Below are 497,875 nucleotides of genomic sequence, written 5' to 3'. Positions count from 1 at the left end.
CACCTGAGACCGCTTCCCTCTCGTCTTATCTCCCTGTGACTTGGGAGAAGAGAGCAGCGCCCACCTCGCTGCAACATCCTGGGCAGTTGTTGAAAGTGACGAAAGTGTTGGAAGGTCTCCTCTCGGCATCCTTTTCTCTAGGCTGAACAACCCTTAGTCCCTCTGTCCCCCTTTTCCAGGCAGTTCCAGCTGTAGCTCTGTCCTCCTTTTCCAGGCAGTTCCAGCTGTAGCTCTGTGCCTCTTTCCCAGCAAGTTCCAGCTGTAGCTCTGGGCTCTGTCCCCCTTTTCCAGGCAGTTCCAGCTGTGGCTCTGTCCCCCTTTCCCAGGCAGTTCCAGCTGTACCTCTGTGCCTCTTTTCCAGGCAGTTCCAGCTGTAGCTCTGGGCTCTGTCCCCCTTTTCCAGGCAGTTTCCAGCTGCAGCTCTGGGCTCTGTCCCCCCCTTCCCAGGCAGTTCCAGCTGTAGGTCCATGTGCTGGCGCCATTTTGCAGGTCGTTCCAGCAGTCGCTGCGAGAGTTAACACACCTGTGCCTTGCCACAGCTGAAAGAAATGAGTGTGTAGAGAGGGTAACAGTGCACGGCTCCATTAGGTAAAGAGTAACCCAACTTTCCACTGAGTTCCTGAGGGGTCAACACCGCGTGGTTACTCTTTTCTGTGAAAAGATGGTGGAGGCAGTGGCGACACATCCCAAGGGATTTGGGTGTAAAGCAAACGAAGCCTCTCTAGAGCAGGGAGCATGTGCTGGGGATGCAGGGAGGCCGGGGGAGCTGGGGGAGCCGGCCGCCAGTCACGGGAGGCAGTGTATGTCCCCGAGATGTCTGGCGTGTAATTGCTTGGAATTTCCAGATTCAAGTGCAGCGTCAATTGTGTTTTAGATACAATGGCATCGGTCCTCTCCTCGCGCCTCCAGAAGCACCAGGTGGTCCCTCATTCAGTTGTGTAACGGTAAAAGCTTTTTTCCTGGGAAACAGACAGATCCTGTGTCTCCCTCACCTGAACCGGGTCAGTTGCCACAAGCACTGCTAAGCTTTGTGCAACTCTTCTCGCTGAACAAGTGGACCTGAAAGGCAGACAGACAATTTCACTCAAAGGAGTTGAGTGTGACAGACACACACTCTGGTTAGATCATTTATTTGCTTCTTGCCTTTTCCCTGTGTCTCCCTTGCACCTCTTTTCCCAGCCTCTTCCCTTTCTTCCTTTGTATCAACATCCTTCTTTCCTGTTTGTTTCCACATTTATTCAGTCTTCTTTAATCTTTCCCTCTTTCCCAGTCCTTTAACTTCTTTCCTCTACCCCACTCCCCTTTTTTTTAGCTTCCTCCTAAAGCAAACAGAAATGTACAAGCGAAACTTTTTCAAGTGAGTGCCAAACAAGCAATACCGACAGAGCATTTCAACTATTTCCACAGTGGCACTGCTTGTGTATGCCTTCTTCTCCTTCCTTTTGTTAAGCTTCCCTATTTAGACATGCTTTTTGCAAAGCTTAATATTTTTGCATTATGAGTAATCCCATTTCAGATGAGGGGAGATGATTCTATGCCAACTAAATTGCTATATTGGTTAACTTAAATGATCCAAATTACACTCCGCAGGAACTTCACTTTCTCTCCATATGTATGTTTTAACAAGATTCACCGCTCGCTTTAGGCCCCTAGCCTAGCAGCCTAAAACTGAGGCAGGATTTCCACATGGGCTAGATTTTAATTAATACCATTCAATAAGATCACTCGTATTTCCTAAACTACTTCGTGCATCTTTTTAGGGTCAGAACCTCAGCTCAGAAGCTCTGTGAGGCAGGGGCCACTTACTTGGGCAAAGAGTTTAGTACAGTCGAGCCCTGAAGTCATTTGAGTTTTTTACATACTGGAAATGATAGAAATAACAAATAACTGACTTCAAACAGAAACTTTTGGGGCTTAATTTACTGGATATAATTGCTGTTAGGGGGTTTCATAAATCAGATTTAAACATTTCTCATTGGCTTTGCCCTTTTAAAGACATTTTTTACTTTGAGATTAATTTGACAATCAAATTCCACTGTGAGAATTCTTTTTCCTTTTTGACTTTAATGTCTTCAATAAGCTAAACATATTTCTAAATAGGACTGAATTTTTGCAAGGCCAGAGGAAGCCTTGCGCATCAACACCCAGCAAGTTGGAGAAGAATGAAGCAATATAAAATCATAAAGGCTGTAGTAAAAACAGTACCCTTGAGAGGTGACTGTCCATGGAGAGAAGAACTGCTCTTAAACTAAGAGAATGCTCAAGGTTTGAGAATTAATACCAGGCAGCTGTCCAGTTCAACTACACATATACAAATCAACTATATCGATGAATATTATTATTGCACTGTAATTTTATTAAAGACAAGGCAAAGTTGCTAAAGCCTAAAAATCATGCAGTAATATCTTGTCAGTTATGAAGTATCCAGATGGTTTATTTGAACGGAGTCCAGCAGTATGTAATTTGAATGTGTACAAACTAGTAAGCCTCCCTATAACTGAAATCAGTACTTTAGAATTTTTATTTAAAATCAAAGTTTCAATATTTTTGTTCATTTTAGACTGGTATGCAAAGTATTCTTTTTTCTTAACACCATCAGCTATAGAAATATCAGTGTATCATGTATTAGTCGTCTATAAAAATCAGCTGTGTTTGTATGGCAAAATGTCAAGCAAAGGTTCTGTTACATTTGTTTGGTTTTGTTTACCATCAATGCATATGCCCCATTGGAGAGAAATGTGAAAGAGCTCTTTTTTGACACAGGAGAAGACAGAAAAGCCACAGTCATTCCTGATAGCGCCAGTCAACAGCTTTCTGGAAATGACTTATTGCCAGCTGGCGTAAATGTGGCTACTGGGTCCCAGGGATCCCGTAGGGAAAATGATGGGTGACACAATTGACTGGGAGGAGACAATGATAAAAATGACAGCTTTTTAAGTGAAACAGTAAGGAAATAATTAGAAATAATAATAATAATTTTGTTTCTAGAAGACTGGAAAGCTCAATCGTGATGTTTGTGGTTTTTTCTCAGTCTACTGTAGCCAAACACGAGGCCAGACACTGAAAAAAAAGTATCCTATAGGTATTGCAAGGTAAAGATTCCTAGTGTTTTTTTTTTTGTTGGGTTTTTTTTCAATATAAAGAAATTTCTCTGTATACTTGGTATAGGCACATATGTCCAATGTTAGTAGAGTTGCTAGTTTTTAGTGGAGAACTCGGCTCTTCACTAAAATAAATGTGAGAGAGAAATGTGAACATGGACTTACGGGGGTCAGAGGTAACAGTGGGCCCAAAATGAAGGATGAAAAAGTAACTGAAAGATGTATTTACAGTGCAGCCTAGTCATACTGAAATGAAACACCATTTTTTTTTTGCTGAATTCCAGCCTGACTGGAGTCCTAGTGACAATGATATTCTCATAACTCTTAACAAAAAAAATTAGTCAGGACCCAATCTAAAGCTCTTAAGCCCCTGAAGTGATCTTTGAGTTTATATCATGAGTGTGCAAACCACTGATATTGCTAATTCTGAGTAAAGGCTTGAAAAGGAAGAAAAACATTTTAATTTTTGCTAGTTTAGTGTTTAATGCCGTGGTTTACTTAGCAAAAGGTAACCATGGCTATACTAACAAATGTGGGCCACTGACGTGAGAAAAAGAAGGAACCAAAATTAGTAAGTCATTTTATTACCCACATTTTCCTAGACGCAGTAGTACTTGGCACTTGTATGCCATTTATTTCTGACATTTAAGTAGAGAGTTCTTTTGGAATTGTGAATTAAAACTTCCCACCTAAGCATCAAGGATTTTAAATAAAACTGATGAATCTAAATGTCTAAGTATCAATAGAAAAATGATCCTTTCTCTTATGTAATTAAATGTATTGTATTAATGTGTGCATAATGCAGAATCAATAAATAATGAATTACCGCTGATTGTAATTGAATGTTTTCATAATTTTATTGTCAGCCATGATAAATAATCAGTACATTTATACTGCATTAAATTAATTAGTGTGTCATTTCTATTACATACATCAGCAGTGAAGTAATGCAGTGACATCTGTTTCTAATGTTTTAAAGATGTGGTATTCTTTATTAAGTAAAGGAAGAGTTATTAGAGGTGTTTCCTGTGATTGGCAGTTATACCGGTACAGTCAAAGTGATCAAATAAAGGAACTTGCACTCTTGGCAAATGCTGCATTTCAACCCCTAATCGTAGTGAGTAATGATGATTAGAGTGAATTTTGCTGCTTCAGGCTTTCAGAAACTCCTACCTACCTTGCTAGAGAAAGGAAGAGAGGAGCTTCTCTCCCTCATACAGTCAGGGAAGATTCTAACATGGAAAAATAATTAATGCTTTACAGAAGAACCCAGTGTCCACATCCGCTTCTATACCCATTTCTGTCCTCTCTATATACAAAGGAATTCCCCTGCTAGGTGCTCATTGAAAAGTCATGGATTAAGCCTGTTTTGGCTGTGGTGTTCTTACGTGAAAGTATCTGGACTATCGGGTCTGTAATCTTTGCTTGGAAATCATACTGACGTGGCATATCTCAGAGTCTGATGCTGCTTATACTGCTGTTCATTACTTGCAAAGGAAAAGGGAAATTGAGTAGGTGTTGCAAACGGGAATTGAAAAGGGAAGAAGAGTGGAATAGGAGGAATAGAATAAATGGAAGGGAACATATAGAGAATAAACATGAACCAAACTATGCCAGAAAGGTAGTTATTTTCAGAATGACCCTAGGTATTATAGATTGGGTGATCACCTGGGAGCAGGGTTGTCTGAAGTAAAATACACCGAGTAACAATTGTAGACCACAGTAGAAGTCTGGGGTTCTTAATGAATACTGACTTTTCCAAGACACTTGTGGACATCCTGAACTTTTTTGTAGTGTAGCATCATCTTAAAAAGAACAATTGTAAAGTCTAATATTTGGGCTTCTCTTACCAGGGTTCTTCATCCATAAAACAGCTCTTTGTTTTAGTCTTTAATTTTTCATACTATCAATGTGCATCATAATATTTAAGCAAAATGATAACAATTCAGAATTATTTTTTTATTTTCAGTGTCAGTCTGACAAATTGCTTTCAACTGCTTACTGACTACCCCTGCACTAATGCGAGAGAGTGGTCTCTGGAGCAACTGTGTGCGTACAGCAGTTTGTTCACACAGCTTCCCATGGACCCAGGGAGCTCTAGACTTGCATTGGCCCGTCTGGGCGCGACCGACAGCTGGTAGTAGTTGTACCTTTAATATCCTGAATGCTTTAACATTGTGTTCCAGCTCTGTGTGAGCCTACATCTGCAGGCTTCCTCCCGGCACACAGTTGAGTGTGATTTTGTGCCTACTCTTGGGACGGTTCTCAGCAGACAAAGCCTTTGATACGAGCTCTCCAGTTCACAGAGTCTGCACTGAGCTCAACAGTTCAAGCTCTACTTGAGGCATGAAGGATTTAACCATTTACTACGGGAACCTGAGCAAATCAAAGCACAAAATTGCTCTCTCAAACAAGGTCCCGTCTACTTTTCCTATTCATTGAAATTTCACTTGACTTTTATAACCGAAGAGATGGGTCCTGTCACTTTTTGTCTAAGTGATTTGTATGCAAATACCATTCGTCTTAGAACGAGGAGTACATTTGTCGTGTAAAAATGCGAGTAGTGCTTTCAAGATTGTTCCAATGAAATATATGAACACAAGATGCAGTTGTTGCTGATGATTCACAACTTTAATCTGTATTTTGATTTTGATTGAGGCTAGAGGGTGCAAAGCCTCAGTAGAAGAAGGCTGTGTTACATGAGATACAACTATCGTTACGGTTCAATATTGTTTGCATCTTTTCTTCTTCAGGAAGAAAAATTATTACTGTTAGTTGTATGTTGAAGTTAAAACACATTTTATAGCAAACTACTGTGAACACAATACTGTGTACTCAGATAATATTCAGTAAGTCATTATACCTGAATGCTTAATACCTTAATATCCCCAGAGGAACAAGATTAACCTCGTCTCTCACGCTCTATATTTGCAGGTCAGCTAAAGAAAGCAAAAGTTTTCCTGTACTGTCTCTCTGAGCATCTCAGCCCTAATCTGAAGGCACCACCATCTAGTGGGATAAGAAGGTATTTAATTTTTCTTTACCTTTTTTTGGCACTTTTAAATATGGACGTTACATTCTACTTCAAGCAACAATAAAAAATTAATGGTTTTCGTTTATTTAAATGTATAAGGCTCACATAGACCTTTCATTAATTCTCGTATCTTTTGTTTAACTGCAAAGCATTTTCCAATAAAAATCTTAAAAGTCATTTCCATGAAAATAGGTTTTCATAAACAGAATTCTATCAATGAGAAAAAAATTTATAGCTATCCAGGCTCAGTCAGAAATGTAACTGATGTGTTGAATAAATATTTTTAGCATTTTATTGAATCTACTTTGTGGAAATCCAATTGGCAGAATTATTAATATTGCAAAAGTAATGATTGTGAGCTCATCTTTAAAACCAATATGTATTTTAGACAGTAAAGATAGGTCGTAGCAGTTTTCGGTACAGCCATTAAACACACAGCATTTGGTTGTAGGTGTACTCTGGCCATTAAGTGCCATCAAAAATGAATTTCAAAACTGAATGCAAAGCATTCATTTTATCTTGGCTCTAAGAGCGACCGTTTATTGTGCTTTACCCATAGTGATATATGGGCTGCTCTCTGTTCTTATTTGTTTTTCTTTTTATGCACTTACCAATTGGAAAGGATAATGGCAGGGATTTTATCTGAGGGAGGGAGAACATAAGGGTGAGTAGCGTGTATTCATTTGTTTGTTTTTTCACCAGACAACGCACACATCTGCAGCTGTTATCCTAAGATGCCTCCTTGTGTTCAGGTCTCATTGATCTTGTTACAGCCTTTCACATAGATGGGGATAATTGATTTACATCATTCAGGAGCACATATCTTCTATGAGCATGAGGGTAAATATTAAGAAATTACTGTTTTTTAAATTTCATAGGTATTTTGATGCTTGTATATCTAAACCAGTAGTGAAATAATAAATATTCAAATGCTTGTAACAGATAATATTTTAGTATTCAGAATTTGAGCCTGCCTCTGTTTCTGTGGAACTGAATGGTGTTTTTTGCCTAAGATACTACTAGTCTTTTCAATGATCTTTCTTTAGATTATAGAAATCTTATTGACAGAAATTGGCATCAATGCATATTCTGCATTAGACATCAATTCTGTGATAGTGTCTTTTTTTTAAAAGAGTACGTGTCTTCTGAAAGCCATACATTGACATCAATGTATGCTGCCATTCCTTATTGAAATCAGTCTGGAGTTTTGAGTGAAAATCAATGGAACTGCTCCAAACTGGTTGAGGTGGGATGTGCCGTTTTGACCCTTTGATCCCTAAACCATAAGCCCAAGAAGGTTAGAGACATTTCATTTATAATGCAGATTAACAGATTTGTAAATACTTCCATTTGGAATACTGTTTGCAGTTGATAAAGTCCAAGATGTTCCACCTTAGAACAGAAAACCTAAATAATTCTTTAGAAAAGAGCCTAGGATGTATAGGGGAATTAAGGCCAGTAATCTGTGCCACTACCTACACCTGATTTGACACAGATTTTGCAAAAGCCTTTCTCTCGGATTTCTCATCTATTTTTCCAGTCCCAAAGGAGCGGGCCCAGTCTGGAAGCCTTACTGCCACTCTCTGCTAGCTCTTGGTCGCACTTCTGTACAGCTCTGGAGGAGGTTAAAATAAAATATAGTGAACCTAACACTTTTTTTTTTTTTTTATAAAAGTAACTATTTAATGAACCGGGCTACAGTACATTCTGTAGGTCCTTATAGGCAATGGAGGGAGAGGCCTCACTGGGGACTCATTCTACTGTTTCACCTTTGTTAAAGAAGTGTGGTCCAGAGAGTCTGAATCCATTGTAGAACTGAATCTCTCTGAATCTCGGTCAAAGGTATACACAGTCAGATCAGAATAAAATATTTAAGAGTAGGCTTTGGTTTTAACCTGACCAACCTTCTGTGTCTCAAAATCATTCTCAGTATGTTTTGTGAGGTTTTGGATAAAGTGAAAAACGGTTATATGAAAAATAACAGTGTCTTTCTTCATCTTCAGGAGTCATTATTGACTTGTTCTCCTTTTTTTTTCCCTCTTTCTTACTTCCATGTCTAGGATGATGTGACATACATAGATAATCTACAAAGAAATATGTGATCTTCTGTAAAACTGGCTTTTTATACTTTAACTTCATTGACTTTCTGATGGAATTACTGGTGACTTGTGGAGTCATAAAGATGATCAGGCCGTGAGTTCATAGGACAGGTTGAAACACCTGTGATCATTACTATTTAATGCACAACCCTCCTGTAGTTTGAGTTTTTAAAAATTATCCTTACCCACATTTATAATGCTGATACCTTTCAGTACCTCATGACACCCCTACTAATATCTTTCTTGTGATGCCATGAATTTTAGGGTATTTTGTACTGAGGAAGATTATAAAGCAAATACATTTCTTCATATTTTTTCCTAGAAGAATATCTTACCATTTGATTACATTATACACATCATTATTTTATATGTACTATGACAAGATCTTCTGTATTTTTTAACAGGATCTATGAGTACAGAATAAAGCATAGTCTAAAGAGAACTTGGAATTTAAATAACTTTTTTTTTCTTAAATTGTAAATGTAGGATACAATTATACAATTGTATAACAGAGGCTTACACTCCTGCTAATAAAGATGTATCTGTCACTGTACACTTCATGCCTCATACTAGAGAGCATAAAATAAAATGCTAGCTTTCCAGCTTGCAGGTTTACACGGGGCTGACACCTACAGTGATGTAAGGCAACGGAGGATGACGTTGTTGATCTACAGAGATTTTTGGTTCAGGAGAGTTTTTTTCTCTTTATGTTAACAATAGTTTCCATTAGAAGCTTTTAGAGTAAAGGAACCAAATAAAATCAATTAACACTAAAGATTAAGTTATGGGAAAACGGAGTCCTGTTTTTCAAAGATGCTAGGTATCAAGAATTTTCTAGTTATCACACCACCCATGATGATCCCTCTGTTGCAAAATGCATGTTTTTCATAGTAATTTCAAAATTATCAGGGAAAGAGGAATTACAAAACTTTCATTTATTTTGCTATGCACAGTATAAGGCCTGTGTAGTCTTAATTGCTCATCTCTGTTTTGATGTCATATAAACTCAGTAAAAAAGAAACTGCTTTCACCAACAGATTTTGTTGATCTGAATTCTTCATAATTGCCAATACTGATAAGCTCACGCAATATAGATTTAGTAGTAGAAGGCATGCTTTTTACTCTAGAACCAATAACGTGGAATACACAATTAAATACCAGCTGTATCAAGATACACATTGTTGAAATATAAAAAATTCTTAGCAACTTTGAAAATCTTGAGGAGCACAATGTTCACGTGCAGTTCCAATTTATTAATGGACTTGAATATATTCATCTGAATGCACACCACTTAAGTACGTTTGGCTACTAATTCGTATGTAACTATCACTGCTTGTCATCCCTCATCTGATCAAACAGTTCAGACTCAGGTAGAACTTTACTATTGAGAATCTCTTTCTTAAGAACATTTTGAAGTGCCATCACACAGTATTTCTGTACCAGTTTATCTGTACAAATCGGTTAACTTTTATTGGGGGAAAAAGTACATATGTAATAATTCTGGATTTGACTTCTTTTGAAACACTTTTCCACCTTTTAAAAAGATTACAATAGCTTCCATGAAAAGTTCAGACTGAAAAAAGCAAATGAAAAACCCCAAGCACTAAAGCACAAAACAGAAAAGAATTGCACTGACATGTGAAATGTGTTAGAATTCTTCTTTGAATCAGTCATTTAGACACACAAAGATAATGATGATGATTATGATGACAATAATTATAATCAACTAAAATTTAAATTCATCCATTTTCTTCTATGCAAATACCAATTATATTTCTTTTCTTTAAAATGAATGTGACCATTTTAAGTAGTTATTCTTACAAATCTTCCTAATAATCTGCCTCAACATTTACAACAGCACAGGATTCTTCTGAAGTGGGGGAAAAATTTGGTCTCTTTAGGCTTAACCGAATGGTCGACAGAAGGGCCTAAATAAGCTACATAGAACATTCATATAGCAGCCTCAGAATGTGAGGAGTTCATGGCCTATTCTTTCATTTTACTTACTTAATCCAACAGAGGAGGCAGTGCTGTTCATAAGGTGCTAAGTAGATACACAAAAGGGGAGTGAACATCGTGTTCCCATTAGTTCTGCTTTAGAGCTTCTGAGTCGTTTTAGGCACACAGCAGAAGTAAAGTATAACAGCTCAAAGTCTTCCTCCCTCTCGTAGAGAGTCTGCGATGTAACATTGTTCTGGGAGAGATTGCTATGGTTCTAGGAACAGTCAGATGTTGAGGAACAGTGAGCAATTTTGCAAATACTTCATCAAAAAACTGTAGGGCATGTATTGCAGGGATCTGTGATGTAAACATCTGCTAAGACTGACAACCAAACAAGCCCAGCTCTTACTCTAAGAAAGAGCACGCTGACTAAACAAAAAAAAAATCTTCCAATTATTACTATGTGTTACGATTTGTTACAGTCAAACCTCAAATTCTCACTTGGACTACAACAGATTTGTACATTATCACCCTAAGAATGCATAAACCGGAGCAGACCCTGTTATCAGGGCACTGGCATTGTAATCCAGGTTTCAGATATGCTACAGTGCTCCATTGCATTGTCCCTTGGAAACAGATTAAAAAGCAAACATCTTGTAAAAAACGTTAAATACTTTGATATACCTGACCCACATAATGTTTACAGTAGGCACATTCATTTCCTAGACATATACAGTTTAATTAGAGTTTAATCAGTACAATGTGGATTTCCACACAAGAAAAGCCAGCATTTAAATGGAGTGTACTGTTTGGATTGATGAAAAATAGATGTTAAATCTTAAGTGTCCTTTCTGAATTCTCAATAGCATCACTACATACAGTCTGGCACCAGTGTACAGCTTTTGAAAGGAAAACAAGACCTATTCTCATTTCTGTGAGGCAAGCTGAGCGTAATCTCATTTGAAAATGTTAAGCCTTTCTTTGGACCACAACTGCTATTCTCTGGCTGTAAAATCCTAAGCAGAATACTTTAAATACAAAACCTCGTTTAACTGTGATGTTGTAAGAGAAATACTTAATAAGGAGGCCTTTCCTGTATATGACTTTAGTAAACTCACTTGCTAAAAATGAGGTGATCACACATATTCCTGTTTCTTAGAAACAAGACGGATGTCTGTAGAAGCTGATGGCTTTCTTTTTAGTCATAGCCCTTTTACAACTAAAATTTCTCCCAAACCCACCCTCCTTCAAGTGGCTGATATTTTCATACATGCCATTTCAAAGGGAAACGGAGCGAGAGGCTCTGGCAGTTCCTCCCCTGGCCCTATGCACCCTTAGGTAATGTTAACAAGTGTTCCCCACTGCACCTTGAAATAAATCTCCACTCTTGCTGCACACGGGCAGGTGGAGCACTGACAGACCCAGCACACGGGAACTGAGGCAAACCCAGCCTCCAACAGAGACTTTCCCAATGGGAGAATAATGTTTGCTTTATCATTTTTATTCATCTGCCTACATAACGTCAAATGTAGTTGTTAGACATAATTTCATGTTTTTAGCTCACTGCTGTTACTGATAGCTTGCTTCACCTGAAAATCAGTCCGTCACTGTTAATCACTCCTAACTTTTAGATGTCTCTTGGATACAGTTTCATGTTTGTGTCCTTGGTGATTAGTGTGTCTTCACAAGAATCTGAGCTGGCAAGAACTCATTTCATCTGAGGCCTTTATAGGCTTTTGTTTATGGTTTCTCTGGTGAAGTCTAGGTAAAAATACTGCATATGAGACGCATCAATTCACTTAGCTTTATGGACTACTTTAAGCCCTTTTAATTGTATGATAATATTTATGGTGAGTTTCCTAAGGGAGTTTTATCAGTTTCAGAACTTGAAATCTTGGTTTATCTTCTCTCTTCTTTTCAGCCATATGTCATTTATGGTTTCCAAGACTGGAGAATACCACTGTTTAAAAAAAACCTCAAGGATCTTGCACTTGTTATTCTCCTCAAATAAGGAACTACAGTCTTCCCCTCTGTGGCTGGGTGGGTTTTTGCCTTATATACCGTATTATTCATCTCTCAGACTCACTGCTCTTCTTCTCAGTATTTGTATGGATACATTTTTAAATGCGCATATGCAACTAAATGAGATAACTACCTCTACCTCATGTTTAAAGCAATATACATTTCACCTTTAACTGTAATCATTGTTTGTTAATCAATCAGAAAAGACCATGATGCCGAAGCTACTCTTTTCATGGTAAAACTGATGACTGTAATGAAGTAGGGGAATGTCCTAATGACTAAAGAATTTGTATTCATAAATTGGCAATGAGTCAAAAGAGATGAATAAAAGAAATGCAATATATAAGAGAACAGGAATATTTCCAGAGAAAAGAGATTATAGCGTCTCACATAAGCTACAGTCTCCAGATGTGTTGGAAAAGGTACTTTTTTCCTGAATCCTGGGAACACAAGTCTGAAAACATCTTACTGTGCAATAAAAGCTGCTTCAAGTAATATTGCAAATGAAATAAGGCAGTAACTGAATACCATTAAACACACTCATCCATATTTACCAATCTTGATTTGTTGCACAGCTTTATATAGCAGTCCTATATATCTAATCAGCTGATTTTGTCTGTTCTTTGCTGGCAATTTCTGAAATATCCTGATGCCAGAATATGCAAATAAAGGAATTGCTTGGACACAAAACACTAAACTCTGCTTTGTAACTACCTGTTCTAAAATGGCATAATTTCAGTAATTTTCCCCAATTTACATTGATGTTATTGAGATCAAATTTTGTTCTAACAATGTCATTTTCAGCAGATGAGAAGAAACAGAAGACATTGGTTATTAAAACAGTGTTCTAAAAATGCCAGTTTATCACTTAGAATGTGTAATTAAGGCATACAAACATACTTTGATAAAAAATGCTTGTATTCTATGAGAGTTTATAATTCAAATCCTTACTAGCATAGGTAAGGTTCAACTGTGAATGTCTGTGTTCACTGAAGTTCTGTTGCTCGCCTTCTCTTGTAACTTCTCTTGCATTAGTCTACAGTAATTCTAGGTCACATTTTTGGCTTTGCTCTCAGCCTCTTCACCGGCGCTAGGCAGGAACTGACTGCTCCTCATTCCTATATATCTGAAGCATGGATATTCCGCATTTCAACATTACCTTGACAGCAGCACAGGAAAGCATCTTCTCATGTTGCAGACTTTGCCATCTTGTTGACCGGTCTTCACTCTGGGAGTTCTACTACTTTGAAGAACCATTTACATTTTCATTTATGGACTGACGACACAATGATGATAAGTTGCATATTCTTTCAATCATTTGAACAGGGCAAACTGGTAATCCGCATACACTGTGAAGTCTGAAATAAAAGCATCAAAAACTGGTGTGTAAAATTCTTCCAGAAATACCGCTGTGTCTGGAGATACTCAACCCACTGGGGAACTAAAGGAAAATTCAGGAAAGGAACAAATTCCTTTAAAAATTTATAGTATATAAACCCAAAATATTGTTGCAAACTCCTAACTATTTTTTTTCTGAACATGTTCAAAGAAGTTTTAGTTCTTTACTAAAGTATGTTGATATTACTTCTGTTTCAAATCTATTTTACACCATTCTGTCTCTATCTCAGGAGTTGTAAAAAGTACACTTTCTAATGAAGAAAATAAAGATGCAGAATGAAAATTAGGAAAGTAAAAGGCTGTTTTACAAACCTGCCTAACTTCTTCACACATACCCCAACACTATAAAAGAAGGTGCAGCAACAATAATTCATGTGCTATACCGAATTATTTTAGCCACCGAGACAGAGCACTGAGAGAAGTAATCAAACCAAATAAAAACCTGAACTGACACCATATATTGCTTATAATGCACTAATAACATGGGTTTACATCAATCTAAATCAAGATACAGTCTGATTCTACTAGCAATAGTTCTCTGAGTTTACAGTCACTGAGGTAAGCTTTCCTCCAAATGTTTCCAAGAGAGAAGCAATTAAAAGCTGCAGCATATTAGTCATCATCTTAGGTTTATCAGCTATTTTAAGCACTAAAAAATAGCCTGTAGCATAAAAATAACTGAACTTTTGGGCCACTGCAGTGACTGTCTCCTTCATCCTGCACATCTGTCATTTTAGGAAGCCTATAAAACTCAAAGGCAATCCTTAATGAAGTTCTAGTGGAGCCTTCTTTCCATATTTTGCCAGTTATGCTGGGCAAAGCAGCCTGATCAACACTCTTTTTTCTCATATATGCTTATTCTGTACAAGAAAGTATTGACTGCAATGAGAGACTGACAGAATATTTGCAGAACGTCATTGATTAAAGGTTGCAAAAATAGACTTCTTGCCTTGCATGCTTACAGAAGTAGAGTGAAATGTAATTCTCTTTCCCTGTCTCTCGAAACACTCCCATAATTTACTCACATCTTAGTAATCAAAAGGGCAACTTCAAAATTAGTTTCAGTGCTCCTTAGGTAGAGAATGTGGATTTAATTACTCGAGTTCTTTTAAATATGTTTAGTTCACTGATCTACCAAGGTCAGGATTACTGTCTCAAAGGAATATTCATACCATCCATGAGGATTAAGTGTCTACATGCTATTGAGAAATTGCAGTTTGGGGTCTAATGCCACTAATAAAACACAAGAAATGTAATTTATGGGAATGATTGGGACTGACTGCTGCAAGCCATGACAGAAAGTCAGCTACAGGTAACAAAGAAGATCTTAGAATAACGGTGTATTGGAGATTCAAAGAAATTTGGAAACAAATATAGTTTTCCCAAACATGCTTGACTGTGGAGTGGCTGTTTCTGTAGTTAATGAACAAACAAGTTTGGGCATGCTTGAGTGACTGACAGTTGCAAAACAGCAAACTCTATATGACAACCATGCATACCTTCAGCAACACACAAACCTTTTCTTGCTGCCTGAACTAATGAGCCATTTAGTTGGGATAAATCAGGTTATTCAATAGATGTTTCTATTAGGCCCGATCCTGCTGTTGATCCTTATTCAAACTGTAACTGAAGTAGAATTAAATTCTGTATCCATTGAGTGAATAATAGAATGAATAATGAGATTCCACATGTGAGGTCACTGCAGGGTAAAGATACTACAAAACTTAAAAGAAATAAAATTAATATGACGTATTTGCTATTTATTTTATAGAGAACAAAATATTTGATCAAATGATCTGAGATTAGATCTTAAGGTAACTTGAAACTTCACAGTTCTAATGCTGACCCTCCCTCATTTTCTCTTGGGCTTTGGTGTTTCTGCCCAGAAAAGTAAAACCACACAGTTCACGAGGTTTTGCTGAGATTACTGTATTTCCCAAAAGTATTTTGATAAAGTTAGATATTAATTATGCAGACTTGAAAGTAACAAAGGTGGCTCTATGAATATGTTAAAATCTCAAATAAAAGTTGCAAAGCCAAGCTCCATGTTTTTATAAGGGAGATGTTTTGCTTGAAATCACAGTAGGAAAGGTTGCTTACAGGAAAAATATTTAGAACTGCTAAAAGAGGAATCTTAAAACTGATCTTTGCATTTATCTTTCTGAATTGTTATTGCTAAAAATGCTGTACGAGCCCTCTGCAATATATAGGATTGTGAATTATTTCCTGAAACATTGAAAACCAAATGTATTTAATGCAAATGGTTAAAAAGAATACATTGAATCTTGTCAGTGTGCATTCTTGAATGCGTTTTGGCAATTCTAATTGATGAGACCCAGTTTAAGAAAATATAGGGAAATTCTGTAATCAGGCCACAGGATGTGCAGTTTAATTATGCTGGTGTGCATTTCTATTTGTTTCTAATGTAGAGGATCTATTGGTAAAATGAATGCCCATTTTGTGGTCTGTTATGCAGAAAATGTTTAATCCAGTGTTTGATTTACTCTGTTAAATCTTCTTTATTGAATGTGCTTATTCATCCATGCAGAATTGGGTATGCTGCTTTCTGTTACTATGACATTGCAATTAAATAGCTAAAGAGAAAAACATGGCAAGACATTTTCTCAAGGTCCATGAAATTCTCGTAAAAATTATTCATACTTACATATTTTACATATAGATTTGCTGATATTAAAACTGTAAAGTACAGAAATTTTGTTGTGTGTGTTGCATGAGGCTGACAAACCTTGCAGTTAAAGATCCTGAATAATCATTTTTATCAAATAGTACTAAGAAGAATTTCTGGTCCAGTGGGTAATGACTGTCATCATGAAATAGGATTGCACTGATTGCATCTTATGAATGAAGCTAACAGGAACTCACAGAACCAAACAACAGCATTTTGTGGTGGGATAAATACTTAAGCACTTGAGAAACAGTAAGACATTGACAGGGAAATAGCTCTGTTCTAGTGTAGCCCTAGAATTATACTAAACACTAACAAAAGGTTTTCAGACAAATTCTGTCTTCATGAGTGTGCCCTCCCTCAGTAAGAAAAAGATGTGCGAGGAGAATTTGTGTTGCCTAGTCGAACCTACATAGTGATGCATTCTTCCTCAACTGAAGGCATTTAGGTCAGGATGATCCAGCAGTATAAGAATTCTGGATAAATTTCCGTTGTTACAGGTTAAAAAGATGATAGCTTTATTAACAGAATTGCACCGCGGAAGCTGCAGAATGGATATATTTTTAGTCCCTATGGGACAGTTAAAAGCATAAATATAAGGAACACAAGATTTGCTCTTACTATTTTTACATCTGAATCCATAACTACAAATTTTCTCTGTTGTGTATTTCTTTGCATAGCAATCAAGTACTGATGTTTAAATCCATATATTTTTGTTCTTGTGCTATTTGACATTTCCTGCCAGGCTGTTTTCCGTGCTGGGCTCTGTTCTAACACATCTGGCAGCACCGTGGTGTAAGGTGGTCTCTGGTTCCCATTAGTCGCTTTATACCATTTTCTCTATTCTGCTGTGTGAACAAGGAGCTTGTAAGAAGGTGTTAACAGGCTGCTAGCTGGTTTATTGTTATTATTGATTTAAGGTGTTAAGACTTTAATATAATGATACACAATGAATAATATTAAGAGATTAGTTTAAAGCCATATAAGCCATTAAATACAAAATAAAAAGTAAAACTTTCTAGAACTTTCCAGTGTATTCTGGCACAGGTATGCTGTGCTAGGTTAGTTTGCCTACATTGCTGTAGCTGGCTTTGCTCTCGCTGTTCTTTCACTCAGACAGGTAACACGGAGGGGCTGCTCTGAAACAGTAGAATCTGGTTTTCACCCTTGATTCTCCCTTCATTTCTTGGTATGGTGAAGGAAGGGGCACAACAAGACTGATGTGTGACTTAAGGCTCCGGGTAAGGAGAAATAGAAACAGTTAATGTTAACCAATGGTTGAGAAAAATAGGTTTTTGAATGCAACAGAGAACATACAACATGGAGACCCCTGGAAGTTGTGCCAGGGAAGGTTTAGATTGGATATTAGGAAAAATGTCTTTACTAAAGGCGTGGTGAAGCCCTAGCAGAGGCTGCCCAGGGCAGTGGGGGAGTCTCCATCCCTGGAGGGGTTTGGCAGACGGGTAGATGAGGAGCTCAGGGGTGGGTTAGTGGCGGGCAGGTAGTGTTGGACTCGATGGTCTCGAAGGTCTTTTCCAAAAGGAGGATGAGGGAAGACCTCATCACTGTCTACAATTACTCGAAAGGAGGTTGTAGCGAGAAGGATGCTGGTCTCTTCTGCCGAATGACAGGCGATGGGCTGAGAGGAAGCCCCCTCAAGGGCCAGGGCAAGTTCAGATTACACTTTAGGAACGATTTCTTCACCGAAAGGTTTGTCGGGCACTGGCACAGGCTGCCCAGGGCGGTATTTAAAAGACGGGTAGATGAAGTGCTCATGCATATGGTTTAGTAGTGGGCACATATGGTTGGACTTGATGAGCTCAAAGGTCTTGTCCAACTGAGCAACTGATGACTCCCGCCCTTCGCCAGAACTACATATCCCAGCAGCCCCTGCGAGGGACCACCGGAAGTTCACGCTCCTCTGAGTCCGCCCCCTGCCGCGCCGGTCACGTGACGCGGCCCCTCCCAAGATGGCGGATAACCTGCCCTGCGAGTTCGATGTGGTGGTGATCGGGACGGGTAGGGCCGGGCAGGGCCGGGGCGGGGCGGGCGCTGCCCGGGGTAGCAGCGGGCGCCTCACCCGCCGGGGGTGCCGGGGAGGCTCAGGCAGAGGCGGCGCGGGGGGGGATCGGCGGGGACGAGGCCTGCGCGCCCCAGGCGGGGTCACAGCCGCAGAACGCCAGGTGGAAGGGACCTCAGGGGTCATCGGGTCTGACCTTTCGGTGAGCTATAGTCTAAATGAGACAACTCAGCACGCTGCCAAGCTGGGCCTTGAAAGCGCCCAGTGCAGAGGGATCCACCACTGCCCTGGGAGGTCATTCCGATGTGTCACTGTTCTCATGGGGAGATTCAATTTTTTCTGGAGTCCAGTTGAAATCTTCATTACCTCATGTCTTTTCCATGTGACTCCTTGTAAAAAGGGAGTCTCCATCCTCTTGGCAGACATCCTTTGCCTTTAGTGCTCCCAAAAGCCTTGTCTGACCCTGTGCCCCTGGCAGCCCCTTTCCTGAAACACCTGCCAGCTGCTTGGACTTGCTCTGATGCACAGAGAACGGTTCAGAAGAGAGAAACCCAGTGCTGTTGCAGTGTATGTGGTATATGCGGGTAATCTCTTTTTTTTTTTCCTGTTGTATTTTGTAACATAAGAACTTTAAAAAGTTTTTTCCTAATCTCTGTGCCTGCTTTTACAAATAACCCCAGTTTTATGGGTTTGAGTCCTTCTCATTGAAGGGTATTTCTCAGTACGTGAACAAACGTAAGGCGGGATGGTTGCACATATCAGAGGCTTAACTCTGACCTTTCTGGAACTGCCTGCCCTTTCTGTATCCTGTAGAAGTTCATACTGTCTCCTGTTAAGGTGAATAATGATGGAGATCTTGGATGTCTCGCTTAAACAAGTCAGTTCTCGCTGCTAAGGAAGGTAGTGAAGATATTACCTCTTTAAAAGACTTCATCTATCATGATTCCAATGGCAGAGTGAAAATCTGCTGCCAGAATTTATTCTGGAGGTTTGGTGATTGTTGTTGAAGGCAGAGCGTAACCAGGTTGGTCTGGCAGCTCTCGTGCCGAGGGGTCTCGCAGGCCATGAGCGTGGGCCCGGGATTGCCTCTGGCCGTGGCAGCCTGCTCTTCCGTGCCCAGGCCCATGGTGCACTCTGCTCACTGGATGCTGTGTGCCAGAATAACCACGCTGCTCGCTGCGGAGGAGCAGTGCTTGGTGGTAGGATGGCACAGACAGAAGAGATTGTGCACGCTAATTCAAGAATTCACCTGGAATTGGCAGTTCACCAGCAAAGGCGCTTTTGGCAGCGCTGTCTGTGTCAGTGAGCAGTTTCCTACATGACGCCCATCAAATAGAATCTTCCCTGCTTTGGAATATGCAAGTAATGGTAGAGCTTTGGGGGAAGGAAACGCTAAATTCTTCCTCTGAAATATTGCTGTATTGGGTGGTGGTGTTGTGGATTTGTGCTAAAGGCTGTAGTTTTGAGAGAGGACTGCTCTAATGGATTTCAAGATTTTCAGAACTGGGCTTTTTAGAAAGTATTCTGTCTTTTCTTTGCATGCCTTTTCACTAAGAGCATACAGGAATGGGTACTAACGCTGTTGAATGGCTGTTTTTTTTTTAATCTTTACTAAATTACCCAGTGTGGAAGATTATTCAAAGTAAAACTTCCATCTATCTTCTTTTCTGGGAGCTGACTCCTGAGGAGCTGACTCCTGAGGGAATGTCTTATCCTTATCTTAACTCTCTGGTTTTTGATGCTATAACCAGCACTAAGTCTACCTCTGTATATTTAATTGTTATATTGTAATAAGTAAGAATGTTTGTGTTAGTGATCTTTGTACCAGTGGGGTAGTAATTGTGTTCTTTTCTGCATGTGTGGCCTTTTTCTAGTTTTATAACTTGCACATCTGTTAATTTTAGTAATTAGATTGAGTGGTAGCATTGGGTTTGAATTTGTTTTTATTTCAGGCTCATTTAACTGTTTCTCTGTAGTAAGCTTAATGAAAATGGAACCTCACACTAAATTTTAGCCATTAGTGCTCCACTTAATGCTTAGGTTGTTCAATTACTTCATCAATATTTCTACAGGAAGAGTAAATCCACTTATTGAAGAAACTCCTTTTCCTCAACTTAGATTAAACATCTCTTTGCAAATTTAGAATGAGAAGGATGTGTAGTACAGAAAGATGAGTCCTGGTGGGCTCAGCAGCAGAAGTTTCATTACTGTGGTGGTATTTATATCCATAGTTCTGAAGAAAAGTTGATTTTCATGTGACGTGAAACTGGTGGGCTTATCTTGAGGTTTTCGATGCCAACACAATATATATTGTTATGGTATTGCTCTTTTGTTCTACCGCTTGTTGGCTGCAGCACTGAAGTCCCTCTTCCCCGGGCCGCCTCTCACATCCCTCCTTTCCTGCTTTTTGAATGTAGCACTGTGGTCAAGTTACCCACAACCAAACAGCAGTGGATTTATTGGATGATTCTCTGCCAAAGTAGATATTGTGCATTATCATCAATCCGCAAAGCCGTTCTGGTATTTTGAAAGGTCTGTTCTTTGGAAAGTGATATTCAGTGATTCTTACTTGTCTGAAAGCTTGTCAGATCCAGGGTTGGACGCTGATGTAAGTGCTTGCTCGAGGACTCCAGGGTGGGCATTAGTCATGTTCATTTAAATGCGTTCATTATTGATAAGCTTTTGTGGGGTCAACTTTTAATTCAGTGCAGGCATTCAAATGGTAGTGAGAGGGAACACTATGAGTGCTTTGATAAATATTTATCTCAAAAAAACAGGCATCTCTTTCAGGGTGACACTCGGGAGCTGGGAGTTGATGGCAGAGCTTTTGACTTTAGGCAGTTGTCAAATAGGAAAACTCACATGCAGAACATTCAGCGATGTTGAATTGATGGCAAAAATCACCATAAGTGCAAAGATTTGCAGTGTGGCCTGTGAATATTTATAAGTGGTGGCAGGGTTGGATTGGATTATGTTCAGTCTTCACTTCTTAAACTTGTCTGTGATACTCCAGAAGGCCTGTAGTAACTGCTGGTGAGGCTGTAAGATAATGGGTATGGCTCTCCAAAAGGTGGTTGTAGTCACACCTTTCTCTGCCAGTAATTCTAATTTTTTTCTAAAAAGGAGTTATTCTTTATAAAAGCAGGCAGAGTAAATTTTCTAGTTCTATGCAATTTTCTTTCCATTCTGGTTTTCAGTGGTTATAAATAACACATGAAATGACTTTCAAGGTAGAAAGCAGGAATCCATTTTGAAATATTCTATAAAATAAAGAGTGATTTATGGTTTCATATGATTTTGGCTGAAAGCACTCGGGCTTTGCCAGGTCATCAAAGTCCTGTCAGAGGAATCTATTATTTATTGTTCACTACGCTGGGAGTGGTGTGAGTACTTTGTGTTTATCTTATGTAAGTGTGGTGTTAGGAAAAATCACTTCCAAGTACTAATCCAATTTTAAAAATACACCATGAAAAACTAACCTAAATATTATAGACGTGAATAATGAAGTTAACACTGAAGACTGATTTTTTTTAAAACAAATTGAATGTCTTTATTGTTGCAGGATATTTTTGGAAGTGTTTTAAATGTTTTCTAATACATCTTCTGGGCTGGTATTTTGGTTACGTTATCTTATATAAGTACACAGACTTCAGTTTATATCAGCAGCTACTACAACAAAAGCTGGATAGTAAACCAGCTCAAGATGGATGAGTTGTGATTTGGATGGTCATTGTGGACTAATACAGCAGCACTGACTTGTAATGTTGATGTCTGGAAGGAGGAAATATACCCTTATTAGTAGTAGTAGTAGGAGGAGGAGGAGTAAATTAGTCAGTATCTGCCCAACATTGCCATGTTCCTCTGATCCTACACAGATAATTACATGGGATTACTAATGCAGAAGAAACTTTATACTTGTGGCTTCTTCCTTGACCAGTTGTGGTTTCTTGCCTGCCTTAGTGGGTGCCATTTCTATGTCACTACCATATTCTGTAATGAAGAAATATTTTCTGCAGTACGAGCATATAATAAAATGGATCCAACCTACTATCAATTTTAATTAGCTAGCTTTAACTTTAAATATTATATACAATAAGTATTTCAACCTTGTTTGCAGTTAAATTATAAAATGCCTTTTAATTTTTACATAGACAAACAACTTATCATTAAGATTGTGTAGTAAACTTCTCCAGAGTTAGCAGCTCTTCTCTTCTTGGAAGCTTGGATACAAACAAAATTTATTGTGTTTGATCAGCTGTCTGACTCCAGAAGATTGTTTTGAAATTGGGTGTGTTCCAGCATTTTTAATATATTTCCTTTCAACATTTTGTATTATGAAAAAGCCTTTTGTGATTTATTTAGTAGATACAGTGAAGCAAATTAAACATTTAAGCCTTTTCAAGATGGATCTTGTGTAATTCAGTAAAAGCTTATCCACTGGATGACTGGGAAATAGTTTACAGAGAACAACTCAGGAACCAAGATGCCTCCTCATACAGGAGGAAGCTGGTTAGTTTATGAACTGCTTGGGGTAACGAATGTATCGGTTTAAAGTCCCTGGAAGAGGCCCTGTGTCACTACAGCATTCTGCATAGCCGCTAATCAGAAGAGACACAATGTGTAAGCCTGGAATTAATTTTAGATTACACAGAAGTGAATTATAACTTTTCATTATATTGTAAAGCTTTTAAAATCAGTTGTCTTTTAAGTCTGGAAGAAAGTTTTCTAGCTTAGCAGTTATATCTAATATTAATTTGCTGTGTTGAAACTACACATGGAATCTGGGTAACTGTAAGTAATGTGTAGAGAATTATTCTACTTCTTGCTTATTTCCTAGTAAAACACGTTAGGCTTGAAAATCAAAGTATGGGTGGTTTTCCTTCAGTGGGAAGATCCAAAAATTCATGTAATGGAAATTATCTTGGTCAGAGGTTGCTGGAAACAACCAGATGTAGACTTCAAGGTCAGCTTGCAGCAATCTCACCTGTAAGATTTATTGAGACTAACCTGCCAGTTATGTATCCAGGAGGGCTGTAGTAGCGGTAGTGCTTAGGCAGCTGCTGTGAGCGCTGGCGCTCTGGAGAGTAGTCTGTATTCTTCATCAAAAGATCATAATGAACCTGTGTTTGTACTGTCTGCTTCCTGGGTTATTTAACTCTGGTGCTGCAGCTGTTTCTGACACCGTCCCAGGATCTCATTTTCCAGTGAAGCAGTGTCATGGATTCCTGCGAATGCGTTGCTTTCTGGATATATATCAAGAAGTAGCTATGGAATTCTGCCTCTGAGAACACGTTAGTGACCCAGAGATCACTAATAAGTAAAATCTCTGACTTTGTACTTATTTTTATATCTATCTGCAGGTATAATGTCTTCCTTCATTGAAATTTTAAATTAATGTTTCCTTGAGAAGGCCAGGGAGGCTCATTTACCTAATACAGCATCTGATAAATGGAGGTTAGTAAGTGGAGAGGGAAGGCAGTGGCTTTAAGGAATGATGATATGGATTTCAAGTGGTACTACTCAGTCCTCCTTCATGAGGGGAAACTCTTTATCTTTGTTTTCCCTGGTAAGAGAAATGCAGGACAGTTCAACATAGTGCAAATATTTAATATGTAAGCGTTCTAGAGGGGGGATATGAAAGGGCCAGGAAGTGCAGGAAGAGTTTATGCTTCTTGATAACAAGCTCTGTTATTTCTGAATTGATTCTGCCTCAAATATGAGGAACTTCTGAGTCAGCACACTGGATTAATACAAGCATTGTATGGACTGCTTATCACTCTGTGTAAATGCTGCCAGGTGTTTATGTATAACACACTGAAGTCTGGATCTGTTGTTGCTTTTCTGTGCTTGGATCGTGTGATTCCTGTTCAGTCTTCTTACTTCATTAACACCATTGCAAATCTAAACGTTGTCTGGATTTGGAACCTTATTTTGGAAAATTTTCTTTTGCAGTAGCCCTGGTTGCTTCAGAGACAGTAAAATGAGATGTATACTGTGTAGATAGGAAGATACTGGTTGCTGTTAGTTATACCAGAGGGCAGAGCTCTTGATGGTTCGGTAACTTGGTTACTGGTTTCAATAGCATTACAATCTTAGAAATTTTTTTTAACTATAATATAAAAGGGATTGTAGATTTTCATTTAGATCTTGCAATTCTTTGATCCAGGTTATTGGATCCAAATCATTACTCGGCTATCTGTTCAAAAACGTTAAGCATCATGAGTGACACTGGTTATAGTGCTAAGTCCTCCAGCTCTCAAGCACCAAACCCAGCCGCTGGCTGTTGCCCAAGAGAGATGTATCACAGGAAGTGTTAGAGTAATTCTTCATGAGAAGAACAGCTTAGAGATATTCAGCTTTATTTACTCAACAGGCGTAAGTGAAGCTGCAGAATCAGTATTAGGGATACAGCCTTTCCCCTGCAATCACCTGGATTATTCTGTAATAAATTAACTTCAAACCAAGCTGGGAGAGAGTTCTGGAGCCTGCTCACTCTGGAGCTGGGGTCTGAATGCGTTGCAATGGGTGAATGTAGTCCAGCTTAATGGTTTTAACAAATCAAAGTTCAGAATAGGAAACTTTCCAAACAGGAACAGTTTATGAAAGAATATGTTTCTCTGTTATTGACAAATCTGAAGGGAACCTATTTTGCACAACTGTGTGAGAATCCTGTAGGAGATGCTTCACATGCTATTGTTGAGTGAATGCCTGCCATTTCTCTAAGGAAGCTTTTCCAAGTTAATTATTTTCTCTTAGGCCTGTAACTATGATAATGGCCTGTTTACCAGAGCCTTCTTTCTCGGAAAAGGCTTTTGTAAAGTAACAATCATGCAGCTCAGATCACATGTAGGAGTAGCTGGCATTTGACAAAACTACCTGTTTTCTGTGTGCCTTTATTTCTGTTGGAAAAGGGAATTAAGAAACTGGTGCCAAGGCACAGTCTTATTTCTTGGGGTTTACGGAGACTTTGTCATGTAAGAATAAATGGCGTCTTGCTCCATCAGGTTGTTCCAGGAGCTTCTTCACAAGCTAACGTGGAGTGGCCTTCCCTTCCTTACACTTTCTCATTCTGTTGCCAGTGGGTACACTGGGGGCCACCGTGTCTTACAAGCAAAGAGTTGGTGAAGAAAATTGATGCCAGCTTTCAAGAGCAAGGAAGCTAACTCAGGGAACAATTTCATCCAAGGTTAATGGAAGAACAGACCTCCAACGCAGTATCAATTGGATCAAGCTTAAAGCAATCAGTTATGCCCTAGTAGCTATAACTCCAGTCCTGGTCAGCCAGGCAGCACTGGTGATGTTTTACAACGCTTTCTCAGTGGCTTTTATCAATAAGGAAGGAGAAACAAGTTTCTCAATTTCATTTCCAGAGTAATATTCTCTGTGCCCAAATGAGGGAAAGAAAACCTTTTTCAGGAACTACAAACAAAATTGTAGTTGTAGATTCTGTTCCAGATAGTTGATAGATGGGGAGAAGCGAAATGTATATATAAACACTTTCAGAGGACAGCTGAGTGTGGAGCTGCTTTCACATAATAAGGCTGTGTACATCCAGGATGCTGTGACGGTCCTGAAGCGTGTGCTGCAGTGAATGTGTTTTTTCCTTGTCTCTTTGTTCACAATGGTCTGTGTTTTGAGTTCTTTCTTCAAATGATTCAGCTGGAAAGATTTTATCAGAGGCATTTCATACACCTTTACAATTGTTGATCTAGATCATCTTAGCTCAAAAGTTAGTTGGGCTCATCTTCTTAGTCACATTTAATGTCACTTGTACTTTCTTCTGCCAAAAATTACATCTGCATTTCAATGTACCGTATAGTACAGGTACAGAGGAGATGGCATCCTTCAGGCCTCTCTGCCGTATGCAATTGTTTAATGCCATCCCAACAGTTTTAAACCCTAACATGGATGTTATACCAGGGCATGCAGCAGTTACCATGAATTTCTTAGTTTAAAGCACCATTTTAATGGGTTGATACACAGCCTTCACGTTATGTCACATGCTCTGAAGTGAGCAGAAGTACACAGAAATGCCCTCGGATAATGCCTGGCTGTGCTGGGAGGGACACAGTCACCGAGCAGTCCGTTAAAATTTGGTGTTGTGCTGGCAAGCGCTCAGTCTGGTTATGATAACAGGGTGTCTAGAGAAGACACTGATGACAAGTTTGAACTTGGAGGTAGTGGTGTTCGCAAGTGACATGTGCCATACAATTGTTTAAAGGGTTGCATTCAGGAGGGTCATAGCAAAATGTTAATGACCGCAAAATAGCATTCACTATTTTAGTAGCATGAGAGTATTAAAATGTCAGTGACTCACACTGTAAACTTTCTTTTGTCTATTTCTGACCAAGTTCTATCACTATTTCATGCTTTAATATATTTTCACTTACTAAGTTCTAAAAATTGCCATGTCCTTTCAGGTTTGCCTGAATCTATTGTTGCAGCGGCATGTGCCAGGATTGGCCAGAGTGTTCTTCATCTGGATTCGTAAGTTACTACAATCATTTATGTTTCTAAGAGTTAAACTGGCTAGAAGTGTGTTGTATCTGCGGCAGTTTGCCCTTCAGGACTTGTGTTTTGTGTGCATCAGGCATCAAGTAATCTTACACTTCTGTCTCTACATTATTTTTGGGGTATTATTTCCATCGATACAACAGGCACTTTTTGCATGTTTGTGCAGCAGTTTGGAGGCGATATGGTTGGCCAAAGATGCTGTTGGTGGCTCCAGAGAAGAGTGGTTATACCTTCGGTGCCCTTCATTATTGTTCCTGGCAGTAATTATCCCATTCTGTTTCCATGAGAATTTTTTTCTGAGCCGTTGTCATGTACAAAGAAAATGTTTGGATTTTAAGCTTAATGCATCTGTTGCCAGTAGACCACTTAAATTTTGTTAAATGCACCACTTCTGTTATTTCACTTTTTCACATTCAGTGGCTATCAAAGTCTGTAATAATAGTTAGCCACTGGCACTTTGATTTCTTTGATCTGTGCCTATTTTTAGCTACGATGAAGAGCCTTTCGGAAACCTCACAGAAGCAGGCAATTAGAGCTGTGGAATACAGATTTTGTTTATTACTGTTTTCACTTAAATATGCTCATTTACATTCACACATGCTTTTGTTTTTATGGTGAAAATGAAGGCTTCCACATTGGGTTCCTTTGTCCCATGGAGTTACTTTCAAACTTGTGTGCAGGCTAAGGTCAAGGGAAGGTGTTCTCAGCCAAGGTGTTCTTCACTCATTAATAGTTGCTGTTTTAATTGGGGTGTGTGCTCACTGAATCATAGTCTAGAATCCATATCTTGGCAAACGAAATAGAAATGTTTATATTGTACAACCCTTTCCCCATAAATAGGGAAGCGTTTCAAGCCATCTGCTTTTCATGTTTAAGAGAGTACTCTTGCAAAAAAAGCCTGCAAAAGCAACAGACCCCCCCATCCTGCTGCCATTTGAGTTTTAACTGAAAAGTTAAGTCTTAGAAAGCTTGCCAGATTCATCTGAATTAAAACATATTAATATTATCTACTATGTGTCTGGTTTAATATACTTCTTTCCAGTTGAATTTTCAAGTTTCATTTTACTGAGCTAACAGCATAATTGAAAATTCATCAACAAAAAAAATCTGTTTATATTCAGAGCGTGACTTTTCAACAGTATTTATTTTTCCCCTTCTGGAGGGATCATGAGTTGAAATTATTTATGGAGTATAAGAAAGTAAGATTTGAGGTTACCGAAATACTTGCATTAGGTATGCTCCTTTGATTAATCTTTTGTTCTCTACAAAGTTAGGCACAAGGTATAGAAAATATATATATATAAAGAAAATATATGTGGATGAAGTCTTTGTTTATAGTTTGCTTGCACTCATCACCTTGTGTACATCGTTTTATTGCTTTTAATCTCCAGCCCTGTTTGCATTTATCATAATATACTGCAGAGGTGATTATGGAAGATAGTCTTCAAGTGGCCTATTATAAAATACTAAGTTCTAAGTTTGATTTATAAACACTATCCAAGCATTGCCATCAACAGTAGCTAATCTTATTCAAAACAGTCACTTCACTGCAGCGTTGCCATAAATTCCTGCAGGCTGATTCTAAACCAAAGTTAGCTTCTGCCAAACAGTAATTGAAGGAGCTCTGTTTCTCTGTGCCAGCTATCTGTCTCAATAAATGTAAAATCGGTGGTTCTTTTCAGAGAGCTACATTTACTGTAGATATTAATGAGCTGTTGACATGTGGAATTTCAAGGATATTTGTTAAGTGATTTAGAAAAGTAATTTGCAATTTAAAATGTGGAGACTGGCACTTAGTTTAGACTCGAAGTTGCTGAAGAAAGGTAGATCAAGGCTGAAAGTTGATTACTTGAAGTGAATATACTTCCCATATTAATTGTTCATACCCGTAGGACTTTCTCGTGACAGCTTGCTGTCTTTCCTATGTTTGGTCCTTTGTTTAGTTTCTTCTTATATATCTCTATCATTCAGAACTAGTTTGGTTAGTTGAGGATGGGGCAGTTAGAGGTGGGAAACGTTTAGCTACATTGTGTACTTGATTTTCAGCAGGAAGAATATCGTTTTTGTAGACTTTTATTGTCTGCATCTTTCCTTGTTGTCCTGTTTATCTTCCCTTGTGGAGTTTAATCCAAGGGCAGTGGGGTGTCAAAGTGCAGGATTTTAACTTCTCTTGGGCCCAGTTTGCTTTGTCCACTTCTCATGTTTTGCTTCTTGATGCCTGTTATCTTTCTTACTTTTTTGATCTTACTTTGCCTGTAAAGTACTTGAGTGTTCCTTGTGTCCAGAATCCGGTGTGTGAGCATCCCAAAGCACCCTCCCTGTACATCCTCCCTCCAGGATATGTGTTTTTGCAGTGTGTTCCGTTTCTTGCCACCGTCACACTTCTATTGAGCTGAAGGATCACAAGAGCTGTTTGGGTTAAACCCTTCCTCTTGGAAGGCAAGGGAGCGCAGTCCACTTCTCATGCTGCTAAACATCATCACTGTGCCAGGATGGGGATTTTTAATACATGTGACTGTGTACTTAATAGGTAGCGCATGAAACTTTATGGGTTTGAAACATAAGTCATTTTTTGTTCAGATCCTTAAAATCAATGTGGCAGTAACTTCCTCTGCAAAAGACAGCTACTCTGATGGTTCGAGACTTCTTTCTGAAAGATCAAATGCAGGACAGACACGTGCAGGCAGCTCGTGGGAGCAATCATGAGGCATCAGCAGCTTTTCTTTAGCCATCACCACTTTGACTGTTAAACCATGGCTGTTAGGACGTGGCACTGAGAAGGGCAATCTTAACAGCATAGCCCTGAAATACTTTCTGTGTTCTTACTTTTGTTTTACTTGTGTATCTCATACTTTCCAAAGTGTTCAATTTCTCATATTGCAGTCTGTCTGCAGAAGGAGATGTTAGGGATTCTCTTGATTCGGATACCAACAATGTGTATTAGTTGGAAACAGTTTGCAGTTTGTGTTTTGGACTGAGATTTGCTAATTCTTTCAAGGTATTTGAAGAAAAAATGATGTTATTAACTAAGAAAAAAAATCACAAACTACTGTAGAAGAGAGAATTAAACTTTTTGCAGAGGTAAAACTGCCTGTACTTGGGCTGCATTTCCAAAACTTTTCGAAAATGGCTCCAGCAGTTCTGTTAGCTCTGAACTACACATTCCTGATTTGAAAAATGTGAACTAAAAGGCACAGTATTTTAATTCATATGAGAATCCAAGTAATACAGGAGGAGTTTTGAACAAATATAATCTAGGCAATAATATGTAGTAGAAAAATAAAACATCTGTCCTCTATCTAATTTGGTAGAAAAATTGATGTCTACCTCTGCTGTAATACCTTCAAAGTGTTCCATGTTATTACTTACAGGATAATTAATTATGACCCTAAAAAAGGGAGAGAATATTCATCTTTGTTGTTTGCTAATGTAGTGAGAGAAGAGAGGAGCTTAGTTCTTGAGATTTTGGGACAGTATTTTAGCTTTAATTAGACTTTGATCTTTGCTGTTACTTTAAGGAATTCCTCAGTTCATCTTCAGGGCAATTATAACAAAAATATTTGGTTACGTGGGACTCCAAATCATCATGTAATGCAGTGCAAACTAATTAAAAGTCCAGGATTAAAATCTGAAAGTTGATGCTTCGAGAGAAGATTCATCTTTGAGGTGGTGTAGCAGAACTTGGGAGAGATGCTTAGAGGGAGAGGAAAGGAAGGGAGGCTGCAATTAATTTTTCATTTCAGAAAGGCCATCCTGTTTTCTGAAAACTGACCGAGCCTCAGAACGACACGGTAGAGTGCTCTGGGGCAAAGATGGATCCATGTCAGTGGTGAGTAGGAAGAAAAGCACTCTCAAGCAAAAATCTATCTGATGAACAGGAGTGTTTGCATCACAGGTGTCTGGCAGCTTACAAAATCCTGTAACTCCCTGTGAAAATAACATATTCTCTCACTGAAAGTTTTAACTTTAAATATTGTAAATATGCATGGATTTATGTTGGAATGGATTGAAGAAACCCAGTCCTAATTTTAGGCAGGTGTTGTCTCCGCTTGCTCTGATCAATGGCCTCACTTGCTCTGACAGCCAGATTGCCTTCCATATTCAAGGAAACTTGCAACTAAAGCAGCAGATTCTCTTAAAAATAAATCTTCACAGCTGTGGTTTTTGGAAGTCCCAGAGTGGAAGATGATGTATGGACATTGAACTTTGTGTTCAGTGGAATCTTAAGAAGCAGCAAGAAATTAACCTGCACAATTGACAGCTAAACCTCACGGCTTTGTATTGTGTTTGATAGCAAATAGCAGTGCTTTGGAAGCCTCCCCCATGTCATTCATACAGCGAGGTGAGTGTGAACTCCCTGTTGCTGAGGGCTGGAGTCTCTGGTTGCTCAGATCTGCAGGTGGAACTCTTCTGCTTGGAGCCCCCGAATCACAGGGCAGACACTGTGCGTTCTCCTGAATTATAGACTGAATCCTCCCAGCTCGTGGCCTTAACACCATGTTCTGTTGTTGAAGCCACCTTTATTCAGTGAATGCTGGTTTTTGTTGTCTTCGCAGATGTCCTATTTATGTTCTTTGCTGTAGCCTTGCGGAGCTGAAAGACTTTTTGAGGTCAGTTTCTCGTCAGGAGTGATTAGATGCTGTTTAGGAGACATCTGTCCTTGGTGTGCTACGTAAGCACCCTGTACAGAGCATCACCCTCTGGTGCTGGAAAGGGGCTGACAATCTTAATGAAGTCTTTGTCAGCGCAGATAAGCCTTGTCAAAAACATCCCATCTTGAGCAGTAGAATCAAAACTGAATTTGATTTCTCACCCTTAGCATGCTTATCTCTACAATTCAAAAACGGAGGAGATTAAGATAAGATTTTAAGTTCATTTGATTTAATGGTCTTCACATTATTCTGCAAAATGCAAACCCATCTTCCACCCTAAATTTTCTTTTTAGTGTATGCAGTAACATTAGATATCCATTCAGGAGGGTATTTTGGTATCTTTCACACTCCTGAAGTGCTAACATACAGTGCCACAAAACAGAGTTAAATCCTGAAATGACTTATTTACTTTGCAAGAACTAGTGATTTTTTAAAATGTAATTGCTGTATAATTTTTCCTGTCAGAGTTGTTAAATATTTCTGACATGGTCTGCACAATAACAAAACCTGAGGAATCCAGCTGATGTTTAGAGAAATACTGACAGACAAATCTAAAAAAAGAACTATTAATTTTCTGTGATTTAAAAGAACTAAACCAATGTTTTCAAGAAAGAAGAGGGTAGATCTAGACTGAAAAGGGTTCAGGGAGGTATGATCAGTTCCTACAAATCAGTTCCTTTGGCTCCACCTGCAGCAAATATTTTGCCAGAGCATCTGAGCAGGCTGTGTAATAAGCATCATCTGCTCTGTGAGTAGTGGATAAATAATGCAGTGAACGTTGCTTTCTTTGGCATAAGAGATGTGGTTTCTGCTGCCTGGACCCAGTTTCAGTTTACGTAACCCTCCTTTGCATGGCCACCTCATGAGGTGCTGTCGGTTTAGAAATGGTGTGCAGTGCTGTATGTGAACTTCCAGCTCAGAAGCAGTGTAGCTGCGCTCGTGTGCCACGGCTGGTGGGTCCTGCCAGGGCCTGGAACCGGGGAGTAGGGTGTGGGTGCAGAAAACCTGAACTGGCTTTGCTGAGACCTCAGTTGAAACTGGCAGCCCTGTTGGCTTGGCTCCACGCTACAAAGAAGTCTGCAGCCATAGTTTAGAGGTGTAGAGTCAGTCTTGGCCAACAAGGAGTGTTATCTATATTTTCCTTTTACTCATACCATCCTGTATGCTTTCCTCATCATTATTTGTCTTATCCTCCAAATCCTTTGGTTTAGGACTGTGGTCTGTTTGGTCAAAGATGCACACAAATGAGTGAAAGTGGAAATTCTGTACGTCATAAAGAGCTGTGGAATATTGTTGCAATCTTTATATTCTGCGTCTTTCAAATCTGTCATGGAAAATAATTTGGAGTGTCTCAAACTTGGTTGGTTGTTTTTCTTTAAACTGAAAAAGCTATGTTTTATCTCTCCATTGAGTTTCACTGTTGTTTTTTCTTTACAGGAGAAATTACTATGGTGGAAACTGGGCCAGCTTTAGTTTTTCAGGATTATTGTCCTGGATTAAAGAAAATCAGGTAAAAAATTCCAAATTACTTCTTTAACATTCCTTAACATTAAATCTTGGTTGTTTGCATAATTTATTACAAGACAAATTACCACAGTGCTCTTTTTCTTCGGTAATTTGACAGATCAAAGAGGTTTCTGGTTTCCAAATTTACTGGTTAAGACTTAACCATCTGGCCTGGCATTCTCAGGCTCGGATAAGCCTGGTTTATTCCTGTCATTATCTGAGACCGGAGAGCCTAGTGCTCAGTCATACTTTTGGGGTCCTTGAATTGATATAGAAGCAACCACGCTATTATTTTGGTTCATTTCCCAGCACCTTCTGTAAATGGTAATCTGGTCTTTTCCCTTTGCTGTTTGATTATTTTCCACACTCTGGTGTTTTGGTCCCTTTTGTTTTTCTTGTGTGCTTTTGGCTGATTCTCCGTAACTGGGAGAAAGGTGGTTAGTGAGTCCTTCCGCTGAAACATCCTATGACCAGGACAAAGAGATTAATGGTGATAGCGTATTTTTCAATGACCAAAGTTTATGTAATTCATGACAGTCCACTAGAAATCTTCTGAAGAGGGTATTTATTTAGGAGATTGAGCACTTGGACTATATTAGCAAATGGATGTTCATATTATTTACTGAAGCATTACAAGCCTGTTGGTCCGTAAAAGATGGAACTTTTCAGTTGGGTCTCATGCCTGTTTATTACATAGTGCTACCTTGCGGTGTAATCAGTGGCGTTACTCAATGTCAGAACTTAATATTCTCAGAGTTCTTTGATATGATTTAGAGATTCCTGTGTAGACAGATTAACACAATACCCCAGTCACTGTATTTTTTCATATGATCTCCGTTCAAAGAGTTTTGTCACAAAATTTGGAACTAACCTGGCTGTGGCAAACTTGTCTTTTAATAGATTGTATTAAAGTTAAATGAAACTCTCTTGTATTTCATTTAACACTGTATTTTTCAGATTACTAGAGCTGGTGATGCAGAGCAAGGGTTGGCATGCTATAATAAAGTAACCAGCTCTAAATAATGTAACTCAAAACATCTAAATAGAAAAAACATTAAGACAGTTAGAATGATTCTTTTTTTCATTAATATAAGATGGGACAACAAATTATTTGGGACTATAGAGATGTACCAAATGTAATGTTGTAATTGTTCTTTGTAAGCAAAAGACAGATACCAGTGATGAATGTGAAGACTGGAGAAAACTGATCCTTGACAATGAAGAAGTTATTTCTCTTAGCAAGAAGGATAAAACTATTCAAAATGTAGAAGATTTCTGTTTTGGCGAGTAAGTATAAATATAGCAATATACAAATAATTATATTTGTGCAGCAGTAAATAATCATAATGTGCCTTTGGCTTCAGTGTTTCACCATGCTGCCATATTACATCTTGTCTCAAAAACAAACCATGAGCTCTAAAAACATTCTCAATGTCCTTGGGCTTTTGTTGAAATCACTTGCATTTAATTGAAATGACCTGGTCCTTCTTAAATGACCTTATCTGGATCAATATAATTTGTTGGCCAACTTTGTGAGTTGGTAGTTTACTTCTGAGTAGAAAACAGAAATGTTGTCTTTTTAGTAGCAGTAGGTGGTTATGCACTGCAATCCATCAAAATTTTCAAATCTTAATTTGGCTAAAAGCTGTTCTCGTAGTAAAGAGTAAAATTCATAGTATGCATGAAAGTAAACAAGTATGAAAGAGCTGGAGCACATATGGACAGTAGTACTGTCGCTATAAAATAGATATTTGCCCTTTGTCATTTTTATATTAACTTTCTCATTAGACAGTGCTTTCTCATGATGCTTTAGATGGAATTGTGTGTCCAAAGGCTGCTGGTAATCTAATAACAGTCAGCCTTTGGGGCTGTCACCTTCTTTGTGTTTTTGAAGTAAGGTAATCGAGCTCTTACTTCACATAAAACCTGCCAAAGACACATGCCTAGGTTGAATACACAGTTGACTTTGTGAATGTTTCTTGCATAAGCACACGAAGAATAGTGTGCCATGTTAGGACTGAATATGTGGGAAATACCTCTTAATTGTGCATTTGTAGAAGTCTGTCTGCATTAGCAGAAGTTAAGAATACAAAATTCATTTTTTGTTTAGATTTTTAAATGCAGGTGGGATGCTTTTTTTTAAACATAAATAATGCAGAAGGTAAGCTTTTCACAATGTCATTATTAAAAATCAAGGAGCATCTTAAATGAACCTTGTGAAGCAGTAATGTTGAATAGCGTGTAAGCATGGCAATAATGAATGGAAGTTGTATGGGCCTCAATGGAAAACTGAACTATTTCTCTGTATTTATTTGTCATTTTTATCTTTTGGATTTTATACTGAACTGGACACTGTTCTGAAGTCCTGAAAAGTTCTTTGGGGTAGTTACGTGAGTTTAACCTTGGATCCCTTAAATAGTATCATAGGTAGCTAAATGAAACATTGACAGATATTCATATAGAAACATGTATTTCTTCCTGTAAACATCATAGGTAGGGAAAAAAGAAGTGTGTGTTACACTAATGCATTCTGAAGGTCACGGACTCAGAGTATTTTCAAGTTCTGTGCTGCACAGTAATGGCTGCTTGACTATTGCAGATAAAATGTTATGCTTGTTTTAGAGCCATGTCACTGGAATATTGTAATTGCAATCCTTTTGCCATAATAAACTTTTTTCAGAACCAGTATTAGATCAGGTTAGAAGTTTCATAATCTCTTACATTTGCATATGACTTTCCTAAGAAGCCATGATACTGACTGGTGGCCAGCTCAGAAATGAGTCCCTCGGCACTAAGATTTCAGTGTTTGGAGGAGCGAGCATTATACTTGAGTCGAGGCAAACCAGATTCTACTTTTAAGCATTTAAATCGGCGTGCAATGCTGTCTCTCTTGGTTATCACTAAAAAAACCAAAAAACCACAAAACCCCATATCCACAAGGACGTATGGTAAGATTAACAAACATAGCAAAGAAAAAGTTTTCCACAATAACGTAAAACTTCCTGAGTCAATTATTGCGTTTCTGACAATGTACGCGTTCTGGCGAGATTCTGTTGTTTTTGCTTAACTTTTGTAACTCCTATGAAGTAACCATTAAACATTTATTTTGAAAGAATAAACAGCTGGGTAGCAGTATAATATACACAGTGCAAATCTGAAATGAATGGCCTTAGAACAAAGTGCATCCATCAAAGGGAAAGAATACTGTGTCTACAACAAGCTGCATTGAAAAAAGGCAAATGGCTGAAAAATAAATAGTGAACACCTGTGCTGAATAAATTAACCAGCTGGTTGGCAATTTTTCATTTGACCTATCTGAAGGGGTTGCTGTTACAAGGGATTAATAAGACACATTCATTTTAAGATATTCCTTTGTTAGTACCTTTAATTGATGAATGGTGGAAGATAATATTCCAAATTTACACAACAATTTGTCTGCAGATGTATTATTTTTTTCTGAATTAGGAGAGGAATTGTCTGTACAAAAGTTCAGTTTGAGTGATTTTTATAGACAGTTCTTACATTATTCAGGGATATTTGTTCTTGTAGGAAGGATGTAGTGAATTTATATTGTATACAGTTTTTAGGCTTTCGTTATAAAATGAGTAGAGCTGCAAATCATGCAGATTTACCTGTTCATTAATGGGAATTGAATAGAGATTTAATATATGTAAATACAACATTTCTGTTACGCTGCCTTTTGGTGTTATAAAAAAAGACTATTGTGAATCCAAATTTGATCTTAAAAGTGATAATCAAGTATGTTTAAAATGAGATTGAGCTGTTCATTGAGCTTGGAAGAATGGAGAAAGAAAAAATGTCCTCTGAGCTTTTCTGTTATAAAAAGCTGTAGAATGGGTTAAATAAAAGCGCTATTCTTAGTTATTGCATTAATGGCAACAGCTTTTTGCAGTTTTCAGAAATGCCATGTTCCAAATTAAAAAAAAAAGTGGAGTTTTTAGTAGAGATTACTTTTTAAATAAAACATTTGCCGAAGTACCTATCTTTCTTTGATATTTTATAGTGATTTAATGCTTGCAATATGAAGTGAAAAAGACATAATTAATGTACAGAACCAGACTTCTTTCATTAGTGCTTCCTTAGAACAGTTCCTGTATTTCCCAGGGCAATATTTTACCTCGTTTGTGAATAAGTGCTTCCTGGTGGCTGTGGACCAACTAAGAGACTTATTCCAAACTCCTGTTTTCATAAACCTGTGTGAGCTCCCTGAGTTCCCAAGTGAGGAACAACATTTAAATGATGCAGAGTTTTCATTCCCTCCTTTAACAGAAATCCTGCCCCCACTTCCACTGGTAAGGCTTGAAGTGTACGAGGGTGCGTTTTTATATGAATACTGAACAATTCTTCGCTGTTCAGTGAATTTTAACCATCCCTTAGTTACTGACATTTGGTACCGTACGTTTGCAGGTCACCTTTAAAATCATTGTTCATTAGTTTTCAGCCGAGATTAAATTGTTTATTCAGTGCATTAATGGCTTGTGGTATAAAGATAAAAAGATAGTGTGAAATTATTGCTGAACTCCTTTCACTTACAATGACATTGATTTGATTCATCTCAGCTGGTAGTATAAACTCAAATTCTGAGTTCAAAAGTACCAGTTGCTAAGGTAGATGTCATTGAAGTTCAAGATAAAAAGAGTAGTTGGGGATAAAAGTGGAGGTCTGCTTTCTAAGAGGAATTTTAAAGAATTGTGTTGTGCAAGGGCAGTGGAGTGCGCAGGGCGAATGTGGTGTGGTAATGTCCCTCCTCGGGCTGGCGGCATTCCCCTGCCATGCACAACTTTGGAACACCTGCATAAAAATGCCAGTGCTGCAGGAGGGAACTTTGTTCTGTGTGGCTGTTACTTAGACAGCTGGTTAGAATGCAAGGGAACAGTGGAGTGCAGGTGCTCTGAAAGTTTTGCTTAAACTTCAGATCAAAATTGCCTTCTTCTCTTATGGGCTTGCTCTAGTAGTACGTGCAAAGTAGCCTCGGTCATATCAAACACTTCTGATTCTTCAGCAGTTTGGTTTTTAAACCACCTGAGCTTAATGACTTTAATGCATTTTTGCATTCCAATTTCCGACGGGTTTTATATAATCCATAGGAAAAACCTGATCAAATTGCGTTACTATTTCTTCTTTAAAATACTGTATTTCTTTAGTTTCTGTAGCTGTGTATCGTGTTTCACCACGAAAGTTTCGATTTTCATCTTAAGCTTATCCCATTTTTGAGTCCATGTAAAATAAGAACCTCAATTTTTGTAGTTGTTTTCTTTTCGTCTCTTAAAAATACTCCTCCTGAATTATAGCTTTGCAGTCAAAGAGCCAGAATTCTTCAGGAGGAGGCACACCTGATTTGGCCAGGGTGAAGAAATTCTAATACTTTTCATAGAAACACTCAAGGTTTCCATTCTGACACTAATGCAAAACTTCAAGCAAGTTTTTTAGCCTCTTTAAAAGACTTTTTCCCCTCCTTCATCCTTTTGTGTTGTTACTTAGTCAGGACTCAGCTAAAGATGTTGAAGAAGCTGGTGCATTGTCCAAGCTGCCTGTCTTTGGAGCTGCTGAGGCTGAGGGGGTTGCTGAGGAATCAGAAAAAGATTGCCCACCAACGGAGAGTGCCGACACGGAGAGCCGGGAACCAGAAAAGGCTGCAGACACCGAGCCAGCAAGTGCAGCGGAAGGGAAGGATGAGGAAATAACCCCTGAGAATGAAGGTTCTCGGAGTACGGCTTTAGGTGATTCCACTCTGGATTTGGGAAAAGCTGAAGACGCATCCTCAGAAATTTCTGCCCCAGAACCAAAGAGAATTACGTATTCCCAGATTGTTAGAGAAGGCAGAAGGTTTAACATTGATTTAGTTTCCAAGGTATGACTCTTTTCATATAAGTACATTTACTTTGCTTAAAATGCTGGATTTTAAAAAAAAAAACATTAGTGCTGAGGAGGGCAGACACCGTACCTTGGAGGTGCAAAAGACACTCTTCAGAAGGAAGCAAGAATTAATACCTTTAAAATAAACAAGAGCCGTTTTGTGTGCTCTTTAGTTTTTGTTTATAACCAGAGACCATAAGACATAGCTCAGAAATATGTTCATAGGAGTACATTCCCTGAAATTTAATACTTAAATAATAACTGCAAAATTGCTCCTTTTAAGCGGTGCTGTGAAAAAAATGTCACGTTTTTAAACAAGGAAAATCAATCTACAGACAGATCTTTGTTTCTTAAATGAAAAATAATTTTCCTGTTGGAGTGCTTCTTGGGGTTCAGATTTTCCTCTGAAACTCTCATTGTCTCCCTGTATTCAGACTAAAGCACTGATTTGTGATAGTTTATTGGAAAGGAAAAATACTTACAGTTAATCCATAACACTCAAGCTGACTGAAATTAGTTGTTATTATTGTGTTCCAATTCCTACTACTGTGCATTTTACTTGGAGGAAAATCTGACATATTTACCCTACTATTCAAAGCTTAAAACCTGCCGTTTACCTACTTCACAGTATATGGATACGGCCCTGCGAATTCAGGTGAAATGGGAATTTTTCTGAACTTGTGTGCTTTGTTCTCTCTGTGTACTCTCCAGTGGGAAGCTCTTTCAAAGTTGAATGCTTAATTTTCCGTATTCTGCGTGAAGAGATTTTTCAAACCTCTGGAATTTGGCATAAAAAATTACTTCAATGATTTATTAAATCATTATTATTAAATTTTTTGTAGAGATGCTACAAAATGCATTATTTTGAATTTTGTCTCTGTGTTCCAGATGTGGACATCTCTGTAATGCAGCATTGGAATGGCACCATGAAAACAGTGGTCAATCTGTAGTGGTTAAGCAGATAATACTATTTTCAATCCTTTTTATACTTTTTCTGTGCCACTGCCTTACATGGTGTTAATTGCAATGAATTCCAGAACTTGTGACTGAAGAGCTGGTAGTTTATGTTGGTTTCTCTCTGGCACTGGGACATAGACTTTCTCATAGAGTCCTGGTTAGTGTTCCAGTAAACCTTTATCTCGAAAATTCCCGTGTGATCATGCAAATTCTGTTACTTGGGGCCATGAGATTTGAAGAATATTTCAGCTAATCTCCAGTGCTCTTCGATTCAGACGTGTGTCTTCTGTTAATAGTTACAATTTGTCTCTGCAGTATTTCATAATGTGTTTGTAGCTTATAGAAAGAGTAAGAGTAGGGAGACTATAAATTAATATAACAGAATATGACTAAACCTTAACTGAGGGTTTAAGGAATTTACATTTAGAAAATGAGATGTTATCGTTTTATGTAATTTAAGAAACAACTGGTGATGATTTACACAGACAGCATCATGCACTTTCCTGATATTGGGAAATGAAGGTTGTAAAATACTGTGTTCAAGGATATATAACACACAATACAACGAAATTATTCGAGATGACAATACAAAAAATTGTCTCAAGCTGTGACTCCTGAACTAATAAAACTAAATGAGCAGCAGGCTGACAGCTTCTCTCTTTCTCTCCTGTGGGCAGCTCTGTCTCCTCGATTTGTGTGGTTGCTGCAGTTCATTGAATATTATTTGGCACGTACTTTGTCTTGATATTCTTTTATTCAGATTTTACTTGACTGTGTGTACTGGTAAATAGTTATCAAAGAGACATTACAAATGAATGCTGTTGATATTGTTGTTTTCTTTCGGTGTAAGCACTTTGTTTTCACTCACTGTTTCATTTTTCCCTTTGCTGTGCAGTTGCTTTACTCTCGAGGTCTGTTAATTGACCTGCTGATTAAGTCGAACGTTAGCAGATATGCAGAGTTCAAAAATGCAACAAGAATTCTTGCCTTTCGCGATGGAAAAGTAGAACAGGTATTGTAAAATACTGTATTGCATATGTGTCATCTCATCTTTTTAAAGTCAAGACACTCGACTCATAGAATGGTTTAGATTGGAAGGGACCTTAAAGCCCGTCTAGTTCCACCCCCTGCCATGGGCCGGGACACCTCCTGCTGGACCAGGCTGCTCAAGGTCTCATCCAGCCTGGCCTTGAACACCTCCAGGGATGGGGCACCACTTCGCTGAGCAGCCTGTGCCAGGGCCTCACTACTGTCATCTTGAAGAATTGTTTCGTAATGTCTAATCTAAATCTTCCCCCTTCCAACTTAAAGCAGTTCCCCCTCATCCTGTCCCTCCACGCCCTTGTAAAAAGTCCCTCCCCAGCTTTCCTGCAGCCTCTTGCGGGTACTTGAAGGCCGCTATAAGGTCTCCCCAGAGCCTTTTCTTCTCCAAGTTGGTTTCTTCAGAGTTTTATGACAATAAGCTAGTATTTTTCCTTAGGATTCTGATTTTCATTACATTTCTGAAATGAGAAGGGGATTATATGTGTTATACATACCTTTTTTAAAAAAAATCCAACTTGTAAAATAAGAATGTGCAGCCCAGTAAATTATTGATATAAATCTTTGCTTTATTTCAAATATTTAGGCCATGATCCACTTGGCAGTTAGTTCTTAAAAATTCACAGGTTTTAGGTTTTCAAATTTCAAGCATAGACTTGATTTGTGCCTCTGCTACTTAGAAGAGAAGTCATTGGTCTGATAACCAATGAGTTATCAGGTGGGCTTTGGCACAGTTAATTAACTCTTTTGATTAACTCTGCAGTCAGAGGTGCAAGGGAAATTAAAGGGAAATAAAAAGGACAAGAGACTGGAAAAGATTTTAGGATATTTTTATGTGGAAAATGTGTAACTTTTATTATAGTTATGATAGAAAATAACAGAAATATATAAGAAAACAAGTATAATAGAAATTTAAAATATTTATTAGGTTATGTGACTGTGGTGTTGTGTGATGCTTTTCCTTTCCAGAGTATGGAGGTATCTAAAATTATTAAAAACTATTTTGCAGGTTCCTTGTTCTAGAGCAGATGTCTTCAACAGCAGACAGCTCACCATGGTTGAAAAGAGGATGCTAATGAAATTTCTGACATTTTGTTTGGAATACGAACAACACCCCGATGAATACCAAGGTAGTGTTTCATTGAACACTGGACACTCCCTTCTCATGAGTTCATTCAGTTATGCGGTTGTGATAGTTCTCCTGTGTTTTCCCACCTTTTGTTTTTATGGATTCATTTTCAAAGTATGCTTTGACTTTCTAGTGAACTTTTCACTTCAGTGTTAAATTCCTCTACTTAAGCACTTGCTTTTCTAGAGCCCACGTCATTTATTATTTACATTTTTCTTTAACAGCAAAATGATATATTACAGCAAGGTTGCGAAATGTTTTTTATCTACTTAGGTGTTTCATTCCACCCTCCCAGGGATTTTTTGATATGGTGTGATGTAGCTTATTTTCCTTTTTTTCCTTTTTTTTGGATAATAAGTAAATCTTCACAATATCTTGCCCCAAAATCAGAAATGCAGAAAATTGAGTTTTTACTTGGAAGGTAAATGTAATTTAATGCCTTTTAGTTGCAGAAGGTAAGTTCAGAGTGTCTTTATCAGCTGTTGGCTTATTTAGACAACAGAAAATCTGAAGAAAGTTGAGCAATAATGTGCAAAGGGTAGTGAGCATCAGATCAAAGAGAAAACTGGCTAACAGAAGGAAGATGATGGAAGCCCACTCTTTGCTTTGGGTTTAGGCACCTCAGGGTACAAGGAATGAAGTGATGGTCTCAGTTCTCGGAGTCTAAAAGTAAAGAAAGGGGGAAAAAAGAAAGATCTATCAAAAAGAAAGAAATAATGAGGAAAGACAAATAGATTTGTTAAGATACTGCTCTTGGTTTGATGACTTGAACAAAACCCTTAGGTTAGGGACAAACATGAAAATGATTGTAAACATATGCAAGAGAGAGTTGGTCGCTATTGAAAATGATGTGGTAAGAACAGGAGAAGGAGAATGTGTGATAAACCACAGAAAAACCTGCAAGGAGGCTTAGACTGCAGTGGTTTATAGATTACGGGTAATTTCAGGTTTACTGCTGATGGAAGAAATGGAGTGCTCAGTGTGTGAGTATAGGGGTATTTAGAGAATTTGGTAAGTGAAAAAAAGCGGCACCACATCAGTTTTAAATGAATTCAGATTCATGTACATAAATGACATTTGATTTATTTTAATTTGAGAAATAGCTAAACAACTTTTATTCCTATGTTTTGAAATAGCCTGGGAAGTGATTTGGAATATTTTGAGTTAGGTTAATCTGACGTAAAGACTTCAGAAATTTTAGATTGCTCTTGGTAAGATCATTGCATTCATGGGAAGGGACAACCTTTTAGGAGCTATGCTTCCTCATCCCTCTCCTCTTTGTGTCTCATCCATACTTATTTGTTGTGAGCGAGTCAACTGTTTGAAATATAAATTGTGCCTTCTCACCTTTGGATTAAGAAACCACACGAATAACTTCTCTGCATGAAAATACCCCCTCTAGCCCTATCAGAATAGATTCAGCATTTCTGTTCTTGAACAGGTGTCATTCGGGTGTAGCGTTTTGAGTAATTTACAGGAACCAGTTTCCCAACACACTTCAACAGATTTTTGCCCACTTTTCTGAAGTGGTTCAGGAACGGCTTTAAATCAAGTCTGACATATTGAGTAGATGAAGCCATATTTAGAGCTTGGTTTCTGGACTGCTGGAGACTCACACATTGGGTTTGTGTTATTTTGAGATAGTTTAATGGTGTGATATTTCCATCTTCTGTGAAAACTCACTTTCTGGGAGTAAATTTTTTATCTTTCATAGACTTGCATTGATCCATTTTCAGCAATATGTTTGTTGTAAAACTCAGTTGCTTTTGTTTATTTAAATACAAAAGTTCTTTTTAAGTTGAAGCATTTGAGAAAATACAAATCCTATACCTTACCCCTTGTCTACATTTACTTTTTCCCCAGATTATGAGAGTAGTACATTTGCTCAGTTCTTAAGGACGCGGAAGTTAACACCCAGCTTGCAGCACTTCATTCTTCACTCTATTGCAATGGTCTCGGAGACAGATTGCAGCACTCTTGAAGGACTTCAGGCAACAAAAAAATTTCTCCAGTGCCTTGGCCGCTATGGCAATACACCATTCCTGTTTCCTCTCTATGGTCAGGGAGAGATTCCACAGTGCTTCTGCAGGTGAGCTTCACTTTTCTCTTACATCTCTACGAAAAAGGAAACCCATGGTAACCTAATAGTATAATTCAACCTGAATCATCCTCTTCGTAGTTTCAATTTCACTCTGTGGTCACAGGAATTCTTCTGATAGCCTGAACTTCCTATTTATGCAGACTGATAGCTGCATTTTAGGTGGGAATTTTGTTAAATTCTACGTCTTACGATAAGGACAGTATTTTAATAGTTGAGGCAAATTACTCTTGTCAAACCATGGTTTATATTATGCAGCTATTTTAATACAAAATAAAGCTTAAATGTCTTTGGTTTTAAGGTAACAAATCAGGAGGCAACCAAAATTTTTTTTATATTAATCACATTTTTTATGTGTGGTCCTGCCTTGGGCGTTATTTCTTTCTAAAACTGTGTTGGAAGAACACGGTTCAGGCTGTAGAGTAAAGTGCAAACGCCACAACCTATACATCATAGCCTCCAGTTTTTATCACCAGGTTATCAGAGTGAGGTGTCACCTGTTCTGTGATTTCTAACCACCGTTCTGTATTCTGTTTTAATGTAAACCTCTTAAGCGTTTCTCGCAGCCAGTTACACTGTGTGTTCTCATCAAGGCTACTGTTATAAATGGCATGCATGCATATTTATGTGAATGAGTCAAAGACATTTGTAAGTCACATCCTTGCATTCTAAATGATTTCTGCATAAACAGTACAACGTTTTATAACTACTGACGACACTTGAGTGAGGAAGAGCGGTGTTAGTTCTTTATTGGTTTAAACAGGTATGGTTTAGGAGAGAAAATTAAACTTTTATATCACTGTAATGTACCTCCCAATATGTCGAGGTGCAGATGTGAGATTTCTATCTCCATAAATTGGATTCGCAGTACAAGGAAGGTCATTGGAAGCCTCATGCTATTCTGAGCTGACAAACAGCAGAACTTTTACTGGCCTGTATAACAGCTTCCTTTGGTTCAAACTTCTTGTTGTGAAACTGTTATGTCTCTTCCGTTGTAAGGAAGCAGTAGCGTTAAGCAAGCCTGTACATTTGATAGGGTAAACATACAATGCCAAAACTTCAATATGGAAGGCACACAGAGAAATCAATCTGTGTTTTGCTGTTTGCTGTTAACATGTTTGTTGCAAATCTGTAAAACGCCTTTCTTTTTCTTGAAAGAATGTCACTGAAGAGAACTATAATTGCGCATCAATGTAAACTGTAAGGTCTCAGTGATACAACATTTAGAATATTCAGTGTGATTTTGATGATTTTCTCTTGTTTTAGAAAACATCGGGAAATACCCCAAATACTTTCCGATGTAGGAGATTAACATTAGAATTGTCAGTGTCCAAATTTTCCGTTGCAACTGGGAAAAAAAGAGATTTGACTTAAAAATCTGGAATAGTTCTCAAATGTGAGGACATTAACTCCTTTATGAAGTACCAGATATGATTTAGGCTAAGAAACAGACAAGTCATAAGGCAATTTTTTCTTATAGCTTTTCGGTGTTGTACAAAATTCCTCTTTTCTGACTTGAATTTCCTTTCTGTCCTTCCGTTTTTTCAGGAGCAAAATAGTTCTTAGTTCTTTGTTGTTTGAGGGAGAGTTTGGAAGTGCTATTTTACAAATACTCTTTCGTATTGGTGGTGAGGCTTTGGAACTGGTTGCCCAGAGAAGTCATGGATGAGTGTTTGTAGGATCAGTTGTTTGTTTTTCCCTCTAAGGATAAACTCTTTCTTGGGATAACATCAAGGAAGTGAGATAATCCATCATTCTGAGACCTGTTCGCTCGTGATGGATGGATAGATTGGCAAAGTAACTCAATAATCTTCATTTCTTTTCAGGTTATTCACAGATCAGTGAGCATTGTCATTAATAAAGCTATGGAATGCTTTTGTGTCCTTGCCCGCATTATTTCTCGGAATTTGACAGGAAAAGACTTTTTATTTGGAAGTAACCTTTGTTGACAAATGCATTCCGAGTGTATGAAACTCTGGAAATACCTTCCTGGTTTAGGTTTGAGCTTTCTGCTCAGTGAGATGTTTGTCTGGTCTTTGTTTGAAAAATTATTTATAAAGAGGAGAGCTTTTCTGCTCCTTGTTATTTCACTGATTAGAAATACAGTGTTCTTCAGAAGTTTGTAACTCGTGAAGCCCTTCAGCCATCAGAATTCATTGCATGGGATGCTCTGAATCGTACACACGTTGTCGAAGTTTATAGAGTTCAGATCCCCACCAGGGATTCAGTCAGTGAATTGCATCCTTGGGGTTAGGGTATACTCAGTGGTATAGGAAAAATAGATATGTTACATCTTTAGAAAGGCTGACAATAACTTACACTGTCCTACTCTCATTCTTGCTTCAGATTACAAACATGTTCGGAATTTAAAAGCACAACATACGAATGCTGTAGTGAGATGGTATTTCAGTAGTTATTTGCTTTAATAATGATGATAATGTGAAGGAATTATATCTAATACATTATTTGGTCTGTCTCTTAACAGTCTCTTAACTAGATTACTCTGCTTGTGTGGGGATGCACAGATTCTGGTTTACATATTTATTCTTCCTGAGAATTAGGACTCAGACAAATGTGTTACAGAGTTATCAGAAAATCTGTGGAAATGATATCATTGTTTGTTGTAGGAGCAGATCTGGGGTGTAAATGCAAAAGTAGTTTAGCGGAGTCCTTCCTCATTGAACTAGAAGGCAGAGAAAAGGAGCTTCTGAAGCATTCCGGAATTACTGGAAGAATCTTCTAATTTTATCAAGGGTTGAGGTAACTTGAATTTGTTTTGTCTGGAGGCAGAGAGCACAGAAGTGGGTTTTATAGATGTGCTAATGCTTCGTGCCTGGTTTCTAGTCTGTGTCTCTGCCCTATGGTCCTGATCTTCCAAACTCCCCTTTCATGGCCAAACTGCTGTGTAATTGTAGCAAGAGGAACATGTGCAAGGAGCAGCTTCTTCTCTTACAAGCTGCACTTCCAAAACTCTTGGACTCTCTAAACAGTTCTTCTACAAGAGTCGTTAACAAAGATGGCTCATGTATGAGTAACAATATTGCCAGTAGTGTAAGTGTTTAAATTACCAACAGTTTGATAACTGAAAATGGAGCTTAAACATGATCTTATTTTTGTCAACAGAGCTTTCTTGGGTTTCTGAAACAGTTTAGTACATCTACACTTAGAGGAAGCAAGAGTGGAAGTCCAGGAACAGAACAGCGTGTGATGAACTAAGGTTTTTATCACATACCTTCTAACATTTGAATTTGGAAAACACAGTTGTAATCATGAGCCCATAAAAGGCAGCACTGACTTGCCAAACCCCTAAACTTGCACATCACATCGTCAGAACTCATTTTATCGATTTGATTTGTCTGCATTCTACTTTTTAATGTTTTTAGAACATACAACAATATTATAGAAATGCTGAAGTTTGGGGACCTTTCAGGAAGTGCAGAATTTAGCGTCAGAACAAGATCACAGCTTGCTCTGTGTGTAAAAATAAATGGAAAGAGGACAATTCATTAATTCAGCAGATGACATGTTGTTCTTTGATCTTTCTCCAAAGCTTACTGTGCTGTACACTCAGTATTCCTCTTTAGGGCAGGAAGCAAATAGCTTTTGCTGTAGAAGAATGTACAGCTGGGGAGAAAAATATTCTATTTTTTTATTAATCACTCCACGTATTTTAGAAAGGAGACGACAAACTATATGCTAGGAATAAAACCTACTTTTTTGGTATGAAACTGTGATATGGTTTTCCAGTTCTTTCATGTAGTTTCAGAGTGAACTAAGAGTACGTCTGTAATTTAAGGGTGTTTATGGTATCTCTGTGTTGAAAATCAAGATGTCAACTGGAGACACATTCTGGTTTTGTTCAATTAATATCAGAGAGCATTACATCAAAGCAGTAAACTCCTCTTGTAGCAACAGATGCAGCAACCCTAAAGCCTATTTCCTTTCTTGTTACATTAGTGTTTAATTAAAGAAAACAACTAGTTGGAGGCAGTTACTTTCTGTGAAATGTAATGAAGATTTATTTTGTAAGTGACCTTCGCTGTATTAGCTGAATCAGTAATCACTAAAATTAATAGAATAATCAAATTATATACAAACTCATAAATCATTGCGAATATGCTGTCAAAAATTCAGCTGTTAATATGTCCTATTGTTTCACAGCTGTATTAAAAATTACAACTACTGATTCCTGCCTTGATGGGAACTGAAATGGCATTTAAAGGCTGTGTATGATGGAAGGCTACCGGGCCAAAAATCTTCACAACTGTTAATTCAGCTGTAATGTGATTTGATGTCAGCAGGGCAGAGTTGAAGTTGAGTACGGTGTTGTTACTTTCTTTCAGCAAAACTTGAATTATTGGAGTAGGCAGTCGCCAGTTAATTAGAGTAATATCAGTTTAAATGTCTGTCATTTCAGGTTAATGGTATCAAAGAGTTGCTTTGTACTTGAAGTACCGTTGAATCATCTTGAATAGCCTATTGTATGAAAGTAACGTTAGCACACTGGTTTTACTTTGTTGTATATTATTGGGATGCCGTTTTATTTTAGTAGTTCAATTTCTATATGCAAATAATTTTGGCAAGTTCTTTCTAATCATGTCGTTTTTCATGCTAGTCTGTTTTAATAGGTATTTTGGCTCTTTGTAATTGTTTAAAACAACACAATCCAAATTCCTTTCCATTTGCATTTAAGAAGAGACGTTTTCTGCTGACCTACTGTGAAAACAGGGCCTGCCCTCCTCCTCTGGATAGCATGCTACTCTTGAAAATAAGTAATTCACATTTTTGCGCAGCCAAGCATCAAAGTTCTTTCAAAGCATGCTGCAGAAATAGAGTGCATATATCAAAAAGCCCTTGACTGTGGTTGAAGTCAAAGGAAAAATATAATTTATAGTTTTGAACAAAGGAGTCTTAGTTCCAGTTAGGTTATTAGCGCTATCCCTTTGTACAACATATAAATTCGTCTGAGTTGGTTTGAAGGATCCTAGTCCAAGCTTTGTCAGGCAAGAAGCCATTGATAGCAGCAGTAGAGATAACAAGCCTGTAATTTGAGGCTCTATAATACTTCTTTGGTGGATGTTTAGCTTTTGTGTCGTCTTCGGCGATCTCAGACAGCCAAGGCAGGGATTCAACACAGTGTTTATCCTCCCTGCTTCTGCCTGGGTGGAAGAGGTATTGCTAGGGGACCGCATCTGCTGGTTTGCCCAGTGGGAAGTGGAAAAGCTGAAAAAGTGGAAAAGCTGACGTTTCCTTACAGTGCTACCTGTTGGAGGGCAACCCAGAAGAGATGGCATTGGTAACACCTTTCAGCTGATTGCCATGCGTAGTCATTCATGCACTTTCGAATGCCCTTACGGTACTTAAAGTGGGCTACAGGAAAGCTGGGGAGGGACTCTTTATCAGGGAGTGCAGGGATAGGACAACGGACAATGGTTTTAAGTTGAAAGAGGGGAGGGATTTAGATTAGGCATTAAGAAGAAATGTTTTCATGTGAGGGTGGAGAGGCCCTGGCCAAGGTTACCCAGAGAAGTCATGGCTGCCCATCCGTGGAGGTCTTCCAGGCCAGGTTGGATGAGCATAAAGACTATCGCTTGTTTGTACTTGCTTGGCAGCATTTTCAAGAACGTGGGCTTACATTAAATTGTTTCAGGAGCCAGAATTAGAGATTTGGCAGTCATCTCAATCCTAGAGTAGGTCCAGTAAAAATTTCAGGCACCAGTTGCTGAAACTAAACTTCCATTTTTTGTGGATCAATTTACCTTGTGTTGCATCAGATCAAGAGAAGAGTAACCCCCAGAGATTAAGCCTGTTGGTAGTTAGGATGTGGGGATTAACCCGGGATCATGTTTATCACCAGACCAACTGAACTTATACAGCGCAGCTTTTCGAGGGAGCAGTTTCAGACTTTGTGCATAGGGCAGATTTGTCTGGTGAAGCATTTTAGTCAGGGATATCTAAGAGGATGTGGTAGAATGGCCTGGCTAGTGATGAAGTTCTGCAGTGGGCTGACTTCATATTTAAATGTCATAAACCAATTTCTTTGAATTCTGCATCTCCTTAGAGTTCAGAAAACGATGAGTTGTGATACTGGCTTAGTGTTTGGATAGCATGATTTTCTTTGGTTTAGGTGTTTGTTCGCAATTGGAAAACTGCTGAATAACTTAATATACTTTAGCTTTTGAAAAACTGCTGGAAATTGGTTCCTTTTTTCATTTCAGAAAATGTTATTGTCAATCCATGCACAGAATCTCTTGAGCAACAACCCCATAACATAGGCAGCACCTGGAGGAACCGCTTCTGGTCAGAGATCATCTTTAGATTGTTAAGAAGTCTGCTTTCTGTTGAGGCACTTCTAAGCGCTCTCAAAACTTGAGCTGCTTGTAGTTAGTGAAGTTCCCACAGAATGTTTTGGAAGAGGAGAGGAAAACATCTGAATCACACTTAGAATTCTAGCAGGAGGTTGGTATGGTTACCGTGTGTTCTTATGTTCTTACCCTACACTATGTGCCATGTGGTGTGGTCAGGATATCGGCGGATATTCTATGCGTCCAGGTATTGTTCCATCCTGAATGACCGAAGATGCTAACAGAGAATGAGTGCTCAAGCTAATGCAGCAATTCAGAGAACTAAGAGAAATACTAATACAAAAAAAAAAAAAAGTAACAACATATCCTTTACAGAAACTATAGGACGTGCTTTATTTGGATCGGGTTTTGATTGTCTGATTCGGCGATTAAGATGTCATTAAAAATGTACTACAGTGCGCACAGCGCTTTGCTTTGCTTGTGACACACATTGATTACAATCAGTTGTGGTAGCAGTAACCTTTCTTTCTCCCTCGTGTGTTTCCAGGATGTGCGCTGTGTTCGGTGGTATCTATTGTCTTCGCCATCCTGTGCAGTGCCTTGTAGTGGACAAAGGATCTGGACGGTAAGGGTAATACACGTAACCTTCTGTTTATATACAAAACACAGGTGAAAAATGTGTTAAGTCAATTTAAAAGAAATGATTCTTCAAACATCCTCCTTGGTATTAATAACACATCAACCTTGATTAAAAGTAATTTGTGTATAGGTCCTCCAGAACAAGGAAAGTGGGTCTAGAATATAGAAACTGAATTAATTTCCCGGTGATATTACTACAGCTCCTGATCACCCAAGCTTGGAAGACAAATCATTTCAGCTGCCGGGGGGCTGGTGATGAGTGATATTAGTTTTCCTTGTGGCCTTACCTACTCTAATTGATTTTCATCAGATGACAACAAAGCCCTCTGTTATTGCATTTTTAAAAATGGAGCTCACCTAAAGACACATCAGATTAATCTTTGCTGATAATGCACGTCACTCCAAGAGAAAAGACTTTAATGAGTTTTTAGGTAGATTGTTGTCATAAACTATGCAGCCCTCTTATCCTAGAATAAATTCTTCTACAACGATATCAGGCCTGAAGGCAGATTTAAAGTTGAACTAAGAAAGATCAAGCCACAGTTTTTTCCATAGTGGTATTTTTCACCCCTCTAAATTGTCATAGTTTCTGTTATATAAACTCTGTCAGTTATTAGTCTGACCGCAGGCTTCGGCTCTCATGAGAGTCTTTTCAGCTTAGTTTCTGTAATTGAAAAGTTCAAAACACTCTGTAGAAAATTCTAAAAATTAAGCTAGAAAATATGAAGTAACCTCTTCTAAGGGAAATTAAATTATCAGAGTAAAGTGCTTGCTTTCCAGTTGCACTGCACAGTTGATTCTTTGAGCATGGTAGCTAGATTTGTTGTGACATGGTCAAGTAGCATCTGTTTTTCCTGGAATTCTGTAAACAACAGATTTTATTTTTCTGTCTGTCAGTTCCTTAAGATTCTGACGTTCATTGCATAGTTTTAAACTTTGAGATGCAAATGTGATCGTATTTCATCATATGTGGTGTTGTCTTAAGTGCATGATTCATATGCAGATGAAATTATGTGCCTTTCATAAACTCCGTAGGGCTTTTTAACAGTAGTAGTTGAACTTTTACTATAGGGAGCTTTCTTTTCCAATAATGTTTATAAATACTTGCTCTTTGAGCTGGACAAAGCTACTGGTTGTTAGCCGTGCTCTGGAGGTCTTAACTGATTGGTGGTACTGGTTGTCCCAGTTTCCAGCTTCTTTTGCACATTCTGAAGACCTTTGAAGTCAGTGTTTTCTATTTTATATGTAGTCTTAAAAAGGTGGAGCACTGCTTTTATTTTAACCTGGTTTTATGTTTTGGGTCTGATAAGTGCTTGAGGTTCTAGATAGGTTTCAAGTGTCATGTTTAGGTTCTTGGACTGCTTTGGTGGTTCACTTGCACTATTTTCATGTCAAACTGAAGGGTACATTTCTGAGGTGCAGAATTACTGAAATATTTTTAGGAGCCTTTACCAGACATTCATTATTCCAAAAACATTGTTTTTTTAATAATGCCATTATCCGATGTTGATAAGGGAGAAGCATATACAACACATCCAGCTTCCCAAGTCTTGTCATCTGCCTTTTCCTTGGAGCCACCTGCCTGCTTCTGTTGTCCCTTTCAAGCTCTCCTGTAGTTTGAAAGCAAATATTTTACCAAGTAGCATTCTATGTCAAAATAAAAGCAAACAAAAAAAAATATGTATACTAAAGAAGGGAAATGTCAGACTTCTTAGAGATAATGAAAATAAGGCATTCTAGGTTGAAATCTGGTTTTAAAAGTATTTTCAGCAATGTCAGAAAGCCCATATAATGTTCTCTTTTTTTCCCCTAATAGTTTTTAGAAGTCTCAAACATCCCCTTCACCATAGCAAAAATGCTCAAAAAGTTGAGTTTCTTTGACCCAGGTGTAGGTTTTTATTCAGTTACATTATTGTCTCTTTATTTTCTCTCACCTGAATGGAATACTGCTTTTACTTGTTAAGTCTTCTCCTCGGAATAGTATTTAACAAGCTGTCCGGTTTGTGACTGAGATCATCACTGTTGCCTTTCCCTTCTTTTTCTTTCTTCTTGTTATCTCTTTCCTTACTGTGCATTCCTTTCCTGCATCAGCTCTAATTTCCTCTTCACTTTTGGGCTTCCGTGTTTTGCCTAATAAAAATCAGCTATCAGATTGCTAATGAGGGTATTTATGAGTTACTGAGCTTTTGAGTCAACAGGCCATTAATAGTAATTGGTAATAGACCAGGTCATATCTCGTTGTCGCTGCAGCGCGCTCTGTAGTTTCGGAGGCAGCTTCCCGTGGTTACAAATAGGTTACACTCACAACAGTAGAAATTGAGGCAAATTGTGCAGTGTTCATTGCTATTTTATAACCATCTTCCATAGGCTTCCAGATTTCATCAAAATTCATAGCTGCAGCCTTGCTTTTCTTCTCATACTTTTGGTTGATAGTTCACGGTTTAATTTGAAGTCCTGAAATATTCCTTTCTAGATGTGGTTAACATTCTCTCCAGCAGAAGAGAAATAAGAACCAACTCAATATCTGGTTGAATTGCTTTTTCCTGTTTTAGTACTTCTAGCTGTATATCCAGAGAACACCCCCAACTATACAAGTGTTTTTCATCATGTTACTCTAGAATTTGTAGAGTTCGTGGAAATAAAAGTGTGAAATAAGTGTGAAAGTATCGAAACTTTTAGACAGACCTGTTCCTAGGTTTTGGTAATCGACCTGAAAATGCCTGGATTTTACCTATTGTATCAGGTTAGGTCTGCTGGTATAACGTCTACAGGACATCCTGAGTTCTTGCCAGAGCTCTGATGCTCTGTTAGAAAACCCCTCTCCTATTCCTTAAGCTGAGGAAAAAGCACATTGAATGTATGCATGGTAAATATTTATCTTTTTGTTGTTGATTTTCTCCATGCTTATTGTAGGTCACTTATTTGGGTACATGTGATAAAGTTTAAAGTATCTTAAATTACATGGTTTGCGTTAATAATACTGGTAGGCGTTTTCTGTTGATCACACTTTACATATGTTTCCAATTACATAATTCTGTCTCAAAAACTGAAAAGATGTGATAAATGGAAATTTATACATCTGTAATAAAAAGATATAGCAAACACACAGTAATTTACATATCTTTCTTGAATTATTGCACACTGGCTTTGTCAGTGCTGGTAAGTCCATTTCAAGGATGTCGCCCTTAGTCCATTAGTTTGGATAATGAGCCCTATAAAGTACATTTATAACTCGTGGCACTGCAAGGAGATGGATTCTAATTTTCATCCTTTTATCTAGACACATTGAAAGAAGGTCAATGGAGGGTTCTGTATGATTCATTGTCCCAACACATATCAGATGACAGAGACCCGATAATGTCAGTACATAAGTGTTTTCCATATTTGGAAGCAGTACTTGAAAGAAATTTTCTCAGCATCATCCTTTGAAGTAAAGTGGAGACTGAAATTAAAAGCTCTATCTCTCTTTCTGTTTAAAATCTTATCAAATGTATGACCTGAGAGTTATTCCTGAACAAAGGAGAGGAACCAACACTTAGCAGGAAAATAAAAAGTGTGCCGTTGCTTTTGCCGGCTGTGAGTGATGCAACATGACATTTAATCAACCTTTCCCCTTCGAGAATGTTTAGAGGGGTGGCAGGGGAAATTGTTTCATAAACAATAAGAAAGATTATAATTAGAAATGAACTGTAGCAGCTCGACTTCCTTGTTTATTTGCAGTATTCAAATGAGGGCTCGAGAGTGAAATCACTTAGTTTAACATTAAGGAAAAACTTCTTAAAGTTGCAAATGAAACACATGGGATAGAACGAGATTGAAACTGTGTGAAGAGTGCTGCGTGTTAAATGGAACAGGGCTTGTACCGTTAGGCTTCTCTTTCCATTACAGTTCTCAAGTTATCAGTTGTGCTTGAGTGGAGGCGTGTTTGGATCCAGATTCCTACGAAAGCAGCATTAGAAGTTAGTGTTATAAAAACACGCTTAATCGTCATTAACCTCTTATATTTATAAAAAAGCAGCGTGTGCACCCTCTTTCAGTGCCCATTTCAGACTGCAGAAGCGGTTGGTTTACTAAAGCTGGTGGAAGCTGATTGCTACTTTTTTAGGTTTGGTTCTCATCTTCTCTACTTTTATAGATCGTATTGATCGCTGAAGCTAATGAGGAGCTTGACGTTACAGAAATGCCGTTTATTCATGAGGCATGACTTGCATGTCAGATATTTTCTGATACAGGAATGACAATGCGCTATGATAAAAGACACTTCAGTCTGTAAGGGATCTCTGATTTGGGCATCATTTTGTTTCTTTTGATGTTTTCAAGTGCACACATACGCGCGTGTGTGTCAATGTGTGTGAGAGAATTTACTGGTTGGAATCTTGTATAGAAATCATCTGAAACACTCAGATGCTGATGCAGAATAATTGAGTTTAAAAAAAATGTGGTAACTTATAGGCCAAGCAAAAGTCAAGTTAAGCTAATTTGCTTTATTTATTTATACAGTAAATGTTCTGATACAGTAGAAAACCTTAAAACTTGGTTTAGAAATCAGTATTAAGCCTTAAAGATCCAGACGATGTGGAAACAGGCTGTGAGGAAAGAATTGTACTGCACGTATTTTACTTACAGGTTAGATAGGAAGAGCATTTACTAAGGTAAGTGCTATTTAAACCTGTAAGGGTTTCTTAAAATCATAGAACCGTAGAATCGTAGAATAGTTTGAATTGGAAGGCACCTTAAAGATCATCTAATTCCAACCCCCTGCCATGGGCAGGGACACCTCCCACTAGATCAGGCTGCCCAAGGCCCATCCAACCTGGCCTTGAACGCCTCCAGGAATGAGGCAGCCACAGCTTCCCTGGGCAACCTGGGCCAGTGCCTCACCACTGTCATTGCGAAGAAAGTCCTTCTTCACAATGTCTAGTCTAAATCTGTCCCTTTCCAGTTTATAGCCATTACCCTTAGTCCTATCACTACAAGCCTTTGTAAAAAGTCCCTCCCCAGCTTTGTTGTAGCCACTTCACGTACCGGAACGTCGCTATAAGGTCTCCTTAGAGCCTTCTCCAGGCTGAACCAGCCCAGCTCTCTCAGGCTGTCTTGGTATGGGAGGTGCTCCAGCCCTCTGATCATCCTTGTAGCCCTTTTCTGCACCTGTTCCAACAGCCCCACCTCCTTCTTCCGTTGAGGATTCCTGAACTGGGACATAATACTCCAGATGAGGTCTCACAAGAGAAGGATAGAGGGGCAGAATCCCCTCCCTCACTCTGCTGGCCACACTTCTTTTAATGCAGCCCAGAACACGGTTGGCCTTCTGGGCTGTAAGCACACATTGCCGGCCCATGTCAAGCATGTCGTTGTTCAGCAGCTTCTCATCAATCAGGAAAAATATTTGCAACATCTCAGTTTGAGGAGAATATGTACAATTTAATAGAACACAGATCATGGCACATAGGAATCGGCAGTAGAGATGGGGTTTAGTTCGTGTCTGTATGCAGCCTCCTTTTTCTGAGTCTCATACAGATGATTTAGTTTCACATGGGTCTGAAGTTTATTCTCTCATAGAGCTTTTTCTCCATTCAAATCCAAAGTTTGTATCTTGTTCTCACACCAGCTTTCTGAATTGCGTTGTGTGGTTTGCTTTTCTGTCACATTTTTACGAGTGTCAGTCTGTTGTTATACTTAGCTATATATATATAACTCAATTTCAAAACCCTATGCATGCTTTTGTTACCTTACATTTAAATATCTTATTTTTTTTAATTTTTTTTTTTAACAGATGCAAAGCTATTGTGGATCACTTTGGACAAAGAATAAGTGCTAAGTATTTTATTGTGGAAGATAGTTACCTTTCAGACAGTGTATGCACAAATGTGCATTACAGGTATGCAGTAGAACAGTAAACATAGTAAATTGCTGTAGATAATAAAGTTAAGAGTTTATCATCTCCTGCTTATCTCTGCCGTACAGCTTAGTTCTATGCATAGTTTCTCTCTTGCTGTATACTTGCAGGCATACTGTGTACTTTATATGTTTAGGTTTTCTTAAGTTGTTCTCTAAATCATATGCCACTTTCCTTACAGAACCTCCAACAGCTCTAACTGTGTTAGGGATTTAACATTTGTTAAAAAGTGTTTGGAAGGTGGAAGTGGCTATTGCTGTTCTTGCTTAAAATTTGTTCAGTTTTAGGAAAATATTAAAAATCATTGTTTTTTCTGATTTTAGTTGTTCTTGCCATGTTCTTGCATTGGACATACACTGCACATACTGCCTTTGTCTTTAGAATATTGCGGGATTATAGCAAAACTGTTGTAGTAGGTGCAGTGCAGAAATAATCGTAGGAAATAGAGGATTGGAAACTTCAGCTCATCAACTCCACCCTAGTTTGTTTCCCCTTAATCCGAAGTGTCCTGTGTTGTTTGGAACATAACATTGGTGCTACTAATCTTGATCAAATAAAAAGAAGGATTTTTTTAAAAATCAGAAGGCCAATCAGGCTGCTCTGTGTGATGGCACTGGCTCGTTTATTCATCATCTATTTTGGTCACTGAGAATACTTCATTCATGTTCCAGATGTGGTCTTACTTCAGCAATAGGCAACGTATGCCTCTAGCAATCATATTAATAAAGATTAGCTGTTTAAGTAGCCTTCCCACAGCGTTGTGTTCAGATTGGTATTGCTGAAACTATGAATCCGGATTGCTTTTTTGTTTCTTTTTTGTGAAATGCCATAATTGTTTTGTTTAATTGTAGGCAGATCTCCAGAGCAGTGCTCATTACAGATCGGTCTGTACTAAACACAGATTCAGAGCAGCAGGTACGTATCGCTTATTTCTTTATGAAATCTATGTACTGATGTTTAGTTATTGGTAGGAATTAATGTTTCTGATTTTGCTTGAATCCAGCTTTTTAGTCAGCTCAACTGATAACTGTTTAATTTGTTAGTCTCTATAAAAACTATTAGGAATCTTATTCTGTTTCTTTCAGTGACTTGGTCCCTGTTTGGTTGGCACTATATTAACAGAGTTTCTAAGGTGCTGTCTTTAGAGCAGTCTTAATAAACTGTTACCCTTAGTATCCTGTTGACTGTTACTTATTTCTCTCCTCTATGTTTTGTTCAGAGTTCTTTTGGTTTTCTCCACATTCACTTTTACTGTTCAGAGTTCTTATTGGACACTTTCAGATCCTTTAAATGTTCCTGTTTCATCAGTCTTTGCAGACCATAATTGTGAAGGATGTTAATCTGTGGTGTTTCTTCTCTGTGCATCCTATATTCTTACAGTTTAAATAGGGTCTGCAAAATCAGAACATGCATAACAGACAAGTCTCTTCTCCCTCAGTCTTGCTATTAGCAGTCCTGCATGAGACATGTTCTCACCCAACAGAACTCTACCCAGCGTTCAGAACCAGTCTCTTGCCGACAGCTGCCATCCTTTTGAAAGGGGCTGCAGTCAGAGGTTTTGTTGCTGTTCTGCAGAAAGTCCGTACAAAGGTGGACTTACTGACTTTGGTAGAAATTCCTTCATGCTCAAAGTCTGCAGGATTAATTCCACAAATTGTTACTAATAAACCAGAAAACAAAATTGCATCCGTGTCTGCAGCTGGTTTTCACCTTTACTCAGAGTTGTGTTAGTTGCTTCATCCTCCTTGTTACTGTGCATTAAAGCTGTTCTTTCTGCTTGATAGGTTTCCATTCTGACAGTGCCTCCAATGGAAGTAGGAAAACCAGCAGTTTGTGTCATTGAGTTGTGTTCCTCAACCATGACATGCATGAAGGACACTTGTAAGTACAGGGTATTTGTAACCTTAACCGTATTTTTCCCTTTAACTCTACCAACTCTGAAATAAAGTTTAAAATTCTCCTCTGCTGCACAACAACCACGCTGTTACCTGAGAAAATGGTGTGGGCTGGGTTACCGTGATAGCAGAGGGAGGGAATAGTCTGCTGTCTTCATTCTGTAGCAGATGCGTGCTGTTCCATATGGCTTCGGAACCACACTACGAGGTTCTTGTTGCATTCAGTTTTCTGAAAATGTGCATGTGATAATTATTTATTCACAATCTTGTGATTTTCATCGCAATGAAGTCTATTGTTCTTCACTTCCAAGTGAAACAAACATCATGTGTTCTTTTCATACTTATGTGGTGAATAAGCTCGACAGTTGTAGTCTTATTCATCCTGGGACAATGTTCTGTTTACTGTACAGTAATTATGAAATAGCACCAACAAAGAGATTTTTGTTTGGACTGCTGTAATTTTTTCTAGGTAAAAAAACCTGTTGGTATACCATATTTTGTTTATTCTGCAAGATTGTTAAGACAACCAAAGATATAGTGAACTGGCAAATAAGGGTTGCAGAGAGCTCTAGCAGCCTGTCTCTTTTCCGCTATAACAAGCTAAGATTGTGCAGTCTTCATGCCAAAATGCTAAGACTCTTTTTTTTTGTTTTTCATAATATTTTCTGCCAAGAATTTCTATTACCGTTATAATTGAAGGGCCCCAAACCCACCCAAAATATTTTCTCAAATAATTTCTGAAAAAAACTGTAAGCAAAAAGGTGGGATCTTGGTTAATGTAGATGCGTGTATTCATTTCTTGTCCTTTCAGACCTTTAAAATTTATCTTCATGTATTGAAATAATAGAATTGTATTTGAGGTATCGCTCAGTTCTTGGTATGAGACGTATTTAATAATTTTTTAAAAATCTTTTACATCATTATCTGTAAATGAGTTTTAACCTGACTGATTTCTCCTTCAAACAATTATTTAAGATAAGTACACAAATACATCTACTCTTTGATCACACTGCATAAATGACAGGCACATAATCTGTATTGCCAGTTGAGTGGAACCAAACTCCTTCACTTGCCCTAAAAATTGAGACTGTAATGATGAAATCATGAACTAAACTCATCGTTCTTCTTGCTGGAAGAATTACCTGAAGACAAATGTTGGCAACCACTGTAACTAATGCAGTTATACCTGAGTAAATCAAATATAATCAAAATATATACTCATGACTGTGACTCAGAGCCATAACCTTAAAGATAATAAAAAGATTTTATAGAAAGTAAATGATGTGAACTTTAGTGATTTATACCTGGGAGTTTTTGAGGAAAGAATAGATTGTATTACAGTGTTCAGGGCTGTAAACATTTGGTTAAGGCTGCAAGGAGACTCATGACCACCTGTTTTCATTTACTTTTTTAGTGCACATTCCTTCCACGAGGTTTCGTTTTGGTTAAATAAAAAATTAATATTAATTTTCTAATATGTGTGTGCAATCTGAAAGCAGAGCAGCATACAGAGTTAAATGTCTCATCCTCTTGAAGTTGGTGTCAAAAGTTCTGTGGCATAACTGCGGCCAGGAATTCCCTCCTGGACAGCCAGGCTGTAGCCAAATTTCCAAATTCCCACTCAGTCCCAGTTTAGCTCTTAGAGGAGGCTGTTGATGGAAGGAGTGATCTTTGTGGATTCAGTATGTTATTGAGCTGTGGGACTGTCAACACAATGATGAAAATGTTCTTGAGGTTTCTAGAGGTCATTAATGGCAAATCTGATGGTGTTATCCAGATTCTTGCGACTGCTTTCCCTGTTTTCCCTAGACGCAGAAAGGCATTCTCTGTGTCTGCACCGGAAAGAGAATTAGGAGACGTACTAGGAGAATTTCTCTGTATAGTGCATATTCACTCTATTCCCTAATACAGTATTTCTTTGGGGTAAAGGAATTGATTTATATGAAGAGCAGTGATTTCTAAAAGCCTTAAAACTTGTAAATGCTATTTATGTATCTGTGTCATGGTGATGGTAATCTCTTTGTGTTTTAACAGATTTAGTCCATTTGACCTGTCCATCAACTAATACTGCTAGGGAGGATTTAGAGCCGGCTGTACAGAAGTTATTCAATCTAAATACAGAAAAAGGTAAAAATAAATAAATACAAGCATTAAGAAATTATTTTGCAGAAATATAATTTACCCTCATGACTAAGGTATCTGTTATGAACGTCTGAATCTGTCATCAGAGTCAGCTTATGATGAGCTGCTATTTAGGTATCAGCATTTCAAAGCAGAGGAATCTATTTTGAGAGTGAGATCGGTTAGACAGATGTCAGGTTTTTTTCTGATCTAATGTTCCAAGTCTTCTTCAGCTGTGGTTTAACTCTAGTACACAAGAACCATGGATGTACATGTCTAGGACCTTTTTAATATTTCATGCTTTCTTTTTGATGGAAACCTACTTGCTCGTCAGCAAGGCTTGCAAAGGTGCAGTCATGAAATGAAATATTTGTGAATCTGATTTCTTACGTTATCACTTGGATTTAGTGATTTCTACCCCTTGAGTATCCCTAGCAAAAGATATCAAACTGCCTAAAGTTGGTGATCTGGTTTTCCTCTTCGGGTGCCACACGTGCTCTGTGCTAGAAGCTTCTTAGTATTCTTTTGCCTTCTCTTGTTCTAACACTATCGCTCATCCTTTTGTTGTCCTTCTCTTGTGCTTCCTTGGGTGCTGTTTTTTAGTATAAATTCTCTGGATTCTGCTTTAAGCAGTGGAAGCATAAAGTTGTTATGCACTGCAGTGTTAAGAGGAAGACAGATTTTCAGTCATTTCCAATAATGAACTATTTGGCCCTAAGTTCAAGAAAACCTTGTCAGCTCCTTTTGTGAACTTTGACCCTGAAATGGACACTTTCACAGTCCCAGAGGGAAGAGGCTGTTGACAAAGCAGTGTTTGCCTGCAGAAATGTTGTCCCTGAAATACTTTGACCTAATTCTACAGAAATGTTTGAAATTTAATCTGGATGTCTGGAATTTAACCGTAGTTTTGGTAGATGCTCATAGAGTAGGTTGCATGCATATAGAGGATGCTGCTGTGCAAAGCACAAGTGTGGTGTGCTTAACTACGCTAAATGATAGCTCTTCTATGAAGAAATAGTACTTAGCTCTTGCTGGAAGTGTTTACGTTGATATATACGCAAATTAGTAAGATGTGAGTGTATTTTCTAATATCTATAGTTTGTTTACTTATAATATTTGCTGTTGTGCTTCATTCTTAACATCATGAATTCAGGTAGAATATTCTCCTGTTTAGAACAAAATCTTTTGTGTGGCCGGTTTTTCTTTTTCCTCTCAGGGCTCTGTAACCACGAACAGTGTTTCATGAAGGATTGAGGTCAGCTTTTTTCCATAGTTTGTTTTTCTGTGTTCTTTTCCATTTTTATTGCTTTTTCCTCTCCCTTTTAATGATAAAGCAAATACCTTACTGGTTTTGTTAGAAAACAGAGTGCTTTTAATAGGGAGTAAAGTATTAAATAATGTTAATTTTCTGTCATTTTTGCTTACAGTAAAAACCAAACTTTTTATTAGGCTTGGAGTACAAGAGCTTTTACAAAACAAATATGTTGAGTACAGCTAGGGTTTGTAAATAGAAAACTTTATTAGATCTGCAAATACTTTTTACATTGATGTTTATTAATTTAAAGTCCACTAGTTTCTAATTTTTAATACTTAACATATATTTAACTTTTCAAGACAGCACCATGTGTTTGAAAGACTCAGTGAATGAGAGATTAGCTTGCAGCTTAGCGTCTTCTAATCATTTGGGGGGGGTAGCATTAATCTTAATGTTTAAAGTGATCCAGTTTTGAAATGATATATTGTTTAGAACCTGACTGAAATTCTTCTGTGGGAACTCTGTGATCACAGAGGTCCTCAGGTGCAGTGAGGCACTGAGAAGCTAGTTTTCACTGACACATAGGCCTTTTTATCATCAGGATGAGGTTGTGGTCGTATTTTAATTAAAATGTCAGAACAAATACTGTTGGAGTTATTGAAAATGAATCACCAGATAAAGTGAGCACTGGGCCATGGCAGGTCAAAGAGGCAAAGTCACCTGTAGAAGAGGACTCCATTCATTTTCCTGCCTAAATGAGGAAGAAGTAACTTTTATGAGCAATGTGAACTTTTAAATATATTAAAGAGCATCTTGCCCTGTATTAAGGCGCAGACTTTCACAGGCTGATGAATTTAATTTGTATCTGAAACTGTTCAGTATGGTTAGCACTTTTTTTTTTTTGAAGTATTTGACAGTTATAAAAAGATACTGAAGGAATAACATAGATTTATCCTTTTTTTCTTTTTATTCAACTGCTTTAAAGTACTGTTTTGAATGCCATTGTTATCTAGAAATTTCTTCTTAAAAAGAAGTAAATCTCGCAAGGTGTCTGACAAGCTTCATTTATTTTAGAGGAAGTAAAGTACTAAAAAGGGGACAGCAAATATGCCAAACAAATAGTATCTATTAAGCGAGGAATCTATGTTGTTTATTCCACCACTGCGTTCTGCACTGTTAGAAAGTGACCTTCATCTTCCCAGAGGTTTTTCTGCCTGTGCACAGGGGGTTATGTGAATGCGCAAAGCAACTGCAAGAAGTTACAAGCAGGATGTAGTTTGTGAACATTTTGTATTCGTAGTGAATATTGCAGCACGGTACAAGTCCTCAGTAAGAGTGGGTAAATATAAATTAGTCATTTATTTTCAATTAGCGGTTATTTCCACAGTGTAGATATTGTACATATTGCCTGTCACACAGATCAAACAGAAACATCTGGGGTTGGTAATTCTTTACCTGCAGTTAATTTGGGGGAGGGCAGTTCTTTGTGGATTTCTCTTTAAAATTTCTCTTATTTAAACTATGAGCATTAATTAGTCTCCTTAGATTGGCTTGAAGACACTCAAATTTAGAGTACGTAAAGGTCTGCTATAAGAATAGTTCCCATACAAAGAGGACTATAATAAATATATATGTTTTAAGCTATAAAATGAGCAGGGAAAAAGTTTACATCAAAGATGTCTTTGCATATGGAATGCAGTAGCTTCAAGCTGGCACAGCCCATGGAGGTCTCGTTCAGACTGTCACATGCTTATGGAGTTTATCCAGAGTAAATTAGATAACATGAAGTGGAAAGGCTTTAAATTTAGACCAGGCTTCTTGATAGTATGCTTTTAGTGATAATTGGTTCTTATGTGGCATAGTGTGTGCAGAATAAGTAGAGTTTACATCCCCATGGTTGTAAAGGAAAAGTATGATGAAAGAGCACCTCAGAAAAGAATGGAAAGTAAAATTAATTGGCTTTTTAAAGACAATAATAATACTTTATTAGAGTAATTCCATGTTACTAAATGGACTTTTAGTAGGCTAGATTATATCTTACCCTTATTACATGATTACTGGAAACACTTTTTTTTTCTTTTCAGAGACTGAAAATGAAGAACTGGAGAAACCTAAAGTCCTGTGGGCAGTGTACTTCAACATGAGGGACTCCTCAGGAATTGACAAGAGTTCATACAACAGCTTACCCTTAAATGTTTATGTCTGTTCTGGACCGGACTCTGCTTTAGGGAACGACTGTGCTGTCAAACAGGTTGGGCAGCTTTTGTGGTGGCAGAACTTTAATTTTAAAGACCTAAGAAAGTCCAACACATTCTGCTTTTGTTCTGGGTTATTCTGCTTTTTGCTAGGTAATTAGTACTAATACAGCTGTAAACAGCTAGATGTACAAAAATCTTAAACGGCAAAGTGAGCGTTAGTGGGATTGAGAATGGAGGGAACTTGAGAAAGGTTAGTTGGTGTAGTACCGTTGGGAGTAGCAGAGAGTTAATCTGAACAGGTAGCGGGAATCTAGATGAAAGAGCATCTCAGAACAGGATGAAGGCAGCAGTACATGAAGATGATGATCTTGGTAGAATGGTTGCTTGCTCTAAAACTATGGAAAAGAAAAGCTTGTCAGTTCAGGAATACAGATGATAACTCCCCCAAAATATGTAGTCTTCAGGTACGGTAGTAGAGAAGCAGTACAAATGAAAAGTCAGAAAAGCTTATCTATAGTTCAGGTTGGAAGGATCATCGAAGGAATAGAATACCTGCAGGACGTAGTCACAGACCTAAAACCTATTGGGAGAAAAAAACAACGAAATTACTAATCTGGTACATTAAGCAGTCTGTCTGTCTCAGTTTACTCTGTCTCTTCTCTTTAACTCAGGATCACTGTGTTAAAAAAATATGGTGTAATTGTGTCTCTGAAGGAGTTGAGGGGAATGTCATTTTACTCATGGCCTTGGGATAATATTTGGCACCAAATCAGACTCAGTTCTAACATTTAGTTCTTATCATTTGGGTGTCTACATCTAGTTCCTGTTAGCTAGAATCCTGAACTGAGAGCTACTCGCAGCTTGCTAGTGGTAGGCAAAATATCCAGTACTCAGTGTAAGACAAACTACTCGTGCTTGGAAATGGGAGGTGAAGAGCGAGTACCTCTCACTGTGCATTTCCCACTGCAGTTGAGCAGAAGACAACAAGATCATGCAAATATGTAGATTATGACTTACTCAACAAAAGACAACTACAGGAATGCTTCTCCTGTGCTCTTGCATTCTGAGACCACCTTGATAAAAAGGTATTGATTCTTAGTCAAATGTGCTACAGCTGTCTCTGTGGTGTCAGCATGCTCTCAGAGCTCATGTGAAAAGACTTTTACATCCTTGTAGCACTAATTGGCACTAGTCATTTTTAATACTGTTTTTTTAATGGCCACGTTCAGAGAAAGTGCATGCCATCTTCTAACCAGTTGCAGGTTTTTTTACGACTGAGTCATAAACCTCTTAAAATAAGATTTCAAAATGGAAAGGCTGACATAGCCTGAACTGTAGGGTTAAACCAGAATAATTAAGGCCTAATAGTACCCTTCATTTTGCTTTAAAAGGCAATAATTTGCCTCTGGAGAGGATAAAGAATTGTAAGACAATTATTAGGGTAGCAGTTTTAAATTATAAATGAGTTCTTTGGATATGGCTTGGAAAATTGAATCTAATTTCTCTAATCAATTCTGTGTTTACTGTTTTAATGATACCTGCCATGAGTTATGTTTTCCTCACCATTGGTATTAGTAACTTCTATATGTTGTGCTATTTGATCTTATTGATGAGCCGTTACTTAGAAAGCAAGACACCACAGCTTTTACAGATGATCCATCCACAGCTCAGTATGCAAATGACCTCATTATTGGGTTATTTTAATATACTGTTAAATTCCTAGTGTATATTGAATTAAATGTGATGTCTGCATTTCCTTGCCCTGAGGACAGGCTAAATTAAATGTAAGGTGCCATTTATGATTCCTTCAAATTCCGTATGGATGGACTAAGCAAAGTATCTGGCTTCCAGTTGTCTTTTTTCACTGCCGCAACCTGATGTGACTTATTTTCTAGCGTAGTTTGCTCCCTGAACTGTTTCAGATTTCTGCGGCATCTTCGTGTTCATAAGAGGAAGCACTGAAATTGTTATGCTATATTTGTGCTTTCACCTGTTTACATTTTTTCCTGTATCCAAAAGGATTTTAGAGACTCTAAGTGTGTCGTATTTCAAACTACTGTGAGTTTGGTAGTGTTCTCTGTAAAAGTTGCTCTGAAAGCCTGTCCAGCTTCTCTGCGTGCCCTCGAGCTGCAGAGCTGGGATACAGTAAAACAGCAACAAAACACAGTTTTATTCAACTTCGGTGCCTAAACGAGAGTCTCTGTACAAGTGCTTTATGTGCTTGGATCTTAATGCTTCATTCAAACATACACACTTGAAAGCTTGTACGTTTAACTACTAAATATTGAAGGAGCTATTTACTAACTTAATTAGTTACAGTATGTATCAAAGCGTTATATAGAAGGAGCTGATGAATTATTATTGGTTATTCTGCATGGCTTCAGCTGGGTAAGGTTAACAAAAAATTGTTAGAGCTGAAAGCACTCTATACCATTAGATTGTTCAATTATAACCAATGTCATTATGTCCTGTATAGCATAACCTCATAATTATTTGACCGTTTTTGGAGCGGATATTTGCTGACTGATTGGCGACTGAATAATTGTTGAGAACTGCATAGGAAATGTTTTTCCGCTCTAGTTTGTCATAAAATATGACACTTTTCTTCAATATAAGTATAATAATAGTTTAAGTGTATTTTTGGAGTTTCGAGGGCAAGTGCAAACTTGAAATAAAAGATCTTTTACCTTCAAAAAGCTCATTTTGTTAAGTTTTTGTAGAGTATTTCCTCCCCTTTGCCCTCAGACTGCAGGCAGGGATTTCCAGTTACAAAAATGTGTTTTTGCAGTAGAAAATAAAAATTTGTGTGTGTGTTTTTTCATACGCTAATATAAACAGTTATAAACACTTTTAAATGTATATGGAAGAGTGAAATTTAGAAAGCAGAATGAAAAATTAAATTGAACTGAGGGCAGACAGGGCCATTTAAGCAGTTAATAATGAACTCTTACATCCACTTGCTGCTGATACAGATCCACTGCTGGTGGGCAGCGAAGTTTATCACAGAAAGCTGTTTGGTGCACGCTCAATGATGTATTAATCTGAAAACAATTCCCGGTTGTCCAGGAATCCACATCATGTAATCAGCCTTTGTAGTTGGTGTTAACTGACCTACTGTCAGCTCTTTCAGTGCCGTGCCTGGTAGCAGTACCAATATCAAGATTAAATGCATTTTTCCCTGTGTGGGAGCTCTCACCACAGGTCGTCCTTAGGGCACGTTCGCTGAATAGCCAAAATTGAGAGGCAATATTCCATTGCCTTTGTAGAAACCCGGAACATAGCCGTGATCTGCAGCAGTTGTCGCCCTTTGCCTTAGAAGCTTAAGGACTTGGAAAAGAAAATCTTTATGGAAATGTGAAATGCATGTCGATGTTGTCGATGTTGGCTTTTTTTTTCTTGAGACGTCTGGTTCTCAAGAATCCTAAGATTGTATTATTTTGGTTCTTTTTCTCTCAGATTCGGTAGTTGTGTTCCATGTGTTGTAGTAACAACTACCCTGATGTTATCAAAACCATGTTTCTTTTCAGTGTCTTCCATTCTTGCTCAAAAAAAATTGTCTTTTTGTGTGTTACTTAGTTTCTAAACCTTGATGACATGAAGATTAGGGGGCATGGTAAATCCTTGAGCTATATCTTAAAAATAACTGTCTTTTTAGCTAAGTAAAAGTTGTTTATACAGTTATTTTCAGAAAGGCACAATTTGAGCGCACAGGTGTACTCACATCATCGCTGAAATAATAGACATGGGTTTTGAATGTTATATTGTATACAAATATGCATGTTTTCAATTATAATATCCCATTGGATGTAAATGGTTTTCAGTTGAGCTATTTATGAGCTGTTCAGGAAAGCAGAAATGAATTTGTTTCTGTGGTTTTGAAATTGAAGAAGGGATCCCCTGTAGCTGTGATGTCGATCGTGCATGTTAACAGTTTCTTGGCTTTGCTTGTCATGTGGAATGGATTCTTCTCTCTGGAAAGAAGCAAGATCTTTCCCTTGCTTTGCATTTGACTGTAGATAGGAGTATTTTTGTAGTGGAAAAGATTGTTTTGCTTGCAAAAGTTCGGCTTTGTTTTTCTCAGTGCGATGTAAAATGACCGTCATTTTGTAGAAGCCTTGTGCTGTGACTTCACTAGGACAGCCATGTGAAAGGATAGATTGCTTTTTCTTGTTTGAGGACTGCAAGAAGGAATGGATTTCCCATGTGTTTACCAACTGTCAAAGTAGTAAATCACTATTGATTTGAAAGAACTGAGGTTAATCTTAAATATCTGTAAAATGTTGCTCCGTGGCATTACATTTCAAGGTGAATTTATTTAGTTTTTTGCTTTCTTTTCTGAATAGGCTGAGACTATTTTCAGAGAAATGTTTCCTACCGAGGAATTTTGCCCACCATCACCAAATCCAGAAGATATTATTTATGATGAAGATGGGATTGCACCAGAAGAGGCTGGATTGAGTAATTCACCAGAGACAAAACCTGATACCTCAGTGGAGGAAGGCAGTAGCGAAGGTAGTGCTGCTCTTAAGAAAGAAGATAATGAAGACTGAATTAGCACTGTTCTTTCAGTAGAAGAGGAGGTTGACCCGAACTAAAATGTAAGGGAGGAAGGGTAAGAAAAAGAGGTTTAAAACCCCCATAGCTGTATTTTTTGCAATTGCCTTACTTTCCTTAGCTAAAATAATCTTGGTTTTTGTCAAACAGTTTCTTTGATAGCTGGGACATTTCTAAATAGTCTCAAGTCCAGCAGACCCAGGGGTGTTTGTAGCGAAACAAAAACCAGAATAAAGCATTTGCATTTAAAATGCTGAAATAGGATTCATGGTTTATTGAGAGAATTTCGTTGTTTTACATCTTGGAAGGAATCCTCCATCTAAAACTTTAAACAGGCAATGAGTCAAAACTAATCAAAAGAAAAAAAGTGGGCTCTTACTTACCACTCAGAAGATCTTCCAAGACAGCATATCACAGTTCTACTAAAAATGATGGATCTGTGCCAATTAAACAGGTGAAGGTGAGCTTCATAGTCTGTCCTTTGAAGTGCTTTTATGAATGGAACTTAAAGGCAATAATATTGACATTTCTGGAGCGTCTTTACAGTAGGTAAAGGTCTAACAGATAGGATTTTCTGTAATGACCTTATTTACTGTAGCTAGGAAAACAAAACAGCACAATTAGAACTTAATGCTGGATTCCCCCCCCCCTCAAAAAAAAAAAATTAAAATCATAATTGGATCATCCCTTGTAAGCTTTCCTGCATTTGTTGCAGTATTTGGGCCTTTATAAGCCAGTAGGTAATCTTTGAAATATGGTGTCTGAGAAGTTTACATGTTCATTAATTGAGGGGATTTTGTGGTGGGGAGAGGGTTCCACTTATAATTCCAAAGGTTTGTATTGCTCCTGGTTAATAAGATAAAAATGAGTTGTAAATTATGCATTTTGTAATGATAAATCATAAAGCATTTATATAATAAAATTTATTGAAGTATTTATAAGCCTAGTTTGTATGAAAAATTACGAAATTAGAAAGCTGTTGTAAACGAGCGTGATAAACTTGCACTTCTGAACAATGCTTGAAATCAGATATTCGGATGATGAAAAATATTTAGCCTTTACTTAAAGATTTATCTTAAAACGTACACCTAGTAGATGTGCAGTGTATCTGAATAGAGCGGTCAGTGAATTTTGGTCAGTTGGGGTTTAAACTTCTACAGGAACTGAGATGTAGTTCTAGCAGTGCTTAAATACTGTACATGAATAAAAAATGCAATTGAATAGAGAATATTCCGGACTGCCTGAACTTGGCTCATCCAGGCTTTTGTACAGTTTCACAGTGCACGTGCCTGCCCTTACAACGGCTTCATGCCATAAAGGTTAGTTTATTTATTTTTTTACTGCGTAACGGATACAGTTAACTTCAGTTTGTCTTGCATCAGAATACCTTGTCCAGGTTGCATTTCAGAAACGGGTTTGTTTGTGTTTACACTCTTTATTTACTGGATTGGTACCATTGTGTGTATAATCCCAACGTCCTCAGAAAAATACGTGGTTGAAATGTTTCCAATGTTAACCCGCAGTTATCTTGGGATATTTGTGATTGAGCAGTTATTTATATATAGTGATAAGCGGACTGCCTCTTCATTTAGCTGTACTTTTTATGTGTATTGGAAAGCATGAGTAGATGGTAATTGTGTTTAACATCTACAGATCTGTAAAAGAACCAAGTGGAGGACCTAGTCCCTGTTTGTCTTTCCGTAATAGGGATCAGAGTTGAATTTTTCATCTTGTATGTTTACAAGGAAATCATTTGATGAAAATTAAAGGTTTGCTTGCAAGTCCATTTTTCTGTGTTTTCTTTCAATTATGCAAGAAAAGCAGTGCATTCGTTAGTGGAGATTTACAGATAATTCTGCTATCTCCTTTCATCCTGTTGACATCTGTAATAAGCCTGAAGCTTACATGTGTGGCAGTATGTTTCTGTAAGTTAGCACGGTTATGGATAGCAGCATCTTAGTCTTCCTGCCCATGTGAAGCACTTTGGAAACACCGCAAATTTGATTTTAGATAAGATGGAATAATCCACAAGTCGTAGGCTGTGTCTTTACAGTACATTGATTGCTTAAAAACTGTTTTCGTGTCTCATTCATGTGGTGAATGGAAATAGAAAATGTTTTTCCTATGGTACTTGAGTACCCAATAGCTCACTCGCAGAAGCAGGAGATAGGACTGTTGATCTTGGTATTTTACAGAAATCGTGCACGGAACTGCATTCTTTTCTTGCTCTAAAAGATTTAAGCCTACAAAGCGAGGTTTAGGCTTATTAGAAGTAGTTGTTAAGGCTTGTCATAAAGGATGTATTCAAAAGATAACATGACTTTTTAAAACCTGGCAATTTATCTGTAGGATTATTAATAAATCAAGTTAAAGAAAGATAAGGTTAATTGAATTTTTAAACAAGTAGCAGTATTATCCTTCAAGCACCTTGGAGCTCATACAATATTCACACCTTTTTTTTCCTAAGTAGTGCTTTGATATGTTTGAATTCCTTTTTTAATGAGTACTTTCTTTTTAACTTGGTTAATTGGATTAACTCTTAATATTCAAACAGCTAATTTCATGCCATTTTCCCTTCTGCTGTCGTGTTGCCTTAGCTGTGTGACTGCCATTAGTTCCTGTTCCTTTGGAAGGATTTTCAGCCATGAAGCTGCTACGTCTGCTTTTTCTGGTGATGATGATGCTTAGGGCCATTTGACAGGTAATCATTAGAACTTAGATCCTTGCAGACTATGGGGTCTTTTCTCCTATCATTGCAGGGGGATTTATGTAGGTAACTCCTATTAATGTTAATGGGACTTGCATGTGTAAATTCTCCTTGCATCAATGGGAAAATTGACCCCTGAAAAAAACACTCTGCGTGTTGGACTTACTGATTCAGAACTGTCCAGGCCCTGTCGGCTGCTGTGTGGCAGCAGGACGGAGCACGTGCTTTGTGCCCTTTCACTGGAATGCTCTGAAGAGCATTGTAGATGCTGTTTTGCTGCTCCAGCTTCAGGAAGCTTATTCTGTAGCTGAGTACTGGTAGCTCTAAGCATGGAGCTGGACTAAGAAATGCTTTTCTCTTGAAGGGGTTCTTGTCTCTATCGTGAAGCTGTTAGGTTAGTGGGTCATATTGGCACAATGATAAAGCATCGGGATAATGTCATGCTAAACTGGAGTTCATTGGTGCCTCAAGGCCCAGTTCATGATCCATAACACCAGAGTGGGATCTGTACCCAGGCTGAGTGTCCAGCCTGAGGAGCGAGTGTTTTCATTACTAGCAGGCATCCTACTGGTTTTTGAGTCTAGGAAAAGATAGCTTACAAGAGTCTTCTCTCTTAGAAAAAATAAACCACCGCTGCAGACCCTCCTGTGCTGTTTCAGACTCTGAGAACAGAGAGAACTTCGTAATGGCCAATGTGGAATTCTGAATCTTCTGTTTCAAACCTGATCATATTTCTGGAGCTCACCCTTTAATCACTTGAGAGACCAGCTGTCAGATCATTGCAGCGAAACATTTCTCTGCTCTGGGAGCTTTGCAGTAGTGTAAAAGTCACTGCAAGTCATGGGCGAGTCCTCTGTTGTGACTAAGTTATCCAGTGAATTCAGCCTTTTTTCTGTGCAAAAATTCCTGTGAGCCCTAGTTAAGTACCCTCAGCGAGTGATTTTTAGACTATAGATTATTCAGAGAGAATCCACTGGACGGGTCTTATTAACTTAAGTCATGTGGTGTTTTTCTGCTACATATTTGGATGCTGAAATAATACATAAAACTTAATTTTAAAAATTATTCATTCATTATTACGTTGTACATTTTTAAAACAAAATAATAAAATGCTTTTATGAAAAACAACAAAAATGCTATCTACTATTAAGGAAGCCCTCATAAAATGACTTATCTTAAAGTGTGGACACTTGTACATGATGCTTGTATTTTCTTTCCATAGAAGTTTTAAGCCAGGAGACCTGATTGCTTTCCAGACTCCCAGTCTGAATCTAAAATGAAAATGTGAGCGTGGTAAAAGTTAATGGCCCTCTCAGTTATGTTTTAAGGATGTATTCACCTCTGCTAAGATATCACTTGAAACGCACACTGCACAGAGTACACATTTTAAAAGTTGGTTTGCATGAAATCTCCTTAGATGGCCTCTTGCGGTGTCAGCTCGGAAGCGCCGCCTGACCCCATGTGCACCTGGGCACAAGGGTACTGCAGGGGGTGAAGCAGTACCCATCCAAGAGTGATAGCAAGCAGCGGCTAATGGATCGACTTAGGATTCTAGAGAAATGGATATATTTTTGGGCTCTGGTAGCGGTTTCCTCAATGATCTTGGTTGAGTCATTTCATCTTATTGTCGTAGTAAAAAGGTGTAAAACGGTGACAGGTATTTTCTGAAGCCTTTTGAGAGGTCAGTAAAATATAACAGTAAGATATGTATTTGAGAAGGAAAATGAGCAGTGTTAATGATAACTATAAAAAAGATAGCAGTAATACTTAAGAGGTGCAAATGATTTTCGGAGAAAAAATCTGATAGAACTATTATAACGCGATGGGGATGGCAGGGGCTTTGTCAGCCCGGTCCCTTCTCACATCTGACATTTCCTATGTATCACAAGTAAGGTTTCACCAATCAGCACAGATTCTTTGTTTACTGCCGAATAAAAATAACGTAAAATTATCCTTCTTTTAAAAATCTTTTTCTGATGAGGCATATTTTGCTGGCAGATTGTAACGCATATTGCTTCATTGTTTAATTAGAACTTAATGCTAATGTCATTAACATTCTATGTGATATTTCAGTATGTTGCCTATTTATAGACATAATGAAAGTCGTAAGGTTTTTGTAGTAAAGTGCTTTTGACTGTGCTATTAAATTAAAAATAGTCTTAAAGTTACTCTGACCTGATGTTAGCTTTGAGCGTCATTGTCCGCGGTCCAGTAAACCTGAAAAATACAGCTACGGACACTAAATGTGTTTTTTAATTATTATTTTTTTACTAGAGCCTAACTCATCCTTTCCTTTGAGAAAGATAAAAGAAATAGACTGAAATAAGCAGGAATCTCAGACAAGTTAGATCTGAAGTGTGAAATGTCCTCCTTTAAGACTGTTTGGAGTCTTGACACTAAATTGAAATAATCAGGATCTTACCCAAATTTTATTCTGTGGTGTTGCTTCTAGATCAGTTAATTAGGCAGCACCTCACCTTGCAGTTTCTTATCACAAATTTAGATGTGTGCTTTATTTGTGGGCATTAAGTGCTAAATAACTGCCGAGTTTTGTACTCGGTGTCTCCTCTTTAGTAGGGACTAAAGATTCCCTACTAAAGAGGAGGTTCTGTGGGTTTCTTTCTACACAGCCTTTTTCTTAGCATTCATAATATCTTTTTTGCATAAATGATCTCCTAGAGTGATTTTTAAACAAAAGCAGGGAGGTACCTGTAACAAAAATCAATCAGCCCCAAAATGGGAATGAGGTACACTTTTAAGAGGTCATAAAATTGTGTAATGGCACTGTTTTGGATAATACCTCACTGGATATCCTATTGTACGTAACTGATGAGCACAGTATGTGTACAGTGATCACACAGTGCACGTTCTTGTTGAATTCACCATCTTACAGCGGGAATTATGCCTACTTGTAGGGCTCTGTTTCTATACTTTGTAACATGTCCCAGTTTGATTAAATAGGTCTTGTCTTTGAGTGCTCTGCACTCTTGAATCTTTGAGTCAGTCTTTTGAGGTTCAATGGTGCCAAGCCAATGAGCAGGTCTTGAATAATAAGTGGGAAGTAATAGAAGGTTAAGAAAATACATTTGAGTGCGGACGGTTCCTTTCCTCCGTTACGTTCACATGGGATGTTCTTGGTGGCGGGAATAAAATTTGGTGAGAGATGATAAAAATAATTTGTACTTCGTGGGCTTAAAGGACTTGTGAGGAGGCTGCGTTGTCCTTCCTGTGAGGCCGATGGTGGCTGTGGTGTCCTCCCTGTGAGGCTGGTGGTGGATGCTCACCAGATGGTGCTAGAGGCCACCACTGCCAATGGTGTTGTCTGTCTGCTCTCTGGCCTGGGTTGTGGCCACCAGCAGCAGGAGACCTGGGCTGCTACACCTGGAGAGCCGGTGCGAGGTGGGAATGGACAGATCTGTTGGCAGTGCTGATGAAGGGAGTCTATGTGTCTTTCTCTCTCTGCTAAAGTACTTGGCACTCCTCTCCCACCTACCCTGCATTCGTGATGCCTCTTCTGTCTTGTATATACTCAGTGACTCCACCAGGAGAAATACTCCCACTTCGTCCTAGATGGATACACTTGAACTTGTCACCTCCTTCTTGAGAAAATACAAACAAGTAAATCAAATTTGTGGTGCAGTGCAGTGCAGGATGGCACAGGGAAGGCCTGTTTTTTTTGGTCGCTCCTCTGAACCTCCTGAAGCTTTGCAGTAGATAAATAATGGCTTCTCTGGCCAAGTGAGAAGTGCTGTTGTAGTGCCTCAGTGTTCAGCCTGTACTTCCTGATTTCAGCTCCACAGGGGCTGAAGTGATGGACCACCACTGACCAGCTCATGCTGCACAGGGAAAACGGAATGCAACTCTGGATGCAAATTTCAGAATTTAGTGGACTTTTAGAGGACTATGAGGTAAGTTTTGAGTTTCTTCTAGGCCCTTCTGTGGCTGTCATCCTTGGTGGTTTTGTAAAGAAGAGTAAGAACGAGCCAAAAAAAATTGTTCTCTGAACTTGACCAGCATCTCCACAATGCTGGGCTGAGAGAGGCTTCCTCCAGTGCTGCTCTCTGAAGGAGTTTTCCTTATGGTGTTGAGTCTGTTATGGATGCTACAGTAGCATCACGCTGCTCTTATTGAAACCTGTAGATATTTTTCTTATAAAGCCACTTGGAAAGGTTTAAAAGGATTGTTGCAATTTTTTGATTACCACAGATGTATTCATTCTGTTTCATGGAACTGAATTACAGCATCATGTCTGTTGCTGGTACATTAATAAAACGTACGAAGGAAGCCTTTCAATGTAGCTCCTTTGTGAAGAGACTTTTTTTTTATTAAGAATAAGCAGGAAGGATTTTCCAAAGATGCATATTTTTCTCAGAGTAATGTTGCATACAGACTGGAGAGTGCTTCTTCTATTGAATTGTGTAATGAAAAGTCAACCAGTTTAATGGTTGACAAACTTTGATATTCAAATAAAGATGTTGCTGGTATTTCCATAAAGACCTGTAGGCAAAACTAGATTCGGTAACTTTAATTTATGCAATAGTAAATGTCTGCCAAAACACTGTACAAATGACTGTATAGTGAGGCAATAATAACTAGGAGGAACGGAAGGAAAGCAGAGGCCAAATTTCTTGCTTTTCGCAGATTGTATAATTTTGCAGAGCCTTTCAGTGTAAAATGTGTTTCTATAGCATCCTTTTCAGCAACACATTCTGTTTTGAAAGCAATTGCTCAAAATCATCAAAACACATTCATCTCAAATTGTTGCATAATATTGGATTAAAATGTTTAGGTTTTCTACTCGTTCAGTCTTCTATCCAGGCTGCGTTTATGGCTTGACTACCTCTCATTGTGCCGTGTACTCTGCAAAAACCAACTAAATAAAAAAGCCTTCTTCGTGGTGATTCTGTTGTATTTTTCACATGCCTGTGGGCAAAAAGAAGGATAAGAGAAGTCCTTCTGTGAAGGAGAAAAAGAAAGTGGCAAGAGGCTTGACAAGCTGCTGAGTTTGCACAGGTTTTGGTTGTTCTGACTGTTGGGTTTTTCCTTTTCTTTGATTTAGAGGCGAAAGAGGTCCCAGTAAGGGAAGAGGACACCTTAGCTTCTCATTCATTTCTCCTTTTAATGTATGTTTGAACACAGGACTCGGAGGAAGAGCAAAGGGAGTGCTGAGCCATGCTACTGCTTTCAGCCTTGAGGCACTGCCCTCCTTGAGGCAGCAGACTGGGCTAATAAATCCCATCAGGCTCTGCTCTCGCTCAGGCGCTGTCTAGCTGCGAGCTTTTCAGTATCACTTAGTCCAATGTATTAATTCTTCCTTCAGTCACCTTTACTTTGCTCTTTCCTTGTCCTGTTCCTACACGCTTCTTGGAAATTTCCCTTCCCAGTCCCAGGACAGGCTTCAAGGAGCAACTGGGTGACCTTTAGTTGTTTAAAGAGCTCTTGGACTGAGAGACTGAGGGACATACAAGAGTGAGTTAGAGAACTGGTGTGTTGTGGGTCCTTTCAGCCATGGCTCTGGAGTTCTTAATTTTCAGTCTCCTGCCTCTTTGAAACTGAAGATGGTACAGATTTGGCTTAGGTAGTTCTTAAAATAATATCTCTTGCCTATATATAAACTATAAGGGAACCAATATCCTCAGAATGTGAAAATGTCAATCAAAAAGGCTTAACTTCTTAAACGTGTCCATTTGCCTGGTTGATTAATTTACAGCTAATATCAAGCACTGTGTGAGATACTTCATAAACTAAGAATTAAGATCAATATTGAATCTGTTTCATGAAAGTTGTGCAAAAGATGACTGAACTGAGACTGCTCTTGGCTTTAAATTCACGTGATGTCCACCAACTACACCAAAAAATAAGGAGTGGATATTTCAGGTGTTAGATGAGTAGTTAATGTTTATTTCTCCTTACAGTGATGTAGTGCTAGGCATACTCAGGAAGCTTCCTGTAATGCCAGACAGTGATTATGTATGTGAAAAATGAGTTCTAGTGGGGTTTATTGCGTACCACTGTCTTCGCCGAAATGTAAACTTACTGTTTAAACACAGTCTTATTGTAGTGACAAAGAAGATTGGGAAACACCGAGTTACGTGATGACAGAGAAAGGGGGCTTTAGAGTCAGTTTATCTCTTGCTGAAATAGGAGTTGCATCAGGTAAGGTTCTTCAGAATCTAAGCTAGTTGTTCATTAGAATGGGATCATTTGATTTTCATATGCAAAATCAGATCCTAATTAAATTTTCAGTCTAATGGGCTCCTAAGTGAGGTGTGCCTGGAAAGAATTGCTTGTATTTTATTTCAATTTTACTTTGGCTACAATTAATACTTTATTTAAATATACTTTAACACCAGTGAATTCAGAGATTGAATTCCTTCCCCTTTTTGGGGGGAAGGCGTCAAGCTTACAAACACTTCTGAAGGTCTGTGCAAGAAGACCACTTTCACCCTTTGTGTCTGAGTTAAAATGAACAGGTTCAGAACTGTTAAATTTTTCTGAACTCTGCTTCAATTTTGGGAAGCCATCCTAGCTTGCTCTCTGGATAGAGTTGAAGCTGGAGTTTCACAGCTCAACAGCCACCAGCACAGTGGTATGTGGATGCATCACTAGTAATTAAAAATGAAGCCAAAACTTTCTCACTTCTTCCTGACTAAAGCATGTTTTCTCAGCAGTAGAACTAAACCAGTTTGCTCACCTCCAGCACTTGTGTCAGCAGCAAAATTGGAAGTGTTTTTTGTCACCTGCACTGCTGTCAGCAGAAAAAAAAAATAGAAAGTAGAGGAACATAATTTCAGCACTAACATAAGTATCAGAATGATTTACCTGTCTGTTCTGCTTCACTTTCATCTCAGCTTTCAGGGCTTCATTCATCAATCTTTTATTTACACGCGCATATCTCATTTTTACACAATTTCTTTCTCCCTGACCAGATGGCTGCGTTGTCTGCTCGGTGTTCATCAAAGAGGATGAGAAAATACACGGATGCGTGGTGTCATCTGGGTAGGGTTTGGCTAACTCTATTTTTCAGCAGCAATTTTGTAAGTATTCAGATAATGAAAAAGAACACTTTTACGTTCTAGAAAAATAGCACAAAATTCTCAGACTTTAAAGTCCATTACATATCATTTTCATGTAGATAAAAATATTTCTTTGTCTGGGCACCAGGTCTGTTTCATCACACAGAGCCATTTAAGTGGCAGTAGTTTAGTAGGATTAATATAAAACTGAAAGCTGGTCAAAAGAAGAAAGGTACATCTTAAGTAAAATGAAAAAATCTTTTAATATTAATTTATTTTTTTTAAATTGCTAATATTGATTTGAACAGCATATGCAAGTGCTCTAGTAGTTCAATTTATATTTCAGCTGCAGTACTCATTTTGTCTGTGCACAGTTCTGGTTTTAGGACAAGCTTAGTGAGCTTGCTTCCACTGAGCTTTTCTTGAAATGTGTAGAACTTTTTGGAAAGGGGCTTGTTCTGTTCTTAAAGTGCTTTCAAATCTTATTCTAACTCATTGGAAAATTATTCTTGCCTAGTTTCACATAACATGTCTTGTCTGCAGTATTTCTAACAATTTTTTTCTTACAATCTTAGCTTCTTAAGGGCTATTCGTGTGCAAACCTACCCTATAGAATTTACCTTTGGTGTGGTCCATTCATTTTTGCACCTTGTTTAAAATCTAATATGTACACGGTAGAAATAAATTTTAGTAGTTATGTTTCCGATTTTTGAGTTCCATCACTGTAAATCAGATATTTCCCGAGTGTTTCTTTGCTCTTTTTCTACCAGACTCAATTTCTAGTTTTTGTTTGAGAGTAGTTTGTGATAAGTTTGCAATTACTTATAGGCTGATTAAGTTGACTAATCCCAGGCAAAGAAAATGTTTGTAGGAAATTCCATTCCGTTCTGTTCCATTCCATTCCTTTTGGCAGCCAGCATTGTATTATGGATCACAAGTATCATTAGATGAATTTTATATCATTCTTCAAGATTAATGTTCATCAAGCTATTTCTACAGATATAAAATATATTTTGGATGCAAGTTGTTGGCTTCACTAGAACAAAACAAATTATCAGAGTATTATGAATAGAACACATGTAAAATGGATTTAAATCAGCTAGGAGAGCTCACAGAGGAGCTAACAATGGGAAATTGTCTCTGGAAGGCAGTATTTCTGGCAGGATAGGAAAGTATTATGTTCTTCAATAGTATTATCAATAATGTAACATAAATATTGCACTACCACTCAGAACATTTGCCACTGACAAAATGATTATGGCTTAATCAGCATTGACAAGGACAGAGCCATTATGCATAGTAACACAGCTTGTAGTGGCAAGCATTGGCCATTACAATAAACTATGTGTTAATGCTGCTGCAGCCAAACGTCTTCTTGTACAACCGGAAAAATAGGTTATAACTACAGAATGGACACTATGTCCAGGAAGAAAATGACTTTGAAAAGGCTTTAAAAATAATGGTAGTAAATGACCCAACAGAAACTCCCAGCAAATGCTATGTAATGTAGGATAAAAGTGATAGTAACACAAAAATTGCGCAGTGCACTCTGAGGATTGTATGGTTTTGTGTGTGGTTCTGCAGTGTGCTCTCGTTAATTCCGGTATTTAAATTGCAAACAATGTTGAAGAACTTGCAGAACATAGAGAAGAGCTTCAAATGTTAGGCATGCTGGAGAAACACCTCTAAATTAGAGACGTCAAGGTTGGCTTGCTGAGCTGCTGAAAAAGAACTTAATAGGATAACTGTTAGTGTACAAATAACTTGCCTGCATCAACATTTGTGTAGTAAAGTCTCTTTAATGCAAACACAGCAAAGACTAGAACCTCAAGCAGTGCATACCCATAATTGAAAACTGTGAGGCAAACAAACGGAGAAAGTGGTGGCTTCTCTTTCTCAAAAAGTCTTCAAAGTCTGAGTGGCCTTACAGCGAAGTATGGGAGCCTTTGTGAGGCATGTAGCAGATTGCTGGAATTAAGGACTGAAATTCTATGACTGCAACACGGAAATCAGAATAGCTCATTTAAAGTGAATTTCTGCTCTAAAAGTTAAAAGTACACGGTAATTTCTGACTGCTGTTTCTCTGATTACAAAGATGTGTTTTCTTTTCTTGTTAATTTATTGAAAAGGTATCCTTAAAACGGGTGGAGAAAACTCGCGCCTCGAAGACCAGTTGTTCAGAAATTGAAGGAGTTGAGGGAAAGTGCCCAAACTATTTGCTGTGGTGATTTAATCTCTTTTACAACCACCTACAAAACTGGTTTTACTTAGACTGGGAAAAAGCTGATGGACATAAAAGAGTGCAAGAAACTGAGCAGAATTGAAAGAGATTTTCTGTTAAATGAGAAACAGCAGTCACTGAAGTGAAGCTAAACTGAAACATAGCCCTCTCCTCTCTTTTATTCTCTCCACTGAGATTGCCTAAAGAAGCAAGCTCTGCTTAAAGTGGAATGTAAGAAACATAAGCATTTAGATCTTTTATTGTTTTAATATTTTTAGGAGTTTTTATCTACTGCTGATGACTTTTTGCTCTGAGGACTATTATGTCATTTTATAGCACTTAATATGTATTTCCAGAGGGAAAAAAAAAATCAGATGCTGAAAAGTATTCAGACTTGAAGCTGCATACATACAGAATTATGGCTCAGGGCTAAACCTTAAAGAGAAATACAAAGTTCTCAGAATTTGAAATGACAGGAGAATAGAGGTTGCAGTTTGCCGGTATCATAGTTACTCTGTTTTGCTTTCAGATTCTCCATGCTGTCTTTTGGTCTTTCTGACTGAAAATGTAATGCTAGAAACCAAGACACTTAGTCTGTCTTTTTTATATAAGCACTTTAAAGTTCAGAACTCAAGACAAGCAGTGACTGCAGCTCTAGTTGTAAAGAGACGCAAGACCTGTGAGATGTATTTTAATTACGTCTGTGATTTCACATTATTTCCATGGAAGGAATGTTAAAAATCTGTTTAAAAAAACCCAAACCACCAGTTACTTGTAATCTGTGTTGGAGGATTGAATTTTTCTTTCCTACTTCTGCTAGAAGTGGATAGGAGTTGCAATACCTATATTTTTGAGTAAAGGCACAAGAATTTTGCACACTTTTAAAAGGCTCTTTCTACCAGTACAGATGTAACAGACTACTTTAGAGTTCTCCTTTCTCCACTGTACATAGAGAACACTGCCACCTGGAGAAAAAAGGAAGAGAATGGTGTTACACCTGATGGCAGCAAACAACTGAAAATTCAGAGTTCAGTAAGTGACACAGGACACATTTTCTTGGGGCAGTCTAATAGGCTGTGAGGACAGCAGGGCATCACTTACACAGGAGCGGGACAACTGTGATTTTGTTGATGGAGTGTCCTCAGCAGGGCATCACGGGTTTCAGGAATGGTCCGTGCTAACAATAACTGTCTTTCTGAGGCTGTGAACAGCCCTGAAAATGAATATGAGCCCTTGCAGCATAGAAATGAGGAACTTCAATTTCTGCTGAATCATTTTTCTATGTCTTGGAAGAGAATAGCTGTGATAGATACAATGCAGGGAAAGAACAGGAGCTTCTGGAGTTCCATGCATATCAACAACATTCCACAACTGCTATCCCTCCATCTTTATTATGATATAAAAGCTATCAGAATCCAAATACCTCCTCTCCCACCTCCTTTCAACGTTATGGAGCTTAATACATGGCATGGTTTCTTAGTTTGATGGTGTTTTTATAATCCTGTTGTTAGTACACATCTGTGGGATGATGCACACTTGCAAACCTCATAAAAAGGGCTCATCTTATCCCCATTTGAGAGGACAGAATACTCCCCAAGGAGGTTATGACCTACCCAAAAATCGCATGAGGTTTAGGTATCTTTGATATCTGATAGCTTAGTCCCCAGATTTACCACTGCATAACCCTTAAAATCTAGAGCTGAAGTAGAACTGTGTGAGGGGAGGGAAAATAACCTTAAGTAAATTTTCAGGGTGGTAATTCTAACTCAGTTCCAACCATCCAGACAGGGGTCTTGATCCTTTGAAAATGTCAGCTCAATGTTGGTGCCCAGTGGCTGCTCAGAGAAACATGTAACTTCAGAAAGAGAAAACAAAAACCGGAGACACCCTTCTGCTGAAGTGGGGCCTTAGTAGTTATGAAGTTCATGTATATCATGGCTCAAAACTATCCTGACTTCCAAAAGCATTTTTGGAAAACCAGAAAAGTTGTAAGAAGACAGTAAAATGATGGGCAGCGTGGGGCAGGTTCCCTGTGAGGATGGACTGAACAGACCTGTGGCTTATGAAAGAAATGCAGGCAGGGAGATCAAGTAGCAGGCCTGGAGCTTTGTGAGTGGTTGGGAGAGTACGTTTAGAAATGTTTTGTAGTTATTTTTCATCGCACAAACCCTAACCATGTGCCAGGCCGTTATCAGGATGGAAGAGGTTGATATCTCTGACTGCAGAGATATGTATCCTCTGACACAGGACATACATCATTTAGGAACGGCAATGAGCCCGATTCAGTGGGATGTCCCTGCCCATCGCAGGGGGTTGGAACTAGATGATCTTTAAGGTCCCTTCCAACCCAAACTATTCTATTTTTCTAGTCATTAGGTTTTCTTCTGTTTTGAAATCTTCTTTGACAGCTACAGGGTCCTTAACTACAAATTCAGAGACATGAACAAGTCCAGCCACAAGACTATTTAATTGCTGTTAGTGCCTGCTAACAATTAATCTCTGCTATTGTACAGTAGCATTATAAATTTGGTATGGATATACTGATTACTACTCTATGATTACTGAGCAGATTACTTACGATGAGTACTTTTCCAGTGGACTCAAACATGCTGCTGCTGTTATGGCATTAAACTAAGCTGTAAAATGATTTGTTCTGGACTTCAGTTGTCAAATGCCAACAAATTCGCTTTTCCCTCAGCAGTGGCATAGAGCCTTCCACATGAGCAAAAGCTCCTTGTGCATTCCGGGAATTCTTAAGCTCTTTGGTAGCTATAGGATTAGAGTGATTTTTCAGTGAAACTTTAGATTTAGTGACATCTCCACAGAAGATTAAAGCTTTGTTTAGGTTCAGCTCTCCATCATTTTTAAGGAGTAAGTGGATGAAGGAATGCTGAAAGATGTGGTTTATACAAAGCTGGAATATGTTTGCATCTTGAAACTGCCACACATTCGGCGTAAGGGCTGCTGACAGGCCATGATGGGAACAGAGTTTGGTCTGTTCTGTACAGTTGGAAGAATGTGTCTGGAACTGAAGGCAATCGGTGAGGGAGGGAACAGGTTTACTCATTTGTAAGATAGACTGACAATAACAAACCTGCTAGCAAAATGAAGTGACATGGCAGAAGAAAAAAATAGGGGAAATAGGATTTCTGATTAAACCCCCAGACCAGTTAGGCATGCAAGGCTGCATCTAATTTATGCATCCAGTTGCCATGACTATGTATGCGCATTGGATAACTGCTAGCACAAATGACTACTGGCATTTGCACACACATTTATCCAATTAGTATGCGCAATCAAAGTAATTTCATGCACAAATTAGCTGCACAATTGTGCATGCCTTCTGCACATGTAATGGTATGCCTAATTGGTCTGAGAGCCTTGTTCACAATGTGTGTCTTGGTTTTATTGCAATATGACATAAAAAACAGTGAATTTCATTGGCAGAAATGCAAATTTTGCAGAAAGTTGGCATTTAGAAATAACTCCGAACTCTTTTTTACTAGATTCCACAAAATAAACATTTCTCTGTATACTACCTGTAAGCAATGTGAGCTTTCGTTCCATAAATCAAAAGACAGTTGAAAAATTAATTTGCCTTGAGTTTTTAACAGTTATAGCCTTAATAAATCCTAGAAATTATTCTATCCTTTGTGTAGAAATAAGGCCACAGAACTGCACCATTTTCATTCCTTATATGCTATGTAGAACATAAAAAAAAGAATACTTTATTATCAATGTTCACATGCAAAAGATGTTCAAAATATTTCCACAGTTTTATATGAAAGGAAAGTATATCAAACATTTAGTTCATACAAGCATGAAATCCCCATAGAAAAAATACTGGAATCAGTGAAGTCATAATTTTGTTTGATGTAATTATTCCACATTTGATCACAGACTTTAACCAGGGCTGCTCTTTTTAAAACCCCTGCCTATGCAGCACTTACACCTATTCAAACCTGTTTTTTTGGCAATGAGGTAACAAATGCTGTCCTAAAGAGGAAGCTTGTACTTACCTTCACCCATGCACAGTATTTTACTACGAAGACTATGTTTTCAAAATAAAATAACTTCTAATCATTTAAAGCCTATCCATAATGTCTTAAAACAGAGAAAATTCATGCTGCTACCAAAGAATGGTGGTGTTTCGAGTAGATACTGGAGTTTTTGTTAGAGTATATAACTGGGGGAGTGAGTGGGTGGTATTTATAAAAGATTTCCTTTTGCATATTGAATCGTAAGATAAAATGTCATTACAAATGTGAAAAAAACATAAGGTACATAATAATGATTGCAGGAAAGACTAATGACTAATTTGTGCCATAGATGTTTGTTAATCTCTTACAATTCGGTCTTTTATTCCATGAATTTATTGCAGATTTTTGGAACATGCTTTATCCTTTTAGGAAAGCAGGTGTGATGCTGAGAGACTGTTACACTTTGGCTTTTTTTTTTTTTAGTACCCAGAAAACTGGAACAATCTGTCATGAAGTACAAATTCAAACTAAACACTGACTGTTTCACCTGAGCTTCTTACGCACATGTTACGCTGTGTTGCTAGATCTGTTCTATCCACATTCAAGTGATAGGATGCCCTTCAGTGTGCATCTTGGGTGTTTTCTTCCCTTCTTCCTTTCTCAGGTTATATTCCTCCCTTTCACTATGGTTTGTAATCCCCTCTCTTTTTTGGTTTTTTTTTTTTCACAGCTGGACGTTTGTATACTTAGTATTTGTCTTTTTAAAAAAATCACATGAAAAACATACATTTTTTTGCTAATCTTGAATGTCTTTCTACTTTCAGCTTTTGATCTAAAACTACTTAAGCAGTGTTATTTTTTTACAAGGAAGGAACAGTAGAGGGAGATGTTCTCTAACTCTTACTGTCAACTGTTCTGAAGTACATAATGAAAGTCAATGTTACCATGTGATTTAAATTGGACATGAATACAACCATTATATTGCGCTTTAAACATTTTCTGTTTGAAAACAGAAGCTGAAAGACTGTTGAAAGTGCCCAAGATAGTTAGCATATGCCCCAGGACTGAATCTGAATGTATTTATTCAGACACCAGGAAGGCTTTCTGTAATTTGAAAGGAGAGAGTTCTGGTTCCGTAAATTCACAAAATCGTACAAACACTGACTTGGAGACACACATGTTCATGAAACTGATTTTGGCATATTTTCTGGATTTTGAGTCTCTGGAAAAACTGTGGTAACTGTCATTATTTTTAAATTTACTCTTGACGTTTGAGTTAATTTTTTTAAACGTAATTCCCAGTTTTGGTCTCCTTGTGGCTACTTGGGGCCAGTTTCTGTACACTTGTCACGCATCTCAGGATGCAGTGAGCTGCAATTCTTTCCCCTCCTTATTGCTGTCCTTTCCTGCCTCCTTTTTCTTCCATTGTCCCAGCAATCCACCCTTTCCCTCCCATCTTGCCCACACTGTTTTCTCCTACAGTCTCTTTGCATTAATCTGCACATAGTTTTGTCTTTTGGACACGTGGCTCGCAGTCTCATTCTCTCTCACCTGCCCCGTCCCTGCCTTCTGTGCCTTTGCTCTCCTCCTGTTTCCCATAAATCATAGAACCATAGAATGGTTTGGGTTGGAAGGGACCTTAAAGACCAGCCAGTTCTACCCCTGCCACGGGCAGGGACACCTCCCACCGGCTCAGGCTGCCCAAGGACCATCCAACCTGGCCTGGAACAGCCCCAGGGATGGGGCAGCCACAGCTTGCCTGGGCCAGTGCCTCACCACCCTCGTCGTGAAGAAATTCTTCCTTGTGTCAAGTCTAAATCTGCCCCTCTCCAGTTTATACCCGTTGTCCCTCATCCTATCAGTCCAAGCCTTTATAAAAAGTCCTTCCGCAGCTTTCCTGGAGCCCCTTCAGGTGCTGGAAAGTCGCTATAAGGTCTTCCTGGAGCCTTCTCTTCTCCAGGCTGAACAACCCCAACTCTCTCAGCCTGTCCTCGTACGGGAGGTGCTCCAGCCCTCGAATCATCCTTGTAGCTTCCTCCTTCCAACAGCTGCATCTTCTTTTTATGTTGAGGATTCCAGAACTGGACACAATACTCCAGATGAAGTCTCTTAAGAGAGGAATAGAGGGGCAGAATCAACTCCCTCGACCTGCTGGCCATGCTGCTTTTGACGAGGACCTTGGGTCTGGTGCAGTTTCTTATCAACCCCTTCCACTACGTTCCTCTCTCTGCCATCCCCTTGCTGTATTTCCTAACGGGTTTGCTTTCATTGAGGGAAGTAGTATCACATTGGTGAAAGGTGTGCACTCTCAATCCCAACAAAAATGCGGAGAGAGAGCCTCGCCACCCCAAGTGAAATGATTGCAGGAAAGCTGTGATAATCTGTGATAAGCTAAATATTGACACTGAGGCCTGTGGCAAAAGTGTGTCTGCATGCCTTGTGTAACCAGAGACATACATTTGGATGAGTTCTTTCCCAAGTGTCAGTTAAGTGGATGAAAATAGGTTTTGTCAGAATAGACATATGGATTCCTTCCCCGCTACTTCCAAAAGGGTTCTTCTGCAACCTCTTCGTAACCTCATTTGCGAAAGGGAGGAACGGTACCTGCTGCCTTCGTATGGTTTTGCTCAATAATTGGATCTTTGAAGTATGGTCTTTTGGCTCCCGTCCCGGTGTGCTTGTCCCTTGGCGAAAGGGTATTTGATGGGGCTGTTTGTCTCTGTCTCTCAGATTGCTGGTACGCTGGTCAGACGCTTTCCCAGCTGGGGAGCCATATGTCGCAAGTGCTTATCTCTGGTGCCTTTGATTAGGCATTTTTCTTTCAATTAGATGAAAATTGTCAGGTTTTAAACAGAAGCATCAGGAGTGTCCATTTGTAGATAAAAGGTGAAGTGTGCAGGAGCTGTGAAGTAAGCCTGCAGTACAAGTTTACGTGAAAGGGGGACAACATTTGAGACCCCACGGTATTTCTGACAGGTATAACTTTTGATAACAGCATGGAGTTACACGCCTGTAATGAACACTATAATGGAATTTTATAGATGAATGAATTATTACCTTTGTTTTGCCTTTTCAGAAGATAGAAACAAACTATTTGTTAACAGTGTTTATTCTTTAAGCTGTTTCATATGAGTTGTTTTATATGCAACTTATAGTCTGACATTTATTTTCAAGTGTCTGTTCTTTCCTGTCTAGATTTTTTTTTACACAAATATGGCTGGGACATGTTCTCCTGTTAATTTGGGGGTATGAAAACTGGTGGTACGTGGATGCCATTCAACTCTGTACATGTATAGCAAAGCCTGTATAATTGGGATTTCTTCCCAGCCTTTGGTCACATTTTTAAACTATTCCTGCTCTGTTTTCTCAGTATGGGAGCATAGATGAGCACAGAGACCTGAAGCAATCCCCATCATCTTTCACAAGAGAAAAAAGTTTAGATGAAAGCATTTTGCAGCATGGACAGCGTAAAGATTTACACAACTCTTACTTGATCAGTAGAAAGTTTCTTTGGGCACCTTTTGTAGAAAAGCATTTACTGCTTCCTGGTTTTGGTTTTTTTTCCTATTAACAATAGTAAAAAATCAACATTCAACCCTGCTAAGGGACAATGCTCACTCCTTTAGAAAAAACGCTGCATTAGTTTGACTTATAAATGTCCATGCTGCTTTGTTGCTAACTGACAGTTGAATGAGGATTATTAACGACCAGACTAGATTTACATAGAATTTTCATGTGCAGTTATTTAATTTGAGATTCTACTTATCATATCTGCTTAATACAAGGCATGCAATTGCATTACACGGATACACTTTTATATGCAATATTTATTTGCATCCAGGAAGAAAATGTCATTAGGGAAAATAATTTCAGATCAGCCACTTCTGCATGTCTTCCTGGCACATAAGTGGCATTTGGCTCGTGTGGAAAACCTAATAATGAACATAGCAGCATCAAAGTTTGAATTAAAATCCACCTCTTAGAATGAGTAGCAAAGCTTAAATGATGGAAACTAAACTGCTGGGCTTTGTCTTGTAAACTGATTTTTTCATTTCTGTAATATTTCTGTGGAATCTAAAAGTTGTTTGGTTTTTTTACAGGAAAAGCTACCAAGGACTGAGTTTTAATTGTGTCTTTCCCTAGTGCTTGAAAAATTAGATTTTGCGCTGTGTTCAGTGCGGTTTTAGAAGATTTAATGAGGACCTTCACATTGGGAATGAATGGGCTCCTGACCAAATGCTTACGGGCCAGCTGGTAGGCGAAGGCTTCTTGATCACACTGTTTGGTTAAGGAGGAAAAAGATCTTGGATTTGGGTGTAGCATACTGCGACGGTCCTGTTTGGACACCAGAGCCATAAAATCTGCATGAAAGATGCAGCTTCAGTGATGGAGCTTGTGGCATCAGTTGCCACTCCCTCGTTGCTGCTGGCTGTGCCCGCAGGGGATTCATTGCTTCACGTCGGGTTGCTGTCTAGTCTCCCTCCAAGAAGGTGAGTGCATAACATGGCTAATGGTGACCACTGGACCAAAACACTCTGCACAGTTTAAAACAGGGAAGAAAGAGATGTTAAAAATACCCCGAGCATCAGCTGTGTAGGATCTCTGTAACCTCCGGCTGTGGCGCGTGTTTGTTCCATGTCTGTCAGCTCCGAGTGTGGTTTTTATGACATGTCAGTAGGACACGTCATCTAAGTGTTGATTTTTGGAGAATGAACATTTGAAAGTGAACAGGCTTGCCACTCGCTGGACTATGTTAGAATGACAGCTGTTCTGTTTTCCCAAATTTCAACAAGAAAACTAGCTTGAAGTTTTCCCGAGCTAAGTCTGTCAGCTTTTTGATACAATGGAAATTTTGAAGGGCTGGAGCACTGACAGCAGTGGGGGTGGGAGCACGGCTGCACAACAAAAATCAGGAATAAATACATATTTATTTTGCTCTTCAATTGATATTCTTGCCATATTTTAGGACCCAAAGTAGAACAGGGGAACTTGAAGGCCACTGCTAGTAAAAAATGTTTTAAAAAGGCCGTTGGAGTACGTAATCTTCCGTGCCACATCCCGTGAAGGTTGGAGTCAAAGCAGAGCTGAGAGTGCAAGGCAAAGACAGCAGAGCTGCGGCTGTGCATCAACGGGGAGACCGAGCTAGGACCCATCCTGTGTACTGCACTCACTATCGCTTTATTCTGCTCACATGGGTGATGGCAATCCTCACCATTCGCTAATTCGCAGTATCTGGTGCATGGTTATAAATTAATAACAATTTGGATATCATATCTTCGTTCCTGCAACTGCTGCTAACAAAGTCCTCCGTGTGCAGATTTTATTTAAATTCTCCTTTTCTTTTGATCTGGCTGTTGGTATTTGAAGCTGCCTGATATTTATCACTGCCTTCACACTACCTGCCTCAGTTTCCCTGGTGCATACCCCATGGCCCTCTTGCTTAATGCTGATCCGGCAGGGATGCTGGCAAGCCTGTCGCAGGCGAGCTGATGAAGTCAGACTAATGACTTAGGCTGGGTTCTGAATGTAAAGCCTTTGCCGTTTTGGTCGAGGGTTCTGTTTGTTTTGATTTACTTTGGGAGGGGTAGGAGGCGTCACACCCAGCAAAAACTCGGAGTATGCAGCAGCTACTCGGCTAGCAGATCTCGTCTGGCTGACTGAGCTTAGTGGTGAGCGTTCCGTGATACGCCACGGAGGGCTTGAGCGAGTCAAATGAGGATTTTAATTCATAGTTTTCGGTGTATTTCTCGTACTGTTAGGTTACTCATTTTAAAAGTGGCCATATTTTACTGTCAGTATCGCTTTAAAAGAGAGCGCTCATTTCAGTATAAATGAAAGGGAAGTGTTACAAGACAAATCTGTGACGAGTGTTCTTCTGTTGGTACAGATGGCATCTGTGTATTTTTATCACTATAAATCACTCACAGTTGGAGTCATACTCGGTCCAATATCTTGCTTTATGTTTATAAAAATAATCACAGGTTTAGATACGATATTAATCACCCAGTTCTTCAGAAACATTTGGATTGGTAGATAAAAAAACATATTTATTTTGAGAAAGCAAATGATACAATTATTTTCCACATATTTAATAATGTACCAATGATAAACTACATTGCAAAGCAATGGATTAGTAAGCTGAAATATTGATTTGTACGACTTATTTTTCTCATGCAATATATTGCAAGTGTATGACTGATAATTTGGGACTTGAAATAGTGCCAGAGATGCACTGAGGATAGTTACCTACAGTTAAATTCAAACTATATTTTTATATTTTTTCCCCAAAGTGCCAATCTATGGTAATATTCCTCAACAAGTCTTGAATTTGTTTTTTTATACTGTGATGACTCCAGTTGCATTCCAGCTCTGAACTGGTACTAGTCCACAGCTGCACCAGCTCAGAGGGGAGGACAGAAAGAATTTAAAGGCTAGGTTTCTGCTAGGAGGGAGCTCCTTGGATCTAATAGATTTAGATTAAACTATCTTTATAGTTTCCTGCTTCTAGGGATTACTGATGACTTGTTTGACTGTTGGCATAACCAAAGCCATTTACAGACTCTTGCATTATATAGGCTGGCTGTGCTGCGGAGATGCGCGCTCTCAGATTAGGAGTGTCCTGTCTGTTCTTTCAGTGCCAGAGACAAACCCCACAAGCACAGCATGGGCAACCATTTTTTTAGGCATGATAGTATAATGAATCCCTACAAATTATGTTGGCAGCATTCCTCGTAACAGAAATGAGCTGTGGGCTGTGCTCCCTTTTGTCTTTGCAAATTGGTAAAGAGGGAGCATTTTTGCTCTGAGCTTTCCAAACTCTGAGATACAGCCTAAAGGAAAGTAAAAAGAATAATTACTTCATTCTCTCAAACGAAAACAAGTTGCCCCCTGCTTTCCACAGGATACATGAAGGAAGCGAGCCTGTGTGTGCAAAAAATGTGATACGATGCCAACTGGTTGTATAACCTATGTGACCTGATCGAGATAGACGGCTTCTTACTCGGTTATTATTTTTTCATAATTAATGCAGTTTTCCTGTTCCAAACTTCAGCAATCACCCAGCTGAATTAACTCTTAAAGAATGGTATTCAAATTAAGAAATATTTAAATCCCACTAAGATGTAGCGAGATAATTTTGCCCAGTAACATCTATTGAAAACTATAAGAAAATGTGTGTTTCTTTAGGCAGACACGCCCAACCTAACCAGTTTCAAATTTGTACACACTTGCATTAGCAAATTGTAGCTTGCTTTGCTCAACTGAAGCATGAGTCATAAGGATATCAAAGAAAAGAACATCCAGAATTCACTTTAAGAGTAACAGTAATTATAAAATTGGTTGACTCAAATGAACAGTCGTCTTCATAAGCACAATTATCTTGAATGACCTTCTATCTAAATATGCCTCTACCCAAAGGGCCACCGCTTGCTTTCCCTGCTCATGTGAACCCCTTGAGCGTGTGAGCAGAATTATTCAGCAGGCAAGGTTAGAGTCGGGAGAGCTTTAGCACTGCTGAGCTACTTGTGTGTGTAAGAGCGTGGGAGGTGGGCTGCTTTGTTTCTGTCTTTGGTCCTGTAGTGCATATAACAAAGGTACTTTACTGTTAAATATTCCAGATCTACCAGGAGAACACATTTCTATTCATGGTATAAAATGTAATTAGAAAGAGTTCTCTGTCTTCACTTCATCAGTAAAATTCAGTTGTCTCTGTCATAGAGAAGGGACAAATTTTTCACTTAGTATTCTGCCTGGAGTAATTCCATTAACTTTGGGGTAGTTACTTGGTATTTACTGCCATGAATCCAAGTTCAGAATATGCCTCCTCATGTCTGAAAACACTCAAGAAACAGTTGTGAGAAGATCATGCTGCAGAAGATTGCACAGGGAGAAAGGATTATTTCAGAAAATAATTTGCCTAATCTATTTTATAAATTCATATTTACACAAATATGCATTTATATTTACATATTTACACATCATAGCAAAAGGGACATCAAAAGCCACCCAATTCCAGCCACTGTGATGAGCCGGGATCGCTTTGCCTAGAGCGCATTGTGTGAGAAACGGTCATGTGCTATCGGGAGTGCCTGAAATGGAATTCCATGCTTTGTCAGAAAGTACAGGCACTCGATCAAAGTGTTGTACCTAAAATTCGTAACAGAACATGAGAGAGGATTATCCCATACATACACATATTTTCCTATCAGCTAAGAATCTTCACTCTATTGCCATTTAACGATGGATCCATCACGCTTGCCAGCTGGCAGACTCAACAGATGACTGTTGGCATTGGGGGGGTTTTGGGGTAGAAATGCCTTATAATGCTTTACATATCGGGGCATTATTAATGTTTGGAATACATCTAGATGTGTTAAATATACAATATTATCCTTGTCCATAAACAGAAATTGATGTCATTAAGAGAGATCATAATTGGATATGTTTGTAATTAAGTAACTTTCTCTAGTGAAATCACATACCTTATAGTTCTTATATTGGTTCAAATATCATAAATATTAAAATGCGAGACAGACATCCTTCAAAAGAATACCACACTGTTGTACAAAACTATTATTTTAAAAAATGAATTATAAGACGGAGTTCTTTTCCTGATGAAAATATCATGTGAATTTGTGTATTATAACAACAGAATCTGGAAGGAAGAGCTGGAGCTATAGGAGCATGGAATTGAAGTAATACTGTGCAAATCTTTTGGAATTTCTCTGTGGAAGAATGAATTTCAAGCATGTCTTGTAATGCCTGTTAAATGGTCGTTACCTCAGTGAGGGACTTATGCGGTGTATTTCTTTACTTCCTCCTCCTTCCACTCTAGCAGTTGTACAAGATACCGGCTTGCATCAACTTATTGTATAATGTTTAATAGTGCCGTGATGTAACAGTATTAAATGTCCCAGAAAATGCAATGGGAACTCCCTGTGAAAACACTGTATAATTATTTCTTGCACTTGATTATAAGTGTGGAACAAGTCTAAATCAAAAAAATCATATTCAATTCACACGCAAAAAATATTCCTGGAATAGCTAAATAGAAATTATGAGGTAGGAGAGATCAGAAGTTGTTTCCCCACATCTGCAGGAGTGCACTCAGTGATTTGATACAGCAGATCGCAAATAAAAATAAATAAAAATAAATCTGTCTTAGATATTGTGTAAGAAAGAGATTTTTATGAAAAGTATTCTCAAGTATTACATCGATTTATAAATTCGTGTTAATGACTTGCTGGCTTGAAAAAAAGCATGAAGTAGAAAGGATGAACGAACAGAAAAATATTGGCATGTATTTAAAATTTTTATCAATAAAATAGTTGTTCAGGTGCTTGTCAGAAAAATATAACATACCAGGTATGAAATGGTATTAAAGTCTACGTGTGAGGTACATCAAAGTAATGATTCTAATAATTAAACTTTAATACGCTCCATTATTCTCTTTAATTCAAATATTATATCTGTAAAGATTTTTCTCCCTAGAGGTAATATGTACTAAAGACAGTCCTAATTATTTATCGTGAAGCTGTACTTAGATTAAAACCTATTGTAATCTGCTGTTTGCTAGGATTATAACCAAATTGTACTTATTTCTCTTTGCGTACGCAGGCTCCACGTCCTGAACACCGTGACTCACTCCACTGGCAGGTGAGCTCCCTCTTTCTCCCTACCTCTTGTTTGTGGTTCTTGGCAAGTATTTTCAAATGCAAATGCTTGACATTAACCAAGTGGCCTAATCTGCAGACACAGTGGCCTGAAATCCATATCGCCTTAGGCAGTATGCAGTTGTTCTGAATGTCCTATTACTGGCTTGGAATATTTTATAGTTACCATCTTTTCTACTGAAGCTCAAAAATGTAACCCGCGTGCGTTTGATTTCTTTGACATTTGTGACTGAAGAAAGCGAAGAATATCAGATTGACTAGTTAATCTAGGGACTGGTTTATGGGTTTGATAATGCAACTTGTTCTGCAGTGGCTACGGACAGGTTACAGCATGCCTGTAATTATATATCATATAAACACATTACAGCAGTAGTTTCTATAGGCACAGTTCCAGGAACAATCTGGGTTTGTTCTAAATAACAAATATAACACCATTGCGAAGTGTGGGAAACAGCGCGTAACATCCAGTGAAAACGCTGATGCTGGCAGGACGATGGTTTGGCTGCTCTCAATAGGAGAATACAAGAAAAAAGTAATTACTCGGAAATTGTTAGGAAGGGGTTGAAAGTAATTGTTTTGCCAAATTAGTAGGCTTGAAGATAAGACCAAATTCACTAGAAAATTCCTTACTGTCACTGTTTGGCAGAAGTATGTGAAGGGGAGGTTAACCAGCTGTTGTTTAAAATAATTGAAAAAAGCCTTTTTATGAGAAAGCCCCTCCTTCTGCCAGTTACTGTTCTTGCCTGACTGCCAGCTGCTGAGCTACTTGATGTTTCACGTATATCAAAGGGAGTGATGGACAAGAACATAGAATATGCAGAAGCATTTATGGTTGATCACATGGACCAAGCTGGGAGATACTTGCAGCTCCTTGTGACTATGTTCCTTTTTTTTATTCTAAGAGTGAATTTTCTCTGCGGCAGGGTGGCTCCTGGGACTCAGACATCAGCTTATATGTCTGCATTCAAAAATAAAAAAGATAGGACGGTTCCTTCTAACAATTCTTCTCTGTTACTGTTTTTATCCTTACGAAATCTGGTTGGAACGTAACAGATCCTTTCCTTTTCCAAGAACTCTTCGTAGCAGTCTAAAATGGAGTTCTAACCAGTCATAAGGATATCACCGGTGGTTTACCTGCTTGTTGAAAGTGGCTCACTGAAAACCAAACATACAAAACCTCACAACAAAAGAAATAATATTGTGGGAACAGTAGAAATAACCAGCTATTACCTATGCTGTAAGGGAAACTGCGCAAGGGAAAGAACATATCATCCTGTCAGCTTCGTCATAACAGGAGCAGCACGTGTTGCTTGTGGCTACGGTTTTAGTGTGGCCCCAGTGGGCTGTGCTGACCCTTCTCCATGAGCCATTCTGCTCGGGAAGAGCCGGGCAGGTTCCAGCACGGGGTCAGTGCTGACATCACGGCCAGAAAGCCACTTGGGAGGCGACACTGAGCCTGCAGTAGGAACTGCTGAGGTCTATCAACTCATCCTTTCTCTTCCACCCCAAGTACATAAAAACCTGCAAGGTTTGTTTTTTTGGTTTCTTGAACATGAATTGTGGCAAAACTGATCAATGTATTCACAATCATATATATTCATATGTTTTCATCATTTCAGTGTTTAACTCAAGGCCTGGGGGGTAGCATTTAAAACACCCATTTGTTGCAGGACAGTTTATTTTATAATTACTGTATGTAGAGAAGAAAGGAATGTCTATATCTAATTCAGTTTCCTATGCAGGACAGGAAAAAGGTGTAAAAATTGGAGAATAATTGGTGAGCTTCATATTCTGGCTGTGCAGCTACCATATTATGCTTTGTGATGAATCATTTAACATCCCTTTCCTTAGCTTGCCACCTGTAATGTGGCACAAAATGACAATTCACCATGCATGTGTACTCACTAAAAAGAAAGAGATTATTTCCCATCTTTACAAAGCTACATAAATGCAATGCAATGGTAGAGTACAGTTGTTACACTGTTTAATGAGAAGGAACCACGGGATTCTTTGCGAAGTTTCTCTTTGAAGAAAGAAATTTATCAGGATATGTTCCACGAAAAGACTTTGGACAGAACTTATGGTCCAGAACACCTTGTCTGTAACAACTTTTAGAAACATTGGGCATGTGATCTTGGCTTGCTCTCTTAATAAGCAGTGATGATGCTTATCCTTATTGCTATTATTATACTTATATAGCTGATTAAATGTCATAACACTTGGAAATTAAGGTTCGATTTGATTACAATAGGACAGCTGTTAGGTGTAGAGATGACTGCCCTTTAATTCACTGTCTTTGAAGTTTAACTCCACCCTACAAAGCACCTTCTTCCTGATTTATATCCATCATTATACCTGTAAAATGCTTGCACAAGATTCATGTGTATTGCATTTGAAACTTCACCAAGGTTACAGATCAAAACTCCTTGAATCGGAGTCACAGCAGAATTGCCTGGTCACTTATCTTTCCCAAAGCACTGGGCTAAGATAAGTGAAAACATCTCAGCTATCATCTTCAATGGAAGCTACACAGCACGGTCCATTCTATAGTTCTACTGCCATCAGACGATAAACATTAAAATTGTGAATCTAAATTACATACAAATATTTTAATAAAATTAGCCAGATAATGTGCTATATTATAAGTTTTCTATATGAATACCTTTAAGGGAATTTCTGCCAGCTCAGTTCCTTTCCCTTTGCGCTGTTTTCCTCAGCCATCAGCACAATCAGTAGTGACAAAGCCACTTCAAAAGCAAAATTTGTTTTCAAATTCTGTTCCTATTTTAAGAATCCCGGACCAGGTAACCTCCATAAATTATTATACAAAACCAATCTCTGGGAGCAAAGTCAGGTGCAGGACATAAAGCATAATACATAATTTGTGAACTTTAGGAAAAATGTTGAACATTCTCAACATTGTATTTTCCTGTTTGTCTTGGAATACTACACAGACAGTAAGAGCTATCGTAATCACACTGATGATGTCAGTTTGAGTTACTGCATAAGGCTCTATTAGCGCTGACAACTTTTCATAGAATCATTGAATCATTAGGTTGGAAAAGACCTTGGAGATCATCAGCTCCAACCGTACCTGTCTGCTACTAAATCATGTCCTCAGGCACCTCATCTACCCACTTTTTAAACCCCTTCAGGGATGGGGACTCCCCACCTCCCTACGCAGCCTCTGCCCGTGCCCGAGAACCCTTTCTGTGAAGAATTTTTTCCTGATGTCCAATCTAAAGACAAGCTGATTTCTCCTTTTGGTGCTCTTTCAGGTATTTCCAGGGAGAGTCTCTGGTTTTGTTTGTGGGTTGTTTTTTTTTTTTTGAAGTGGCTATTTCTTTGAGATGACTAACTTTGTTGTCTTACATTCTTTAATGTGTGAAAGGGAAAGGAAGTAAAATTTTTCTCTCTGTTCACCACAAACAGTTCTAGAAAGAATGGTCTTAACTGGCAGCAAGGGGAATTTAAGCTAAATTTGGGGAATATGCTCTGATGGCAACAGTTAAGCACTGGAATAGATTATCTACACAGCATATGCTATTTCTATAAAGAGACTGACAGACTCTAAGAAGTATATTGGTGTAGCTGATCCTGGCTTGGCACAAGCAAATGTATGAAATGACCTGTCAAGGTCCCTTCCGCTTTCCATTGTTGATGAATCAAGACAAGAAATAAAGTGTGCCCCATTTCTCTTCAGCCTCAGCAGAGGCTGACTTACATTTCTTTCTTTTCCTTGTCAAGGCAGAAGTAATCACCCTGATGTGCTTTTATTCTGTTGGTTTATTGGTTCATTATTCAGTTTGTGTGGCTTGGAGAAGCAGGTTTTGCAGTTGTAAGCAACAAAGATAATCATGGTGCTTTGTGGTTCTCTTTCACTTTTCTTCTAAGGCTGACAAAGGATCTTTACAATATGAATGAAAATATAACGGTCATTCTTAGAGGCTTTAACTGTCATATCCATAAAAAAAAATACACCAACATACGTTAAGTCCACACGGTAATTTAACGAGAACAGAGACAAGTTTTGTGTTCTCAAAATCCTGTCCCTCAAAACTCTGATTAGTTGGGAAAAAACCCCAAGCTGTTGACGCTAGGAAGCTATACTGCATTTTTCCGTTAAAGAATGTCATAGGCAAATTCAGTTTGTCATTAGAACTCTGAAATTCTTATCTGTGAAGCCAAGAGAGTTTTTTCCAGGTGGAAAGATATGTAATTCACTGGGATGGGGGAATGGTAGTTAAGCTCATTTGACAGAGAGAGCTCTCTTATGTCCGAAATCCTAGAATGAAATTCTTCGCACATGTTTGTGCATTCGGTGAAATCAGAGGTCTTTGTACTATGTTTACTGAACAGCTTTTATGAGATATAAATACCAGCACATTCTGGTAAGTTTTTAACAAACAGAATGGTCTGCTCAATCCCAATATGGTCCGGTGTTAGAGCAGATTGGATGGTGCACTGCGATGATGGGAAATGCATTCAAATTTTATCCAATGGCAGGTATGGTTTATAAATTTAGACACATGGTGGGTGTAGAGAAGCCGATTGTATAGCATTATTCATTACGTGCCTTATATCAAGTTTTGGCTCCTGTTCTGTTCAATGATTGCACATTAGCATTCTTCTTGATTTTTGGTGCATGAAGGTTCCTGCAGAACTGGTTTGAACTAGTCACTCTGGCTTAAAGCATATTCTTTCTTCTGTCCCTGTTGTTAGAAAAACTTACTATTGATTGTTGATGATTTTTCAGTACTCTTCCCCGTTCCTAGCCATATCTCTGAAACACCACTCATAGGTGGAGAGATAGGGGACTGATGGGTCACTTGTGAAGGCCCCTGACAACAACCTTCTACTTTGGCCGCAGGTAGGAGGTTCTTCTGTGTCTCTCTGACTGATGGGTTGGGTTATCGGCTGACTTGCAGTTAGAATAATAAGGCAATTACTAAGTCAAGAGTGCTGGAAGTGATAGTCTAAATTGCACTGACCACAGAATTAGTACCTTGTGAGGGAGAACACAATTATTCTCTCTCTTCCCTCTTGCTGTCTGCAAAGCACATCTCTTTATGCAGAGTTTATTTTAGCCACTTGCTCTTTGGTGTAAAGTGCTTTCATTCTACTTTGTGAATAATATTTCTTAGAGGCAGAGAGGTTGGGCTGCTAGGAATGGGGGAATGTCTTTTCTGATACAGTTAAGATGGTTATTATTAGGTCTTTTCTAACCTACTGATTCTATGATTCTATGATTATTATTATGGTTACAAGGTGAGAATTTTAATGGCTGATAAGAATAGCGGATAAATTAACAAAGCCACATGCAGCATGCACTTACATGAAGACCTACAGTCTGAAACTTGCCACCTCTTATTTATCCATTTTCACTGTAGAAAAAATAATTCTAGTATTCTTATCTTCAAATAATAAAACTTGTTTTTCAGATGGTATAAATTAACACAGAAGACCGATATCTCCCTTGCAAAGGAAGTAACTGCTTCTCAAGTTGTTTATCTCCACTAGCCTCGCAAGTAAGGACTGCTGTCAGTACAGGTATTAGAAGAGACCTCATGTTGCTTTTAAGATTTTGTGAAAACACGCTAGTCTTAAAACAATCTGTTTTAACTTGAAGTTTTTAAGCCTCTTTTAATTTGGCTTAAGGCCTGAACCTGTTTATGACTGACTACTCTAGTTTGTTGACTGGTCTAACAGCAATAGAAAGTAGGGAAGTGACTGTGTTGACAAATATTCCAAGATACTTGTAACAATTCCTGTAGGTCACTGAATAAAGTGACTAAATATAAGTGAAAATGTTGCTGCTGACTTCAGCTACCCTAAAGCCTGGGCCATGCACACACCTTTGGATACCTGCTCACTTCTTCCAGCGCTGCTGAGATGCTGGTAGTGAAAGAAGAGGCAGCTTAGCGCTTTGTTAATAAATTGCCTATTGACAGGTAAATTCAGATTGTGTTTCTTGTGTTTCTGAACACTGGAAACACACTTCAGGCAGAAGGGAGCTGCACACAATACACTCCAGAAGCTGCTGAGGTCCAGAAGTTTATAGAAAGGGTTTATGCTATGCCATTGTTTCCAGACAAAAGGAACTGTTAAAGACACTTCTTCACAATGTAACTAATGCAGCAATATTACATACCACACAGAGGCTTATTTTAATGTGTTTGTGTAGGTATGTTTGCTTTTCAGTAGGTGTATTCCTCACAAGTTATGCACGTTGATACTTTTTGTGACAAATATAGTAATGCACAAATATAAATATTTGTAAAAGGACAAGTATGGGTGAGCCAGAAAGCAGAGCAGGAACGCTGAAGAACTACCTGAGTGTAAATAAGCTAACATTGAAAACACAACCTGATAATATTTAAATGCATCTCTGTTAAATGGCAAAAGTAAATAATCTGATATAAACGTAAAAGCACCAGCTAATGTAGGTTGAAATAACAGCATGAGGTTTTGGTATTGTGCACGTTTAAACTCATACACATGTGTAAATCACCAGCATTCCCACAAGAGGGAACTTCTTCATGGTTCTACTTGCTTAGAATAATCTATATCCAGAGATGACAGGAAACTACCATTAATAATTCGTTAAGCTTCTTTAAATGAAAAAACAGAAGGCAGTTAGGGGAAGCTGAGGCTCTTTAATCTTTCGCTGCTCAACAGACTTTGTCCTTACTCTGTAGCCTTAAATGGAACGTGTGTACGTAGACCTACCTTGGAGAAAGGTGCAAAGTATAACATTATTCATAATAAGAGAGTAATCCTCCATATCAGGGTAGGTTGTTTTAAGACATCATTTACAACCCAACCGAATGTGGTTGTCTTGGAAGGTGTGGGGGAAGTTGCAGGTACAGAATTAAAAATATTCATTATTTTGTATGACTTCTTTCCAGAAGGAACTTCACATAAGTGGGGAAAAGAGTAATCACATTAAGAGGTTGAAACTAGGAAAAGCTTTCTGAGTCAGTTACGATGCCTACCAAAACGGTGAGCTGTTCATTCCCTCCTGCGTACCAGTGTTGTTAAAACCAGAGCAGTCTGACAGTGCTCCTCTCAAAATTGGCAGGAAACCCAGCGCTGCTGGCAGCACAGGAGAACAGAGCCCCTGCTTTCTCTGTCAGGAATGCCGCGTTCACTTGTCTGATGCACATTTCTGATGCATTAATCATTCCTCTTTCAACTTCCATTTTCACAGGCTCACACGTACATAAATAAGGGTGAGATACTGAACTAAGAAAGAGTTACAGGATTAATGTTTGTGCTTCCTAAAGCCTGTGCCTTGGCCCCATTAATTCTTGTATTCTAGTTCAGGTACAGAGGCAAAACAGCCTGGTCAGCTGCTGCATTTTCAGTGGGTGCTGGAAAAGCAAGTAAAAGCAAGTCTGAGAATAGACAGGGAGTGGATTGGGTCAAAATAAAAATACCTTCCTCGCTAAAGTCCAGCAGTTGTGGTTTTGAAATGCAATCTTTCTAATAATGAAATTAAGACCAAAATTCATTTAACTGGAATATTTTAATTTTGACTTTTTCCCAACTTTAAAATAAAAAAAAAAAGGAGCTATGAAATTAAGCATAAGAGCACCCTCGATCCCTATCAGCAAAAGAATCTCACTTTTTGAAGAATAAGGATGAGTTAAATCTCGTCAGGTGTCTTGTGGCCTTAAAAAAAATAAAGAGAGAGAGAAATGTTGCCATTCAGTCTATTCCAATATGTACCAGAAATCATACAATGCAATCAGAAAATCAAATATTCATCACTTTACATAAGGCTCCTATCTGAATTCTGTCCTGTGCTAGATAAAAAGTCTAAACTGCAAAAAGGTTTTAAAAGATAATTAAAACTTTTATGCTTAGATGGGTTATAAAAGCTATAAAGCCTTCCAGTAAAGGCAAGCTCTCATAAACAAAATATCACGTCCTATTTAAAAGAACTGTTTCATGTTGTTTACGCTGCCAAGTTGCTGATCGTGCATAAAGTTGTTCTCTTAATAATGAGTTGGGTAGAGTAACACCCATCATCCAAAAATCTGTTACCTTGTAGGAGATCTACATTTTAATCAGCTGCTGAAACAGATGTGGGAGGAACGTCATGAGCTCTGTTTCTGAAATCGGAGAGAAGCAACTACACATCTATGGGGGGGGAAAACCCATGAAGTTGGTTTCTTGCTTTCTACCTGACCAGCAAGAGACAAATTATGAATGCAAGCTTTCTCCAAAGAGAAAGTTCTAATATAAGGGCTCAAAAGGAATAAGTTTATAAATTCTGCACAGTGTTTTACTTCAGCAAAACCAAAATCTTACTAAATGCATTCATTACCTGGAAACTTTTCCATGTTACATAAAGACAAAACAGCATAAACTCCGTATTCACAGAAATAGTTAAAATTTCAGGTAAAATTACAGGAATATGGCAAAATTTCTGTCACTCCAGGGGAAAGGAACTATGGAAAAAAACCCTAAATTTCATGACAGAAAGGTATATGCTTATAAACTCTACCTGTTTAAATATACCTAGTCAAATAACATGGTGTAAAAGAGGATATCTAGGTCACAATGTGGAGACAGCATTGGATATTAGAACAGTGTGGCCACAGTAGCAGGAAACAGGTTAGTGTCCCTATTCCAGTTTCTGTGACCAGATTGCCGGAGCTATTTAGCCATTAGGTTCTAATCTATGTAGAGCTACAACAGACATTGACCAAAGAACTGGCTATTAATTTCACTTGTTATTTTAAATACCTATCACCCTTCATCCGGGCCATAAAACTTCTATAGCACTTGAGTAACGTGGAGATGATAATGTCTCTGAAATCAGGTATATCTCGAAGCATTCTTTCTTCTTGATAGGCTATTGGGTGGAAAAATAGTTGATAAAATCTATAGTAGATTTTATTTACAGGTGCTAAGAACTTGTTCCCTTGCTTTTAGTAATTTTATACAGTTTTTCAGACAAATTCCTAACACTTTTCTGCATTATTTGCTTAACGATTTCAGATTTTCCTTAAAAACAGACCAGCTGTTTCTGTGACATATTTTTAGTCATGTATAAGTAAAAGCAAAGATAAATAAACACTGAAATCTTTACCTTGTTCTCACTAAAATGCAACATTTATTTTAAATACATCCCAGTCCCAGCTCCTTTATCTCCTTTAATAAAGAGGAGTGTTCCTTAGGCAGTCTGTCCAGGAGAGGGAAATGCAAATTGTGGCTTTGGAATTGAATTCACTTCCTTCTCTTTGGTCATAATGAACGTAATATCTTTCCTTGGCACGAAACTCAGAAGTATCCAGCTTTGCAGATCATCTGACTGTGTTCCACATGCCTGCAGGCCCTCTATCAGTTTTCTTAGAGTATCACTAACCTATAAATTAGAACTGGCAGCATAATATAGGTATCGCTGATAAGCACTCAGAACACTTTTGCAGTATCATGAAAAGATAAAAGTTTAGCATGATCTTTTGCAATTTAATTTGTACTAAGCCTCATGGTTGGATAGAATTCCGTACTTAGCATACTATGTTATATTTTCAAGTTATTTTTTTCAGTCATGTTGGATAAACGATGACTGGTAGCGTTTCATTATAATGAGGCATTCACTCTTTAGCGTGCCGAATAAGGTCTTTAATGAAAACAAAAACCAGTTTGCTGCAATTGCCAAGGCACAAACCAGAAGGGCAAAGGATCAGGCAGTAGAGAGCAACCTGTCATCCTTTTGCTCAGGATCCTCTATCCTGAAATTGCTGTGGCAGATGGGGCTCCAGGTGCCACAGAGCCAATACTCCCTCTACACTGTGAGGTTTTCACCAGTCAGACCTTTGCTCTCTACTCATCTGTTGTTTCCCCTTCCCCACTCCTCTCGTCATGGCTCCTCTATAATCCTTTGTACCCCAGTGTATGTTTGCATAGTACATACACATAAATGTATGTAGGTACGAGGAGGGTCAAGCAGGAGATCTGCGGTCCTGGTGTTCCAGAGGTTTCTGATGCAGAGCATCTGTAGTTGTTTAATGAAAGAAAGAGGAATTAGAGCACAAAAAATATTCTAAACCAGGTCAGCGCTGTTTTATTATGCAGCTTTGCAGTCAAAAATCACATTTTCTGTTTTCCCAGGTGTCAGGCTGCCACCTGTGTTTGCAAAAGAGTAAATTTAACTTCACTGCTTTGAAGCGTTTACATTCTTCCCCATCACCTTGACCCACCACTTCTCCATCTGCATATATTTCTATTGAGCTAAGTCTGGCTTCATCTTCTGTCCAATTCTTTCTGCCTCTGTCCTTCCAGTAAGGTATTGTTCTATGTTTGGCCGGATGGAATGAAGAGAGGTGTCCTCTGGCTTTCCCTTCCAGGTGTTGTCCTGCTGTCAGCACAGTCTGAGCCAGGTAGCCGGGGGTGAAGAGGTTAACAGAACAAAGTGGCTGCACTGGGCTATATGGATCAGGGGCTGAAGACAGGCACCTTCCTCCAAACCTCACTGCATTGAGACTCTTCCTTCAAAGGGAGGACCAGAACACCAAAGCCTCTGCTTACTAGCTGGGTCTGACTTCCCTTTCAGTCTCTAAAGCCTTCCTTTCATCTGAAAGCAGATTTTTATCTCTGCCTCATCATGTTGCTTGTGGGGTGCAGGTGCCTGCCAGTTTGCCAGCTTCTTAACCCTCTCTTCCTCAACCTCTCCAGAGAGTTTCCCAACCCTATATGACAAATAATTTCAAGTACTAAAATGTAGACACCAGAACACAATATTTTTTTGTAGTGGTTTCCCAAGTGAGTGATTTTCTCCCCTATTTTATATCAAAATACAGTTTTATTCTTCCTAGCTGCAGCTGTCACAGCAAGAACTCATAAACACCCTGTAAATACAGGATGGAGTATCGCTCTTGGCTTTAAACACATATAAAACTTTGGTCACATTAAAATTCAAGTGCTTTGTTTGAGGCTCTTTTCATTAACTGGTACAGATCACTGCACATATATTACTTACTGCTATTATTTATGAATCTAATAATCCTCACCACATCTACAAAGCTTTCCGGAAGTTCTCGTGGATTTCCATTACAATGGGATGACTTAGGGCTTGCTTTGTGCTGACCCTGGTAAGAATCTTCCAAGACATTCTTTATTAAACAGGGCAGTACATGGCATGCCGGTAAGATGCTTGAGCACCTAACCAATGCATTTTCAATCGCAGCACTTTTTTCCGCCTCAGGAATATTACTCCAGTTTCTGTAGCTTCCTACTGAAGCATGAGACAACCTCTTACGTTTTGTGGAAAAGAGAGACTGGGTTGTTGTAACCAGATTTTATTGCTTTCCAAGATAGGGTCTTTTTTTAATTGTTTTGTGAGAAGCCTTAGATAGCTTTTCCAAGCTGGTGAGCCAAGAATGACGTTTTAAGAGAATATGGGTTTCCTTTGCGTACAGTATTGAAACCAGCAGGATAGAACTTACCTCTAATGCTTTTTTTTATGCAGTCCTATGTAAACCAGATGTCTGTTTGGGTTTAATGCCTGAAGGAAAAGCAAAACTTATATTTGATGAATGTTTCCAGATGTCACAGTACCTTAAAACAGTGAATTGTGGTAGGAACTCATCCTAAAATTCATAGCTTCCCAGCCGCCTGTTGACCAAATTTGATGAGCACTTTTCAACTTCCAAGACAGAGCTCTCAGTGGACGGCCAACGTAACACCCTGTAGAATAACGCAGCCGGTATTGCTCCATTGCCTCAAAGGTGTTTTCCTGTAACATGGTAGCATAGAGACTGGTTTTAGTTTTGTGTGACTGACTTCAATAATAGTAAGCATGTAAAGGAAACAAATTGACAAAATTAAGGATCTAAGGTTTATTAGTAAGGATTATATTTGTTACACAAGATGCTATAATTATGTTATTGCTAAATTACCTTGCAGAACAAAGTTAAGCTCTTAGTTAGGACTTGCCTGACAAGGCAAAGGAACGCAAACTGAAATATGCTGCATTAAGAAACTATCTGGAATTCATATTCTTCTCTGCAGAGTGATATTTTCGCTCAGTAACTAACCCGGACCCATCCAATCTAGTCCACCAATGGAGCAGAAAATAACCACGTGCGCTCCCCCTGCACACGCTGTAAACACAGCAGTAGCAAAAGGCGTGATTAAAGAGCATTACGCTTTTTCTCTGCTTTCTCCGTTAGCGAGGTTCCATGTCAGCGCTGTATGGGTAGTTGGGAACCGCAGGCAATACCCGTCACCTGGAATTTTTGCTGTGGCAGGACCCAAAGGCAAGAGGGGAAGGTGAATCTGCTCTGGAACAAGTAGTTGGTTGACAGCCCACTGAATATGAGGCAACAGTTTGCCCAGGTGGCCAAAAAGGCCAATAACATTTTGGCCTGTATCAGAAACAGCGTGGCCAGCAGGACCAGGGAAGTGATTATCACTGTCTACAACTATCTGAAAAGAGGTTGTAGTGTGGTAAGTGTTGGTCTCTTCTCCCAAGTGATATGTGATAGGACTAGAGGGAATGGCCCGAGGCTGCGCCAGGGGAGAATGTCTTCACTGAAAGGGTTTTCAGGCACTGGCAGAGGCTGCCCCGGGAGGTGGTTGAGTCATCATCCCTGGAGGTATTGAAAAGACAGGTAGATGAAGTGCTTAGGGATAGGATTTAGTAGTGAACAGGTAGGGTTGGGCTTGATATCTCAAAGGTCTTTTCCAACCAAACAATGATTCTATGATTGTGCCCTTTACTTGGCATTGGTGAAGCCGCACCGCGAATCCTGGGTTCAGTTTTGGGCCTCTCACTCCAAGAAGGACATTGAGGGGCTGGAGCGCATCCGGAGAAGGGGAACAGAGCTGGGGAAGGGGCTGGAGAACAGGGGTTCTGGGAGCCGCTGAGGGCCTAGGGCTGTTTGGTCTGCAGGAAAGGAGGCTGAGGGACTCATCGCTGCCTACAACTGCCTGAAAGGAGGCTGTACTGAGGGAGGTGCGGGGCTCTTCTCCCAAGTGACCGGCGATAGGACGGGAATGACCTATAGAATCAGAGAATGGTTTGGGTCAGAAGGGACCTTAATGCCCGTCCAGTTCTACCCCTGGCACGGGCGGGGACACCTCCCGCTGGATCAGGGGCTCCGAGCCCCATCCAACCTGGCCTGGAACCCCCAGGGATGGGGCAGCCACCACTGCTCCGGGCACCCTGGGCCAGGGCCTCTCCACCCTCAGCGTGAAGAAATTCCTCCTTTTGTCTAACTCTGCCCCTCTCCGGTTTATCCCCGTTCTCCCTCATCCTGTCCCCACAAGCCGTTATTAACAGCCCCTCTCCAGCTTTCCTGCAGCCCCTTTCAGCCCTGGAAGCTGCTCTAAGGTCTCCTTCTCTCCTCCAGGCTGAGCAGCCCCAGCTCTCCCATCCTGCCCTCCTTCGGGAGCTGCTCCAGCCCTCGGATCACCCCCGTCGCCGCCTCCGGACCCGTTCCCTCGGTCCCATCTCCTCACGCGGGGCCTTCCCCCGCCCCTCCGGGCCGGTCTCTCTCTCTCTCCCCGCCCCCCGGGCCGGTCCCTCCCTCGCTTTCGCTCGGTGCCCGCAGTGCCGCCGCCGCCCGCCGCGATGTTGGGGGTTCCGCAGCAGCAGCGCTGCCCGCGCCGCGCCGACCCCGAGCCCGGCGCCGCCTTCGACCGCGTGCGCACCTACGGGCCGGGCTGCCGCGACACCGCGGGCGACACGGTACGGGCCGCGGCCCTGGAGCCGGGACCCCATGGCCTCCTTAACCCCCTTCACTCCCCTTTAACTCCCCGTTTAACTCCCCTTTAGCCCCCTCCTTAACTCCCTTCAACTCCGCCTTCACTCCCCTTTAACTCGCCCTTAAACTCCCCTTTAGCCCCCTCCTAACCCCTTTCAACTCCCCCTTTAACTCCTCCTTTTAACGCCCTAAACTCCGTTTTTAACCCCCTTTAACCCTCAAACCACTCTTTACTCCCTTTTCACCCTCCTTAATCTCCTTCTTTCCGTCTTCCCCCTTGAACCTTCTCTTTCCCCTCCCTCTTTGCCCCCTTGAGCCCCTTTTTCCTCCCTCTTAAATTCCCTTTTTGCTCCCTGAACCCCTTCCCCCCCCCTTGAGCTCCCTTTCTTAACCCCCTTAGCCCTCTTTTTCAATCCCCTTTTTTACCTCCTTTTAGGCCCCGCTTAGCACACCTTTAACCCTCCTTGGCGCCCGTTTTACCCTCCTTAGCTCCGCTTTAACCTGATACAAGAAGTAGTTACTCTTGCAGAAAGTGGAATAGTTTGTTTTAAGCTGAAGTAGAGTTCAGTTTCATATAAGTAACTGTATTTTTTGAAAGTTAGACTGAATGTTCTTCTCATAGCGTGGTTGGTTGTTTTCCCAAATAGTGTTTTTCCAGACATTGTTCATTCTGTGGCGATGGTAATGCTTTGTGTTCAGTGTGATCTATGCTGAACAGATGTGCCTTCCTCTGTAATCACCTGTTTGCAGCCTTTGCCCATCTCAAATGCCAGGTTGGACACAGAGCTGGCTCCAGAGCTCCAAATCAGCAAAAGATTTAACTGCAAGCCCTGGAAGAGGGACGGAAGGGGCTCCAGGGCCTGTTTTAACTTGAACTCTCACATTCCCCTTTATATTTCTTTTCCTTTGGTTTTGAATGTATTGGTCAATATCACATTTGTTTCCTCTGTGCAACAGGAGGGAATGGTAGGAAGATGCCAGAGGAGGGTTAGTTTGGACATTAGGAAAAGGTTCTTCACCCGGAGCGTGGTGGGGCACTGTAACAGCTCTCCAGGGAAGCTGTCACGGCGACAAGTTGATCAATATTCCAGAAGGGTATGGACAATGCACTCAGGCACACAGTGTGAATGCTGGGGTTGTCCTGTGCAGGGACAGGAGCTGGACTCATTGGTCCTTGTGGGTCTCTTCCAACTGGGGTCATTATCTTATTCTGTCATCTCTGTTTTGCGTTTTCTGTTGAACTTCAGCTCTGGAATTCCTCCCTTCCCGCCAATTTCGCCCATGCTGTCAATGGGAGAGAACAGTGAGGACTGCCCCAACCCTTCCCACTTGGTGCTGCTGCTGGAAATGCCCAATAAAGGGCTGTTGTGCCTGGTATTCCTGCTGGAACCCGTGGTGCCAATAGTGTGTGTGTGTGGACAAGCAGACAGGGAAGTGCTGGAGGTTGTTGAGCACAGCCTCAGAAGTCCCCACAGGTAGCTCAGCCGGTTCCCTGCTGGGTGTGTGTCCAGGGAATGGCTTGAAGGAATTGGTGGAATTTAGTATCGTTTTAATATAGGTGATTGATATCTTAAAGCCAGAAACTAATTACTTTTGTTTGGCTACAAAAACAGCAAAGGAGATTAAAATCCATTCCTAAGCCGCTCTCAGATACATCAGGCTGTCACCAATATCAGCAGAAGTGGGGTTGGTCTGCTATTCTCCACATGGCCATGTGTATTTGTTTCAAGCTGAACTTTGTTTTCTTTCCTGTGGTATAAAAACATTTAACTGTGAAAAAAAATAGAGTTTTAAGACTCACGAAGTCCTGTCTCCTTTCAGAGCCATATTTGCACAGGTTGGCTTCTGTTGTGTCTGGGAAGTCTGTAAATTCTGAGCGGCTTCACTAACACCTTTATCGGACTTGGATACAACAGACACATTCCCACATTCCTGCTGTATCAAAGCAGTTAATCACCCTTTTGGAAGATGTAGGCCAGGAGTGTAAATGCTCCCAGATAAGTGATCTGCTCAGCTAGGTGATAGCCTGAATTGTGTTCAATTAATTGGATATTCATTAGAACAGATACTGTCGGCCCAGGCTTCCTTCACTCACATAAGTACGCGAATTTGATTGTAGACTCCAGTGCTGTTTCTGCTCTACAAAGTATGTTTGATTTTCAGCACCTGTTTTAGTCACTGAATCCATTAAATCATGCTGATGAAAAATAATTTTTTGTCGAAGTGTTTTGCTGGATTAAAGATAAAAGAGGGTGCGGTTCAGATCGGACTTTGTGTGGGTTGCAGCTTTAATGGTGGAGAGGGAAGGTGCTTCAAAAACATTATTAGGAAGTTATTAAAGAAGAAAACAGTAACAAACAAGGAAGTTGGCAGGGAGTAGACAGAAATTGCATGCTTGGTGCTGGAGTTGTCAGGAGAAGTGCTGGGGAGAGTGTAGGAAGTTTCTATAGAGTTGCAATGTGAAGAAGTATGATTCTCTTTTTGACTCAGTCGCCCTTTGAGCAGTCACCTGCATACACTGAAGGGTGTAATGATGCCTGACACACACAGATGTTTTAACTTAGCACTAAGGTTTTCAGTTAACCACAGCCTGGAGCTGTGGTTGTAGTTTCTGACTGTTGATAAGGCAGAGGGCTGTCTTTGAGCAACATTTATTGTACTTTTATATATTTATATTTAATGTACAGAGCTTTTGTAGATTAATGACAACAAATGTCCACATAGGACATTTGATAGGTGGTCTTACTGTGTAGCCACAAGGCTGGTGTGTTCTGTTGTGTTTGTGAACATTTTTAAGAAGCCGGGGGAGGGAAAATTTCAGACTAGCATGTGCATGTAGTGCACGTGACTGTATTTTTTGTGTTTCAGGGTTCAGTTTCCTTTACCTTTTTTGATCTAACTTTTGATGTAGAAGCCAAATGCATCTCCCTACCTTGGCAAGTTTCATCTGGAGTAATTCATGGCAAACTTTCCTCTTGTTGCTTAGAATAAAAGCACGCACAGGGTATCTGCTGTCTGTGCAGAGGGCAATATCCCAAAAGCCTCTGTAGGAGTTGTCCATCCATGTGAGAAGCCAAGATCTTTTCTTGGCTGTGTTTGGCTCTGTGAAGTGCTAAGGGCTCTCACCCCTGTTGTGAGAATGGTGTAACATTAACCAGCTTGTGAGTTTTGTCTGTATTGTTTGGAACAGCCCTCGAATGTTCCCTGCCGTTTCCGTATGTCGGCTGCCAAAGGTAACTCGTAAATTCTGATTAGATGACTGAACTGCTTGTAATTAGCACGACAATATGTTATGGGTAGAATAGGTGAAACTCTCACCCTAATCACTGGTTTCTCTGAAGCTAGGGGGAACTTGTGGAAATAAAAGTTAATGTACCGATTGGTTTGCATAAAATTTGAACACAATAACTAGATAAGTCTATCAAATGCTTATTTGGAATTTAAAAATCTTGAAGACCAACAAAAATCCGTATGGAAATGTTCGCATATACCTTTTGAAATGGCCTTTATCAATGCAGACTCAGAATGATGGGTCATGTTGCTATAAATCCCAAACCCAGTTGTGTCCATGAAACCCACCACAGCACTGGCTCTCCCTGTTAAAATTCCACCCTCCTCTTCTTTCTCCTAAGATGTTACACTTCCAAAGCCTTGTAGGAGATGACAGAGTAGCCTGAACTGTGTGCCCCTTGTGAATGGTGGAAAAATGGAAATAGCCTGAGATCATCTTCCATTACGGTTCTCCACAGGAGAACAGCTCTGGAGGCCTTGGGGAAGGCATCTCCTTGTGCAGAGCAAGGACCTGCATCTGGGGAGGTCAGACTGGCACAGTCATGGGGCTTCTGGCTTCTCTGTTCCCTCCCAGCCTCTGCTAGTCCAGCCTGCTTGGCTGGAAGGGGAGGAAGGCAGGCAAATCCGTGGTTGTAAAGGAGTGAGGGAAATGCATCTGCATCAGAATTCTTTAGAAATTAAAGAGTTTGGGTATCTTAAAAATAAGCATAATTTTATTCAAGCAAAACATTCTTAGAACATTCTTAAGTTGTGTAATGTTCCATACATGATTAGACCATCCTTTTGAATATTAGAAAAAAAAGAGTATTTCAGCTTAAAATGTTCTCATCGTCTTAGTTTTGAATGTGTTCTTCTGAGAACACAGAGGTAACTTCGTAAAATAATTTTACATATTATTCCCTCTAAAGTAGGCAGAATGAGTTATGTATTTGCCAGCCCTGTGGCAATGTGATTTGGTTCAGACTTCTCAGTACATGGAAAACCTGTCTTTAAATTTTCATGGCCAGTGCTCATCTTGTTTTCGTGTGCCACGCAATGGAAGTCGACCCTGAATAAGAACAGTTACTGCTTTCCTGCAGAACTTGTATTGTTGTAGACATGGTGTGCTCGCCTGGGTCAGGGAAGGAACTGGGAGCCAGGGCTGTGCCTGCTGTGAAAGAATTACCAGTGGGTGTTCATTTAGTATATTATGTTTAGTTCAAGTTCTGCAGATGATGTAGGAATTGGACTGGATGCTCTAGACCTCTGTGCTGTCTCTCTCCAGTGTTATGTCCCGATACAGAGAGCTCTGTTGGTGTCGGTGGGTTCCCTGCCGTACTGGACCTGCCTCTCGTACACGGTGTTGGGGAGGAGTGAGCAGCTTTCTCCATCTTCTGCATTTTGAAATTTCTTAATTACTGTGATTGCTGCTAAAACAGTTTCTTTTCTTTTCTACTTTGATTTCTCTTTCCTGATGCTGTTATGATTCACTTTTGGGAGATTTGGAAAATTGCTTCAGGCTTCCTAAACTTATGCAACAGTTTGCAACTGGAAATCTGACCTACTTCAGAGCGGCTCGTAGCCAGTTAAAGACATCCGAGACTGAGCTGCAGTGATGTGAGCTTCCCATCACTACCCACAGGTTAAGGGAAGGAATGATTCTGTATGAAAATTGGAAGTTTGTACTGTCAGGGAGAATAGATGGTGTGCTGCCAACTAACAAATTGCCCAATCATTATGTTAGATTTGGTGGGAGTTTTGCTTAGTTGGATAAAGAACTGATGCGGAGCCTTTGAGCAGTGTATTCGATTTGTTATAACTAGTGATGCTCCACAGAAGGGAAGATGGTGTCGCGACTGCTTGTAGACAGTGCTGGGGAATCATAGAATCATAGAATAGTTTAGATCGGAAGGGACCTTAAGGATCATCTAGTTCCAACCCCTCTGCCATCGGCAGGGACATGTCCCACTAGGTGAGGCTGCCCAAGGCCCCGTCCAACCTGTTGGAAATGAATAAAACTCCAGCCATTTGTGGATTTCTGTGCTTTAAAAAGATGTTTTTCGTTCAAGCATGTGCAGATATTCCATGTGGGCGTCTTCTTCCATAGGTGTCAATTACAGAGTTTTGTGACTGGGTTTTGAAATGGCTGCTGCTCTTTGGTGCGTTGGGGAGTAACCTGGTTTGGTTTGCTGGCAGCTCCTCTGCCCCCTTCTTTTTTGGGGTTAAGCAAAATGCAAGTTTTCTTCCCTTGGTGAAACACAAAGTGTTCTATTTGTACATCCATCTACACTCACTGACCTTAACACGTAACATGGAAGTCTGAAAGAAAGTCAGCCTCTGTGGAATAGGGATGTGTTATGCTTGAAGAGCTGCTCCAGTCCGTCAGTTTCGGTTTGTGTCCAGTTTCATTGATACTTAGAGAAGAAAAGGACTAATTCCCACTGACCTGCAAAGAGGTGACTGAGAAAAAAAGAACTCTTAAACCCCAGAGTAGCAGATAGCGTACTGCCACGCCAAATACAGCCTGTTCCCTTGGGTGGAAAGGCCTGGCTTCGGAACATTTCTGCTGATTCCAGCCAGCGGGGCTCAGTATGTTTGTAGCCGAGGACCATATCCAGATTGGTTTGGGAATCCGTGTGAGCCTGAGCTCTGAACATAAAGGGGTGGAGAGATTGAAGTGCAGCAATCACTGAAACTTATTTTCTTCCCCACAGGGCACTATTCGAAGGATTATTATCGAGAATCCTGACCAGGTAGGAAAACTGTTCAGTGCTGGAGTTCTGCTAGTGTGGCTCTTCTTTCCTTAGTCCTCCCGGTTCAGTAAAGTGCTCGCCTGCCTCCATCAGGAGATGCCAGAGATTCTGGAATCCCCTTGCCCATACTTCTGGTGGTGGGAGGTTAAATTGTTAGGGACTCGAAGGCCTACAGATCTGCAGTGAAGCTGCCCACCTCCCAGCAGCAAGTGCTCTGTTGCTGTGCTTCAGTAGCATCACTAGCGAAGGAGGGCCTGCCTGTTTCTGCTGCGCCTGTTTCTGACACTCTAGGTGAAAGAACAGCCACTTTGTTTGCAAATGGGCATACCTCAAAACTACATCTCCTACAGACCTAGCTCAGAGTTCACATGTCTTCAGATTACATTTCTTAGTAAATATCATACTAATTCTGAACGTTCTGTTTGACAACATTTGTGGATGTTTCTATTCAAATGTTTTACAGGAACCGTTATCCCCATTTCTTCGAGGGGGGAGTTTCTGTCCTGGAAATAATATCATCTATGAAAAGACCATAAGAAAATATGAGCTACTGAATCCCTCTCAAGTGAGTTGGTTGTTTATATTATCTAGTTTCTAGTTTGTTGTTTTGGTGGGTGGTTTTGTAAACAGCTCTTTTCTTGATTATAGAAACAAGACACGCCCCTTACATCTTGTACTCCGTGAACCTGCAGCTGCTGAAGGCATTTATAGAGGGAAATGTCTTGAGCCATTTTCTGTACTGATTTTTTTTCCTAACTGAAATAACATAAACTCAGTTGAAGTAGAGCTCCTTTTTCTCTCTGAAGTACTTAATGAAATGGGGTAGGCATGTGTTTAAAATTAAATGACAGAATTCCCCATTGCTGAGTATGTTGAGTGACAAGATAATGAATTGTACAACTCTGTTAGGAAAGGTTTATGTTCATTTCCAGCTAAAAAAATTGGGAATTGCAACCTCGAAGTACAAAAATGTGAGGCAAACTCGTGTTCAATTAGGAAGAAAAGCAGTTTTATTAGGATTATTAAAATGTCTGAAACTGTTGTTGGTCTTTCCACACAGCCCCACATTTCATTGATTTATGTACTCATGTTAAGTGTCCATCTCATTCAGTTGTGTCCAGCATCTTCAGAAAGTTCTTTCTTGTTTCCAGGAGCGGCAGTATCAGTTTTCCCAGCAGGCCGAGCCATGCCATGTCGCCCAGCCTGTGGAGCAGCCTCAGGTCACTCGCCAATGCCAGCAGACGCAGACCGGTAGCCCCTGTGAAATAAATCCGGTGGCTGTGAGCGATGACTGCAGGGGGAACACTGTGAGGAGGGTAACGGTTCAAACCTGTGAGCCGGTAAGAGTCACTCAATGAACGTTTTACTGTCCACAGCGTGGTGGTGCTTTGTATGCAAAGCACACGACTTGACAGGTACATAAAACTGCTGCTCCCCATCCCAGAAGTGTTTGTTCAGAACCGCAGTAGGGTCATTAAGCACCATATGCTTGTTGTAGGTCAGCAGCAGGGTTTGGGTGTCTGTTGCAGGTAACTTTGTGCGCTGTGGTTGCAGACATCGTCTAGAACTGTCACATCCCGATAAGGGAAAAAAAAAGAAAAAGCTGGTTTAGATGTTGTATCCTGTTTGCATTTAATTGTACTGACTGATCTTCACTCTGTTGTCATTTAAATGCGTCAGGTCTTGCTGATATGGCTTTTATTTTCCTTATCTGGGCATGATACACATTGATGGAGTCAGGTTTCCTCTGCCAGTCTTTGTACAAGCAAGGCTCAGTAACTAACGTAAGGCCTGTGCTCTAGCTTTGGAGGAAAGGTGTGTTACTTTATAAACAGACTTACATCCACGCAGGTTTGTTTTCCATCTAAACTAAGCAGTAAGGCTTTCAAATACGCTTCAGTGTGATGTACAAGTATTAGACATATATTCACTGGAAACACAAAACTAGCTTCTCTCCCCCTTCATTTTCCGCCACGTTGTCAGTTGTGGAGATCCTGAGGGCTGCGAGGGGCTCGCTGTGCGTGTACAGTGTTATTTCAGTTGTGGGAGGGGGTGTGGCGGTCCTTCCGCTGCATCCATTCAGTGTACAGGGGCAAGGCAAACACAGGGTGACCTCAGCATTCCGCCTACGGGACTCAGTTCCTGAGTCAGAGACTCCTATAAGCCAACCCAGGAACGCTCGGTCTGGGGGCTGTTTAAATTCTTTTACTGGTCACACACGTAAATGTGGCAATACAAACACTGTTCTTGCAGCAGGAGTTCTTGCACCTGGCTGGTTTTGTCTGGGTGCCGCCCACAGGCATTTGATCCACTACAGCAATAGAACCACGTCTATTAACGAGATTTTCTCATTCTCAGTACTTCCCATATGCGCATAATGACGACAATGTGGCTGTAGAAGATATCACTTTGTGTAGTTCTTGTTGTGGTAAAGGAACTAATTAATTTCTGTGTAGTTTACTGAAACCCAGTAGATGGGGAAGACTCGATACCAAGGGAAAGAATAGTGTAAACAAATTAGCATATTAGTAAGAGCAAACACAACCAAATCTAGCCTACTTGTAGCATTTCTACATTCAGTTTTCATCCTGAAGAAGGGAACTCTATTGTGATTTTCTTGCATCTCTTCCACTAGGTGAATTGCTCTCAAGAAAACAACGACCAACTGGACTGCCGCTACTTCGGTGAGCTCCTCGCTGAACTGAACCGCAAGAGCAATGACTTGTACAGCTGTTTGCTACAGCATGTGGAGAAGATTGGAGGAAGGTATTGGCATTACACCTGTTCCACCATTTCAGTATTCCAGCAATCTGAGCACTGCACAGTTGAGAGGACAGGATTGTTTACAAGTTGGTTTGGTGTTTTTTTTCTTGACAACTAGAATTGACTGTAATTCACTGGTAACTGAGGGCATAAAAATGCTGTAAACCAAGTAAATTTATTGTATTTGATGGTTTTTTGATTATTTAGATTAATATGCAGTAAGAACTACGTATCCTATGCCTGTTTGCACACAGAGCAAACAAGTGTACTGACAGCATGCTCTGACATATATTTAATGATTTGATTCTATTTTTGCATCCTGGAGAAACAACCTAAACATCCAAATTCCCATTTCCTTTATTCTGTCATGGCATCATGTCATGGATTAAAAGATGGCCACCAGAAGGCATAAAACTCAGTATCTATGTGCAAACTACTATCTAGCAGTTATTCTGTAGAGAGCTACAGGTCTTGGAAAAGAAATGCAGAATCACAGCAACCAGTAATGAGAGTCTTCACAAGTTCTTGCCCTTCCCTCGCCGTCACCACTGCTTCATCCTTCATCCTCCCCCCTCCCTCCCAGTCTTGTCTGGTGCTTTCCAGGTTCAGTGACGTCAGAAAAGTGGTGCGATAACAGGGGACAAGTGGAATGTAAGCATCATAAAAAACCTGACGCTGCTAAGTAAACACTCCAGGCATGTCAAAGGCAGCGTAGTTCTGGATAAACCATTACCCAGCCAATTAAGTAGGTCATTGGGTTAACCAGGCATAATTAGGGTAACTGCCCAATGAAATGGAGATAGTTGGCCTGTGTCGGCTGGACTGCTCCTGGTATTCCGGTCTCCCCAGGAATTTCTACATGGAGTCAACTCGGGTTGCCCAGCATTGTAAAAAGAAAGTAACGGCTCTTCACCTGATAAAGAACCTTCCTTTCTCCGTATTTTAAAGATAATCTTTTTGTAGTTGTAAATGTGGGCATGAATTGTTAAAGTTCTCAACAAGCTTTTGTTAATCGGTCCTTTGGATTTTGTCTGTTTTACAGGAACCAGGATATTGAATTTTCATATCAGGTAAGCATGAGGTGTGCTCCAAGCAAGCTCTCCCCTGACCTGCAGTGTTAATGACAGTGGTGGGGGATCTGCAAGCAAATTAAGCCAAGCCGTGAAGGATGCTGGGCTTTGTTAGTTAATGATTCCTGCTTGTTAACAATACTCAGAGCCTGAAACCTGCAGCTAGGCATGGGTTTGCAAATATGAGATTATGAAAGGTAACTTCATTAATTTGCATTATTCCAACGCAAGAGTCAAATTTTGAAAGTCTTCCCTGTTGTGCCGATAATGGTGTTGTCGTCAAACACACACAGAGCTCCCTGTGCTGTCACTGGGCAGTTTTTGCAAAGGATCTTTCCCTCTCTTGCCAATCAAGCTGCTGTTCCGCAGCCTGTGCTGCCGGGCAGTGCAGGTAGGACAAGCGCTGCCTTGCAGAGAGGAGTGAAAGCTGGCAGGACGGGCTTCCTGCCACTGCTGAAAGCTCGCGCCTGTGAATCTGGCCATGACAGGAGCATTGGCACCTCTGTTGTTTCTAAAGGTGCTGTGTACACAGCACAAGTATCTGTTGGCAATTAAATTCCAGGAAGCAATGCCCTGACCACTGGCAGGATCTGCCATCGCAGGCAGGCCAGCTTTTGTTTATTGACTGCCTCCCCTTTGTTTAGAAACACAACGTTCGCTCGCAACATTACCTGCTGGGAGTTGTTTTGGCACGAGCTGTAGGATTGTTTTGAATACTGCTTTTAAAGTAAATGCTAAACTCGATGATTTGAATATATGCTTCATGCATCACTTCATCTCAGTTTTTATATGCCACACAGACACAAGACTGGAAATTTTTGGGATACACTTTGATCTATTTTCAGTCTTACTTGCCTTGTACTAAACGTGTTTTTCATAGAAGAGCTTGTAAGTAATGAAGAAACCACATTATGATCTACCAGGCAAAATTCTTGATCAAGGTGTCTCCTCTTTCCTCCCTTTTTTTCTTAGACTGAAGAAATCGAAAACTTAATTCCTAAAGGACTGTCTGAGGCAACAAAGCAGCAGATTCGTTATCTCCTGCAGGTATGTGAGGGGTGGGGGGCTGTGGGGAAGCTGCAGTAGCTGGGAGCAGTGGACGTTGGCTTTACCCATGCTTTGGGTCCCTTTGTACCAGGAACTTTGTACACAACATACTTCACTCTGTACTCTGCTTATGCCATGTTTTCTAGTGTAAAGGGTATGGAACGATACTGGTGGCTCCAAGTGATATGTTGTGGCAGCTGGTTCCATGGATTGTGTATTTTAAACTGAGTTTTACTGATGTCTCCTTGCAGTTTCAGTGGAAACTGCCTTGGCTTTTGAGCAGTTACAGGGGAACACAGATCTTTGATCCTTTTATTTGTTTATGTCACACATTAATTTATTACTTTAAAAGCTAAAGGCAAATAGCAGGAGTCTTAATGAATGTTGAATTGGGTATCAGTTACCAACTCCAGAAAATGCTGGTCACGTAGGTCTCACCTTTTACAGATGCTGTGGGTTAAAACCTCTGGCAGCACCACATCCTGAGGCGTGGTTACAGTGTTTGGTGACAAAACGTAACCACTTCTGGTTCGCTTCCATTTATAAATGGCTTTTGTGTTTGCTCTCATCTTGTTCCTGCTCCCTCACCATCTCAACCTGCCTTTCACCCACAAGCCGCGTAGGTTTGGCTGCCAGGCAACCAGCCGGGAATGCCAGGGTCTGGTTACTGTTCGGTGCTTCCCAGCGCTACAAAACTCTGCAACACCTTTTGTTAGAGAAACGCCCCCTTAATGAAGAGCTTTGAAGAGAGCCTGTTGGAATCAGCCCCTGCCTTTGATAAAACATTCAAACCAGTGCTGTATCAAATCCCGTTGTCGACTCCAGACCCACTGGACATGGAGGGTGATAGACAAGGATCCCAAACGACCTGTGCTGCTCAGGTGTATCCGGATCCGGCCTCCCTGAGGCAGGGGCAAGCGGAGCCTCCCTGGGAGCTGCAGCTTGGATTTGCTTCTTGGTAAACAAAGTCCATTTGAACAAAGCTGTGAATGAGCAATGTGGTCTGACCTCACAGCTGATCCTGCTGTTAGCAGGACGGTTGGACAAGGAGCCCTCCCAAGGTCCTTCCAGCCTGAGCTGTTCTGTGATTCTTTTACAATGAAAATGGGCATTGACACCAAACTATTTCATGGCCTTATGTCGGAACCATCCCAGGAAGCCGGCTCAGCTCAGCTCCGTGTGAGAGTTCTGAAACACGTCAGTCCTATTTTGTCCAAGTCCAGCTGCTTTTGCATTCTCAGACCTGTGCTTAAAAAATGCAGCCAAGATATGTTTTGGGAAGCCAGCTTGTGTCAGCATAGGTAGAGCGAGCTTTTGGCCTGCAGAGCTCTCAGGCCGCACTGTGTGCGGGGTGTTTTACATCCCAGAAGGGTTCGGAGCGAGCTGTCAGGCTGCTCAGGTAAAGGCTGTTCTGGGTACACCAGGAGGCTCAACCCTGAGAGCAGGGAGACTTTCACTGTAGAAGGACAAAGCATCTCTGGAATTTACCAACCTCTAGCACTAAGGAATTGCTCCGTGGGGATTTACTTGATTTTTATAGTCCCGATTCAACCGTTTTGACTGACTTCCTTCTTTTAATCTACCCTTATAGTATGTTTCACAATAAACCTAAAAAAACCACAAGTCAAAACTGAAATTCCTCTTTGATTAAAAAGCAAACACAGGTGAGTTACACTGGAAAGGCCACTTTTGAAGCTGCAGTGCAGCACCAGTGAGGATTAAAATCCCAGACAAGGGCTGGTCACAACACTGATGGGAATCGTGATAGCTTCCCTCAGCTGGAGTGAGCAACAGATTTCTGTTCTAATAAATAACTTCTAAGGGAAAATATCAGAGGAGGAGATGCAGGAGGATTTCATTTTTGTCCATATTAAGAGACTCATCTTTTCCATAGAACATCTAGCCCTTCCGAATGATCAAAACTTTTGGAATTATTTTGTGTGTTCTTTGAAAATCTGTTTTCTTTCAAGTGTTAGAAATGTCTCGTGATATGCGACACTGCGTTTTACCAGGAGTCAGTGCCCGGCTGTTTGTGAACAGCATTAAAAGACAAGAGAGCAGTGTTAGGCCATTGTGTGGTGCTGCCTGCCTTTTTCATCCAGTCGACTCCATTAATCTCCGGGATCTTTTTCCTTTTAAAGGGAGGGGTTTAATTTTTTTAAAATGTTAATTAAATTCTCTCGCCCTGGGGCGGGGAGCGCTTTGCCAGATCTGCGGATGGTGACGCATTCCCTCTGCCTTCTTGGGTAGGGTAGGTATTATTTTAAATCAGTGTAAGTCACAAAGCTGAAAAAAAATGATAGTGTAGTATTAACACATTTATTTTTCCCTTTATTTGTGTACGAATACAGTTCTTTACTCTTACGTTCCTCCCATTTTAAACGTTACCCTGTGTTACAAAGCAATAATTAAACGGTGCCATTTGCAGAACCAGGTGCACGGAAGTGTTTTCCTGTGTAGAAACAGTGAGGCTGTCTAGCGGTTTTCTGCTCTAGCACAGTAAGCAGGCTGTACACAAAGCACATGCGGCAGTATCCTTCTTCATTGTTTTCCCTCCTAGATGAGAGTGACATCAGACAAATCCCTCAGACTTGTGCTTTCCACCTTCAAAAATCTGCGTGAAGAGCTGTGCCATTTGCAGGATGACCTGGGGGTAAGCAGCAGCGGTCGAGGAAACTTAAATTTTGATGGTGCAACTCAAACTGTGACACTGGGTGCTGTGACAGAAACGGCTGGTTTGTTCACGGGCTCGTGAGACTGGCGCAGTGGATGCGGTTACCTTTCCTTCTATCAGAGGCTTTCAAGTGTTCTTGAAAAACTCTGAGATCTGAAAAAGCAAATACTTTGAAAGGAAGAAACGAGTGTGCTGAGTGCAATCAGATGACAATGTCTATGTAATCTGTATCGGTGTAGGTGTAGAACACTGCTTCTGCTGCCACTGTGGACAAGGAGTGCACACCAAGTGCCTCTCTGGAGCTGTTTCAGGCATTGGGAGTCCTCCGTTCTCTTGACTCCTGACAAGCTGTGTTTCCCACTTTGTAGGAAAGCTGCTGCCGGCTCCCGTGGTGCAGCCCAGTCTGGAGCTCTACAGCTGCCAATACGGGCAATAGATAATTGCTGTTAGGAAAGCAGCAGCATTTCCATGCCAGCCCAAATATTTGGCACCACTAGAAACTTCACAGCATTCTCTTGTGAAGTGCAAAGCTCCGGGCGGGGAAAGGGAGCCTGAGCTGTCATCTTTAACGTAAAACAGGGACTCTGGGCAGGGAAATGCTCTTAGTTTTGGGTGGGTTTGGTTTCTGTTTTGTAACTCTTTCAGGGACAGACTGCAAGAGCAGTGTCGGGGCTCCCAGTGCTGAGCACACAGCACAAAGCCCACAGCGATGGGCAACTGTGGGCTGTGTACTTAAAAGAAAACCCCATAGTTTGAGGAAACTGAGCGTGTTCTCAGTTCTGAACCACCCACTACTGGTGACTCGGTGTGGGGCGGCCAAACGGGGGGAAGTTCACAGTTGCAGCTCTTGAGGTGAGTGAATGCTCGTGTCTTACAGAAGCTGGAAACCGACAATCTCTTACTGAAGAAGGATTTGGCTTTTAAAGATTCTCAAGTAAAAGAGTATGAAAACCTCTTGGCTTCTCTGAGAGAGAATAATCGTCAGCAGCAGGTAAACCTAAAACCATATTTTCCAGTTTAGTTACAGTTGGCCAAAAACTGGCAGGACACTGATTTCTGTGTGTCTGCAGTACTTGCTGCGTGCGTGTGTGTGTGCGTGCATGTGTGAGATCCTGTTACCTCCTCAAGGAACACCACACTCATTCCACTTCTGTGCCTTCCAGCAAGGACTCCGAGAGAGCACTGCAAGGTGTCGCTCTCTGGAAGAACAGCTCCTGTCCCTTCGGCTCAGCGAGGGAGAAAAGGATTGTCAGCTAAAGGAGCTGGAGTACTGCAAGCGGGCGCTGGAGCAAGAGATGCAGAGCCTCCGACTGCAGGTGATGGGCTCGCACGCTCCGTGTTCGGTAGCTGTGAGTCGTGGATACGGATGCATTAAATGTATGAGAGCTCTCTTTAAAATAAACCCTGATGTCGTTTTCTGTAGGCCTGCTCCAGCCCAGCCCTCCAGACCACCACAGATGAGCTCTCCAGCCGTTATGTAGAGATGATCAATAACTTGAGAGAGGATAAAGATCGTGAGATCCGCAATCTGAGGGTAAGTTGTTTAATTTGTGTGTATTCCTCACCTTGTGTGAGGGTTGTTTTTTAACTAAGAAATGGGGAGGTTCTACCACATCTAATTCTTAGATATCTCTTGGTTCTCAGTTACTTTTTACAGATACTAACGATGGTTCACAGACTCTAAAGGTAGTACATAAAAGTATGATTAAAAAAAAAATACAGTTCCCTAAATGTAGGAACTTAGGAGTAATCAGATGAACAGCCTTTCCCAAAGGGATATTTTGTGTGTCCTGATAAAGTAAGAAATGAGGCAGAAGACACTCAATAGAATACAGCAAAGACACAGTCAAAACTATATGTAGGAAATGCCTCTCATTGAGAGCAATGCAGTAATATTTTACTACTCTGGAAGCCAGTTCAGCTGTTCAGTGAGTTATTTGGTTTATCGAGTTATAAACCTATTAAATCGGACTAGATTCTACCAGTATCAATTAGCACTTTCTGAATTCACGGTGCAGCTCGATGTTCTTACTTGAAAGTCATCGTGTTTTATGTATGGCCATGTGTGTGTCCACAGCTTTTTTTTAACCGTGCTAATTCACTGTTTGTAATTAATGAAAAATATATGACTGCAGTCCTCTATAGGGACTGGAAGGGCACCCGCGAGGAGCACCAAACAACCACCGACTCCTTAATGCATGTTTTACAGGCTCAGTTATGCCAGTTCCAGCAAGATATATCGAGGAGAGAAGGAAGTAACAGCGACTTGCAAATAAGGTTGCAGGAACTGACATCGATGTTGGAGGAGAAAGAAGCTTTTATTAAACAACAACAAGAGGTAAAATAACACAACTTCTTTCTCTTCTAAGGATTTCTACACCGAAGCCACCACTTAAGTGGAACTTCACCAGGCAGCCTGGTGCTCTTCTGGCTCACCGGATGGGGTTGGGCTGTTCCTCTGCCAGAACTCTGAGGGACAGGCTTCTTCAGGCTGTTGTTGGAGAGGAATTTCTGCAAATACTTCGTAACTTTAGTGAACCATTACCTCAGAAAGCATTATTTCATCAGGATGTTTACTTTTGGTTTCCTCAGGACCTCTTCAGACTGAAGCATGACAAGTTATCAGGCAGTCCGTCCCCTGGTGTCACAACTGTCATCACCAAGAAGTAATGTCACTATTTGCCTTTCTTAAAAATAGATCCTTTTGGTTATTTCCCACTGTCTGGCCTCTGTCAGCCAAGTTATTCCTGCGAATCCCTCAGTTCTGCCTGTTCAGACGAAAGGGGAAAATGTTGAGATGGGGTTTTGTATCTGGGGATGATTCAACACTGAGCGCTGCAAAGAGCAAAGGGAGGGGTGGGGGCGTGTTAGTGACACTGGAGGGACTGTATCAGCTTTTTCGTTACTAGGGAAAATCTCGGGGGATTGATGACTGGAAGGACCGTGTGGCAATATCAGAGTTAAGGATTTGGTCACAGTTACGCAGATTTCGGTTTACAAGTTTGCAACTCTTCTAATACAGGTACAGGAACCAGTATCCTATCCTGGGTCTCTTGTCAGACGACTACAAGGTTACATCACCAGTCAATAAATCAGAGACTATTGTAATCGAGAGGACCGGAGAGATATGGAAACAGGTAAGTTTACCCAGGGATTGACTCTTCAGGCTCGAATTCCTCAGCATTCAATTTAGCTTCAAAGAAAACATGAGCCCAAACTGACATCTGGGAGAAAGCCAGGGGGTTAATTTAACTTGGCCGCAAAAAGTGAAGTGATTAAAGCCCAGGAAGGTGCTGTCTGTGGATGCCTCTATTGAAAGAGGGCAGTAACTGCTGGGTGGAGTATAAATAGAAGAGTCTATTGTTGTTTTCTCTGACACATAATTCCCGTTCACAAAAGCATCAGAGTCTCAGCACAGAGCAGTCAGAGCAGTCTTCCGGGCATCACTGCACTTGTGCTCTCCATTGATGGAGCGCTTTGGTGGGCGGTATCGCTCTGAATCACGAGTATTAATGACTCCAAATGATGACTGGAGTACATTGAGCACCACAGCCCTGAAACCTGCGTTCAGACAGGGCAGTGACTAACCCTGAAATGAGGAGGAGGGGACTTTGTAAGAAACGTTTCAATGTTAAAAGAGAAAAGAGGACTGCAGCAGCTCCTGATGGCGCCGGGCACAGGGGAACGTGGCCAACTCTGAACATGAGGTGGAGCCTTGAGAAAGATCAACAGGGCCAGCGCACAGCCAGGGGTTCTGAACGATGGAATCTGATGCTGTCTGCAGAGAGTATGGCATGGCAGCATGAATAAACATGTGAAGAGAGCAGCTTTGTGCAGGGACATGACTGAGACAGAGACAATAACGTGAGCAGCCTGAGCAGACAAGGAGTAAAACACCTGGTGGGTTCTAAAAGGATGTGTGATATGCAGTAGGGTTAAGAAAATGTGAGGCAGAGGTTACTGCAAATGGCGGAGTTCTATTACTCATCTCTAGAACTTGTACAGTTGCATTGCAGCCTACTGAAATGTCAAGGAATTTTAACAAGAATAAAGAAGTTACAAAAATAAAACCAAACCCCTCTCCCTTCTAGCCTACCTGAAAAGTTTGTCATACTTTCCAGTATAAAACATGGGAAAGATGACTGTACTTTGCATTTGGAGAGATCAGTATCACTAAATAAATGAGAACTGTTTGTATTTTAAGTTTCCCAAGGTCTCTATTAATCACTAGTGCAAGTTTCAGCTGAAGTAAAATTACTCTGCTGCAAGATAAAGCTGATAAGATTGACGAAGTGCTAATATCACCTTTGCTCCAAACTTTGCGAGTACTTTTCTGTGTTTATGTACTGTCAGTCAAATCTTTCTGTCTGGAATGGTAACGCTGGTGGGTATCCGGGTAGTGTGGGGTTTATACTGAAAGTAAAGGGCCTGTACGTGCTTCTGAGTTTCAGCCAGTGAGCAGTGACCATGCTCAGTCCTTTAGGAAACACAAATCCAGTACTTAAGTGTTCCTTTTAATGTTTAGCGCAGTGATACTGGAGAAAATATTTAGGGTAGAAATCTTCTTGTATCTTCTGTTTAGGTGTCTGATAATTTTCTGTTCTTGATGGTTTTCCTAAGTACAACAGCAGCCACTGCGCTTGTTTTTGTGTTCCACACTGCCATGTGGCGTTGGCTAAGAAGGGGAGGCTCAGCCACCACTTGAGACACCTGTAAAGGTTGGGCTGTTATACAAAATAAATACCTCATGAACTGAGGCGAGCTTCACGTACTGGGCAGTGCTGGACTGTACACAGAAGTTTGTGTGTTTTCTTCTAACCAGCTGCTTGTTTCTTTCAGGAATGAAATCTCTGTCTACCAGCGCTGCTCAAAGGAGTTCTCAACGACTAAAATTGCTTTACTTTCTGCTATGTTGCATCAGAAATAGGTTCAGTTTGATAGAGGGAAAGGCTGGGGAACAACATTAAGGACATGGAAGCATGGTGATGATGGAAAACACTGTCTTATCCTTACCACAAAGAACCCTGTCACCAGTGTCCGTTGTCTGTCACTAACAGCAGTGTAAGGTGCCGGTTGTACTTCCTCCTGCACTTACCTTTTGCGCGGAAGGACACAGTTCTCCATGCTTTTGTAGATACTGGTTCTACTCGACATGACTAACTTCTGCTCTTCAGCCAGTCCTGAAGTGACCTAGGAGACAAAGGGAAGTCTGGAACCTTTTCCTCTGCGTACTCTTAGCCATATTCCTCTGTCCCACCCACTCCTGCTGAGCAGTGGGAGCGACACAAATTAAACTCCCTACATACGAAAGGCTGGTTTCGATACAGATTCACAGACTGCTGTTGTATCTACTGCTGCCTGTGAAAATGAAGCAAAGCCCAGAAACAACCTTCATGGGGAACTTTAAAAACACCTCACTGAAAACCACCTGCCCTGCATCGCCGGTGTCTGGGAAGCCAGAACACACGGGAGGATTGCTGAGCTCCTGCCCGGGCAAACACTGGAGTCACCTAGTTCAGAGAAATGATTGGGCAAATGCTTATGGTAAAGAAAGTTATTAACCTCAGAGTTGATGTGTTTTCAGCACCTTCATAAGCCCCAAACCAGCCATAAGTATTTATTTTTGCTGTGCTTGAAAATGTCAAGAACTTGGTATATTTTTATATATGGAAAAACTCACTATGAGCTATTTTCGTACTAAATTTCAGTATCGGCCACCCTTTCCTTTACCATTTCTGTCCTCGCAGCACCACAGACATTCTATCAGAATGATGTGGTATTAAGTAGTCATCTGAGCAACGCTGTGCGTGGAGTCGCAGGGGAGGTGTTAAACTACGCAATCCAAAGGGGCCTGCTCTGTCGCGGGGTTCTCGCTTTGCTGTCTTTCTGCAGGCATTTATTTCTATTCACAAATAATATAGATCATAGAAAATGTTTAATGGTGAAAGCGCCGTGTAGGCTACGTGTAACTATGAAATAAACGTCAAGAGTAACCTTGTGAATTGTCTGTACTGGAACCAACCCTGACAGGCTCGAGGGTTTGTCTTGCTGGTGTGGTGCTGCCTTTTCTTAGACAACTTGTTCCTCTCAATGAATCTTTGCAGTGAAGGAAGAGAGTTGGCTCCCTCTCCTTGCCAGTGCTCTGCTCTGTTACTGCTGGGATGCCAAAGGGGAGCCCCTGCTCCTCGTAACTGGGAGAAAGCAGAGCGCAGCACCTGCTCACAGCTCCATAACGCCCAGCCTAGGGTGGGCCTGCGGTTTCGGAGGGCATTTAAGAGTTTGCACCATTAAACAATCACTTTAGCTCAGCTCTATAGATTTATTTAATTAATTAAATAGCCTCCTTTGAACAAGGAGTGCTTTGTTCCTCTGAAATCAATATCAGATTCTAAAGTAACCCCCTCACTTCTGTACCGCAGTTAGATACAAAGGGCAGACACGTGCAGTTAACATACTGAGGACACAGAACAGTCAAAGCAGATTCTGTCCTTATAATCAACTTTAGTTATGCTCTCATTTAAAGACTTTTAACCTGTTGTGACCCAAAAGGTGAAGAGGAAGAACACCACCTTTGTTTAATGCCCTCATACTACTTTCTGTGCATAACTGCGCAGTTATCTCTATTAAAGGAGGCACAAAATAATTTGCTGACTTACTGTGGGCTTTGCCATGATCTCAGCTGGGCTCGGTGAGTTGGAAGCATGACCCAAACAGCTCTGAAGAAGCTACCAACAGTAGAACCATGAGTTATTAATGGATGTACTTAGCTGTGTGCTCACTTCAGCCACTGCAGCGGCAGTACAGGGTCCTGACTAACCTTTCCACGCAAGTAATGGTTCTTTAACTCTTGTGTTATTGACTTAAGCCCGTGTAATAGCAAAACACAAGCAGAAAACGCCCTTAAAGCATAGAAGCACAGGCTCTGAATAGTCAGGAGGCGTTGGGTGTGGGGTATAATTTCATGACAGAGGCCGTGATTAGGCAAATGAACTCTTGCACTGGTATTGGGATCAATTTGCAAACACCCTGGTGCTTCCCCACACCTGAACAGCCCAACTGCTAATCAGTAGCATCGTGTAGCACAGATCTGCTTCTCTAAGGATCTGCTTCTCTAAGGCTCGTTAGAGCATTTTAAGACTCCTGTACACTGTAAATGCTACAAAGCTGATGGTGCTAACAACATGTTTTACTCACAGATAACAAGAAGGAATAGATACTTGTCAAAAAGCTGAATTAGAGCAGGAGGTACAATGGCTATCTGGGGCTGGTTTTGTTTTCAAACCAGATTTATTTACAAAGCAAATTCAGTACTTTCTGTTACAAAAGCACATGTTATTTGTTGTAGCCTCTGTTATTGCCTTTTTTCTGAAACTGATTTACCTAGCATCATTTCTGCCAGACTTTACAGAAACACACTTTTCTTATTTACTCACCTCTAGGCGCTAGCTATCACCCTAGTCATAAACAGTATACTTTTTTTACTTTAGATAATTTTTCACTCAATTTCAGGTAGATCCACTAGACATGTCTACATCGTTTCAGGAACAACTTAGAAAAATCAGCCTTTACTTCATCTATTGAGCATTATTAAATAAATGCTCACTGCCTAGACAGACCTGATAGCATGCAGTTTCTTGTTCTTACACTAAAGAACAGGAGAAAAATGTCTTTTCCACACAACTTGGTATACAACGTGGAACACTTCAACTGCCTCAGCTGTAAAATGAAAGCCAAATACTGAAAAGTTCCCAACACCTCTAACATGAGTTGACACAGACTTTGAATACTACATCAAGATAACGTACCTTTGCCTTCAGAGCACTTTGCTGGTTGTGTTCCAAATATGTTCTCTCTCAATTTCTTTAATTGTGGGCATTTGAAACCTGGAGAAAAATACAGATGGTGATCAAGAGATGCATCATTTTTAACTGCTCCTGGCTCATAGGATTCTTACACTGCCATTCAAATAAAAAATGCAGTGAAGAAATCTGACACTTTAGAGCAACCCTTGCACATGCTGGCAAGACTCAGTGCTTGCTCGCGTAACGATGTTTGTACATCACATATGGTGCCACAGGAGCAGGGAGAGGGGAAATCCAAACACCGTCAAGAGCAGAATATGGTTGTACAATGTACATACACAAGATACATATAAAGAGACCTTAAATTACTCAAAGCACATACAGGAAGGAAGAGCATTGCATATCATACCACCTCCTCTGAGGCTCTTTCTTGTCCAGCCCGGGCACTCCTTTATTCTCCCCTCCTTAACCCCCACTTCTCCTTTCCTCCAGAGCCCACCTGCAACACATCACACCAACCTCATCTTATCGATTCTCTTCTTCCATCCATCACAATATTACCTTTTTTCTGAAACCACCAGAGCCCTCCTAACAGCTCCAGCCCCTCCTCTGCCTTTTCCCAGTCCAGCCTGGACATCACAAGAAGCTTCAACACCAGCAGCTACACAGACAGACATCAGGTCCTGAAGAAGGAGCAGAAGCACTGGTGGGCATTCCAAACCCCAGCCTCGAGCCGTCAATATCTAAGCAGCACTGGGCAGAACCAGCAAAGTGCCGAGTGGAAGCACACACACTCTCCCAGTGATATCATAAGCTCAAGAATTTTAAAACCACCGCTCAAGCAAAGTCTGACAAATTCATTGTTTTAAGCAGTTTAACAACAGATGGGTGGCAATCCATTAACCTTAACACTGCATGGGTTACGTCTGAAGGCTTTTCCTCTCTTTGACAGACCTTGTTTCCACAATCTTTCTTCTTAGCTGGGGTTCACTGTCCATACGCTGTCAAGAGAAGAAAAGAAAAACGATATAGAGAAAGAAATGTTCAAAATGCTAATGCAGTAGGCCAATCACAGGGAAGGAGTAGCTCATCTCCAGACCTCACACTGGGCGAGGCTGACAGTCACCACTCTGCTAAGGTTAACAGCTCTGTTTCTCCAGCGTCACACAAGGCAAGGCTCAAGGCTCACACACAATGGCACAAGTCTGCATCTGCTTTGGTCCCTACATATTTTCCCATATTTGTGCCTTAGCTGATAATAACCAACTACATTTGCAGTTCTTTCAACCACTGCTCCCTCCCTCACAGCTTGAAAAACGTGTTCCTCAGATTTTTATGCTCCAAAAGGTATTTTTTCCCTAATTAAAAGGAAATCTCATTAGGTGGACCAAGAGAATGTTAAACACCAATTTCAACTTCTGTCATACAAAATCTTCATCATTCTATAACATAATGATGAAGCTGTAAATGAATTAAACTTTCACCCAGCATCCACTATATACCTCCTGCTACCACTAAACGTGTTAAAATCCCTTTTCAAGCTCTTCACGGTACATAGTTCTAAGGCAAGAAAAAAAATAGATGCAATAGAATATCTAGGTAATGAAACTGCTGTCCCAGAGCGTACCACACTCTTAAGCACGGTAGATACCATTCAGTGTATGAGCTAAACTACCCACCTCAACAACGATCTTGCACCACACAACTGTTCATCACAGAAAGAATTAACCCACATATGTAATTTTAAACTATCAACCAGATTTTCAAGGTCAGAGCCTTTCACTGCTCTCCTCGGAAGAAACATTGCTATTATCCTCAAACATTGTAAAAGGTGAAAGTTAATACAGTTTGCCAGTCAATACCAAGTATGAATAACAAAATGTGAATGCAAAGCTTAAAAGCATCACGCCCAAATTTTACAGCACTCTTTAAAACGCTGACTCTCCAGCAGTTCAATTTCTGTTATTTCCAGCCCCCACACCCTGTTCTGTACCCCATGGACTGTGATGGACTCTTGGGCAATATGGCATTAAGCCTTTCTACAAAGAGCGCTAAAGAAAATGTTTAAAACACTCAAATACCTGATCATTCTGTCCGCCTGCAAGGTGGAAAACTGAGCCAGCATGGATGTGTGCTTTGTCACAGAGTCAGAACGATCATCTTCAGTCTGCTATGAAGAAACTCCTTCAGTCTATGTGTTCAATGTAACGTTCAGGAATAAAGCATTAGAACTGTCAAAACCCAACAACTTTAATCTCTTAAGACTTCTTTGATTGCTACGTCCTCCTCCTATGACTGCTGTGCGTACAGGAAAAGTGGCATAGACAAAAGACAGACCAGTAGGTTCACAACTGCATAATTTCTGTTTTTAAGTACAGAACCTATGAAATTCACTGGCTAAAAGCCCACTGGAAAGCCCTGATGAAGTTCATTTAATACACTGCTCTCTTCTTGAAGTTTTTAAACTATGACTGATGTAATAATTCAAATATGATTCTAAAAAGAGAAAGAAATAGAAACAGCAATACTTGTAGTATCTTGTTTGGCGGGCTGTTCTTATTATGCAGATAATAAGATGAAATCTACCTGGCTTTTCCTAAAACATGAAAGTTTTATGTTCTCTTTACTTAAAGGAAAGAATTTCAAAGGAATGTCAGTATCACATCTGCTAACGATTTTATACAGATGCGCAAGTACATAACTTTAAAGAGTTAGTTAAGTAAAACCACGGTACTCCACAACAGCCTGATAAATACACCTCAAGTGACCTGTATACTGAAATGTTATTAAATATCAATTAATGAATAATAACTACAAATAGTAGGCAAATTTACACAGAATGAGGCTTCCCTAAACACCATAAATGAAAAGCAAACTCCAAAAAACTTGGAGTGCAAGAGATGCGTTTTATTGTATGCCCGTTACGATGAGTAACACATTTAGAAATAATAATCCCACATAACAGTGACAATCTTATTTTACAGCGTGTACATAATTTTTTACAGCCACATAAAACACGTATTTTTCTAAGAGATTTCCGAAATTTCACTTTCTGAAGTTTAGAAATATAAAAAAAATTTATTCTCAAGGAACTGATTCTCATCTGGTGCAAAAACAAAATATGAACATTATCTGAAACACAAAGCCACAATATAGCATGAAGTTACAATTTATCATGTGAACAGCTGTGTGCAAACATGAAGCAACTAAAAAAGTAAAAAATACACATTATATGCATAACATTTATGAACAGGTTTTTCATTAAATAGCCCTAGACCAGCTTGTTATATTAAGCGCCATTTGATTTGCAGCATGCTAACACAAAGCATTGTTTAAAGGGATGCATATTTTAAACGTATACACTGTAAACTGAAGATCCACCTCCAAACTCTAGTGGCAGCAATTTTTTCTGGTTAAATACTGCATATATACTTTCTTACAGATTGAAAATGCATGTTTATAGTATGGTATAGATTTTTTTTTTTTAAAGAATTGATTAAAAGGTGCAATTTTATGTCTATATGGACAATTTCATATTAGGTGGCAGGACAATAATAGTCATACTGTTAAGAACACTGCCCTAAGGAACTCCTAAGTACTCTGAATTTTAATTTAAAAACCCCTACATTTTTCAACTTTGTTTTTAATATTCCTTTTAGAGATTTTAAAGTAGCAAGGAAAAAAAGTCAGTGTTGAATCACAACACCACGAGCTGCATCCATTTTATCTTTAAAAAAAAAAGTCAAATTTAAAGTTAAATTTTGTCCTATGTGCCATACTGAACAACATTCACCTGTAGTTTCAGATAAAAAAGGGAAATTATATACACATACATCTTTAACCCTAGCACCAGAACACCACCTCTGAGATCATAACATAATGCTATATTTCAGACATCATATCCTGCAATAAAATAGGTTAGCAGCTTTGAAAACCATTAAAAAAGTACTTGTTGGACCTAAACTAATAAAGGAAACAAAAAAGTTTCCCAATGAAATGTTTAAAAAAAACCCAACTGAAAACAAAAAAATAAAAAAAAGGGACAACCCCCAACCTTGACCAGTTCTGGAACTTAATTTCCAGGCACGATTTAAAACCGTTATGATCGAGTGACTGGCTAATACTCTCCTTTCCAAACTGCACACGAAGTTAGACTCGGTTGCCTTTGCAAACAATCGGTAAAGAACCCCACCACGCATCTGAACTGTTTTCATATTGGAGACAAGTGCTGTTACTGACAAAACGGATAAACAAGCATCTTCGTTTTGTCATCTATAGCTTAACAACGCATAAGACTTAATTTGAAGACATTCATCCATCTTTCTGCAAATTTAAGACATTCATCCATCCTTCCGCATTCTATAGTGCTTTAGGTTCTGATAAGCAACAATCATAGGGCTATGAGATCCCCTGTCAACCCTAATACTTTTAAGACTTTTAATACAAAGAATGTAAAGTTATGATTTAATATCAAGCTTTGAAACCAGGAGAAACAGTTCATGAGATTTTTTTTTTTCCCCAATTAGCATATCACAGTTCCTACATCGCTTCCTCCTGGAGGTCATACACTACATTATGGCCTCCTTGTGGTGCCTCATTATATGCTGATTTTTTTCAGACGGTCTACGGAATCCCTTTTTGCAATACTCACACCTATGTGGATAGTCCTTTGTGTGTATCGATATTACGTGCCGTTTAAAGCCTGACGCATCCGTAGTGCTATATTCACAATACTGGCATTGATAAACTTTTCTTCCACTGTGTGTCTTCATGTGCTTCTTAAGTTCATTCTGCTGCCTAAATCCTCTTTTACATCTTTTGCATTTAAAAGGCAGGTCCTTGGTGTGAACTGAGAGGATATGCCCACTAAGTACAAAAGGATCTGATGTTTTAAAGTCACAGTGTCTACACTGATGTATCTTTTTACCTTTATGAGTTTCACTATGCTTTTTGAGCTCAGACGGACGATGGAAGCCTTTTTCACACACCTCGCATTTGTGAGGAAAGTCCTTTGTGTGCACTGAAATAATGTGTCGCTTCAGGTCACTGGAATTGGTGCTCTTATGGTCACAATGTGGACACTGATGAGTCTTATGCCCTTGAAATAACTCTGTGTGTTGCTGCAGTTCTTTTTCATCTGCAAACGCCTGGGGACAGTGCTCACATTTAAACGGCAAATCAGTCCCGTGTTTGGTTTTGATGTGAGTTTTCAGGTTGGACTGATCAGAACACCTGAAGACACAGTGCTGACACTGGTATGGCTTTTCCCCAGTGTGGGTCCTCATATGCTTTTTCAGCTCTGACGGATGACGGAATCCTTTCCCACACTCCACACATACGTGAGGGAAGTTCTTACTGTGAACCGCAAGTAGATGTCTATTGAGAAGTCCCTGCTCTGCAGTTTCATAGTCACAATATTTGCACTTGTGTAGCTTAGGCTCCTTGTCCCTCAGTATTAGTTTATTAGAACTCAACGGGCTCGCTTCTCTGTATCTTCTTGTGTATTCTGTAAACTCATGGGTTTTTTCAACTTTATTTATAAGTTTATGGCTTTCCAGGTGATTGTGGAAACTTACTTTTTTGTTAGTTGTAAAGTCACAGTCTGTACACTGGTATTTCTTCTTAATCATGTGATCAGGATGGTTCTTCATGTGCCTTTTCAAGAATCCTCTGGATTTAAATTTTTTCCCACAAATATGACAAGGGTAAACTGTTAAGGGCTGTCCATCAGGACCTATTATAACAGCTGTTTTTAAACAAACAAAAACAAGTTATGAAGGAAACAAATTCACTGATTTAAGAAGTTTTGAATCAGCCAACTGCTGTTCAGAGTCATGCTCTTACACTCGCAGCAAAGAACAGATCAGCTGTTTAAAAACAACCAATCCACAGCACCTATAGTTTATACAGTTTTAATCTCAAAACTGCTCAAATAGACCAGTAGTATCTTATGTGCAGTGAATATATCCACGATTAATTTTAATAGCTTGCAAAATTCAAATGAATTGCATCAGCCCTAAGCGTACTGACTATGAAGTACATTTTCTATGTACAGAACTGGAGGGGGGAAGGACACAGGAAATATGCAAATCTTCATTTATATTTGTTAATTCTGCACCAGCTTAAAGAACAAAAGGAATAGTACAGGAGTAAGTGCCACTCCATGACAATACGTATAACCATACAGTGTTTACCTGTTTGCCATTGCCTGGCCTCTCCTCTCCTCCTTTTCTTGGCTTTTTGTTTTAGCACTCTATTAGTGCTAATGCTATCACAAATCTGCAGGTACTGTGTTGCATTACCGTTTTTGTTTTCTAATCGTGTATCCAAGTTATTTCCTAGAAACAAAAATTAGACACCATAAAAAACCCTTAAAACAACTTTTTCCTTTGGGACTGATGACTGGAATTGTGCAACAGCATATCTACTTTTAAAAGAGAACCTCCTCACTCCTCTACAACAAACATAAAAAAAAAAAGAAGAATGCCAATGTAAAGCACTATCTGTCGTTGCTGACAACAGCCAGGAATGTAATTGTTTCTACACTGATTGGTTTTCAAATATACTCCTGGATTCCTTGTACTTCTCAAGACAGTAATTTCTTATGAGTTACAGCGGTTCTTTCCTTTTACTTAACTTGGGTTTACTTCTTAACCACTGCGTTATCTCTTTTCAGACTACAAAACTATATAAAAACACCTAGAAGATCCTCCCAACATCCCCACCCGCTCTGAAGGCCTACAACAACGCTGGAACTGTTTTCATGTAAAAATAGTAAAGAAAAATCATGCAGTCCTTCAATATATACTTAAAGAATAATTCCTTGATTTCACTGACAAGGAGAACTGACGCATAAATGTATATATTTTCAAAGACAGCGAGTTAGTTTTAATCCTATACCATGCACAGTTATGTGTTCTTACCTGCCGTTTGACCATCTTCATATCTCCTGGGTAGCCTTCTTTCATCTCCTGCAGAAAATGATATTTCAGTCATTATAAATTAAAATTCTTCCCCAAAATAATGGCTTAGAAAGTATGAAAATGAGACAAAAAAGTAACAGCTTAACCCTACCCATACTGAGATGTACAGTTCAGCATCAGTTTAGCATTCTGTAATTATGAGCCCCAGGAAATCAAATCACATCTTTAAGAATAGTTAAGATCCACTAAAGCTGTGTTTGCATCCTTACCACACTGGCTGTCTTTCCTGCCTTTTATAACAAATATGCCTGTTTCTGCCAACTTTTAACCTCATATATAACCTTTGATACCAATTCAGAAACAAGATTATCTGTAATCCTCAATTCAATAGAACTACTTTATCTTTCTGGAGTAGAACTAGGCAGACAAGATGACTTGGACCTTATCAGCTACTCAGCGCTCATCTATATGAGGAACTATAAAGTTCTGGAAGATATAGATGTAATACCTGAAGAGTACATTGTTTGTTTTGGACTGAAAGTGTTTAGTGCTATGTGCTCAGGCTCTGTGGTTCTAAACCATCCAGAAATATCACACCAACGACTTTTAACTAACTTGCTTACTTTATTATAAAATAAACCATGGATGACCCAATACCCTCTTAATACACATTTAACATTCCAAAATCCTAGAAAAGAGTAAGAAATAAAAGAATACTCAGAATTCTCAATATATCCTGGTAAGACACTTCTACAACTGGAAGCACAGCTGCAAAGAACAAATTACCTTTTTTCTTTTTGTTTCTAACCTGAAGGACCAACAGGCTACAGAAACTGAAATTATCAGGAACATGTTTACACATTCATTCCTACAATTCCCTTTTAAAAGTTATCTCCTCTTCCTCCTAGCTAATGTAAAATATTTAAGGCTGCTCTCGTTTTTGTAACGAGCCAACAGCCAACTTGAACAACCATTAAGAAACAGGCATGCTGCACACCTAACCTGGAGTCAAGAACAGTACAAAAGTTTTCCCTACAGCTCTACTTTCTACTTCATAAAACTCAACATACAGCAATCTGTTCATGACGCACAAGACAATCAACCTTTAACTGTTTGACAGGCCAGCACTGGGAAAAAAACACTTGTGTAAAAATGGAATTGCTTTCTTCACACTGAACTGCAAACAAACTAAGGACCTTATGCATAAATGGTCACGAGTAATGTCAAAATGATTTTTCACATCACTTAATCACCCCCACTGACTGACACTACTAAAAGATCAGAAGGAGCTGGTTCTAAACCCTTTGGATGAGGTGAGAGATTATCACATTTGTACAGAGATTCTGGAACTCAGATCAGGGAGAAAATAACAGAGGGGATTTTCAGAAGACAAACATGCAGGTTCCTACCGTAAGCTGCAGCCCAAGCAACAGGGACAAAAGTTTTATTCACACCAGCGTCTTCAACCTGTGTGTCTGGAAGTGACGTAGCCTCTTCTTCACCTACAATAACTTCCATGTAAACTTCATCTGCTATTTCAGCACAGCCTGGATTAAAGGAGAAGAACAAATGTTTCATTTTATTCTGCTCATCCTAAATTTTCCTTTATTTAATTTGCTCTTACTCTGATTGATACCCGTTATAAATTATGAGTTTAATTTTCTACAACTTCAGGGTGAAGAATCCTTCAGAAAAATTAAAGTCCATGAGAATGATATTTATACTGTTGTATAAGACAGCATGAGAAACAAAAAGGTTTCTTAGTACGCTTACTAATATCTTCATCTTCCTGAGAAGAGTCCTTAACAGCCATGTAAACCATTTTTTCTCGCTGCATTCTACCAACACCTCCTTGTTCGATTACTCCAGCTACAGAATGTCCATTGTGAAAGTCACTCTCTGTGACGATTTCTGTCCCACCTTTAACAAAAAGAAGTAATGCATTAAGGAAATGTAAAAAAGCCACTGTTAAGATTAATTTCAGATTTAAGTATTTTTTTCTCATTTACAACAAAGCTATTTCATAAAACTCCAACTGACTGTTTTGAGATCTATCTGTCATAATATCATGCAAGTTTGTTACTTTGGGGCAGATAAGGCAAAGGTTCTCTCTGCGTCTCCTGATAAACTCGAGACTGAACAACCATCACCCAAGGAGGATCAGAAGCCATTTATGCACATTAGCAGAGAACTTGGGTGCAACTGCAGACATGCACCCATCCAGGCCCACCAGAATACCACCAAAATACCACCAGAATTGATATTAATTCGAAGACTTTATATCTAATGCCCAGTTCTGTCTGAAGTTAGAGAGGGGCACAGCCAGGTCAATGCTACCAGTCTAGGGAAGACAATTGCCTTTCATGGCTCCAGGATGAGCAGTCAGGCTGATTTGTTCTGTGAATGGCTCTGGGGCTCCTGGCCTGACAAGTTCCAGCAAGGCAGGGTTTCAGTAGGTACCAAGGGTATGTGTAATGCCAAGGGTGAAGTGGAATGTGCCAGAGGTTTCTGCTCTGAGAACAATTAAGGGGGACTCTGCTTTCACAAGTTACAAAGAACAGAACACAGGTTAGCTCTAACCTACACGTCCACTTGCAAAGCCCCTCGAAGTGCTACATTTATCCTTTAAAGAGAACTGCAGAGCAATTCGAGTTTCTTTGTTCGGTTTGAAAAAGACTGTGCAGTTAAAGCTCAAGCAATCTCCACCTCTCTCTCTGTGTCAAGGCCACCGAAGACTGTTCAATGAAAGGGATCCACTCTAGAGGGTTTCTGTGCTGGCACACAGTCTTCTGACGTCACAGAAAAGCAGCAGGTGACGACTTCTACATTTGGGCTTTGGTTGCCTGAACATAAATACTGCTAATTAAAAAAGAACTTGAGACTAATACACAGCCAGCATTTACCACCCATGGGCAGCCTCCACAAGTGTCACATTTTACAGAGCATTCTAGTCAGTGGAATCAAGAATTAACATGGAAATAAGGACAACAAAGATCCTGGAATATTTCATACTACTGGAAGAATACATAGATTTTTAAAGGTACCTATTTCGACATCATCTTCAGCTTCAGCTTTAAATATGTACACTTTGATAACTTCTGAACCAAACCCGTCATCTTTAGCAACCTCATCATTTGTCACCTCAGTGCTGATTTTCAAGGGAGTGTTTCCTATATGGTCCAATTTTTCTCCAACATCATCCACTGGAAAGAGAAAGGAATAATAATGAGGTTCAAACACACTTTTAAAAAGTCAAAGTATTCAGTAGCGTGATTTTCTCCACTATTATCTCCACGCATGGTAAAAGTTTGTACTCATAAATGGCCTGTACAAAACAGCTCATCTCAAGGTACTTAAATGAGATTCCAGAGGCTCATTTGATTGCATCTCAGGAAACACAGCAAGAATTACAGAATGAAGGACACAAGAGGGAGCTTTCATCAAAGAGAAAAGGGTAACTGGTTATGTCTGAAATTATGATACTTTGAAGGCAAAAATGTAAAATTCAGTAATTAAAATTAAACATCTACCCAAATCTGTTAAAAATTAACCCAGAACTGTCTGTTACAGTGTAAGAGCCCCCAAAAGTTTCACTGCTGAAAGATACTGTTGGCTAAAATTTGGTAGACAAAACTCTTTAAGAGTGAGGACTCTGAATATATTCCCAGTGAAAGAAGTGTGCATCAAAAATTTGACTGCACCTTCACCACAAAACAAATTATAATTTCATCCACTTTATCACTTGAAAACAACTAAATTAACGAAGATTACTGTATAATATAGAGCTGATTTAAAAACATGGTGAAAACAAACCCAAATTCTACTATGGGAAATTGACTACTATACAACTCAGCCACTCTGATAATTTAATCTATATCCTCAAAACATTCATTTTATTCATACAACACTTACATTCAAACTATTAGAAGTGTAGAAGTAACACTGATTTGGTAAAAAGGGTATTCACATAGGTATCCATGCATATATCCCAAAGTGTGGAAGTGGAGGCCACTGAGCTAAGCATCCTTCTGACATGCACTGCTGACACACTTCTCTCAGTTGATAAAATTAGCTTCTGTGCAGATGGCCTACCCAAAACTGCAATGCTTGACACCCACCGAAGTCCTCTAAATAGAGAGCAATTCCACAAAACGTAAACAAAACCTGAATTTAATACGTTCAAGGAAGTTGTGATTTACTGCATAAATAACATTAACACATGTGCATACCGAAAATCATTAAAATTAACACTGAAGTGACAGTAGTGTTTCAGGATTAAACCCACAGCCCACTCAAAGTGGCCCCTGAGGGCTCTGATTAGTGGGAAAGGATGGCTTACCTCAGGATGGCTGCAGTGGGACCCAAACCCCTCCAAGTCTCCTGCCCCCAGTGCAGTGACAGCTGCTCCTAAAGAGCTGCTTGTAACTACTGCAGGCTCCAGCCCGGCACCCTGAGGCTGCAGTCACTGGAGCTTGCCTTAATGCTCCAGGCAGGCGTGCGAGGCAGTTCAGAACCTGCTAGAAAGGAGCAGACACCTTTCCTGCAGCAGGGCTGGAACCCACCACAGCAATCCTAGTCTAAGCTCTTCCCACTCACAGCCAGGAATCCCTGCAAACACCTATCCCACTAACACTGCTTTTCATCCCCACACTAAGGAACCTTGGTTTTGTTTCACAAATCTTGAACCGCATCAGAAGTGTATGAAGTTATTAAATAAGTACGTATTAGATTGTATTTCAGAACCTCTGAAAATTAGGCATTTTCAGGATTAACAGAAAACATTTAACAAATGCTATATTTTAGCTGCTTGTTTCTGTAAACAGGAGATCATCGCATCGGTGAAAAAATAACCAAACCGGGATCAGTATGAAAAAGTAAAAATTTCCCCAGGAAAAGCAGGTTTTAAAAAATCCACACATTCTAAATCTCTATTAAGATTGATGCCAGCAACACCAACACCTTGATCTGTTAGACTCTGACACGCACTGCATGGCGTTCACGTTACCTCACAGAACAATGAGAACAGGAAGAGTATGAACTCCACAGACAAGAAAGCTGCCATGGAGAGCTCGGCGTATTCCTCTGATTCTGCAGTTTACCAGCATCACAGGTTTCCCTTTATGCCCAGTACGGGAGAGCTACTGCATCTGCTAATTGGAATTCTTTATGCTCCCAGAATGGAGTCATTAGCAGAGAGGATTATGGATCCTCTACTGACAGGAAAAGGGAAGATGCTAGAAGATACTTTTCTCAGAAAAAGTATTTCCACATATTTACAATTTTTTCATTTATTAAAGACCATTTTCTTTTCTGCATGGCCTTTAACACTATAAAAGTTTCTTATCCGTATTCTTCAAAATGATACAGACACGTTTAATTCTGGTGCAATAAACACCTCCAGTGCACGTCTGTGCCATCAAACGACTGAAGGTAAATCACAGTACATAGCAGGAGCGATTACATACACAGCTGTATGACAGACATGCTGCCAAAATGCAGAAAGAATAGTTAAAGGCTGGGTGTAAGAAATCACTAACTGTAAGCTGTTGCTGTAATTTTAGAATGGGTTCGTGGTAGTAAAGGTATTTTCAAATCTGCCACTCAAGCAACACCAACTTTTTCTAAACTCAGAAACTCTATCTAAACTTAACACACCCTCGGTTTAACACAGAAAATAAATATTTTTATACTAGCAGGTTATTTAATAACAGCAACTTCCTACAAAACAGTGGAGTAATCACATACATATGATAAGAAGTTTTCTTTATGGCAAAAACTTCCAACTATTCAACTAATATTGGGTAAAAACGACTGGCCATAATGTGTCTGGTGGAATAGTATAAGAAAAACCCATACAGTTCTAGATCATTGCCTTACCAAGTCATCAACTGCAACACAGCAAAGACTACATAAAAGAAAAAAAAAGAGGAATTTTACGATTCTCAAAAGAATAAACATTTTCAGCCAGAAAAAAAGTTAAAAACATGAACATAGCATGTACGCTTATGTGCTGTGTTCTATCATTTCAAGTAAAGCCCCCAAACGGGAGCCCTGTCTCAAAGAGGCAAGCTTACAACACTATTCTTAAAGCCAGTGGTTACTACCACACCACCAACTATGCTGTTTATTGTTAAAGAGCTTCAGCCTCTACAATTTAAGCTGTGTATCCAGGGCCTCTGGAATCACTGTTCTAAAAAAACTGAAGTTCAATATAAGAAAATGCTAAGAATATAAACTGGAGTAAGAAGATGATACTGATACAGAGTGACATTTGTGAGGTCTGGCCTTTTGTTTAAAATACCTGAACAACAAAAGGCACTGAATCGGCATTTGCTATTGCTTAAATTGCTGTCTTATATGAAGTAAATGTTATGTTTTCAATCTATTTTTTAAAGACATTTAGATGGAGGAAAAAAACAATCAACACAGCAGGACATGTAATCTTTGTCAAGTTCCAAACTACAGATTGTGAAAACATTCTATTGCCTATGTAATATGACTCCAATCACAGACTGCTAACCCAGTGGTGCTAAACTATCTGACGACATTTCCCAGTGTCAGTTCTCAGAACAGGAATGTTTTATGTCAATAGTATATGAAAGTGTCTTCCAGATCTGAGTCATCCACCAGAAGCACTACACATTATCTTATCACTTAAAAATAACTGAAAAAATACAACAGAGAACCTTTATAGATGTATGCTGAATCTTCCCGAATAAACAAGGCTTAAAGAAAACTCAGCACGTTTCGAATTTCAAACTTACCTGGCTTGCTGTTTTCAGGTGTGTGATGTCCAGATTCACCGTGGATTGCCAGCTCCCAATTCATGTGATGCCTCAGCATGCACTATGCTGGTGATATCACACCCACCACAGGAGCCCAGAGGGATAACACGAGGGCAAGATAAGTCCCATGGTTTAACAATTTGTCATATTTTTCTAAAGTCTGATATACTTATTTTATGTCCCATAGGTTACAATATTGGTGTAGTACTAAAATGTTTAGCAAATGACGTAACACTATTGCAATACACTAAAAAGGAGGCGGTGGTGGAACAGTACCTTACCCCTAAAGGCCAGCTCCAGTGTTGTTCTTTGGTGGGTATGAGGTCACCAACATAGTGCATGCAGGGCCAACGCATGGATCGGGAGCTGGCAATCCGCCGTGGGTCTGAATATCGCAAACCTGAAAAACAAAAAAGGGCACGCTTTAAGCTACGCATCTGCTAACTCCTCCCTGGCAAAACGGAATGTACTGTTTGTTGTTTTCTCATCTCTGTATGAGATGGACTGGATTCATGACCACATCGGATACATTCATCTTGTACCAATCTCCTTCTTAACAAGTCCCTTTTAAACAGGTATTGTGGAGATTTACAACCAGGAATCACATGTATCCCCTGGCATACGCTGTGAATGGATCAAAAAAGGATTTTTAAGTCTGATGCTTATAAGACTGATTTTAAAAAAAGCTGAATTCATCAGCTGAGGTAGCATAGAATTGATAATCTTCTAGCGAAAACTTCTAATTACAAAGACACACACAGCTACTTTTCAGAATTGTTAAGACAGAGTTATTCTTTTCCTAGCAGTATTTACAAAAATGTCATTACCAATACTGTCTAAAGTACCTACATGGGAACGTGGTCTCATAGTGGTGAAAAATCACCTTTCAGTATAGTTGAACTGTAACTCCCAGCAAAAGAGTATGATAAGTTAAAATTCCACATTCACCTCAGCTTCACACCCTAAAATGTAGTATTTTTATAAGTTCCCAAAATCTGTTCCACAGAACAACCGATGGTATTCCCCAAGGGCATTATCTGTTACTTCATGTCAAGTCCACCCTTTTTAGATGATAAATTTAATTAAAAAAGAACTAAGAATTTTAAGATTCTTTAAAACTATCATTTTGTTTAGCAGTGGACAGGTACAGTCAGACTTGATGATCTTGAAGGTCTTTTCCAATCAAGTGATTCTATGATGTGATTTACATTATAAAAAAGTTCAACTACCCTATATATGCACCCCAACATACTGAACATTTGACAATTTAAAAATATAATTAAATAAAAAGCTTTTTAAACTACTTGATAAACTGCTTGATTTATCCATTCTACACAAGAGATTATATTCATAAGCACAACAAATTCGAGGCTAATTTAAAAACATTAAAAAAAAAAACAGAAGAAAAAAAATGAGCAACTGCATTAAGATTGACTCATTTTTGCTAAGAAAAAAACAGTGGCAGATACTTTGTTGGGTCAAGCTGGCATAGGCAGTGTAATACAGCCTCAAAAATTAGCAGAGTCAAAAAATTCATTTGTTTAGAACCATTACTTAAAATTCTAGATTAATCACATAGCTTCCAACTGTGATTATTCAGGCATATCATGATTACACAGACACCTAAACCTCATTTACTGAACACCAGGTCTCAAACTGGCATTGAAACAGTGTAAAAGCCATTGGTGGGCTCAAGAACACCTAACAAAACTGGGAATGTATGGGGGACAGCCGAGGTCATCAGGCGGCTGGTTCTGAGCATGCAGGATGCTCTGTGTGCAGTGACCACCATACCAATCCCATGGGTCCACCTCAGAAGGAATGCCAAGGAGGGCGTTACTTACAATTACAAAGGTGCAGTTGGAAACACCGCAGGCACAGAATATGACCCATCACACAACCCATCGGAAGTACTCTGGCAGAAAGGAGGAATTTTTCAGTGGAACAACTGACACTGCAACTGGTGTTCCTTCATTTACAGACACACAGGAGGTTTTCTGTTGGAGGTCTAATGTGCTTTTGGACTGAGATTTTTTTGTTCTTTTTCCAAAAACCCATTTTTGACCTCTATTAGTGACACGTGGCATTACAGTTATGATAAAAAAAATCATTGCTGTCCATCCTATACTGAACAAAAAGTAAGCAACAAAACCATATTTTGCATAAGGGACACAAATGCTATGACATATTGAAACCGTTATAATCGCTGATCAGTCATGCTCTCTGTCTTGAAGTTTTTGATAAATGCAGCCTGCTGTGAACAGGCCAACACTTCGACACACTTGGCATTGCCATTTTATTACCATACTGCTTCCAACTAGAGAAAAATCTGTTTTGACCTACTCACATTCCAGTAACTAACTCAGAGAAGTCAAAAATCCCAAATAAACTCCCATTTATTTTACCAAATTTGCACAATAATAAAAACTGGTATCTTGAGTATCAATCAGCAGCTGAAGAAAGACAATACAGGCAAAGTCCTTTTAGTAGCTCTCACTCAACAAGCAGCACCAGACCCCACAGCCTCCTCGGAGAACAGAGTGCTGTGTGGAACTGAAACAGGCTGCCACTCTCCAGTGCTAGGGTTCCAATCAGTTCAATGCACACGACCATCTCACATCCAGCTCAGCCCAGAACAGCACAACATACCACAAAATGCCTACTGGAATTTTTAGTACAGCTAAATGAATATTTTGTCGACACACAGGAGAAAAAATTTATGAGTGAGCTACCTTAAAAACCTATTTCTTTGTTGGATTCTACGGACTAAACTCAACATGTTATTTTTACACAAATCTACATAACACAGTAATACATCTGTGTATTTTTTTCAAAAAAGCACTATACTCAAAATATGTGGAATATTTAGCTTTCCAATGTGTTTTACTTAAGAAATATCTTGTTTCAGAAGCACAAACATACACAGCCATTCACTCAACAGCACAAACCTAACTCCCTTTCTTGCTGCATCAGCGATAATGGAGTTTTCGTCACAAGAAAACCCCAATCCAGACACCAAGAATTAGCTGGGCAGCAGACTGTTATTTGAGAGTTCCAGTACAGATTGCAGCAAGGGTCCGACTACAGGAACTTCTCCCCACTAGACCACTTCTACTTCAGATCATCTCCTGTTTGCATCTACCTTTGTTTAACTTACAAGATATCATTAAGTAGTCTTCAGATGTACTCTTGCCATCATCGTTGTCTTCTGTTTTGATAGTCACTGTGGAGCCAGGAACAGAACCAGCTGCTTGAATGACTGCTTCAGAATCAGAGTTTGTTACAAGAACTTCTTCTGAAACCATCGTAGGGGAGTTGGCTCCTGACACAGAGTCTTGCACCACATGCTCCAGATGTCCATCAGGACCCGTAACAAGGTCGGCCACAAACACCTGATCAGGAACTCTAACGGTTTCTGTTATTAGATCAGAAGTCAAAACATGATCACTGGTATCTAAAGCTTCTTCAATAGCAACATCAGCTTCCAAAACAGAATCGGGAACAATCACGCCTTCAGTTACCACATCAGTTTCAGTGATGATGTCAGGTCCTTGGACAACTTCAGCAGCTAGGCCATGATCAAGAGTTATTCCATCATCGGTAACAACATCAGAAACAAGGACAGCTTCAGGGACGGATACAACAATGTGGTCTCCATCAATATGAGCAGTGCCAGCCATTCCAGCCACTACGAAACAATTACAAATGAGGAGAAAAATGTTACAACTACTGCATTAGTCATTAGTTTATCTAAGGAATGGAATAATGTATGGATAAGTTAAACACAGATGTACAAATCTGTTACTTTTCAATATCCCACATTTTGCATTTCACATGATAAAGACTATCCATATTCTTAAAATTAAGACAAAAACCCACGCTGCTTCTTTAATACATACTGTTGTGTCTGCCCCAGATTTAGATTTTACAACTCCGATACGTTAAAAACTACAGGCCAGCCTGCAATTTTATCTTTTTTTTGCTTTATAAATACCAGTTAGAAAATGTTATTACAGCAGCAGTTTGAACCACCATGGAACTCTTGCATGATACTGCAGGTGTGGCAACAAGAGATTAATTGCTGTTACAATAAAAGCACTCTCATCCTTTAGACTGCATGAGCCTTGATAACAATAAATACTCAGTTGTACTGCAGTATTTACAGTATGATTTTCAGCAGCTTGCCACGTTGCAAGAGATGGCTAGAAGCAGAAACCTGTTTTCCATTGACAGACCTGACTAGCCAGTCATGTTTGCAGACTATTTTCTATACTTAAAAAAGAATGCACAGTAAATTATTTTAACACACACACTCATATATAGCCGTTTTAATCTTAATTAATAAAACACTCAAGAAAATGGTTCCAATCAGAATGAAAAAAGCTTCAGCACTGCACTGCAAATGCAAGTATTCTGGCACGCTCCGAGGGATATTAATTCATCACAAAGACATGGTCCTTCCTGATAACTGAGAAGGTTATCTCCTGTCACAATACAGGAACGGACATCTCCAAAGAAAGATTTCTTGCTGTCTTTTCTCTAAACCTTCAAAGCTGCTGAGGTGACACAGTGCTGCCACCAAAGAAACGGTATTCATTTTAAAATAAATCAGTTTAGGAGCAAGTTTTCTTATATCAGTACAGTCCCAGGATGGATGTTCTTGACAGAAGACTTCTAAGCACACGTGAACACAATGATACAGCTAAACGTGTAAATTCTTGTCTACCTAAGAAGTTATCTCTTGTCACAAAGACAAAGACATTATTTCCCATCACATTTACTGAAACACCCTAAACCAGATCTGGAGACAGTAATCAAGGCAGGCACACAAAAGCTGGGATGTTTTTTACATCCTGCACTGGATGCTATTTCCATCTCCTGCATGTTGGAGAAGTAACACCCAGCCAATGTGATTTCAAAGCAGAAGCGCACATAGCACAAACCTGCTGAACCCCAGAAACTATTTTCTCTCTCATCTGGAGTGCTCTGGGTCACAGACTTGAATGTTTTTTTCAGAATGATTTCAATATTTTGGAATAAGTGACTATTTCAAGATCAGCAACCAAAGCGTGCACAGACATAATAAACACCATCCTAAATTTTTAATGTTCTCAAAAACAGTCATGCAAATAGCATTATTGTGTCAGCCAACTCTACGTCTTGATATAGCAAAACGTGAAAAATAGCCTTGAATTATCCATTATTTGTAACAGTTAAAATATTTACCGAAATCCTGCATGATCATAGTGTGAGGCATTTTGGATTCTTGTGTCTGCAGCCCAAGACTTCCACCACCTGGATCCATATTCAGCTAAATTCATTCACAAACAACTGCAACAAAAGCAAAATTAGAATCGATACTGAGCAGTGTTATGGTGTCATTTAGCTTTACTGGGTTAATGTGTCACACCAACACACATAGAAAAGTATTTATCCAAACCTTGAAGGAAAACGCATGCAGTACTTCACACTATTCACTTTGCTTTATTCTTCTGGGGTTTTATTTTTTGACTTCCAAATCCTGAAAATGTTTCCACCCATAAGCAGTTGTACAGTAACAAAAGAACTGCACATGCAAGTGGAACCAAACAGGGCTGAAACTCTCAGTCAGAATGTAAAAATTTTTTTTAAGGTAAGCCCTTGGTTACTGCCTGGGTAACACCGCAGTGAGCAACAGCAAAGCCTCACCTGCAACACCAGCATTAGCATTAAGCCACAGGAACAGAACAAAATAACCCATGGTAGCAAGCAACTGAACGTAGTGACATTTAACTAACCTAGAAGCAGAAACGTTGTCAAGACCAAATTAACTTCGCCTTCAACAAACCATAGCTAACTATGCAAGCAAGAATTCCAAGCCGGACATCACCAGTGCACACGTGCCGTCACTACCTACCTACCTGCCTTACCACAGTCACATAGACTAGCAACAACGCACAAAGACGACACTTTCGCTCTATCCTTCTCCATATCTACTCTTTAACTACTGGTCACTATAGACATGCAGAGCTGCATCAAAAAAAGTTAAAACTCTACTGGGACTGTCAGCTTTTCATGTTCTTTCACAATTTTTAATCTACTAGATATTTCAAAACAAACTTTAAGGTCTAAATTTAATCGAACATCATGTTTAACTACAGGTAAGATTTTAAAAAGCTGAGTAGTGCACTAAATTTATGAGAACAAAAGTGCCGAAGCCGATTTTCTCTTCCAGCAGCTGCATATGAACACCCCTGTATCATTTAAAAATCCAACAAAACGTCTGGTAGAAGATGCAATCAGCCCCCCGTTGGATTTGCATGCACAGTTCAGAACTACCCATAATAATAGGCAACAGCTAAGCATAAGAAAGGCCAATTGATTTCAATGTCTCCATCGCCACGCTGCTTACTGAAGAAACAGGAGTGCTCAGCAGCCTTCTGTGCTGACACCCCAATCTCCCGCTCCAGTGTTAGGGCTGTATTAGCCATATTGGTTGACATTTTATTTCAAAACTGTCAAGCTATTCTAGAAATCTTATCTCCCAACACTGTCCCTTCTGTGCCGCCTCACTGCTACTGCCAGGGAAGAGCGGGTCCTTCACAGCGCTCTGCAACGTCCCTCTAATACAAAACTGATCCTGGAAAGCTTCTGATAGAACAGACCCGTCAGCTCCCTGTGAACTCTCCACTGTTATCCTTCACTGTTCCATCCCGAGTTTGGTTTTCTTCCTTTCCGTTGTTTTTGACAACTGTCTTGTTACTTTAGCTCTTCTAATTCCCCTTGATGCTTAGAGGCTTCTGTTTCCCGATTTCTCTTTTGTCCAACTTGCCTATTTTCCTCAATCTTTTCAAATCAGAGAAGTTGTAGAAGCCCCATCCGTAGAGGTGTTAAAGGTGTTGGATGGGGCTTTGAGCAACCTGATCCAGCAGGAGGTGTCCCTGCCCATGGCGAGGGGTGGGAAGTGGATGGGTTTTAAGGTCCCTTAAAACTCAAACCATTCCACAATGCCTTAAACTTCTAAAACCAGATCGATGACGACACACTGGCATTACATGTGCTAAAGCTGCACCTCGGTGGATGCATCTGGCGCCCAGCTGCTCCTGAAGAACAGTCTCTCTGACCCGCCATGCAGACAAAGGACAGAGTTGCATCAACTACGCAATCACAGGCCTTTTTTTTATATCTACTTTTGGGTCTTAAAGGAATGCAGTGACAGCAGCAAACCCCTTACTGCTCATGCTGGAACAATTAAAAACAGCTGAGGCCCACGGTTCTGCTGCAACTGGGGATTTTCGCTCGCAGATTTCAGTAGTGTAGATGATTTAGTTTCACACACTACACAGGCCTGCAAATATCCTTACTGGAAACAGCAAAATGTAGTCCAGTGATTAACTGTGGTTCTTTACAGCTTCTCTCTGCAGGACACCATGTTACACACCCACACAATCACAGCAGAAGTGGTCCAGTCCTACGTTTTGAAAAAGGACAAATAAGGCAGGAAGCCACAATTCTGTGTGCTGACATATTCCTAAATTTTTAAAATATGTCTGCATCTGACATTGTTTTGCCTTTTGAAAAGCACAGTTCTCTTTCTAACTAGCTTCAGGAGAAGGCTGATTTCAGCCTACTCCAGTTCTTTATGCCAAAGCTCTTCCTTAGACAGGGCTGAGTAGAGACCAGGCAATGAATTTCAGAGTTAAAAAAGGAGACATAGGACCTCTCTGTCTACAGGCAGGAACACTACTACAAACTACTACTGTAAAAGGGATTTTTTAAAATCAAAGGTAATGGTTGGCAGTTTGAGACTGCCTGAGAACACACACCTATAATATTAATAGCAACACTCAACTGAAAAACTGGTGAAGGCCCAGGCCTCTACAGCCACGATTCTCAGTACACACATTGATTTATTCTTAGCTTACTCCTTACCTGCTGGCCACGCCATTTCTGATCCAAGCCAAGATGCCACTGGCCTTCCTGGCCACCTGGGCACACTGCTGGCTCACGTTCAGCCGCTGTCAACCAACGCCCTCAGGTCCTTCTCCGCTGGGCAGCTTTCTAGCCACTCTTCTCCTAGTCTGCAGCTACATAGGGTTGTTGTGCCCAGGTGCCGGACCCGGCCTTTGGCCTTGTTAAACCCCATGCTATCAGTCTCAGCCCAGTGGTCCAGCCTGTTCAGGTCCCTCTGGACTTTCCCTACCCTCCAGCAGATCGACACTTCCTCCCAGCTTGGTATCATCTGCAAACTTGCTAAGGGTGCACTCAATGCCTTCATCCAGGTCACTGACAAACGAACTGATTGAGGAATGAGGGCACAGAAACACCTGAAAAAGGCGATCACAGAACCCAATCGCCAAAAAGGCGATCACAGAACCCACAGAACTCAGGGAAGCAGCTAGATTTGCACAAGGCAAAACTATGGGAAAAGCAAAAGCGCAGAGACGTAATCATAGAATCACCAGGTTGGAAAAGACTTCTTGGATTATGGAGTCCAATCATTCCTATCTGCCACTAAACCACGGCCCTGAGCACCTCGTCTACCCGTCTTCCAAACCCCTCCAAGGACGGGGACTCCACCCCCCGCCCGGGCAGGCTCTGCCAGAGCCCCATGACCCTTCCTGTGGAAATCGTTTCCTGATGTCCAGCCCGACCCTCCCCTGGCGCAGCCGGGGGCCGTTCCCCATGTCCTGTCCCCGGCCCCTCCCGAGCGCCCATTAGCCCTCAGCCCCGCACCCCCTCACCCCCCGGCCCCTCAGCCCGAGCCGCGGCGCGCGGGGCGGCGCGCGGGCGGGGCGGGGCGGGCGCGCGCGCGGGGCGGCGGCCGTTGGGCCCCACACAAAGGCGCGCGCCGCGGAGGGGCCCGACGGCCGCGGCCCCCCCCAGCCCCGCGCCCGACCGACATCTTGTCGTCCGCCATTTTGAGGCCGCAGCGCCCGGCGGTCCCGGCTCCCCCTCGCTCCCTCCCACACACACATCGTTGCGGGCCCGGCGCCCCCGCACGCCGGGCGCGTCCCGCTCGCCGCCCCGGCCCCGTCTCACCTGTGCGGGTCCCCGCGCCGCGGGGGTGCGGAGCGGGGCTGCGGCAACGCCGCGGCCTGGCATTCGGGGCCGGCGGGGCCGGGCCTGCACCAATGGCGGCGCGGGGCCGGGCGCGCGCGCGGCCTGCTCGCTCCCCTCCCCCTCCCCCCGCCTCCCCCCCCCCTCGCGCGGGGCCGCTGCCGAGGGAGCAGGCGCACACGGGGAGGGGGACACGGGGAGGGGGACGGGGGCGCTGGGGGGGACACCAGGAGGGGTACACGGGGAGAGGGACGGAGGCGCTGGGGGGGACACCGGGAAGGACGGGGGCGCTGGGGAGGACACGGGGAGGGGGACACGGGGAGAGGGACGCTGGGGGGGACACCGGGAGCGGGACACCGGGAGGGGTGAGAGGACGAGGAGGACACGGACACCGGGGGCTGACGTGACACGGGGAGGGGGACACGGGGGACAGGGTTACCGGGGAGGGGTGTGACACGAGGACAGGGACACCGGAGAGGGAGACACCGGGTCATCGAGAGGGGGAGAGGGACAAGGACACCGGGGAGGGGAGATACGGGGGACAGGGACACCGGGGGATGGGGGGAGGGACGACGATAACAGCAAGGGGGGGACACCGGGAGGGGGACACATGGACAGTAGGCGGGGACACGATATAGACGCCAGACAGATGGGGACATTAGCAAGGGTGGATGGGGGACATGGGCACCGGGAAGCCGGGGACAGACACTGGGATGTGGGGGCAGACATCGGGGAGGATGGACACTGAGATGGGGGGACCCCTCCTGCCCAGGTGTGTGGATCTCACTGGGACATCAATGACAGCTCCTGCTGCCCAGGGACAGCCAGGGGCACCGTCTGGGTGGCAGCGGTGTCATAGAAACATAGAATGGTTTGGGTTGAAAGCGACATTAAAGCCCATCCAGTTCCTGCCATGGGCAGGGACACCTCCCTCTGGATCGGGGGCTCCAAGCCCCATCCAACCTGGCCTGGAACCCCTCCAGGGATGGGGCAGCCACAACTTCCCTGGGCAACCTGTGCCAGGGCCTCACCACCCTCATGGTGAAGAAATTCCTCCTCATGTCTAGTCTAAATCTGCCCCTCTCCAGTTTATACCCATTGCCAATCGCCCTGTCGCTACAAGCCTTTGTAAACAGTCCCTGCCCAGCTTTCATGTAGCCCCTTCGGGGGGACAAGAGGAGGGTCAGGACAGACACCATGAATGGCCGAGGAACACTGACGGAAGCCCCGCATGGGCAGGAGCTGGGCAGAGGCTGCTGGCCCAAAGCACGATGTCACACGTGGTCTGCCCATGGTGTTGGGATGTCAGCATGGAAAAAACGTTCTTGAAGAATCAGCGTGACCACAGCTTAGTAACCACAGCGGTAAAGTCCTACAACACCTGGACCTGGCGTTGTGTACCAGGGTAAATGGTCTGCTCCAATTTAACAAAATGGGCTGGAACTAATAATTTCTGTAAACCTTCATGAAGCGGAGTATTTTAGACACGCGCCCCCACCCCAGTTTAGAAATGGACTTGAAGTGGAGCAGGAGCTGTGCTGAGCAGATCCTAGTGCTGCAATGGCCAAATTTCAAACACCTTTAGGGAAACACAGGTGATTGTTCCTTGCGGAATGCAGTTGCCTAACAGGATGTCCAAGTGGCTATGGCAGGTACGATGAGCTACAGAAGACCTGCCCTCTTCCACAACAGCAGCGGGAGAGCAGCTGGAATGCCACAGAGTGTCAAAAACGGCACCAAGCACCAATGTTTAGATCCTGAAATCATGGAAGTGAATTTTGTGCTACACAGCTACAGCTTGCAGTTTCATACAGAGTTACAGGCTTTTTCCTTCTGGAATTCTGAAAAGATTCTTACTCCTGGACTTCCACCTCCTTAACATAGAACTTGGAGCTTCCTTCCCTTTTTTTTCTTTTAAAGGAGTAAAAAGTGGAATGATGGGTTAAAGCTGTCCCTAGCCTGCCACAAACCAACGTAAAATACAGTGTTAGTAACATTCTGGTTGGTTCTTCCAGCTCTAGCAAAGATAGAGAAAATAATTTCAAACTGATGAAAAATTAGGGAACGAGAGGAAGAAGATACCTGAAAAACATGATCACAAAACTGAATACTTGGGGAAACAGTGAGAATCTCACAAGGTGATACAATGGGAAAAGCAAAAGCACAGAGATTAATCATCCCTTTCTTCAACAAAATCCATCTGTGCTGGATTCCCTCTTTTGGAGCAGTATCAAGAGAAATCTCAAGAGCAAAATAAGCATAAAATAGCAAGGAGCAACAACAAGACCATTGGCAACAGTGTGATGCAATGTTCAACATCAGCCCCAGATGCACATTTGCAGCGCCAGGCAGCAATTAGAAGGAAGAGCTATCCAAAGCACGGGTCAGAAGCACAGAATGAAAAAAATCCCACCCAGACACCAAGATCACAGGAATCCAAATATCACAAAGTGCAGCAGTGACTCACAAAGATTGCACAAAAGCCAAACCACCACTCTCTGCATCAACTTCAACTGTTTATGCTTGACGGGGAGTGGGGGAGCACATCATAACCAGGACACCCTGCAGATGGCTGGAATTCCTCCTTACCCTTCAGTTCCGAACACAAAGATTTCAAAGAATTACAAAGCTGCTCTGCTCTCCAGCAGTAGGAGGCAAACAACCAAAGCACAGTGCTGGGCAGATGGCACATTCAGAACAGTGTTCCTTAATATCATTATTGTTGTTAGACGTGGCAATGGAGTATTTCAAGTAGTTTCTTCACAATGTTCTTTCACATGCAACTGCCTGATGTTATGACCTGACCATGAGTGGTTAAGTGCATCAGGAGCAGTGCCCATGCAGCATGTGTCCTGCAGCTCTTGAGCTGTCCGCTCTTCAGTCTCAGGCTGCAGAAGTCTAATGAGGGAAGCTTCATTCTCTGTGAAACTTTATTCATTTCAATTTAAGCAGTAGGAGCATACGTCTTCCAGGTAGCTCTTTGCTTGCCAGCACCATGTATATATTTCTCCCATTCCTTTTCAAAGAAGTGCAAAATACCATATTGAACACTCAAATTGTGTGATCACTTCCAGGTTGGCAAACAGAGCTGGAGGTCAACAACAACCCCTGTTTGTTAAATTATGGCACTAGTGGAGGCTGAGGCCTAACAGGAAAAAAGCAATTCACTGACACATTGGGATACAATTTTCTGGGGTCAAAATAGTTTAAACTGATAGTCCAGAATCTCAAAAGATGTGCTAACACTGTTTCTCTATGTTTCTGAAGACAATAGTGATAGAAACATTTTCACTTCTCTCATTTCTGATAGAAATAGAAAAATAATGGGATGACAGTAGGATGCTTTTACGGAACATGCCCGGTGAAAGAACAGTGAGTGAGACAAGGAAAAGCAACGGCTTTCTTCCATGCTTCTTTCTCTGTTGATGTCAGAACAAGGTGCTTCTTCAGGCTGGCTGTGCAGATGTTATTGATATGAACATTGAGCTGCTTTGTGCTGTAATCATCAAGAAAATTCTCAATGCCTGACAAAAGCTGTCTTTGGCAAGGCTTCCTAAGAAATATGAAAACATGCAGCTCCTTACCCCCCTTTCACTTTGATAAGGATTTAAATCATCCTGGGAAGCAAACAAGGTGATTATATAATGATTAGCGTGCATATTTTTCATACTTGAAGATTTTTTTCCCTTCTCACGAGTTTCTTCTGAGGAAGGGCAGGTTTTTGTGACAGGTACTTCTTGTCATTTATGACGCATGGTTAATCACAAGAGAACTCCGTGTCCTGACAGGTGCACAACAATTTGAGCAATACTTAGAAGCCACTATGTGAACTGTATGCACAAGAAGTTTTCTTCAATTACACAGTAAGCAAATCAGATGCTACTATCATGTTTTTGTTTTATCGTCACCTTCTATACCTTTTCTTTGTGATAATGTTTAGTGCCCACAATGTCTTACTGGTCTCTCAGCATTTGGATCATCCATTGATTACAAAGCACTCCAAGATGCACTGGTGCTTAGTATTTCTGTGAAGAGATTAGAATTAAATCAGTAGCTTGACATACACTCCCCAGTATGCCTGTTACTCAAATAATCTGTATCTAATCTAACTACATTCATAGATTTATTTTATTTTTATCTCAGTGTATGTGCTGCTTCTGAATGCGTACTAACCAATAGCCTCAGGAGATGATTTTCATACAACTAACTGAAGGTATTAAGACTGCACACACAAAGTGAAACAGGTATTGAAATATTTAAAAACATTTCAGCAGGGCCAGTTAGAAAGCAGCAACAGCAGAACATTTTGTTGCTATTGAAGTGTTCTTTCAGAACAACCGTGGCCTAAAAAAGGAGGGCCAAAGAAATCCCAGGGCTACTGTGGAAGAAAAGATGTGGCCAGGCATGGCCACTGACATTTCTCTTGACCCCATACTAAAGATGGCCTTGGGCTTTTTATTAACTCACTTCTTTACACAGTGACACAAATACTACCAATTTGAACTATGATAATTTGTACTAAGAACGAAGACAGAAGATCATACACCATATACGCATAGGTCTGTTGTTAATACATACCCAATGCCGTCTCTCCTCTGCATGACCTGCAGAAGGCAAGTTACTGCTTGGATAGCAGAATTTCTCATACGGAGGCTGTTGATTATAAATATGCTCTTTTGCTGGATCTGGTCTCCTTAATGGCTGAGGATGCATGGGACTACAGAAAAGAGAAAAAAAAGGTTATTAAAAAATATACGTAATGTACTGCAAATTACATCACGTGTCAGTTTAAACTGAAATACAAAGATAATGAAGGTCATTATTGCACGCATGACATTGAGGCAATAACACTAAGACATCTAAATGTTCTGTCTTTTAAGTTCACTTTACTATCAAACCCTCATCCTGCCAATACAGAAAAGAGGTGAATTTAAAGAAGGAACAGTCTTTGAACTTTTTTCCCCTCACCGAACAGTGCCCTAATAGCTGATTTTCTATATTTCTCAATTATTTTGAAGACATTTTAAATTCACAATAGGTGTACCTTCAACATTCTCAATTTTTTTGATATCATATCAAAAGAATCAGACTTTCTTGATCGACCGAAATTTCAGAAAGGTCCAGTCTGTTTCTGCAGCAGAACTTTGCTACTTACGAGGCAAATGTTCTGCTTTCATTTATTTGCCTCGTGGTAAACAAGTTCTCTGCAAAAGCTGCAGGCAGAAGCTGCAACAGTTGGCTGGTGTTAGTGAGGATTAAAGAGAGGAAGCACAACTAAAGGAAACCACATTTCTAAAAAGTAATGAAAATTAATACATTTGTAATTATTAGAGGAAAACCATACGAGTCTTTGGATAAATCAGTACAGTAGGATTTAGCTCCAGCAACAAGAGAAACACACCCTTTCCTTTTGGTGGTATATTAGGAAGGCAGATTATTAGACAGCAGGCTGATAAATTCAGCCCTGTGTTCTAGTTTGCATTTAGTAATAGTGTACAGAATAGTCCTGGGATTCTTGCAGCAATGCTGTTAGAACTGTGCATAGTAGAGGAAAATAAAGAAAATAATCTCTTTCTAGTAAAGACTCAAGCCACAAAATGGACGTGAATAATCCAGCCAAAAGCTGCCACTGGCAGAACTACAAAGTCATTCTCGGTCTCCAAACCAGAATATAAAGTGAAAATGAGCAAAGAAGACAGAAAACCAGCAGCATACCCGTAATTTTCTAATTGACTGGGGGTTGGGACATCGTCAAAATCTTGTCTTCTCAGAACAGCTTTTGGAATTTGTCCAACCCAGGCATCCTAACAAATTAGAAAAACAGTTCACCAGGTACAGTATGTTAGCAGTGGACTTGGTGGAAAAAACTGTATTTAGAAACTGATTTATCAGGTATGAAATACATTGCTTTTTATAGACAGACTTTCAAATGTGTAAGTTCAATTTATCTAAAAGATTCAGTAGAAGAAAAGTCTTTACATATCTGGATGATGCAGAAAATGTACCTGTAAGATATAACAGACCAACGCCCACCCAGGGAAGTCTGCATAATTAAGTAAACCAGGCATTAAGGGTCTTATCAAGGTCTAGATGTTTCGTTGAGTCTTTTATAATGAAACATTTCAGATATCACTCCATAAATAACAGTGGATTTCTGTCTCATTTACACAAAACTGAGTAAAAATTTAAAGCAAATACAGTGACCAACAATTAAGATCGATTGAATAGTGTTGTTTAAAGACTGGCTGCTGTCCTGCCAAATGTATTGCAGGAGTGAAAAAGGAAAATATAATGAAGAAACAAAATAAAGATTCATATTGCTTATAAAAAGTGACATTCATTTGCTAATGGTATCTTTGTTTAATAATATAATGACCTGAAGTTATTTTCCCAACAAGGTGCAGTGCAGTTCAGCTGCCAGAGCTGATGCTACCAAATGCAGATCTCTGCTTCCTCTGTTGCCTCTCAGACAGCCGGGCTGAGGGCTGGGCAGACCGCAGAGCCGTGGGTGCGTGTGAGCTCATATTTTCATGACCACCACAGCTAGAAGGAGATGAAGAAGGTAGAACCGTCCCAGGACTGCCTCTGGGCTGCAACTCCCAGTCAGAAGCAGGAGAAAGCAGCCCTGCTGCAGAGCAGCTCCTTGCGCAGGAGGCTTCTCCCCACACAGCGGGCAGGTTTGGTCTGATTCCCATCTGGACAATGCCAGCATCAGCGGAACTACATTCAGCATTAGTTAAAAATTAAACAGCACCATCTCCTGGTGGAGGTAGGCTCATGCGTCTTTCTCTCCTCCTCCCCCCATCATTTCCAAGATACTCATAATTCACAAATATATTTAACGGGAAATTATGTATCAGCCTAGCTTATTCTCTTTCTTTTCTTAGACAGCCTACTGTGTCTTCTTCTCAGACACAAGACATTCCTTACATACTTAAAAAAATCCCACTTAAAGTACAGAATGTGGAAACAATCCTCCCCCAAATACATCCCTTTTCACGTTTCTCAGTATTTCATATTCCCCATTCTATATGTGAAATGCATTTATCCATCTGTTCCTGTGACATTCGGTAGTTCATGTGATAACCTCTAGTATAAAGAACATCTTGCCAAAGAGAGAAAATCGGCACAGCAGAGCATTAGCCTACTCGAAAGGCAGTGTCGGGCCTTGGGGGCTCAAAGTTCAAATCCCAGCTCCAATGCAGATAACCTTTGAAATCCCATAAATAACTCTACTCTATCTCAGAAACGATGCAGAAGTCCCAGTGAAATGCTCTGTTACAAAGGTGACGCAGGTAATTTAATTTCAGATTTGATTTAGGGAGTTTCTCCCTTCTAGAAAAAAAATACTAAACATGGAGATGGTTAAATATTCTGGCCCCAAACCTAACTCTGTTGTAGGCAGTGAATTTTAAACAGACGTAGCCAGAAATCTGCCAGCAGTGCTTATGCTATGTGCTAGATGCAGTTCTGTACCATCATTCCTAGATTAGGCAGCTGAGAGACGGCAAAGATAACACATTTGGTACAGCCACGTCCTTCTCATCCCTCCAAAAATGTCATCAGAAAGCATCACTCACAACATGGAAAGGACAGAAGGGTCACATTATTGCAATCTAACCCATTCCATGAATTGTCATTCCACTTCCAATTGAATAAAGTGCATTTGAAAGAAACATTTCCGATTTTCCTCAAGTTTTAATCTTAGTCTCTCAGCCTGCAGAACTGGGTGACGTTTATTCACAGAGGGTCAGAATCTCAGCGTAAACATCTGGTTTGTTGTAATTGATTTGTGCAATTACGCTGTGCTGTGCCCACTGGTGACCACATACATCTTCATTACAGAAATAAGCCTGATTTCTTGCCTCTAAAGTAAACAACATAGATCAAATCTTTAGTAGGCCTCTCTACCTGTACTCCAACACACCTCACACTTGCAAGATTTACTTTTGTGCATATAGAAATAGAACACAGGAAGAGACTGACGGAGTCAGGGCACTCAACCCACTGAGAACAGCCTGCAATGGAAATGTGAAGAAAAAATAAGCAATATAAATACCTGAAGTACTATTAATATATCAATCTAATTTCTAACCAGAGGCATCCAACACATTGATTGACTGAGCTGCAATGCAGTCTGTGGCTGCATTTGTAGCCACAAAGAAAGTGGACTAATGCACGTAGGACCCCACACTGGCACTTCATGCACTTTGCTTTGTGGCCTGTGTCTGGTTTGGCCCAGACACTGAATGCTCATCCGAGGTTGAAGCATTTATTCCAGGCAGTTTAATCAGGAAGTTGTCTACCTGAAAGCACCCATCCAGTCGAAACACCTCCCTGGATAGATGTCTGATTTTTTAATAACTAATTTACACTATGAGTACATACTGATGGATTCTGCGTTTTAGCAAAAGACACTTTTTTGTTGTTTAAAACTTCTGCCTGATTTCATTTGACATTACCTAGTTCTTACTTTAAAAGCAGGGAACAGTAACTTCCCACACAACCTCTCCTTATACAGAAATCAGTACTGATGACCCTGAAATTCTAGATATGCCACACTGCTTGCTGAGATGGGGGCTCAAAATTAGTCAGAAGTCAAAATGTAGGCATAATTAAGATTTGTGCCATTTTATTATAATGCTGCTCATATTGTTTTTAGTTTCTTCCTAAAATTCCTAGCAAAGCAAACTTTTTCAGAAAACATCAGATACTCTTTCTGAGTTCTAATTTCTTATTTAGAAATCTTTTCCCCATGAGAACAGCGAAATATTGGCACAAGCTCCCCAGAGAAGTGATGGATCCCTCTGCACTGGGCACTTTTAAGTCTCAGCTTGACAGTGCGCTGGGCCATCTCATTGAAACTATAGATCACCTAAAGGTCAGACAAGATGATCCTTGAGGTCCCTTCCAACCTGGCGTTCTATGATTCTTTATAGATGATTACCACATTAACAAAGTTAAAACAGCTCTTCTACATGTTGCTTTGCATTTATAAACAATAAATTTCATTTGTCATTTTATAATTTTACCTAATGAGCTTTTTTTGCTCTTCATATACTGTTCTGTTGAATCACAAAGCCATGTCTGACTCCCACAAGCATTAGGACCATGTGATATCCTCCCCCCCGCCAACCTCTCTTACCATTGTCGGCGGCTGATACAGGTGCCCTAAGCTACCAGCCCTTTCAGCAGCAAATGCAGGGTTATGTTGTGCTCCACTGTATGAAGATTTTGTCCGTTTCCTGGTTGGGGGAACAACACAAATTTGGAGCATCAGCAATAGTTTTGAGGGTCTTGACAGATCTTTTTGTACTGCAGATTTGCTCCATGGCCCTACCATAGGCTTGGCTGTACTGTGGCAGTGACTGTGTGAGAGCTATGAATAATTACAATTTTTCCATGATGAAGGAAGTACAGGCATACACACTAGTGTGGCTTGAAGAAAGAAATAAAACCCAAATATTCTGTATACCCAAATATTCTGTATACCCCCACTGTTATCTGGGACAGAAACAAACAAAAAAAGATAAAGCATTGAAAGCAAAAAGCAGCTCAGATTGCCAATGCCTAGGACCAAAGAATAGGAGAAATCGTGATTAATTACAAAGACTCTTGCCAATGCTATTGGTCTAATTCTTTTTTTTTCCCTTTTTAAACTTGTAGAAAGAAACCCAACCCTTAGTAGCAAATAAATCAGCAAGACAGACTTGGTGGTCTTGAGCTAAAGCAATAAGTGTACTTATTAATCTTTAAAGCTTCCCTGGCTAGCCCTAAAGGAGAGAGGCAACGACTTATGGTGAAGTTCTGCATGCAGCAGTAAAATGCTGAATAACTGTTAAGTGCTCCGGTAAGATGCTTTGATTTCATTTTAAATTGCGTAAGCAATATTTTGGCAGGCGATGCTTTATGCACGCTGCTTGATTTAAATATCCAGAGGTTAAAAATTAGTCAGAATAACAGACTTCTTTTGCTTTACTTTCATTTTGATTATAAACCCCCTTTAACTACGTTCAGAGTAACTTACCCAGCTTTTTTACTTTTACAACGGTAGACATAGTAAAATATTAGAATGACGATAATAACCAGTGCTACTGCAGGAAGAGTAGATACTAAAATGAAACTTAAAGTGTTCCAAAGGTGGTTACATTTGGGACCCATGTACCAATACTCCTTCCAGCCCACTCTGAAGTAATCACATCTAGAAATAAAAATATTAACTTTTAGCAACATCATTTTAATTTAAAAATAATAATAATATAAAAAAAGAAAAATATTTTGCTACAGTTATTTATCACTGAATACTTTAGAGGTCAAGAGAGTCAATATTTTTCCTGTTTGTCTAAAGATTGCTTAGCTTAGTAATACACATCTCAGTGTAGATTTGATGCAAATGCTCTCTGCCAGGCTCTGGGTCAACCAAGCCCAAGGTAACATTCCAGTAAGTCCAAGATAATATGCTTTGTTGAGAACAAAGTATATTACCCAAATGATAGTTTGGCTCAGGTCAAAGATCTTTTTGCCAGCTGTAAGCATGGCAAAGCTGCTGCATTTTCAGACCAGACTACGTAGACGTGACTGAAATGTCACACCGATGCACCTCCACTGAAAAGGCAGCAACACAGCCCAGAGCGGGCTGACAGAATAAATATGTCCCCTCTGCTTTTAAGAGTTCATTTAGTTCATTAGTAATATTTTTGGCAAGCTGCACTTACATAGTGTATATTTAAACAAAGAAACAAACCCCACACCCTACCTGCAAAAAGGTTTCTCATCTTTACATTGACAAGAAATATTGGCAGGACAGAAGTTGTCTGTATTACCCAGGCAGGCACCCAAGTCCTCAACTCTAGTGCAGTTGGCTGTAAATTAAAACAAAACAATTATTTATTTAATGCAATTATACAGCAACATACTGTTAGTGGGCTGTATTTTTAATTTAATCTCCTCCATCTCTTGTACTGCAGAAACATTGTGGACTGTAAATTATGTTCCAGAAGTTGAATCCTTAAGAGTACTCCACATGTGTACGGCTGTCTACAAATACCTTCCTCATGCAGTTGATTAACATCTCTATCAGGTTAGTGATAACTAATTACTAGTACTGGTAGCTACCTGGTAAAGAACAGTGATAATAATAAATAAATAAAATCAAACTGTAGGAAATATTCCTATGACAGAAATTCCTGACCAATACTCTATACTCCAACAGAACCACAGACAATTCCATATAACTTAACCTCTCGTTTAAAACAACCTTTTTCCCAAAGCGTTCTGGTGGCCATGCTCTTAAAATTACTGGTGATGTTCTCCCTGTTCACCTCCAAAAGAAAATACCTAAAAATACTTGCTATAAAAAGAACACACAATTTTTTAACCCATATACCAAGTATTTTTTCCTACTGAAAAAGAACTGACCCATCCAATTTCAAATGCATCCTTTTGACACTGACAGATTGACTCAAAGCCACAAGAACATCTAGTATTTCAGCTGTTAATTCATGCAGTTGCATGAATTCTAATGTGCGGAAGTAAGAATAACAGGTGAAAGCAAAAGCCCTTTTGCCTTGCGCACCTGGGTCTCTGTAAAATATCACTATACTCTTGGCAGTACAGAACTCAAGAACTGTGAACCACTTCCTACCCACAAGCACAGGTACGCAGTTCCCACACAAAGGTCTTTATGTGTTCATTGTTTCCCCATTATTTAAAAAACAAACTTGACTTGAACTGTAGGGGGAACCTCCTCCTAGGGACGGCAACACCGCAGCAGCGCTGCCATGTGTCGGCCGGACTTTTGATAGACACATCCCTACTCTGACAATATAGAAAGCAAAAATGTCTTACGTTCTAAAGCTTCTTCACTCCGCGAACCGCTGGCCATGAACAGAATGAAAAGCAAGACTTTAAGAAGGGACAGCCTGAAGCCCATTGTGGTACAAGACTGTTTCTCTCAGATTTTGCTCACTGCAGAATGCGCTCTCCTCCCTGCTACTGCTAATTACTGCAGCAGGCCAAGGATCGTGGATTTTGAGCTTGTTTTATAGCATCCTTCTCTATAAAGAATTACTAATTAACTTGTAACAGATACAAATTCCCGATAACTTCTCCAGCATATTTCCTTTTATGACAACTGGGAGCTCCATAATAAGTCTCACTAACCTTGATATTTCTGTATTTTGAATAAATATGCAAAGTATTCCCTTAACAATGTGAGTTTCAACATATTAAGGTATCTGTCCCCATGCATTTGTCTGTTAACCTTTTAGGGGCATGTTATGTTTTAAAGACAACAATTTTTTAAAGAAGACTAAGTTCCTTGAATGCACATTGGTTTTTAGCACAGTGCCCTCAAAATTTCTCCGTAACTGATAAAACTCCAACCTGGATTTCTTCATTTGACAGGAACTAGCTGATCATGAAAACAAGCCAAACACTATCACCTTCACAGCGAAAGGTAAACTTTAACCTTTACTTTTCAAAGGATAAATAACCTGTAAAAGTGAATGCCTGGCAAATTCTTGAAAGAACACCACTTTGGCTGGAAGCTCAACAGCACTTAGTTTTACAGCAGGGAATAAGACTGATTCGCAGCCCTGCCAGAAGATTGCTTCACAAGAGATCCCGGGATCACTCTTGCAAGAGCAGAGAAATTAACATATACCTCAGCAAAAGAAATTGTATGATCCTTCCTCTGATTTAAGGCAGAAGCACGAAGCGCCAGCCCAGACACATGCTTTGTTCTTCCTGTTGCTGCGGGATTGCCCCTTGGTTCTAGCTCACTGAGCGCTGGTACTTCATGTTGTGTGTAAACGAAACCTTTACCTAAGGGGTTTAAATTTGATTAAGATCAAGATGCAGAAATGTAATTTGCAGTTTTCACTTTTGTGAGATATTTTAATGATGCAAGAGCACAAATCCCAAACTATGATCTTCCTATTGCATTGCTGGTGTTTCATTGAGTGCAATGGGTTCATGGCAGGGCCGCAGGGACCATCAGGAGGTCTCGCTTTCTAGTGCCTACTTGGGTAATAACACACACATCCAACACCAATAGGCCTAAACAGCTGTTAGCTTTATATTTCAAAGCATGCTCATTTCTTTCTTTTATTGTCTTAGTTTCTGGAACTAAAATTAAATGCAAAGTTCTGCACTCTGCAACTACAGCCTAGATAGACTACATTATGGCTCACTTTATTTCCACAACTAGAGAGCTATAACTGAAGTAAAGATACTGACCAAAATTAATGGTGGAAGCTGGTCAACTGCTCATTAGAAATTACAAAGATAAGGAAATGGAAGCACTTCTCAAAATCCAAGATGCATAAACCAGTGAATGCTGAGCAGTATTGCTGCGATGACTTTTTTCCAGGATCGTATGTTTCAGTACTTTGGGGGTGACTTTTTTCCCCCCAATATTAGTGGAGCAGGTGTGACTCAGTCGTGTTTACTGATGGACTTCTAAATGTACTCTAAAGAAAACGAATTGACAACTCCTGCAAATGAGACAACATACAAAAGTTAAGCTTATTTTTAAAAAGTATCTTATCACCCTTTATTTTCAGGCACTTCACAATGACAAGACAGAATAAACTATCACAATTGGTTTTATGTAAATAAAAAATATTAACAAGGTCCAAATCTCTATATATTGAATACAATCAATTATAAATAAAAACATGCGCTAAATTAAAAATATTCCCATATTATAAAAGATCATGTGACCCAGTTCTTCAAGACATTGGATTTTTCAAAAATACATAGCTTCATCATATAAAAATTTCAGTACACATTCTTACTTTCATTATGTTACTGTATTATTGCATTATGAAAGAAATGTTGAGATTAAGTGACTATTAATGGTACATTTGAGAGGCATTTCAAAGTGTTCCACTATAAATTAATCAAACCATGTCTTGCAATACAACTTTTTCTGTGTACCTATGTTAGTTTTTCATGGGTTAACAGGCTTGCATACTGGATCTGAAATCTGGAAGAGATCAAGTCAGGCACGTGTATTAAAAATAAGGACTCCCAACCACAGCATAATGTAGATTTGAATTTGCTTTTTTAAAGCCATTGCATAGCACCTTTGAAGTAAGTCATTAATACTGAGATGTGGCTACAGTTCCTTGTAGTCTGGAAGAAGCCACCTACAGAGCACAACATAAAACAGAGGTTCAGGTGTCTGAACTGAAGAGGGCAGGCACCTGTTTAGATTCAAGAGAGCAACACTTCACAGAATGGTAGACAAGTAATCAAGACTCACAGTCACCACTTCAATATTTGCATAAGAGTCCTCTGATTTGGGCTGCTTTCATTTCAACAAATACATCCCAAACTTCTCTATAATAACTTGCATATTTTTTGGCACCTCTAGAGGTTTCTCTCATCACGTCTCACAAAGGTGGATGAGACGATGACTGACTTTAATAGAAGTTTACATTAACAAAGACCTATAATAGATCAAATTCCAGGTCTTACTAAAAGATTCCTTCCACCTACTAATAAAACTATATGCTAGCACAGAGAATTACCAACTGAGTGATCAATTCTAGGCTTTCTAATAACACAGAACACAACTAGACAGGATACAAAACTCTTCACACTTGTTTTGTCCCATTTTCTTTGGTTGCAGGCAGGGAAAGTTGTCTTTAGCTCCATCTGTTTCAGTGCAGAAACTCAAGCCTCTAGTTTCAGCCCCAACTTTTCAACTGTGTTGGGAAATAGAACAGAAACTGTTGGCAGAAAACAAAGCATAAACAATTGCCCTCTCCCGTAGAGAGTAATAAGACAGAAATCTCAACTAACCAAAAAGCTAAACTAAAACACAACGGTAGCAGACGAACCCAGTACTGGAATAAACCTGTGCTGTCTCTCACTCTTCTCACCCACAGAGAAGAAATGACACAGCGCAGAAATACCATTTTATGAGCTCTAGAACTGAATTCCTCAGACTGCTCATCCATCAAAGTGAGCAGGAGCAACAATTTCAAGTTCTGTTCCAGAAAATGTATCCAAAACTTCTGAGTGATGATTTAACTCTGAGGTACAGTTCGATTACGATTTTGCCCTATGGATATGACACTAAGATACACAAAACTGTCACTGGTCTGTATCATGTCTATTTACAGCATGAACCTTTTAAAACCTGGGGACATAATATAAAATGCTTGCAAGAAACACTGAATTCTTGACTGCCTAACCAACAAGTCCAACATAGACCAGATACTTCTGTCTGTACCATGAGATTTGAGTGCTAATGCCCTTGGACTATGGAAAGGCAGACGAGCTGTTGGCACAGCAGGAAGAGGGCAGTCTTTAAGGGCTTCTCTTGCCTGGAAAGTGCAGACATGGCTGTTCCCTAACAGATATCCAAGGTAGCTTCTCTCCCTGCTCCCAGAAGACTAATTCCTGTGCATAGTCAACCCGTGCAGTGTCATCACAGCGAACCCCTCCGAATTCCATGCAAACCTGCATCATCTTACCTCTCCTGTTGATTTGCGGTAGTGCATCGCTCAAAGGACATAAGCATTTAAATAGAATCTAGGAGTAAGGCAGATGTATTTTCCTTTATGTTTTTTATCCAGAATCTTATCAAAGGGTTAGCTATGGAGATAGGTAACACAATTTTTGCCATCCAGTCTTGCACTTTAAAGTGATCATTTCTTCACCATTTTCACTTCCTCATATCTTCATCTGTTTCCCTGGAAATGGTATATGAAGCCCAGTCACCCTATTTTTCTACTCCTCTCTGTGTGATGAAATACTAGATGTGTCTTGTCCAGGAGCTTTGTAAAGACGGCTTTGATATCCTCTGACTGCTGCCTGAATTCTGACAGTTCTCTAGGCCTTAAGAGATGAGTGAAGGAACAAAACACATTAAATTAAGTCAGCTGTCCCAAGCAAGTCTAACTAACAGAATTACTCTTCCTTCAACTTCACATTCACCAACTTCACCTTCCGTTGGATCCCATGTAACAAAGTCCAATACTTTGTCTGAAATCTGGATTCCAAAATATGAATACTTATTTCTTTCTGAACCATCATAAAAGCCTTGCTTATTCTTTTGCTCATTCATCACTTGTGCCTTGTGCACATGCCATAATGCAGTACCTCCTTAAAACTTCTACTAGTCCTACAGTGACACAGCAATATAGGCTGCCTGGACTTTACCAGTCATTTCCCTTTACATTAGCAGCTGAAGAAGAAAGAACTGCATCGTGAAATCTCTTCTTACGGAGAACAGGAGCAAGTAACCCTTCATATCCCAACGCTGAGAATACATTCACAGGAAGCAGCATTTCTTTCCAGGTTTAAGTCTCCCAACCGGGCCATCAGTTTGTACAGTTTGTTCTTGCTTCCCCCCCTCAACTTAACAAAGCACATATTTTCATCAATTTAAAGGTAACAGAATTCAACAGGTCGAAGGACAAACTACCAGCACAGCACCCTTTGCAGTTTGTATATTCAGGAAGTGTGACAGTAGATACAGATGAGTTCAGCTCTAGGCAGCAGGTTGATCATCACTGTGCACTGACAAGGAGTTGCACATTGCTCGAGGAAGACAACCACATCTATTCCAATCCTTATACCTCGAAACTACAGGAGGTTTCCAGCTTCCTAAACATTGCTAATGCACTTTATATAGATTCAAGCAGTACCAGTTTCATGGGTTCAGCAATTTGCATACAGTTCTTCAAAATATTAGATGAAAACTAATGCATAGTCTATAAAATATGTTTTAGAGATCAGTTGTGTGTTTTTTCCCCAACTGAAGTGACATTTCAATACACAAGAAGCACACTGGACAAGAAGTTTTTCCATTCACCTTTGTGAAAGAGGCAAAACAACAGAAAATTACTTTTTTTCATTGCAAAGTGATTTGTTCATACAAGCATTAAGAATAATGCTATTCGTGTGATAGAACGAGTGACTTTTTAAGGGTACTCAGACCAATAAGAAGTTGTGCTTCATTCCAGAGCTTAAAGAAAAAAGACAAAGAAACCTCTGCAAACCCCATCCATCACATTCTTCTTTCAGAACAATGAACACCTGAGCCGAAGCATAGAGATATGTTTACATTTTCAAATAGCCTTTGTGAAGTTACATTTATTAACAAGTTTGGCACAGAGAAACCTCACTGTGAGAAGACATTGACAAATCTCATTTCTCAGTATCTTGCTAATGACACTGACGATAAGTGAATTCTCACTGCTTCTAAGTAGTGAGAAAAAATAGTCACTAAACAGAATCATGTAAGTCAATAATATAAACTGGCATATAAGAAAAATACCTGATTATATGACACCTCACAGAGTATGTATTGTAAGGATTATTCCTTCCCTTCTTCCCTCCCCCTTATCTGAACTGTATTATACTTCGTGAAGACTTGCAAGCAGACTTGTCTCAGCTTCTGGTACTGTACATATCCACATCTTCCGGGCTGGACTGGCCATGGTCCATAAGTTTTGGATCAGGCCTAAATTTTGGTGCCTTCAGTGTTCCTGTTACAGATATTAAAGAAATTTATTTAAAAAAAGACCATATATATATTTGAGCTGTAGGGAAAAAAGGTTACGGTGCATTTTAAGAATTACAGTAACAATATGCTATGACAGTCTGCTCCACTTTAAAGCGAGGGTAACTACAAAATTAAGCCAAGTAATTCAGAATTTGCCTTGGATTTGCAAATCACCCTGAGATTACACTTGACATTTTTAATTTACCTGATGAAGTCACTGCATCTGTGCTACTCCAAGATTCTACTGGAGAAGGTTCTGTTCTGTTAAATGATCTTGATTCAATAGCAGACACAGGTGTTGTACCAGATATTTCCTTCTTTTTCTTATCTTCTTTTACAAGTGATTTTGAGTCTTGCTGCAGCTGTGAACCAAACATTAGTAGTAATAAAAAAAAATGCATATGGGTATATGTTTAATACATTACTGCAAACCAGAGCTTTTGAGTCTGGAAGCTTATACTTTACAGAAAAAGGCGAGAGAAATTAGAACAAGCTCAGAGGACAACAAGAATTACATAAGAGTTAGAGAGCCTTTCTCTAAGAAAAGGTTATAACAGAGAGAAGATAATGCCATGAACAATGGTAAATTTTCAATACGCAATAGGCCAATAGAAAGAGGTTACTGACCATTTCTTCTCTATGGCTGCAATGAGGATGGGACAAAGGAAAAAAATAGACATGGACTATTTATCTCACAGGGTAGTGAAAACAGACTACTTGGAGTGGCTGTGGAATTCCCTTCACTGACAGGTATAAGGATAAGCCAGTCATACCGACTGTAATTCTGCGTGCTTTTCTCTCAGATTCAGCAGCCTGCTTAGGACCAAAGCTTGAACCAAAATGGATTGGTTTTGTCAAGAACAAAAATGAGTTACAAGAGAAACTCTTGTGCATCTTGCACGTATTATGGGACTACACAGGGGCCTGGCCCTCAATATCCATCAGTCTGAAAGGTGTAACAAATATCACACTAAACTAACACTGAAGTTACAAAAATATCAGTTACCAATCGGTGATCTTAAACAGTATCAGCAGAACAGTACTTGGCTACTTTGCATGCCTGAGGTACAGGCCTTATTTCTGAAAGCCTACCTTGCTGACATCTTCCTTTTTAGCCCACAGCGATCGCACAGCTTCGTAGCTTTGATGGCTTGCAGAAATTAACTTTTTTCCTGTTACCTAGTTTTTTAAAAGCAAATTAATTTAATGACAGCTTTAAAAATACTGAGACACAGACCATTCAAATAAAATGCATCTTCCTTGCACAAGAACACGCTTGACCCCACACAGACATTTCAATAATCTACTTTTCAAAATCTAGTGCATAGTTCTGTTAAAGAAAGCAAATCCTAAATAATGTTTAGAATGGAACTAGAATTCCACAGCAGCATTCACACACTACACACACGTACTCAAAATGAAATCTAAACCTGATCAGCAAACAGTGTTTTGGCAACGTCGGCACAACAGACTGGCAGCAGCGTTAAAGGTTGCAAACTTGTCTCACTATGTCAGAAATGATCAGAGACAGTAGTGGAGACGGAAAAAGTCCCAGAAGATAAGCCGGGCCCATGTTAGCGAGCTTTGCTTTACAAATGGCCGAGTCCTTCAGTCTAGTTTTGAAAGGTATTTTACAATACGGCAGTAACTAGGGAGTACCTTTACAAATGCTCTGTGGAAACAGAATGCTTCAGAGCTGCACCTACAGGAAACTCTGCAAAAGGTGATACTTAATGCATGGATATCCAGAAGGGTTTAGCTTCCCGAGATAGGTCATAACACAGTGAAGCATTCCAATACATTTCTCTATCTTCCAACCCTGACATTTAAGTCTTATGATGACAAGCCAAGAAATCCCACCGCCTCTGGAGAAGAATATGCTTTCCTAAATAGGGAAACACTGGAAAACTATAGAGAAGGAAGAGATACAGACTTTATACCCTACCTTCCAACTAACTTCTTGTATAGAAAAGCACTGTGTACAAACAATTCTTGCACACAAAATATTAAGAACAGTTCTGCTTTTCTATATAAAAAGCTAAGATATATTCTGATCAGGTAAGACAACTGCAAGATGATAGTAATTGGAAAACAAGGAACTTACCAAAGGATGCAATTGTAGAGCATCTCAAATTGCATATCAACCAAATTTGGCCAGGATTTATTTTTTATTTATTTTAGCAATATAAAATAATCTTTCATTTGAGAAATGAGGATTAAAAATTGTGAGGCTATACAACTACATTTTTGAAATTCACTCATTTTATTCCTTTTTTGTACATATGTGATTAACAGCTGTAATGCATTATAATTTTGAATGACGATGCATGCGAGTTCTGACTTGAACACCCATGACGCTTAATTCAAGTAAAATGGGAATGCTAAATTCACCGTTGATTCAATATTAAAGTAGAAGTAAACTTACCTTAGCAATCACCACTGACTGAGCCGGGTAACAAACAGAAATTCCTAAAGTAGCAAGTCCCAATGGATAAGCAATTTTCTTAAATCTAGAACCTGTATAAAGCCAAATATTTTAAATAATTAGGAGCTAATGAAATGTAAAGCTAAGCAGCTGTATCAATCACATACAATTTTTTAACCCCTAACCATTGTTAGCAACAAACTTATCCCCATAACAGCTGGAGGAGGGAATACAGAGCGTGATCATAGTTTTTTGCAGGAGAGGCTGATATTCTGAATGCTCATTTATTGGATGAGAAATAGCCTCTAATGAGATTTTCCAATCTGTGAAAAACGAGAAGCAGCACCTCATTTAGGAGCTGCTGTGGGTCTTCACTAGCTCCACATGCATTTTCTTGAGGACACAGGTTGCAGAATTTGGAGCAACCAGGAGCCTGGGAACTGAGGCCTTGGTTCAAAGGTGACAAGAGCTGGGCCAGGCTCAGGTTCCCGTTTGCTGACAAGGAGCCCTGATGGCAGAGGAGTCTCAAGTCTGAGTCTTTTTTTTAGATCTGTCTACCAAAAAGTAATAGGGACACAAGAAGAATGCTTTTACTGATTTGCCAAAATTCTAAGCCATTTACTTTGTGAAATGTTCAGATAAACACACACTGAGGTATTACAGACTAACATTTTATGAACAATATTTTCTGTCAGGTTAAATCTTATTCCTCTAATATTTATCTTGAGAGGCAGCTGTATCTATTAAATTATTTATTTGGTTTCAAAGCTGCCAAAACCATGCCTTACAATGGGTATTCTCTTATAGCCGCTAGTCAAACAACAACGTTCTTTTACCTCTTCCCTTTAAATTCCCTTAGTTTTCACAATATTCAGTAACTTTACCTGTTAATTTGTCATGTTGAAAACTAGTAACAAACTCAAATAAGAGTCCTACTTTGAATTTCTGTTGATTCCACCATTAAAATTGATGGTATAATGCTGCTCTATTACGTCTCTGCTAGCTTCTAAAAGAAGGGTTTGATAATGTCCCCTCAGTTTATCAGAAAGGATTTTTTAAGATACTAGTTCCATAGGTTTTTGCCTGTTTCAGAAAAGCCTTTTTGGCTATTAAAATCACTAGAATACATTCTAAATATTCAACAGACCAATAATGAAAGTAACCCCCCTACCTTTTCTTGCCAGCACTACACCAGCAAAACCCGATATTGTAATTACACCAACTTTGGGAAGAAATTCTGGTGGTGGATTCTTCAGGTAAACGTAAGCGTCTTAGAATTAAAGAAGAAGAAACAGAAGAAATATTAATCCTTTTATTTCATGCTTATGAAGGTGGAAGTAAAATTATGAATATCCAAAACTGAAAACAGCCCAAGACTAGGGGTTTTTTGTTAATGAGTGAAGATGCCTTATTTTCCAGGTGCACATTCTGCTGTCTGTCAGACAGAACAAGAACCAAAGTCCTCAAAGCACAGCAACAAAGCCAATACTTTTCCTTCTTAGGTACTTTTTTATGTTTTGTAAAATGTTAGTCCTTAATCAAGGAAAAGGAAAGCATGGGACTAAGTTTTGATGTGACTACAAGTTAATACAGATTAAATGAGATAATTTTTGAATCTCTCAATGTACTATCTTTATGGAAAGTAACTTATAGCTATAGTTTCTGATACCGGACTTGAAGGCAAATACTGCTTGTAACTCGTGCTAGAATTAAGAAAATGGTTTTATAATTAAGACAAGCTGTTGGATTTCCATCCTTGGAATGCTCAAGACCCGACTGGGCAGAGACCTCAGCAACCTGCTTTGGCCCTGCTTTAAGCAGGGGACTGGACTAGACAACCTATGTAGGTGAGATATCCACGGGGATATATCAACTTCAATGATTCCGTAAGACTATGATTTTAATAACAAAGCTAAAACAAAGGAAAGAGACATAGTATTTAATTGGTTGTTTCTCCACCTGAGAACAAAAATGAAACAGCCCAGTGCATTAACAGTGGTCACAGCTTTTTCCCCCAACACCTGCAGAAAGTATTCCAGTGCACTCTCCTTTTTCCCTCCTCAGTCTGTAACTAGAATTTGCTCTTTCAACCATATTTCTAACAGGAAACGCTCAATTCAGAAATAATGTGACTTGCCTACCTTTTCCAAATTGAATTGAATCCAGTATTCCATTTTTAACAAAGAGAAAAGCATCCTAAAAAACCCAGCACAAACAAAACAAAAATGTAAAATCTTTGCAAGAGTATAAGTTTTCAGTACAAACCTACTCAGTTGATACATAGAGCTCAGTACAATGACACAAAGAAATATTACGTAAGCTTTTTTTTAAAAAAAAACCAAACCGGATCAGTGAACTTTACCATGGCTGTGCTGAGATCTATCTCCTTTTTGACTATCAGATTCATATTTTTAAGTCTTTCTTTGATACTTAGTTTAAAAACAATATAGTAAGATCACTTTCAAAACTGAAATCTCGGGAACAAAACTGTAGGGTACCAAAATATCTGGCCCTCAACTGTATAACATAAGAAAACTCAACCATAAAATATAATCTCCTTTTCTGTAGAGAGACTTACTCAGTAACACTGATTTAGTTTGTAAAAATTATGCTCAGTTTCACTACAGAAAAGCAATATTGGTTTGGTCCAAGATGTGTGCCCAACCAATCTGCATTACTCCCTTTAACTGGTCCATTTATTTAATGACAGGTTCTTCTTTAACCAAAAAAAACTTCTCCTGGCCTATTATTAGTGTCATTGTCTGCAGATAGCTAAACAAATGACATAAATACACATTCTTTAGGAGATTAATGAAAAATAATGTCATCTTGAGTTATTGCAGTAACACAGAACTTGTACCACCAGAGGTCACTGCTAGCCAATCTCTGAAACACTCACTTGATAGTTAAGGGCATGGAAAAATTGGATACAAATTTATGATGGAACTATTTCAGTTACACAATCACTGATGATTAGACCAATCAACCTGCCCTTTGGAAGCAGCATTGCCGCCATGGATTGTACCTGCAATTCGAGGCTCCTAAATGCTATGGAGTTCTGCTAGCAGGAATTTACCTACAGAACTCTTGCTATAGAAGTTAACCAAGAAATACTCTAACCCTGACATTGTGGGTTGGTCTAGATCCAGTTTAATATTGACTGAAAAGAACCTCTTTCAACTCACTGCCTTTTGATTTGGGAAAAAAGGAGAAGGCACAGGTTCCATGTTATAAGCACAGCAGTGAAAAATGAGAGAAGTGTTCATTTTTGTATCTCAAATTACACGGAATTGCCAAATTCTCCAGGGGGAAGTATACCGTTTTTCCGGTGCTTTAGTCTAGTGCTTTGTATGAACTGCAGGAAGCTTCGGATGCAGGTATTTCTTACCTTGCACCATCCAATGTAGCGGCCGGTTGTTTGTCTTACTGACGAAAACTGCTTTTGCAAGTGACCAGGCTGCTCTTCAATGTATCTCGATTTCAGAGGAGGTGGACAGTAAATTGGAAGCTGGAAAGAAAAGCACAACTGTACTGCAGGGCGATACCTCTGTGCACTGATTAGTATTTACACTGAGCAGTGTTCTTGAAGACAGCAAATCCTTAGTATTCCCTCTATATAAAACAACAAACAAAACCCTCTATATAAAATTATGCTCTTTTGTACTTACAAACTTTACACAAGTATGACTGCAGGGCAGTTCTCTAGAAATGAGAACTGAAAGCACCGCACAGGTTTGAAAAAGTTCGATTACCAAGGATGATAAAAATACCTTTTATTCAGAAAAATAGTTTGAAGACGCATGCATGCATTACTAGAAATCGTACAACAGAAAAAGTCTATCATCAGTAAGTACTATACACTTTTACTTTTTCTCGCTTCAGTCTGGAAATAACATAACAAAAATGAGATAAAATTTTACTGACTTACTATTGCAACACTTCATGTTTTACTTGTGCCATGGGTGTCAGTTATTTAGGAGGTAGTTTTTATTATCACACACTACTTCGCTATGTATTGTATTTACTGGGTAATACAATTCAATGGAAGGAGACGGAATTCTGCAGATTCTTCCAGTATTATTTTACAGACAGACAGACAGTAAGATTCTTACCTGACTGGGCTTCACCAGGTGACCTTTGGATTCCCTTTCTGCTGCAGCATGTACAGTGATACACGCAAACGGCACAGCAGCAGACACAGCTGCCAGCTTTGCCACCTGGGACAGACAACAAGAAAAGGGAATCTTAGTGCAGAAAGGAACATTTTACTCCAGTAAAGTCCATCTTTTAGTACTGTGTTATGCTTCATCAAATACAAGATTGAACAAGTCACTTTTAAAACCTTTTTAAAACAACACAGGTTTTAGAGACCTCTTCTACCTTACAGAAAGCCTTTCTCGGACTAAAATTGTAAAGAAAAAGCTAGAGCCAGGGTGGCTACACGTAAGAATATTTGCCGTTTTCCCTTTTGGTGCCCAATGACTACCTGAGCACCTCAGGAGAGAACGTCACCAGGAGGCTCTGCCAACTCTGTTGTGCCCCAGCCCAGGAGGGCAGCTCTCCCACACCCAACAGCTCCAGGGGACAGAGGATGACAATAATCAACAAACCAACAACACACAATAACCGTCTTTCGGATAATGCAGAATGCTGCAGCCCAAGCTACGGATGATTATCTATACAGGACGCCTCTCCTCAAAGAAAAATCTGCATTTTTAAAGCATTATTCAAGGGAACTGTTTAAAATACATCACGAAGCAGACAGCCTATTTCTGATGCTACCAAGAAAAGGTAAATAGAAAACAAACAAAAAAAAGTAAAAGAAAATAAAATTTAGAGTGAGAAACCATGAAAAAGTCACATTGTTCATTTAACAAACGGGATTAATTTGTTACAGAAATTCACAAGGAATTTTACAGTGCTAAATGTAACAGAGAAAGTTATAGTAGAAATGATGAAAGCCGTCCGATTCCTGGCTGACAATAATTGCTTCACTTTGAGGAGCCTGAAGACAAATGCATACTGGTTTAAAAATCCAAGAGAACAGCTGTACTATGGAACACTGGTGCCAGCAAGTTTCCAAGCAAGTTTCACTCTTTTCTACTGAAATCACAAAGAACTAAGGTGAAAGGAAAGCAACACCACCTTGGCTGCATAAAAGAGGCTCCACCACATTGTCTGCGCTCTTCCTTTATCTAATGACTGGGTATATTAAAGAGACTTCAGTTAGCTAAATTGCTTCTTCTTCTTCCAATTATTTTTTTTAACATGACTTCGAAGGGCATGATGCATTAAACAAGGAAAATCACCTATTCTTTAGTTAGAGAAATTAAGAGATATTTCACCTAGGAAATCTTCTTTTGGAAGTTATTGAGAAGTAAGAAGTGGCAGGATCATATTGTCATACCAAAGACTAGGAGAGAAATACAGAGAAAAATACCTGCAACAAATCCAAACCATAAAAAATGCTGGAATTAAATGGTTAACCATCAGAATGACTCCAGAAGATTAGTCGATAAATGATTCAAACAAACAAAATGTTCTCTTCAATGAATTCAAGAAATACTTTAATTGAATTTTAATTAATTGAAAGAGTTTAGTCCAACATCTGCTCTGCATTTTATGACTAGTTCTGCTTTCATCTGAATTAATGCTCTGACCCAAGCCCTACAGAACTAACAGAAGAAAATCACTTGGTCCCTAACGGCAACAGACCCAAATGCCAGCAGTTATAAAAGCTGTGAGCTCAGATTACATCTTCTGGTGATGAATCCTGTGCGGACACAGATCTAAACACCACCAGCACTGCAGATACTAGAAATTACCAGCCTTACTGGTCTGGATGGGGAGCGGTCAATGGGGAGAGGCAGAAGATTCCCAGGAACACCACTGCCTGGCTGTGGATGCTGCCATCACACTGCAACGTGTGCCACCAGCACGTTGCTTTTTTCACATGCATAACAAGCACACTGTTTATCTCAAAGCACTGAACAGCGCAGACTAACAGTCATGGCATTAGTTTTGATGAGAAGACTGAATAGCAGTTATTTACTGCAATAATTTATTACATGCTCTCTAGCAGAAAAGTGTTACAGCTCTGCCTTCTAATAGTAGAACTGGACTAAACTAACCAAAATATAATAAAACTGTCAAATGTACCTGGATAATTTTGGCTTTAAGTCCTTGCATTTCAAACGATCTACTTCAAAGTGCTAGAATCTTATCAAATATCAAAAATACAGATTCTGTAAAAAAAAAAAAAGTTAAAAAGCTACATCACTGCAATTAAATCACTATCTTAAAAGATGCAGAATAAAACCTAAGCATAATAAACCTATATATTTAATTTATGCTAATCTCCAAGTTGCTAAGTATTGTTTCCCACTGAAACTGCCAAGTTCTATATACTTGCTTCAAGAACTGGAACACAAGTAAGAAAACTTTGAGCAACTTGATGCAGTGGGAGGTGTCCCTGTCCCCTGCAGGGGCTTGGAACTGGATGGGCTTTAAGGTCCCTTCCAACCCAAACTATTCCGTGATGATTCTATGACTTAAACGTCCCTATTTTAGCGATGGTGGAACACCACTACAGGTTAGCGTGCTGCCACCAAACGCGCATCTCGGCAGGGAGCACTGGGAGGCGTGTCGGAGCTCTAAGGAGATGGAGAGTGAGCAGAGGGAAATCCTTTACTCCCTGCTGTACAACTGAACCGCCTCGCGAGCCAGCGCGCCCCACCTCCAGCTCTCGCACCGAGAGGGCCACGCCGAGACCCCCTCCCTCCCCTGGCCCCTCGGTGGGCCCCCACCCCGAGCGAGCACAGCCTCTGGATCCCGGTGCCGGGAGCAGGGAACCGTGCAGCACCCCAGGAGTGGAGCCCCAAGACAGGGCTCCCCACAGGACCGGATCTCCCATAGAAGGATGTCACCCCAGGCCAGGGCTCCCCAAAGGAGTGGGGTCATCCCAGGACGGGGCTCTCCAAAGGACAGGATCCCCCACAGGAGTGGCGTCACCGCAGGACGGGATCCCCCTGTGATGGAGATCCCCCACAGGACGCGGATTCCACCAGGAGGGGCTGAACACCAACACACCGATCACCTCCAAGACAGGACTACCCCAGGAGGTGGGGGTCTGCCCCCGGATGAGCTCCTCCCAGAACAGGGGTCTCCAAAGGAGGGGGCTCCCCACAGCACGGGATCCCCCACAAGATGGGGCTCCCCCCCGCCAAAGGGCCGGGATCCCCCCAGGAAGGGGAACCCCACAAGACAGGGACGGGGTCACCCCAAGACGAGGATCAGCCCCAGACCGGGCTCAGCCAGGGCGGGGCTACCCACAGGACGGGCTCCTCCGGGACAAGGGGGTCACCCCGGGACGGGCTCTCCCCACGCCGGGCTCCCCCCACGCCGCCTCCAAGGGGAACCCGGGGCTGCCCCTCCTTCCCCGTTCTGACCGGAGCCCCCGAGAGCTGTAGATCCGCAGGAGGCCCCGCGGTGCCCCCGGGCCGCGTTATCTCCGCGCGGGGCCGACAACAAGAGGAATACCCCCGTCCCTTTCGGCTAGCGGCCCTCACCTCGGCCGCCATCTTAGCGGCAGCGGCGCGCGGGGCGTGCCCGAGCGAAGGGGGCGTGGTCTAGATGGGCGGGGGCGTGGTCAAGAGAGGGGCTGTATCGCAGAGGGCGTGGTCAACGCGGAGGGGCGGGGACTACATGGGATGTGTCTGATGGAGGGGCGTGGCCAAACTTGGGGGTGTGGCCGAGCGCCCGTTGGGCTGGGGCTGCTGGGTCAGGTGGAACTCCCAGTGCTAGGCGATGGGGCAGGAGGAAATGGCCTCGAGTTGCCCCAGGGGAGGTTTAGACTGGATATTAGGGAATATTCCTTCACGGAAAGGGCTGTCGTGCACCCTAACGGCTTCTCAGGGCGGTGGTGGCGTCACCATCCCTGGAGGGGATCGGAGGCCGTGTGGCTGTGGCGCTGAGGGACGCGGTTTCGTGGTTTTTCCAGCAGTGTTGGCCTGATGGTTTGACCCGGTGTTCTTTCCCAACCTAACCAATTTCATCATTCTGCGATTACGGATTCACTATCATTCATAAAAGCGCAAATCCCACCTGTGCCCATGTTAAAACGTGAGGCAGAGAGAAGAGTCCTCGGCGGCTGCAGCTGCTTGGGCCGAGGAGATGGCCGCAGTGCCCTTCCAAGGGCTGTTGGCGTCGAGAGCCGCAGCCGGAGCCGCTGGGAAGCTGAGCGCAGGCCCGATGCCCGACTGCAGCTCCTCTTCTTAATTCCAGGTGTTAGAGAACACACAGACGCAGAATTTAAGTGCAGATAATTGGTTTATTGAAGTCCAAATTTACAACAGAAGTTTACAAGTCTTTTTTTTTTTTTTTCCCCCAAAACAAAAACTTTGTTTGAATTTAGGAAGAATAAATGTTCTTTTTAATAATGTACAGACTATATCTCTTAAATAAGTTAATATCTTTGAAAAAAGAGCAATATGTTCCTTTTTTAATGTTGCAGTGCAACTTACAACTTACACGTCTGTGCAATGTACCATGAGGTATATGCCCAGTGAGCAACACACAGTGAAGTTTTCCATTCATAAATTTTCATTATAGACACACAAAAAGTTACCAAGTTAATCTGTGATAGAAAAAACGCAGCTGGGTACAGTAATTCACACAGAACTCATCTGAAAAGAGGGGAAAAAAGAAACCTAACGTTTGCTGCCTATATAAACTATTGTATCATCTCTCGACATTGACGAGTATAAAATTAAAAATACTGTTGTGAAACTGAAGAAATACTGTATTATCCAGGGGTTGAAAACTAGTTTTACCTGTATTGGTCTACAGCGGATAATTTTCTCTCTCTGTAGCGTCAGTGAGCTGAGGGTCTTTACTACGGTATCGGTAGGGCATCTGCTCATAAAATCGCTTTGGCGAGGTGGTGGTTATAGAAAAGTTGCAGAATGCTTCTAAATGGTGATAGAACTCAGGTGTTTTCCCTGGCACGGACAGGTGGTTTATTATTACCGCGCAGTTCATCTCACAGCTGATCAGAAAAACAAGGCTGAAAGATGGAAGATTACTAGTCCTTGAAGCTTTGACACTTCAGGCTTCTCAAGATGGCTCTAAAATACTGATTTTTTTTTTTCATAGTGACAGAAAACATATATTTATTTTAGAAAGAACCAACCACAACATAACTTTGTGATAATAACAGTTCTGCCTCTAATACATATATACATACTGCATGTAAACAAAAATGCCCACAGGTCATGGAGTCTCCATGATTTTTATACAAGGCGCTATAGATTTATTTCTTTGTTATTGAAAACAGTCCTAGTGAAAGTTTGGTTTATAACCTCCTATTGCTACAGAAACAGTAAGAATGTTTATATTTACAAAGAAACAAAGACCATGGAGACCCCATAGAGTTATTTGCTAAGGATTTGAAGTTAGTGGGGTATTCAGATACACATCATCAGCATGTTTGGGTTTAATTAACAGTACAGGTTGAACACCAGCAGTACGATACTCTAGTGCTTTGGTATTTCAACCCCTGAATATACAAAGACATTACTACAGCCTACTTCACAGTTTAATGCAAGTAAAGTGCAAGCCATAGTACAAGGGTGTCATACGTTTTCATACATGTAAGCGTTATCTAAAAAAGGCTCGCTATACAAGTTTTATTAGCTACTTCGGTAAACTAGACAGAAGTCACCTATGGCCCAGCAATTAATGGTCTTACAAGGATATTTTCTTTGTAATACAGTATGTGTCAAATGTAAAAAGTTTATTAATACTAGTGCATTTCTCTTATGTCCTAACCCGTCATCTTTTCAGATTTTTAAGCTCAAATCCTTGTTTCTCAGTAAAGCAGAAGTCTTAACTGGTAACAGGGTCTTACTGGTATTTTGAGCCAGTGAACAAGGTTTGTTAAGTCGAATTTATTTCGTGGTTGCTAGTGAAAAAAAATGCAATAGAGTTAATGTGTATAATGTGGCATCCTTATTTAATCTGCAGCATTCAGACAGATGCATATGCTGCTAGTAAAAAGATCTGTATTGATACCCTTACCAGAGCCTGATAGCGAACAATCTCCTGGAGATGTGAGGGCAGAAGCTGCAGGGCCTGCCTGGCCAAACACAATTTATCAACCTATTTTACTGTTTTTACAATACTGCTTTCTTTCAAATACTACCCATGCGGTGGCATTAATGCATACAGCAAAGTCCCTAATTGTCACCTTTAATGCTTGCATATGCTTAGTAAATGTAAATGTCTGTCTGGTCTGCATTAAGGATGAGCATGGTTCTTTTCCTGAAGATCATGACAGGCACTACCTGTCTGAACCTTTCTATTACTGTCTTTAAGAGTAGGTCCCAGGAGTAGGTCAGCTAACTCAAAAACTGACAGAAGCTTGACTCATATTATTTCTAATCCTCCTTCTGAAGGTGGAAGGGTGATAAAAACGGTAAAACATAGAAAGTAAGCTTTACAAACCCGCTTCCTCATGTGTTGGTTGTATCAAGACCAGAGCATCGCTTGCCTGCACAGCAGTGCAAGGAACTGCTCAGAAGTACATTATGCTTGTATGGAATGGGAGTAAAGAAAGTAATTTTAGAAATCAACTAAGAAAAGACAACTTCCTAGTTTTTGTTTTAATAAGAACGGATTTTCCATTCATCAACTGATACGGCTCAGGTTTGATTTTCAGATGCATGTGCAGTTAACACCCATCGAGAGCCTCAGCCACATAGTGTGAGTTCCTCTGGGGTAAGAGGAGATCAGGAACCTGTCCCCGCAGTAACTTGCCAGAAAAACCTACTCTGAACCTTAGCTTTAACAAAGGAAATATTCTAGAAGGAAAAGCACTTTTTATTCTTTAATATAAATTAATTAGCTAATATTGCTTATTCGGTATTTCCTGCTATTACCTGTTTTCTTTTTGTACTAGTGGTAAATAAACATCATTTGACAAGAGGGAGGATGGTGTTATTTTGCTAAGGAGATTTGAAGCTCCGTGGTCTAAGGCATGTGGTATGCGGACAGCCTACAGACCTATAGTCCGAGCAAGAAGGCATTGCTATAAACTGCACTCTGCTCTTTTCCCAAGAAATGCTCCATTTCCCTAATGTCAAAACTAAGGAGAAATAAAAAAAATCCTTTGTGAGCCCACGTTATCACTTCGTTCTCTAACCCTGCACTACAGGAGCTTGGGTGCAGTATAAACGGTATTTCCAGGGCTGAAGCCCAGCAATACAGACAGACCTGCGCTCTGTTTCTGAAGGAATCTCTCCAGGGCTGTAGTCAGGATCTCTACAAAGATAGGAGATGTGCTTATGCCAGCAGATGTAGTGTTTAAGCTGTAAATCAAAGGCATCCTTTGTATTGCAGTTTTGGGGGCAGCTGACAGGCATTGCAGATGGGGGATGCTGATCAGCTGAGATGCCTCTTGCCTTAGCCCAGTGTTCTCAAGGCTGAGGGCTGTTTTGAACAACCCACCTTGGAAGCTCTTTGGACCCAGTTACACAAAAGGTTTGTCCAGATTGTTGGTGAAATACCAACACATGGCTCTGCCTGGCAGAGCTGTCCTGCCCTAAGGGGCCAAGAGCAGAGGTGTGCCAGGATGCAGAGAACCCCCGGGTGCATCGCCCTGGTCACAAGTACCACTAGTTTTTTGCAGAAAAAATTGCTTTCATTACTTTGGAAGATGAGTAAGACTGCATGATGGAAGACTGGTGAATAAAGTATGTGATATGATTTGTGTAAGAGATACAAGAACTTTCTTTGTTCTCCTCCAATTTGTGTTAAGTTAAACAATTTCTACCAGATTCTTCATTTTTCTTCCAGAAGTCCCATTAACATTCAAAGTGAAATCTTCTAAAGGTCAGGAGTAGAATTCTACAAATGTTGATGAGGCTGAGCGCTTCCCATCTCCTCTGTAAAGTAACCCCTCCAAAGGTACCTTTACTGTCCTTCACAAAAACCTTGACTCAGAGAGACAGCAGTCCAGATCTGAATATTAACTGACTTATATTCAGAATTCCCTGCTTGGAAAAGGTGGAAAACCTCATCCTCCAAAATATTTTAGTAGTTCCTTATGTTGCTAAAGCAGTTCAAGAAGTTCACGATGCATTGGAGAAAGCAGAGCTGTATCTGCAGCTGTTGAAAAGGCAAAGTGGTTTTTGCCAATGGAGTGAAGCAATCGCCTATGTTACGGAGGGTGGAGATGCTCTGCACAATCCTACTGAGGCTGATTGCTGTGAGAGCAAATGTGATCCTACCTGTGCTGTCACAGCGTGTGGGCCCAGTGCTTCGGAATGGTTTGTATGAAAGCATGTGGGCATCGGGGCTGATGAGCAGCTCCTCCTCCTCTGATACTTGTTCCTATTAATTAGAGTAAGCTCAGGAAAGACTTTACTTAATGAAGCTGAGAAAAAGGTCTCTGTTTTCTCAGGAAGCGCTGCTGAGACTAGGAGAGCCTTCAAAGACCCAAGATTTCAGTGGATACAGAAGGGTATTATAAAAGGAGGGGAATCAGCAGCTTAGGGGGAGCATTAAATCAGTTATCATAAAGAATAGCCAGTAACAGAAAGATGAAGCTTGTCAAGCCACAGAGTATGTCTGTGGCCTGAGGGAGGTTTGGCTGCAGGAATTCTAAAGGAAGACACTAACTTTGATAAGGTCAGGATAAATAAAACACATCCAGGAATCTCTTCATGTCATTGTGTTTAAGAACCAAGTTTAATCTAAGCATTGAGGCGGGCAGTCCAGTCAGTTAACAGACGGGTGGTGCTGGTGCTGGGGATTTCCCTTGATGAACTCAACAGCAAAGGGTTTTTTTTCTCATTTAAAAGTGCCTGATCAAAACTGTCAGAATAATTTTGTTTGCGTTGTACAGTGTGTTTGGGTACCTTTGGGTCTAGGAGAATTTCATATATTTTAGTAGGTATCAGGATTTGGTGCATAGATTTTTAAGTGCACTATTAGTATTGCACTTTGCATTCCAATTATTTCAAAGATTGTGGAATTTGAAATAATTGCACTACGGTGCCTTTGTACATTGCTTTCTGTACTGCAGCAGGATTAGAGCCCAGATCCAGAAAGAAGCTGGTGGTGGGGAGGGAAGGACTGCAGTATGGGGTCGAGTACACATGCAAGAAGTAGGACAAAGCTCTTGTGATATGACTTTCAAATGCCAGTTGACATTTGTGAGAGAATAAAGTCTTTGTATTGCTTAATCTAACAATTTGATTTTGCTTGCTCTGAGGCATAAGCAATGTTAGACAAATCTTTCAAACCTCTCTCTCAGTTAATCTTAGCCCTGTTACAAGAGATTTCTCCAGTGTATCTCAGGTCACTTTATGAATCTCTTGGATAATTTATCTTCACTATTCAGTGAGAATCATCTTTGATGAGAACTGCTCTCCAAGAGCAGAACACAGGCTCATGGCTCCCAGAGTTTCAGGACAGATGAACTCAATGGCACTGGAAGAGTTCAAAGATAAGCTGAGCAAAATTATGATCACTCAACTTTTTATCTCATCTGCTCATATTTCTGAAAATTTTTTTTAGCTTTTAGAGCTAGAAATTGAGACTGTATGATTTTCTTACTATTTTTGTCATATTTGAGAACTACATCTTCCTAACGTTGTTTATAATTTTTAGCTGTACTTATAAGTAGCATTTTCAAAGAGCAATAGATTGTTTTGTTGTTTTCTAGGGACTTCACTGAAGATGCTCAGTGAACAGTTGTCATTTCTCTCTTGAGTTACAACACAGCAGCATTTGAAATCCATTTTGGGAGCTATAGGTCTTTTAGTTATGAAATCGCAAACGATCTTTTGAGTTTGAAACAAAAAGGCGTGTTGAAGGATAGTATTATAAAATAGGGAAATGTATAACTTCCAGAGACCTGATATGAAAGCTAGACAAATTCTCTTTCTTTAGGCTTCTGCGGTTCCATTGTCCAGTAAGTACAACATTCACATAGTAAACACATTTCAATTTGGATCTACATTGCGCAGGAATACTGCAATTCCCATATCGGTGAAACCTGCAGTGGGGAATTGTTCTCTGTTTCCTTTGTCTTTTGTATTACCTCAGAGGGTGAAGCGTGTGTTTAATAGTCAAGCAAAACATACACAACATGATCCTGCTGCTTCTGAAGTCGCTGGAGTTTTGCTGTTTCCTTCCATGGAAATAAGTTTAAGCTCCTATCTGTGCATTTAAGAAGCGTTGCCTTCAGTGATTCTTAGTAAGAGAGTTGATTACTGAAGGCCAAACGTGCCTTCATGGAGTATGTTCTATCCAAATGTCATGCAGTTATTGCAGTGATGCTGTGACTCAGTTTCTTGTGCGATGCAAAGAGTTCAACCAGTTCAGTAATACTTCCTTACTGATAACATCTTGCATTATCATAGGCTATTGTTTGTTTAATCACTGCATCTATTCTGGTTCGAATAAATGCCAGTGCAAATGAGAGTAACCCCATCATCTGAGTTGTGTTTCTTTGGCTGCTGCGTTGGGTTTACATGGGAAGGTTTTGGTAGGAGAGGGGCTGCAGGGATGGTTTCTCTGAGAACAGACCAGGGGCTGCTCCGTGTTGGACACAGCCGGTGTCAGCTGCCCCCAAAGCAGACCCCTCGCCGGCCAAAGCTGAGCCCACCAGGGAGGCGGATGGCTCCTCTGCGATAACTTATTTGAGAAAGGCTAAAAATGCTGCAGAGCACCTGTGAGAGGGGAGTGAGAAAAATGTACGAGAGACAACTTTGTATACATCAACGCCAGGAAAGAAAGAAGGGGAGAAGGTGCTCCTGGTGCCGGATCAGAGATTCCCCTGCGGATAAGACCATGGCAAAGCAGGTTGTCCTTCTGTGGCCCATGAAGGACCACACCTGAGCAGATATCCATAGCGCAGCCCCTGGAGGACACCACTCTTCAGCAGGTGGGGATTTCTGAAGGAAACTACAGCCCATGGAGAGCCCACACAGGAGCAGGCTCCGGGCAGAACCTGCAGCCCAGGGAGAGGGGCCCCTGCAGAAGGTTTTCTAGCAGAAACTGCAGCCTGGGGGGGACCTGCACTCTTCCCGAAGGACTGCAGCCCATGCGAGGGACCCCATGCAGAAGCAACGTGAGGAAAGAGCAGCAGAGATGAAGTGCTATGATCTGACTGCAATCCCCATTCCATATCTCCCTGTGCCACTGAGGGGAGAAGGAGGTAGAAAAGCTGGGAAAAAAGAAATGAAATTGAGCCTGGGAAGTAGGGGGGAAGGGCAGGAAAGGTGTTTTTAGATTTGTCTTTGTTTCTCACTACGCAACTGTAGTTTTCATTTGCAATAAATTTAATTTTCCTCAAGTCTGTTTTGCCAGTGATGGTCAGTGGTAGGTGATCTCCTTATCTTTATCTCAGCCCACCAGCTTTCCCATCATATTTTCTCCCCCTATCCTGTTGAGGAGGGGGAGTGAGTGCATCTTGGTGGGCATCCGACAGCCAGCCAAGATCAAACCACTGCAGCTGCTTTGTGAAGACCGAGCTAAACAAATGGGATACCTTTCCCCAGTTCTGGCTTTGGGAGTAATTAACTTTTTCCCTGGGTACTAGGGCTTCATTAAGATATCATTTTTTTCCCTGCACGATATTGAACTGTATGAATTTTACAGTTCTTGGTGTAGAAGACACAACTAGGTTTATCTTGGGAAAAAATGATAATTGATTGTCAAAGTGAAATGTCATCAGCTGTATTCACACCCCCTTTGGTCTGCTCCCTAGAAATATTCTAGCAAGCATAGACAAAGAAAATTGTGAATGGGTGCATGAAATTTATGTTCAGTAGCATTCAGAGCAATCCTTTTTTTTTTTTCCTCCCCCAAGAATACAAGTATTTTGTCCAAAATCTGATTAGAAATCATTCTCATCCAGGCAAGGAAGTAAAATACACTGTGTGACTTGTGTGTCTTCCCAACCCAATCAATACAGATTGGTTTTCAAATGATGTGCTGAATAACTTCACCCACTTGCTAATGTACACCAACAGTTAAAAATTATTGCCAGACATTATATAATTTTGAATAATTTGCTTAGCTCCTGATGCCATTCAAAATTTACTTGTTTAGTTCAGGATTTTTTTAAAACTGAATTCTCATCCTTGGAGCATCAGAGCTGTTTTGGATTTTGTGACTCACAGTCATGTGTCACTTAAATTCACAGTGAAGAAACTATGAAGACCTGCCGTGTGTACCATGTTCAGCGCAGATGTTTTTCTTTCACCATGAAATACTTGAAAATTATATTAAAATCAGTTTAAGTTGCAGCATTAGTGAACAACCAACATTGTTCTACTCATATCTTAACCTCTGTGCCATACCTGCATGCTCATATTCGCTCGTCGTGAAGGCAGGCACAGTGTGTTACAAACACAGTATCGAAATGGCATGTACAGAACGCCCATAGGGCCAGACTGGGAGCGATTTGCTAGATGTACAGTGTACATTTTAAGGCACACTACAGGGATTGAGTTTACATTTTGATAACTCTGTCCTTTTATTTGCAAAGATGGTCACTATCTGGAAATGTTGCAAAAATAAACCTTCATCTCTAAGAGTGGCCAATGTCTTTATGTTGTCATTTTGTATTTTCCTCATGAAAAAAAACATGTGAAAGTGCGAACTTTAGGGCATTTTAAAAGTAAATGTCAACTGCTGTGTTACATTTTATATATATAGATATGTCTTTATATATACCTAAATATATAAAATGATTGTAGGAGCTCATACTATAAGCTTAATTTTAGTACAGTACTTTAAATATACTGGTATTTATTTTCAGTTACACTTCTGCACTGCTTCTTTCTAATGCAGAGCTTGATACGGACATCGGTTGATAATTGCAAACAAAATAAATCATAAAGAATATTATTGTCTTATCATGCAATGTAGTAGGCATCGTGTGGCGCTATTCTCTTATCCGACTTATTTACAGTACTGCTGAGTACATTAGCAATAAATATTACAGTGTTTGTCTTATTTGATTTTTCACGGCACCCAGCGCTGACAGGATACAAGTCCTGTCACACATGAGTTTCAATGAATGAGTGTGTGTGTGTCAGCATTGGTGCTGGGACTGCAAGTTCAGAGGCTCCGTTTTGAGATTTCACAGCAGCACTGTACTCACAAATGTCCAGGAAAAACTCATAGTTCTTTAGTTTCCAATCTTTAAACTTCTTGGATGTTAAGTTGGGATCATCCAGAAGGCTGTCGATAACTGCGAGGTCACTTTCCTTCGCCTGTCAGATTCCAGAAAGACACAGTACAAGTCGAAATGAAATCATAGAATCATAGATTTGTTTGGAAAAGACCTTTGAGATTGAGTTCAACTGTAAATGTTTGCCACATTTTGTATTTCAACACTTTATTTCTTCTTTCATTTTAATGCAAAGTGCTAGGGAAACTGCTATGGACACTTGAATCTCTTACCTGTTATACTCAGGAACTATTACAGCTTAAACTCTTTGACAACTCAATCCTTGGCACTCTCTACAATAGGCCTACAAAGAGTGCCCGATATGTAGAGACAGACATTTTTCCCTTAAGCTGGAACAATTTTTTTATTCTGGATCTTTAGTTTCTTTGGAATTGAATTCTAAAGCTACAAAGAAAGCCTCATCCACGGAAAACATTAAGAGGTGATACTTTTACTAGCTGATATTGCTCATACACAAGATTGGTGATAAAGCCTTACTTTTAAAGTGCTCTTGAGAACTCTGATGTGGTGAAGCTTTTCATTGATAACTGGATCATTGCATCGCTTTACAAAAGACTTGCGGAACTCTTGCTTGGTGGAAGGACGCTGCTCTCCAAAAGCTGACAGACTGGCTTGCTCCAGGGATTTGTATAGCTCTTGCAGACCATCTGTATTGTCTCCAGCTTCTTTTGTGTTTTCTGAAAGAAAATAGATAAATAAACCTAATAACAAATCTAATCATTCAGAGGAAATCTCAAAAACCAGCAAGCAATAATGCAAATTCATGTATAAAATAACTCTATAATGTAGTCTTCCAATTTTTGTTTTATCAGAACCAAACCCATTTGGATCAGCCGCAAAGCTATATTCTTAGCACTACATCCAAGCATTTTAAGTGTTAAGTCCTGTGTAGTGACTGATGAATTTGCCAACATAAACCAGTTCAACCACAAAAACCTTCCTGAGAATAATGGCAATATTGCTCTGCCTCCCACTGGCAGAAGAGAGGATCAGAACATCTCCAGCAGCTTACCTTCTGCGCAGAAACTATTGTGCCTTCTAATAGGAACTTTCTCTTCTAGCTTGTCGTCTGTTCCTTCTATGGACTTTACGCGTTCCTTACCCCTGACGTCTCTGTTTCGGGGAAGGCTTTGACTGCGCTGTTTCTGTGGCCTCCCGTGGGCACCGTGCCCCCTTGGACATTCCACCAGGGGGAAAGGCCCATCCTGCTCGTAATTGTGGCGTCTTTGTACTGGTAGCGTTGCTTGTCTTCGTTTGTCCGGTGACATTCCAGGACGGCCACTCATGTACTCTGCATCAGGAGGAACAGTCTGAAGGAAATGGAGCCCTGAACTGGTTAAGGGAGTCTCTATCAGATCCTGCCAGGATCGCCTTTCTCGGTAGGGAGGTCTGCATCCTGACGAGTGTGTGCTTCCAGCTGCATCTTGGCGAGAGTCCTCGGCGGAAGAATGAGAATATGTTGATTCACTTGAAAAGTGTCGGCCCTGTTTGACTTCAGGGAATGGACTCGAGGAATTCACCTGAAAAGACACAAAATCATCTGACTATAAGACAATGTTTTGACCAGATCCGAGAAAATGACTGTAGTGCAGAACATTAGATGATATCTACTAACAAAATGGACTGATGTGTGCGTTTTGATATGTCATAATATGAACCTCTGTAAACAGAACATAACTAGCAATGAGATCTTTTAGGCAAAAGCTGTGTTTTAACCTCTCCCTGTTCTTGTTTTGCACATTCTCTGCCCCTGAGCAGCTCCGGAAGGAAAGACCAGTAGGACTGGGACAGGTTTCCTGAAGGACTGCTCAGTTTACACTCAGTCCAGCTGTGTGTCATGAAGACATGAAAGCCCCCAGAAAAAACTGTAATTGGGTTTCCTTTCTTTTTTTTTTAGGGAATAAGTATCCGTCCAAACAGAAAAAACCTAAACTCCAGCACCCAGGAAGATTTTTGAATTTTGGGGGGACTGCCGAACTTCTCAAATAATTTTAATTAGTTCTACTGGGTCTGTGTATAGTTTGAATTTAAAAACAAAGAGAAAGGCAAAAAAGTGGAAAAACAGAAAGGGAGGGGCTTAACCTGTATCCCAGTTGATAAAACAGCATCACATGGGTGAAAATCAGTCTGAACTTCACCCATGTGATGCTGTTGTCTCAGTCAGTCTGTCTTTGGTTCTGGCTGTGTGAGGATCGTGTCATTCACGCTGAAGAAAAATCTGAAAGAAAAATAGAGAACAGTCCTATCTGTTCTTGGGAACAGATTGATTATCACAGCCTACGTTCGTATATTAGAAACGTTCTTGTTTGCTTCTAGAGCCTCTTCTTTTTCCTCTTGGTTCTCAAAATCTGTCTCTACACAATATTTTAGAAGTATTTTTATGAGCTACTTCACATCTTATGACACTAACAGAAAATACTGCCACTATGGTATTGGACACAAGGATTCATTTTGTGAAAACCCTTTGCCTCTAAAGACAGGTTCTTAAAAAAGAAATTTTTACTGAACCATAATTACTGCATGAATGTGATCTGATCCTAATCTCTAGCATCCAGTATCCAATATACATACCTGAAAAACAGTCTCACTTAATACAAACTACTGCGGTCACCTCATTCTTTTCATATTCTGCAACAAAGTCAACGTTTGAATGTTCTGTTTATATTATTGGCTGTAATCTCCCAAATCCTGCAAAAAAGGTCATGTTTACAGTCTGGTGACATATCTGTATAAGGAGACATTTTCTTCTCTTCCTTCTGGAATTGCCTTGTTATGGAAACATTCAGTTTGTAGCTTACGAGGAACAGCAGTTATTTCTTTCTTACAGTGAGATCTTTGTTCTGCCCTTATGGTAATTAAATATTCCAAACCCAGGAAAATGCAAATCAAGGCAGTTTTTGGTGACATACTGTCAAATGCAATATTCATAACTCACCGAGGGGGTTCGATGATAGGTGTCACACAGTGTTGAAGAGCCTTCCTGCTTCAGGGTTAAAGAGCCATCGATGTCATCCTGGTCGCTTTCACTCCAGTAATCTGCTAACAAAGCATTCCAGGTTTAACTCACGTTCTCTTCCGCAAGAAAGCACGTCCCACGTTTTAACAATGTCATTAGCATGCAAAGGTTGGCATTTCACAGCCACCTGGGTGGCTTGGCAGTCCCTAAGGAACAAATGTCTGGCACCTGAGATATACAGATACGTAGATCCTTCAAATGGATAGAGGTACGGAAAGCAGGTTAGGCACCTGACTCCCATCGTACATGAAAAGCAGCTTCTGGCCACAGGCTTTCGAAGAGAAACTTCATTCTAGAAGCCAAAGCAGAGCTGAGCCTCACCGCTTAATTGAATTACCTTAGCGAAGCAGGTTTCAGCTTGGGTGGGACCTGAGCTCAGGAGATGCACAAAGAGTTCCTAAGCACATTGATGGGGGGTTGGGATGTCCTCCCGGGCTGCAGGGTGATGAGCACACCTGTGATCTGGGAGATCAGACCTCACCCTGAACCTTGTGTTCTCTTTCTCACTTCGTTTAGATATTTCTTAAAAATCTTACTTGGGGTTTTATTTTCTTTGTTGGTGGCACCAATAAATTGAATTCTTCAAGGACATGGATTCTTATGCAAATTGATATTTTAAAAGATATGGCACTTGCGTTGACAAAGAAGACAGTTCTGACATCTCTAACTTTGCTCAAATAGTGAACAGATGTGTATCTTCCGCCCTTTTCTCCTAATTATAATCTCTGAGGCATTACCTTCATCTGGATGAATATCCTTGTCATCAGGTGTGTAGCCAATTGCTGCGAGACCCAAACGATTCATCCACCTAATTGAACAGTAAAAAATGAGGGAGAGAGATACTTAAAAGGAGCATCTAGGAGAGCAAAAATAGGAAATTAACACACAGAGAGGAAAGTCACTTCTTAATGTTCAGCAAATGGAAAATCAAGAATCAGCTTATTTACATCAACAAGGAAATATAAAGAAAAATGCCTGATTAACACACATCTCTAATGAGTGGGGTGCACTCACCAGCATTTCCTTACTCAGTGCCTAAATTACTCACTATACCACTAATTTCCTATTTTATCGCACGTGTTTCTAGAAGCAGGTTGTTTTCCTTTCTTAGCATTGCAACATAAAACTTTCTTAATAATGAAGTTCTTGGTTAATGTATCATATTATGACACAAACATCTTTCAAAGACTTCAAAAAAGATGTTAATAAACAATACATACTCTATCATAAGGACAAATTTTTTGCAGATTAAATCGAGAAAACTATTCAGTGTAATTCTTTCCCGCTTGTAGCAGAACAGGAGAAAAGCTTCGAAGGACGTCGGTGAATGCATTATTGCCCGAAGGGCACAGTCTGTGGAAGATGTGCAAAGCGAGAGGGCAGGAACTGAAGGAAGAGGGAAGTCTCGGCTGGAGCTAGCACAACACAGCCCAGCGTGGATTGCTCTCCTGCCCGAGAACACTCTGCGGTTGCTCAGAGCAGTGATCTCAGTCTGTAATGTTGGATAGAACACTGACTCACTGCATGGCCTTCCGCGAGTCATTCTACAGATCTGATAGCTTTCCTAATTACCCAAAGGGGAAAACAACATTTACGTTTTACTCACAGGGAATTGTTATAGGTTTAATTTACTTGCAAAGCTATGAAAACATGAAGAACTGTACAATGATGTTGCTTTGCCTTTTAGTATTAAAACAGAAGGGAGCAAATTGGAAATAAAAATGGAAATGATGATTAGTTTTCACAGATATCAACTGCAGGGTTCGGACTGCTTACAGAGATCCTTGTATCAACATGTCAATAACTCATCGTTATCATTAAGGAAGCACAATTCAAATGGATTAGCAGGTTTACTGAAAAGCTTATTTTCTACAGTGCTCACCAGCATAATTCCATTCAACAAACGGCCTGCTGAACACTTGACATTTGCTTCTCTTGAAAGGCGTATTCTTTATTGCAGCAGTTGAAACGACATCATACCCTTGCTCATGATTAAGCCTTTGTATCCACTATTTTTTCAATAGTTGTTCCTGAATTTCTAAACTCATTAGCATTGGAGCAAAATAGTTTGAGTCATACTTTACCATATGCCTTTGGCAATTAAGCAGAATGCCTCAGCAACTTCAACTAAGGTTCTGCTTAAGCAGCAATAATAAATTAGGACTCATTACCATTTTCAAAGTTAAAACATACACAGCCATTTTGGTGGTCAGGGTACGGAAATTTATGTTGGCTTATATTTCTTGCCAAATTTATCTTGTTGCTCATTGTTAATCTGAGGGTTTCAAATCTTGGAAGCATATGTAGGTAAGAGTCAAAGCATTAATATTAACCTTCAAGCGAACAGGGATATTCCTAGCAGACACAGAGCATCAGCTTTACTCGTACGGCCTCAATGTCCAAATCTGGAATGGGCAAAGGCAATCTTCCTTCCATGAAACTCTTCTCTTCCAAAGGACAAGATGATCCCCAGCTATAGTTACAAGAATTTTCTTACCCCATTTACCACAATTCAGAGTTAGCTTTTTGTCAAGGCGATGAAAAGGGTTATCTGATGTTATTCAGAGGCTTATAATGACAACATCTCTTCTGATGAAGAAAAAGAAACTCAATCTTTGGCTTGTGTTTTTAGAAAAAGCATAGGTAAATGTTTTTGAGGTTAATCAGGAGCTATAGAAGTGCTGGGATTACAGATCCTTTTCTTAGAGTTGAAGTTTTTTTTTTTCCCAAGGAAATGCAAACTCAGTCCAAAAGGAACACTGCAAACTTGCTGAATTTACTTGATAAGCAAACTACTTCGGGTTTTATTAAGAAAACAGGCAAAGTTATAAAAATTTCTCTGTGGAAAGCCTGCAAACTCAGCCATTTGGTTCTGACCTGTGCACTGAGTGCCTGGAAGTTTCAGGCAGGCAGTGAGAGTACGTGTCAGATTTGGAGTCTCTAAGGGACGGATCCCTGCATGTTTAACTGGAGGTCATGCAATGCAAGACTATCAGCTACACCTGACAAGCAGCTAAAGTGAAAAAAGCCCAGGAGCTCATTTGTCTAATTTGGTTTCTATAGCTGTTCCCCTAATAACTCTTTAAATTTCGCATGATCACGAAAAGACTCGAGTTTTTCTGGCAGGTACATGTATAGCAATCTTAGATCTACATCCCTGCACATCTTGTCGCCCTGCAGCAGAAAGCTGGAGTCTTCTCCCACCTCCCCCGCCCCAAACCTTGCCTTTTTTCTTTGATAATTTCAATAACTCTTTTCTTTTGATGATTAGACAACTTAAACAGCACTTATCACTAAGTCTGAGTCTGGGCCACTCGAACTGCAGGGTCTGCAGTCTTGATAGAAATTAGCTGTGATGCACATGGGACCATCCTAAGTATCCCAATAGTTGCTACAATATTTTACCTTCAATATTTTACAGCCCTCCATAAGATATCAGATCTGTCTTACTGAGGGACGTTGTGGCAACCTACAAGGGACCCAAAACTGTATTAATTATTTCTTATTGCCTGTACCCTAATGGACCAAAGGCAAGGCTCAAATATAGTCATCTAAATACATAAGCAAGTTTTGAACTTTGTCTCAATGATTTAAATTCTAAATAAATCAGGCTTGGCTTTAATTAACTGTGTGGACTACAAATAAACACTGTTGTCGTCACTTCTGGATAAAACAGAGCTGTGTGGTAGGATGTTAAGTTAAATTTACTGAGATAATGCTGGTTAGTAGTAGGGGTTTACAGCCCAGGGCCTCTTCTGGGAGTCTGGTTCTGCCCCAAGGCCTGGAAAGTGATGATTGCAAAGGCACCGAGGGCAGAGATGAACTAAGTAGTTGTGACAATAATCAAAACTTGATACTGAAGACTGAGACATGCTTGAAATGCCCGGAATTGTCAGGAGTCAAGAGCACATTCTCCTGCTGGAGAAATGTTAAAATGGAACCAACAACCAGTGGAAAAAAATCTTATATAGCTTAACCGTCCTAACACCCTATCTTAAAAGCAAGACTATGCCGTTACTCATTGTACAAATACAGTGAGTTTCTGTTTGCTGACTGTTACAATTTACTCCTGCCGAGTATGGTGCTCAGCCAGCACAAGGTCCGTGTGGAATTCTGGGGCTGAAAGTACAGTAGTCGTCATGATGGCATCACACTTCCCCACTTGGCTATTCCTTTCTACAATCCAGAGAAGAAGAGCGCAAGTGACCAAACCAAACCAACTTGGACAATCTCAGTTATAATAAATTTGATAACGATTACATTTAGCGTGGGAGAATAAAAACCAGAGACAAGAGGGTCACCATTTTAAAAAACAATAGCTGCAAGCCTTTATATTTTAAGGCTATTGTTATAATCTTTCCATTAATCCAACAGGTCAGGAAGTAGCAGGTTTCTGTAGTTCAAGTAAGTTTTATTTGCTAATGTCCTCAATGCTGGATACACTTATTGCATGTACAAGATGTCTGGTAGAAGAAACTACTTAATTCAGGTGAAAAAGTAACTAATGGATATATCCGAGAAAGATATATTCAAGAAAGAGTCCATCCACTTTCACTATTTCTTGCTGTTAAGCTTTCCCTTAAAAATGAAACCAATAACATACTGAGGCATTAAAGGGTAGGATAAATAAATAGTTATGTATCTCCTATCTTTCTTGCATCTTTTCATCAATTAATACTTGCACTTGTATGGCATCTCAGGTTTGTACTATGAATGTTCCAGAGCAGGATTATATCTTTCTTTGCTTTTGAGATTGCATCTACACTTGATGTTATTTGGTTTAAAGGAAAAAACAGAAGAGGAAGTTAAATTTGACTTAATCAAGTTACCTTTGCCTATTAAAGTAGAGATTCCCTTGAACAAACTATTTCATCCATAGAATTTATTCAGTTAAATTTATATTTAATTTCTGGTTAAAACCTTTGTATTATATTTTTTTACATCAGTGGGAAAACTGGATTCCAGAATTCACTGTGAAATTCTTTGCAATACAGAGTTATATTTTGCAATTGATTCTGTACTTGTTATGCTGGCTCCCTTCTCACCAGTCTTGCTTAGTGGGCACCTAAAAAAAAAATCAATGTTTCCCATTTCAGTTCCTAAGGTGCATTATTTTTGCTGTTTTCTAAGGTTGTACAGGTAATATCTTCATTTAAGTGAATAAAGGCTCCTGTAATAGATACGGCTGAAATGATGCCTTTATTTTCCTCAACAAAAAAAAAGCCCAAAACCATAACTGATACGTCTCGCGTGTAACACCAGGCAGAGCCCTCTCAATGAGCTCTTCTCTCCAAATATATCAACTCTCGGCAGTCTGTGTTTCTGCTGCTTTGTCACAGTTGCTGCAATTTGTTAAGCAAAATCATTCATGGGGTAAACTGTGAGTAGTCTCCGATTTGATAATTTGACATGACTGCGTTGATCTTGTTTCATGCATTGTCTTCTTAGATTTGTCAAGCTGGAAAAATATGAAGAAAGCCCCAGACAGCTAAAGAGTTGACAAGTGAGCCGTGGCATTCGTCCCTCTTGGTGTGTGCATCTATTTCATGCACTTAATGGAAATGTTGTTCTTTAGTTTTTTTTTTTAACTTTACCCTTTCAACCAAATGCACAACTGTGCCTTTGCAGCCAGGAGTTGGGTGTGGTGGGGTTTTGTGGCTTTTCTGGGTTTTTTTTGGTTTTGTCTTGTAGATTATAGAAAAAAAAAAAGTTTACTGCTATAGCAAATAAATGAAATAGCTTCTTACTGTCTAAATTATAGAATCATAGAATGGTTTGGGTTGGAAGGGACCTTAAAGATCATCCAGTCCCACCCCCTGCCATGGGCAGGGACACCTCCCGCTGGATCAGGGGCTCCAAGCCCCATCCAACCTGGCCTGGAGCCCCTCCAGGGATGGGGCGGCCACCACTGCTCTGGGCAACCTGGGCCAGGGCCTCACCACCCTCAGCTTGAAGAAATTCCTACTTATGTCCAGTCTAAATCTGCCCCTCTCCAGTTTATCCCCGTTCCCCCTCATCCTGTCACCACAAGCCTTTATGAACAGTCCCTCTCCAGCTTTTCTGCAGCCCCTTCAGGTGCTGGAATGTCGCTATAAGGTCTCCTTGGAGCCTTCTCTTCTCCAGGCTGAACAATCCCAACTCTCTCAGGCTGTCCTCGTATGGGAGGTGCTCCAGCCCTGGGATCATCTTCCAGCCCTCTGATCATCTTATATCAAATATAGTCACATATCACAGAGAATATACACATAATAACTTTGTGATAGACTTTCAATTCAAATGAAACCAATAACATACCCTAAGGAAATCTACCCAAACGGTCACAAAACCTCACTCAGCTGGACCTTCTCTCGCCAATCTTCAAACACATTCACCGGTGCATTCGTGGCAGTCCTAGCACCGCTTAGGCAACTCAAAAAGAGTCACTGGTATGTCAAGCTTGGCGTTTCAAGCTGATCCTTAAAGGAATCTATCAAGATGACTGTAAGATTCTTCATCAGTCAAACGTGGCTACTGGGCTTCAGCCTGCTGTGACCTCGTCCTGTTGGATACCTGTGACACCCTACCTGTCCCACATGAGCAGCCACAGAATATTCCCCAGACAGTCCTTCTGCCATTCTTAGGGAACTACAGGTAAGGGATGAAAAGCTGTGAAAGTGAACCCAAGTCAGGGTTTCTTAATATTTAATGCATGCTGTACTTTTCCTCTGTTATTCAAGGTTTTACCCTCGCTTTCACCCAGTGACTGGCCTGAAGGAAAGCTTTGGAGGAATGAAACATTCTTTATGAGGAAGAGAACTAAGTTTAGCCTGGCCTGGAAAGGCATGGGTGGGTGTTTGGGGTTTTAGAAGGTATTTTTTTTAAAAAGACAGATTATTTACTTGTGAAAGCATTAAATTCTACTTCCACATGTTCTTAAAGAAATCAGATCAAATACTCATTAAATGCCTGACTTAATTATGTATACTATCTATTTATTTACTAGAAACTTCAGATTTTGCAGTGTTAGCTTAGTATCTCCTGTATAACATCATACGTGACTGTAATGTGCGTGCATTTAGTACTGAGTGGTACAGCACTGTAATCACGGAACCCACTACATTAAATGCAGTTGAACTGTGTGACTCCCACAAGAGCTATGCCAATTCACAGTGCTGGTATTTACAGCAGAATTTGATTAAATTAATTTTGTAATTTAAACTAGTACAGAAAGCCAATGCAAATCCTAACTCGCGTGCCTTGGGGATAAACTCACACCTGAAAGATAGTTTGGATTGCGTATTGGATAATGGCAATGGTGTATTGCAGCCCCCTCTGAACTCCTGTCACGGAATGCTGGAGCCAGTGGTTCTCCAAGTGCATTAAGGAGGAAATGGTAGTTAAGTCTGTAGGAAGTAGCCCGTAAGTTGTAGAAAGGAGGAGTGAGGTGGCTAGCATAAAAATAAAAGGTGAAAGATCTTGGAGACTTCCAGCTCTGTACTAGTGCTTTCTGGTGTAGTATTTTCCCCAGACAGGGCATTGCAGCTCTGCTTTTGCACTGATTGCTCCCATGGACATCACAGTTTTTTCCAGTTTCTGGGCCCACAGCTGATTCTGGTCAGAAAATTGTTTTACTTGTGCTGCAACTCATGATCTTCTATGTGAGAACAATAAATTAGAGGAGAAAAATGGCCTCAGACATAAACTATTTTTCCTGGATTTGAAACACGTTTATAGGAACATAAAGGAGGAAGGGGAAGACCTGCTCTTTATGTTTACTTACACCACCACTGGAAAGCTCCATTTCAGGGGTCTCTGTTGGAAAAGTACCTTTCACATTCTGCCTGAATGATCTCCTTGCTTTTCATCAGGTGAGGGATGAAGGACGAAGAGCACTTTAATAAATTCCTTGGCTCTATTTCTCAGAGAACTGTTAAATCAGGACAGACAGATCTGACACAATTGTTCTCCTGCTCACGTCTCCAAGAACTCTTGAAGAGGGGTGATGTCTAATAGGGGGATATGTCTGAAATTTTTAGTTTCCAAGATCTTTTCTTAGGTATGATCTTATTTGTAAGTGAGGACTGAGAGTGAATTCAAACTGTTAAAAGCTGCATTATTCCTGTCCCATTGTCTGAGCTGGCCAAGATCTGTCAAGGAGACTAACACGCCTAAATTTAGGGGAGACAACTGAATGAACTTCAGCGATAACTGGGGTGGTTTAGGGAGATCCTTGAGGAACTCACTTGGTCATCTTCCTAACCTAAAAATACAGGGGATACATGCTCTGAAATTTGCTTGTAGTCAATAGAGATTTAGTCCAATATTCAAAAAGTTTCTTTTAAAATGAAATGTTGTGTTAGAAACTTTGTTATTCGGAAATATTAGAAGTGACCCCTACAAAAACAATCACCATTCTGTTCCAGTGGGTTGCCAGTATTTGTTACATCTTTTGAATGAGAGTAAAAGCTTTATGGGAGTTATTAAAACTGCAATGTTAGCTCAGTCATTGAAGTCAAATATGATCAAATTATTTAGCCTAAAATAGGAACTTTTTTAGTTTAATATTTGGAGCCCATGAGGGGTTTGTAAATGCACTGCACTACATACTTCAGTCACACAAACTTTTTAAGAAAAGTAGATATTATAAAACAACTAAATATTTAATTCAATGCTAATTTCTTTAGGAGCATTAAGCCATAAACGGGTTATCCATGGCATGGTAATAGATGAAGGACTTCTGAGAAATAAGACCTTTAACAAGCCTGGAGTAACTCGTGACCATGGCAAGCGAAAGATGAGCTCATCAATTTAATTATTAATTCATTTCTAAGAACACAACTGCGCTCATGTAAGACCTGACAAAACAGCATGAGCATTAATTTTGCAAACCAGACTCTGTCTGCACCATGCAACACAGCAGGGAAAATCCAACTGCAACAGAATAACCCTTTCTGCTACACACAAATTGATTACTCCCCCTGGTACTCAGTTCTTTCAACAGCAATGCGATATTAAAGGCAGATTATAATATCCCCGGGTGGAAAAATAATTATTAAACAGTGAACCTGAAGTAAGAAACTGTAAAGACAGCTATTAAAACAAAAGCTGGTACACACAGTTGAAGAAAGGGCAAACTTTCCCTGCATAGCCAATAAAGAAATGGTATATTCCTCTCTATATTAGAACTCTTTTACTTTTCAACATGAAAGATCTACCCTTCTGCCAGCATAGAAAATCCAGTTGAATCTTGGGGCGGCAGCAGGAGCGTGAGATACCATGCTGAGCCCAAGCTCTATTTCCTCAGATTACATGGCTAGCAGTTTGCTGGGAAGACCGAGATTTGTGATATTAGCATTTTAAGTGCAGTTTTCATCTATGAATCTCACTTACTCGCTTCAAATTTTGCACAGGATATCTGGGAGAAGGAATTCCAGGATGAGCGTACAAAGCTGCAGGGGATGCCCAGGGATTTTACAGAGGCAGCGTAGAAATCCATCATTTGGGCTGGGGACTGAATTGCAATTACTCTACAGGAACAGCATTGCTGAAGAAAAAATACTGCAAAAAATACTTCAAGAGAAAGTTCACCCTTTGTCTTTTCTCATGGAAAGCAGCCCCAAAATATCAGGAAACAGGCTCTCAGAAATTCCAAACTATGATATAAAAATACCCGCTGGCACCTTTCCAGCTGTTACTCTTCTTGAAAGCTGCAAACTGCCATACAGACAGCTTCCTTGGCTCCCCAGTGAAGAAAAATCAATGAATATTGTAAGAGCAGTTTATTGAATGTATGTCAAGACGTCCTGGTTTTCCTCGAGTCAGAAGATTTTATGGTAGAATAGAAAGATATGATCAATGGCGCTTCAACAAATCATGGCTATCAAAGCAGCTAAAGTCAGGGGAGAGACCGTGCACAGTTAAAAATAGCGGAAGATCCTCACTTCAGTTTTGGAGCAGACAAATATTGGTCACTTTACATACTGAACAGTGGAACATTATTAATATTGGAAAACATATTTTTCAGCTGATTTATATCTTAAAAATGACAGTGAGCCACAGCGAGATACTCCGGAGAAGCAAGCCTCCTCCTCGCCAGTGGGTGATTGGCTGCCCTGGATGGTTGTAATACAGCCAATCTTATACATCAATGCAGTATTTCTTGAAGGGCCACATAAGCTACAGAATATAAATGTTCAATTTAAATGTACTTTTTAGACATTAATATTCCAAAGAAAAAAGTCCAGCTGTATCCTGAGGTAGTCGTGTCTTTCTAAGTCTGTGAACAAAAAGAACTAACCAAAGCTCAAAGTTTCATCTGCCTACGCCAGGGAAGATGTAAGACTTCAAAGTATGGTGACGTTGTGCTGTGTGCCCTTGCTCTTTATGTCAGCTGGGAATAAACAAATTACCTAAGTCACAGGAGGAGGCAGGACATTTGACTCTGCCTGTGAGGATCAAAGGTACCTCCCCACCTTTACCGAACCTCTGCCTTCTTCACCGAACCACAAAAGAGAAACATGGAGTAATTTGGGTTAGAAGAGATCTCTGGAGGTCATCTGTTCCACTCCCTGCCCACTACAGAGCCGGCTTTAATGCTGGATCAGGTTGTTTAGAGCCTTCTCCAGTCAAGTTTGGAATGCCCCCTCAGCGCATCCAAGGACTCATAACACCGCACGGCAATGCCAACAACTTCGCTAGCCTCTGTTCCTTGCTGGGGCAGGGACACAGTGAATAGAATTAATTGCTACTAGCATTTTGTTGTTATTTTTCCTTAAGGGAAGGGAGTTGGTTTTTATTTTAGATTTTATTTCAAATTCTGTCACGGAAAATAAAGGCATCTCAGTTCAATCCCAGTCCTGTTAGTAAAATTACTCCACATTGCATTTCTCCGGTTTTAGGTCATGCCGCATCCCTGCGGATTTTCAGTAGCATGAGCTTTGGCATGTCTGCATTGTTTTTGTATACCAGAAACGTTTATCCCACATTAATATTTCTAGCTTTAATCAACAAAAAATTACAGGTGTGATAAGCTTTATGCCCATGAACGAACAAAAGTTCTAATGAATGTAGATAAGGCCAAAACAACCAACTTCCATGGCACATTTTTGCAGAATTGTGACATGTGACATGACAGCAAATTTCAGCAAAGTGAGCCGCACAGTGTGACGTTTGCATCGAAACTAATGGAGGACCAAGTACTGAGAACGCTATCAATCCACATTACATCATGCTGCAAGAGTATGTGTCTATGTGCGATTAAGTATTATTTTCAATTAATGGAGTACCACAATAAAGAGGAAACATAACTTACCTATTCATTTCTTCAAGGCAGTCTGTTGCAAAGTAGAAGCTCTTTATTTTGGGGTGGCACGCTTTGAAGGCGCTGTAAAAGAAACACAAAGAATGAAAAAAATACCTTTTCTTTCAGTTTGTCTACAAATATGCAACACTGACCTGCTCCACAGTTCTTCAGCACATTACAGATTTTGTAGGCATTTTGATTCTTCTGTCTGAATCTTCCTGAATAAACCTATGGATGGATTCCTACTGTTCTGATTACATCCACATTTGTGAACCCAGCTGGTCCTTTGTAAAAATGTCAAAAGCCCTTGAATGACTTAGAAATGTAAATCCTTTCAATAACAAGTGATGTTCTACATCTGAAAATGTCTTGGATGAATCTGAAAAATCTTGTTGTGTGTATTTAAGTAATATCAGTTGTATTCCAAGGACCTCTGAAGGAAAGAGAGTTTGATTCCCCCACCTCTTCTCGTATATCTAGATGGCTGTGGTTTGTGTCCTGCTCAAAGGATACAGAGGGCTGCCAACTTCTGCATTACAGCTGTTTCATGTCCTTATTGTAACTTTGATTCTCATAGATGAATTTATCAAAGATATTAGTCTACATTAATAAATGAGAAGAGAAGGAATATGAAGATAAATAACCATCCAGAAATTGCATGTGGCTGGGGATAACATTAAAAATAGAGCACTCTCAAATTCTCTCTACTTAGTCAGAAGACTGTAAGATCTCTAGAATAAGCTTGAATAAATTAATGTTTCCTAAGTTTAATAAAATATTTTTTAATCCCTCATCATAATTTTCATCCCATTTGAGCTTAAGAGAAACATATAGAATGTTCTAGGAGATATAAGTAGCAGGTTACCTTCGAGTGGAAGTTGGTAATAATAAAGAAGTTCCTTAAATAGTCTTAAAACTCTTTAAGTAGTCACTTCTAATTCCAGCAATTGCTTTGTCAAGTTACTCTAAACCCAAACATATCCCAGGTACTTTTCATCTTAATCTACTCATCTGTATGTTTTGTGCAATCACCGTGAGTCATTAATAGCCCACGTTTCTTCATCTGCCACCCGACAAATAACAGAGCTGCCAATATTGAGGCTTAAACCTTCTATTTATTGTTACACTATAGTTCCTGATCAGTTTGATGTATCTCACTACTGCTTTTTATTGCATAGCCTGTTCTCACAGATAGCTTTGGGTTCAAGAAGTCATAGTTGTGGGTTGGGTTTTTTTTCCCCTTTGGTGATTTTAAATTTATGCAAAGGTTAATTTATAGAATGAAGAGCTTTGAAAAGTACAAGTAAAATCAGAAATCACTGGAATACTTCCAAAAGCATATCACAACAGGCTTAACTTAGAAGCCTATACAGTTTTACTTGTGTAACTAGTCCAGTATTATGGTAAATTATGCTGTCTGCTTGGCTACGCTGACCCGAGGGGCTGAATAGTTGATGACAAACAGCAGCTGCAAGGCTGACACTGCTCTGTGCTTTACTAACGTGCTTTCTCCTTCCTCAGATGTCAATTCCTCCACCAGCTGCCCCCTGGCTGGTGTAATTCAATTCTATACTCCTCATTTCATGAGGCAAAGCCTGATTCTCACTTCAGACTGGCTGTACACAGGCAGCTCTACACCGCAGTGGAGTCAGTGCAGGCTACACGAGTGCCAGAAGAACCAACCTCAAAATCTTATGGCATGAATGATTATAGATCACATAAAAATGCTTTTTATTAATGCTTTTATATGGTATAATCCCCAAGCTCACCCTCAACTGAGCCATTATTTGAAAGCTATTAAGAACAATAATCATGTTTTTTGCAGGTTTTTTTGTGTGGCTGTAATTAAAAGGGATGTTACTGTCAAGGAAACCACAAACTCCGATCACTAAAGACTATTATTTTGATTAGTTGGCAAATGTTACACCCCCCCCCATTCATAACATTTACGTTAAAATACTGACATTTATATGGTAATTACCAGATGTAAGAATTAGATTAGGAATCACGACACACTGCAGTATGAAAAACCTGGGCTGCAACGTTTTTACTATTAATAGCTTAAATGCAAATGAGCGTGTCATTAATTGCTATGATTTATTGCAGTTTTTCGAGACAAAAATGAAAGCTGAAGAATCTTCACTTGCACGCCCTGATTTTCTTTTATGTATTATTCATATAAGTGTGCACAGTGACGAGCTTTCCTCACCAAAGTTCTGCAGAAGAATGAGACAACAGCAGAGCTGTATTTGTGTGGAGTTTCCTTTCTCATGAGATTAGCAGTAAATTAAGGGTTAGTTTACCTTTGCAGAGAGGGTCATCATAAAACATCTTAATTCCATAAAAGAACATTTGAGAGGTATGTAAGTATTGTTTTGGCATCTAGACATCAATCATTTCAACTGCAGATCCTCATCTCCCCAGCTACTTCATTTAGCAAATGAAAACAGTGAGTACATGAGAAATCCTGACCAGGGAGGAACTTTTCTGATGCCCACTAGATGGCAAACACTTGTTAATTATGCGTTCTGAAAGGCAAGATTTTAATGCAAGAGATTTTGATCGTTATATAAATAGAGTTTTAAACATACTCGCATCAAAGTTATGACTTCTTTTACCCAATCAGCACGATATGGTCTTACTGTCAAATAATCTTATTGTTCTGAGTCTCCTACTTCTTAATGCGGAACTTTTTACTCGCCGTATGCCAGCTGACTGCCAGCAACTCCAGCTGCTCTAGCAAAACAGATGACGTCTGCCAACGGGGAATGTGGAATAATTTTATATATGTCTTTTTACACACACGCATATTCTAGAGTGGTACATTACATGCTGTTAATTACACACTAATTAAAAACTACTGTACCTCCTTACAGAGGTTAATTTTTCATACCCCAAAGTCTTTACCAAGCAAATAGTCCTGCATTTCTATACTGCTTAAGCATTATATGCTCTTTGTAGGGATAATTTTTTGCTGCGATGTCAGCACAGTTTCAGTTGGGCTGAACTCTGTGCCACACCTCCAACTTCTCTCTGTTCCATTTGACCAACCGTCTTCCAGTTCTGATATTCGAGTATGGGCTCGAATTGGAGGATTAAGCGGTAGATCTAAACATTCTAATCCTCTTGATTAATCCTGTTAGAATATCACATGATGGAGTTTCTGCTTGTAAATAGGATTATTTCCCTAGACAGGAAATGTACATACATAAAATAATTAAAATACCAATATTGGGGTTTCAAAGCCAACCTACGATTATGTATTTGAACATTACATTCTTGCAGGAACCCCACCACAATGAAGACAGTGAGAATGGCCTTGCTGGAGAGGCGAATCGGGGTGATGCAACAGGTCAGACTGCTTTCTGTATAACTCCTATCGGCTGTAATGGAGTTTGTGAATGTGTCATAAAGTGTGGAAAGAGCAAGAATTTTTTCAAGGGTAAATCAGTTAAATGCTGCAGGTCTGATGATGCGGAGGAGTTCTCACATGCTAAATCACAGCAAACAGACTGAACAGTTTGTTACCACATGAACATTCCTTAATATCTTTTTGCCTGATGTTCTGATAATTTACTGACTGCACTTTGGGCACTGCTGAATAATGTGTTGTACTGTTGGGCATCTACATACTCTGAAGCATACAGGTCTCTAGAGTTACGAAACTGAGATCCTGATTCTGGGGAAACTTCTGATTTAAATGTTTTGCAGTTCTGTTTCTGGGCTGTGAAATGTGACAATAAATCCATCTTCATCTCCTAGAAGTATCTCAAAGATTATTATTTAGATACACTGGCATTAAGAACTGCGGAAAGGTCTCCAGGGAAATAATTCTAGATGTACAGAGAAATATCAGTAATGCAGAAGAATGACACCTATATTTTCACCTTTGTCTTGTTTTGGAGGGCCCCAGACTGGATGCAGTAATCTAGATGTGATGTGGCGAGTACCAGGTATAGGGGAATAATCACTTTTTCCATCTATTGGCTGCGCTCCAGCGACCACAGCCCAGGAAGCTATTTGCCGTCTTTCCTGTATGGGCCTGCTGGCTGCTGCACTTCGGTTTCCTCTCTACCAGGACTGTCAAATTCATTTCAGAAGAAGTAATAAAGATTACTGAAACTATAGCAACCTTGAAGACATAACTTCATGTCTACCTGTACTTTATTGATGGTGTATCTATAGAATTCTGACTGTAGAGTTCCAACGCAAAGTGCCAACAGCATGGCATATACTCTTATAAATTTAAGACCTAAATTTGCATTAATTATACATTGAATATTGTCACTGGGTGGAGATTTTTTAAAGTTCAGGCAAAGTGCTAGTTAACGATGATTAATTACATATGCAATTCCATCAATCTTTAGTTTTGTGGCTTGACTTCACCACGGGGCATTATAATTATCAGCATCTTTGACAATAACATGATATTCATACCACGCCATGTCACACAAGCTTAAATAAGTAAGATTTCTAATACAGTATGAGAATTTTTAATTATGAAGATGCAAGTGTTGCCTTAAAGCAGTGGAAAGTTTTTCAGTGTCAACACAAGAAGCCTCCTCTCGCAGGGACAAGGTCATTCTACATCCAAATATAGCCTGGAGAGCCAAACCAATCTGAGAGAATGCCACGATTTGTATAATAATCAGGGTATCTTCATTAAATGCATTAGTGAGGCAAATCATCAAACCGACAGAATAATGCATTCAATTATTATATAGTCTTGTGAAAGCTTTGTTAACGCTATTTCATTCAACGTATGCTGTGGACACCAGTAACAGTCATACTACAAAACAGCATTCTCTGACAGAACAGCGGAGAAGACAGATCTATTAATTGTGGTTGTAAGACTTCAAATTCTTTTGTTCAATAAAGTTTGAACATTTCGCATTGATGGCTCTGGAAATAATAAAGGGAAATCCAAGCTGACTCACAAAATCTTCTTAGTTTTGCTCTTGAGAAAGCTGAAAGCAAACTAACACTGTCACGTGATTTTAGCTGGCCTGCTTAATGCACTCAAATACTATGTTCATTTTTCAGGCAATTTTAATTTAGAAATAAAAGAACCTACTAGAAAGAAAAAAAAAAGAACTAGTCTATAACTAGAATACTGTCCTTATTACCTAACTGCCAAGGTAATTGCTTTACTAGCTTTTGCATTAACGTTAAAATGGACTCAGGTCATACAGAAGGAAGAACACAACCAGATTTATGTTTTCAGGTTTCAAGCTTGCAATGAATTTTATGTTACATTCCGGCACCTACTAAACCACCACTATTAAATGAAAAAGATATCCTAAAGTGGAAAGAAGCAGGAACCAATCCTGTAAAATCTGTCTTTTGCTGGCTGTCTGACAAGGAGCCAAGAAAATCCTAACTGAAATGTTTCCCTCCAGCCTAGTGGAGAGAACAATGAAGTGCGAGTTAGAACTTTTGCAGAATATGCTGCGTCAAAATGAGTCCCCACCACCTTACTTGTATTTGTGAAAGGAATGCAGGAGGGTCAAACATCACCAGCACAGCCCGCTGCGTACACTGAAATATGAGCGTGTGCAACACTGCGTTTATTGTACTTTCTCTGCAGTTTTCAGAGGAGCGGGTAAATTAGTGGCAAATGTAAGGTGTCATTTGTATGATGGCAGAAATATATAAATGATCGCACGTGAAGGAAGAAATCAAAGGGGAATTCAGCTTGGCAAACAAAGGGAATACTATTAATATCTTCATTATACTTCTACCCCTGGACCTACCTCTTTTTGAAAGGATTCAGAGCCTGAAGGTACTCAGTTTTCAGTAGTGTGCAAAGTTTTAGTTAATTTGACTTTTTCCTGTGCATATACCCTACAGAAATCATTCCCTGAGAAGTGTTCTGAGGAAATATGTTCTGATGCGTAGAGCAAGGCTCTGGAAGCTATTTTGCGCTGCGCACAATGGCCTCCTGTTTGATCTTGCTTAATTGACTGAAACTGGTTAAGTGGTTTATATTCCAACAAAAGGGTATTATTTTCCCTATATTTCTGTTCGATATCATTATTAATATCTACTCATTCCTTGGAGGAGTTTATAGTGCTCAGTTCGTGTTTAATTTCTATAGCGATACCTTCAGCCGAAAGAAGTGCTAGAAGTATAAACGCACTGTCTTCTAATTCTCAGGCAGAGGTAATTATATCTCCAGAGAAGACCAAGCGACTGAAGAGCCTTGATTTTCTGATGGATAGCCTCTAGCATAATTCAGATCTTCAGTATTTTTATTGTACGGGTATTCACAGTTGTAGGACTTTTATTCCTGAGACCAGAACTGCACAACAGTGGAAAAGCACAACAAAACTTCACGATGCTTAGTTATAAGTAGGAAAGCTTCAGTGAGAGAGAGTTTGTAGTATTATCCTGCTGTTTGACAGCTACTCATCCCAGTCCCCAAACTGCTTGCAAACAATTTCCAATGCATGTCTGTTATTAAATATGATTTAAGCGTGACAAAGCGTAGCATATTCTTGTTACTGGGAGCATAATGCAGTAGGAGCAATATGCACATAAGCAATAACGCAACGTTCATTTTGCATATGGAAACTAAATATTTTAGCATTTGAGAATAACACAATATCGGGTATGTAAGCTTCCTCCATAACTGAGAAAATGGAAACTATAGTCTTCAACTCTTGCTATAATACTTTTTATGGTTTTGCCTACAAGAATTGGTTTTTTGCACACTTGATTTTTATCAAGATGACTGTACTGAACCTAAGAAAGTTTTATCTCTTGCCTAATGTATCTTCATTGGACTTTTCACTTTAATTATTTAACTGTTGTAGCTGGGCCATCTGGAAAGCTAACCAGAGAGTTATGGAATTTATATTAAGTTGTATCTTTTATAAAAAACACTAAAGCTAAGTGGGTCTCTTGTGTTATATTTACAGATTTCAAGGTTTTCTGTGTAACTTCCTTCTCTGGACTTTGCAGATTTTCAGTACTCTATACAGTATATTTCCAAGAGCCATCCTTTAATTTGTAAACATAATTGACACATTACTTACTGTTTTCGTCTGCATTCAATTGCTCTGTCTATCCTGAACTCAGGTAAACTAATGAATCCTTCTGCTTTTTCATCCTATTAAAAGAGAGGAAAAGAGAAGAGAAAAGTGAGCAGTAGCCATTTGAGTCTCACGCTGAGAACAACCATTCAATCAATTGAAATACTTTAAATATTTTGCCCGTAACGTTTTTACATTAAAAATAAAAATGTATTTGCTTCATTACACGTTATCAATAACTTTTATGAAGTAACTAAACAACAGTTTCTTAAAGGAGGCACAGTCCTCCTAATTCCCTTTTGCTGGGGACTACAGAAACCCTCTCAGCACCAAATACAGCACCGAAAATGGCATTCCAGACACTAATAGCTACAGAGAAGAAGTCTCAGTTTCTTCATCATGTAGCCTGCATTTTAAAACTGGTTTGTGGATGCTTCCTTTTGAAGTCACGATTGTGCCAGCAAGCGTGCTATGAATTATGGCTTGGCTGTAAACAACAGACTGAAAATCAGTGGGACGGGTAATGATTATCACCTTGTGCGTAACAATGTCAAACAAACAAAACTTATGACAGAAAACCCAAAGGTCTTTATCATCCACAGCCTGAAACAATACAGTTTTGGGCTGACAAGAAAATACTAAAACTGAGAATAGTTATGCTAGCAAAATTGTCCACTCGAAGAAAATGGAAAATATGGACTAAAGTACCAGTAATCAAAGCAGGCTGCGTGCAGGCAGTTTAGATCAGGCACCGAGGCTCAATGCATACAGATGGAAGAAAAGCAGCCCAACGATTTTTGGCTCCTCCCCTCCATTATTTTTTCCTCCATATACGCAGATTGTACAAGCGTAGGCCCAGTGGTTTTCAATAAAATTTCACCAAGAACAGCATTTTACACATGAGAAACTGCAAACTCCAGACTAATTCAGCAAAAACCAAGAGGAACATCTCTATCAGAAGAACTGTCAGAGAAAGAGATCTCTATAATGAGACTTTCACATCTGCTTCACATAATGCTTAGCTAACACGAATGGTTATGCTGCTCATACATCCCCCCAAAAGTGAAACTCAAGAGAGCTGAGTGTGAACCCTGCCTTAGTTCAAATAAATACTGTCTGTGGAAAAATATTAATTACTGACCTGTTCCTTTCTTTAGTGTGCTATGAACATCTGCTGTTTTATTAAGCTTGGACGTGGAATTTGAGACTACAAATAACTGCAATTCCAATATTCCCAGCTAGAGTGACCCAGACCTCATAGTTCAAGTGGCAGTTCACCAACATATCCTACCGTGTATTAAAAATAGACTTTCTTCAAAAGAATTATAAAGCTTAAGGTTTAATTTTGGCTTTCTCCTAAAGCAGAGTCTACTCACATTCTGGTTTGTATACCAGTACAAGGACGAATCCTTCAGAATAAACCAGTATTTTTTCCATTTCTGGGTGAAATAACCTTTGGCATCCTTTTTCTTCCATAGCCAACCTTCACAATCTCCGTGCCCCAAGTCTTTGCAGGAAATCCGTCTTCTGCTCCCACTTGTTAGAGAGCTCCCTAAGAACACATAATAGTGTGAGACATCTCACTGAACGAAAGAGGGAAAGAACTGTTCTCGATATAAACACGCTGCTAATTTTTAATGATGATTTGATTCAAAATCCTTCCAGCCAAATCCTCCACAGTTTCAGGCAGAGGAGATTGCGTGAACAATTTCCAAATTCCACAATGCACTGCAATTGTGGTTCCAGCATGAATAAAAAATAAATAGGGCCTGTTTTATGTAATGGTTTATTTAATCTTTAGAGGGTTTGTTCCTCTTAGGGCTGCATTTTTACTGATTAAGATGGACATTGTCATTCCGAAGTAAGAATGTATTCATTTAGCCCTCAATCTGAAACTCAGAGTATGACATACTCCGCATACAGATGTAAACGCTGCTTCTTCCATTTATCACAGAATCATTAAAGTTGGAAAAGAACTCTAAGTAATCACCAAGTCCAGCCGTCAGCCCAACACCACCACCCTGCCTGCTGTGTCCGTATCATCCGTTGCTACTTTTAGTAATAGAAGGCCTGTCAAACTCTGGGAATTTTTAAACTCAATTTTTATAGTCTGTATTTATAGTCAATAAAAGAGAAAAATCATCCACTTCCATAAAAATGCACATGCTTACATTTCTTCTATCCTGCATTTAAATGAACAACATTTTAGCTTTACGGCATCCTGTTTAAAGGCACAGCAGCAGGAAAAGTTCTGTGGTTGTTATTTCAATACATGCTAACTGAAAGGCTTAGAATTTGTGTGCCCTGTAAATATCAAAAGGAATAGGTTCTCACTTAATTATGGTATCATTTTTCCTGAAAGAGTCTGTAGGAGATTTCCTTAAAATATTGACATTTTCCCATGGAAAATTAAGTTTATATTGCTACAAGAACTATGTTTGTCCTACAGCTGTGAAACAATAAAGAAATTTGGATAACATCAAAATACCACAACACGCCACAACCAAGGCCAAATACTACCTTTATTCTACCTAAGTCAAAGGAAATTTTACCATCAAGTCTAGCAATATTACACATTTATAACACACTTATTTGCTATTTTAATTTGGTATTTTACTTTGGTATTTACTCACAAGTTTAGAAATATTTGAATTAAGTTGAACTTCAGCATTTAATCCAGACCACTTATTATCAAAGAATTTGTCTCATTTTCTAGTTTCAATATATTAAGTAAGTTACCTTTTGACCATTTTCTGCTTTTTACCCTGAGGGAAGCGTAATGGAATGACTGTAACGAGAAAAAGAATCATGAAAACCCAATGTAGGTGACAGGAGTAACACGAAACAGCTGCCATCACTGCCGTCTCCGCGGCTGTCTTAGCATGAATTCTCACAGGAGCGGTTATCAGAGGATATAATTTTTGCCATTTTTCTCTTAGCACTATTATAAACATCCCAAAGAAGACATCACAGCGCTAAATCAGTTATTAATTACAACTGCAATCGAATCATTAAGGATTCTTTGCATTAATGGTTATGCAGTAGTTTGAAAATGAAGGATATAGGCTCCTATGGATGACCTAATAAAACGAATGATACTCGGCAGTTTGTGGTGAGAATACCTGAGATAGTTATACAGTTATATATTCAATAAAAAATATCTACCACAAACATTATACGGTCACTGTGTAAAAACCTGTGTTCAATGACACATTGAAGTCACATTCTTTAATTGTTTCCAATCACAGGAAGCATGGATGCTTTCTAGTGACTCGTAGAAATCAGTAATTCTTGACTCCCGAGAGAGCTGGCGCAGCGACCACGAGCTTTCTGTGTTCTGTTTATCGCAGACAGTTCTCCCAGTCAATCACAGTGTGAATACTCCATGAAAGTATTGTCATTCTGGCAGGTGACGAGTGCTGTACGTGTACATGCATTGTGTCCCCATAAGAAACATTCTCCATTCACTTGATAACAGGACGTTTATCTCTTTGTTTTGAGTAGCAGAGAACACAAAGATTAATGTTTGCTCCTGTGCTATAGGAGGCGTAGTAAAAAACAATCAGAAAATGAAAACCCAAACCCAAGTCTGTGAGAAAGTGGTAAAGATGCAGAGCAACACAGTTGATGTCTTGTATGCCACACCAGGACTGGTCAGTCATACCATACCGACTGGTGTTCGGCGGGGACTGGGACTCAGACAATCTGGTCAGTGTTTTTCTTTCTGCGTAAAAATGCATAAGGACAGAGCAGGGATCTGTTTCTGAAAAAGAGTTCACCAAATTTGTCTGCAGTTCAGGCTAAAAAAATATAATGATGGAATAAAACCCTATAATTAGATGATGGTTTTCAGATGTGATTAACTTTAAAGAACTGCAAGAAAAATGGGAAAAGTGGAGGAGAGACACATTAAGATACTCACTAGAAACTGTCGTGTATCATTCAGTATAAAACTTTCAAAAGTAATGCAAGTACAAGCGCAAGGAATCAAGGAGAGCTGAAAATATTAGCCCCTCTAAAAATACAAGTTAATTAGCTGTACTGTGTTTTGTTTATGCTCACATACAACATATTCAAAGCAAGAAAACTAGAGAAAGTGAAAGGTTTGCAATACCTTGGGGATTGGGACTTAATTAGCATTAAATTCAAGCTTCATATTCAGAGAGATAAAGGAACTACTATATAATTAACTTTGCGGCAAACACTGTAAGAAAACAGTCAGAACTTGCAACTTCAAAATGACTCAGAGTTGCTACGGGAAACACAGATGATGTGAGAACATACCGTGGCTGCCGGCACTTAACTTCTCATCTCAAAACCACCACACAAAGTAGAATGTTAAAGAAAATGCACGCCCTCCCGCCTCAACCCAACAAGAAGCGCTCCATGGAAGAAAAAAAGTGTGACAGAATTGAAGCTGTGCTACAAGCAGCTAAACGGACGAGACCTGAACATGCAGCCACAGGTCCAAGCATTTTCCAGCGGAAGCAGAAGGCAAGGTAGGGATTGGCAGATAGAGGCGGTACATCAATAAACACAACTGCAGGTTTTCAAACGGCAGAAAATTCAGTCATACATCTTCCACTATTGCCTGTAGCCTCACTTTGTAAATGTTTGGGAGGCAGAATAACATCTGGCAGCTTTCAGAAATTATTTAGCACCTACTTAGTGAAAAAAATGCTAAGTTGGAATGAAGAAACAGGCATTCTATAAATGAAAGTTCTTCTGTTTGTCTTCTGTATGAAATATTTGTCAAAATACTAAACAATAAAGAATTTATGGATATTCTCTATATTTTCTTCAAAGTTGGAACTACAAATATCTTTGAAAATCTTAATCCTGTCTCTCCCTGTTGTAGCATTCCTACTAATTTAAGAAGTTGTTAGATTTTCTTTTCCTCCAGGAAAACTTCCCTCCAGAGGTCCCTTCCAGCTTAGCCATTTTCTGTTAATTCTCCTCCCAAACACAGCACATACCTTGAAACGCATCCTAAGGTTCCTGCTAACTCTAAGTAAAAGTGCAGCGTACACACAGACCTGCTGCGGCTGCAGGAACTGCTTTTCTGAATATGGAAATGACTCCTAGCTTTTTATTTTCAGATGTTCAGACAAATTTCGAGGTTTGTGACATCTTAAATATCTTTTAATGCATGACAGTGGATTGAACTCTTGGGCAACTTTTGGGTTTTTTTTAAGTACATTTATAAATCGTTACCTTCCTCATGGATGTGCTTCCTTGACGATCAATGGCAGAACTTGCATATCTGGGACAGAGAGGAAGGAAGGTGTCAAATAACTATAGAAAAACAATAACTAGTGCATATACACAAACACTCTATGCTTTTCCAACCATATGCTTACAGATGTAATCACGTTTCAAAGTAATTTAAAACGTAGCACTTAAAACAGGAGGCTCTTGGAAATTTAACCATTGTAAGATTAAAATTGTAAGTTATTAGGCAAAGCTTCGAAGCTGTCTGGAGATTACAAGGATTGAAAGAAACAACAGATAAACAAAAAAGTTACTCTACAACATTTGGCAAAGGAATGGACAGATGCCCAAACCACTGGAAGGCAGATTTTGTCATTAATGCTCCAGTTCTGTCTGCCCAGGAGAATGCCATAACTGCAATTCAATCCTGCCGGGCATCTCCCCCCGGTTTCTGGTCTGTTTGTGTAATCAGGGCTTTGGCCCATCTGGAAAGTGTCAGTTGCAATGTTTCCATTCTTTCTCTCAGCCAATATAAAAGATGAATAATACATCTGTGGTTTTATCTGAGAAGTCCTTAGTCAAGTTTTATTTGCTTCCATGCAAACACAATAATGTACATCCTTACCTTAACCACAGACTCTTACCAGCAAAAATGAACTTAGAGAAGCTGTCTGCAATCAGGATTGGGAAAGCTGTTCCAAGATTGGCACCTTATGAAAGCTCAGGAGTAGGTGTACACAATGAGTTTATTTATTTTATTTTTAATTTGGGAATAGTTTGCAGTCTGAAGAAGTTTGGTTTTTAGAAGATTTTATGCCTAATGAGTACTCCCCAAATCTAGTTATTCCTCAAAAATTTAGGTCTACAGACCACAGAAGAAGGAATGCTCACCTTTTCTTTGCTTTAGACAAGTAAATCGTCTGTGCGAAAGTGACAGAACCAATTAATTTAGACACAGAGGAACCCTAGTACATTGTCTATTCTGGTTCAGATATTCCATATCATATTTGGTTGAGTTATTCCTCACTTTTCTGTTTAGGAAAATAATTGTTACAGAAATGAAAGGGAAAAGAATGAACTGGCAGAGGTTGAAAGGCATGTGCAGTGATACGGTTATAATGGCCTAGACTGGTATTTCTCAAATCAGTTAAAACAGCTGATCTTCTACTAAATGCTGCTTTTCCTGGCCACGCATGCTCCTGTTTCTGAAGCAAAATGCAGAAACTAGAAAAAGAACCAATCAGTAACTTATACCAATTTAAAAAAGCAATAATAAATCAAAACGAAAAATGAATCAAACAATGATTTCAACACATCTGCAGAAACATTCACTGCATGACATGACATAAAAATAACTGCAAATAACCACAAAACTTTAAATGAATTGCACTTCTGTAATAAAGCTCATTTTAAAACACTTATTCTGGCATACCATTTTCTTCAAATGGATTTCGAAGGCATTCCTGCTTGATAGAAATGTAAGGAAATTTAGCCATATCTATCCTGAATTTGGATATACTCTGCCTAGCTGTGCGTTGCATACTAGAATTTCTATGGAGAAAAAGGTTGCCTATCTCTATTTATTCTTCAGAATTTTGACTAAATTATACGTTGTGAGCAAACTGGAGCAAATGTAAAAAGGGAAGAAGAATTAGAGAAATACAGGTGCTAAGAAGCAAGCACAGATTGAGGTTAAACACAATTTGCCTCTGGTCTCAGTAGTGGATGCAGTATTCAGTCAGAAAAATGATGCTGAACACGGAGCTGAAGATGTAGAAAGGTTAACAAGAATGAGAGAAAGGAAAAAAAAAGATGGAAATTACTTTGACCTAGGTAGAAGCAAAACACTGAGAATTTGAAGGACGTGAGTAGGTGTGGTAACTTCCAACTCACATATTAAAGGATATACAAGTGAAGTGCAAATCTAGTGATAAGATTTGTAATCAGGATTTCAAATGAGGAACAGTGTTACACGATTAGAAAATAGCAATAATGAATCTCCAGAAAACAAATGAGAGTAGAAAAACCGAGAAGTATGGGCGATAGCAGAAGTAATGTATTCCTGTTTAACATGTTTGATAAAAGCTGTAAGAATCAGGATGTAAAGATGTACGTGGTAACAGGCTCCTAGTGAATGCTGAGACTTGTCACCCACCTAGCTGCCCACCTCTCTGCACTTTCGCCATCAGAGCCTTACATCCATTTAAGAGCATCACTGTGACAAGTATCCTGCATTTCCCGTTCATACAGAAGTGCCTCTTACAGCGAACAGAAGTGACTTTGCTATTTCTCCACAGAACTATCACTAAGCAAGTGCAACTGCGATACCACCTCCATGTTAACACTCTTTCCTCTTTCCCTTTTGAGGGACGTGTTTTCATTCTCTGCCATAGATAGATAACAAAACATCTTTAATTGTTCTATAAACTCTGGGGAGTAGTGTGTTAGCTTGTAAAATCTATAGAATCCCTACTGACAATTAAGTCTGATTTTAAACCACGTGTGTACAAACTGAAATTCCCTTGATCACATAAGCAGTGCTCAGAAAGAACAAATAAAATGGCCCTTACACATTATCAGTGCTCTTAAGTATAATATCACAGTTCTCTTTCTATTACCTTCAGGATCATTAAATAAATCACTGAAAAGTTATAACAGAATAAACTGATACATTTTACTAGATTGCTGTCATTTTGGCCCCTCCACCACTGATGCGATACAGATAACAAAACCCAATGAATGAACACCATCTGGAAAGAAGAACCGCTCTGAGTGTTACTTATCTTTCACGTAATCGTCGGTGTCTGGAATAGTTACAAACTGTATTTCTGATTTTTTAAGCTACTGCTCTGGCAGTAATAGGTAGGATTATAAACTGGAAGCAATATAAAATTATTCTAGTTATTAGTCTATAACTAATTATAAAATTAGTTATAGCAAACTGCTAATATATATTTACCATTGATTAAGGAATAATTTCATGTACTGATTATTTCTTTGATTCATTTATTTGACCAAATGGAGCAGTTAGAACTTATCTTTTGACTATTCCAATTTGGAATAAATTTTTAACCTTTAAGAATTTCCAGTAGGTAAAAAGAGAAGACTCTTTGCCAGAATTTACTCCTGGAACAGGAATAACTGGATATAAATTTCTGGGTGGCGTATTTCATGTCCTGTCGTGGTACAATATGCTCCGAGCATTCCACCTATGTGGAATGTCTAAGGCGACGCACAGTATGGGAACAGACTATTTTGAGAGCTTTTCTTGCTAGTCCTCTCTAGGAAAGCTCCTGTTTCAAGGGGTTACATAAATGTAGGATCTCAGGCAGACAGCATAGATGATCAAGAGATAACTTTGAAGCTGCTCTAAATGTTATAGACAACAATGAATTTGAAAACACACTCTCAGCCTCTGCTGCCACTTGGCCACTTAGGAGAATGTGGTGAGTAAAAACACAGAGAGCTTGAGTAACAGCTCCATTGATCCACAGCAGCTACAAACAACTAGAGGATGGCACCCATCACCCCGCTCTTTTTCACTTGGCAAATACTTGGGATATGCAGATTGCTAGATGAAAAGGGCGTGCAAAGCTCTATTCAGCCTCCACATCTCACATCCTGAATTACTTCAAGCGCAGTTTGGTTGCAGCTCAGAGCCAAGGCCACTACAATTCACTTGACCAATGAAAAAATTCTAGCACTCCACAGTACTAGAAAACATTTGTGCAGAAAAACATTCTACTTTTTGTGAAATTTCCTTCTGGCTGGTTCACAAGAACATATACGTAGCAGTTTGGATTTATCTACCTGGTCACGGGAATGCATTTTTAACCACCTTGCCTGAATTCATGGTTTATGTTTATGTTATTAGGAACTCAATCACTTATGTAACATATTCCTGTCACAAGTAAATTCTGACTGCAAATTAATTATTGAGTATTTTGCAGTGAGACTTGAAATCCCTTCTCAGCTGTGTGCTGGCTCAGCTACTGGCTCAGCTGTGCTACAGGCTGTTAGTTGATACTTGGAGAAACAGCCAACTAGCTCAGACGCATCTGGACGGTTCTGCCGTCACTGCGATACAGGTGTACCTCTACAACCAACGCTGACAAAACAGTACCAAGATTTTATCTCTTCGTGCCCCTTCAGGATTAAACCACCACAACAAGAAAAAAAAATCATTTCCAAAGAAAGCCACTGATGCCATGTAAGCATTTAAGATTTTCAAAGATAAAACGTGTTATGGGAAAGAATGCGAGCAGCATTTTCACATGAAAATGAAGTGTGAATAGTCATAAACCCATTTATTGAGCCAGTGCTTGTGCAGTGCATGAAAGAGACAATTCTTTCCTGCCTTCTCTTCCTCTTGCAGGCCTGCGTGGTTAGCTAAGAGCGAGATCTTCCAACTCCGTAATGACATCGTGGCTCCGTTACGCACTCGTGTCTAGGATCCACAGATGTCAAGGTTTCCTACTAGAAAATAAATTCTCCTAAAGTAAAATGAAGATCAAAGATGACAGAGAATACTGCAAAGCACAGGGTCAGATGTTTGCACGCAGGCTGAGGCAGGCTCTACATGTTAGATGACCATTACTGCTTTCTCATCTGTGAAACAATAAATAAAGAGGGCAAACAGCTTCTGGTAAAAAGGAAAACAAACCGGCTGCTTTTTTCAGGAAGCATTTGATTTAGCTTGTCCCTGAAACATCAGAACACTCACATATTTAGTGATCTCGCCTCCAACAGCAGAGTGTAATTTCCTAAATCATGACACCTGCTCTGAAGTGAAGAGTCCCAACTTCCTCGTGGCTGCCCTACTTTTCCAGCCATGAGACTGTTTAAAAGTAGAGCTCAGATTTTCTGCCTTGTCAGACAAGGGCAGAGTTCAATGAGGGAATGGTGATATCTTATAATGAGGGGATTGGGTACTCTGCCTGAATGTCAAAGTCCTGCCCTGTGCGTAGTCTCAGGCCAAATATATGATGCGGATGTGCCAAAAGAGTTTAGAAGAAACCGGAGTTGTAATGCAGAAATACACAGCTTTTATGCTGCTCAAGACTAAAAAAAAATCTGCTAGACTTGCTTTACACACTACTCATTTGAAGAGTTTAAAAAGTGAGATATTCATAGCAAGGTTCTGTAGTTTCAAGTTTCTCACATCTCTGCTAGTGTTCTCAGTATAGATTCCCTGCAGCCTGTAGTACTTCCTACTACACACAAGAAGCATCTGCCTTCTGACTTTCCAGTTTATTTTCTTTTTTTTTTTTTTCCCCAAAAAGGATGCAATCATATCACAGAATCTGCATTGGCAACTGCACAGTTAATGAAGATAATGATCTTCCATCCAAATATGTGGACCTATCCACACCGTTTGTCTCCTGCTCCCCAAAAACCTCTCTATGTGCAATAAAAATCTTTTACCAGTTCCCATCTCTGCTGATATTAAACTGAAATATTTTTATTTTATTTTAAAGTTTTCAAACTACTTAAAAAATAGTTATTAGGAGCAAGAAGATATAATTCTGTGTCTTTGAAAATATTTTTCAAAGCATATTGAAAAGATATAAGATAGTCACGTTTTGGATCTGAAACTTAAAATGTGTGGGAGAACAACCAGGAAAAGGGGACTTAATCTATTATGTAAAAGAATAGCCTTTTGCTATGAAGGTTTGCCAAAATTTTATCAAGTCATATGTCCCTGGAAAATATCTCTGGGCAGATGTCCAGTAGAGACGCGTGTCCTGTGCAGCAAGGATGTTCCATCTGGATGGTAACGTCCCTGCCAAACTGAGCATGTGCAATCCCCTCACAATAATTAGGCATGCTTTGCTCTACAAAAAGCAAAATTCCTTTGCAACTCTTCCTTTTGGCTGCAAGAAACTATGGGTGTGGAGAAGGAAGACAGAAAATGGGTGAGGAGTAGGAGCTTTTTGGAGGAGGGGTCCGTGATTGCTTTCTGTGGTGGTAAGTCAGGTAGGGAGGACCTGAGCAGCGATGCTGGAGCAAAGGAGGGTGAGGAAAGGGAGTGACAAAGAATAAGGAGAAACAAATGTGAGGGAAGAACAGGACAATAGCACCTGGCACGAAGGAGCTGGGAGGTTAAGTGAAAACATCACATACATGAGATTTATACAAAACAGTAAGTTCTGAAAACTCCAATGTCAGAGGCAAAGGCAACAGGTGAAATTAGCTGTTACTTAAAAAGAGACTGAGAACAACACTCTGCCCCCCATGCAACCTCCGCCTTATACACGATGGGTGCTGTTTTGGCCCTGAGTCGGAATGAAGCACTAAGCAGGACTAATTCTGATTTTACTGGAAAAACAAAAACCTGCATTTTGCTGAGGTAATGGATGATGAGGTAATGGACACCTACAATGGTCACAATGCAGAGACAAGACTGTCTTTTATAGGATGAAGTAGAATTTTACCCTACAAAGAGTCCCTCAAACTCTATCTCTGCCTCACTATCGCTTGTGATAACAGTGGTACTCGACTTAGTTGAATGCCATTTTAATCCTGCACAGCACCCTACAACTGGGGAAACATCAGTAGGTTCTTATCATTACAACTGCCTTTGAAATGAAATACGATGCTTAATGCAGAGGGACAGAGCAAAGATGTCAACAACCCTAAAAAAATCAGGTATGAAGTGATTGTGTTTGGTGATCAACAACTAATATCGCTGTGTCTCACACTTTTAGCCATAACAATGGTATTTATATCACTGAAGACAATCATTGTCAATTGTAAATCCTTTAGACTGATGAAAGCAATTTAAATGTAATTTATTTTCTATTCAGTGCGTGGTTTAGATTCTTAAATGGGTTTGAATACAGGATAGTTTTCGTATACAGGATGAAAAGATGTAAAAAGGAATAATCATCTGTGTGAACAGATTCCAGTTGAGCTTAATTATGATGTTCTATGACACCCAAGTATCTGTTATTTCAGACTTACTTTTTTAATATGACTTATTTTATGCAACCAGAATATGACCCTACTTCAGATAAACCGCAATGGAAAGAAAGACAGCATCGCAATTTTATTTCCTAGAATTAGTTGATTTGTTTCAAAAGTAAGGGACAAATGTAAGTCTCCATTCTTAGTATTTTTCAAATGTGAGCCTTAGCAAACAGTAATTTTGGCACAGACTGTACCAGGATGTAGATGTTAGTTGAAAAAAGCTTCTGCCTGTTATTTAAAAAAATCATGCTAGGCATGCAGTATGCTTTTCATCCTCGGAGTGATTCTGAGATACCAAATTTCAAAAGATTATAAAAAAAAATGGAAATAAAAAAGATCTACTACTTTGTAGTAGTGTATTTTTCCTGTCTGGTAATCTTTAATAAAGTTACATCTGAAATATCTTTTCAACCTTTGTAATCTATATTTATATTTGAGGTAGTTAGCAAATGAACGTTATGATATTTACTAAATAATTTTGTGAATTTCTCACTAAGCCCTGAATATTTATTCCTCAAATATTACGACTAAATTTCTAGAAGTAAACAAGTACATACAATTTTATATCTATACAATTAATATCATATTATATACATATTTAATATCTATATTATATATATATAATTAATATCTATATTATATATATTCAAATACAGAATAATAAAAGTATTTACCTTTCAGTATCTCCACTGACTGTATCCCCTGCTCTCTGTGGAAGAAAAACAAATAGTATTAAGCCCGACTAAAGACTATACTTCCTTAGTGCACTCAACATAGCAGTGTTGATAGCGAAAGAAGTCACTGAAGTAAACCACAGCAGTCTCGCTGTACCTCTAAGGAAAAGGAAATGGAAAATATATTTCAATTTCTATCTAAATGAAGATCATGATTAAAAGAACATGTGTCTACACTTACTAAATACTTTCAGCTGCTGTAAAATTGTGATCAAAGTTCTTTAAAATAAGAAGGGAGGAAAAAAATGTTCAGACGTCTATTTCTGCAAAAATATTAATATTTGACACAGTTTAAGTGTAAAGGGAAAATAATACAGTATAGAGTTTTGGAAGAATGAACTGTAGAGTATTTAAAGAACAATTATGAACCTGTCATCCAAACTTTCTTTAATACCTTTCTTATACAGCTTTACATAACTTCACTTACAGCACTGGCTCTTCCTCTGAGGTTTAGAAATGAACATATCATTTAGTAGTAAGTAATTCAGGACTAAAAATAAAACTTTGGATTGTTTTTGTTACTTCAAACCAAGCTCTATGACAGAGAGGTTTTCCCACAGCCAGACCCCAGATTTTCGTCTTCAGATTACAAAAATGTATGTTTCAAACATGACGCGTATTTGTTTAGAAATGCTGAAATCTGCATTTGAAAAAAACTTTGACTGTATGCTTTCTGAATAACCAAACAGGAAGCATTATGTTTTGGAAAGAAAACATTTGTCTTTTAATATCACTGCTTTAGGCACCCTGACTGATCACACATGACTTCAGAGAACAGTTACAAACCCAAAATGCGTGTTGCATATGTAAGACAGGAAGCCCGCGGGCTCCGTTCAGCCACAGGGGCTACACCGCAGGTATGTTCTACCAGCTTCTATGCCTAAGAAACCCTTAAAACATTCAGGGGACACGAAGGCGTTTGGCTGCCTCCCTCCTTCTCGTACCCCCTGGTGTATCCAGATACAGAATCTTTTATCAACTTGTACTACACCATTTCTACTGCAGATAGATGATTTGCCACTTGAGGCAGGAAAAATGTCCTTAAGTGATCAAGTTATCCTCCTAATAACTAATAAATTTGCAGGGGATTGATGATACCACAGTAATATTAAAGTACCTCAGGGGTTCATCACTTGCTTGTATGGAGCGCACAAGGGCTGGGTATCCAACCTCAGAGCAGAAAGACTTTTTCCCTGCAGCAGGACCATGTAGATCTACTGCTACCTTTTTGTGGGGTCCTCAGCCCGCTGATTAATGCACCCGGAAGGAGATCATGGGACGGGAAGTGGGCAGACAATATTGGACCATGCGTGAAAGTAGTACCATCCATTCACAGATTGTTTATGTATAAGCTAATCCAATCATGCGGAGACGCGTGTGTTAATCAAGGGTATAAGAGGCGCGAGTAAGATCAAGCATGGGCTGGCCAGCCATGTAACTTCAATAAAGAAACTTGCTTCCACATCACCGTGTCGTGTCTCAACAGCGACACCTTTTCTGCTTTTCTCCTAAGTGTTCCCAGTATCCAAAGCATTCCTCATATCCAAACCAAAATCAGGTCAACACAGGAACACGGTGAACATACAGCAGGGTTATTAACAGCCAAGATTTATTTCCAAACTATCAAGCATGTGAAGGTACTAACAGCCTATATAAAGTCAAAAGCGGATCACTAAATCGGTACATGGCTTTTCGTAGCGATCACTGGAATGATCACAGTGCTGAGAATTAAGGAACAGTGAGTGCTTCTCTTGGTTTTGCAGCTCACACATTCTGACAGATGTTCACGTTTTGAATAAAAACCACATTGCCACTGTTCACCCAACTCAAGCCAGAGAATATGCCAGGGCAAAACTGTCTACAGAACTATATAAATGACATAAATGACATAAAGGACTTAAACATTTTCACTTGTGCAGGCTTTTCTCTCTCTTACTTTCCATAGTAGGAAGAATGCTACAAATTTTATGAGCGACTTTTCATCTTCTCTTGTTGCTATATTAAATATTAGCCTTTTACTTGTTCTGGTAATCGATACAGCTAAAATATTTTAGCAAATGTGAGTATCAAAGGTGGTTATTGTTCACGTAAGATAACTTAGCTGATGAAAAATACTGAAATGGTGCTCTTAAAAGCAAGTTTTCCTACATATAGCGTTGAATCCAAGCAAAGTTTGGAGTAGCCCATTGAGTAACTGAGTACACAAAATTATAACCGGCTTTCCTGAATGCTATAAACAACTTCATCTTCCTTAGAGTACATTGAAACATAGTCTAAAGAACCTACAAAAATGGAAATACCCCATCTAGAAATATTCGTGTTTTCTTGAAGCAGACTGTAAGAGATAACAGCATATGTCTGCAGCAAAATATCTGTTTGAAGAGCCTCAGTGAAATCTTGCATAATAAATGTCAGAGTTCTGCTGCTGCCAATGCACTATTAAATATGAACCAATCTGATCATGCCTGAAAACAGGTTTTCACCACCACTACAGAACTAGCCCCGGCACTTATTTCCTTCCAAAAAATGTATAAAGGACACTCATATCATAGGTGATCACCTTGGATCCTGTTTCAGAGATTCCTTTTGATCAGATCAGTAGTACAAATGTAAATGATTGTTTGGATACTGTCAACTTGCATATATTAGACAGAGAAAGTCTACTAGAGTGAAATGTTTTTCTAGAGGTCTTTCTCTCAACAACATTAATTTTTCCGCTTGAGTGAGCACTAATTTTCAAAGATATTGAATAATCTAATTTAATTAACTACAGAACAGTGTGCCGTAGAGTCTATATTATTGGGAAAGAGGAAAAAAGTGGCTCAACCTTTTAACTACTCATAGATTATGTGAATTCCAACCGATTATTAGTTCATTACAATTCAGAGAAGTGCAAAGAAGAATATCTGCATAAATATAGGGAGAGACAAAATAGTTGATAAGAGTACTTGACAGGTATTTGCTTTAAATATAATTACAATGCTGGCAATAGAAAACATATTTAGGAACTTTAATTTAATAGGAAAGAAGCTCTGCTCCTGACTCATTTGACTGTGTTTTTATCTCCAGAGAAGCTAGCACTGAAGTACAATCTAGCTGATAGCTTGAAATTCCAATCTTATAAAAGGATGTAGGATAACATGTATGGACACACCCTCCCCACCCCCACTGGCATTTCTATACCCGTTCATAGAGTTATAATTAATTTCCTCATGTAATAGTAATTACATGCACAGATACAACACTGATAATATCTTACATGTGGTCCACTCCTATCTGCAATTTCAGCAACCTTATATATGGTTTATTGAACAGCTGCTTCTCAACAACACTATGTTCCTGGTATTCGGAACACAAACTGCCCTATCCTGGTTCCCAAATCAAAACTTCACTTCATCTTACTAAAAGGCCACTTTCATTACTAGCAGACATGTGGGAGGCTCGGAAGGCAAAGGCTTGTCACGCTGTCACAGATGATAAAGCACGAATTCTGTGAAATTCAGGTCACCGGCACCTATCCGTCTGCTTTAGAGGCGGCTTCACATTTATGGAGCTCTGGGGGCTTCAGTGCCTCTACGTCTGAATTACACAAGTAGAAACGATAGGAGAATAAGGCCTGTACAGTCTAACAAGCAGATGTGATGATCCTCTCCAAAAGCAGATCCTGTACAAATTTCTACTTACCCAGAATTTTTATAAATAGCTGATAATAAAAAAATTGTTTTCTTGAATCGGGTTTTCATAATGAAAATAAATATTTTGTCCTAAGAAGTAAAGAAATCACATAAGTAACAGAAAACAGGAGAATCTTGAGCCACAGAGTGTGAAAATATTTAAAATTCATTGTTTAGTTGTTGTTTACTGGTGGAAGAGACTGGAATATCTGGTAATGAGACTAGAATAGTTTGATAAGTAGAGTTACTAATCTCAATGGCCGAATGCAATATTTACATTCCATCTAAATATGTCTTTTATTCAGATGCAAAAAAGATTTTTACCTTTATTATAAATACTGTTCCTCTGTTCTTCTACACTCAGACATTGAATTTCCTACAGGCATTACTTCTGCTCTCTTAACTCATGTAGAACCCATAGGCAAAACTTTTCAGCATATTATTTTCCTTTGTTTTCCCTTGTACTGTAAAATGAATGCCTTTTCCCTTTTGAACTGTTTATAGATTAATGAAGAGTGTAGTTTAGAGAATTGTATCTGAACAGAACTGAGAAGAAATATATTATTGGCCATTGCTACCGAAGGATCCCTCTAACAGTGCTAGTTAGATCCTTGTCAGCTCAAGCTTTCAAGTACACAGTTGTGGTACAGCACAAATGCAAAATAATCCTCTCTTACAATCGATACAACTGGACAGAATCACTTTGGGGCTAGAAAGATGTATATTAGCTTCTCTGAGCAGCTGGATTCCACAGAACTATCCTCACGATGATTTCTCAACGTACCTGCAAGGCGTGTTTACCACATTAGAGATACTTAAATAAAAAGCAAAGAGAGAATTTCTTCAGCAATTCAGAAAGGAAACAAGAAAATCACTCTCATCCTTGAAAGTTTGCAGAGTTTTGTTTCTTCCTGCAAAACCAGGAAGGAAGAAATAAAATATGAGCACTTTTCCAACAAAACTGGCAATAAAAGACTGCTCCTTCAGTCATATGGAGCTGAATGCATATGATTGTCCTGGACTATCTTAATTATTGTACTTTTCATAGCAGCACTCAGACTGCCTATCAGCCAAAAAAAGTGTCTGGAACATCTGGCACATCCCAGCAGGCCCGCCTTACAGAAAAAAACCCAGATCTACATTGTTTTTGCACACATTTTAGTTCTCAGCATGTCCCATTAAACTTTATGTCATTTTTCAAGCTGCCTTCTGCAGCTCCAAGAATAGTTAAATAGCATTTACATCATTTTATGCTAAAAGGCACGCATCACCAGCTTCCTGTGATCAGCAGGAAGAACATAAAGAGCAAGCGCTGTGAAACAATGACTAACCCTAAACCACTATAATGCCTCAAATTATCTTTAAAATAAAAAGTGACTACTGCCATAACATTCTCAATGACTACCCTAAAGCTGCCATTATTTCATTTTTACCATGTAGGGAATATTGAAGTGAAAGAATCTGTCTTGCAAATAAGTCTCTTCTACACACTGAATTCTAATTCACAGAAAAAAAAATAAGATTCAATAATTTGTAATCCAATCTCTTAATATATGATACTACAAAACAAGGTATCCAAATACTTTGTAGATAATAGTCCCGGAGCATTTATTGCCAAGTAAAACCAGATGAGAGATCATTATCTTATTTGAGAATTTCATGTAGTAACCAGCAAATTAAATTTCAGAGCCTCAGAAACTACTGCAAATCCGAGGCAGTAAAACCACAACGTTGAACACCATTTGGCTTTTCAGACTGAGTCTGGAACAGGAACCCAAATATTCCTTCTAGACAGAAGCTGGTGCAGACGGTGACTGAGCAGCAGAAAACTTAATTTGCTGGAGTCCTTTCAAATCCTCCACTTCAATTTAAAGGCAGAGGCTGCTTCCCATCCACTTTTTGTGTTTTGTTTTAAGGGGAAAAATGCAGAAGGAAAATCTTCTCCCATGCATCAGGTCTACTGTGCAGGGCTCCTATGTGATAATTTAATCGACTTAAGAATGAGCTCTGGTAATACAAAATAAAGAAATATTTGTATTTCAACTCTATTCTTGTACGTTCAGAGTCTATTCCCAAAGCGCGTTTCAGCAATGCTATAATGGATGTACTTTTGTCATGTTTACATTGGCCTCGCTATTTAGGCTTAATCTGGTAAACAGTGTCACTTTAGAAGCGAAGCATTAGTAAACATAGGAAGTCATGTTCTAAGAAACACACTATTGATTAATAATTAATTATAACAGCCTTGTTAATTTGAATTTACTTTTCCTCAGATTCTGTGACGTGCATCACAGAATTGCATATCAATTAAATTAGAGTGATGAATATATCCTGAAAGGGGCAGTGTTTCTTGACAGCGATATTGTACTGCAGCACAGCTTTATGCATCATTTTGTAACCTGGGCAGAGTGCCAATATGGCATTACCTAAACCATCCATTTTATATAGTAACTCTGCATCCTCAGAGCAACTTATGAAATCAGTCTAATTGTTTAATTCTAGGTTCCAAATCAACATTCCTTCCAAAGCTTTAATCTAGTGGTGAATCTCTGCAATTACCAGTTTTGTAAAACTTCTCCGTCTGTGTCTGGTAATTCAAACTACTGCTAAGTAAGGGCCTTTTTTATTTTTTTTGGTATACATTTAAGTGCTTTGAAAATGAAACACTATCTAAGTGACACCGTGTATCTCAATTTCTCCTTCCATTGTGCCATGGAAATGACGGCAGCTTAAAAGATGTGGTTTGCTTAGAAGACACTCACCTTCCCTTTACTAAAGATGATTAAGATTCTGCTTAGCACTATCATCTCTATTTTCCAAAGCGGGTTGAAATTTTGACCTGCATTCTAAAGTTGTTCTGGGTGTGTGTTAAGTGTAGAGGAATTCATGGAGATTTGATTATAACAGTTTTTAATGCAAAAAAGCAAAAAGCAAAATCTGGTTTATGGCAATCTGGTTAGGTAAAGTTTAGGAGTATCTTCTTTTGATCAACCTTAGTCTTGTTCTGTTTTATTCTCGATAGAATAAAATATCATTCTCCAAATAAATAAATATATTAAAATGCTTATGAATATCCAGGTAACATCTTTAGATCTTAAGGAAATGAGATGATTACTTAAAACCTAAATTTCCATCTTGGAACACAACTATCTGATTTTTCTCTTCCTTTTTGATATCAAAATGCCGTTAAGTATTCTTTGATATTTAAAATTTTCATTCTGGGTAACTATTTTTCAGGATGTATATGCCAAATTTTTTTGCTTCGCTTTTCAGAATTCTTTCAATACTCAAAGTGGAAAGATGTTGTTAATACAAATGATTCTCTACTGGCAAGAACCCACAAAACCTGTGTCAGCAGCTCTTGTATATTTGTCGACTCAGTTCCTCATGTATATTCATGAGGCAGTTGACTAAGTGCCTGAGATATTCTGATTCTTACGACTCTCTCCTGAAGGACTGCAAAGGTCTGTCTCTGATGCTGCTCAGAAAATTTATGGTGATAAAAGAATTTATACCACACGGTCAGTCCATGAATAGTAGTTTTCCATGTGTCCTCCTCTGCAATTACTGCACATTATAATAATGGAGTTTATGCAACAGGTACTGCACGGACTTTTTGGGTAGAGAAAGCACTGCATGTTAGCTGTAATGTTAGCTTCTCCCATGCCACAACCGTTTCCCAGTTTCCTGCATTTCCTACAGACCCTTTACAGTTGGCATACTACATCATTAGGTTCTCTTTTCATATTTATTGTGTTACCATACAATATCTTATTACTAATTTATCGTGTCTGTTTCAAAAAGTTGTGTTTCTTTTAAAACACACTAAACAACCACATCACTTGATTTATAAACCACTCTTCTTTCTCTGAAGTTGAGGAAAAAGACTAACTTCACGTGGTGTAGGAAAGAGAAACCTAAGTTTTCTGAAGGCAGAAGGGAAGTATCTCATCTTCAGACTACCAAATGCTGACAGCTTGTAGCAGCAGAGATGAATCGCTGGCTCTATTTCAACTGTATCCCCTTAGGTAAACCTTACTTAGCTCTCAGGCTTGATGCAAACAGTCATCTCTCAAGATTCTTCTCTGATAGAAACACCGAGTAGAAGCCCCAAATACAAAAAAGTCTGCAAGAGACTTGCTCCACGTCCTGCTTTTTCACTTACGTCTTTCTAGGAGGAAATTAACCATGATTAGAAAATAAATATATCTTGAAAAGCTGCCATACCAAATGTGGGGAGGAAATAAGTTTGGTTTCATTTTTCAGTAAAAAACTGACCTGAAGACATTAAGATTTGAACACAAAATACTTTGAAGCTACTACTCAGTGTCACGAGAACGGAGCACTCTGCTTCCAAATGGTAGGACCACCACAAGCACAAATTAAAAATGCCTCTGTAAAAGGCAGTATCCACATACAAAGCACGAGCAGCGAGCGCTGAGCTCTGGAAGGCTTTTGATTATTTTGGGACATTCAAATCAGTACAGTGAAATTCTGCTCTCATTCACAGTGAAGGGAATCTACTACAAAAGCTGGCTGGTCATTTGTCCAGTGAATTATACCCTCTCCACAGTTTTTGGCCCCAAATATTTCCCGTATTACTAATATGAACAAATTCACCAAACTGGAGTGTGGGCATGGTACTGCAATTTAAATAAAGAGTAACTCCACTATGACTATTTGTTTTTACAAGACATGGTGATTGAAGTGGAAATAAAGTAAACAAGGTAGATGAATATTCCTTTATACCTGTAAGGAAAACATTTTAGTGTTTTTTTTCCATGTACTTTATGCAATAAGGTTCTTTGTTGCGTACTTACGTGATAAAGTGGAACTGTATTGTTTTCTGCTAGCGAGAAATTCAGGACATCCTGTTGTCCAGGTTCAAGCCTAACATTAATAGTAGATGTCAATACAGATGGATTGATAGGGTAGTTTGGACTGCTTGAGTTTTTACCCTTTTTTCTTGACCTACGACCTGTGTCCCTTTTGTTGTCTTTTTGTGTCAACGGCTCTTCTTGGATAACCAGTATCTTGTCATCACTCAGATACCGCAGGAGTGAATTCTCAGAGTCAGTTGTTAGAGGGGGGAAAAAAAGAAAAAAAGAAACATTAGTAAGAGGAAACAAAGGGAGAACCATTTGGGCTGCATCTCTATTGTCAGCTTGGTTAATTCCCTACTTCATCTGAGGCTCTTTCCTCTGCAAACCAACTTATTTGTACCAAGGTTCGAATCAAGAGCAAACTAAGTAGCTGACACAAAACCTCAGTCCAGAATAGCTGGTGGCGCACACCCAGGTCCCTGTGTGACAGGTAGCTCGAAGCTACTCCGCATCATATGGCTTGTGTAACAACGAAGATATAAATACAGACAAATGGTTTCAGTGAAATGTCAAAGAGCCTCACTTGGTGCTGTTAAACAGAAAAGAATGACATGAATGCCAAGTGAATCGTGAGGGCTTGAACTGGGTCGGGTACCACATTCACTGACAATCTCTGCCATTTGAGGTGAAATCTTTGCAAATTGTATCAAGCAGGGAGCACCACTGGGACCGCTCCAGAGAGGAGGATTGTAATTTCAAGGAACCTGACAAACTGGCATAATGGTTTTAAGGGGATGTGCAGTACACTCGGGCACAGTTTCAAAATGGGAACTGGCCAGGCAATAGGACTGAGCAAAGGAATCCGTAACTGTGAAATACAAACCAAACATAAATCATCATATTTGGAATAAAAAAGGCTTGTGCCTTAAATGAAATTTATTTTCTCTTGGAATGGAAGGTTACTGAAAAGGGTATTTTAAAAGCCTGTACCAATTTTCAAGAGTATAATTCAATTTTGTCACATTACAAGCAGTCAAATCGAACTCCTCTCAGCTGCTCAGACCGTGCCTAAAAGAGTCTGGAATAATAGTAGTTATTTAAGAATCTTTTACAATTGGCACGACAATAAACATTTTTGCATATCTAAAGAATAGTGTTTTGAATGATACAATTGCTTTTTAGCAGAGGGAAAATAGGGACTTTGCTATCACCATGCTTCTACCAAAGTTCAAAGAAACTGAGATGATTAGGAGTGCTGTCTGCTGATTGTGGCTTCAAATATTAATTCATACTAGCAAAATGTGTCCAAGGACATTATCTTACATCTATAACATCACTTATTGTTTTCTTGAATCAAGCAGATTTAGAACCGATTGTCATAACATATCTGAATCTTATAAGCCTTTTTCCCTTGATGTTTATCTTCCTGTATACTAGAATTAGGCAGAGTAACTCCCTCCTACTAAAACAAACATTTTATTTTTCAGAAACAGAAACACAACTACTTGGATACTAGAACATGTCTTTTAATATTCTCTGTGGCACACAGGAAACACAGACTTGGTTCCTGGGATGGTATCTTTGTGCTTCTTAAGTTACAAAGGGAAAAATCCTGGAAAGCAGCAGGAAAAAGAAAATACTCACCTCTGCTTCCCCTCTTGTACATGTTTTGTTCTTTTGACTCCCCTATCCAACTGTACTCAGTAGGCATAGAAACAGGCCTCAGGTCTCCTGAAAACAATTCAAGATAAAACAATATAGTTTTTAAGAGAAATTAGGAGGCTGTAGAGTAAATAATGTCTGTAAACTACAGGCATGACATGACCCCTCAGAGCAATCCTTTTTATCAGCACCTATACATTATTAAACCCGTAGCATTCAGGATCTATTAAACATCATGTATGCCAGATTCTCCTCTTCATTATGCCACTCTGAAGGGAAGGACCACGGACTGGTGAAATCACTGGTAAATGTAAAGCAGGTTACAAATCTATTTTTAAACTCCTTTCTGTAAAAACTTGCTCACTCATTAAATAGATATTTTCGAGTGAAGAGAGAAACAGTTTTTAAACAGCCTAATATGCTTTAGTAAAACTAGAAAGACTCTCAACGCAGATAAAACATTACGTATCTATCAGTTAAATGGTGAAACCTATCAGACCTGGAAAAATCACACGGTGAGTAATGACAGGATCTCATAGTTTCAAGGAATATTAATTTCAGATGCCTCAAAAAGAAAACATGAAGCACAGTTCGGTAACAACCATAGCAAAAAAAGAAGATTCAGACATTAGGATTGTAATTAATATGATTTTATGGTGCCACAGCTGCAAGATATTAATGTGCGTTAGTCATTCCCTACTATGGTACCTGCAGAGCACTGAGAGTGGACCATAAATGAGGAATGCTACAGAACTGACTCTGAAGCATTAGCACCTTGGCTTTGCCAGGATGCATAATGATTACAAAACACAGAAGCACACCCTCTAGATTATGGGTCGAGTTCTGTCTGACCCACAAAGCCAAGGAACCCTTTTTCCCTATGCCAGCTGACTACATTTGCTGTGTTTCTTTAGCGCTCGAGTAGATTTTTTTGAAGGTACTTTGCTACTGTTCTCTTTCTAGAATAATTACAGAATTTAAACGTGAACAAAAGTTTCACTTATCAATTTCCTCAGGTCAATTAGAGTATTTTCCATGTATTATTTTGCATTCTCCTAAAATACAGCTTTTCGGCTACTAAAACATTAGGAGGTAAGAACAAACAAGTACGCAAGGCAAGTAAACTCCTGCCTAATGTGATTTTCTGAAAACTGAAAGAGTAACATAGCTAGAGCATCGAGATTTTCCCATATTATACTTATGCTCACACCATAAAAGTTAATGTATAACTAATTGTATGGGAAACATGTAGTTTCCTTGTCTGCCTTAACAGGTTTTTGCAGGATTTTGCACATATTGTGAACACTGAGGGTCTCATCTGCCCGAGTATCCTCCTACCTACCAGCTGCGATACCAACGGCTTTCTACTAATCATTTTAATTCTATTAAGTCCATGGCAGGAACTTCTGAACTGTGGTTTGTGTGAGTCCTCAGAATGATGATAATGCTCGCTCAGTCCTAAAGGACTTTTGAAGTTTTATTTTCCCTCCTTTGCCCCCGGCTGCCTGGTTCCAGCATCAGGTACGTGTTTATTGGATCTACCACAAACGCTGCCTTTCCACTGAGAGCTATATCGTCACTTTGATGGTTCAAATGTACATTTTTAAGTAAAAAGTACAAAAGTTCTGCTACAGTAGAGCAAGATTCGGAAGTCTGTTAATTGACAGATTAATTTAATCTGAAGTTTAAAAAAAAATTCTGGTTTAATAATTCTTTTTGAAACAAAGGCATATTCTTGAGACTTCAAAATCAAATTCCTTCTACATTTTCCAAGTTACCAAAAATCAGAACTGTCTGTCATAAACACAAGGAAAGTCTTGCGTATTTCTGGGATCAGGCACAGAGCCCAACATTTTAAGTCATCATGTAGCATGAATTTATGAAAGCAAGCCAAATATATCCATCTGGCTCCAATTTTAATCACAGTTAAGATTTATCTTTCATTCTAATTTTATTATAAAATGATGTCACTTATTAGGGAGATAAAGACTGAATATTACTTAAGATAGAATCCTACTCATCAGTATTACAGCTCTTTCAAGCATCAAGTGTACGGCAGTACAAGGTACTATATCCTGCATACAACAAAGACCTGTGAAGCTTGCCCTGTTCTGAAAAGGCAGTGTATATAGATGCACAATTGATATTTTGCTATTTTTTACCCCAAATCCAGCTGTAGTCAGCAAAATACACTGGCGGGACAAAAGTTCTATTTACTTGATAAATATAAGATAAGATTGCTTTCGAGCTATTAGGGTGACAAAAATAGACCACTCGAAGTCAGATGTCCTTTGCTGAGAAAGTCTAGCTGCAGTGAGTTATCACTGACCGGCTACAGGGAAGCGTTACTGCAGTTTGATGTGGTATCCTTCAGCCTAGAGAAGAGAAGTCTCCAGGGAGATCTTCGAGCAGCCTTTCAGCCCTTAAAGGGGGCTACGGGAAAGCTGAGAAGGGGCTCTTTCTCAGTGAGTGCAGGGATAGGACGAGGGGGAAAGATTTTAAGCTGAAAGAGGGGAAATTTAGGCGAGATATTAGGAAGAATTTTTTTACTGTGAGGGTGGGGAGGGACCCTTCTATACAAGCACGAATATATTTGCAAAACCTGTATGCTTATATGGATTAACATACACCTTAAGTATCCATACAAACTCAGAGTTAATATTTTTCCAATAGCATCTTGAATATTTAAGCAGTTCCCATTCCAAGACATTGAAAAAAAGTTTATAGTATTAGCAAATGCATTGTAAGATACCACTCATATAGTTATATCCATTTAATACAGCACTGCATTTTGGAGGGCCTTGCATATTATAGATACTTTTATTCCACAAATAAGTTTTCTTCAGGCACTCCATTGAAGTTTAACAGTCCAGAACATTGCAACTAGAATAATCTCCAAGAGCTTGTGAATGAAATGGAGTAAATCAAGATGCTAGCTATCCAGATAATATCAACTGAAGTATATCTCAAAATTTTAAGTATGCACTGCAGAATAAATGGACAAATAACTGACACACCCCTGATCACGAATATTAACTTGTAATTGTACTAATTATTCTTTCACATAAACTGTTGTCTAGCATTCAGAGCCGATAGGGTGTGGTCTGAGAAAGAATTACATATTTGGGGGTGTTGCAGTGTTAATAGCACAATTTGTAAATTCGATCAGTTTAAATATGTTTAAGAAATGAAGCCTACCATGAGTGGGTGTTTTTTCTCTTCTTCGCACTCCTGTAGCTCTGCTTCTGTCATATTCGGAGCCCACAGGGTGGCCTTCACCTTCAATTAAGGTGTAGTATTTCCCACTTTCATGCTCCAGAAAATAGCTTGGAGACTCAGAGCCTTTCATTCCAGACTTTCCATATTTGCTGATGTCATCACAAGACATTATTCCAATTTCATCCCTAAAACCAGTATAACCAGAAGGTGATGGAGAAATTAACCTTTTTGTGATAAAGCTAATGTGTACAACTGTCTCTCCCGAACACCAGAAATAGAAAGCCCTGTAACTGAAATGCTATACGAGAGAACTTCTATGAAAGTGATTCAATTGGAAAAAATAAATAAATTGATGACATCATCATTAGGTTCCATTTTAACTGTGAGATAGGCATAGTTATTCAGGAGTTTTCCAGTATCGGAAAGGGAACACGAGGAATTGGCGTAACATGAGTAGGTAGGGGTTTCCCTTGCAGAAATGCATGCTTTAGAAAAAGACAGAAGTGGCCACGTTAAAGTAAAAAACCCTAAAGATGACTTTAAATGCTTTCTTTGTTTATGAGTAAAGTCAGGTTTTGCTCGACTTGTATCTTGCTGAGTGAGAGTAAAAAGTGTTGCAAAATAATGACATGCTGCTTAATATATTTCTAGCTCTTAATTTCCCTAAATATTTTTGTTCGATTGTGGGTATTTTTTGTTTCTCTTTTTATTATTTTTCTGGTGAAACTGACGTATGAAATTTTATTTTTTAAAACCTCAAATCCATTAGGAAGCAAATACCTGGGGCCATAAAGTCCTGACATTGGAGACAGGATGAAAACATCTTGAAGTGCAGAGCTGTCCATTTTTGAGGATATGCCCATTGTACTTGTTGGTGTTGTAGAGCTGCTTGTTGGACTGGTTGGAATTACAGGCTGTAAAAACAAAAGAAAGCATACAAAGAATAAATTAATGTTTTCTGTGCTACAAGTAACGGCAAAGTTAACGTACATAACTTTAGGAATCTTGACCTCTATTTTTTGGCTCAGTCCTCTTTTTGAATTACTGAGTTTCTTTCAAAAAAATGTCTAATGAAACAGTTTTACCAAAGAGTTCAAGTCTTGTTATGAAAGAAACTGATAAAAGACCAGTGAAATTAATTTAAAAGCCATCTCATGGGAAAAATCTGAGACTCGGAAACAAAATATGATTTTTAACCAATGCAGAAAATCAATTATAAGGGAAGGAAGGACATACACTATTAAATGCCGTTAATACAAGAATTAATTACAGAATTCTAGAATACTTGCACTGAATGAAGTTATTCATAACCAGAATTCTGTTTTCAGTAGAAGATTTATTGTTAACAAGAACAGAATGCCTGGATGTTTTAAGAAAACAGAATTCATAGTAATCTATTGTTTCTTGTTTTTTTTACTGAATCCATGATTGCATCACGGTGATACAAATATATGTTCTTTGGTGACTAGCAATAAAACAGAATTAACCCAAGCAATAAATGTGAGTATCATAAATATTAAAAGCATTAATACAGTCCAGGGGCCTCTGGGGATTTCTGCCCTTTAAAAACAATTTAAATTAACTTAAAGACAATCTTTTTTTTTTTACCCAAATGCCATGGGGAAGCTCAAATCAATGGCTGTAAGGACTACAACCAAATATTCCGTGCATGATACAAAAATATATATACAAACAATATTTTCAACTAACGTGTAGGCTGTGTTTATATTCAAGAAATACATAATATTTTGGTTTAGTATCATTGTTCAGTTATTTTTATATGACATGTTCCCATTCAAATATGAAATTGTGCTTAAATAGATACAAAAAACTTTATAGAGGTGGAAGGAAAACACAGTGACTTAAAAATTGGATTAAAGCTATGACGACGAATTATAGCCTATTTCTAATTACAAGGCTTTCTATTTTCTGGAGATAAGCATCGAAATTATTTCCATGTGATTCAAAGAGTAAAAGCGGTCCTAAATACTAAAAGAGGATGTTTTTTCATGAGAATGTCATTCTGCACAGGGGTCCAAAGTATACTACTCTTCTGTACCCACTGTTAAGCCTTTTGTCCTCTGATCAAATGGTTTCGGTTTCTTTCGTATTAGCAACATAAGTAGACAAGAAGTGACTGCCAAGGACAAGAATAACTCACCGCTTACTTTCTCACATCTTTGGAAATTAGGACCTACCACCATGTACACAGTATCAACCACTACCTTTAGAATACTACCATTATTTCTGAAGTTTTGGGGTGGCAGTATTAGGAAAGAGACTAAATTTAAGGTGTTCTAGTAACCCTCCAACTTACCTGCACTGGATACAGTTGCTCACAGGTCAAGACATAAATTATCACTATCACAGAAAGACAAGCAGAAACTCCATTTCACAGTCAGAGAAGAAATTACCCAGATCAAGTCTCTTGTGAATAATTTCTTTTCAATGGCTGTACATTCAGCAGTCGTCAAGGTTACAGATTAGTCAATGAAGTTGACAATAGAAAAAAGGGCAAGGAGAGATAACATGACTGTTCAATTTGCTTCCAAAGAGGGTGATAGCCTTGCTATTCCTGATAGATTTTAGAGAATATAACCTTGTAGCAATGCAATCTTTTTTCCTTCAATTTAATTAAATTCTTGTCCTACTCATCCCAGAAAGGAAAACTTTCCTTTTCGCTCTTCTTTAACTTTTTGTTTATTTTTACATTCTGAATATTATCTGTTTCCCCTTGTTTTGACTAGAAAATAAGAAAAAAAATCCCCTAATTCTTCCCTTATCGAGCTTGTTTTCTAAAACACTAACGAATTGCAGTGTGCTCTGCCTTTTCTCCAACTGATTAGACCAGGTATAGTCGGTATATGCTAGGTGTACTCAGTTCCCAGCTGAGATTGCACTAATACTGAATAAAACACAATCATTACTTAATTTATCTTGTGTTTTATACTCCTATTTATGTGTCTCAGTCAGGTATTTGAGTTCCTTCCACCAACACGTTCAGCTTTTTGTTTACTGTAACTCCCATATTATTTGGGGTTATAGCAACGTTATTCAACTGCTACATTCTTTTAAACTTAACTCGATTATTCAAAGTAAGTCTCACTTGCCCCTCTTTCATTTCATTGCACTACTTGAGCTTTTTTCCCTAGTTCTCTAGACTATCTTGAATTACCAGCCAAGAATCCATCGTCTTTGCACGCCCGTCTGCTTTAGCACTGTATGCAAATTCAGTAAGCATGTCCCTCGGGTTGTCAGGAACAAACCCACACATATCAGCTATGTGTTGAACTCCAAATGATACGTCCTTTGGTCGATCCTGAACCAACCACAGCTAGTTGTTAGGCAAGGTTATCTAGTAATTTCCTACTCATTCAATCTCAGTTTCACTCAATTTTAATTCTTTATGCTATACTTACGAGAATGCCATAAGAATGGGTATCAATATCAGAGGAAGATATACAGCTTCCCTCCTATCTACCAGGAAAAAAAATCCCAAGGAATACTGTATTTGTTTATAGAGAGACTTCTGAAAAGTGACACTTTACATATCCACTGTATGTTATTGAAAGTTTTTTAATGAGAATAGCTAATTACCAGTAAAATGATTAAACAATGCTGAAATACTAGAATAAAAAAATGAAAGAGAAATGGCAAGTTCAACACTCAGAAATAAACAAATGTTTGCCAAACAGAAAAATTCAAGCTGTTTCAAAAACGCATCCATTTCAGAAACACATTGCTGTGGCTCCGAGTGTGTTTTGCAAATACAGAGGATAGTTAGATTTTGTATCTATTTAAAATGAGCTGTTGCAAATGACAAATGTATGACGTGAGGGCATCCTGCAAAACCCAGCGGGCCAAGATGCAGGAAGCCTGTAAAGCCTGGTGGCAGAGCAACAAAAGGCTTGGACAGAGAGTTCCTTTACCTTTTGAGGGAGAATTAAGACTAAAGGTGAGGTACTGAGTCTCTGCTTTCTCCCCTGAGACTCTAGAGAGTCTGAAAAATGCCGAAGTCAAACAAAGGCGAGGACATTCTGCCGCCAAGAACTGGGAGAGGGAAGTGAGATCACTGCTTTCCAGCAGCATCAAGCTGTTATGTCAGCTGTCCAGGAAACACAAGCTTTAATATCATAGTGAAATTTAATCATGCTAGTTCCAAGTAATTAATGACAATAATAAATAACACTAGACCCAGGTGAGAACTGTAGGAAACAGGCAAAACAAAAAAATACATACTGAGATGTATCCAGGTCCTCGTACTTGAGCTCGCCCCTGCGACATGAAGACTAAAGAACTAGAGATGCTAAAGAAGACCTCAAGTCAATTTTCCACATCTTGTTACAAAATCTACTGTCAAGAAGTAACAATAGCGATGCTCTGTTTATTTTACAAAGTAATATATGTTTTTATTTAAATTCCTCACTGCACTATTCTCCGACATAGAACAAACATATCGTAGGGAGGATGATACCTAAGCACCCTCTGATCCCCAGGGGCTCCTGCATTCTGGGTGATCAGGAGAGGACACATCACAAAAACAGAAACTGTTGATAATTCCACAGAAACACCTTGGTGCATTTTCACTTATCTGGCTACTATGGCAAAGGTTGGCACATTTTGTGGAAAATAATCATGCTGGGTATACGGTTCATATTGTTTTTACACCAATAAAACTTCCAGAACTAGTACTGCTTGTGAATTAGGATTCTTTTATGTACTTATATAAACAGAGGATCTCTACCAAAGCTCTGTTCCAATTGCAATTCCATTTTGCTCTCCCTGGAGTCTTTATCTGAGGTGCACAAGCAGGTACACAATCATCTTGCTAGAGTGAAGGAATCTATTCCTGTGCCCTTGTGAAAGAAAAATGTGAAGAGTTCCAAATCTCTCTGGGGTGTCCGGATGCCCCTATTCTCTCGCCCAGAGGCAGTCACACAGAAAGGAAAGAAGGCACTAACCCAAGTGTCAGCGTTCCTGACCTGCAAGGACTACACAGACTCCTTAAACAATGCAGCTTTGTAGGATCTAGGCACTTTGGGCAATGAAGGATTCGGGAAGGGCTAGGCAGAAAGGAAATTTGCCTGGAATTTTGCCTGGTTTGCTTTGTTTTGTCAAATTAAGTTATTCAGAAGCACACTCATATAACATGACTTAAAAAAAACCACCCTGTGAAGCTTCCACATTATGAAAGTGCATAAACTTATTACAGCATTAAAGATAAACATAGATAGTTGCTAACTCACTCAAAACCTTTTCCTTTAACAATGACATTGTGAGTTCAGTTGCTACTACATACGTTGATGTTGTAGGAAGAACCAGCTGAGATGTTCACAATTGACTTTTTTTGTTCCAACAGGTTTTCAACAAATAAGTGTGCAGAAAATATCAGAGGTTCTATTAGCATTGCTACCAAAAGTCAGACTTGGTAAGAGATGTGGAACACAAGCAGGCTTTTCCTGAAATTTAAAAGGTCTGCCACACTTGATTACAAACAAGTAGTTTTGACAGACTGTGAAATAATGGGAACAGAGAGGCAATGTTGCCTCTGCCAGTCAAAGCAAGCTACTGAACCTTAGGCTGCCTCCGTCTTCAGTATCACTATTTGTAAATGTTCTCTCCTATAAATTCCTGTGGCTCCAAACTTCACAAAGAATTAAAGGCACATACAGTATCGCCACACAAACTTAAAGCAGCACCCTATTTCAAATGAATCTGGGACTCTTTAGAGGCTCCAGTTCCTTCACTGAAGGGAAAAAAAGTCTAGTGGTTTCTCTCAAATGAAGGATTTACCATGACAGCCTTCTTACCTGAAGTGCAAGAGGCTTCCACCTCACGTTCTTCAGAAGGGCAGGAGCAGAAACCAGGGTGTTCTGAGGACGTTTTTTCAAGGTTAATATCACTCCATTTGGGTCTTCCCGCAATGCATTTACTAAGTTCTTTAACTGCCAGCCAACCTAAGGAAAAAATCCGTAATTGAATTTTGAAAGCTTTCCATTTAACTTTAAATGTGAAGGAAGTCTTCTATTAACAGGAAAGGTCTGTCCCAGCCCACTCTTTGCAAACACAAGCAGTTTTCATAAACTGTTTGATTACTGCCATCGGACTGAAACGCTGCTGAAGATGGGGTTCTTTTAGCTGTGATTCTCAACAGAATAAGGCATAAGTGAAGACCATCTCCCTTTTAATAATTTGTGAGATCACTGTCCATTTTAAATCAAATTATGAGGACTAGAAGTCGCGAAACCATTTCAGCCCGGATCCTTAGCTGAAATATTCACTGCTGAGGAAGCAGACCGACTGTGCTACAGCAAAGTATGAAACACACATGTAACAGCTTTGAGATCCTTACTGAAGATAAATGATCATTTGCCTGCCTTATCCAGCCCTTGGACATCGCCAGGTAATTCAAGTTACTATAATTTGCAAACATAGCCATTAAAAAAAAAAAGAACCTAGCTAGTACTTTTATATGTGCCGTTCACAACAAGCTACTTACAGAGATTTCTTAATCTTCCTGACTATTTAAATAAGAATTTATCATTAACTATTTATACATGAAACCAGTTTTTATGGGAATTTTTGATAAAATGAATGTTTATGCTGCCCCGTTATCCTGAATGGTTGAAGAGGTTTTAAAACCTAATGATAATATAAATGACTGTATATAAAGCTGTTGATGATAAAAGTGGTTTCTTACACATTTAAGTGCTGCTGAAATTCTATCCATATTTCCACAGGCACACGAGAAAAAAAAAACAAAACAAGAGAAGGGTATCAAAACAGTCAGATAAATAATATCAGAACTGAAAGTGTAATTCATAAAAATTGACATTTTTCTAAACCTAAACCAATCTTTCTCCAAGTGACATCACTGAAATCAGTGTAATTGCACCGGTTTAAATGAGCAATAAATTTGGCTCCATTCAGCAGTCCTTTTGCAGAGTAAAGCAGAGCCTCGGCTCCTCACACCTCACCTTAGCCCTGGGTCCCGAGGGCTAAAGCGCTGCCGCTGTTTAGTCTCACCTTGGTGGTTTCAGGAAGTTCACTGAGGGCCTGGCTGAAGCAACTCAAATCGTGAGAACCTGCCTGCCTCGCCGGGGATCGCGGGAGAGAGCCACCGCTTGCAAGTGACAGGCTTCTCAGGACATTCAGCTCTGGGAAACAGCGAGGCGTGCGGGAATATTATAGGGAGGACTTTGGAGGATTTCCCTAGCCTTCCCTATTTGCATCTTCTCCTTTCCACACATGGTTTCTAGATGTGTCACTCAAGGGAAACGGATGGGTGCAGGACAGACTTCTCATTGCCCTTTAAATACTGCATTATTTTTAAAACATTGCTTAAGTGAGTCAGGTTTTAATTTCAACACAGATGGTTACTTTCTACCCACGGTTCTGCTAAACAAAGCAGTCTGGATCCAAACCTGCACAGGGTATCTTTCCAAAATCCATTTTATTTCACAGAAAAGATGAGCCCCCCCCTGCACCTCTACCTGGTTTAGACTTCCCTGTATTTTCTATTCCAAACCTGGTGGATTACAGAATCACCAGGTTGGAAAGGACCCATTGGATCATCGAGTCCAACTATTCCTAACACTCCCTAAACCATGTCCCTCAGCACCTCATCCACCCGTTCCTTAAACACCTCCAGGGAAGGCGACTCCACCCCCTCCCTGGGCAGCTGTTCCAGTGCCGATGAATCTTACTGTGAAGAATTTTTTTCTGATATCCAACCTGACCCTCCCCTGGTGCAGCTTGAGGCCATTCCCCCTTGTCCTGTCCCCTGTCACTTGGGAGAAGAGCCCAGCTCCCTCCTCTCTACAACCTCCTTTCAGGCAGTTGTAGAGAGTAATAAGGTCTCCCCTCAGCCTCCTCTTCTCCAGGCTAAACAACCCCAGCTCTCTCAGCCGCTCCTCGTCAGACTTGTGATTTTTACTGGAGTAATAAACGACCGCAGTAAAGATCTGCCATAATTGTTGCAGCTACCACAAGTCTTAAGCCCTGGTGTCGAGAAGATCGGTGCTCAGCAGGAATTCGAATGTTGAATTCGTACAGCGGTTCTCCAGACACAACCTCACTGAGGCCAAATTGCAGCACCTTAGAGTGGACGCTTGGGAATGGAAAGCTTAAGGAATACAAGAGCAATGTCTGTCCAAGTCTAACATGCATTAAGTGCCAATAGATGTGCTGTGCTCTTTGACTATGTTTAACCTATCAGAGTTCCTTCCAACCAAAATTTGCATTCCCACTGCTATTGAAAAAGAGGGCGGAAAAAGAGAAAGGTTCCGAAAAAAAGAGAAAGATATTATATCAGGTATAGTTTATGATTACTTCCTCATAGAGGATGACAACGTCGGATTACACGTGAAGGTGGAAGGAAAATAATAAAGGCAACTTTGAAGAGATCTCAATTAAAATCGTCTCCTGAGGGCTGAGGAGAAGCTGTAAGGTTCCAGCCTGTCCCCACAGCGGGACAAAGCCAGGATCCCAAGCGTGAACGTTGGGCTTGGGAAGAGCTGCAATACGTGTCAGAATTCCAAAAAGGATTTCAATAGCTTTTTAAAGTTCTAGTCTATTTTTAATTTTGCTGTTCTGTTGAAAACTTTCTAAAAATGCACTGGCCACAGGAAACCAGAAAATGGTAGGAATTATAAACAGGCCAGAGCCAAGCAAATGCAAATACGTCAGCTTGCATTCCGTAGGAGTTCTTCCAGTTTGTGTTTTGTTTATAAAGTGACAGAGGCTTTATATATAATTTTTTTTATTCAATTATACAATTAAAAATGAACTATTTTTGATTTTTATAGACTTATGCAATTTTCAGAATGCTGAAACGTTTAGAGTTTCATCAGCACCTTTTAGAAAAGAATGATAAATAATTAAGTTAATGATAAATTATTCCAATGAGAGCCCTAATGACAAAACCATTAAATACCAAGATCTATTAGAGAACGGTCTGCAGTCATTACTACTAGGCTGTGATAAAATGCTCTTAGGAATATGGGCATGTTATTATAAATTGTATTGCTAAAAATATCTCCGAAAAAATAGAAGTCATTACAGTGGATTAAAAATCTTCGTTGAAAACCAGTCCTTGAGACAGATTTTGACATTTATTCCTAAAGAACCAGTCTTTAATAGCAATTACTAGCTTCTAGCTATGGTGATATGCATTCAGCAAAAGAGTATTTTGCTCTGTTAAGATTTTTAGCATATACATTTGGTTAATCAGATTCTGCAATATGGGTTAAGATATTTCACTCTGTAATGAAAGTTAACATTGAAATTAGACTAAAGAAGGAAAACCAGACTACCGTGATACCTTTCTTTTAATTTCCTGAATAAATGAAATCTGGAATTAGGATTCCCATTACATTCAGATCAACAAATTCAGAAGGACATTATTATGTCCTCTTTGCACAGCACAGCAAAGGTCTAGTAATGATGCACTGTCCTCTACTAAACATATTCACATATTGAAATACAGTGCACTATTTTCTATCTGTTTATAATCTGGGCCTAAAAAACCCAGAATGTGGAAGCTCGCTTGCTGTTGTCTTATTTCACGTCTCAAAGCACAAGCGAAATGCATTCAGATGCCAGCAACGAGAATTGCTGCCACACCGATACACACGGTCTGTAAAAATATTACAGACACAGAAACTTTAACACTTGCTGGCTTAAAATGATTGACTTAATCTCAGCCAAAAAAATTGCATTTATTATAGATGCTAAATATGGAAGAAACTTAGAAGACTGCAAAACAAACACACGCACAATGGTAAGAAGCAGGAAGAAGTTTAAGATTTGGTGGTTATACTTCAGACTGTTCTAATCAAGAATATTCATTGATTTGTACATCCTCACTTAGAAAGAAGGGCTCCAGGGAAAAAAAATGGGTACTACTCTCTACGTTAAAGGAATTTATAGTTTTCTCACAGGAAGCGCAAGCCAGATAATTAGTAGAAACTGCAAAACATAGCAACTTTAAAAATAATATTTGCAAAAATAGTAATGCCTACACTACTAAATTTCTTTATCAGAAATAAAATGATTTAAATAGTCAGTAATTTTGCATATCTAAACATGATAATTTTGTAGCTGGGACTGCATAACTAATACATTCAGAAAAACATAACTCATTTTCATTAACCTACACTCAATCAGTTTGTTTTCTAGTTCTCCAATATCTTCTTTAGAGTCTCCCTATATTAACTTTGTTCCTTCTTATTTAGAAGATCTGGATTTGTACGAATGGGATTCAGAAGGCGTGCTGCCAGCAAAAGGGACTCCAGCACTTTTGTAAACCCAAACTCTGCTCGTGGAGGACAAGCACCTTTTCTCCTGTTTTAGAATAAAGGCTGCTTGGCCAATGATGACTCACTGATGATATGTTTGAAAACAAACTAAGACACATTTTTTAATGTAACAGACACACACACAGACAAGACTGAAAAAACCCACAAATCAGTGCCTTTCTGGATGACTGCACAGGCATTAAGTGCACAATATATTTGTCTATAGAAAGGAATTGGAAAAACAGCTGGGCTGCAGGACGTTATGGTGCTCATCAGAGAACTGCGGTTCCTCAGTCCCTTCTCTGCCTTCTCAAACCCTACTGACCTGTCGGTACCAAAGTGTTCTAAGAAATATAAATATGCAGAGTGCGCCTCTCAGAGGAAAGAGAGGTTACACCTTCATCTGTCTGCAAGACTTGTGCGTGTGCCACTCATTGTGTCATACGCCAGCTTTAATCCTACCCAGCACAGAGAAAGCCAACGCACTAACGAAACAGGACGTTAAGAACTACCTTGTTAAGTACTCGTTCTGGAAATCAATTGTATGGAACTGTATTTTCTAAATATTTAGGGCATATCCTATTGCAGACCACCTGATAACAAGTAATTCTGTATTGACTGCAGTAACCCTTACATGAACCAGGACAGATGTTTCCCCTCAAGGCTCTTCAAATGCATAAGCAAAGCCATCTGGATGCTTATTTGAACCTCAAGAGTACGACCTCTCCTCATATGTGCATTGGGAAAAAAAGAAAAAAAAAAGCCTTGTGTAAATGCAACTCTTTTTTAAGGAAATAGACTATCATCCTTTCATAATTTAAGCCTATAATTCACTTTGCCTCATTAGGGAATTAATCAAGGCAGTTTGATTAACATGGAAATCAGAAATTATTATTAGAGAAAAATTTGCCAGAAGATCATAAGACTTTCTGTCAGTGAATGGGAAGCTCATCATTAACACCTGTAGCTCATTCACTTTTCTTATTAATATCCTGTTACCATCCATAACTGATGATGTAAAAACAAATGTTCTCCCATTATCTTACACAGTTATTTTCATTAAGTAAGTGAGAAATACAGCAAGTTTTCAAGAAGGTGCAAGATCTGCTACTGGAAGACATTCCTCACTAAGCCATTTTGAAAGGCAGAATCCTGAGAACAAGTAACATCTGGCGATTTGTTTGGAAATAGAATGATATCTTCTGGGAGAAGTTGTTGTAATTCTCATGACATCTCCCCTTCAGTTTTGCCTTTCCTTTTCCTTCTTGCATTTCACAACACGCTGCACTGAAACACAGATGGTGTGACCGCGTTTACAGATTTACCACCGTCTAAAACGAGCTCTGTAAGAGATCTCAAATTTACAATTCAACAAACATATCCAGGATATTAATTCAATAAATATCTTCGCACCAATAAATTAGTGCTGAAATTACTTCTTTGTAGCAGGGCCCTTGGTATATTTAATTTAAGTATGTAATTTGACAATGAACAGTATGAAAAGGTATTAGGCTGCCGATCGTGTATTTACATAGCACCCATCGTTCCGAAGAATAACCTTATCAAGTATGAAAATGCAGCTACATTAGTTTAAACTCACAGCCATTTAGAGATAACATAACGAACACCTTACACAACAAAGCGAAGGTGGTAGGACTGCAAAGCCCTTCCAGGCGACCACATCCGTTTGTTTCCTTTTCTCCACAGCTGCAGGCAACTGTCACATAACCATTTTCATCAGCTCTTCAACCACCATTCTGGGCAGACCTTTTTCCAATTCTAGTGCAGATTCACTTACAGATCTTTGTGTAGATGTTTGCTCTTGCACAACATCGTTTTTACCTTAAAGAATTATTTCTCTTTCTATTCTTTATAGCCTCTGTCTGTTAATAAAAAGGAATCCTGTCTCATACCGAGCTGGCTGGGTTAACAAAATTGAAATAATCTAAATAAAGTCTCTCCATATGAGATAGATGATACATTTTCTTTTTTCGCCATTTCATTTTTTTTTAACGTGCGTATGTAACTTCATGCCTTTGCTGGCTGTAAATGGCCTGAACATCACACAGCATTTCAGACAAGATACTACCAATGTCAAGACAATGGCATTAAAACTCCATTTCTCCTAGAAACAAGTTTCTGATTAATTCCAAGTTCATCTTTGCCATTTTCAGTCACATCACCTCTGTGGTTCTCAGTTGATTTGGGATTAATTACTACATTCTGACTTTTGGAGTCTTTCCAGTTGCTCCTGAGTAACATTTAGCTTTCAACAGGAATTACTGAAAGCATTACTATTGCTCTCTGTCCTGTTAAATGACCTTCAGGTTTCAGTTTTCTGAAATGCCAGTTTTTCCTAGTTTATCAAACACTTTGCTATACAGAATTAGTTAAAATATTTTACAGATTATCAGGCAGTGAGGTCAGTACTTGTTGGGATTTGCAATTTTCTGTTGTCTGAAAAATTATCAAAGAGAGAAGATTAATACAATCTACTTTTAATGATTTTATGCTACATTTCAAATTTTGCATAGTATCGTCTACCAAGTTTTGCCCTTTCTTATATTTCCGCTGCATAAAATGCTGTCCTAAAGCGGTCAACTCATTAAAAATCCTTGCTTAGAGGTTGTAATTGAAAGTTTCAATCTCTTCAGTTAACCGAAATGTAGATGATTTGGCATCAAATTATCCAATTTTGCTTCCATCCTGAATATATATATATATATACCTATGTATTTAGTATAACTGTTTTTCTTGTCATCATTCAATACTGTCTTTGCTATAGAAGATCACAAGAAACGAGCGTTTCTTGGCTAGTGACTATCTTAGCTTTAATTTTACCCTATTTTCACCACGTGACAGTTCCAACTCCGACTAAAGAATAAAGCAACTTAAAAAAAAGGTAATAAGAAATTTCATATTTCAACTGAAATCTAAGGTGTAATTATTAATTTTGCAAACAAGTAATTGTACAATGCCATATTCAGCAGTTTGGTGTAATTTTATAATAGAAGTAATAAAAAGTTACAAGGTCCTGGCAGAAACAGTGTCTGTTGTTACTGCAGGGAAAAATAAAGAGAGAGTGCGGCTGTGATGTAGAACACGTTAACTTATTTTTTTTAAAGTTTCTTATACTGTTTTATTAAAGTCTAATAAGCAAGAAGGATAAGCAGAAAAGCAAATAAGGAAATTGGATAATGATTAAATTATCTTAACAGCTAGTGGTGAATCGCCTGATTTAATTAATTTCTTGCCTAAAGTACTATTATTTTTTCTTTGATCTTTGATTGTATTACAGAGTGTTCCTTAGTTAGACCAGATTTTACATAGTGAGTCTTTTATTCCAAACTCTTCCAATTGTTACAATCTATAATTTGTAACCTGCTTTCCTTTGATACTTTATGAACTCTATTTTTTTTCTGAACACTCAACTGCATCGGAAAGTTATTTGAAAAGTAACGTAAAACAAGCAGGTTTTTTTGTTATGATTTTCAATATATTCATTAATATAACTGGTTTCAGGGGAAAAAAGTATGAATGTAGCTACCTCATAGCTATCTGATATTTCTTACTTAATACTGATAATACTTTCTGTAAAATGAGTATATTAATTTTAGGAAATAAGAATAATTTTGAAATAATACAGGCAAAATATTCTAGCCACGTCGATCCCAAAATGCTTAACTTCACACATCCAGCAAATTCAATGGGACTGGCACTGTCAGCATACTCAATCCTCTGCCAGAGCTCTACAGCCCCGGAGAAGTGCCTGCAGGATTAGAGATGCCGGAATCTGTGCTGACTCCCCTCAAACGCAGGGCCAGTGCAGCTAGTTCCTAGTCTACATCATCATAAACCTGTTTTAGAGCTTACTACTCTCTCAGTTTCAAAAGAGATAATGATTCTTCTCTTAAAATTGGCTTCCTAATGGAAAGAGTCAAACTTAAATTGAAATTACAGGTTTTGTTTTTAAAGGAAAATAAAACAAATAGAAGTGTCCTCTTAGTTTCAGTTTTGCCTATGCATGAATGCAAAACGAACACAAGCTTTTAAAACGGGTAACTAACTAGTTGGGAATGGCTACATTAACATAGCCTCAGTTCTACTCCCTTAGCACAGGAGTCATGCCCCTCGCCAGGAATGAATGAATGCTTTCACTGTAACTCAGTGTTAAATATGCGAAGTACTACAGTTGGGAATTTAAAGAGGTTGTTGAAGAGGCTCATGTATTAGGATGACAAACTGGAAGTGCTCAAATTATCTAGGTTACCAAAAAAAGTGAAGAGGTAATTTGATTGCATCCTGAAAATACTTAGAGGAGAAACTGCTCTCCAATCTAATAGATAAAAATATATCAAGATCAAAGGACTGGAAGCTTGTGCCAGACAAATGTAAACTACAAATAAAATGACACTTTTCCCCACTACCAATGAGAATAATTAACTATGGGAACAATTTATTACAGGTTATGGGAACATCAATGAAAGTTTTAAAACGCAAATGATCTTATGAAAAGAGTGAATATGAATTTATCTGGAAAATAAATTGTCTTAGTTCAGTCAGATTAAATGATGCCAGCAGTCAGTTACAGGATTGGAGTCTTATTAAGAGAGATCCACACTTTCTCTAATCAGAAAAGTATTTTCACTTGTGGCCATGTTATCTAATTATCTGCAGAAGAGGTTCTTCCAAAATGCATTGTGTTGAACTGGATTTGTATCTCATTGAATCCCAAGATGCTTCATTCTTAAGAAAATGTCTTTGTTAGGACAAAAAGGACAAAACCTGTGGGATGCAGAAACTCTGAAGCAGACAAATATCTGAAGAAAGTGTATTTCTGCATCTCTACATTGTGAATACATCTTATGGAATCATGGATGCTCCCTTAACGAGGAACAAGTAAAAAGCTGGAATGAGAAATAACAATAAGACCTACATTTTTATCACCCAGGCTTTAAATGGTTTACATAGAGTCTCTATGGAAAAATAACATGAAACTGGAGACCATGTTTTCCACTGGATAATATATTGTATATTTTAACTACCTTGAAAATCTTGTAGCAACCCAGGAAGTATTTAGGATACTAAATACAATTTGCTTCTTCACGGGGCAATGCTAAACACTTCATGCGAAATAGATTGAACAAAATGATGCATTAGAGAAATAAAGAAATGCTCCACTTTTATCAGCTCCAGAACAAGGTAAAGGGAAAATGCAAGTCATCATAACTGGTTATAAATTGTTGTAAACCTCTTCTGCAATTTTATTTTTGAGGAAAAGAAATACAGGGAAAAGAAAAAGGAATGCAGGGAGAAGGATGTATTTAATCTCCAGTCCAGAAACAAAATTGATGGTGGGAATGGCCCCACCAACTTCCAAGCAAGTAAAACAGCTGAAGAACATTGTGAGAGAAATGAGAAGTACAACACAGCTGAACAGGCACACCTTGGCAAGGCATAATTTCACACGGCTCTGTATTTTTCTCTTTTACAATTTCACTTCTACTAACGCTTGGTTTTGCTAAGCCATGGAGCAAAAGGCTCCTATGATGAAGTATTGAGTTCCAGAGAGGACTCTCCACAGACACAAATCTGGGCTCCTTTACTTAGGGAGCAAAAAGGTTTACAGCTCTGGAAAACCTGTAGGACCACCGCAGACCTGCCAGCCTTTCTTGTGTGAGGTTACTCTACTGTACACCCTCCCCCACACACCCCTCCACCCTATAGTCATTAATTTCAAATGGGTTACACCTTGTTTTGTGAGGTGCCTTTGCCAGCATTAGGTTATTGATTACATGCAAATTTAATGAGCTGTTGCCTTTGAATTATTCTAGTCCACTAATGAAATAATGATAATTATAAGCCCGATATTGATCATCACAACCTGTGATAACTTGGGTGAAGAAGGAACATAGCTAAGTGTAGTTTGCAGCAAGATGTACCAGAAGTAACATAAAGGGCACACTTGAAGATCAAAGGGGTATTTAAAACATTAAAGCTTCCAATGCATGAGGGGGAGAGGGTTGGACACACACCTCTGAAACATGCAAAAGAAAAACAACCAACTTTCCCAGTCATTTCAAAGGAAGAATGAATATCTGACAGAAACAGCTTGACATTTATCTCTTCTCCTAGCTTGTCATAAACTTCAGTGGGGCTTTTTAGAAAAAGTATTTTTTGCCACTTGGCTCAGCTGTTGGTCCTGTGCCATTAGCTGGAAAGGGATTACAAGTATCGAACGCTTTGGGTCTGTTGTTGATAACACACGTGGAAAGAATCACTCTCCAGAAAGCCAATTCTTGAGTAGTGGCATGAGGGGATTTCACCTATGGGAGCAAAGACTAAATCAGATCTGTCAATTGAAGAGCGTGTTTGATGGAAGAAGCCGGTCTAATGCATATTTCAACTATGATAACTCAAAGAACCTCTCGAAGACAGATAAGAACTGCATGCTGCATTAACATTTGAAGTGCAAATGAATAAGTTATACTTCTTTTCAAGAGAAAATATTTGCTCTCTAATCATAAGATTTTAATAGTCAGATGTTCGTATTTCCACCTCACACAAAGGACAGGCAGAAAAAGAGATTTCTTAATTTTGCTGCTTTTGTGTTTGGAGATGGGATTCAGCAAGACAGAGTTAAATGGCTAAATTATAAGCACTTTAGGAAGTTATTATCACAATGCTACTCATGCATAATAAGTAATAAATACAAGTCTTCCTTTCACCTGTCGTTCCAGCAACACTGCTTCCATTTCTTCTGCAACACACAATTTAATTTTTTTTTAAAGGGACAGTGCCTATGACTTACATAGTACTGGGACTGCATTTTTTTCAGTAATTATCAACATTGGAACTCACAAAATAGGTAAAAAAATATAAACAACCAACCCTGCACGAGGCTCTGATAGGCTTTTAGAGCTCAATTACAAATAATTTAGTCCTAAAAATAAACTATTAATTCTCCAGTGAAGTCATGTGTGTGAAGACAGGGTACAGTTCTGTGAATGCTGCAGAAACTCATTATTCCTGCATTTCTACATAAAACGAAGTATGTTTTTTACACATAGGGCACACAAAAGAGCATGCAGCTATGAAAGAAATGCAACAGTAGGCACGCTGAAATGCACACAAATCATGTAATGCGATACCTTCAGCTCAGCACACACTTTTGCACACACGATTCTGTGATTTTAAACAGGTTAATAGATTCACTAATTTTATAAAACTGCTCATCTACTTAAATCTGCATGAAAGAACGTACAAAAGGAAAACCTGACAGATTTCTATGAACAGTTTAATCATCTTTGCATTATTTCCTCCAAGAGATTCTGCATTTTGAATCTGAATCCTGTAATGCAAATGAATGCAGATTTCTATTTAAGAGGAAAAGTTAAACTAGCTGGCACATCCATGACAAGAAGTCTAAGAACTTCAACAAAATAGTCTGGTATCTCCTTATAGAAAGGGTTTGAGGTTGAAGAGCAGCTGTGCAGACTGTAAATTTGGCTTAATCCTTCTGGGCTGGTTACTGACTCAACTCATGCCTTTTCTCATTAAGCACAAGCAGTGGTTATGATATTTTAAAAGCATCTAGTTTAACAAAGTTACCTTCTAAGAAATAGTATCTTTTCAGCAATGAGAAAAGGCAAAGCCTGTGTAGCAGAGTTTCCCAAATACTCACCACAGTTTGATGGTTGACCTGGATCACTTCATCACCAGCGTGGATTTTCTTACACTGGTCAGCAGGAGACTAAGGACAAGAAATAATAATTAACTTTACATGGAGGGTGAGGAGAGGGAGAGAACAGGAATTAAAACAATGAATACTGAAGGAAGCGGGAAAGCTGTGCCCAAAGAAGTGCTATTGTTAGCAAGTAAAAATAATTGGTCATATTTATAAAAACAGTATTTATAAAGAACCATATTGTTTCTGGTTTCAGATGGTAATTCGATGAAGTAATCTAGAATCCCATTTCCATTGGTGATGGACAGCCTTTTTGACTGGTGGAACTAGCTTCTTCACCTCTCTGTGGGGAGTGTAAGCAGTCAGTCTTCCTGAGAACACACTGAGTGAATTTACTTGACGTAGAAGCAAATCTCTTAAGTCAACACACACTGAGCTTACTGCGTGGTCAGGGCCGGACCAGCCATGCGTGTAACAGAAAAGCAAGTCCCCGAGTGCTTTATGTAGCAGTTTTACTGCTGAAGTACACTGAAAATACTCCGCAAATACAATACAACACCAGCACTTCCAAGACAGTACTAAGTTAACCATCTGAACACAGAAAATGGTAATTTACAGACAGATAATGTCAGAGACAGACTAGATCTTTGGGGGACTATTATTTTTATATATATATATTTTTTTTTATATATATATAAATTTATGTATATATATATATTTTTATATATATACACATACACACACATACACTAGTCCACACATACCGTTCACATAATTTTAGGGTCACTGAGCTGAAACCCTGCCTTATCCTAAATAAAGCTGCCTCTGATCACATTGGATTAAATCCATTGAAAAGCCACTTTGCTATTTAGCAAACCAATTTTAAATGCTTCAATGCAACCAGATCCTAATCCTAAATCTGTAAGACAAATCTGTAAGGCCTGCAGGAGATTAACACTCATACTGGTGAGAATAGAGGAGAATTCATGGCAACTTGCATTGTGCACTAGTTTACAAGAGCGTTCTGCTGACATGGAGTACACCAACATGAAACTCAAGAGAAAATAACCAGAAAAGGATTAGAGAGCTAAGATATCATCTTGAGAAATAACCCACAGTGGAAGTTAACTATTAAAAGAGTAGACCAGCCAGGAGACTTGAACAGGTTTGAGAGTTTACTCTGTTTGTTAGATACAGAGACAGAGAGAGGGGTGGACAGATTGTCCCGTTTCAAACATCACAGAAACATTGAAAGCAAAATACTCTTTGAGTTAACAGTTCAAGTTCCCTGACCAAGCAAGCAGACTGCTAAGAAAGGCAGAAAAAGAGCCACTTGCAGCTACAAAGAATGGTCTGGCTTCAATTCTGTTGAAGAAGCTCCCACAGAATAAAAGTTATGTTACCAAAAATTAATTCAGTACCTGGGTGTCTTTTGGTGCCAGCCTAGAACATAAATTGACTACGGCAAAACAACCAGGTACAAATGCAAAGGAAGAAAAGATTTATCTGAGCCAAAGGTGACTCGTAGAATTCATGACCTCGCTGCACGCCAATCAAATTTTCCAGGAAAGAGCCAAGAGCTCTTCAGCTGTACAATGTTTACCAACCACAAATCCCACCCATCATTTTCACCCCTTTTGGGGGTGGAGATTAAAAACATACGACAGACAAAAGGAAGAAGGACAAGGGGATACAACAAAACTCCAAATCACTACTGGGAAGAAAATTACTGCAATTACTTCTGACTCAAACACCAAAGAGTCTCATCTACGAGGAGGCAGAACCTGCTGACCAATCGACACGGCCTGCGTTCTGCCCGGCGACACATCATTAATTATTCAGTCAGTAAGAAAAAACAAGCCAATAGGGCAAATAGCCATTATTTGACACGGTAATTGCAAACACGTTATAGGTGCTCTTCCAAGCATAGCTTTTACGTTCAGCCTCCCGCTTGCTTATCGTTCTAACCCTGATCTGCTCAACCGCCCCTCTCCGCAATCCACATTCCAACTCATCCCCTGCTTGATCTCTGCTTGTTCTTTCACAAGGGCTTCTGTGTCTGCTGTGGTGGGGAGTCCAGCCCTTGAGCTAAACTACCTGGTCATCACAGCCAGAACTCCGCTCCTGCCACCCGAGTCCTTCTGCCCTAAAACACACAGGATTTGATCTACATACTTTATAGGACGGTGTGAAGAACTCCCTGACTCCAGTGTTGCTTTCTCCGTCTAGTGGGAACTTGCAGAAGTTTGGCAGACTGCTCTTTTGCACAGGACTAAACGTGTAGCAGAACGATCTCTCTAGAATTTAACGTGTACACAAACTTGATTGCTTTAAACATTGAATGAAAAGTAACAAGTAAATACCATTCATAATGTTTAACTTTGGTTGATGTTAGCTGGAAAAGCAAAGCTCTGGCTCTTTCTCTTTTTAGCTTCTTTCCTGACTTTGAGACTGAGCTCTCTATTATCTCTTAAAATTAAACGCTGGCTCTGAGGTCAATTATCCCTTCAAAAGGAATGAAAAATCAATTTGCTGAAATGTCAGAAATTAAAGGTCTTTGAAGCTGGTATATCTGCACGTGTGATTACATTTTCAGCAAAAACAAAAAAGCAGCTTCTTGTGGTGGCGTCTCACCAAAAAGTTTTGACAGCTAAAGTTCAGTCAAAATAAAAATACAGAACTCCTGTGAATATCAATTACAGATATGCAAATATTTTCCCCACAGACTGTATTGTATTTCTAAAATGAATTAGAATTACAGTAAAGAAAAGTAGATTAATTATAGCATGAGTAATTCAATCTATGAACAAAATCTGTTGCCACATAATCAAGATGGATCATTCATAAGTTTCAGGACCCAAGATACACACATAGTTATTTTAAGACTTCTAAATGCTGCCAATGGCGTTAATAGAAACAAGCAAGCAAATTTTAAAGTTTACTTTGCATTAGACTCATCTTCATAAATGGTGACACAAATCATCAGGATTTCCGTGTGTTTGCACTGCTTCAAAACTGAGTGACAAAACCTGCATGATGTAATACTACTCAGCACATATAAATCAAGTCGAACAAAATATCCCATATGGAGCTCACCCATATGGGCCAGCATCGCACTGATGTCTGCCAGCAAGTATTTACATCTTTGGCTGGCTGCACGCTGCTAATTTTATGTTCCTTGGGTGTCAGCATTACATAATTTCAATATTAGTTTTATAAAATCTAAACTTGTAATTTATCCGGCTATACGCCGTTAGACAGAGCCAAGACTGAATGCAAACAGACTAAAACACTATAAGGAAACCAGAAAGGATGGGTCCTACTATAAAGTCCGTTGCAGTAAATTTGGGTGGGTTTTTTTGCAAATTTGTAATTATGAATTGCAAGGTAAGTAACAAGAAGGATATTTAGAAGCTACTTTGTCATTATTGTCACACTATTTGGTTTTTCTATGATCAGTCATAGTGATTTATGTGCTGTGGCACATCGCTGTGCTTTCGGTTCAGATTGCCCTAACACTTGTGCAACTACAATTAAAATGATAATTAATACATTTTTCTTAGTCTCTGCTGTATTTTCATTGCAGATGATGGAAAATATGGAAATACAATAGCGCTTAACTCATGCCAATGCAATTCTTTCAGGAATAATTATTTTCATTAAAGAACTTTTTGAACATCCTCACGCAACGGTCATTTGGATTGTTAATGAGCTTTTTTTTAGTTATTAGTCACTTCATCATGGGTATTATTCTATGTCTGTTTTCAAGGGCTCCAATTTTTTTGCAAAGGTGATAAATGTATAGAAAATATAAAGAAAAAATATTAATAAAAAGTGGCTTGATTTAAAGCAAATTTTTGTATTCCAAAATGCAGTGCAAATATACAGAAAATAATTGTACGCATGATAAAAGTCTTCTAGAATAAAGAACCTTACATTTTCTGTTGTTCCTGTGATTACATGTAGTCCATCATATGTTGATTTGATATACATTCCCTGGAAGAAAAAGCAAGAAAGACCAATAATATTTGTAGGAAATGAACAAATAGTGTTTGGATGATAATTAAAATACCATGTTTTTTCCATTTTAAGGACCATAACATTTGAACAGGCTGGAAGGAACCATGGTCAATTAACATTTGCAAATCTACGTTAAACAAATCTGTACTAAGACCCATTCTAAACAGCAGTTTTCTCACTTAATGCTTTTTTTTATTATTATTTCAAATAAAGCTTTTGGACAGAATTCAACACGGAGTAACAGCATAAAGCCTCGTACCTATTCAGTATTTGAAATATTTAAATTAATGTCTTTTCATGACTAATGACATAAAAGAAGTGTGAAAACAAAGCACAAACAGGAATCATCTTTGAAACTAAGTACCCCGTCTTCACCGAGCTACTGATTCAATAAAAATGAAACCATAGCCTAACCCAGAAAAGACATGGGTCAGTGTTCATATTGCCAATTTGTGGAGAAAAATGAGATTGATGAACTAACAGGAGCTTTGTAATTAGTGCAGCAAGGATTTTGCTTCAAGGAGAGAACTGACAAGATACAGAGAGACAAGCTAAGTAGGTGTCTCTCTGGCTGCACACACACAGAGCCCTAAACGTCTGTGAGACTCAGTAACTTGTATTCTTGCCTCTCAGGAGCAAGGGCATAGCTTGACAGCTCTCCGTATAATACGGTTATCCATCAAATTCTGAAATCTAATTAATCTAATTGGTACATTGTAGTGCTGATTCATTATTCTTTCAATAATTCTGCATCATCTTGTGCTGTCAGAAATGGAAGTTGAGGGACCCCAGCAACAGGAGAGAACAGTGTTCACAGAAGGCAATTTCAAGATTCATAAAAACTACTGAAGATCTTCACCACGACCATCACTCCCAAGAAAGCGGTAAAACTACTACAAAGGTAAGATCAAACTGCTCACTACAACTAACTAGATTGGAACGGCGTAGAGAAGATGGAGCCAAGCTGTTCTTGAAAGTGCACAGTAGGAGGATGAGGTGCAAGACGCAACTCAATTAAAAACAGACTATTCCCCATCCCCAATTTTACCATGAGGATGATAAAACACTGGAACAGATTAGCAAAGCTGTGGAATCTTTGACTTGGAGGTGATCAAAACTTGACAGTCGAAGGCCCTGAGTAACCTGCTCTAGATGGATCTGCTGTGATTTTTCATCATGAGAAAAAGTGGCTTCTACCCTAATGTAAACTAATTCCATTTCAGCAAGTTTTAACTTTAAGTCTTTAAAGACTGGCTAAAACTGATCAGGTTGCTGAACTCTGCTGCACAGGAAACTCAAATTCAGATTTTACTCTCTCTGACTACACGTTCTCTTAAATGAAGTTGCTTTATAAAGCATTTCATTTGTAAATAACAAAGATATCCAAATTAATTCCTGAATCTCGAAATCACTTTCAAAACATGCGATTAGTTGGAAGAAAGAAGTTTCTGCAGAGTCTTTCTCTACAGTCGGTTTAATTTTCAGTGTTTTCTTTCCCGTACTACCTTCAACTGTTACTGACAAACATCTCATTCTCTTTCTCTTTTCCAACTGAAAGTCATAAACAAGGGCACTGGATCATGAAAACCCCTTAAGATTCTCATTGGAAGTGGGATGTTTCCATTAAAAGTCTTAAATAGATGTTTAAATCCCTCTAGTTTGTGTTATGCTGGATCTCCACAGTGAACTTTTAGCCAGAATGTTACACAATCTTGCTGCATCCATCACAGAAGTCTGTTATTTTAACACATAGTAGACTCCAGTAACACATTTCCAGCCACACTTTTAATATCAAATTTAATATCACAGTTCTAACACCCTACTTGTTTTGACAAGATTCATTCCCCACTTAACAAACCAACAGACTAAGATTTTTTAAGGCCAAAAGAGAACATAATGCTGAATTTTTCACTAGATTTCGTCACATGTTTCTTCATAAAGTTCCCAGCATCTTGTTAAGCTATATGCGTTTTTGGAAAAAAAAAAATCCAATTACAATTCTATCTTGTAACATTTGCCATCTGCGAGACATAAAGACTGACTGATCGCTGAGCATTACCCTACATTCTGCTACTTGCTCTTTCATCTCAGCTATTAAACTTTAAGAGTGAAATAAATAAAAATAAAGAATTTTAGTGAATGACTCATAGCCTTCAATTTATCCTGGATGGAGCTTTCAATGCGGTTTTACCAAAACAAAAACAACAAAGAACTTGTTTCTGTTGACCATTACGGTAGCACCATATCTCTGACCCATCTGTCTCCTGGAAACCTCGAAAGATTACATTTGGTCTAAAAAACTATAACAAAATGTATTAATATCTTATTTTACACAGTTCAAACTGCAAGTACTTTATTTAATATATACATAACACATTTTTTTACATATCTAACATATATAAAATATATAAAATATTAGCTCCAAAAATATTTTTCCACTTGGGGGAAAGGTTTGAGTATAACATTCAAAACATAATTGAAAGTATTCTGTAAAAGAACTCCCCGAAGAACCTACACCAACCCTGAAAGCAGCTTTATTTAGTCTATGTCATCTGTTCTAGAGGCCAGATACGTTCCCTGCTTGCAGTACAGGGCTTCGAATTGCTCTTTCCAACCCTGCACACGTTTCTCCCTGGAACGCCCCCACCCCTGCCATGCGGACTGTCAGCTCTTGCCTTTCCTTTTCCAATAGCGCGCACAGTTCCTTCCAGCTCTCAGTTGCTTTCTGTGGTAGGAATGTTGTATAGAACAATTTAAACTTCAATATGAAAAGATACGGAGAAATATTTTGTTTCTAAAGGACAATCTGTGTCAACCCTGCTTTAGTTACTGGTGTGCTTCACCCTCACCCTCATTTTCCTTTTAAATTCAGCATTTATAAAGCGAAAGGATAGACCCTCCCGGCATAGATTAACCAGCACTGGCAGGGTTTAGCACAACCCCCCAAAAGTTTAAATTGCTGAAATATATACGTACATACACACACACACAGAGTAGTTAATTGATAAGACGAAACAAGAATGTTTTGTGAGTGGGTTTCACAGACAAAAAGCACATAAATAAGGGAACTTCCAAATCCTGGAATCCATCTTAAGCCCTGGATGGGAAACTCAGTGGGAAGCAGCTTTTTTTCCTGCTGTCTCCCATCTCCGTCTGTCTCCGGTCCCTTCCTCTTCAACACAAATGGTTATCCCTCTTAAACAAGTCCTCTTGCCTATCCAGTTTCTACAGCAGAAGCGTCCTCCCTCCTCAGCCATCGTCTCTTATCTCTCCTGCGTTCAGTGCCCGACACCCATCTTCCCCACAAGCTTTTTCCTCCCCACATCCCATCCCAGAATCAGTATCCAGGCAGAAGGGATGGAACTTATCTGCTTAACAGTGACATCCAGAGAGCATTTAGTCACTTCAAAGTAACCAAGAAATATGCACAGGTTTGGTGGATAGGAGTTTCGGACAGAGAGAGAACAACAAAGAAAGTGAAGGCAAAAGGAATAAAAGTGATGCTGCATTCCAGAAGCAAAACATTCCTCAGCTATCAGAAGATACAAACCCAAACAATAAAACCCCACCAGCCTGCCTGTTTAGAATCTCCTGCTTAAAAGTAATCATTAATCTCATCAAAGAAGATTAAAGCCGCGTGTTACACAGAAGCATCTTTAAATACATGTACAGCACATCAAGTGCAAAAGATAAAAAATAAATACATCTGAAGTAATAGTGGTTCTAATAATAATATGAAAATGTTCCAGTACTGACAATCCCTCATCATTCAGGGGGAGGAAAAAGAACCCCAAACTTCAAACCGCCCCCCCACCCGCCACGTTCTCCTCTCATGGACGGTCTCTGTATCAATCATCTCACTTGAAATGCGGGTTCCCTTCGCCTGCTTTTGTTTAGCTGACAGCAAAGCCGGCTCTGGACTTAAGCTGAGCTCATTAATAGTAAGGTTTGCAGAGCCTTTCACCCCGCCTCACCCGCAAGGATTCAGCCGCAAGCTCAGGAGCTGTACCTCTTCCCTGCAAACAGTAACACCAACTCGTCTCGAGGGTTGACGGATGGTTCCAGGTCGGGAAGTTTAAAGCGGGTGCTGGTGCATCGGCTTTCTCCGATTGCTAAACAGAGCTTTTGAGAATTCAAAACTCAGAACTTGGCCTATGAACTTTTGAAACTTACTAAATTCCAGGGAAATAGATTTTTCAAATACAAAACCGCAGAGAAAAATCCAGCCTGCTACTGAGCAGCTACACGAGGGTCAAAAAGGTAAAATAATGCCATAGTTTCATTGACTACAAGTTTCAGTTACTCCAAAATGAAGTTTACCATGCAGTGCAATGGAACGGAAACGTTTTTGTCTAAGCAGAAAGTTAATTACTAAAAAGCATTTGTAAGTATGAAAATGACCCAATTTCCTTTGTCAAGCTACAGTTGACAATATGAATAACTCAAAGAACTGAAAACCTAAAAGTCAAGGAAGGGAATTCTTTAAATCATATTATTTATGAATCATAAATAATAATCAATTACTTTATTCTATTCTGTTTCATGAAAACTTAGGTACATATGTTCTCTTTCTGTCAGAGCTCACTATAGTTCTCACAGTCTGATACATTTTAAGTACGGGATTTTACTTCAAGTTTGTCACATTGGTAGTTTCAATAAAATTTTTGCCTTCCAGATGTAAATGTACACTTCAGATGTAAATGGTATCACCATACCCAATACAAACACCCAGTTAGTATTGTAAAACAATCTTTAAAGTTACTTTAAACCAAAATGGAAATAGAGGGTGTTTTATTATTTGCCGAGGAAAATTCCGTGGCTGAACAGGGAAAAGGAGGGAGCGATTTGACTGGCACATGCAACTGGTGCAGCTTGGGATGGAACGGAAAGAGAGGAAAAAAAACAGTATGTTTCTGGAGGCCAGGAAATGCCTGTGGAGATGGGGATGCAAACACAATCATCAACTTGGAATAGAACCTGAAATGTGTGCTTCCCAATGCCAATTCTTTTGTGCAGCAAACTGCCATGAAACTACCAGCGGAGAGTGCGTTATGGGAATGCATAAGATGAGACTAATTTTAACAAAAGAGACACTTTAGAGAGGGGGAAAAAAAAAAAGGAAAAAGACGACTCCTAAACTCATAAAAGCATGGACCGAAGGTTAGAAAATGCTAGAACTGAAGGCACACATTCAAACGACTTACAGCCCCTCTGTGAAAATGCTTTAATGATACAGAATTTATTTAAACAATTAAACACACAGACACTGCCCCACAGGGGTTCTGACTCTGTGTAGGAGCTGTATGGACTTGGATCTAGAAATGAATTCACTTTATGTGTAAGCTTAAGCAATGTCTGTAGGATTTCTGGCTCATTTGTTGTGGAAATGAGAAGGCATATAATAAAAGCAGTTTTGCAAATGAAGTTTTGAAAACAGAGGAAAAACTTAAGTCAACTGAATGTAATTCCAGATACCTGAATTCTTATATAAATCTGAGTAATTTACAACACATTTTTCACCAACAACAAATAATTGTGTTAATTTTCTAGGTTTCAATCCCATATGAAGCTGAAGCTAGAGTTCCCGGTAGCTCTGAAAACTTTAGCTACCCTTAAAACCAAGAGAGACTGCATTTCAAACTCATGCTATCAAAGTGTTCTGAAAAACTGTGTGGTAAGCTTCTCCTGAAAAATAAATTTTTGGTGATTTTCACACAAATGGCTCTGTATGTTAGATTCCTATCTATAAAATAAAACTAAAATTATAATATTTTCTCAAGTGTGTTGAGCATGAACTAATTAATGTCTGTGAAGCACTCATGAAGGCCATAGTAAATAAAAAAAACCCAGAACTTACGATGAAATTAGTAACTCAAGGGAACGCAGAGCTGAGCTGAAGTGTGGTAAATAAGACCTCAGCCCCTGCACTGAATGATAAGGATAAAAACGGAACTCTGAATAGTTTCCATTCAGTGAATAGCGCTCATTTTTCTCTTGAATGGAACAGAGATCCTGTGAAAAAAACTGCTATACAATCATGAAAAAGGCATTTGTAATTCATTACTCTGTTCTATATTTGATTCTCATTAATGTTTTCTTTTCCTTTTCACATGATTCTTCTTTTATTCCCATTTATAGTCCCTTTTTTCATTTTTTTTTTCCAAACAGAACACAGTGTCAGCACAATCGATTATAAGGAACTTTCCAACCTAACATGTTCTAGTGCCTTCACAATTAGGCACAGAAAACTCAGTCATTCACCGTGATTTCACTTCTTCTGAAAAAAATAAGAAAAGAAAAAATTGCTGGGCAATTTTGATTGCAGTATTTGTCTCACGTCCTCTGTCAGCAGTCCCCGCTTCACACAGTTCTGTTGGCTATAAACTTACGGTTACACTGCGGATGGAGCACTACACCGTGGTTCTTCCACGCAGTGACAGAATCCAACCTGCAGTGCTATTGCAGCACAGGCTCCGTCTGCTTGATGTTCTGCGAGGAAAGAGTGCAGGGCCTGGGGGAAAGCGAGGACCATGTGGCAGCCCCTAACAATACTGCCAGTGACTCTCACCTTGGTCACTCATGCCTTGAAGGTTTAGATCAACCACCAACCCTTTGTGATAAACTGCTCAGAACGTACAGCAGTCATATCCAAGAGCTCCTGAAGGAAACTTGCCTCGTATGGCACACCGTTAACTTTTCAGCTCTCGATAGGATGTGTTGGTTTTGATGCAGACTACATCCTTTCTGTCCTCCGTCAGTCTCTCCTCCTGTCCTAGAGCTGTCGCTGAAAGGGAACACCAGCAATACCAATCCCTCCTTGATGTGCTCCATCATCTCTGAGGAAAATACATCCTATCCTCTAAGTGGACCAGCAGAAATACGTCTGTTTCTAGACAGAAAGGAAAGCTACACAGAGATGCCGACAGCTAGCTCACACGATGCAGTAGTCAACACAAGTCCAATGCACTGGCAGATTTGCAGCTTAGGCAACAACACCGGCCTGATATTTCCTGGATATCCCTGCACTGACCCAGAAATCAGACCAAGAGGGGAAGCTATGCCACAAAGGGAATACATTTGGCCACTGGGATGCAGGAGCACAGCAAGCAAACTGTACCCGTCTTCAGGATTACACCCTGGGCTGAGCATCTGTCAGACCACGGAATGAAAACTGAATGTGTTTTATGCTGTTGTAATGGTCTTTGTTGACTCAATCAGCCTAAGTGTAAAGTAAATTTCTGTAGTCATACAAAACCCCCTCTCATTATTAAGATTCTCAAATTAATATGGATACCTCAAAATAATGATGCTTTTGTAACTTTGAAAGCATTTGCATATGATATTCATTACTATTCAACACCAGAACGAAGAGTATGATAGCGAAATAATACAAAACTAACAGATATTAAAATAAATCTGTAAATAACAATTAATTACAAACAGGAAACAAACCACAACGTGTATAGTGACACTGAAGTGTATTTTTAGTTGTCACTTCTGGACTTTTCTGCAGATGAGTCTTATGGCTACCAATTTCTCAACCCATGTCCCCCCTTTTTCTTCCTCCAACTGCTTCCTCCAAGTCCAGCAACTACACTCCTGGATTCCTCCTCTGATAGGGGAAAAAAATGAACTTAATCCCAAGAAAGCATCTGCAGGTAGTGTAAGCTATTGTACGAGGGAAAATAGCCTGTCTCTGGTGGGCATGTGCAAGAACATTGCAGTGCCTGCAGTGCTTCCTTATGCTCCAGCATTCACCAGGATCTCAGGTAACCAAGCACAGTCCCCATCCTCCTATGGTCTGCCAGTATCGGAATGGTTGTAAAGTAGGGGACTAAGGAGAGGAGCCAGAAATCTTACCTACTCACCCCTAAAACATTACAAATATCCCTTGTCCAAGAAACGTAATAGTACATCAATACTTAAAAGTGGTAGCCAAATAATAATTAACTATCATCTGCAGAAAATTTTAATGGTGTGACCCATTACAAATGCAGAGCAGCTGAGATACTCAGAAGATACCCAACTAGTGTGCTCAGCAAACAATTTATGGATACACGGGATTTATTTTGTTTCTGGGACTGTAGTTCTGAAAGTTTTATTTGAATTGTATCGTTAGGAAGGCATATAACTATTTTTAGGCAAACCCAAAAAACATACCTTCCACTAATAATTTCCAAAGCATGTTAATTAATGATATTTAACTAAATTCATTTGTTTATATATGTACTTGGCGATTACCTTGGTGCATTCCAAAAACTACAATATGGCTATTCAAGTAATATAATTTTCCTTTAGCTGCTCACATAGTTACCAGTTGTACATGAAGCCCTAAAGCAAAACAGGTTGGTTGTTTTTTTTTTTTTTAAATTACAATCCCTGTATTTTGGCATAACATTTAAATCACTTGCAGAAATCAGATACAGCTTACCAAAAGAGTAGGATGCTGCTTGAAAATACAGTTTAATTTCTTGAAAAATTAAAAAAAAAATAAATAAAAAGAATTCACCCTAAAGAACTGAGATTTGTATACTGTATTCTAACAGTTCAACTTTACTTACCAAACCCTCACTGGGCATAATGCTGGTGAGATGAACTACCTCAAGATGTGCTGACTGTGACACCAGAGAATCGGATGAGAGCGAAATGATGTGGTCACAAATCCCAGACAAGGTTTTACACTACGAAGAAAAACAAATCAATATGATTCCTGGTATTAAACAAACTAGTAATGAAGTTCTTATTCTGAGAGCCAACTGAGAATAAACAGATCATTCTACTTTCTAGCATTGTAAAAACTACAGGTATATGAAAGTCAGGAATAAAATTTTAAGGGAACAGAAAACACCCATAAATGTCAAGAAAATGTACAGGCATGCACAGTTCTTCTGATCAAAAGATTTTGCTGTGCACTGAGGACATCTGTTTAGCTAAACTATGTTCTCCACTACAACGATACAAATTCTTTTTAAAAACATACCTGACAATATTATCAGTCATAATAGTGTATTGTTATAAATGCAATGGAGGACAAGTGAAATATGTAAACATAAGTGTCTCATACACAAATTTAATAACCTATTTTGGCTGCCAAATAACGAGAGCGACTCTACCAAGGGTGATAAGTAGGTAAATTCCACATTACACAACGTAGAAAATCTTTTCTGTGTTAAAAATGACACTGGCAGATAAATGCACGGGCTAATCCATTTCCTAATGCAAAAATCTTATGCTTCTTTGAACATATCCTTTAACTGATATTCTATATCACTATTACAAGCATGCAATCGTTTCAGGTTATCCTGCCTTCCAGCTAAAGTCTTATTGACAATCCACACAAACACCTTCAAAGCAGGCACTCGATTGCATAGATGGTAACAAGGATACCGATAGATCCAACCTATCCACCAGAGACAAACAATGAGTCTATGGATCAGAAAGGACCCGAGCTGCGCTCAGAGAATCTTCAGGTGTAAAGATTCATTCCCAACTTTGCACGTGTTGCTCAAATTGCTCCTTCAAAAAGTCTATGCCTAAAAATATATGAAACTAATCTGAAAGCATTCATTTAGATGAATTACAGAATGGCCTTCCAGTTGCAGTTGTGTTGTATGCATCTATTTTCCTTTGGGGAGTATCTCTCATTTTCCCTAATTATAGCAATCTCTAATGAAACCCCTTAAGGGAAGTTTTGTTTCAGACATTTGTAAAAGCATGAGGGTTTCTAATATCTCATTTGACACTATACATATAAGTTAAACAAATAAAGTTGTCACAATGAATAAATTAACTGACTGAATTTATAGATTGTATTTCCATTCACTGTATAGTTACTCATCTGGAAATCCAAGTACAGCTCTGGAGTACTGGATGTGGCACTTGAATTGAGCATCAGCTGAAAGACGCAAAGCATCACATTCAGGTATCGCGACTGCTTCTGAAGGGCACCAAAACTCGGAAATATTTCTAGCAGTTTCAGCTTTGGGCCAGAACCCCTAAGCAAAACTTTAGGTTCTGTCTTTTCCCACCAGAGACATAGAACTCGCTTGCTTGAAAAATGTATGGTATTGCTACTCTACATGGCTGACCCTGTCTGTCAGTGTATGCTTTCATCCAGCTTTTGAATTATTCATATAAGAATATTGCTGTGATTTCAAACGAAGGCTTTCTTATAACTTTCCATTTGAGATCATATGTACACATCGGACACAGCCTAAATCACCGAGACAACACTTTCTACTTTCTGATGTAATGTTTTAACTTTACAGTTGTCACATGCGAATACTTTTTCAGTAAATAAACTTTAGAATGAAATATGCAGCAAACAAATTTTCAACCAGATCTACTCTTACAGATAGTTAAGATCTCCTCACGATTCAGAGCGTTAACTAAAATCTATGCAGGATTTTAGCACCAAGAAAACATCCTAGAAAGTTTTATTAGAAAAACTAAAAATGTCAGTTTACTGTAAAAGTATTTCAACTTTTACAAGAGGGGCACAATCCCAATTGTTTAATGCAGGGGCTGAGGTAGTATCAATGGAGCAACAGAGGAAAGCGTATGAGTAATAGCACAGGGTCAGGAAGCAATGTCTGATATGGCACTATTGATTGGAGATGATGCATTAACATATGGTAAAGTATTTTTGGCATAAAAAAAATAGAAAGGATCAAAGTACGAGTTCCCAAACCAGAGAGAAGCAAAGGGCACGCTCTCCAGATGGCGCAATACTGCCACGCTTAAGAAAACCTCAAAGAAAAATGGGTTCTTCGAGAAATGCAGTACCTGTTGCAGAAAAACCTCCACATAGAGTTGAACAGTCCATCCGACACCTAAAACTGGTTTTAACATTTATCTCACAAGGGCCGCAACAAGAACAAAATCTCTAGGAAACCACTAAGCCTGGAACAAGTCATACAAACTTAAATGTCACAACAAGTATTTTTAGTAAGGCAGCTACTGCTGGGTCAGTACAACGAATAAAGTTAATAATCTGTATTTACTGCCAAGAGAAACAATAGCTAGTAGGTTGTAACTTTTAATTAGCATGGGTGTACTATATTAGGCTAAAGAACTCAAGCAGTCTCAGTAACCATATTTTGCTGAAGAGTTATCCAAACCCCCTGAATCTCAGACCTGCAGTTAAAGTGATCCTGAAGATCACTCCTTCACGATTTATTCTCCCATAATACCTGCGTTGCAGAGCAGCCACAGTCTAGTCCTGTGCTTAGTGAGGGAATGGAACTGTGCACCTGCAATCCCATCGCCCGAGCGCACACTGCCCTGGGGAGGAGCTCTTCCACAAAAATCTACGCCTCAGTGAATCTCCCCAGTAATCAGTCAAGAAAGTCAATCATGGATCATTGTTTTAGAAATCTGTCTGTACTTCCAAGTATGTCTTTCTTAATACGTGCCAGAAATAAAACAAAATGTGCTTAATAGTTATCGATTCTATCTCTTACAAATGTAAAATTTTACTTTGGATCACGACAATTATTTGTCTTGAGTATTTTCTTTGATGTGTTGTTTTTTCAGAAATAAAATAATCACAAAATTTACAAAAATTACAGAGCTTATTCTTGAATTTCGCATTCTTGAAATATTTATTTTTAAGATGCTGTGAGAAAGATGATGGTTCCTCTCGCTCCACCCAGAGTTACAATGATAAGCATTTGATTCTCAAAGAGTGGATTCTCTGGATCAGGTAGTTTCAAGTGATTTAGTTCAGGCTAAGACAAGTTTTACTGCCTTGGGACTCAGCCTCTTTACAGTTCATCGCACTTCTACTGCTGAGTCTGTGGTGTACTTAAAACCACAAATTTTTCTCTTTTCCCTTCTTCCTTTTCAGGCTTCTATCCAGAACAGGTAGAAAAGTCAAAACTAACAACCCTGCTAAAGATGTATTTCCAGAAGTCACATGCACTATGGGTTAAAAGATGTGCATATACGTATGTGTGCATATATATATATACACACACACTCCAAATCCCAGAAGATTTCAGGAGCTTTTAGAAGTTCTTTTCAGAATAAAGGTTCATAACACTAAGTTTTTCTCTAAGTCACTGCACGCTTTCTGAATTCAACAGCACATCAATGTTTTATGACAGTGTTTTAATCCCCGCTGGAAGCGGAGTATGTGTAAAAGGCTTTAAAAAATAAAAAAAAAGAGCCCAACACTGGGTTAGAGCTTGTCAAAAGCTTATCTGAACTTGTAAATCCTTTGAGATCTCCCTTTCACTGTGGGTTTTAACTCTATCTCAGTGTCAGTACAAGTTTTCAGAGACAGTTCCAGGAAAATGAAGTATTTGAACTTACAGGCCAATAGCTAATCAATAAATTTGTATAAGATTCTTCTTTTTCCCTTTATCATTTTAGTGCTGAAGGCATAAAGTGCTCAGTCTTGACAACCAACGCAGCTAGTAATGCCCTAGATCTGATGGATCCGCTGCTGGAATTCCACACCAGCAATCCTAGTAAGAGTATTACAATCATAACAGCGTTGTGAAGCTTCTGAAACAATCTAAGACAATAATTATGTATTTGTAATTAACTGTAGGTGTAACAGAGAGCACTACTCTGGGGAAATGTGTGGAAATGGAGAGTGAGAGGCAGTATCTGGTCTCGCCTGCTGAAACAGGCGTAAGTTAGGGAATAGCAGAAGAAAGCTGATTCTTAAGCCTTAAACTTGAAAGAGTTCCAATTTAGGAAAGACTGGAAAGGCTTGGTAGGAACAGTTCTTAACTGAATTACACCATCCCCCATAAACTTCCAGTCTTCACAGAAACTAGAAACAATATCTTAGGTGGAAAAATATTTTATTAATATTGTTTGGGTAGAGTATCTCTATTTTTTTATATTGATGCGAAAAAAAAGTCATTTGTGAGTATTAAATCTAAAGTATGAGGGCATTAAACCGGCTGGTAGGAGGCACAACTAACTTGCACTAAATAGGTTTCAGGGTGTCACAAAATGTGAACTGATATCTCCCTTTTGCTGGTTTTGAAAACAAATTTTAACTTTTTAACTGTTTGATCCCATTTATGAAAACTAACATTTAGCAACTGACATAATTAATTAGAAGTTGTGTGAAATGGTAAATTTATTTTCCTATTGTAGCTTTAATTCTTTAAGAAATCATTTAAGTGGGTGAGGTAGGATTAGAGAATACCAATGCAGAATACTTAGATTACTTACCACATGAAGAATTTTATTTTCTGTTTCATACACTGTACAATCCTGTGGTAAAATAAAATGAAAGCAATTAATGCACATTCTTTTAAATTTACTATTGAGAAATTAATGAAGGCTTTATGCTGATAATTATCTCTTAACAAATGTAACTGTAAAGACAAATGATCTCTTCAGGGGTTTTTGTGTCCTAAAGGTTACTTTACAATCTTAGGAAACTTGACATCTCTTGTGTCTGGTTAACCTCAGGGATCTATTCTTCCCTTTATAGTCGTGAAACTCTCATCCTCAATACTAGCAACAATATAAACATAGCACAGAGGGGAGAGATTCATGATAGTGAGAAAAAAGTAATTAAACATAATTAATCTGGCATGTCAGAAATTCAGTGATGCACAGAGCAAGAGATACATCGCCCAGCTTTAAATCAGCAGAATTTTGGATATCTGTACCACAAGCTGTGTGGGGTGCAGACAGCTGAGTCAGACCCACCACTAGGTAGATTGTGTTACTGGAAAGCACGGGCAGGAAGAGTAAACAGAGCATATTTTGACAACAAGCACAGTGCCAAAGATGTTAAATGTGATGTGTCCACACTATCAGTTTGGTTCACTTCATCTTTTGCTTCACAGCTCTAGTTGCCTACACCATCCACGAGGGACAAGAAAAAGCAGTGGTCACATCTCTTGGGAGAAGTCACGTAGGTGACACTCTAGGTTTGGAATTTGGAAGGCATAAGTGACACCAAAAAGGGATGGGAAAGAAGACAGGCTTATGTCGAGCAGTAGTCCAGGAATATCAAGGGGGTTTCTCTGCCTTAAGCCTCCCAAAGAGCAAATCCATCCCAGCTTTCCATTACAAAACATCACCATAAATCAATTTTAAGTAGGCCTGAAACCCAATATTCCTGATTAATATCTTTATTTAGTTAAGACTTGTAACTTCTAGAGCAGTCATTGCCCTTTTTTTAGTTATAATTTAAGAATAACAAATCTTATCTTTGTATAACTTGAGTCATTACCCCCTTAACTTGCACTTTGATTTAGTGATATTACAGTGGCTAGAATATTTCTGTCCCTTCATGAAATAAAGCATACAAATTCCTAAGAGACATCTACTGCTTTTTAATGTTTGGAAGATATCCTCAGTTCAGCACTCCATAAAGCAAGACGCAGCCATGGCACAGCAGTATTTATCCTTCCCTACAGGAGAGGGTCCAGGCGCACGGGGGCAGCTCTCCCCCTCCTTTCTCGGCCGGTCAGCGCTGCAAATCACCACATGGCTCTCAAGCTGTATTTTATTAAAACAGAACATTAAAAGGAAAATACAGAAAAGTCATCTCTGAGGCCAATCGCAGCCCCTGTGGACCAGGCGCCCTCAACCGCCACCGTCGCCCACCACACTCCTATGCTGCGAGCATCTGCTCGTGACACCCCCTTCTCCCAAAGAGGTGCTTTTCTGCAACAAAACCTGAGCAGAAAACATTCCTGAGGTATCCCAGCACCTCCCTGTGTTCCACGAGATGGAAACCCCAATCCCGTGGCCAGCGGGAGCCCCAGGGCCCCATGAGAGGGAATGAAGAAGGCACCATACAACATGGTGAGAGCGAGGCGGGGTGGGATTCCTGCCTCGCTAAGGACCTCATCTGTCGCAGGAATTGTGTTCATTACACCACGCTGGCACTGATTGATCACATGTAAGTGAATTAATGGTTAAATCACAGAAAGATTATGTGGTGAAATTGCTAAATACTTCTCCAAATGCCATGTCACGTCGGAAAAAAGCTTTCTACATAAGGATTTCATATTGTATTTCATATTTTTAAGGAGGAGGATTTGTAAAGTAAAAAAACGTGTCTTGTTTATTTGGCTTTTTTTCACCCTTTAATTTTTCAAGTAACGTTTAACTTACTGATATAACTAAAAGTTCACCTCAAGTAAATTAGGATTCCCTATAGTTCTCAAGATTTCCTCTTTCCCGGAACAGAATATGTTAGCAATAACAGTTAATTGCTTTAAACTTCCCATTAAATAATTCCAACCTCCTCACTCCAATCTAGGAGCAGAATAGCTACACGGCCAGCTTGGCCTGCTGAACAGGGACCCGTCCCACCCTCGGCTCTCAGAGTCACCTTTACTTTGGAGGGTGGGCATTTCTGTAGCAAAATTCATTTCAAAGTGAATACAGTTTAAAGATTATTGTTACAGAATAAGTTAAAATCAGAAGATTATGAGTGCCAAGCAACATAAAGAAGAATTTATATTAGCATTTCACGGTCAAGTATCCCTTTGATGTTTCTTCTGTATTCATACTGTTATTTTCTACAGCAAAATAAAGAATTCAATTAGTCAGTTTGGTTGGCAATGCCCAAGGCAGTTTTCCCTACAAGATTTACACACTTCAAACAACACATCCACCATCTCTCCTTTTAACCCTCCAAGTACCAAGAGAACAAAATGATCACAGCAGGATTTACAGCTTGATTTCAGCGCTAATGCTCCTTTTTAAATGATGCCTTTAATTTCTGTGCTAGAAATACAATATGAGCATCATTCTGAACAGACTTAATTATTTCAGGTCAAAACGTAGAGAACTTATCATAGCAAAACTGAAATTTTACTGTTTTGTAGAGCAGAATTAATGTTAGCTATACTTACGTTGTACATTCAAGATTACATTAGCATTAAAAATGTTAATGGCTTTGGGATTCCTTCCAAAACAGATGCATATTGACTTTTTAAAATAATACATCAGACAAGCTTAACTGAGGTTAAAAGCACTTGCAATATTATACTGAAATATTAAGATATGTAGGTCACAATATTCTTGTGATTTCTTTTTCTCTGATGCACAGCAATGCACTTGGGATCTCATTAAAAAAAACATCTTCCAGGACTAACATTTATAGAATTTTGATCTATTTTTCTTAGAAAATAATGGTTATAGTCATAGTCTTCCTACATCCTCCATAAACAAGATGACATGTTGAAAATGTCCTTTTTTCTTACAGTTTAAAAAACTCTTAAAATAATTAGTAGCTGCATTCTATTTGCCCTCTATAAAATGGTAAAAAATACAAGAGTTACAAAAACAGTCACTGCAGCAGAATTACCCACAAGCCAACTTCTGCACTATCCCGAACATCCTACCTTTCAAAAGTACAGAACACTTCCATAACTCTGATAGACTACAACAGCACTCTTTTGAATATTCATAAGGAGAAAAGGTCAGCGGGACTTGCGCTCACCCACACTACGGTCTTAATTTTGGTTTATAATTCCAAAAGAAAAAACTGCAAGTACTACTGAAAATTGCAGATACCATAAAGAACGTTTTATGACAAGTCTTGTGGACAGTTAAGTAACACATAAAACTACTAATATATGTAAAATATTTGGTTCATTAACTCAGTACAGTAAACCCGCATGAGTTAAGTCAAGTACTGAAGAAACGAGCAGCTTGGAAGAGAACTTAAACCCTGGGGTTGTTCGCCAGTTGAATGCTATTTCCAGTACAACACTGCAGTGAAGATCTGCTGCAATCTTTGAACGGTGGTCATGACAAAAAGATATTTAAAAGAATATTGCTTGCATTCATTAAATCAAACAGTTCTGGAACTCACATATTAAAAAGAAGAAGATCGCTCTGAAATTAGGCAAATATATAGCAGTAAATACACTACGGTAACTTATTTTCTTGGTTTAATTAAGGTGAAGACCTGATCATAATCTATATTTAGAAAATAGTGAACAGACGTTTGCTAACAAAGTGTTCTTTAGCAAATGTAAGCAAAATAAGACTGAGGGACTGAAAGCTGAAGTCTGCAAAGTTCAAACTGAAAATAACACCCATGTTTGTAGTGGCAGTTGCTGAATCACAGAATAATTCAGGTGGAAGGAACCTCTCGAGGTTATCTAGTCCAAGCAGCTGCTCAGAGGAGGGTTAATTCATGAATTATACCGGGCACAGGAAACTACTAACCAACAACAATTTTTATCAATTGCAGTAGAAACTAGATAGCTTCAAAAGACATCTTAAATATAAGTATTTGACTGAAAACAAGGAAGAAGTCTTTGGTATGGTGTCTGAATTTATCTCAGTGAACTTAATTAAATGTTAATAAAGGGGAGAACAAGCAGAACTTTGGCTTTTGTTGGAAAAAAATGAGCCTTAGTTGTGCTGACTTTGTTTGGCAAAACAGACAAATTTTTGTTTAGAGAATGTTTGTTTGTGGTGTTCAATGTACGTATCAAAAGTTTAAGCATCTTTGACATAACCAGGAAAAAAAAAAAATTAGAAAACCAGCTTCTAGTAAAACTAGTGAAGTCTCCCAAGTTATTCTAGTTATCTTTCCCCAGGGTAGCCTTGGTGCTACAGCGTGACCAAATCCAGATCAGTTCAGTTGATCTGGTAGATTCCCTTTCAGATCAAAATCGAGAGTTAGTTTACCTTGAAGTAAGTTAGTTTCCCTTGAGCTAGTTTACCCTAGCTACACTTCAAAATGAAGTCAACAGAGAAACATTTTAAACCTCCATTCTAACAGGCTTTTTTTGCACATTATCATCAACACATTTTTTGATGGGACATTGCACCTCAAAATCAACAGGTTTCTGCAGTTTTCTGCATAATGCTATTTTTTTATAGTTCCCCTACTTATTTTACTTAAGGTGACATCACAAGGGAGAAGAAAATTGAGTAGAATAAAGTACATTTCCAAGGATAAATGGATAGGTATAAAACCCCTCTAAAACGAGAGAATAAAGATCAATGTTCTTATAGCCAGCAGGAAAAGATATTATTTGCAAATAAATAAGTGACTGTTTAGTCATCGTAGCATTTACATTTCATTTCATCTGTGTGGTTCAAATTTTGAATGAAGATCTCATCTTCACACTCACACAGAGAGCAAATATGACCTAAAATCTAGAAAACCCACTTCCTAATTAGTTCTAAGAGTACATCACTTTGCCATATACAGTACATCCTAGCAAGGAGATTCGTAAGGAGTGTCTGTATTAGACTAAGGTTACAGAGTAATGCCTCCTTTTTAGAAGGAAGTTCACCATGAGGGGCAGCAGTAGGTTATGCACACAAAGTGTGTTAATTTTGCATAGAATAACTCCAGACTGAAGGCGTTCCTCACTTAACGTGCCACATGCATACCCTCGACTGCTGTTTTCACATGGGGCAAATTAGGTATCTAAAATTTATATCATTCATAAAACAGTATCTGGAAGGATCTGAGATGAAGGTTTCTATTAGTTATGCCTTTCAATTCATATTTTAGCCTGCAGTTCTGGTTTAGGTGAGACATTTCTGCTTTCACACATTAAGATCAATTTTCCTCAGATTTAGTAAGAGCGAAATTGTCTCCCTATGACTGACTTTGTTTTATTTGCTTTTTCTCTGCTAAGCTTAACCGTGTAGAAAGATCCTAATAGAGGAACGTTAAACAACACATATTAACAACACAGTGAGATAAGAAAAAATGCAAAATTTGAATTCTAACTAACCTGATGAACTAACAAATATTTTTCATCTTGGAAAGTCTTGGAGTGTGTGGTAAGAGGTTTTTTTTTTAAGTTGCCAAAAGGAGGGCAGGTTTGGGAGTGGAAACTAAGAATTGGAAAAAAAAGAACCAAACCATTGCTGGCAGAGGAGAATTTAATTTCATCTGCCAAAAGTAGTGAAATGAACAGAAATGGAGACAGCAATTCAAAACTATACTATTTTCACCTAGACCATAGGGAAAAAAACCCAAAGTGCAGTATCAGCTGAAGGGTGGAATCAGAACCCAAACTTTTTATACTACAGAGAAGCTAATTTTGCTTAGTCTGTAAATAAAAAATAGCCTAGTGCTATAAACACCTTGTAAGAGAAAGCTTAATAAAGGCACATTAATAATTAAACACCTACATAGGAATTTTTAAACCAAGAAAAGAGAAAAAAGATCTTTGTTTTGCACTGCAAAAGTGCATAAAGGATAAAATTTCTAAAAGGAATAAAGCTGAACATTAGCGATTAAGGATAATAGAACCAAATACAGAGACTGATATTCATCAGCCTTGGTTCTTTCCAAGAATGAAGATGAAATTGAAGAAATCGAAGCCCTCACCAAGCCACCTGTCCATCATTTACCAGCAGTCCTGGTTAAGGAGGTAGGTCCCAGTTGACTGGAGGTCAGTAAATGTGATGCCCATCTACAAGAAGGGCTGGAAGGAAGATCTGAGGAGCTACAGGTCTGTCACCCTGAGCCTGTTACCGGGAAAGGGTGTGGAGCAAGTCATCTCGAGTGCCACCACACAGCACTTGCAGGATAACCAAGTGATCAGGCCCAGTCAGCGTGGGTAGGTTATCTGTAATAAATTGTTGGCATTATTTAAGCCGTTTCCCACTGTGGCTTTGTTGTTCTGTTTAACACTTGAACGGCGATAGATAACCTCAGATGAATTAGTCCACTCAAAAGCAAGGTGGATTATTTTAACTTCACAGTGTCCTTCACTCTACGCAGGCATATGAGGATAACCAAAGTCCAAAAATCCTCCTGTCACTACCAGAGGAAGAGGCTATGTGAGGAACAGAGAGGTAACACTGAGCATTTTTTTCAGGTGAAGTAGAAGCTGAACAATATTTTTACTGCTACCGTTTTGAAGGAACAGTATGAAGAGGACTCAAGAGTGGAAGAAAATCATTCCTACCTGTTGCACAATGGTTGTTAGTTCCAGGCACAGTTGAACAATGTTGTTTTTCAGCAGTGAGTATTCTGTCACGCTGACAAATGGAGACCTGTAACAAAGGAAGGATAGGTTTGTACAGCATTAAGCGTTATATCTCTCTCCTGTTTATAGCATAAGCAGATATATGTAATATAGACATCAGTTCTACACCACAGGAACGTGAAGTATCTAATCATAACCATCTCTAGCAGCAAGTTACACTACTTCTGTAAAATATTCCTTTGAAACAAGAAACAATGAAGGCAGGAAGGATGTAAACTGGATTTTGGCCAGAACATCAGAAGTTATTGTTCTTGTGGAAATAGGAGCTTCCAAATAATTATAAGTAGTCCAGATTTGTGCAGCTCATTAAAAAGACGGCATTTCTAGTATGACATCACCCTTCAGCAGAAGTCAGCACCTTAATTCAGAGAGCAAAATAAGGCTTACTTAGTCACTAACAGCTGCCCGCACACTTGGATTTTCTTCAGGCTTTCCAAATTCTGGCTGAAACGGACCCATTTGAATTTATAAGGACTGACAAGGTCATAGCCTGAAAGAATATGACTGCTGGCATTAGGTTAGTAAGATGTCACCAGCATTATACAAATCCTGTAAAGGAGGGTGATTCACTCTCATTGTGATTTCTAAGGTGTCATTTATACATTCAAGAGCATTCAGATTCAAGATAATGCTATCGGTTGCTATAACTCCAAAGAAAGAGGACGAAACGTAAATGCCCTGATGCTATTTTATGTTTCAGTTTGGCTTTCCACAGTCAAAATTACAACTAAATTTATTCAGAGAGATACTTTTAATCAAATTTGTAAGTGAAAAAAACCAACAGTGGTTGATTGTTGAGCAGTAACCAACCCCACAATTGTACTTAATGCATCGATCCTAATCTTGACAAATAATCTAATAAGAAAAAATAATTTTCAGACAAAGTAATACTCTGAATTTTGAATATTATTAATTGATTTGCTGAACTGAGCTTATTTATGCCTTTTCGATGGCTGGAGTACTCTTCCAACTCCACTATCTTTTCTTCCTTACCCTTCTTTCTGAAGTTACCAGTGATGCTACCAATTGCGGCAGTGAGATGCCAACTTGGAAAAGCACAAAAAGCATTCATTTTGCACAAAATGTTATCCAATTGAAAAGAATATGAAAAAGTAACTATAGCAAACTTTAACACCATCCTGACAGAAAATGGTACTACATTTTGCCTCCAATATTTGAGAAATTTGCAACCCAAAATTTAGAGCTAGAACTCCAGAACTGCCATTTTAATATTAGATTAAAAGAATATAGGAGAAAAAGAAAGAACAAACAGAAAACAACCCAAATAATTATTCTCATGCATTCTAAGGAATAGGAAGTTACCTGTCCAGCCAGGCTAGTAAGTTCTTGGCAGCACCAATCAGGTCAACTACAGAGGTAAGAAAATCATTTGGCAGTCGTCTGGAGGCCCTGCCATCGTAATGGCCACTCCTCCTTCTACCCGTTATAAAGTTCTGAAGATTTTTGGCTGAGGCATTCAGCTTGTGAGACAGAGTTCTCAGGTTTTCAGTCTCCAAACCATAATTCTGAGGGGAAAGAAGATAAAAAAATTATTTGAAATAGTGAGTTGTGAGCTACATGAAGAAAACCGTGAGGTAAACACTTTGACTGGTAGTGGCTGTAAGGACAGGATAGTTATAGACGCCTAGTGTTAGACCAGGCAACAGGCTTCTTCCTTTAGAACATTCAGGATGTAGCCATCCTGTTAGCATGACAACCGCTGCTGTCAACAACACTCAAACACCAGATTCCCCAAACTCACTGGTCCAACTAAGTCACTGAGGGAATGGCATCAAAAAAAAACCCCATACGTTGGGTCTCAAGGTCTTTCCCATTTTCCAAACACGGAGTTTCGTCAGTCCACCATCCCCCTCCTGCTACAGTTCAGGGTTAACCAACCACGTGGAGTATTTTTTACCTCTGAGAGCAGGTTTTTAAGCAGTCTCGCTGCACTGGATCACACTCATAATTGCGTTAGTCCCTCCCCTATCTTGTAATAACTCAGCCTTTCCTGAACTACCCTTACACTTGTGCTGTAAATAAAATAAGATATAAAATCGTATATGACCTTGGTGACAGGCTTTTACAGGAAAATGCCTTTCTGAACCCTGCTATTGTTGATGAGCAGCTGTCCCACATGTAATGTAAGATGGGAACAGTCAAATCAGGTCAGAGCAAAGACACAGTACTCCTCTCTCCTATGACATAGGGAAGGATCTAAGAGAGCAGGCACGCAGTAACAGCTGTTAGCAGTTCAGAGACTTGAGCCAGTGGCAGCATCTTCTTATTCAACAGTTCTTAATGGATTTTCTTCTCTTGTTCTTGTTCTGAGGGACACGGGGTGGTGTTTGAATCTAAGCAATGTTTTACGAATGCAAGTCTCTTTTCCCTTTATCCACATTCCTTCAGCCACATCCGTCTCTTTACCACTAAGCTAATTCCCCACTTAGACACAGGTAAAAAGCACAAAGAGATCTCAGCTCAAATACATTAAATAATTCACTCAAATTCACATAATCTTTTGTGACTAATCTTTCTTTTATTAAGGCACCGAAGAAATTGCCTCCACTGCTCTATTTTAATTTCAACTTCTACTTGTGCCCAGATGATGAGTAAGTGGATGTGCTGGGATGCCTTTACTGGCTGGCAACCAGGGAGGCAGTCTATGGTTTCCCCTTAGAAAGGGTTTAATTTTGCACATTCAACAACACTTTACAAGGATGATAAATAAGATCCTCCTTTTATTTCCAAGTGCAACCTTGCTTATCCCTGTGGAAACAAGCAGAAAATGTTTCTCCCAATAATTCATTATTGCATAAGAACTCAGTTTGCTTTCAGGAAAAGCTAAGCAGGAAAGAGTTTGGTCAGTGAATCTATAAAAGCCAGTACAGTTTTAGTGGAGAATAAATGCCCAGATTTTGAAGAAAGTATGAGATATGAGGAAGTGTGATCAATTGGGGTGATCTTACTCAAGTCATTGGAAACCAAAGAATTGAACGGAAAACACATTTGAGGAAATCCACCTAGTGAGCAAGTTCTTTGTTTTATCTTTTATTGCTGATAGCAACCTCTACTAATGTCAATATTAAGTTTAAAATGCGGCAAAGCATAGACAAAATCTGTCCACGAAGATAATCAGAAGATGAAAGGAAATTTCTCAGCACAGTAGAAGTGCTGATGCAAGTTAGCAGTTTAGCTGAGACTTAGCACGACACAATAAAGGGGAAAAGATAAAAATATTACACAAGTGACAGTGAATCAATACATCCGTGGAAGACAGAGATATTGTATTGCTATAAATTTAAGCTTGCCTCAAATTTAAGATCTTCATTTTTAGATGAAACAACTCTAAATTGGGAAAAAGAGTGGTTAAAAATAATCATTGGATGTATCACCTCTGAGCACCTCATCTCAATTTCCCGCACGGCAGCTCAGCTCAGGTCAGCTGCACACGTTCCCTCCTCCAGTGCCGCCTCCCACACAATCATTTGCCAGCTCAAAATCTCAGGTGCCGCAAAGCCCCACGAGTCCCACTGTGGCAGCACATCTGAACACTGGTGAAGGAAGCGGTGGCCCCTTTTGGGCTTCCCTAGCCAGCAACCAAGCTGATGGGATATGTAAAAAGCCCCTTCGAGTGGAGGAAAGAGCAAACAGGTGGGTACACACACAAATTTGAAGCGCATTGATTAGATTTCAGTGTATATGCTTGAAAACCCAGACAGAAGAGTTGCCATTCATGATAACGAGCGAGTAGGTGCGCATCTTTGTTTCTGTACACATGACACTGCAAGTATTCAGATATCTTCTGATTCCTGCAGGCGCCTCATCTGCATGATGCTAACAGAGTCTCAAACCCAACAGCCTAAATCATTATCACAGCTACCATATCAGACTTCAGTTTTCACAGCCGTATATTCTGCTCTCACTGTGTTAAATATACGCTGTTATTGTGAGACACACTATAGAAATGATGTTCCTGAGCCTGCAAAGTTCTGTCTCCTGGCAGCTGATTTCTTTCTTGCATAGTAAATCCTAGATATAATTTCTGGTATGAAAAGAATGAAATAAAAATCCAACCTCTGAAAGAGACCACAGGGTGCTATTAACATAGGCAGGATTATTTTTCATACCAACAGTGGGAAAAAAAAACCCAAACAACCAAGGTTTGCTCCGTTCTGTTGTTTTGTTTCATGATGCTTAAAATTGTTGTGTAGTGATTTTTAACAGATTGCTCTATTAGGGGATATTGAGAGGTTTAGAGAATGAACACTGACTATTAAAGTGACCCCAGACGCTGTCTGTCGAGAGCTCCACAGTCACGCAGCCTGTCAAATTAGCACAGAATCTGCATCAGGAAACTACTTAGTGAGAACAGAAAGCAGATGCCGCTCTACTTCAGTAAGATGGGCCTGACAGGTATATTGCAGAAAGGGTAATTGCTGGAAGAAAGGGTGAAAGTACCAACAAACCTTGAACACAAGAAGTGCAACTGGTAAATTATTAAATGTTTACTTAAGCTTCTTCAAGTAAAAGCACTGTTCAAACAGTAAGAAATGCTGTATATCTACCGAGTGTAATATGTAGCAGCACAAAATGAAAGGGTGTATTCTGGTATGAAGTTCCATTTTTAAAAGACAGTGGAAAAATAGAGTAAATTTTTCATCTGTCTGACAATATAGCACCTGTGGTTATCACAGATTCAAAGTAGAACAAAAACCCCTCAGGCTATAGGTTTGGGTGTTTTCATATCTTACTGCATGTATGTAATAACAACACAAATCAGTATTCCATGCTAACGGATATATCTGTGAAAATTTTATCTACTAAGATAAAACAGGCCAGATTATAGTAGCAAACACTGAGGTAAATAAGTGCAATGTAAAAAAAAATTAAGAGCTAATCAATTTTTTTGTAAACACTAGCAACCTGAAGATCAAAAGCAGACAAGAAATACCTGCAATCTACAGAGTTTATTTCTCTGCGCTCCCTCCCAGTATTATATACTTAAAGTTACTAATTTAATGAAATTATTTGCTCTAATGTGACATACAGTGGTAAAAAAAAATGTATGCACATGGAAATTTCTTTGACACACGCTATAATTTTAGCTAAAGAGTTTATATTGCATGAGTAATGAATTTACCTTACCTTATAAACAGACTTATTTTTAATTACAGGAGTTATTCTTGATGTTGTCACTCACGTAAGTAGTTGGTGTAATAGATGTATAAAGGCATGTATAAATATGCATAAACACAGGGACGCACACACAGCTTTCCCTGTGGATGATATTTTAAGACTGTTACAATCTTCCCTGAACTGTGAGGTTCGGAGAGATGGAAGTGGAGAGCAGTAGATGTGACTGAGGAGACCACAGGAGACAAACCTGACTCCAAGACAAGTGTCTTATGGGAAATTCACCATGTTAAGGCATTTAAAATACAACCTGGATGGGGACTTGAGCCCATGATCCAGTTGGGGCTTTGAGACTCTGACCCAGTGGGAGGTGTCCCATGTTTGGAACTGGATGATCTTTAAGGTCTCTTCCAACCTAAACTACTCTATGATTCTGTGACTCATGGCACTCTCCATTCCTCCTCAGGGCTCAGTTTCCCCATTACTTTAAGCAGACGTATTTGTGCACCGCCACAGATGTGCTGCCATTCCCTCTTCCCAAGTCGCAGCACTACTGTGTAATGAGCAGGATTAAGAAATTAATTGAAGAGCTCAATCTTCAGGCACATTTTCCATGCTACAGACTAGTTTTTGATCCATTCTGAGGTTACACGTGAACTGACTTGAAGTTATGGTGGACTTGAACATCGGATGCAGCTCTGCAGGGATGCTCAGCCCCTCCTTCGCTAGGAAAGAAAGTTGGGCCCCTTCTGGGCTGCCTCCTGTTTCCCACACGGACACCTCCTCACGCTCTGCAAAAGGCTTCTCCTCACCCATCTCCCCGGAGCACAGTTGCTTTATTAAGGAAACTCTGTGTCAGATGTAGTTCAGATTTGTCACTGCATAGTATTGTTTTAATTAGGTAACGATCATAATCACATACCGTGAACATGGGAGAGAGGCATCTGAGTAAGAGGCAACTGAACCCCAAACAACCCAATCCTCAGAACATCCTATCACAAACCCCCACTTCTGCACAATTTAACTTATCTGTCTGTAACAAATATCCAGTGGAATTACTATAAAGACAGCCATTCCACTTACTCTATAGCAAAGAGATGCTGAAATATATTAATAAACAAAAATATACCTAATTTAATATTGATTTGGGTCAGTTCCCCAAATTACAAAAGAAGCCTACCTTACCAAAGAAATTTGCTTTTCTCTGCATAGGGAAAGGGAAAACAGAGGACACATCTGGATGTGCACTACTTAAACTAAAATAACTTATATTCTTAAAAATATGTATAAAATCCTAGCTCTTGGTTTTTTGGTTTTTTTTTTTTTTTCCAAACAATAAATGCATTGAAAAGAACACATTCCATCTTCACGGCTGGAGACTGCAGCTCAAGTAAAACACTGCCCAAATTTCTTTCACTGTTTTCTTTAAAAGCTTGTCTCATTCTAAATCAGGAAATTAGCAACACTGTGTAATAAAAACAACCCTTCCTCACCGTCTTTAAAACATTTCCCTACAGCTTATGACAGTTAAACTGCAGTATTATAGCCTGGTTTATGTGCACAGAACACAATGAGAGTTCTTTAAAAAGTATGGAATTTATTAATAACTATGCTAATGTTATATAAATATGCAATATTATAATACAAATTACAGTATCTTATCTGAAACACCTCAATTCTTTTCCATGCATAGCTTTCCTCCCCCTCATCTTCGTTTCCATTATAATTATTCTACCTTTCAGAGCAAATGGTGTCACAATTCTTTCCGGTCTCCTGATTCTATAATTTGGAAATTGTCACAGGGCTCCTAAGCACTTCATGTACCTTCTTATTATCTTGTAAATAGATACATTAAGCAGATAGTGCTAAGATTAAATATTTTAACCTTAATTAAAAACATAACATTTGCATGATATTTTTAACTTCCAGAAGAAGCTTTAGAATTTCCATTTTAATTGATATGTATAAATGTAATCAAGCATAATTAAGGTGACTTGAAAAGTAATTTCATTGGAAAAGCCTTATATTTCTGATTTCAGATAAGAATTAGAACATGATAGTCTGCTGGCCATGCTCAAGGAATATCTTAACTTCTCTCTTTTTTTATGCATAGCTTCCTTTTTCTCTTTCTGTTTATTTTCTCTAGGCCTCCAAGAGATTTTATTTATTTAACTTCTAAAACTTGCTTAAATTCTTCACAGTTTTAGATTACTCATTCAGTGCTTGAATATTTTCCGGTTTTAAATAGTCTAATTGTTATCCATCATATGTATCTGTTGATGTTTAATAAATAACTATATAAAACTAAGCCAGACGTGCGTAGCAGAGTCTATTGGATAATAATAGAAAGGAATAATGCTTTAAGATTTTATTAAATAATATGGGGTCAAAGCAAACTAACATCTTCTAGATCAAAATCTATGATCCAGATTGCTGTCTCGAAATATCTAAAGATAATCTGGAGATCAGTTGTTTGCTTGGAATTATCTAAAACTTTGAAACAGTTATTTGTTTCTTTAATGCCCATTCTCAAAAAGGCTTTAAGAAAGGAAACTTTTGAGAGAAGAGACTCCTTCTGAAAATAGACATCACATCTCGTCTCAGTTGTAAAGTGGAGCGTAGTTATCTACACCTCTGAACCAGCAACTGAATTCTTGCTGTGGAAGCAATGAACCATCAGTTCCAGAAGCAGATTTAACCCATGCCTAAAATAATACTTCAGATTATCCAAAAGAGCACGCTCGTACGACTTTTCCTTTGAGCACCTGCAGCAGCCCTCTGAACTGTAACTGCTCTCTCGTTACACTTCTGATCCACATTTTCTGCTCAACTCTGTCTTCACAAAGAGTTTAGATCTGAACTCCCTGGAAGTGAATTTGCATTTAAATAAATTTTTCCATTTCAAAATGCATTTAATGTTTTCTCTTTTTTTTTGAGCAAAACCTTAATATTACAGCAACGTGAAAGAATGAAACATGCTCATAAACACACTAACATAAAACGGTGAATGTATTGCACCATTCATACACCAATTTACATCCTTGAAATTTCCTGCTTCCAGTCCAAGGAATTCTGCTGGCTTTAATGGACAAAATGTCTCAAACCTATACTGCACCTTCCCAGCACTCTCTGATCTTTATTCATGTGCTTCAAAACTTAACGAAGCCACACACATGTAGCACACTGTTCAATAAGCACAAAACTTTATTATTTGTTATTAAAACCTTGTGATTGATTAACATTAGCTATTTAATAATAATCATTGGTATATTTAAGACCCAATCATCAAATTACAGGAAATTCGCTTTTTTCAAATACCTTATAAAATTAATTATAAGGCAGAACTGCAAGACTACAGAGGATAAGAGATTCAGGACATGACACGATATTAGAATTTAAACGGTGAATTATTCAAAGTCCAGAGAATAAATGACAGCCTTGTCTTTTGGAAATATAATATCGACACTGACCATTTCACTTAGACAGACATTTAGGTCAGGTTCTTGCAGAATTGGTACCTCCACTTAAAAATTATCTCAATTTAGGAAAGATAAGTAATGTATCCTAACAAGACTCTTTTGAATGGGCATTAATGAAAATATGGAAAAAAGTTCCTTTATCTATTTTTATCATAAACTTGCTGAAGACTGTTCAAGCAACTCACAGTCAACAACAATTATCATACACATACATTTATTTGCATGCATATGAATCTACGTATAACAAAAACTGATTACAGATAATCACTCAAGAATTCAGGCAGCTCATAGCAATTCGTATCGTAACATAGAGCCATATGAAAAATAACTTACTGGGCATTTACGAGAGAAGTTGCTTCTTGCAAATGAGAAAAACAATCTTTCAGTTTTTATGAACATAGAGAAAATGTCATCATTCTTAACTTAAACTGATACACTCCCAGTATTTCCTCTGTACAGTCTCTGTGTTATAATATAACACAGAGTGCAATATAACACACATTGCATCATTCACTACAGGTTTCAAATCAGGATCTTAAAGAAAAAATTAACTATTGCTTTCTGCAAGACAAACAAATAAAACACTTAATCAATAAATAAAATTTAATCCTTTCCAATGAAAAAAATTTACAACCTTAGGAAAAAAAATGAATCCTAATTTTAAACCTTCATAATATTGATTATACCAAACTATTTAAACTACCCTAGAAGTAGCAGTGCAACTATTTTTCATTAAAAGACTAAGAATTGTCTCTGTAATGGTCCACATGAAATACATTGACAACAGTTTCTTTAGTGTTCCCTGAACACGTAAACAAACCAAGAAAATTTCTGTATATCGCTAAACGTTGGGGCTGTTTTTAAAAATTTGAACTCTGCGTTAGTGGAACACAATTTTCTTCATTTAATGGGGAAAGTCAATCTCTTTCTGCAACAGTTTGTATTAAACTCCTTTTGTTCCAAACTCCCTTAATCTAATAAATCTTGCCCCTATATTTAATGTCCCTACCGAGGTCTGAATCAATCCTCCCTTAGCCGGATGCAGTCGATGAACTGCTGGTCACCGCCTGCCCATTCTGGTTGTGAGCTTTGGTGCTGGCAAACCACCAGCAGGAATTACTGCAATCCTGGCAAACCCGTCCCCGCTTTGAAATCGGTGTAAGGAATAGCAGATTGTTGGGTGAAAAGAAAACGGGAGTCCTCTGCTGCAAACTTATTCCTGAGTCACCAGGAGGCTATTTCAAACCCTTCACATTGACATTCTAGGGGAAGCAATAATTCATATAAATTAATAGGATACATCAATTCTAATTAGCCCAGAAAGGTTAGGTGAGTATCCTTTGGAGACCTGAGCATTGCTCCACGTTGCTGCGGATAAATAAGTATCCAAATCTTGGCAGGGCTGTGGCTGGGAACATGGGTGAGCTTACACTGAGCAATTCAGAACGTTGGAGCAAAGCAGCAGGGGAACCAGGATCAAAAACCAAAGCTGCCTTCCTGCTTTGAGCCCTTCTCGAACTAAACTACTAAGCAGTAAAGGATGACTTCTGAAACAAAGGAACCAACACAAAATAAACAATGAATGCTTACTTACCATTGGAACATGCAATATTTGGGCACCTGGTTTCAACAGAAACAACCATGAAATGAAACAGAGGGATACTCTATAGGTTTTACCTCCCTCACAGCGCAAGGAAAATGGTCTTTCCTTCACCCCTAGTAGTAATCGTGATCGCCATCATCAGCCTTGAAGTTACTGAACAACCAAAAGGGCTGAAATTACAAACAAAATGTTGTCTTCCAAAACTAAACCTCATAAGAAGTCTAAATGATATCAGAAATGAATGCACTGCTAAGATCCCTTAAACCAGGGGTAGAAGAACGTACACAAATTATAATGAATACCAACACTATTTGAACTGTGTTTCAGCCGGTGTTTTCCCTTCTGTCCTGGTCTACAGCACTGGACACCTGTGGTGTTTCTGCACTCTATGATTAGCCTACTTATTCATTTGCATACATTTCTGCTACTGCATTGGCCTAAAAAGTAGCATTACTTAATTTAATTGCACATATTATGGCGCACCGTCCTCTCCCAGTGAGTGACAGTAACTCATAAGATGAAAAGGAATAAAACATTCATTGACAGAATATGTTGAGTTTACCCCGACATGTAACCAGACAAAATATGGTAATGGATTACTCTAAGTGGATTATTTCATAAATTTATAAATAGAAGTGAGTACATTTCTGTTTCAGAAGCACGCAGCAGTCCCTGCAGTAGCCCCAGCCCAGCCTGCAATGGATTAGGATCCTCATTCTCACTAATACTTAAATAGATGCATTTTCAGAAGAAAATTACAAGCTTTGGAACAGATTTAACACTCTGAATAGAATGTGTTTGTGCCTATTTTGTGAAAACGAATTATTGTGTGACAAGAAGAAATCTTTCAACTATGTCAAAAGACAGGAGAAGAAAAAAAAAAAAAAAAAATCTATTTCCCCTCCTGACTCTCTAACCTTGTCTTGTTCCACAGGGAACTGACGTAAATAAACTCAAGGAATTAAAGTCAGAGTCAATACAGCAAATTTATATTTTTCCTGAAATTCTTTTTAACATAAACCCATCCTTAAGCAGGAAGAATACAGAAATACTTAGAGCCTGAAGCGATTTATCTGACGTTTGATAGCCTAATACCGCAAAGATTGCATGCATTGCTTATGTAGGAGAATTAGCTGTGGTCTACGGGAATTCACCTGACCTGCAGACCCCTCACTGCTCTCTCTCCTCTTTTGGTCTGTATGCAGGAGCTGAAATTTGAGTAAATCGCAGCCAACCTCCATTCTTCTGTTTCTACTGTACATATATCACCTTGTGACAAGAGACCACGTACGCTTTATACCTGAACAGGACCTCTTCCAGTCTGCATTTGGCTATTTTGTCATATGCAGACATCCCTTAGCCAGAGGGATCTGTGCCTCTCTTGAAGCTTATGTGGTCTTGAATGCACAGTTGTTGTATAGGAGTGATAAATTCATATAGGATAAAGTTTTCCAAAGAACTCAAGCCTAAGTGTCTAATGTGACAGCACAAACCCCACAAATTCATAGGTCTCTTACGTTCTAAATACCCTCTAAAACAATCCTGTGCTGGAGTACCTCTGAAAATATTACCTACCGAGCTTTTATACTACCACAGGAGACACTGCTGCAGTATTCCAAAACATTGTTACTGTGCAAACAATACTTTTGGAAACTATGTCCTACTATGGGACAATTGGTGTGGAGGCAGAGAAAACCCAGAAGACATCAAGAAAAAAGTAATCTTAGCCTTGTCTCTACTTGTATCAACTCCCATAGCTTCCTACATCTGGGAAGGGAACAATGGGTGTTTTCACAACAAAAAGCATTTCATTTGTGCTAGGCAGGCAATGCAAATAACATGTAATTACATTCAGGGATCTCGTTTTTCAGCATAGCAGGTTAGCAAGACCTTCTTCACAGCAAGACAAAACCACAATGCATGCACGTGTGTAAAATACCTGTCAACAACAATATTTTTAAGACTACTGTAAACTCTTTGTACAAGCTTAATTATCTTCCTTCACTGTCCTGATCCTAAAATATTCTTAAAATTCAAAAATTGGCAAAAGACAAATGAGAAAAAACAGACAACTGTTAAAATAGTTTATTTTTCCAAATTGGATGATCTGAAGGACTAAAAAAGAATGAAGTAGCTAATTAGACCAAGCAGAAGATGTACATCCTTTCTAATATGTGGAATAATTAACTAACCTATTCAATAATGTTAATTCTGTGGTTTGGCACAGCATAATAAGTAACACTGGACTGCCACAAGTCGAACTTCTTGTTCAATCACAGTTAAAGCTCTTTGGGTTCGTATAAGGTTTTATGGACAAAAATAATGTATGTGCGAAGTTCCTCATTGTACTGAGGAGACAGAATCTCTCTCTCACTAAGAGAGATGGCATTCCACTTCAAAGAAAGAAGATTTATTTCCATTTATTTAAGTATCAATATCTAAATAAAATGAAGATTTCAGTGTGCAATCATTACCTTTGAGTAATCTCTGAAATATGGGAGGAAAATAAGTATGTGACATACTGAATGACTCGTTAAAAATGAAACTCGATTGCATATCAGGTAAAGGAAGAAAAAATACTTCCCAAAATACTCGCAGTATTGACAATTCAAAAAGTGTATGGACAGAATGAAAGACGAAGCAGATCTCAAGAGAGGTCATTGTAGGTATGGCCAGTAAAAAGCAATATTAATTTAATTAGAGGTTGAATACTTGAATTCCGAAGAGACAACCTTATCAATAGATAGAGACACCCACGAAAGATCGGCTGCTTCATCTTCAGCATGGCATACTTCAAAGTAAATTATTGCAAATTGCTTTCCATCTGTCCAACAAAATGCTATTACTGTTGTAATTTTGTTAAAGAGATGCCAAATAAAGAAATATGTTAGGAAAAAAGCATGTTTGTTTGGTAGCTGTGTCCCCGTAGTAAGTATGCAAGCAAATTAAACTCACTCCAGTTGTTATAAACATGTTGACCCACAGGTGACTATTCTGCCTTCCAGCGGAAAAGCCTCTCATGCTTGGGTTGCCAGCTTTTGCAGTAACTGCAGAGAGAAATTTTTAATCTTTATTTCTCCTTGAATGCTATCACAGCACAGTGCCTAATTTCACTAGCTGAATGCCTGTGAATTAACAGCACTTTTAATAACTTTAGATACAATCTATATTTGAGCATGCTTTTCATTTTATGTTCATTTTTCTTCCATTCATTATCAAAGTCTTTCTTCCCTCTAGACTGTTTATATTTTAATTTGTGCAGGCTTTAACAACATACTGACTCCAATACTGTCCTAATTAAATTTACTTGCGTAGGTTTGAACAGCAACCCATGTTGACCTCAAAAGTACTCCTTTTTCTTCTTTCCAATATATTTTACTGTCTATCAAAGAATTCTTTTCCCCAGGCTCTACTCCTTCTTCAGAGTCAGCCAATGCCTTTGTGCACCAAATCCTCCAATATATGCCCAGATGAGTATTTCAGCTTTAATAAAATTACAGCCCAAATCCTGAGCGACCTGCACCTTTTATGCCATATATGTTATTTAGGTCACTTCAAACAGAAAACTGCAGAGCAGCTTCTGACCACACTGGTAAGAAAGGACTTTGATTCTTAAGATAAGATTTTCCCGCCCCGAGCCATCATTCCCAATTTTCTTCATAATTAAAACTCTACTCAAAAATGTCTTTCTAGAATGGTCAAAGAATTGAAGCTGAAAGTATGGCTCACCTATGACTTTTCTTTTCATAGCACATAAATTCAGCCCTGAGCAATCCCAAGAAAGCATCAGTGCTTTCTTTCCTCAACTGAAAGATACTCTCACCTTTGGCACTTAGATTTTACCCTTTCAAAACCTGGATTATTCTAATATTTTAAATTCTTTAATTTTTAAGGTAAAATACATGTAATTCTATATCACCCTATTGCCACTTCTGTTATACACAGGTGTATTACATACTTTTCCCCCATTTCTTACATCTCCTTCCAGATTAGAACAATTTCTAGCTAGGATTCTCACACACAATGCCTCATTAAAGAAACCTTTGAATTCAGCTTTCTTTCAAAAGAGAAATGATGATTTGTGATTGTACATATCAGTAATGTCTCTTCTGATTTTTATTAAAAATACGACCAATATTAACAAAGACACAATGTTAGGGGTTTGTTTTTCATGTATATTTGTGAAAAGCGCATGTAAAACCATATCAAGGGCAAACGCATAAGAGTAAACCTTCCCTGCTTTTAATAATTTGCATTTGAGTGTCTGTTTTTTAATAGGTGGTTTCAGACAGGGAAGAAAAACAAGAGGTTCTTCCTTTATTTTTTGTTTTCTCTTGCACTTAGAACCCTAATCACAGGCCAGGATTTGGTTGTGTGCATGCTGTGTGATGCTTGGCATCACCGTGACAGAAGCCAAAGCATTGCTCTTTGATGTGTAACCCCAACCTCTCCGCACTGCCCAGAGCCCCGTGGACTGTTGCCCACACCCTTAGGGACCACATGTGGAAAAGGTGGCATCGCAACATCCGCTTCCAGTGTGTTCCAAGAGTTTGAGCTAAGACAGTAAAATTTCTGCTGGTTTCACGGAAACAACATAGCTGTTTTGCAGCTAAACTCATGACCGACGTGCAGCTGAATTCCTGATGCACCCCTGAGCCCGAGCTTACCTGCGAGGTTTCTAGAGTACATTGGAGACGCTTGTTTAAAGCGTTACACAACTCAGCTCGCTAAGATGGAGCGGAACATCCTGCTAATGCTGCCTGGAAGAAATAGGTCATGTAACTTGGACACTGCCAATTGCCAAACAGAAATCGATTAAGAAATCCACGTGCAGAGAAAAATAAAAATAATAAGAAAAAAAATCAATGCTCATTGACATGGCCCAGTGAGTGGATGATACGCAGAGTATAATAGCACCGACACGAATTGATAAAAACAGGAATGCAGCTGTCTGCCATCCGGATAGGAAGAAAACAGCGTGCATAGCATTGTGGATGCTCTGCCAGCATGGGACCAGGAACACATCCCACGCTGAACGGGGTAAATGGAGGGAGAGAACAAGGTATGGTTCCTCGGTTCCTCCTGTTACTACATGTGGAATTTCAGACCAGGCTATTTGAATTGATGTTTCCCCTCGATTTTTCTCATAAGAAGCTTTGAAAAAAGTATATATGGAACTACAAACACTTAATTTATATTCTGTGCACCCTGCTCATATACACTAAAGGCAGCACTACATCTCCTACTATTCAATTATTGTCATTATTTAAAAGAATTAAGAGAAATTCTTATCTTTTTTTTCACATAGATTAAAATTCTTATAAATTATTACAGACTAAAGATAGATATTATACTTAGCCTTGTAAAACTTGTGACCTTTGCTCAGTAAGAAGCTGCAAGAACTGAAGAATGTGTTGTGCACAGCAGCAAGGCAGAAATGTCAGAAGCAAGAGAATACCCTCAAGAGCAGAGCCGCAGGCAGCAGAGCCTCACTCAGCAGAAAGCACACGGAATGGGCAGCAAGATAAAAAAAGCAGGCATTTTAGAGACAGAGCGAGAAAGGGAGGGTAAGGGCTTAAAGGCAGGAGACCAAAAAAAATGATAGTAGGACCTGGAAAATCCCCGTCCTGCTTGAAAAGAATAACTAAGGTCATGAGATGGCACAGTAAGAGAAGAGCTGCACTATTGCCCAGCAGTAGGGGCAGCATTTTAGAGGTACTGTGCCTTCGTTTTAAAAAGAACAAATAATAAAAAAAAGAAGCCAGCAAGAGACCTCCTAAAGGGCACACTTGACACAAGGGCGTTCTTTTCTCTAGAAGAAACTTCTTGGTCTTGGTTTCTGACTGGTGTCAGGGGATAGCATTGAATCATTCTTCAGATAACATAATGTGACTTCGTAGGGTATTTAGGTTTCTTTTACGTCAAAAACATTTCAGAGAAAAAAAACCCTTGAGTTGGATTTTCAATGCTTCCAAAACACAAAGGTCCATCGGGTTGTGCAGTATGGATCAGTTACAGGCATGGCTGCATCAAGGCCAAATGCATTTCTCTGATTTGATGCGTATGGTCCTTGTTACCGTTTGCAAGACTGGAGCTCAAGGTGCATCACATATTTTGTGATTAGAGGTACGTGCAAGAACCATCTACATAATAAAAGGCACTTCGTACTGCCTCTTTCCGAGATCAAGTGTATTTTCCCCACTTGTTTTATACTTTACTAAGTACCAGTTTCCCTGTTGGAGAAAATTTATCTTATCAATATCCCCCAGGATAGCCTAGTTTGTGCAAAAGCAGAACTACTGATAAAAAAATAAAATACTGGGGTGGTCACGTGCAATTTACCTACATAATTTCATTATTTTGATTTTTTTTTTTTTTATTTTCAACATCCTCTCACTTGTACACCTACACAAAGTTATTTTTTATTTAGAATTAACTTAGTCCATTGCATTTCATTATCTGGTAAAAATTAAATAGCAGAGGAGAAAAGGAATTTCCCAATATCAAATACTTTGTTAAGAAGCTAATTGAATTAATAACCTGTTATATGAAAAAGCAGTGTTCTTCCAAATACAAGTGCTTGCAAGTTGCTAGAAAAACCTCAACTTTAAATTGACATGCGTGTCTGTACTTTACACAGTCAACTTTATCATTCCAATCTTGTCTCAAACCCCATTTTAAACAATCTTCCCATCTAATTAGCATTAACTTCTGGCTCCTTAGTACCATCCCTTTGAATGCTGGCATGGTTAAAATACTCAGGTCTCCTTAGTTTGGAAGAGCGTGGCAAATGTCAGTGAAATACGAGGGCATATGGCATATAATTACAGAACCATATGGATGCCAGTAGTGATAGTCAACACTATTTGAATACAAGACCAAGAAACTTAGACAAAGAGCAATAAAAGACCATCACACATAATCATAAAATAGATATATCGTTTCTTTGCAGCTGAGAGAAGCCCTTAAATGCTTGTCCTTTATTAAAGCAAAGCCACTGTGCCTGCATAGGCACACAGGTGTAATTTTAGCTTTAGTTTGGAAATTTATTATTAAGATGAGTGATGCAAGAATCCACTTACCAATGCACATAGCAGATCAACTGCTTCCAGTATCAGTTCCTGGTGGCCGATGCGAGTGACTCCCAATTCCTCAAGCTCCTGATGAGTGATGTGTAGCAGCTGTTCGCCATTGATCTTTTCTCTTTCAAAATTCTTTATGTATTGTTGGAGGCAATCGTCAAGGCCTATTAGAACGAGAAATCAGCAATGCACATTCAGGAAACAGAAGCAAACAATCAGAATTCTGTAATTTGAAAAAAAAAATAGAAATTTCTGGGGAATCCAAGGATAATTCCTTGTTTGGATCTATTATGGAAAATGTGCAAAACATTTAGTTAAACTTACATAGTATAGTGCATGTTACTGAAGAAAACTTTATACTACTGATGTTATTTTCAACATTCTTAAACTAATTCCCAATTATTTGTCCTACAGTGAAGCAAGTAAACCCAAGATCCATAAAAAGTACAGATATACAGAAACCATAGAAATAACCAACTTGGGCGTTTATGGAAGACGGAGCTATGAAATATCACAATTTCTGCATGCAGCCTTTTATTAAATACAGTTCCTGGTATCGTTAAATTAAGGAGAAAATGTGTATGCTAGCACTAAGAAAAAACAATGCATATAAAACAAGGAAAGCAATAGAAAGAATAAGAAAAATATTGTTCTCATTTGTCTATTTAAAAGTTCTCATATATGCAATATAAACAGAAATAGAGGGAAAGCTAATGTCTTAATATCCTGGATTATTAATTAAGAAAACAGATAATTCTGTCATGTACACTAGTATCTTTTTAAGGATAAATCTGAGTTATTTTAACATGTTTTGAACCACAAAGGTCCTTTAAAGTAACCGAGTGATACAGCTTGGCAACGAGGAAAAGAAATATGTTCCTCTAAATTAGCACAGGAGAACTAAATGGCTTAAACAAGAGGATGAAGGAAGTTCACCAAAACCATGTTAGAAAACCACATTACTATCTACTGCTTCATTTTATAAGCATACCTTCTTAGATAAAATTAAATGACTTAATCTGATCTAATAAAATTGGTCTATTGCATCATAGTAAGAAACACTAGCTAACCACGTCACTAACATGCAACAGCCCGGCCTGACCGAAAGCTGGGATTAGTTATGGTCCAGAGATGCGTCGCCAAAAGTTATGGGAGGACTGGGAATAACCCAACGACCTACTGGGAAAAGAAACTTGGGGAAACTGAAGTCTTAAAATACGAAGTCTAAAACTATCCTGTAGAGAAGAATATTTGATGTTGTCTATGTTTTCCTATTCTCAGGTTTTTCAACCAAATACCTGAGAGAGATCTGACCCCTTATCTCTGCCACACCGAATATTAAGCCAACAAAATTCAGTTGAGACACAGACTGTGATGACACCAGAACTGAATAAAACAGAGCAATGTATTCGTATTCTGCTCCATAAATAGAAGGGGCTTTATTGCAATTTCCTTCAATTATCTTATCTTTCAACATTCTTCAACCATTTACTTTGTAAACCGATAGTCCTAAAACAAGTTATAGTGCTCGTTTGTCACTTACCAACTAAGAGGCAAAGCTTTCTAGCATCACCGGCCACAAATCAGCATTTGTAGTATTCAAAGACTTAGAAAATGCCAAACGAACGTGACATCTTATGAAAACTGTGTAGCCAGAGGTATTAAACGTGCCTTTGTGCCAGAAAGAATGTATGACAGAGAGCAAAATATGAAATTTGTATTATTCACACTGCTCTGTAATAGCTCCCCAGGGCATCTTTAGAAGGTGTTTACTTAATGGTGCAAACAGTATGGCAGTTGACAACAGAATACAGAAATACATCATTAAAGGACCAGGCTGTCTCAGAGCACAACAGCGTTTCATAAATGCACTCACACAAAAGATAAATTTGCTCGTTGCTCTCTGCTCTTCTGCCTATCCAGGAGCTGGGGGTTGTATTCCAGCGTGCCTCTTCTCGCCATCTAAAATTGTGTGTTTGCTAAGCTTGAGGTGTTGGGAAGCAAAAATTTAGCTATAAGTAGGTTAATTCTTTGTTATCATGGCTATAATTGGTTTTAGCATGAAAATATCAAAGGTGCAATTAGAAAGAGTAGAGAATGAGATTCTTTTGACTCACCAAAGCCAAATCAAATATTTATTTCCTCAAGCCACTCAGGCCTCATTAGAGCCATTTATGTAATTCTCTCAATATAATATTTGTTTACAGAGAAGACTTCAACCAGTTGTGATTCATAGCTACAAAGAGGGGGCATTAACTCTGTTTTATACGTAAGTAAATAAAATTAAACCACTATTACCAAGATATACAGCATCACTCATACAGTTCTATTTCTTGCCTATCCTTATGGGTTTTGGTACAATTAATAACAAACTGATATATCACCATAGCTCAATAAATTAATACAAGGAAAAGGCTTAAAATTGTATGATATATTTTAAAGTTAAGACTTAACATCTACAATGGGAAATTTGCTACATTGTCTATTCTCATTTTTAAGTTAATGAAACCAAATTCCATCCACATGGAGTAGGAGAACTTTGGCTCTGTATTGAGAGAGTAGAAGAAAACAGGCATCACTGACAAGTTTACTATGATTTTGCAAATAAGACTTGTTGTAAATTGCCTAAATCAAGGAAATATGAAAAAGAAAGGAGGCAGAAAAGAAAAGGCACTAAAAGAAAAGCCAGTCAGCTTTAAAAATGTTTATTTCCTGAACTGCATAATTAAGAAAAAAATTATCATTAATGCAACAAAGCAAACCAAAGTTATAAAAATAATTCTCTATAGAGCTAGCTAAAATCAGATTTAAGTATTAACTCAGAGCCAACATTACAGAAGAGATGCTGCATGTTGTGGGCAGTAAGACCCACCGAGATTAAAATGAATCTTCCCATTGATGTCAACAGACATCAGCTTTGTTCTACATTAAAACACAAACATAGTTGCCACGTTACGTAAAGATCTGTCCCTTCCTGTTTTGTATTAGACATGAATATTGGAAAAAATACTATAGAACTCTCACAGGGGGGAAACGTGGTGACGATGACTTGGTCAAGTGTGATCCATCACAAAAGAAAGTAATATCTAAGTTAATTTCTGTCATTTCCAATTTTTCATATCTCTCTCCAGGAATTACAATTATTCTCTTATCCTTTTTTAATCTATTTTAATGGATTTTTTGTTACCTAGTGAAAACTGTATTGGATTTCATTAATCCAGCCTAAAAATTCCTGACCAAATGATGGTTGTCTTCATATTCCAGCCTTATTCCCAGAGGGAAACATACGGCAGCTGGCTGGCATGACAGAATGCTGGCTGTGAAATGGAGGGGTGATGGGGAGGGCAGGCAGGAAAGGTCCTCGCCGGCTCAGCTTGTCACAAACATGACTCGCACAAGGTGGTTCTTCTGACAGAAGAGGGTATACAAAACAACACGCTCTGATGTGAAAATGCAGCGTTGCTCATTCTGCTTTTAGGGTCTGGGATGAAAGAGAAGGAAAAACCGCTCGGTGGAAATGCATTTACCACTCCTGACTTCAGTTTAGCACTGGTTCAAGGAAGGGGTGGAGTCCACCCACAGCCAGTTTGGCAAAGGAGTCAAACCCACTTTGATTAAGGATCTGAGAAAGTATCTTGCGGTTTTCTTAATTAAAATAACTTTTGAAGTAAGAAGCAGATAGCAGGATACTATACCCAGAATTGCACTAAAGCTTACACAACACAGCAAATTTGAGGTATAGATGCAAGTGTCTGTGGAAGCTGGATCCAAAGGACAAAACCTGAAAACTGATGCAATAATTTCAGTTTGTTCAACAGAATTACACATCAGTCTCCTAAGAGGAAATTAATATCCCTGTTAATGTATCTCATTTGACTAATAAAACCTATACAACAATTGTATGTCTGTTGTTACAGAATGGTGACTTATAAAAAAATCAATAAATCAAAGTGAAACTGTCAGAAAAATCAATTTTCAGACTTTGTTGTGGTTGATGTTGGAGGAAATCTATTAAAGTTCCTGCGCCCATCAGCGAAGATCGATGTAAATGGTGACTGCGCATGTTTGTGAGGGCAGATATCTTGTGTAACATGACCACAGTGCACAACAGGGACACTCCTGAAGCAGTGTGTGTCTCAGGAGCGTGAGCCACCAGGGTCACCTAATTCAAAGAGAACTGGTTGTACTGAAACTACCTCTGGGTGGCAAGGGTACAAAATAAAGGACAGAAACACTGCAAAGAAGGGAACAGAAAAGGTAAAAAACAACCAGAAACTCTGGGCTCTTTGAGAAAGGGGTAGAGAAGACGACTGCTAACAGAGGTTTGGAACCATAAGAAAAGGAAAAGAAAAAGAAACATGGTTTGAAACCTCCTGGGTTTTGTCAGTGACCTTGCACACGACTTTCCAAAGAAATGAGACTGCACCTACCACACCTCATCCGATCCCACTAATGGCAACTTGAAAGGCTAGAAAATCAGCTATTTGCTATTAGAACAAAAAAAGAAATTCTCATTTTTGTGCTGGAAGTTATCCAAAGAATTGAGGAGGGCAGTGCAAACTTCTGCTAACGTTACAACCTTCAGCTTACATATGCAGACCTGCTTAAACATATCCAGTGCTTAACAGCCTCTATAGGCCCAACCAAGTAGTATTCATTACAGAAAGTGGAAAACTAGGGGCTTGGTTTTTAAAAAAAGAAAAATCAAGTGGTACTTTCTATATAAAGCAATATTTAGCAGCTAGGTAGAAAGATCTGGAAGACACTGAGTGGTTGGCTAACAGAAGTAGATGGAGAATGCACGCCTCTTCCCAAATGTGATTTTATGGAATACACACATCAGTTGATGTGTGTACTTGATCAAAACCCCCTTTGATTTATTTCATTTGGCTTAGGCACAGTGGGTCTTTTCCAGTTCTTATATAACTCGTAACAATGAAAATCATCAGGGGGTATTTTTTGTCAGTGACGTCAAAAGCTCTCTAAGAATTATGCAGTCCAAATAAAGAAAAGGCATAATCCTCAGGACCATGTTCACGCTAAGCTGACTCTCAAATGTCACCTATTTGTTCTTAAGCCCCTTCAAGAGAAATAAAAACTGTTTGGAGTGCCTGGAGAAATGTATCTTCATACCTCCACAATTCAGAAAGAGATAAGGAGAATGTGTTTGAAAACACTCTAAAACACCCAGCTTGGCGTGTTTCAGACCTAAACTTTCTGGAAGTTTAGAGTCTACCTAAAAACTAGAGGGTATCATGCAGTATTTTGCATCTTTAAGCCTATTTGTTACAAAGATGATCTATGGAAACAGAGTAGATGGATCACAAAATTAGATACAAAAAACTACATTAAAGAAAATCCCAAGTCATACCATGAATGCAAAACCACACAAAAAGGACAGAATTAAGGTTATTCTGAAAAAAAAAAAACCCAAGCCAAAAAAAAACCCATAAACCCTCAGTGCTGGCATTATCTGAGCTTTAAATGCTTGACTGTGCAAGTATAATGTGTTTAAATGTTGCTTTCCAGATGAGTTTCCTCTGCGTCACCATAATATTCACACAGATACAGATGGATGTTTTAGATGCAAATACAGGCAGGCTTCTGCTACTTGAATTTACATATCTGTCATCTGCATAAAAAGGAAATAGAGCGGGATGAGCTCTTAGAATGAATCGTTCCCAGGCACTGAGTGATGGCAAAAACGTTGACTTAAATTCTAAGCTTCAACATGGATTGAACTTTCCTGCATGTAAACTCTTCTACTCGGACCTCTGGCTAAGACTGTGCCGGCCCACAAGCTACTTCTCTTGCTCCTGCTCCCTCCTTCATTTTCTGCCAGCTTCCCTTTCTATGTCACATTTCTTTTCTCCTTCCACGCTGCCCCTGTTCTTGTATTTTCTATGCGTGGCTTAGGCAGCTTCCTCGCCTCTTCCTCAGCAGGGAAGCAGCGTTAGTAGAGCACAAGCTGGAGATGGAAGCTTCCAACCTTAGTGCCTCTTGTCTCCCCAGAGCTTTGCTTGCAACCACAGATCTCCCCGGCCGCACGTGCCTTTTGTAAAAAGGGACATAATCCTCAAAAACTTTAAGTCTGCTGCAAGTTCCTAAGTATATCCCTAATTTTCCTCTTCACAGTGTCCTCTCTAAGGGCAAACATCACAGCCACTTCACCAAGAGTGCATTTCTGCGACACAAACCATCCTCCCATATTCTATCCCATAGGTAAAATCAACGGGAATATTACATCACTGTAACTCTAATTTTTAATCATTTTTTTTTTAACATGGCCAAAGCAACAGTCTTTCCCATAACTGCAGTGTCTACAAGTTCTTTTTGGCTGCATTTTTCCAGATAACTATATTATCAAGATAAAAGCTGTGCTGAAATCATTAATACTTGAAGAGTTCACAGCATCTGAGAAGGTTTTGTAAGGGGATGTGTCAAGAAACATCAATAACAAATGAACGGAGTGCTGCACTTATAGAAGTTGATTTAATGATGTGCCATCACCCTTAAATTGTCATTCCCATATATGAATTAAATGGTTTAATATAGTTCTGCTCTCATTACCTATGACTGAATAATAGGAAGCAAAGACACTAACTTCTACCTCTCAAACCGACATGTGTGGTTGAGCCGTGTTGTTATCATGGAGGTAATAAACGGCACTTAAGAAGCTGTCTGGAACTACACCACCTCACCTCAGAGACGTTTCTAGAAGAAATGTGTCACACTCAGAAAAAATATCACATTTCCAGACACAAGAGCATGCTCCTCGCTGTCAGATTTCACAACAGTCTTAACCTCGAGATATGTCACCGATGCTGTTACTGATGAATTTCCCATAAAAGTGATAAAACACAGAAGTGTCTTTACTAGCTCTCCGTGCTAATAAAAATTTAAGTCTTTCCTCAGCCTCATTAATTTTCTCCTTGATAAAGATACAACAACAGCCTCCAGCCATTTCTGAAGCAGCACTGCTGAGGAATGGCCTGGAAGCGCTAGCGAGCCTCTAAAAGCCAGCACGCTCCTACCTCCCATTTATGCTTCCACATCGCACTGACTAACCTGAGAATATTTGGACATTTAATGTGCCTCATTACATTTATTTCAGAAGTGATTTGGCCAGATAAAAGGCAAGATCTTCTCTCGCATTGGACTCATGTAACACATGGCTTTACTTTTTCAAGGCAGATTTTGATGAGAATCTCTTCTGGCAGAAGCACTGGTTCCAACTTGGAGTGGTACTCTTGTACCTCCTGCTCCCCGTGCTTCGTGCGACTGCGCTGCCACGTCGTGAATTGGGTCAGAAACTGCTCTGTGTTAACTTCACTCCTTTTTGTTACCAGCTATTTTTAACTGGCACAAATGAGGTGGAATACACCAGTGGACGAAAGAGCAGATGTTTAAGCTGGCAGTGCTGCCAACATATGTGCTTTTCAAGCTACATCATAAGAAAGCCACATTTGATAATTCTTTGCTCTTCTCTCCTCTTTTATTTGCTGTGATGGCAAACGTATGACCACCATCCCAGCACTGTTCAAGACATCCTGAAATACACACTGAAATTTAAAAAAAAGTGTTCAGAATTACTTAAAAGACACGCTAAATAAATTGGCAAGGCCAAAAATAGATTCATATTTAGAAGAATCTTCAGCTACTGGTTTGATTTATGCTCAAGACAAAATACAGAACCAGCATAATTAAATCCCTGACTCTCTACCCAGTCATGAAAGAGCAAATTTCTCTGCATCAGAAAAATTCTGGCCATGACCAAACACATCTAGGATCACTAATAAGTTAGAAGGAATAACAACTACCGTGCAGGCGTGAGGGGTAGTGTTGTTTAGAAGTAGAGAACCGATGTCTGCTCATCTGCCGAGAATGGAAGGTAGAGACACACATGATTGAGGGCTCCCTTTCCAGTCCTCAATTTCCAAGACAGTTTTTGCAATAACCATTAATCTGATGGCAAAGGTGATGGAGGAAAAAGACCCATATAACCAAAGAAAAGATTCCAAACTAAAAACCACCAATAAAAAGGAACCACTCATAGATCATAGAACAGTTTGGGTTGGAAGGGACCTTAAAGATCATCTAGTTCCAACCCCCCTGCCATGGGCAGGGACACCTCCCACTGGATCAGGCTGCCCAAAGTTGCTAAGATAGAAAGAAAAATCAAGTATCATTTCCTTCACTAGAGCCTAAACCCACTGACAAGCCCTGTTGTCTCCATTTTAAGAAGGTTACCAAGTCTAATAAGGAAGAAACAGCTTTAACCATGTTCTCATATACAAGGACTGATCTTAAAAGCAAAAGTACTAGAACAAATAAATATAACTGAAAGCTCCTTTCAGCAGCTTCTGAGGATTTGCACTCCCCACAGGAAAGTCTTAATCACAGATTGACCTTCAAAAACCACAGTTTGATATCATACAAAGCCAAAAAAAACCTATCACACCACACAAGTCCTTGTACCAGTAATACAGAGATATGCCCCACTTGTCCCTGCCTTGCAATGAAAGAAAAAGCACTGAAGGGAGATAACGAGTCAGCCTGAGCTTATCAATAGCGAGAACAAGTAACTTGTTGGATAAAATTCACATAATCGTAGGGCAGACACCTAAAGTCAGAAGAAATTAATCCTGCTCTAAAAGCAACTCCAATGCACTTGCAATAGTGCGCTATGCTAAATTCAGTTCATAATCATACTCAAAGTCATCCGGACAGTATCACAGACCCTTCAGAACAGAGGCTTCCTGGCCAAAGCCCTTGTAAAGAACCTGACATTTTCTGAGGCACACGCGTCCGGCTGCAAAACATTACCTACAAAGAGAACTTGAAACAGGATAACCAAAATCCTCAGACCACATCCTCTGTCAGCGAGTGCTCATCTTGTAAAGCTGAGCTGTGATAAGGGAGCTGACATACAATAATCAAACAAAAAGTGCTACAGATGTTTCAGTGCCAAAATATATTAATTCTTATTTCGATTTCACAGACATTTTTTACTAAAAACTCTAGCTATCAAAAGAACAGCCAAGTCCAGCGCAGAAGTTTATAGTGGAAAGTCCAAACAAATCAGATTTCTGCTCAGAACAATTTCTTCAGCAACTATGAGGCTAGGACCTAATTCACAAGTAATAGTATAAAACACTTGAAAGATTCAAATCCTAGACAGATAGGTAGGCTCGACCATTCCTCACACAGTTACCAACAACCACTGGGAATCTGCTTTCAGATTGCTGCAAGATGTAAAGAGAAGGCTAGGATTTGATTTCTTTTAGGGATATTCAGAAACTTTGCTGATAGCATCTGTTGGTCAATGACTTGGAAAATCCAGTTGATCTGGGGTTTCACACACACCTCTCCTGTTCCTTTGATTTCAAGGTAACACTGAGGACACCACGCACAGCACCCCAGCTCCTGTTGACGTTGTCCTGTAGACTCTATGGATCCAGATGATCTTAAAATTAGGTTCTTTACTTAAGCAGTTTGGAGGACTTAGCTCCAGCAATCTGCGATTAGCTCAGCTAGAAGCCAGGGAGCTGTCAGGAATTGTCAATAAATTCTCATACCAGTAATTCCTATTTTTATCGATTCAAACTGTGTGAAACGAGCAAAACTGGGTGAATGGGAAGAAGGCACAAATGAAAGAGAAACTATACTGTAAATTATACTGAAGAAAGAAGCTTTTTCTCTTTCCATATGTTTGCCCATTTTTATTCTACCTCATTACGTTACCTGATGAGGCCGGACCAATTTATTATAGTTGCTATGGAACAGAGCAAGAGCTAGAAATTTTTATTTACTACCGCTTTTCATGCGCTATCAGATTAAGACAGATTAAGTCTGTAGCTTCAACTACACGATGAAAAATATTACTATATCTTAATCAGTAATATTCTGCAGTTTAATTCTGAATTCTAACTGTTTTGCTATTAGATCTGGCCATAGCTTATCCAAGATAAAATATTTCTGTGAAGTAACGTGAAACACATAAGAATTTTATCATATCTGAAGAAATGTATAGGCAGAAGACCAAGAAAATATGGTTACAAGTCAATGTATAAAAAAAATTAATCCACCCAGCAAAGCAATAGAGTTATTGGTAACTCAGTAGAAAAATGTAAAATCAAGTCACTGGAAAACATCTCCAAACCATAGGGTATCCCACATTGATGTTTGCTATATTTTTAATATGCTTAAGATGATAAAATCTTTCAGCGGGCAGCACGCAAGAAAGGGCCGCGGGTCAGGACCAGCGCCTGAGGGTCAAATCCCTTTGACAAGGAAGCACCAGGCTGAAAGCGCCGCTCGGTTCCAGCCAGCCCGAACCACCGGCAGCTACAGAGCCCACTGCTGCCAGAGGACAACCGCGAGAACTGAAACACAACTCTCAAATCAATCCCCATTATTTTTCAGTTCTTCCTAAGAAAACTGTTGAAGCCGTTTTCTCAAGACATCAGACAAGGAGTAAGGGATACGTAACAGTGATGAGCCAGTAATAAAAGCTGTCCGTAAAAGCTCTATTTGGAGCTGCTGGTGAAAAGGTAAACGTATTAACTCACTAACAACAGAGCCCCAACCACCCGGAGCGATGCACTGTATTAACCGAGCAGGAGAAATTAATTCCATGTCAGCAGAAGTAGCACAATACAAAATGATGTGTCTGGGGACATTCCTCAAGGCTTCTCAGGGAGCTGCGCTACGCTCACAGCCGTGCCCGGTAAAGTCTCAATAAAGAAAAGCCTCTTCTGGTTTACCCTGTTTTATTTGTCGTATAGGCTAGAGAACTAAACGCGGAAAGAGGTTAGGTTAGCCAGGTCCTGAAGGGTCCCTCAGGGAGTGTTTTGCTCCTGTCACCACTCTGCTGCTACACCTGGTTCCAGTCACAGGCAGGACAGGCAGACACGTGTTAGATATCACCGTCTGGTCTTGGAGCATAACCCGAGGGTAGCGTGGCTGAGGACCTCAGGCAGGACTGAAACTGTAAGTTACCAGTACATTATCAAGTTACTTAACAAGTGGCAATCTCAAATGTAATCTATTTGACAAAAAGATAGTAAAGGAAAAATCTAAACTCAACCTTTAACAGCTACTGTGTTTGAGATGACACCTTTTTTTTCTTGCTGAAACTTTTTAATTTCTTAATTACAGAGGCCATGAACTAGGGAGGGATACAATGATAGAGATGTCTTCTCTAAAGCAGATATCTTTAAAACATTATAAAAAGCAAGGATCATAATACACCTTATAGGTACAATACACAAAATAATTACATGCATTTTCAAATGGAAAATTATCAATAGTTTGGAAATAAAGTAGTTAGCATTGACTTTTTAAAAGGCAAAAATGAAGACTGAGTGATTTTCCCTACAGCAGTGCAATATGAATAACACCATCTGAAGTGATTCACACAGCTGAATCTATTTCCATAATTCTTTTCATATACTTGTTTTGCTTTTTGGACTGAGGTTCAAAAAGCCTGGACTTAAGGTTCAGCTCGTAAGAATGATCTCTGCTGGTGTCAGGGTTCGGGGGTGGAGGGGGCAGGCAGGGGTGTCCCAGATCCATACAGAGACAAAGTGTTCATCTTCTGGGAAAGCGTGCAATTACAGCACAACAGTAACTAAAACTGTCCATTGGATCCTCTTATCCTATAAGAACACACCTATGCTTCCAGCTGAAGGGCAGGTGCAACTTGCCCCCCCTTTACCTGCACAATCCTCTTACCACAGGTGTGCTGGGCTTCCCTTCCCAGATAGCCAAGCAGCAAACTAGCTCACCGCTTGATAAATCCTCTTAGGGATGAAGCGGGCTGAAATTTTGCTGTGGTCTGTAGAATTAGCAACCAAGTTACATTTGCTCTTTGCCTGCTCTTTTGATTGAATGTGTTACGGACCGGTTGTGTGATGAACTCGTCCGGGTAGCCCTGCTCATCCAGCACTTTTCTGAGCCTGCAACACCTCTGCTACGGGCTGTGTGTAAGGACCTCATCGTTAGGTGGGGGCTGAAACATTTTCTTATAACTCGCAACATTTCCTTTATAAGTTAGGCTTTATGACCCTCGTAAAAGCTTTTCAGGTTTCCTTTTTGCCTTTACTAATATATAGAAGTTGGAAAGAGAAAAATCTCATGGATCCAGGATGCACTGAGCTTTTTCCATATCTGCTGAGAGAGCCGGAGCTGCCAGATTTACCAGTTCAACAAGTGATATCACAGGGAAAAAACAATAGCACCTACAGATGAATGGCATTTTCACTGAGAGTCAGCAATACCCTTAAAAAAGAAGTTGTCTTTGTCTCATGCTGTATTTCTAGAAGTACAGAAAAATGGACATTTAGAAAAACCGAATACCAGAATGATGTAAAGAAAATGGTTTGGAAACATTAAAGTCACATCTCGCTTACTCTTCTGACCTTTTTAGATTATCTCTTACTTCCCTGCTTTTTTTCTTATCACAGCTATTTTATTTTATACAGAAACCTGTAGTTCTTGAATTTGTTTGTATACACAATTTTCTCATTAAATTAATTGACAGTACTATTCAGTGTTTCTTTTTCCCTAAAAAGGTATAAATTCAAATTATGAGGACCTTCTTAATACACATCGAATGATGCTATTTGCTTACTATAACCAATTGGCAAATCTTAACTTGAAAACCAAATCCAGTGCCTGCAAACATGCTAAAAATGATCTACAAAACCGGAATGTCCTTGACTTACTTTAGTCATTTTCAGGGACGGAATGAGAAATTAGTATTTCCTCTAGAGGGCTTCTGGGTCTGTTTTATTTCACAAGTCATCTAGGTTACATTGTACTAAGTGACTGCACTAGTAAGGGTCAGAAGGGCTCATCACTATTCTGATTGCTCCTGCTTTGGAAAAAAACCCACGGTTAATTAAGTGCAGAGATAACACTCTGATGATCCTATCACGGATAGTATGCTTGCTTTCCAATACCACTATAAGAAACTAAAAAAATTAAATGGAGACTGGTTATATGATTATTTTTACTAGAAATGCTGAAGGTAATCAATTTTCACTTTATTCTTTCTTGAAATACTCTCCTTGGGGAGAACCAGTGCTTTCTTTAAAGATCGTTTTAACACCACTCTGATACCAATGTGGAATTTAACAATACATTCTAAAGCAATGGATATACAAAACTCATACTAAAGAAAATACAATTTTATTGCAATAGGGAATTAGACAAATGATCTCACTAACCAAGTTCCAGGTTCAATGAATTCATAGACTAACAGAAGGTTTAACTGAAGTTTGAGGCTTCAAATTTAATCACTTTACTGTCTCAAAGTTTCAATGTCTTCCACCAGAAATCCTAGGCCTGATCAGCCAAGATAATTTTGCGCTGTGTTTTATCTTTGTTTCTTTCTTTTCCTTTGCAAAACCTGTACTTTATCTGCCTGCCTTGCTACTGAGCCACTATCCTATTCACTACCTCTCAGCAGCTTTTACTTTTCAAGTATCTGATGTGTCAACTATACTTCCAAAGAAGATATATTTATCTTTTCAGATATAAAAATGTCACTAAAGGTGTAGTTCCATAATGGTCTTAAGCCAATTTCAGACCAAGCTGCTGCCAAAAAGAGGCAACAACTTTTCCTCCCCCCTCGTCCTGCACTGGCATTGGTAATTTTATGGCAGCAGAGCCACTCGGATCACCCTATTTCAACAAACTGAAGGTGAAGAGTGCAGAAGGTGAAGGGAAGCTCAGCCTTTTGTGTCAACAGCCTGTGAAACAAGTTTGGTTTGAAAATTCGGCAGCTAAAGCAGTTATTTTCCATTCTTCTCTGCCTTTTGCTGCTACCTCCAAATGTCTTTGTGGCTGCATGTTGAGCTGAAGTGGGGAACTGATCCATCTGAACAATAGCCCAGAAAAAAAACAAAAGAAAAAGGTTATTGCTTGGCAGGTGAATATTCTCCAATCCAGTTTACAATGCAGACACAGAAACCAGAGACAGCACTCCCAGGAGACAGGGCAAGGAGGAGTTGCAAGGGTACAAGAAGCGTGGAAGAGCTACCATTTCAACCAGGACTGCCACCAAGTAAGCTGCTTCATCGACTACATCCATATAAAATGCTTGGAAAGGAAAGATGATTCTGATGTACAAAATCACTACAGCTTCCTACAGTAGAATTTTTTAAATATAGGATGAACACAGAGCACAACAAATTAGTCCCAAGTGTCTCTGGTGACACTGATGGGTCCTTTTTACATAAAGATGATAAAAGAAAAGAAAAGGAAACTGAAGACTGTATCAATGAAACCGTAAGATGGTGGAGAGTTAATTTTGATATCTTGCACTGGAAATTAGGAAATCATCAGTTAAATCCTTGACAGTTACAGGAGATCTTATGATGTATCTTATGTTTAATTTCATAACTGAAACAGCGATCAGACTATATAACCCACCAAATCAAGCACTCTCTTTTAAAACAGAAAGCTAATTAAACATATCTGTTTAATTTGATTTTTGTCAGATAATCGCAGTCTGTGGAAACTGTAGTACTGAAATTCCCCCCCAAAAGATCTTCCCCCTACAGAAAAAAAAATGCTTAGTGAGCATACAGATTTGAAAAGTAATTTTTTTATGAATTCTGAGCTTATATCTGGGAGGGTCCTATTCTTGGTACCAGCCATTATTTGCCATCAGAAGCACTACAGCGATGATTTGTGCGAGTATGGCCTTGATCCAACAAAGAACTCAAGTGCCTGTCTCCCCTCCCTGTATATTGCTAACCCACCAATTGATTTGCACAGGAATATTCGCATGATTCAAATGAAACTTAAGTGCATTGCTGGAGCAGAGCCAGAGGGCACTGCATATTGCATGACTGAGCCCACGATGGCCAAAGGTTTGGAGATGGTCCCGTTCAATTTCACAGATTGAAATTCATGTCTCTGTGGAAGGACATCACACAGAAAATTTATCTCTCACTTGAAGCTTCCTCCAATTTGAAAAACCCTCAGCAAGAATTAATATCTCCATGATACTGATGTACCTGTGTGCTAATTTCCTCTGTAAAGACACATCTTGGTAGCATATTTACATTTCCCAGCACCTACAACTGCACCACTCTGGATGGCTTTTTCACTCTAGGATAGGCGTCAACAGGATGTAAACAGCACCTGCGTGTAAAGCAGCTGTACACCTTTCAGTACAAGTGAGGTGTTGGTTCCCAAAAGAGAGAACCACTAAAGAAATCCCATCATCTATAGGCCAACTTCCTTCTTTTAATAATACTTTGAGAAATTCTCCATAAAATACTTTGAAGTTTTACATGAAAATTAGTATAATAAATTACTGATCTTTTAAGGACTGAGTCACAGCTTTTCAGTTAATTGAGCAAAATAATCAGGAGAGAGGAACCATGAGAACACGGGTCACATTGAACAAAGCAAAGAGTGATCATGAGAAGATGGTTAGAAAATATTCCCGCAGACCAAGGCTGATAGTTTGGGTCAGCTATGAGGAACTGCAGCCAGTGAGGAGCCAAGAGAAGTGGAGGTGGCCTGTTCAGCAATTTTCAGTGCTCTACCAAGGGACGAGCACGAGACACAGAGCTGAAGCAAATTACTATTTTCATTTTCCCTAGACAAGTCTCTCCTTGCAAGGTCAGGTTGATATGTACACCGAGTCTGAATTGAAACCAAGAGATTTGGCTCAACGTACAGAAAGACACAAAAGGTCAAAACAAAGCCTTTTATTCAAGGGCTGAAGGAAAAATTCTTGGAGACCAGAGTAATAACTGGTGGCCCTTAAATGAATGTTCTCTTCATCAGTTTTACTATTAAGCACATTCAGGCCTTCAAAAAGCATGTGCTCAGCTACATCCCTCTCTCCTTTTAGAGTCAGAAAGACACCATTTTAAAGGTACCAGTGGTTATTGCCACCAAAAAACTGTATAAATAGCACTACAGGAGTTTGGAACGTGAAGTTCTGGCACAAAACTGTGTGACAGAAATGCACAAATCTAATCTTCTAACTTCATTTTTACAGCGTCAGTAAATGTCATCACATCAAGGTCACCAGTGTTCTGTGCAGAAGCAGAGATAAAAAGTACATCAAGCGATATACTGATATTTTAGATGAGGACTAAACATGCCATATGGATACTGCTGGGGCAAGAAGATGATTCATTCCTGGCTGTCTGTGACACACAGGTATCCAAATCATAATAAACGCAAACTCTTATTCATGCTACTAACTCAAAGCCAGAAAAATAGAGTAACCATTCACTGTGCTGGTGGGAAAGGTGCCCCCCAATACTGATAGGCATTCCCTAGCTCCTCTAGATCTGGCAGACCCATTGAAGGGGTCAACCACACCTTTGAACAAGCAGTCCGGTGATGTAGTTTATCAAGGGATAAGTTATGAATTTTTTTTCCTTTTTCCAGCTATAAATGCCTAATAAAACCCTACATTTTGCTGAAACAGTCTTGCAGGGGCTCTCTCTGTGCCACTTACTTTCCATTTCAAAGAATTATTTAAGAAAAAAGTATTATGATAACTCTAGGCTGAAAATAACGCGCAATGAGTTTATTTTGCACAATGGGAAATTTTCATGTTTCATTCTGAAACAGGTTGTTACATCCTGCTACTACAAACTTGGCAGTTGTGTTGTATTTTGGATATACCGTGAACACATTTTGATTTGATTCTGGCAGGCTCCCAGTTAAGCTGAATTACAATGAACGCCAACACATTACAATTTCTCTCAGTAAACACAAGCCACAGTTTTAGGCAAACAGCCATATGCCGTGTTCTCGCACTATTCATTTTTAACTCGAAGAGCTGAACTTAGCTGGGTTTAATTAAGAAAAAAAAAGACAGTCAATGGCACTCCTGTTGCACTTAATGCTGAGTTTGTCTCTGTGTCAGAGGAGCTCAGTGTGAAACTTCACTGCGCAGCTACACCGAATGGGGAAGGTAGTTCCATTTCCAAGAACTAGAAGTGGAGGTGACACCAGAAAGGTGATATTTCCCCATTCTATTTTTTATTGAGTTTGCTTGAGTCGAGAGCATTGAATATTGGTTCCTATGGTCATACATCCATTCCCAAGTTACTCCAAACCATCAGTTACCACTGCAGGTAGACATCTAAGTATGCCAGTCTGAGGATTGTTTTCTGATTGAAGTAAATTCTCTTTGAGAATATTCATGTTTATTTTGGAGAGAATCTCAGAATTTCAGTTAGAAATGCACGGAGATGAATCCAGCTAGGTAGGGGCATGGCCAGGATTCAGAGCTTAGCACATGTTAAGGATCTAATTTCTCATGATGAACATATATGAGACATGAACTTCCAGCCAACTAAATATGAAGTTCCACAAGCTTCTCAGGAAACTGTTTCTGTTCAAAGTCTAACATTGATCAAAATATTCCAAATACTTTATCATTTCTTCAAGGCAGTTCTGACATAACTCTTCTTATAAGTCAGTGACAGATAACCCTTTTGCTAATCTTTTTAAAGCCAGCAGACATGACAACTCTCTTTGAAGACTGTCCAACATACAAAAAGCAATGGGAGAGCTCAAATTCACCTAAAGGGGGAAAAAAAAAGGAAAGTTTCTAGGCTGAAGGCACTTCCACAGTTACAATCACCTTCCTTCTTCAAGGGGCTGTGCTGCTGGAATGTCCAGCTCTTGGCTGCGCATTCTGATCCCCTCTCCTGCGTCCACACTCACCATTGCTAAGCTGTGAGTTGTCAGAGTCCGCCAACAGAGTGAGAATAAGTTGCCAGGAGAATGACAGAATCACCGCTGCCCATGACAGCAGCTTAAACCGATGTGGAACCTGCACCACCGGGTGGCTGATGCAAAGCTGCTAAATTCACAACTTACTTTTCAGAGATAACCAAGATTAGCTCAGGCTTCTTAGCATGCATTTTATACGTATTATTAATCAGAATAATACCTTATCCTTATGGAGCACTTTTTTTGTTAGCAAAGCTCAGAGCTCATTGTAATTCCCAGTTTTACAGGCAGGAAAACTGAACCAAAGAGATGTCAAGTGATTTTCACGAAATCACACTGAAGAGCAGGAGGGAACCAGAAACAGGCCCATGACTGTTCTGTTGTCATTCGTGGGCTTGATTAATTGGGAAGTGCTCTAACCTGAGTTGAAAGGGACCACACGCACTACCTAAGCCTCCATCAAAATATACATGGTCTCCAAGAGACAAAAAAGGAAAAATTATGACATGAACTTAGCTCTGTTTGACATTTTTTTTTTACAATAGTAGCAATAAGCGCTGTTGAAGCTGCATTTTCCTCCAGTACAGTTCAGTTCGCAAGTGTTCATAATCAAAATAACTTCAACCAAGAATTGTAAATGAGACATGGAAAACTACATCCACTTGGTCTATAACATCTTTATCACATTCTTCATGCCAAAAATATCAAATTGCTGTGTATTATGTATTCACACATTCTGTTGCTGGCTCTTAAACTCTGCTTGTTTTCCCACACATGCCTTGTTCATTTTGCAAATGCAATCCTAAAATCCTTGTCTTTTTCGGTTTAGTCCTCAGTACACCCATTTCTTAATCTCAGTACGTCTAGTTTTAGACTACCCTTCGGTTTACTCCATTTGCATCCTGCAAGGTCAGCTCTAACTCCTATTTCCTAACCTGCAATTTCTGTTACCACTTCTGCTAATGTGGAGCCAAGTGGCTGCTGAGAGCACAGTAACGGTGCAGACATACTACAATTTGCAGCCCACTCAGTCCTTTTCTAAACAATTTTAATCCCATTCTGCAGGTATATGTCATTCTCATTTTTCTCCCCCAAAACATCATGCCAACATTATGTAAAAACTGACCTCCTTCAAAAGTTTTATTAACAAGTTCATAAAACAAAAACAAAGTTCTATTTGATATTTCTCCTAAATTTAGTTGTACCCTAATATAAACATTTTCTCAATCCTTTGCTTTCAATTGTTTTAACACACAATGTTCTCAATTCTATGACCAGGTTTCTCACTGCAGTAAATCTGCAGGACTGTCGCTGCATGGTTTCAATCTCTGATCATCAGATGGGTCAACACAAGAGTCGACTTCCAGCTGCAGGAAAAAAAAATCTCTGAGAAACTTCAGAAGGAAGCACTACTGTCACCTCTCAAAAATATATGAAGCATCCCACCATTGTTCCATGGCTGAAAACCACCATGGACTGATGAGGCAACCATTATGGACAATATGCCTTATTTCAGTAAGCAGAGCAGATATAAGCCTCTGCAGCTACTGAGAGGGAGCTCATTTTCAAATCACTGCACCCACCTCTAATGCAAGTTTAGTCTTTTTCAAAGTGCAAGCAAGAACATGACTGCTGATGTGAAATATCACTGTAAGGTGTTCAAGAGCATCAGACTTCAGCTGAAAAAGGCTCTTCATTCCATGTTCGTCTTCCAGAAAGATTTGCAAGATTTCATTCTGCTCACTTCACAGACACTGAATGATAAAAATGCAGGCGAGGGCTGCTTAGAGCTTTTTGAATTGACTTTCTATGCTGCTATACCTTGAACTTAAAGGTAGAAGCTGATTAAAAGTTCCCTCAAATTTACCCTTATCTCTCAGTTCCATTTTATAAAGTCTAGTTCTGTCATACAGGCACAAATACCTTTTCTCTTTCACTCTTACTCTCATTATCCTTTAATTACTCCATCCTTTTGATCTTAAGCACTCTTCACTTCCCTGTCTCTCGAAAACCATCAAGTCTCTCTGGGAATCCACATCCAAACTCCTTGTAGCGCCTCTACAAATCTCATGGCATATTTTCTCTTCCTCCTGCACTCATTTCCTTTCTGCTGGCTTTTCTAAATTGGATTCTTTCACATTCCATCAGAACTGCTCCCTTTCATTTTCATAGTCGGAGCAGGCAGAGTGTGCTCATGAAATGCATTAACAATAAACTTAAAAGGCCGCATCAATAAAAGGACTGAAACATTGTCTGAACAGAACTGCATGACTTTGAGAACTAGACCCGTAGACATGGAATGAAATGCAGTAATACAACAGGTCGTGCCAGCTGGGAACTATTAAGGGATTACTGCTACTGTGTGCAAAGTCATCAGTGAGGAGGGAAAAGAAAGAGAAAAGGAAAAGTGGAAAAGGGCAGAACCCAAGTACTCCAGTGTCTGAGCAATTACATCCAGACAGTGAGAGATGAGGCTGTAGGGAAGGGAAATACAAATCTCAAGTGAATTGGGAGATGCATTTTCAGTACTTTCATTTACTGCTACTAAAATTAGTCAAAGTTCTATAGCGATTCCCTTTTTTCTATTGTAAATCTGCCAAGTTTCCTTAAAAACCAGCTTTATTACTGCTAAGCAAAACCATAGGTCTTCAATTTCGTCACGAATATAAGTGACCTGAAGTACATTCTAAAAGCCAGTTGTGTTAATTACTTTTTATTTCCTCTTTATTTTAAGAGTCTGAAACAGAAATGGAGGGTATCCATTCACTGTGCTGTCAGAAGAAGTGTCCCACAGTACCAATACCTGATACAACCAACGGCTCCTCTAGATGCAGTAGACCGACTGAAGTGGTCAAATACTTGAACAAGCAATCCAGTGGTGCAACTCTTCAAAACTGGAACCTACAAGATATGCTACACATTTTGTTTCCATGTTCTAGAACCCATTCCCCTAAATAAGATGGGCATTTAGAGTGGCCAAATCAGAGAAAGAGATGGATCTTACTCCCCCACCCACTGACAGAACAGTTATCTGCAGAATCACGTTGCTTAATTTTTCTAAAAGAATGTGAAATTTCATTCCAAATTTGACAAATTAAGTATTAAAGTTCAAAATCAAATCATAAAACAACTTTACCACAGCATTACTCAGAAAAACTATAAGTCTTTTTGCTAGGTGTTCATGCAGCGCATTCTGCTCCATCAGCATTTTTCACTCTCATTCTCCAGAAAAAAAAACCTCACAAAATTTAGATTATCACACTGAGGGTGCTCTGATTTTCTGCTCAACTCGCTGCAATTCTGATGTCAAGACAAGATTTATCAGAAGCCTCTGGGTTTACATCTATGAAACTTAAAAGGAGGGATAGCAGCACTGGGAACACGATGACAGAAAGTGTTCCTGATCAACAGGTTTTTCTTTATGACAGAGCTATACACAAGAAAACAATAAAGCAGAGTTGTATATAACAAGTGAGGTGTCCCATAGGGACAGTTCTCTTCTCTGCCTGCACCTGCTCGTACTTTCACAAGAATTATCCTTTGCCTTGTCAAGTTCTAAGTGCCTCCGGAGATATTCAAGTCAGTGCCACTGAATTTAGTATATATGCTACTACCAGTGTAAGTCACTAGCATCATTTCTGGGTTAACCAGGCACTTTTCACATTACATTAATACAGTGCAAAATTGGGCATTGTCACATTTATCAATTTTATCAGCTTACCAAAGTTATCACATTTTTCTAGCAAGTTTGCTGTGCTTCTTATGTAAGAAAATGATCTGCTCTTATCTCAGACTTTATTTAATTTTAATATATTTTTCAGGCCTGTGAAGCTTTGTGCACAATGATTAAGACTATAAATATTACAAATGCATTAACAAAAGTAAACCTCAAAGTGTAAAATCATCTGTTCAAAGTGTGCAATTTTGCCACGGAAGGAAAAACATACCTAGGAGGTTTCAGAGTATAAAGAACATGAATTGGAGGATATAACCAAGTGTTTATGTTAAGAGTTGGAAGGGAATTTTGGTTTGTGTGTTTTTAGGTTTTGAACCTTTTTTTTTCTTTTAAGAGCAGTAAAAGTTAGGATCAGTATAAATTTTCCCCCTCTCCCCCAACCCCTATTTATCCTCAAGTGTTACTCACTAAAAATCAGTGCATAAACACTTGTAGATCTGGCTGCAGGATTATTGCGGGTTTCTCCTCCTCCCCTTATAGATGCAGAACTACATTTATAGTTGATATTTCTAACTAACATTAGATATATACTTGCCTAGAGGAATTTTGGCAAGAGTGACTCAAAGGACTGTTCTGTTGAGAAGATTAAGAAGGATTATTTGTAGACATCCAACCATTATGCATCAAGTATGCTCTGTGCTTATAAAGAAAATGTTCATTAATACTCATCTGTTATTATGGCAGTCATCTCAGACTAATTTCATCTGTAATTTCATCTTCATAACAATCTCCTATCAGAGATGTCAAAGAGGCTGGAATGTCCTTTTACTACACACAGCCTGAATTCTTTCATTTTCTTCTACAACCCACCAAAGCCATTCACAGGCAGCGTGCAACAATCCAGTAACAACAAACTACACTGGAGATCTTGGTCAGAAGGTGTACCCATACACTCCAAACCATTTCTATTAATATACACATTTTTCACCCAAAAGCACAACAACTTACACATTAAAAATCTCACACATACCTCGAGGAATGAAGTTTGAATGTAAGGTTTTATGTCAGGTTTACAACTCCTCTACCTGAACACAATGAAACACACAAAATGCAAAATTCAAGTTTTAGACTCTGTTTTCAAAGGAAAGTTTCTTTTTGCATTTCCCATGAATCAGGCAGGGAAACAAATGCATGGCCTTCCTTAGTGAAAGGCAATTCTACCATCATTCAGCTGCAATTAATCTTGGTCAATAAAAATTAGGAGAATCTTACAATGCTAAAAATGGAAGAATTAACTATTACATCAAACTTAGAATCCATCTTAGACCAGTAGCTTCCCTTTCTCTCCTGGTACCCATTAGAAGACGTTAAACAACGTTGCACAAAACTCACAGAATCATGCTGCTTACAGTCCATAAATCTGAAGCCTTGTAATTTATTCTGAGCCTTCATTTCCTGTTTTTAATGACTATTCATCCACAAAAAGATTTCTCCTTTTCCTCGCCTGCCCATTTTTTTGATATCTTCTATAGTCTTGATAGAAACCTTCTGAAAATGAAGGTGCAGGACAATTGGCTAGATCAAAGATGCTTTTATCTGCCTGCTCACCGGCTCCCACACTCTGATAGATTTAGGAGGCATGAGTCCATTTATAACAGCTATATTGATCGTGTATCATATTTATTCATGTAACTCTTAATTTTTAGCAGTGAAATCAGATTTGTGTCTCCAGTATTCTACAGTCATGTGAGAATCCCCATTTAAGGTTGATATCCCATTAGAAATTTTCTATCCCTCCGGTACTGGGACTTATTTGAACAAAAGGTTCTACATCAGTCATCTCACATTTGAGGTTCTGGGGTGTTTTGTGGGGTTTTGTTTTGGTTTTAGAACTTTTAGATTTTTTTTGTAGTACAACAGCTTGTAAAAATTTCTTTATATCTACTGATTTATTACATAAACTGCTAACACTTCCATTTCAGACAGTGCTCCAGACTCATTTATGTAAAGAATATCCTCCTGATCTTCCCTAGTAAGGAGTTATTTATTTTACATTCTATTTTCAACTCAGCAAATTATATTATGTATAATACAGTTTAACAGAGGAGCGTATAATGTTCAAATTAGGCAATTACTTGTGAAACAGTTGTGAAGAATGCCGCCTTTAAACCCAATCATATCCTTTTTTCAATATTTTTCCTGTACTGTGCGCAGGCCACAGATTCCTAAATGGATGCAGATATCCAAGCACTGAAATGAATCATTAGCAGACAAATTAAACTGTTATCAAAATGCAGCTCTATTGTTAACAGATGAAAAACGAGTGGATGAAATTACTGCAGCAGGAAAATCTAATAACGGCTCATCTGCAACCTGTCATCTCCTGCCACAGCACTTAATTCATAGTAACACATACTCGCCAATTATTTTGTACCTGCATGTATTTTTATCTCTCTAAAGTAATTTTAGGGTTCAACTATGCAACTTCATTTCTGAATTAGTGGTTTCCAGTGATTGTAGTATCAGAGTAACAGGCTGAAGAAAAAGAAAGGGGAAAGAGGGAAAGCTGGGAACCTTCTTGACAAAGCACGAGAGTGCTTCTTTCAGGGTTTGAACATGAAAAGATGGGGGGAAGGAGAGCCTAAAACTCAGTCAAGAAGTTCCCGTTTTTACACTGGGCTTATTTTGTGATTCTTTGTGCTATTGGCAGAGCTGAAACGGTCAGAGGGACCAAAGTAATAGCACGAGTTCTCCTTGTTGCCAATTTCCTCCATATTACCAGTCTAAGCCGTTGAAAGGTTTCTAAATTTCGCTTTCTATATCAAGAGACACACACAGCTCGTACCAGGGCTTGGTAGAGAGCGAGTCAATCTCCAGCGAGCACATACAGTAATGACCTTAAACGGGTCCTGCTTTTCAGCAGCCACTTAATTTTGAGTTCTCCAGCAAGTACGGAGAGAAACCTACTTTTAAACAGAAACTTTGCAAGCCAACGTATTGACCTTTTTAGCTTGCTGCTCTCAGAGGTTCTGCAGGTAATATTCTGAGGTAATATGAAATGTAACAGACTGTGGAAACTGTGAGTCAAAGGGTAAAGCGTGGGACAAAATCATAGCGCGCAGGCATAAGAAGTTTGGGGCTTTGCTTCTCTTAGCCCAGTTACCATGTGAGAAGGAAAGGTGTGTGTAGATGAGGAAATGCCTCAAAACTCTGCATATGCATGAAGATGCAATCATCACAGAATCACAAATGGAATTTAAAATAAGTTTTCCTACGGCGATTGTATTTATATACTGCTATTTCTCTATACAGGCAACTCAACTTTTCTGATAGAGATTCGGTCTCTGCCTCACGTGGCAAGGAGAGCAGGAAAGGGCGACACGGGCAGTGGGTTGTACGGCGACTATATAACCTGGCACTAGATGGCACGAGGGAAGAACTACTGCAGCAGATGCTGTGACACGGTAGTGCCCGGTGCTTGGGAAGGGAGCAAAAGAATCCTCCACACCAAGATCCTTTTCTCAGTAAAGCGAATAGGAAGACCTGACAGAAGCGACATCGTGCATTGCAGGGAGCAGCGCAGCAAAGTGAAGCTTCAGAGGGAACAGTCTTCTGCTGATGTGAACCTGGGATAAGCCTCAAATATTGGTTAAAAACACTCTTTTCTAAAAAGCAAAAAGCACCTAAAATGCCCCCTTCTGCCTCGCATTTATATGAATCACAGCACCGTGAAGAAAAAACATGGATTTGTCAGTTATAGTCATTCCTTTTCTGCTACATTGTGATGACTTTAAATGGCTCATCTGAAATTCAGTCATTCTGTAATCTTCAAGCCTTTCAACTCTAACTGCTCAAGTGCTACAAAACTATAGCTACTTCCTGGCTCAGATCCGTATGTTAGTGCAGTTTTTACCTTTCCCAGGTGTCAGGGGACAATGAGAGACAACTGTTCCCTAAAGGAAGGTGACCTGGAAGCCCCGTGTGAGCCCAGCACTGGCAGAATCCTCACTGACCGGGTGCAAGCCCCAGCGTCCAAACGCAATGGGCAGACCTGGGTGCTGGCAACAGGGACCACCAAGAGTCACAGACAAGGACAGGATGAGACTATGATTTACATTGTCCAAGGGGTCCAGCCAGGAGACAAACTACCTACAGCACAGGTCCAAGATCCATCCATGGAGCAGGGCTGGAGACAAGGACACCTCCAGCACAGCTGGAGCAGGGACTGAATGCCCAAGGCCAGTTTTTTTGCCAAGCTCCTGGGCAGGGGAAGCCCTAGGTGGGGATGGTCAAGGCAAGCAAAGCTTCTAAGCACCCTCTGGGCCCTGACCTTAGGAGGCAACAGTCAAAGCTGCCACTGTTGTTCGTTTGTGTATTGGCTATACCTTCTTTTCAACACGAAGGCCAAATCTCAGTTCTCATCTAATCCTAATTTAACCAGTTATTAGTCAAAAGGCACACCTTGTCTGGGCAAGAAGAACACTGTCCATCTGCAGTATAGTGCAAATTTAACACTCAAGGGAACAGTTGGGGATAATATTTTGATGCAGCCATGATGCTCTAAGCACCATCTAAAGAGACCTTTGCCAGAAACTTTTAGTTTGCCAGGAAACAGTTAGTATAAAACCAAAATTAGCAAGAATCTGCACATTACTATCATAATGAGAAATGCTCTCCTCCTGTGAAAATACATACACATATAAAGAGAATGTCTGAAAATATACTAATAGATATAAACATCACTTTGTTGAACCACAGCTGACGGCTGATACATAAAAGGAAGGAACTGACAAACCGAAAGCGAATCACCACACAACATAAAGTGAAATATACGGGTACCAATGGGATAGTAAATCCTCTGATACCATCTGGGAGAGCCCTGCAGCCATCAAACCATTATTCAAAGTGTTATTAATGTGAGTGAAATCTTCATAGGAAGATTATCCTTATCTACCTGTAAAATACATAGCATTCTGTGAGAAAAGCTCCAAAGTCATCCATGCTCAGCTTTCCATCACAACCTACTATTGATATCTTCTGCAAGACAGAGCCACCCAGGAGCGTAAAAAAACTTCCGTTTTAGCCTTCCCAGAGAGAAAGAAACGAAGTGGCAAAATATTAATAATAATTAAAAAAAAATTTCATTCCTGGTTCACTTTAACCCTAAATTTGCTCATTTTTACGAAAGTCAAAATACAATGCCTGCCTCAAGCAAGAGAGGGCACAAAAAATATATATGCGTATCTTTAAAAGATAAGCCTATATGCATGTCCTTCTCTCTTATGAATATTTTGAGCCAATTTGTGATCTATAATATTAGAAAGCATTTACAGCTTCACAGCATTTTGAACTCAGTGAAGAAATTATTAAACCTTCACAAAAAGTCTCTCCCAAGAACAGGTCCTGAAGCCACCGCTTGCAAAACTTGTACAGACAAAGATACGGAAGAGCATGAAGGCCACCATTTCCATGCGCGTATTATTGTCATAATGTTGTTTTAAGCAAATTTCTTAAAATGACATTCCACAGCTTTAAATTTATTGTAAAAGTACCAGCCAGTAATTGCTGCTACCAACAGACTGGGAGAAGCCATTAGTATGATTTCAGTTCTGTAATCAACACACACTCCCAGCCACACAATTCTGTCTGACTCATTCCCTGCACAGACTAATTAACTTCCGAAGGAAAGCCAGGGGATTCCTGTTCGAGTAATAATGCTATTGAGGCATTATGCAAAATTTCACCTCTAGGAAACGATCTTTTCTAACTGTGATTGCATCCCGACAACAATGCAGAAAGCTTTCTAATTTAGTCCTGAGGAGAATATAATCAATCTGTTAGCAAGAGCGAGGGAAGATGTTTGTTTCTCTTTTAAAATGAAGGCATATCCAGAAAAAAAATTGAGAAAATACAACAGATACAACCAAATCCTCCGTTAAAGGTTTCAAACCTATAGAATCATAGACTAGTTCGGGTGGAAGGGACCTCAAAGCCCATCCAGTTCCACCCCTGCCATGGGCAGGGACACCTCCCACTGGATCAGGGGCTCCAAGGCCCATCCAACCTGGCCTGGAACACCCCCAGGGATGGGGCAGCCACAGCTTCCCTGGGCAACCTGGGCCAGGGCTTCATCATTCTCATAGTGAAGCAATTCCTCCTTATGCCCAGTGTAAAGCTGCCCCTCGCTAATACATCCAATATATAGAATATATTGTATGATATTCGGTTATCCAAACTGGAAGACGGTGACTTCCCACTCAAGGCTTCCGAGCCCCAGTGTGGCCGAGGCTGCCATCACCACAGGCTTCCTCCAGAACAGAGGGGCAAAAGAAATCTTGCCTAACTTACACAACTTCATGGAAATAGTGCAACTGAACAAAAACATCCTAAAACCCCCACACTATGTTCCCTAAAAAAAAATGTTTTGGGGTTTTCTCAGTGTATTTTGAATTGATGAAAAAGGTCACTAGTGTGACATTGAAATTGATCTTTAAAAGAGAGAGGGCAAAGGATGTCTAATTTCTGTTATTATTTGTCTATTTTTTTGCTCTGTTAACTATATAAGACACACTGCCGCCCCTCCTCCCTTTCCTACCCAATGCCAACATCCTGCATTTACACCTTATCTGCACCTGCAAGAGAATAAAAATACTCATTTTCACATTGCAAGCCATTCTTTAACCTCATTTAATTTCTTTCTTGTACTATTATAATCTTATCAATCTTCTTTTTTCATTGCTTCCTTTGAACCAAGTTTTTATGTATTTTCGCTTCTCATATCCATTGGCAGGTAGTTCACTTTTGACATGCAATTTTCACAATTTCTTTCTGCCCTTCACAAAAATTTCTGCTGGTATTAAATCTAAGATTGCTTTAAATAAAATGGACATATTACAGTAAGATGGGTAAAAATGTAAATAATGATGTTAGGGCAATTGTACAGCACAATCTGGATCATTTAATAAGTTTGACCCACTCAAAGAAGTGCATTTTTAAAATGATCAAATACGTTTTACACCCTCTGGAACAAAGACTGTAGGGCATACTTTCGGAATGGGGGCACACATCAGGGAAATCAGATACACTGAAAAAGACTTGAGATGGTCCAGTAACTTAATATGAGCCCCAGGATATAGTGCTATGGTGAGAGACATAGCTTGATCCTCAGATAAACATGTAAGAATGTACTGAGATAGAAATAGAGGAGTGATTTCACCTCCAGATGTTCCATGGGTGAAGTGGTACCTAAATACTGCACCCAATTTTGATGCAAAGAGGATGCATAAAAATGGTAGAGGATTAGAGGAACATCATGAGATAACCTTCTTGATTTACTGAACTTATTAAAAAACAAGTCTAAGTGATAACAGCAACAATTTCAAACTAAAAAATATCAGGAACGGATGCATTTAAGTTTTAGCAGTGAAAGACTTGAAAGAGAACGCCGGACAAAAAGATGGAAATCAGCTGCTTTAAAAAACAAACAAAAAACAGAGCACTGAAAACCCATCAAAGAACGTTATTAAACAGAAGAACAAGCATCCTAGAGAAGTGATGGAAATGCTGTTTAATATTTTCAGATGTACTTCCCTGGAAAACCCTACTTTAGTAAAATAAGTGACCGAGTTCAATACTTTGCAGATCGGTCCCAGATTTCGTTGCACACAAACATCACCGACCATCTCAGAACACCATTGCCAGAGTCATTACTCTATCAGCTGTACTTTCCATAATTTATTGGTCACAAAATTACTTTTAAATACTATCTGTAGGTACCAGTTTCAATTTTTCTCACTGCAGACCTGGAAGAAGATAAAGGCAACCGCTGCAAGCCTCAGGGGGAAAAATTAGAAAAATAAGAGTGAGAAAGCCCAAAAGACAGAGAATATATCAGTCATATGAGAGCCAAACAGCAACTGCTGTGCTCCCACTAGCGCTGTATTGGTTCTGTGGGGTTCCAATTAATTCTTATTAACATAAGACTGATGAATCAAGACTCTTCACAAGATTCCATCTCTTTGTTGATCCTAATCTACTCTTTCAGCAATGCTATTGCATATAAATAAAGTCCTGCCTTGGGTAGTAGGCTCTGAGCTGTGCAAAACACAGCACTCTAAGGTAGTTAGGTAAACCCTGCAGGAGTCTTAAATGCCATAAAGCAGCTTTCTGGCTTGAAAGGGAGAACACAAGAGGGACTATGTTACTCCACCATATTTATCACTGCTAATTCAGGTAATTTGCACATGCCAGAAAAAGTATTTGGACTCTGAACAATGTGGTTACGCTGTTTACATACAACCAGACTATGGGCCTTTATTGGCCATGTAGATATGCTCCCGTTCAGGGTATTTTATAAGGTTATATGAATAAATACTACAAACAACCTGGCTTCTACTCCATATACTCTGATTTACTTTTGAAGAAGCAAATGAAAGATGGGGGGAAAGGAAAAACAATAAGACGATAAGGCTTTATAAATCATTACAGTGCTAAAGTGTGTAGGGAGGTAGGATTCTCTTAGCATTACTACAATAACACTCTCTTCATTGCTTTCCAGTGTAATCTGCAGTTATTCTAATATCCTTGTAACAGTTTTTTCCTCCCACTTAAACAAGATTCCTTTGAGACTGAGATGCTGAATGACTGTTTCAAGAATACAGAATGGGGAATCATGGATTTCTGGGGAGAGGGAGCTGGTTTTGGTTTAGTTTTGATTTAAAAAAACAGAAAACAAACAAGTAGAGACCACTATGAACCCAGCATTTGCTTAAAGGGGTGCATTTTAGGGCACTAGGAAAAAGAGTTTTCTATTGGGTTTAGACTAGAGTTTGATTTTTCAAAACAGACTGTAGCTTGAATTTTCATTTGCTGATGAAGCACAAAATTTTACAGAATTCAGAGCTCTTGGAAATATGTTGACTTTGCTCCAATTAGAGCTGCAGGTATCCTGCAGAAATCAAGCTGACAAGCAGAACTATGCAAGGCAATTCACATCTTTGGCAAAACCCAGCAAGTGTTACAGCAGGATGAGATCAAAGCAAACTCTGCTGCACCTTACAAGTTTCAGGGATGTACAGACCGTACTAATCCAGCCACACAAGAAGTTTAGAATTAAAAAAAGCTGTCAGATATTTCATCATTGGAGTCAGTTCTCTTCCCCTTCTTACAGGTCTGTGCCGTACTCGCCACATGCCCCAGCGGTGGGGAAATGTACGAGCCCAAGTTGCATACAGCTATCTACAGTCCCACTGCTCAAGCACCAAATTAAAAAGAACTTCTTGGCTTCCTCCAACTGGTAGTATCACACCATGAATTTAGATGCTCTGAGAGATACTTCCTCCAAGAGATACTGTGCAACTTTTTCTCTTACATGAGAAAAGAGGTCCCTGCCTTCTTTACAGGATTCATGATGCATCTGTTGAGCTGGAGTAAGAGTATCATAGAACAGCTTGAGCTGGAAGGAACCCTAAAGACTATGTAATTCCACCCCTTGCCATGGGCAGAGACACCTCCCACTGGACGAGGTTGCTCAAGTCTCCATCCAATCTGGCCTTGAACACCTCCAGGGATGGGGCAGCTTCCCTGGGCAAGCTGGGCTACAGCCTCCCCACCCTAATTGTGAAGAAGTTGCTCCTAATTTACAGTCTAGATCTCTCTCCTTCCAATTTATACCCATTCCCCCTCATCCTATCGCTACAGGCCTTTGTATACAGTCCCTCCTCAGCTTTCTTCTAACCCCCTTCAGGTACTGGAAGGGTATGCATAGAACCACTTTATAAAGCCGATTAATGACAAGATCTAGCTTAACATTAAACCTGTAGAAAGAAAAGAAGGGGAGAGAGGCATTTTTAGCACAGTGAATCCTTTCACAGAGAACCCTGGCGCAGTCAGGGAGATGACATTGAATTGGAATAATTTGAACTAATCTAACTTTAATCAGATTTATCTAAACATATCTGAAACTGCGTCTTATGTGTTCATTGAGCAGTAAAATGATCTTTGCTCTTCAGTTGAGATTTGTTCATGTACATGCTAAAAATCTATGCCTTACAGTAAGTACAAAACATGACAAAAATGCAATATAGTTATATTTTTGTTCTCTTGAGGGATGAAGATTTTTGTTAAGCAGCTAAATTTGGAGTTTTGAGTTATGGAATTAATTATTCCAGTTAATTAAATAATACCTATTAAGTTTAATATTGTGCGGAAAATATGAGTGACTAAATTTTCGTATGCAAGAAAGTTGTTTACTACCCAAGCTCCTCAACTAAAGCATCAATAATCATAATCTCCACCTGAAATATCACCATCTGTAAAAATCACCATGTCATAACTAAGATGCAGAAAAGCAAATAAACCCAAGCAGTGCTAGCATTATTTAGGACATAAAACAAAAAATTTACAAACCCAAACTAACTAAATAAAAGACAAAGCTAGGAAGGGTGATTGTGCATTCTTTTCAGCTGAATTCTTTGACTGCCCCCAGTTATAACCCCAGTCTCCTCAGAGTCTCATTATTATAGCTTCTTTGTTCATCCATTTAATTTCAAACGCATAGCCTTGGTGCTAAAACATAAATTGAGCATATTTCCCAACAAGATAAAAATGCAACAATGAATAGGGAAACCCTATTTGCAGGCAATTTTTGTTTTGGATTGAATACAGTATCTAATATCACTATAGGCTGTATTTGGTCCCAGTGAGAAGGAAAATTTGCCACCGACTAAAACAGCACAAGATTAAGCCCTAAAAACACAGCAGTAGAAAATATGAAACTATCTGACTTTTGAGACATCATATAACTTGGAAATTCTAAATGTAGGTCTGTCTATAAAAAAGGCTTTATTGTGTCTGTATTCTCCATTATCATTTTACACACTGATCTTTCCCCCTCAGATTGATATCCTTTTCACCACACTGTTTTGCCTTTAATATAATTAATGGTTATGTTCCAAAGTAATGAACTGGTCACGAAAAAACTCCCACAAACACTCCCCAAACAAAACAGTAAATACCAAATGGCAGTTTTCTGCTCTAAATTCGCTGCGACTTCCAGGTTCATGGTAGGCAAAGACTAAGGTTTTAGGAGAGAACAGAACCAGTAAGGCCAGTTGCCTACAACATCACAACTTCCCGCAGCCTCAAGTCCGCAGCCTAAGGCTTCAGCAAAAGGTGTACATGAACCAGGATACCCAACGTATGCTGCAGTGAGGTTGGTGGTATTGGGTTCTACATTTCAAAAGAGATTTCCCCAAATAATGAAACACATTAAAGAGCTGTAGCGTTCTAGGAATACCACCTAACAGCAGGTTAGCGAAACTTTCAGAGATGACCTTTCACAAGCAGCAACAAACACAGTAATGAATCAGAGCTTTAATCCCCTTTCATACAAACACACAAAACCCAAGCTTAACCCAAAATTTGAAAACAAAGTTACAATAATAGTTCAGACCTGCAATCAAAACCAATAATGACAAATACCTGAGAGGGGCGATACCTGAGATTTTCTATTTCAAGTAAAGTGTTCTAACCCAACCCCTTTCTTTCTATTAATTGTGATAAGAACCAGAAGACTCCCACACTAAGTGCCTTTAACTGTAAGGAACACTCATGTTCTGAAAGGAAAACCAGACCCTGAACCAACCAAGAAAACACCCCTAGACAGAACTGGATGCTGAAAGGGTTGTTGAGCTGGTAAGAGCAGTCTGATGCAAACGATACATAGCCCAGGGTAGAATGAAGCTTCTAATTAAATCAGCAGTCACTCTGGTTAGAAGACTGACATTGTTGATGGAACTTATGTTTCTAAGTTGTTATCTAAAATAAGTCCTCTACAAACACTGAAGTTTCAGTAGCATCAAAGATTTATCATATATGATCAAAAGAAGACATCTTACAAACTCATATTTAACAGTGATGAGTAAAAGTTAATTAACGTGACATGCTGTCACTGAAGTACAAAGCAGTAGAGAACTTTATTGACACAATGAACTGAAGGTTTAGGAGTTTGTTTGAATTGAGATACTGGATTATTCCATGAATTATTAAAGCTAGTTTCTTACTGAAAGATAGTACTAGATAATACACATACAACTAACATACACGAGTCTAAACCACGGTGATCAGGAACATTTAGCTATTTCAGACCTCAAAAATTATGGAAGAGATTTTTCTATGTAGCATGTACTATAGCATAAATATGTGAAATTATTGAAAAAAACACTTTTAAAACTGAAGACATACAAAATAGAAATCTAAGTTATGTATTGTTTGTATGCATTAAACCGGTGAAAATGCATTCAGAGCCTGTAGAAGCACTCAAATGTGATATTGTGATTAACCAAAAGAAAACTATTATCACAGCTTTTCAAATTTTTTCTTAGAATTACTTTATCCATTTCATCAGGTAGGACTATACAATAGAACCAGAAGCATCTGAAAGGGAAAGTCTCAGCAAACATCTTGTGTAACACTTAACAGGACATACCTCTTTTCCTCTTTAATCGTCACAAGAGCTACACACGCTGCTGCTGAGAGAACACGTCACGTAGGTCTTCCATTTCTGAACTCATCCGAGCATCCACTGAAAACAAATTACTGTTTCCCCACTACCCTCAAACTAAATGGCACAAACTTTATGGTTATATATAGGTAGCACTCTACTGGAAATAAAACGGGCATTTTTAAAAAGCATTATATCAAAATATATCCCTGGAATTACTTTATAAAGCATATAGGATGCTTTATAAACCTTATGCCTGAACAAGCTTATAAAAAGAAAAAGCTTCTATAATATAAATGCTTAGGTCTTGATGCTTCAAGTCCCTAAATACTCTGGTGTAAGTCCAGCTAAGCAACTACTCAGTAGTTAAAGGGACAACACCTGAGCAGTTCCCCTCATCATCAGAGAGGAACCGCCCTTCTCACACTTTCAGAAAGGGCTGCCTGAATTTATCCTCTCAAAAAACAGGAGAACCACATAATAGAGACAAAAGTCTGCACCTGGGAAAGGTCAGCCCTTCATTTCTGTTACAGCTGTGATTTCTCTAGTGAGCCGACAGGAGGATTTTGGCATTAGCACATCATCTTCCATAATTAAACAGGAATTCAAAACACATCTTCAAAGTTTTAATAGAGGTGGGTACATCAACCTGAGCATCAGCTTCCTGTTATATTATTAGAAAGCTCATTATTTACACTTCCTGAATACATTTTCTCATTAACAGAGGAATCTAAACCCGGCTTATTCCATTCATCCGAGATGACTCGCAGCCACAGCCCTAAAGCCAGCTTCGTGCCAGCTTTTTTATTTTTATTTTTTGAAATAAAAACAAACCAAAAAATAAATAGTCAATAGCTCAGCAGGAAAATGAAAGAGTTTACTGTATTCAAAACAAATCGAGGCTCCATTCCATGTCTGAACAAGCATAGAAAAGAGTAATATAATATCTAATGAGACACTTGGTAAATTACACATACTGCTCCTTATTTTGGAGGGAAATGTTGCACAAACATAATCATCGAATTCTCCAAAGTATAATGTTTTACAGCTTGCACATTAAAGCTAATGTCCAGCAGAATTCCTCAGATATGGGACACAAATGTCAGCGGGATTTGCCAAAACTGCCTGCAGATGTCTGCTGGCCCCGCAGTCGGGCACTAAGTCAGAGCCCAAACGGCATTTATTGCAGCCATGAAAAACCAATTACGCAGGACCCCTGTCTTTCTCTGGCTTGGAAAAGATGCCAGATTTCCCTATACTATTTTGTTATTTTCACTTGTATCTCTCCATTAGCCTAGTAAAAAAGCTATTTCTTCCTGAACTCTTTCATTATAACTGACTCCAATTCCCCGCCTCCACCTCTATCTGATTCTTTGTGTAGATTCCGCAAATCCTCTGAAATTCTCAGGTTGCCCAGAGTCTTGGTGCTATCCCAGTGATTTCAATTCCATTTCTACATGCTGACTTTAAAAAAAAATCCAAAGCTCTGCAGTAAATTTAAGCACATTGACAACACACTCACTTTTCTCTAAAACAGAGTACCTGCAGTCAGCTTGAAAGCCTTCCTGTTGACAGACCCCTTCAGATGGGGTCCAACTCCGAACACTAAATTGGCAATTACTCCATCAATGCTTACAGTTTGCTGCATTTATGTATAATTAAACATAAATCCACGCATCATCTCTTAAATGTTAGGAATGGCAACTGTTTCAAGCTTTCTCAGCTTTCCAATTCCCACATTTTGACCAAAAACATGGGAATGCATGAAATAAGAAATACCTGTAAGTAGTAATTTATAACTAATTCCATTAATTTGCTATGTGAAAAATATAGCATTGTATCACTTACATGCTACAAAAAAGCTAAAAGAATTTGTCCTCGAGGTAATCTGTTTTTTACAACCATTTTAACCTGCTTTTAAGTCAAAGTAGAAAATTCACAACAAAATTAAAACATTAAATTTTTCTGCTTCCACAAGGTACTCGATAATTTCCATTTATCAGGCCAATCATAAAAATGTGCAAAGATAAAATTTATATTCTAAATTTTATTTAAAAAATGAAGATATATAGTCTCTAAAGTGGAAGCAGTCAAGGCATCTTTAACATACATTTTTAATTAGAAATGCTTCCAAATTGGGAACAGACTGCCTGATGGCTACAACTGAGAGTGTTGTCAGCAAAAGAACTATATGGTTGTTTCCAGTAGTAATAAATACATAATCCCACAGTCAGCCCTGACAGATATGTTCTGCACTACATCTTTTACAGACAAACAGTCTGAAAAATAATAAGTCCTGTATTAGGGGAAGCAAACCATGTTCATTTTGATTAAAATATCTTGTAGGTATGTAGAAAAATGTAGAAAATCAGCATGGTTCAGGAATATTTTCTTCTTCGGGGGCAAAACCCTACGAGTGCTAGGTTTATTTTCCTTTACTCTGATTCTATATGTTATTCAATAGCTCCGATAATAATGAAAATATATGAATCTAGTTTAACTAAAAGATAAGTCTTATTCAACCCATAATACTTCTATAACAGTATAAAAACAGCTTTTAAACTGTATTAATTAATATTAGTTTTTCCTTAAACAGCTGCCCAAGTAATTTTCTTCCCTTAACAAAACTCAGCAGTTTTCCATAGCGTTTCCCAAAATGGCTTGAATTAAAGAAACATGGAGAAGTAGAACCATTCTACTTGATATTCTGCATATCTTAGTAGATTTTTTTAATTCATCTTTTATGTTCTGGATAAGTCTGCTTACAAAAAATGCATTAAAATGAGCAAATATCTGCTCATTCCCCTTTCTAGCCTTTCAAATTCAAGACAACACGTGTCTGAAATGATTTGCAGTGTGGTTTAAAATTTAAATTTTTTGGTTTGGTTTCAAGTTATTTTAACAGCCTGAAAATTTGCTGAAATAAGAAATTAAAGTAAAAAAAGTTATTGGGGAAAAAATACATGTAATTTAGAATCTCTCTGCAGTTACCTCTATAAAAAATACCAACTGGAACAATTGCATAACTACTCCAAACTCAACCCTTTCCCACGTTATTTTAACATGTTTATAGAGAAAATAACATAATCCATGAAAATTGAAGTTATGTTTCGTGTTCGCTCAGCCTATATCTGTTGAGAAACTAAACAGCTAAGCAAAGATTACGTATTTCCTTTTCTTTAAGCTCTTGTAACAGAACTCTGCTTCACCCACACCTACATTTAGACCAACGTGGTTGTTCAACCCCCCCTTCAGAGAATACTAGCGCTACACTGCTGGCATGAACACAGAGGAAAAAACTGGAGCATGAATAACTCCTGGAATCACAAAGCCATTAAGGCATCACCGCCGTCTACTAACTGGGAGGAAGTTTTAGAGATCTTTCAGAAAATATATAGGTCAGCATCTGTCATTCAGAGTCTGCTCGACAGAGCTTCTAACTACCAGTTCATGTTTTAAACCAGGTCTGCCACCCGGGACTGTTGCTGTACCGATCAAGAAGGGCAAAGGATATATTTACATTCAGCTCAATTATCCTTCACTGAGTACAATGCGGATTATTCCTCTTTTTTCTTCCCACAAAAAAAAAAAAACAACCAAACCAGCAGGAATACATTTTTTTTTTCTCTGTGTTTGTTTAATTTCTGAGCCAACGTGGCGATTATTTACCATGACAGAATTATTTACCTTATTTACCGTGACAGAATAGACTGGACGTACCTATTTGTGCTATAAAACTAGGAAGTTTTGCAAAGTGCTAATCACTGAATGCTGATCACTGGCTGCATTTGGATCTTGATATTAAAAAAAAAAAAGCTTTAGACTTCCAAACCTGGGTTTGATTGAGTCTCTTAACATTCACTGAACCTCTTGAATAATTAAACATTTTTTTGTACTGTTGGATATGACTGTAAAAACGTAAGAAAAAGATGCCAAGCAAGTAAGAAAGAGAAACTTGTTACCATCATGCTGTCCAAACCGATCTTTCATTCCACATGAGAGAGCACAGACCTTTTTTTCACACTGGTGAGACTGGAACAACATTACTGCTGAGACTCTGCTCCGGTAGTCATTTGTCAGGGCTGAGGCAAAATGTGGCCATGGAGGAATGCAGTGTCTTTCTGATTATAAGAAGTGAAACTATTCCCAAGAGAGCAATCCATAGGGAAGATGTAAAATTACTACCACCATAAGCTAATAAAACTTCCCTCTGCTTCAAGGGGTTGGGAACTGTGCTTGAGGACTAAGGAAATCAATGCCGTAGTGTTAATTCCCTACATCTGTATGTTTATAATGAATGTGTTTCTGGAAATTGTTGCACTGTTGTCTGCAATGTAGCTTAGAAATAAAATGAGTGACCTTAAAAACTGCCTAGAACAGCAGAACCAACCCAATTGTTGTGGGTCAGTTAACTTTGCTGGATTTATCTGAAATTATTTTGGAATTGAGTATGCTTTGCTGCAATTTCCAGTACAGACATTTCATTTCTTTACATTGTACTGATTCCTTCCTCAGTGCTAAAAACCAAAACAAGAACACTCTTTAAAATGACTAAAAAGAAGACAAAAGCAACCACTAATGCCAAGACTGGTCTTAGAAAAACAGTATGTCCAAGCTTAAATGAACAGAAATAGATATTGTCAACAACACTCTTTATAGTGTTTTAAAGTGTTAAATTTGTCTATTTTAGCTTTCCAGTTTATACACCATTTAAGCTTGATTTGTCTGAGCCCTTTCTCTGAGCAGCACGGTTAGAGATCCAGCAAGAGAGCACTACCTTATGTTGCGTTTGGAAGATTTTCACGACCGCAAAATGTGGAAACAATTTCTGAGCAACATTTAAACCCTGTATAACCCTCATTCAGACCTATTATCAGTGAATATTTGCAGACAAAACCCAACTACCTATTTGTTATACACATTCTCCAATAAAACATATCCCAATATGAATTCTTGGCAGGACTGCCGGCACATGCTCCAACACAGACATGGCTTTTGCTCTAATGTACCAATTTCAGCAAAGAGCATGATTTTGTGCAGGAAACACTTCTGCTGGCTCAAGCCCCCAAGTAGGTTATTTTCTAATAGAAGTGCTCACACTCGAGTTCCATATTCCTCTTGCTGTAGCAGAATAACAAAAACAATTACATGCAGATAATGTCAATCTCATAAAAAGGAATAACTTCTAGTTCCAACCAGCATGTAAACTGGGCCAGCATGACGTGTTGCTTTGAAATTCCAAGGCATGTGGTAAAATAACCCTCTTTTCCCTTTAATAGCTTGCCTTTCAGGCATCCACCTTGCACATTTTGGCCATTATTTGTTTGTTTACTTACAGAAGTATTATCTTTTTATTTACACAGGAAAATAGTGAGTATGAGATTAATATTTAAAACTGGAAGCTCCTATTTAAACAATACACAATCAGGCTCTTTTTTTTTTATCTCATATCCCTTTTTTTCCCATCCCAAGACTCCTTTCAAGTGTTAGACAAATCTCCTCCAGACCAACATCAAAACAGACTGACAGGAATAAGACTGCAAGGCTGCTAGCTTCTCTCAAGCAATGCCACCCATTGATCCATGAATAAATGTTCCAGCTTCAAGGCACATCTCTGCTGTAAAGCTATCTCTTTTGAGATTCAAAGAAGAGCTCCTTGTCTGGTGCCCCGAGATCTGAAAACCTGCTGTAGTAACTGCAGGAGTCAAAAACCGACATCATGGTTTGCAGCATTTGCCATCTCATTATCTTGTGGAATAACAACAGAATTTTAGAAGAATTGCATAGACGATTCAAGCACTTTATTCTCACAGGCTGAGAATCCTGTTGCCATTTTTTTTTTTACATATAATAATTGCTTAAAGTAAAAATACTGCTCATTTTCAAACTACACAAAACATACAGATTATAATCCCGAACCAAAATTACAAAGGTCTTGCTTTCATTTCATTAAAAGATACTTTTTAATGATATTGTACCAATAATTTCCCAGAGCATTGCATTGCCTACAACATGCGAGGACTGTTGAAGCTGTAGCTGAAGTATTTCAGAAATTCGGAGTTGAAAAAATCTTTTAGAATTTTTCTTAAAATAAAAGCTTTCAGGAACGTGGCTTTGGTGGCTTTTGTTTTATTTCCACGTAGAACTTAAAATAGAACTTAAAACATGAAACTTCATTCATTTTGCTCCCAGAGCCTCTGTGAAGCAGTAGCCTAACTTCTGACTCAGACCCCACTTTAAATCCCACCCCAGGATTAGCTCCTGGAAACCAAGAGCTTCTAAGAAGTACAAATACTCTGAATCGCGTTCTGGATCTTAAATATGAAGTAAACTTACAGTCAATCTGCGTGGCATTCACAGCTTCAAAAACTCCCTACTACTGTGGTATATAGGCTGAAAAAAACCTCAAGACGTGTCCACTTTAAGCGGAAATCTACAACAACAGCTTTTCCCTGAAATATTGTGGCCCTATTTCAGTTTGTGTCGAGTGCTCTAGTTTGTAAACAAAGCCAAAACAATCTGGGGGAAAAAAAAAAGGAAACCCAGCAAATATAACTGGACTCCTGACTGAAGCTTATCTGAAGAGCTGTGATGAATGCTGCTCTAATATATCAAATGCCAGTTAACAATAGCCTCCTGACAAAGAGCTGGCTTTGGGATATATTTACTCACGTCATCCTTGGCAAGCATACAGAGTATGAGTCAGTCCCGGAACATTTATACTACTTATTACAGTTAAAAAGAGATTCAGGCCTGATTATTAATTCCCAACTCACTTTGAAAAATATTTGGGTTTCTACAGGACTGATCCCTAAATTCTGATGTTTGAAGTATATTTAATATTTTTAAGGAAAAAAACACTGCCTTGGAAGCAAGAACCTACTTGTGAAGGAAGAATCATAGAATCATAGAATCGTTAGGGTTGGAAGGGACCTTAAAGATCATGTAGTTCCAACCCCCTTGCCATGGCAACATGCATCGACTGAACTCAATTCAAATTTGTCTGAGCTAAGCGGTGAAATTGAAATAAAGGTTGAAACCAAGCTGCCAACCTGTTTCTGATAGAAGTCCTAGCTTCTACAACAGCTCCAATATTTGCAAGAACTGTCATTAGTTTTCCAGGGCAAAATGGCTGTAGAACCTGTTCCAAAATCACACCAAGTCACGAGAACCCCAAATACAATCACTTTTCAATTATCCAAAGGAATTGAGAGTTCCGGTAACACAAATGAAGCGAACAATCAGTAGTCACACAAACACACGCATCTTAAACTGCAGAAAGCACTGAGGAATCGGGAAGAGCACGAACTGCGAAGGCAGAGATCCCAGAGTGAGCAGCGCCCTAAGTCACGCAAGCCCGGTATTACAGCATTGCATCAAGAACAGCTACTCCGCTCTCCCGCCCACGCAGCTCAAGGGGAACCAGCTCCGTGCTTCTGCACCTGCAGCCTGAATAATCTGTGAGGTGATTGCAGATGAAATCAAAGAAAATGAGCGAGCTTTTACTCGCTGCAGAGCTATTTATCACAAAAGCCAAACTGTGGTGCATATAGATTGTAAGAAACCAGAAAAGAATGGAAAATAATGGACCAGCGCTTTCCTCAACGGCTAAAAATCATAAGATTTTAACTTGAATATACCTTCAGGTTTTCTAGAAAATTATATACACACAAATGTACAACAACTATGGAATTTAAAATGTGGTATGGAATTTTATGGCATTATATTCTCTTAGGACGTTAGATAATAATGGAGTTATTTGTACTTGATATATGAACAGACTGACATACCCAGTATTATAGGGCTGAATATAGGTAATTTTTTAGTCAAGAACATCCAAGGGAGAAATGACAATGACTTCAGTGAGCTGCTCCTTTTGGAAGAAGGCAGATAAAACTGTTGGGAAGAAAATTATAGTGGCAAATCACAGTGCAGATGAGGTTAGGAGCAAGTGTGACTTTTGGTTTTGTTTAACAGCCGATTCTTACTCAATCTGTGCTCAATTTAAGAACCTAAACAGACAAAGCGATGTGACTGACTGTGATGATTTCAGCAGCTCCTCATCAATATTTGGAAAACAACAGCAGTGTCTCGTTTACACATATCTGCACAAATATGTGCTCAGTCTCAGCACATTGCATCCGCATGTCCTACTCACACCCACTCACGTCAGCGAGCGTTCATCCCACATAAACACTTGCTGGAGTTATTTCATCCCAAGCAGGCTCCGTCATAAATCTGGTTAGTACAGTATACAAATAGGCACGTACGTACACATTACTCGCAGCAGCAGCCCATCCTCCCGCTCCAGGCCATCATCCAAGCTTCCTCCATCACAGCCGTTCATCACTGCTTTCCCCGCTTGTTCGTTGGCATTCCTTCTGCTAATATGTATATATGTATATATGTACATATGTACATATGTACATATGTATATATGTACACACACATGCATCCTCATCCTCAGGCATCAGCCTGAGTTTCCTCTATCAAACCTGCATCACAGACCTCAAGGAGGGAGCATGATGGAAGCTTGGGAAGAGCAGCATGAACCCATTTGCTCCCAGGACCTGCCGTTTTGCTGATGTTCCTGTTCTATTCCACCACCCTCTCTGAGCTGGACTGCCCAGTGCGCCCATGTCAACACCAGAAACATGCCCTGCTCCCAGACCCTCAGTCCAGTTTCCACTCTGCCAACCCATGCCCTTCACCTTCCCTGTTCCGCACGAGCCCTCCCTGCCAGGGTGCAGCCCACTCCCCACTCCTGCCCTCCCACCACCCTCTTCAGCCTCTGGGGCAGCCCCATGCCATCTTGGGTCAAACCCTTTAAGGGTGCAATCATTTTCTGAGTAGTGGGTGGTGGTCCCTGATGTGGGGGTCCCTGAGGGAAGTGGTGGAGTCTCCATCCTTGACGGTGTTAAAAAAATGTGTAGATGTGGCACTATTAAACCATGTGGGACATGGTTTAATCGGTTGGTGGTGTTGGGCTGATTGTTGGACTTGATGATCTTAGAGGTCTTCTCTAATTGTAATGCTTCTATGCTTCCTGATGGAGGGCAGAGCTGCTGTCCAAACCATGACCTCTGAAGCCATCTGCACCCCTGAGGCAGGCTGAGAGGTGAAGGACCCCCCAACGCCACCTCTGCCTGCGAGCAGACCAGCTGGTAAAACTGCAGGCCTCCGTTTCCTCATGTCCCAAGAGGCCACAGCGCAGGAACATTGCTGCATTCCAAAGGCAGGCATGCCACCGGCCTCGCGGAATTGCTTTGGTGGTCCCTTCTCTCTGAATATGGGAATTAAATAAACTGTGGAAGGCAGGAACTGCTTATGGAGCAATCCAGTTTCTAAAGAGCATTATGTTTTCTTAAGTATTCTATTATATTTTCCATGTCCTGTACAGTATATTGCAGCACAACAAAATACGTAGAGGTTGTTTGTATGTATAGGTTATTTAAGGAAGGAAATGTTAAGGGGAAGCATGCTGAGGCCATAGAGATTCCTTTTAGATTTATACATTTAAAGAATCTTTTCTTGACATTATCTTGTTGCTATAAGCACACTGTGCATTTAGTGTGCAATACTATCACTCTTAAAAATGCAGATTATTTAATGAAAGCTGTTTTACAGCCACACAAAGCCTCCACTATCACACCTGACATCCACACAAAAAGCAGAAGCAAGTTTTACTCAAGAGATTGTGTTTATCTCGGAGACTTAGACAATTAACTAAATGTCTGAGTGCGTTATTTCACCAGTGATGAGTGCTGCTGCTTTTGCAAAAAGAGCTGGAGGTCGTGGTGAAAAAAAAACAGAGTTTTACAGAACCGCCCATTCACAGGTTGTTCACCGTATTGGAGATCAAAGAGACTTTTGAGCCTTTTTCAGACCAGCTTTCTGAAGGCTGCAGGGAGAACTGGATCAGGCTCTCTTCTGCTCTGAAATGTTTCTGTTCACATGGGATATTGGATGTTTAAGGCACATATAGCTCAACAACAGATTGCTTGTATTTCCTGAGCACAGCTCAGAGTTAGTCTGGGACCTATTGTGCAACATAATCATTAAAATACAGTTTCCTGGAGCCAAGTAATTTTGGTTGTATATTTAAAATAGTGCTGTTTGTACATAGACATATCCTCTTGAAATGCCTGAGAGAATCAAAACAAAATCTATTTTTGAGAAGAAAATAAACACTGAATAACTAAGCGAGACTTTTTAATTAGAATTTGTCCAACATTAACATTTACAACATGCTGGGTAGATATTATGGAAATTTAGTACCTGATAGTACCAGTCAGCAACCTACTCCAGCCTGGTACAGAAGCGCTGTCAGACTCCTAGCAAGGGTTTTCTTTTTCCTTGGATTTTTAAAATATTGTTTAAAAGTTCTAAAAGATGCAAAACAGACAGAAAATGGAGCTAGGTAAGCGAGATAGTGTTAGTATGAAGAGCAGAAAGCTTGTAAACAGCCTTCAAACCTAAAGAACCATAAGAAGAACAAAGTAAAATTGCAAAATCATCCAAAGAAGTTAGGATCTGAGTCCAGAGACTGATATGCAACCCTGGCTCCTAAATATTAAGAGGCACCCACTCCGTCCAGCATACAGGTGGGTCAGCATGTGCTCAGCATGTTTCTTTGCCCTCTTTCAGAGGTTATTCATCCTTCCTTCATCCGATCTCTAGGTAGAAGCCGACACATAGTTTTTCCTTAACAAGACTAAAAAAAATGCCTAACACTAAGAGTGTTTAAATTAAAACAGATAATTTTCAGACCTGGATTTCCATAGGAACTGATCTTGAAGATATGTCACTGCCTGTGAAAGCTGTAGTCCTCTTTAGCTGGTTTAAACCAGCATGTATTTACAGTTGGTGGCATGTAAATCCCTGAAGTATTAATGTGTTTTTTAACATGCTGCCTTGCATTTTAAAGTTTTATGTTAATCACTGTGCCTGCTGGCAAAAAAATATATCAAGATCACTTTTCCTGAGTGAGTTAACTTCAGTTCTTCAGTTCATTCCCAAGTGTTGACTGTTCTGGAGCTCAGATAGTTCCTGTTTGTGGCTCTGTAGTCATTCTAAGAAACAGTGGACTGAAATGCTGAAAAGTTATTTCTGTGAATTCTGTCTTGATAGAAGTTACCACTCTAAGCAGACATATAATATGAGCAGTTATTATTGCTTTATTAAATACAGTTGTCACTTTAATTGCCTTCGGTGTTACGAGTATAATGATCTTCTTAATTCAGAGGCTGATAATGCAGCAGTATAATTTTAGGCATTAACTCCATAACCTTATGTGTGTTCTTTTCCAGTTGCAAATACGATCCTGTTAGAATCCCCTGGGTGCACAGCCAAGATCTTGCCCTCATGATGTAATCTTGCTTTTTTTGTCCTTTACAGCCAGCTCTTTGAGTATCTTATTGATTCCTGATCCATTGTTCAAGCCTACCGCCTTTCACAGTCATGCATTATGCATCTGCTTCTCTTCCTTTTAACATTCTTAATACTTATCTAATGTTCTCCTTTTTATTTTTATTTTTTTGGGGGGGGGGCAAATGTCATTGTTTTCACTAACTTCTTTATCCTGTAAAAAAAATCCATCTATCCTTTCTAGTGTCTTCCCCCGCCACCTCGTCCCCAAAAACATGCAGGCATACAGTCTGGATGGTTTGCTTGCTGTGGTGATCTTCATGTGAACTGATTGTCCTTTATTAAGTCCACTCACTCTTGCTTCCAGCTTAAAAGTGAAAGGTGTTCACTTTGTGTGTAATTCGGGCTGGTGAGAACTTGAGTTAAAGTTTATGTTTTCTGTGTAAGCAAGATCCTTAACTCCACAAAGTTTCAGGGGACTCATACACCTTAAACCTATTTACAGCTTTTCTTATCTGCAGATGGAAACACTGTCTCGCTGTCCGGGTCCTTGAGGTGGGAGTGTTTTAAAGAAAACTGTTGGAAGGACTATGAGCTAAAGCCTTTTTTGCCTTGTAATTCAGATTTATGTTCTACCCTGACTGCATTTCCCAATGTCATTGGTGCTCACGCAAACCCAAAGGGTCCTTCTTTGCAGCCACTGTGAAGCTTTTTAAGTGTTGTACCATAATAGACCTCTTTGGCAGCTGTAGATTTCTGTTATTAAGAGGGATGATTTGCTGAATATTCCTATATGGAGAGAGAGGCTTTCAAGTGGATCCGATTTACATAGCATGTGCTGATGTGCAGCTTGTTGTTGTAGGGAAAGAGACATCTTTTTATACGGAAGAATGCAGCTGAAAGCGATAGCAAAGGCTACAGTGCGGAGTGTCTGAATGCCTCTGTACAAACAGTATGAAAAATCCCCTGCCATTTCAAATGGTAAATCAATTTCAGTTTGTTCTGGTTTGATTTTAATCAATAGATGGATATATTTTTACAAAGTTACTGTGTGGCCCTGGTCCATTCTAGTCACCCTTTTTCTGTGGTCACAAGCTTCGTAAGATATCTGGGCTCACATAACTTTACTTATTATTTACTTTTAGTTTACAAACAGCTACAATACCAGAAGATGTTATCTTCAAGCATGTCTTTTTCAAAGATCTCTTATGACCTCTCAGCTTAGTTTGGGTTTTAATATTTTTTATAGAGCAAGCATAACACTTTCTGCCTAAACATATTCACATTGAATTGCTATCAGTCCATGTGGTTTCTGGTTCTTTTCCTTTAGAGCAACTTGATGTCCTCCAGTGCTGGAGTATCACCATTCTAACTAAATTGAGCCTCTCCTGCCCCTCAGCTCAGATGTTGCAATAACCATAGTGTAAAGAAACATTTGCTCCGTCTTTAAGGGTGAAATAACATCAGCATTTAGTGTACTCAGTGTTGCTTTTGCCCATTACGAGACCTTTTGGACAACACTTTAGGGAAGTACAAACATTTTATGCAATCTGCTTTACATTTTATTTAGTCAATATATTATAATTCTTATGATTTTGTAGTTACTCACACAAATATGGAAATCAAAGGCAAGTGGATGAGACAAATGCAGTTCATTCTCCTACAGAACAAGGCACCTATGGGGATAAACTAAATGTGACCCTGGGAGCTGTCAAGACAAATTAACTGGTCAGGAACCATCTAAACAAATCCATATTTAAACTGCATGAAAGTAAACACCAGAGATCTTTCAGCCATCATACTTAACATTTAGACCTACAGTGTTTAAGGATTGAGATGTACCTTCAGATGTTTTTCCTAAAGGACAAATTCATTTAAAAAATAAACAGTAATGTCTGAAGCACTACTGAATTCTTGCCAGCAGCCAGAACAAGCAGAGAAAGTCGGGAAAAAAGACTTTTTTTGAAATGGAAATTAATTCAGTAAAAGTTATCATAACTGCCAACTGGTAACGTGATTACTGGGAATTTTAGTTGCAAGCAAAACCAATCTTAATTTGCCAGGCAAATGAGCCAAATGCCACAAGAGAATATTAAATCACAGGTATTTTTTTGGAGTGAAGTCCTTTTCATGAGAAAGGTAATGTAAAAAGATATAGTCTATACTCTGAAAATTGGCCAAATCCTACTTATGAAATTAAATGTGAACAAGAACTGTTGGGAGGGTGTAAAATGCTTAAGTTAGCTGTCAGGTAGAAGAAGTTTTGATGAGTATTTTTAGTTATAGGACAATTTGATAGAGATACTTATACAAATTCTGGTATCATTCTTGACCACATACGATACATAAAATGGACTATATCAAAACATGAGGCAAATAAAGGTCCAGTTCACATTAAGGCTGCGGTAACAAAAGCTTCTCTTAGATGGTCCTAACCCCTCGTGAGGATCTTCCTATTCATGTTTTGTAGTAAATCCATTGCTTACTAATAACCACGCTCGCTCCGCACTTGCTGAAAACACCATGATAAGCAGGTCCTCCAAGCCCAAGCTAGCAAGCGGTCTGCACGGGCCTGACGCTCAACTGTTGGGTACGGTCACACCAGTAACACAGTGGGGCCCTCGCTACTGGGCTCTGGTGACGCAACTCCTCTGTGCCACTTGAGTACTTTTTTGAATTGGAAATGTTCCTAATTGAGTCCAATTAATTGAAGAACCAACACCACAGTGAAGATGATGTAGATACACAGTAAGAGCTACTGACCACAACAGTGCGACAGCCGTATCTGAAGTAAACAATACCATTTCACCTGCCAGCATGGCACGGGAAAGCGTACCACCGGATCATAACTGTACTGAAGGTTACCTTTGAATCTGATATATTTCCTCTGGAATCAATAAGTGATACAGTCAGCTGGAAGCCTCTATGATTTATGAGAAAACCTATCTGTAAAACCTATCCAGGAAAGTACATTCTATAATTTTTTCTGAACTGACCTTTCATATAGTTGTCACCTATTAAAAGGGACAACAATCACGTGCCTGAAAGAACCGTCAGAGCAGTACTGCTCGATATGCCAGACACTGTGCTATAACTGTGAGGGGTTGCTCTCCGATATATGAAATCCACTTTTTTCCGATTCTCAGTTCAGATGAGTTCATTTGTACAGCAGTTGCTTAACTGTGCCTCCCCTCGTGATCCTTCTGTCATTTCTCTTAGCAGCCTCACTCATAAAAGCCCACTTGCTGCACATATTGATTGCTGCTGTAGTTGCTCCCTAGAGCTTTGCGGTATCACTTTTATGACGCTTATAATAGCAATCCTCTTTTGCAAAGTGGAGATCCCATTTATAATTTATGTATTTATCTACCAGAGCGACCACATGTTTTTATTAGACTCTGTTCTCATGCAAACTTTTTCTTTGATGACACTCTTGATCCAAGAAAATGGAAGAATTGTGTGACTTTGACTGGACTTTTATGCATTTCTGGAGACCTTTATGAACTGGTGATTGCGAGAGTTGATTCAGCTTCAGCTCAACTCCTTACAAGACTGAATTCGGCTACTGAATTCAGGATGAACAAGGTCAGACATCTTAGGAAGAGAACGTAAACATCAGTGCTCATTTAGGCAGTATTCTGGGATGGTGTTTTGAGACAAATGTACAGAGAAAAGAGCCCTTGCAACTCTATCCATGTAAAATAAACTAAAAGAATGTATTATGGAATCGTTATAATTGTATTCCTTCCCCCTCCCCTTAATTGTTTCCTTTCATTTTCTCCTGATGGAACACTTAAAATAGAGCAGTTGGATAAAAATTCAAAACTCAAGTGAAAATTGTGTAACTCGGCTGTAATGTGTTAGTGTCCCACATTCTAACCACGCCTGTTAATTTTGTAACAACCAAGAGCAGAAGGGCTGACAAATTGGAGAAACCTGGAAAAAAAAGTGACAGAATAATTCCTTGTTCTTCTTTTTCTTTTCCCCTACTACCTACAAAGAGAAAAGGAAGTATCTGAGATTACATACGCCAGGAAAATACAGCGTCGGGAGGGAGCAATGTGATGGAAATTCCTATAAAATCCGCTCTGTGATTAGAGGTATCATAAAATGTATGAAGAAACTCAGGGGATTGCCTGGAGTTTTCTTATGACTCAGAGGCATCATCGCATGGAAGGCTTGACAGCTGTAGTCTTTGTGAAACAGCACTCTTTTCCAATATATTTATTACAGCAAAAGGAAAAAAAGCATTATATGCACTTCTTCAATCAAAAAAGAGATAGGCTGGGTAGTCCGTTTTGTACTGAAACACAAAAAATTGCCTTCTCTAGATTCATAAACTAATTAAAATCTATAACGCAGAGAGTATCAAGAGAGATCTGAGCAGACTTTACATATTCAGCTAATGCCTGACACTGAGGGTATTATTTTGGTCTTAAAGGTCTGTGCAGTGCAGAACTGAAAAGGAATTAAACACAGGATTTTTACTGTACTAAATTCCTAAAACAGAGTGTTGAACTGCTTCTGAAGAGATAGCTCTCCGCTTTCATGTTTTAAGACAGGAAACAAGAGAATGAGAAATGTGACATATTTCCGAGCAATATTAAGCAATGTACCCCTGAAGCCATTATCTTTTGGGGCATTACCCATGGCTTTAATTCTGGCAGTTCCCACCTAAAATTAATGCACAAAGAAATTATTTTTTTCACCTCTTTGATAGTGATAAAAAAATACTGTTTACTGGAACTATGAAAATAACCTGATCTCCTTGCCCTGAGAACCAAGTTTCCTCGTTCTCTTTCACCACTAGTGCAACTGTGGCACTCTGGTAAAGCCTTGCCTCCTCTCACCCATCCTTGTGGCCTGGGGGTACAGCTCTGCTGTGGTCTCCAGGGTGGCATCCCAGGCAGAACGTATGGGAGTCTGTAATCAAATACCTCATCAGGTGTCAGAATTCAAGATTGGAGTTTTTGAGAAAGTATTAGGTTCTCCGTGTAGAAAGGATTATTGTAAGTTTGGTTGAGGAGATGTGCTGTCCTGTTAGGATAATTTTCTGCCTAAAAATTCAGTATTTTCTTGCAAAAAAAAAGGAATATATAAAAGGAAGACTAGAGGGTTTTGATAAAGATGATGATGGGTAGAGTTTCTGTGTGGTCTGGGGAGTTCTGTGGCAGAAGATGTTTCATTCTGCTGTAATTCTCTTCTGTGGTGCCTACATTTATCGCCTTATGTGGTTGAGGACTTTTTGATTTGCTTTGATGTTTATTTGATGTTTGCATCTTCTGTTTTCGAAAATGATCAATATTCTAGGCCAATGATATCTACAGGGTAACAAAGTCTATCGCAAAGACCCAGCTATGTGGTTCCAAAAGATCCGGCTCTTCAAACAGAGTGTTCTGGAGTTGTCCGACTGTCTCATTTGATGTCTTCCTCAGCCTGCTCCTCCTTCTTTCCGAATTTCATGCTGATGTAAAATTGTTTTTAAGGATAACATCAAAGGAGCCCATATGCATGTCAATCCCACAGTGATACTTAGCACATTGCTAGCATTTATGTTATGTAAATGCAGGAGAATTGCTGTTAGAGAAAAGCTGCTACAAAGCAGGTAGTGATTTAATGAAAAGCACAAAGATTGAAAGGGGTTTGCCGGAGCCCTGTGTGATGTGAATGTTAAGAAGCCCACTCACGTCATCAGCTTCCACGCTCTACTTTCTATTCTCCCTCCTTTTTCAAGCCAACTCGAATACAAGGAACTGCGCGCTAAGGAAAACCTTAAACTAAATGTATAATCAGTCCAGCCCCAATCAATGCAGCACAGCTAATCATTTTTATTAACTGAATTAGCTTTTCTTTTTTTTTCCTGCATCTGCATCTCTTTTGACACTGGAGCAATGTTTGACATATTTAGAATGTAGTCACTTTTGGAAAACTCCATTTATACACTCAAAATGAAAGAAACCCAAGGTTATCGTCTCCAAGAGGAATGTTCAGGTAGTATGCATTTAGCACATGCCTAATGCAGTATAACACGCACATTCCGTGAGAATCTGACTCTTCTCTTGAAGCAGTGAAAATGTGAACTAATGCAGCTGCAAAGAAATTTAGTAAAAGTGTAAAAACACTATGAAATGAGAGTTTGCTGGAGTCAAGGAATTTCTGCTTGAATCAGTTATGGGATTACAGCCAAGCTAAGCCTATAGGTGGCTGGAGGTACACAGGAATAGACAAATGAGCACCACAAGAGCTTTTTAGGTTCAATGAGCCAACATGGGTTTTGGCTCAGTAGGTCTGAAAATTCTGCATTTAGCTCTTTTTCAAAAAGATAAAAACATGCCTTTGCCACTGGGGCACTTAAGTGCCACCAAGTTATCAAGTTGTGAAGTTTGTTCATAGACACGATATTATATTGTTCATAGACACGATGTTATACTAAATAATACCACACTCTAGAAGTAGCCCCACGGATTGCCCCGCTCGGTGCACATGCTGTTGATGTCACCTGCAGGTGAATCATTTCAATTATCCAGTAGGAGAAATTATATGGACTTTCCTTTATATTTAATAACAAAGAATTCCTTTTGCTAAAATCAGATTATTTTTGTATGCCGTTTCTGTAAGCACTGCAGCATAAATCCATTAACAGTTGGATGTAGTGATTTACAGTGAAAATATACCAGTCAGTTACATCTGAAGGAGTGATAGGGGAATGAGGCGTCACAAGTGATTTGTTCCTAAACGTCTACTGTCATTACTAAAAAGTCCACTGTAACTGCTGCAAAGTAAAATCATCTAACCTGTTGCATCCTTCAGAATAAATGAGATATTAAAGCTAAGCATTTAACTCTGGTAAAAGTAGACTGGATAATAAAATATTCGACTTTATTTAAATTTGTTTTGGCACCACATGATACAGGAAATTAATGTTTTTATAGGTTTTACTGCGTTTTTAATCTAGCAGTGTTTCTTTAACATAAGTAAATAGATTTCAGTATTTAAATGCCTTTTAATGTCAAGGGATTTGACACCCCCAAGTGTAATTCAAGCCTTTTAATATTAATAAATATTTTATAAAAATACAGAATATATCATAGCATAATTACTAGGAATTTCTTGCCTGGTGTCTGAAAGGCTTTCTATAATTCTTATCCACATCTTCTAGAAAAACTTCATTCCATCAAGGAAGAGGATATCTACCCGCATACTTTTCATTTCTTTTCTTTTATTCACATCTTCTCTTTTTCCTCGCCACCCTTCTCAGCCTCATCCTCATGCAAATCAGGGAGCACATTTGCATGCATTACTTCAATTTCAAGCCTGATAAGATTACATTGTTAAATATTGGCAGTAGGTATTTTTACCAAGAGGTTGTTTCTCAGCCACATATTTCTGCAGCAGCAAATTTCAGCGAACGCCAGTGGTACTGATTTCTGAATGCTATGTAGAATTTCAGATTTCTTCCTGACTGACCTGCTTAAAATAATTAGCTGGTTCCTTATGCTGAACTGACAGCTACCTGAGAAACAGCAGGCATTCCCAATGTTAATAACGCTAGGCAGCCCAAGGCTTTTTTTCTTAAATAACTAGCATAAAGAAGATTGCAGCAAGTCATATTTGTTGAATGAATTGTGGAGATGTTTTAGCTTAACAGAATCAAAGATGAAATCAAAACACACAAAAAATGGAACAGGGAATTAATATTATATTTTCCCATAGGCTCTGATTCACAAAGCACTTGGCTTATGTGATTTTGTTTCCATATATGATCCCTGGCTAGCACTTGGACTTGGATTAGTGTGTGACCTGTCAATACCTATAAGAGTTGTTTGGCTTAAGGCAAGAAAAAAGTGCTCCATCACAGCCTGAGGATAATGCAACTCAGCATCATTAGGTGAAAAATCATCAGATATCTGTATTAGTGAATCAAGGTTCATTACGTTCGTGCTGCATGTACTTGTAATAAGAGGTAACCCCTTCAACAAAACAGGGTGCTCTCTCAGTGCACGAGGAGTGCAAAGCACACACCTCCTTTGTGGTTTCCCTGTTGACTGGGGGAAATAGAGCTGCTGTTCTTTCCCTGGCTTACATCAACTCACGTAGGCACTCATACCTTCTGTGTACACACCTGAGCACCGGTACTGAGTCCTACATCACTACATTCTTGCTACATAAATTTGTACTAAGGCTTGACATTGCAGTGCAATATGAATGCACAGCATACGTGCCTTTAGAAGAGAAGACAATTTACCACAAGAAAGTCAGTGCAACATAAAACAGGTTCTGGAAATTAGTATTTTCTACTTTGAACATGTTTCACAATGAGGAAACTCAGTAACTTGACAGGCATCACATAAGCTTTCGGAGAGCTCTGACACATAACAGGGACAGCAAGGAGCTTCCACTCAAGAGGAAAGCATGTGGAGCAGTGCTCCTGAAGGTCTCCATTCTATCATCAAGAAGAGATTTTTGTTGTATTTTTGTAACAATTAGCTAATCATTCCCAACCCATATGCTGGTACCAGATGTTTGAACCTTCATGGGCCTGATCATGTTTATTCCTTTAGACGAACCATTTCATGTTACTTAATAATTACAGTCAAGATCATAATTTCAATTCTCATCACTTCAAAACCAAACACAGCAATTATGAGTAATAAGAGGCTTCAATTTTTTCCCTTGATTAATGGGCTATATATGTGCATAAAAATGCTTCCATCCTAAAGATGTAATCTCTCCAACAAAGCCGTTGCCAGCCGGATCTTCTTTCCTTGAGCAGTGTCCCTGCGCTGTTGGACAATGACTGAGATTGTAAAGCGCAAGCACTCAAACCCAAATTTTATCAATTTCACGTGTTACAGATGCTAACAGTAATAACTGCTTTTTCTCTGCGTTTCACCGTGTCTCCCTGTCACTATTATTATTGCTCTTGAAATACTTTATTACCAGTACAGCTCAGAACCTTTATCTGCATCATACTTGGTTTGAACTTCTTGTACCTCCTCACTCCTCACCAGCTCTGCCTGTCATTGTGGACATTCTCTTTAGCAATCCCAAAATGCTCCAAACCATGCAACAGCAGAGTTTTGTGTTGAAATACTGCTACGTGGGAGACACCAGAGCCTAACAAAAGTTAATAGTCCAAATTTATATACAGTTGCCATTACTCTTTCATAGTAATTATCGCTTTGTCCCAGGTTACTTGATCTGAACAAGGAAAGAACCTTGCAAGCAGGAGGATGTTATTAATGATCCTACACTAACATTGTGCCTCTCATCTCAGAAGGTTTAGACCATGTTGTAAACACTGCACAAGGACAATTGTTATCCTTATCCAAAACGCCAGCTGTGGTCTAAGATGGGATTGTTGTCTACAACAGAAGTGAACCACGCAATACAAACCATGAGAACAGACAGTGCAATCTACCCGCTGGCTGTCAACGGGAGTGGATGAGAGTACGAGTTTAAACAACATTTTTCAAACCATTTTGACTGCTTTCTATCACCTCAGTCTTTGGACACTCAGTTTAGGTCACATTAGCATGTCCTTTCATCAGCATAAAAATGAAAATGCCACCATGATGACTTAGTTTAATACAGATTTAGAAAGATTATCATTTTCTGAATTATAAACATTATATTTACCTTTATATTTGTGCATGCATTTCCAGTCTGCAAACTGGTGCCGGTGCATCTCTGTATAAGCAGTACTTCTCAACTGCAATTGCATGATCGCCGTGTATTGTTTATCGGAACTCATACCCGCGTTCGCCCACGTCTGCACTGGGCTGCTATGGCTTCTTTCAATGGATTTCTAGGTAGGGTTTTTTCAGCTCCTGTCAGTGCACTCCTTGTCTGCAAGCATTTATTGATTTTTAGAGTCAAACCAATGAGTTAAAACACACGATCTGGAAACAGAAACTGCACAGAGGCACAATGGAAGATACTGAGCATAGGAAATAAGCCTAGCTTTAATAAACACTCTTTTTTTTGCTAGCTACTGGTTGGTTCTATCAGGATAACTCTTGGTGGATCACTATAAATTTTAAATCAAACAAAGAGGGAATACCAGTGCACAATTGTACTGTGATCTAAAGTGTCCCTTGAGAATATTTCCTAATTATACTGCTTGATCAGTTTTATTACCTTACCCTGAACACCCAGCCTGCACAATATACTGGCACTTCTGTATGCAGATGCTGCACTGTAACAATGGATTTCTTTTTACTTAGTTGCCTCTCATTTACCAGCCTGGCGAGATCAGGTTTGCCTTTATGTGAGATTCCCTCATACGAGTTCAACCCCAGTTAGCTTTAGGATATCTATTGCAGAAAGCTCAATAACAAAACACGCCTCTCCTCTTCTGTTTTACTGTGCTGTGCTATCAACAGTCATTCAGACTGAAAGCAATACAGGTGATGGTGCATCCATAGTCTATAAGTACTATTAAATTTCTATTTTTTCAGTAAAAATCTCAAATAATGCCCCTTTCCTAAGATTATTACAGATAAAGAGATTGTGGGATGGACCTTAAGGAAGACCACAAGCTTTCCTCAAATATTCAATTTCCAATAATTTTGAGACATCATGTGAATTATCTCAGAGCACAACTGGTCATCTAGACATGTAAATCTAGTTTCCTGAATGATCTTGCTACAGAAAGTGGTAGGATGACCTTCAGACCAAAAGAATGACTTCAAACTACTCTGTACTTCTTCGATGTAATTTAGGAAACTTGTTTAGATTTAACTCTCCAAAGAATCACAGTCCCTGATCTAGAAAGTACTTTTTTAGAGTAAGAAGTTGGACAATATTTTAACACATCCCCTTTTTTTTTCCTCAGAAATCTGTGTACTTTCTCTGCACCAAAACCAAAAAATTGCATTCTGTTATCATTCAGGAGATCTCAGTCATGGTTTTAGGGATGGTAGCTGTGGAGTAGAGAAAGCCATCGGCTCCGTAAGAATTAGTGATGTTCTGATAGACACATCATAATTCATTCTGCTATATCTGGAACTGCTCCAAACCATAATAATTGCGTTAGCATTTTATGTAATTTATGAATTTTGTATATAATTGTGGCTTTCTCTTAATCATCTTCATGAAGCTTTCTTAACAGCATGAGAACAGTAGTCCAAGGTGTGGTTTGCACAGATAATGCTAACTCCAGCCTGTGGGAATGCCTGCTAGGGTTAATCAAAGCTGCAATCTGCTTCTGCTCTCTCACCAGTGTTTTTTGCTTCATTATGAGAACCAATACAGACTGTTCCAGGGCAGCATTAACATGGCTTAACAGTGTGCTATAAGGTTTAATTTTGCTGGTGACATTGTCCTTTTATGTGACAGCTTACCAGTTTGTGAGCAAAAAATTGAAATATTGTCAGTCATTTCTCCTCAAAAGATGAGATATTAATGGGATTTGAAGGAATAAATTTTATGAGAATCTCAGCAATTCAAATCGAGTTGGACATTACATGGTCAAAGAAAAAGAAATCAGTGAGATGAATCATTGTATACGCCCTGCGATCAGCAGGCCAGTCTGACACCGCACAGAAGCAGCAGACTGCTCTGGTTCATATGGAATTTATGCCTGGTTGTATGACATGGAAGCTGGAGACCTATCAAAGACATTAATATGATACTTAAATACCTTTGAAAACCAGTGCCTTTGAAAAAATGCCCAGGGGTATGTGGAATTAATTCCTTCCAAATGCCAAGATTCCTCATATATCAACATCCTTTTATTGAAAAAGATGTTCATAAAAGAAAGTGGAATATACAAAATATTTTAAGACCAAAGCGTGCTCTTTTTACACTAGAAGACCTCATGAAGGAGACCTTATTATTGAAATAACTAAAGAACTACATTTAGACGCGTAAAATCCATAGCACTTAATAACGGAGAGAAGACGCAAAGAGCATCCCACAATAAGTAGGGAATAGGAAAGATTTTTTTCACATTTTAAGTAATAATGATGGGTTGTGGAATGATTGAATGATCATTTGAGCAATTTGGCTTCTAGTTGAAATCTTTCCTAATCGCTGATATGCAAATAATGATTTCTGCTGCTGCCACAAAAGCTAACGATAATTTGTTCAGAGAATTATCAGGGAAACAATAAATAGACAGTAAGTTGCCCCAGTTATCTTTCTTTCAGTGTGTCATGGCTTCCTTAGCCCTAGTGGTTTTAAGTCCACTTTTTAAAGCCTCAAGAAGTGTTGCCCTCCATTTTCTAAGAAAAATATAGTTATGTAAACTTATCCTTTAACTTTATCCATATTTTTATTCCCTATGTTTTATTACTTAGGCAATTGATGCATTTTTGATGGATTATTCACTTCATTCTCTTCATTCTCCAAAATTTAATTCTGAAAAAACAGCACCTCTGTGCTCATGCACTAAGTGAATCCATTTCTTTTTATAGAATATTCAAGCAGTCAATATCCTAAACTATATTTTATATGAACTTCTCTTACATTACTCTACCTGTTCCCTCCAACTTCTTGATACAAATGCGAGTTTCAATATCTTTTCTTTGCTTCAAATGTCTTTTTTCCTCTGTAAACCATAAATTTGTTTTCTGCATAACTACGGAAAATTCTCATTGTGGCTTGGCAACGAACAATTAAAATCTCTTGACAATAGGCAATTAAAATCTTAGCATTCTGCATTTTGGGACATTTTCATTACGAGCTCATTGTTCACGCTGAGTGATCAATAACAGATGCTTACATAAGCCTTCCCTGGTTTTAGGGATGTGCCCACTGCACCACATTCCTATCTGGTATAAGATATGTTCCCATCCATTGCAAAGAATTTCATAAATAGATGCCATTGTTGAACCACCTCCCTCACGTCTCCCAGGGAAGCAGCATTTCACTGTCCGAAAGAGAAATTCGAAGCATCCTTGATGTTCACAATAGATTTTAATGTAGAATCAACAGAACATCAATACATGCCCTCTTCCAATGTACCGTAAAGCCTTCAGAAGTTGTGCTAGGGCTCTGTGGGCAAGTGGTTTTCAACTTGCTCTGGTTAATTGGAGGCTGTCGAAATGGTAACCCTCTATTTATAGAAGAATATTTTGGTGGAATTGCCCACACGCAACATACAGAAGCACTGTTAGTGTGCCAGGCTTGAGTCTGAAACTTGCTGATATATGTCACTCGCTTTCTGTTGTATCTATTAGTGTGGACATAGCTTTGTTATTTTGAAGAAGTAAAAATATTTGCATTTCAGGACAGACAACGTGGTGCAGCAGCTGAGCTTTCTGTTATTTAATGAATGGCCTGAACTCTGCAGGATGGTGAAAAGTCCCAAGCACCAGACACTGATTGGAGAACACTGGGAAGAGAGGAGAAAAGGATTTTGTCATCCCCACCTTGTTTCTTCCACTCTTCTCTCCCATCGCTCCCCTTTTGTTACCCTCTCCCGGACTTTGAATGCACTTCAACCCTCTCTGAGACATATATAGCGCCAGAGCTACAGATTTTTTCATGTTAAACAAACAAATTCTTCTCAATGCGATTACTCCATTGCACTACGAAAAAGGCAAGAAACACACTGCTAGAGAATATGAATAAACAGGAGGAGAGGGAGGCAAAGAGAACGGGGGAAGCTGGTGAAGGGAGAGAGCTATAACATGCTCTTCATTCAAGTGATAATTGCTGTGTCTGAGTTGTCAGGCTGATGACACCACTGTCTGTCTTAGCTCAAACAGAGGTAGTTTCCCACGTAAACTGAAAAGCAGACGTGTCTAATTAATCCTTTTTGTACTTGTAGTAGTTTCAGTGCAGTTATAGAAGACACAATTTCTGCCTTAAGAACTCCTGAAATCCATAGAGTTTTTCTAGACTTTAGAATGAAAAAGGTAGACACATTTGTAAGAAATAAAGCTGAAAGTATTTTGTAAAATTACTGCGTGTAAATGTTTATTTTAAACATACTGTCTGCCTGTAACTTAAATGCACCACAGCCTTTTCATAATTCATTGTTACTGGAAAAGACTTGCTGGAGAATTCAAGTAGCATACCCCAAACATCGCATTGGCCTTGAATTCTTCTGAGTGCATCGCTATAGATCAACAGTGATACTTGTTGCGAGCTGTCTGAGTACCAGTTAATCAGAAATAATTTCATTTTCCGTCATCACTAGAGCTCTTCAGAAATAAAACCATATAATTTTTTCATCTCTCTGAAACCTATAATGACAACTCACGGCGCTCCATCTTCCCAACTGCTGCCATCACTACAATGGCATTAGGGAACAGGAGAAAGTTTCACGCTTAGTAAAAAACTAAACTACAAAAGCAGTATTTAGAAGATGCCTACAAAATTATTCTGGGAGGAGAGGATGCGTGTATGTTATTGCTCAGCGATCTCCTGTGCTGTTGTAGTTTATGAAGTATGAGGCTTCATTTAATACCAACGGTGTCACTAATTTCACCAGCAGAGCTACAGCCTCCATTTCTGTCAGCATGGCAGGACCGCTGCTCTCAGGAAGAATGGCATTAAAAGGAGAACTTCTTTCCTTTTCAGCTTTTAAATCTTTTAAACGACTTCGCAAAACACCTCAGGACAAACTGTAACACACTTTTTACTTTTCTGGCATATGCAAATGTTGCAATATTCATTGTGCCTCATGTATTTTTCCTTCATTACAAATAGAAATGCAAGACCCATCCGAAAGAGAAGTATGGGAATTTCAATAGGGAAGAATATTTCTTTACTCAAACACGCGAAGTGTCCATCTGACCATGGTGTACACTTAGGAGACTGCCTCAAGGACAGACACAGAAAGCACGCGGCTGCCTTCCCACTGGTTTTCAGACACAGGAACTGGAACAGAACTTTGCCGGACACTCCAAAGCACCTGACAGCGCTTTTCCAGAACACACTAAAATGCTATTCATTATACATTTCTTTTGCAAAGTGTGATGTTTCTAAAACTGGCTAACTTGAGTAGTGAGAAATACTGTAACACTGAGATGTCCTGCTATTTTTCTATGAAACACACATTCTATAAACATGTGAAACAACTCTGAGGTGTTACACACAGGGTTCTCGATGTTATGGTACGTGAGTTGGTGTCATTCCTGCCAAAGCAAGGGAAAACTTAGAATCTGGAATTAGTAGGGCAAGAAAGTGTTGTCAGGATTATGTTTGGGAAGAAACCCTGACAGTATATTATTTTTCGGCAGGATGCAGTATCTCTGAAGTTTCTGGACATACAGCACTCGGTTAATGTGATCTGAACGTGTCATCCACAGGATCCCATTTACTCCGAATTTCGCTTCCTAAAATGATACAATGTGAAATAATGGAGATCTGGAGAAGGCTGATCTCTTCTGAACTTACATTGTCACTCCGTTCTCCTCATAACAGTCAGAATTTGAGGGAAGTTGGGGATTTTGCATAATGTGTCTTAAGAACATATGTTAAGGTTATAAGACACAGCAATGCATGACAATTGTGTCTGGCTGCCTATATTAAAGTTCAAGACAATAAAATAAATTTCTTTGCATAATGACCTGGAAGATTAGTTACGCTTGATAAATGTAACTGGAGAGACATTCATTCAGCCCCGACTTCTCTCTGTAAGCAGAATTACATTTATTTGAAAGGTCTGAATATATCTGCTTTATAGACAGGGAAATTTTAGAATAGATCCCTATATCTCCAGATAATAAATATAGACCACTAAATCACTAAATGTTGCTGAAATCTTTTGTGGAGATACTGCTAATCCAGTCGGTTCTTGGAAGATATACAGACCAATTTCTAACTGGTCCTCAAAAACATCCAAGCAAAAATGAGGTGATATGGATGCAGAAACACCTCAGCCATGTAATTTCCAGGGAATACTACAGCTGGACCTGAGACATGGATGTCTTTGCACAACACCCTGCTCGGCTCGGAGGTCGGCTTGCCATGCCACTCAGCGTGGCGTCACGGTTACTGGGAAGGCCAAAACCAGAGAAATGGACTCACCAAAGAGGTTTGTTGTCTGTTCAGGCTGGCAGTGCTACACAGGTTGAATTCAAAGTGGTGATACTTAAAGCTTTGAGAGTACTTGGTCCCAGTTTTCCTGCCAGCCTTCCAAGCTCTGTGTATCTTAACGTCTTGGACTGAAAGCAAGGAGGCTTTTGTAGAGTGTTAGTGAAAATGGAATGGGTAGAGACTTGCTCCTGATGCTGAAACTATGATGAATACCACATCTTCTGCTCTCGGGAGGCCGAGCCATTAGCTGCTAACAATATTTTATAAGCATTATAATTATAATATTTTATAATGCTGCATTCAGCACTAAGATTTTTCAACTTTAGACATTGGGAACAGAGCACTGACTTGATCTTGAATCCTTTGTCTCCTACTTGGTTTTGTTAGGCTTTCGCTAGAGTTAAATATTTTTTCCTGCTATGTCTAAACATTATATTTACACCTTTATTACTTACAATTTATAGTCAATATTGACTGCATCTGCTTTTATTTTCCATGTGTGCAGTAGGTGATAACAAAAACATGTCATGCTTGCCAGGTCTTTTGGCCAGTAACTTTTATAAATAGCAGTTCTTAGTGATATGCAAATATTTTAGAAGAAAATGAGAATTAAAAAGAATTTAAAGAAAATCAAGACTCTGGACAATAAATTTTAAAACTAAAGAGAAAGTAAAAAAAAAATTAAAAGAAAGAGAAAGAAAAATCAGATATATCCTCATATCATATTTATTCATCATGAAGGAACAACTCATTTGTGCTAGACTTCCTTTCCAACAGACAGTGAGCTGAGATCTTGAACTTTTAGATTACAGCATAATAATGATTTTTTCATATTGTCTCCTAAACAAGTTGCAGTCACTCCCCTAATCCAATCATCCCACTGACATGAGTTCTCAGACTATTTGTAATGCACATTCATCCCAGGCATCTACCTACGTCTGCAGTTAGGGCAGCCTTCTCACACAAGTGTTCTGGAAAATATAAGACATGAAACATCCAAAAGCTAGAGTTGTAATATAATCTCTTGGGCTGTTTCACATTTTTCAAACATGAGGGTCATACACATGCAAGAAACCATCCCAAGATCTTGCAGAAGCCTTGAGAAGATGTCAGGCCATTCTGCAGTAGACAGGCTGAGGACATAAACTGTTCCAGAGAGATGTTTGTCTGAGCTCCTCTTAGTTGTGTTTGAAACCTCCTACAGAGGAAATGAACACTAGAAATCACTGGATGACCTTTAAGGTGCCTTCCACCCCAAACCATTCTATGAAATGGCCAAACATGCCCGGACAGCTTATTCCAACACGTAACTGCACGTAATCCTGGGAACCTGCTTCTTGAAAGCCGATCTTAACCACTTCTCTTGCAAAGCAGGTAACCCTGAGGTGTGCTCTGCTGACCCTTTTAAATTAAATAGTATACAACATACAACTGTTGCCAAAAATCATTACTAAAAAGTACCACAGTCTGAAACTTTTAAGGCAAACCAGAGAGGAATCACAGACAACTCTGATTCAGTGACTTCCCAGCGACAACTGGAACATGGTGCTAGTGAACACAGTAATTCAAGGGGAGCCACAACAGCAAATTGTTTCAGTTCTGAAATCAGTGAGAGTAGAAGGAAAATGATGGAACCTTTACTTTAGAACTGCTTGAAAATTCAATGCTAATTCTGAGGGCATCTCCATTTGTGGCTCTCAGTTCTCTTCCAAACCTATTTGTCTTCAGAAGAAATGAAAAGATGTTATAAACCCTACATTTTTCTAAATAAGATATGACCTGGGTTACCTACTCAAGTTTCAAATCGTATCTTATGCAGTCAAGTCCTTACATTATGGGACTGTAAGGTCATGAATAGGGATCAAAGAAGCTAAGTATCATCCAGCTCAGTACCTGCAAGGCTGCTTTTGCAGTAGATCATAATATTTAGCTCTGCCTCCGGTACGCTCTAAGATTTTATATATTACGTTCTGTAAACAGAGGAGACTCCCTGGTTATGACATATTGCTACAGAACAGGTAGTGATCTAATGAAAAGCAAAAGAAGACTGAGAAGGGGTTTGCCGGAGCCCTGCGTGACATGAATGCTAACAAGTCCACTCACGTCATCAGCTTCCCTGCTCTCAGCTCCCCCCTCCCTCCTTCCTTTCTCTTTTATGAGCCAGCTTGAAATCAGGGAATTACATGCTAAGGAAAACCCTTCAGCTAAACATATAATTATTCTGCACAGGATCAGTGCAGCACAGTTAATCAGTTTACCAACTGAATTAATTTTTATTTTTTCATGTCTGCATCTCCTGTTGAGAGTGGAGAAATTCTGGATTTAAAGGCAAAAAACTGGGTTGCAGTCGTGAAATGAGTGTCTAAAGCTGAGCGTTCATTAGGGGAGAAACCTCCACTGCAGGCTGCTTTGGCAGACAAACATTACTGCCAGTCCCCAAGACTTTGAATAACTGACTCCATGTGGAGTTATTACTCACAGGTATTTAAGGAATAACTGGCTTCCTATTATATTTTCAGCTGTTTAATAACATTTCATTCTCTGAAAGTCACAGCTCTATTTCATTGCGTTGTATTGCAGTTCACTTCATTAGATTGTTTGGGAAAGTTTGTGTTTCTGTGGACAGAGGTGTCACATATAGATGAGCTCATGTTTTAAATGACCTACCTTTAAACTGCTTCACTTAGGAAGAACAAAACCTTAAATGCTGTCACTTGTAAAAATACAGAGAAAACTGTATAGATTCTATTTACAATGAAAACACACATTCTCACGCTTCTATTAATTCTAAGTGAAAACAAAAGTCAGCAGTGAGACATCCTACACCCCTTGGCCCTCCAAGCCCCCCAGATTCTGTATGGCATCACCTTCCAAAGTGCAAATTAGAACAGACAGAGAGCCTTTGGGTAGGAGTGCTCATCCCGATAACCTGTTTGCAACTGCAAAGTGTCACTGAGTTTCACAGGGACCAAAAAGCATTCAAAGACTCCAGGTAGGAGCATTACAGATGTAAATACTGAAGCGTCATTTGGCATTTGCTCATACTGGCGTTTTAAACTTCATCAGAGGAAAAACTGAGTAAGTTTGAAAACTACTCAGATTATTAATGTGCTTGCAAGCTTTCTGGGTGATATTTGTTTTCCCAGCAGAGACAAAATGGTATCTGAGCAAAGCAGAGTTCTTTCTTCTAAAGTACCTTTTGGGTCCATGCTTCATAAGCCCAGAAAAACCTTCAGGTTATGTAAGAAATGGGTCCGTAACAGGAGAAACCCTGGCTTGTGTTCTGAGCTGGAAACCACTTACGGAAAGTTAAAATTTTGGAAAATTTTTGGGGAAAAAAAGAATAGTGACTGAAAATTGTTGACAAAAATATCTTCGCAATTAATGTTTCTGCTCCTTTTTAACCACAGAGTCTTCTTTTCTCCATTTGCTAAACTTTACAAAATCTTTTTGCATTAAGACAATTTATTTATCACAAAAGTACGCAGAGTCTGAACTTCCAGATCCTCTGTAAGCCTCAAGAATCAATTTCTAAAGACTCGCATGGCCTTTCCAGGTTGTCCACACCATGAAATGCTGTTCCTAAGTCAAATTCTAGTTGAATGCCTTCCTGAGAAAGGAATCATGGATAAATATAAGATGCCAACTTGTCATAAAAATGCTCCTGAAAGCCTACTGATTTTTACTTTCTTGGCAAGTAACATTTCCTTAAGGGGAATACAAAAGGGAGTCTCGTCTTGGTTGGGGCTTAGGCTACAGCTGCTTCTGATAACAGCACACAGTAATCAGGGCACATTCTGGGGAGCCAGGTCTCAAACTATTAACATCATTTTTGTGGCTTTCTTCCATCTTCTCTTCAAGTATTCCATGTCGCTGGTACTCACTGCACGTTAGTGTCAAAACGCGTACTTTGCTAACAGTTTTTAAAAGCAAATTATTATAGCTTAAATAACGGTGATAAATTCAAGCTAAAAAGACATATTACTCTCATTTAGCTATGAAAAACGTTATAATTTACAACCTTTACAAATAAAGCTAATTGACTACCTACTTTTAAGCCAAAAAAAAGGTGTGTCACACTTGTAATATTTGTGATATTGTTGATTAACATGTTGCTTTCCACAGCAAGGATAAAATTCCACATTCATAGCTTGGTGATTTTTCTAAACTGTTGTTACTTTATCTTTTACTGCTGTCAGCAAAGCCTGCCCTTCGGCAGAGAAGACATACGTAAAAGGGACCCAATCACTTGACTGTTACTGCCTGTGCAGACCTTTGGCCTCTCTAATGCATCAATAGATGGTTTGCAGAACCACCACAGCTAACGGAGCTGGCAGACAGAATATAGGTAAATGACTTGGAAACGGGGGGCACATTTGGGCAATTTTTGCAAAGTAAGGGATTTACAAGTGATTTTAAACTAATTCTGGTATGCTGCCGGCTGTGTGCGTTAGGTCTTTTCTCTGGCTACAATTGAAGTATGCATTTATGAAGGTAAACAATGGGATGGAAAAAGGGGCTTGCAAAATTAGCAGGGCAAAAATGGACAAATGGACAATTTTATCATTCATGGATCTGTAGCACTCATGCTAACAAGGAAAATACCTCCAATGTTTATTGCTTTATAACTATTTATGCATAAAGCTCACAGCTGGCAATACTGTCTACTCCAGACGTCCCTGTGGATGCAGTATGCAGCCTTTGCGTAGAAATCTAACTGTCAGGTTACTCCACACATTAAAACCCTTTATTTGCATGACTTTCTTGCTTCCTGTGCCAGGCACTACTTATGTTATGGATTCATGTTACCCAAGATGTAGTTAATTTACATCAAAAAGGATAAAAAAATAGGAGGAAGTATTTTTAAATTTAGCAACAAGTCTTATACCCACCTTGACATTCCATTTCCATATAGTTCAAGTCATGAGTTAGAACAGCATGGTGATCTGTGCACTTTTTAAACCTTTTACATACTGAAAATAAAGGTGGGGATGGGAGAATTCCCCTCTGCACGTACATTAGGCATTAATTTTAAGTAATGACATTGGAGTATGGGAATCAGTCCTGTACCTAACGGGTTTGGAATCCATCCCGATGACCTGCTTAAGACCTCGCAATTACGCTGAGTTTACAAACACCTGAGAAACAAACTACATACATTCCCTTAGATATGATTAGCTTCGCAATACTGTGTACTTGTAAGAGAAGAGTTTGCTCATAATTGTAATGTGTCTGATGAGCACCTAAACAGCCCAATTTCAGTGAAGTGTGGAGACAGATGTGCAAAATGAGACCAAACCATCCATTTATTAACAATGATAATTTGAAAGCTTCAAGGATGTTATAGTGGGCATCCAACAACCCTCCAATAAGTCCAGTAATCACATTACAGAAATTGTTTCCACGAAGAACGCAAAAACAAAATTTGCCCCTCTTCTCCTTATATAATGGAGATCCCTCGCAGCAGAAATTGTTTGTCTCTCAGACAGACAGCTCGTCAGAAGCAACGTATGACAACACTAACGCATCCAACTGTGGAAATACATTTTTCCCCCACTCAGGAGAAATTTAAAACATTAATCCTCAGGAACAATATTTCACCTTCCCATCCAACCCAGCCTGTTTGCAGCACAGCCGAGCATCGCGAGGCAAAACATGTCACAGCTTATGGCTGTGTTGTGAAACTGCGAACGTGCAGGGAAATCATCATTCCTGTCAAGTTGTCGGGAAGAGTTTCGGCAGCGAAGCCGTGCTGGTTCCCCCTCACGCGCCCCACGCGCGGCACGGGCTGCCCTGTCCACAGTATCAGCAGCGGACGGGGACGCGGGTGCGTGAGACACAGCAGCAGCACGAGCCAGAGCAGCTGGGAAGCCTGAACAAATCAGGACATGTCACTGAAGGAGCTGGATTCCTCGGTCCAGTCACCGGCACCTTCTGCTCCCTGTGGTACCCTAAACTACACGCAAGTGCTGCACAGGCACTGCATCAGATCACCTGATATGAGCAAAACAGACCTAATCAGGGCAAATTTAAAGCAACCAAACATCATAACGTTACACTGTGCGATGCATAATGGAGCCATGAGGCACAAACACTTTATGCCTGCATTTACCAACAAATGCGTTTGATCCCTACTCAGTTCTCAGCAGAAATCCCAACAACACGCTGCACAGCTTAAACAGCTTCTCTCCTCAGTCTTGTCTTTAAAAACTACTGTGCAAAGCAGCATACGGATTAATAAAACTGAATAAACTCTTCCCCAAACAAAGAATCCAAGAGCAGCTATGTACATTGCAAGGATCCAAAGTACAGGCAATACATGGTAATAAACGATCCTACCTTTCATCCAATCCACTACTTGCTTGGGCGTCCACTTGCTAATAGGTTCCATAACGAGAGCCATCATCAGATCACTTTATCATTCACACCAAAATCAGAAAAAGGAGAGAAAAAATGTATCAGAGCATGGCTAGGCTGAGAGAGCTGTAGGATTTTACAGTGCAGTCCAAAGAGAAGATGATGCTTTGTCCCTCCAGGTTCCTCCTGCACTGATTCAGTAATGTATAAAATTACACTGCTTGATCAGCTCTGGCACCTCCCCCACTGCACACAGCCTGCAACACGCCGGAGCACGGAGCCAGGAAATGGTGCAGTACGTACAGACTTACTTACAAAAGCCTCTACCCAGTGATCTACTTATTAGACTGGCACAAATATAACATTATATTACACAGAGAGCAATTCAGGCTGGAGCTATTCCAGACGCTGAGTTTTAAGGAGCTTTATTCCAACGAGTTCTGGGATCTTCATCAGGGAAAATATCTCTACTGTAACTTGATAGCAGATTGTCTTGGCTTCATTGTGAATATGCTGACTGTCACTCAGTTTAAAGAGAAGATAGAAATATCAGAATATCAGTTGGCATCTGGCAAAATGCTGAGCATCTCCATCTTCACAATACAGAATGTTGCTGGAGTCTTATACTGTATAATCATGTAATTCAGAATGTCAAGCACAGTACAAAAAGTCTTACCCAAGAAAAAAACTATGGGAAGAAAACTCTTTTTTTTTCTAGCCCCATTCAGAGCCAGTATAATTCCTCCTACGAGTTCCTCATTTTATAGTGAAAGAATGACAGCATCGAAGAGTCGATTTTTACTACTACAGCACTTCAATACAGACAAGTATAGCAAGTATTTTGATTCAAAGCACTGGGACCATTAGTCAGTCTCTCCCTTTTGTTAGGGAGAAAAAAAAATGTTTCAAATATTCCTGACGCTGAAGCTTTCCATCCTTCCTTAAGATGAAGGTGAACCATTTTAATGAGATGTGCCAAACGGTGCTTTTTGGACCCTTCTGTGACTCTTTGCACCTCATGCAGCACCAGTCCTGCACCATGTGGTTGAAGCGGTGCGTTTTTTGTTTGATCCATTGTCTGAGACATGCAGCCCCACTATTTTATCTCAGGGGGAGCAGCTCAGATTCCAGAAAGAAAGAGAGAAAAAGCAGTTCCACCTTTCTTTTCAGTAATCTTCCATCTGTGCATTTTCCTCCTGTGCTGCTCCAAGTTCCACCGGAACATTAAGGTGAAAAGATGCTGCTGTTACCATGTCTGCCTCGCTCCACCAAGGCTGTGTTAATTCACCCAGGCTGAGGTCTGTCCTCTTTCTCATATGGGGAAAGATGAAATGCAAATGGAATATTTATGCTATTTCACAGGGTACCTCCTTAAGTCTATAGAGATAAGGATGCAGATGGGCATCATTCTTTTCCCCTCCAAAATGACTCCAAAGAGATGCACCATTCTCAGTTCAGTGATGCACTCTATCCCTTTTATTTTCCCATTGCTTTGGGAAATAGTGAGATTAGTATTCTGTGATGTATTTTGAGTGCTCAGAGCACAGATCTCCTTTACAAAAGGACTCACATCAATTCTCCTTCAAGAAGGCTGTTTCCAGCTGGAGAGCACGCCAGCTTCCTCTATGAGTTTTGGGAGACCACTTTCAGTAGCTTTAGTTCTGTCTAAATAGCTGTTTACAATGGGCATGATAATGACAAAGATTTCAAACGCACAATGCTTCTCTTTTGAGGCAACAGTGGACTAGAACTGAGATATGCAGAATGAATATTTCTGTTAACATTCAGAAACTGTACGAGCTGTTTCTCTTGGGGCTATGATTTCTTAACCTATTTTTTTCACACAATGATTCTCTCTCTTAAATTCTTTTAAGTTCAATGCAAGCATGGAAGAAGTTGAAAGAAGCAATGTTGTGGAGGAATTTAGTATCTGGACAGAATTACATGAAATAGTCTTCATTCATCATTGTTTGGACTATTTCCCTAATTCCTGTAATTTGACAGATGCTTTGTCAATGTCCTTTTGTGTCCCATTTCCTACCTGTGCTTGACTGGGCAGACTTATTTTTTGTGTTTTGACATACTTCTGAAAGAGGATGGAGCCTGAATTCAAAGCCCATCAATGTCAGCAGGTATACTTCCATTCATTTGAGTTGCCCTTGAATGACAAAAGAGGCCCAAACCTATTATTCTGGAATCAGTTCTTTCATTTTCAGAGCGAGAACTGTTTAAAACTTGTTCATGTCCTGCTACTGAGGCTCCTCACCACAAACATGGTTTGCATTTTCATTTATTGATGTTGTTCATGGTCACCAATATCGTGCTAGGTCAGGCAGCAACTAGAATTTATCTGAAAGACCTTGACTGTTAGATAATCTCCTGTGTTTTTCTTTCTTATTACTAGTCACAGTCTGTCTGTATTTGGGAATTCTACAACCTTCCGGACAACCGTCTACTTTGCGTTCTTCTTCTGGCCCCGTTAGAGGAGCCTTCCAGTACTGAAAGGGGCTCCAGGAAAGCTGGGGAGGGACTCTTGCTCAGGGAGCACAGGGATAAGATTAGAGAGAATGGTTTTAAGCTGAAAGGAGGGAGATTGAGATGAGATACTAGGAAGAATTGTTTTCCTGTGTGGATGGTGAGGCCCTGGCACAGGTTGACCAGAGAAGTCATGGCTGCCCCATCCCTGGAGGTGTTCAGGGCCAGGAGGTGTCCAGCAACAAGGGGGCTGGAACTGGATTGGTTTTAAGGTCCCTTCCAACCCAAACTATTCTATGAGTTTATGACACTTAGAATAAAATATTTAAAGTTGTTAAAAATGGTAACTTTCTCCTCCTTTGTGAGCAGACAATTTATTGAGCGGCATTATCCATTCCGTAGATGGATGTGCATAGCCATAGTTTGTCACAACTCCTTCTGAGCCCAGACAAACATCCCCTTAACTTATCGATGGGTGTGTTCATCGCAGGAGTGTACGGACAATGGCTATCTCTCCTGCTTCTTACTTTGTTTTTTGAAGAAAGATTTATTTCTCACACCATGTCAGATGAGAATGGCACAGAAACATGGGAAGCCTTGACTAGATCAGCCCCTGCAACGGACCACAGATTGGAGTAATGGATACAACTGAGCAACAGATACGGCCAAATGGAGAGGAGATGTGTTCAGACTATTTCTGTAACCACAGTTCAAGTCAGTTCATAGCACTTTTTAATATAGGTTGTCCATGTGCCAGCTGAGGTAATGACTCTGAAACGAGTAATCACGGAATACGCCGCCCATTGCACCGAGCTACCGTCCTTATTACTGACACGCTTCTAAACCCAGCTGCCTACAGTTAAATCACCTGCCTCACAGTTACTGTCAGCTACAGGTCACTGTAGTAAAATCAAGTTTGAGAAGCCACTAAACAAGGACCTCTTCTAAAAGAGAAGCAGGACTGTGTAATCCCTAAAGCTATTCCATGTGTTTCTCTGTCCATTTATTGCAAGGCTCCTGCCTCGCTCTATCCCCCATCTACCTCACCCTGCTGCCTAATGCCGACATGAAAGAAACAATGCATTCCCATGATTATGTTTTTCTTCCAGGCTGAGTATAGCAAATCAAGGGGAAAAAAAAAGATCAAGGAACATCTTTCTCAGTATTATTCTATCTAGGTCATGTAAATGAGAAATACTTTCTGACTGAAGTCTGCATAGGCACGGGAGCAAAGTAAGGCACGTGAAACAGGGAGGGGAAGCAGACCTCTCGCCATACGATGCAACACTGGTGTCAAAGGCCTACAGAAAACAATCTGGTAATTCCAGGCCATAATCACTGCCGTCAGCATCGACAGCAAAGGCCTGAACAGACTGGTTGAAAGGTCTCGAGGCCTCCCTTCCTCACAGTGATGATGCTGGTCCTTGTTTAGGTTTTGAGCGCTGCCTGCTATCTCCGGGATCACTAATCAAACCATCATTCTCCCTATTTTCACGGTCACCGAGGGAGGAGGTTAAGCGTTCGTGTGTATTTCATGGCCAGTGGTAACTTCCCAATTATGCTCAAACCTGGTAACCCGGTTACTGTAACACTTAGAGCAAATATCTCTTTCTTGCAGTTTTCATTTGGTAACAATTAGTCTCACAGTCTTTGATGAAGAAATAACCGAAGAAATAACCAGATTCTGTTACAAGCAGGTCAGTTTGAGAAAAACTTGCCACTGCATTGGACAGTCATTATGGGAGAACTGAGCATCCAGTTTCAGGTTAAATAAGTAATGAATCCCCCGCAAAAGTGGTCTGTAATGTCTTAACTTAGGACATTTATAATTTATATTATTTATGGGAATATAAGCAAAATCTCTAAGGATATGACTCTTGGGTATCATTAAAGTTTTTTATCATGTAACTGTCATGTATTTTACAGCTGCTTTTTGTGGAAAAGACGTTTTTTAGAAAACAGAATGTGGCTGGATTGCCGGTTTTGATCAGTTCTGTTCTAGGCCAGGTTCTGTGCAATGTCACGTTCAGGTGGGGACCAGATTCTGTTCAGTGGTGCCCAGTGACAGGACACGGGGCACAGGGCACAATGTGGAGCATGAGAATTTCCAACTGAACATGAGGAAAAACTTCTTTCCTGTGTGGGTGACGGACTCCTGGAACTGATTGCCCAGGGAGGTGTGGAGTGTCCTTCTCTAGAGAGATCCAAACTCACCTGGATGAGCTCCTGTGCTGCTGCTGAGCTGACCCTGCTTTAGCAGAGGGTTGGACTGGGTGAGCTCCAGAGGGAGCCAACCCTACCATGATGGGATTCTGGGACATCAGTCCTGATGCTGTTGAAATAGGGGGGGTACACGTTGCATCCTGTCCAACACACACACCAGAAGGGCCTGGGCAGTGTCAGCCTTTATTCTAGTTCTTCAGGTGCCCTGACCTGCTCGGCTGTGGGGGGCTGCCGGGGGGGGAGGGCGCTGGGTGAGGGGATGCTTTGGGGGTGCTGGGTGCGGGGATGCTCAGGGAGGCGCTGTGTGCAGGGATGCAGGGTGCTGGGATGCTCGGGGCTGGGTGCAGGGATGCAGGGTGTGGGGATGCTCAGGGTGCTCGGTGTCAGGATGAGAGGCGCTGGATGTGAGGATGCTTGAGGGGCGCTTGGTGAGGGGATGCTTTGGGGGTGCTGGGTGCGGGGATGCGCGGGGAGGCACTGCTTGCAGGGATGCAGGGCCCTGGGATGCTCGGGGCTGGGTGCAGGGCTGCTCGGGGGGCACTGGGTGCGGGGAATCTCGGGATGCTGGGTGTGGGGATGTGGGGTGCTGGGTGTGGAGATGAGGGGCGCTGGATGCCAGGATGCTTGGGGGGCGCTGGGTGCGGAGATGCGGGGTGCGGGGATGCAGGATGTGGGGGGTGCTGGGTGCGGGGATGCAGGGTGCGGGGCTGCTCGGGGGTGCTGGGTGCGGGGATATAGGGTGCGGGGTGCAGGGCTGCTCGGGGGGTGCGGGGTGCGGGGATGTGGGGTGCGGGGATGCGGGGTGCTGGGTGCGGGGATGCGGGGATGCAGGGTGCGGGGCTGCTCGGGACTCCCCGGGCTCCCGGCTGCCAGCCCCGCTCCGCCCCCTGGTGGCTCCGCTCCGCGCTGCAGCGCGGGTTTCCCTCCCAGCGACGGGAATTTCAAACTTGGACAGTAGAGATTTTTGCCTTTTAAAACAGAAAGCTGATTTTTCCTGCCGATGTGTATCGTTATAACGCTCTACAGTGTTCTTTTCACAGGAATCCACTACAGTGTCTCTATTCAGTCCCAGGCACTGTATTGATATTCCAGTTTTTACACAGAGCTTCATCAGAAATTGGTATTTCTCCTGCTCCATTAGGGGATATAACTGTTCTACCGATGTCTGTAGTGAGAATACATGATACCTTACACTAATTTGGTATTACAACACCCTTAAGGAATGGAAATCAGGGCTAACATTGCAAAAATGCAAGAAATACTCAGTTTTTCAGGTTTAAAGAGAAATTATTTCATAATCGCTTGCTAAAAAAATCTATCTTGACATTGCTGAGTGGTTTTGTGCAGTGCTTTTTCTTTAGTATTTTTTTAGTGTTCACTGAAGCTCCTGTTCTGACATCTCCTGAGATTGAAGTCCTCTCTGTAGCCACAAAACACGTCCAGGATGGACAGAGGCAGTGCTAGTGTCATCCTACCTGGCCATCTTTTATCACAATATCATCTAATTTTTCCATAAATAGTACTTTATGTATGTTACAATTCCTTGCCATCCACAGTGGTTTCTAGAAAACGGATGGATTCCCTCTATCACCTACCTCTGCGAAAGAATTGTCGCTTTTTACAGCCACGCTCGGAGTTTTAAATGCACCCCGAGTGTGTAAATGTCCAAGTAGTTAAACCATACACAACAATGCATAGAATACAGTCCTCCGCTAATGTAAATCCATTGGTTTCAGTGAGGACACTAAAGCTACAACAGGAACAAATCTTTTCCAAATATGAACTTGCTTTCACTAGGGCTGTGCAAGTGTTTTTTTTCTGAGCAGAGAACATCAAAATGTTTTCAAATTCATGGAAACAGGATCGTCTGGTTTTAGTCTGCTTGCTAACACCACCAACATGTTTACAGCCTTCCAAGCAGCTCTGAATAAGAGGGTGCGCTCAAACCTGTGAATCACCGTGACAATCTTCAAAGCATAAATACATGAAGAAAGTACCTTGAAGAAGTGCCTGTCAAACGCGCTTCTACCTTGCCAAGGAAAGGGATGCTTTGATACAGAGACTTGTACCACCAGATTCAGTCACAGCTTCCTCCCTGCGGAAGAGCAAACTTCATCAGGATACAGATATTTGGGTAGGGCTTAACTTTTAGCCACTGGAAAACAGAGAGGATTGGTAATGCAGGGGCCTCATTTGCATAATTTACCTCTTCAGTTTGCAGTCATCAGTTTGGTAAACAGAGAAACACCACAGAAAGATCCTTTGTTGTTATTTTTCCACACAGAATTCCTCTGGGAATACCTATAAAGTTCCGCTAAATTCAGTATTGACTGGGAAGTGTAACTAAATTAAGGAGAAACAGGAAAATATCTCACAGCACAACTATCTGAGTCTCACATGCGGCTGTTACCTTCAGAGGGCACTGGGCAGAAAATTCTGTGCTCAGAATGGATTCAATCTCTTAATTCAATTTTCCAAAACATAGGGCTTATATTACACCAGTTACAGGATTTCTGTGAGAATTTCTGGAGGGAAAAATGGACAATCTCTTTCCAAATTATATCTCAGCTTAACAGAAATAGTCAATGTGATGCCAACATTATCACAGGTGGATCTATGGTCTGTATTGTGTAGATATTATGTACTACATTTAATAACTTCTCTTTTTGGCCCTAAAGTCTTTGCATTTATGAATGTTAAGATTTGAGCAGCTGTTAACTCTAGCATCTTTTCTTTTAAGAAAGCAAAATATTAGAATATTTATTACTACAAGATGTTTCATTTCCTGTCAATACATCCATATTCATTTGTATACGGTATCTTTTATATTTGCCTTTCCCCTTCTCCCAGTAAATAAATGGAGAATATTTATTTGATAAAACCAGAAAAAGTGTTCAATATCCTTCCTCTGCAAGAATCATATCAGCACTTACAAGCAATAAACCATCTGCTTCTCACTACATTGAGTAAACTGCACTACATTGGAAAAAAACAGTAATAATGGGGAAGTTGACAACGGCAATAAAACTTCCAAACTATTGATACCAGATTCCCTTGTTATTCATTATTTGCTGGCTGGAAAGTAGGCTTTAAAATAAAATTGCCCATTGGTTTTCTTAATGCATTCAGGGAACTTGGTCTGTATGTTCTGTGCAAGAGAATGGTCCCAAAACATTGCAAACAGGACCTGTTTTGCCAGCAAGGGACACTCACTCTGCTGGTAGAGGAGAGAAAAGCTCAAGCATACAGGAGAGCACTGGAGAAGGATCCAGACAATGATATGGAAACATATTCTGCCGAGAAAAGACATTTTATCCTTTTGGGCTTCATTATTATCTTCTTCTCCATCATCCCATGTAAAATATGCCTTACAGAAATATTTGAACATGGGCTTAAATATTAAACAAATTATCGTGCCTTGCAGAGCTTTCTGACGGGGTCACTCAGGATGTGCTGGCAAGAAGAATATGAGATTCATAAAATTATAACAATTATTATTATGCTGTCTTCACTTTTCTGTGTGGTTTTTGGTCCAGGCTGGTCGTTCACATTGCCAAGTGACTGGTGACGGGCAAAGCTGTTCTTGAAAGCATTCTCAAGATGGCTTTTTCTTTATCTTAGCATCTCTGCAAAGCCCTGCTATTATTAGGTCTTTATAATGCCTTGGCTAAAACCTCAGAGATTATGCTCCTACTTTATACTCCAACAGCCTCTCCATTCGCGATGTTTAGTTAGACTAAATATTTGCTTGGAGGGCTGGCTGTGCAGTGACTACAGAGATAGTCCCAGCGCGTGACTAGAGCCAAATTTTCTGTTGCTTTAATACTGTGAACAGAAAAAATGAGAGAAAATAACCTGCAAACTAGAAAAAAGACATTTCAATGTAGGCTGCAGATACCTGCCAGCCTAGCCTAACATCAAAACTTTTACTGCAGCCTTCACCGTGTTTGCTTCAGAGAATTTAAGGCATGAAGCTTCCTCTACCACCCTTGATAGGTCTGTGAGTGATTGGTGGATGAAACATCCAGTCCAGATGCAGAACTGGAAGGTTTTGATCCTCTCTGTAGTAATACACTGCCACAAGTAAAACACTAATACTGAAGAAAGAGACAGAATAAAAAGATCTCTTCCCTTCAGCCTGTCTCTCCAAATTAACTTGCCTTGATGTTTAAAGAAACCAAGAAAATGATGTCGATATCTCCTGTCCTGGTTTCAAGGCCATCCCGGCATCATGCTCTTTACTCTTCATCAGGAGCCTTTGCATTAGCAACTAGTTTTCTTCCTGTATCTCACTTGTCAGGACTCTTTCTTCACTCCCTCCATCGCATGCTGCTCTGCTTTGTTCCACAGAGTTTTGTTTTTAAAGAGCTTGGGAAGTAAACAACACTGTATTTCCCTTTTCTCTTAAAAACATACTTGGACACCTCAAAACCATTTTAGATGGTGGCAATATGTGCTCTGATCAAGCAGAGGTAGGTATAAACTAATTACCAAGAACTGGAAAGCTCTGTAGCTGTGCTTCAGAGTAAGCTTTCATTTCTCTCTCACCCTCCTGCAGTCACAAACCACACGAGCTCAGCTCCAAAATAAAGATGTGCCCTCCAAAAGCCTTGTTTTATAGCAATAGCTGTCAGAACCCCCCTGCCACCTGCAGCCCCTTCCTTCTCTAGAACTCTGGTGTCTCCTCCCTTCTGCTGGTTGTCCTGACAGCTCTGCCACCAGCCGTAGTCCTTTCATTCCCTGTGGGAGAAGGGACAGTCTTGACAGTACGTTCTTCAGCCAACAAAGACCATCTGCAGCTCTGCCATTAAAATCTGGGAACAGGCTTTTCATCTCTCCTTGTTCCAGGGGTCTTCAGCTGTTAGAGCAATTACTTAAATGATAGCCAGACTACTGAGTGCTTCATAGAATCATAGAATCGTTAAGGTTGGAAAAGACCTCTAAGATCATCAAGCCTAACAGTGAGCACAACCCGGCCCTGCCTTAGGACCTTGTGCTCTTCGAGTCCTTTTGACATCTCTTCTTTTTCACACCTCCATGAGGACTCCATCTTCAATTTTGCAGACTCTTCAGAGTGGGAGAAACCTGCTTTTTAGCTCTTCTCTTAAAGGGCTTGTGCTTTGCTTATACGAATTATTACAAATGCTCCCTCATGGCTACAAGTATCAAAATACCTAGTCCTAATAAAAGGAGCTGAGATGCTTTTTTAACCCAGACATCCATGCGACTGAGCTCTGCCTGTGGAGCCCTGCTACATGTCCATCAGCAATTCCCCACATCACTGAACTGTACTGGGTTTGTTCCTCAAGCTTCTGGTAGTTTCCCAGCCAAATTCGGTCCATCAGCTGCAGGACAAAGGTTTTCTCTGAAGGAAAACATCTCCTGCAGTCCAAGCTGTTGTGGTTTTATTAAGTTCACTGCAGCAGCAGCAGCAGCCAGTTTGGGCTATAAAACCTCTCAGTAGGTGGTTAGCACTGTGAGCCAATGCTGTGAAAAGGTGAGACAGACATGAAATCTGTTAAGAACTTGACCTTTATTTCACGGTCCCTGTAGACGAGGCCCTGTGCCTTCTGCCTAGAAAGGCTAAATTATTTTAGTGACTATTTCACTCTATTTTCCGAATGAGTTCAGTTTCCAGTCCTCTTGTCTTCTTGGAGCTGCTTTTTGTTATTAGGGTGATTAAAATGAAAGATCACAAACGTAGCTCAGAACCTTCTCCCAAGGTTTAGCTGAGACCAGGGTTCCTGCTGCTTGACTCAGCTCATATTCCATCTCGTGGCTCACTTTGAACCTGGAGCCCATCTCCTCTGTTATTTGGGATGGGTGACGTGAGTCCAGAGATGGTGCAGCAGCGCAAACAGCCGCGGCGGCAGAAAGGAGAAGAGGTGCTGGCTGAAGGCACTGGCGCTCACACCTGCAGCACCAAGCTCAAGTTTAAATAAAAACCTCGCTTTTCATAGTTCCTCCAAGGCTAATCTTGGGATAATAACTTCTTATCATATAAGCTGCCCATTTAACACCCCCTCAGCTCTTTGGTGAAGGGAATAACCATGTGGCTCCTAAATTAATTTGAAAGAGTTAGAAAAAAATATTGATTTCATTCATCTATCTATAAAACTATTAATACTGGTTTCATCTATTATTTATAAATTCATTTTGCATTCTAAACTAAAACACACACCGATGCTTATGTGCAACGCTGCCTGCACATTTTACTGATGAAGTGCTATATTCACCCCATTTCTGCATCATCTCTTTTTAATGAATGTCTTCATCTCTACAATCATCTATCATTCTAAGGAAGTCCCTACACCTTTTGTAGCGCTCACTGATTCTGTAGCATCGCTGCTTTCTCACTCTCCAGCACCATGAAACTTAGCAGAACATTTTTCGTGGTAATTGAATGTTCTGCCCGTCTATACATATATTTATAATCTCCTGGAGGAAAAGCTGTTTTAGTGGTTTTTCACAGCACAATTCATTTTCATATTTTTACCTTTTCACAGAAAACGCTAGCATTTTTAGTCTGAAAGCTTCATTGAAAGCTTTTTTACCTAAAGTTCTAAATTAGTGATTTCACACTTAAACAAAAATATTTTGGGCCACGCAAAAGTGACAGAAAAAAAGATCAGTTTTGAAATACACTAATTCATTGCAAATAACCACATAAACTGGCTGCTAATAAATCTTCAACGAACCTTTCTGCTAGGACATTGTCCTGTTAATAATTCTGATAGATGTACTAGACTGTAAAAGTTTTTTCTTTCCTATTATAATATCACTGGAATCAAAACTTTGCAGGAATTGTGACTCACATTTTTGCTATCTTTCCAGTTTTGATCTCAAGAGAAAAAGGATCCTTAGGTGATTTTATAACTTCCTGGTTTCCCATTTGTTATACTTTTATCTCCATAGGTTGAGTTTCTTTGGAAATCTTGCTTTATTCGAGTGCTTTACTCAAGTTCACTGGAGGACATTTGGCTTTGACGTGTTCCACATTCATTCAAATGCTTAAATAAATTTTGCAGAAAGAGCTATCAGGGACAGTTTTGAGAAATCTAATATGAATCCTTTGTATCAACTCCACCTCTCCAAAGAAAACACAATTAAACCGTCCCAAAAGAACTCTTCAGATTAATAATTTCATTTCCAATCAGTACACAGGCAGAAGCCAGGTGTTGTGCTGGAGAGGCTCCTTGGCAATGCTTCGCTCCAGGGCCTCAACAGCTGGAGTCACCCTGGCACGAAAAGAACAGAAGTCTTTGAGAGCCACTAGTTGGGTTGCCTAACGAAAACGAAAGTGTGATACAGCAATACATTTTGTCAGTGCAATTATTTTTGTAATCGCACACTATGTTATCTATGTATTTTAGCTAAATGCTGTCCAAGTATTTTAAATAGATAATTTGGCAGCTAGAAGCATGGTTTTCTATCTAACATTTTTAAACCTTTTTCGTGAGCTATGGATACCAGTGTAAGTGGCTACTGAGGACATTTTCAACACTGACTGTGAGGCAAAGAGGTTTGAGTACTTTGGTGTTGGATGCACCCCCGGCTGGCGCAGCGCTGTAGGATGCAATGTCTGCCTTGAAGAGTCTGACAAGGCCACTGGCTGGCCACCCAGCTGGTGCCTGGTTTTTCCAGACACACAATCTGACTTTAATCTACTGTTCTGCCAGGATTTGTCATAGAAGAGATTTCAAAAATAGAGTACTGTATCCTGGTTAAGCAACATCCTCTAAAAATATCAAACCAGACTTATTTTCCACAGATCCACTCATACTGTGCCAGTACAAGCAAGCTACGTTCTCCTGCTATTAAATGAGCCCTTTGATTCAACTCCTTCATTTAAGAATAATTTGAAACCTTTACACACATTTATTTCAAGATGAATACATTGTCTGAGTACAAAATGAGATTATAAGTACTTGTAGGCACAAGTAGTGTGGCTTATAAGAATTTATCTCGTGATATGCCCATCCCTTGGGGTGTTTAAGGCCAGGTTGGATGGGCCTCCAGCAGCCTGGTCCAGTGGGAGGGTTAGAACTGAATGATCTCTAAGGTCCCTTCCAAACCAAACCATTCTATGATTCTATATCTTTCCTAAACTGAAGGGGTCTTCTGGCAACCAGCAATGATCCAGCCGTACTGTTGACTGAGAATAATTTTGCCTTTTTATACCAAATCTAGGCTACTGTTCTTGATGAGATTTAGGACGGGTCACTGCCAGCCTAGGCTGTGACCCTGTTTGCTGAGACAGAATTTTCAAATTCTTTAACTTATCACAAATGTATATCTTTGACAGTAAAATGTTCCCCAGGGACATACACTTTTTATGCTGAAATAAGCATTCCCCCTTGTACAATTTTGGCTGTACTAAGCTAATGGCTCTAAAATCCTACTTGATTTTAATCTCTACACTGCTTTGTCAGTGTAGCACCTATAAAGTGATGAAAACCAGGGCAAGCTTCCATGGCATCACGCCTGCTTACCCACTGCCTGAGATCAGCAAGTCCAACAGTTCTCCATTTCAGAAACCAGGAGAAAAGTGTTTTAGCCAGAGAACACAGCTCAACATTTAAGAGGACCAACTCTGCATACCAATGTGACAGGAAGAGGATTGACATTAGAAAACAATACAGAATTAAGTTTCCATTTTCTGTGTGCCTGTTGTGTGGATCCTGTGGTTAAAAACAATAACTCCTATTGGAGTATTCCTTCCTAGTCAGTTGTGTCTCTCCTCTTACAGTCATGTCAGCTGGACTACATTTCCTAGTTGGCTTAGGAAAATGACATAATTATGTATTAAAAATTATCATAGTAAAGTTACTTTTGTACCCGTGACTAGTTTTGTTGCCTGGAGTAAAATATCCTTTGGGCATATAACTTTCCATTTTCTTCCTACAGGCATAAAATGATGGGCTGTATCAATCAGAAGGTGCTCACCTATTAACACCACTTAAGCAAAGCATAAGGGTCTGGTTTGACTTGGAAAGTGAGTACACTCATTAGCTTTGCAAGAATTTGACTCGATAGGAACAACTTGACATTTAGTTTGAAAGGTCTAAATGTTTCTGTAGAGTTCAGATAACAATATTGCTGGTAAGATATTCCTTTTTTTTCCTTTTCCAAATAATGCTACAAATACAAAAAAGTTCATTTGCAAATGTTTACCTAAACTAAAAAGATTTTCATGAAGGCCTACCGACGCGGCTGACAGATCCCCAGGAAGTCGAATCCCTGGCAATAGTTGGCCACAGAAGATGGGCTATTTGCTTTTCTTGAATCCTCCCTGGCTTTAGATGCTTTCAAATCTTTTCTAATCCTTGCTGAAGGGCATAGCTAATTAGCCTGGGAACGGTGCTACACTGCTGTTGTTGCAGACTGCAGTGACATACCTGCACAGTATTGAACCAGGTCTGTAGATGTATCCGGTAGCTCAGGGAAAAATATGTTTGCAGTATGGCACAAAGCCACCTTTCTCTCCCCTTTCTAAGATGTAGAAAGGGTATCTCTCTGACTGCAAAGCATCAGAGACGTGCCATTTGCTGGGCTGTATCTACAACATCCGATTGATGACAATTATTAATTTGTTTATTGCCAGGCTTTATACTTCCAAAGCACGTTAGTTCTTCAAGACATTCACCTCCCCGTTTCGTTGCCTTGTTTTCCCTTAGCAAACAGTGATATTTGGCATCTCCTTTGTAGTCCGGTTTTCACGACACTGTTAAAAACCTGCTTTGAAGAACTGCTTCCTCTGAAACTGTGGAAGTATGACATTGTGTTGGCCAATTCTTCACTCTCCATTTTCTTAATTCCCAGAGTTAGAAATTAATTAGTTAATGGTACTTAAGCTCCATGGCTTGCAGCATGCTGCACCCTTTCATTAGCTGTGAATCCAAGATAAACACAGTGATTTAGATCCATCAACTGCGTACCATGACAGTTTGCTGCTGCTTTTGGATCTTTATTGAAACAGATTGCTAACAGCTACTAATTTTTTTTCCCATATTATATAAAAAATCTTGATTTTCTCTTAACATGATGTGTTAGGGCACAGTGGAGATGGCTGCTTCCTGGGGCCAGGAGGGTTGGGTGCTCCCCGCAGGCAAGATCTCACAGCCAGCAGCAAGGTGCCCCAGGGGGGCTGGCAGGAGGCCCTGGGCTACAGCGCTGGGAGAAGAAAGATGTCAGAGAGGCAAGCAAGAGTATGTAAGCCCATCTGCTCTTTCCAGATGCCACTGCACTTTTTCTGATTTGGATTGTTAATTTAAATGAGTTTTTGAGCCATTCCAGGTGAGCTAAGGCACCCTCACAAATCCATGCTATCATCTACCCATATATGTACTCAAATAACCTAAGTTGTTGGGTGCTTAATTACAAATACACATTTCTTTGAGTTTTCTATAGGTATTTTTAGAGGATACCAAGCGACAAGCTGACAAACCAGCAGCAGATCATAAGTGTTGGTGGTACAGACCTTACTCTGACTCAAAAGTGCTGGATTTGAGCATATGCTGGAAGGGCAGCATTCTCCAAACCACAGGTTTGGGTTGCATTTAAAAGAGTGGCCTGAATACAAGGCACGGTGCGTGCCTCTAGAGAGGACGCATTCTCCACATCTTACCATCTGTACGTGCTACTGTGGTTTTTTGAAGATTTGCATTTATTTAGGAAAAGTCAGGTTTTGGAACAAAATGAATGGTAAATAAGACTCCCCTTAATGCAAGGCAGAGTTGCCCTAGTTTTATTCACTCTGGAATAAAAGAGCACAACTCGCGCTGTTGCTGACACTGACATATTCACTAACGCCATGCTGCATGTTTTCACTTACAGTCATTCCAAGTAATGTGAAATATTCTCCTAAAATACATATGATAATAAAAAGGAAATATTAATGAGATTATTGAAACATGAGGCCTTAAATAAGGACTTACTTTCAAAGTTTAATAGTGCTTTTCTGATCTTTGATTCTATTTACTATATAGAAAAAAATAAAGTGGCATGAGAATGAGTAAGGAAGATCTGTTTTGGATGAAGCAACAGGATTCCTAAGACAGAAGACTCTGGGCATAAAATGGATCAAATCACCATGTGACTGTAAAATATATTATCATTTTATAATGAAATGTATATCATGCATGAAATACATGAAATACATGAAATGCATGAAATACATAATGAAATACAGATATTCATTGGAAAACAGCAATCAAAATTAGTTATCGATACTGATGAACACTGATGATTATGTTAATAAAGGTTTCATAGCTAGAAATTCCTGGGTCTGCAATACATTGATACTGTCAGGAAGCTCAAATTCCCACAGCTCATCTTCCGTGCATTAGAACATGATAAACTCGGTATTTCCATCATTTAAAACACTGATTGCTTGAATCACAAATGAGCAGATTGCTCTCTACATGAGTTACTCCTGTTCTTTAATGCAAAACACCCTTTGTTAGCCATGTTGGGGAGAGGATATTAGGCTACAAAGGTTTTCGATATGATAGAATGCATTCATCCTGTGTTCCTGTATTCTTATCTTGCTTTAAAAAGGAAACAACTCTATTCCTGCACCAAATGCTGCTTTTAAGAGCATCACCACAGCAGCATTGCCTTATGATAACAAGCGCAGGTGACAGCGGCTAAGCCTGTATCTAAATAAGATTTGGCATCCTGTCTTAAGTCAAAGGAGATAAAGGGCATTTTCTAGATATGGTTGTTTGAGAAGAAGTATCTATTAGGAACCCAACACCACAAACTATATTGCTGGTAGACAGATGCAGCGATTAGGAAAAGTATATAACCTCCCCTTCCTCTTAAAAAATCTTCCCTTTAATGTTACATCATTCCATTTTATCTGGGCTGAGATTAAACAAGATTAGATGTGTGGAGGAATGGGAAACAATAATGTAGTCCTACTACAAGTAGGATTTCACTGAAAGAAATGGTTTCAACAAGTAGTGATTAATACAAAAGTGCCTACAAGGCTTTGAAATGACTGTCTTCTTTCATGAACCAAGTAATCTGCATTTAAACAAACTCCTCTGTATGTAGACACAATAAAATGCCAGGGCTACTACAGAGGGAAAATTATTTGGCATCAAACCATCAATACTTCAATGTTATTTTTATCTCAAAGACAGAGATGGAAGATTGCTTTGTAAATTTATTTCTTAATAGGATAATTTTCTAATGAGCGATAGCAGTTTTTGACAAGATTTAATCTTACACAGTCTTTTTATAATATATGTGATGCTATGGGATCAAACAAAGTTTGATATTTTATCTACAAAAGACAATGGCCCTCTCCCAAAGAGGACACTTCACCCGATACTCAGCCTCACAAAACCTCAGGAGCTGTGCTGTGCTTTCAGGAATAGCCACAAGAATGTATTCTTTGTGACATAGTTAAGGATGAAAATGTGCTTTACTATAGAGCAGGAGAAAACCCCAGACTGCTGCTACTCTTACATTAGAAAATAAACTGAGGAACTGACAGTTGAGAAATGCAGCCGATTTTCCACTTCCAAAAATGTCAAGAGGCGTATCAGCATGACATACAGCCAGCCTTTTCAGACGGCAGATGGTGGAGTTAATTGTGATGCTGAATGAAAGGTGAGGAAGAATTTAAACACTTTGATTTTGCAGCCTAAAAACGTTAAGACAGTAGCGCTCTTTCATAGCGTGTAACGCATGCTCTGTAGGGCAGGCGGGGTGCAACAGCATTGCAAGTTACAGGATTATGCAGCAAAGCCTGCAAATCTTTGCCTCCTCCTGAATTCTCACCTGCAAACTGACAGACAGCTCAATCAAGAGTGGATGGAAACTGTTTCACGGATTTCCTTAGCCTCTTAGATTTGGTAGTGCCAGAACCGGCATTTTTAGCTGACCATCTACTGTTGAAAACACATGAAGGTCATGTGAAGGACATGGCTTTAGCAAGAGGTCCAAAGGGCTCATAGTGGGGTTGATATTGTTTTAGCAGTTCCACGCTTTCTTTTCAGGAAGTGGTTATGGTGAACAGGTTTACCATTTGCTCTTCCACTTAAAATATCTTCCGAATCCCTCTATTTTTCAGCTTTCTTCTTCAACCTGTTCTAACAGCTCCATGTTCCCAAATCACAGGAAATTAGAGTTGTTTGTGCATCACCTTTAGGTGAATCACCTTCCCAACTGAATTGGGGCACAGAGTGGGGTGTTAATTACCAAAAGAGGGGCTGTAGGGTTTTGCCAGGCCATTTACACTGATATTTGCTATCATGAACAGACTGCATGAGCGAGATGAGAGCTGCACCCATCTCATTTTGTTCCATGCATCTCTAGATTGGAGTTAGGATACTTTAAGTAATACTTCAAGTAACAGAAGGAAAATTGTGACAATGATAACGTATGAAAACTGGAATGGAACAAGTTTCTATTATGCTCTGAAAAGCAATACAACCCTGAAGAGTTCACTCAAACTGAAAATATATGCCTGCATCCCAGCCTGTACCACCAAGAAGTGGAGGCATTTTCCAAAGGAAATGGAGTGGCTTCAAAAAGATTTACTGGTTATGGGGTAGAAGTTTTTATTACTTTAGAAAATAAACCCCCCTCTTTTCAGGAAGTCCATAATGATTAATTCTCAAACAGTAAGCTGGTGGATACTTTCTGATGGGTATCACAATCCAGAAGAATATGGGATCAATATGTAACAGCTTCTAAGAACAGGTCAATTGTATAGGCAGGGAAAAAAATGATGGGCTCTCTCTCTGGCCCTTTGCTTCCCTCTGTCTTTACTGAGTTTGTTTTCACTTTTACTTATAAAAATATTTTAACTTTTTCTTAGGATTTTGAAACTCTCTATGTCAGAAATACATTAATGAGTGGGAGAGAAATATTAGATAATTATCTCCCTTCTTTTTTTTTTGTTTTTGGTTTAGAACATCTTCAAATGTTCCTCAAGTTCATCATTTTCATGGCTCAGTATGAAAAATTATACAACCAAAAAGAAACAGCGATCTTGGCTTTCATAAAAATATTCCAAGAATTAGAAAATTTGAACAAATCCCTAAAATACATACACAGCCACACTCTTTTGCATTTTTTTTTCCACGAGCACCAGCTGTCTTTTTGCGTACTCGCATGAGGGACATACTTGCAAATTCAGTTTATGGGAGCTTTGTTTATGCACTGGGTGAGGATTAACAACTAATTTTAATTGATGTGGCAAAGCCAAGTTCAAAGAAGATGGAAAATTAGTAAGTCTCCTAAGACCACTAATTCTGGCTGGGTTCTCAGATGCAGAAAAGGTGTTGCACAGAATTTTCCATATTAACATTTTTACTAGGTTTACACCCTGCAATCCTTTCTCCACTGCTGTTTCACCTCCTGATTTAGCAGATCTCTAATTACACCCTTGTGCCTCCCAAACTTCAGAGTGTCTTTACAGTCTTGCTGTAAAACTGACAAATAGCACTGTTGTCATTTCAAATGATCATCAAGCGGGAAATCTACGAAAGAGCAAGCAACCAACAGGCTTGGAGCAACTGAAACCTGTGCAACGCTGATGGCATCAATATGAAAAAAATGGCATTACATGTTTTGAATGAAACAAGTGAATTGATAACAGGCAACTGGGATTTCACTAGAATAAATCATATCAAACCAATGTAACTTTCCTCCACGACAGAATAATGAGCCTCATGGACATACGATGCAGTAAAGCTTGTATTTCACAACTTTAGCAAGGCTTCTGGCGTGGTCAGGTGCGGTGTTCTTGTAGCAAAGGTGGACAACAAATCCTCAGAACTGGCTGAGGAACTGTTGTTAGACAAAAAACTGTTATTAGACAAAATCAAAGGCGCAAGCAGGGCTTTTGCCATGGTCAGTCTTGAGCCTGAAGTTTAACAAATCAGTTCTGAGGGTTTTAGTTTTTGAATATTCAGGAGGAATGTTAGCAGAATTTTCCTAATGGGAGGATGGTCAAGTAGTAGATTAACTGCAGGGATTTTAATATTGGATTCTCCCACATATTTTCCCAAGCACAAGTTCAATGCCATTCCTTTTTGGGGACAAGGGGCAGATTCAATGACAAGGTGAGGTCTCTTTTTGGCTGATGCCATATAACTACATGAACTAATGTCTTGCAGCAATAGCAAATTACTCATTTCAGACCAGGAAGCATCACACTAAATCACAACACAAATTGCTGGTGAAAGATTCTTGCGCTCCTTTCCACCCTGCTTTCACCCCACCCTGAGGCACCGCTGACTCTATCAGGTCACCTTCAGGTCTGGCTTAGAGATTTTGCCCTTTAAGGCGTCACCAGAACAGTGGCATCATGAACAGGGTGAAGCTGTCCTAAGAAAAGTTGCTGCTAAGTGGGCTGGGTTTGCCTCATTGGCTTTCTTAGAGTTCTCTAGATTCAACAGAAAGGCAAGAAGTGGAAGTAGCAGCCATTGCTCTAAACTGTATTGCCAAAATAGTCCAGGTTCATCTCCTGGGGGTCTCACACCAACTCCTCTCCCCAGGATGCTGCTGGGACATCGTTACAGAGACCTAGCTTACCTGTGCAATCTGGTACAAGTCTGAAAATGGTACAAACTGCTGGGAAAGGGAGAAGGTTTCAGGAGAGGGGAAGAGAATTGTGTGATTTAACAGCTGGGTTCCTGGCTCTGGAATACAAAATAAGGCTCTTGACCTATTCCATGTCCCATGTGGGAACAACAGTACAGCCGCAGCTTGTGGCTGCTGTCAAAGCAGGGAATACCTGCACATGGCGCTTAGAAACCCGCGCACGTATCTCTTAAGAAATGCTTTCTCTGCCACGTAGAAGCCGTAACCCATACTGAGCTAAGTAACTAATAGTAAGCTGAGCTCATTAGTTTAATGAGCTAATAGAAAGTAGCTACATCAGAGAGTCTCGCTTTGATGCTAATTCCCTCATGTAAGGAGTCCTTTTATGTCCTGGGCTACTGTTTAAACCACTGGACCAATTAGCTGGCCCCTGTTAATTTAAACCTGTTATTAATGAATGAGAAAGCATGTGGATCTGGTTGCAGTAGAAGAATATTTGTTTTATTTTGTCCTGCTGTATTTTTTTGCTCAAGGTTTGTCTCAATGAGAGGCAAGACCAGGCAAAGAAGTAACTAGCATGAAGTCCTTCCTGCAGCTTGTCACCCCACTGATGCAAAGAGCAGCAGCTTTTTTAACCTCTATATTCAGTTTACTCTTCTGTATTGCACAGCATGGTTTGCTGAGCACACCTCTTCTACCCCACTCCTACCACTAGCAGGAGTATATTTTTTCACATCCTTTACCTCTTTTTTCTTTTCATATTCTGCTTGCTGGATATAGCCTTTTCTGCTTCAGCTCTTAGTCTTACCTTTTAAACCGAGACACACACATGTTACTGTGATCTATACACCTTTTATTTGGTCCCAAGTCGCATATTAGTTTCTTTGCTAACTCAAAATACACAGCTGATGTCTCCTTTAAGAATGACTCTATGACTTTTTGATACAAACTATAGAAAAAGCACCTGTGAGCCCATTGTTAGTCAGATAAGAGCCCTTGAAATTTGCTATCTATTATTCCACATTTAAAAAGAGTGTAATAAGCCATATTTTATCAGACACTGCTGTGTCTTTCTCAAAGGATTTTAGAAAGACTAACTCACCGGTTTTGTTTCCCAAACCCAGATAATGTGAGAACAAACCAAATTTCCCTGGGATCATTCCACAGCAAATTCTAAAGCAATATTGTCTATAAAAGAGGTATAGGCTTTTTATGGTTGGTCTATTTAATTTTCAGAAGGTGTATGTTGATGGCACACAGAGAAAGGGACTATATCCAGGGGAAGAAGCAGCACAATACAAGATGGAGGATTTAAAATATATGGACTCCACATAAGATCCTGTCATTCAATTCAGGGTGCTTAGTGGTACTTCTAATTCACTACAACTAGAAGCTGCTACCCAAAGGGATTCCCCTTCCTCTTCCCCATCCTCACCTGCTTCCTCCCACTGCTTTTCCGTGGTGGACAGAGAAACTGTGCTGGAGCAGGCGAGTTGTTTCAAGGAGCTGAGCCAGGAGGTAACCCATGGCACTCAAAAAAACCCACCTCATTCATCCAGCTCCCTCTGCGCCACACGATTACCGGGAATGACACAAAGGCAATATCCAGTCAGTACATCTAGGTCTGTTATCCCAGTTTGTTGGAAGTTTGCAGAGCTCTCAACATCAGCTACACCGGGAGAGATGCACATCACCAGAGGAATGCTGTTTAGTCCGTCTGCTGCTTTATAAAGTTAAAGACTGGTACTTGAAGTCGTTGAAGACCTTCAGCTCAGACGAAGCTTTATTAATTGGTTGACTTCCCAGAGTAGTGAAGGAAATCTAATTACAATGTGGACAGAACATGAATTGCTACTCAACTATTAAAGGATGCTCTAGAAGGATGCATTTCATTTGTATGACCAAACCTTCAGCACATCTTCCTGCTGCATGGAAAACCATCACCAAAACTTCAGGAGGCCAGAAACGATGACCACCCTGAGGGTGTCGGGGCAGCCCAGCGCGTGCTGGTGGACTTGAAGGTGCGGTGCCAGCCTAGAGGCTTCAGGGGTGGTGGTGGTCGACCTGAGGGCACGGGGTGGTGGTGCCAGCCCTCAAGGAACAATGCCGGCCCCAAAGGAGCAGTGCCCATGAAGGCGTGTGGCTGCTCTGAGTTCTCAGGGGCAGTGATGCCAGCCCTGAGGGCATGGGGTGGCGGTGCCAGCCCTTAGCACAGTGCCAGCCTTGAAGTCTCAGAGGTGGTGGAACTGTCTCTGAGGGTATGTGGCAGCCCTGAGGGAGCGGTGCCAGCCTCGAGGGCATGAGGGCAGCAGAGCCAGCCCTGAGGGAAAAACACCATCTCTGAGGGCATGTGGCAGCCCCAAGGAAGTAGTGCCTGCCTTGACGGTGTGGTGCTAGCCCTGAGGTCTCAGGGTTGGTGGCACCATCTCAGAGGGTGCACGGCAGCCTCGAAGAGCAGTGCCAGCCTTGAGGTCTTGGGTGCAGTGGCACTGTCTCTGAGGGCATGTGGCGGCCCTGAAGGAGTGGTGCCATCTTTGAGGTCTCAGAAGTGGTGGCCCTGAAGGAGTGGTGCCATCTTTGAGGTCTTGTGGGTGGTGGTGGTGGCCCTGAGGCCATGAAGGCAGTGGCACCGTCTCTGAGGCCATACTTTGTCCCTGAGGGAGCCGTGCCAGCCCTGAGGTCTCGGCGGCGGTAGCACCATCTCTGAGGGCACGTGGCGGCCCTGAAGGCGCGGTGCCAGCCCTGAGGTCCCGGGGCAGCGGTGCCGCCTCCGCGGCGCGTGGCGGCTCTGCGGGGGCGGCGGTGCGAGCCCCGAGGGTGCGGGCGCAGCAGGGCAGCCCCGGCGCACGATGCGGTCTCCGGGGGCGGCGGCGCAGCGGTGCGGTCCCTGCCCGTCCCGGGGGCTGCGGTGCCGACCCGCGGGAGCCGTGCGGTGCGACGGGGCGGGAGCTGCGGGGCGGGCCGGGCGGGGCCGGGGCGGCGGGGCAGCGCTGCGGGAGCCGAGCGGTCCCTGCCAGTCCCGGGGGCGGCGGGGCAGCGCTGCGGGAGCGGTGCCGCCCCCGGGCGAGGGGCGGGGGCCGAGCCCCGTCCCGGCCGGCGCTGATCTCACGCTCCCATTGGCCGCTGTCTGCGCTGACGTCACGATCATGATGAGAATTAATGATCGGAGGCGCTGATTTCATTGTGTGACGCCGGGACCGACCCAGCCGAAACCGGCTGAATCCGGAGCCCCGCGCCCCCCGCCACAGCCCCGCACAGCACGGTAAGCCCTACGCGCTGCCGGGGGCGGGCGCGCCGAGTCCCGGGGGGGGCGGAGGGGGGGGAGCAGCCGGGTGTCCGCGCGGGAGGGGCGCGGCGGGAGGAGGAGGAGGAGGAGGCTGGAGGCGCTGCCGCCCCGGGGCCGCGGGCGGTGGGGGAGGGCGGCCGCGCGGACAGGCGCTGCCAGACCCGCCCCGGGCGCGCAGGCGCGCGGCGCCTCCCCCGCGGGCACCCTCCTCCTCCTCTTCCCCTCTGCCCCCCCCCGCCTCAGGTCCGCGCGTGCGCTTTCCCGCGCTGCGCACGCGCTTTCCCGCAGCGCCTCGGCATGCGCCGATGGGCGACTGCGCATGCGCGAGGTGAGGGGTGGGGGCGCGCGGGAGGGCGGGGTGCGCGCGGCTGCGCGTCAGGTGGGTGGGAAAGCGCGTGCGCGAGAGGGACGGGAGGCCCTCGCGGTCTGTCCGGGGCTGGTCCGGGTGGCGGAGGGGGCGATAGCGTAGAATTGTAGAATGGTTTGGGCTGTAAGGGACCTCGAAGCCCATCCGGTTCCACCCCCTGCTGTGGGCAGGAACCAGGCTGCTCAAAGCCCCGTCCAGCCTGGCCTGAACGCCTCCAGGGTGTTCTCCGGGCAGCCTGGGGCAGGGCCTCCCCACCCTCAGCGTGGATAATTTCTTCCTAATGAGTAATCTAATTCTTCACCCTTCCAACTTAACGCTATTCCCCCTCCCGTCCTGTCACTCTGTGCCTGTGTGAAAAGCCCCTCCCCAGCTTTCCTGGAGCCTCTTTCCCTGCTGGAATCTGCTTTAAGGTCTCCCCACAGCCTTCTCTTCTCCAGGCTTAACAACCCCAACTCTTTCAGCCTGGCCTCACAGCAGAGGTGCTCCAGCCCTCGGATCATCTTCGCGGCCTCCTCTGGACCCATTCCAACGGTTCTGTGTCCTTCTTATGTTGGGGATTCCAGGACTGGGCACAGGACTCAGGAGAGTGGAGTAGAGGGGGAGAATCCCCTCCGTCACTGAGGAAGAAGTGAGGGGGAAGAAGGGCGCTGGCACTGTGGCCTGTGGTGGTCTGAAGGGGTGATGGTGCCAGCAGGGGTTTCCCCTCTGGGAGTGCCTGTGTTGCACGAAGGCTTTCCCCTCTCTGGGAGTAATAAACAATTGCCAACTCTGTCCAGAGCATTCCATTAAGCGAGGGCTTCTGATTTGGGTAAGACTGTGTGTCATCAACCAAAAGTAATTCTGGGTCCTCTGAACTGGAGTTGTGAAGCAGCCTACATCTTTAGAGTAAAACCGCATTTTAGTATTCCCATCCTCTTTTCTGACATAAGGCTTTTGTTCACACTTAATGTAAAATGTGACTAATTGAGTTCTCTTTTGCATGAGTAAAGCGGAACAGGATGCATAACCTATGAGCACAACTCTGCGAGTTTATTGTGTTATTAAGTTACTGAGGGCTGTCTGGCTTGTTCCTAATGAAGGGCTGAATTTTGTAGGTGGAACTGTAATACGATATTGCAAATGGTACTTAGTGGAGAGGGGAGCAGTTGTGCTGTGAGTTGTGGATATTAAAAGCAGGTTTACGAGCTGGTTTGAGTATTACACTTAACCAACCTTAAGCCTGATCTACTGCGCTTGCAGTTGTATCTGCTTTGGCCTACGTAGGAAAGAGGCATTAAGCAACATATTCAGATTATTAACCATTGTTGCTTGGTGTACATCTGATATCTCCTCACAGAGTGTGTCAGCTGGGGATGGGTGGGTTAGTTGGTTTCTTTCCCTTTGGGGTGTGCAAAAAAATGGTGAGCTTTTGGCATTCATGGGAAGTCAATTAGGTGACTGATGGTGCAGGTCAGATTTCTGAAGCTGTAGTCATAGTGTCTCTACTGCAGTCTTGGTTTATTTAGGTACAGAGTAGCTTTCTTGTTATAGTTGCAGTTTTGCCTCCGGTTTATATTGGTGGGAGCCTGGTTATTTTGTACCACTGGCTATCTTCCAAGGGGAAGAAAAGTAGCTATAAACTGGGGACTATGCTGTTGTTCTTATTGCACCTGTTAGGATGGACAGACCCAAACAGTTATAGGCTTACAGGCTTTTATAAGGTGATGTTTTTTTCCAAATGGATACCTGTTTGTTGCTGAGGTTAAAAAAGAACCCTCTCAGAAGCTGCTTGTTCCCTTTTATCACTATGTTTAATCCCTGATGGTTTGATAATATTCTGTACCATAAAGATTTTTACACTTCCATAACTCTGCATTTGTAGGGTTCTGCCATCTATTTATTTGAATCGGTTTCTTGTGGCTTCTGCACACTTACTCTGAGCTGCCTTGACTGGGCTTCATGGTGAAGGTCACTAAGGAGTCCCACCAGTGTTCCGGCTGGCAGGTGTAGTTCACAAGTGATTAAAAGAAAATGCAAAAATGAGATGTTTATTAAACCACACCATGACCTCTCTGGAGCTTAGCCAGGCAACTCCTATCATGCAGTGCAGATAGGTTTCTCTGAAGAGATTTTGTCAGAATTCTCCACCGTGTCCTTTTCTAAAGTACAGATATGAAATACATCACAAAAGTGTTTTAGCACAGACTTTGGGTACGGAAATCCACATAATCCAAAGACCTGTCAAGGACCTGACACACATCTTCACTTGCACGTCATCATGCGTGACTCTAAAACTTTATTTTGCAGTTGGAGGAGTTAGCTATGCAGCTGATGAGCTGTTTGGAAAGCGTGCTTCTTTTTAATGAACCCATGTGTAGAAATGCTGGAGCTACTGGGTGGCAGGCTTCACCTGGATCTTGAAAGATAGATGCAACTGCTTCTGATGAGGTCATTTTTGGGAATTGATCTTGACTAAATAACAGGAACACTGATACTGAAAGAGTATCAGACATCCAAGTGTAAACTGGGTCCTGCCAACCAATCGTGCCAAAGGAAAAAGAATCACAAAATTAACTCATGTATTCTTTAAAAGTAGCATAAATCAGTTGGTGGCTGCGTTGTCATGCATACCCATATGGGATATCTGGAGTCTGTTCTTCGCTTGATAAGGTAGATTTTAATGAACTTCATTGATTTGCTAATGGGCTAATAATTCTCTCCTCTGTTGCTTGCTATAAAGTTCTTTAAGCAGCAGAGTGTTCAAAGCAAGAGTCTCCTTCGCCCAGCTCTGACTGTGACTGAATACACGGTCAGGGGGAAGCATGACTTGAGCACAACTCACTTGTCATGCAGCTGGTAGTGCTGCATTTAATAACGAACTAGATTGAGAGTGTAGGTGTTAGGAACAGAGGTCAAAATGGGATTGAAAAGTTATTTTCTGGTTTAAGTATTATTGAAAACTCTAAGTTTTAGAAACTGGTTGTTAGTGGTTTTTCTACCATCTGTTGACGTATAGAAGAAAGTAAACTGGAGTCAAAGCTCTGGCCTACAAGTGTTATATTCCAAAGTGGAGATATTAATCTTCACTTAGCATTAGTGAATTTGCCTGATCACAGTGGGATGACGAGGAAAGAGTTTGGTGGCATGAGAACCATGAGTGGATTTCAGGGAGGGGGGAGTCTGAAACAGGCTGTTGTCCTGTTCTATATACACACACACACGCACACACATATATAGTGCTTTTCCTTCATAGACGCCTGTTGAAATCTGATATCCATACATAGTATAATCATCTTGATTATAAACATGTGAAAGGAGTTGGGTGTCCGCTCCTACTTTTAAGCCCTCAATAATTTTATTTGCCCTGAATTAGATACAATTCTTGTGCAAGTATTAAGAATATTGCTGCTCCCTGTCTTTCCATTTACAAAATTTACAAAACCAATAACTAAAAGCTTGGTAGCTACAAAGGGCTCCCCTGTTTCCTTTGTTTTCCTGTAAGATGGTGGTACGGGTTCTTGCTCTTTAGTTTGTTCTGTACTATTTTGATACATGTACTGAAAGTATTAAAAATAGCTCGTGGCTGGTGGCTTTTTTGCTTTCTGAGACATGAAGTCGGATGTAGGTTGTTCCTGGCCTGTGTTTGGGTTGCCTCAGCTGGCAGCTCCGTCGCTGGGACTAAAAAAGGCATAAAGGCCCTTTTCTTGGAATCCTGACATGGTGGAGCTCTTTTCTTACATACCACCAGAGGATTTTATTATTTGCCTGTATGCACCAAATAACAAGAGTGTAAAACTTCAGTTTGCGACCAGGGAGGCTATTCTGCACTTGGTAATATTCAGCTGTTTGCCTTTTTTTTTTTTACAGCATGGCTGATGGATAGCCTCAGGGTGCAGTTTCACAGTGGCTTGAACCCCTCTCAAGGCAGGCTGTGATTTGAGTGATCGCTCCTTCCTGTTGGTATGGGTGTGTTGGCCTCACAGTGAGCTGGGCCAGGACTACCAACAGGCCTTCTCTGTTTTTTTCCCTGAGTTGGACTTCAGTTCTGGTCTTTGATCTTTGTGACTTTGCAGCTGGAAGTACTGGTGCTGACATAGCAGGAGCACTGGTATGAGCAGCAGTAACAGAGCATAGGGTTTGCTGAAGTGCTAGATGGTGGAAACGTTACTCGGGCCAAACAGTCACCTTTGTTTTGTCTCAGTTTTTGTCTCTTTTTTTGGTGGGGAAGGGGAAACAAACCTGCCAGTCCTGTTGGAGCTGCTGGTGTCACTGTGTTATGTAATGCCTTTTGGTTTTGAAGGGAGAAACTTTTTCCTTGTCTGAAACCAGAGGCTTTTGGATTTATCAACTCAACGTGGTAATTCCTTATGGAGGGCATGTAGTTCATCCATTCAACTTGAGTCCGTCACAAAGGAGTCACTAATGCTGACTGTAATGGGTTTTCTGGAAAGTAAGTAAAGTGTTGGTAAAGGACTCTATAAAGAAAACATCAACACTTCATGCCTTGTCAGAACAAAGATAAATGAGAGCCTGTGCATTCTACAAATATTACAGTTTTTATTCCAACTTTCAGAGTATCTTCTTTTATTTTTAGATGAATCTGCGTTCTGTATTTACTGTAGAACAACAAAGGATATTACAGCGTTATTATGAAAATGGAATGACAAATCAAAGTAAAAATTGCTTTCAGCTCATATTACAGTGTGCACAAGAAACTAAACTGGACTTCAGTGTAGTCAGGGTAAGTACTGAGGCCTTCCAAATTTGTCTGTTAAACTTATGTTCATTTACATAAAATATCTGTAGAGGACTGGAGTCTGTAACATCATACTTGTCTTAAATCAGTCTTCAGTGCGCTCATGTGGCATGTTTGTTTTTATCCAGTGAGCCTGTTTATAGATTGTTTTTATTGAAATGTCTTCACGTGATTGTTGTATTTAGCAGGGGCTTGGATTGCACAGAGAGCGATTTTTTTGTTTGTTTGTTTGGGTTTTTTTGGTTGTTGTTTGTCTTTTGTTGACTGTGTTTTTATTTGGTTTTGGGGTTGATTTATTTATTTATTCAATTGCAAATTAGATTGCTCTGTAGAAACCTTGTGCAATGTATTGTATCAAAGGAAGGTCACCATATTAAGAACCTATTCTTAAGTTAAATAAGTTTCTCTATCCTAATGTGTTTGGGTGAATAATTGTGGAAGCATTTGTTTTGACACTCTGTTGCACTTGTATTCAGTGTCACGATCATAAATATTGTGGCCCCTGGTGGTTAGTTACGGTGTGTACATTCTTTTCTTACAAAAGAAGAAAGTTGCTGGTGCTAACAGGAGCTCTTCCAAAGTCTATAAATTCTATTGGAAGGGAAATAATAATCTCTTTGTGAAACATTAGACAACAAAATGGCTGTTGTCTCACAGCAGAAATAGAAATCATGAAGCATTAGTTGGAAAAATAACCACGGTAGTGGGGCCACCAGGAGTTGCTGCAGCGCTGGTCAGTGAAGGGGAAGAAGGAAGACCAGTCTAAGTTTATTAGGTGGTGTGCCAGTGGTACAATGACAGTAACAACCCCTCCTGCTCCTCAATTTTTACCTGGATTCCCCTCCCTCAAAGTACCCTGGAGATGTTTAAAACTTACTTTCTCAGCCATAGGTAGTGGGGAGTCCTGAAAGTCAGCCAGAAATTCAGACTCCTTGGAACAGACAAACAGTTGTAACAGGAATCTGGATGCTGATGATGCAATCAGGGGTTGGTTTTCTATTTTTATTCTGATTGAAGTACCTAGAGAAGGCAGCCAGTCTCTCCACTCCTTGCAGTCCTCATTCACTCTCCATCTTTGTATTTCCCCTTCCCTGTTTCCCTTACTGCAATAGTGTATCACGGCCTTTTTTCTTTACTTTTCTTCCTTTACTCAGCCCTTTATTGCAGTACTGAAACCATTTCCTTGCTTGTGAAGTGCAACAGAAACAGACCCAGCATTTGTCATATTTTTATATGCTCTTACCTTTCTTTTCCTCATGCCCCTCCTTTCTGGCTGTCCCAATTCCTGCCCCCCCATTTCTTTTTTCTTTTCTTTTCCTATAAAACTCTTGGACTCTTGGTCAGTACTTCTGTGCGCAGTGTCTAACAAAATGATTCTTGAGCTGCAGCTGGCACGTGCAGTTGTGGTTGTAGTAGGAACGTGAATTCCCTACATGTAGCAGTTATAATGCAAATGTCATAACCCTACGAATATATTCTTTCCTCAAAGCAGGATTTCAATAGCCTTGTCCCATAGAATTACATCCAGTCTTTCCAGTCCTGGGCTGGAAAAAAGAAAAGTGCTATTTATGATTTAAAATGATTTATTATGATTTAAAATCTCTACAGATTTTATTACTGTTATGCATAAAAATAAGTTGTCCCTTTCAGAATTAGGATATGTGGTAGAGTTACTCCTGGGAAAAATCCCTGGCCCTCTTCAATTGTAGGAGAGATGCTTTCTAGCTACCTTGGGTTTACATGGCCTGGGTTCCTTCATTAATACCAGCATGCTTCTGCTTATTGCTCTCAGTCTTTACCTGAAACTTGAGCAAGGTGACTCCATAAAGTGCAAAACTTGTCCCGAGCTGATTTTCACAGTATCTCTGTGTGCTGGGAGCAGTGATCTGGGAGGTGGTGTGGGGCTCTCTCCGTAGCACAGCATCAGTGTCAGAACAGTTAAAGCTTCATAATTCTTTTACACCTCATGAAAGACTTCCTGAGGACACTTTATTGTCAGAGGTAGGGTGGAACTTCTGGGCAGAACCAGTGGCCAGCCCCTCTGTGTTGTGCCCCTGGACTGTGGGAGAGCCTGAAGTTCCAGCTCTTCCTGGTGCCAACTGGGAATGTAAAATCAGGGTCTCTTAAATCCCAGTGAAGTTTCTTAGTATCTGATTTTTTTTTAGCTTTTTCTCATCCTAAATAAAAGTTAGGAGTTTTGGTAAAGCTTCCAGTGTTAGGGAAAGTGCTCCCCAGACTGAGGAGTTGGGGAACTTGATTGAAACAAAGATGCGTGTCCCTTTCATTAGGATATTTTGTACTTAATAGCTGCTTTGTCACATCCCAAATTAATACCATAACCATCAGAGAGTGTAGTTTCACATCACTCTTCTCTGGGCTGATGTCTCACAGTGCTAAAAATGGGATGCTTTGTACTCTTCCCCTTCTCCCAGCTGTGCAGTTCTTTCTCCCTTGTCTTTCTTCTTGTGCTGATTATCTCTTGAATTCATTCAGTTTTAGAATAATCCAGTTACATTTGCTTATCTTGGCAAAACGTTTGTTCTTTTATTTGCCAGTTCAGTTTTATGCCTTTTCGGAAGCTGCACTCACTGATTATTCTGGGGTGTGATTTTGGTTAAACAGTGGGAGCAAGGTGCTGGGGACATTATCAGGAAAATGGGACTTTCTTGGGAGTGGCAGATCCGACTTGGGCTGTCTCGTGAAATGGTACTTCAATCCCAAGCGAACAGCAGCGCTAGTATATTATTTACATTTCTTTGAATTTTCTTTTTAGGAAAATTATTAGGAAACCTTCAGATTTTTTTGTTATACAGTTGGGAAAGTTAGGAATTAAATCTCTTTTCCTGGCCCAGCATTTGCAGTGTCTCTATTTAATTATAACTTATATCTTGGAAGATTACTGACTGAGCAGAAATGAGTGAAAAATAAATGTGAGCTTCTAAATTTGTTTTATGCGATAAAGGAAAGTGACTTGAGTCTGGTGGCTATAATTTGTGTGTTTAAACTTGCTTTTGAGAAGAAAAAAATTATCACTAGTCACAGATTCTTATTGCATGCAGTAAATCATACCTCAAAATAGGCATTTTATGAAGTTTGACAACAGAAATGCATAGAATGGGATGGAGACTCCAACGTTCTTCTGTGTGCCAGGGACGTGTATTTTCCTGTGGAGAAACCTGCTTACTTCCTTAGCAAGTATTGATATGTGAGGGAAACTTCCCTTCTTTCATGCAGTGAGGTGGAAGTCTAAGATAGGGACTCAGTGCAGTTTGCTCGTTGTGGGGTGAGGGAGTTTGTTCATTAACTCAGCCATTTTGGGGTGCTGAATGTTCAGATCTTGCTTTGGTTTTAGGTACACGGGAGATGATATTCAGAGTGGTGCAAAAACTGTTTCACCGTATTTCTGTATGCATAGCTGATCCTTCTCACATCTACCAGAATCAGATGGAAAAGCTTGGTTTTCGTTCTTTGACACTTGTGTCCAGCTCACTTATGCCCTCGCACTCAGTACAGACATGCTGTGGTAAAAAAATTGAACAAGTCTTGTCTCTCTGGTCATGATAATTGCCAGGAATAGTTAGGAGGTGGTTATGCTTCCAGAGTTAGAGCTGATGCTTCCATCAGTTTGACTCTTTATCTTGAAATGCTTAAGTTACTATTTCCCCTTCCGCTCTTTGAGATGTAACTTGATGTGTTACTTGCTTTCCTGTATGTTTAAAGCAGCAAAACATTTTAAACCTTCAGTTTTCCAAATATCTTTTCCTCTTCCAACTGAGTGCTGTCATTGTCACTTTTGGAAGTGTTCATATACCAAACTTCTGTTGGGAGTCTGATCCCAGTGGTCCCAATCTTGTCTGTCAGCATCTTTGAAAAGCAGGTTTTGACATCAGGTCTTGATTTGCATAGCTGGCAGGGGAGGAATCAGTCCATAGGTTTAAATCTTTTACAAAATTATTTCGTTGTCTAACAGAAAGAGTTCTTTTTCTTCTTTTCATCTCAATTCAAAAGTTGGCACATTGTGTTCAAGGTAGTTTTGAAGGTCATATCTCTCAGTTATTTCGTTACAACAGTTTAGCCACAAAAGTCAGTGGAGGTTCTGCATCTCAAGGTGTTAAGTATTAAAAACTTAAATTTGGGGGAATTGTCACAGCAGTGAAATAGGTCTTAGTGGTAATTTTGGGACTAGACACTTAGGATTTTTCACAAACTGGGGATTTGGAATTGAGTCTGGGGTTCTCATGTGTATCAGTGCATGAATTCCAAGCACGAGAGACATGGATTTCAATGTTGTATTGTTCAGACTCATCACAATCAGTAAATGATTTACATAGTTGCAAACTCGGGTCTCAACTTGAACACTTAACGTTTCATCAAATCTGCTTAAAAATTGAATTACGTATTTTTTTCTGGTTATTTAATGCTTTGTTTTGTATTTGTTGTCACTGTTGTTTGTTATTTGCAGACGTGGGTTGGCAATAAACGAAGGAAGATGAGCAGCAAGAGTGCTGTAGAGTCTGGAGGCACTCCCCCAGGAACGGTCCCTGCTACTCCCTCAGTACCTCCAGAAGCAGCAGTTAAAAATGTGGTAAACATTGCTCGATCCCAAAGCCAGCAGTCTTCTTGGACCTCTTCTAATAACGATGTAATAGTTACTGGTATATACAGTCCTGCTAGTTCATCTGGTAGGCAAGGATCCACCAAACAAAGTGCTTCAGTGGCAGAAATACACAAAACCTCTATTCCACGGGTCCCAGGAAAAGGTGATACAGAATTTCAGCAGCAGCACATCCCTATAGGACGGCAAGTACCACATTGTAAAAATGCTTCCCTATTAGTAGGGGAAAAGACTATTATTTTATCTAGGCAAACAAGTGTACTGAATTCTGCAAACTCCATATACAGTCACACTAAGAAAAGCTACAGCGGTTCGTCAGTCCAGACCGCAGAGCTGGTGTTACCTCAGAAACCCATGATCTGCCACAGACCCTGTAAGGCTGAGCCCGCGGGATGTCAGAGGTTACAAAAACCGGAACATGTCTCTCTCGCGTCACATGTGTCGCCTGGACAGAGGGCTGGTACCAGGGACCCTTCATGTAGCACGCAAAACCTGGAAATCCGAGAAGTGTTTTCTCTGGCAGTTACAGATCAACCTCAAAGAATTGTGGGAGGCAGCGGGACACAGAAGCGTTGCCCGGTGGAAGGCAGCTGTCTGTCCATAGCGATGGAAACTGGAGACGCGGATGACGAGTATGCTAGAGAAGAAGAACTAGCATCCATGGGAGCACAAATACAAAGCTATTCAAGATACTGTGAAAGCAGCAGCTCTGTTCGAGTAGACAACCAAAGCGCAGCCTTGTCTGGGCCAGGAAGGAATGTGAGCTGCGGCTCACAGATGGTGAACACCAGGGATGTGCCTGACAGTATGCTGTATCATAGCAGAGACTACCACTTGCCTGCACGGACCTCATTACACACAACATCCAGCACACTGTATAACAGTGCTAATCCATCAAGAAGTACTTTTTCTCCTCATTTTACATCTTCAAGTCAACTGAGGCTGTCACAAAACCAAAATAATTACCAGGTAATCTGTCAATTTGTCTCTGTCTTTGAACCTTGAAGACAAGGTTGCAGATAAGACAAGGTGCAGATAAGTTTTCTGTGAAAGCTGGTAGCTAGTAAGCGATAGGTTCACCTTTCCACAAGCTATGCCGCATTTATGTCTTTCAGTAGCCATAATTCCTCATTAAACAGAAGTGCGGGTGGGACTGTGGGTTGGTAGCGTTCTTGGCTGTGTAACTGCAGTGAGCAGCCATGTGTTAAAGATCAACATGGGCTTCATAAATGCGATAGATACAAACTTTGGTTACGAGAGGATCGTAACTGTGACTGCTGATTTGTGCTCAGATCTGTGTTGCCCTGGTGTGTCTTGCCAGCGTGTGGCACAGTAGTAACACCTGTGGTTGCTCCTCTGTGGACATACTTCATGTGTGGCATAGGGCAGCACATGGCTCGTGCCGTTACTGGTGTGCTGGGCAGTTGCTTGCCCTCATTGATATCAGCCTGGATTAGCTCTTCCGTGAGCGCTGCCTCTGCCCCCTGTGCAGATACCGGTCTCTTGGGACCGTTTCCTGTGAGGGATTGGAATCTACTGCAAGCTGGTTAAGATGGGAGACACTTGGTGAGCAAATATTCTACTTCCCCCACAGCACCTAATTCACATACTGGTTTTACATTCAATCCCATTATTTCCTTATCCTGTAATGGAGTCGCTTCAGTGATACTGAGAGGGGAACACTAAATGCAGATAACTGAAGAATGAAAAGATGTTCAGAAGCAGCCACAACACTGACACACGTCTTTTTAATTTTTGTTGTAACTAAAGAGACAATGTGCAGGAAACAGCCTGACTGACGTTTTTCATGGATTTTTATGCCACCTGGCATGACATAGTCTGGAGATACTGAGACAAAAGGCTTAAGACTGGCAGGTTGTGATACTGTATTGTTATCTCCGTGTATTTGCCTGCTATTACCTTGTTAATTTATCTGGGAAGTGGACCTTGTAAACAACGTGCTACCTTTTCTGGTGCTTTACTTACTCGTGTAGGGAACAGCACATTGTGAAGCGGATTTGCTTTTTTCCTTTGTTCTGACTTGTTCATATGTCATGTGGGGATTTGAAAGAAAGCTTTTGAGGCCAAATAGGTGCCACTTTTCACCAGAATGATTGCTTTTCTTGGGAAAGCTGAGGTTCAAGGAGCATATATACTCTGGAGCAGATTCCATGCAGTAGATAGGGCATCTGCAATTCGGATTTATGGCCTTTTCTAAGCTGAGCACTTTAGGGTAGCTGTTCTTTTTCCTTTGCTTGGATAGTGTGTCAGTATTTGCTACTATGGTTCATGCTGGAATTATAAAATACATTAAATGCTGTTTACTTCTGACATCCCATTTTCATAGGAGAGGAAAAGCTGTAAATGTGCACAGCTGTTCAGTAAAGGGCTGGTAAAGGTGAATACAATAGAGTTAAATGTATTGTTGATACCTCCAGCTGTGTGTCCTTGGTGCTTTATTTCACTCCTGAAAAAGTATCAGATTTATTTCTTACTACATTTTTGAATTTTTGAATGAAATTTGAAATAAGTTCGATTTGGAAATTTTCAGAACAGTTTGTGGTAGGTGACGTTTTCTGTGCCCATTTTATCTGATGTGGATCAGAACGAGGAGCTCTCCAACTTCGTTTTTCCTCCCCGCCCCACTATAATAACATACCTATGTTTTTGATAAGTGAGAAACTCACCTGTAGCCCATTTGACTTCCATGTCTATCTCTGTCAAGTCCTGTGCAACCAAGCACAGAGCACCCTGCTGCTGCTGTATTTTGTCAAAATCATCAGTTCTGCACCAGTTTAACCCCTTCCTCCAAGTCCTCCCCTTAAAATTAAGTCCCATGTGATTGCTATTTCGTGTAGACATTCCCCTCATAGATTAATAGTATTTATATTTTAAGCTTCCAGAAACACAGATTTTATAACAGGTGCTGTCTGAATTCTTTTAGACTTACACAGGATGACACTTGTTTTGTATTTAGTCAGCTTCTCTTAATTTTATTGCCCGTGTTTAGTTAATTTATCCATCAGCATAGGAATGAAAATCCTTAAACTTAGGGAAATCTTCCTAAATTTAAAAATAGATTAAACCTGAGCTATATGATTATTGGAGTAGTTAAACATCCAAGCAGATGCTTCTTCAAAGTCAGGGCTGCGTGATTTGTGTTCTGATGAAGTAATTACTGCCATACACTGGTGGGGTATCTAATTAGCAATTAGTTATAGCTTCCTTACTAGTTCAATTAATCAAATTCATGTTAGTGTAACTTAAGAGTAAATTTAATAAAGTGATCAATTTTAATGCCTGACCAGTTTCAGTAAACAAATTGTTTGGCCTCCTTACTTCCCTTAGTTTGGCCCCAAGTGCGTCAAAGTGGAGAGGCTATTCTGGCTGGTTCTCGAGGCTGGGTCATGATTTAGGCTTGGTTTCCTCCCTGCAACCATAAGGGAAAGAATAATGTAGAAAGTATGTGTATTTTTAGTTGCTTTGTCATACCCACTGGAGCACAGTTGTCTAATTTAGCCCCGCCTGCTTCAAGGGAGAATCCTGAGCCTTGCAGCCAGACTGTCAGAATAGGATACAGAGATTGTACATATGTATTTGGTTTTAAGGTTCACTGTAAGGATATGGGACTCCATTTTTATTTTGTGGTTTGTTTTTTTTTTTTTTTGATGTGTCAGTGATTTGTTTCCTTTCCTAGAGGCTTTCTAAGGCAGGAGGAGGACTTTCTTGCTAACTTTGGGCAGTGCAGCCTTTTGCTAGGGGAGGCAACACCTTCTTCTCTGAAGAGACTTGAACAAAGGGTTTCCTGTTGCTCATTCTTGTAACAGAACCAGAGTTATGTCTGTCACAGGAGTTCTTCCACTTTATTTCTGGGATGAAATACTTCCAGCTGCGTGAGTGGGGAGAACCTGTGGGGCTGTGGGCAGATCAGCAGGCTGCAAATCCAGAGCGTGTGGCCTCAAGTAGTGCTGGGACACACAGCGACCAGGATCAGAGTGGGACTCCTGATTTGTTCAGTGCACTGAGTTTGGGACAGTGCATCTACAGGTGAACTGGGAAAAGATAACGTAGGGACCTCACATGGTGTAACCACTTTAATTAAGGTATGGTGTTGGTAATACGCAGTGTTGGGTATCTTTAAACCTTTTTCTCGCATCTGTCAGAGTTGCTGCTGCTGAGACACAGTATCTTATCTGGGACAAGCATTTCACCTTGTTCATTTCACAACTCATGGTAGGTGTCCCAGTTGGACTAGGACTGGGGTTACACCTGTGGCTGTAGGATAACTATCTATCACTCAAAAGATAACACCCCCCCAAAAAAAAAAAAACCCAGCTCTTGTGCCTTCTTTATAGAGCCAGTTTAGAATACTCCTGTGCATGTAGAATGCTCCGGGGAGACCTTATAGTGGCCTTTCAGTACCTGAAGGGGGCTATAGGAAAGCTGTGGAGGGACTGTTTCCAAGGGCTTGTAGAGACAGGACAAGGAGGAATGGCATTAAATAGGAAGAGGGAAGGTTTAGATTAGACATTAGGAAGAAAGTCTTCATGATGAGAGTGGTGAGGCCCTGGCCCAAGTTGCCCAGAGCAGTGGTGGCTGCCCCATCCCTGGAGGTGTTCAAGGCCAGGTTGGATGGGGCTTGGAGCAACCTGATCCAGTGGGAGGTGTCCCTGCCCATGGGCAGGAACCCGATGGATTTTGAAGTCCCTTCCAACCCAAACTGTTCCATGATTCTATACTGTCTTTCAAGAAGTTATACTGAGATACATGTGATTGTGTTTGGCATCATACCTGTCAGAACTTGAGTGGATTTGTTTTCCAAGTGACCATTAATGCTCTGCTAGACTGATTGCTTTAGTTACATAGAAAGGCATTTTTTTCTGCAGCCCCACTTTAAATTTGTGGAGAGAACGTGTCTGGGTGGACACTGAGGGTTTACAGTGGATTTACAGTGTAAATTTACATTTACAGTGTAATTTACATTTACAGTGGATTCGGTGGTGGGAGGCTGTTTTGTGGCATACAGAATCGTAATAGAAATTCTGCATGAACAAATTACAGCTAAAATGTGTGTGTGCAACTAAGAAATTACTGTTAGACACAAGAGCTGGTGTAGACTTGCCCTTAGGAGGGCAGGGTGTTCATTTCTCGTCCTACTCAATCTGCCTAGTGCTGTAATGAGAAAGTGTCCAACCTTAGGTAACCTCCAAGCACCTCCAGCTAAAAGCTGGAGGAATAGAATCTTATGTGCTTATGCGCTGGACAGAGTGTACCAGGTATTCTATATTTGGTTACGCTTGTGCTGCAAGATTCATTAGTAGAGCACTTTGCAAATAGAAAAACTATTAGCGTAGTTTGATACAGTCAGCAGACGGGCGTAGATTTTTCTTCCTACCATCTATAGTGTGTGTAATGACTTGAGATTGATTAATGTCTTGATAGTACTTTAGTCTCTCAAGCATTGCTTGTCTGCGGCAGCAGATGAATGTGGAATCCTAAATAACCCTGAAATAATCCAGGCTATGACACATTTTGGATGGCCAGGGGCAACAATCCAAGATTATTAAATAATAAAGTCTGACCTCTGGGAATGATGGAGAAGAATGGGAACCAGGGCAGCTAACCTTTGCCTCCATGCCCTTTCCCTTCCCCCTTCAGCCTCATGTGTCTAGTTTTTCTGCTCTATGCAAGTCTTTAACGTCTGACATGGAATAACTCAATGACTAACGTGACAGTATCGCTTTCTGAAAGTTAAACTGATGTAATTGGAAAAGACCAGCCAGGAGTTCTGTCAGACATTCGCCCCCGTCTAACTCCTATCTGCTTAATCTTACCGTTTTCGGGAGAGACTGAAAGTGAAAACTTGTGTTCTGAAGTACAAGTTTTGAGACAGCAAAAGTACGGAAACACTGCAGTTACCACCATGTTATCCTACCCTCACCCAAAGAAACTGTGTTTGGTTTTAGTCTCTTGCAGGCCAAGTATGACTTTGTTTTGCTTTTAAATCTTAACCTGTTTTAAAGACATCCTTATCAGAACTGAATGCACAATGTTGAAGCGTTGTGAAAGCTGCTCAGCACTAGCTATCACAGCAACCTAAGCTGCTGTTGTTTTCTGTTCTGTTTTCTCCTTCCTCTCTGCAGATTTCAGGAAACCTTACAGTGCCTTGGATTACAGGTTGTTCCAGGAAAAGAGCAGTAAGTATATTTCCATTTAAGTACCTAATACTTCAAGTGAAGGAATGAAAAGTTGTCATAAGTGCATTTTTGAAATTGTCGGTTCTATTTAAGTCATGTGGGGTTTTATTTTTGGGTGGGTTTTTTTCCCTTTCTACTTTGCCTGACACAAACATGATCTGCAGACACAGTGCCTCAGTTACCATGAAGTTGATGTATATCATTAAAAGCAGGTCAAGGTCATAATCCCAAGTCAAGTGTATGAACTGCTCACTGAATTGTGACATCTGAATTGATACAGACTAAGAGTTTAGAGCTCAGAGTATGTTTTTTATAATGAAGGTGAAGCGACTCTTAATTGAGAGAGAGCTGAATGCTTAAAGAGAGTGACTGCCAGCTCAGTGGCTCTGCACGTGCACAGCGTTAGTCCACGCTGTCTGTAGTAACCTTCTCAGGTCTGATTTTTATCCACACATCGTTTCACATTAGGCAGAATCAGCCAGGTTGGTGTCCTCAATTCACAAATGACTCTAAACCATATCACAAGGTATAAAACAGCTCTTGTCAGGAAAATTCCTCTATCCAGCTCTTTTGTTTGACTGCTGCTCAGCATTTCAGTTCAAGAGTAGTCTGTTAGCTTCTGTCTGACGAATGTGTTGAATCTGCATGCTTACCATGAAAATACACCCTAAACCTGCAGATAGTACCACTCAGCTTTCAAGAGGTTGTTACGTGTTAGTCCAGCAATATCAGAAGCAATAACTGGGGGGATGGCTATGATCATAACCCAACTTGTCCCATCAAACCACCAGCCCTTCACTGAGCTGTCAGTGTTGTGTGTGCTGGTTTGAAAGTGCTGAGGAAATGGAAAAAACTTTCCTAGTCTTCTCCTTCCTGCTGTACTCTGATTCTTCTGTATAGTCTTCGAAAAGTGTGAGTTTGGTAGTGTTTGCTGTATAAGTTGGAATCTGAGGACCATCACATTAATTTTCTCTTAGACATTTGCTAGGTCTCAGCTGTAGCACACTTACTTTCTGCAGGCTTTGCTGGTATCACTTATTTCTGTTTATATAGAGAGCACTTTATAGGAGCACCTCGCAGAGGGAACGAGTGCTTTTATACAAATCCTGTTGTTGCTCATTCCATCTTTTTTCCTTCCTTTACTTTTTTTTTTCCCTAACTCCCAGTTCTCTTGAGTCAGCTTCTGTAAATGTAGCCCTTTTGTGGAAGGCACTTTCCCTCTGTCACTTAATTAATTCCCTTTTAGAACATGAGGCAGGTGGTGAGTGTCCTAGAGTGCAGTTTCACTTTGGCAGAGCTGATTTCAGAGCACATCATTGTTGAAAGGCAGAGGTTTTCCCCCCCCTTTCTCTCCCTGGTTGTGCACTGCCACCCCATCTGTAGCACTGGTGCTCAGATCTAATTCCAAGGTAATCCAGGTTAAGCTTCTGACCTGCCAGAGTCTTATTCTTCTGCAATTTGTCTTTCTACTGTCTGTAGTGAGTCAACTGTAGGAATCAGGTGAGTGCCAGAGTCAGCTTGGAAGTTACAGAGTGAGATGACTGGAGTTTAGAGTGTAACTTTTTTGCCTGACTATTCTATTGTGCTGATGTCTCTTTTTCTCCTTTTTTGTTCTTCTTAGCCATGTTTGGTTTAGAAACAGATATTAACAGAATATATGTGGTTTCAACAGAGCATTGAAGCAGTTACAGCTTTTTTCAAGCTGTGGTACGATGAAATATTTATCAGTTCTCCTTCCATTGCAGCAAACTTCAAGCTTACCCAACCAGTGGGAAAAGATGCAAAAAGTCTCTCTTTCAGAAAACTAACAGTTTGGGCACTAACCATGTGATAGCAGTAGTAGTTTAAGGGTGCCTTTGGATGCCATTTGGCTTGCAGTCCGTTCCCAAACACCTTTTGCCTGAAGGCTGTGCAGCTTGCTGCTATGTCTTCTGCTCTGGGAATGAAGCTGGCAGTAGCAGCTCCCTCCTAACCGTTTGCTTTGCTAGTGGCCTTCAAGTACGCTTCTTTGTCCTAAGAAGATGGAAGGTGTCTAGTGGTGGGTACTGATCTGCTTACGTGATGAGAGGGCAGCTGTCAAGGCATCATCTAGAAAGCAGCTCTCTGAATCGCTCTGGTAGTCGTAGCTACCAGCTGCCTTTTATCTTTTTCTCCAGGGAGAATCATGTATGGCCTGGGAGCCTTTGGGGCTTTGCTGAGTAGAAGTGCGTGCAGCCTGCTAGTCTGCAGACAGGATGGTTCTTTCAGTGATGCTTCTGATTGCTGTCCCTGCATGGGCAGCTATGCTGTTTGTGTGCATCAGCACCCAGCCGACACACAGGATTGGCTCTGTAGCAGCAGGCTTGGCAGCACTGAAATGGGAGGGAAGGGAGGAGGGTGGTGGAGAGCTGTATGAACATGAGTGTGGAGAAGCAGATACAGACTCGTTCGTTCCAGTGTAAGAGTAGGTGTCACATCAAGCAAGCCTTAGATGGGCTCCAAAGGAGATTGGACCTGTTTATTTAGAAGAACTTAAAGTGCCTCCCAGTTATAAGATGCTGAGGTTGTTACAGAGTATTGAGGGGAAGTGTAACCGTTTGTCCTATTTTCATTTTTACTGGACTTTTGAGAACCTTTAGAATGTACAAAAAAGACTATTTCTCTCTGAGATTCCTTGCTCCGTGATAGTTTCTGAGCAGTACTGAGTGAAATGTGTTGCAAGAGGTTTGTTTGCTAGAAATAACCATTACCTTAGAGCGTTTCATCACAGAGCATCAGAACAGAATTGTTGATTCAGTACTATTTCACTGCAGTTTGAATAAACACAACTTTTTGTTAACTGTACGCATGCTCAACAGCAGTGAGAATGCGATAGTTATTAGGTTTGTATCAAGTTCTAGTTCTTTTATTTTTTAACGTGCCTTTTATTAGTAATCCAAAGGTTTGGTTTAGCTTATGTGCACGTGGCCTGAAACATTTTCAACTGATGCATAAAAAACGATCTAAAAAAGCTGGCTTTAATAAAAGGCGGGATAAGGACACTCCACTGCAAGGCAATTATTCATACCAATTATAGACAGCAGATCTGCAGCACAAGTATTGCCTGCACAGTGGGTATTAGGAGGGGCTCGGCATAGTGCCAGGAATGTCTATAATAAACTGGGTCATCTCTTATAAGAATGTCGTTATTACTCTTGAGAGGTCAGGAGATGAGCAGGGTTTAACCCTGCGCTCGGCAGAACTGCTGATTCAGTTCGCTCACAGGGATGGCTTTTCATCATGAGCTGACAGGCTGTTTGCTGCTGGAAGAAGCTTAGCTCTGCTTTTCAAACTGTGGACAACGTAAAGAATGCAGCAAACAGTTAATGCTGCCGAGGAGGAAACTGAGCCTCGAATCAGTGAGCGGTGGATCTGAAGAGAGGAAATGAGAATTGTATTCATAAGAGTCATTGCAATGAAGTAAAAATATGAAGTGAATTACTGGCTTGTGTTCAGCTGTGGGAAGAATTGAGCTAAATATGAAGCTTTTTGTTATTTTTTTTCTTAAACTAACTGATGCGGAACCATCAATGTTACCATGTTTGTGGGTCTCTAGGGTTTTTGGTTTGTTTCCTCAGTTCCAGTGATCATACTGAGCATAAGGAAGTTATTAACTACCTTGAGGGCAGTGTCATTGTATGTTCAATGTAGAAGTTCTACCCTTTATTTTCTCACAAAAGACAGTGGCTTTGGTAAAGCCGCTGTGTAATTTTTGAGCAGCTTATAATGCAGGACTCAAACTTATGTACCATCTTTGTCCTGTAATTGAATATAGTTTGTGATTTCGCTGAGAGATTAATGAATGGGTGTATGGCCCAGCCTGTTACACAGAAGTAGATAGTCTGGATCTAAGCTTTCTACAAGCTGAAGCGTTATTCACACCTAGTGAGTGTCAGAGTTGGGACTGGGCCTGATACGACGGTGCAGCAAGTGACAGCAGAGTAAGTGATCGATCTTCCTTTGCCCTCTCTGAGACAGCATAAAGGAACTCCCGTTCACTGTGTGCGAGTGTGCAAGCAGACAGCTCCTGTGGTTCACTTAATACACACTGACCTGCTACCCTCTTAGCAACTTCTGGGTGAATCACAGCCCTTACATGTCAGGAATCTTTCTTTTGGGGCGCTTTTGGGGTAAAGTTTCAAGTCTGGTAACCTGATAGACTCTGTATTTCCTTGCTTCAGAGGCTGCCCAGCTGTGTTACAGTTGCTGCTTATGCTTAAGTATCTGCAGACGGCGCTTCCAGCTCTTCTGGGGCTCAGTTCCTACAGCTTGGCTGAGTTGCATAGGTTACTCAGCACTGATCTTGGTGGGAAGAAAATGGTAAAAATGAGATACAGAATCCAAAGCAGAAAAGTTTAAGAGGGAGGAGGAGTATTGATTGGAGAACAGGCTGTGTTTGGTAGAGCAAGTTGAGCCAGGCAGCTCAGCAAGGCTGCTTCCCTCAGCCCTTAGGGGACCTGACTTTTTGTACCATCTTCTGTTTATGTGCTCTTGTTTTTCCCCTCAGTTTTGTTCCTGTTTTCTGGATTCTTTCATGTGGTGCGTGTTGTGGGGTTTGGGTTTTTTTCTTTCATGTCAGTTGACTGAAAAAACTTGTTCTCCTTTTCCTTCTCTGACCTGTGATTGGTATCAGCGCGATTCATGTGCTGCTGCACGAGCTCTTCGGGAACAAGTGAAAGGATAACATACCTGGGATTGCAGTAACTGCAACGGCAACAAAAAAGCAAAATTACATAATGCCATCTGAAACATTAGGGATTATTTTTGACAAGGAGGTAAATCAAAAACCTTAAGTTCTTTTTCCAACCCCCTCTCCATTTCCACAGTAAATGGCTGCAAAAGACTTGGGGAATGTTGCTAGAGAAAAGTTCCAGTAACTGTCAAATATCTACTTTGATGTACACTGTTGAGGCTTACTTTACAGCCCTAAGCTTGTAGCAAAATTCTATCGCCGTTGTGAGGTGAAAACCGTTGAATAGTGTTGTATCTAGTAAGAATTTTTATTCACACATTTATAGCAGATCATCACAATTTATATACGTCCACCTAAAATGGAAAAGATACGGTACTGCTTTTTTAATGAAATTTTTGAAGGCCAAGTGGTTTTCTAAACTCTGCTTTCTCCACTTAAAGTCCTTGAGTTTACTAAGTAAAAGCTGAGCAGCCTCTGCCTCCTTCCCGCAGTCCCGTCCCTTCAGTAACTCTGTCTCTAGTCAGTTATTGTGTCTTTTGCCTAACATGGGATCCCATTTGCATACTGCAAATACGAAGCTCATCTGGTAGCAAGTATTCCTGCCCTGTATTCTTCCAGCAGAAGCAGCATTTTCTTAGGTAACTGGAAAAATCTTGTGGCAAGCAGGAAGAATCTGAACTCAGTCCAGCATCAGCTGTAGTTCCTCTGGGTTTTGTTTGAATGTGGCCAATGCAGCAAACGAGGTGGGAGAAGACAACGTGAACTGGGGCTGCTCCCTCACAGGCAAAGTAAGATTGGGCAGATTGCCTTTTGCTTCTCTCATCTCACCCCTCTGCTCACATATTCCGGGAGGTTCTTTAGGCTATGGATAGTCAATACAAATACATTTTTCATCTCATTTTCCTGATAAGTGCTGATTGCAGCAAAAGGTGTGAGTGGTGGATTGTTGTTGGTGTGAACTCTCCAGAACCAACACCGAAAAACACTTAGTGTACTTTAGAAGGTGAAGTTTCACTGAGCCGCTTGTGCGTTCAGAAAAGCAGGATAGGCCAGAAGGACTTGTTTCTCCATGTAGTTTGAGTATTGCTGTCGCCCTCCTTTGTGATTTCCCTTTCCTCAGCGCTTGGCTGCTGCTTCCCGACTGCAGAGCCCAATCTCTTTCCATCACTTTCAGAAGTTACAATCTATTTTTCCAGCAGCTATAAAAGGAGATATTGCTGCAGGGATTCAGGAGATTAAACTAGACTTTTGTTCTTTGAAAATGGTTTGTAAGTAGGAGGAGCTCAGGTCAGGCGTGCAGCGAAGACCGGCATCTGCTCCGGGTGAATGGGCATCCAGGACTGAGCTTTGCTCAGCAGGCTGCTCTTGAGGTGGAGTCCACTTACTGCACTTTGCTGCTCATCCTAGAGGAGCTTTGAAATGTACCAGCTGGATTCCTTTTAGATTAAAATAGAGTGCATCCCGTGTCCTGCAGCTGCTGAGAGGCGCTTGGTGTGCAGAGCAGAGCTGCTCCCAGGCAGCGTGTGTGCTGTGCCCACAGGCTCGCCACGTCTCCTGCCCTCCATGCGTGAGGTGGCACCTGATGGAGGGGTGGGATGGAAACCACTTCTCTCATTCTGTACTCGAATGTGTGAAACAATAGCCAAGAAAATCCGAGTGCCTGGTAGCAGTTAATAATGGACCACACTGGAATATAACTGGTACTTTATTTTTACTGGACCACCTGGAATTATTTTAAGGAGACAAAGTTGTGATATCCCTACTTTATATTCATACATTATGGAGACTGAATTGTTTTCAATATTTTGAGAAATAGTAATCTTTAAAGGAAGAAAATTGCAAGGATGGCCATTTTAGAAAGATTAAGAAAAATTGAAGTCAATAACTGTGCAAGATGTCAAATGATTCTAGTTCTGCAGGATTTCTTTTTAGACCATTATTTCATTCTGTTTCATTTAATTCACTTAGACCAGTTATTTCATTCTAACTTTTAACGGGCTTTGAATGAGTAAACTCCAGATTTCAAATATTGAAATCATGATTAAGTCTTACAAAATTCAGCTGTAGAAAGAATGACAAATTTGGCACATGCGGCTGCCACTTACTAGGGCAGACTTTATTGTTACATTTCTGCACTCCTGACAGCAGGAGAGATGACAGCCTTGGGTTGGTGTAGAGAAAATGTAGATTTTAGCTTACATTCTGGGCTAAAAACTCTTGCTAAAGTGCGTGAGTTGTGCTAGCGGATTGGGTTGCGTGCTTGCACCAGGTAGGATGTCTAGAATTTGTTTCTCACTGTTACTCCTTATATCAGTAATCCAGTATCATATATGTTAATAAATGTACACAAAGAGTTTGGGACCTCGCAAATAAACGGTGGAACCAATTTAAACTCTGAAGCTTACTAAGTAAACATTAAAGTATTCCCTTTAGGAACTCAGAATCCTTTGAATTATGCATGTATTGTAGTTTGCAGTAAGATAAAAGAACTTTAGGTGGGGGAGGGTGAGAAACTTGAAAAGCCTTAAGGAATAATTTGCATAAATTGGGTGGAGAGGGTAAACAGCACAAGGGGAAAAAAGTTATTTTCAGGAAGGCCTTACAGAGTGAGATAAAACAAATTAAAAAAAAATCAGGTGGAGTTGAAACAAAGCTGACGTGCTTTAAACTTGCGTTAGCACTGCCACTGCCTTTAAAGCAAATCCCAGGGAGCGCTGTACTGCCCTGGATAAAAAACAAACTTAAAAATGAATTCTTAAGGGAGAGCTGAAAGAGAAGAAAAGCACGGGGACAGTACAACATGTGTGTCTTACTGTATGCAAGACCTCTGGAAATGAAATGAACAGCATAAGCAGAGGTTTTTTTGGTCTAACAGTGGTTTTTTTATCTTACAGTTACAGGACCGCACACAGTTTAGTGACCGAGACTTAGCTACCCTAAAGAAATACTGGGACAATGGCATGACCAGCCTGGGCTCAGTCTGCAGAGAGAAAATTGAAGCTGTGGCTGCAGAATTAAATGTTGACTGTGAAATAGTGCGGGTAAGAAATCTAGCGTCTTCCCTTATCTTCTCGCAGGAGTGAAAATAGGACAGATGAAAGCCTTTAAAACTTTCATGAGCAAGCTTGAAATAGATTTCACGTATTACATAATGAATGACCATGTTGGGAAGCGTTCTCTTGCTCTTTCTGCAGTCTATATATAGAAAAAAGCCCTCAGGTAAGAGTCTTATTGATCAGCAGCAGAAGTAGCTCTACGAGCCCGTTGACATTCTCTTTGGACCTGAGTAAGATTTTCAGTAAAAGTGTTACATTCTTTAGGGTTATCCCAGGAGACTGAAAAGTGCTGTTTATGTTTCTCTTAAGATACAAAACAGTCTTTCTAAAGATACAGGGAAGATAGTTCTCATTAATACTTATAGGAAAAAAATCATCGTAAGGGTATGAAAGACAGTGGTCAAAACCAGGGAAAAAATATCCTACAAGACTGTCTTGAGGCCCAGTTGAGCTGTGATAGGAGGCAAAGAGTTCTGGGTCACTCAACTTGATAATCCGTGTGGGTGTCATTGATGAAGGATTGCTTTAGCAAGTGGGTTTGGTGAAGGTACCCTGGCTCCTGAGACCACCCCACATCATCAGTTCCAGAGGGTGAGAAGTTTGGTATAGCACCACTTGTTGCTGCTGTATTCCCAGTTGCAGAGCATCCTTCATCGCTCCCAAGGTGTGGGTGTCTCGTTCACTCCGAGTCTTTCCATCCTTCAGAAAACAGTCCAACTGTCTTTGCAGTCAGTACAGGAACATGATCAGAGTCTTCCTTTCCTTCATAACAGATATGATGATTATGACTAGTCCTTTCAGGCTTCATCCTTTTTCTGTCTCTTTCTTAAAATTCCGACATTGCTACAAAAGCGGCACTAGGAGCCCTTCTTTGAAACACTGCTTTTATGGAGGTCTCTCCTGGGTTGATGTATCAAAGTGGTACCAAAGCTACTTTGTGTTGAACACAGATCCGTTTCTTTACCTGCTTGTTTTCCTGAGTACGTGTGCATTATAAAAAAAATGAATTGGACTTTAAGAGGCTGGAAGGAATTACTCTCTTCTCTGTAGAGAACAAAGCTGCTCCATATTTTCTAAGCTCTTCAGTTTGCTTTCTGAAAGGTGAAGCTGTTTCCACTGACAGCAACTCGAAATGGACTCCTGGACATGAAGTTTGGAATGGTTGGACTCGATGACCCAGTGGGTCCCTTCCAACCTAGTGATTCTATGATTCTATACCTTATTCACAGGGCAGTGAGACTGGCACTCACACTTCACCTCCCTTTGTTCGCTTAAGAACATGCTTGTTGGCACGCACGGGACGGCACCGTGCAGATCTGTACAATAGCGTCTGCTTAAAATGCTTCTGTCTTCAGTGCAGCTGTGCTGGGCTCTGGTCAGGTCCACAGGACCCTCTGGCACAATATGCACACGCGAATGGACAAAAACATTTCTTCTCTTCGTAGTCACTGCTGCTGTGAGCGGCATCTGTCCTGCCTCTGGTTCCTCTGCATGGCAGAGATGAGAACTGCAGCAGGAATTACGTGGACGTTGGTCCTCCACCATGCTGCACTATTTTTCTGGTTTGTAAGGGCTAAATTAATGCTACAGGACACGTGTGATCTTTAGGGCTTCCTGCTGTTCTTTCTCTGAGGCGCATTGTCTGTCCCAGCTGTAGGACGGGTATCCACAGCATTTCCACACTCTGGATACCTTCCCTGCAGGAGCTGGACTGAGGGACTCTGCTGGGAAAAGCTCTCCACTCTCAATCCTTTGTTGCCTCTGTGTTGTTTTACTGTACCTTGAATGCTAGGTAGTGTGCAGCTAGTGACTGTTTCTCCTTTTGTGATGGAAAGAAAACAAGAGTAGCATAGGTAAAATAGTAATAAGGACATATATGTATACATCAAATAACACACCTCACAAATATATGTAGTCTATAAATATAATGAAATTAAATATAATAAACATATATTTAACTGTGAATTATTCACATACACAAATCACTTGTTTTAATTCCATTAAATGCGTGTCCCTGTCTTTCCCTTTTAAAAGCTTTTTTAATGGAATTTCATGATTTGTCCAGATAAATGTTACCATTCCAGCAGTAGAAATGAGTGATTTTTATCACCCTTACTGGCTTGAAAGATCTCCAGTGCAAAGGAAGTATCAAACCTGTTTTCCAGTGCAAGGAAAGACAATGCTTGCCACTATGAATTTAATCTTTTAAGGTTGAACAGGGCATTTTGTTCCATAGTTTTTGTGCTTCTGGTAGGAGAGTGGACTTGCAGAGTAACTGCTGGTCAACGTCATTCCCATTTGTACCCTCAAATGCCCTTCATATGTTCCCAAGACACCAAAAAAAAACATTATTTCATCTTTATGTGAAATCTGGCCAATACTTCATTAACTTACAGTACATCTTTTGCTTACATGATAATTATTGCTGATTACATTTGTTTGGGGAGTTTTGTAGTTACTGACACACATTTTTGTTTATATTTCTCTTGAATAATTTAATTTTTTCGTACCAAAATAGCATCTGAAAGCAGAGTAGCCTTCTTGGCAGCGAGACATGAGATATTTGAGAAAGAGGGATGACAGCTATCAAACTCCTCAGAAAAATGAGGATTATAAAGAAGTCCATGACAACATTTTTATCGAGAGTAAAGCTTTCATTCATAAAAGGACAAAAGCTCTTCCTAGGTCCTCAGCATAGGCTAAAGACACCTCCTTCGCTTTCCCAGCAGCTCACCCCATGGAAGCTGGATTCCTGAAGGCAGTGCTTCAGTCTGAGGTTAACAGCAAAACCAAGCATTTGCAGCAAGGTGCTCGTTCTTCCCAGCTGACCAACAGCTCCGCTGGTTGGGACTCTTCGCGTGGACCAGAGCCGGCTTGTGATCGAGAGAGGCACTGGAAAAAACAGCTCTGAATAGTTCATCTTTATTTTTTCAGTTAAGCGAGTTCCAACCTACAATCTTTTTAGCACGTTGACACCCTAACCCCGATATCTGGAGAGCTGTCATCATGTTTTAAGTGGCTCCCTGCCAGGCTGCTTGCTTAGAAGCTGCCCGAGGGCAGACATGTGCTGGCTCCTTCCGCCTGGACTCGGCCTTTCTTCCCTGGCTCTGGCTGGTCAGTCATTTGCTGAAGCTGGGGAAGTTGCTGCTTGAGCTCATTGCTGGCTGCTCTAAGTAGGCTTAATGAGTCTGCTCACAGGCGCTTTGCAGGTGGTGGTTGAAGTTGTTAAGGAGTTAAGGTTTTAGGGATATGATTAGAACTACTATGCTGGTTTCCTACATAGAAGTACTATTCTGCTTTTGTACTCGTCGTTTTACTGCTGCAGAATATATGCTGTTAAATGTAGCACGGAGGTTATGGAACCTTATTATTTTTCTTTCCCATTTTAATTTGAGACAGTATAAAAATATATTCAACTTCTATAACATATTCAGTATGTTGAATGATGGCTTTCTGCTTTGAAAAGTGTGTAAAAAGACAAGGTCTGCCTTTCCCGAGTGCCTCAACTCTCTCATGAATTTTTTAGTAAAAAAGAAGCAGATTTGCTTTTAAATTTTATAGTTGTTAGTAGTATTCACTGCCATCACAAGATTACAAGAAAATTTAAAGAGTGGTAATACACTGTTTGGAAAGAAGAGACAGATGTGGAAGGGGCCCTTTGGGTCATGGGGTGGATTTTTTTTTCTCTTTGGGTCATGGGGTGGATTTTTTTTCTCTAAACTATACAATGTACAAAAATATTTCGGTAGCTCCCTGTGTACCTGTGTTGCATTCTTCAGAGAGTAAAATCGGCACGCTGGGGAAGCAAATGTCACCCAACAAAAATAATTTGCCAAAAATGGTGTGAAGCAAGTTACCTTTTAGCTACTTAGAGATCCAGCTTTAAAAAACATTTTTTTTTCAAGGCTGGCACAGCATGAAACTCTCTTTAGTAGCTGGGACTGCTGTTAATATTTCTTAATTTGTCTATTGATAATCAGGTTTCTTACTAAACTTTTTCATGCTGCATATTAAAACTGTTGCTAAAGAAAGGGTGACGAAGAAGAGAAGCAAGGCAGGTATTTCTGAAATAAGATAAGTGTTGTTTAGTGTATCGTTAAAGAAAAAAAAATCCTATAATGTTTTAACGTGTTTGTTAAACTCTGTTGGAACATACCCCTTATGGTCAGGGTGGGCGTTTTGCTGTGCCTCAATCCTGTGTTTCCAAAACCAGGAACTGCCCATGCTTTCTAGAGATACATTTGATTTTTAGCAATCCAGAAATTCCAGCATTAAGCGTGATTCAGAACCCAGTGACAACCATGTTTTGTGTACATCGTCATCACAGCAACCGAGCACACTGCATATGGTGACAGCTCACATGGCCAAACTCCACTGTTCCCCATCGTGGGCCAGTGTCTGGTCAGGTCCTGGAACAATGAGGGTGGTGTCGCTGGTGCTGTCGCGCTGCTCCTGTTTGTTGGGGTTTAGATGGTGTGGAAGGGGGAGGAAAGCTGGGTCAGGAAGAGGATGTTAGCAGTTGGGAAAGAAATTGATTCCTGGCTCTGAGAAAGACTTCTGGGTGCTCGTGGGCAACTGACTTGGATGGAACAAAGTGTCTGGGGTACAAAAACTGTTAAGCAGAACTGAAGTTGCTGATGGATGAAAAGTCAAAAGCCTGAGCAATGTAATAGAAGGGAGAGAGTTAAGCAGACAATTCTTATTGCATCATGGTAAACTATTATGAGTCTTTAATAATTTTTAGTGTAGTTTTTCTTTATCAGAGAAAGCGAGTTGATTAACAGTTATGCAGACCCACTTGGACAATTTTGAATGTGTTTTTATTTTCTTTCCTTGAACTCTGTTTTATTGATGTAAAATGAACTTAAAGCATCCACACCCATCCAATCATGAATGGGTTTCCGGGTTCCTTGGTCATGGACCCTTTTCATTTCCCACCACTGTTTACAGTATGCTCTTAGAAACACTTAGTGTGAGCAGTATTTCTTAAAGACTCCAACCAAAGAGGACTGAAGGATAATATTTCTCTGAACTTCAATCTACCAAGTGAGTGATGTTCTGTTATCAAAGTGGGGTGGTGCAGGGCAATCACCTTGGACATTTTCTTCCATGCTGTAGGAAATCCTAGAAGAGGTAGGGCATTCGGGTCATTGGATGCTGTAGTCCCTTTGTGGAAGTTGCAGAGTGGTAGAACTTGGATCAAAGATTAAGTTCATTGAATAATTTAGGTGGAGTGAGACCTTACAAGGTCACCTAGTCCTACTCTTTATTTAGAGCAGGATTGACTTCAGAATCAGGTCACGTTTCTCACGATGTTGTCCCATAACACACTGAGTGCCTCCAAGGGTGGAGATACCAAGACTCCTGTAGAGAAACTGTTCCAGTGCTGCACTGTAAAACACTGTTTTTTCTTACTTCTTAATTCCAGTCAGAGCTTCCCTTGCTGTGACTTGTGACTGTTGCTTCTTTTCCTCTTGCTGTGCACCTTCCCTTTTCCCTTGTATTGGAGGACTGAGCCTGGACACAGTGTCCTGGGAAGCAGCCTCGTGTGGGTCAGATACTGGCGAACAACCACCTCCCTTGAATCGTGGCTACACCCTTGTTCCTACAGTCTCGATGGGCTAATTTCGCTCGGTTGTGGGCCTGTTGCTTTCATTATAGTTTCTGATATCATTCATGTTTATTTCTCTTACAAGACTTGGATTGGGAATCGAAGACGGAAATATCGTTTAATGGGGATTGAGGTCCCACCCCCTAGAGGAGGCCCTGCTGATTTCTCTGATCAATCTGAATTTGTTTCTAAATCAGCACTTAATCCAGGAGAGGAAGCTGCTACCGAAGTGGGGGATGATAATGATAGGAATGATGAAGTATCAATCTGCTTATCTGAAGGAAGCTCACAAGGTATTTGAAAATGCAGTTACTACTGTGTGTATTTTTACTTTTGTGCAATGTGTGCATGCTTTGATTCTCTGTTGTACACATTCAAAAATGTCTGAAAGCATGTCTGACAGTCACAAGTTGCCTACATACTAAAGGTACTATTTGGTCTCTTACTTCTGCTTCTCTCTACATGATTTTTTTTTTGTTTGTATTGTTATCACAAAGCTTGCAGAAAACTTTATCAAAGACCTCTGTTTCTGCCAGATTCATCTGAAGTTAAATGGCAGTTCACAGTTTGCTGGTGCAGCTGGTTTTGTACTTCAGGACAGGCAGTATAAATGTCTGTCTGACTTCCCTAGGAAGCCAGGTTTTAAAATGTCCTCTCTGTTAACTGGCCAGGTCTGCACAGCCAGCTTGTGTCCATTCCTGTTAGCCTGAATCTCACCAACGATGCTCATCTGAACAAGCACTAATGCCTGTGAACCTGCCCGCTCTGAGCGGCCCAGAGCTGTGGGGTTAGTTTTCCTGATGCTGGTGAGATAGATTCAGAAGATGTATGAGCTTTGACTTGGCCTTGAACTAAAAGAGCTTTGCAGGGTGTCGGAGTGTGGCACAACTGCCATTAAGCTGTCTGTGGTGCGTGTATAGTCTCTGACAAGCAAATGCAAAAAGATCAAAGCCAGTGGCAGGGGACTGCTCGAAGCCTCAGAACTGCATGCACAGGGCGCCTGTGTGTTCTCAGCAAATTGCATGATCCTGAGTGATAACTGTCTCAAACTAATTCCCTTTTACCCCACCTCCCAGAACCGCATGCCCACATTAAATCAATCTCCCCCTCTTCCTCATGTGTGTTGTTACTCTGAGCCTGGGGCAGATGAACTGCCCCTCGGCACCGGCACTGGCTTCACAAGCTCGGCTAATTGCTCCCAGTGCTTCTGATTAGAAGAGATCAATAAAGCCTTTGCTCTCTAACCTAAAAGAAAGTCTGATCTAGTGCATGCTGCTGCAGCTTAATGTGCCAGAGCTGATCTTGTCATTTTGTCTGAACGATTTAAAGGAAGAAAACCAGAAAAAATAGGAAACTGCTGGGAATTAAGTTGTGATAGCTTTGTCATGTGGACCTGTAAAGAGAATAAGATGATAAAGAAATGAGTCAAGTGACTGAAAGCCAAGCGAGATGCAGATTCTAAGAGTCCTTGATTTGCCCGAGGTGTGGAAGGAACTGATTTAGTCAGATCTGCTTGAAAGGAAATGGTGACAGGGGAAGAGTCTGAACTCTCTGTAGCTTAAGGCGGGGCATCTATTGAACGAGACTTTCCTAGAACAGGATAAGGCTGTGAGAATATGAGTAGATTATTAGAGTTAATGCTTAAGGAAGTGGAAAAAACTATAGGATTTCCACAGCACCCAGGAATCCCACTGTTCCTTTATTCCACCACAAGAATGATTTCTGCTCATTTCTGCAGTTCAAAGGAGTGGGTTTCACTGCTGCAGCTCAGCTCAGGGGGAACTCCTGGAGCATATTCCCACCAATAATCACGTGTACCATCCAGGCACGATGTGTGATTTTTTTTTAATGCTTGAGAACTGCAGCTTTTGGTCCTGATTTATTAAAAAAAGAAAAAAAAATCACAACAGAAACCACTCTTGAAGACAGGAAAAAGATATTTTCAGTCCCCTGATTAGAGTCGTGATGGCACGTGCGTTTAAAATGTAGTGTGTACTTTCTTTTTTTTAAAGAAACCCCTGTATTCTGATGCAAAACCAAGCATTAACGTTCTCATAAAGCTTTGTGTAGGTGCACACGGCTCTGGAGAGCCAGTATAGCTGTGCCAGTTTATATCAGCTGAGGCTGAACATTTAAAGAATTGAAAGAGCTGTAGGGGGTGGCTTCCCTTGGCTGTTGAATCCAAGCGGTGAGGGTCAGTGTTACTGAGCGGCTGGTGCTTCCGACTGCTCCAGCGTCCCCGTGGTGCATCTGCAGTGACCCCCACTGCCCCGAGTCTAATGATGGGGCCACATTTTGCTCCCTACTTTGTGGTTCTCCCATTTGGACCCAGGGGCTTTTGCCCCTAGCAGAAATTTTCCTCTGAGGTTGTGACCTGTGGCAGATTAAATTTATTTGAGACAACTTGAGATACAATTTGCTCCACTTAGAGATATTTAACTGTTAGAAAAGTAATTTTAAGCAATAACTGTCTGTACGATCTGGCCTAGAGTATTGTCCTCTCTTTGCAATTGTTGTCTAACTCCAGTTAAATCCCATTAGCTGGTGTCAGCATGGAAGCGATCCACCCCTGCGCCATTACCTGCCCTCTCTCAGTGTCCCCCATGAACATCTGCTGCCTCCTTTCCTCTGCAGGTGCTCAGGCTGGGTCGTTTGACCCTTTTACCGCAAGCTCTGCTCTCTGTAGAACTGTGGAATTTTACCAGTGTTTGGAAGCAGTCTCTTTCCAATCAACAGCCCGGCTGTTAGCAACATCATTTCATTTTTTTATCATAGCTGTCTTGCCTCTGTGTTTTGGTTTCTTTTCTGATTTGCTGTTTCTATCAACCATGTTCTTCTTGACAGTATATTAAACATGGAGAACCAGGGTAAATCTGAGAAACATGTTTAATCACGGGGAGGAATGTGGTTGTCTTTCTTAGTTTTTCACCTTGGCCATAGTTAGGGCTAATGGAACCATCTGGGGCTTGTGGCTGAAATTAGGGGTAAGACTTGCGCTCTCTACAAAGTACGTGCATTGCTGATACATAAGAGAAGCTTAGATTCAGTAGGAGTAAACATTTGCCGTGAAATAATCTGTTTGATCAGTTTTCGGTTCAAAACTAGTCATTGCCAGCACAGAGGTGGGATTCAGACATGAACCCTGTAATTTCAGAGCATGCAGGATTTTCCATATAATGGAATCATAATATAGTCATAATATATTCATGATCATAATCATAATATAATCATGATCATAATCATAATATAATAATATATTAATTTATTTTAGGAATAAATGACAAAGTTCCGAGCACCTCTAATATGAAACTCCTCACAACCTTTGTATATTCCAACCTCAACCTCAAACAAGGAAGGTTTTGGTACATTGCAGGAGGGTAATTGATGTTGTTTCAAGTTGCATTGTCATGAATTTGCCCTGAAATACTTGCAATATGATGTCTTTTTTAATAACACATAACAGTATTTTGTATGAATAGACAGTGATAATATGACTTTGCTTTTATACCTAGCAGATGTGACATGTTTAGTGGTAAAGATGTTAATGTTCCTTCAGCATAAAATTTGAATGAAATCTGAAAAGCTAATTTATTTCTGCAGAAGAGACAAATGAAGCTCTTCAGAATGAAGAAATCTGTCACAAAGATGATGACCAGAATCCAGAACCCGCTGATAATGTGGTACGTATACCTTTCCTGTTCCCCTCGTGTGACCTTCTTAATTGCTAATGCTGAAGTTATTGCCCAACACCAGCATTTTTCACTAAGTGGAAACTTCAATCAAGTGTGCGAGGTGTCCTTCCTAAGTGGTTGAGCACTAAAAAAAACCTTTACAAAAAGTCCTAAAACAATGGAGTTATGCACATTCAGCAGAAATTGAATTATACAGATTTTTCTGTATTATGACAATCCAGTGTTGTTTTCTAGAGTGCAAAGCACAATGCTTGGGTAGTGCTCTATAAGTACTTAGTATGGTAAAAAAGTAAGAATAGAAACCCCTGAGTGATCATTGAAGATGGGGTTTTGTAGCTTTAAGAAAGTCTCCAGAGCTTCCTCTCAGTAGCTTACCCAGAATATGTGGTCAGACTGGGGTGAATGTGTACTCTTCACTCCCATGCCCTTGACAAGGCATTATTTAGATGTTTCTTGTTTTCTCACTTGCATTCACCTTGAGTCAAACAGAGTTGTTCTTGCTGGTTTTAATTAACTGCAGTAAGACAAGGAAGGAAGGACAGAGGGAGGAGTCCTGGCCAATAATGCAATATATCCCCTTTGTTTAGCCTGCCTTCTCTCAAATTAGAAGAAAGGAGAGGAGGAAGAGGAGAGAAGACCCCAAGTGGTAGGGTAATTTTTATCTTAAAAGTTATCTGCAGAACGAACAGGGGATGGTTCCAGTTCCCAACTGCACTCTTGTTGCATCAGAGATTAAACAGCAGCAGCTCAGAACGGGACAAGAACGTTTGTCTTACGTTAATCACACACAACCTGAAATGGGGAAGCAAACAGGACATTCCCTTTCCTTTTTATATATAGAACGTTTTCTTTCTTCTGTTAATATAAGATCACCTTTTGTGTTAACTGAAATCCCACGGCTGTATTTGCTGTGATTGTCTGAACAGAAACAGCTGCCTTTCTCCCTTCTGTTTTCCTTAACGACCTGCTGTGACCGTAGATATAATCACTCGGAGTTTCAGGCTGATGCGTTCACCATGGAGATGCAGGATGTAAAATGACAAAGGTAAAAGGTCTGAAAGGATGATATCCGAGAGGCTCTGTTCTCCTGCCTACCTGAACTGCATTTATATAATTTGATATAACGAGAAGGGGGAAACAGAGGAGTAGGTTTTTCATACTCTGTTCTGAAAATATTATAACAAAATATTTTAAATGTATGCAGTTAAAATTGGACTCAAATACATTGGACTTCTGTAAAAGAACAGTTTTCTTATTTAAAATTCTAATCCATTTTTTGCCCTGCAATCTTAAAACGTGTAAGATAGATAGATAGTGTGAAAGTTTGGCATTTATTTAGAGAGACTTTTCTCAAGCTGAGTCTAAGACCAAAGATACTTGATTCACGGTGTTACTCAGGGTAAGCTATAGCAGCAGGTCTTCGTGACATTGAGCCTCGAAGATGTTATCACATCAGCTGGGCTGTCAGACAGTGAAAATGGAAAGCATGGTTTACCCTCCCTACCTTCACCACATCTGTATGAACTTCGTGGGTGCCGATGGTGAAAGGGTGTTAACCTTTCCTGAGGGGTTCCTCTGGGGTGATTAGAAGGGAATTTCTGATGGATGGCCAGCAGGCAGACGGGAGGTACACACATCTGCTGCAGAGAAGAAAGCTCTTCTGAAATAGCGCCTCAAGAACTAAGCATTTAAGTGTTTTATGTCAGTTTGGGCCCTTGCCTGCACTGTATTAGACAGCACACTGAAAAACATAGTAAAATTGCTTTAACTTATTATATATAGCTTCATAAATGTTTACAACTCTTAAAGCAATGAAAAGTAGTGAAAAAAAACCAAACCCCTCTTCTTACAGTACCACTGCTTCCCTCTCAGAGATACAGTGAAATCTCTAGTTTCATCTGTGCAGTTACCCCTCGGAGTTCTTGGTAAAATGCCATTCTTATCACTGCTAATTCAAACTCCTTCCATCTGTTTGAGATCTAGCTTGGGTGTGAATAAAACTTAAAATCTCATAGGTGCACTAAAAATGTGTACATTTTCTGTTTTCTTCTACTGAAATTAGCTTTTAATGTAACTTTCTTACACAAGGTTTTCTCTTGGGAAGAAAGGCAGAACATGCAAGTGGTAATTGATGTAAAAGTGAATGCTTTAAAACTGAAGACACGATTGTAATGTACTTCTGAGTTCTAATCAGCATTAAGTTTGGCCTTTAACATTGTACTTTGGATATCTTTACAAACCCAACATAAAAAGCTCCCAAGAATTTGAGTTAATCAAGGAAAATGTCCACTTGTACACGTTTGGAATGTCCTCTGTATCCACATCCTCTCTGTTCAGGGCATTTGACTTGCACTGTGGCTGAAGAAGGCCAAAGGAGACTTCTTCATTTTTTGTAGGCAAGAAGTAGGTCAGCAAGGACTTGCCTGTCACTTGCCATAATGTCTGCCTTGCTCCGGAGGAATAAACTTCCCTAACCTTCTTTGCCCCATGGGAGGCCTTCTACAAAAGGCTTACGGAATTAAGTGCAGGCTGTAATGGGATATAGGATGGAACTTAATGCCAGAAGCATGGTGGCACGTAGCTCCTCCTCTGTAAGCAGCCGGAGTCACCATGGCAGCAGCCCTGAGTACGGACAGCTTCGGCTGGGATTCTTCCCAGATCGGATTCTTCCCAGATCGTGTGGCTGAGGTGTATGATTGCCATCTAATGGGGACTGCTCAGTCCGGAGTTTCTCATGAGCCAGCAAGAGGTCCTGTCACCTTCATCCTCTCATGCCGCTTTGAGATACAGATTGTTGTTTGTTGGTTTAATCTATGCTTTTGAATATTTGGAATGAACTATTTATTTCTGTTTCAGAAAATAGAAATTATAGATGATGAAGAAAGTGATATGATAAGTAATTCTGAAGTGGACCAGATGAGTTCTTTGTTGGACTATAAGGTGAGTGATGAGGCTGTGTAGTGCCACGAAGGATAGCCCAGAGGCAGTTTAGAGGCATCTGTAGGGAATTCTGCAGCAGCACCTGGGAGCCTGCAGCTCCTCTGCCCTCATCCAACTTACAGCCAGGCTGCCTGTATTTCAGCCCAGAGGGAGGCAGGAAGAATCCCCTTTCTGCCGGCAGTTCCATTACTTCGCCTGTAGCCATCTGCAGCTCCCGCCACGTGTCCCACACAAAGCGATTTATTTAGCCACTAAACCAAAGCTTTCTTTCTGTGCAAGAATTGTTTTGTGGAATGCTGCAGCACGCTTTTACATGCAGCGGGATGCTGCCAGCTCTGAGAAGGGACGTAACAGCTGGAGTCCTCTAATAAAACGGGGGGATCTGATAAGAAGTCATTCTCGCAGTGTAGTGCAGAACATGTCTGGGAGCAGTAGAGAGGAAAAGGCACTTGGATACCTGACGGCCGCTGTCTTCTGCCAAATGGTAAAGGGTACACGGGTGCCACTGCTCTCCTGAGAGCTCCACAGGTCTGTCCTGTGTATCGAGCATGTTCTTGTCTATGCAGCTGGTTTTTATAATCAGAATCAGGTGCGTTCTACTAATGATAATCAAATACCAAAATATTAAATAGTTCCTCCTTTCAGAACAAAAATCACTCCCTCAAGCAGTGTTTTCCTGGTAAGGGCAGTGGAGAATGAATATAGAGAGGGAATGACCTTTTCTTAATGTCACCTGTCACCACAGCAAAAGGCTTGTTGTGACAGCATGCCCTACAGAACCCTCTGTCTTGGTTTGTTGTTTGACATTAGCAATTATCCTTTGTGCCTTTGTGTGTTGGGCATAAATGTGAATTCCTTCTTTGGCTGGGCAAAACCCATTGCTAAATAGGAAACATCTAAGTTTCTGTCCAAAAGAAATGCATTAAGCTAATTTTCATATGAAAGCCCAGATAGTCCTCTTTCATTCTCAGCGCTGCTATAACCTGAAACAGGGTGTTGAATGATGCTTGGGCTGAAGAAATGTGAATTTTTCAGGGGGGAAAACTCAAACCAACAACTATTTTTTAAGGCCTGTTACGACCCTGACAGTTCCTTACGTATTCTCACCTTTTCGTGTTAGCTGGTGTTGAACTACAGCCAGTCTGGAAATGTGAGCAAGAATATCAGAGCAGAGTTCTGTGGTATTAAAACACAAAGTATTTTCATCATTAAAACAAAATGACAGCTCATAAGTTCACTACTGAAATTTGCTTATGGGATTCTTTGCTGCCATCAAGGAACATTTTATATGTAAAACTGCCAACTGAATGAATCGTATGGTTGTACAAGCAAGGATGAGGCTTCTCTTGCCTCTGAGATCCCTTGGTAAATGAAACTTAGCATGAATTATCTGCAAACCTGCTCACTTTCTGTGTGCACTGAGCATCACTGACCCTTTCTGTGTGCATATCTTTTCATTACTATCATATGGAGGATGCACATTTAGAGCCATCATACAGGCTGCATTGTGCATCTCTGCACACACAGTGACTTTGATCTTGAAAAGTGAACTCTTGATTCAGGTTGCGTGATCTTTGCGAAGGTAAATAACCAAAGAACAGTAATTTTCACTCTATGCTGATAAACAGATTTAGAATTTTGATCTCGCATACCAATCAGTTGGGAAGCTTGAAGGAGAAAAGATAATTGGAATAAACTGAAGTACTTATCAAATCTGAATCCTTAATTAAGTTTCTTATTTTCATATTAAGTGATTTGCAACTATAGTCACACGTATTTATGCTAAGGTTGGAAAAAAGCCTTCTCATCCATACACATTATGTCTCTTTTTTGTAAATACATTCCTATCAATTCTGTAACCTGAGAGAACCTGGGGAGGTTGGTCGGCTGACACCTGGCGAACTCGGCCACGCTAGAGGGTGCTGTACTTTAATCTATGGTGGCTTTGAGGAATTTCAGTTGTTTTCTCTGGTTTTGTGACAAGTTTCCTGCTGTAATACTGAATTGAGTTGCTGTCTCCTCTCACTGTCAGCTTGCCTTTTCCAAATCAGTTCTTCTAGGGAGAGACCGAGACGCTGATTTTCTTTATTCTCAAATGGAATTAGAGGTCATTCTGGTAAAATAAAAAGCAGGGCTTTTTTAAAAGGTTGATGTAAACTTTGACCCAAGTCGTTAGTGCTTTAATGATAGTCAGTAATTCTGAGTCACCTTGTCTGCACGTAACGTGATTTGATGTGACCCATTTCTTGTGGAGGATGATGAGCAATTAAATGGCACAGGCATTTCCAGGTTCAGCGTCTCGCTGCTGGTCATTCATCAAACACGTCTCGTTGTATCCAAAGTCCACGTGCATTGTTCGATAATTTGGAGAATTTTTGGCTTTACTTAATACTGCTTTTGGCAGGAATCCAAATGATCACATCTTTACTCACTTTCACTAAACCATTTCAGTTTAACACAAGTATGATTAGGTGTCATTAAATGATGCTGTTTAGTATATGCAGAGCTTTATGTCATCTCTCCCCCCAGAATGAAGAAGTCAGGTTCATTGAGAATGAGCTGGAGAACCACAAACAGAAGTATTTTGAACTACAGACATTTACTCGGAGTTTGATACTTGCTATTAAATCAGATGATAAAGAACAGCAGCAGGTAAGTCTAGAAGTAGGTTTTAATACAAGGTGTTTGTCGTTTTGTGTTCTGTCACTCCGTTGGTGTTATCCCATAGTGCCCAGAAGCTCAGATGATGATTAGGGCGGTGTTGTGCTGGACATCTCGCAGATGAAAAGCTAAACTTTGAACAAAAGAAATATCTTGTGATCTACACAAGCAGTGACACAGACAAACAAGTGTGACTGTTCCAGTGGGACAATCAGAGTTCCAGTGCACACTGAGGGGCTGGGATTTGTCTGATGTGAGATCTAAGATACAATATCTAGGAAAGCAGCCAACTCTAAGGTGTGATGTGTAGGAAAACAGCCAGGCTGCTTCACTTTTACTGCCCCCTATTTAACACATAGCACTTCTAATGCTGGGTTGAATCAGGCCTTATATGAGTAACATTTTGTGCTTTATTTAGGGAGAGATTTTGTTGCTTTTATTTTTTCCTCTTGCCTTTACAATCTGCAGTTCTACAGGTGTAAAAATAGAAACTGTAACTTGCAAGAAAGAAATTTAGAATGCTTTTACATCCAAAATAAATTTGGCTTGTTTTTCTTGGTTTTTTTAATAAAACCATGTGAAATGAATACAAAGAGAAGTAAACTTGAAATCTTTGAGATCAATCAATAAATCACGGAAACAAAAAATGCAGCATCCAGTCCTGTCACCTGCGTGATTGCAGTACAGCATGGCTGTATATGTTTTGTAGCTTTTGCATGTTAAAAGTGTATGAATAAAATAAATGAATGTAATTCTGATTTGGAAGAAAAAATTTCTTTGGGCTGGTTCCACAATGACTTAAGTAACTTCTGGGGTTGTTGGTTAGGGGAGCTCAACTTACAATGGGTTTTCTTTCAATATCTAGCAATGGTGGCATTTTTCTACCTGTCCAATATCAACACTGACCAAAAAGCTCAACAAAGATTTTTTCACTACATGTTTAACGGGCATAAACCACGTACCTAATACTCTATTATCCTATTTTGTGCTTACAGGCACTGCTCTCAGACTTACCTCCTGAACTAGAAGAAATGGATTTCAATCATACATCCCCGGAGCCCGATGATACCTCATTCAGTTTGTCATCTCTATCAGAGAAAAACGCCTCAGACAGTTTGTGATTTATTTTTTTTAATTGACAGAAAAGAAACCCTGTGTAACGTGTAGGTTTCCAGAGAACAGCATTTTGCTCTCCATTGTTCTTCAATCCAAAAACGGAGTGCTCAAGGTGAAGTAGACCTTCCTGAAGGACGACTGTGTACGCCATGGCTGCAGCTTGCGGTGTCAAGGCATTTCAAATGTTGGTTTTGGTAAATGAAAGAACCGTGTGAGAAAAGGTTTCGCTTTTAGCAGTTTGGCCTTGATTAGGATAACTTCTGACTTTCCAGAATAACTCTTGCTCTGTAGCAAAGTCTTTCTGAGCAGGGATCCAAGAGTGGTAAACAACGTCCTGTTATACAGACAGATAATTCCTCAGAGTTGCTTGCTCACCGGTCCTCGTTATTATTTTTTCCCCATTTTTACTCAGGTAGGTGGACTAAAACTTGGGGATCCAAGTAGAATAATGGGCTTTTTATGAGTTGTGCTTGAACCCCTTTGAAAATCTGAAACAAAACTAAAGCATTTTCCATATGTGACTTCAGATTGTTGAATCTTCCACTTGCTGACCAAAATAGCTGAAAAAGCTTTCAAAGGATAACTGAAAAATTAGAATAATCATCAATAAATTATTAGTGTACAGAAACGATCATAAGTGTTGTAACAAATTAGATGGATACGGGAAACCCGGTAGCTGCAAAATGCAACTTTCTGATGTTCTCACAGTAGCAATGGAATTAGATGTTTATGCTGCTCTTTATGAATGTAGGTACTGTTTTTGTCAAAGTTGAATGCTAAAGTTCTGTTCATTGTTTTAAGTATTGGTTATCTATTTTCCAGCAGTTTTGCTCCGTTTTATCATGGCACTGTCCTAAATCCACAGCTGTTGTTGCATCCTGGGAGGTGTTTGGAACTGAGTTTTGCAGATTTTCTAAATGTGACCTGTTCTTGAGGTAGCCCTGTGTTTGATGCATTTCCTGGCAACTCCCGAGGTGCCGTTTCTAAACTGTGAGTCCAAATGCAGGCAGTGGCTGAAGTGGGCTGCTTCTTTCCCAGCGGTCACTGACTTCGAATCCTGGGACTCATCTGATTAAATGGATGTGCGGACACATTCAGATAAAATTCAGTAGGGCATGTAGGTGCATGCCCGTGTGCTTGATGCTCTATAGCTCCTAATCTGAATATCCCTCAACCAGCAGTTTTGAAACAGATACCTTCACAGGCTGGTAATAAGCCTGATCTTTTGATTTTATGCCAAATAATAATTTAATCTGAGTCCTTATTCAAGCAGCACAGTGAGTAATCCCCTTCACTTCAGCAGGAGGGCCGAAGGATAGCTTCAAAATGAGTGCTGGGGCAATAATACTTTTTTTTTCCTTTTCTTTTCTTGACCTAATATATTGGAATAACTCACAGTTTTTGGGCTTTTCTCAGTCTGGTCTGTTCCTCTCTAATAATTTCTGCAGCTCTGTTTTTTATTAGCAGTAGTAAGCTCTGTTCTTTCAGGTTTGTTTCTGTCTCTTTGTTGTCCTTGGGCACTGGGAGCTTTAGCAATATTGTTAAACGCCAGCTGTATAAAGGGTAGGGGCAGGTTTTAGAGCTCTATTAGAACCCAGTTCTAAAGTTCTGCTATGTGAATGAGTTGGTTCCCAAAAGACCTCTTACTGTCTATCCCACAAGAGCAAGCCGTTGGGTCTGTGTTTGTGTTTGAGCACTAAAAACAAGGGTAGGATGCCAGGAGAGGGGAGACACTGTGTGTAAGCAGAAGGTGAGGGGTAGGTTACTCCAGCCTGAGCTGGAATGTCACATCCGGGCTGGCAGACACGTCCTTACAGCAGAGGAGCAGCAGGATTTTACACGCCTGTTGAAACAACCGCCCATCTAAAATTAATTGAGGTTTGTGAGCAAAGATCACAGTGCTGCCCGTCAAATGGAAGATAGGGCTTGACTGTAATTCTGCTTGCTCTGAAAAAATCATTTATAAAGGATTTTCTATACTGGGTTAACAATGCTTTCTGTTGCTGTTCTCTCTTGATAGGAAGTTTGTGCCACTGACAATGAAACCTCTTGTGTTCTCTGAGCTTGCTGAAATAAAAAAAAAATCAGTACTGTGGCTGCCACTATTTGGACCCTGTTTTCCTGCTGCTTCCTCTTAAATTCCCATGACGAAAGGCAGGACACTTCTAAGGAGAATTCTTGATTTCCTGGTCAGTTAAGTCATCCACCTTCATACTAGAAAAACTGTTGTTGATTCATATTTTACTACGTCTTGGTTTTATTTCATATGCCAAATACATGGAAGGAAGTAATTTTGAATTAAATACTGTGAGATCTTCCCAAGGAAGCTGGAATCCTCTTTGGGATGTGCAGCTGAAGCTCTAGCTGCCGTCAGCACCAATGTCATCCCTGTGGGCGTGTTCTCTGGTCATTTTCTCTTGTGAGGTGACTAAGACAAAACACAGCAGAGCAGTCATGTTTTCATGCCTTGACACACTTGACAGCATTAACGGATATTCAGGGAGAGTATAAATGACAGTCCAGTGTAACAAAATGCTCTATAGGAGAATGCTGTACAGCTGCTCTGCACTTTTAACAATATCTGTGTGCACTTCCTGCCATAGGTAAAAAAAAGTGTTGATCACCATTACTGGTATTTTAAGTCATTGCAGCAACAGTAGTCGTACAGTGGCTGAAGAGCAGCTTATGAGGTCCTGTAACGTTACGCTTCACCACCCCTGAGCGTTGTGAACATCCCCATCCCAGCGTGGCACTGCACGCTCGCATCACACGTGCAATTGGTAATTTAGGAGGGTTTTCGTTTGCATGTGTCCCTGCCTGGCAACAGGACTTGCTGAAGGAGTTTGCAGATTGCATCCTGGTCCAGAAAACTCGTTTCGTCTGGGCCTTAGAACAGTGTGGGAACATTGGGCTTGTTCGTTTGCAGCCTCTTCTCGGTAACTGTGTGACAAGCATCCTACTGACAGGCACGGCACTCTGACATGCAGTCACTGGGACACTCGCTTCCAGATCAAATCCTGGAATGCTTCAGATGAGGGCAAGCGATGGGGATGGCTCTCTGGGCCCATGGCACATTAGGATTTGGGTAATAGTTGTTGCCGCTGCCCATAGGTTGAAGGTAAAAGCCCACCTTAAGTGTTAGTTCATCATTGCACAGACTTCCCAGGACAGATGGAGCCAACCCTACGGGGCGTTCCCGTGGCGGAAATGAGCCCCCCTTGCTGTTGTGCTGGTTTGCTCTGTGATTCAAATAACTGCTACAGCAGAAGTGCTGCACGTTGGGATTTTCATAGGCTTTCTGCAAAGGCTCTTGTTTGCTCTGTCCATGAAAGATGACTTCCCCAGTGTTGTTTATTGCTCATGCATTTGTCAGACCAGGAATGATGAAGTATGTCTTTCTAAAGAAACCAAAGTGGAAAAAAGGTAGTTCAGACACTTCAAGCAGTGCCAGGGCGCTCATTCTCCTCAGGGAGCAATGAAAGTCTTTGATGCTAGCAAGCTGGCTTACACTTACGAAAGCAGTTTCCTGAATCTGTGCCTCTCTTCGTGTCCCTGCAGACGATGCTTCTGTCAAGTCTCTAGGTCTAACAGGAGTGAGTAATAGTAAATATTCTAATAGGTGAAATTTTGGCAGATTTAAAAGGACCCGCACAGAGGTACCATACAAACGTCAATTTTCTTGAGTGCTTGGTTCTTGAAGCAGCACGCACTTTAATCTATCTGAGTATTTCTTTTTCGCTAAGGCAATAAAAAGTCTGAAAATGACAAGCAGGTCACAGACTTTGCAGTTCTCTGAGTGCACAAGGAATGTGCCAGTTATATCTTCATCTTCTTAAACTGGGATGCAGCTTAGCAAGTCCAGTCACCAAACGGAGACAGTTCTCTGCTATTGTGCCCATACAGTGGAAAGGATAGGAGAAATCCACAGTATCGTGAGCATCTGTATTGTGGAAATGGCAATTACTGCTTAAAGGTGATCAACTCTCTGATGTGGGACCACTGATGCACTGCCCTGTCTGTAATGCTGAAAAGAAACGAAGGCATAGCACTAACTTTCCCCTAGGTACTCTAGTCGTAGCCGACTGTTGGTCTCAGGATACTGATGGAATAAGGAAAGACAATAATATGCATAAATGAAATAGCACAGAATATCCGAAACAGGAAGAAAGAACTCATAACTTGAAATGTTACAACCAAAAGCTTCATTTCCTACCTCCAGTCCCACTGCCTGCATCCTTCCCATTGGCCAAGGGTGAAATTGTAAAGGAGTAAAACCTAGAGCAGGTGGTACCACAAAGCTGGGGTTTCCATGGCAGGACAGGGCGTTGTTCTGCATGAGGAGCATTCCTGTGTCACTAAAGGCAGCAGTGACATGTTGGTCCCAGGTGACGGACGCAAACACAGCAGAAATTTGGGCTCACAGTGGTTCTTCTTAAATACGTGAGCATCCTCTTCACTAAGAGGCGCTTCAGAATGTTCCTGTAAGGAAACTGGTTTCAGGTCAGTGCTTGGGTTCGGGTGAACGCTTGACTGTATCACTGGGCTGAGTAAATAATCCTGTTCCGACTCTGTATCACATTTTACACACACTACCTCTGAACCATGACACCACTCTTAAAACCACACAGAAAATGTGAACCTAAAGCATTTTTTAACATTTTATAGGCAATAAATTATTTCCAGTGTACATCCTTCAGCTTTGGTCTTGGTTTTCAGTTGAGCGCGAGATGTTCACTTTGGTTTGCTTTACTTTAGAACTGTTCTTATGTATTTGTCACATGCTCTATGGGTAAGGAGACAAGGATAGTAGGGAGGAAAGATCAGCATCTGGTGGTGGTAAATATTGAAGGTGCAGGATGGGGTAGTCAGTGGGCCGGCTGTGCTGTTTGGTAAAGCTGCTGTAAGGAACGGATGGTTTTCTTTATTCTGGTACGAAATGATCATTGTAAAGTGTCTCACTGCATCGTATGTTGTCAGAGAGGACAATCAAATAACAAGTCTCAGCAATGTAACGGAAAGGAATAGGGCATTCCATTTGCTGAGACCTAACAGTTCATAAACGCGTTCCTCCTGTTTTCATTTCAGCTATTGTTTCTCTTCTCTGCGTAACAATTTGTATAAAGACCTCATAGAAACAATTCTGATTTGCTTTTAAGCAAGTGTTAAAGTGAATTGGCAACAAGGCAAGGTTTAAATGTAAATGCAAACCGTGTTTTGTAGTAAAGCTTCTTCTGAAGAGAGTCCCTACAATTTCTCCATCCTATCTCTCTGGAACACGTGGGGAAGTGGCAGAATGTACGTGCCTCTTCTGCCCAGCAGGGAGGGGATGAGCCCCAGCGAGGCATTCCGGTTGTGAGAAGTGAAGGTCAGGGGGCTTTAGTCAAGAAAAGGACAATGAACTGTGAAGTTTCTGCCCCTTGGAAGACAAGAGCTTCCGCTTTATCTTCAAATTTTGTGACGTGCAGTTCAAAAAGTCATTGGCAAATCCCCTGAGTGGTGTTGGGGAAATGTGTGTTCCCCAATGGCATTTCCCTGACTGGAAATGGAATTCCTAAGTGCGTGTGAATACAGTGCGCACAGCGACACTCAACTCCATCAGCACCTGAGCAGCTGCAGAGGTATTTTCACTTGAAATACTATGATAATTCTTCTAAAATATATTTTCTTTGCTCTCGTTTTTATGTCATTCTAAATATGACTGCATAGTTTTGAAATGTAGTCAAATACATCCATACAAAGATTGTTTATAGTTGAATTCCTTGCAAAACTGATATGTTTTAGGCTTGGAAATTTATTAAAATGCCCATAATAACGGTACTGGTACTGGTTTGATTAAAAAAATATATATTCTGAAAGTTTGAACATTATTGTCTAAGTCAGATGATTTCCTTCACCTACAAAACATAAGATAACTGACGCTCTTAGAACTTGTATCATTTCTTTCTGGGCCAGTTCGTGAAGCTCTGTAACCTGCGTTCATTACCGAGTTTCTCTGTGAAAAATCAGTATTTATATTGCATTTTTATTATTTGTTTGATTATGTGTAGCGAAGAAACTACTATAAATCTTAAACTGAAGTACCTCCTCGATGGTCCAGGACGTAGGATCTTGGCTTATGTGAAAGATGAATGCCTAGCGAGATATTCCATACGTTTGGATGGTTTGGTTGTTTTTTTTCTGTATATATAAGGGTATTTATAATCCTGTATTAACAGAGTCCTCATGAGAAATGCTTATTTCCTTCTTTAGAAGCCTGCTCAGCTATTTTTATATAAAATGTTGGTCTTCGCCTTAATTTTTTTTGGTGACAAGTTGTGCCATAGATGCATTAACTTATCCAGATAGTTTGCAGGATTTGCTCTGACTTGTCTTTAGTTAATTAATTTTCCCTCAGACTGTTCTGCATTGTTTTCCCCTCCGAATGCGTGTCAGGGTTGGTTTGCTTTCTTAATTCTTGTTTAAGTTTTGGAAGACCCCTGCGTATGCATGCTTTGGTAGGACAGGTTTTCCTCTCTAGTTTATTGTTTCTAGTTTAGCAAAGCCTTTCATTGGAAAACAAACCTGAAGGGAAGCTTGTACAAACGTCTCTCGAGTGGCCCCGACAGCCGGGGTCAAGGGCTATTTAGCATTGGGAAATTTGTCTACTAGACTCAAGGATATTTTTCTACGTCTGTCACGTTTGGGACTATGGAGAAATGAATAAAGGTTGACTCCTTTTGCTATACGACGCTCTCTGTTTCTGTATTCGTTGTTGCCTTGTCAAATTCCAGTCCAGCCCAAGGACTGGGTGACCCTCGTGGGTTGGTGTTGGTGCAGGCGCCTTTACTTCCCGTTAACCTAATGCTGTGGTTTTCCCTGTGTCGCCCGGCAATGGGAATCTCCTTCCAACAGGTATCAAACTGCTTCCCAGCAATCGGGGCAGGATGTAGAGGCCATGAGCATTCCCAACAGGGATTGCAGGTGGAACGCCATTGGGGATCGGCGCAGATTGTCAGCTTCCCGGTGCTGGGCTGCGGAGCCTCACGGAAAGGAAACTCTTCCTTTTTGCCAGGGTGCAGCTCTCAGCAGCGAGCACAGGTGTCTCTGCTTATAAGAACACAGCTGAAGGTGGGAGAGCGGCACAGCCTCTCCCCTGGGTTTGCAGCAGCCAGTTAGCGAGCTCCGGCATTCGCTGCAACCACTCCCTGTAATGGGATTTTGTTCGTTTGGAAAAGAGCTGGGCTGGGGGTGAGCACCGCGGTGCCCGTCACTGGGAGCTTTGGGACTGGAGGTGGTAGTGGCTGGGAGAGAGTGGCTCTTTGTTGGGAGGCGTTGGGAACATCTCATGTTAGTGGCTTTCAACTGGGGAGGAAAGGTTTATATTAAACATTTGGAAGAAATTCTTCATGCTGAGGGGGGGGAGGCCCTGTGGGCCCTATCCCTGGAGGAGTTCCAGGCCAGGTTGGATGGGGCTCTGATCCAGTGGGAGGTGTCCCTGCCTGTGGGACAAACCATACCACCACTAAGGGAAAGAATTCAAACTGATTTCAAGACCAGGGCCAGCCAGAGAAAAACAGCTGCAAGAAACGTCATGTAGAGCAGCTTTGATGCACGGATGGTGCCCTTCCAGGCTCGGCAGGAGACCAGTGGCACATCCAGGACAGGTTCCTGACCCGACTGCCTGGGACAGGGGTGCAGGAGTGAGATTCAGCCTCATCACCATTCCACCCAAGGCTGCTTTTGTTCCCAAAGGCTGGCAGATGGCAGTGCAGCCACATCCGTACGGCTCGGGAGGCACATGCACTCACCTGACTCCTTTCTCTCACCTCACAACTGTGGATAAACCTGATGGTCAATGAAATCTCCATACCTATGAAAAGCAAAATTCTCAGTGCTCTTGTCGTGGAATCCACCCAAAACTTGGACCTAAGGCCACATCTGCATTCTGAAATGATAAAGGATTGTGTAAGGATTGCAAACGCCTCGCTTCCATTAGCAAAGAGGGGCTACAGCCCCTTGTAGAAGGGCCAATGTGTCAGTCTAGATACTTGCTGAAGTATTTCCAAGTGGTTTCCGCCGTAGCTCCGTGTCCTCTTGCCCCCACTCGCTGTGCAGCCCCCGGCTCTCACAGCCCAGCCCGCTGCTCTGGGAAAAGGGCTGCCAAAAGCTGGAATGATGAACCAGGGATATTCACAGCCCGTGGCAGCCACCCAGTGCCCGGGGTAAGTCTTGCTGGTGTTCGGAGGGTCGCGGTCCAGCACGCGTGAGCCTCAGCCTGCAGATGCCGCGATGGGATTGGGGAGGAGGTGGCTGAAAAGCAGAGAGGCAAACGAAAGGGAACTGAATGCCTGACACTGAAGATGTAGGGACAAACCATGGGTGAGCTGAGCTGGGATGTATTGCCACCTCGTGGGGACCCCTTCCCCGAGTGGGGAGATGCCTTAAATCGTGCCCACACCTTGCATTTCACAATGAGCAACTGCTTCATTTAAACAAGAAATAAACCTAATATTCAAATTGGGAACCTGGCATTTAGTAACGAGGAGGCTGAGATCAGGCTCAATGCGCAGCCTTATCTCTGACCTTTCATTATGAAAACGACACCAACGCGTGTGTGTGAAGGTGCAGAGAGAAAGGTTTGACAGGGAGTTCTCTGTCCTTAACACCACTTTCAGACTTGATTGGATTTAAGCTTTGGGAAGGTCATCTGTACAAGTTGAACCCGTGCATCAAAGCAACCAGAAGCAACAACAAAATAGGGTTTTCAGGCCAATATCTAAAGAGACTCGACACGAGGATTTTTTTGAAGGCAGTGAAGAACAAACAAGGCCATACCAGGTACACAGAATTTCCTGGATCTGTTCAAACCTGAAGGAAACTGTTCCCAGAAATTGAAGTGAAGCATCCAGGGACTCGCAGCCTAACACGAGCCTCCCGGGTGGTTCATATTCTCTCCTGTCTGAACGCTGTGTTTCTACAAGAAACGCCTGTAAAAGAAATACTATCAAAAAAGTAGTTTTCATATTGCCTGCAGTCATCTGAGGGGTCCTGACGAGGTGTGGGGAGGGCTAAAAAACTCCCGGCTTCAGCCAGAGGGAGTTCCTTTCCCCAGGAAAGAGGCTGGTGCAGGAGAGCCGAGGGGTTGCTCTGGAAGATGGGGACATCCTGAACCACTGGCCGGGCTGCTGAACGCTGCGCGGGAGTAAAAAGCCTCACCATGGTCTCTTGTCCTGTGCCCCCTCCACGCCTGGTGTGAGGGCAGGGATGCGCGGATCACCGTGAGATCACAGCCAGCGACTTTGCATCCCTACACGGTTTGGAGGGCTTCGCTCTGCACCACCTCTGCTCGGAGCCAAAGGACTGAATGCCTGTCCGTGGTGGGAAATCACCACCTGGGTGAGTATTCCGGTTTAGTTCCTGCCAGGAATTGGGTTTGGGAGCTCTGTGAGAAGAGGGAACGTGTGGCGAGGAGGGGCAGCCACTCCATTCCTGTGCACCTGCTGCAAAGCCTGAGGGGAGATGGTAACGGAAAAGAAAGAAACACAAGGGAAAAGGTATCTTCTGGTTATTTAATTGCAGTTGTTTGTGTAATTTGTTTTTTTTCAGGTAGCCCTGGGTCCAGGTGAGCCACCAGCCCCGTGCCTGGGCAGGACAGAGAGCAGTGCGGAAAAAGTCGAATTTAGAAAAGGCAAACAGCAAGTATTACCCCCATCAAAGGTGAACGGGACAACGGAGATGAAACGCACCGGGAGGCTGCACCTTGGGACAGCCACGTCACCAAAATGGCACCCCAGAGCCGATACTCACCAACTAACACCGCGCCTGACAGGTACCACTAATCAAAACCACAGATTAATTTGCCCGTGTTTAATAGTCTGTTAATAAATCCTTTTTTGTCATAACTGCAAACCCATTGCAACCAAAATCCCTTAGACCTTATTTCCAATAATAGTAAGGGAATGGCTCACTGTGAACTGAACTATAAACAGATTTGATGAATTCTGCCAGAAATTTAATACTGAATTATTTCTTTATGCCCACATATCTTTCCTGGTTTTCTTAATTCTGCCAAATATTTAGCTCAGCAATCTCTTCTCTCGGCAACCCACGCTCTCCTAGCTACCTAAGCCCATTTCTGGCCCATTGTTTCAAATTGCAGTGTTCTCAGAGAGCAGCCCAAAAACTGCTCTGAGAGGACTAAAACAAATGAACGTGCTCAGCTCCTCTTTGTGGCTCAGGTTATTTGCTCCTCACGGGAAATCCAGGCTGCCAAGTGACACGGTTTGACTCCAACCAAGGAAACCCGCAGGAGCCCCGATTGTCCTTTCCCTGCTGGCACAGGGGACTGGATTCCAACCCTTCATGGGACGAATCTGCTCTGAATGGGCCTTTTTCCTCACGGTGAGCTCAGGGCCACGAGAAGCAGAGGGATACATGAACACATTTCGGAATACATGGTTTTTCTGAATTTAATTTCTTTAAAACATAATCTAAAATTTCTTCTTAGAAAAGCCTGAGCGCTTGGCTGAAAATGTCATTTCTTGCTGCTGTCAGTGGGCCATGAGCTCACTTGATGCCTTCTATGATCTGTTTCCTCCTCAAGAAACAGGATGAAACACATCTTAGTTGTCAGTCTGGATTGTGTATTTGTGACACATAGAAAAAAGCAGTAAGGAAATAAGCCTTGCTCGACTATTATCTAATAAAAAGCCCAATTTTGTCCAAATATTCATAATGAAGAACCATATCACCTTTCTATATTACGTTTCAATTATTTTTCTCCCCTTTAAATCAATTTTCAGCTGAAGAAGTCATCTAAGATAACATTTGATCCTTCAGTGCAGGTGTTTGCTCGGTGTCCCGAGGCATCCTGCTACGGGGGAGCAGGAGAAGCTGGGGCTGATGGAGCCGTTCTCCTGACGTGCTCCCACCTGGGGGGGACGAGGACAGGGACAGGGACGGGCGGCATCGCCAACTGCTTGCCGCTCCCACGCTGAAGCGATGTGTTGATTCACTCTGTAATTGATTTGGGCAACTCGAGGCAATCGGTTTCCAAGATACCACATCCTTCAGATATTTAAAAAATCAGAACTCTGACAGGATATTATATTTAAATGTCGATGTATAATGTGTGTGTGTATATATATATATATATACACACTCTCATAGGTCTCCTGCGGATCGAAAACGTACAGCTGGGCAGGGAAGCGTGTGTAGCTGTTGCATCTCCGCCAAAGAGCTGCTGGCGGTGGGTTCAGTGGGCGGCCCCTCTCTGACTCACCGTGCAATCAAGAGCTCAGCACGGCCTCAGAGGTTCCCATCGGCTCTGCTGGGGTTTCAGTATAGCCCCAAAGAACATCCTCACCACGTGCAGTTATTAAAGAGATTTTCCTTTAGAAGGCAGTGACAGTTCCAGCTGGAACGAGGGGAAGTGCCCAGAAAGGCAGAGTTCCCAAACTCTCTGCTTCAGGCTTCTACAGCAAGAGCAATGCTTCTTGAAATCCTGAGGTCTGGCATGAGCCAAACTCAGGTAATGCCAGAGTTTTGCCTTGTTTTAACCAAGACAAGGTGTAAAATATGTTAAAAAATGAGATAAAACAAAGGCTCAGATTTGTGTCCTCCCAGTTCCTGACCATTACAGTCTGGATTTGAATTTAAAGTCAGGATATGAGATCACCCAAATCCTCTTTTCATCCATCTCTGGGGCGAAGGTAGCAGCAGGACATCACAGAGGAACCATACGGGAAGAGAACCAAACCAGCTTGGAACTAGAGGTATTAAGGCAGATTAAACTGACAGACAAAATGTCAGCACAAGTACGTAACAGAGGAAGACAAGCCTGCAAAGCAGGGACAGCCCCGTGAGACGGGGTCACAAACGCACCAGATCCCACAGACAGACACGTAGGTCTTGGGGGAGAAACGAAGAGTGGTGTGAATTGGGACCAAACCACAACAGCCTCCTTGTTGGGGTGTAAGAGGGGCTGATCTTGGTTGGTCAAATCAGAAACAGGGTCGGAGAAGTCACCTGAAGATGAGGTGTCATGCAGGACTGCACTTATTGCGTTTGGCCTGGGCTCGGAAGGAACAGACTCCCCGGCAGCAGCCCTGGTGCGGTGCATGTGCTGCACGCCGCGCTGACGATGCTGCCTGTAGGTGTATCAGTGGGATGAAATGACGGTTGATTTTTGGCTCAATAAGGAAAAAATAAAACCCAACCTTTTCTTGTTTGATTATATCCTCACTATAAGCTACATATGGTGGATTTTTCATTGAAACATTTTAGGACTGTATTACATGCTAAAAATCCAATCTGTGCACAAAACACAAGCATGTATTAACAGCAGTCTAATAATAAGTGAAAATTCAAGTACAATCCATTAGAAAACCTCCTGCTCAAGAGATTTTGGGGGTTGTTTTTACCATTACCTAGTAATAACATTGGCTTACATATAATTTTCCATAAAATTTTCCAATATAATTCTAAAAACTCTACAATTATATTTTTTCTAAAAGTATTTCCTAGTTCAAGGAAAGAGATCTTGAACAGATCCAGCTCATGAAATAACCTCAGTCACTCCAGATTTCTCCAGCCAAGACCTGACACAGTAACTTTAAGTGACGTTTGTCAGTGACTCCAACTGCTCAGCCATTTAAAATGCACCCACAGGTTTATAAATGTGTATTTACTGGTAGAAAAGGGAGGACATTGTAGCCCTAAGGGGCTCTTGCAAGAACCCCTCTGCACCGGTGGAGCCGGCATTGTGCTGTGCTGGTGGGAAGTAAAACCAAGGATTTCCAGCTCAGACTTTGGCCAAAGCAGAGCTTCCTCCGATGCTGTTTCTGAATGGGCAGCACTGGGATTATGAGAACCCACATGTGGGTCTGGAGCTCCTTGAGGAGTCTGAATCTCTCTGGAAATCTGAAGGGCGACGTAGAAAGGTTTTCGCAGCTCTCTATGAAGTGGATGCCGGCTGAAAGATGGACAGTCTGGAGGCAAAACAGCCGGTTCTGTAGCACTCAACATGCTCGATAATGTTGAGAAGAAATTACAACACAAATTGAGAAGCGCTGCACTCCTGTGGAGATAAAACAGAAGGAAGATGTTTTTACATAGAGAGTGGGATGAGGATGAAAACAAAGAAGGGCTTGGGGCCGCGTTAGAGCTGAACAACCTGCTGTTGTTTGGGGGGTTACAGACCCCGCTGTAAAAGCTCAAACCATGATTTTCTGCTCAAAAACATTGTGAGGGAGGAGGGACGGGACTGAGGTCCTCGGGGTGTGCGTTGATACTAAACAACTCAGTGTGTGTGAATATTTCAGTAATGTTGAAACAAAAAGCCTGAGCTGTTGTTTTGGCAGGTGCTTCTCAAACTGAACCACCAACCCGTGCAGATTCATCGCCTGCTCTCAAGGCTGTGCCTCACTAAAGAGCTTTTCAGCTGTGCTTAGCAGCCAAGGTGCTTCGTAGGTGAGCTCTCTTTTTTCTCCAGCTGTATGGAGTATAATAAAATGTAGGTGTCACTCTGACATGCCAGTAGCGTTAGAAAAGACTCCCAGAGACTCGAAACAACTTTGAAAGAAGCCAGAGCTGCAGCGTTGAAGTTAAACAAACAAGCAGACAAACAAGGAATGGCAATTTTCATTTCCCCTGAGCTTTCTGCAGATCTATCAGTGTGACACGAGAGGAGTTAGAAGGAAATGCAGAGCACTCAACGCAACATTTCATGGAGGAAAAATCTTTTATGAAGGCAGTATTCATGTCAAAATATTCTCCTGTATAGAAAAAAGATACAGCTCGTTCACTCCATTGAAATCCTATCTAACTCCATAAGGCGACTTGGATGCTTCAGGAACCTTGTGCCGCTTCTGTGCTCAGATAAGCACCACCCTTGCTCAAAGAAAAACCTCACCTATCCATATTAAATGGGCACACAGGTTTATTTGTAGCTGCTAATACAGCTATAACCATCTCTGGGTGAAAGCATCTTCCAGGTAGCAAGCTAGATAAGCAATATTCATAGCTGGGTGTAAAAATGTCTGTAAAAAGCATAAAATACTTTATAGCTGCCTTATAAAACCCATTAAGCAATGAGGACTTTGTCATAACAGAAGAAATATGCTACTTCTGTTGCTGCAAGCTTAATAATTGTGCTTAATCACCCATTGTTTGGTGATTCAGAATTTAGAAGGGTGTTTTGATTTACATTTTTAAGAGTTCTCAGAGTTCATGTGCTTTAGAAAAGCATCGTTGGAAGGCAGTTGTGGTACCTACGGATCCACACTTTAGCACTAGATCTGAAGCTGCAGAACCGCTCGCCCAGCCACGTGCTGCCTAAAGCCCTCACTGCTGAGCTCAGCGACAATTTTAGCTTCCATTTAACGAGGCTGACTTCTTTCTTTGCGTTGAACTCCAGCCCTTTATCATCTGCCGCTGTTTATGTGCATTTATACACACTTTGAAATTTTCAAATTAATATTTCAATGCGAATATTTAAAGTATTTTAATTCTGACTATCTCTTTCAATGCTTCCTGTAATTACAAGGTACGTCATTCATTTTCGATTTAAATATGCTTCCTTCCCACACAAACCCAGCATTATTTCTTTTTTTCTTTATATTACTGTTAGCATATTTTAAAAGTGAGTCTTATCAGTCTTTTATATTAAGTAATCAGATCCTCCTCTTTTTAATAGTTCTGCCCTGGTGCTTTTTGCTGTCCTTCCGAAGATGGTCATATTGGTTGCAGGAAAAATATCAAAGGCTTCTCCTCCTTCTTTTAGGAGATACAGGTTGATGATCAGAATTACATGTCTAAAAGATAAAAAAAAAAGGATTTCATAAAAGCAGAACTTTATTTCCTTGGTTACACACCCGGGGCTCTAAACTCTCAGGTATTCAGCATCCTTCCATTTCCATGATGGGGTTGCTTATATTTAGTGGAACGCCACTAACTGCTGAGAAGTTGTAAACTCATACCAGGCTGGAGCTGACCCTTTGTACCTTCATTAGGGTTTTCAAGGTACGTCCTAGCAGCATTGTTCTTCCTGTGAGCAGAAGATTATTTATTGTTTACTCTGTAGTGCTCCGATGATGTTCTGGTTTGCTGGGTAACAGCCATTCTTTATAAGTCTGACCTCATTCTATTAGATGCTTCCTCCGTTGAGTGCTCTCATTTCTCACTGAAGCCAACACATAACATTTACTAAAAAACCACCCACCAAAGGCGGTGAGAATCTGCCTCTCAGATGGTGCAGACTGTATTTTTTCCTTATCATTAAGAAGTCTGTTCGTCTGTCATTTTTTCCTGCTTTCATCTGTTCTGCCATGGCTACCGATCGATGCCTTTGACAGCTCATCATTAAAAGGAGAAGCAGCTCTTTCAGTGTCAAAGTCAACCTGTTGAAAACTCCTTATAATGGTCTGTCCTCACAGATTTATGGCCAATGAGAAAATATTACAAAGAACAGGGAACAGTCACGGTAATGTCCTTTCTTCACTGAGCACTCAGCTGCCCCATGACCACTGTCTTTTATTAAAGCGGTAGAAGACACAAGATAATGAAATGAATTGCGAAGCACTTTGTGGCATTTGCTGGTATGAAAGATACAGTTTAAAGATAAATTGCCATTGTAATTGCTGCTTCAGATTTGTCCTGGGAAAGCACAATGTGACTGGGATAAACAGTTTTGACTTTGCTGGCAGTGTGGTGTTATCGGATAGCATGGCCAGGACTGAGCAGTTAACTCTTGCGAAGCAGCAGTTGGGTTAGAAAGACAAGTAGCAAGCAGGTCAGAGTTACGGTACGTGGAGATTCTGTGTTTAACACACGAGCCATGCCAGCCGAGTTACAGGCATGCAGTACAACCTTGCACCTTTCCTCGGTCTTTTAAACCAAGCAGTATGTGCCCATAAAGGCTTCCCAGCCTGACATCCTGCCTAGGGCAGAGTTTCAAGTAAGTTCTAGTCACTTACCTGCTCATCTGCATATAATACTGTTATTTGTCTAATTGTTTCTATTCTTGTATGTTTGGTAGGTAAAAATGCAGTACAGCCATTATGCAGGAAAAGAAAAGGAAAGTAGTTGAGATGATTATTCAGTTATCAGTCATGACTAAGATGAAGAGAGATATACTAGCAAGACATTGTTCCTAAAATAGATACCTTGCAAACAAGAAATGTCAGTCAAATGATGTTTAAATTAAATTCCTGATAGCAATTACTTACAGAATGATCATGCTCCCATTGAAGTTATTACAAATATTGTCACCATTTTTAACGGAAAAGAAGCTGGGCTTCAAATGCTGGTTCTGAAATGTATTTCAAAATGTCCTCAGCTTGTACCATATGCTTATGTCCTGCTGAACCCAAAGTCAGAACAGAACAGGTACCTGGCTCAAGCAGTTTTAACCGAGACTCTTTGCACAGGGTGGTATGAAAACGAGTTAAACGGAGAAATGGGCACTTGCAGGAAGCATTGAATGGCCACAAACAAGTGACCTCACTGGGAGGAGAAATGATGAAGTGAAGAAATGTGATGTGCGTTCCAAATAAAGAACTGATGAGTCAAGTTGTGCCCCAACTGGAACAGAAGCAAAGTCAAGACAGCTTGAAAATAACCTTGATAATACCAGAGGAGAAATAGCAATCAGTTCAAGTCATGTTGACTCCCCAGAAGCTACAAGAACAGCAGTGGGTTGGGAAGCTATACTGATTTCTCTTCCTCCACCTCCAGGAGCGGGGATTCTTACAGTACTACTGCTACAGCAATTACCTGAAGATCTAAACTGATACTACTGAAGTGGTATTCAACGACCTCTCTCTGTTCCCAGTAATGCATCTGTTACTCATGCAGTCAAGGCCTTTTGTTCCACGGTAAGAAGAAAACAATTTCTAAATATATATACTTCTAAATCAGTATCTTTATACTGCAAGACACAATCAGCTACTGCTCTATTATTTCTGACAGATACTAAGTTCCTATTTAATCTTGCGGGTTGAGACATTTTTGTAAGCATGTTTCAGTAGGAAGCTAATTATAATCTTCCAAAATGGGAAGAATTTTCACCTGAGATTATTAGGATACTGGTTTGAGGCACGGTATGTGGGCCTCTAACTAAAGTTAGGAACTGGCAACATCTTTAGCTCTGTCTCATTTCAGAAGTAGTACCCTCTGCTGTCACAAAAACTTCCCTGAAGCTTGAGATAACAATGATTTTAGATGCAATCAGTTCCTTAAGTATTCATCATTGTTGATACATTTGCATATTGGATCATCACGATGGTTTATTCCATGCTCTGAGACAAAATTCACTGTCAATTCAAGTTGATGTTTTCAGGCTCGATTTCAGCTTCAAGGGTTAAATAGGTTTGAAGACAAATCAAGAAGCAAGTTTTGGAAAATACAAAGGTGTGTGAGATTTGTTGAAATAAATAAAAGGAGGAGGGATCAATTGTTTGAGGCACATTTGCCATCCATTGATGTAGTCACACTTCTGTGGTATCTTATTCGAGTATTTAGTTACTTTTTCTGACTGCATTTGTCTCAGCTAACCTTAGGTGCTTATATGAGATATATAGCTGCTTAAGATTTTGTCAGTAGTCTTTGGAAAGAGCTGAATTACCATAGAAATCCTTGTTGGATGAGTACTTCGAATGAGGTATGGTAAAGCTAAACCTTTGAGTTTTCACTCTTAAGTCATGACACAGAGGCTGAAGTATTTCTGTGCTTCTCTGCAGGGCTTTTCTAAGCACAGACTCCAAAACTGTACACAAAGTCTGAGTATCCACCTCTGCGGCATTGATGGTGGATGTAAAAGAAACTCCCTCCTTACTCGATCTCTCCTTGTGAATCCTGTCCTTGTGGCAGGCCTGTAATTTACTTTGAGTTGCTTGTCATTACCCAAGGGACTTTGATAGCTAATGACTGCTCATTACTTTCCTTTCTCTTTGTAATTTGTGCATGCTATTCCAACTTATTTTATATTTACTTCTAAATAACTGGTGAAAGTATGTACAGAGAGACTGGGATGTCCCCACCCTTCACTTATGAGTGACTAAACAGCCCAGGAAATCTTCAGCCTCAGAAATAGAGCAGAATACAGTAGGATGGTGGAGGTGGGATATATACTGTGTATAAAATCACAGACGATGTGGAGAAGGTAATTAATCACTCTCCCTTACAACATAAGGCTACAGAACATCAGATGAAACTCAACAGTAGGCTCAGAGTGAGATACTCCTGATTTATGCTATAGTTGTGGAACTTGTGAGGTATGGGTGCTGAAAATGCAGACATTCAGGGAGGCCTGGGCAACTTAATAGAAGAAATATCCATCAAGACTACTCCAGGCAAGATACCACCCTTGGCTCATGAAACCTGAATTGCTGGAGGCTGGAAAAAAAAATTCTTAGCTACCAAATCCCCTGCTTGCATTTTCTGTCTGGCATCTGCCTTCTTAGCCAGTCTTGGAGGCAGGACACTGGATCTTTAATTTGATCGTACATAGCTTTTAGTTTGACCATACCAAACTTCCAAGATGTGTCTGGCTTGTAGCATTCAGTCAGTTGTTTTGGGATGAAATATATTGTAGGGCATTTGAAATAAAAATGCAGTTTGAAAAGAAGAACTAAAAAGTTTTAAGTGAAAAAACTGTAGCTAAGCATCACAAAATCTACTAGGATCTTCATTCACTGTGCCTATCTGCAGTCTTCATCCCCTGCTGTCAAAGCAATGGGATCAGCAGAGATAAAGTCATTGTATTTTCCATATGGTTGAGATCATTCTTTAGCTCATTTTTGGAGAAATGTGGCAAAATTTGCTTCTAAGTTGGTCCTGTGGTCCTAAAATAGCCCGAAATAAGGGCGTTTGCTTTGACAGTGAAATGGTGAATATCAAGGATCCTTCTTAAGGTGTTGATCTAGGGAGGGAAATTCAGTAAGGGCCTCTTCACTCGCACTTCATACAGCCAGCATAACCATAACAGTATAAAAGTGATTCTTGCTGTTCCTACACCTAAGTGACTTCTCTTGCCTCTGTAGCATGGGGCAAAGTACACAAGAAACTGTTTAATAACATCAAACTGTTCATAAAGTATTTTACACCACACTTCTGTAAACACGCACACATAACATGAGCTTGGCTCTATTTGCATTTTTTAAGTATCAGTATATACAGGATGGGATACGGACTATCACATTTCTATTTCATCTTCACATTAATGCAGTATTTGACCAAGATTTTGGCATGGTGCTCTGCCATAACTTAACCCAAATACATGCAGAGGTTTGGCATTGCGATACTAGTTTCTAAAATGGTGGAAATTTTGCTGTAATATTTATCTTATTACAGAACCACAGGATCACAGAATCATTTAGGCTGGAAAACACCTTTAAGAACATCGAGTCCAACCATAAACCTCACACTGCCAACTCCACCACTAAACCATATTCCTAAGCTCCACATCCACACGACTTTAAGATCCCTCCAGGGATGGTGACTCAACCACTTTCCTGGGCAGCCTGTCTCAAAGCTTGACAATCCTTTCAGTGAAGAAATATTTCCTAAGATCCAACCTAAATCTCCCCTGGCACAACTTTAGGCCACTTCCTCTCATCTTATCACTTGTTATTTGGGAGAAGAGACCAACGCTTCCCTCACTACAACCCCCTTTCAGAGAGCCACAACCGTCCCACTGAACTTGGCTCACATCCGTGTGAGAGCACGCTCACCAGAGCACCTCACCCTCTGCATTCCTCCTCGAAACAATTCTGGTGCAGACACAGGCATACAACTACACACTGTCAATACATCAGGACAGTTCTTTTTCCTCTCATCTGAGAACAAATCACACCAACAGAAGCATGCTTTGTACCCACGTAAATTCATCTACACAATAGGAAAGAGTTGTACTGCTCTGACTGTGCCAGTGTTGTTAAATGGTATTTGTACAAAAGATTAAAGGTGAAACGATAATGAACTTGAATAAACCTGCCCTTAGAAATTAACTGTATCCCCAACAAAAACCACCTTCACTATCAATACTGGAGTTCATGGTCTGCCTTGAACAGCACCTACAAAAGGTACATTTGTATCTGTTCTCTTTCTGGCCCTTTGTTGTTGTAATATAAACAGGATAAAGTCTTCTGCCTCGGCTTGGGCAGTTTCCTCAAACCCTGCTTTTGGTATAGCTTCCTCCCTGGGATCTTGCTGAACAAGATCCTGTTCCCATATTTCTGTATCATGCTGTTCTTTCTGCTCTGCTTTCCAGGGTGGAGCTGTGCTGCACTTGCCATGGTCAGTGTGGTTCAGATTCCAGCATCATTAACTCAGGGGAAGAGGGGAACAAAAGACACTGGCCTGATGATAGTATTCTTATTTTTCCTTTCTGGAAAAACTTTCTGAGTGAACGAACATAAAGTTTGCAGGATTCTTTTAAAAATATAATATCAAAGCTGATACAGATTGACCAAAAACTTAAGAGGGAATGCATTTCTGTAATTTGTCTCTCTGAGAAACATTCTGCTAGGAATGACACACAGCAAATTTGCAGGGATTTTTTTTCACCTCATAAATAATCTGTTGTTCATATTTCCAAGTGTATGACTGATACTTTCAGGGAAATCAAGTGAGCAAACTAAGCTCTCAGTTGGCCACAGCCCTGAGGTCCAGAAAAGGGACAACCAAGTGGTTGGAGTTCATGTTACTGACTTGAATAAGCTAAATTTTGGCTGCAGATACCGTTTATTATTATTATTGCTATTATTATTGTTCCTTTCCTAACAGGCTTGGTAAAAGACCATTCTCAGCAACTTTGCCATGTCATAGAATTAATGTTTAAGTGAATAAATATTTAAAAACTGGTTACTTTGAAAGAATTTGCTTTTTCTTAGTCATTATATCTACATATATTATAGTGTTCCATTTATAGGCTTTGACATGAATAACAATCCAACTTATTTGGTTATTGCTTTTCTCTGAAATTCTCAAATATTATAGTGTTAAGACTTCGGGGATGCAGAATACTTATTTGCAACCCCTTATTGTTTGAGGCAATAGGAAAAGTTACGTGCAGGGAAACAGCATCTGCAGCACAAGTTTTAGACACAAGTTCTTGCTGAGCACTCAAGCACATTCAAAGAGTCACTTTTCACTTCATTGCCTTTATATTTAAATTAAGTTCTGCCTCATGGCACTGTTCAGGTACACAAGTATTTAATCTCACAGAAAATTGTGGCCATTTGGTGTCTTGTGGATGCACACCAGTTGTACAAACAGAAGCACTGGGGTCAGTAGCTGTGAGTGAACCACAGGCCCACAAAGCTGGGGCTTGTCCCTCTGTCTCCTGTTGCTTAATTGCTCTAAAAGCTTCATGTTTGCACAATCCTACCACAACAATGTTTACAAGTGACCCAGCCTAAACAGTTCTATATTTAAACTGTAAATTCGCTCTCGATATCAAGTGCTGGTAACTTTGGTCCTATGTTTTTTATTTGCTGCAGGATGAACATTCCTGGTACAGGCTCCCCTTTTCAGTCCAAAACATTTCTTTTCCACAGCTGAGTTACAGACCTTTAAAAACAGGTTTGCCGGGGAAATGCCGAAGTGCCAGCTGGCTGTCACTGCAATGACACATTCACAATAGGCAACTCTTCAGGAGGCTCAGTGACAGGGAACCGGTAACGGTTGACTTGGTGAAACAGGTAGTTCTAATTTCATCACGGACTACAGCAGCACTTCAATACTTATCCTAGGCACTGTTTCATACGATGACTGATTTCCAAGTAAAGAAAAATCAGCACAGGAACGCATTCTGGACGATGGGGTGTACCAGCTCGTTCCCTTGGTGCTGCTAATTTCACCAAAATTATTTGCAATCAAGAACGGTTTGAGACCTCCTTTGCCAGCTTTATCTGAAGGGCAGGGCTTACTTAGAAGTCACACAGAGTGTTTAAATAAAAACTCAGTGTCGTTGAGGCAGTTTTCTATACCTAAAACCATGCATTTTGGATAGTATCAGCCAATGTCTTCCAGATCCTGAAATCAAACGGTGATGGAGAACTATTATTTTTTCATCCGTGGTCTTTTTCGCACCCCCTCAGGTTTAGAAATGCTATAGTGTTTCTCTCCAAATGCCTGGAAACAAAGGAGTCCATCCCTTGGTGTCTGTAACCACGGTGAAGCTGCTCCACTCTCCTGTAACCACGCTTTTCATCTGACAAACGAACCTGGGAGGATCCAGGCTCTGGTTTCCCACTTCCCACCCTGTGTTCCACATCCTGCCACCTCTGATTCTGATGAACAAAGCTGAGCTGGTTGTTTCTACCCTCCCTGCTCCCAGTCGCGCTGCCCAGGGCACTACCCTCTCCAGGAGGGAGCGGCACCAGGCGGGTCTGCGAGGGGAGCTCCGGGCACCCAAGGCAGGTTCAACAAAGCCAAGTGATGGGTCTTGCACTTGGGGCACAACGACCCCATGCAGCAACTACAGGCTTGGGATCAGTGGCTGGAAAGCTGCCTGGCAGAGAAGGACCTGGGGATGCCGGTCAACAGCAGCTGAACATGAGCCAGCATTGGCCCAAGCGGCCAAGGTGGCCAACAGCATCCTGGGCTTGGATCAGAGACAGTGTGGCCAGCAGGAGAAGGGAAGGGATTCTGTCCCTGTACTCAGCTTTAGTGAGGCTGCACCTCAAATCCTGGGTTCAGTTTTAGGCCCCTCACTACAAGAAGGACATAGAGGTTCTGGAGTGCATCCAGAGCAGAGGAACTGAGCTGGAGAAGGGTCTGGAGTCCAGGGGTTCTGGCAGAGGGAGCTGGGGCAGCTTGGTCTAGAGAAAAGGAGGCTGAGGAGAGACCTCATTATGGCCTCAAGCTGTGCCGTGGGAGGTTCAGATTGGACATCGGGAAAAATTTCTTCACCAAAAGGGTTCTCAGGTGTCGGAACCGGTGCCCAAGGAAGCAGTTGAGTCCCCATCCCTGGAGGAGTTTAAAAGCTGTGTAGATAAGCTGTTCAGGGGTGCTTTAGCAGTGGACAGATACACTTCAACTGAGCGATCTCGAAGGTCTTTTCCAACCAAGCAATTCTATGATTCTGTGATTCTATGATCCTGATCACCCTCTGGAGCTCCCAGAAAGGTTGCACTCAGCACTGGTGAGACACACCTCAAAGCCTGTGCTCAGTTCTGGGCCCCTCACTCCAAGAAAGATGTTGAGGCTCTGGGGCGTGTCCAGAGAAGAGCAACGAAGCTGGTGAGGGGGCCGGAAAACAAGTCTTACGAGGAGCGGCTGAGAGAGCTGTGGTTGTTTAGCCTGGAGAAGAGGAGGCTGAGGGGAGACCTTATTACTCTCTACAACTACCTGAAAGGAGGTTGTGGAGAGGAGGGAGCTGGGCTCTTCTCCCAAGTGACAGGGGACAGGACAAGGGGGAATGGCCTTAAGCTGCACCAGGGGAGGGTCAGGCTGCATATCAGGAAAAATTTTTCACAGAAGGGATCATGGGGCCCTGTCAGAGGCTGCCCAGGGAGGGGGTGGGTCACCATCCCTGAAGGGATTTAAAAGCCGGGTAGACGAGGTGCTCAGGGCCGTGGTTTAGTGGCAGATAGGAATGGTTGCACTCGATGATCCAAGAGGTCTTTTCCAGCCTGGTGATTCTGTGACTCTATGATCCTTCCACCCCAATCGCTGCTATCCCTCCTCGCCTCCTCGCCACCCCCCTCAGCATCACGCCCCCCCCCGCGTCACCGCCCCCCAATTCATAAAGGGGATTCTCCGTCCCGCGTGACGTCACCGCGGCGCAGGCCCCGCCCCCCCGCGGCCGCCATGTTGGGGGGTGCGCGCGGGGCCGCGCAGCGCGGAGCCGCCCCCGCCCGCCCGCAGCAGCACCCGCGGCCGCCCCGCCGCCCCTGACCGCCCGCCGCACGGACATGGTGCCCTTCGCCACGCTGGACGGCGACCCGGAGCCCTGCCGCAAAATGGAACTCTACGTCAGCGGCGGCGAGGTCAGTGCGAGGCTCCCCGCATCCCGCTGCCCCGCAGCCCGAGCCCATACCCCCCACTCCCTGCCCCGCAGCCCCTGCCCATACCCCCTACCCCGCATCCCGCTGCCCCGCTGCCCATGTCCCGCAGCCCCAGCCCGTACCCCACACTCCCTGCCCCGCAGCCCGAGCCCGTACCCCCCACCCCCTGCTCCGCAGCCCGAGCCCCGCAGCCCCAGCTCATACCCCCACCCCTTGCCCTGCAGCCCCTGCCCCGCAGCCTTAGCCCATACCCCCCACTCCCTATCCCGCAGCCCCAGCCCATGCCCCCCATTCCCTACCCCCGAGCCCCAGCTCATACACCCCACGCCCTGCCCCGCAGCCTCAGCTTATGCCCCGCAGCCTATGCCCCGCAGCCCCAGCCCATACGCCCCGGCCCTTCCGCCCCTGCTCCTGCCCCTCAGCCCCAGCCCCTGCCCCCCAGCCCCTGCCCCGCAGCCCCAGCCCGTGCTCCTCAGCCCCACAGCCCCATTCCCTGCCCCGCAGCCCCGGCCCCGCAGCCCCCCCCGCCCCCGGCTGCAGGTGCGAATCGCGGTACCGCGTGTGCGGGGTGGGAGAGCGATGCCGGCTGGCAGGAATAACGCCTGCGAGGCAGCACTGGGGCCCGCGTGCTGTGTGTGTTGCTGTCTGAACAGCTTTAATGTCACCAGTTCCTGGGCTGGAGGCTTTTCCCAAACTCTCAGTTTTGTGGCCACAGCGCCTGTGGAAAGTTGCTTTAACTTGTGAAAATGTCATTGTGCTAATCTGGAGGCACATCACAGAATTATAGAATCATAGGACGGTTTGGTTTGGAAGGGACCTCAAAGCCCATCCAGTTCCAACCCCCCTGCCATGGGCAGGGACACCTCCCACTGGATCAGGGGCTCCAAGCCCCATCCAACCTGGCGTGGAACCCCTCCAGGGATGGGGCAGCCACCACTGCTCTGGGCAACCTGGGCCAGGGCCTCCCCACCCTTGTCGTGATGAATTTCTTCCCAATGTCTAATTTAAATCTTCCCCTTCCAATTTAAAGGCATTCCCCCTCATCCTCTCACTCCATGCCCTTGTAAAAAGTCCCTCCCCGGCTTTCCTGTAGCCCCCTTTCCATACTGGAAGCTGCTTTAAGGTCTCCCCACAGCCTTCTCTTCTCCAGGCTGAACAACCCCAACTCTCTCAGCCTGGCCTCATAGCAGAGGTGCTCCAGCCCTCGGATCATCTTTGTGGGGGACATCTTTGTTGGTAGGAGAAGTCCCCTGGCTTTTTCACAGAATAACTCTGCAATAACTATCGTGCCAGAACTGAGAGAGCCAGCAGTGCGTGACTGAGAGCGGGGTGCTTAAACATTGTAAAGAACAAGGAACAACTTTGCTAGTGTCTCTGAGATATCGCTTAGCACTCTAGGTGCATCCATAAGCAAGTACCAAATGCTGCTTGAAGGAAAATAAATGGTAAAACTGGTTGTGCTGTAGCAATGCGTGTATCTCAGCAGAATGTTTGTTGAGAGGACAAAGCTTAGGGGAGACCTTATTACCATGTGCCAGTGCATAAAGGGTGTCTGCCAAGACGATGGTGACTCCCTTTTTACAAGGAGTCACATGGAAAAGACAAAGCGTAATGTGTATAAGTTGCTCCTGGGAGATTCCAATTGGATACCAGAAGAAAGTTTTTCCCCATGAGAACAGTGAAACGTTGGAATGATCTCCCAGGGCAGCGGTGGACCCCTCTGCACTGGACACTTTTAAGGCTCAGCTTGACAGTGCGCTGGGCCATCTCATTGAAACTATCGATCACCTAAAAAGGTCAGACCAGATGATCCTTGAGGTTCCTTCAAACCCAGTGTTCTTTGATTCTAATGTAACACTTCGGTATTAAAACTTTGGCAGTTTTAGATGAGAAGAGTAGGATTACGTATCAAATGTTGTCAGGTATGACAAATAAAAGATTACACCTGGGTGTATTAGACACACAAAAGATGTTATCTGTGTACAGCTGCTTAAAACTGGTCAGACTTGCTTTCTGTGATGCGGTAGGCTTGCCTTATCGAAAGTAAAAATGTCTGTAGCAAATTCACCTCTAGGTACAAAGTGCACAAAGAGGCGTAGCTTAAAGTTTTGGGAAGAGTGAAAGGATGTCCTTTAAAGAATCTAATTGAAATGTTAGTTTCTGATAAAAGTTTATACATATAGGAAAAATACAGTAATTCATGGAAGGATTAAGGCTGTGAATTTAAGTTTCTTTAATTTATTTTCTGTAGCTGTGTTTAGAGTTCCACTTCGAAGTACTATAATTATGAAACATGCATTTCTACACCCTGGCTGCTACACTTTAGCACTTTAAAATATTCTAATGATCTAATAATACTTGACACAGTCCTGTACCTTAATATTGGAGAAATCCTAATTATGTTAGTGAAGCTATGGAAAGGGATTAAAAAGTCAGCAGAAGTGTTAAGGCTTATTTGTTAATCTTATGGTTTGTAAAAATAGTGTACTAGAGCTAAGGTATGAGGCTGATTGAAGGCCTGAGAACTTTCTTGGCCTCGTTGATCTGTTCTTTAAGAATATTGTGATACATCAATGTTAAAATAATCGAACTTGGAGTATTACAGCTGAAAGGTGAATATTTGTGGTTATTGTGCATCTCTGAGGATTTTTTGGCTTGGACAAATCCCCCTCCACCGAGGCTGGTGCCGTGTACATTTTGCTGCAAACATTATATTGGCATTAGCAAGAGGCTGGCGAACCAGCCCCGGCCCAGCTGAGGGCAGGCAGGTAGTTCTGCTGATGGTTGTGATGTTTGAGTTGTCTTCAGGCAGTCGACTGGGCTTGGGCTGATAGCGAGATGTGAGCTTGGCAACGTGCTGCTGTGGGAGCCTGATTCTGAAAGCTGCGCTCATCGAGCTGACAGAGCAGAGGGTGGTGAATGTCCAACTGAAACAGCTCAGTGTTCGTGGCACCTGAAGGCAACTGTTTGCGACATTCTTTAACTTGTATTTCCTCAAGCCCGTACATGAACTACTTACTTAACAGTGTCTGTGTAGAACCATTTTGGTTGCACTCTGATTAAAGTGAGCCATCGAGTTTGTTGCATCCGTGTTACATTTGGCTAGCAGCGTTTGAGACTTCACTTACACCAAAACCAGTTTCTTCAAGTTGTGTGTGAAGTTCCAAAATTACATTAACAAATACTTGTTATTGTCATAACACTTCATATTTAGTGCATCTTGGGGATGCGTTGGAATTCTGCATTCGTGTCGTTTGGGCATGTACTAAAGGTTTATTTTATGTTGAAATGAGTTTTGGTTTGGATTCTTAAATGAAAATTTCTAGAATTAATTATAGCCCGTAGTACTTACTGCAGCCTTGTGCTGGCAGTCCAATAGATCTCAGTGACCTTGGAGTGACAAGAGCACGGGCAATAGAATTACTGTGAAATCATCCTGTGTGTTGAAGACTTAACTTGCTTACCCGTGCTCTTGTCTATCAGTTGTAGCATAGGAGGAAAAATGAGAGAAACTCTTCTCTGAGGAATCTGCTTGTTGATGAAATTGAGGAGTAAGTTACTAGAAATAGCTGTGTTTCCTGTGAAGTAGCCCTTGTGTTGACTTCATGGAGTCAAAACAGCTAGCCAGGGAAGAATGTGATCTGGAAGGCAGGAAACAAACTTTCATACTTCAAGGCATAAAACCAACATGAACTTTTGGAGGAAATTATTTCGCGCTTTTCCACACTGGTTGCCTTTGAGGTGTGGAGGGTTACGTTCTGGACCATACGCTGTGCTGTTCCTGTCCTTACGTTCCTGTCACAGTGCTGCTTGTGAAGCAACTTTGTGACTGGGAATTCCCTGTGAATAGGAAGGAACGGTCGATGTCCTTGCAGTTTAAGCCTCAAACATGAGTGAACTTCGTTCCTGCTAAATATAGGACTAATAAGTATTTTCATGGAAATAAAAGTAGGTATGAGGGTGGTGATTATTTTGAACCATTGTAGATTATTAATGTTTGCAGTCTACAAAGCAAAAGTAAATGTTTACTTTTTATTGACCAAGCTGAATGAAAGGCAAAAAGACTTGGAATTGGGCAGAATGCATTAATTTTGGAATTTTCTGCCTTTTTAGCAGAGGTAGTCTTGCATTTAAAAGAAGTGTAATGCACTTAAGTGTACACTGTTTGCAATAAGCGAATACTGTAAATTGCGTAAATGCAATCTCATACTCCAGTTTTGAAAGAAACGCTTCAGGAGCCAGTAACATAACTGGCTGACAGTGACAAGGAAGACAGGGCTGGAACAACTGTGACTGGAAAGTGAAGTGTTCTGCTGGAAAACGGGGCTGTGCTGAAGATTGCTGCCTTCCAGAAGGCATGTTCATGAGCTGAGCTTTGCTGCTTGTGTACATGATCTGTTGCCCATGCCAATTTAATAAATGCATCTTTGATTTTGGCCAGTGTTTTCAGTCCATCCTCCTAAGTGTGTTCTGAGCCTGCTCCGTCAAAGGCCGCTGAATTTTGTCAGTGTTGGGAGTTGCATAACTCCTTTGTGAGTAATTACTGGCAGTGACGTGGATGACTCAGCTACCTAGTTTTGTGCATCTCTGAAAATCTCCACAATTAGTTGGTGTTATGCTAAGGGAAAAAAGCAATAGTGTCGCACATAACTTGAACTAAGTGCCCTCAGGCGCTGCAACAAGGTTATAAAGAATTAGGAGAACAAACTGCCTTTAAAAAAAAGTGAAAATGTAAGCACATTAATACTCTTAAATGAAAAACAATGAGTGTCTTTATGCATTGAAAAGCGCTGCAATATAATAATAATGATTCTGGTTTGGTTTACTGATTTTGAAGATGGTTTTGGAAATCTGCTTTGGTGTTCTGACTCTCTAAAAGGAGCAGGGGGTCTGTTGGAGGTAGCTCACCTTGGTTCCCATAGGAGAGACTTCATAGTAACCCTAAATCAGAAGAATGGTATGATCTGTTCACTCATAATATATACAATTTGCATATTTACATAGATGTACTTCTTTACTACATTAAGAATAAAATTTGAAATATGTTCTTTTCATCAAGTTTAAAGCTTACCCTTTCCCAGTACTCTTTAATCTGCCACTTAACACCATTTCCAGAGTGAATGCTTTATGCCCTTTCATTACGGAATTACAGTCTTCTCCCAGACAGGCAGTAGTGAAAAGATTTCCAGTCCTTTACTGGTTCAGTGATCCCTGTGCTTATGGTAGGTCTGTGTCTTGTCATGAGACACACATTAATTCGCCCCTCATTTCTGATAATGGAAAGGATCAAAATGTTCTCTTAAAATTAGTAATTCCATGTTGCTGTGAGGCTCTATCCTCCTCTGTTACTTGGCATGTTTCAAGAGCGTGTGATCGAGTTGCCCGGCCTCTTCCTTTTGTGAGAGGAGCTGAGGCTGGCACAAGGTTTATGCGGAGAGCAGACAGGAAGAAAATTCGGTGTAGACCTCCTGTGGGCACTGCTGTCAGCGCGACGTCCCTCTCTGGTCACATCGGGGTTGGACTTGAGGTAACTTTGCGTCTGGTCATGCTGCTGACACTGCTTGATCGTCCCCCTCGTGGGGCTGGTTGCGGGGCTGGCGGAATCGATCCTGCCCAAAAGCCTGCCAGTAGTCAGGAGCACTGGATCCACACAGGTACCTGCACGCAATAACAACACCAACTGCTTAAAAAATGTTGCGTGAAGAAAAGCTGTGGGTGTTTTATAGGAAGAATCAGTGCCCTTAAAGGTCAGTTTTGTTCACAGTGACTTCTAGAGATTTCTTTAGAATACCAAACCCCTCCACCAGTTTGGCAGCACAGAACCCGCCGATTTCTCAAACTTATCTCAGGAAATAAGACTCAGTAGGCCAATATGTTGCTAATTAAATTAATGATGCAAACTCTCTGCAGATGTAATTCAAAATAAATGAGGAACAAATGCGGTCGTCTTAACAGGATTTTTTTCAAAGGATTTTTTTTTCCAAGTCTTTTCAAAATAATTGGGCTTTCTGATGTAAGCTTCCACTCTTAACATTTTGAAATAAGTATTTGAAGTAATACTTCAGTGTGTGGGGAAGCAAACTGGTTTGTCCTGTGTCCATTGGGAAGAACTGAGAGGTGTAGCTGCAGTAACTTAGCGAACTGAGCTCCTTGAAGGAGGCACCGTGGAGAATGGAGAGGCTTTTGTTGATCCTTATGTAAAATTTTACCTGTGTGTAGCCAGACTAGATTCTGTGTGATAAATGGTTTTCTATTTCTAATAATATGATTATAAAATCACGGCTCCGTCTTTTCTATGAAATTTTCAGTTCTGTTTGAATGCTTAAAAAAGATGTGTGAAAATGGGGCGGAATGAGCCAGCTTTATATCTTCTGTGTTTTTTCTTGTAGTGGGGCATTTTTACTGACCTTTTGTCTGGCTTCTTTTGGCCAAAACTTTGAGATCCACCAAACCATAATGTATTTTACCATGTAAGCTGTTAACACATCCTTAAGGGAGAGGAGGAGGGCAGTTTCTTTGGTAATACTGGGATCTTCTCTTCTGCTGTAATTATCAGAGGGAGGACGTGTGCAATAATAGTTAAGCTTTTTACCAGCCCACAAAACCCTTCTGGATGCTCTCCCGAGGTAGGAGGGTAGTTGTGGCTAGGCATGGGATCCATTGCAGCTCTTTAAGTCGGAAGGCAGACTGCACTGTGTTACCTTAGCAGCGGTTTGCTGTTGGAGGATTGGGTCTCTTAGCCTGCACTGCTGGAAAAGTAAGTGTCTTACCTGCCAGGTTATCTGACCTTAACTTTGACCTCGTCTGTCTTTAAGTAGTACTTTTGGTTGTTTTTATATGCTTTCTCTAACTATACAATTTTTTACTTGGAAAGCATTGACGCTGTTCGCCTAAACGTCTGAATTTAGTTTGTGTCGTAATGAAAGTTAATTTTTACAATGTTCAGTTAATTGTAGGAGTTCAGCAGTGCTGAACGGCAAAATGATTCAAGGATGAAACAATCTCCTTCAGAATAATGGTACTTGATTCCTTTCAACCTGTTCTTGTAGGGATAGATGCTTTCTAATTCTCAAAAAAAAAATAAATTTGTGCTTGCAGAGATATTTAGTAAGTAATGACTCACAGGTTAAAATAGTTCTGTTCCATATATGTTTGTGCATAATTATTAATGATTAAATCACTAAAGGGGTGCGTAGTTGGCTGCGGAAGCAGAATTTTGTGCTTGGTTTCCATAAAGGTGGGAATTGAGAATTAATTGTAATCTTTCTTTTTTTCAGCTCCCCCTAATGTCAGAGACAGTGGTAACTTCTAATTACTGAAACAGGGCCAATATCAGTAACTGTGTAGAACAGTAAGGGTTTGATTTTTGTCATTGTGGGTTTTTATGTTTTTTTAACTGAATAACTAGCAAACTACAAGTTCTTTAGAACTGCCAGACTTTGGGTCGCAGTTCCACAGACTTGTTGGTGTGTGATGTTTTGGTTTGGTTTTTATGATGGATAGTGACCAGTACTCACAAACAAATAAGATAGAAGTGTAGTTGTATCTATCAGGCAGTGAAAGTAGATTCGTGCACTTGAACATAACAGTCTTTGGACTAAAAATTGGCAGACATCCCAGTCTCTGTAGTTATAGAGAGACTGGACAGGAAAAAAAAAACCCATGAGCAACAATGAAGGGGGAAAGTGTACAATAGGAAATTGTTAATTAAGCTGACATTTGATTACCTGCCATAAAAACTCAATAATTTACTCCATTTGATTTTCTGGAGAGCTGAAGGTATGCCTGCATGGTGTGCTCAGGAATGATGTAGAGGCAATAACGTGCTGGGTTTGGGTTCAGAACCCCATTCCAGTGGTGATAGCTTTCTGTATCTGATGGCCTGGAGTTAAGCTACTCTTTTCACTGTATCTGCAATTCTGGCTGGTGGTATTGGTTCCAGAGCTTCAATTTAAGTAAAAAACCTAGGAAAACATTGACCATAATTAAAGAAAGGAGAAATGCAAACTAAATTCGCTTCAAATTAAAGTCCATGAATAAGGAAGTGTAATGTATTTCTGAGCACCTGGAATGGAAATTTTCTAGCTATGTCCAAGTAAGTGTTTTGAACAACTTGGATGGACCTGACATTAATTCATGCTTGGATGTGATCTAGTGAAGTGATGAAAAGAAATCACATGGCAGTGAATCCTCTGAAATGAGGCTGGAGTTATATCTGGTCTGAACTTTGGCATTATTCCTTGTGTATCCAATTAATTCATATGATAACGAGTACAGTGGGTACCCCGTCCCTCTCAGTATCTAATTTGGAAAAAATGGTTATGCAAAAAAAGAAGTTACATAGCAGATTAGGCAGCGGCATTGGTGTCTGTGAGGTGTGCGAGGTTTCTGAATCCAGGGTAACATGTTGGTGATTCTTGGCCTTGAGAAATGAGCATTGCAGCAGTGATGTATGTGAGTGATGAGCGTGAGGCTGTGTGTGCCAGTGTTGGGTTAAACCGGTGGTGTGTAGTTCATGTGCAGAGCATGTGTGTAAATGGTGGTTAAAATAAATAGGAACTTAAAGAGAAGTGAAAGTCACCAAAGCAACTTCCGCTGTTGTTTTTATTTTTCATGAGGACAGAGTCTAAAAGTAAGTGCCAGTGTCTTGATACAAACCCAAGAGATTTAATTTTATCAAAATGTCTAGTTTAGGACTTGGCTTTTCATCTGTAGCTGAAATCAGAAATCCTGAGAGCAGCAGTGGACGTCACTGTGGGTTTGATCAGGTGCTGCAGTCATGGTGGTATAAACCTGTCCCTCAGCCCTACCTGTTGGTCCACTTTCCTGGTTTGTTTTTAAACACATGCATGGTCTGTATGGTGTTTCAAGGTTCTTTGCAGTTCTGTGTTTTACCAATTCACGTACCGACAATTGTACCATATTTCAGTTTCTGAGGAATATATTCTAGATTAATTCAGAGGTACAGGTAAAAAAATGCCTTTACCCACTGCAAGAACTTAATTGCTTCAGCTTCTATTTCCAGAAAGTTCAAGTTTCCTTATGTTATTTCTGTTTCACATTTTGTTGTGTGAGATCTGTGCCACATGAAGGCAATGATGCTGAACAATTAACATACAAATAAATCATCAATTATCACTAGCAAAATCCATAATTGGGTTCACCCATTTTGTCAGGTATTTCCAGTTTTTAATTAATGCTTTGCATGTTGAAACAGAGCGTGTCCTTTGTGTTTCTGTTTGATTTGGGTTTTTAAGTTTCAGTCATTAAGCAGCATTGTTTGTTACCTAACGAGAGATTAAATAACTTTTAAACTCTATTTTTTTAGTGCAACTGTGGGCGCGGAAGCTTTTGGCTGTTGTCGAAGTGGGGGGGTAGGCAGCTGCTAGCAAACGTCATGTTCTTCAGTTTAAGAGCAAATCATTTATTTGCTTCTGTCCAGATGCATATCATATTTTTTTGTCTCTATAAGGTGTTTTATTTGAAATTGATCTGCCAATGTTGTAATATACAGATCTATGGTTTCTAAAGTACTTAGTTAAAATTTGAGTCTTCCGTTTGCTAGATATTTAAATAACTTTTGAAGCAAGCAAATTTTTAGAGGAATCCATTTTTTTTAAGGAAAAAAGTAAATTTTTTTTGCGTAAGAATTCTGCGATATGTACTTTCCATTCTGTCTGGTCTTGCACTCTCCCTCGTGTCCCCAAAAGACTTGAAATCCTTTTTGAACCTTTTCTTCCTAAACTGCAAATGAATTTTCAGCGGCAGATTTTAGGGTTTGGAAAAGCAATTGCAACATAAATTTTGTGTGTAACAGAAGAATTTTACATTAGTGTCATCTTATATGGATAGTGCCGGTAGCTTTTAAAGAAGGAGTTTTAAATTAATTCCAATTAAATAACTGTGGAATGGCATTTATGAAGGGATATGCTAAATGATACATAAGGGGGATGCTAAATATAACTACTAAGTAGTAGTGTTTGTTTGAAATTGAAGTTTTAAATTAGAGCAGTAAGAAAGCCAGTTTCCATTTTTGTGCTCTGAAATGTAAATCAGTCAAATTATGATCTTTGCTTATTTGAAATTGTTAGGTCTTAATGTTGGGTGTTTTTTCTCTTTCCTTTCCGTGTTCCCCTTCCTCATCCTCTCCAGCTAAATGGCCTTAAAATGGCAGATGAGCCCATGGAAGAAGGTGAACCATATTCCTACCACGTAAGTACACTTGATGAATCCTCAGTTTAGATGCTCATTAGCAGGACTTCCTTCTGAAGCAGAACTGATGCGTTGCCTGCTCTCTGAATTTTGAACCCATCATTTTATTTGACCAGATCTGAAAAGGCTCCAAGTCTCAAAGGGGGAAATTAGTAGGTGGGCAGGGGCTGTGCCTGGTCTGGGAAGGTTTGCTGCGTGTAGCAGCGCTTTATTGAAAACAGGCTCTGAGTGCTGGAGAGAGCACCTATGGATCCTCCAGCCTCAGAAAATGCTCAGTCCAACATTGAACCTTTCATAGAGTTCTTAATGTTGCTCCTACTACACTGTCATCTAGTCTTTCTTTGTAGTAGAAAGATGTAGTTGATATATGTTCATCTAGAAGAAACTTAACTAATGCTGTTTTAGAACAGAATTGTTACACCAGTGTGTTTAATACTCAGACTACAATGGACTTTCACATAGAAAGATCCCAGCTAAACCCTGTTGAGCATGATTCTGTCCCATGCCTTGGTGATGTGCCTACTTAGGAGATGCTGAAGATCAGTGTTCTGAATGCTGGCTAAACCTGGGACTAAACTTCAGGGAAATCGTGCATGTAGTGAAATGCCCAACTTGGCGTGGAAAAATTGCCTGCCATTTTTCAACACACACATCCATATATTTTTGAACAGGATCGTGGAAGAAGGTATCAAGTAGATCTTACTGCCAGCTATAGCCACTGCTTTGTACTGCAATAATAGCTTTTTAAATAAGTGATTTGGCAAATAAACTCTTTGGGGTAGAAGGACACAGTGCTTGGCCATTTCCTGATATGGAGTAGGTAAATGGACAGAGTCATTGTATGGGTAGCAGGGAAAGAGGAGCAGTGGGTTGTCTCGCTCTATCACTGTACGAAAGCCAGAAGGATGTTGCAGAGCTTGTTTGTTGCGTCCTTGAAGCTATGTACCAGTCAAGCTGTAATGAAGTGAGATGGCACAAAGCCATAACTGATTGCGGCATCTCTTTCAGGGCTTTTTATACTGTTGAAGGTGCTGGGAAGAGTTCCCTCTTGAGCAAGGCAGCTCGGTGAGAGCTGGTACCTGAGCCCTGAGACAGAGTTGCCACTCAAGCAGTAGAGCACAAAGATAACCAAATTTACAGTTCATGAAGGCCAAATGAGAAATGAAAATGATGCTGCTTATATATATCTGTTTGGCTCTTTACCTGCTCATTTCTTGTTGATGATGCAGGGAACTTTTTATATTTCAGTCATGCCAATTTTTAGTACTTTAATGATACTTGAGTGGGTGAAATTATAGAGACAACTTTTGTGAAAGTAAAACACTTCATAAAAAATAACTCATTTCATACTTCTTGAGTTGTTCTTTATTTGCACGGCAAATATTTCTCTCCTTGGTTCACATTTAGAAATACTTTGTCAGTCTCCGCAGCAACCGCGTGTGATGTCACTGGCTAATGAATCAAGGTGGGTGATAAACAGAAGAGCAGGTGAACTCCTGAAGATCTTTTCTCATGCAAAGGTTCACAGTGTTAAGGAACGCCAATTAGGATGGTGAAGTAAAAAGGCTTCTAAATAGAGTATTTACATATTTGGTAGAAGGAACTGGCCATTAAGTTTGTTCTTACCTGCCTTAAACTCCAGGCATGTGTTTAACAAAATTAGTAAGAATTAAAAGCTATATGCATCTTTCCTATGGATACTTATGTGTATAGTCAACAAGATGGATAAATGAATGAAGTTGGGATGTGTACACTGTATCATCAGTGTATGTAGGCTGTTTTTTTGCAAGCAAGCAGGGAAATAATGTAGCTTTATAGTGAGAATTAAAGAATTATCTTTGTTACCCTGCAGTGTCTTGTGGTAATACCAACCTTTGCATGGGAAGCAGACAGCACAAACAGGCTTTTTCCAGGAGTATGAAATAAGATATGTAGGAGAGGGGAAGGGACTCCTGCAATAACAGCTGGACTACAGTGTTTGAATATACAAAGATGTAGTTTGAACTCTCCCATTCTCCCTCTGGACAAACAAAGCAATGAAGGTGTAGACAATTAATGCAGTGAGATGATTGTCCCCTTCTTTTTTAATTATTCCAGGAAGTACGTACACGTATGATAGTTTTTAACCGGAATTTCAGTGTAAACCCATCTAGAGAATTTCATCTAGATACCTGAATATCAAGTCTTGTAATGCTCACTTTAAGCTTTTATGCACAGTCTTGGACTACTGAATGATGTTCTTTCCTACAACCAACTGTTCCATTAAAGTGACCAGGTCTTTCTCTGGTGGTGTTTGTACTTATTGAGGGGGAGAATGCCTTGTAGGTTGATAGGGCATTTGGAAGCTTTCAAGGTGAAGAACTAAAGAGAGGATAGGAGGACAGTTAATAATCATTTAGATACCCTAAAAGCATAGTACTGCAAATTGGGTGGGATTTTCTGTTGTGATTAGATTGTATTACAGGTTCATTGGTATTCATGATAGGGCTGAGGGGTGCTGCTCCCTTTCTACTTGTGAGCTGGGGTTGCTGTTAGCACTAAGTCTGTAGTTTCAGGGGTGTTTATTCCGACACCTTGCTTGTTTTGGCTCACAGAAGCTTCTCTAATACCATAAAAGCTGCAATGCTTATGATTTGTTTTCATCATAAATATTTGCCTTTTCACAACTGCATCTACTCTGCCCTGCTTTGATAAAGATGAGAGTAACAGGAAAAAGTCAACAGAACACTAAATCTTTTACCTACCCCAGAATTAGCCATGGCTTTCTGAAGGAGATCTCCTCACAAGATTTTCTTTCCATGAGATCTGTACCCCAGAGCTGCATTTCTTTTGTTAGATGCAAGAATGTGCTGAGTTCTTAAGATGACTCATATCTTGTATGCATCGTTTGGAGAGCATAAATCCCTTTAGCTGCAACTGGATGACCATTTATTATTTGCTACTGTGAAAAACAATAATTGCCTAAAATGATGAAATTCAATTTAGCTTTCATTAAGACTATTTCAGGAAAGGGAAAGATGAGAGGAGTAATCACTGGGAAAACGAAAGGCTGCTAAAACAGAGGTGAAGCACAGAAGGATTGTCTTAGTTTGAAAATATGCATATTTCATGTTAGAAAATCCATCTTTGCTGTATTTCTAATATTTGTGACAAAAGAAAATGAGCATTCTTTGAGAATTTCACTTCAGAAATTTTAGATATGTTTATTTAAGACAGATTGGATGGGACAGCACTTCAACAGCTTTCTTTTATGCCTTATTAGAATCTTAAGTATAAAAAAAAAAAAAAAAGAAAAGAGCAGTCATTTACCTGCACTTCTAATGAGAGTCACTTAATTAAGGCCTGTTCATTGTTGTATTTTGTTTGCCTTGAAATAATAGGATGAAGGAAGTGTGAAAGAAATTCCTATTACACATCACGTGAAAGAAGGATGTGAGAAAGCAGATCCAGCACAGTTTGAACTACTCAAGGTCCTTGGACAGGGATCGTTTGGAAAGGTAAGGCAGTGAACTTTTTTGTCTGTTGTCCACTTTGAACCCACTTTCTTATTAATGTTCTACTTCCCTTATTTCTGTGATACTACCAGGTCAGGTATAAACGTAACAAATCCAAGTACAGGTAGATCGGCTTGTGAAATCGCCGTGTTTTGGTGGAAATTACACATCCAGTTTGACAATTGGTTGACATGCAGGATGTTTTTGGTTTGTTTTTACAGTGATGGCCTTTCTGACTTAGCGTTTTTTAGAGGAAAAGCACTGTCCAGAGTGTCAGCCTGGGAGCGGTCAGCTCAAGTGCGTTTTTGGATAAGACAGTGCCATAGCAGAGTCGCTGGGAATGTTTGGAAAGTCGTTGACAAATTTCATCTTTTTCCAGTCTTGCTCTGGTGCTGAGGGAGCACTGTTTATAGCAGGACACCAAATCATGTCAGAGACAGAGGTGTGACAGCCTCAGTTTCCAGGCAGAAGGGTGAGTCGGTAGCAAATTTAAGGAGGACAGCCATGGAAGGTTTTGGTTTGCTTTGATTGGAGAGAGACACGTTTTGTGCTTCAGCTGCACTGGCATCTGCAGCCTCACAGGAACAATGGCACCAACAGCAAGAATTTCCCATCTGGGTTATAGAGTTAGGGTGATTTTGATGCAACAACTCTCGTGTTGACAAGTTCTCATGGCCGTTTGAAATAAAATCATGGTGTTTTCAACTGCCTCAAGACTTTATTGCAGCATCCCGTGAGGAATCAGAATGAACAGTGTCTCTGTTCCATGTAGGTTGTTTCACATCTTCTGTGGGTTAAGTTGATGCTTAGGAGGTAACGTTGCTACAATAAACATCGATAGACACAGAGGAGACAGTGATTTGTATTTTAATAGTGGTACTTGACATGCTGTGAATGTGTGACTTCCTTCAATATATGAAAGCTGTATTGGTGTAGGTAGAGAGGAATGATTGTGGTGATTTGGAACTTGAACCAAAGTAACAATAAAGTAGATAAACTGGGAAATGTATTTTGTTTTGTTTATTTCTCTGTAGTTGTCAAGTGATGTACAGCTGGAAGACACCAAGTGAGCAGTTATTCAAATTGGTTCTAGAAGAAATACGCCAAATGTTTTGTTAAAGTAACTTATTTTTGTAATGTGTTACTTTGTGTCATGTTGCAGAAATGACATTAAAAATCAAATGTCTCAGTCACTAGTTTGAAACACATTAATTGAAATATTCATCCTAGGGAATAAGAAGCTAATTTATTTTTTAAAGCCAGACTCTCAAGCTAGGTCTTTGCTGCGCATAAACAGACAGTCAGCTTTACATGCTGCCATCTTCCTGTTCTTCTGCTGGTTTCATCTGTCTCGTGGCAGGTACAAACCTCTGCACAGAGTTATATGAGAGAGGGAAAAAAAAATTAGCAGTTAGAAAGTCATTCTGTGAATAAGTGATAGTTTAGAAAATAGACTTCTTTTCCGAAGTATTTCTTAATGTTTTACAGCTTAAGAACCATTTCTTCACCTGGTAAGGCTGGCTGCCAGTTCCCTCATGCATTTCCCATCTTCAGAGCCTGAAAGGCTCCATACGTTTATTACTCCTCACTTGAGATGTCTTTAAGCTGTCTTAGGATTCAGTGCGTCTGGTACAGACATCTTAGCCCTGACTTGGATCTTACTTTACAGAGTTCAGACTTGTGCAAGAGCTCTCTGGCTCGGAGTCCCACCAGTCTAGCGAGACGTCTGCTCTGGAGCCTTCGAAACCTGGCAGTGCTTTGTCAGGGATTGGCTCTAGGAGACAGTAACTCTTGCACATCTGAACAGAGCTCTTTTCATTTCCTATTTGTTGCATTCTGTTGAAAAGGGAAAACAAACAGTGAAGATCAGTCGCTGTTGCCTTCGTGGTGTTTGTTCGCTGTCTGCAGTTCATGCTTCCCAGGATCTGCCTTTTGGTTTAGCAAGCACACAGTTTGTTTGCTCTTGCAGGGGATGGTGCTACAGCCCGTTATGTAGCTGGCTTTTGACATCCGTGCAGGGTTTAATATAGAAACGAAGGGTTAAACCTCGCGTCTGTTACTGAATTTCTCCCTTCAGCCTTTGATAAGGTTTCAGCACCTGGCCTGCTCCAGGTGATCTTTGATTTGGTGTTTTCTGATTTGCTGGATTTTAAATTACTCCATTTACTATTTGAGCATCAACATCATGTAATAGGAGAGCAGAGCTGTTGGTCAGTTATTGGGCAAAACTTGAGCAAAACAAAAAGTCTTGATACCCATGAAATATGGCATTTGTCATCTAACTGGAGCTTAAAATAACATCAGCCTCTCTCCCAAGCCTGTACAATTTAGTCAATGAGATTGTATGAATTTCTGATCCTAGAATGGAAAATTTGACAAGTGTATTTGATTATTTTTAAAAAACAATTTCAAAAAATTTGGTTATTTCTATCAAAGTATACATGTAAATAAATCTAGTGTAAATAAATCTAGTGTTAATGAATAAGGCAAGATCAGAGAGGCAGTTTTGGGTAGCTCTTGTCATTCTCTTGTGACTTGCACGTTTTTTACTATATGAACATTCCTCATAACTAATAATTGCTATTGTAAGAACAACAATTGGGAAACAGGAGCATGTACCAAAAAGTTCTGTAAACTGGAAGACCTGGTAGCTAGAATATTAGCCAGTAGAGGTACAGGTATTTGCACTGCATTGTTCTAAACTAATATCGTGCTTTTCTTAGTGTTAAGTTGTACCAGCTATCTGTGAAACTCCTCTGGAAAGAAAAGAGTAGAAAAACCTGTTGAGGCTGCTCTTGCAGAGGGGTAGGGTGCTTTGATCTTAAGTGGTGAGGTTTCCTTGCTTTCGTCTCGCCACTTCCACAGAATTCATTAATTAATACAGCCTCTTACATACAGAATCATAGGATCACTAGGTTGGAAAAGACCTTTAAGATCATCGAGTCCAACTGTACCAAGACTTGGTTCTTAAACCTCAAAAATTTCTTAGGAGGTGGCAGACTAGGCAGAATTCTCCAATAAAGTAAAGAAGCACTTTTATAGAAGTACTTATTTGCCAGTACTTATTTAAACAATTTGCTGTAGGAAAGAATGTGTAGGTTATGACCAGTCCGAATACTTCAGAGAGCCTGGTGGGGTGTGTGTATCTGCTCTGACTAAGGGAGCGCAAGTTTCCCTTCCTTTAAAGATGCGTACTTTGGAGAGAACACTGAAAGCTGTCTGAAATTAATTAGAGGTTTTGAGATTCTTAATGATAGTTGCTTAGTCCATTACTAAGCCCGCCTATGCAAAGAGGCTGACTGTGAATATTTGGCCTCTTTTCATTCCTCGGTTTTTGAGGAATGGGATGGGACTAGGGACGTGCTATCTCCTTGTCTGTGTTAACAAACATAAAAGTAAAGACATAGTAATGGGTTTTAGTCAGGTTTACATAGAGTCTTTTTAGCAGTAATTTGAAGTGGTGTTTATATTACCAGGTCTTCCTTGTCCGGAAAATAATTGGTCCTGATGCTGGGCAACTTTATGCAATGAAAGTATTGAAAAAAGCCTCTTTGAAAGGTATGTCTCTCTGGAATTGGAACCTTAGATAATGGTTTTCAGTGCAACTGTGTCTCTTTGGAATTGGAACCTTAGATAATGGTTTTCAGTGCAATTGTATCTCTTTAAAGAGTCCTGCACATAGTTCCTTATAAAATAATTTTGTAAGTCTTAGATAATTTTTGGTGACTTCATAATGCTTCTCTGACAGTGGCTTTTTTTCTAGAATAACTTGTAAGTTCATGTTTAGGAATTACTTTAAATCTGACCAGATAACTTTAATTATGTGGTAAAAAGTACTCCTTCAAAGTTTAAAATTGAGTTATTTAATTCTTTTTAGACTTTTCATTATATTAAAATTCATTTCAAAAACAATTTTCCTTTTGTCTTTGATTAAGTTGGAATTTAACTGTGGTTAAAATTGTGAAGTCATTCCCTCGTGTTATAGGTGCCATGGCAAGCTAACTTACTGCTCTGGCTTTGAGGAGACGCTTTAATGGATGCAGCTCCACTGTGTGTAACTAGAGACTCTTACTAGTCCAAGGGGAAAAAGTAATCTTAAGAAACAGAAAACAGATTCTGAGTGCAGATAGTTAACTCAGGGGTGGGAATTGGCTGCCTCGAAATATAGATGTGAGCTTTTTTTTCTTGATATGGCTTAGCACTAAAGTTTGAGCTAGGTTGGAAAACAGATGAAGACCAAAACTAAGTTGGGGCAGGTAAGAAACAAAACAGAGTTTTGGTGTCTGAAAACCTGTGTTTTGTGGGAGATTTTAAAACAGATAAGGTAACAAGAAGTATTTCTTTAGACAGCAAAGACTTTCCATATGGTAATTTTTGTTCCATTTGTATTATACATTTGTTTCATACAAGTTGTTTTTTTTTTCTCCCCTCAGTTCGGGATAGAGTTCGTACAAAAATGGAGAGAGATATATTAGTAGAAGTAAATCATCCATTTATCGTCAAACTGCACTATGGTTGGTATTATGTTTTTGCTACTGTTTCTTTCATTATTTGAAGGCATAGCAGATTTTGCTCTTTCTCAGTTTTGTAGTGTCCATTTTAGTACCTGAATTAGGTTCTAGCAACTTGAACTGACAGGGCTAAAGAAGGAATGTAAAGACACATGTATATAAAAGTTATAGGTTAAGTCCTTTTGAAGTTAAAGATTTGAAAAATTCTTACAAGTTCTGCAGAGATTTTTTTACTTTTCATTGAATAAAACCAAAGCACGGTAATTTGCACTCTTGGTGTTTCCCTGTTTGACAGAGGAGAAATAAAAGAGCAGTATTTTAATGATGTTTTATGACTAAGATAGTCTTCTGGGAAGAAGCAAGTAGTCATTCAATAGATTACCTCATGTGTTGCTGAATTATTTCAGTTCCATAACAAAAGTATTGCCTTTCACTGGAAGTTCCAAGTTGTAAAAGCATTCAGCTCTGTTTTGTAGATCATCTTTGTCAGTCAACTATTGTTGTTGTGGTTTGTTTTTTTTTTTAAGCCTTTCAGACTGAAGGGAAGCTATATTTAATATTGGATTTTCTCAGGGGAGGAGATGTATTCACACGATTATCCAAAGAGGTAAGCGCCTAATATTTTATTTCCACTCAGTGTTAGACAGAGCTTTTTTTGTCAATGAAGGGTTATCTTCTATGGCTGTTTCACACATATTTCTTGTCATAGTCAAGTTTTTGATAGCTTAGTTGGGCTTTCTTTACATGTTCTAGAATAAATTCTATACTCTTAGGAAACATGCGTATGTATTGATGAGTAGCCCAGGTTCTCATTTGATATCTGCAAAGTACAGTTCTTTTGTCTAAAAATGTTCTGTTGCTTGGAAACCTAACTGAAGTAAATTAAGATTTAGCAATGAAAGAAGAGGATGTATAGTTCTCATGCTGATAGTCAGTGTAGGTGCTCCTGGAAGCCTGCATCTCTAAGAGATTTCTGCTGCATTGTAAAATTTCATAATGCTGTCAGGCAAATCCCAATGCTTAATCTCACACAGTGTGAACAGGGAGCGTTTCTGAGACCGCTCCCCTTCATCGAGCACTGGCATGCCACTGGAACTTCAATTTTTCATGTCTATTTTTGTTTGTTGGAGAGAGAACTGCAGAGAAGGGCACTATGATGCAGCCTGGTATTTTTTTTCTTGGTTACAATTTGTTATCAAATATTTATTATATGTTACCTTAAGTATTATGAACGTGTTTATAAGGCTTTTATTTTCTTTCTGTAAACCTTTCATAAAGATTTAAATTCTTAATGGCAGCTTCTCAACAGCTTCACAGTAAGAGAGCTTTTCAGTGTTTTCCCCAGTGTAAATACATTAATATTGCTAATGCATAGGAAAAGCCACTTTCATAAATGGGAAACCTGGGTATCCGACTGATTTTTCATGACATGGGGGTGGTTTTGTCCCCAGTGTATAAGGCCAAGGACTAGGGGTGTTTTTTTCCTGTATACTTTTTTTAAAAATAAAACAGGCAAAAGAGAAAGAAGAATTTAAAGGGGTTTTAGTTTTTTTATAGGTAGCTGACCTTAGTAAAACAGTGATTGTGTCTAAGAATTGAACTCAAAATTAATTAACCTTGAGGCTAAAAGCTTAAAGAAACTGACCGACTTGTAAAGTGTTATAGGGACAGCAGGTAGAAAGAGGTCAATCTCTGCTTTACTATAGGGTGTCTAATTATAGAGGAAATTCTGGTATAGCAGGAAGAACTGTTCTTTTGCAGCTGGCATTACTGAGTATGCAACGTTCTTAAATAAGGGATGCAAGTCTATCCATAATAATAATAGCTAGGTGGTTGAAAGAGGTATGTATTCCCTTTGGGAATAAAGAACTAATAATTGTCAAGTTTTCTTACTGTTAAGTCTCTACTTGTTTTTTGGAAGACTTCAGTTGCCTTCTATGATGACTTCTAAATGCCTACTGTGTGTATAGATAAGAAAAATAAAATAGGATCTTATTTTCTTTTGGGAGGACAAGGTATTTTCAAAAGTACGTGGTAAATGAAAGACAGTGGACAATACACAGGAGGGTAAATTCCCTGTGGCATTTTGTGCTTTCCACACAAGCATTATTTTAAATTAATTAGGTTTACTATGAGGTTATTAAAACACTTTCATTAGCCTTTAAATTCTAGTGTGAGTATGAGAGTCTCAGCTGTGGAAGTGAAATGAGTATGAAGTGAGGTTTTCATTGGTAACATTTAATGAAGTTGCCTTGCATCATGTTTAATTTGACACAGAAAGCACTTTTAAATGAAATTATTATTGGGATATTATAATTTAACATCATTATATTCTGAGATTTGCATTTTGGGTACTCCAAGGAGTAATGATATCCAAGGTTTCCACTTGCTTTTTTGGATATAGATGAAAAACAGTATCAACATTGCTCTGTTAACTGGCAAGGTGAAACTTTATGTAGCATGACAGCTTTATTGTTCATGCAGTGCTAATACCTGTCATTATGGAAGTTGGGACTATTTCTGTTGCCAGTAGAACAAGTTACATATGTGATTCAAAGGACAGATCCATGTTCTACTGAATCGATAAGCCCAGTTGCCTGAATTTAAGTCTGCTTAGCCAGGCACTGTGCAGTTGAGGGGGCTGTTTCCTTGTTTCTCATGTCTTCAGCAAATAAGGGAATAGTGCACTTAAACCACAGAGTCAGTTCCAGTCATGTAAAGATCACCAGCTTCTCCAGTAACTTGTTAAAACATGACGAGAGCAAAGCAGGTACAGTTCTTGTATATGAAATTGGAAACTATTCATACTGAGTATTTGGGGTAGAAACATCTCTCCAGTGCTCTGTATGCAACATCAGTCAGTGTTTGTTCAGAGTCAGAGTAGGTTCTTCAACTCCCGCTGCAGATGTTCACATTTCATTTTCACCAAAGTGTTTTATTTTGCATACATTTTTTTCTAAATTATATCTACTTTTCCCTTAAATATTTGAAATGGGAATTCACACAGACAGTCACTTGGTACGGCAATTGTTTCCCAAATTTTATGATGCAGTTGAAAACAGTCTCTATAGGGTTGTGGCAACAGGAGCACTGGTGGTCAATAACACCAAATATCACAATGAACTTTATTACCTTAAAAGTTAGCTAAGTAAGTTAGTAGTAAGTGCTAAGTTGTTTAAGTATTGCAGGTGGTTCTTTTGTGTGCGTGACGATTAGCCTGTATTAGTGTATAATTTCTGTTAGGTGAATTAATGAGTTATGAGTTCATAAAGTACTTTAAAGCTTATGTTGAAATTTAGACAGACAGGACTATTTTTTAGATTGCAGTTTTAAAAACTGAAGACAAGATCAGAAGGTAAATCTATACAGTTCTTATTAGGTTATGTTTACAGAGGAAGATGTGAAATTCTACCTCGCAGAACTGGCCCTTGCTTTGGATCACCTTCACAGCTTGGGAATTGTGTACAGGGACCTGAAGCCAGAAAAGTAAAGTAAAATTTATTTTACCACTATTACGTGTGTTTTGCTTGTTGCTTTGCATTTTCCACTGTAGTAATGTAAAAAAATTTAAATATTTTTGTTAGACTATGTAAATGAACATAAAATGTAAAAATATCAATGATTTCAATGGAATAATATAAGCTGGAGATAAAAATTTTTAACTATAATATTTTAAATGTTGTGTGTAAACATTCCTCTTTATGTGTATTGGTGAATGTGAATTTTAATTTTCAGCATTTTGCTTGATGAAGCAGGACATATCAAGTTAACAGGTAGGTGACACTTATTAGTATAGCACTTTCTGAACATATTTCTGTATAAGCTTTTAATTACAAGCCTAAGATGCATAGTGATGGCTGGGGTATGGGGGAGCCACTAGTTAGAATATTTTTTATTGGACAGACTTTTTATAAGAAATCTGTATCCCTGACCTAGATAATATTTCTTTATGTAACATGAAATAGTTTTATTGATGTATTTTAGAAAGTCAGAGGCTGTATCTGATGGTTTTGGCCATTTACCAAATCCTGATGTTCATGCAGGTTCCACTGAATTTAGTTTTCACATTGGCAAATATTTGTATCGATCAAGTTACAGCGATATTGCTGCTAACACTGCAGAGTGCAGATCCTCATTGCTGTGGTGAAAATAGAAGAAAAGTAGTGGGAAATACAAAAGCAAGCATTGAATGTGGTTTTTTATAAGAGCTTTAGTTCAGGTGGTGGTGTGCTAGTAACTAAAGCTATCCACCACTCAGGTCAGATAATGAGCTGTGTTGAGATTCACCGTGAAATGCCTTTTAACTGCAGATCAAGAGGTTACAGACCCAGGCTCACAGCTGCTCACTGAGCCTTGGAAAAGGGAGCAGGGGTGCTTTTTGATGTAAAAAGATTTTAGTGCACAAAAGGCTGCTGAAATATTACTTCTCTTCTTTTGCATTTCTGGATTATCACTTTTAACTACGTATAAAATTGCAGAACAATGTTCTATGAGGAACAATTACAATACATTTATTTTAGGAAATGACATATACAAAACACTGACTATTTAGAAGACAAATTACTATGAATTTCTGAAAACTTTACTATTGCATTTAAGATGATGCTTTTGAATTATAAATTTCATTATCTATTTTGATCTACAGATATTACTAGTAGAGTCCAAGAGAAAAAGAGAGTTTTAAAACTCAGAGATCTGTTGGAATAACGATGATGGAAATCCTGTTTATAAAATGCATAATCTTTAAAGTTGTGCATGATACATTTAAATCCAATTCAATCCTAAAATCTCACTTCCTTTTAGAAGTGGAAAGAATAGTTGATGGGATTATTGATTAGCAGTCATTTCCTGTTTCAAAAAAAGGGCTCTTGAGAGCCTGCTCTTGAGAGCTGGGCTAATGTCAAGGACTTGTGTATTCAATGGCATTGTTCAAACAAGGGAAAAAAGTATTTGGGGAGTAAAATGAGCGGATGTACAATACTTCTTTACTAAACTTGAGTCAGATTGCAGAACCATGTTCTCTTACATAACAACATTATTTTTAGTCTGAATTTATTTATTCATCATTCAGTAACACGAGACTGTGGAGACTGTGTTCTCTTTGAAACTAATTTCTACTTGTATCCTATTTTTTGTATGAATAAAGCAGGGAGTAAATGGAGAAAATGAGAACTTCTGACTATCATGAGGCTCTAACTATGTAATATTTCAAATATTGAGTTATTTTGAGTGGTAATATTGATGTCAAATCATCAGTTTAATATGACTTACAGACAGGGTTTGGTGGTATGTAGTAAACAAATTGTGGTATCTCTGGATATCTGCAATTTCTTGTTTCATGAAGAGCTGGGATAATTGCATAATATTCCTGAGAGCAAGCAAACAAAAGCTGTCAACACTTTGATTTTCAGATACTGTATGCAGTATTGTTTTTTCCTAAAGTTCTTTACTGGCTATATTCTTGTAATGCTGTTGTTGTAGACTTTGGACTCAGCAAAGAATCAGTAGATCAAGAGAAGAAGGCCTATTCTTTCTGTGGTACTGTAGAATACATGGCACCTGAAGTAGTAAACAGGCGAGGGCACAACCAGAGTGCTGACTGGTGGTCCTTTGGTGTTCTCATGGTACTGTATGCTTCATTCCTTACCTTGCTTAAGGTCACAAATGCACTGCGTATGTTTAATCTGAAATAACATCTTTAGAATAAGCTTGTCCAGGTCTTGGGTAAGGGGAAGAAAGAATCCAGTAAGCAAATTGCTACTGAAATAGCAACTGATTTGAATAAAATGTGTTTTTCATCTGATTAGCCCTGTCAGAAGTGCTTATCAGGCACTGTAAAAATCATGTATCTGGTCCATTAGTAGTTCAGAACAGTTATGGGCAGTATGAAACTTCAGTTTGTATATTTATTTTGCATGATACTTGATAGTTAAAGAAAAAAAACCTGAAGATTTGGTTTGATGGGATTTTAATTGCACTTTTGTATGATTAAGCCTGTTGAATGGATATCGGAGTGGAATGGTGAAATCACCCAGTAACCCCTAACACTTACACCTTGGCTATGATGCATTAGAGCATCAGGCTGAAATATGCATATTGACTCTGAAAATAAAGTACTGATTTAGGATTTTGTTCTTTTCACTGTTTTTGTAGTACAGCAACATTTAAAGCTAGGTTATGGGTGGGATTTTTCTTACATCCATCAAAGCGTGGATGTAAAATATTCCTGCATCATCGTTGCATTACACTTGCCGCTCTTGTTACCACGTAAACTGCAAACAAATTTCTACCTTTGTGAAGCTTCTTGATCGTCTTTTAAAAGCTTGAGGCAGTTATGTGTGATGTAGCAACAGGGAAGAGCACAGTACTGAATGCTTTGTTTGAGCAGCTGCGGAAAGGATTGTTGATTTCGATTAATGTTTGTCCTTTTCAGTTTGAAATGCTTACTGGTACACTACCATTTCAAGGTAAAGATCGAAATGAAACTATGAATATGATACTGAAGTAAGTATATCTTCTTGCTTTTTGGAAAGTCAGAAAATGTGATTTTTAAACATGTTTTAACAGCCTGTATTACTCCTTGTCCTCAAAGAGCATTGAGCTAGAACAGCAACAAAAATGCTAAGCCCCCCCCTGAAGGTTTTGATCCCAGACTGTGCCAATACTATTGAATATCTATAGGTATTCAAATCTTCAGGATGCACTTGTGTTTTCATTATATAATAAAGATAAAAACAGTACAGTGAAATAGAGCAGCACTGTTTATCACCCGTGTTGTTGTTTCACTCCCTTGCTACTGTCACGGCATCCCTTATTTTGTAAGCAATGGCTAATCAGGTGTTGCTCTGTGTACCTATATCTGGAGTGCACTGATGTGCTCCCATTTTTCATATCGAATTACCTCGGTTACAACAGAAGCTGTCTGACAGGACAGACTAGGTAAACTGATGATTAATAAGAGAAGCTGTTGGGCAAATATGTTCTCATCTTTATTTGTGCTTAGCTAACAAAGAATTTCCTTCAGACCTAATGCAGAGCCATAGGCTTTTGGGGAGAGCGATAGTCAGGGAAGGGGTGAGAGAACAGCTCTCTTCTTCCTGACATATCACTGAATCATAGAATGGTTTGGGTTGGAAGGGTCCTCAAAGCCCATGCAGTTCTAACCCCCTGCCATGGCCTTGAACCCCTCCAGGGATGGGGCAGCCACGACTTCTCTGGGCAACCTGTGCCAGGGCCTCCCCACCCTTGTGAAGAATTTCTTCCTAATGTCTAATCTAAATCTTCTCCCTTCCAACTTAAAGCCTTTCCTCCTCATTCTGTCACTCCATGCCCCTGTAAATGTCCCTTGCCAGCTTTCCTGGAGCCCCTTTCAGCTACTGGAAGGCCGGTTTGTCCTTCCCCGAGTGTGAGTTTATAGTGCCATTACCTGTGACAGCAGTGGATTAGATCAGTGGCTCACTTGGAGTTCTAAGTCATACCGCGGTTCTGCAAGAGAGTTTCTTACCCTAGCGTAATTGTTTTCATAAAATAAGCCTGGTAAAATTAGTCAGATTTTATATAATGGCTTTAGGAGCTACTTCTTGAGGCTCTTGTTTCAAGAGGAATATTAGCAGTCACTTCAGGGGCAAGGAATTTGGGACTTGGCGAGTCTCTCCTGGCATTGATTCTAGTAGAGGTACTTTGGTAATAACTTCCTGGAGGCATGAGGATGTCTTTGAAAACATGTATTCCTGAGATAACTGTTTTACTCTGTTTTAACATAAAGCTTATTTTGGTGGCTTGGGTGGGATTTGGGGTTTTTGGTCTGGTGTTTTTTTTTTTTGTTTGGATGGTGGTTTTCTGTTTTTTTAAAACCACTCATATAATGTGAACCTTTAAGTTGATGATTTAATCGCGTGCTCTCTACAAGACTTTGGGATAGATCCTTGATACATCAAATTGTACAGTCAAGTCTGTGTAGACAATTTTTAATTAGATACATTTCTTCATCTTACTTGTTCTGTTTTCCTTTAGAGCAAAACTTGGAATGCCTCAGTTCCTCAGCCCTGAAGCACAAAGTCTACTGAGGATGTTGTTTAAAAGGAACCCGTCAAATAGATTAGGTTGGTTAATTTATTTGGATATTTGACATAAAAGTAGCTGGTCTGACTATTAAAGACTGAGGTGAAGAAGGTATTAAGTACCTCAGCCTTTTCCTCATCCATTGTCACTGTTTCCCCCTGCATCCAGTGAAGGCTGGAGATTCTTCTTAACCCTCCTTTTCCTGCTGATAGAGTTATAAAAATATTTTTTATTGTCCTTCACTGCAGCAGCCAGATCAAGTTCTAGTTGGGCTTTGGCCCTTCTAATTTTCTCCCTGCGTGACCTCACAACATATTTGTAGTCCTCCCGAGTTGCCTGCCCCTTCTTCCAAAGGCCATATACTCTCCTTTTTTACCTGAGTTGTGGCCAGAGCTCACTGTTCAGCCAGGGTAGCCTTCTTCCCTGCCAGCTTGTCTTCTGGCACATGGACACAGCTTGCTCGTGTGCCCGTAGCACTTCATCCTGGAGAAAGGTGGCCTTCCTGGACTCCTTTGCTTTTCAGGGTTGCCTCCCAGGGGATTTTGTTGATCGGTCTTCTGAACAGGCCAAAGTCTGCCCTTCAGCAGTCCAGGGTAGCTGTTCTGCTCTGTCATTTCATGGCTATGCCCAAGATGGGCATCAACCGTTGCGTCACCCACCAGTCCTTCTCTGTGAACAACAGGCCCAGCGGGCACCTTCCCTGGCTGGCCCTCCCACCAGCTGGGTCAGGAACTTCTCCTCCACACACTCCAGAAACCTCCTGGACTGTATTCTATTTCCAGCAGACGTCTGATAGATTGAAGTTCCCTCAAATAACCATACCTAGGCGAATTTTTTAGAAAAGAACTAATTTTTAGAGCAATCTTGAAATACTTCACCCAAAAGTGTTTCAAATACAGTATTTGCTTTTATTCAGGAGCTGGTTCAGATGGAGTTGAAGAAATCAAGAGACATCCTTTTTTTTCTACTGTTGACTGGAATGTAAGTACAAAATTATCTGAATTATAAAGCTATTTTTAACTTCTCTGTGTGTTGTAGCATTATAGGGTTTTGCGTCTGAATAGGGCACAATAAGCACTGCAATACTGCTGACCATTACGTTCTCGCTTCTGCTACAATCTTACTTGGCATCTGGAGCTGTAGTATTTGTGGTAGAGAGAGTATTAATTATAAATTGTACAATTGCTTTTTAAATAATTAAGAGTTGCAACACTCTAAGGCTTAAATAGTCTGACCGAGCATTTCTGTTTGGGAGAGGATGCTGGTGTTCCCTGTATGCAAGATGTGTCTGCTTAATGCTTCCACGAAGGGCACAGAAAATCCCTGTGACTATAATTCTCTCTGACTTCTCTCTGGTTAGCCACAGCACATTCCTGTTTTATCAGTCCTATTCCTTTCACAGTCGAAGTATTGGACTGGAGTGCTCTGGGATGATCAGAAGTCTGTCCGAGTTCAGGATTACTTGCTTAACTTTTGAACAAGCACCTTTATGCTGTTCCTCTGCCGCTCTCTAATCTTTTGAGATGCGTTTTCCAGAAACATTCTCGAGCCCAAGATGCCCTATATCAAGTAAATTCGTTCTGAAAGTACTCCCTCGCTATAATGCCTACAGAGGGGTAGACACAACAAATGTGCCTACAGGACTACCTGCAATGCCAGCCAGTACTGTGCTCGACTGTTTCTCTAAACCCTGTTGTCATTATCCTTCTCTTTATCTCTTATTTTTACTTTTGAGACGGTGGTTTTCGAGTTGTTTGTGCAACGTCTGCCATAGAGTTTCTCCATGTGTATTTGTGGTTTTTACTTGCTATATATTAATCACTCTTTCAGAAAACTCTTTTAATACAACAATAATATTTGAGTTGCTTTCCCCTTATCTTGGCAAAATTACGTTACGTAAGTTTCATTCACTCTTAATTATATGATTTTGTCCTTCTATTTCAGAAACTGTTCAGAAGAGAAATTCAACCCCCTTTTAAACCTGCTTCTGGAAAGCCAGAAGATACCTTTTGTTTTGATCCAGAATTCACAGCAAAAACACCAAAAGGTAATTGTGAATGATTATAAATTGGTGAGGTCTGTGGGACAAGAAGAGTCAAATCCATGTTACACCAACAGGCCTGCCTGGAGAAAAAGCCAGTGACAAAACTAAAAGGAAAGGGTGCAACAGGGTTCCAGCACTTTAAAGGAGTGTGTTCTCCTCAGTGGGTTCCTGTTCTTTGAAGTACTCTACTAAACTTTGACTCATTGAGGAAAAAAAGATTATTAACAGCTGGATTATGGTTGCTAATTATAGTTTAAAGTCAGACATGCAGTATTTTGGGGGGGGAAGTATTTAATACTAAAAGCAAACTAAATTTGATTCCAGCAGTGATTATTTTTAGGATCAGTAGACTTGCTTTAAGAAACTTTCTTGAGCCTGGTCATTATTATAATTATTAAAATTAAATCTTTGAACTAGCATTATAGTAACTTTTTCATTGAGCTGTTCCCCTTGCTACCCATGCTGGATGTGACTTTACTCTTGAGAGAACGGTGATTCAATTTAGAGAAGGGTGGGGAAAATGTTCAGTGCACTGAGAACTTATACTGCTGGGTCACTCGCAAAGCATCTCAGATAGTCCCAAGCAGCTTTAAAAGACTCCTTAGATTATTGCACTACCAGAACTTCCAAGTAACTGAACTTGGAAACAAAGACAGGAAGTGCAGACACTTATTGTTTCATATGCTTCTAGTTTCACTTCAGGTTTTCGTTTGTGATTTTTTGTCTTTACTGCTGCATCCAATTTTCAAACCCCTTTGTTGTGTGTTTGGAGAATGCCTGTGGTTCGAACAGTCTACACAGAGTTATCAGGCTGGGCTTACTGTGCAATTTCAAACAGCAGATTCAGAGGAGCACTTAATATAATCTGAGTAAAATTTGTTTCTAATTACTCAGTAATATTGCTAACGGAATATTCTCATTTTGCCTCAGTTCTGCCTTGCCAGCAGCACATACACCACTGAAGTAGCAAAGTCTGCTCTGGTTTGTGATACAATCCTTGAATATAAGACTGTGATCTTCATTTCTTTCTCATAAGTAGAGTTGCATTTCAGTAAACGTCTTCCTGAAAATGTATATTCATCCATTTGTTCCTGCAGTGTTTTGCAGTTTTAGATAAAGCCCAGGAATGCTTGCTTTGTGTGTTATGAAATAAGAGAAGACAGATAACTGACTAGAAGTTTTATTCAACATCTGGCATTGTCCTTGTTTTCTTTCTTTACCTCAAATTATTTCTTCCCGCGTATCTCTCCTGAACGTTAAAGAACAGTCTTGTTAAGATGTAGCTGTACTAATCAAACGTGTATGCCACTAGATTCTCCGGGAGTCCCACCGAGTGCAAACGCGCATCAGCTCTTCAAAGGATTTAGTTTTGTTGCAACTACTACTGTAGAAGACCATAAAATATCCCCCCTCACCAATATACTGCCAATAGTACAGGTAACTCTTCATTTTTAGGGGAAACTTTTCTGGCGAGGCATAGATTAACCAATATTTAGTGCTTACAGTCAGTTCTGTTTTGGCTGAGGAGATTATAAAATGTGTGTAATTAAAATGCTTGTGGGATGTCTTTAAATTTTAAGAAGTGAGATGCTGTTTTTCTGGAGGCAGAGTTCAAAAGAGAAAGCATGGACAAGCAGGAGAAATTTTTGCTGGTGAAAACGGTATTATGGCGAAGAGCGTCTTGTGTTAGATGACAGCTTGTATATGTTTCTTTTTAAAGCAGCTTCACGGGAACAGCGCCCAGTTTACTGATGTGTACGAGCTGAAGGAAGACATCGGCGTTGGTTCCTACTCCGTGTGCAAGCGATGTATACACATAGCTACAAATATGGAGTTTGCTGTTAAGGTACTGGGAACAAATTTCACTGTGACAGCTCTGAAGTTATTGTGTATTAGAATTGTAAATTTAAATGCATGAATTTTCTAGTTGCTTTAGCTGTTTATATACTGTGAAATGAAAAACAGTGTTTCCTTCAGTTGGTTAATTTGTGTATTAGCTTCTGTAGCTCTTCTTTTTGTGGCTAAAATTATGGCCTTGAAGAACTGGCTTTGCAATTAGAAAAATATGGCACAATGATGAGCGCACCTGAAATAAAATAAGGTCCACAAGGGTGGAACTGGGCTGCAGGGAGGCAGTGATGCTTCAGGCAGTCCATTGTGCTCCTTGTCTATGGGAGCAGGATAGACTGCATTAATGATACAGTTTTAACTGGTAACAAGGATAGAGCAAGAAATAAACGGTGGGATGTGGAGCTGCAAGAATGATTAGTAAGAAATAATGAACTCTCGAAATTTCTATATTCTGTTGTTGAAATGAGACTATTAATTAAAAAAAATAAATCTTTATTTAATGACTTTTTTAGCCAAGTTGTTTCTCCTGTTGCTGTATTTTACAGATAATTGATAAAAGTAAGAGGGATCCCTCAGAAGAAATTGAGATCCTCATGCGTTATGGACAACACCCCAATATTATTACTTTGAAGGATGTATGTACCTCTTTCTCCGCTACATCTTTTTACAGAGTAGCCAATAATAAATATAGACATAGGGAGTTTATTGGAATTCATTGCGTTTCTTTACATAGTAAAATATAATAGGAAAACAGCATAGATAGTAGTGTTGAGTATTTCAAACTATGACGTTGTCCTGATACTATTTTTTCCTAAATGGTGTTTAGTGAACTTGAAGTGAGAAATAATGTAAAGGTGAGAAATGACATATTTCTTATTATTTCAAATGAGTAGCTGATGTGTTGGTAAGCTGAATCTGAAAAAGCAGTTGCCTGTTGTCCTCCATATGAAAAGTGCCAGCAGATACGAACGGTGCATGGAGGGGAAGAGCAACAGGAGTGGTAGGGCTACTCTGCTCTTACAACAGAAGTTTCTAAAGTGAAAAACTTAATTCACCCATTAAGTCACTTAAGTGACCCATAAGCTTTCTTATATTTCATGCTTTAAAGCTTCTCAGTTGCAGAATTAAATTTTTCAGTCCCTGCTGTTTGTGCTTTATGTTCATGTGTGAATAGGTGATCAGTCTAGTCTGTTTTTTCACATTTGTCAGGATGTGTAATTACAGATTATCTTTTTTAATACATGTGTATACACTTGTTAATCTTCTCGTCAGGTATATGATGATGGTAGATTCATATACCTTGTCACTGAACTGATGAAAGGAGGAGAGCTGCTTGATCGAATTCTCAGACAGAAGTTCTTCTCAGAACGAGAGGCCAGCGCTGTTTTATACACAATAACAAAGACTGTGGACTACCTGCACTGCCAAGGAGTGAGTAATCTCTTCTGTGGCATAGCTGCTTTCACACTGCTTAAAATTAACAAACGCCTGTTGTTACGTGCTCTGGTTAGCTTGTTTTTGTGGCAGAAGGGAAGACTATTTCTGAGAGTTTTGTGACAAAGGTGGAGTGACCTTAGAGCAGCCCTCCAGTACTGAAAGTGGCCACAGGGAAGGTGCGGAGGGGCTTTTTATCAAGGAGCGCAGGGGCAGGATGAGGGGGAATGGCTTTAAATTGAAAGTGAGAAGATTTAGATTAGACATTAGGAAGAAATTCTTCATGGTGAGGATGGTGAGACACTGGCAGAGGTTGCACAGAGAACACCCTGGAGGTGTTCAAGGCCAGGTTGGATGGGGCTTGGAGCCCCTGATCCAGAGGGAGGTGTCCCTGCCCGTGGCGCAGGGTGGAACTGGATGGGCTTTGAGATTCCTTCCAACCCAAACCACTCCATGATTCTATGACATTACTTGAACCAGAGTTTCTTTTGCTACGTGAAAGTTATCTAATTGTCTAGAACTGCTAATAGGTAAATTAAACTGTGAAATGTTTTTTACAAATGGCGAATTACATACAAACAAATGTACATGCAAATTCTAAATGATAGTTTTTAAAATTTCTCTCTTTAAAGGTAGTGCATCGAGACCTTAAACCTAGTAATATTTTATATATGGATGATTCAAATAATGCTGATTCTATCAGGATCTGTGATTTTGGATTTGCAAAACAACTTCGAGGAGAAAATGGACTCCTTCTAACTCCGTGCTACACTGCGAATTTTGTGGCACCAGAGGTATCTTAAACTACCATGTGTTCTCTCTGTGCTGTTTTTCGTGTATCAAGTACTTAAATTTTCTAGTAGTGCTTACAAAAATGATGCTAGTTTTTCTTCAAACCAATTACACATACTTGCTAAACAGTGGTGCGTATGGTTGTAATAAACCTGCTTTAAAAATAGCAGAATCGACTCTCAAAAGTAAGATGTAAGCCTGTTGAGAAACTTGAGAGATAATGTTCCGGAAGCAAGAAATATTGTCGATAGTTACAGTAGCTTGTATATTGAAAAATAAAGAATCCAGCCTCCAAAATGATCCTGGGATTTTCCAGGCTGTGTAGTGGTGTTGGTTTGGAGTGAGTTCTTACATACGAAAAATCCTTAACACTTTTGTTTTCTAGGTTCTTATGAGACAGGGGTATGATGCTGCTTGTGACATCTGGAGCTTGGGTGTTCTTCTTTACACAATGCTGGCAGGGTAAGAAAAATTCCTTAGCTTTCCTGCGTACCTAAAATTCCAGCGTTCATTAAAGCTATAAGATATTACCTCATTTGAATGTGGAATGACAGACAATGAAGTGAAACAGAGAGCTATGAGTTTATGAATGTGTACATAAACTGGGTTTATCCTACAGGTAGGTTCAAGACTTGTCTCTTCTGTAGTGCATGACTCTCCCCAGTGTCTAGGAGAGAATTTACTCTGTGAAAATATGTGGTGATTTTCTTCCTTCTCCTTTCTGCCTCTTATCCTCCCTATCTTAGTATTCTTGTAGTCTACCTTTTGTCTCCAAAAAAAATCACCACCACCGCTACAGTTCTGTCATCAAAACTCAGCTTGCTGTTTGATTTGAGTGCAGGTAAACAGTTTTTGGGCAGTATACTGCCTGCACACTAGAGAAACATTGTCTGGACAAAAGGTATGGCCGGTCAGAAGTACAGGCGAGGAATGGCCCAGCTTGGATTCCTATCTTTCCATTTTATTCTTACTCTTAAGTTCATCAACTGAAAGACTAGAACTAACTGGCTGATGGTGCTGGTTGATGTTTCTTCTACACAGAGCTTTCAGAGTACCAAGACAGAATGCATTAAGCTTAATTATTATAGTTTGCGAGCTAATTTGAAATCTAAGGTGTGTTATTGTGTGACTGCTTAATAAGATTGGGGTTTATAGTTACAGCTAACTTGGTACTAGCGTACAACCATAGGAGAAGCCAGAACATCGTAATACCCTTGACATGGTTAGAAGGGGTACACAAATGCTTCAGATTGGTTTTTAGATTTGCTGGCTCCATTCTCCAAGTTCTTTGCAGTAGGATTTGTAGAAAGTAAGACAAATTTACAGGAAATTTTTATAAGCCTCCAAAACCAATGACCTTATTGCTTAAGCCTCCCAAACTCATGTTAAGTAAAAATAGCTGTCCTGAAAATGTTTTTGTAGCTTTTCCTCAAATGATAGATGCGTCTGCATTGTGCTCATTCTCTGTCCAATTGAATGCACCTACTCTAAACACAATATTACTCCAGCTATACTGGGCCGTTCTGTTTGGGTGTTGTTCCAGACTTGGATTACATGACGTGCTCTGGTAATCTGGCATAATTTGTGTTTGAGTCACTTCTATTTAACTTGAAAGTCTGCACTGATTAGAATACATGATGAAGATATTAACTGAAGACATGTTTTTAGTCTGCATTTCCATTTAGTCTGTGTGATTAACTACAGTTATGGGGAAAAGAAAATAATGCCATTTCGAAGCAATACTGAACAGTATATTGTGTGTTTCTGTCAGCAGCGGGATACCTACTCAGAATGATTCATGAGACTTTACCAATTTCTTGCAGCTTATTACCTATAATGAGGGATTTTGATTGTTTTTCTTCTATCCACAGCTATACTCCGTTTGCCAATGGTCCTAATGATACTCCAGAGGAGATCCTGGTACGGATAGGCAGTGGAAAATTCTCTTTAAGTGGAGGCAACTGGGACACTGTTTCAGATGCAGCAAAGGTGTAAATGTGTTTTGGCTTTGTTTTTATGCTTTTGTAGAATTCAAATAAACATGTACTGAACTTTATCACATAGACCAGTGTAATACAGTAGTTTGCTGTTATCACCGGTAGACTTTATTGCAGTGAAGGTCGTCTGGCCCAGCTTCCTGTTCAAACCAGGGTCATCTGTGAGGTCTGACCGGGTAGCTCAAGGCTTTATTCAGTCTGATTTTGGAAACCTCCAAGAGTGGAGACCAAACAGTTTGCCTGGGCAGCCTTTTCCACTGCTTGAGTCCTGTTCATGAGATAAAAGCTTTTCCAAATTTTAAGCCAGAACATCTTGTGTTTTACTTTGTCTCCGTTCCTTTGGCCATGCTGACTAAAGGAATGCAGTTCCTTCCTGCAGGCTACTTGCTGTGCTTTGGCCTAGGAAGCTCTCGGCCTCCTCGGATGCCAGGTCACACTGGTAGATCAGGTTCGGTTTGCTGTCTGCCACCAAAAGCTGCCGGTCCTTCTCAGCAAAGCTGGTCCCCAGCCTGTACCTGGCAACATTTTTTTCTTTGTCCAAGCACGGGACTTTACATTTGTCCTTGCTGGATGTTGTATGGCTCTAGTTAGCCCACTTCTCCATCTTAGTCACCACTGTTACCTTTTATAAAGCTTGGCATTAATACTGTCTTGTCCTGATCCTTTGGCACTGCGCTATTTGTTCATTTCAGTAGGAGTGATTCAGAATACTTGTTGGCTGATGGTGTTTCAGCGCAAGTAATTCATTTCTTTATATTTAAGAATGCTTAACATTTTGTACCTAAAACAAAGGGAACATTCTGTCAGCTTGTTCCTGTTTTGTTTTCTTTCAAGCTATTCCGTCTGTTCTGTGCCCTTCCCTCCCAGCTCTTCTTTTGACCAGCGCTGTAATTAGTGCTTCTGAACAGGCAAAACCAAGTGTCCATTTCAGTTGGCTTTACTCTTTATGTAGAATCATAGAATGGTTTGTCCCATGGGCAGGGACACCTCCCACTGGATCAGGGGCTCCAAGCCCCATCCAACCTGGCCTTGAACATTTCCAGGGATGGGGCAGCCAACACTGCTCTGGGCAACCTGGGCCAGGGCCTCCCCACCCTCGTTGTTAACAGTTTCTTCGTAATGTCTAATCTAAATCTTCCCCCTCCTGATTTAAAGCCATTTCCCCTCGCCTTATCACTACCTGCCCTTGTAAGAAGTCCCTCCTCACCTTTCATGGAAGCTGCTCTAAGGTCTATGCAGAGCCTTCTCTTCTCCAGGCTGAACTACCCCTACTCTCCCAGCCTGTCCTCATACGGGAGGTGCTTCAGCCCTCTGATCATCTCCATGGCCTCCTCTGGGCCTGTTCCAACAGCTCCTTGAAGGAAAAAATCTTTGAAAGTGTGTCACTGTATATGAATTAAATTGTGATATGTAGTCAGCAGACCCCAAGTGTGTGGTATGAATGAGGGGGGATGTTTGCAAATAATAGCTTTCTTCCAGAAAAATCTGCCTGCTCAATTTCAATGGGATTTCTAGTCCTTTAAAGGTTATTTTAGTAATAAACAAACTGAAATATGAAACACACAAAGAGCAGTAAGTTTCTTTACAATAAAGGCTCGCTCTGTTAAACTGATTAAATAGTACAACACATTGTTTTCAGGCTTCAGCGGTGTCAAGGCACAGAATGATCCAATTTGTCTGCTGATTTTTGTGTGTGTTTGCATTGTGCTGATCCCTGCCGCACTGAGTATTTTTTCACTGGTGCCATAATTAATGCTTTAAAATCTGTGTAAGATTATCTTAACTGACTAGTATGTGTGTTTGTGATTTTTATCTAGGACTTGCTATCACATATGCTTCACGTAGATCCACATCAGCGGTATACGGCAGAGCAAGTATTGAAACATTCGTGGATAGCCTGTAGGGACCAGCTGCCACATTATCAACTGAACAGGCAAGATGCACCACATCTAGTAAAGGTAAAACAACCCGAAGGCTGCGTATTGCGTGAGCTGGTGGATGCGTAGTGAATTTAGAGCTACAGACAGAACTCTTATTTTTTTTCTTTAGAAATCAATTTTGTTTTCCCTAAAACATACACATTTAAGTGACGTAAGCAAAGAAACTATTAACAAACTAATGTTTTTTAACCTGTGTGTAAAGGAAGATATTTTTCTGGGTGTTCTGTTTCAAAAATTAATGTAGCTTTGACCGTAGAGGAACCTGATAAGACAGTTATCTGGGACTGAGCCTTCCACAGGTCTCCTAGCATTCTTATTCAAGATATCTTTGGGGATTTGTTTCTGACTGGCTCATATTGTGCTTTCCTGACATAAATTAATAAACTTACACTGCAGTTTTTCTGCAGGAATTTTATCTGTTTGGTACCTTTGTTTCTGACTTGTGACACAAATATTCTACTGTATGCGGACAACATACATTACTTAGTTTGGCTGGATTCAGAGCTAAGGATCTGAGATAGCCAGTCTTACTTGTGTTGCCTTCAAAAGTCAGGACCTGAATAGCCACTGAAGTGGCTGCGTTTGATATAGTGATGCTAATGTTGCTTGGAAGATGCGAATTCTGACCCACATTAAAATGTTAGTCCTACATCTGGGGTGTGTAGGAGAAATAGACGGGAAAGAAACTGTAGGATACCAGTGCTTAGAAACCTGAAGGATTCTGCAATAACTGGTTTTTTTCAAATGAACCTTAGAGAATGTGCATGACCTGCCATAAATTCTGAGTTTTGTTTTTCATAGAGTTAATTAAGAATTTAATATTTGTTTGTTTTATTTTCTGATAAAGATGACCTTTACAGCCTCTTATATATTTCATTGTTCTCTAGGGAGCCATGGCTGCTACATATTCTGCACTGAATCACAAGACATTTCAGCCAGTGTTAGAGCCTGTTGCAGCCTCAAGTTTAGCTCAGCGACGGAGCATGAAAAAGCTGACATCAACAGACTTATAGATCCACTGGGATACCTTAGCAAACCGAAGCAAGGGGAAAATCCAATAAGTGGCTCTGTTTTGCCTGACCTGTGATCAAAAGGCATCTATGGTTTCCTGCTACACTACTTGAATTCTGTAAAAGTCCTTTTTTAAAAAGAAAAAAAAAAAAAACACAAAAACAACAAATCCACAGGTTCATACTGTGTTGTTTTACAGGCCATATCTGTTAAATTAATTTAAAAACCGGGTACACCATAATGAATTTCTCTACACTGTCCTTTAAGAGATCTGTTGCAAATATTATTTCACATTCTGTATAGTTTTTGCTGAGTTCATTCAGAAACTGGTTTAGGGGACCGTTGCCAGTGACCAAGTTGTACAGAAAGTGTCAGTGTGAGTTTACTTTTCTCCACACCTTTAGACCCAGTTGTGAGGGACAAATTCTTCATTTTGTAATTAGGCACTTAATGCATTCAACTGAATTCATTTAACTTGTTCATTACGGTTATGAAAAGCTGACTTATGTCGTGCCAGTGTTAAATGCGTTAGTGTTAATTTGGAAAGTCTGCATTTGCATGGTGCCAGTCTGAAAATGCAAACAAGAGGGGAGTGTAAGATTCTGCACTTTACCCTTAAACTTAATTTGACCCAAAAGAAACGCTGATTAACACATGGCTTCTTGCGAGAAAAAGAATGTTTCTAGTTGTTACCACAAAGAGTGTTGTGTCCTGCACTGAGCTGGAGAAAGTGAGTGTCTAAACTGTCAAAATTAAGTATCTAAGTAACATTGGTATCACTTTAAGACAACATTATGCAGTCCAAAATGGTTTTTTATTTATATTGTCCATCCATTTGTATAATGACTGTGTTACTGTTTCCTTGGCAGTCATTTCCACTGAATATACCCAATCTTAGGTTTGTTTGACATATAAGACAAACTGACACTTTTATAACAAACTTGGCATGTGGATTTTAGTTTTTATTTATTTGATTTTTTATAGAATGTTGCTTCTATCTAATTCTTTTGCCACATTTACAAATATTACAGAACATAAATGCAAAATTCTGTTTTCCTAACGGTAGGGGTAGCTTGGGAAAATAAATAAATACACCTTGCAGTGAGCCCACATAAGGGAATTCTGACTAGGAAATTTCAGAGTTTTGGACAAGTTCCTGACAATACTCTGTCAACAGCACCCAGTCGCCCTCTCTGTCTTCTTGGTAGGACTTCAGCTACTTCTGCATGCTGTGGTGGAGAGGGAATTAGTTTCAGGGCCAGAATTGTCCTGGGTTTTTCTGATTCAAAACTGGCAGTAGCTGCTAGTAGACTGCGAACTAACACGTTCAGAGATGATGAGCTTAAAAGTTGTAGACACTACTACACAGTTGTACTGTCGTAGTAGGATGTGAAGCGTTTTAAAATGTTTTAGTGATGAGCAGTTAGGCTGTGAAAAGTTAAGAGAATTCAAGTAACGGAAGTGGAATGTGGTTCAGACTGATTTGCCATCACTGAATTCCGTTTCGCATACCTTTGGCTGCCCAGCACAAGAAACCAGAGACTGCAGAGCTCGGCGTTTTGAGACAGGAAAATAAACTTGCAGGAGAATTCTGGCCCAGCTGCCAAGAGTGGCAGAGGTGACTCGGATCTGAAAGGGCAGAGGGCGCTGGCTGGGTTTTGCTTATACCTGTGAAGGACTTGGTGGCATTGAAAGTGCTGTTAGATAAGCTGCTTTCTTTTATTGTGGTGAGGGAAGATGGAAATGATCTGGCCAAATAGTTAGGTATGGATATATGTAGATTTGAGACTTAATGAATATAGCAAACATAGGTGTGCGATTTGTATCACGCAGAACATACCCCATACTAAATTTCTTGAGTGTTTGGTAGATGCTGGAAGCTGTAGGGGCCATTTGTGCCTAGTTTTGAGGTGCCTGTTCGAAATGCTTGAAAGCTGATCAAAGAGTACAACTGCTTCCTGGAAAGCTTATTGTTTAGTACAAAATCTGCCCCTTATGCAGCTGTTTCATCCTTCTTTTCTTCATTGAAGACCTCTGCCAGTGAGAATGTCTGTAAACCTCGTCTATGGTTTATCAGTATAATTTAATGTAAATTTACAGGTGACTGCCAGAAGAATTTGAATTCACTCTGAGAAGCAAACGGTGGGAATAAAGCCACCCTTTAGCCCAAGGTCAAGGCATAATGTGGGTTGAAATATACCAGTAAAAGCTGTGTTGGGGATAGTGGGTAATGCAAGGCATGAAATACAACTAAAATGTCAAACTTGAATTGTCTTTAGCTTTCCCGAAAGGTAGCAGCTGGTCTTTAATGGTTTAATTCATGAATCATTTAACAGTGTTGATATTGGTATTTTCTTTTAGCTTGCTTAGAAGCACCACATTATAAGCACCTTAAAAGCATTTTGCACAAAAGCAGTTGTGAGCCACTGAAGGTACTTCAGTTCTTCTCCGTGTGCAAAACAAAGGTGGTGAGAGGAAAAGTACATGAACAAGGTGGATATTCTGATTCTTAGCAAAGAATTTAAAAACATCTATAACGTTATCCCTGCTTTTTTTATATCATTACTGATTTTTAGTGCAAGCATAACTCCTGGGCTAAAAGCACAGTTTCAGCAACTGCAACATTACAAAGTTGCCTTATCACAAGGAAAAGGTGCACAACCACCTTTGTTGTATCTGTGTCCTGGTTTGCCAGTTACAACCTTTCGTTTGGGAAGAAAGTTCACTTGCTGTGAATATTTCAGCATATCAGTCTTAAATATTTTGGATATACAGGGATACAAAAGAGCTCACTTGCAGTTTACTCTTGCCATGTGGTATTAAATGATCACCTTTATGATATTTTGGGGGGGAATTTCTTGCATAGTTGTCAATCTTTTCTCAAATTTAGGTTTTGTTCAATTACAACACTTTTTGTTCATATACTAAAAAGTAGCATGATCTGCTCATGAGTAACGAGTTAAATGTTTGATATGGAAGAACACTGAACTTGCTGTTGGCTGGAGTGAAAGATTGGCTTAACTTGTTTCACTTCCTTATGGTCTTCACACAGTTCAAGGTTTCCAACTAGTTACAAGTTTAGTATCTTACTGATTTTTTAAAAAAGCAGGAGTGAATTTTTTTACAAAGGCTCATAATTACAAAGAAATAGATCTGTCTTTTAAGTATTTAGAGGAATTTCAAGTGAAGTAAGTAATATCTTAAATGATCTCGATGGTTTGGATATGGCGTCTGCTGCTGCCAGCAAAATAGTTTCTAATCCAATGTTTGGCAATGGCAGTTACAAATAAGTGCTAGTTCTTAAGTGTGCACAGAGCCTGATGCGCTTCTTCCTAAAGAGCATCAGCTGGAGCTCCTCCAGGCCCCTGATGTGCTTGACTTTTTGTTTACCCCTCAGGTATCACAATCGCTATCTTCAGTTATCCTTGTGATCAAAAGTGAGGAACTCTGTTGTATTCCTGTTACGTATCCAAAAACAGTGGCATCGGTATCAGCCAGTGATGTGGAGTGCAGAGGGCCCGTTCCTGAGAGCATTACTGCGGGTGAATCACTTAAGCTGCTGTTTCATGGCTTGTGCGGTCTCACTGCCGTCATTAGCATGCTGAGTATTTTTCCCATTCTGCTCAAAACTGGTAAATTCTCTGGCCACATGAAGAGCCTAACATGGAGTTGGTCTCGGTGCACTGTCCTGTATTGTAGGATAGTTTAAATGTTCTCCTTGTGTTCAGAGAAGGCATCCAAAACCTCACCCAAGTCAGTAATAATGAGCTTGAATTCCGTCTTCCATGTATTAGTTCATTGTCCAAAGCTAGTGTTCGTATGTCCAATGGTTACCATCACCTCCAGCAAGCTTCAGCACCCGGCAGTTACTTGTGATACACTTACAAACTGCTCATTATAGGTGACTGAATGCTGTGTCCATATTGCTCTCGACCCTCAAAGGTTAAATTAAAAAGTTGAGATAATTCATAAGAATTGAGTTTAATGAATTATGCCACACTGTAGTAGTTATCCTGCTTTGTGTCAATGAAATTAGGCTAAAACATAAATGCAAACATGGGGTTTTGTGTACTTCTGCAGCACTTGATTCTGGATAGGACTGAAAAACGTGTGCAAATATTTGTAGGAGAGAAAGGAGGAGCAGGTTTTGCTTTGTGTCAAAGTCTTCAGAAGGCTTCTGAAGCCAATGGGGTCCTGATGTGATCCTATGGGAGCTCGGTGCGATCCAAAACAATAGAGAATTTCTCTATTTATCCAGTCCTTCCTTGGGGGTGTGTTGGTACCTGGTGGTAACGCGCCTACGCTGTCATTCAGACCGTACGGTCCATCTGCAGTAACACCCTTTAGCAGAGCACACCCTGAGTACAGTTAGTCCCTACTTCAGTGTAGTTTTAAAAGGTTTACTCCTCCAAATCATGTTGTTGTTGGTAAGGCTACATTTTCCTTTGGGAACAGAGGAATAGATACAAATGTTCTAAAAATCCTCACCCTTGGTGTAGAGCTAACTGGACCTGAGTATTATAATAACTTCTGTAATTAGAAGTCCCCCCAAAAATAATCAGCGACTGGTTTTCCTGTTGTTTTCCCTTTGTAGTGAAAGCAAACTTGCTTTGAAAGCTTTAAAAGATATTTAATTGATTCCGTCTCTTAATAATTTAAGATTTGGGCAATAGCTTATTACCAATAATGAGTTTGAATAATATTGAATCCTGTTTTGAGGGGGTTTTTAATGTAAGAACTGAAAAGATGCTTGAGGCGGATCTCCTTTGCAGGGCAAAGCATTCCTGTCTCTGTGTTGCGCATAAGGCTTACGAGCAGTGTTTGCAAAGTGATTGTGTTGTAATATCCCAAGCACTTTGGCATCTTGCACTGATCCTCTGATTGGAGCTGAAACTCTCCTGGCACCTGACCGGCTATGAATCTCAGTGTACGAAAGGGCATTAATTGAAAACAGTGTGCAATGAATTCCATGCTCTCTGAGGTACTTCAAAGATGAGAATCTACAAAAGGTCCCCGTTATCAGATACTATAACTGTCATTTCTTTCTCTAAGCCTATTGTGGATTTTGTATCATATTGTATTTATTTCATTTAATTTTAAAAAAAAAACAACAAATGTTTTCTTTAAAGCTCTGTATATATTGACATTAAAGTTTGCATTGTACTACGTTCTCTTCTCCTTGTAAGGCTGAATCTGGTAGTGCATTGTATGGTGTGTTGTTTTTCTTTGCACTGTGCTGCTAAAAGAGACTTAATGCCTTGAATTACGACATGCCAAAGACAACCTCAGAATTGTATTTATTTTTGTTAAACTTTGTGAATAACGATAAAGGTACGGTTTAAATAGCTGGCAGTTCCTTGAGTACTAGAATAAAAAGGTTGCAAATTCATAATATTTTATAATTGACCAAAATCCATCATTTATGATTTGGAAGTTCACCAACTCCTTTTTTTTTTTTTTTTAATTGATATAAAAACCAGTGAGCAAACATTCCTAAATTAAATGTACTGTGAATTGCATTATTTGGTAAGCCTTGCCAAAAATTTCACATCCATCAAGAGCTGTTGATAAACTTATCCTCACAGTCGAGTGTTTCATGCCACACTTTCAATAAAACATGCGTTCACTGATAGGGTCGATGTATTGTTTCAGGGTGGGATGATCTACTTTTTGGATGGCTTTAGGTACCTGTTCAGATTTGACTTTATAAATTGGGAGGAAATAACTTTCCTGCTTTGAAAATACAGGCTGTTACATGAGGAATGAAAGCAATCCCATTAAACGGCGACCCGCATGCTGGTTGGAGCTAGGCATGTGCCAGGTGAGCTGTGATAGATGCCCCTGCCTCCTGACACCGCTTTGTCTTTGGATTAAGCGGATAAAGTGCTGCGGGTTATTGAGTTCTTCTCTATCTGAACTGTTAATGTGAAGCCAAGTGTCGCTGGTGTCCCCGCTGTGAGGTGGTAGGCCAGCTCAACCTGATGACCCCCAGCACTGGACAAGAATATGAGATTTTGCATTGATATATTAAGTTGTTTTAAAAATACTTCTAAGGTGTTTGGTAACTGGTGGTGTTGTTTGTGTTCAACGTGGGTTACAAATAACTTGTTTTTCAGTTACCCTCTCAGTCCAAATACAGAGGAAGGTTGTTAACACGGTTGCCTGAAGTAACTCTGTCTCCGGGATTATGTTTGTTCACACAAGGCGCTTTTCCAAGCGTTCAGGCCTGTCTGGTGGTGGAGTCGTCCTTGATGAAGGTCTGGGTCTGGCACCAGCAGCACGTGCGGAGCGGGGAGCTCTGAAATTGCCCCTCAGCAGCAACTTGTGGAAGGATCAAGTGCTTCAGTATAGCTTGGTGTGGGGTTTTCTGAGGGTGCTACCGTGGGCCTGGGAGTCCTGGGATGGGGACGGGGTTTGGCGAGCAGTGGAATGGGGCTGGTGGTCCTGGGGACTCCCCACAGCTGGAGAGCAAAGTGAAGCTGTGTCTTGAGCTGGGGAGATGAGGGGGGACCAAAGCCATGTAGGAGGCAACTTGAAGGTTTCCAAGGTGGTGTTGATTCCTTCAATTTCCCTGAAGGTAGGCAGAACTGCATAATCAATTTTGGCAGGAAAAAAAAATGTACATTAGTATAGTTTTAAAGCAACCAAAAACCAGCCTTGGACACTCCAAGCTCTCATTGAGTTCCTGTAGGTTTGGTGAGGATCTTCCTGGTGGGAGAAGAGGCCAAGGCATGGATTAAAATCTGCTAGCCTTACTGATCAGATACTAGTGAGGTTTCTTTCAGAAACAGAGGACAGGGACAAGCCGAGTGGTGCAAAGGAGACCACAGAATGTGCCTTATTTAGTCCCATCCTGCTCATTTTGCTTTCCTGCAAGCCCTGGTTCTTGGAAGAAAACTCAGAAGCTGTTTTCCCCATGATTCACCTCTGAAGCTTTATGACTGTGAGAGGCACCTTCCCACGCCTGTCTTTTGTGCTTTTACAGGGTAGAAAATGGTTTAAGGTATAGAAAATGCTCTCAAAGGTACTTAAATTGTGCTTGCTTCTACCGAGTAGATTTCCATCTGTAGTCACCAGATGAAGCTCACATCAGCAGCACAGTGCGTTGCCGTGCTGGACACAGACAAACTGGGATATCGAGAGGATGGGACTGTGCTCCTCCTGGAGCACAAGCTCTCCAGTGACAGACCTCAAGGACAGAGAACTGGAGGTGAGGACTGACACCACAGGTAAGCGATACACCGGTCTGAGGAGAAATCCTGAATTAAATGCTCCCTTTCCAGATTCTTCCTTGTCTTTAGGAGGTGACGGTTGTGATTCCCTGCCAGGTGTGGTGCCCCTCTAGCAGGCGGCAGTGGGGCAGTCTGCGCTCCTCTCCTGCTAAGGCATCTTCACAGAGCAGGAGGCGAGGGCAGGTGTCTGTGTATTTGCCAGAATAGGGACTTAAATGTATTTATTTTAATTATTGTTAAACCATTTCCCTGAAGAACTTTTGGGGAATTTCTCTTAAAAAGGCTGGAGCTTCTTGTAGGCCTTTTGAAAGACACATATGAACCCCCTTTTGACAGAGGGACACGTCTCCTTGCTCTTCTGCAGTTGTGTAAGGGTGGTTCTGCCCAGCGCTTGGGCAGGGGCTGCCTCTCCGCTCTCCCTCTGGATCTGTCTCGGCAATCCCAGCCTCAGCAGACTCGTCACTCTCCATAACCCAACCTGGTGCCCACTCTTTGATTTTTTTGGCATCCACACAGTGCCGTCCCATAAGAATATTTCACTGTGTTGAGTCCTCAGCGTCTAAGCACTGAGATTTGTTCTCGTTACTCCTGACCAGGTACATTTTGGGCTGTCCCAGCTGTTGGCACGCAGGTTTGCTCTCGTCTCAGCCGGCATGGCCGGGATTGATGACTATAAATACCTTGATTCCTCTGAATTTAAGAGGGTTAGATTTGTTTTTGCTTCTAAAACCTTTTGAGGGGCGATTATATCAAGGCCAGGTCGGATGGGCTTTGGGCACCTGATGCAGTGGGGTGTCCCTGCCCGTGCCAGGGGGGGAACTTCATGGGCTTTAAGGTCCATTCCAACCCAAACCATTGTATAGAGCAGGAAAGTCCCTTCCAACCCTGACTATTCGTTGATTCTGTGGTTCTATGACTCTATAATCGTGTTTGTGCAGCACTGGTTCAGGCACGGCGTGTGCTAACCTGGAGGCTGGATGTGCTCACGGCTTGTTTGAAGGTCTTTCCGATTAAACTGAATGTTCATCTCGTTGTAAGGCGTTTGAAGCGGGTAACGCGCTGCCTTGCGCTTCCTTGGGGCTGAATTCCAGTTCTGTAGGGGAGGAGGCAGCAGCCCCTCGTGTGCCTGTGGGGGTTTAACGCGGGACTCGGGGGGTCGGGGGGTGCTGAGGGGGCGCTGCCCGGCAGGTGGCGCCATCGCCCCGCGCTGCGCTCGGCCTGAGGAGCCCCCGCGGCGGGGGGGCAGGCTGGGCCCGGGCTCCCCACCCACCGTATCGACAGTTTCCTCCTAATGTCCAATCTAAATCTTCCCCCGCTTGCGATTTAAAGCCATTCCCCCTCGTCCTCTCCCTGCACTCCCTGATGGAGCCCCTCCCCGGCTTACCTGCTGCCCCTTTCAGCCCTGGAAGCTGCTCTAAGGTCTTCCCAGCCCTCAGCCTGTGCTCCCAGCAGAGGTGCTCCAGTCCTTGGATCATCTCCGTGGCCTCCTCTGGACGCCGTTCCAGCTCCTTCCTCTGTGAGGGACGCAGGACTCCAGGGGGAGACCCACGGGAGAGGAACAGAGGGGCAGAATCCCCTCCTCGCTCTGCGTTGGAGCATTGGAGGGTTATCTTTAGCTCCCTTAGAATCATAGAATAGTTTAGGCTGGAAGGAACCTTAAAGATCACCCAGTTCCAACCCCCCTGCCATGGGCAGGGACACCTCCCACTGGATCAGAGGCTACAAGCCCCATCCAACCTGGCCTTGAACCCCTCCAGGGATGGAGCAACCACAGCTTCCCTGGGTGACCTGGGCCAGTGTCTCACCACCCTCATGGTGAAGAAATTCTTCTGATGTCCAGTCTAAATCTGCCCCTCTCCAGTTTACACCCATTGCCACTCTCCCTGTGCTCACAAGTCTTTATGAACAGCCCCTCCCCAGTTTTTCTGCAGCCCCCTCGGGTACTGGA

The 497,875-nt window shown here is 40.1% G+C and overlaps 8 protein-coding genes and 2 long non-coding RNA genes across 23 annotated transcripts; 5 read left to right on the top strand and 5 right to left on the bottom strand.

Moving 5' to 3' along the window:
* The first annotated feature begins 6,033 nt into the window (after nt 1-6,033).
* LOC128853157 (uncharacterized) lies at nt 6,034-8,481 on the top strand. Its single transcript, XR_008451472.1, has 3 exons — nt 6,034-6,126; nt 6,838-6,975; nt 8,196-8,481. It is a non-coding gene; the product is annotated as an uncharacterized LOC128853157 (long non-coding RNA).
* A 9,747-nt stretch (nt 8,482-18,228) lies between these two features.
* On the top strand, nt 18,229-70,724 carry CHM (CHM Rab escort protein). The gene is made up of 15 exons (XM_009555292.2): nt 18,229-18,300; nt 26,722-26,788; nt 32,905-32,977; nt 34,136-34,260; nt 38,476-38,845; nt 40,703-40,819; nt 41,858-41,978; nt 43,841-44,066; nt 50,928-51,005; nt 56,793-56,897; nt 57,767-57,830; nt 58,700-58,796; nt 60,845-60,937; nt 64,271-64,437; nt 68,728-70,724. Exons 1-15 carry the CDS (start codon nt 18,252-18,254, stop codon nt 68,932-68,934), a joined length of 1,959 nt encoding a protein of 652 aa, XP_009553587.2. The 5' UTR covers nt 18,229-18,251; the 3' UTR covers nt 68,935-70,724.
* A 37,346-nt stretch (nt 70,725-108,070) lies between these two features.
* POF1B (POF1B actin binding protein) lies at nt 108,071-128,405 on the top strand. Its single transcript, XM_054075204.1, has 15 exons — nt 108,071-108,238; nt 114,239-114,277; nt 114,741-114,842; nt 115,429-115,617; nt 116,913-117,043; nt 118,083-118,110; nt 119,083-119,157; nt 121,718-121,810; nt 122,709-122,822; nt 122,995-123,147; nt 123,255-123,365; nt 124,041-124,169; nt 124,424-124,497; nt 124,854-124,968; nt 126,671-128,405. Exons 1-15 carry the CDS (start codon nt 108,122-108,124, stop codon nt 126,674-126,676), a joined length of 1,476 nt encoding a protein of 491 aa, XP_053931179.1. The 5' UTR covers nt 108,071-108,121; the 3' UTR covers nt 126,677-128,405.
* LOC128853114 (uncharacterized) lies at nt 126,885-131,800 on the bottom strand. 2 transcript variants are annotated; one of them, XR_008451371.1, is made up of 4 exons: nt 130,588-131,800; nt 129,637-129,714; nt 128,488-128,556; nt 126,885-127,021 (listed from the first exon to the last, which is right to left on the bottom strand). It is a non-coding gene; the product is annotated as an uncharacterized LOC128853114 (long non-coding RNA). The 2 variants fall into 2 exon arrangements; XR_008451370.1 differs by having other exon boundaries at nt 129,637-131,800.
* Nucleotides 131,801-132,519: 719 nt separating this feature from the next.
* On the bottom strand, nt 132,520-152,501 carry ZNF711 (zinc finger protein 711). 6 transcript variants are annotated; one of them, XM_054075198.1, is made up of 9 exons: nt 152,363-152,501; nt 148,568-148,672; nt 146,499-147,029; nt 139,601-139,759; nt 138,330-138,476; nt 137,966-138,103; nt 136,557-136,604; nt 135,828-135,971; nt 132,520-135,379 (listed from the first exon to the last, which is right to left on the bottom strand). In XM_054075198.1, exons 2-9 carry the CDS (start codon nt 148,644-148,646, stop codon nt 134,202-134,204), a joined length of 2,424 nt encoding a protein of 807 aa, XP_053931173.1. In that variant the 5' UTR covers nt 148,647-148,672; nt 152,363-152,501; the 3' UTR covers nt 132,520-134,201. The 6 variants fall into 6 exon arrangements, with proteins under 6 accessions (XP_053931173.1, XP_053931176.1, XP_053931174.1 ...); XM_054075201.1 differs by having other exon boundaries at nt 135,936-135,971; XM_054075199.1 differs by lacking the exon at nt 152,363-152,501 and adding an exon at nt 151,253-151,652.
* A 647-nt stretch (nt 152,502-153,148) lies between these two features.
* LOC128853161 (uncharacterized) lies at nt 153,149-164,377 on the bottom strand. The gene is made up of 7 exons (XM_054075694.1): nt 164,228-164,377; nt 163,137-163,242; nt 162,408-162,581; nt 161,526-161,625; nt 158,096-158,184; nt 156,959-157,097; nt 153,149-156,405 (listed from the first exon to the last, which is right to left on the bottom strand). The coding sequence occupies exons 1-7, from the start codon at nt 164,310-164,312 to the stop codon at nt 156,397-156,399; spliced, it is 702 nt and encodes a 233-aa protein (XP_053931669.1). The 5' UTR covers nt 164,313-164,377; the 3' UTR covers nt 153,149-156,396.
* Nucleotides 164,378-165,886: 1,509 nt separating this feature from the next.
* Nucleotides 165,887-179,994, bottom strand: APOOL (apolipoprotein O like). 3 transcript variants are annotated; one of them, XR_008451479.1, is made up of 11 exons: nt 179,898-179,964; nt 178,489-178,574; nt 176,442-176,546; nt 175,718-175,837; nt 174,471-174,525; nt 173,501-173,599; nt 172,330-172,421; nt 170,997-171,083; nt 170,110-170,266; nt 169,677-169,887; nt 165,887-169,211 (listed from the first exon to the last, which is right to left on the bottom strand). XR_008451479.1 is itself a non-coding variant. In XM_054075692.1 (10 exons), exons 2-10 carry the CDS (start codon nt 178,516-178,518, stop codon nt 169,790-169,792), a joined length of 843 nt encoding a protein of 280 aa, XP_053931667.1. In that variant the 5' UTR covers nt 178,519-178,574; nt 179,898-179,964; the 3' UTR covers nt 169,477-169,789. The 3 variants fall into 3 exon arrangements, 2 of the variants coding, with proteins under 2 accessions (XP_053931667.1, XP_053931668.1); XM_054075692.1 differs by lacking the exon at nt 165,887-169,211 and having other exon boundaries at nt 169,477-169,887; XM_054075693.1 differs by lacking the exons at nt 165,887-169,211; nt 178,489-178,574 and having other exon boundaries at nt 169,477-169,887; nt 179,898-179,994.
* A 660-nt stretch (nt 179,995-180,654) lies between these two features.
* LOC104054314 (connector enhancer of kinase suppressor of ras 2) lies at nt 180,655-364,290 on the bottom strand. The gene is made up of 24 exons (XM_054075876.1): nt 364,092-364,290; nt 296,491-296,654; nt 280,514-280,716; nt 279,110-279,197; nt 272,418-272,459; nt 267,785-267,904; nt 259,140-259,199; nt 255,201-255,269; nt 243,029-243,175; nt 237,999-238,132; nt 237,198-237,403; nt 233,983-234,068; nt 232,335-232,589; nt 223,781-223,815; nt 216,141-216,189; nt 213,666-213,714; nt 212,303-212,478; nt 210,930-211,003; nt 203,902-203,973; nt 193,349-193,419; nt 192,531-192,631; nt 190,608-191,115; nt 190,073-190,272; nt 180,655-189,617 (listed from the first exon to the last, which is right to left on the bottom strand). The coding sequence occupies exons 1-24, from the start codon at nt 364,156-364,158 to the stop codon at nt 189,402-189,404; spliced, it is 3,192 nt and encodes a 1,063-aa protein (XP_053931851.1). The 5' UTR covers nt 364,159-364,290; the 3' UTR covers nt 180,655-189,401.
* Nucleotides 364,291-387,401: 23,111 nt separating this feature from the next.
* On the top strand, nt 387,402-434,082 carry HDX (highly divergent homeobox). Of its 5 annotated transcripts, none has more exons than XM_054075551.1 (10): nt 387,404-387,633; nt 392,598-392,744; nt 397,222-398,343; nt 403,518-403,571; nt 411,177-411,323; nt 417,035-417,242; nt 420,550-420,629; nt 423,498-423,581; nt 426,111-426,233; nt 427,238-434,082. In XM_054075551.1, the coding sequence occupies exons 2-10, from the start codon at nt 392,598-392,600 to the stop codon at nt 427,361-427,363; spliced, it is 2,091 nt and encodes a 696-aa protein (XP_053931526.1). In that variant the 5' UTR covers nt 387,404-387,633; the 3' UTR covers nt 427,364-434,082. The 5 variants fall into 5 exon arrangements, with proteins under 5 accessions (XP_053931529.1, XP_053931530.1, XP_053931526.1 ...); XM_054075552.1 differs by lacking the exon at nt 387,404-387,633 and adding an exon at nt 388,056-388,832; XM_054075553.1 differs by lacking the exon at nt 387,404-387,633 and adding an exon at nt 391,260-392,453.
* A 17,065-nt stretch (nt 434,083-451,147) lies between these two features.
* Nucleotides 451,148-494,761, top strand: RPS6KA6 (ribosomal protein S6 kinase A6). 2 transcript variants are annotated; one of them, XM_054075467.1, is made up of 22 exons: nt 451,148-451,330; nt 461,501-461,560; nt 464,941-465,057; nt 468,531-468,612; nt 469,488-469,568; nt 470,093-470,172; nt 472,945-473,051; nt 473,301-473,338; nt 475,047-475,189; nt 475,999-476,069; nt 477,579-477,667; nt 478,543-478,607; nt 479,571-479,673; nt 480,983-481,107; nt 481,394-481,516; nt 482,067-482,156; nt 482,794-482,952; nt 483,588-483,749; nt 484,133-484,209; nt 485,619-485,736; nt 487,562-487,702; nt 488,572-494,761. In XM_054075467.1, the coding sequence occupies exons 1-22, from the start codon at nt 451,256-451,258 to the stop codon at nt 488,695-488,697; spliced, it is 2,232 nt and encodes a 743-aa protein (XP_053931442.1). In that variant the 5' UTR covers nt 451,148-451,255; the 3' UTR covers nt 488,698-494,761. The 2 variants fall into 2 exon arrangements, with proteins under 2 accessions (XP_053931442.1, XP_009553554.2); XM_009555259.2 differs by having other exon boundaries at nt 481,391-481,516.
* Nucleotides 494,762-497,875: the final 3,114 nt, after the last annotated feature.

The sequence above is a fragment of the Cuculus canorus genome, chromosome 10 (assembly GCF_017976375.1).
Source record: "Cuculus canorus isolate bCucCan1 chromosome 10, bCucCan1.pri, whole genome shotgun sequence".
Lineage (NCBI taxonomy): Eukaryota > Metazoa > Chordata > Aves > Cuculiformes > Cuculidae > Cuculus > Cuculus canorus.
The sequence above is the reverse complement of the archived record's forward strand: the minus strand, read 5'-3'. Positions and strand labels throughout refer to the sequence as shown.

Coding starts and splice junctions, on each gene's coding strand:
- HDX (XM_054075551.1), top strand. CDS start 392,598: ATGAATCTGCGTTCTGTATTTACTGTAGAACAACAAAGGATATTACAG. Junction 423,582..426,110: donor GTTCTTTGTTGGACTATAAG/GTGAGTGATGAG, acceptor CTCTCCCCCCAG/AATGAAGAAGTCAGGTTCAT. Junction 426,234..427,237: donor ATGATAAAGAACAGCAGCAG/GTAAGTCTAGAA, acceptor TTGTGCTTACAG/GCACTGCTCTCAGACTTACC.
- CHM (XM_009555292.2), top strand. CDS start 18,252: ATGGCGGATAACCTGCCCTGCGAGTTCGATGTGGTGGTGATCGGGACG. Junction 32,978..34,135: donor CCTGGATTAAAGAAAATCAG/GTAAAAAATTCC, acceptor GTTCTTTGTAAG/CAAAAGACAGATACCAGTGA. Junction 44,067..50,927: donor ATTCCACAGTGCTTCTGCAG/GTGAGCTTCACT, acceptor GTGTGTTTCCAG/GATGTGCGCTGTGTTCGGTG.
- RPS6KA6 (XM_009555259.2), top strand. CDS start 451,256: ATGGTGCCCTTCGCCACGCTGGACGGCGACCCGGAGCCCTGCCGCAAA. Junction 473,339..475,046: donor AGGACATATCAAGTTAACAG/GTAGGTGACACT, acceptor CTGTTGTTGTAG/ACTTTGGACTCAGCAAAGAA. Junction 485,737..487,561: donor CTGTTTCAGATGCAGCAAAG/GTGTAAATGTGT, acceptor ATTTTTATCTAG/GACTTGCTATCACATATGCT.
- LOC128853161 (XM_054075694.1), bottom strand. CDS start 164,312: ATGGGCTTCAGGCTGTCCCTTCTTAAAGTCTTGCTTTTCATTCTGTTC. Junction 161,626..162,407: donor TGTAAAAGTAAAAAAGCTGG/GTAAGTTACTCT, acceptor TCCCCCAACCAG/GAAACGGACAAAATCTTCAT. Junction 157,098..158,095: donor AGTCAATTAGAAAATTACGG/GTATGCTGCTGG, acceptor TCTTTTCTGTAG/TCCCATGCATCCTCAGCCAT.
- APOOL (XM_054075692.1), bottom strand. CDS start 178,518: ATGCAAGGACTTAAAGCCAAAATTATCCAG. Junction 172,422..173,500: donor TGTAGTGCTGGCAAGAAAAG/GTAGGGGGGTTA, acceptor GGCTTTATACAG/GTTCTAGATTTAAGAAAATT. Junction 170,267..170,996: donor AAAAGGAAGATGTCAGCAAG/GTAGGCTTTCAG, acceptor TTTGGTTCACAG/CTGCAGCAAGACTCAAAATC.
- ZNF711 (XM_054075198.1), bottom strand. CDS start 148,646: ATGGATCCAGGTGGTGGAAGTCTTGGGCTGCAGACACAAGAATCCAAA. Junction 136,605..137,965: donor TGCTTGGGCTGCAGCTTACG/GTAGGAACCTGC, acceptor CATTTTCTGCAG/GAGATGAAAGAAGGCTACCC. Junction 135,972..136,556: donor TGAAGATGGTCAAACGGCAG/GTAAGAACACAT, acceptor TTTTGTTTCTAG/GAAATAACTTGGATACACGA.
- POF1B (XM_054075204.1), top strand. CDS start 108,122: ATGTTGGGGGTTCCGCAGCAGCAGCGCTGCCCGCGCCGCGCCGACCCC. Junction 115,618..116,912: donor CGGTTCAAACCTGTGAGCCG/GTAAGAGTCACT, acceptor CTCTTCCACTAG/GTGAATTGCTCTCAAGAAAA. Junction 124,498..124,853: donor ACAACTGTCATCACCAAGAA/GTAATGTCACTA, acceptor CTTCTAATACAG/GTACAGGAACCAGTATCCTA.
- LOC104054314 (XM_054075876.1), bottom strand. CDS start 364,158: ATGATGGCTCTCGTTATGGAACCTATTAGCAAGTGGACGCCCAAGCAA. Junction 280,717..296,490: donor TTGATCTGCTATGTGCATTG/GTAAGTGGATTC, acceptor CTTTCCCCTCAG/AATTATGGTTTGGAGACTGA. Junction 259,200..267,784: donor TTATGCCCAGTGAGGGTTTG/GTAAGTAAAGTT, acceptor TTTTTCTTCCAG/GGAATGTATATCAAATCAAC.